We start from the raw sequence: 576,716 nt of genomic DNA, 5'->3' as shown, positions 1-576,716 counted from the left end.
TGTCGACAGCCAGGAAGTCTGGATCGGGGGGAAATCGAAAACCGGAAGCCGCTGAGACGACAAAGAGAGTTGCCGGTAGTTTCAAGCGAAACCCTAACCTCTCTCTCCGAGATGCCGCAACCGTGCATCGAGCCAAAAAACGAGCCGGACTATCGACTTACAAGAAGGTAGTGACTCCAAATCGCGATGATAAACAAAATACGACGGCCAAAGCGCGATCCCGGAGGCTGTACACGACGATGCTGACGAAGTTTGACTGCGTAGTAATGGACGACGAAACCTACGTCAAAGCCGACTACAAGCAGCTTCCGGGACAGGAGTTTTATTCGGCAAAAGGAAGGGGAAAGGTAGCAGATATTTTCAAGCACATAAAACTGTCAAAGTTCGCAAAGAAATATCTGGTTTGGCAAGCCATCTGTACCTGTGGCTTGAAAAGCAGCATTTTCATAGCTTCCGGGACTGTCAACCAAGAAATTTTCGTGAAAGAGTGTTTGAATAAACGTCTGCTACCTTTCCTGAAGAAACACGGTTGTTCCGTACTGTTTTGGCCGGATTTGGCATCTTGCCATTACGGTAAAAAGGCCATGGAGTGGTACGCCGCCAACAACGTGCAGGTGGTTCCCAAGGACAAGAATCCTCCCAACACGCCAGAGCTCCGCCCAATTGAGAAATACTGGGCTATTGTCAAGCGGAACCTAAAGAAGACCAAAAAAACTGCTAAGGACGAGCAGCAGTTCAAGGCAAACTGGCTTTCTGCGGCGAAGAAGGTGGACAAGGTGGCTGTACAAAATCTGATGGCAGGTGTCAAGCGTGAGGCCCGGCAAGTCGGATTTGGAAAAGCGAAAGCCTAACTGAATATTTTTCCTGAATTTTATACTAATTGAACTTGAAAAAGAAATTTAATTTGATTTTTTAAATAAACGATTTCAACGATTTCCACGCGTTTTTCCTTGACCAAATTTTGACCGTATCACCCTTTACGGTCATTCTAAATCATTTTGTGGATTTTTTTATGTTTTCGTCGGTAACCACCTCTTTCAGGCGTCCACTGCGTTCACCGTCCTCCGTACTCATTTCACCACGCTTGAGTTTTTTATACCAATCAATTATTGTTGATTTCCCTGGGGCAGAGTCCGGAAACTCATTATCAAGCCAAGTTTTTGCCCTTCAGAAAACAGTATTTTATCAAACCACGAAATTCCAGTTTTTCCATTTTTTTCACAATAACAAAAGTTGATTCACAAAGGACGCTCTATCTCAAAAACTAATTGACTTACAGACGTCAAATTTTGACACGAATCATTTGAAGGTTGGTACTACATAAAAATAATATGCATTTAATACTAGCGACGCCATCTGTGTGTCAGACCCGGGACTTATCAGCCAACCTGTTACAAAGCAAAAAATCGTTCAAATATAAGACATGTTTTTCAACACTTTATTTCAAAGACGTTTTTACTTGAAACATAGCATAATTTCTACTGGAAGTCATGTCTAAATTTGGAAAATAAAGTTGTCGTTACCTCGTTTTTAAAGGACTTTGATAGCACATGAAGAAAAAAAACTGAAAAAGCGAACAATTAGAATTTTCTTCCTAGAAGTAAGTACACAAAACCCCAATTTAAAAGAGAATTGTGTCTTAAAAGTATCCTTAGTTGTATTCTCCGCTTTTTTGGCTCGGAATCAATACCAAATTTTTTAAAGTAAAAACAAAATCTTTGGAACCGGGTATGGTTTTTTAGTATGTCTTTGCGAGCCACCGTGCTCCTACCATGACCATTTTCGCACATTATTTGCATCGTATTTTATTCACTTCTTGTCTACTCTTATCATTCGTTTCAAAAATGATTCGATGTGACTTCGTTTTAGCAAGAACTGGTAGCCAATTATTTTAGGCTTCTATCTTATCAATGAGTGCTACCCGATCCTATGTTAACCCTTAAATGCGCGCTGTATCTTTTAAGATACATCCCGAAAAAATCCTACGTCTTAAAGTTCTGACCAAATTCTACGAAATCAAGTTTGTTGAATTTAAAACATCGTAACGCTGTTTTAAAAAATGTATTTTCCGAAAAATCTATAATACTTCCTCCCTAAACTAAGACTCATTTTATTAGATTTTTCATTTCATTAGATTTTTTAACTCGTTTAGTTGAGACACCGATCATTTTCGTACACAATTTTTTTCTGATTCGATCGCTAAATTAATTATTTAATTGAAATTGCTTCGATCACAAAAATAATAGTATCAATCATAGAATTATTTGGAAATTACAAATATTCTCGATTAAAAAATTAATTGATTTCTTCGCCACTTTTTAAAAATTTGAATTTAAAAATGTAATTGATTTTTGCCGCAAAATTCAATAGATTTTTAATTGAGATAAATCTTTATTGTATTAATATATACTTGTTAGTAATTATTTCACATTTGAAGGAAATAATTTTCGATTTATTGTTTTTATGAATTTTCCGATTATAATTTCAATTGGATTTTTCTCGGATTTCAATTAAATATTTCCGAACAAAATTTTCATTTATATTTTTAATTTGGAAATATTTGTTTTAAATTTAATTTTCCGAATTTATTTTTTCCCCAAATGAAGTGAAAATGTCATCTTTCCAACGTGTGACGTAATATGATTGGTAACCAGCGTTGCCAATTTAGCTTTTTTCCCGCTAGATTTGGCTTTTTTTGAAGACGTTTAGCGGGGAAAAAATGCATTTAGCTTTTAGCTTTTTTTCTGGCTTTTTTTTTCTATTTTCGACATGTTCATATTGAAATATGGATAAATCTTCGTTTTTACCTAAGTCTTGCTGCCGGAATAAGGTCTTCCACATGTTTCAAAGCTCAATTGAAACATTAATAATTATTCCAGCCGTTATGCAGGCATTTTTGCAGCAAATACACCTTGTTGTAAAGTTTTTTCCTCGTGTTCATAAAAGTTATCGTAAACTTTAAGGCTAGGGTCAATTCTAAAAAATTCTTAAAATTAATGAAATAGTCTTTCAATTTGTGGAGTTTTTGTATTTTGACCACAAACCAAAATAGCGTTCAAAAATAGAAGAGGTTTTTCAACATTTCATTTTAAAAACGTATACATAGAATAATTTGCACTGTGATAGAAAAAGCTGAAAGAACGAATAAATTCAAATTTGACTCGGAATCAATACCAAAATCTTTGGTAGGATCAAAACAAATCTGCTATTTATTAATGGAATGGATTTAGATTTACGAAAATTGGACAACAATAGGTTTGTATGGGACATTTTCGAATAAAAGTTATTCAGTATAAACTTGCAAGACAGTTAACATATAATGGGTTTTATTCTCTTGGGTAAAATTAGGAGAAGGGTAAACGTTCACGAATTTATCATTAATTCAGTTAAAACGAAATATATTGATATTTTCTAATGCAGTTTTATGTGGCATTGTGCAATATATAGCACATTGGGCTTGTTGATGATTAGCAAGCTGACAATTGCAAGTTTACTGGGAAAAATGTTCTTACTAGGAAATATAAACGAAGGACTTCCAGTAAAAATTTGTGATAGTAATCAAAATGTATCGAGTACGCCAGCAGAGCTAATATGACTTAGATTTTCTTATAGTCTCACAGAAATGGAACTAAATTAATACAATTAAAATAATATGCATTTTAAGTGAAATAAAGGCTTTAAGATTGTTAAATTTCATTAAAAAATGTGACTTTTGATACAAAAAAATTTAGCTTTTTTTCTAGCTATTTTTTTTTAATTTTTCAGTTTTTTTTTTTTGGCTAGTTTTTTGGACAAATCTAGCGGTTTTTGGTGAAACAATTCTGGCAACGCTGTTGGTAACACTGGAGATACACTACTCCAACGACATCTATTGACCACATGCGAAATGAATTGGGTAAAGCGTTTGTTTCTAATTGCTCATAAAAATTGTCGACATTATCCAAATAGTTCCATTTTTTGTTAGACCTTCTAAGATAATTAATTTTTGTGAAGTAAATCAGTACACTTTGTAGGCAAAGTTTAATTCTGAATATTTGATACGGCTCTAGTATGGCTAATAAAAATTCAAAAAACAATCCTTCAAAAACATCATCATCAATAAACTCAATTAGTTTTCCTAAAAAAAAAGTGTTCGCAAACCCAAAAGAAATAAAAAAACGATACTAGTCAGCAGTTTTCTAAATGAGAAAAGTCAGTGTAAACACATTCATTATTTATGCAAGTTGCAGTGAAAATAATACCAAATTGAATAGTCCATTTCATAGCTAAAGTCTACAATAAAAAAAAATTACGCTTTGACTCAAAAGCCATTGTACTGACTCATGCAAAAAAGGCAACAGTTTCAAACATCGGTCATTACATTTCCCCCATATATGGACCGCCTCTCATACGGATGCGAGAATTCGTCCACGCAATATTTAACCTCAAGCAGTTTTCTTTTGATAGACGAATTTTTGGCTTTCTCTCTCTCCATCTCTCTCCGTTTTTACTCCAGAGAATAGGAAATGCAAAGTTTCATATTTGTAATATTAGCAAACTAAAAACTGAAATCTCTACACAAAAACTAAGTATATCTAAAGATAACTATGTGCAAATGCACATCCATCCGTAGTATCCGCAATGTAAAACTTTGTTTATATTTCTATATTGGAATTTAGTTGGAGTAACATTTTCATATTTTTCCACTTGCGTTTTATTCTCCACATTGTTATCGTTGCTTTGCTTGTTGTTGACTAACAAAAAGTTTTTAGATATTAAAAAAATCTAATTTTTGCCAAAAGCAAAAATGAGCCAAAAACGTTGACAACAAAATTAAACTCTTTTTTTTTTTTTTGCCTATATTCCATACGACCACTGAAGCGAAATATCTAACAGACACTTGGGTATGAATTGATGAGTTACACGCAAAAAAATAATTCTTTCCTCCCAAACGAAATTTTAGACAAACAAAGTTCGTTTCTCATTTGCTTTTCGCTGTAAGGAAGTGTATTTGGAAGAAAAGTATATACTTTTTGTGATAAACGTTTATTCTTTTCCAGGGTGTAAAAACAATTTCATAAAGACTAGCTCAAAAAAAAAAACATTATTTTCTTGCTAATTGCATTGTCCCTCACATCTTTCTCACATCCACGAGGATTTTTAGTTCTTAACACCTTTTCCTGTAATACCAACAATGTAGAAGAAATTATACGATTTTATAAATTTTTGTTTACCTTTCGCCTGGACGGAGAATCGAACCGCGGACCATGCACATTGTAAGCCAACACACTAACCACTGAGCTATGTACCTGTTATGGTCATCAATAGATAAATATCCATATAAGTTATATTTATATAGCATAGCTTGCGGCGCCCACGAACCGAATAAACAAAGTTTATTTAACAGAAACAAACATTTAGTTTGGCACCGTGGAGCAGTGGTAGCTACGTCCGACTCTCATGCCAAGGGTCGTGGGTTCGATCCCTGCTTCGGCCAAAGTTTTTTTTTTGCTTTTGTTTTTTTTTTTTACATATATTCCAGATATATTCGGAAGATTCCGAAAAAATGTTCAACATTACATTGTACTATATTAAATTTTGAACTGTAAAATGTGTCTTATTAAAGACCTAAAGTCAGAAAAGAACAGTGTTTGATATAAACGAAATGGACTGTGTTGTTATTTCAAAAATAACTTTTTTTATTGAAAAAATAAAAATTTTGTAACAAACGAATTTTTTTGGTGATAAAAGTTTAAAATTTTCGAAGCAATTCAAAAAACTCTAACAAAAGAAAAACGTTTTCGGTACACGTTTTCCAAACGTTTTTTTTCTTTGCGTGTAGATTTGTGGAAAATAACTATCTTTTTCCATAAAGAATAGAGTGATCAAAACCAGTGGATGAAAACCGGTGCATCGATTGTCGGTTTTGATGAAATCATATTTTGAGTGGACCAATGGAACCGGTGTTTTCAAGACCTCGGTTTTTGCATTTTCAATTTAAAATTGCAAATTTAATACTAAATGTAGGCAAATTAATTTAATGAAAGGCAATGGAAATATATCCAAGTAGGTGCAACGTACATATGAATATAAAAAAAATTATATCTACCTTTTAACTGTATGTTAATAATAAAATTAGATTATCCTGTGTTTTAAAGAACACCGTCCACCGGGTTGCGTTTTTTACGAAAAATCCGGGTTTTTTGAACACTCTACAAAATAATAAAGTAAGTTAGATTCAGTTGGCTAAGCTGAATTTTACGTGCTCTCACTATGCATTCCAGAATTTTATGAGAGATGATGTATTTTATTACTTTGCAAAATGCTGGAATAGAAATATTTTGATTTACTTTAACAATTTTTCGTGTTTGGTTGCCTTTTATATTTCGGAATATGATTTTTGCATACTTGATCAGCTTATTTACTGAAACAAAAAACAAGTGAACCCAACTGGAAGCAAAATGTTGGTGTTAATGTGAACGCATATTTACGAATTTAGACTCGTTTTTGCTTTGTGGTCTAGATTCAAGTCAACAAATTTGAAGACGATTTCATTAATTTTAAAGAATTTTTCAAAATTATTGAATGCAAGTTGTCCTTACCCAGCAAAAAAATTTGGAAGTTCTTCCGAAGGCACAACATTAAAAGCACTTCCAGAAGATGCACTTCCAATGATGTTCTTTATTTTAACTACCCAGGAAGTTCTTTTAATTAAATTTTTTATAACTTGTTTTTTTCATACTTTAACTTTTTTGTTTCAAATAGAGTAAGAATTCATAAAATGATACAAATCATTTAAATTTTGTCGAAAAAAATGGTAAATCCAAGCTGAAAAAATTGTGCATTTTTGAAAATATTTGAGGTCAAACCTTTCCGACAAGCGTTAGAATCCATTAAAAATTACAAAAATTATTTATTTGACAAAGTATCACAGAATTTTTTAATTTACATCCAAAACATTGAATTCGGATCACAACTAAAGAAGTGATGCAAATTCAGTGCAACGGCTTTTGAAATGGAGGACTTCTGTCCTATGACAAGCCCATGTTAAATTCATCGCTTCTGCGTCAAATTTGCACCACTTCCGGATCCTGGGTAGTCAAACAAAATTTTCTTTTATGTAAAATATGTGAGTCGAATCACTGCATTGAAAGTTTTATCAGCTTTTGGACAAAGAAAAAACTATATCAGAGAAATGAGTCTTCTATGCAAAATTCGGATTCGTATTTTAATATAATGAAATCTTTGGCCTCTCGACTATAATTTTTTTAATGTACATTTTATGATATATTTAAAGTTACCGTTCCTTTCTGTAAGTTCACAACCTCAAAACAATCGCTTCTGTAACATATACCCCAAACACATTTTGCTTCAAGCATATATATTTTCACGATTGGTCCAAACAAAATATTGTTTGTATTGTTCAAACATATTATATTTCACCTTAGGACATACACTGGTAGAAAAAAAAAATCAATGAAATTTTCTTTGTGTGGATTTATCTTTAAGGCGCCAATTGGTTACTTTCATTATTTTACTTTCAGCATACACTTTATTTCTCTCTTTTTAAACACATATATGTTTATAGGCTATTTCTAAATTAATATATGTTTGCATCCAAGCATATTATATTTGCAAACATTTTATGTCCCAAACACAATATGTTCTAACATATTAACATATATGTCCCAAACATGTTATGTTGGTTTATGAACATTATATGCTTACACTTAAAAACATTGTGTTAAAAAATTTTAGTTCCAAACATACAATTTTTACACCCAAACATATGAAAAACAGTCTTTTTCGTACGTGTAACTAATTCGGAACTTCCAGTTAATTTGTAGTCACAAGCATCAATAATTTTTTTATTTGAGGCAATTTATTATTTATTTTTTTGTTTTAATTATTATTATTTCACCATTATATCAAAAAGTCTTAAAATTTTGTAATAGTTTATATGGTTTTCCGATTATAACAGGTTGGCTGATAAGTCCCCGGTCTAACAAAGAAAAACACATTTTTTTGTCAAAATTCGTTTTTATTATTCAACATAGTTCCCTTCAAGAGCGATACAACGATTATAACGACCTTCCAATTTTTTGATACCATTTTGTTAGTACTCCTTCGGTTTTGCCTCAAAATAGGCCTCAGTTTCGGCGATCACCTCTTCATTGCAGCCAAATTTTTCCCTGCGAGCATCCCTTTGAGGTCTGAGAACAAGAAAAAGTCGCTGGGGGCCAGATTTGGAGAATACGGTGGGTGGGGAAGCAATTCGAAGTCCAATTCATGAATTTTTGCCATCGTTCTCAATGACTTGTGGCACGGTGCGTTGTCTTGGTGGAACAACACTTTTTTCTTCTCCATATGGGGCCGTTTTGCCGCGATTTCGACCTTCAAACGCTCCAATAACGCCATATAATAGTCACTGTTGATGGTTTTTCGCTTCTCAAGATAATCGATAAAAATTATTCCATGCGCATCCCAAAAAACAGAGGCCATTACTTTGCCAGCGGACTTTTGTGTCTTTACACGCTTCGGAGACGGTTCACCCGTCCATTCAGCCGACTGTCGATTGGACTCAAGAATGTAGTGATGGAGCCATGTTTCATCCATTGTCACATATCGACGGAAAAACTCGGGTGTATTACGAGTTAACAGCTGCAAACACCGCTCAGAATCATCAAAACGTTGTTGTTTTTGGTCAAACGTGAGCTCGCACGGCACCCTTTTTGCACAGAGCTTCCCCATATCCAAATATTGATGAATGATATGACCAACAGGTTCCTTTGATATTTTTAAGGCCTCTGTTATCTCGATCCACTTCATCATTCATTTTGTGAATCATTTTGTGGATTTTTTTTATGTTTTCGTCGGTAACCCCCTCTTTCGGGCGTCCACTGCGTTCACAGTCCTCCGTGCTCATTTCACCACGCTTGAATTTTGCATACCAATCAATTATTGTTGATTTCCCTGGGGCAGAGTCCGGAAACTCATTATCAAGCCAAGTTTTTGCTTCCACCGTATTTTTTCCCTTCAGAAAACAGTATTTTATCAAAACACGAAATTCCTATTTTCCATTTTTTTCACAATAACAAAAGTTGCTTCACAAAAGACACGAATCATTTGAAGGTTGGTACTATATAAAAATAATATGCATTTAATACTAGCGACGCCATCTATGTGTCAGACCGGGGACTTATCAGCCAACCTGTTAATTATAGTAGGATTTTTCTTCGTATGTATATAGAAACTAATTATTTGAGAATAACAAGTTTCAATTATATTTTTTAATTGGAAATATTTTTATATCCTCCACCATAGGATGGGGGGTATATTAACTTTGTCATTCCGTTTGTAACACATCGAAATATTGTTCTAAGACCCCATAAAGTATGTTATATATATTCTGGGTCGTAGTGAAATTCTCAGTCGATCTAAGCATGTCCGTCCATCTGTTGAAATCACGCTAACTTCAGAACGAAACATGCTATCGATTTGAAACTTGGTACAAGTAGTTGTTATTGATGTAGGTCAGATGGTATTGCAAAGGCCATATCGGTCCACTTTTACGTATAGCCCCAATATAAACGGACCTCCAGATTTGGCTTGCTGAGCCTCTAAGAGAAGCATATTTCAACCGATCTGGCTAAAATTTAGTACATGGTGTTAGTATATGGTCTCTAATAACCATGCAAAAATTGGTCCATATCGGTGCATAATTCTATATAGCCCCCATATAAACCGATCCCCAGATTTGACCTCCGGAGCCTCTTGGAGGAACAAGTATTATATATAACCCTCATATATAAACTGATCCCCAGATTTGACTTGCGGAGCCTCTAAGAGAAGCAAATTTCATCCGATGCGGCTGAAATTTGGTAGGTGGTGTTAGTATGTGGTCTCTAAAAACTTGCAAAAATTGGTCCATATCGGACCATAATTATATATTGCCCCCATATAAACCGATCCCCAGATTTGGCTTGCGGAGCCTCTAAGAGAAGCAAATTTCATCCGATCATATATAGGCCTCATATAAACCGACCCCTGATCTGGTTTTGGAGCCTCTTGGAGCAGCAACTTTCATCCCATATATAGCCATCAGACAAATCGATGCCCAATCACACAAAAATTGGTCCATATCGGTTCATAATTGTATATAGCCCCCTTATAAAGAGACCCCCATGTTAGGTTAGGTGAGGTGGCAACCCGATGTATCAAGCTCACTTAGACTATTCAGTCCATTATGATACCACATTGGTGATCTTCTCTCTTATACTGAGTGCTGCCCGATTCTATGTTAAGCTCAATGACAAGGGACCTCCTTTTTATAGCCGAGTCCGAACGGCGTTCCACATTGCAGTGAAACCACTTAGAGAAACTTTGTAACCCTCAGAAATGTCACCAGCATACTGAGGTGGGATAATCCACCGCTGAAAAACTTTTTGGTGTTCGGTCGAAGCAGGAATCGAACCCACGACCTTGTGTATGCATGGTGGGCATGCTAACCATTGCACCACGGTGACCCCCATATTGCAATTCTGGCTCTCTAATTACCGCGCAAAAGTCCATATGGGTTCGTAATTATTTGTAGACTTATATATACCTTTTGTGTCCAAAATTAACACGTATGGATGGACTAACTTTTAATTGCTTACGTTTTTAAGTTCAATCAATTTTTAAATTGGAAATATTTTGGTGATATATTATTTTCTGTGTACTAAGAGATAATCATAAACTCCGCCAACGTTTTAAAATCTATCTATATGTTCCCATTGCATTATTACACGATGATTGTTGTTTGTTAAATATTTATCAAATATTCCATAAATCTGCTACATCCATACTCTCAGAAAAAGAAACATCGACGACTTCCGCTTTAGAATTGATTGGAAAATTGTTATAAAAACAAACATGAGTTCGAAAATAACTTTGGAAACAAAATTTCGTTAGAAAATTTTAATATTCCTTTTTTGTTATGGTATTATTTCTATGTAAAGCTTTTAGCTGAATAAAAGGGTGGGTTGGTGAAATATTAAGAATATTTTTAGAATATAACTGAGAAAAAAGTAAACTGTTTCATAGGAAGAATGAACAATCTCGTGCGAAATTTTAACTAAATTGTACTCCGAATTTTCAGATTTCCATAAAGCGTTGTTAAAACCAGGAAAATGTCCTGTTGTACTTTTTAACTGCAGTTCACGTAACATAGTTACACCCTCTCATAGAAGAAAATTTTTATTAAAAGTAAAGAAGAAATTCATTGGCGCCAAATCATGACCATTTTAACCATACTGTAGTTCATTCTTATTCTTATGTATACGGTCATTGAAACTTATACCCACGTTGAGTTCATAAAATATTTGAGACATACTAAACAAAAGGAAAATTGCATTGAGCTGTGGAAAATTTCGAAAAAATAATAAAATTTAACTACAAAGAAATAATTTTCTTGCAATAAGAATAATTTAAATTTAGTGTTGCTTAAGCATGGAATTTTTCCGGTGTAGTAGATAATTCCCTTCCAATAGCAGCAGATATACACCAAATTATTTTTGGCTGTCAATTTTGTTTCCGTTTCTGCCAGCTCAACTCGTTTCAAACACTTCAAACGTCTTCACTTCACATTGTCGTAAGAGATCCACTTTTAACCCTTTCGACCCCGAATTTTTATAGGTATCGCTAATTTTTTTTTTACTTTTAATCATGTTGAAGTCATTTAAGAAGCGTCTAGCCAAAATTTCGGGACGCCACGCCCATTCGTTTAGGCGGTAGAGAATGTTGCCTGTGGGCAACTTTGGGTAAATGTGACTACAAAATAGTTTGTTTTGTATTGATAGACGTATTACGTTTTATTGGATTTTTGTTAAGTTTTTTGTTAAATATATACTTAGATGCGCGCGTGAGTGGAATTTCAATCACGCTCAAACACATTCACGAAGAAATATTTGTACTCACGCACGCCATGTGGGTAGGAATTCACGCACGATCACACATGAACAACGTTTATGTCTCACGCTTTGGCACGATTCACGACAATTTTCGTAATTCTCGTGAGTCACGAATATTTTCGGAACACGACAATTTTCGTGGCTCAATAAAATTCTGGTAATTAACGAAATTTCTCGTGACTCACGCTATTGAAATCTTAAGCGTGATTAAATAAGTAAGGGTGATTAAAATCGGTGAGCTTGAATTTAATCGTGAACGTGAATTTGTTCGTGATTGTGACTTTTTGTGTCTGTTTTACCGTGAGTGTGAATTTTATCGTGAACATGAATTTTATCGTTAACGTGAATTTTATCTTGAGCGTGAGTTGGATCGTGAGGGTGGGTTGGATCGTGAAAGTAAATTTTTATCGGGAGCGTGATTTCGGAGAAAGTTTACTCACTCACAATCACGAACACAATTTGATTTTTACTCACGCGCAACACATTTTTCTTTAATCCCGTTCACGCCTATTCACGAGATTTCGTTTAAATTTCATTCACGGCTTCGCGTGAATCACGCGTGACTCACGAAAATGTTTTGTTTTTTTTTTGTTTTTAACCCATGTCAATTTAACTGGCGGTGTAAAAAACCAAAGTATTATAAAGCGTCAATATTCGTGCTAATCCACTAGTATGTTGCCAAGAAGTGGCTTCCTCCCTTTTTACGATTTCTTCCAAATTCCCCACTGCACTGCAGATATGTTTTCCACATCATCGCCGCATTTCTCGTCACTGGGACATCCCAATTGAAGTTCAAAATTTTTTCAAAATCATTGTTTTTCAAACCTTTTTTCTCCAGGCCTTATGTCCAAAAATATGTAATTTTACTACCACACTTGCCCAAAGTTGCCCACAGGCAACTTTTCAATTTTAAAAATTTCTCATCTGTTGTTTTTTTGCAATTCTAAGATTTGACTTCCAGAAATATTTTATTTGACATGTACTACAATAGATTTAACAAACACTTTCAACATTTTAGTTGTAATTTTTGAAAAAAAGTCACATGTAATGGGTGATTCTTTTGAGGTTAGGATTTTCATGCATTAGTATTTGACAGATCACGTGGGATTTCAGACATGGTGTCAAAGAGAAAGATGCTCAGTATGCTTTGACATTTCATCATGAATAGACTTACTAACGAGCCACAACGTCGAATTTTCAGTGAATGGGCCCTAGAAAAGTTGGCAGAAAATCCGCTTTTTTATCGACAAATTTTGTTCAGCGATGAGGCTCATTTCTGGTTGAATGGCTACGTAAATAAGCAAAATTGCCGCATTTGGAGTGAAGAGCAACCAGAAGCCGTTCAAGAACTGCCCATGCATCCCGAAAAATGCACTGTTTGGTGTGGTTTGTACGCTGGTGGAATCATTGGACCGTATTTTTTCAAAGATGCTGTTGGACGCAACGTTACGGTGAATGGCGATCGCTATCGTTCGATGCTAACAAACTTTTTGTTGCCAAAAATGGAAGAACTGAACTTGGTTGACATGTGGTTTCAACAAGATGGCGCTACATGCCACACAGCTCGCGATTCTATGGCCATTTTGAGGGAAAACTTCGGAGAACAATTCATCTCAAGAAATGGACCGGTAAGTTGGCCACCAAGATCATGCGATTTGACGCCTTTAGACTATTTTTTGTGGGGCTACGTCAAGTCTAAAGTCTACAGAAATAAGCCAGCAACTATTCCAGCTTTGGAAGACAACATTTCCGAAGAAATTCGGGCTATTCCGTCCGAAATGCTCGAAAAAGTTGCCCAAAATTGGACTTTCCGAATGGACCACCTAAGACGCAGCCGCGGTCAACATTTAAATGAAATTATCTTCAAAAAGTAAATGTCATGGACCAATCTAACGTTTCAAATAAAGAACCGATGAGATTTTGCAAATTTTATGCGTTTTTTTTTTAAAAAAAGTTATCAAGCTCTTAACAAATCACCCTATATAAAAATCTCTTTTTAAATTCGCAAATATTTTTTTCTTGAGGTACGTGCGTATTAATGAAAATTTTTTTTGCTAATTGACAACCAAATTAGCTGATTTTTCATTCAACTTGAAGAAAACACTTGTAGCTTTCGATACTGTTACAGTTTTATGAACAAAAACAAAAACAACGCTGATAGTGAGTCTCAAAACACAAAAAGTAGCGCAAAAACTTACAACTTTTCTAATCCTCAAATGTTAAGTTTTCTCTCTCTCTCTCTCTCTGGCTCACTTTTGCTGGCATTTTCACACAAAGAAATTCTGGTTCATTCACGATATTAATTAATCCAATTAATTTTTTAATTGAAATCACGAAAATGATAGTATCAATCACAGTTTTAATTGGATATAAAAAAAATATAAATTATTTTCTTGAATTAAAAACGTAACTATTTTCAATTACTTTCTTATCTGACTGTGTGTTTTTAGTTTGATTAAAAAATGTATTATTCGAAATACATTTTTATTTAAAAGTTAAAAAAAAATCCATCACTTTTTTAACTGACTTAATCTTCCGAGTTTGATTAAAAATTCAATTGTATCAATTAATTTGTTAATTAAAAATTTAAAAAATTTCAATCATTGACTTAATTAACTTAAGGTTTCTATCTAGATTAAAAATTTAATTGTATCAATTAATTTATTAATTGAACAAATTTTCAACTTCAATCAACTATTTAATTGAAAATATTTTGGTGATATTTTTTTTTCTGTGTTGCAGTAAACGAACGACTTACAATAAAAATTTGTGATAATTATCAAAATGAATCGTGTACTCGAACGGAGCTTATATCTCTAACTTCTTTATCCACTCTAATGTCTATGGCTAAAAATGCCAGTTATCAATATATTTCAATTTCATATAATAAACATACAAATACATGTATAAATGCATGTGAGTGTGTGTGTAATAATAAATATCTGATGTATTGTTGACATTTACAACTACAACGTTATCCCATGCGCTGAAAAACATATCCTTCCACTGTGAAAACATTTAAAAGCCTGACAAAATAAAATGTGTATCCTTTCCGCTTCAACTAAATCATATAGCAAAATAACAACATCAGCAGTTAACGACAACGACATCATCATCATCGCCATACGTTTGTCCGTTAGTTCAATCAATCGTTATCACAATATTCAAATGAAATATGTTAAACCAAATATTGCTGTTGTTGTTGTTGTTGTTGTTGCGATATTAAAAGTAAAATTGCCACATTGGCAAATAAATGTTTTCACAATAATATTCGTTTTTATTTTCCGGTATTTAATATTTATTTAGATTTTTGTCGGTATTGTATTATTTTTCAATATTTTATCTATCTTTTCCATTGCAGATGATCATTCAAAATCTCACAACATACCAGTTACATGAAGTTAAAGTTGCAGCAGCCACTTACAGTGTCATCATTCCCAATAAAATTATATTGGGTAAATTTTCAGAAGGCAGAAAGGTAAGTTATTAAATACCAAAAGGAAGGACTTTTTGAAAAAAGAAACTAACATAATGCCCTTTTTTGCTAATATCAACCATTGGGCAATGATAAATTTTGAACAAATATATTCTAATTTTCTACACCTCTTTAAATGTTTGGAATTTGAAAAAATTTATTGAAATTAAAATTTGTATTTATCCCAAAAAAGGGGATGATTTTGCATAACATCTAAAATGCCATCCGACATTGTACATTTGATTGGTTTAACCACTGCCAATGTTGTGGGTATTTTTAGTTAAGAGAGATTTCTATACCTTTTCGAATAAGTGATAAAGGCTGTAGTGCGTAAACGTAATTAAGGAGTACGAACGTTGGTACAACTGTACTAAATTTAGTACAGTTACAGTGGCAGAAGTGGGAGCCACCGTGCAATGGTTGCCATGCCCGCCTTGCATACACAAGGTCGTGGGTTCGATTCCTGCTTCGATTCCTGAACCGATATGGCCCATTTGCCATACCATCCGACCTACATCAATAACAACCCATAATATATATACTTTATGGGGTCTGTTGAGGTGAGGGGTAGTTAATCTAGGATGAACAAAAGAACTCGTAAGCCAAAAAACAAAATCATATGATTTTGCTATTCCAAAGTAATCTCAATAGAGAGTATTCCCAATGGAGCCGAAAAGAAAAGAGGGATAAAAAATGAAAAACCAGTAAGGTTAATTTGGACTAATATAAATTAGGATTTATTTCATTGGATAACGATCTTACCAGTCTGAAAGTTGGTAGAGAAAGAAAAAACAGAGGTTTTTTTTTTGGAGAAAACGGAAATTCATCTATGACATTTTGTACTTGACGAAAAGATTGATGTTTGACAAGTGTTGGCCTAAATAAGAATTTAGTGGGGATTTTGATGGCTCAAGGTCGGATTAAAATAGGGTTTCCATTGCTGGAATATATTTATAAAAATGGCATAAACATTCCGCCCCCCTTGCGCTGAGGCGGCAATAGAAACATAAGTCGAATGTCATAGACGGAATATACGTTTTCTCTTGTTAAAAAAAATCTAAATTAACAATAATTCAAAACAAAATTTAATCAATATATAGCATAGGGTTGGTTTCATAAAAAATAAGGTTATAATTCATTTAGTAGCTATAATATTATCTTTAAACAATTATAGATAATTTAATTCATTTAGTAATTTTAATAATCGTATACTCTAAAAAAAATAGATAGGGTAGTTTACAAATTGCTAAGTCACCTCAAGTTCTGTGAGTATTCAAGTGAGTGCGAAATGTATCATAATTCATTAAGTACGTTTGAATTGTATGGGACAAGTAAAATATTATATTGAGTTTGGAGTAACTATTGACTCCAGGTGCCAAAAATTGTCCACCCAAACATGGTGTCTTGGGCTGTTGGCAGACCAGATCGGCTTATAATTCCCTCACGGATAACTCGTGAGTATATATCTACTCCAAGAATGAGGTCAATGGGACCACTTTGAGTGAAATTCGAGTCAGCAAGCAATAGGTTGTGAAAGTTATTCTCAATTGATTTTGGCAATGACTTGCTAGGTGTATTTATGGTAATGCGATTATTTACCCGTAAAATAATTTCCATCTTAACTGTAGATTCGTGTAGTGAATGGAGAGTCAATGGGCATATGGTCTCCTCATCCAACGTCAAAGTCGTGAGTCCCCATCTGTCGATAAGCTTAGAGGATATACAGCTTTGCTTGGATCCTGAATCTAATAAGCAGCGGACCCTTCGGGTCTCTTTCGGGGTTTCAATTCGAGCTATGGCAGTTGGAAGCAACGTCACTACATTTTGTTTAAGGATTGACGAAAGTGACGTGCTAGGATTTTGGGAAGTTGGAGACAGTGATCGTTTTTTAGCCTTAATCCCAATAGATGCGTTTTTAAGAGAGTCGACAGAAGACTGGTTGGTGTTGCAGCGGTTATGTGACTGTCTTCTAGTTGATGTACTAGCGGTAGAGGCAGTGGAACGTTGATTTTGCAGCCGTTCATTAGTATGTAGTAAACTGTGGTGATGTAGGTGGCAGTATTTACATCCAGTCTTAGTAAAACAACTACCTTGCGAATGTTTATGAGCTAAACAATTTCTACAATATCCGAATTTCTTCACCACTTTGGATCGCTCAATTATGTTCATATTTAGGAATCGGCGGCATTTCCGAAGGGCATGTTTTTGTCGGCATAATCGGCAAGCGTACATCTGGTCCCTCTCTTTGTTTTTTGAGGACCTTGTATTATGGCTTCTTCTTGTGGGCTTATTAGTTCGCATACTAGCTGTAAATACGTATAAAAGCTGCTTTTCAGTTTTTTTTGTTGTTTTGTTTTAAAGTAGCTATTGTCATTGCTGTGATAACATAAAGGATATTAAGAAAATGAGGTGCCAGAAGGGAGAGTCACTAATTTTGTGACAGGCCTAGTAATGGTGCCCTTGGCAGTAAGAATATCTGCCACACGAATTCTGCTATCGCGACCAGCATATACTTTAGTCACTCTACCTAACCGCCATGAATTGGGGGGCAGATTTTCTTCTCTTACAACAACCAGAGTATTCTCTTTTAAATTATCTGTAGGAGTTTGCCATTTATACCGCTTATGTAACTCCTTAAGATATTCGTCCTTCCGTCAAGTACAAAAATGCTGATGGATCGCTTTCAGTCGTTGCCATCTGTTTACAATTGACATAGGAGTTTCAAGAATGTTGGGGTCAATTGGAACCAGGATTGGAGAGCCTATTAGAAAATGGCCTGGAGTAAGGGCGGACAGATCAGTTGGATCTTGGGACATGGGAGAAAGTGGCCTTGAGTTTAAACATGCTTCGATTTTGGACAGCAAGGTTTGAAACTCTTCGAATGTGTGTTTGAAATTCTGGGCTACTTTTCTAAAGTGGATCTTAAAACTTTTCACCCCTGCTTCCCAGAGTCCACCCATATGAGGGGCCCCCGGGGGAATGAATTTCCACGTTATATTTTGATGGGCATAGTTGGAAGTAATTGCCTGCCGAGAGGTTTGAATAAACTCCTTTGTAAGGACTTTCGAGGCTCCTACAAATGTTGTCCCATTATCAGAATGGAGATACAATGGACATCCTCGTCTCGAGACAAATCTGCTGAAAGCGGCCAAGAATGTTGGGGTGGAGAGATCAGATGTGGCCTCGAGATGGATTGCTTTCGTGGAAAAGCAAATGAAAACGCAAACGTACCCTTTTGTTATGCGACAATTTCTCCCAGCATAGGTTTTAATGTCGAAAGGTCCAGCAAAATCCAACCCGGTATGAGAAAATGGTCGAGAGATTTCGGACCTTTCTGGAGGCAGTGCTGACATTAATTGCTTTTGACATTTGTGCTTGTAAATAACACATGGCTTGCACCTGTTTATTGTGGCCTTTATCATGTTCTTCACTCGGGGAATCCAATACTTCGTGCGGACTAACTTTTGTACCAATTGATTACCACCGTGAAGAGAAATATCGTGAATGAATTTCACCAGCAAACGAGAGTACTGACAGCTATACGATAGAATAATGGGATGCCTTTCATCGTAAGTTAAGGCAGGTGACGAAATCAATCTTCCACAGATACGCATAATTCCCTCTGGGTCAATAAACGGATTTAGACTAACAATAGAGCTAGTGGATGTTACTGGCTTTTTAGCGGATAGTAACATATACTCATTTGGATAAAAAGCTTTCTGACTCATGGATATGAGTATATTCTGGACAGCTACAATTTCATATGTCGTGATATCTTTGGACGCCCTATGATAATTGGCCCGGAATCGTGGGTTAGTAGAATAGAAAAATCTGTAGATATATGCGACGACCCTCAAAGCCCGAGGAAAAGACGAGAATCTCTCAAGAATATCGTCAAAATTCTCAAAATAGGCAAAATTAACCTTGATATGCTTTTTTCGATTTCAACAGGATTCAGAAAAGTATCTTCAGATCTAGGCCATTTGGAAGGATGATCTTTTAACCACTCCGGTCCATGCCACCAAAGATTTTCATGTGCTAAATCTGATGGATGGACTCCCCGGCTCGCCAGATCGGCTGGATTGGCTTCCGATCTGACATGGTACCAATTCGGTGGACTAACAACCTGTGTGATTTTAGACACCCTATTGGCCACAAATGTATTCCAAAAACAGGCGGGTTTTGCTAGCCAGGACAAAACAATTGTTGAATCAGTCCAACAATATAAAGAATATGCTTTTATTTGAAGTTGTGGGACAAGATGATCGATCATGTCAGCAAGTAAAGTAGCCCCACACAATTCCAACCTTGGTATTGACAACGTTTTTATAGGGGCAATTTTAGTTTTGCTGCAAATGAGATGCGATCGGACAGTTCCATTATGGCTAATGCGGATATAGAGGGCTGCTGCGTATGCTTTCTCGGAAGCATCGCAGAATCCATGAAGTTGAACTTCACTGTTTGGAAAGAATTCAATCCATCGGGGTATTTTAATTGAACTCATGATCGGATAAGAAGATTGAAAAGATTTCCACCGTTGCAATGAGTCTTTAGATAACTTCTCGTCCCATCCGGTACGGTCGATCCAGATCTGTTGCATAATGATTTTTGCCACAACGATGCATGGTGCTAACCATCCCGCTGGGTCAAACAACTTCGATATCTGAGATAACACCTCTCTTTTAGTATAATTACACGGACTCGTGATAGGGGGAATCGAAAACAAAAAACAATCTGACAACGCATTCCAGCGTATGCCAAGGGTTTTCGCCATACTTTTGTCGTCGAGTTCAAGGAAATCTTCGTGAAGCAGGTGATCCGGAGGCAGGTCAGAGATCAAATTTTTGCAATTTGATGTCCATTTTCTTATACAAAAACCAGCCGAGTTCAATGCGTCAATTAACTGATTCCGAGATTCTAATGCAGATGTTACAGAATGAGCACCCGCTATGATGTCGTCGACATACATAGAGTTACGAATAATTTCTGAGGCTAATGGATTGGTTGGATGAACATCCTCAGCTATCTGTAACATAGTACGGATTGCTAGGAATGGGGCACAGTTTACCCCAAATGTCACTGTTCTCAATTCAAAATCTTGGACTTTTTCATTAGGATTCTCACGGAAGAGGATACGTTGAAATTGTGTCTGATTTGGATTTATCAAAATCTGCCTGTACATCTTGGTTATGTCTCCATTGAAGACAAAGCGGAAAAATCTCCACCTCAGTATCAGGACAATAAGATCTTGTTGCAATATGGGGCCGGGATGTAAAACATCATTGAGGCTCATGCCATTGGATGATGCAGAGGACGCGTTGAAAACTACACGCACACGAGTGGTGGTGCTCTCTGGCTTAACTGCAGCATGGTGAGGGAGGTAGTAATGCTGGACGGAAGTAAAAGTATCTGATGGTTCTACACGTCTCATATGGCCTAGTGCCACATATTCTTGTAGAACTGAGTCATACTCCTTCTTAAATAGAGGGTTGCGGAGGAGTCGGGACTCATTTTTGTAAAATTGTGCCAAAGCAATGTCTCTACATGGTCCAATGCTGATTTTTGAAGGATAATCTTGCTTAAAAGGCAACGAAACTTCATATCTGCCATCTACGTTTCTCTTCGTAGTAGCTCGATATAAATCTTCACAAAAATTCTCAGCTTGGGACAAAAACTTTTTCCGTGGAAGGTCCTCCACCTCCCAGAAACGTGAAATCTCCTTGTCTAAGGAGATTTCACAAAAATATGAAACAATTGAGGAAAACGAGGAAACTGAACCGACTGGTGCAGGCCCGGTAAGGATCCATCCGAATACCGTTTCCTGGGCCAGGAGGCTACCACAAACTTCTCTTTGAATTCCTGATAGCATGATTGACGGAAGCAAATCTCCACCAATAAGTAAGTCGATCTTGGAACTTTCAAAGAAAAGCGGATCGGCCAGTGGTATATCTGGTATATTTGGTAAAGCTGATAGATCAATAGTCTGTGTCGGGAGGTTTCCAGATAAGTGAGGAGCCACTAAAGCCGAAGCTAAAACTTCTACATTCGGATCACGAACAGATTTTAAGGCTAACGAGCACTCTTTCTGGACAGCAGCAGAGACAGTATTGTTCAAACCAGAGATTTGGGCTGTTATACGTTTAAAAGGGAGCTTAAGAGTATTGAAAAGCCTCTCTGATATAAAAGTGCCCTGTGATCCTGAGTCTACCAAGGCTCTAGCAACATACGTTACATCACAATGACTAATGTGTACAATTGCAGTACCTAGTAGGACTCCCTTCGAATCACTAGCGAAGCACGATTGAATTACACCACTCCCCATATTTGTGGACTGTATGGAGGATTGAGTGGAAGTTGGAATAAGAGGTGGTGTATCTGATGCATTTGCAGAAAATGATGTTTTCTTTGCATTCGTAAGAGCTGAGCTGGATGGCATAGACTCGTTCTCCCTGTGAAGGAGCGTATTATGGCGCTTGTAGCATTTTTGGCATGAAAATTTGCTATTGCATTTCTGTACCGTATGTACCCTTGAAAAACAATTCACGCAAAGACCATTCTTCTTAATTTCCTGATATCTTTGTGAAACATCCATCTTAAGAAACCTTGGGCATTTCCGGATGACATGATTTCCCTCATGGCACAGAGAACACTTGCCCTGTGTCACATTGTTTTGGAATGTTCGAATGTCTTTCCGAGTCTGATTGGACTTCTTTCCAGTCGAATTGTTGTTATGACTGCTGGAAGTATTATCGGACTTTCTTATTTCCGATACAGATTCCAAAGTCCGGTGACGGTTGGTCAAAAATTCGTCAAGATCCGACCATTTCGGAATCTCGGCCTTATTTTCCAGGGTCTGTTCCCATAGTGTTAAAGTGTTGTCTGGGAGGCATTTGCAACACACAAATACAAAAATCGGACCCCAGCTATTGACTTCGACACCATACAAGTTTAACAGTGAAATGCACGCATTAATATCCCTCTGAAGGGCCTTCAACGACTCCCCTGTCTCAATAGTAATGGTGCTCAAACTAAAGAGGGACTTCAGCTGAATATTCACTAATACGCGTCTATTCTCATATCTCGCACAAAGATTCGACCATGCTACATCAAAATTCTCATTAGTCAGGGGCACTTTGCTCACTATATCGTGGGGTTCCCCTTTTGTGGTATGGTTAAGATGAAATAATCTCTCTACCGGGCTCAGTCTAGGATTATTTTTGCACACTGCCGTAAAAATATCCCTATAGGTCGGCCATGAGGAGTACTCCCCATGAAATATGGGGATCTCGCATGGGGGCAATTTGAAGCCATATTGGGTGGTACTGGTTGGTACCGGGGCAACTATTGGTGCCGGAGGCACATTTGTCGGCGCAGATGAAAGCTCGTGTAGAATCTCACGCAATTTGGCACTACAACGGCTGTAAGTTGAATAGGCACTTTGGAATTTGCTCTTTACGGTAGCTACATCACTAGCCTCGTCTTCTCTACCGGCCTCTTTTTCTTCAGCAGCTTCCTGCTCGATGTCAGAAAGACATTGCTCGCAAGACAGCTTCAAGTCGCGCCAAATGCCCTTCAGCTCATCCTGATGAGTTTCGACGATAAATCGCGATGCTAAAGGTGTCTGTTTATCATTAAGAAAGGCCTCAAACTCAACTAAACGGTCGGCCAGGAGAATAAATTTATTGAGGGACATAATGTGGCAGATGTAATAATAATGGACTCTAGTAGCAGACAAGCCAAAGAAAAAAATAACAAATATTATTTTCCCACCTAAAAATTTATCCGTTTCAGCTGAATTCTAAAAATCGTATCCCTCGTTGTTCGAGAAATTCTCTACAGCCCAATGAAATTTTATCCTCCCAGTATGTGCGAAGAACTATGTGCATTAAAAAATTTCATACATTTCAACTACTGTAAAGTGTTCAATCAAAACAAAAATATCGCCCAACAATAGTATGAATCACTTCTATTTAATTTGTGACTTCAAGAAAAATGGAGTATTTCGTTAATGGTAGGACGAATCAAAAAAAAAAAAACTTTCAGTAAAGTTTCTTTACCATGACAATTCAAATGGAAGTCTCAAAAAAAATGAATGAAATATCGTTCAATTCTCGTAGGAGGTCGTCAATCACTATCATACGATAAACTTTTCCTGTGTAACCAGTCTGGACAATGGATAAAGTAGTAGGAACACAATGTATATAAAAGTATAATGTAATAAAGGATCCCACAATTACATACCTCCTCCCCTGGAAACAGGGAGAATTAAAAAAAAATCGGGTCAACGAGAATAACTAATTAGATCGCTATTTCCAAGTGTCTCAAGTAGAATTCATATAAATAGTTCGCCCTTTATGTGAGTGATGAAAAACTCTTCCCAAATACAATCAGTAAACCAGTTGTAAATTGTCTGATGGGTTAGACTCCTTTCCAAAAAACCCAAGATTGTAAGACAAGATACAAGATAGAGATACAAAAGTAAAAAAACGTTATTTGGGTGCCTTCCAGGTGATGGCAGTTTTTTATTGGAATTTTTCAGAATCTTTGTTTTGCTCGTTTCTTCTCATATCAGCTTTCCAATATAGTACTCTGTGCTAGACTTGGACATAAAATGAGTGGCGAGGGGAGCTCACCAGAATAGAGTAGCGATCAAAAAGCAAGAGACCAAAATACACAATGTATATAGGGCCAGTAATCGGAGAGGGATGTGGGGATTACTAAATGGAATTGAGCTGGTGTATTTGATTAGAAACTAAGAGTAATGAGTGAAGATAACGTAGTGAACGATATAAGAGATAACCAATGGGAGAGATGTAATTAAGAAGAGAAACTGGGAATCTCTTGCAGTGTTAAAGTGTACAAAGAACCTTTGATAACAGTGACAAGAATAAAAGTAAAAACGATAGCTGTAAAAAAAAAGTCTCATACATTCATGTGACATGTGTTTCAACTCTGTAAGTTTAACATATATGTAATATGTGTACACACATATGTTTATTGATGATCAACTTCATCGACAAGCGTGAGCCATATAAAAGATTAAAGCTTGACTTAGTCGAACATGCGGCGCATATCATAAAATCGTGATTTTCGACATACATATGTGATAAAATTTTCCACAGGGACTCACCATAATAACTTTTCTTAGTAGGCGCTGTAACTTTTTTGTTGTGGAGTTCTTGAAATTACTTTTTTCTCTGTCAATCCAAAAATTACTTAATTTCACAATTCAATTCTTTCAATGTATCTCTCGCTATTCATATCAATAACAATAGTCTTTTCATAGAATTTTCCTGGGCAAATTTTTTCGCCCCACGTGGTAATTTGGATAAAATATATACTTTTCGGACAAAAATCACTTGAAACTCACTTCACAGTGCTTGGTTTACGAATAACTGGGTAAGCAAAGCAATGATGTAAACTAACCTGTTGTGTTCTCTCGGCGATGGGAGCAGTGATGAACGAGATGGAATTGAAATCTTCGAGTGTATCTTGGTATGCAATCCGGTTCGAAGGACCAAAATGTTGAGGTGAGGGGTAGTTAATCTAGGATGAACAAAAGAACTCGTAAGCCAAAAAACAAAATCATATGATTTTGCTATTCCAAAGTAATCTCAATAGAGAGTATTCCCAATGGAGCCGAAAAGAAAAGAGGGATAAAAAATGAAAAACCAGTAAGGTTAATTTGGACTAATATAAATTAGGATTTATTTCATTGGATAACGATCTTACCAGTCTGAAAGTTGGTAGAGAAAGAAAAAACAGAGGTTTTTTTTTGGAGAAAACGGAAATTCATCTATGACATTTTGTACTTGACGAAAAGATTGATGTTTGACAAGTGTTGGCCTAAATAAGAATTTAGTGGGGATTTTGATGGCTCAAGGTCGGATTAAAATAGGGTTTCCATTGCTGGAATATATTTATAAAAATGGCATAAACAGGGTCTTAGAGCAATATTTCGATGTGTTACAAACGGAATGACAAAGTTAATATACCCCTCATCCTATGGTAGAGGGTATAAAAAATAATAAAATTTAACTACAAAAAAATATTTTTTTCCAATAAAAATAGGTTAAATTTAGCTTTAATTTAACTATGGATTTTGTTTTTCGGTGTAGCTCCCTAAAACATTCCACTTTTTTTAAGGGACAACATATTTGGCTTGGATTCAATATCTTTAAGATTTAAGATGTTTAATATGTTTAAAATCTTTAAATGAATAATAAATAAAGTTTATTGATGGATCACCAAATTTGATTTCTTGAGTAATAAATTTGTGTTCATAAATGCATTTTTTTATTTTTCGAGCATTTTGAAGACGACGGAAAAACAATCTCACATTTCTATTTTATTTGTTATTAAATAAGTCGGTTGCAAGGCAAAATGTTGTATGAAATAAGAATTGTTTAAATTGTTTTTTATTAATTTTTTTCTTTCAATTTATAAAATCAAAACAATGTTTACTAATTTGGTTGGAATGATCTATCTATCAATGGAATATTGACAATATCCTTAGTTCAGTTTTTTTGTTATTGAATAATAAAATACGACAGCTCAGCTTTTACATTACTTAGGTATTTTTATTTTAACTTTTCAAATGGTTCACATTTATGCATATACAAAATATTTATGTTTTTTGCCAACAAATAATTTACACTTGATTAGATTGTTATTGGCATACATTTGATAGAAAGTAATGAAGAAAAATTTGCAATTAAGTTATGAGTTAGAAGTAAAATGATTGGCATACAACCAAATATTTGCTCTATTTTTCCCTTGAAATATTAATTTAGTTTTTGTATCCCAAATAAAGCAAAGTCGAGGAGAAAAAACCAAACTCAAGTCTAAAAATAGCACATAGTAAATTGGCTTTAACCATACCATTTGATTTCCAAAAAAAGATACTTTAGCCAAAAGTTATAACAAGTAGAAGAGTAACAGTTTCTTACCAGCTCCTAGGATGACTATGTTTTATTTTTTTTTTTTAGTAGAAAAAATTATAAAAAATTTTTGGCAATGTTAACATTACTGACATATCCTTCATTGCCATGTTAAACTTGATTGTCATATTGGACGCCCACAAGTCTTGGCTAGCATTGGTCTTCCTCAAAACAGTATTGATAGCTAGGAATAAAATGATGATCCTTTGTGTTGCTTCGTCTTTCCTGATAGTAATGTTTTGACATTTACTTTGCTTGTCATTTTTCAAACATTTTATTTCTCTCTTTTTTATATACCATATACTAAACAAGTGTATGTGTGTGCATAGAATAGTTTTCCCCAACATATAAATATTTTATATCCTTATATATTAGGGGCGTTATAGGGGGATATAAACAAAAATATTCATTTTTTTATAAAAGGTAGGACATGAAATGACAAAGGTCTTATGCCATATTGCTTTTGGCATTCTTTAGATTATTATGAATCAAGTTTGACATAGGTGCAGATTGGACAACTTTAAATTATATCTTTACTAGTGACACATATTATTAGCAGGCAACATTTACAAAAATTGTCATAGCATGTCACGCAAAAGTCGTCGGATATAAATCGGTGTGATATTGAATTAAAAAAAAAAAGTTATCCCGTATAACATTTTTTAAAAATTCAATATCACATCGATTTATATCCGACGACTTCTGCGTGGCACGCACATAAAAATATAATTCTTTCCTCCGAGATGAAAATTTAGGACAAGGAAATGTTCTTTTGTTGTTAAAGATGTCTCTTTAACCCTAGGATAGATTACTTGGTCTGGCCAGACCAAATTTGACTTTGAGCGCTTAGTGATCGAAAGCTTATCGCCTATCCTAGGGTTAAAAGACAATAAATCTTAATTTATGGTAATTGTTACCAAGTTTATTCTCAACGAACTTTTTTTTTAACAAATTTGAGAGAAAAGTTTATTGGTCTAAAATTTCGTTTCTCACATTAAATAAAGTGATGCTCCTCCTGAATTCCCCAAGCATATACGATTAAATCCAGTGGGGCAAGCATATTGTTTTTACCCACCTCCAAAGAAAACAAAATCGTTTGGTAAACGGATGTAGCAAACATTTTTGTTTTATTACAGTGTTTTTCTTTTTTAATTGGTTCAAAAAGTTCATATTTGTATCACCAAACAAGTTTTTTGTTAAAAATTTTATTCCGATTTCGTTTCTGCCAAACCCTGTTTTTCGAGTTTTTGTGGTAAATACAAACAAGAAATTTTTTTCTGGGAAACGAAGTTTTCGAATTTCTCCTTTCTTTCAAGCTAAATGAAGTTCGCTGGTGACAAACGTGGCAATGGGTACCATTAACAAAGATATATTTGCCTTTAAAAAAGACAACTTTACCCGTAAAAGAAAAATTTGTTGGTCTAAAATTTCGTTTCGGAGTTTTCGTAGCAAAAATTTAATATTTCATTATGTAATACCGAACATATTATGTTCGCATGAAATATTGGACTACATGTATTTTTTATTTTTGTTTCCACAAGTTATTTATTCTTAACATTGTTTGTACGAAAGGAAGCAACTACAGTGGTTAGTTTTCTTTAAATGAAGTTTCTTTGAATCATCTTGTAGGTGTCCAACAATCTGGTCTATAAATATAATTCCTTGACTGCATGTGTTGCTTGTGCGTTGGTGGCTATAGATGTATTTGGAGGTTGATGATAATAAAAACTCCACGGTCCAATGGATCAAAGACAATAAACTCTAGGAAGATAGGAAATTGGCTTGCGTCATACCAAATGTAAAAGCACATATCAGTTTTGATAAACTGTCTAAATTTCACATTTTGCCCGACCATAGAATCGAAGCTTGGGCCTTTCTATTACATAAGAGAAGCTGTGTACTGTATTGCAAATAATTATTTTAAAAGTTTACCTCTGCCCGGACGGATTATCGAACCATGGACCATTCGCTTTATAAGCCAATACTAACAGGTTGGCTGATAAGTCCCCGGTCTAACAAAGAAAAACACAATTCGTTTTTATTATTCAACATAGTTCCCTTCAAGAGCGATACTACGATTATAACGACCTTCCAATTTTTTGATACCATTTTGGTAGTACTCCTTCGGTTTTGCCTCAAAATAGGCCTCAGTTTCGGCGATCACCTCTTCATTGCAGCCAAATTTTTTCGCTGCGAGCATTGAGGTCTGGGAACAAAAAAATTCGCTGGGGCCAGAACTGGAGAATACCGGTTGGGGAAGCAATTCGAAGCCCAATTGATGAATTTTTGCCATCGTTCTCAATGACTTGTGGCACGGTGCGTTGTCTTGGTGGAACAACACTTTTTTCTTCTTCATATGGGGCCGTTTTGCCGCGATTTTAACCTTCAAACGCTCCAATAACACCATATGATAGTCACTGTTGATGGTTTTTCGCTTCTCAAGATAATCGATAAAAATTATTTCATGCGCATCTCAAAAAACAGAGGCCATTACTTTGCCACCGGGCTTTTGAGTCTTTCCACGCTTCGGAGACGGTTCACCGATCGCTGTCCACTCAGCCGACTGTCGATTGGACTCAGGAGTGTAGTGATGGAGCCATGTTTCATCCATTGTCACATATCGATGGAAAATCGCGGGTGTATTACGAGTTAACAGCTGCAAACACCGCTCAGAATCATCAACACGTTGTTGTTTTTGGTCAAATGTGAGCTCGCGCGGCACCCATTTTGCACAGAGCTTCCGCATATCCAAATATTGATGAATGATATGACCAACACGTTCCTTTGATATCTTTAAGGCCTCTGCTATCTCGATCAACTTCATTTTACGGTCATTCAAAATCATTTTGTGGATTTTTTTGATGTTTTCGTCGGTAAACCACCTCTTTCGGGCGTCCACTGCGTTCACCGTCCTCCATGCTCATTTCACCAGGCTTGAATTTTGCATACCAATCAATTATTGTTGATTTCCCTGGGGCAGAGTCCGGAAACTGATTATCACGCCAAGTTTTTGCTTCCACCGTATTTTTTCCCTTCAGAAAACAATATTTTATCAAAACACGAAATTCCCTTTTTCCATTTTTTCACAATAACAAAAGTTGCTTCACAAAAGACGCTCTATCTCACAAACTAATTGACTTACAGACGTCAAATTTTGACACGAATCATTTGAAGGTTGGTTGGTCAGACCGGGGACTTATCAGCCAACCTGTTATATCCAATGGGCCATGTAACTCTTTTACTCATCAATCGCTATAGTCATCACAAGAAAAGTAACGATTTAGTTAGCACACACAAGCCGAGTTAAAGAACCTCTGATTAAGGAAACCGAACAGCTTCAACTGCAAATGTGTTTTGGATTGAACAAAAACTGAAATATATTCCACAATTTTTCGAGGAATAAAAGTTGGAACCAAAACCTGTAGCAAAAAATAACCCCTTTTTCCAATCGATTGAGCCAACCTAATTGAATTCATGGAAATTACTTCCGTTGAACGTTCTAACAGTCATGGCATTCTATTACCTTATTATCAGGAAGAAATATCCGCCCCATTACACCGATGGCATGACTTCGAGAAGGCTCTGTGTCTCGTAACCATTAAGTTGATTCCTTTGTACTCCTCCGGAAAGAAATTTTAGACATGCTCATTTAGACCCGATATTTCAGGCTCACTTAGATTATTCAGTTCATTGTGATACCACAGTGCTGAACTATTTTCTTACCACTGAGAGCTGCCCGATTAAGCTCAATGACAATGCACCTCCTTTTTATAACCGAGTCCGAACGGCGTTCCACATTGCAGTGAAACCACTTAGAGAATCTTTGAAACACTCAGAAATGTGACCAGCATTACTGAGGTGGTATAATCCACAGCTGAAAAACTTTTTGGTGCTTGGCTTCCTTCTCTCAGTGTAAGTTCTCTTGATTAGTTATCCGGATTATTTTATGGGCATATTCTCTGAAATGTATCTTATAAATTATGAAAGTTGAACGATAAGTTTTGTAATGACAAATTGCATATTCAGGTGTTACTAACTAATATTTGTGAGTGATTTGGTTGGAACAACATAACTTAATTTGAGAAAAGCTGCTTTCATCCACCGGCAACATGATGGATATTGGCTCATTTATTTATTCTCTTTTCTTAAATAAACAATTTTAAAATGCAAAATTCTCGCCTCAAAAGCCATCTTTACGATTTTCTCCCGAAAAAAAAAACATTGGAGTCATTAAGAAAATCTTTATTTATACTTCAATGCTTATGGACAGACTCTAAATTTTCCTCATTTGTACATCTTTTGTTTTCCGAAACAAAAAGAAAAAAATGTGTCTTTCACTAAAATTGGTGACATGGATCGAGAAAGGACAAACAAAATAAAATGGTCAACTATAAATCTTTTGTTCTTAAATAGGGAGAAACACTTATGAATGTTGAAATCCTTGTTATTTCATTCGCAGCTGTTGTACGTTTTTATTTAGTATTGTCATTTGAATGTGTGTGTGTGCGATTTTTATAAGGAAACGGAAACGAAATTGTTAAACTTGAACACAAGCGCATACTAAATGCGTGTGTATAAAAAGAATGGAAAGCAAAAAGAGAAACCTTAAGCTTTTTTTTTTCTTTTGACCAAATGCGAATATTACAGAACTTCTGCTGAAGAAGATCTCTATGGAAAGGAAAAATGAGCCATAAACTAACAAAGAAGAAAACAAATCATTTATATACCCAGAATACAATGTGGAAAAAATGAGCAAATTTTACGCTTAATAAAATGCCAACGATACACCTGAATGCAATGCAATATTCTTTTAGGTGAATGGTGATTATTATTGTGGAGCTTGCCTGTTGCTGCACCATGTTTGGGGCAATTGTTTGAGCAAGAATTATTCCTGAACGAGTGGCTGGCTGGATAGTTCCGTTTCCGTTTATGGTTCCTTCCTTTCATCCGTTCAACCAACCTTCCATGTTTTTTTTCTCTTATGGAATGGGACAACATGGTTGTTTGTCTACCTTATATTGTAAATAGCTTCCTTTGGCCAAAAGCCTGGCAACAATAAGAACTAATTTGCACTGTGTCACAGGAGAATGTTTTGTGGCTTAACCTTAATGTTTATGGCCATTTAAGGTAGACACTTAAACATTGCCGACCCTTAGGAAACCATAGCCATTTACGAGCGACAATGAAGAATATTTCTACATTTCCAAATGATCCGTTTTCTATTCATTACTTAGCAGAAGTCCATTAAGTTCACTCTGTCCTGCCACAATGAGTGACAATTTATTTCGTTTTTTGTTTTGTCTATATCACCATTATTTTATTTGCTTGTTGTTTTTTTTTAACATATATTCCATTACAATTTAATTTTAACGATATTTTCTGTTAGGACAAAAAGTGCAGGAGATTCATTTACAACAACAAAAAAACTGTTAAGCTTTTAGAAAATGGCCTCAGTTAATTAGTCTCCTTGAATTGTGGCCTATATAGAAAAACAAAATACTTTACAAATAATTGCATTACCAGTATCATTTATTTTATTTCTATAGCACTGGAATGTGAAATGACCATTCATTAAAATTTTTGCATCTATGCAGGTGGGTAGAGAACACGGTTGTCACAGTTGGTAAAATTCTACCAAAATTGGTTGTTTTTTTCGGTAGATGCGGTATGAAAATGATTCCTATTTATGATAATGAGCCTCGAAACCCAAATGAAACAGAGCCATATCGTGTAGCAATTAACACTAACTGATGAAAAAATATATCTTAAGAATAAAATGTAATAAGTGTTATTCAGCGCGAATCCCTTGGGGGAAAAACGTTAGCCCACTTTGGACTCTGTACATAGGAAAGTCTCAAATCCTGGACGCCCGAAAGATGTGGTTACCGACGAAAAAGTCAAAAAATCCACAAAATGATTTTGAATGACCGTAAAATGAAGTTGATCGAGATAGCAGAGGCCTTAAAGATATCAAAGGAACGAGTTGGTCATATCATTCATCAATATTTGGATATGCGGAAGCTCTGTGCAAAATGGGTGCCGCTCGAACTCACATTTGACCAAAAACAACAACGTGTTGATGATTCTGAGCAGTGTTTGCAGCTGTTAACTCGTAATACACCCGAGTTTTTTCGTCGATATGTGACAAAGGATAAAACATGGCTCCATCATTACACTCCTGAGTCCAATCGACAGTCGGCTGAGTGGACAGCGACCGGTGAACCGTCTCCGAAGCGTAGGAAGACTCAAAAGTTCGATGGCAAAGTAATGGCCTCAGTTTTTTGGGATGCGCATGGAATAATTTTTATCGATTATCTTGAGAAGGGAAAAACCATCAACAGTGACTATTATTTGGCGGTATTGGAGCGTTTGAAGGTCAAAATCGCGGCAAAACGACCCATATGAAGAAGAACAAGTATATACAGCACTAAGTTCGGCCGGGCCGAATCTTAAATACCCACCACCATGACCCAAATATTAGGGTTTCCTTTGAAATTTCAGGAGGGCTTGAGGACTTGAGAACACTTCCCGAAGATAAATTTAAAGATTTCACCTATGAGGACTATATCAGATTCTGGATTCATAAGAACCATTTTTGTTTGAGGTTTAGAGGAATCATTAACATCTCTTGTAAGGGTGCAAGAAAATTATAAAATGACGTCTTGATTTGAAATCTTTAATCTGTAGAAGTAAAATCTGGAATTTCAAGCAATTTTCATGATCAGTGCGCCTTCTACACCCTCAAGAAGTGAAGTCGGTCTATATGTAGGCATTACCAAATGGACCGATAAAAACTTAATCCGGTACACGTTTTTGTGAGTCTAAAACACCAGAATACTTACAATTTCAGGCAAATCAGATAAAAACTACGGTTTCTAGAAACCCAAGGAGTTAAATCGGGAGATCGTTCTTATGGCTATGGGCTATACTAAAATATGGACCGATACTCACCGTTTTATGACCCGAAAATACCACTAGATTTCCAATTTCAGGCAAATAGTATAAAAACTTCGGATTCTAGAAGCCCAAGAAGTAAAATCGGCACACCTCTTTATGGTCCTAAAATACCTCTAGATTTTCAATTTCAGACAAATTGGATAAAAACTACGGTTTCTATAAGCCCAAGACCCCAAATTGGGAGGTCGTTTTATATGGGGACCATACCAAAACATAAACCGATACTCACAATTTTTGGCACACGTATTTGTGGTCCTACAATACCTCTAGATTTCCAATTTCAGGTAGATTGAATAAAAACTACGGTTTTTATAAGTCCAAGAAGTAAAATCGGGAGATCGGTCTATATGGGGGCTATACCAAAATATGGGCAGATACTCATAATTTTTGCCACACGTATTTATGCTCCTACAATACCTCTAGATTTCCAATTTCAGGTAAATTGAATAAAAACTGCGGTTTCTATAAGCCCAAGAAGTAAAATCGGGAGATCGGTCTATATGGGGGCTATACCAAAACATGGACCGATACTCACCATTTTTGGCAGACCTCTTTATGGTCATAAAATACCTCTAGATTTCAAATTTCAGGCAAATTGGATAAAAACTACGATTTCTATAAGCCCAAGACCCCAAATCGGGAGGTCGGTTTATATGGGGACTATATCAAAACCTGGACCGATATAGCCCATCTTCGAACTTGACTTGCCTGCAGACAAAAGAGCTCGATTGCTTCATTATTGAAGACTGTAGCGTGATTACAACAGACAGACGGACATGGTTATATCGTCTTAGAATTTCTCCCTGATCAAGAATATATATACTTTATATAGTCGGAAATCGATATTTCGATGTGTTACAAACGGAATGACAAACTTATTATACCCCCGTCACCATTCTATAGTGGTGGGTATAAAAAAGTGTTGTTCCACCAAGACAACGCACCGTGCAAAACCGAAGGAGTACTACCAAAATGGAAGATGCATGTGATTTTACGAACTATTAAGTCAATGCCCCATGTTCCGATTTTCGGAATCGCAAATCGCATTTTTTTTGTAATGAAAAAGTAGATATACTCTTGAACTCCAATACATTTTTACTTTGAACTCCTCATTAAAGAGAACTTCGTTACCAAGATTTGAGTTTCAGGGTTAGAAAATTGTGGCCAAACTAAAGTTTTGCGATTCCGAATTTCGGAAAATAGGGGATTCCCACATATATAATGAAAAATCTTAAATTTTTTTAGGTCATTTTTATATAGCCATAGAGCCAAAATTCGTTGTGATACCACATTGTAAGTTCCCCTATTTATAGAATTAGCAACCTCCCCTTTTGGTAAAAGCGAAAACTTTTGAAAAAAAAAAATTTTTTGAGTCGGTGGTAATCATAGGTATAGTGGCAGCCCGATAATTCAGGCTCATTTAGACTATTCAGTCCATTGTGATATCACAGTGATTAACTTCTCTCTTATCACTGAGTGCTGCCCGATTCTATGTTAAGTTCAATGACAAGGGACCTCCTTTTTATAGCCGAGTCCGAACGGCGTTACACATTGTAGTGAAACCACTTAGAGAAGCTTTAAACTAAAGGTGTGGGCGTGAGTGAAATTTCACTCGCACTCACGCACATTCACGAAGTCAAATATTTATTCACGCACACTCACGCACGATACGTGTGGTAACCAATTCCACTTACGCACATTCACGAAATGAAAACCAGTACTCACGCACGAACCTATTTTAAAGGCTCACGTTCACGTGACCCACGACAAATTGAAGAGACTCACGACATTTTCCAACCAGGAATGAGCAAAGGTAACAAAATTCACGAATAGAATATAGTTCAACAGCTAAATCAATTTCAGTTAACATACTAGTAAGAATTAAATCTTGATTTTTTTCGTGAGCGTGATTTTACAGAAATTTTATTTTGCACATTAACGAACCGATTTTATTACTCACGCCAAAGAAAAAATTATCTCCTGCTAATGAAACCGTGAACGTCTGGTCATGAAAGCAAGCAAAACCGGTGTTGAATTTTCATAGATGCCCATTCTTGGTTTCGTAGACAACGGTTCTCGTTTTACCATTGTCATTTTTGATTATTCGCAACGCAGTATTATCTACCGTTTGGAAATTTCTTTATTACGGAGCAGCTGAGACTCCACCCAGGGATTCTACAATTGACAAATGGGTCAACTAATGGGTCATTAGTACGTTTCCCCATATGCTGGTAACCAGCACAGGATATTCATTATCAATTCAGATTTTCTTTAAGTCCTTGTTTATATGAATCGCTTATATTTTCCAAGTTTTTGTTGTATTACAAAAGATAATCTTTTTTCCAAAAATGGGTATATTGTCTCGCATTTTTTTTTACATATTGGTACAATTTTATTCCTACAACCTAATCGGTTCAGGTTTTTACAAAATTTATATATCTCGCCCGATTTTCTTGCCAAATATTTCAAAATCTCCCGGAAAAATTAGCGTTTGGTACACTAAAAAAATATTGAAGTCATATTAAAGATTACTCAACCTAAATTTTAGGATGCCAAATTTACAAAATATTAAGGACATATTTCTTTAAAATAATGACATTTTAATTAAAATAAAATTTATAATCTTTGCTTCAATTTCTTTTTCATTAAAGTTAGGACACAAATTTTGTAAATTTGCGTCCCTCCGTTAAAGTCGCATGTCTTTGAACTAGGGCTAATTTTCCTTAAACTAAAAAAAAACACATTTTTGATTTCAATAAATTGTCCTTAAATTAACCGAAATATTGAATCTTTAGATTTAAGATAAAAATGATGAAAATATAGGCTAAGACTTATTTTGAGGATTTAGCATCTTTGGTTTAAAGATTTTTTTGGAATAAAGAAAACAGATTTTTCTTTGAAGTATCCGTTATAATTTGGATTTTTACACTGGCATTTGTTTGAGTACCTTTATTAATAAAACCGCGAAATGAGAACGAAAATTTTAATTTTATTGATCCTAGATTTAAAACCAGATAAGTCACTAAAGAATGTCTTTACTTTAAAGAAGCCGCATCTTTGGCTCGGAATCAATACCAAAATCCTTAAGGGGAGGTCAAAATCTTTGGATCTAAGTACATTTTTTTTAGTGTATAGAAAATAATAAATTTGCGTGGAGTGTGGTATAATATAGTCGACATTGTCCGATCTTAAACATCTTTTATTTTACAATAGATGGTTGAATTATTGAAAAAAAAATTTAAATAATCGCTTTATAGTGATGACTTCACGAATATAAATTTTTTTTAAATTTATTATTTTTTTATTATTATTATTCGATATGTAATTTTTTTTATTTTTTAGCATTAGATCTTTTTTAGATCTGCTTACATTATGTTGAAATATTAAAAGGGTCTCTTACTTGCTTTACAAAATTTTAATAATTTTTCCCTCTCTCGCTCTCTTTCAGATTGGTCTACAACCAAACTGCGAAAAAATACAACCATTATTGCGACAATCTCATAACGATTACAATTTGGCAGTTTTGGTTGGCATTATTTTCAGTTGTTTTGGTATAGTGCTTATTGTCATGGCATTCTTTTTATGGAGGTAAGTGGAGTTCCTGTACTAACATAAGATAATTTTTATAACCTATAAAATTTAAAAGCAATTGAAAAAGGAACAACTAAGAACCATTGGTTATGATCTGGTGTGACAGATGAACGATCATTATAGCACAATTCAATTTTTAACTCAATTGCTTCTTTTTTTATTGCAGAGGTTTTGATTTACAATCAGCCTACATTGAAAGAAGAATATTCTAAAGAAAATACTTTATAAGAGAGGGAAATTTTGTTTTCTAAAATTTCGTTCCGGAGGAAATTTTGGTTGTATGAATATAGATATATATAGAGTTTTAATATTTTGATTAAAAATGTATACATTTTCCTAACCGACTTAATTTTTTCGTTGGACTAGTTATATGTCGCAGTTAATTTTTTTACATTTTCAGTTTCAATAAACTTTTTAATGGGAAATACATACCCGTGTAAAATTTGGACGATCTAATTTGATGTTACCGTAACTGAACAGATTCGATCTCATAACATCTAATTTATATAAATTAGATCTATTTAGATCTCAAAAATGAGACAGATATAATGATACAGATTGAATGAGATATATTATCAATTATTGCCAGATTTTATATTATATCTGTTCATCAGATCACGGTTGTCAAACATTTTGACAAAATTTTCTATAGAAATAAAATTTTGGCAAACTTTCCATAGAAATAAAATTTTGACAAAATTTTCCATAGAAATAAAATTTTGACAAAATTTTCTATAGAAATAAAATTTTTAGAAAATTTTCCATAGGGATAAAATTTTGCAAAATTTTCTATACACCCAGAGAAGGAATATGATCACCTCAAACATGTTTCAAGAGCAAAATGTTATTTTTGGATGGTGAAATTTTCTATTGAAGTTAAATTTTGAAAAAAAAAACTAAAGAAATAAAATTTTGCCAAATTTTTCTACAGAAATAAAAATATGACATTTTCTGTAGAAGTAAAACTTTATAAAAAAAGAAATTTGTCATAATTGTGATAATTAAATATCTTTAAAAACCCCATTTACACCCAGAGAAGGAATAGATCACCTCAAATATGTTTTAAGAGCAAAATGTTATATTTGGATGGTGACCATGTAAAATTTTTACCTCAAACATGTTTTTTTCTCGTAATTTATGTATCTGTTATAGGAAAACATGTTATGTTTGGCGAGAAAACAACATTATTACAATAAGCATGTTACATGGTCACCATCCAAAAATAACATTTTCCTCTTGAAACATGTTTGAGGTGATCATATTCCTTCTCTGGGTGTACAATTGAAGGTATATTTATACACCCAAAAAAATTTTCGCCAGTAGGAGAGATCCAAATATATAATAAATAAACTTCTAAAATAAAATAATAAAACATTTCGTTCTAAGAAAAAAGAATTAACTAACCACAAAAATGTGACCAAAAAGTTCAAAATAAGATTTCTAAATTTGGTAGATTTTTGATAAAATTTTCTTAACATTTTGGTAGATAATTTTGGCACGAGTGACAACCGTAGATACAATAGCAGAGGGTAATATATTTATCTTCATATCTGCTTAAATCTAATGTACCATTTTTGAAAACCAATTGTATCAAATCGGGTTCCTTAATTTTTACTCTGATATGTTGATGATATTTTTTTCTGTGTATTAATAGAATTTTGTTTGTAATTTTTCCCCCATTTTTGATATATAACTTTTTATTAAAATCTTTTGTTATTGTCCCTTAAAATAACGATTTTTATTTATAATAAAATTTTCTTTACTAGCTTCCCAAATACCTTTTCCGCCGACTAAAAAGAGCAAAGGGTTAACATTATTGTTTTGTTGTCTCATCAACCTAACGAAAATTGTGGTTGCAAAATTATGAATATTTAAAATTTATGACCACTTTTTCCCATTAATTTATAATACTTTTACTAGTTTGTTTATTATTCCAAAAGATCAAGGCAATCTCTAGAAAAGAAAAGTAGCAACATGAATTCTTTTTTGTTTTTTGACAAATTGTTACAGCTTTGTTTTAATGAATTTATGCATAAGGATATTTGTTTATGTTTACCTTACGCTCTCCCTCCCCCCTCTCCAAGGATTATATTCAATGTTGTTTATTTTACAACCCATCCATTATTTCAAATTTTTGATGAAGGTCCTAAATATGTTTTTATTTTCTGGGCATTTCTTCTCCCTGTTTTTTTTTATCGGCCAACAGGGTTTTAATCTTCTAAGAAAAACCTCTCGGTTTTCTGTTTACCTTGGCCCTTTTTTGCCAGGGTAATAATGAAAGGCTAAGGCGTCCATTGTTATTTTAATTTAAGACAAATGCGATATTTTGCTCTTTTGAGTAACCTGTCATGTCCTGCATTAATGGCAGTTATTACAATTACTTTGACTTTTTATTAGACAATTGTTAATAAGTTTCTCTGTGGTATGAGGAATACAAGGAGCTTTATAAAACTTCCCGGTTTAAGTATAGAAATAAGAGTCGGAGTGGCTTTCTTCCTTGGAGTTATAATAAATTTGTGTTGGTTTTAGTCTGAAAGCTATTTATAAACTTTTAATTTGGCAACATTGAAACATCGTAAGGTAATGTTAACATATTTCTTATTATGGAATACAGGGAAACGGAAGTTAGAACAAACAAGAGAATGAATAAATTGGCTAATTAGAATTTTTTGGTATCTTAATTCTAAATTATACTTTTTAGATTTTTTGAAGTTTTTGTTTAAAGTAAAATTAATTTTATATTTAGTATTTATATTTAGAAAATTTAAAGTAAATTTTCATTTTCAACATCGTTCAACTCAGAATTTAGTTGAATACTTTAGGTAAACTAGCGTACCTAAAAATTTAACTTAGATATTATTATTTTGGGACTCTCTTAAAGCTTTTTTTTTAAATAAAGCACTTTTTAGGAATTAATTCAAGTTTAAAACTAGTTTCTATTCAGATCTCATACTGAAAAAATTCATCTAATGTGAAAGAGTAGAAGAGAATTTCAAAATATTTATAACAAGTTTCTATAAAATTAGAAATTTTAATTTAAGAACAATTAATGGCTTTACATTTTTTTACTAAATTTAGGACATGAATTTTAGAAATTTGTGTTATTAATGTTTTATGTCTTTGAAGTAAGCAAACAGTTTTGAGTTGATTATTTAAATTAAAGATAAAAAGCTTCAAATATGCTAAAACTTATTTTGATGATTTTTTTGGTTAAGCTTTTTTAATATCCTCCACCATAGGATGTCATTTCGTTTGTAACACATCGAAATATTGATCTCAGTTGTCATTAAAAATATAAATAATGGGTCGTGGTGAAATTTCGAGTCGATGTAGCGATGTCCGTCCGCCGAAACAAGGTAAGAGGGCAGAGGTAGTTGTTATTGATGAAGGTTGGCTGGTATTACAAAGTTAGCCATATCGGACAACTTTTAGATTAGTCCCCATACAAACCAACCTGCCAAAATTTGACCTTCGGAACCTCTTGGATGAGTAAATTTCAGTATAAATTTTCAAATTCAGACTCGACTTTGTTTCATGTATTCGAAAAGAAAGAATTAAACTAGATATGCATCTTCATCAATATCTTAAAAATTGTAGCCTATATTTTAAGTATTTTTACCTTTAACCCTCTAATGCCCAAGCCTGCCTTTAGGCGGGCTTCATTTATTAAGGAAGCTTTTAGTAAAACACACCTTAAGACAACAAAAATGGGCAAAATAAAAAGAAAACTTATTTGAAAATACTCAAGAGGCTTTGCAGCATATGCTGAATTTTAACGTATAATTTTTCTTGCTTAGTCCTTTTGCTTTTGTGTCGTTAATATTGAGAATTTAATCAGCTGGCAAAAAAATTGGGGCATTAGAGGGTTAATCTAAAAATTATATGCCTTAACTAATCTTATTTTTTTAAATCAAAAAAGGATTCAAGAAATATATTTTTAATTTCATTTTCTGCGAGACATTGAACATTGGATTTCATTATTTTCCATCACGAGACATGAATAATATCCTAATTTTCAATTAAAGCTAATTTTTACTACGTTCCTCGTATAATTCCTTATATCATATTTCTGGTTTATTAGTTATGTTGTAAAGTTTTATTAAGTTTGAGTTTTGTTATTTCCCCTTTTTCTGTTACTTCTTGTGGCAGAACCACTCATTTGTTTACATATTTCCTTATGAAAAGCTAGATGTTCAAAGGCGATCGCCTCAAAAAGGATCCATAGCCATAGACTGAAACGGACATTTCGCAAAAAAAAAACAACTTCATACACATGAACTTTTTTAGGGAGGGATTTCACTTCAATTTTTCTGTATATGTTTTTTTCTTCTCAAAAAATTTGGCAAAACTTTATTTATAAGAATTTGTGCGGTTGAGAGTTTAGAATAGGAAGTAGATGTTGTATGCATTAGATGTTGATGACGTGTAATAAGGTGGACAGGCACAGAATTTATCTATTGGGTTCTAACTAGAGGTGTGCGCGTGACACGTGTGATTCACACGTGAATTACGTGAGTCGTGAACAAAATCCAAAGCAAGTCTCGTGATTGTACGTGAATGGGACAAAAATAAATATGTCGTGCGTGAGCGTGCGTGAGAAATAAAATCTGTTCCTGAATGTGCGTGATAATATTTTTGCAAAGTTGCGCTCACGAAAAAATCAAGATATAATTCATACTCGTATGTTAACAGAAATTAATTTAGCTCTCGAACTATATTCTATTTTTGAAGTTACCTTTGATGATTTCCGTTTGGAAAATGTCGTGAGGCTCGTGAATTTGTCCTGAATCACGAGAATTGTCTTTAAAATGATATGATATGATAAATGATGATATCATATCATATATCATATCATATCATATCATATCATATCATATCATATCATATCATATCATATCATATCATATCATATCATATCATATCATATCATATCATATCATATCATATCATATCATATCATATCATATCATATCATATCATATCATATCATATCATATCATATCATATCATATCATATCATATCATATCATATCATATCATATCATATCATATCATATCATATCATATCATATCATATCATATCATATCATATCATATCATATCATATCATATCATATCATATCATATCATATCATATCATATCATATCATATCATATCATATCATATCATATCATATCATATCATATCATATCATATCATATCATATCATATCATATCATATCATATCATATCATATCATATCATATCATATCATATCATATCATATCATATCATATCATATCATATCATATCATATCATATCATATCATATCATATCATATCATATCATATCATATCATATCATATCATATCATATCATATCATATCATATCATATCATATCATATCATATCATATCATATCATATCATATCATATCATATCATATCATATCATATCATATCATATCATATCATATCATATCATATCATATCATATCATATCATATCATATCATATCATATCATATCATATCATATCATATCATATCATATCATATCATATCATATCATATCATATCATATCATATCATAACATAACATAACATAACATAACATAACATAACATAACATATCATATCATATCGTATCATATCATATCATATATCGTATCATATCATATCATATCATATCATATCATATCATATCATATCATATCATATCATATCATATCATATCATATCATATCATATCATATCATATCATATCATATCATATCATATCATATCATATCATATCATATCATATCATATCATATCATATCATATCATATCATATCATATCATATCATATCATATCATATCATATCATATCATATCATATCATATCATATCATATCATATCATATCATATCATATCATATCATATCATATCATATCATATCATATCATATCATATCATATCATATCATATCATATCATATCATATCATATCATATCATATCATATCATATCATATCATATCATATCATATCATATCATATCATATCATATCATATCATATCATATCATATCATATCATATCATATCATATCATATCATATCATATCATATCATATCATATCATATCATATCATATCATATCATATCATATCATATCATATCATATCATAACATAACATATCATATCATATCATATCATATCATATCGTATCATATCATATCATATATCGTATCATATCATATCATATCATATTATTTGTATACCCTGCGCCACACTGTGGAACAGGGTATTATAAGTTAGTGTATATGTTTGCAACGCCCAGAAGGAGACAAGATAGACATATGGTGTCTTTGTTCAGGGTCGGCCCCTGAGTCGATCTAGCCCATGTCCGTCTGTTCGTCCGTCCGTCTGTCAGTGAACACATTTTTGTAATTAAAGTTTAGGTCGCAATTTAAGTCCTATCGACTTCAAATTGGCACAAGTATGTATTTTGGGTCAGAATAGAACGCTATTGATTTTGGAAGAAATCGGTTAAGTTTTAGATATAGCTCCCATATATATCTTTCGGCCGATATTTACTAATAAGGCCCCAGAAGCCAGAATTTCAGCCTGATTTACTTTAAATTTTGCACAAGAAGTGCAATTGATAGTGTCGTAAAGTGTGCCGAATTTGGTTGAAATCGATAGATATAGCTCCCATATATATCTTTCGCCCGATATGCACTTATAAGGCCCCAGAAGCCAGAGTTTTGCCCTAATTTATTTTAAATTTTGCACAGAGAGTAGAATTAATATTGTAGCTGTGCATGCCAAAATTTGGTTGAAATCGGTTCAGATTTATATATAGCTCCCATATATATCTTTTCCCCGATTTTAACTCGTATGACAGAGGTCAAAGTTGTAATCCGATTTAGGTGAACACATTTTTGTAATTAAAGTTTAGGTCGCAATTTAAGTCCAATCGACTTCAAATTTGGCCCAAGTGTGTATTTTGGGTCAGAATAGAAACCTATTGATTTTGGAAGAAATCAGTTAAGTTTTAGATATAGCTCCCATATATATCTTTCGCCCGATATTTACTAATAGGGCCCCAGAAACCAGAATTTCAGCCCGATTTACTTTAAATTTTGCACAAGAAGTGTAATTGATAGTGTCGTAAAGTGTGCCGAATTTGGTTGAAATCGATAGATATAGCTCCCATATATATCTTTCGCCCGATATGCACTTATAAGGCCCTAGAGGCCAGAGTTTTGCCCTAATTTGCTTTAAATTTTGCACAGGGAGTAGAAATAACATTGTAACTATGCATACAAAATTTGGTTGAAATCGGCTCAGATTTAGATATAGCTCCCATATATATATATATGTGTTTCTTATTTCGGCAAAAATGGCCAAAATACCCAAATTTTCCTTGTAAAATCGCCGCTGCTAAGTCGAAAACGTGTAAAAATAACTTTAATTTTCCTATACTTGTAATACAAAGCTATTAACCGATGATAAATCATAAATACAGTTTTGCAAATTTGCCTAAAAATTGCTTCAAATTTAAATGTTTTCCATATTTTTTTAATGACATTGTGTTCCAACCCAGGGGATTATACTGAAATTTTAAGTCTACAGTTTTTTGGAAGTCTAACAAATTTTGTCCAGGTCGAGTCAGATTTAAATGCATGTATAGGGGAACAGAAATCTTTATATATAGCACCCAACACATTTGACGGATTTGATGTGGCGAAAATGTGGCTCTACAAAATGGTGCAGGGTATAATATTGCCCGACTTTCCCTATTTGTTTTATTACTATTTAATGTAACGAGTATAAATAATTAAATTTTGTTTGATATAAATTAAATTTAGTTGAAATAAATTTAAATTGAATATATCGAAATTTATCCACCCTAATATTTTTGCTTATTATGTTCACATGTACATAAAGTTATATGTCTGATTGTGATGGTATGCAAAAGTTTTGTGGCTTTTTTTTATACCCAATTTTTTTTCTGGAAATGGCAAAACTTCTTTGGCAAAGAAGTAAAATTTTCGATTCCTGACTTCATCAGTTGTGGTCTATGGAAATGTTTTGGCAGGCCTTATTTATATTTCGAATCAAGAGTAAATGTTATGGACAAGCCCAAGAGCTACAACTTTTAAACATGAACCATTCAACCATGTTGCCTGGCAGCAATAACTAACCAGAGGATTTTTGTTAGTTAGTAGTTTTATGGAAAAAAGACTGTCGTTTCAGTATTGAAGTGAAGTGCTTGTACATATATGGTAAGTTTTCATTTTTTATTTTTAATCTAACATATCTATCTAATGGGAAGTAAAAAACAAGTATATACAGCACTAAGTTCGGCCGGGCCGAATCTTAAATACCCACCACCATGAACCAAATATTAGGGTTTCCTTTGAAATTTCAGGAGGGCTTGAGGACTTGAGGACACTTCCCGAAGATAAATTTAAAGATTTCACCTATGAGGACTATATCAGATTCTGGATTTATAAGAACCATTTTTGTTTGAGTTTTAGAGGAATCATTAACATCTCTTGTAAGTGTGCAAGAAAATTATAAAATAACGTCTTAATTTGAAATCTTAAATCTGTGGAAGTAAAATCTGGAAATTTTACATTGAGTTTCAAGCAATTTTCATGATCAGTGCGCCTTCTACACCGTCAAGAAGTGAAGTCGGTCTATATGGAGGCATTATCAAATGGACCGATAAAAACTTAATCCGATACACGTTTTTGTGAGCCTACGGTTTCTATAAGCCCAAGACCCAAAATCGGGAGATCGGTCTATATGGGGGCTATACCAAAATATTGTCCGATACTCACAATTTTTGGCATACGTATTTGTGGTCTTACAATACCTCTAGATTTCCAATTTCAGGTAAATTGAATAAAAACTGCGGTTTCTATAAGCCAAAGAAGTAAAATCGGGAGATAGGTCTATATGGGGGCTATACCAAAATATGGACCGATACTCACAATTTTTGGCACACCTCTTTATGGTCATAAAATACCTCTAGATTTCAAATTTCAGGCAAATTGGATAAAAACTACGATTTCTATAAGCCCAAGACCCCAAATCGGGAGGTCGTTTTATATGGGGACCATACCAAAACATGGACCGATACTCACAATTTTTGGCACACCTCTTTATGGTCATAAAATACCTCTAGATTTCAAATTTCAGGCAAATTGGACCGATACTCACAATTTTTGGCACACGTATTTGTGGTCCTACAATACCTCTAGATTTCCAATTTCAAGTAAATTGAATAAAAACTGCGGTTTCTATAAGCCCAAGAAGTAAAATCGGGAGATCGGTCTATATGGGGGCTATACCAAAACATGGACCGATACTCACCATTTTTGGCACACCTCTTTATGGTCATAAAATACCTCTAGATTTCAAATTTCAGGCAAATTGGATAAAAACTACGATTTCTATAAGCCCAAGACCCCAAATCGGGAGGTCGGTTTATATGGGGACTATATAAAAACCTGGACCGATATAGCCCATCTTCGAACTTGACCTGCCTGCAGACAAAAGACGAGTTTGTGCAAAATTTCAGCACGATTGCTTCATTATTGAAGACTGTAGCGTGATTACAACAGACAGACAGACGGACAGACGGACATCGTTATATCGTCTTAGAATTTCTCCCTGATCAAGAATATATATACTTTATATAGTCGGAAATCGATATTTCGATGTGTTACAAACGGAATGACAAACTTATTATACCCCCATCACCATTCTATGGTGGTGGGTATAATAAGTACGCTCATTCGAGCTGAGAAAATTATTTATTTAGGTTTATCGAGGAATTACACTAATATTTTTTTTAATTGATACATATTTGCAAACAAATCTCATAATTCTCCGGCAAAATCTTATAGGGATTTTGGTGTTTAACGCATAATAAAAGATTTCCTCACTTAAATACCCTGTCTTCCTCTTTAATTTCTCCTTTTTAATCTCCTTTATCATAAATTTTAAATACTACATCAAACCTGACGACTTTTAAGTTCCCATTTTTTCATCAATTGTGCTGGAAAAGAATACATTTTTTTCTTTTGTTAGTGGTGACTTGGGTAGAAACTTCATTTCCTTTAGGTTAGTTGGCAACAAACAAAAAAAGGATAAAAAAAGACATAAAGAATGAAAGCGTCTTTTCTTAAATCCCCACGAGAAAAAAATTTTAATTTATGGTTGTTCATGGTAATTAAGTAAAGAAAAAGAAAGAAATTACGAGAAAAGCTGACACATATTGGTGTTAAATTAAAGGATGTTTGGTACGGACACAGAAAATTGGAGTATTCGATGATTATGCTTCTGTAGATTAAATTGGTTTTATAATAAAAAATGGATTTTTTATTATCCAAATGAAGGCTAGTTACCTTGTATCAGGGAGAAGGAGAGACAAGAGGTTTTCTATGAGAAATTCGAAATTTTACAACCGAAATTTGTATTCCCCTCAGAAGATATGGAATATGTACGTCCATCCGTCTCTTCAAAGAAATAACAACTCTTTTTTTGTTTGAAAATAGCAGACATTTTATTGATTCAATTCAAAATCACAATTTTGGTGCTTTGAGAATAAGAGAACAAATGTTAAGGCCCTCTACACTCTAAGAAAAATTGCTTTAGTTAGGTTTTCAATTTAAACGTAAATATGGAATATGGTCAAAAACCACAACAAATATTCGCTTTAACATGTACTTACTTTCTATCTATTTCATACTATCTATCATCGGTTTAACATAGCATTTGTGGTTTTTCATGATATTTTCCGCAGCAAACTGCAGTACATTTGAGACACACGACGACACAAACTTCATGATATTATGTGGGCAGAGACATCTGGTGCTTCAGTTTTCCAATGACAAGATTGTATCTTGTTATCTAGATTTTCTTGGGATAACTTTCGTTTTAAATATAAAGGGTGGTTAAAATTTCAAGGGCCGATGCTGATTTTGAATAAAACACAAACTATTTAGGGAATTATTGTAATTTTATTTTATTATGATATATTGGTATTACTCAATTATGTATGGAACAAAATATCGGTCAAATGGGCGCCGCGACCTCGGTGGCACACCTTCATCCGATGGTCCAAATTTTCGATGACGCTGAGGCATAATGGAGGTTCTATGCCGTTAATGTGCCGAATTATCTCATCCTTTAGCTCTTGAATTGTTGCTGGCTTATCGACGTATACCTTTTCTTTCAAATAACCCCAAAGAAAAAAGTCCAACGGTGTCAAATCACATGATCTTGGCGGCCAATTGACATCGCCATTACGTGAGATAGCACGGCCATTGAATTTGTTGCGCAAAAGAGCCATTGTTTCGTTAGCTGTGTGGCAAGTGGCACCGTTCTGCTGAAACCACATATCGTCCACATCCATATCTTCCAATTCGGGCCATAAAAAGTTCGTTATCATCTCACGATAGCGAACACCATTCACAGTAACTGCCTGACCGGCCTCATTTTGGAAAAAATACGGCCCGATGATCTCGCCAGCCCATAAACCGCACCAAACAGTCACTCATTGTGGGTGCAGTGCTTTTCGAAAATCACTCTTGGATTCTCATTCGTCCAAATGCGGCGATTCTGTTTATTGACGAATCCACTGAGGTGAAAATGTGCCTCATCACTGAAGATGATTTTCTTCGAAAATTGATCATCCACTGTTGCCATTTCTTGGAACCATTTAGCACGTTGTTGGATTGTGTATCTCTCCATGGTTCAAATTGAGTAAGTCTGAAATAGAGAAATGTCAAATAAAATTCGGAAAAGAACTTGGCGTTTAGGTGTGGTTCACATTCAACATCGGCCCTTGCAATTTAACCACCCTTCACAATGTTATGACTCTACGTGGAATAGATCAACCCTAGGACCAGAACATGACTACTCTAAACTTTGGACAAAACGTATAGAAGGTATCGGAGAAATTCTTTCACGCTATGTAAAAATTGGACTAATTCCAAAGGACATCTCCTGGGACAACTTAGTAGGACTACCCTACCCCATAAACAAGTTTGGGACAAAGTCTCAGCCATTCTGAGCATCTGAACCAAAAGGAAAAAACTTTTGGAATATGGAGAACACTACATTATTCTGATAATCGTATTTCAAAATATGTGTGTGTCTAGGTCCAATCAATAAATTATATGAAATTTTAATGAAATATGAAATTTTCTGAGTCACACATTCTTAAATGCATGGTATCTTCATATGAATCGATCGACTTTATTTAATAATTGAAGATTATTCCATGCAAATGCTGAACGCGACTCTGCATCAAATGGTCCGCTTAGTCCAATTTTGGCATACAATTTCCAACATTTCTGCCAATGCGTCAATTGATAACATAACCTCCCAAAAATAGTCTAAAGACGTTAAATCTCATGATCTAGGCGGCCAATGGACCGGTTCCCAACGTGAAATAAAATGTTCACCAAACTCGCCTCTTAATAATTTCATAGTTATAAAACACGAAAAGCGCGTTTATAGCAGTGTTGCCAAGATGTGAACAGCTAATAAATCACCATTTATAGCCATACAACAAGAACAACCCTTTTGAATGTTTATACAATTGTCCGTAATCATAATTTTACATATTCATATATAAACTGATGATCTAAAAATGTTTTACGATATTGCAAATTTTCATTTTAACGATTGATTACACACGATACTGGTAATTTAATAAACGACTAAAACTAACACATACCCAACCACACATCGACACAAAATATCCAACCAATCTAAATTCTGCATAAAATTCAAATTTCTCTCAAAATATATTTCTGCCACTCTTGCTGAACAATAAAACAGAAAGGAGCAAAATGAATTTCCATAAAAAATGCATCGATAAATAAATGCCAAAATAAAACCAATTATTTATTACATTTTCTATCTATTTTGTTTACTTTTTTCCCCCAGAGTTGGGTTATTTGTTTAGAACGAAAGTCCTTGAAAATATGAAAATTTGTTGCTGACAAAGTGATGATGTAAATGCATGTAAAAGGAAGTCTGTAGGGGAAAAGTGTGATGGCGGAAATGTAACAATCTCAATTCATTCTTTATTTTAGTTACTGTTGAGCATTTAATTAAGTTTTTTTTTATGCTATTATTAGATTTGTTTTTGTTATGTAACCAATTTTTCTCTTTTCATCGTCTAGGTGAGGTTTCGGTCGAAAAAATGTATTCGGTAGAAAATATCGCATAGCCGAATTTTCTATAGTTTAACTTTTTCTTACTACAGGTTAGATGACATGAATTGTTATCGAGTTTCCAAGAACAGTTCCCTATATTGTTTACAAGACTCTAGAAGAATTTGCGTTTGGCTTTGCGGAACATCATATTCTAAGACGAGAAAATTTTCCCAAATTAAACAATTCATAAACTCCCAAAATTATCATAGGGTCGTTTTAATTGGCCAGTTAGCCTGCAGGCAGTGCTTCACTTGTCGAAAACGCATTAGGGATTGGAGTGGGGAATTTTATTTTAGGTTGGGAATTTTCGGGGGCAATGGCAACACTGCCTGCAGTCAGTATTTTCCTGGCTCTTTTCCCCAAATTGGATCGATAATGTCCCCAAAAATTGAATGCAACTCTTAAACTTTTTGGGTAGTTTGTTGGCGGCAGGAATCCTCACGACTAAGGAATTCGCCTGCCTGCCTGCGTACTTCTACTGTAAGGATTTGGTGACAAATATTGTCAAATTATGCTCTTGCTTACAAAAAAAAAATTGGTAAAATTTGTTCTGATATATGGGATGGGTCTCAAGTGTAATCGTTGCCGACACTTAAATCCTTGCCTGGCATCAGCTGAGGAACTACTACTAGCAAGTTCAAAACTCTAAATCCAGTCCAGTTAAATTAAAGTGTTTTAACGTCGCCGCAGATATTCCATCGGGTCCACGCCCACTTTCACATTACGATGAAACCACTTACAGAAGCTTTGAAATATTCAGAAATGTCACCAACATTACTGAGAGAGAATTAACCACCGCTGAAAAACTTTTTGTTCGGTCGAAACGGGGACTGAACCCAGGACCTTTTTGTATGCTAACCATTGCACCACGGTGGCTCCCAAGTATATGTTGAAGAGTAGTGATACCAACATATATAATCATAGATGTTACCATACCATTTGGGTAATACATCCTCTGAAGTCCGACGTCAGTTTAAGTACAGTGTTCATCGGTTACCACCCAGGATCAGCTCTCATATCAAATCCTCCAGAATATTCTGCTATCAAAGAGTGCCCCCGAATTTTTATGCGTCATAAAAAACGTGTTGAGTTTTTCTAGCACATTTTTCTCATTTTCTCCTCTATTTTCCATTATAGAGAGACTAAACAAAGAAATGGTCCTTCAATGGTCATTGAAAGAGTGGAAAATTCTTCCGTTGATGCTATACTTGTTTGCACTCGCTTTGGTCATCAACCACCATAGTTCTACCAACAATGTGGGTCGACACAAACCATTGAAAAATTCGCTGAAACAAAATCTACTCCAATCACACTTTCGAAAGGGGATTGGTAGGAGAAAGCTCTCAACCCATTTTGTATCCTTTTTAATTTGGAAAGATATAAATTACCATTTATACTTTTGTTATGAAACGAATGCTGGACAAAAGTTTTGGCTATGAGGATGCTTAGCTCTAGAACTTTGTTTGCTAAAAACTTAATCCTTTTTGACATATTCTTATATTAGTTACGATGCTTAAGTTAAGCCAAAGAGAAAAGTTAATTTTTATTTTAATACAATTAAGGTAGAATTTTTGTTTTTGGTTCATCGCCATCAGTTGAGCGAACGGAACACATTGTTGCAGTAATACAGTGGCGAAAATTAAATAGGTACAGATTGATTCTAAAGTGAAGAATGAAGGCTTATAGCATTGAGTTTCGAAAACCTTACTTAATGACGAAGCTAATTGTAATTCGCTACAAAAAATATCCAAATTTGATTTTCCTGCAACCAATTTCAATAGATAGATCGAAGTTGGGCCTTAAGTTTGGTTAGATATAGTGGTTTCACGTTATTTCAGACTCACTTAATTTACCACATTCCCTTCTCTATTGTCTTTGTCAATCTTCAATTGTTCGTTTACCGACAGGCGCTATGGTTGTGTTTACACACCAACACCTGTTCTTATTAAAAGTCTCTTCGACTACGACATGTATCATCAAACATAACCCCCACACAAAATTTACCATCTGGATGTTGCCACATGCCACTGGGGTGTGGAGCATAGAAGAAATCTAGCCTCAGAAGCGTTGCCATATCATATGTACGAATATGATACGAAAATACCACAACGGGGAAATTCTCCTCACTTATAAATTTGTAACATTTTTCTAAAAAAAATATAATATTTTTAAAAATTTTACTCTATGGATTTTCAAAAAGTAAGCGATCAGCACAAAATTTTTGATAAAAAAGTCAAATCATCCGGGTATAATTTGAACCTGCATTCTTTAATTTTTTATTCATACTAATAAGGGACATCTCCAGTGAAAATGAATTAAAAATCTTTTCATATTGCTATCGTACTCTACAAAAGATTTGTATACTAGATATATTTGCGTACTCTTATGCTAATTCTTTTGTACTTCATCAAAAGTTTCATCTGATAAACGCGAACTTGTCTTAATGCCGATATAAGCAGATGTAAAACATCCCTGCCAACATTTTTTGAATTTGACGGCGCTTCTGAGAATCCCCACCACGTCGGAAACAATCGACATCCAAAACTCGTCGGAAAAGCACCGTCACTATTGAGAAGTTTTACCACGCCAAGTTACTACAAAAAAGTATCGCATGAGTGCAATTATTAGGTGCCTTTTTTAATAAATTTAGAACGACGCCAATAAGAGCCTCTTTAAACAATTTGATTAAACATTTATAAATTCTTATAAATATAAAATTTATACCACTATCACAACACATTTAACATAATTTTTTTCATTAATAATAGAATGATGTTGATTTACAAGTGGCAAGTTACATGTTGCAGCGTCTATCAGCCAGAGTTTTTATTCTCGATGGAGGCAGCGTGTCTGTGAAATATCTGAAAAACAATTACTTTATTCCATTTGGAAAGCCAAAAATTGTGTAAAAGGTATATTACAATTTTAAGCGAAATAACTACACTGAAAAAAAAGCATACTCGGTTCCAAAGATTTTGTCTTAACTTTAAAAAATTTGGTATTGATTCCGAGCCAAAGAAGCGGAGAATACAAGTAAGGATACTTTTAAGACACAATTCTCTTTTAAATTTAGGTTTTGTGTACTTGCTTCTAGGAAGGAAATTTTAATTTTTCGCTTTCTCAGCTTTTTTTCTTCATATGCTATCAAAGTCCTTTAAAAACGAGTTAACGGCAACTTTATTTTCCAAATTAGGACTCGACGTCCAGTAGAAATTATGCTATGTTTGAAGTAAAAAAATTCTTTAAAATAAAGTTTTGAAAAACATGTCCTATATTTGAACGATTTTTTGCTTTGTAGTCAAGATGCAAAAAGACAACAAATTTAAAGACAATTTCATTAAATTTAAAGAATTTTTTTGAATTATTAAAGTCAAGTTGACCTTAGCCTATAAATTTTTTCTTTCATGTTAAGATAACCATTTTTAAGTCAAATCACTTAATTATAAGGACAATACGACTTCATTGAAAAGTTTATCGACTTTTGGACAAGGAAAATAACTTTATTTTAGAGAAATGCGTCTTCTATGCTAAGCAAAATTTGTATTCGTATTTTAAAGACATGAAATCTTTGACCTCACGACAATATTTTTTTCAGTGTATGTTTTCAGCACTTCATTATCGATTTTATTTAAATAAATTATAAGAAGCTAGTTGCGCTTAGTGTTTCACAAAATTTAAAATGGCTCTTGTAACAATAGTGATGGCAAAATACTTTCATGTACATTTCATACTTTGTCATACGCTTCCCCCTTCACGGTTGGCGATTGTTGCAGTGTCACTTACGAGTCGGTGGTAGCGATGAGGATGAAATGGATCTTTGAAATGCTGGCTATAACACATTGGGATTATTTTTTCGGCATCCCGGAATTCAAAATAAAAAATCCCGAATGATATCTCCATGTTGTTCAACTCCCGGAGAGAAAAACAATATTGGTGACATTGTTTAAATTGTTCTTGCAAATCAATTTCCAAGTCATAGATTCCAAGACAATGTAATGCACCCAAAAACTGATTACTTCCGCCCCTATGACAAATCCCTGTGAAATTCATTGGAGATTATCCAAATTTTACACGACTTCCGGATCACAGATTGGGGATACCAACCAATTTTTTTGGAAGATTTTTTACTAATTTATTCTTATTCTACTAATCCATGACATCCCCAGAAAAACTTGGATTTCAGATCTAATAATCTGGTAACACACTCAAAGACAAGTTCGTTATCTTCTCACCCGTGTGCTCTCGCGCACACCCTTAAAACGAGAATTCTGCTGTTGGTTTGGCATTCATAAAGCAGACATCTAAACGTGAAATAAAAACAACAACAACTGATCGTGTTGTATAGGACGGCGATGCGAGTACTATTGCTCTACACTACGTACGTACGTAGTTGTTGGATTGTAGAAAGAGGCGAGTGAAATACAGAAGAGACGGCGGCGACTACGATACAACAAGCACAATAGAATAAAGACAAACTGCAAATGGACTAAAGAAAACAAAGCTGGCTGCCTGACGGACGGCAGATATTCTACAGACTACGAATTGAAATTAATGAAAACAGTTGCCAACCGCCAACCAACCGATCGAGCTGATCGTGAGAGTCCGTAGAGAAGAAACAATCAGAAAAAATGTACCATAAATGAAATTAAGACGGGCGCGTGTATCTGCGACGAGTGGGTTTCCGTAAATTCTGCCCAGCCAACCCAACCTACTGATTACTTGTACTACTCTAAATGTGAATGTAAAAAGAAAAAAAATACACACACAGTATACATTAATTTTTTGGGCAAAAAGACGTGAATAATTAAAGAAGCAAAACAAAAAAACGACAAACTACGAAAATTTGTCAAATTATTTTCGAAACAAGAAGAATCACCCATGTGTATTTTGTTCTACGTTGCTGTTGTTGTTTACGGCTCGGTCGATGCTGCGCTCTGCCAGCTTTTTTGATAAGAAGAAGACAAATGACAACATATTTGTCAAATAGTTAAACGCAATTGTTTCACCATTGAGGCAGATACGGGTTCGCTCGTTAAATCGGGCCGGGTCCCTCATCAATCCGTCCGTCCGTCGATCGGTTCGGTTAGATATTTTATTTTTTTTTTTTTGGCTTGTAGTCTGCATCACTACGACATTGTACGACGAGTGTGTGTTGGGCTCTGCTGCTACCTGTAAACATTAGAAAAAAATACAATTTCGTTTTTGCAAAAACAAAAGTGATTGCAATTGTAGTGCATTTTTTTCGGTGTTGACATCAATCATGTGATTTATGATTTCTTTAGAACGGAAGCAATGGAAATATTATACAACTCCCCCTTTTCCCTTTCTAAAAAAATAGACTATTTAACCATTAATTTATCTTTTCACCACCTATGACGCAATGTCGTATGGATGGATCAAACTCACTCATATGCAGCAATACAACAACAAAGAAAAGTGATAACAATCATACAAAAAGCCAGTAGCAGCTGAAAGCAGGCAGTGACTGACAACAGCGTTGAAGAATACCAAACACTGCATTTTTGTTTGAAAATAAAAAATAAAAAAAAACAAACCACAATTATTTTATTAAACAAAAGTAATAACAAAGGACAACCAGAGAAAATATTCACAGCAAGAATTGTATCAGCGTGCAACAGAACAAAAGAAAAAAAATATGACAGAAAAAACAATAATGCCGTATGAAAGACCGGCTAAAACTAAACGGGGTAATTGGTTTACGTAAGTTTCATTATTCTTTTATTGAAATCAGTTTCAAATCCCCCTCTCATTTGGGTTCTCTCTCTCTCTTGCCCAATCACCATTCAAGTTTAATGAATGCCTTCTCTCATTGTTTCAGCGAATGTTTTGCTTTATGTATACTCTTCATATGGAGGGGTTCTATAGTATATTGTTTTTGTTTGTCTTTTTAGCTTGATAGTTAAGTTTTGATAAGAAATTAAAGTCAAACTAACGATAACAAATGGGAAACCTGAAATCTGTGAGACCCAACTGAATACCTAAATATACGTACCTTTCCTACTTGGCCCTCCTACGATCGTTTAGTAAAGGAGAGTATTGCCGACATATTTGTATACCTTTGAGAATTATCTACCTACCCTAAGTTACATTGTTGCCCAGAAGATGTTATCATTTAACCCTTTAATGTCCAAGCCTGAATTTTTGTGCTTAAGACCAGAAAAATAATTTTACAAATTAAACAAAAAAAACTTGGTTAAAACTGTAGATGAGACTTTACTGCATTTAAAAAAATAATTATTTGAAAAATTCAGATTGGTTTCTTTGTTAAAAATACATGTAAAAATTAAATGGTATATTGTATAAGCTTAGATGGAAGCTGGATCAGAAGTCGAAATTGGTTATATATCACTCTCTAATTGAGTCACAGATAATGTATATGGTGGCCGTATATGCTGCCAATAAGAATTGCAATGCTTTATGATCTCTTCAAAGCTTACAGAACAGAACTTTGAAGATTGTTTATAACTTGCCACGAAATTTTTCGACAAGTCGATTATACATGGATGTTGCAAAAAATGTGATATATACAAATCAAGTTTTAACATTTATCTATAAAACCCTAAACAATATTGGTCATCACACTATTGAATTTAAAAGAAATGAAATGAATTTCAATACAAGAAACCAAATGCATTTAATAATAGCACGCTGTCGATTAGAGAAAACCAAACAGAACATTGATTATATTGTAGGAGTTGTGTACAACGAATTACCAAATTAAGTTAAATTTGTAAATACAGTTTCAGAATTTAAGAAGAAATGTAAGGAATTTATTTCCAATAATTTGAGACACTTTATTTAATTTTGCACGTAATTTACACACAAGACAAATTTGCACATATTTACATATAAGACATAATAATTTACGAGGGCAGTTCGGAAACTTCTTAGCCCAAAAGCGCGATATAAACAGAAAAAAGTTAAGTGGTTTGGAAACTTCCATCTCTGTTATGAACACATGTTAAATTTTGTTTCGATTTGGCAACTCCTTCATATAGGAACAAGTGTTCAAAAAAGACGCATCCGCAGTTTTTAAACAATGGAAAAATTAGAAATGCGTGCTGTCATTAAATATTTACATAAAAAAGGTTTATCGGGACAAGAAATTCATAATGATATGGTGAATGTGTTAGGTGAAAGTGCTCCTTCATATGCAACAGTAAAAAAATTGGGTTGCTGAATTTAAACGTGGTCGTACAAGCATTGAAGATCAACCACGTAATGGACGTCCAAAAACAGCAACAACAACAGAAATTTTAGCCAAAGTACATGATATGGTATTAAATTATCGACGAATAAAAGTACATGAAATTGCTAATATCATGGGCATCTCATATGATCGAGTCCATTTAATATTGCATGAAGAACTACAAATAAAAAAGCTTGGGTGCCGCATTTGTTAACAGTCGATCAAAAACGCATAAGAATGAACATTTCTCAAGCTTGTTTGGATCGTTTTAAGCGATATAAAATGGATTTTAAGCGTCGTTTCGTAACTGTTGATGAGACATGGATCCACCACTATACTCCAGAGACAAAATAACAATCCAAACAATGGACTGAAGCTATAGGAAGTGCCCCAAAGAAGGCAAAAACAATTCAATCGGCTGGTAAGGTTATGACAGCGGTTTTTTTGGGACTTCAAAGGTATTTCATTGATTGACTAAAAGGGTAAAACAATAAATTCAGAGTACTATTGCAACCTTTTGGATCAATTAAATGTACAAATTCGAGAAAAACGTCCTGGCAACACAACACAAAAATAATTTTTCATCAAGACAACGCACCAGCGCACAAGAGTGTTTTAACAATGGCTAACATCAACGAATTAAAGTAAGAGTTGTTTGACCACCAACCTTATTCTCCTGATTTAGCTCCCAGTGACTTTTATTTGTTCCCAAATCTATAAAAAATTCCTTGCTGGCAAGCGTTTTACCTCAAATGAAGATGCAATTACAGTTGTAAACCACTATTTTGAAGACCTTAAATTCATACGGTCATCGTCCAAAAGTATTCTATTGCAATGAAATGTGGAAGCATATTGTTTGACTGCTGTCAATAAATTCTTTGCAAAACCAGATTCCAAAAAAAAAATCTCGTTAGATTTCCGCACTAAATGTTTTTTTTTTGTGTTGCTTTCATACAGTGGACGGGTGGGGAAGTTTTTAGTTACAGTCATATCACCATAAGTGCAAGTCGTTCTGTATTACATTGAAAATTAATATGCCGAGTAAAAGAGTCAATAATGATGCAAAAGTATTATAATTATTACAAAGGGAAACTGCAAAAAAACTAGCAGCGATGTTCGCCTTAATATTAAAAACAGTATACAACATTATAAATCGGGCAGAAATAGAAAGGCGACTTGAATTAAAAGCTTCAAACGGCGGGATGAAAACAAAATTATTAAATCTCTCTAAAATTATCCCCAATGCAGCACAAGAGAACTTGAAAAATGACTGCGGGAAGCATGAGGCTGTCTGAAAGGTTCAATTGAAACACAAATAACATACTCCTCTCAATCAGCAAGTAAATATCCCATCCATTCTCAATAAAATATTGAAAAACTACTAAAGTTTGCAATACTGTATATATTTTTTTATACCCACCACCATAGAATGGTGACGGGGGTATAATAAGTTTGTCATTCCGTTTGTAACACATCGAAATATCGATTTCCGACTATATAAAGTATATATATTCTTGATCAGGGAGAAATTCTAAGACTATATAACGATGTCTGTCTGTCTGTCTGTCTGTTGTAATCACGCTACAGTCTTCAATAATGAAGCAATCGTGCTCACAAGCTCGTCTTTTGTCTGCAGGCAGGTCAAGTTCGAAGATGGGTTATATCGGTCCAGGTTTTGATATAGTCCCCATATAAACCGACCTCCCGATTTGGGTTCTTGGGCTTATAGAAATCGTAGTTTTTATCCAATTTGCCTGAAATTTGAAATCTAGAGGTATTTTATGACCATAAAGAGGTGCGCCAAAGATGGTGAGTATCGGTCCATGTTTTGGTATAGCCCCCATATAGACCGATCTCCCGATTTTACTTCTTGGGCTTATAGAAACCGCAGTTTTTATTCAATTTACCTGAAATTGGAAATCTAGAGGTATTGTAGGACCACAAATACGTGTGCCAAAAATTGTGAGTATCGGTCCATGTTTTGGTATGGTCCCCATATAAAACGACCTCCCGATTTGGGGTCTTGGGCTTATAGAAACCGTAGTTTTTATCCAATTTGTCTGAAATTGGAAATCTAGAGGTATTTTAGGACCATAAAGAGGTGTGCCGAAAATGGTGAGTATCGGTCCATACTTTGGTATAGCCCCCATATAGACCGATTTCCCCATTTTACTTCTTGGGCTTCTAGAATCCGAAGTTTTTATCCTATTTGCCTGAAATTGGAAATCTAGAGGTATTTTAGGGTCATTAAGAGGTGTGCCGAAAACGGTGAGTATCGGTCCATATTTTAGTATAGCCCCCATAAGAACGATCTCCCGATTTAACTCCTTGGGTTTCTAGAAACCGTAGTTTTTATCTGATTTGCCTGAAATTGTAAATATTCTTGTATTTTAGGCTCACAAAAACGTGTATCGGATTAGGTTTTTATCGGTCCATTTGGTAATGCCTTCATATAGACCGACTTCACTTCTTGAGGGTGTAGAAGGCGCACTGATCATGAAAATTGCTTGAAACTCAATGTAAAATTTCCAGATTTTACTTCTACAGATTTAAGATTTCAAATAAAGACGTTATTTTATAATTTTCTTGCACACTTACAAGAGATGTTAATGATTCCTCTAAAACTCAAACAAAAATGGTTCTTATAAATCCAGAATCTGATATAGTCCTCATAGGTGAAATCTTTAAATTTATCTTCGTGAAGTGTCCTCAAGTCCTCAAGCCCTCCTGAAATTTCAAAGGAAACCCTAATATTTGGTTCATGGTGGTGGGTATTTAAGATTCGGCCCGGCCGAACTTAGTGCTGTATATACTTGTTTATTTTTTTTTTTTTTTAAATAATATTTGAATTTAATGTATTGAACTAATGTTGTCAATTGTCTCTGTAATGCCCTTATGGCGCTGAGGCTACAAGAAGTATGAAGTAAAAAAAAATAGTTTTTTTTTAATTGAAGATAACAATATTCGGCTAAGACTTGCGGTATTAATTGTTTTTGCTGTGCATAAAAGAGTCCTTCAAACTATTAGGTGTTTGACGGGAGTCTGTATTTGCCCCAATAACAGTATGTGTGCGGAGGAGTGGAGTAAACCATCGCTCCGCTATGCCTACAATTTACAATTTAGAAAACGCCAAAAATATGAATATTATTAGTATTTTAAGAATTAGATTATTTTCGCCCAAGAAAAATCTCAATTTACCAGCCATGAACTAAATACCAGCAATTGGCCTTAATCGTGTAATTAACACAAATTCAAATATATTTTATTATTTGTGTTATTAGTTTTCGTCTCATTTTTTTTTGTAGTTTCGCATAAAGAACACTTATATTTGTACAAATGCAAGTATATTCATGCAAACATCACATGTATATTTATGTAGCCAAAACAAAAAAAAACACTAAGTGAATACTCATATTGCATGAATGCAAAAGTTCTATGATTATTTTTTTCTAATATTTCAAATATATGTGTTGCATATATTTTTAAGTTTTTTTATTTTTTTGTTTTTCTACTTAACTTAAAAGAAAGGACCCTGTTTTTTTCTATGAGATTGGGGAGTGGGGCAATTGTTTTGTTTCCACATTATGGCTATGAGCAAAAGTGTGGATATATATTTCACCATTCATGGTGAAAAATCGCATATTTTCATATTTAATGGCCTTTTAAACAAATACAAAAACAAACAAGTATATACGGCCGTAAGTTCGACCAGGCCGAATCTTATGTACCCTCCACCATGGATTGCGTAGGAACTTCTACTAAAGGCTGTCATCCACAATCGAATTACTTGGGTTGCGATAAAACTTGCCGATGGCAAGGTATCGTAAAACTTTTTAACACTGTCTTCTAAATTGTAAGTTAGCCCATACGGGGTATATATTAAACAAAAAAAGGCCGATTAAATACGTATATAATCTAGTTTGACAAAATTTTCTATAGAAATAAAATATTGACAAAATTTTCTATAGAAATAAAAATTTGACAAAATTTTCTATAGAAATAAAAACTGGACAAAATTTTCTATAGAAATAAAATGTTCACAAAATTTTCTATGGAAGTAAAATGTTGACAAAATTTTCTATAGCAATACAATTTTGACAAAAATTTCTATAGCAATACAATTTTGACAAAAATTTCTATAGAAATAAAATGTTGACAAAATTTTGTATAGAAATAAAATGTTGACAAAATTTTCTACAGAAATAAATTTTTTACAAAATTTTCTATAGAAATAAAATTTTGACAAACATTTCTATAGAAATAAACTTTTGACAAAACTTTCTATAGAAATGAAATTTTAACAAAACTTTCTATAGTAATAAAATTTGACAAAATTTTCTATAGAAATAAAGTTTTGGTAGATTACAAAATTTTCTATAGAAATAAAATGTTGACAAAATTTTCTACGGAAATAAAATTTTGACAAACATTTGTATAGAAATAAACTTTTGACAAAACTTTCTATAGAAATAAAATTTTGACAAAACTTTCTATAGTAATAAAATTTGACAAAATTTTCTATGGAAATAAAGTTTTGGTAGATTATTTTTGGCGATATGGACCAATTTTTGTGTAATAAGTCATCGGCTATATATAACTAAAGACCGATATGGACCAATTTTTACATGGCTGTTAGAGGCCATATATTGACAAAATGTACCACATTTCAACCGTATCGGATGACTTTTGCTCCTCCAAGAGGTTCCGGACGTCAAATCTGGGGATGGTTTATATGGGAACTATATATAATTATGGACCGATATGGACCAATTTTTGCATGGTTGTTAGAGACCATATACTAACACCATGTACCAAATTTCAACTGGATCGGATGAATTTTGCTCTTCCAAGAGGCTCCGGAGGTCAAATCTGGGGATCGGTTTATATGGGGGCTATATATAATTATGGACCGATATGGACCAATTTTTGCATGTTTATTAGAGGCCGTAAACTAACATCAGGCACCAAATTTCAACCGTATTGGATGAATTTTGCCCCTCCAAGAGGCTCCGGAGGTCAAATCTGGGGATCGGTTTATATGGGGGCTATATATAATTATGGACCGATATGGACCAATTTTTGCATGGTTGTTAGAGATCGTATACTAAGACCACGTACCAAATTTCAACCGGATCGGATGAAGTTTGCTGCTCCGGGAGGCTCCCCAAGCCAAATTTGGGGATCGGTTTATATGGGGGCTATACGTAAACGTGGCCCGATATAGCCCATTTTCAATACCATCCGACCTACATCAATAACAACTACTTGTGCCAAGTTTCAAGTCGATAGCTTGTTTGGTTCGGAAGTTAGCGTGATTTCCACAGACGGACGGACAGCCGGACAGACGGACAGACGGACGGACGGACGGACATGCTTAGATCGACTCAGAATTTCACCACGACCCAGAATATATATACTTTATGGGGTCTTAGAGCAATATTTCGATGTGTTACAAACGGAATGACAAAGTTAATATACCCCCATCCTATGGTGGAGGGTATAAAAATATTCAACTAACGTCATATTATCTACACCTACAACCATGCTTTATACAAATATGAATCTTTACAACGACGAGTCGACGTTCCTAAATATACTCTTCACCTGGTTTGGAGATATGAGGGTAGTTTTTAAAATGTCCAATTAAAGTCGAAACTTTAAGCTCTCCGTTATAGTTGTAATATTTTGAATTTTTTTTTATTCACTTTATAACAGTGTTTCATTTTGAGATACAATGTTTATATAAGAAATTCTTTTACCATACATTATATTCTACAAATTTTAATTTTAAGTTAAATTAATGTAATTTTGTTAATTTAACTTTAATTAAATTTAACTAAACCAAACTAATTTAAATGTTGTAAAAATAATATTTTAACATTTGCCATTTTTTTACCTGCAAATAAAAAATCCTCCACCTGAATCACATCAATACTATCGCATCATATTAACTCAATCGAAATATTTATAGGTATAGATTATTAACCCTTTCACGACGGATGGAACATATATGTCCCATTTCGTATTTCCGTTGTAAAATCTACACTTATCAACCAATATTGCAAGAAATAAATTCTATCGACGCAGAACACATGTAGCTATGAAGTTGTAAATTTTAATTGGACTATTTGTGCGTACTTTGTGTGTGGAAAAGTAATAAATATGAAAAATCTGAAATTTTCTTCTATTTCAAATATTGGTTGTCTGAGGTGGCTATATTTCTACTCCTCCTCTAACGATAACCGTTTAAATGTGACCGTTTAATTCGGTCACATAGTTTCTCTAAAAATGTAGCGGCCCTAATGAGACTTATGTTCCCCATTCATCGTCTAGGGTAAGAAAACTGGTCGACCAACACAATTTTTAGGTCATAATTTTTTCCCCAAGGCTTATTTAAGAACCAAAAGTAGTTTTTGGTATATTTTTGCACTGTAATATACTTACAAGCTCCTAAATGCGATCAGTTATTATTATATATTGTTTTAATTATGTTACGATAGCCCCTAAGTTGATATTCTAATTCGTTTCAGCCAAACTAAAACATGCTTTAGTGTAATCGCGGAAAATGTTTGCCATTTCAGCAAACAGTGACTGCTTTTTGCTGTTTTAGCAGACATTTCTGCTGTTTCTATCAACAAATTTCTTTGGGTGTAGACCGACTGCTTTTTTAGCTGACTTTTTTCTATGAGTGTACACAAAAACTAAATTAAAGTCGAATCTAACTAAATTCAAGTTTAAATTGCAATAACGCTCAAGAAGACAAATCTGGGGATCCGTCTATATTTTGTATGGTTGCAGAAGGGTGAAAACTGACATTCGTTCCGTGAAACAAATGCAACATAAATCCCCAGATGTTAAATCGATCTACACCCAGAGAAGGAATATGATCACCTCAAACATGTTTTAAGAGCAAAATGTTATTTTTAGGTGGTGACCATGTAACATGGTTTTCGCAACCATGTTATTTTCTCGGAAATCATGTATCTGATTTCGGCAAGCAGGTTTTATTTGGCGTGAAAATAACATTTTAGTGACAAACAAGTAACATGGTCACCATACACAAAAATAACATTTTGCTCTTGAAACGTGTTTGAGGTGATCATATTCCTTCTCTGCGTGTATATAAAGGTAGAATTACATACCATGCGTTCAATGCATACAATGCGTCCGATGATTGAAGAGTTGAAATTTCTCTTTGAAATCAAAAACTCGAATAGTCTGCCGCAAACCGAAAACAAATCAACCCTTCCATCAACGCACGGATTGACGCATGGTGTGTAATTCAACCTTAAGGGTTATACCTACATGGACGAAAAAGACTGTTTTTCATATCATTATTTCTGAACCGTTGCCTCCAAAGACAATACACTTTAGAAGATGGGAAATTGGCTGCTGAGAACATCAAACCATTAACGGCGCTAGGGGCCTATTTGTCGTTTGCGTGTTTGCTTCGACACATTAAAATGCAAATAAAAAGAAATTAATAGTTTGTATCTGGGAACAAACGGGAACATATACTTTTTAATTTATTGCTCAAAATTTAACATTGTTCAATTAAAAAAAATTATGTTTTTCATTACAAACATGTACGGACCTAGCGCCGTCAATGCAACATTTGGTATGACACAAGCTAATTTCCCATCTTCTAAAGCGTATGTCTTTGGTTGAAACGATCTTTTGCATATTGCTTCTGTTGTTGAAAACATAAAAATTAATGCTTTCCGCAAATCATCACTTTCTGGTACAAAATTCGACATTTTTAACACGATGAAAAAATATGATTTTGCCTGTTCAAATGACTTGATACTCGTATATACTAAATATTTTTCACAGATGTTATAGCAAACAGAAAAAAAGAAGGGCTCGTTCACAACAAATTTTCCCTAACGAGACATTTGTATCTTGACGTTCACTTCATACACGCAGAGAAGGAATATGATCACCTCAAACATGTTTCAAGAGCAAAATGTTATGTTTGTATGGTGTCCATGTAACATATTTGTCACTAAAATGTTATTTTCTCGTCAAATATAACGTGTTTACCGAAATCAGATACATGATTTCCGAGAAAATAACATGGTTGCGAAAACCATGTTACATGGTCACCACTCAAAAATAACATTTTGATCTTAAAATATGTTTGAGGTGATCATATTCCTTCTCTGGGTGTACGTGTATACCTGGTAATGTTAATAAACTAGCATAACATGTTTGCAACATATATGTTAATATGTTACAACATATTATGTTTGGGACATACATTTTTTTAAATATAATATATTAAAAATATATTAATTTAGAAATTGCCTATAAACATATATGTGTTTAAAAGGAGAGACCGAGAGAGATTATGCTGCAAGTAAAAAAAATGGAAGTAACCAATTGACGCCTTAAAAATATATACACACAAAGAAAATTTCATTAAATGTTTTTTTTTTTTTTTTCTACCAGTGTATGCCTGTTTGAACAATGCAAACAATACACAACACATACACCGAAAAAAATGAACTGTTTTATAGGAAGAATGAACTACCACACACGAAAATTGAACTAATTTTTACTCCACATTTTGATATTTCCACAAAGCGTTGTTAAAACCAGGAAATTTTAATGCGCTGTTGTACTTTTTAACTGCAGTTCACGAAATTACATAATCTCATAGAAGAAAAAATTAACTAAAAGTAAAGAAGAAAATAATTGGCGCCAAATCATGACCATTTGAACCATACAGTAGTTCATTCTTACTATTTTTGGGAATCGTACGAAAATGTTCATTTGTTATAGTTCATATTGAACTTATGTGTACGGTCATTGAACTTTATACTCACGCTTAGTTCATAAAATTTTTGAGACATACTTAAAAAAAAAGTATAAAATTAAATATGTATAAAATTTCGATAAAAATAATAAAATTTAACTTCAAGCAAATAATTTTTTTCCAATAAAAATAAGTTAAATTTAGCGTTAGTTTAACTGTGGATTTTTTTTTTTGTGTACAAACACATTCTGCTACAGAATGTTACAGAAGCGATTTATTTCTTTAAGGGTGTATATACACCCAAAGAAAAAATACTTCCCTGCGAAACGAAGACAAACGAAATTTCCCGTTTTTATAAAATATTTTGTTTAAGAACAAATAAATTCGATTTTTTAATATTTTTTTATTTACTGATAAAGAATAAATTTTAGTGTCGAAAAAAACTTTGCTTGTTTAAAAGCTCTCATTTAGGTAATTCATACATGGGTCCCCCAACAAAACAATACCTTGCGCACTTCCCATGTCAATCTCAACTGTAAACTATCTACCCTCGTTGGCTCTTGCTATACAAGACAAAATTAGTTTAGTGGAGCCAAAGAAGAGAACTATCGTTGCTAACGTTGGATTCTCCTAATTCTATTGCTATTCATACACAATGAACAAGAAATTGGTTATGCCTCGGTACATTTTTATAGTTAACTATTCATAAGGCCAAAGAAGAAGAAGAAGAAAAAGAATTTTATTGTAGAATCTCGTGTACTCTAGAGCTGAAGAGGGAAGGGACGGGACATTTGTGGTTTAGTGTTAGGTAAGGTATACAAGGTTGTTTGGTTATTTCCTCAAGCAGAAGTGCAAACACAAATCCCATATACACATCCGACAGCAAGCAAACACCAGCAAACACCTTTTGATAATAACAAGGCAATATTGTCAGCACTTTAGAATATAGCTATGCAGCACTCTAGCCTGCTTGACGCCAACAAATATTAAGAGTATCTTCTTGGAATACTCAATACACTTGAGATTTTCTCATAAAATAGATGAAAAGTTTTCACATCTTTTCATTCCATCCTCACCTAGTATATTTCTCGTCTTAAGCTTTTCTCACCCCATCTTTCTCCTCTACCCCACCCGGGTTATAATCTCAAAGAGGTTTCCATAAGTACAAAAGTCAAGCAGTACGTTTTTTTGTCTAGCGTGTTAGCAACTGTTACTTAATGTGATACATCTAAGTAAGGAAGAAGAGGTACTGCAGTAAGCAAGGTAGCTGGCGTTATATTCACTAATAAATTAGTTATTAACGCTATGAGGAAAACATTGAAGATCCAAGATGAGCTTCAAGAAGCTTCAGGTCCTCTTTAATATAATTCCACCATGAAATGCTAATGAGATAAACAAAAAGAAGAGATTGTATGGATTTCTTTTTTTTTGTATTTCAGCGATGTACGCATGAGCAATTCACTTTATTATAATTTATTTTAAAAAGATATTATGTAGTTTACATGTTTCACAATAGAATAATAATAAGTACATCCTAATAACTGCAATTATAAAGGAGAATATTTTCTCTCTCAAATCCCTAAAGTATGCTATGAAATAGCCAGATATGTATGTTTAGCTTTATATAACGATTTTTGCACAGTGCTTCTAAATCGATTTTTTATTGTAATAATTCTGCAATTTAGAAATGAATAGAGATATTAATAAGAAAATTTGTGTGGAATATTTGAAGCGTTTTCCCATCAGTTTGCCAGTTTGTGGGTCTCGGGTTGGTTGAAAGTTGGTCACCTCTTGTGTAAGCAATTTTGTTTGCTGCTCAGTTCACAAGTATGAACCGATTTACAAGATAATTTCTTTTCTGAATAAAACTTGTTAAACCCTACAGAAATATCGTATGTGAGTATGTTTTTTTTACAAAATTTTATAGAGGGGTCAGTATTTTGAAAATAGAATAACAGGTTGGCTGATAAGCCCCCGGTCTAACAAAGAAAAACACATTTTTTTGTCAAAATTCGTTTTTATTATTCAACATAGTTCCCTTCAAGAGGGATACAACGATTATAACGACCTTCCAATTTTTTGATACCATTTTGGTAGTACCCCTTCGGTTTTGCCTCAAAATAGGACTCAGTTTCGGCGATCACGTCTTCATTGCAGCCAAATTTTTTCCCTGCGAGCATCCTTTTGAGGTCTGAGAACAAGAAAAAGTCGCTGGGGGCCAGACCTGGAGAATATGGTGGGTGGGGAAGCAATTCGAGCCCAATTCATGAATTGTTGCCATCGTTCTCAATGACTTGTGGCACGGTGCGTTGTCTTGGTGGAACAACACTTTTTTCTTCTTCATATGGGGCCGTTTTGCCGCGATTTCGACCATCAAACGCTCCAATAACGCCATATAATCGTCACTGTTGATGGCTTTTCCCTTCTCAAGATAATCGATAAAAATTATTCCATGCGCATCCCAAAAAACAGTGATCATTACTTTACCAGCGGACTTTTGAGTCTTCCCACGCTTCGGAGACGGTTCACCGATCGCTGTCCACTCAGCCGACTGTCGATTGGTCTCAGGAGTGTAGTGATGGAGCCATGTTTCATCCATTCCGTCACATTGACGGAAAAACTCGGGTATAATACGAGTTAACAGCTACAAACACCGCTCAGAATCATCATCATTGTTGTTTTTTGGTCAAATGTGAGCTCGCGCGGCACCCATTTTGCACAGAGCTTCCGCATATCCAAATATTGATGAATGATATGACCAACCTTTGATATCTTTAAGGCCTCTGCTGTCTCCATCAACTTCATTTTACGGTCATTCAAAATCATTTTGTGGATTTTTTTGATGTTTTCGTCGGTAACCATCTCTTTCGGGCGTCCACTGCGTTCACCGTCCTCCGCGCTCATTTCACCACGCTTGAATTATGCATACCAATCAATTATTGTTGATTTCCCTGGGGCAGATTCCGGAAACTCATTATCAAGCCAAGTTTTTGCTTCCACCGTATTTTTTTCCCTTCAGAAAACAGTATTTTATCAATCGGGACACGAAGGATCCTGGCTTCAATCCCAGTTGCCAGTGGTTTAACACTTCTCAGTAATGATGGTGGTTTCACCGTAATATGAAACGCCGTTCGGACTTATAAAAGTAGATCCCTTGCCATTAAGTTAAACGTAGAATCGGGCAGCACTCAGTGATAACAGAGAAATTCACCAATGTGATATCACAATGGACTGAATAAAAATTAATGCACCCGTATAAAAATTGAGGGATCTAGTCAGATATGATTAGATCTCAAAATTGGCCCCTTTAGATATAAGCAGATATACCAACATATGATGAGATAGAATTAAATATAAATGTATATAATTCCATATATGACCAGATCTAACATCAGATCCAATAATATATAGGGACAGATATAATTACATCTTAGACATTAGATCTAGGCCAATTTTGAGATCTGATCAGATCTAATTCCATAGTAGATATGATTAGATCTTACCATTTTGCGGACTTAGACTATTCAGTCCATTGTGATACCACATTGGTGAACTTCTCTCTTATCACTGAGTGCAGCCCGATTCCATGTTAAGCTCAATGACAAGGGACCTCCTTTTTATAGCCGGGTCCGAACGGCGTTCCACATTGCAGTGAAATCACTTAGAGAAGCTTTGAAACCCTCAGAAATGTCACCAGCATTACTGAGGTGGGATAATCCACCGCTGAAAAACTTTTTGGTGTTCGGTCGAAGCAGATCCACCACCGGTGGCTCCACGGTGGTGGATCTGCAACAAGATATAATTAAGTTTTGTGATTGATCTTTGTTTCAATTAAAAATTTTGTTGAACCAATTAAAGTCAAATTAATAGAATATTTTTTAAAAATAAATTAAAATTTTAATTGGAATATTTTTGGTCATATATTTTTCTTTGTGTCTTATGTATATATCTACCATCAATCACGAAATTTATTGTCTTCAATCACGAAAATGATAGTATCAATCATAGTGTTAATTGGGCATAAAAAATACTTGATTAAAATATTAATTGTTTTCATTAGCAAATTTTCAAAAAAACGTGAGTACTAAGTTTGAGTTTAGCCGCTAAAATTTCAATTTTTTCGTTGTTACTTTTCTTTATTAATTCACTTTAAAGAAAATAAACTTTTTAAATTTTTGCTTTGGATGATTCTCCATCAGGTTATAAACATATTTGCCCAAAAAAAGATATAGTTTTACAGATTTCTTGTTGATTTTAGCGGCTAAACTCGAACTTAATATCCACCTTAACTTATTAAAGATTTAAATTAATTAATGATTACAAACTTTCAATTAATTTTTTTTTTTACTGAATCTATTTTCAATCACTTTCTTAACTGACTTACGGCCATTTTCATGTAGCTCCGTTAGGGTTTAACTGCCACTTAACCATAAGCGTAGTAAGGCCTCTGGGGGGAGGGCTTAGCCTCCTCCACAAAAAAATTAGCCCCCTAGAATGTGAAAACCTATATATGATTTTCCATTATATATTGTTGCTGTAGTTTATATTAGCCCCCCTGGGCTAATAGTATTACAAATTTTTGTAATACTTCGCATTGAAATTTCTGGCTATAATGGCGGAGAATCTAAAACTTAGGCTCACAATCAATGTAAGCAATCTGGTGATTTTCGCAATGGAAACCCTACGATTTCGATATTTCTGCCAACGGCTAAAACTTAGACCTACTGTACATAAAGCCTTGGACATGACCATGACATCATATATTTTAATGTTTAGTACTAATGCAAACATTTTAAAAAGGGAATTTCATAAATTCTGTCGTTCCATTTCATTGCAAAAATTTAGCCTGTAACTATGCTATAAAATTAATAATCAAGCAGTGTAATTAAAGAATAAAACAAAATTTACATAATGCAAAGTTAAAGCTTCAAACTTCTATTGCATATTTATGGCATCAATACAAAAGAAATCACTGATGTCTGTAATTGACTACAGAAGTTTTCGATTGATGCCCCCAGAGAAAGATTAATTTTAAATATTTTGAATAATGTAAGCCTTAAAGTATACAATAACTTTTCACCTTGATTTTCAGAAGAAGTTGATGTTGTCAAATGCAATAAAGGCAAATTACTTTAATGTCTAATACGAAGGGATGAGGGACTAGTAGTTAAGATGGATAGAGCAAAGTTTAAAAGATATTAGTAAACATCGCAGGATGTTGGTTTACGCTTCTGTTGTTGTTGTTGTTGTTGTTGTTAATATTTTAGAAAGTTTTTGATTTTAATCAAAGACTATTTAGCCTAAAGGTATGTTACAACACAGGACCAGCAACAACAACAACCTTTTGCTGGCTGAGTAATCTTGGTTATGTCAATTTGCTCTACGATTTAGATTTAATAAGTTTACTAAGCAGGAAATATGACAGGATGTCAGTTAACCTTTGGGCTGGCACATCATGTCAATTACATGCCATGGCTAACCTTTGAAGCGGAAAGGACGAATATTTGTTGTCACCTATTAATGTTTACCATCTGTTTGTTTTTCTTTTCAGCAGGAAGTGCTTTCATGCTGCCTATTACTATCTGGATGATCCACCACACCATCCAAATGTGCCACAGGTTGACTGGGAGGTGCCCGTGGAAATTGCTGGGGAAATACGTGCTGCTGTCCCCGTCAATGAGTTTGCCAAGCATGTTGCCTCATTACATGCTGATGGCGATATTGGCTTTAGCCGTGAATACGAGGCCATACAAAACGAATGCATTACCGATGACTTGCCCTGCGAACATTCTCAACATCCAGAAAACAAGAAGAAAAATCGATATTTGAATATAACAGCCTGTAAGTTAAAGAATTTGGCCTTTGAAGTCTTATCTAACACTACCCTCTAATTTTTTTTTATAGACGATCACAGTCGAGTCCATTTACATCCTACTCCTGGTCAGAAAAAGAATTTGGATTATATCAATGCTAACTTCATTGATGGCTATCAAAAATCCAGGGCTTTCATTGGTACCCAGGGCCCCCTGCCCGATACCTTTGATTGTTTCTGGCGCATGATTTGGGAGCAACGTGTTGCCATTATTGTAATGATTACGAATTTAGTGGAACGTGGACGACGTAAATGTGATATGTATTGGCCCAAAGAAGGTGTAGAGACCTATGGTGTCATACAAGTGAAACTAGTCGAAGAGGAAGTTACGGCTATGTATACAGTGAGAACTTTCCAAATTAAACACTTAAAGGTAAGCTATTTGTCGAGGCATTTTGTAAGATAAAGCGTTAATCCATTCTTCTTGCATTTCCAGCTTAAGAAAAAGAAACAATGCAATTCCGAGAAAATGGTCTATCAATACCACTATACCAATTGGCCCGATCATGGTACACCCGATCATCCATTGCCTGTATTGAATTTCGTTAAGAAATCCTCTGCAGCCAATCCCAGCGATGCTGGCCCTATTGTGGTCCATTGCAGTGCTGGTGTGGGCCGCACCGGCACTTACATTGTTTTGGATGCCATGCTCAAACAAATCCAACAAAAAGGTGTCGTGAACACCTTCGGTTTCCTGCGTCACATTCGCATACAGAGAAATTTCCTAGTTCAAACTGAGGAACAATATATTTTCATACACGATGCCCTAGTAGAGGCCATAGCATCGGGTGAAACCAATCTAACAGCTCAACAAATCGAGGAACTAAAGAATTGCACTCCATATTTGGAGCAACAATATCGTAACATTATACAATTCCAGACCAAAGATGTGCACATTGCCTCAGCAATGAAACAAGTAAATTCGATTAAGAACCGTGGTGCTATATTCCCTATAGAGGGTTCAAGGGTACATCTAACACCCAAGCCGGGTGAGGAGGGCAGTGATTATATAAATGCCTCATGGTTGCATGGCTTCCGAAGACTGCGTGATTTTATTGTCACACAACATCCCATGGCCCATACAGTCAAAGATTTTTGGCAAATGGTTTGGGATCATAATGCCCAGACAATTGTTTTGCTCTCATCCCTGGACGAAATTGTAAGTATTTGTTTTTCGTTGTCATGATATTTTGATCATTTTTAATTTTTCTTTTGCCTAGAATTTTGCCCAATTTTGGCCAGACGATACATCACCCATCGAAAGTGATTATTATCGTGTGAAATTTTTGAGTAAAACAAATAAAAATGACTATGTGAGTCGAGATTTTGTTATACAATCGATTCAGGATGATTATGAGCTCAGTGTAAAAATGTTACACTGTCCCAGTTGGCCGGAAATGTCAAATCCCAGCAGCATTTATGATTTCATTGTCGATGTCCATGACCGGGGCAATGATTATCGTAATGGACCAATTGTTGTAGTGGATAGGTAAGTACATGAAAATTAAAGGAACATAGTCGTCTTAAAAAAAGTGTTTACAAAAAGCGTTCACAAACACAATCTATTTACTGATATATCGGTTTCTATTGGCCTTGTGATCGTTGTTGAATTATAGTTTAATCTGAGGAACTGTTGCGCCCTAATTTTCCTAGAGAACAATAAACTCCATCCCTTTCTTTGTATGTTTGCTCGATGTGCTTGTCAATCGCTTTTTGATATCCTAGTGGTCCTTGGAGTAATAAAGTTTTAATATCAAATTGCCTTGTGGAGTAAAAGGAGATATTTAACACAGGTTCACCTGGTGGACAATAAACTGCGTCCTTTTCTTGCTTGTTATATTCCTTTTGAATGCCTTCATAGCTTCGTAAACTCATTATTTGCATATCACCAAGTCCGCTAAATAAAGCGGAAGAGTCATACACGAAAAAATATTTTTTTTTGTGATTGATTTTTGTGTCAATTAAAAAATTTGTTGAATCAATTAAATTTTTAATTGAATTTTTTTTTAAATTTCATGAATTTTTTCCGTGTGGGAATGACGATATAATTTTCTCATAATCGATTTTTGTGAACTTTTGTCTCCAAGTCGACTGACCAACCAACGCTGTCGTTTTCATACTTTACGTTGTCTTCATAGAGACCTCGAGTTTAAAAAAACATGAATTTATTATTCTAACAAAAAGGTCGACCAAATATCAAATTAAACTAAGCGCTTGCTTACCAAACACCGAACAATTTAGTAAAAGAATTCGCATGGCTTGTGCTTCTTTTTTATGTCTCAGTAATCCTGGCAATATTTCTGAGTATTTCAATCTTGAAAATTTTCTTTTTAAATTGTGCCCCATATTGTGTGACATACTTTTTCGGACTCCCCTTCATTTATCTATATAAGTGCACTACAACTGTGTACCTTTTGGGAAATGTGTTTGCTTGGAATTCTTTTTGCCGTACATGGTTAGACCGCAAAAACAGATCTCTTCGTAGCTGCTTCGAATATCACTCCACAGCTTGTCACCTTTACATAATCAGTCGTACTATCCCGAATACAATACTACGACAAAAAAGGAAAACCAACAGAGGCTTCTGTTTTAGCTAATATAACAGGTTGGCTGATAAGTCCCCGGTCTAACAAAGAAAAACACATTTCTTTGTCAAAATTCGTTTTTATTATTCAACATAGTTCCCTTCAAGAGCGATACAACGATTATAACGACCTTCCAATTTTTTGATACCATTTTGGTAGTACTCCTTCGGTTTTGCCTCAAAATAGGCCTCAGTTTCGGCGATCACCTCTTCATTGCAGCCAATTTTTTCCCCTGCGAGCATCCTTTTGAGGTCTGAGAACAAGAAAAAGTCGCTGGGGGCCAGATCTGGAGAATACGGTGGGTGGGGAAGCAATACGAAGTCCAATTCATGAATTTTTGCCATCGTTCCCAAGGATTTCTGGCGTTGTCTCGATGGAACAACACTTTTTTCTTCTTCATATGGGGCCGTTTTGCCGCGATTTCGACCTTCAAACGCTCCAATAACGCCATATAATAGTCACTGTTTATGGATTTCCCTTCTCAAGATAATCCATAAAAATTATTCCATGCGCATGCCAAAAAACAGAGGCCATTACTTTGCCAGCGGACTTTTGAGTCTTTCCACGCTTCGGAGACGGTTCACCGGTCGCTGTCCACTCAGCCGACTGTCGATTGGACTCAGGAGTGTAGTGATGGAACCATATTTCATCCATTGTCACATATCGACGGAAAACCTCGGGTGTATTACGAGTTAACAGCTGCAAACACCGCTCAGAATAATCAACACGTTGTTGTTTTTGGTCAAATGTGAGCTCGTGCGGCACCCATGTTGCACAGAGCTTCCGCATATCCAAATATTGATTAATGATATGACCAACACGTTCCTTTGATATCTTTAAGGCATCTGCTTTCTCGATCAACTTCATTTTACGGTCATTTAAAATCATTTTATGGATTTTTTTGATGTTTTCGTGGGTAACCACCTCTTTCGGGCGTTCACCGTGCTCATTTCACCACGCTTGAATTTTGCATACCAATCAATTATTGTTGATTTCCCTGGGGCAGAGTCCGGAAACTCATTATCAAACCAAGTTTTTGCTTCCACCGTATTTTTTTCCCTTCAGAAAACAGTATTTTATCAAAACACGAAATTCCTTTTATTTATTTTTTATTTTTATTTTATTTTCATTATGTAATTTGAAGCCACATAGCGGCCAATTTATGTAAATTACAATTCCTTTTTTTCCATTTTTTTCACAATAACAAAAGTTGCTTCACAAAAGACGCTCTATCTCACAAACTAATTGACTTACAGGTGTCAAATTTTGACACAATACTAGCGACGCCATCTATGTGTCAGACCGGGGACTTATCAGCCAACCTGTTATTTTGATTTCTAGGTCTAGCAAAGGACCGAGCAGATATTCCAAAAACAAAAATGTTTATATTCTAGCCTTCAAATGTAGGATATTATTTTACAATATCCCCAGATATTTCTTCTTATTTGGCACGGTCAATCTAGAGGATGTTGTGAGGAAAGTTTGCCTCCATTAACAAACAGCGATTGCTTTTTATTTCCCAGCAGATTATTTTTTTCTTTTAGTAAATTTTAAATTAATGTTTCCGTAGTTCCTTTGAGTTCCGAATATAATTTACTAATAATTATCCACATTTTTCCAGATATGGCGGAGCTCAAGCCTGTACATTTTGTGCCATTTCTTCGCTGGCGATTGAGATGGAATACAGTCAAACGGCAAATATCTATCAGTATGCCAAACTTTATCATAATAAACGTCCCGGTGTGTGGACATCTAGTGAAGATATACGCTTAATATATAATATACTCGCTTTGCTGCCACGTAATTTGCAGTTGCTGAAACGAACTGCCATCAAAATGGAAATTGAAGATGTGACAACAGCAACGCCGGATCTATATAGTAAAATATGCAGTAATGGTAATAACGATATACAAAAACACAATAATGATTTGAAACGTAATAGCAGTGCTCAAAATCCAAATCAAAATCAAAAACAAAACCAGAAACAAAATTCAAATACAAATTCGATAACAAATTCATGTTCAAATTTCAATCATAATAACACATCATCATTGACAACAGCCACAACAACGGCAATAACAACAACGACAACAGATACTGCAGCATTAGTTGTGGCCTCACATCAAAATCCAAATCAATCATCATCTCTATCAACAACAAATCCCACACAAAATTCTATATCCCAATCAAATAATCATAATTTAACTAATAATACTAACGCTAATCCAAATCTATCAACAACATCGTCATTATTGGAAAATGTCCACCACCACCACCACCATCATAACCAAATTAATCATCATAATCATCTTCATACAAATCCTTCAAATACACTTCCATCCCCCACATCTTCTTCTACTACTACTGCTACTAATAATAGTAATTTATGTATGAATTTAGGTCTTAACAATGAAACTAATTCTAATTTTATTAATAATTCTTCTAATACCATAACCACTACCACATCTACTACTCCTACTACTACCAATTCTACTAACAACCAACATTATGGTGATGGGGTGGATTTATCATCTACTTCGGGGAATCTAAATAATTCATCTACTGCTTTACCATCATCAACAACAACAACAACAAATGTTTATAATCACCACCACCAACAACAACAACAACAATCATCACCGACAACACCAACGATTACAACGCCACCTCCACCACCCCAATTTGCTACTGATGGGGATAACTCGGCATCTTCTTTGTATCAACAACAAATGCTGGCCCTTTTGAATCAACAACAATATGTGCAACATTATGCCCATCCAAATGATATCACGGATGTCGATTGTGATAATATAACCTCATACACTCCACCACCTCCTCCGGCTGCATTCAATACGGGCTGTTCGTCGTCGACACACAATGGCTTAATGGGGTCACCAAATACAACATCCTCCTCGCATCACCATCATCATCCAAATCATCATCATTTGTTACAACACCATGCCATGCATATTGTTGATCACAATCCCATTGATGCAATTGCTGATTATCCCATGGGATACAATTCATCGGCTGCGGCGGCTGTTAATGATGCTGAATATGCTTCTTCGGGGGTAACACCGTCAACATCCTCATCGACCGTTATTAATGCCAATGAAATTACGACACCTCTCTTAAATGCTTCTCCCTCGCCTACACCTCCTTCTCCCTCAACGGGTTACAATGCAACTTCTCATACCCAAACTTCATCATCCACAAATAATGGTGCACCACCAAATAATCACACATCCACAGTTACTGATGCTCAAAGCTTAGATATCGTAGGTTAAATTATGCAATAGACTAAATCTTACAAAAAGAAAATACCACAACAAAACACAAATGAGGAATATATACAAAATAAATAAACAAAAAGAAAAATACATAAATAGCTATATTAGATAATAGTCCTAGATTTAAAGAAAACAGAAAAACAAAACCGGAAACAAGTATATTGTAATATGTAAAGAATCATTATGATAGGTGAAATACGGAGCCGACACGATACGAGACACATACGACGCTGACGATGGTAAAATAAGAAATGATCTTATGCCCACAAAACCATAGAACACAAACACTCACATACACACACACACACACACCCTCATATAGTATATACATTCACAAGCCAGGAAGAGGAAATCACAAAAAAAAATAATCATAAATCGAAATAGTTTTAGATGAAGAAGACGAAGAACAATGTGAAAATAATAAAATGTAGATTAGCACCAACAACATAAACAAAGCAAATTATTCAGTTAAAATAAATTCACAAAATTCACCACATTGCATATGCATACGCATCATAGACTTCATATATAGCATTGTAGTTATACTACTTAAAAAAATAGACACATAGATATATTACCTATATACAAGGTAAAGATAAAAAAAAATCCCAATCCCTTTCCATTTCCCTTAATCGCATCTTATTCAGACTCCATCAAGCATAGACAAAGCCATCATATAAATCATGTTTTTTTTTAATAATAAAATATGTTCTGTATTTTATTTTAAAACAAACTAAATAAGCAACAACAAGAAAACAATTAATCCTAAGTTTACGTTTCTAAGTTTTAACACAATCAACGATTAATTTATTAAGTAAATATTTCTACTTTTTATATACTTGTATTAAGATGCTTATGTAATACATACACACACATATATATAGAAATAAAACTTTTGTATTAAATTATTTATTTAGATTTAAATTAATTCTGTTAGTATACTATGCATATATATACAAACACTTGCATATAAATATTTTTATTATATATAAAAGTAATTACGACGTCTCTATGTAGTTTTTTTAGGTTTTAAGTTTATTCTTTTTCACAAACCGAAAATGTGTCATTAGTCATTTGTTATATATATATAAAGTATAAATTCGAAATCAAAAACAAAAAAACTAAATTAATATCATCTCTTGATCTCTCCCAATGGCTGGGAATGGACACGAAACCGATATCGACGAAGGGGATGGCAAAAATACATAAATCGAAATTTACAATGTGTATTCAATAGTTTCTTTTTTTTTCTAAAAGAAATATTTGCTATTTATCCTAAATAAACAAAACTAAATAATTGAAAAGAAATTTGCATTTTTATATTGTGCGATACCGTTGATTGAAAAAGAATGGCGAAGTTTAAATCCCAAAATTAATTACAAATTAAAATATACTTGAAAAAAAAATCAATTAAATTTTTAATTGATTGTTTTCGGTATATTTTGTAGTTGGTTCAATTAAAAATTGATTTTGGTCACAAAACTCAACTAGGTTTTTATTGATTTATTGGTTCTTTTAACTTTTGATGAAACAATTGTCTTATGTTTATAGAAGAGTGGTTTTCTTATGAATTTTCCTATTATAATTATAGCTGGATTTTTGTTTGTATTTGAGTCACAATTTCACAGAAAAAAATATCACCTATATATATTTTCAATTAAAAAGTTGATTGAAGTTGAAAATTGTTCCAATTAATAAATTAATTGATACAATTAACTTTTTGATCAAGATAGAGACATTAAGTTAATTAAGCCAATGATTGAAACTTTTAAAATTTTTAATTAAAAAATTAATTGAAACAATCGATCTTTTAATCGAACTCGGAAAACTAAGTCAGATGGATTTTTTATTTTTTATCAAAAACAATTTTTATTTGCGGAAAACAATCTTAGGTCTGATAGCTTAATCATATGGGAAAATTTAGAAACTAATAAACAGACCAAAATAACAATTAAAAAATTAAGTTTTTAATTAAACTAGAAACTCTAAGCCAGTTAAGAAAGTAATTGAAAGTAGTTAAGTTTTTTTTTATAAAAAAGCATTAATTTAATTTTGCAATCAACATCAATTAACTTTATAATTGAATCAATTAAATTTTTAATCAAGTATTTTTAACGCCTAATTTAAACTGTGAATTAATTTTTTAATCAAGTATTTTTAATGCCTAATTGAAACTGAATACATTTCAATTAAAAAAATTATTGGATCAATTAATTTCGTGATTGAATCAGAAAACAATTTTTTGTGTGTTTATCATTAACTAATGATTAATAAACTAATCATTTTCGAACTCAATTTTCAATTATGTTTTTAAATTAATTAAAATTTTGATTTACAATTAGCACTTTAATTAAAAAAATATTTAGTAAATTTCTTAACGGACTTCATTTTTCTTTAATTTGGTTAAAAAGTTAATTGCTCTTTTTAAATCAATCAACTTTTTAATTGGAAATATTTTGGGAATATTTTTCTTTGAGGCCTGGTAATAACATCTAGCCAAAATTTCATGCCAATGTCATTATCAGTTACATATTTACACATTCGTTTAACAAACGTTCAAGATTGCATTTTTCAATTTTTTTTTAAACTTTTTTTCAAAATTTTCTTTTAATTTCACAAAATATAAGATTGTAACACCCGCCGTAGTGCAAGTATAAGCATTTCCCCCGGTTAGGACACATGTTCATTTGCAAACTGTGAATCTCCTGTTACGGAATCTTAGTGTGTTATAAGTATATAAGTACACTCATAGAAATACTTTCCTCTGGAACGAAATTTTAGACTAACGAATTATTTTCTTTTAGAATGAATCATTGGGATTTGTCGATTAGCAATTCAGCAATTGTTTTTAAACTTTTGTTAAAAAAAATTACATCGAAAGAAAACTTTGCTGGTTTATAATTTTGTTTACCTCAAAAAAGAAAATTCTTCTTTCAGTGAAATCGAAAACAATAATTTTATATATCAATTTCAGATTCAGTAGCAATAGTTTACCAGTGGATATTATACAGTGAAATCTCTGAAAGGTGGACACGCACGTCGCCTAAATTTTGTCCACCTTTGGGAGATGTCCACGTATGAGAGATTAATTTTAATGTGTTAATATAGCAAACGTCCCCAGACCATGTTTTGGAGGTGCCCAGTTTTCAGTGTCAAAGTTTGAGAGGTTTCACTGTATTTAAGTTCCTCGACGAAAATTAGTAGCCAAATCAAAAAGTATACCAGAAAGCACACACAAAATTGTTAATATTCTCGATGTAAGACACAGTGTTGCCAGTATTTTTCTGGCTCATGTCCCCAAATTAAGATTTTTTCGTCCCCAATTTAAACTTAAATTCCTCACAAAAATCCCCAATACTTTTTTTTTTTTTTTTTTTTTTTTTTTTTTTTAACAAATAAAGCAAAAGCCTCTGCTGTAGAAAATCAGTAATTCGATTTATACTACAAATCTGTTATTTTATTAATTTTTTTTCTGGCTCATGTCCTCAAATTATGATTTTTTCGTCCCCAAAAATCCCCAATTTAAACTAAAATTCCTCACAAAAATCCCCAATACATTTTTGACAAGTTTTTTGAAAAAAAAAAAAAAAACAAATAAAGCAAATGGCTCTGCTGTAGAAAATCAGTAATTCTTTAAAAATTAAAATTTTGTCAAATCCAGCAAGCTGCAATAAAATCAAGATTTCGAACCACAACTCCAAGAGACTGATGATCGTCTTCCCAATGCTGGAGATGGGAGTTCGGTCACCTTGTATTTATGAACGAAAATTTACCTCTAAATATTCAAGTGGTAAAATTGGGTGGTAACACGTTGCCAAAGTTGGTCGAATTCTAGCAGAAATGGTAGATTTTTTATTGTTTGGTAGATTTGTAGAATTTTTGTTGTTTTGGTAGATTTTGCAAAGAGGTATTTTATAAATTTTCTATAGAAATAAACTTCTGACAAAATTTTCTATATAGAAATAAAATTTTGAGAAAATTGTCTACATAGAAATAAAATTTTGACAAAATTTCCTATAGAAATAAAATTATGACCAAATTTTCTATGGAAATAAAATTTTGATAAAATTTTATATAGAAATAAAATTTTGACAAAATTTTCTATAGAAATAAATTTTTGGCATAATTTTCTATAGAAATATTTTTTTAAAAAATTTTCTATAGAAATAACATTTTGAGAAAATTTTCTATAGAAACTACATATGAACAATTTTCTAGATAGGAATAAAATTTCGAGAAAATTTTCTAGAAAAAACAAATTTTGAGAAACTTTTCTATAGAAATAAAATTTCGAGAAAATTTTCTATACAAATAAAATGTTGTTAAAAAGATTAAATCGATTTCTCGAAGAAATCCCCACAAAAGTCCCCAAATTTATGGAAATTCCCTCTAAGTCCCCAACTCAGAAATTTCGCCCTCATTCACGAAAAATATCCCCAATTCGGGGAAAATCCCCAATACTGGCAACACTGGCAAGACAGTAACTTTTACGTATATATGAGGTTTTTACTATACGAAAAATGTTAAAATGTTGCCAACAATTATAAAATGTACCAGAATTAGAGACATGTACGATCATATATCGACTGCTATTATTTACAGATTTTTCAACGACAGTTTCAGAAATTTTTGTTGTTATTACCAACAAATGTAGAAAAAATTGTATTCGTAATATCTACCCATCGTTTCTTTAATTTTTTTATTGTGTTTATTATAACAGAAAATTATATTTCTATATAATTTCCCTGTATTCTATATAAACAATAGAGAAATAAAAATTTCCGAAAGTTACCTTGTGTAAAATAACAAAATTCAAATTTATATAAATTTTAAAGGTTTAAAAAAATTGATTTAAAAAACTTCGGAAAGCGGTAACGTTAACCGTTGTCTACATTTGTAAAATCTTAAAATGCCCATATGTATTCTTGATGTTGGTTACAGCTTCCACTTTGAATACAACGAACATTTTTATAACAAAGCAGAAGTAAAATTTGTGAACATTTTAAGATACCAAAGTCAACATTATTAAAAATTATAAAAAACGTAACTGAATATACGATCACTGTTATAGATAAAAAAATCCTATAACAAACCTGGTAGGTCGCTATAACCGTGTTCGATAGAACACACATTAGATAAATGTATGGACTAAAAATTAATGTTTCTTATTTTACAACCGCCAAATGTTCTTAAAAGACGCCAGTTGAAAGGTAAAGTGAATATATATATACTCCAATAAATATATCTACTCGTTGACTGCTAGATATGAACCTAAAGCCTAACAAGTTTAAAGCTTGAATGATTTAATTATAAATCAAAGATCAATTTATTACTATCCACTCCAAACGTGGATAAAGCTCAATATATAATCAACAATTATTTTTATTAATTTGTACAATCTAAGCCAATAGATGGGTTTTTAACTCAGCATTCTGTTTTCAGCCGATTTTCTGAAGTTCCCCAATTTTGTGTTTTTTGTTTTTATTTTTCAGACACGCAGAGAAAGGATATGATCACCCCAAACATGCTTCAAGAACAAAATGATATTTCTGGACGATGAACATGGAAATGTTCCGAAAATTTTTGTTTTCTCGGCAAAAATGTACATGGTTGCCGAAATCAGATACATAATTTTCGAGAAAATAACATGGTTGCGACAAATATGGGTGATCATATTCTTTCTCTGGATGGGCCAATTAACGAATTTCTGGTACACCACCATATATCTGTTTGCTATTCAACAAAAAAAAAAATTAAAGACTTTTGTTTACTCCTTGTCTCTACTAAAATATTTAGGTTATATTCAAACATCTTGAATCATTCATTGAATCATTGGTAATTGATTTCGAGTTATACTATTTATATTACAAATCTGTTATTTTATTAATTTTTTTTTATCGAATTTTGCCACAATGACGTCACCAACACAAACAAGTCCATGAATTGCCATTAATTAATTTGAATTTATACATATAGAAATGCTCTATGCATAGCCTCAATCTTTCAACTTTATTTTATCCACTATTAAATATTATAGTTCTCTAGAATTGTTTCCTCCAAAACTAAATCCTTTGAAATTGGTATAAACATCCGTCCTGATTTTAAATTGTTTTTTAACAACTACAAAAATACAAAACAAAGAATCCTCTTAAAAGCAAACAACAAGAAATTGTAAAAATTATATTTAGAAAACAAAAAAAAAAAAAAAAATAATATTGCTCATATTTCATATTTCCCCACAGCAACAAAAAATATAGATATATACCTATACATATAATAATAATAAAAGAACAACCGAAAATCAATAAATAAAATCATAATTTAATGTTTAAGCACCAAGGCACAAGTGATTGAATAATAAAAACAACCCTGTAAATACACTCTATAAATAAATTCAATATCTTTAAGTATGAAATGAAAAATTAAATTAAACATACATAAGATAATTTTTTGTAAATTTTATGTACTAATTAATATAGAAAAGTAAAAAAGTGAAACACTTTAATTTTAATTTTTATTTAACCAAGCAATCGAAGCTCTGGGTTTAAAAAATATTTCAAATATTGGAAAAGTAAAGAAAAAACCAAAAAAAACTTGATAATTGAATGTAACAGAACTTCTAACATTTTTTCGTTTCGGACTTTAGAAATAAGAAAGAAAGAAGAAAACAACAAAAACAAGTATTATACATTATAAAGAAATAAGATAAAAAATAAATATACGAAAAACAGAATAAACGGATAAAATAAAAATTGAGTTTTTCTTCACATGACAGTTAAATCTGAAGTACCATCTAAAGGTGGGTACTATGTTCGGATTTCGAGTTGAAAATCAATTTATTTTCGCAAATATTTTTCCTGAAATAATCAAAATTATAAATGAAAACACACGCAAAAAAATAATTCTTTCCTCCCAAACGAAATTTTAGACAAACAAAGTTCGTTTCTCATTTGCTTTTCGCTGTAAGGAAGTGTATTTGGAAGAAAAGTATATACTTTTTGTGATCAACGTTTATTCTTTTCCAGGATGTAAAAACAATTTCATAAAGACTAACTCAAAAAAAACATTGTTTTCTTGCTAATTGCATTTTCCCTCACATCTTTCTCACATCCACGAGGTTTTTTAGTTCTTAACACCTTTTCCTGTAATACCAACAATGCAGAAGAAATTATACGATTTTATACATTTTTAAAATTTTTTTACCTTTCGCCTGGACAGAGAATCGAACCGCGGACCATGCACTTTGTAAGCCAACACACTAACCACTGAGCTATGTACCTGATATGGTCATCAATAGATAATTATCCATATAAGTTATATTTATATAGCATAGCTTGCGGCGCCCACGAGCCGAATAAACAAAGTTTATTTAGTTTGGCACCGTGGAGCAGTGGTTGCTACGTCCGACTTGCATGCCAAGGGTCGTGGGTTCGATCCCTACTTCGACCAAAGTTTTTTTTTTGTTTTTTTTTTTACATATATTCCAGATATGTTCGGAAGATTCCGAAAAAATGTTCAACATTACATTGTACTATATTAAATTTTGAACTGTAAAAAGTGTCTTATTAAAGACCTAAAGTGAGAAAAGAACAGTGTTTGATATAAACGAAATGGACTGTGTTGTTGTTTCAAAAATAACTTTTTTTATTGACAAAATAAAAATTTTGTAACAAACGAATTTTTTTGGTGATAAAAGTTTAAAATTTTCGAAGCAATTCAAAAAACTCTAACAAAAGAAAAACGTTTTCGGTACACGTTTTCCAAACGTTTTTTTTTTCTTTGCGTGCAGACATATTCCTGTAAAATCTTGCCGAAATCTAGAGGAACAAGAAACTTAACCTCAATTAAGTTAATCTATCTACTTTATAGTGAACTGTTTTAATAAAGTAACAATAAAAGTTTTCTTTTGACAACAAAGTTAGGAACAATCGTAGCAAAGCTTCTCATAAATTCAGGTTTATTTGCTTTTAATGAAAATACTTTATGAATCGTTTGTCTCAAATTTCGATCCGAAGAAAAAAATTTCAGTGTACGTAAATAATTATGAGCTGTGCCGGATATTAATATACATAAAGTGGGTTTAATAGATAATTTAAACTTACCCTTTCACAACTACATATTCCTTTTCTCATAGAGTTGCTTCAATTATGTGGCACAATTCGATCTTGTAATCAGATACAGACTCTCCATTTATTTTATTTTATTGAGAACGAAAATTGATCGTTTTTGAACGTTATCTCTTCCGAGGAATGGGGAAATTGACCAACTAGAAATACACACATACATACATACATACATTCATATATCATGGAATTTGATTTAATTCTATATAACTTGCACACTGAATGATTGATGAATATGAAACTGATGAGTCATAACAAATAATAGAATTTGGAAAATATTAAGGCCAAAGATGCACAGAGTTAGAAAGAATAATTAATGCACAGAATGAGAAAAAATTTATAGTTTTTTTTTTTAATTGAATCCAAAATGGATCCAACAAAATGGATATTTAATTTCATATTATCTTTATATATAAAAAATTAATAAACATTTATTATCGCAGTTTTTGTTTTCAATTTAACACGTGTTTCGAATTTATACACAGAAAAAAATGTTTTAATTCGATCACAAAATTAATTTATCTAATTAATTTTTAAATAAGATCGTATCAATAACGAAATTAATAGATACCAACTATCAATTTAGTTGAACCATTCGAAAGCCGAAAACGTTTATATACCCTTACACAAGAAACCAAAAAGTTTAAAATCTTATATACGTGAGCGCGGGAATCGGAACAAAAAACCCCATATTAATCCAAAAATATTTACGTTGTCTGTTAATGGGACTATAAACTATATATTTACCTATATTTCGAATAATTGAAAATCTTAATGACTTACCTCCAAGACACCCAATAATTAAAATCGGATAAATTTAAATTTAGAATAAATTTTAGGAATATCGCAGAAAAACTGTGACTTATTTATTTTTAAACAAGTATATACAGCAGTAAGTTCGGTCTGGCCGAATCTTAAATACCCACCAACATGAATCAAATATAATAGTTTCCTTTGGAAACTCTTCGTCGTAACGGGTAACCTGATAATATATAGAATTTCAGGCGGGTTTGATGACAGATATTCTCCTAAGCAGATCAGTTCAAAGATAAATTTAAAGATTCTACCTATGAAGGCTAGATCAGATTCTGGATTTATAACAACCGTTTTTGTTTAAGTTTTAGAGGAATCATACACATCTCGTGTAAGTGTGCAACACAATAATGAAATAACGCCTTGATTTTTACCCCCATTATTCAATTAGAAGAAGTAAAATCCGAAAATTTTACTTTCAGTTTCAAACTATTTGATAAAAATTACGGAGCTATATCAAAACATGGACAGATACTCACCATTTTCGATTCACTCACCATCTTTAAGGTCCTAAAATACTTCTAGATTTCAAATTTCTGGCAAATTGGATAAAAACTACGGTTTCTATAAAGCCAAGACGGTTTATATGGGAGCTAAATATATCAAAACCTGGGCCGATATAGCCCATCTTCGAACTTGGCCTGCGTGCAGACAAAAGACGATTCTACGCTAAATTTCAGGACGTCAGCTCCTTTATTGAAGACTGTAGCGTGATTACAACACTATGCCCCCATCACCATTCGATGGTGACTCCGGCTCCGACTCCAGCCTTTCTTATTAGCCTCGACTACGACTCAGGAGTCGACTCCAGGTGGTGTACCAAAATCGCATTTTAAAAGTATTCCAATTGTATTTATAAGGTTCCACAAATAGACCGATATACTTAAGTATTCTATTTTGTCATATGTGTTTATATGTCCAAAAGAACTGTCCAAAAGATGTCCAAAAGAAATTTTGATATGACTCGACGATGGGATGTAAAGAACTCTACATTTTAATTTCAGGCCAATAAATTAAAATACGACGCAAGACTATATAGAGACCACATCAAAACAATATCCAGAATATGTCTTTACAAAAACACAAAATTTTCTATAGAAATAAAATCTTGACAAAATTTTGACAAATTTTTCTATAGAAATAAAATTTTGACAACATATTCTATAGAAATAAAATTTGACAAAATTTTCCATAGAAATAAAATTTTGACAAAATTTTCTATAGAAATAAAATCTTCAGAAAATTTTGTATAGTAATAAAATTTTGACAAAATTTTTTATAGTAATAAAATTTTGACCAAATTTTTCGATAGTAATAAAATTTTGACAAAATTTTCTATAGTAATAACATTTTGACAAAATTTTCTATAGTAATAAAATTTTGACAACATTTTCTATAGAAATAAAATTTTGGTAGATTATTTTTGGGGATCGGCTATATATAACTATAGACCGAAATGGACAAATTTTGGCAAGGTTGTTAGCGGCCATATACTAGCGCAATGTACCAAATTTCACCACGTACCAAATTTCAACCGGATCGGGTGAATTTTGCTCTTCCAAGGGGCTCCGGAGGTCAAATCTGGGGATCGGTTTATATGGGGGCTACATATAATTATGGACCGACATGGACCAATTCCTGTATGGTTGTCAGAGACCATATACTAACACCACGTACCAAATTTCAACCGAATCGGATGAATTTTGCTCATCCATGAGGCTCCGGAGGTCAAATCTGGGGATCGGTTTATATGAGGGCTGCATATATTTATGGACCGATGTGAACCAAAGTTTGCATGATTGTAAAGACCATATACTAACACCATGTACCAAATTTCGGATGAAATTTGCTTCTCTTAGAGGCTCCGCAAGCCAAATCTGGGGATCGGTTTATATGGGGTCTATATATAATTATGGACCGATTAGTACCAATTTTTGCATGGATGTGAGAGACCATATACTAACACCATGTACCAAATTTTAGCCGGATCGGATGCAATTTGCTTCTCTTAGAGGCTCTGCAAGCCAAATCTGGGGATCGGTTTATATGGGAGCTATACGTAAAAATGGTCCTATATGGCCCATTTGCAATACCATCCGACCTACATCAATAACAACTACTTGTGCCAAGTTTCAAGTCGATAGCTTGTTTCGTTCGGAAGTTAGCGTGATTTCAACAGACGGACGGACGGACGGACATGCTTAGATCGACTCAGAATTTCACCACGACCCAGAATATACATACTTTATGGGGTCTTAGAGCAATATTTCGATGTGTTACAAACGGAATGACAAAGTTAATATACCCCCATCCTATGGTGGAGGGTATAAAAATAAGAATCATAGTGTCGGACTACTCAGACAGAATATATAAATATATAAAACAAAAATAAACTGCCAAAAATTAGGACGAGCCGAATTTTGAATAACAACTACCATACAACATATGCCAGGAATAGCTGGACAGTTACGAATATTGTTTCTACAGAAATAAAATGGTGAAACATCGATTTATAAATGGTCTATCAGTTATGGACATTACAGGCCATTAATTTAATGTAAAGAATTTCGAGTGACTTTGATGAAACAAACTTTCTCCCAAAAGACCGGCAGTGGTTTAATTTAAAATTACAGCTTCCAAAGACATCGGGTGTATAATTCTCAAATAATTATGTAAAGCCATCTCAAAATCTGGGCCGACTGCAAATTCCGCATTTGTTTATGAATCTCAAATAACTCTAAATTCAAAATTTCTGATAAATCTTATGAAAATTTTAGACTGGGAAAAATCTCTTTAAAAAAATCGGAAGTTGGGTTTAAATGTGTTGCTATATCACAAAATTGTCCGGTATGACCTATCTTCGAACTCGACATGCCTGCCAAAAATTCAGAACGTTAGGTTCTACTGTTATATTGCCTTAAAATTTTACCTTTATCAAGAGTATATATAGGCTCAAAAATCGATATTTTAATATGTTAAAAACGGACAATTGACCAATTCAGCCCATATTCTAGTCAAACCTAATTTTTACATCACCGTGAAATTTCACCCGTATAAATATACACAGAATGACATGAAATTTAGTACTTCGTTTTTCGTTCTTCGATTGAAACCTCTAATGGAATCTAATTTGTCGAAATATTTCTTTAGTTAAAAAGATATGAAGTGTTTTTCAAATTTTGTTTCGCCGGAGTCGGAGTCGAGCAAAATTTCTACGACTCCGACTCCAGCAAAATCTTCAGACTCCGACTCCACAGCCCTGGTTTCTACACACAAACGGATTGATATATGGTCGAAAATTGATTAATCGATTGGTTACAAAGGGAAATTTAGCAGGAGATTGAGTAATTTCTACAACCAAGGAAATTTGTTAGTAGACACACAACAGAAAGCCTGTTGAAAAAGGGAAAGCAGTCACTCTTTGCTGAAATAGCAAACATTATCTGCTATATTTTAAACTTGACTACCATTAAACGTGATTTAGTTCGGCTGAAACAAACAACAATGAAAATTATATTAAGAAATCAAGAAATAACGACAGATTTGATATGAGTATTCTAACGAAAATGGAATGAATGAATGAAAATGATCCAATAAAAATTTGTTTTCTTTAAATTGAAAAAATTACTATTTTCGTACCATAACGCAAACTTGTTACCGCCTTTAAGAAAAATTACTAGGTATGTAAATAGTTATTTATATACAGTCATTGTGACTGTGTCGCTGATTCTCGTAAAAGGGATGCTGACTTTGTTCATCAAAGCATATTTTAAAATGTTTCTCCCCTTCACATAAAATTCTTAGCTACGCTAATGAGTGACTGTCCTAATAACAAATATACAAGCCGTTTATACGGACATTTGTAAGTTATATGTTAAAAAAATAAAAAAAGTCAAAATGAGTGAAAAATTAAATTTAAAATCTTTAAAATTTGGATTGCAAAAGTGTTGCCTATACATGAAATATCAATAAAACGTTCCGATTTTCGATCGTTATGTTGCGTTTCAATTACAAATATTAATATTTTAATAGCAACATTCATTGTGAGAAGAATAAAAAATATAATATTATAACGAGTTATAGTATAACGAGTAAACTCGAAAAAAAACTGTGATTGCGATATATCAATTTTTTTAACGATCTATATGGTTTATATGAATGTATATATGTATGTATATAAAATTACTAAAATCAATAAGATTTTTTTTTCATTTAAACAACAAACAACTTTATTACAGTCACTCATCAGGAAATAAATTCCTGTGAATGGTTCTTTGTATATGTATAAACACAAAACTCAATAGTCATTAAACCAAAGTGACTTCTGGGGAATGCAGAAGGAATCCATTCCAATTTTAGACCAGATTTATCACACTTAAAAATAAAATGAAAAAAATTGATTTTTTACTTACTTACATAATCGATAAACATCAACTATACACTTACGTCATGATTGTCTAAAGCTGTTTCTGGGGCATTTGAAAATTTAAGGAATACTCTGTGCTCTGGTTCCTTAGAACGACATTTGGTTACAGTTATTTGGCTAGAAAGTTTCGAGAAGAAAGGCACAAAACTACCATCTTTCAAAGGTTCGGTAGGACGTTGTAATTCAAGCTTGGACTGAAATTAATACAAAAAATATTATAGACATTTTTTATAGAAATGTTTTTACCTCATTAATCTTACATTTTTGGTGGAAAAGATCCTTTTAACTGCCGCAGCTTGATTAAAGTACCAACCATACTTGAGGAGACCTTTATGTTTTCCACTTGTTATATACTGTGTAAAATTTGGCAACCTAGGTCTACCATTAAAGCCAAAAGTTTTATTAAAATATGAGAACATATCCTGGAAATGAAACGAAGAGTTCATTGTAAATAAATGACTATGGTCTTACGAGATAAACCTTTCTTTTACCTCATGAACATGGAATGTATGCTTAATATTATTGGAGTCTTGTAATATAATACTGTCATTTAGAATTTCAATTATATGATCCAGCCACTCCTCGTATGACAGGAATGGAGGATTGACGGTATCTCTTAGAGGCGGTGATGGCACCGTTGAGGTAACATTAAAATTATTTATGGGCTGTATATTAATGGAAGTTTTTTGAGAACACTTTGAGTTAAGTACTATTAATTTACTGGAATCGATTTTGGAAATTTGCACAAATTTCTTATCAATCTTAGGCAGTTTTTGTATAACACCTGGTGTTGTAATTTTGATTATTTTCACTGGACTTTGTTTAACGATGACTGATTTATTGTTCAAGAAAACTGGATTGCACTTGGGTTTTATAAGCACAGTTTTGGTAGTGTCAGCAATATTGGATGGAGGTGGGGGTAGTGAATTGGTCATTGTTCCATGTTCCTCAATTTCTTGTTTCACATGCATATCAATTGATGGTAAATTTTGTGAGACTTGCGATTCCAAATTGTTGAGGTCCTCTATATCTTTTGCTAATGCTATGTTATCGCAGGACACCTGCACGTCATCGTTTAAATGAAATTGTTCAATTAGGCTATTTTCATTGGAATCATGTGGTATTGATAGTGGAGACATCATAACAGATGGTTTTAAATTGGAAAAATTGAATTCAAAATCTTCATCAACGCTGTTGCTCGTACTTATTGCCCCATCTAGAGATGAGGTGGACACGGGTGACTGTCCTTGAAGTAATGTTAGGGGAGGTGATAATTTATCCGAATTCACATCGAATACCATATCGGAAAAATCTGGTATTGTCTGAAAAGAGATTAAAAAATATATAAAGAACAGATTAACATAAAAATCGGCGTTGCTATAATCAGGTTCGAGGTTGTATCTCAGTCTAGAGACTACCCCTAGCATTACTGTGTCATCGCAGGTTCATGAATGGGAAATCCCATTTTTTAATATCGGAAATACTCATATTGAAAATTGTTAATTCTGATGGCATTTCGATAGGCATGGGACATATCATATCGTTGCACCTGTTGATTAATAATAATCTACACATGCTTTGCTATAACGCAAATGAGTTTCAAACAATAACATATGCGCAGTTTATGGATGACTTCTCAAACAACCATTTACACAAGTTTACGACCTCGGTCAACTTTTTATTTTAAAAGGGACAATGATTAAACAATTTTTCCAAACAAGTGCATATATGTACATCATGCATTCTGGGAAGAAATTTTTCTAAAGATAATAATTGATTATATGGTTCTAATTAAAATGTATCTGATGTAGTTAATATTTAATTTAATACGTCTAGAGAACTTTTTTATAAATTCTACTAATTATTTTAAAATTTTTTAAATTTCTTTTCTGTTTTAAAATTTTCATTTTCTTGTTTATATTCAAATACATTTTATTAACGCCATTGGCATAGTTAGTGAGGTTTTTTTTTTTTTGGGTTTACCATCTCTCCCTACCAAAAACCATGGATTCTATTCCTGCAAACTATGATTACGAATAGGACCCCTGTGAGGCTATATTACTAATAAAGTCGAAACTACATTATAAAAATTATTATATATCCTTGTATTAAATTATCTTTGTTCCTCTTATCTACTCGATTTAATTTTTTTTATTTTTGTGGTATATTAACCAAGCGACCCCCTTCGTACCTCTCACCCCTTAAGAAAAAATAAAATTATTTCATTTTTATTTTGACTTATAAGAGTATTTTTTATAGATTATTGATTTCACAGATTCCCATAGGGAAGCATTTATTACTATAAAAATGTATTTATTTTATAAAAAACTGTATTATTATAAAAATACCTTTAAACCGAAATTTAAAACGACACGGTCCATATATCGGAACACATAACAAAATAAATAAAGTGAACATTTTAGGAAGATTAAAAAAAATATATTTATATTTAAGAAGACCTTACAACACTTCTAAAATTCTGTAATATGTACCATCTCATTTAGTTTACCCTTAACTATAATTTTATTCATGTAGGTCGAAAACCTTTGTTGTTAATACCTATCTCATTTAATATCATAATTTATTATGGTTTTAAATTCTTTAATAAATAAATGAAAATAAATATGTATATGTAAGCCATATCCAACTCTGAATCGATTAAAGATTTATTATTTACGCTGTAAGTAGATATACAGTAGATAACGGATTTAAGAAAGTTGAAAGCTTTTTCATAACATTTTTTGTTTTCTAAGAAAAATGTATAAATTTTTCTTATGAACACTTTTTCCTACACACAATTTTTTTTTTCGGATTCAATCACGAAATTAATTGATCCAATTAATTTTTTAATTGAAATGTCTTCAATCACAGAAATGATAGAATCAATTAAAAAAATAAATTGACAGTCAATTAAAAATTAATTGATCCAATTAAAAAATTAATTGATACTATTAATTTGTGTGATTGATTTTTATTTCAATTAAAAAAATTGTTGAATCAATTAAATTTTTAATTGAATATTTTTTAAAACTCAATTAAGATTTTAATTGGAAAAATTTTCGTGAAATTTTTTTTCTGTGTACTCAAAAAAGTCTTCAAATTTCTTATACGCATTATTTTCTTATGTCTAACCTAAAAATGACTGCATCGTGCTCATAATTTGAAGGGGATTGGTTAAAATGTATCTATTTTTTTTTTAATTTGGCTTATATCTATATTGATTTCAAGAGTGTTTTGTTCACCAAAGATCGATTAGGTAATTTTATCGCCATAAATCGATTGGAGTTTTTTTTTTTTTTTGTTTGATACAAGTACGAACCAAAACAAACCAAGTTTGGAATTAATAATTCTTTTAATATTGATTTCAAGAGTTTAGTTGATTTTATTGTCATTGGTTTTGTAACTAACTTGGGTATTTGAAGTGGTTTAATAGTTGAGCCGTTAAAGGCCACTTTCATGTAGCTCCGATTTCAATTATTTCTTTATTTTCTTTTTTATTTCAATTTACACCCATTTTCATGAAGCTTGGTTAGTGCTACGTTCGCTATCAAACTTTTAAACCGTACTATGGACATATCTGTATCCATATATTGCGTAAGCCTTTGGAACTTAACTGCAGAAATTTATTCACTTAATATCTTCGAACACTTCGCAATCTAAATAACTACTGAAAAAGTCTCTTTTAAAGAGATTTGTTACATAGACCAAAAATGATTCTTAACATATAGTTAACGAAATATGCGTGACTGTATTTATTTTACAAGGTTTTTAATTTTAATCTGTAACAGTCATTTAAGTCGATTGGATTGGATGTTCGATCAAAATTTGTTACGCGGGTTTCCTACTTACAGCGCTGTTCAAGTGATGTGCCACGGGGAGCACAATTTAAGAAAGCTTTTAAAAGATTGAAATACTCTAGCACCTCGCCAGTATCATTCAGTAATTTATTGTTTTTCTCAATATCTGGGATTTTATCACTGACTTTATGTATTGAAGGCGGTGTAATGTCCCCATTCGTTCACATCGTGTTTTACTTTTTCCTATTTTTTTTTTTTTAACGACAAATTTGATATTTGGTAAACCTGTGTTTTTTCAATTACCTATTCATTGGAAAGAGATAAGCCAATAAAGCGATATTTGAACAACCTAAAAACGTGATGTACTAACATAAAAATTATAATCGCTCTCAAACAAAAACACAGCGTTCAGATGCTATCATTTATGGATACATATAAAATATTTTGATAACATAAAAGGTTTTTGAATACTTATTTATTTTTAAGGGCAGAGTTTATATAGATAAATATGAGTGACGCGCTTTGATTTGATTTCTTTCACTTCAATATTAATACCCACGAATTAAAATGATGTTTTACATCTTTCATATAACTGTTTGCAGCATATCACTTTGTTATCGAGTTAGTAGAGCAAGTGGAGAAAGCAATTAACATCAAGATAAATACACCGACAACATGGAATATATTAACACTAAATGTTGATTTTTTACCTTTGTAGTGATGGATATTTGTATCCTCAGATAAAATATTGAGCAATATATTAGTGGCATTTGTGATTTCATTAAAAACGAATATTTTCTTTAAAGGTGTTGCAAATTTAGATATTTGCTGTTATGCAAAAAGTGTGATATGTATAGTCACAAAAATTCCATTCTATATTAAGTACAATGAGCAGGTTTCGGAATATATAAGACAAAATATTTTCTTAGTCAATGGTTAGACTCATATCGAAATTGTTGTAAGGAAATTAATGATCCATGCAACAAAGAAATATCCATGAATTTAAATTCTACGATGAATGGTAAACCAATTTGTTATTTTTTATAGTCGATTTAGCTTACTATGGAATGGAGGCAACGATATGTGACTGCATGTGTACAAGGTAAACATATATACCAACATCAATTAACACGCATTACATACAAACAAACGCCATAAACCTTTAACTATCACGACCCGACGTGACGCCGATGATGACACGCTATCTTTCAATCGATTCTGCCTTTACATTATTCTTCTTAGCTTGTCAGTTCCCAGGCATATCAAAAAACAATTGCTGAATTTCCGTTGTAATTTTCTTTTTAATTACAAACAAAATTAATGACACATCTTATGCTTGCATATGGCTTTAGAGTAAGTATTAATGGATATCTGAAAAAGATTACTTCATACTCACATTATCAGAAAATAGATCATCGTTGTAGCTGAATAGATCTACCGGATTGGAATTTGTTATGGTATTTGCTTTTAACCTATCTTCCCTAACAATCGGAGGGGATGATACTTCATAATCCATTAAACTAGAACTTGAATCCACCGTTTGCTTTGGCGATGTTGACACCCATAAATGCTGCATAGCTTCAAGGAAGGCACCATACATTGTATTCGCATCGGGTCTACTAAGAATGGCAGCCAGTAGCAATAACAAATGATCACATATTTCCTTCTTCATAATGACTGTGTTATCGGGTTCGACTACAATTTTAAGTTTTTTGCATGCACACAAATAGAAACCCTTCTTATTGGTCAACGAATTAGAGCATACGGTTACATGAAGTCGTCCACATGGAAAGTTTTTTAACTTTTTCTCACATCCTACAACGAACATTGAAGAATTTAAGCGTTGAATAGGGGCAATTTGATCATTTTTGTGGAGGCAATATAAATCCCATAGTTTTTGTTTCTGCTCCTCGGCGATTTTCATGTTCCACAGTACTCCTCTTTCAATTTCATAGACCTCAGCTTGGGAGACATTATCTATCGAATAGATGGCCTTGACATGTTTACAGTTGAAACTTGGTGTTGTTCCATTGCCATCACATTGACATTCATCCACATAACATACAGCTTTTTGGGATACGGCTTCCAGAGAAGACGATTCACTGGTAATACCCACAAAATTCCGAACATGGCTAAATTTCTCTTTAATTCTCAATGAAAACAGCCGTATGTCGTCAGTGTAGGTGATGAGTTGAATTGGATCATAGGGTTTTATTGCTGCCAGCATTCTTTTACGCAAGCCACAATCGAGATTTCGGCAAACAAGCGTTCGCCCATTTACACCACATGATGGACATTTGTTTGGACTTCTCACGGATCGGTGCAGAATTTCAATTTTATTTAATTTTTCACATTCCGGTTCAGTAATCATCTTCTCCACATTGATGTCCCCTTTTTCAATTTTTAAATCGAACGGCGAAGAACATGCTACAAAAACATGATTCAAACCACACCGAACAAATGTAAATAAAAAGTGCCGTGGCGAACTGTCATTTAACAGGTGGGCGGTGGGTGTTTTTCTTCTGCCCAACTATAGAATTGAAATTGTGCACATTTGGAGAAGCCCAGCGTCTGTCGAAATGCGGTTGATAAATAATGTTTCATTCTGTTTGTGTAATTACACTTTTTATTATTCTTGCGTCGGCATTTTTTTTTTTGGGAATTGAAATTAAGCGTAATCCTTTGGATAAATGTTTGCAAGCATGACACGAAATCTCGCTATTTAGAACCAAAATCTCTTTACAAATCGCAAGTGTTCGGAATGGCAAAATAAGGAGATTTCGTAGATTTGAGGATTTAAAAGCTGTTTGTAAATAAAGGGTGATTTGTTAAGAGCTTGATAACTTTTTTTTAAAAAAAAACGCATAAAATTTGCAAAATCTCATCGGTTCTTTATTTGAAACGTTAGATTGGTCCATGACATTTACTTTTTGAAGATAATTTCATTTAAATGTTGACCGCGGCTGCGTCTTAGGTGGTCCATTCGGAAAGTCCAATTTTGGGCAACTTTTTCGAGCATTTCGGCCGGAATAGCCCGAATTTCTTCGGAAATGTTGTCTTCCAAAGCTGGAATAGTTGCTGGCTTATTTCTGTAGACTTTAGACTTGACGTAGCCCCACAAAAAATAGTCTAAAGGCGTCAAATCGCATGATCTTGGTGGCCAACTTACCGGTCCATTTCTTGAGATGAATTGTTCTCCGAAGTTTTCCCTCAAAATGGCCATAGAATCGCGAGCTGTGTGGCATGTAGCGCCATCTTGTTGAAACCACATGTCAACCAAGTTCAGTTCTTCCATTTTTGGCAACAAAAAGTTTTTTAGCATCGAACGATAGCGATCGCCATTCACCGTAACGTTGCGTCCAACAGCATCTTTGAAAAAATACGGTCCAATGATTCCACCAGCGTACAAACCACACCAAACAGTGCATTTTTCGGGATGCATGGGCAGTTCTTGAACGGCTTCTGGTTGCTCTTCACTCCAAATGCGGCAATTTTGCTTATTTACGTAGCCATTCAACCAGAAATGAGCCTCATCGCTGAACAAAATTTGTCGATAAAAAAGCGGATTTTCTGCCAACTTTTCTAGGGCCCATTCACTGAAAATTCGACGTTGTGGCAGGTCGTTCGGCTTCAGTTATTGCACGAGCTGTATTTTATACGGTTTTACACCAAGATCTTTGGTTGGTTTAATGTCCAATAAAGTAAACTGAGTGCGAAACTTGGTCACAATCGCATTAATTGTTTGCTCACTTGGTCGATTATGTAGACCATAAATCGGACGTAAAGCGCGAAACACATTTCGAACCGAACACTGATTTTGGTAATAAAATTCAATGATTTGCAAGCGTTGCTCGTTAGTAAGTCTATTCATGATGAAATGTCAAAGCATACTGAGCATCTTTCTCTTTGACACCATGTCTGAAATCCCACGTGATCTGTCAAATACTAATGCATGAAAATCCTAACCTCAAAAGAATCACCCTTTACTACGTTCGCACTAGACACGAAATCTCGCTATTTAGAACCAAAATCTCTTTACAAATCGCAAGTGTTCGGAATGGCAAAATAAGGAGATTTCGTAGATTTGAGGATTTAAAAGCTGTTTGTAAATATATTAATACAAACACAAACACGTATTTGTACACGCACACACACATTCATCTACAAGGACAATTGGGACAGGGTTGCAAAAAGCGCATTTTTAGTACTAAAATCACAGTTGTGCAAAGCAGTATAGGCGATTTTGAAAGGGATTTTGTTGAAATCCTCTACGAGCCAGCTGATATTTGCCTATTGCAAATCTACTGAGATCTAGGAGGATTTCGGCCAAAATCCTCGTTTACGAGGATTTCGTGTCTAGTGCGAACGTAGTATAAGCGTATCGCTTATACTCGTGTTTTTTGCCTTAAGGCCGGTATGCACCTCTAGCGAAAAATTTCATTCCCATAAGAAATGCATTGCTATTTGTGCTAACGAAATTTTCGGTAGCGTTCAATTTCGTAAGCTGGTACGCACCTCTAATGAAAATAACAGGGTTGTCAAAAGCATATTTTGGCAGCAAACATTTAATTTATTACAATCATTGTGTGCGTAAAAGTTTTAAAAGGTCTGTAAATAATAAACAATTTATTTGAGGAATATTTGGAACATATATTAAAAATTTTTAAAAGCGATTAGCTGGTTTAAAATTTGTGTACACAGCCCTGTTTTTTTGTTGTAGACTTAAATAAATTTTTGCTACCGAAAATTTCGCTAAAGGTGCATACCGGCCTTTATTTCAAAATAATCAAAAATATAAAGGAAAAAGAAACATATTCCTGTTAAAGGCCGGTATGCACCTCAAGCGAAAAATTTCATTCCCATAAGAAATGCATTGCTATTTATGCTAACGAAATTTTCGGTAGCGTTCAATTTCGTAAGCTGGTACGCACCTCTAATGAAAATAACAGGGTTGTCAAAAGCATATTTTGGCAGCAAACATTTAATTTATTACAATCATTGTGTGCGTAAAAGTTTTAAAAGGTCTGTAAATAATAAACAATTTATTTGAGGAATATTTGGAATATATATTAACAATTTTTAAAAGCGATTAGCTGGTTTAAAATTTGTGTACACAGCCCTGTTTTTTTGTTGCAGACTTAAATAAATTTTTGCTACCGAAAATTTCGCTAGAGGTGCATACTATGTTAAATTTCCAAGCAGCTTATTTTCACGGTTATTTTTTTTTTATCAATTTATGTAGAAATACAAACCCTGCCAACATTTTTTGAATTTGTCGGCGCTTCTGAGAATCCCCACCACGTCGAAAACAGTTGGGTAGGATATCCAAAATACGTCGGAAAAGCATCTCAAGACTTGATAAAAATGTAATAGTCTTCATATATATATTTTTGCACTTTTAATTTTGTGTCTTGGTGGAAAAATAACAAAACAACATAGATTCACCTTCAATGTTTAATAAAATATATAAACAAAATGTACAAAATTTTTATAGAAATTTTGATGACTTCTATCATCGGACAAATTTATATTGTGTGTGAACGCCCTTTTAATTCTTCATGAACTTCTGAATTTTCCGATTGGCAACGCTATTCCACTGTCATTAATTTTCTTTTGCTATTTCAATAATTCATTGATCTGTGCACACAATGTTATTTCTAGCTATCATAATAATCTGTTTTCTTCTTACAATTTCCTCCGACATTGTCAAACTTGTGAGTAATTTTTGGAGAATTCATTTATATCGGTAACCAATACTTTCCATTCTAGCTGCGAATCTCATCCCTTTTCAAAGGCCGTACAAATGTCACAACCCAAGCATTGCAAGACGAGCTGAAAAAAGCAAAGGCTGATAGGGACGCTGTTCTGAATGGTCCCGAACAAGACCATTATGTGAGGCAAATTAAGCTTATGAGGGCTGAAGATAAAGTAATGGAGGCTCAGCGCAAAATACAGAATGAACTTAGAAAAGGACAGCTAATGTCCTACTCGACAGAGGTTGCGGCCGGCTACGTCTTCAAAACTATTTTGTACTTGACATTGGCTTGGCTATCAATTAAAAATCGCTATAACCCCGTACTGACATTCAGTGAAGAAATCAATTTACAACCGTTGCAGGGATTGCTTAGTTTCCCAACCGGAGTAGCTAATGCTGTCTCTGTTCCAGTTTGGGTTTTGTCTTGTAATGTTACTTTTCGGTTGGTTGTTGGTCTTATAAAGCAGCACATTCCGAAATAAAAAAACAGTAAGGCATAAATTAGTTTTTTTAGTTTACTTTAGTGACAAAACAATCCTTAACAGTTATGGCATTTTTAACAAATAAATTATTTTCTTATTTTATACAGTTGTTCATTACTAAAACAATCAAAATCCACTTGAGACTCTATCCATTTGGCCACTGTTAGCAGTGTCTTTTCTTGAAACATATTACTCATCAATTGGAGACCTATGGGAAGGCCTTGTTCTGATAGCCGTATTGGTAGAGAAATTGCTGGAATTCCAGCCATATTTGCCGGCTGTGTACAGTAATCTTGTACAGCACACTGGTCCCTATTCGACACGGATACAAAATCTTTGTATAAGGGAGCATCTGTCAATGTTGTAGGTGTTAGCAGAATATCGACACGTTCTTTATTATTGTCCTTGACGAAAACGTTTTTGAAGTCATCTGCAATTAATTTTCTTACTCTCAATGCCTTTTCAAAGTACTTGTCATAATTCTCTCGTAACAAAAAGTAATTTCCCGATAGAATACGATTTTTGACAACGTTATTGAAGCCTGCCGCCCTAGTTTTGGCATACAGTTCCTCAGTGCTTCGATCAGTATCAGCTCGAAATCCGTATTCTATTCCATCATATCTGGCCATATTGCTGGCTACTTCACACTGATTCAATATAGAGTAAACGAATATGCTACTTGCTGTGTGTGGTAATGAAACTTGCACTACATCGGCGCCTGCGTCCTCCAAAATATCTGCTATTTTTGTCCAAGTTTCCAATACCTCCGAAGTAAGGCCTTCGCAATAGTATTCTTTGGGTACACCAACTCGTATTGCCCTTAGATCTATTTGATCTGGCTCTGGTAGTTGAATAGAACTAAAAGCTTGTCGGAACATAGTTGAGTCGAGAGAATCCGGCCCTGCTATAGCATTTAAAATTTCAGTGCAATCATCTACACTTCGTGTGAAAATTCCAGGCACATCCATTGAATTTACCAAAGGTATTAGGCCGTGACGAGATACAAGCCCATACGTAGGTTTAAAACCCACAACGCCGCAGTATGATGCAGGATTTCGAGTAGAGCCACCTGTGTCGGATCCTATTGATCTGCATGGGAAGAAAAAATGTTAAAATTAAACCGCTATTACTACATCAAATTGCAGAAAAAAGTAAAACATTTTTCTTAACCACTCTGAGTGAACGCTTCATACATGCTGTATAACGGTTTCTACCATCATGCTCGAAAAGTACAAAATAACTTTATTTTACAGCATACATAACAAACCATGTTCATTTAGCTTAAATTGGTCTATTTTAAATAATCTATTTTACAGCCTGTTCAAAAACGAACATTATTTGTTACAGCTTTTACAAATTTTTTAACTCGTATAACACTCCTATGAATTGTCGCCGTTACGTTTTCACTATTTCCCATAACTACAGCAAGGGTTGGCAATTCTTTACCCATGTTACCAATCTTAACAATATTTTGACATTAGATGTCAGTTGTCTGGTTTCTGTAGCAGCGCTGTTAACAGCTTGAAGTGTGTTTTTCATATAAGAATTTTTCGTAATTTTGACAAATTTGTAACTTTTTTTGTTTCCAATTACATTTAGGATAACAACCAAAATGTCGGCTCTTCTGCGATTTGTCAATCGTGCTGCCATACAACGCACTTTAGCTGTACGAGGCATAAAAACTTCACCCAAAAAAGATGAAACAGCTGCTGTCGCTGGCCCCGTAACTAAAGAAGATTTTGCAAATCCTAATCCCAAAAATTGGGTGAGCTATGGTTTCGATTACAAAGACGAAGCCAACGATCGCAACTCCACAAAAGGCTCATTCTTCTTCGCCGTCACATTGTGTTTGGCTTGGGGAACATTCTTCTGGGCATATTTGCCTGATACACAAATGCGTGATTGGGCCCAACGTGAGGCATTTTTGGAGCTGAGACGACGCGAGAAAGCAGGTGTAGATTTGGTCAGTCCCAACTATGTTGACCCCGCCACAATAGTTCTGCCTTCTGATGAAGAATTGGGCGATACCGAAATTATCATCTAAAGTTTGTTGTGCTTTTCTTTAAACATCAAAAATTATAAACTACTCTTAAGAATAATTGATAAACGTCGTTATGTAATGAATAAATAGAAAATTCAATCATCCACGACAGAGGATTTGTAATAAAATAGAATCGAAATAAGTGAGTAGTTTGGTGTTGTTTGGTGAGGTATTGAAGAAGATTATACAATTTCTTTTGAAAGAAATGTATAGGAGAAAAGGTAAATTTGGATTTGAGGTTGTGTTTACATTTTGCTCAATAGCCAATATTGAAATGAATTGGTAACACTGGCACTGTTTTAGGGCAATGTGTTCATCGATTCGAAAAAAATAATAGTTCTCTATTGATTTACGTGATCCAAGATAATTGTTTCCACTCACCCATAACAAATGCCACTTGCTACCGCTAGTGCTGAACCTCCAGAACTGCCCCCAGCTATACGCCAATTATCTTCTTGAAAATCTTCGCTCCACACATTTTTAGCCGGCCCAAATATTGAATCTACAGTTCCAGACCCCATAGCAAACTGGTCCATATTAGTTTTTCCTATCAGAATGGCTCCTGCTCTAGCCAAACGTTCGTATACTGTAGCATTGTAGGGTGGAACAAAGTTTTCTAGCATTCTATAAAGCGGGAATAAGAGTCATAAACAGTGTAGAACACTAAGATCCTAATATTTACTTGGAAGCGCATGTCGTAGTTATGCCTTTAGTGCAGAAATTATCCTTAATTGCTATAGTTATTCCATCCAAAGGTCCCTTCGTCCGCTGCTCGTGGTATCTATGTGCCGATTCTTTAGCCTGATGCAATGCTAATTCTGGAGTTAATTTTATAAAAGCATTCAAATCTTTCAACTTCACAGCATCGTCTAGGGCGCAATCAGTGATGTGGCGCGGGGAATAGTAGCCATTTGCATAGCTATAGGTCAACTATAAATCATTAGATATCAATAAACAAAGTCATTTATGTTAGAAATAGGCTTACCTGTTTTATATTTTGCTGAAGATGCCTTCTCATATCGTTTAATATGTCGAATATGGCAATTTAAAACACAATGTGATTACAGCTGTTTCATGTTTACATTTCCCGGTGCCATTTTTAGTGTTGGAAAATGATAAACAAACTGTGTTTATAACAACCCAACAAACACAAGGATGAGCATTTTTCATAGGTAACGCCATATCAATTTGATAGTGAATCCCATATTCAACATTAATTCAATGGCCTTGCAAATTGTTTGCTTTCAACAAATTTTACAATAGGTTTGAAGCATTAAAATGAAATTTAGTTTGAAAAGTTGTTGCTAATATATTGAGAAATTGTTGCTAACGTGTTGAATTCTACTGTTGGGGGTAATGTCTGTTTTTTGTTGAGAACGCGATTTTCTCAACAATTTCTCAAATTGAATTCTAATCTAATTCCTTGAAAAAATGTTTGAAAGCGTATTGAATGTAAGCATTTCTCCAATGCTTGTGTTTATTGGGAAGATGTCGCACTTTGTTGCATATTAGACCGTCTTACACTAATTGGCAATGTTGCCGTTTTAAGATTTTTTTACAAAATTGTGCAAAATTATTCGAAAATCGAGAGAGCGATTTTAAGTAGTTTTATAGAAATAATTTCTTCAATTGACAAGGCAATATTATCAGCAGCTTGGACTGCTTTGAATTAACCCATATGCTTATTCCCTGCCAGCATTTCAAAGTTCCATTTCATCCTACCACAGACTCGTAAGTGACACTGCAACAATCGCCAACTGTGATAGTATTTTGCCATCACTATTCGCATGCAAGTATTTTGCCATCATTATTGTTACAAGAGCCATTTTATATTAGCTCCGTTCGAGAACTCGATAATTTTTGATAATTATCACAATTTTGTACTGGAAGTCGTTCGTTTAGACCAAAACGCCAGCAAAAGAGAGCCGGATAGAGACCACAGTTGACAGTTATGGGATAGAAAAGTTGCAAGTTTTTGCTAGAGATATTTTCCCCAGTAAAATCTTGCAAACCATAGCATACGTTGCATGTTAGTAGTTGATAACAAGCAAAGTACCAGTACAATGTACATGTTCCGCAACTACAATTGGAAGTTAAACAAGTACATACAGCACTAAGTTCGGCCGGGCCGAATCTTAAATACCCACCACCATGAACCAAATATTAGGGTTTCCTTTCAAATTTCAGGAGGGCTTGAGGACTTGAGGACACTTCCCGAAGATAAATTTAAAGATTTCACCTATGAGGACTATATCAGATTCTGGATTTATAAGAACCTTTTTTGTTTGAGCTTTAGAGGAATCATTAACATCTCTTGTAAGTGTGCAAGAAAATTATAAAATAACGTCTTGATTTGAAATCTTAAATCTGTAGAAGTAAAATCTGGAAATTTTACATCGAGTTTCAAGCAATTTTCATGATCAGTGCGCCTTCTACACCCTCAAATGGACCGATAAAAACATAATCCGATACACGTTTTTGTGAGCCTAAAATACCAGAATATTTACAATTTCAGGCAAATCAGATAAAAACTACGGTTACTAGAAACCTAAGGAGTTAAATCGGGAGATCGTTCTTATGGGGGCTATACCAAAATATGGACCGATACTCATCGTTTTCGGCACACCTCTTTATGATCCGAAAATACCTCTAGATTTCCAATTTCAGGCAAATAGGATAAAAACTTCGGATTCTAGAAGCCCAAGAAGTAAAATCGGGAAATCGGTCTATATGGGGGCTATACCAAAATATGGACCGATACTCATCATTTTCGACACACCTCTTTATTGTCCTAAAATACCTCTAGATTTCCAATTTCAGACAAATTGGATAAAAACTACGGTTTCTATCAGCCCAAGACCCCAAATCGGGAGGTCGTTTTATATGGGGACCATACCAAAACATGGACCGATACTCACAATTTTTGGCACACGTATTTGTGGTCCTACAATACCTCTAGATTTCCAATTTCAGTTAAATTGAATAAAAACTGCGGTTTCTATAAGCCCAAGAAGTAAAATCGGGAGATCGGTCTATATGGGGGCTATACCAAAATATGGACCGATACTCATCATTTTTGGCACACCTCTTTATGGTCATAAAATACCTCTAGATTTCAAATTTCAGGCAAATTGGATAAAAACTACGATTTCTATAAGCCCAAGACCCCAAATCGGGAGGTCTGTTTATATGGGGACTATATCAAAACCTGGACCCATATAGCCCATCTTCGAACTTGACCTGCCTGCAGACAAAAGACGAGTTTGTTCAAAATTTCAGCACGATTGCTTCATTATTGAAGACTGTAGCGTGATTACAACAGACAGACAGACAGACAGACAGACAGACGGACATCGTTATATCGTCTTAGAATTTCTCGCTGATCAAGAATATATATACTTTATATAGTCGGAAATCGATATTTCGATGTGTTACAAACGGAATGACAAACTTATTATACCCCCGTCACCATTCTATGGTGGTGGGTATAAAAATAGGATTCGTTTTTAATGTTTCAGTAGCTGAAATTTGGAATGTGCAAATAGTTACTGAATGCCTTTCGCGTACTTGTCAGCAATTCTAAGTAAAGAGAGTAAAATACACACTCACTCTCTTGCTAGTTTTTACTGGATATTTTTTTACTGGAAAAGTACGCGAACAGACCTATTTTGTGAAACACCGAGCGCAACCATAAGCAGAGTACTATGTTCAGTTTTCAAGCTGAAAACCAGCTTGTTTTCACGGTTACTTTTTTAATTAATTAATTTAGAAATATAAAATTATTTGCAATCAATTCCTTGGATCTTTTCCATCCATTATTTGGTAAGATTTGGGCAAAATATAAACGTCTTCACAAATATATTTGTACTTTTAATTTAGTGTTTTGGTGAAAACCCCGAACATAGTACTCACCTATAGACTTTATAATACATAGATGATCCACTATTCTCTTCAAAAAAAAAAAATGTGTCAGTTCCAAAAATTAATTTTCTGACATTTCGTTTTGATTTTTTCGTTAGATGTTCGCAGGTATTTAAAAAAGCGCGAACTTTTCGAAAGAAACATAAGTCACAAGTGTCAAGGCGTTAAACTTGAAGAGGCCGCGAAAGTTTTTCAATTTTTCGATTAAAGGCCGGTATGCACCTCTAGCGAAATTTCATTCCCATAAGAAATGCATTGCTATTTATGCTAACGAAATTTTCGGTAGCGTTCAATTTTGTAAGCTGGTACGCACCTCTAATGAAAATAACAGGGTTGTCAAAAGCATATTTTGGCAGCAAACATTTAATTTATTACAATCATTGTGTGCGTAAAAGTTTTAAAAGGTCTGTAAATAATAAACAATTTATTTGAGGAATATTTGGAACATATATTAAAAATTTTTAAAAGCGATTAGCTGGTTTAAAATTTGTGTACACAGCCCTGTTTTTTTGTTGTAGACTTAAATATATTTTTGCTACCGAAAATTTCGCTAGAGGTGCATACCGGCCTTAAAGTGGAAAGTGAACATGGACTGTCTTATAAACAACTGTCCAGACCGAAATTCCTTGGCTATACGGCTGTTGTCCATCCCGGAAAGCAGCTTGGAGAAATGGGGTTGGAATGCTAGATTGGACATTAAAAGCGTCAATTCATATTCCAAAATTTGTAGCCGGCATTTCGAGGTTGACTGCCTCTTGAAAAGGAAACTTAGAGCGGGATCAACGCCGACATTAGAATTAGGTAATACGGCGTTCTCACCAAGCATGTTTTGGGGTTTGAAATGTTTTCCCTTTATAAGCATTTCAAAACGAGTCGTTTTCGCCATATAAAAATCATGTCCAAAACACAAGTTTTTCTCAAAAACACGTCAATTTTAGAATGTGAACCCACCTAATTTGGAATATACCCCTAATAACATACCCTTTTCAAATAAATATGTCAAAATATTGAAATAGTTTTTATAGCAAAAAAGGAATAAACAAAGGCTTTGAAGAACATGGACATGTGAAAATTTGTTTTATGTGATAAATAGGAATATTGTGTTTTATGTATGTTGGGTGGTATTAGAAAACTCTTCAGCAGACGGAATTACAAACGGAATGACAACCTTATTATACCCCCTTCACTATGGTGGTGGGTATAAAAAAGTAAATACATTGGAATGAATGAAGGTGAGTACTATGTTCGTATTTTTCACCAAAACACTAAATTAAAAGTACAAAAATCTATATGAAGAAGATTATATATTTATGAAGTCTTGTGAAATAATGAACGGAAAAGATTTAAGGAATTGATTGTGAACCATTTTATATTTATAATTTAACTAATTTAAAAGAGTAACCGTGAAAACAAGCTGTTTTTCAGCTTAAAAACTGAACATAGTACTCAGCTGTAGAAATAATTTCTTCAATTGACAAGGCAATATTATCAGCAGCTTGGACTGCTTTGAATTTACCCATATGCTTATTACAAATACTCAAGGAATGTAATCTTTTCTATATATTATAAAAATTCTCAATAGTGACGGCCTTTTCCGAAGTAAACGACTTTTTTCGACTTGGAGTTGGCATTAATAACCAGTCGTCGCTCACCGTAATTTGTAACAATTGTGTTTCTTACAATAACTTTAAGGTGAGTACTAAGTTCGCGTTTATCCGCTAAAGTTTTTAGCGGCTAAACTCGAACTTAATACCCACCTTTAAGGTAAGTATTAAGTTCGACTTTAGCCGCTAAAGGCCGGTACTCTGTTCGGTTTTCGCGTTGAAACTCCATACAAAACCAAAAAATGCGAAAGCTTTGAGCGCTATTTTACAGGGAGCGATATTGGATTAAGTTGGTGGTTGTTGCTTGTTTTTACAAAATAACATTTTATTTTTCCTTGGGCAATTGATCTGCTATTCCTTTGATCCTTTGTATAGTTTCGGAACAAAAATATGGTCCGTGTTTGATTTATAAACCCGCACAAATAGTTTTTAATAAATAAATTATTTCTTAATTCACATTGCAAATGGCGCCGTGCTATAAACGTCAGTTTTTCAACACGAAAAACAAAGTATCACAAATGGAAAAAATTTCGCAAATTTTTTGGTTTTGTATGGAGATTCAACGCGAAAACCGAACAGAGTACCGGCCTTTAGCGGCTAAACTCGAACTTAATACCCACCTTAAAGGTGAGTACTATGTTCGTGTTTTTCACCAAAACACTAAACTAAAAGTACAAAAATATGTATGAAGACGATTATATTTTGATCAAGTCTTAAGGCCGGTACTATGTTCATTCTTGCGAAAAATTTTTATGGAAACCATTATTTCGCACATAGAAAGCGGCGTTTTTTTAGGTAGCTTGGAGCGCTATTTTACAGGGAGCGATATTGGATTAAGTTGGTGGTTGTTGCTTGTTTTTACAAAATAACATTTTATTTTTCCTTGGGCAATTGATCTGCTATTCCTTTGATCCTTTGTATAGTTTCTGAACAAGAATATGGTCCGTGTTTGATTTATAAACCCGCAGAAATAGTTTCTAATAAATAAATTATTTCTTAATTCACATTGCAAATGGCGCCGTGCTATAAACGTCAGTTTTTCAACACGAAAAAACAAAGTATCACAAATGGAAAAAATTTCGCAAATTTTTCGCATTTTTTGGTTTTGTATGGAGTTTCAACGCGAAAACCGAACAGAGTACCGGCCTTTACCAAATAATGGAAGGAAAAGATCCAAGGAATTGATTGCAAATAATTTTATATTTCTATATTAATTAATTAAAAAAAGTAACCGTGAAAACAAGCTGGGTTTCAGCTTGAAAACTGAACATAGTACTCAGCTTAAATTCTATTAGTACCATCCCTGCCAACATTTTTTGAATTTGGGGACTCTTTTGAGAATCCCCACTACGTCGAAAACAATCATATACGACATCAAAAACTCGTCGGAAAAGCGCCGTCACTATTGAGAAGTTGTACCACGCCAAGTTACTACAAAAATGTTTCGCATGAGTGCAATTATTAGGTGCCTTTATAGATCAATTTAGAACGACGCCAATAAGGGACCCTCCAAACAATCAGAAAAAGTGCATTTTAAGATAGTTGTAAAAGAATCATTGTGGTCGAGTAAAACACGTTTGTTTAGATATTTATTAATTTGATTAAACATTTACAAATTCTTAAAAATATAACATTTATACCACTATCACATTACATTTAACATAATTTTTGGCATTAATGATGATGTTGAGTTACAAGTAGCGAGTTAAGGCCGGTACTCTGTTCGGTTTTCGCGTTGAAACTCCATACAAAACCAAAACATGCGAAAAACTAGCGAAATTTTTTCCATTTGTGGTACTTTGTTTTTTTTCGAGTTGAAAAACTGACGTAACTCGCGTAGTCAGTATTTTCATAACATGGCGCCATTTGCAATGTGAATTAAGAAATAATTTATTTATTAAACTGATTTTTGTGAATTTATAACACAAAAGTGGATCTGATTATTATTTAAAAATGTAATCTGATGATTGATAAAACAAAGTATAACATGGAGTTGTATTTCCATAATAAACTAGCAACAATATCTAGCCGCTCCCTACTATATGGTAGAATATAAATAATGTACATATATAACATGAAATTTAAACACAAATGTTAACAAAATAAAAGCATTATTTGGTGAATTATATTTTACAATCGTTTCAATTGTACTGGGCATCGGGATAATAAACACACAACATAATTTAAACAAAAGGAGGCACAGCAATTGATGTTCCAAAACAAGCATTAGCACTTCAACCAACATGTATAGTATCGAGGTAGCAATAAATGGAATCACAAGAATTAATTGCTATGTTCCAAAAAATAAAATGCAGCACTGTAAAATTAGTTTTTTAATTCCAAAGATATTTGTAAAATAACTTCGCCTGCTTCTTCTTTTTCAAATTATTTATTTTGTATGCGTGTGTGTGTAAATCGAGCCACTAGTTGCGTATGTATATGTAATCATTTCGTGACAGTCTGCGATGTTGTCAATACATTTCGACGAAATAAACGCAAAAAAGTCCCAAAATGGCTGTTTTTTCCCATTAAAATATATTGTCAACACTATCATTTTTCAACGCGAAACAATGATTGAGTGGAACTTTTTTCGCACCAACAAACAGAGTACCGGCCTTTACATGTTGCTGCGTCTATCAACCAGTGTTTTTATTCCATGGAGGCAGCGTGTCTGTAAAATATCTGAAAAACAATCACTTTATTCCATTTGGAAAATCACCAAATTGTTCATCAATATACCTTTCACAATTTTAAGCGTATAATCTATGTTTTCAGAACTTTATTTTCGTTTTTATTTAATTAAAATATAACAAGCTGGTTGCGCTTGGCGTTTCACAAAAAAAATGGCTTTTTTAACAGTAGGGATGGCAAATTACTTGCATGTACTTTTTGATGTACCTTTTCATGATGGTTGAAGTGACATTTACGAGTCTGTGGTAACGATGAGGTTGAAATGGAACTTTGAAATGCTGGCAGGGATATTTGTATTTAAAGTAACCATGAAACTATGCCCTGCCAACATTTTTTGAATTTGGGGGCGCTTCTCAGAATCCCCACTACGTCGAAAACAATCATATACGACATCAAAAACTCGTCGGAAAAGCTCCGTCACTATTGAGAAGTTGTTACTACGAAAAAGTTTCTCATCAGTGTAATTATTAGGTGCCTATTTAGATCAATTTCGAAGGACGCCAATAAGAACCCCTGCAAACTATCAGAAAAAGTGAATTTTAAGGTAATTGTAGAAGAATCATTGTGGTCAAGTAAAACAAGATTGTGTAGATGTTTATTGATTTGATTAAACATTTATAATTTCTTATAAATATAAGTTTATCTCATCACATTTAACATAATTTTTTTTTTTTTTTGCATTAATAAAGGAATGATGTTGAGTTTTAAGTAGCAAGTTACATATTGCAGCGTCTATCAGCCAGTTTGTTTATTTTCGATGGAGACAGCGTGCCTGGAAAAATATTTGAAAAACGATCACTTTATTCTATTTGGAAAGTCGAAAATTGTTCACCATATACCTTTCACAATTTTAAGCGTAATATCTATGTTTTCAGAACTTTATTTTCGTTTTTATTTAAATAAAATATAACAAGCTGGTTGCTCTTGGCGTTTCACAAAAAATAAAATGGCTCTTCTAACAGTAGTCATGGCAAAATACTTTCATGTACATTTTGTACTTTTTGATATGCTTCCCCCATCACAGTTCGCGATGGTCGTGGTGAAATTTACGAGTCTGTGGTAGCGATGAGGATGAAATGGAACTTTGAAATGCTGGCAGGGTGCTCATTGTTGAAACAAGTTCTAATTGCATGTAATCGGAGAAGTACTCGAACAGACCTATATCGGGTGCGCGAACTATATCAATGCAGATACGTTATTTGGCTAGCAAAAAACGCTCCAAAACAGGGTTGCTTACGTTTATACATTTTTTTTTTTACTAATTTACTGACAGTTGGGTGCTATTTCTATGTGTTGGTTTGTGTCGCTCTGCCGTCCATGAAATCGTTGTTGTTTTCATTTCAGTTAATATTCTCTCTTATTTGTTAGTTCGTTGGTTGGTTGCTTGGTTTTTCGATTGTGATTTTTGTGACAGTATGCCCGCATTTTCAATATGAATTAAATAAATGAAAAACAATTAAAATCTCTAAAAAATCTTATAGTGTTTACGTAAAACAAAGTTGACTGGCATTTACAAATAACAAAGAGTGGAAAAAGTAAGTGAAATTTATACATTTTATTTCTTATTTTAATATTACTCATCATACAGAACAAAAAAGCATACATACCTTTGCATATATTTATAGTTCGCACAAGATGTCTCGGCAAATCAATTGTTGCTCCTATTTTTTTCACTTCATACTTTTCATATTCGACATTTGGTTAAATTCCTTAATTTAGTGTTTGTTGTTGGTATATCATTCCCAAGAGAATCATAACATCATCATCATCCTGATTGTTATGAAGGAGTGTAGTGGGGAAGTAACGTAGTTTAGCGGTTAAGCGGCGTCGTCGTTGGACACTTCATTTCCCGCCGCACCCAAGAACCCCAACTTTAGCGGTATTACTTGCTATAAGGGACGGAAGAAGAAGTCTGTTGTACGCCCATTTATTCAGTAATTCTTGCTATCGTTGTTTTTGTAATTGTCTGCGGCTTTTCACCAATTACTTAAATGAATTCTTCATTTTTTATTTTATTAATTTCTTCATGCCGTTTACATTTAAACTACACATACACACGAGTGACCATACCCAGTCGTAGCTACCTTTCCTCCCCATCCCCAACAAATATTTCGGCACTCATCCATACGTTGGATATATTACACCTAGAATATAGATTTAATTAAAAATATGTTTGTGTACATAGAATAATTTATTAATTTTTTTTTCGCCGTCATTCATAATAATATATAAATATAAATACAATAGAATATAAGAAGTGAATACAGTTGCTCCACTTGATATCCATCCATGTGCCTACCATTAAGCATAAATACCAACAACAAGAATTCTTTTTATCTAAAGCAAAGAGAGAGAGACAGTGCACTTGAAAGAGAGTAAGAATTTTTGTTTACGTTTTCGATTTGCCAATTAGAAATTTCTCTTTAGTTTTCGGAATCTCTTATTGGATGTCATCATACACAGTGGTTGCAAACAAATGATTACGGATATTGTTCTTGGTTTTTTTTGGAACATCTCTTATTGGATGTCATCATACACAGTGGTTGCAAACAAATGATTACGGATATTGTTCTTGGTTTTTTTTTGGAACATGAATTTCAGAAGTTATGGGGATTAAATGGGGATTAAATGCGAGTTTTTTTCAAAACGTAATAAGGGTTACAAACTAGACACGCCAATATCCGGCTATACCGTACACAGACCTTAAGCAACCTGACAAAGAAAAAGCTAACATCATATCAAGGTCTGGCAGGACAGATGGGATTCAAGCATTTTTGGTGGCCACCTACACCAGCTTTCCCCCAAGGTAGGCACGAGCCCTTCACGGGGAAAACGTCTACCACGGAGGGTCATAACCATGATATGCAGACTGCGATTTTCACATATAAGGACTAGACAACACCTCTTCAAGGTGAATATGATTGATACAAACAGATGTGATTGTGGAGCAGTGCAATCCATCGACCACCTGACATTCACATGCCCTCTGATAAGCCACCAACGGCGAAATCCATTAGTCAACAGCCTCAACTTACTTAGAAAAGATGACGATAGAATTTACAAAATTCTTTAACAATTCTACTTGGACAATAATATTTTGATATGAACATTTGGAGATATGAATATATTGATGAAAGCCCAACATAATTTATATATAAATACCAACTGATCCCGTTTATTATAAATCCCATAAAGATGGCAACATAGACCTAGTGTTTCAGGACACTTTTTTATTCTATCAGCTGGTGGAACACGACGATTCACTGCAATCGTCGTCCAGAAGAAGAAGAAGGGTTACAAACAGAATAAAAATGTCAAGTTTGACGTTTGTAAAGGGGAATATTATAAGCAGAGTCTATCAAACCATCGAAGGCAATTTAACAACATTAATGTCTTGTTCCACGAAATCAGTCAAGAATTTCAAGAAATTAGGGACGGGAAATAATTTTTTCACAAATTATTTTTGCAAATTGAAATGAACGAACGTTTATGGAATTAAAGCAACATAGTTTGCCTTGAAAACAAAATGGATGATTGGTCTACAGTAATAGGTATATGCCAGGGATTGCAATGAGAATTTTCGACATTTTTAAAATTTGGAACTGTCGACTTTTCATGATTTGAAAATGTCGACCTAATAGACTTTGGAAATTAAACAGTAATTTACGGATCACATATCTTTATAGTTTCGCCTTGTAGTCATTGTGGTGCTAAGTAAGGTGACAAAAACGATTCAAAAAAACTAGACATAAAATTTTATATTCATGTCCAATTTTATTATAGGAGCCTGTTTAAAACAAATACGGGTTGAAAGAACGCATTGGTACTGGTAATAGATATTTATTACTAGTTTTTCGATATTCATAAGAATGACTATGCAGTATGTATTTAAAAAGAATTTGAGAAACAATAGAATAATTTATGAGAAGAATTTCGATGCATTTGTACAAAATCATGCATAATACAAACTAGACATAAAATTGTAGATTTATTTCTAATTTAAAGGAACCTGTTTAAAACAAATATGGAGTAGTAGCACCAACCACTTGGTTAAAAGGACGCACTGGTTGGTACTGATAAGAGATATGTATTACTAGTTTTTCAAAAGTATGACTTAACAGTTTTTAAGTAGTATATAAGATACAAGTGTTAGAAAAACTATAGAATAATTTATGAGAAGGATTTTATGCATGAAATATATACTTTCGAAATTAAACATCTTTGTTTTCGTTTGTCTTATATAGAATGAAAATATTTTTGTGCCATTAAAGTGTGATATAAAATTTTTTATTTGTCTTGAAAGTTTATAAACTTTCCCGGAATATATACATGCAGTTACGCTATGCAACTTCGACACGGTTATCTTTGCATAAAAGTCCTTAATTTATTTGGTCTTTTGAAATTTGAAAACAGAGATATCTTAAGATTTTATTTTAAGAGGACGTTGTTTACAAAGGTGTATTGAACACAGATTTTTGTATTCGAAATTGAAGAATATATGATCGAATATAGCATTGTATATTGTAGATGTTTGCGTGAATCTGGAACAACATTCAAAGTCCACGAATGGAAAAAAATATCATGTGAGAGCGTGACTAAAACAGGAAATCTGTTCATGAATAAAATTTTTATTCGCTCGTGCTCACCTAGTGCTCGTTTAGTTTTACGATTTAATTTGATCATGGTCACGATTTTAATCACGGTAAATGTCACCCAATGGCGGATGGTATATACCGATCGATTTATATTAACCTCCTTAGTCAGTGAGTTTGTTTTATGTATGATATCCAAATGCATATCCAATCTATTTAATTTGGTAATGAAAACATAAGGACGAAAGTAGAGGTGTGCACGTGACACGAAATTGTCGTGACTCACGAAAATTTTCGTGACTCACGCGTGAGTCGTAGCAATTCGCAAATAATTTTAGTGACATCCTAGGTGGTAAGAGTTTTATAACGCACTCGATTTTAACCATACTCATGTTTTCAGTCATTTTTCGTGAGTCACGACATTTTAAAGTTTTTCGTGCGTGAGTAAAAATTTTCTTTTAGTGAGCGTGCGTGAGTCCTACCAAAAAATATCGTGCGTCAGTGTGCGTGAATAAGATTTCTCCGTCGTGAGTGTACGTTAGCGTGAACAAAATATTACGTGCACACCTCTAGGCGAAAGTCAATGAATTTAAGATCGAATAAAAAATTAGGTATAGCTTCCATATATATCGCTCTACATGCATAATCGATGTTGCATCATAACATAAATATACAAATAAAGATGCAGGAAAATTATTTCCTTATTCATTAAAATTAATAGAAATTTTTTCAATAATAAATAAAATAGACCTGCAAAATATATTGATAAAAATGAATTGCTTCATCGGCACTTTCAATTAATTTTTCAATTGATCCAATAAAAAAATTATTAACAAAACTCAATAAAATTTCTATATTATACAATATTTACACAACAATGTATTGAGGCATTGTTTGATTGATTCAAATAAAAAATACATACGGCTTATGTGCTTTTCGATTATAATTTTTTTCCATGGGTTTGCTTATATGACGTTCTCACCAAGCATGTTTTGGGGTTTGAAATGTTTTCCCTTTATAAGCATTTCAAAACGATAATTTTCCCCACACAAAAAATCAAGTTCAAAACACAATTTTTCCTCCAAAACACGTCAATTTTATAATGTAAACGCCCCTATTTTGGAATAGGCTCTGACTGAAAATACTCTTTTCAAAATATATGTCAAAATTTCATATAAAAAAACGAATAAACAAAGGGTTTGAAGAACATAGGCATGTGAAATTCACTTAAAAAATGCTTTAATTAACAACGGACAGTTTTTCAATCATTTTCTTAACTGACTTACCCCTATTTTCATGAAGCTCAGTTAGTTCTTAACTTAATTTCTAAACATTTTTCATTTAAAGTTAACCGGAGAGAAGATATATGCAATTTACTTTCTTTTAACTAGCAGTTGAAGTCTAACGGAGCCACATGACAATAGGCGTTAGTTTTTTAATCTTATAAAAATAAGTTTATAAGAAATTAACATAAACATAAGTCCCAAATTGAATCATCTCACCCGGCCAGATCCTACTACAGACTATGGAAATGTGTATTAGCCAACACTGAAACAGGCTTGTAAGATTGGTATCTGTCATTTTCTTTTCAATGACTTAATAGTATCAATTCCCTTAAACTTTTGTCCAAAAAAGCTCGAATAAATATTGTAATGTGGTTTAAACGATTTGGACATTGAACCAGGCTAACATAAAAAGTTAATTCTTAATTTTTTTTTGTGGACATGTAACTCAAGAAAACAACAAAAACCAACCAATTTAAACACACAGAAAAAAATTTCACGAATATTTTTCCAACTAAAATTTTAATTGAGTTTTAAAAAAATTTTTTAATTGAAATAAAAATCAATCACAAACATTAATTAATTAATTGAATTAAAAAATGAACATAACATACATTCCTTTAAGAAATCACTCATTTCATATGTAAAAAAAAAATTTTTGAAAAGTTATGTAATGTCAAAATTTCCCAATCCAATTTAATAATTTAACGAAGTATTGTTTAAAATCAGTAGCATGTTATGCTAAATAAAAAAAAATAAATAAATAAATAAAAATTAATAGCATCAATTAATTTTTTAATTGGAACAATATTTTTTAAATTGACTTTCAATTAATTTTTTAATTGATACTATCATTTCTGTGATTGAAGACATTTCAATTAAAAAATTAATTGGATCAATTAATTTCGTGATTGAATCAGAAAAAAATTTGTTTGTGTGCAACCTTAAATTAAAGTCAAATCGTTGAACTTCTCTACATGATATTTTTTGTGTGTGCGAATTATATATTTTTTTTTCGATACATCTCAACTTATTTTCTCCAAATGTAGTATATTCTAGAATTTGCATGACAATCGTGATCAAAGTCATTTGATGATCATGTAAATATTTACCCTTTGTTAATAGTGCAAGCATGTATGTAAGTTCATTCCCAAGATTATCATACTATCGCAAATTATTCACCAATAAAAAACGTTTGTTTTTTTGTTGACATGTGGACACCTTGTTTTCACTTCTTCACACCTTTGCTTAATGGGATAAAGATATGGTAACCTTGAAGTTTTGTGTTTTGCGATTTTTGGTCATATTTGTGTCAATTTTTGGAAATACAACCTTTTTCCACTATTTGTTGAGATTTTTTTCTTATATTTCTTATAGTTTTATTAATGATCTTATGTTAGAGGTATTTTTTCACCTCCACTTCAGTCATTTGCATAAACGTTTTTTTTTTGTATTTTAGCCTTGCTGCATGACTCTTGCTTTTCTTCTGTTCCATATGAGGTAGATTAAATGATAGTTTTTACCAAATCTTGAGATTATGCAGGTCAAACTTCTCGCATATTCTATGACGTAATAATGACTTGACATATTTGGTATAAAATCCATCAATCAATGATGAATAAAACGTGTTTATATTTTAAAGCTAAAAATATGAAAAACACACAACTTTTTTCGAACATTACGTTTGGTTTAAAAATCTCTGCAAATTTTTAGATGTTAGGAAATTAAGGATTTGCTCAATTTTGGAAGACAATATTCGATTATTCTTGCAAGCCGTATTGTTTATGTAGGTAAACCTAAACTAGCTAGAAATCCGGGTCAAGTCTTGTCAGAATTCCAAGCGGATTTCTCCAAATTTGAATTCAAACAAAACTGTAATTTAAAAAAAAAAAAATTTCCAAAAATTTATTTTGGAAATTTTCTCGAATCGATCAGAAAACATTAAAATAATGTAAACTAAACAAATATACACAGATCCATAGATATTGTCCTCACGTTAATGATTGGGGGTTGATTTTGAGCCAAAGAGCTAAGGATGATCCAAGGACACAATTCATGTAAATGTTGGGAAAATTTGTCTCACTTCAAAGACATACGAGGTTAATTGAAGGACACATATTTCAAAGATGACTGTCCTGAGTAATGAAAAAATTTGTATTTCTTTAGAAGTTTTATTGAAACTTAATTAATTTGCTAATTTACAATTATTTGGCCTTCCATCATCAATTAGATATCATTTGTTATTGCGACATCTTTTTGGCATAGTTGAAAATCATCGCATTCATAACGTCGATGATTGCCATGGATTGTAATGGCACACCTTAAAAGAACACACACACTTCAGATGTTTTCGATTCTATATTAAATACTCAACAATTGATCTTTGGATTTGTTCGTACTTATGTTATTTGCTATATTTATTTGTAAAATATCAGGTCAATTGCTAGGTTTTTATGTTTAATGGATTCGTATTCAAAAAGTATACTTGTCTGTTTATTTTTAAAGTTTAGTTAACGATTAGTTAAGCAAATATTGAGATTGATTTATTTAGAAAAATTTTATGATTTAAAATTAAAAAAAAAATGTTTTTATTTTTTTATTTGTAATATTTACTGCTGTGCCTTCTCAACACATGAACATATTGAGATTGATTTATTTATAAAAAAATTACGATTTAAGAATAACAAATATTTAAAACTGAGTACACCCTCAAAAAAAAATCGCTTCTGTACACACAAAAAATTATTTTTCTGATTCAATCACCAAATTAATTGATCCAATTAATTTTTTAATTGAAATGTCTTCAATCACGATAATGATAGTATCAATCACAGTTTTAATTGGGCATAGAAAAAATTCTTGACTAAAAAATTAATTGATTTTTTCAGCAAATTTCAATTAATTTTTTAATTGATCCAATTAAAAATTTAATTGATGTTGATTGCAAAACTCAATTAATTAACTATTTTTAATTTCTTTCTGAATTGGCTTAGAGTTTTTATTTGGATTAACAAATGATTGTTTGAAATACATTTTTAATTAAAAATTTAAAAAAATCAGCACTTTTTTTAACTGAATTAGTCTTCCGAATTTGATTAAAAAGTTAATTGTATCAATTAATTTTTTAATTAAAAATTTGAAAATTTTCAATCATTGACTTAATTAACTTAATGTTTCTATCATGATTAAAAAGTTAATTGTATCAATTAATTTAATAATTGATTTTCAACTTCAATTAACTTTTTAATTGGAAATATTTTGGTGATATTTTTTTCTGTGTAACATATACCCTAAACACATTTTGATATATTATATACATATATATTTTCAGGATTGGTCCAAACATAATATTGTTTGTATTGTTCAAACATAATATGGCATACACAGGTAGTAAAAAATTTTAATGAAATTTTCTTTGTGTGGATATATTTTTAAGGCGCCAATTGGTTACTTCCATTATTGTACTTGCAGCATACTCTCTAGGTATCTCTTTCTAAACACATATATGTTTATAGGCTATTTCCAAATTAATATATGTTTGCATCTAAGCATATTATATTTACTTTTTCGTCCTTGTGCAATGTTTGGATTTTTTACCAAACCTCTAAACAAAAAATGCAAAATTATATGTGAAGAAGATTATATTTTGATCAAATATTTTGCATTCATGGATGGAAACGATCCTACACTGACAAAAAAGGTTAACTTGAATCCAAAGGTTTTGACATACAACTTTACCGGTGGGATACAAATTTCCAAAAAGTGTGTTCTAAATTTATTAAAAAAAAAAATTGAAGCAAAGATTATAAATTTTATTTCAATCAAAATTTAATTATTTTAATGAAATTCACCCTTAATATTGTGTAAATTGCGTGTCCTAAAAAATTAGGTTGCGTAATCTTTAATATCGCGTAAATATTTTTTTTCAATGTACACCCTCAGAAAGAAACGCTTCTGTAACATATACCCCAAACACATTTTGCTTCAAGCATATATATTTTCAGAATTGGTCCAAACAAAGTATAGTTGGTATTCTTCAAACATATTATGTTGCACCTTAGGCCTACACTGGTAGAAAAAAAAAACTAACCGCCAAAAATAGCTGGAAAAACTGAACATGGAACCATCCTTAAGACACATATTTTTTAATTGTGTATTTTTCTTTTAAATAAAAAATGACGTTATTTGTACGAAACTATTTACAATATTTACTATTGCGCCTTCTCAACACGATACCGTAAATATTTAATAACAATATCTGTTAATTTCGTTATAGAAGTTGGTGACTTTTTGTATTTTCACACCTCGATAAAAGAAAATATGAAAGGTGCAAGTCAGTTCAAATGCTATATAACGTTCCTAGAATAATGCATTTCGTAAATAAGAAAAACTTTTGTGCATTGTGTGAACTGATGATGTCTATGTTTACAGATTTTATTGTTTTACACATTGCAATTAATTGTTTAAGGAAATGCCGTGAAACGCAGGGTCATTATGATAATTTATAGTTTAATATTATTGTGATAGTCTCACGAAAATCATTCACTCTTGAGATATATTCGCTTTTCAGAGTTCCAAAATTTGAAAGGTTTCACTGGACATTAGTTATCATGGTGCAAGGCTAACATGTGATTAACTTCGTATGTAGGTATGAAATATAATATTAAAATATTATAAGAAATATAAAATACAAACATATAGAACATGAAAAATATAGTACAGATGGTTGCACATTGAAACAGTTCCCAGCAAAAAATCGTCGCCAAAAAAGTAGTGACAATGTTTTGGGTCCAGAAGTAGTGCAAATTTGGCGCTGAGGCGATAATTTAACATGGCCGTGTCATAGGACGGATGTCCACCATTTCAACAGCAGTTGCACTGTTAAAGACGCTTTTATTCTTTGACCTAATCGGGATTTCGATTGAAATTGAAAATTTTTGTTCGATTGGAAAAGTGCAGCCTACCTAAAATGTTCGATTGATGGGGTGTAACCTATCGCATTAGCAAAAGTGTAACTCATTTTTCACTGTCTTCGGTGTGTGCCACAGTTGTTACGTGTTTTCATTAAAAATTTACCTTTTTTACAATTACTTACTGACTTACGACCATTTTCATGTAGCTCCGTTAGGCTTTAACTGCCAGTTAACAGAAAAAAATGGAAAAATCTGTTCTCCGGTTATCTTTAACTGAAAAATTTTGAGCAGTTAAGTTTTTAACCGGCATATGGAATATATACGCAAGATGACAGATATGTAGATATCACGGTTTTAAAGTTTGTTAGCTAACATAGCACTAACGGAGTTTCATGAAAATGGGGGTTAGTGTTTTTAGTTTGATTAAAAAATTGATTATTGAAATAAATTTTTAGTTAAAAATTTTAATTGAAAAAATTTTCAATTTCAATCAACTTGTTAATTGGAAATATTTTGGTGATATTTTTCTGTGAGCTATTTTGCTCTTCACTAGTTCCCATTTCGATTGTAATTTATTTCCATGTAAATTCTCTCCTCTTTTATGATAGTAACAAACCAAGTAAACAACTTTAAATGATACTCAGAAAAAAATGCCATGTTAAAATTAACTTATGTTTATTGCAAACATTTTTTGGTTTTATTCATTTTTAAAATTTTTTGAGAAATTTTCTTTATATCAAATATGTCTCATACATTTTATGAATTAAATCTGGTATAAATTTCAATAAGTTCAATGCAAACTAACATATTCTCAAAAATAAGTTAGTTTGCACCATTGCCATAGTTCATTCTATGGCGTGCTTAATATGGTTATGATTTGTCTTCAAGGACTTCTTTTATTTATTTTTGTGATATTGGTGTGACATCAACGGTTTTAATACAACTTAGTTAAAGGTTTCTAAAATTATACTACACAGATAAAAATATGTTTTTTTCGGCAATCGCGAAAAAACCCTGACTACATAGTGGTCAGGGTATAATAACATTGATCTGCCAAAAAAATGTGCCTACCAGAAATATTGATTTTAGACCCCATAAAATATTTACCGATCTGCCAAAAAAATGTGCCTACCAGAAATATTGATTTTAGACCCCATAAAATATATACCGATCGACTCAGAATCACCTCCTGAGTCGATCTACACGGATGAAAATGACTGTTTTTCATATGTTTGGGTGTAAAAATTATATGTTTGAAACTCAATTTTTTTAACACAATATTCTTAAGTGCAAGCATATAATTTTCATAAACTAGCATAACATGTTTGGGACATATATGTTAATATGTTAGAACATATTATGTTTGGGCCTATAAACATATATGTGTTTAGAAAGAGGGCAGCATACTCTCTAGCTGCAAGTAAAATAATGGAAATAACCAATTGGCTCCTTAAAAATATATCTACACAAAGAAAATTTCATTAAATTTGTTTCTACCAGTGTATGCCCTAAGGTGAAACATAATATGTTTGAACAATACAAACAATATTTTGTTTGGACCAATCCTGAAAATATATATGCTTGAAACAAAATGTGTTTGGGGTATATGTTACAGAAGCGATTTTTTGACGGTGTACCGCTTGGTGTCCTCCGTCCGTCTGTCCATGTATTTGTTGTTCGCAGGATTCCGGTCGCAATTATTAACCGATTTTGATGAAATTTGGCACAGAGTGTTTTTTGGGCACAAGGACGAACGCTATTGAAAAAATCGGATCAAATTTAGATATAGCTCTCATATATATGTATCGCCCGATTTCGATAAATGGGGTCAGATTGCGTTCATTTACTAACCGATCCGAGTCAAATTTTTTACAAAGTAATCCAATTGACCACCCTTTACGTTTGCCAAATTTCATCGAAATTGGTTCAGATTTAGATATAGCTCCCATATATATGTATCGCCCGATTTTCCCAAATTTGGCCATAAGTCCCTTATTTATCAACCGATCTTACTCAAAGTTGGCCAAATCTAATTTTCTGTATTACTTCCTATATGTGCAAAATCATCGAAATCGGTTCATATTTAGCTATAGCTCCCATATATATGTATCGCCCGATTTTCGAAAATTTGGTCTTAATAGCCTTATTTATTAACAGATGTTACTCAAATTTAGCACACAGTAACGTTCTGTAAACGTGCAAAATATCATCTAAATCGGTTCAGATTTAGATATAGCTCCCATATATATGCAGCGGCCGATTTTGAAAAAATTGTCCCTAATAACATTATTTTTGACCATGGTGGCCTCATTTATTAAACGATCTTATACAAATTTATCACACAGTAACGTTCTGTGGTATAAACTAGACCTGCAAAATATCATCTAAATCGGTTCAGATTTATATATAGCTCCCATATATATGCAGCTCCCGATTTTGAAAAAATTGTCTCTAATAACATTATTTTTGACCATAGTGGCTTCATTTATTAACCGATCTTACTCAAATTCAGCACAAGGTAATCTCCTGCAATATCAACCAAACCTGCTAAATTTATTTCAAATCGATTCAGATTTAGTATAGCTCTCATATATATGAAGCGCCCGATTTCAAAAAAATTGTTTATTCCATATTTGGTCATAATACTCTTAACCAATGCTACTCAAGTTTCAAATTTTTATGTAAATTTCTTCTAAATTTCTTTCAAATCGGTTCAGATTAAATATAGATCTCATATATATGAAGCGTCCGATTTCCAAAAAAAATTTTTCCATATTTGGCCTCATTTAACCGATCTTACTCAAATTCAGCACAAGGTAATCTCCTGCAATATCAACCAAACCTGCTAAATTTCTTTCAAATCGGTTCAGATTTAGATATAGCTCTCATATATATGAAGGGCCCGATTTCAAAAAAATTGTTTATTCCATATTTGGTCATAATACTCTTAACCAATGCTACTCAAGTTTCAAATTTTTATGTAAATTTCTGCTAAATTTCTTTCAAATCGGTTCAGATTTAGATATAGCTCTCATATATGTGAAGCGCACGATTTCAAAAATGTTTACTATTTTTCCAATATTTGGCCATAATACTCTTAACCAATGCTACACAAGTTTCAAATTTTTATGTATTATCCAAACGAATTTAGACTTACATGTAACTCTTGCATAATAATATTGCCCGATTTTTCACGAATTTTGATTTATTACCCACATTAATTGAACGATTTCCTCTTTTTTAATAATGGAATCAATATAAGTTATATATTAACTCTGTTGGTGCAAAACCTACTATAGGTACAACTATATATAATATGTCTGACATTTCTGCTCCAGATTATGACAAAACTCTCATAAAAATGTACCCCTTAATGTTCTTAAGTATGGAAATGCGGTTTATCTCTCAAACCTATATCAATGTTACCCCACAAATGCTTTTGTTTACTAATTCATAGGGGTGGTTTCTATTTTTCTTACTTATTTTTAATTGAAATTTCTTCAATCACAGAAATGATAGTATCAATCCTCAATGTCAATGAAAAAAAATTGATCCAATTAAAAATTTAATTTCTATAATTGATTTTTGCTTCAATTAAAAAATTTGTTGAACCAATTAAATTTTTAGTTAAAAAAAAATTTTAATTAAAATTTTAATTGGAAATATTTTGGTGATATTTTTGTGTGTGCACATTTCTGGAAGATTTACTTTTTTAGTGTATATATCTTTTAGAACTTTATTAATAATTTAAATGATAAACCGTATTTGTCACATGCACATACCCATGTGACATTAATATTTTTTTTATTCTTGCCAAAAAACTTGTAGAATTCTTAACGACGATTTCTACTTGAAAAAAACCGTATTTTCTTAATGTATGCTTATATATTCCTATTCACTTTCAAAACTCACAGAATCTATTTATAGGCGGATTTTTAGGGAAACAAAAGATCTGATTTCATAGATCGTTTGATTTTCACTAGCTTTTTTCTCTTGGGCTTTTATCCATTTGCATACACTGGTACACGAAATAAGACTTCCTGGCCACTTACCATCAATTGATGAGATCTTTCCTCCTCTGGGTATTGTTTAAAAAACAATCATGAATTAAATTTAATACAAATGGTATCAAATGTTATGTGGGGAGGTCATTGTCCCTTGGAAACCTGCCTTATTAATATTCTGATACTTAAACAGTTATACTATCCATGAACTTCCAACGCCTATTCCATAACAACAAAACCAATATCTCTTCAATTTCTTTTCAAAAAATGTCTAGATATGGTTGTTATGATACAGGTGAATTGTCCAAACGGGTTTTCGTGGTCATCTACATAAACTCGTGTTCATTGGTTTTTTGGTATGGGAAAAAAAAGACAAAGTAAGTTTTTAATATATGCTCTCGTTTTCAGCTTTGTTTCTATTTTTGTCAACGTGAAGATACGCATGTTGTCCACTTGGGGTCAATCCCAAATTTAAGAATTACGTTAGTTTCTATTCCAAAGTTTAGAAAATAGATTGGAAAACTAAGCAAGTTAGAAAATATATTCGAAGGCTTAGATTACGTGGCCAGCCTAATGTTGTAAACTGTTGGGAGTCTGTGACATGTTGCATTGTTATACTATGGGAAATCTGACTATTTATTAACTAGTGTTGGCTGCGCCTATTTTCAAGATATAGATAAATTTTCATTGACGAAAAGGGATTTGTTGTTAACAATATTTCTTTTCGAATTCCTATTTTATGCAGTATAGAAGAAGCGTTAACAATTCAAATCGCAAAATTTCATTGAAATCGGTTCAGATTTAGATATAGCTCCCATATATATGTATCACCTGATTTTCCCAAATGTGGCCACCAAACCCTTATTTATTAACCGATCTAACTCATACTTGGAAATATATAATCTTATACAAATCGGTTCATATATATGTATTGCCCGATTTTCCAAAAGTTGACCATAATAGTCTTATGTATTAACCGATCTTACTCAAGTTTGGCGTAAGATAAGATAGTCAGCTCCGTTTGACTTTCTACTTTACTCACTTGTTGCACAAAGATACTTTTTACTCTAAACTAGAGGTGTACACGTGACACGAAATTGTCGTGACTCACGAACATTTTCGTGAGTAATGCTCATATTTTCAGACACGTCGCTGAGGCAAATTACTCAAAAAATTGTTCGTGAATCACGACATTTTTTGTGAGTCACGGTATTTTTCGTGAGTCACGACATTTTCTAGCTTAAGTGTGCGTGAGTACAAATGTTCGATTCGTGAGTGTGCGTGAGTCCTACCAAACAATATCGTGCGTGAGTGTGCGTGAGCGTCAGTAACTATTACTCACGTACACATCTCTACACGTGACTCGAAATTTGCGTGACTCACTCTCATGGCAACGGCGTGAGTGTGCGTGAATGTGATTAACAAATCGAAATGTCGTGTGCGTGAGTAAGGAATTACGTTCACGAAAATATTCCCGCTCACCAACATAAAACGCTTAAGAGTTAAATTCATTTACAATTTTAGTGACACCTGGGATGTTAAGAATTTAATAACGCTGCAGATTTTAATAATGCTCATGTTTTTAGGCACGTCGCTAAGGTAAATTACCCATAAAATTATTCGTGAGTCACGACATTTTTCGTGAGTCACAATATTTTTCGTTAGACACGGTATTTTTCGTGAGTCACGACATTTTTATGCGTGAATGTGCGCGAGTACAAATTTTCGTTTCGTGAGTGAGCGTGAGTCCTACCGAACAATATCGTGCGTGAGTGTGCCTGAGTAAGATGTTTCCGTCGTGAGTGTGCGTGAGTAAACTATTACTCACGTGTACATCTCTACTTAGAGTAGTTTTAATTTAGAAATTTAAGTTTTGGTTAAAAAGTTTATGAAGGTCTTTTATGCCACAGTACAGAGAAACAAATTCCATGAAAATTTTTCCACTTAAAATTTTAATTGAGTTTTAAAAAATATTCAATTAAAAATTTAATTGATTCAACAAATATTTTTAATTGAAACAAAAAACAATCACAAAAGTTGCAGTCGGGTCTACGGCCCGGGGCGGACACAGGGTTTTCAACCCTGTCCAAGGACTACAAACCCCCATTTGGAGTATGCTTATTTCCCGAAAAACTCGAAAATACCAACTCCAAAGGGCTACAACAACAACAACAAAAGTTAATAGTATCAATTAATTTTTTAATTGGATCGATCAATTATTTTTATACCCTCCGCCATAGGATGGGGGGTATATTAACTTTGTCATTCCGTTTGTAACGCATCGAAATATTGCTCTAAGACCCCATAAAGTATATATATTCTGGGTCGTGGTGAAATTCTGAGTCGATCTGAGCATGTCCGTTCGAAACAAGCTATCGACTTGAAACTTGGCACAAGTAGTTGTTATTGATGTAGGTCGGATGGTATTGCAAATGGGCCATATCGGTCCATAATTATATATAGCCCCCATATAAACCGATCCCCCGATTTGGATTGCGAGGCCTCTAAGAGAAGCAAATTTCATCCGATCCGGCTGAAATTTGGTACATGGTGTTAGTACATGGTCTCTAACAACCGTGCAAAAATTGGTCCACATCGGTCCATAATTATATATAGCCCCCATATAAACCGATCCCCCGATTTGGCTTGCGAGGCCTCTAAGAGAAGCAAATTTCATCCGATCCGGCTGAAATTTGGTACATGGTGTTAGTATATGGTCTCTAACAACCGTGCAAAAATTGGTCCACATCGGTCCATAATTATATATAGCCCCCATATAAACCGATCCCCCGATTTGGCTTGCGAGGCCTCTAAGAGAAGCAAATTTCATGCGATCCGGCTGAAATTTGGTACATGGTGTTGGTATATGGTCTCTAACAACCGTGCAAAAATTGGTCCACGTCGGTCTATGATTATATATAGCCCCCATATAAACCGATCCCCCGATTTGGCTTGCGAGGCCTCTAAGAGAAGCAAATTTCATCCGATCCGGCTGAAATTTGGTACATGGTGTTAGTATATGGTCTCTAACAACCATTCAAAAATTGGTCGAAATCGGTTCATAATTATATATAGCCCCCATATAAACCGATCCCCAGATTTGACCTCCGGAGCCCCTTGGAAGAGCAAAATTCATCCGATTCGGTTTAAATTTGGTACGTGATGTTAGTATATGGTATCCAACAACCATGCAGGAATTGGTTCATATCAGTCCATAATTATATATAGCACCCATATAAACCGATCCCCAGATTTGACCTCCGGTGCCTTTTGGAGAAGCAAAATTCATCCGATCTGGTTGAAATTTTGTACGTGGTGGTAGTATATGATATTTAACAACCATGCCAAAAGTGGTCCATATCAGTCCATAATCACATATAGCCCCCATATAAACCGATCCCGAGATTTTGTTTTGGGTCCTCTTGGAGGAGCAAATTTCATCCGACTCAGTTGAAATTTGGTACATTGTGCTAGTATATGGCCGTTAACAACCATACCTAACGAGGTCCATATCGGTCTATAGTTATATATAGCCCTCAGATAAATCGATGCCCAATCACACACAAATTGGTCCATATGAATAATTAATTGTATATAGCCCCCATATAAGCGACCCCCATATTTCAATTCTGGTTCCCTACGTACCGTGCTAAAGTCCATATCGATTCGTAATTATTTGTAGACTTTCCTACACATACTTTTTTTGTCTAATGTATACCACGTAGGGACTAACTCACAATTTAGAAAACGATTTACGATACCACAACCCAAGTAATTCGATTGTGGATGACAGTCTTTCGTAGAAGCTTCTACGCAATCCATGGTGGAGGGTACGTAAGATTCGGCCTGGCCGAACTTACGGCCGTTTATACTTGTTTTAATTGGATCAATTAATTTTTTAATTGATACTATTATTTCTGTGATTGAAGACATTTCAACTAAAAATTTAACTGGATCAATTAATTTTTTAATTGGATAAATTAATTAATTAATTAACCTTCAATTAATTTTTTAATTGATATTATCATTTCTGTGATTAAAGACATTTCAATAAAAAAATAAATTGGATCAATTAATTTCGTGATTGAATCGAAACAAAAAAATTTGTGTGTAAGGAAAACCTAAAAAAACACGAACTGGGTATGTAGTTGGGGTGAAAAACTGCTTACCAAGAGCAATACCGTATGCTTGCAAATAATGACTTACCATCACTGATCTGTTTCGGTTTGTTATTTTATTTTGGCAAACTGCATTGATTGTTCATATATCGATCACGCTTATAATTTAGGTATTTCCCCATAGCACATATATCCTTGCGAAAGTAAATAACATTTCGATTTAATAGTAATTGGTTACCAATTTTGAACTAAGTTGCCTCCAAGATTATTTGGTAACGAAAGGTTTTCCTGAGTGGTTTGGCTCGGTGATTGGCAAAGCCATCACTGAAGAGAAAATATTGGGAACTGTGGAAAAAATCGGTTTGAAGACCAATACCCACAGTTTGCAATCAACAATATTAAGGGCATTTTTTTTTGGTTTAAAGATACTTTTATTAGCAAAATTCTAAAGTTTGCTTCAATTGATCCTAAGAGGGGCGCCTTCGATATTTGCTATGATGGCGATTGTTAATATTATTTCGTATGAAATCGTGTCTTTCGAAAAATATTCCAAGAGTTGTGGTCTTTTATGGTTTCCAATGGTCAAAAATATTCCACCCAAAAGTTTATGCTTTTAAAATATATGGAAGTTTTGCATTTTTGCGAATTCCCTAAATAATAAGATAAAGTAGTCATCAAATTATTAATGATAATAAAAAAGAGTTTGTCATGAATACAAAACGAACCACATACCTATGAACGGACCATCTTCATAATCGTGAACTTGCCACAGATATGTGGTCGTTTTACAAAATTTTGCATTAAAAGAAACCGTTTGTGCAAATGGATGAAGTGACACTGAAAAATTTAATTACTTTAATTTTTAAGTACTCAATGTGAATGTTAAATATGTTGTTTTTTATGGTTTTTGCCAGTTATAACAAAAAGTTGTTTTCAAGAAGGCAACAAGGGGGGGAATGAATAAGAATTGCTATGGGCTGGTACAAGGTAGTAGGTGCGTGTGATTTTTTGTTTGTTTTAGTATAAAAATAAATTAAGTAAACTCTATTTTTAAATAGGTTTATTCTACACTGAAAGAATGTGAATATTTTTGGGGGGTTGCAGTAGGCAAGGGGGACTCCTGCAGGTAAAGGGGCACTCTAACGCACTGTTGTTGGAGTTGGGCGAGTGGAGGGATATGACCGATTGCCCCTTGTTGTTGTGGACTGTATGTTTGGTTACAGAGATCGTCTAATCTCACCAAAGCAAGGAGTTCTTGGACAAGAATAGATGAGAAGAGTTACTTGTGGGATAGAATCTCTCAGGGAGTTCAATCTACACAATTAACATATGTTTACCCAAGTGGACGCGAGAGAAAAGAGATAGAAGAAATCAAGTGAAGTCAGTTCAAGGGAGCAGATTTATTAGGATTGATGTTCCTCACCAATAAAAAAACTGCAGTTTCGTGTAAGGTTGGTAGAAAATTGATCAATTGTAGGTCACACTACCCACCAAGAAAATTAATAATTTATATTTTTATCTTTTAGTACACACAATTCATTTTGATGACATTCGTTGTCAAACTTAACGATTGGTAATAATAATTTTCTAGCTGTATAATTCAAGTTAACATAATTCAAAAAAACGTTACAAATTGCGTTCAATTCAAATATATTAAGTATAAACCCACAGGTTTATACAGAATGTAACATATATTTTATGCTATTTCAAAAAGACTTATCTTCGATATTTATAAATAAAATTTGATTAAATTCTTTTAAAATAATATCTAAATGTATAGTCCATTATCGTAATGTCACTTATCGTAATGTTTCTTCCAATTATTTTATTTTTATAATTTATTTTTATATATAAAACAAGGCTTTGATTCGAAATGATTACCAAAATCTTTAAGTCAGTGTTAAAATGGGATCCTAGTCAACTTCTTTGAGTGTAGTATAGGGTGGAGATTCGTATCTATTTATATTTTTAAAACTTTTTACAATATGTATGATGTATGAAATATTTCTATGAAAACTAATCACCTGTGAATATGTATTCCCTATTTAATTCACACGATACACATACAACGTATATATTTTTTGTTTAATTTTTATGGTTATGACGTCTTTAATATATTTAAGAGAAATGGTATATTCATAGTTAATCACATCGTTATTTTATTTATATACTGAGAGATAAAATAGGGAGAATAAGAGAAATAATTTGTAATAAACTTTGAATTCTCATATTATAACAAAATATAGAGAAAATACCCATAACAAAAAATAAATAAAAAATAATTGGGAAATGTGTCAGGGACTTATGGCCAGCTAAAATGAAAACGAAATCATACTGTTTAAAAATGTATACATTACTGTTTACATCAAAACAGAAAAAATTAATAGATAATTACTTATATTTGGCACACTTAGAAAATAGGCCAAGTGTAAAAAATGGGATCTCAAAAATGAGACATTAGATCTAATCAGATATGAAAGGATATGTATAGGCATGACGTTAAATACCGTCAGATATGATATATGATCTGGCAATATATGTTGGTATATATATTCCTATCTGTATCTTAAGATCAGTCTCATTTTTGAGATCTAACCAGATGCAATTCCATATAAATTAGATGTTAACAATGTTGTTTCCATATTTGGTTCTGGGAGCCAACGTACTGCAATAGTTAGCATGCCCGCCATCGTGAGTTCAAACCCAGTTTCGACCAAACACCAAAAAGTTTTTCAGCGGTGGATTATCCCACCTCAGTGATGATGGTGTCATTTCTTAGTGTTTCAAAGCTTCTCTTAGTGGTTTCACTACAATGTGGAACGCCGTTCGGACCCGGCTATAAAAATTAGGTCCCTTGTCATTGAGCTTAACATAGAATCGGGCAACACTCACTCAGTGATAGGAGAGAAGTTCACCACTGTGGTATCACAATGGACTGAATAGTCTAAGTGAATCTGAAATATAAGGCTGCCACTATACTTAGCATAACCTATTTTATTTTATTTTATTTATTTAACTCATTTTACAACCAAGCCGAAATGGCCATATACGGTTACAGGGATACTCAAAATAAAGAATTACATTAAATTTACTTAAAAAAAAAATTATAAAAATAATTAGGACTACAATCAAGGACTGCAAAAACTTGATATATAATTACACCTTAATACTGAGTATATATCTTACTACTTATATGTAGATTACGTTACAAAAACAATTTGATATATAAATATAAAAATTTATTTCTTGTTGCACTGAAATTTGGTTGAATGTTGGTTGTTGCACTGAAAAAATATTGTCGTGAAGATTTCATGGTTGTGAAGATTTCATGTCCTAAAAATACGAATGCAAATTGTGCTTACCATTTCTCTGATAAAAAGTTTTTTTTCCTTATCCAAAAGTCAATGAAGTCGTTTTGTCTTAAAAATGGGTATCTAGCCTAGAAGACACATTTCTTTGATTGTGACGTTTTATTCTTAGAGTTAGATCCTTGGTCTGGGTCGTAGTGAAATTCTGAGTCTATCTAGCCACGTCTGTCCGTCTATTGAAATCACGCTAACTTCCGAACGAAATAAGCTATCGACTTGAAACTTGACATAAGTAGTTGTCATTGATGTAGGTCGGATGGTATTTGCAGTTTGCAATGGGCCATACACTCAAAAAAAGTGAACCCTACATTTCACTAAAGCCGATTTAGTTATATTTTAGTTCATGAAGTTATTTTGTTTTAAGAAAGTTTACATGACTTTAACAATTTTTTGCGTATGTAAGTTAATTTAACTAAAACAGAGGAACAAAGTATACACTAATGAAGTATAAAGATGAACTAAATTTGTGTCTCCCACAAAATAGTTGAGAACTCTTTAAAATTTGCTAACCAATAATGCGCCCATCAATGCACTTCGTATGGCACTAAAGATATTTTTGCAATTTTGAACTCCAATTTTTTCCTTCCAACTACGAACTTTTCTTTAATAAGTGAAAAATAATAATTTTGTATAATATATTCTCTTGAATTTGTCGAAAATTATTTACTTATTTTTGTGAAATCGGTTTAGTTAAAATTTTCTAAAATTAACTAAAATTTTCTTTACTGGTGGGTTCACTGTCTTTTCAGTGTATCGGATTACTTTTACGTATAGCCCCCATATAAACCGACCCCTAGATTTGGGTTGCGGAGCCTCTTAGAGAAGCATATTTCATCCGATCCGGTTGAAATTTGGTACGTGGTATTACTATATGGGTTCTAACAACCTTGCAAAAATTAGTCCATATCGGTCCATAATTACATATATCTCTCATATAAACCGATCTATAGTATTTACCTCCGGAGCCTCTTGGAGGAGCCAAATTCATCCGATCCGGTTGAAATTTGTTATGTGGTGTTAGTATGTGGTCCACATCCACCGTGGTGCAATGGTTAGCATGCCCGCCTTGCATACACAAGGTCGTGAGTTCGATTCCTGCTTCGACCGAACACCAAAAAGTTTTTCAGCAGTGGATTATCCCACCTCAGTCATGCTGGTGACATTTCTGAGGGTTTCAAAGCTTCTCTAAGTGGTTTCACTGCAATATGGAACGCCGTTCGGACTCGGCTATAAAAAGGAGGTCCCTTATCATTGAGCTTAACATGGAATCGGGCAGCACTCAGTGATAAGAGAGAAGTTCACCAATGTGGTATCACAATGGACTGAATAGTCTAAGTGAGCCTGATACATCGGGCTGCCACCCAACCTAACCTTGTATGTGGTCTCTAACAACCATGTAAAAATTGGTCCATATCGGTCTATAGTTATATAAAGCCCCCAGATAAACCGATTCCCAATCACACAAAAATTGGTCCATACGGGTTCATAATTGTATATAGCCCCCATATAAAGCGACCCCCATATTTCAATTCTTCCTCTCTAATTACCGCGTAAAAGTTCATATCGTTTCTAATTATTTGTAGACTTCCCTATATATACCGGTCTAGATTTAATCTGCCTTTTTTTCTAATATATGTTATAACACGTATGGACTAGCTTAGAATTTAGAAGACGATGTTAAGAAGTTTTAAGATAATTTGACATCGGTAAGTATTGCCACAACCCAAGTAATTCGATTGTGAATGACGGTCTTTGGTAGAAATTTCTACGCAATCCATGGTGGAGGGTACATAAGATTCGGCCTGACCGAACTTAGGGTCGATCATACTTGTTTTCTTTTTTATTATCTTAAATAGTCACCTTCATATATTATAATATAATCAATGGGGCAATGTTTCTTATCTAATGCACAACAAATTTTATCTTAATATATGAAATAGTATAAAAACCAAGATATGTTATAATTATTTTACCTTAGCAATTGATTAAGAATACTTTGGATACAAAGAATAAGTTTAATGAAATATACAGTAGATAACGGGTATAAAAAATGTTTTCTGCATTTCTAAATTTGTTTTTATTGTATATAAGAAAAAAGTGTTGCTTACGAGGGATTGGGCAACCCTAGTGTTGCAATGTGCCAACTCTATCGTAAAGCTTAAAATAAATATAGTTTTATATATTACTATATAATATCTAACATATAACATATATATATATATATATATATATATATATATATATATATATATATATATATATATATATATATATATATATATATATATATATATATATATATATATATATATATATATATATATATATATATATATATATATATATATATATATATATATATATATATATATATATATATATATATATATATATATATATATATATATATATATATATATATATATATATAACTATTAATAAATTAAGAATTAGGAATTTATTTCTGATTATTGTTAACTATTTTATATCAGCATTAATATTCTCATTTCAGTTGCAATTTAATCTATGTAAATTTATTTATGCTGTGAAGTTTCCTTCTACTGTTGCATTTTCAAATCATCAATCAATTCAAAACAAGCCCCTGCGAATAGTGCGTCTACATGTTTTGTGATTGACTTAAAATAACCAACAAACTTCCTAATTGAATCATTTTTAAAATGTTGATGAAAAAACACCTCCTCGTCTAATGTTAATTGAGTCAATTTTCCACATGTAAAGTGGGAATTGTAACTGTGTTATGATATTGCTTTTCGTTTTTTGTTTTTCTATTGAACATTTCATTCCATTTTATAAGGTTTGGGCCGTTGCGGTTGGCACGCAATACACTTGTCTGACCTACCCCCAACTCTAATCGACTGTCTGACTGATTGGCATTTTCGCCAATTGAATGTTTCACGTTAGTTACACTGTTCGATGGTCGAATGAATTGTTTAGAGCAGCGGTCATTTTCATTTGTGATTGCGATGATATGCGGAACGTTGGATGTTTCGTTATAAAATGCTTTTCTCCTCTTCCCTCTTCAAGCATCCAACAGCTGGAAATTTTATTTCTAAATGAATCAATCCATATTTCTCTTCCAAAAAATATTTGAAGCGAATGATGAAACAATTGATGTGATTGTTTGGTCATTTGGTTTATGACAACGAAAACTATTTGTTTATCGGCTTTGCGATGGGAATGACATATTAAAAAAAAAGAATGATTTTAGTCAGTAGCATTGGTTCACTCTAGTATAATCAAAGCAATGAGTTGAAAATAATGTGAAGTTCAGATTGTACTTGGGTAGATACATTGACTCCCATCGAGATTATACTCTACACAACTATGTTGTTACCAAAAACAATAGAGATAAGAAGATGGGAAATTTGCCAAATGTTGCATTGACGGTGCTAGTTCCATACATGTTTTAATTTTTTTATTTTTATTTTGTATATGAAAAACTTAATTTTCTTAATGAAACAATGTTAAATTTTAGGCAACAACAAAAAAACGTTGAATATAAATTTCCATTTCCATATTTATAATGATTATATGTTATAAAATATAAAAAAAAAAATAAAAATTCGATGGCCTAGAAAAGTATTGTCGTAGGTTAGGTTAAAGTGGCGGCCCGGTTAAGATTCAGGCTCACTTAAACTATTCAGTCCATTGTGATACCACATTAAGTAAAAGTACCTATTACATATGGGCATTTCTAGTTTTAACCGCTGAACCTTCCCGATTATTTTCTTCTGTTGAACCAACCAGATTGTTCCAAAAACATTAGCAGACTGCTTAAGTTAACGTTTTCCAGGTCCGCCAGTAATCTAAAGCTATATGCCCCTAAAATTTGCTTACGCCTTACACAAAATGCTGGACACTCACACAAGAGGTGTTTAATTGATTCCTTTTTCCTCTGCATCATGACAGCTCATACAATAGTCATTATACTTCGCGCCAATAGATTTTGCGAAATCACCTATTAAACAGCGACCCGTTATAGAAGATATCAGGAGTGATATTTGACGTCTCGAAAACTCTAGCATATCTAGTGTGCGGTTTATGTTATGTGTCAGACCGGGGACTTATCAGCCAACCTGTTAGCTCCCATATATATGTCCGATTGCAATAAATGGGGTCAGATTGCGTTCATTTACTAACCGATCCGCGTCAAATTTGCTACAAATTAATCCAATTGACCACCCTTTAAGTATGCCAATTTTCATCGAAATTGGTTCAGATTTAGATATAGCTCCCATATATATGTGTCGCCCGATTTTCCCAAATTTGGTCATAAGTCCCTTAGTTATCAACCGATCTTACTCAAAGTTGGCCAAATCTAATTTTTATAGTACTTACTATATGTACAAATTGACCAAAATCGGTCCAGATTTAGCTATAGCTCCCATATATATGTATCGCCCGATTTTCGAAAATTTGGTCTTAATAGCCTTATTTATTAACAGATCTTACTTAAATTTAGCACACAGTAACATTCTGAGATATCTACCAAACGTGCAACATATCATCCAAATCGGTTCAGATTTAGATATAGCTCTCATGTATATGCAGCGTCCGATTTTGAAAAATTTGTCCCCAATAACTTTATTTTTAACCATAGTGACCTCATATATTAACCGATGTTACTCCTCAAATTCAGCACAAGGTAATATGCTGTAATATGAACCAAACCTGCAAAATATCATTCAAATCGGTTCAGATTTAGATATAGCTCTCATGTATATGCAGCGTCCGATTTTGAAAAATTTGTCCCCAATAACTTTATTTTTAACCATAGTGACCTCATATATTAACCGATCTTACTCCTCAAATTCAGTACAAGGTAATATGCTGTAATATGAACCAAACCTGCAAAATATCATTCAAATCGGTTCAGATTTATATATAGCTCCCATGTATATGTAGCACCCAATTTTGAAAAATTTGTCCCTAACAACTTTATTTTTTCCATAGTAGCCTCATTTATTAATCGATCTTACTCAAATTTAGCACACAGTAACACTCTGTGGTATCAACCAAATCGGGAAAAAAATCATCCAAATCGGTTCAGATTTATATATAGCCCCCATATATATATATACATCGCTCGATTTTCCCAAATTTGGCCATAATACTCTTATTTATTAACCAATGTTACTCAAGTTTAAAATTTTTATGTATTATCCGATCGTATTTAGACTTGCATGTAACTCTTTTTATAATAATATTGCCCGATTTTCCTGAATTTTGATTTATTACCCACACTAATTGAGCGATTTCTTCTTTTTTAATAATGGACTCAATATTAGTTATACTCGTGACAAAACTCCCATAAAAATATCGCTCAAACCTATAGCAATGTTACCCCACAAATGCTATGGTTTACTACTTTAGTAGGGGTGGTTTAGGGTATGATATAGTCGGCCCCGCCCGACTTTCTACTTTGCTTACTTTTTTATTCAATTAATTGATTCAATTAAATTTTTAATTGATGTTGTTTGCGAAATTCAATTAATTTTTTTATTTAAACTACAATATCACTATACTATGTTTCAATCACTTTCTATAACTATTCTCCGAGTTTGATTAAGAAATTAATTGTATCAATTATTTTTTTAATTGAACATTTAAAAAATTCAATCATTGACTTCATTGATGTAATGTTTCCAGTTTGATTGAAAGGTTCATAGTATCAATTAATTTTTTAATTGAAAAAGTTCAATCAACTTTTTAATTGGGAATATTTTGGTGATATTTCTTCTGTGTAGGGCGTGCTTTGAATATGATGAGACCTTGGAAGAATCGGGACTTGGTCCAGCTTGGAAACAGGGACTGGAAACAAAATAAGGAAGGCGGGCAAACCTGCATCGTCTTTTCAACCTAACCTAATTCAATATTTATTTTTTTAGTGTACACAATTGTATGCTATCGTGATAAACAGTAAATGTTTGCTGTGATCATTTTTCAATTTTTTTCTTTCTTTCACTCCAAATTTGCATTAAAATTATGTAATTAATAACCACGGTGCAACTACGATTATTTTCCAAAATTACCCACCCCAGATACAAAGCCCTTTTTTGAGGTAAAAGTTTTTCGGTTAATATACTTACTTATACTAACTGTAATGGAGGTAACAGGTTGCGGTAGTTTCAACGCTACAATGAATGGCTAACACCAACTTGTCTAATAATACATGGCCAACAATTACAGCATAGCCGAGACGACCGCAGTAGGTAGCAGCATTATGTCTATGATATGCACACGTGTGTGTTTTTGTTAACCCTATTGTACCTCCAGCACTGTATAATACTGAATGGCTTAAATCAAAATCGATCATTTATTGATGGTTACGATGTTGGTGCCGTTGTGGGTTGTTGGATGGTGTTGATGGAGTTCCCAAAAGAAAACCTATAATAAAGAGGAAACCAAGTAAAAAGATGCTAAAGTCGTTGAAACCGAAGTGCACATACCCTCTATCATGGTAGGAAAATCTTTTATAGGTTAAAGTTTAACAGTTAAAAAAAAAATAAAATTGTTAAAGTCTACTTTGTCACAATTCGTTTTCCTGTACATCTATTGGGAGCCTTAGAGAATATCAGAGACTCCTGGGTCTTCAAGAGATCCCATCGGGTGACCGAAAATAAATATCACCTTGATCAAACAGAAAGCGTTATTTGAATATGTTCAAGTTAGGTAAAGTATGGAGGTGCCACAATTGTATTACCACATGTGGTTAACTTCTCTTTTATCAATGAGTGCTGTCCGATTATATGTTAAGCTCAAAGGAAAAAGTCCTCCCGAACCATTTTTCATATTATAGTGTTTCATATTATAGACAAAAATAAAAAATAATTTCCAAAAATTGTATCCAGATATTTCGAAAGTGCTCAAAAAACATAATTTGACACTGATTTTGGGCAAATATTTGGCTAGTGTGACCATACACTTAGGTGAATTTTGAAACACTCAGAAATGTCACATACCCATGACCTGTTGGTAGAATGCTAACAAACATGGTTGATATTTTACTGTTTGGTAGATTGGTAGAATTCTTGATGTTTTGGTAGATTTTGCAAAATTTTCTCTAGAAGAAAAGATTTTGATATAATTTTCTCTAGGAATAAAATTTTTGGCAAAATTTTCTCTACGAAAAAGATTTTGACAAAAATTTCTATAGAAATACAAATTTTCACAATATTTCACATGCTAACAAACATGGTTGATATTTTACTGTTTGGTAGATTGGTAGAATTCTTGATGTTTTAGTAGATTTTGCAAAATTTTCTCTAGAAAAAAGATTTTGACATAATTTTCTCTAGGAATAAAATTTTGACAAAATTTTCTCTAGGAAAAAGAATTTTCTATAGAAATACAATTTTTCACAAAATTTTGTATAGAAATACAATTTTTCACAAAATTTTCTATAGAGATAAAATTTTGACAAAATTTTCTATAGAAATAAAATGTTGCCTATATTTTCAATAGAAATAAAATTTTGCCAAAATTTTCTCTTGGAAAAAGATTTTGACAAAATTTTCTATAGAAATAAAATTTTGCCAAAATGTTCTCTAGGAAAAAGATTTTAACAAAATTTTCTATAGAAATAAAATTTTCTGTAGAAATTAAATTTTGACACAATTTTCTCTAGGAATAAAATTTTGATAAAAATTTTATTGAAATAAAATTTAAAAAAAAAATCTATAGAAAAGAAATTTTTCTATAGAAATAAAACTTTTATAAATTTTTCTATACAAATTAAATTTTTGCTATATTTTGTTTAAAGTCATTTCATAATTTCTTTTGAAGAAACGTTTTTTTTTTTCATAATAACCACAAAAATTTAATAAAAAAAATGAAAAATAAGATTTTCTTTTTGTATTTGGTGTTTCTTTTGGTAAAATGTTCCTCAAATTTTGGTAAAACATTTTTGGCTCGAGTGGCAACCGTGCATGATAACCATTGCACCACGGTGGTTCCCATTTCGTTATGTCACAAACCTAATGATAAACTTATTATACCCCTGTGCCAGTAGAATACAAAACACCACACACATGCACACCAAATCGGTCAAAAGCGGCAACAAGTGAAAATTGGTAGGTTCGTTGTTGTCGCTCATTGATGACAGGTTGATGGGTGTCCAATGCTTACTTGCTTATTTCGTGGTTAAAAGAATGGACAAATTATTGGAATTCCATTGGGTTGTTTGGGCTGCAGAGTATGCGTGTTTGGGTGTGCGTGGTGTTTTTTTCCTACTCTTCAATTTCATTATATTTCGCTTGCAATTGACGCAATTTTAATTTTCGTGATAATTTTTTATGTTTCCAATACCCCTCTCCATAATAATTATAGTAGCACTTATTAACCAAAATAAAAGCGAAATTTTTTTCTTTGACCATTTGGCGACGGAATCAAGGTTTCCTTTGAGATATTTGTTTTTGGCTTCTGCCAAAAACGTACACACATTCGTAATTTGTACGTTTCGATATGAAATTGAAACTAGTCCATTGCAAATATGTAGATAGCATTCAATAGCCAACTAATCCATGGCTAGACATTGTTTCTGCATGCGTAACGTAGCTTCTTCCACCTACCAACCAACTATCCACAATGGCTAGTGAATGCTTAAGCTGAAATGTTGTTGATAAACACAACATTGACCCATTCAGTTATTTTGTTTATTGGGAAAACTTCCAAGAAACCTTGAAAAACAAAACCTTTTTGTGGGAAGAACATTCTTAACGATAACGAAACTAGGTTTTCTTACGTGGGGTGTAAATGTTGTTTTATTTCTTTTATTAGATATTACAATGTCACAAATTTAAATTGAAGAAATGTTGCCCGGTTCAAAAGAATTGCACTAAATAGACATTTTTATTATATTTTGTATTTTCCAATGAGTCCCTCAAAACCGCGTAAACCAAAACTAAAATTAAAAAAATATATATGTATTCAAGGAACGTATTTAAAATAATCTCTTGTAGACTCTGCTTTTGTTGAACATTTTTCAGTTTTATAGCAAAGTTAAAAATATTTTCATAATTAAGGACACAATAATATGGAAGAATTGTTTCAAATTTTGTAGGAGATTTTACCTCCGTTCAACAGAATTTTCTTTTATGTAAAAATTCGCATTTTTGAAGTCGAATCACCTAATTCTTAGAGCAAGATCCATTCGCTGAAGTCAAGAAGCTTTCATTCCAAAAAAACCCCAATAATGGGTAACCATTATTTATGCCATTTTTTAATTGGGGATTTTTGGGAATGAAAGCTTCCTGACTTTTTATGAGAAATGTATATTACTATTATATATTATAATTATAATACGTTAAAAAGTTATTTCTATCTTATAATATTAATATCAATTAATAATTAAAAAAGTGCGTGCTATAACGGAATTCGTTAACACGAGGACAAAAAACGTTAGCATTTTCACAGATTTCCGAAGGACAGTGAAGGTAATATCAGATATTACAGTTCGATCCCTCAGAATATGGCGGGATCCTCATCATATGGGTGAGGAATAAGAGGAAACGTAAAGACAGTTTAACTAGCGATAAGATCTAGGACAATTGGGAACCACCGTGGTGCAATGGTTAGCATGCCCGCCTTGCATACACAAGGTCGTGGGTTCGATTCCTGCTTCGACCGAACACCAAAAAGTTTTTCAGCGGTGGATTATCCCACCTCAGTAATGCTGGTGACATTTCCTCTAAGTGGTTTCACTGCAATGTGGAACGCCATTCGGACTCGTCTATAAAAAGGAGGTCCCTTGTCATTGAGCTTAACATGGAATCGGGCAGCACTCAGTGATAAGAGAGAAGTTCACCAATGCGGTATCACAATGGACTGAATAGTCTAAGTGAGCCTGATACATCGGGCTGCCACCTAACCTAACTTAACCTAGGACAATTGGGAAGTGAACTTAGAGAACGCAAAGCCAAAAGGAGTAATGCGGGTCGATTTGGATGAATGGGCACGGGAGACAACTAAAATAAATACTATAGGAGCAGCGGATAATGTTGGGCGTGTTTTGAGGACGATGAGACTTTGTAACACTACCTTTGTCACTGCCCTGCCTATACTAGGCAAAGAGTTAACCATATCGCTGAAGAGAACCTAACCCAGCTTGGAAAAAAATTAGGGAATTCGGAGTTCCTTGAATAAAAAAGAGGATACGATGGTAAGAAGAAAGAAAAGAGCACATCAAGCGGAATACTGGCTTAGGTATATAACCTAACCTTACCTAAATATATTTACTTTTATTCATACACCGAAAAAAAAGTTTACTATTTTTTATGAAAAATGAACTAACCCATAGTAAGAATGACCATGATTTGGCGCCAAAGATTTTTTTCATCTAGATAAGTTCATGATTTTCTTATAAATTAGTTCATGTATTGCATCGTATTTTAGTTCATTATTACTATGCTGTGGGAAGAATATAGTTAAACTAATTCAAAATATTCCTGCTATCCGGAAAAATGAACAATTTTTTGGGAAACTTGTATTAAGAAATTGGTTTGAAATAAGCTGTTTGTCGGTATAATTTTCCAAAAAGTAGAGAAATTGAGGAATGAAAGGTACAACAAGCCTGTATACAACTAAGAAATTTTTCGTACAAAACAAGTCAATTTTCTATAACCACCAGCATTTTATTTCAAAAAATTATTATTATATTACACAAAACTATGGCTTATGATATACAATAAAGGAAATATTTTTATTCGTACGTTGGATGCAGTTACTTGTCGGTAGTTAGTAATTGCTTATTCAAAAGAGTAATATTCAATGTTATTAGGACTAACTAATTAATTTAAATGTCCATGTTTTCTATCCATATGAAAGATATATGCGGCATAAGTTGCTATTTTCATTGAATTGTTGTCCAATTTCATCGATTTTGGCTAACTTTTGTTGGGCGGATTTGTCTTATAAGCATCTGAAATTGCAAAGTTATACAAAATATAAGAAAAATATTATCGAATTCTATTGTTCATATTTTTAACTTACGGCCTTCAAGAGTATTTTCTAGAGCCAATAAAGATGTCAGCTTAGTTAGCATTAAACAGTAAGAATACTCGAACAAATTACCATTACAAGGCCTGTCTACCTGCAAATAAAAATAATTATTTTTAATAAATTGAAATTTTGGTTTTATTAAAAACGGACAAAATACCGTTTATAGAAAAACTTACCACATTGAAAAATCCATCCAGTAGGTACATTATTAGAATCACATCCATGGACTAATGGGGCGTTATTGAAATTATTCTCAGAATATATTTGAAATAAAAAATATTATAAAATTAGACATTATTTCCACTTTTCAGTATAGCATTTAATATTTAAGGTGGATATTAATTTCGAGTTTAGCGGCTAAAATCGAAATTTTCATGATAAGTTTTCTTTAATAATCCATTATAAAACAAGTATATACGGCCGTAAGTTCGGCCAGGCCGAAGCTTATGTACCCTCCATCATGGATTGCGTAGAAACTTCTTCTAAACACTGCCATCCACAATTGAATTACTTAAGTTGCGGTAATGCTTGCCGATGGCAAGGTATCTTAAAACCTCCTAACACCATCTTCTAAATTGTATGTAAGTCCATACGTGGTATATATTAAATCAAACAAGTATATACGGCCGTAAGTTCGGCCAGGCCGAAGCTTATGTACCCTCCATCATGGATTGCGTAGAAACTTCTTCTAAACACTGCCATCCACAATTGAATTACTTACGTTGCGGTAACGCTTGCCGATGGCAAGGTATCTTAAAACCTCCTAACACCATCTTCTAAATTGTATGTAAGTCCATACGTGGTATATATTAAATCAAAAAATATCGATCCAATACGTATATAATTCAGTTTGACAAAGTAGACATAAAATTTTGACAAAATTTTCTACAGAAATAAAATTTTAACAAATTTTCTATAGAAATAAAATTTTCACAAAATTTTCTATAGAAATAAAAATGTTGACAAAATATTCTATAGAAAGACAATTTTGACAAAAATTTCTACAGAAATAAAATTTTAACAAAATTTTCTATAGAAATAAACTTTTGACAAAATTTTCTATAGAAATAAAATCTTGGTATATTATTTGTGGCTCGACCATGATTATGAACCGAATAAAATTTCAACAAAATTTTCTATAGAAATAAAATTTTGACAAAATTTTCTATAGAAATAAAATTTTGAAAATGATGAAAATTTTATTATGAACCGAATAAAATTTTAACAAAATTTTCTCTAGAAATAAAATTTTGACAAAATTTTCTATAGAAATAAAATTTTGACAAAATTTTCTATAGAAATAAAATTTTGACAAAATTTTCTATAGAAATAAAATTTTGGTAGATTATTTTTGGCTCTAGTGGCAACCATGATTATGAACCGATATGGACCAATTTTTGTGTTATTGGACCAATTTTGGTATGGTTGTTAGCGACCATATACTAACACCACGTTCCTAATTTGAACCGGATCGGATGAATTTTGCTCCTCCAAGAGGCTCCGGAGGCCAAATCTGGAGAATGTTTCATATGGGGGCTATATATAATTATGGACCGATATGGACCAATTCTGGCACGGTTGTTAAAGATCATATACTAACACCATGTTCCAAATTACAACCGGATTGGATGAAATTTGCTTCTCTTGGAGACTTCGCAAGCCAAATCTGGGGATCGGTTTATATGGGGGCTATATATAATTATGAACCGATGTGGACCAATTTTTGTATGGTTGTTAGAGACCATATACCAACATCATGTACCAAATTTCAGCCGGATCGGATGAAATTTGCTTCTGTTTTAGGCTCCGCAAGCCAAATCTGGGGATCGGTTTATATGGGGGCTATATATAATTATGGACCGATGTGGACCAATTTTTGCATGGTTGTTAGAGACCATATACCATGTACAAAATTTCAGCCGGATCGGATGAAATTTGCTTCTGTTTTAGGCTCCGCAAGCCAAATCTGGGGATCGGTTTATATGGGGGCTATATATAATTATGGACCGATGTGGACCCATTTTTGCATGGTTGTTAGAGACCTTATACCAACACCATGTACCAAATTTCAGCCGGATCGGATGAAATATGCTTCTGTTAGAGGCTCCACAAGCCAAATCTGAGGGTCCCTTTATATGGGGGCTATACGTAAAAGTGGACCGATATGGCCCATTTTCAATACCATCCGACCTACATCGATAACAACTACTTGTGCCAAGTTTCAAGTCGATAGCTTGTTTCGTTCGGAAGTTAGCGTGATTTCAACAGACGGACGGACGGACGGACGGACATGCTTAGATCGACTCAGAATTTCACCACGACCCAGAATATATATACTTTATGGGGTCTTAGAGCAATATTTCGATGTGTTACAAACGGAATGACAAAGTTAATATACCCCCATCCTATGATGGAGGGTATAAAAATTATCTTTATAAAAAACTTGGTTTGGGCTATTCTCCATCAAGTTTTATGTAAATTTGTATCGAAGACGTACAGTTTTATACTTTTCTTAGTGATTTTTTTTTTAATTTTAGCGGCTAAACTCGAACTTAGTACTCACCTGTAGGAATTGCTGTAACATAAAAAATATAGATTCAAAAACAATTGTTACATCTCCAACCTGTGATCCAGATGTAGAATAAATATAAATCATCCTATTACCACTCATGTGTATATTTTTATGTAAATCAATTAAAAATCCGTACTAATTTTAAACTATTAACAGAAATATACAGTTCCTTAATCTGTTATTTGTTTTTTATCAATAAAAAGCGTTTTTGATTACTCTAACATCACATCATTCACTTCTCAGTTTCTAAAATATATTTTCATTAATAAACACCAATACCGCACGTACAATTTTGCAAAATTAAATCCACGTGTGCACTTCATAAATGCATCAACAGAACTGAATGCAGCAATAAAACTCAAAGACACAAATAGTCATAAAGGATACATACCGTAAAGAAAAACAACTCCACACACACACACGATCCCTTTCTGATCTCGCTATTGCAAGAAAACAACTCTCACCACAAAAGATACAAACAACACACAAGGAACATTCCATTGTCTCTAGAATCAAAACAACCAACAACAGCATAAATGACGCAATAACAAACACAAACAATCATACGAGATATACACAAAATGTCTCTAAAAACTCCCTCACATGATGCACGCACATTTTGCAGTAGCACGTTTATTGATTAGTTGGAATTCTATCTATAAGTTAAGGTAAAATATATACCAAATCTATGAGGAATCTCTAAAAAATTATATACACCCGTCAAGGATTATATTAACTACTTTTTATTCTACTTTATCTAAAATGTTCAATGTGAGGAAAAACACTCCAACTTATAATAAAAAGGGAAATAATCTGTAGTTAGCCATTGTACGAATCGGTAATGTCGTTAAGTTAATTTTTACTACAAAAATTTTTTTCCATACAAAAATTTTTCTTAGTAAATTGTCCACATTTCGTAGTAAGATTTTTATATTGTCCGTGTATTTTTATAATAGAATCAACGATGCATTAACTTCTGTGTTGGAAATTTATTTAAGGAAAAATCCTTCCCATTTCTTAGTTAGTGAACTAAAAAACATTTACTGAATTTTTATAAGTTTTCCTTTAGCTAAGTTAATTTTCGTTGTGGTTACGAAAAATGAACTATATTACAGTAAATTTGTTGAACTATGTGAAAGTTACAATGGTCCTTAAATTTACAAGACACTTTTTTTTCTGTGTAGATACCAATTTTGTCATGCTCTACGCACTGGAAGCGGTATTGTTGAAAATGGCGATAAAATTACTCAAACATTTGTTTAAGAATTGCTCAATTGGGAAGTTTTTATCGTCAGGAAATACGATGTTCGTTGCAGCTGAAATAATTTGACATCTTTAACTATTTGATAGCTACTAAAGCTGGACTTTGCTCAATTTGATCCTTTACTCGCCAAGATTCTTTTGACAACCACAATGGCATTTGGCAAAGCTGCCAGTATAATTATAAATATTTATGGTGTTATACACAAACAATAGACCTGTTTTCTTTTAGTACTGGATGCCGTATTTGTTTGAGTTATCTAAACCTTCATAGCACTGGTGTTCTATCTAATCTATCTCATCAGTGCAAATCTCACCGGTGTTGCCAGATTTAATTTTCGAAAAGTGACGTTTCTTTCATTCACAAATTTGTACATGTTCTGGATAAACGAGTACTCTGTTTTGTTTTAGTCCCTTATGGTTTGGTTATTCAGTACTAAAAGAAAACAAAACTAATATTTCACTTTAAGATCGTCTGATTCTGATATGTCGTGACAGCTGTCTTGTAATTAATTTAATTTTATTTTAATTCGAATTGGTTGAAAACTTATATCAATGGTGCCCCCCCTCACTTCAATTTAATAATAATCTAAAATATATCCAACAGAGTAGGTCTAACACTGAAGCTTTACTCGTGCGTATATTAACTTATTTTGCTACTTGATTCGAAAATGTTAAAATTAAAATGAAATATACATGTATTTTTTTCTATGAAATATTTCATTTGTGATTTATTTAAATCGTATGATAATTAAATTTATTGAGATTGTTATTTTGAAGAAATTGTTGAATATAAAAATATTTGGTGTGAATGTTTTTATTTACGTTAAGAAAACAAAACTATAAAAAAACATATTACGCTTCGCTGTCCATCATAAAATGATGATGTCCATTCTTGTTTTATACCAAAAAATCTAAATGTATAAATTAAATCTTTAAAACGATCTTAATGTTCGAAAAGGTATTCTTTGTACTTTGCATCTCTACTTTCCATACAAAGAGATTCATTAAAGGCATCTCGCTTTTACTACATTTATTATTTTAAGTACGTAAACTGGACTGGTTTTTCTATAAAATGGCTGTATATGTTATCCAATGTGTAATTAATATTAATGAAATCTTCTTTTTATTTTTACTTTCAGGTTGTTTTTATAATTTAGGTAAGTTAAATAACTTACAATTAAGAACGTAATACCTGCCATCATGAAAATGTGGTAATCAATTGTTTAACAAGGAAGTTTATTACCGCGATATAAAATATACCAGTTTTAATACATTTTAAATTGGAAAGTTTCATAGTAATTTAGATTGACATTGAGGAACATATCCTGAACAACTACACCCTCAACAAAACAAAAAAATTGTTTCTGCACATATACGCCCAATCATATTCTGCTTCAAGCATACACAGAAAAAAATTCCGTAGTTAAACTAACGCTAAATGTAACTTACTTTTATTGCAAAAAAAAAAAAAAATAATAATAATAAAATAAAATAATACAAACAAATTGTAGTTAAATATTATTTTTATTTTCGAAATTTTCCACAGCTGAATGAAATCTTACTTTTTTTTAGGATTTCTCAAACATTTTTGGTATAAAGTTAGTATAAAAATAGTAAAATTTGGTTAACAGTCTCTTTAAAATGTCGACGAATAAACTATGTTTTAATCAATAATACCACAGTACAGAGAAATTAAATAATTAAGGGAACAACAAACCGTTGTAATATTATGACAATTTTTTATACATTAAAAGTAAACTTTCTTTAAGCAAAAGCACTTTATTATAAAAACATATGATGGAAGTTCTTAATACTCGCTGTTTGGTCATTTTGATTTATCCTTAGTTTTTTTATTCATCGTAAGTATATTTTTCACATATCTTGCTACAAAAATGGAATAATGAAAATCGTTAAACATGTAATAACATATAGTTTTTTAATTCTTTATATTTTATAAAATTGTGTAAGGAATTCAACTTTTCTTAGGTAGACGTATCTCATAAAATTTGTACCTGAAACAATTAGAGAAATAATGAAATGTCATGTGATATACAGGCAAAAAAATAATTCTTTCCTCCCAAACGAAATTTTTGGACAAACACCGACCATTTTCTCTTCGCTGTAAGGAAGTTTGTTTGGAACAAAAATATAGCCTTTTTGCGATAAACATCGACTCTTTACAGGATGTGACAACAATTTAATAAAGAATAATTTTCTGGCTATGCCCTTAGCCTCATTCCTTCCCATTTCCATATAGGTTACAGCACATTTTACACACGAAGAAAAAACGTTTAGAAAACGTTTTTCTTTTGTTAGAGTTTTTTGAATTTCTTCGAAAATTTCAAACGTTTATAACCTTTTGGTAAGGTATGTTTCAGTCAAATAAAGTTTCTTTATATCGGCTCGTGGGCGCCGAAAACTATACTTTAAAATATAACAGCATGTCTGTTTGCGCTGTTTGTTCGTTGATGACTATAACGACAATTGTCTGTTGTCGACAATAAGAGCTACGTAGATCAGTGGATAGAGTGATGGCTTACAAACTGTATGGTCGGCGGTTCGATTCTCCGTCCAGGCGAAAGGTCCAATTTAAAAAAAAATCAATTTCTTCCACATTGTTTGTATTACAGAAGATGGTGCTAAGAACTAAAAACCTCCTCGCGGGAGTGAGAAAGATGCAATTAGCCAGAAGAGATTTTTTTTATGTGAAATGAAATTGAATGTAATTGTTTTTACATCCTGTAAAAGAATCACAAAATATACGCTTTTCTTCCAAATAAACTTCCTTACAGCTAAAAGCTAATGGGAAACTATATTTGTTTGTAACGTGTAACGCCGTCTAACGGAACCCGATGGAATTATATATCATGCGATATACACGCAAAGAAAAACAACGTTTGGAAAACGTGTACCGAAAACGTTTTTCTTTTGCTAGAGTTTTTTGAATTGCTTCGAAAATTTTAAACTTTTATCACCACAAAAATTCGTTTGTTACAAAGGTTTTATTTTTTCAATAAAAAAGTTATTTTTGAAACAACAACACAGTCCATTTCGTTTATATCAAACACTGTTCTTTTCTCACTTTAGGTCTTTAATAAGACACATTTTACAGTTCAAAATTTAATATAGTACAATGTAATGTTGAACATTATTTTGGAATCTTCCAAACATATCTGGAATATATGTAAAAAAAAAAAACTTTGGTCGAAGCAGGGGTCGAACCCACGACCCTTGGCATGCAAGTCGGACGTAGCAACCACTGCTCCACGGTGCCAAACTAAATGTTTGTTTCTGTTAAATAAACTTTGTTTATTCGGTTCGTGGGCGCCGCAAGCTATGCTATATAAATATAACTTATATGGATATTTATCTATTGATGACCATAACAGGTACATAGCTCAATGGTTAGTGTGTTGGCTTACAAAGTGCATGGTCCGCGGTTCGATTCTCCGTCCAGGCGAAAGGTAAAAGAATTTTAAAAATTTATAAAATCGTATAATTTCTTCTACATTGTTGGTATTACAGGAAAAGGTGTTAAGAACTAAAAAACCTTGTGGATGTGAGAAAGATGTGAGGGAAAATGCAATTAGCAAGAAAACAATGTTTTTTTTTTGAGTTTGTCTTTATGAAATTGTTTTTACATCCTGGAAAAGAATAAACGTTTATCACAAAAAGTATATACTTTTCTTCACTTCCTTACAGCGAAAAGCAAATGAGAAACGAACTTTGTTTGTCTAAAATTTCGTTTGGGAGGAAAGAATTATTTTTTTGCGTGTAGATACACGACGCCATCTAGTGAATAAATAGTGTCTTTCTTTTTGTTGTACCCAATAAAAGTCGCAGACGCAATAGTTAGTAACTCTTACTAGGCGAAAGAATTGTAGAAAATTGATCCAAAACTGAGAGTGGATTTCGTGGGATTCGTCCTACAGATTATCGAAGACTTTTATTATCTCGAGTTCTTACCAAAATGTGTTAGGCTTTCAGTTGCGTTTACTTTATCCTGGCTTAGTTCCTTGATTTAAAAAAATATTAAAATTTGTATGTTTTTTTATTGTTTATTCATTTTATTAGATTTCAACATATTCCAAGCTTACTCACAATCGCACCACAATTGACGAATACAAAAAAAAAAAAAACAACTGACATAAAGACGGAGACATGTGAACACACAGACAGACAGACATTCGATGGAGAATAACCTTCTCACATGTCTAATTCAATATGTGTTAATTTCTTAAGTACTCTATGAAATTTTGCACGTTTCCAATACAATACTGGTCGCACGCACGTACCTATCATTCAGTCATACATCCATCTATCCATCCATCTATCTATCCGCATATTCAATTTGTGTATTGGACATATCTGGTGGTCATATCTACTCCGTAGAGCATCTAGATCCGTCATTCATGTGGGGTCTAAGTTGTACACTTTGTTGTGCTTGGTAAAAATATCATTTCAAGACGAGTTCAATAAAATATGAATAGAGCATCACTTGTCCTCTCACACGGTATTCCCTTTATTTGATATTCATATGTATTTTTTCTCAAAAAAAGGGTAGGGCGCTTCAATTTTAAGATAAATATATTTTGTTAACTGGGGTGAAACGATGTGTGCCATGAATTATATGTCTTAAGATTTAAAATAATTTTAAATTATTGTTGTTTTTGATCTCAGCTTAAAATCATGCATTGACTAAACTACAATATAATTTTAAATAATTTTAAATTTGTTAAAAAGTATGGCGGTATTAATGGGAAAATTAAGACCTTGCTGAACTATGTCTACAACCATTATGAGTTACGTCTTAAACAATCTAGACAAAAATAATCATTCATGAAGGAATTTGTATAATGTAACATAAGTTAAATTTTTTTAATATGGACGTTAGGAAATAAATTTTTCAGTGGTACATTAAATATGTATTTAAAAGTTTTATTGACATTTGGGCATATCACTTCTTCAGATTTTTTCCATTTTTCGTGGTGAAACAATTACACATTTGTGTCGATACACTAATGTGATCAAAATTGCCATATCACCCTCGTTCCCCAAACGAAAGAGTTTTATGATAGCTTACATTTTATTAACATTAATGCGAATTCGTTTCCATTTACCTTTTTTGCCCTCTTGAAAATATTTTGTCAACAATCAAGTCGATGTGCGTCTCTGTCTGTCCCTCAGATGCTTTATCGTTCATCGATGTGGACTTGATGCTGTAATAAACATTTTAGTTTGCTGCTCCACCTTTGCTTTCATCTCTTGGATTTGTTGCCTTTTTAGTTGACTCAGGCGTCCGTCCCCTTTGTCATTCGCGATTGGTGCTGTTGCCATTTTTTTCTTTTTTGATGACCACATGTTGACCATGAAATATTTTTTTGTACTCAGCCGCGCTTTTAAAGTTTTCATTTCACTTAAACGCTCTTTATTACTCTTCCCAAATGGCGTTAACGTCGCTGCCCAAAATCGTCATTGCTGTCATCGGCGTTGTTGTCTGTCTTTTCTTCCTTATTTGCCGTACCTCTTTAGTTTCATCTTCGTTGATTTCATAACAAAAATAATACCATGTACGTAAATAATGGGGTCCCCATGTGTATAAGAGGGGGTCGATTCAGTGTGCACCCCTTGGGTTGATTAAAATAAATAAGCGTAGTTACTTTCTCTCTCTCTCCCTCTCTGAACCTTTTGGTCAATCAGGCGAAGTTTTAATACTTTTGAGCAGAGCTGATCCTAACCGGCTCTGAAGAAAAATCGAGCATAGAGAAATAGAGATAGAAGTGAAATATTAGACGGTGGCAAGAGAACGGGACAAAACGTTAACATTCATGAGGAAACATTTTTGTTCTCTGTCGTCGATCTCATGGCAAATCGATCTCAGGTCTGTACTATCCTAATTGGCTACACATGGCGAAGAAAAAACGAAAACAACGTTTGGAAAACGTGTACCGAAAACGTTTTTCTTTTGTTTGATTTTTTTTAATTTCTTCGAAAAGTTCAAACTTATCACAAAAAAATTTTTTTTGTTATAAAATTTTTATTTTTGTAAAAAAAAATAATTTTTGATCCAAAACACGGTCCATTTCGTTTATCTATCAAACACTGTTTATACCCTGCGCCACACTGTGGAACAGGATATTATAAGTTTGTGCATATGTTTGCAACACCCAGAATGAGACGAGATAGACACATGGTGTCTTTGGCAAAAATGCTCAGAGTGGACTCCTGAGTGTGAACACATTTTTGTGATCAAAGTCTAGGTCGCAATTTTAGTCCAATCGACTTCAAATTTGGCACTAGTATGTGTTTTGACTCAGAATAGAACCCTATTGATTTTGGAGAAATCGGCTCAGATTTAGTTATAGCTCCCATATATATCTTTCGCCCGATATGGACTTATATGCCCCAGAAGCCAGAGTTTTACTCTAATTTGCTTAAATTTTTGCACAAGAAGAACAATTAGTACTATAGTCAAGTGTGCCAAATTTTATTGAAATCGGTTCAGATTTAGATATAGCTCCCATATAAAGGGTGATTTGTTAAGAGCTTGATAACCTTTTTAAAAAAAAAAACGCATAAAATTTGCAAAATCTCATCGGTTCTTTATTTGAAACGTTAGATTGGTCCATGACATTTACTTTTTGAAGATAATTTCATTTAAATGTTGACCGCGGCTGCGTCTTAGGTGGTCCATTCGGATAGTCCAATTTTGGGCAACTTTTTCGAGCATTTCGGCCGGAATAGCCCGAATTTCTTCGGAAATGTTGTCTTCCAAAGCTGGAATAGTTGCTGGCTTATTTCTGTAGACTTTAGACTTGACGTAGCCCCACAAAAAATAGTCTAAAGGCGTCAAATCGCATGATCTTGGTGGCCAACTTACCGGTCCATTTCTTGAGATGAATTGTTCTCCGAAGTTTTCCCTCAAAATGGCCAGAAAATTCGACGTTGTGGCAGATCGTTCGGCTTCAGTTCTTGCACGAGCTGTATTTTATACGGTTTTACACCAAGATCTTTGCGTAAAATCTTCCATGTGGTCGAATAACACAAACCCAATTGCTGCGAACGGCGACGAATCGACATTTCACGGTCTTCAGCAACACTCTCAGAAACAGACGCAATATTCTCTTCTGTACGCACTGTACGCATTCGTGTGGTTGGTTTAATGTCCAATAAAGTAAACTGAGTGCGAAACTTGGTCACAATCGCATTAATTGTTTGCTCACTTGGTCGATTATGTAGACCATAAATCGGACGTAAAGCGCGAAACACATTTCGAACCGAACACTGATTTTGGTAATAAAATTCAATGATTTGCAAGCGTTGCTCGTTAGTAAGTCTATTCATGATGAAATGTCAAAGCATACTGAGCATCTTTCTCTTTGACACCATGTCTGAAATCCCACGTGATCTGTCAAATACTAATGCATGAAAATCCTAACCTCAAAAGAATCACCCTTTATATCGTTCGCCCGATTTACACTCATATGACCACAGTGGCCAATCTTTTACTCCGATTTACTTGAAATTTTGCACAGGAAGTAGAATTAACATTCCAACTGTCTGTACCAAATTTGGTTGAAATCGGTTCAGATTTAGATATAGCGCCCATATATAGTTTTCGCCCGATTTACACTCATATGATCACAGAGGCCAATTTTTTACTCCGATTTAGTTGAAATTTAGCACAGGAAGTAGAATAAGCATTGTAGCTATGCGTGCCAAATTTGATTGAAATCGGTTCAGATTTCGATGTAGCTTCCATATATATGTTTTTCCGATTTGGACAAAAATGACAAAAATACCAACATTTTCCTTATAAAATTGCCACTGCTTATTCGAAAACTTTAAAAGTGACTCAAATTTTCCTTTATTTCTAATACATATCTATCGGCCTCAAAATGGGTTCAGATTTAAATGTTTCCCATATTTTTTTTACTAACAGGGCATTAGCCGACTTAAATTCTGGTCAGATTTAAATATATGTATATGGGAACATAAACCTTTATATATAGCACACATTGAACGGATTGATATGAAATCGAAAATGTGGATCTACAAAGTGGTGTAGGGTATATGTTAATATAGTCGGCCCGCCCGACTTTAGACATTCCTTACTTGTTTTTTTCTGACTTTAACAACCCCCATATTCATAAAAGTTAACGTAGACTTTAACGCTCCTATTACCATACAAATCCCTTCGATAAACTGTCAGTAAATTATTATGAATTTGGCCATAAATCTTTAATAAACACATTTTGAAGTTTCATAGTAAAAATTTAATATAATAGTATGTAATGTCGGACAACTTTATCGGAATCTTCCCTTTACATTGGCTCGTGGGCGTCCAAAAATATGCTTTATAAATATAACTGTTTGCGTGTCTTGTGCATTGATGCCTATAGCGATAATTGTCTGTTGATGACAAAACAGCTACGTAGCCCAGTGGATAGTGTGTTTATAAACTGTGTAAAAAGGTAAAAGCTGCTAAAAGCTAAAAAAACCTCGTGGAAATGAGAAAGATGTGAGGGAAGATGGAATTAGCCAGAAAATATTTTTTGGAGTTAGGTTTTATGAAATTATTTTTATATCCTGTAAAACATCGGTGAATCTAAGTATACTTTTTTCCAGATAACTGAATATTTATTTGCTGAAAGTTTCTCTTCAGCCCTCAAAAAGGAGTGAACCACTGCCGAAGAAAATGTAGGTTAATTTTAGTAATATTTAACTAAACTGTATGCCAAACTCCGATATTATAAATATTGAATAAATAAATATTTTTCGACAAATTAAAAAAAAAAATTATTAGACATAACTAAGTATTTTCTATGGAATATGCAAATTTTATATTTTTATTAAAAAAAAAATAGATAAGAAAACTTTTCTTCATTGTTTGTGGATACTTGTTAGATGGCCATAAACTCTAATATGGAAACTGATTAAACTTATCAGTTTTCATGCAGGATGAATGTACATTATACCAAAAACTGCACTCAAAAAAATACTTTTGTCCCGAACAAAATTTTAGACAAAGGAAATTACTCTTTGTTATGATTGTTCTATCTTTGAGAGCACCTAAACCGAATTTATGGCGAATGGTTTATGCGCTTCTTATTTGCTTTTAAAGAATATGTTTGCTTTTTGCATAAAGCGAAAACTTCATTTGTCTAACATTTCGTTTCTCAGAAAAGAGAAGTCTTCTATCAGTGTCGATAATAAGCCATTCACCGTCTTATATCATATCAAAGAAAAACGAGCAAAAACATGTATTTGCCTAAAAGAAGTCTATTATTAAAAAAAGTCCAAGTTCTTGACGCTTTAAAAAGAGTTTTGTTACGTCAATATCTTGTTCACCCAATGTACGCATATGACCACCGTAAACAGGAGAAAAATGATCGCTGTAAAAGTAAAGACGAATGAATTTTTCCAGACTGGTTTTTTTCTGTCCCGAAAAGGAGGAAAACCAGTCAAGTCAAGTTCAATCGGATGGCCACTGTAATGTTGTTTGACAACCCAATAACAGTTATTATGGAATCGATCACTTCATAAGGCAAATAGGTTATTCTAGAAATATCAGCAAAGATTTGACAATTATACTGTGATTAATATTTAATTGCTACCAATTAACATTAGTTGCTTACCATTTTCAATCGTGATTTTGCAGTAATTGTCTGTAAAAATGCATTTATACACACAATAAAATTAGAAAATTATTCCCTCCTCCTAAACGAATTTTTAGATCAACGAAATTTTCTTTTATTGGTAAAGTAGTCACTTTCATGGCAAATAAATCATTGTTTTAGTACCCGTTGCCACCATTGACCCCACCGAACTTTTTTTTAGCCTGAAAGAAATATTTTTAAAACTAAATGGAAACTTCGTTGTTTTGATTTCCTAAACTAAATATATTAATTTTTTTCTTGTATTTATACAAATAGGGAAGGTATTTGTATAAAAATATAAATATAAATTTCTGGCAAACGAGTACGAAATTTATTAATCCAATTAATTTTTAATTGAAATGTCCTCAATCACATAAATTAAAGTATCACTTAAAAAATTAATTGATACAATTAAAAAAATAATTTGGTACTATTAATTTTTGTACTTGATTTTTGTTTCAATTAAAAAGTTTGTTGAATCAATAAAATTTTTAATTGAATATTTTTTAAAACTCTATTAAGCCTATAATTGGGAAAATTTTCGGGAAATTTTTTCTGTGTACTGTCGGTAGTTCTTCAATCACGAAATTAATTGATCCAATTAAGCTTTAATTGAAATGTCTTTAATCACAGAAATGATAGTATCAATTAAAAAATTAATTGAAATTCAATTAAAAATTAATTAAAAATTTATAAAAATTAAGAAATTAATTGATCCAATTAAAAAAAAATAATTGATACTATTAAGTTTTGTGATTGATTTTTGTTTCAATAAAAAAAATTGGTGAATCAATTAAATTTTTAATTGAATATTTTTTTAAAATTCTACTAAGAATTTAATTGGAAAAATTTTCGTAAAATTTTTAAAATTAATGGATACTATTAGGCTTTGTGATTGATTTTTGTTTCAATTAAAAAAAATTGTTGAATGGATTAAATTTTTTATTGAATATTTTTTTTAAAATTCAACTATGACTTTAATTGGATAAATTTTCGTGATTTTTTTTCTATGAAATTGAAAGATATGGAAAATTGGTAAATTGCATATACATATATCTTAATTTTAAATGTATGAACCTTGTTTTAAAGTCGAACTGGCCCTTCAATTATCTCTCGATTCTCGCAAAGTGGACCCAAAAGTATTTTTTTCATGATGCATTGTTTTTAGCCTCACTTCGCCCACTGCGAAGTAGTTTAAATTGTTTGAAACACGTGATTATATTTACATTTCGTTCCAGAGAAAAATATTTATTATTTGGTACACATTTGGCACACTTAGCTAAGGTGCCAATTCTATTCTCTGTTTAGGTAAAGCAGAGGAAATTGTGGTCTAGTATCCTCAAGTAGGGATTGGGTGTAAATCAGAAAATTCGGCAATCTTATACTCACTCTCGGACATGTCGGAGGTAAGATATGTATGGTCAACGCTTTAGTCTCAGATCTCTGAATAATGACCATGAAGATAATTTAATATTATATCTTTCTAAGAGCTGGAAGTATACATATATATTTTCTCAATTATTTATCTATTTTCTTATAAAGTTTTCCACGATTCACATTGTTCAGTGCGTTGCAAACGGAATAAATTACATGCCTCCATCCTATAGTGTTAAGTGTAGGTTAGGTTAGGATAAAGTGGCAGCCCGATTAAGATTCAGGCTCACTTAGACTATTCAGTCCATTGTTATACCACATTAACTAAAAGTACCTATTACATATGGGCAATTCTAGTTTTAAACGCTGAACCTTCTTGATTATTTTTCTTTGTTGAACCACCCAGATTGTTCCAAAAACATTAGCAGACTGCTTAAGTTAACGTTTTCCAGATTGCGATTTACACAAAATACAGGACACTCACACAAGAGGTGTTTAATTGCTTCCTTTTCATCCGCATCATGACAGCTCATACAATAGTCATTATACTATCCTATCCTATCAGGCAGCGACCCGTTATAGCAGATATCAGGAGTGATATCTGACGTCTCGATCACACTAGCATATCTAGTGTGCGGTTTAAGTTTAAATGGGACCATATTTGCTTAGTGTCGTTACAGCCCTTGAAATTCTCCCATCGAGCATTTGCCATCATAACAGCCTTCTCACGCAGCACGAGCTTGCAGGTAGCCAGGGGCATACCAACAGATTCTAGTTCCCCTGGAATATGTAAGGTAGTCCCTAGCCTTGCCAACTCATCCGTTTCGCAGTTCCCCGGTATGTTCCTATGGCCAGGCACAGGCATATTAGTGTTGAGTGTAATAAATGTTTTCGATTGAAAAAAACTATTCCATATTGGACTTCAATTTCTGGCACTAAAATCTTTTTTATTTTTGTGAGAAATTTAAAAAAAACATAGTGACTCAACGATCATTTAAACACAATCAAAATACACGCAATGCCTTCATTATGTAATTATGAACCAGATGAGATATATTTCTTGTTGCCTATTGTTTTGCGAAAATAGAGACCAAACATTTTCTGGGGGTTTAAATTGGAACAAAAAATAACGGTAGCTTTTTGTTTTAAATACACGCAAAATATAATTCTTAAACGAAATTTTAGAGCAACGAACGATGGAATTTTCTTTTCGTGACAATTTGGTACGAGATAAGAAATGTAGGGATTTGGTATTACTATGTTATTGAAAAGAAAATTCTAGGTACTAATGTATACAAACCTAGCTATACATGTTTCATCGCAGGTCAAAGCGAATTTCCATAGACTTCAGATAGATCTGACGCGAATTATTCTTCTTAAATTGAACCATTGGAGGCGAAACCACTGCATCATGTTTTATACAGCTACATGCACAAAATTATTTTTTTTTATGTCGATTTCGTTATTGCCTTTGGTACTAGTCAACAACAATTGACTGTGATAACTAATTGAAACTGGCTTTAAGGTTTTTTTTCCTTTTTTATGACGGTATTTTCGTTAGCTTACTATTTTTATGTTAGTCTAATATCAATACAGGCTGGTTTTAATGAATTATTCTACATATTATTAAAAGGTTCAACGAGCTTATTGGACAAGAAGATGAAAGAAATTGGTATTCTTAAGTTATTGAAAATCAAATGCCAGATATCAAAAAATTCTAATTAGTTCAACTTATCACATGGCACTTTAACATTTAATTCCTATTAAAGAAGATTTTAGTAGAATATACAATAGAAATAAATTAAAAGAAATTAAATTATTTCCAATCATTTAAATTCAATTGAGTTGAGTTCAATTGATAGCAATGCATCTCAATTCAATTAATTGAATTTATACAATACAACTCATTTCGAATTAAACTGATTTTATTGTAAATAAAATCGGGAAACTTCACTATGGGCTATTAGGATCCCAATGCTAATTCCATTTTAAGCGAAAATCAGACAACACCATGCTTAAATTGAATATATTTTCAATCTAAACACATTTTCTTCTTTATATTGATGACACTTGTGTTTTGATATGGTGATACGAAAACGAGACGTAGATTATTGTGTTTCCTAAATCGAACGAAATGTTTCACTAACGATGGATAATCGTTTGTATGGGGAATTTCCCTGGAACACAATTTGTTTACACCGGAACGTACACCCAGAAAAAAGGAACCCCTTCTTTAAGTTAAAATGAACTCATTGTGAAGAAAGGTGAACTTCGTATAGCGCCAGACATTTTTATACCCTCCACCATAGGATGGGGGTATATTAACTTTGTCATTCCGTTTGTAACACATCAAAATATTGTCCTAAGACCCCATAAAGTATATATATTCTGGGCCGTGGTGAAATTCTGAGTCGATCTGAGCATGTCCGTCCGTCCGTCTGTTGAAATCACGCTAACTTCCGAACGAAACAGCTATCGACTTGAAACTTGGCACAAGTAGTTGTTATTAATGTAGGTCGGATGGTATTGCAAATGGGCCAATCGGTCCACTTTTACGTATAGCCCCCATATAAATGGACCCCCAAATTTGGCTTGCCGATCCTCTAAGAGAAGCAAATTTCAACCGATCCGGCTGAAATTTGGTACATGGTGTTGGTATATGGTCTCTAACAACCATGCAAAAATTAGTCGACATCGGTCAATAATTATATAATGCCCCCATATAAACCGATCCCCCGATTTGGCTTCCCGAGCCTCTAAGAGAAGCAAATTTTATCCGATCCGGCTGAAATTTGGTACATGGTGTTGGTATATGGTCTTTAACAACCATGCAAAAATTGGTCCACATCGGTCCATAATTATATATAGGCCCCATATAAACCGATTCCCATATTTGGCTTGCGGAGCCTCTAAGAGAAGAAAATTTCATCCGATCCGGCTGAAATTTGGTACATAGTGTTGGTATATGGTCTCGAATAACCATGCAAAAATTGGTCGAAATCGGTCCATAATTATATATAGCCCCCATATAAACCGATCCCCAGATTTGACCTCCGGAGCCCCTTGGAAGAGTAAAATTCATCCGATTCGGTTGAAATTTGGTACGTGATGTTAGTACATGATATATAACAACCATGCCAAAGGTGGTCCATATTAGTCCATAATCATATATAGCCCCCATATAAACCGATCCCGAGATTTGGTTTTGGAGCCACTTGGAGGAGCAAATTTCATCCGAGTTGAAATTTGGTACATTGTGCTAGTCGTTCGTTAACAACCATGCCTAACTAGGTCCATATCGGTCTATAGTTATATATAGCCCTCAGATAAATAGATCCCCAATCACACAAAAATTGGTCTATATCAAGTTCATAATTGTATATAGCCCACATATAAGCGACCCCCATATTTCAATTCTGGCTCTCTACGTACAGTGCAAAAGTCCATATCGATTCGTAATTATTTTTAGACTTATCTATAAATACCTTTTTTGTCTAATATATACCACGTATGGACTAACTCACAATTTAGAAAACGATGTTAAGAAGTTTTAAGATACCACAACCCAATTAATTCGATTGTGGATCTTTCGTAGAAGTTTCTACGCAATCCATGGTGGAGGGTACATAAGATTCAGTCTGGCCGAACTTACGGCCGTATATACTTGTTATTTGTTTGAACGATGTGATTTTCGTAGATGTTAGGTACACTGAAAAAAAAAGCATACTCGGTTCCAAAGATTTTGTCTTTACTTTAAAAAACTGGGTATTGATTCCGAGCCAAAGAAGCGGAGAATACAAGTAAGGATACTTTTAAGACACAATTCTCTTTTAAATTTAGGTTTTGTGTACTTGCTTCTAGGAAGCAAATTTTAATTTTTCGCTTTCTCAGCTTTTTTCTTTCATATGCTATCAAAGTCCTTTAAAAACGAGTTAACGGCAACTTTATTTCCCAAATTAGGACTCGACTTCCAGTAGAAATTATGCTATGTTTGAAGTAAAAAACTTCTTTAAAATAAAGTTTTGAAAAACATGTCCTATATTTGAACGATTTTTTGCTTTGTAGTCAAGATGCAAAAAGACAACAAATTTAAAGACAATTTCATTAATTTTAAAGAATTTTTCTGAATTATTAAAGTCAAGTTGACCTTAGCCTATACATTTTTTCTTTCAAGTTAAGATACCCATTTTTAAGTCAAATCACTTAATTATAAGGACAATACGACTTCATTGAAAAGTTTATCGATTTTTGGACAAGGAAAATAACTTTATTTTAGAGAAATGCGTCTTCTATGCTAAGCAAAATTTGTATTCGTATTTTAAAGACATGAAATCTTTGACCTCACGACAATATTTTTTTCAGTGTAGAATGCATTCCATATATTATGTTAGTTAACATTTTCCTATATTTATGTACCACTATACTACAGAATGAAAAAAATAACTGAATTGAGTTCATATATGGAATGATTTTATTGAACTTTTTGCATTCATTTGGGCAAATCTTAAATATTTGTGGTAAACCTTTTTCTTCAAAATTAGAACTGTTTACCTTCGTTTTTAAATACAATTTTATTTATTTATATAAGCAATTTTGTCTTCAATAAAATGCATGTTTTATCAATATCTTAAATATATTTATTTAGAATCAACAGCATCGACTGGCCTTGAAATATTAAAACACATTTTTTCTTCTTTTAGTACCTTTCACTTTTAATAAGTTACTGCATAGCGATTTTGTCCTCCTTTTACAATTTCAATACCTAAAAATATAAACAAAAATTCCTAAACCAATTTTTTCGCTAAAGGTTGGCGTCACTGAATATTACCTGATAATTGAAGATTCCAAAATGAAGACGAATGAAGGGGTTGTTATTCTACTGGTGTTTTCTTTTATTACACACAAAAAAATTTTTTTCTGATTCAATCACCAAATTAATTGATCCAATTAATTTTTTAATTGAAATGTCTTCAATCACGAAAATGATAGTATCAATCACATTTTTAATTGGGCATAGAAAAATTCTTGATCAAAAAATTAATTGATTTTTTCAGCAAACTTCAATTAATTTTTTAATTGATTCTATTAAAAATTTAATTGATGTTGATTGCAAAACTCAATTAATTTATTAATTAAAAAAGGTAACTATTTTTAATTACTTTCTGAATTGACTTAGAGTTTTTATTTGGATTAACAAATGATTGTTTGAAATACATTTTTAATTAAAAATTAAAAAAAAAAATCAGCACTTTTTTAACTGAATTAGTCTTCCGAATTTGATTAAAAAGTTAATTGTATCAATTAATTTTTTAATTAAAAATTTTAAATTTTTCAATCACTGGCTTAATTAACTTAATGTTTCTATCATGATTAAAAAGTTAATTGTAGCAATTAATGTATTAATTGAAAACATTTTCAATTTCAATTAACTTTTTAATTGGAAATATTTTGGTGATATTTTTTTCTGTGTATACACCATCACGAAAATTGGTAGACTTATTGTTTGTTGTTTATTTTTAATAATTTTCAAAAAACGAAACATTTTCTCAATAATTTAAAATAACAAATATTTTATATATTATATATGTTATTTATTATATTATTTTACTATATTATTTTTTAACAATCTCTCCATATACCATAACAACACGATTTCAACTAAAAAAACAACCCACGAGGAAAATCCTTAGCTTAGCACAAAAATCGCGGTATAAACAGAAAAAAGTTAACTGCCTGTTCATGAAACACAAAATCGACTCGACACGAATCGTTCGTCTAGATTGAAACTAAAATAACTTTTGGTATATTTGCTAGCAAATCCTGAAATTTGTCATGAACTCATTATTTATGATTTACTATCGAACACTGAAACAATTGGGATTCCACAGATTCTGATTTTCGAGATATCAATATGGGATTTTTGACGATTCGTTCGTCTCGAGGCAAACGAAAATTCTACGAACAGGCAGTAAGTGTTTTGGAAACTTCCATCTCTGTTATGAACACATGTTAAATTTTGTTTCGATCTGGCAACTCCTTCATATAGAAACAGGTGTTCAAAAAAGACGCATCCGCAATTTTTTACAACACACAAAAAATTTTTTTCTTATTCAATCACGAAATTAATTGATCCAATTAATTTTTTAATTGAAATGTCTTCAATCACAGAAATGATAGTATCAATTAAAAAATTAATTGAAGGTCAATTAAAAAATTAATTGATCCAATTAAAAAATTAATTGATACTGTTAATTGTTGTGATTGATTTTTGTTTCAATTAAAAAAATTTTTGATTCAATTAAATTTTTAATTGAATATTTTTTCAAACTCAATTAAAATTTTAATCGGAAAATTTTTCGTGAAATTTTTTTCTGTGAATGGACAAATTAGAAATGCGTGCTGTCATTAAATATTTACATAAAAAAGGTTTATCGGGACAAGAAATTCATAATGATATGGTGAATGTGTTAGGTGAAAATGCTCCTTCATATGCAACAGTAAAAACTTGGGTTGCTGAATTTAAACCATGTAGTGGACGTCCAAAACAGCAACAACAACAGAAATTGTAGCCAAAGTGCATGATATGGTATTAAATAATCAACGAATAAAAGTGCACACAAAAAAAAAATTTTCTGATTCAAACACGAAATTAATTGATCCAATTAATTTTTTAATTGAAATGTCTTCAATCACAGAAATGATAGTATCAATTAAAAAATTAATTGACAGTCAATTAAAAAATTAATTGATCCAATTAAAAAATTAATTGATCCAATTAAAAAATTAATTGATCCAATTAAAAAATTAATTGATACTATTAATTTGTGTGATTGATTTTTATTTCAATTAAAAAATTTGTTGATTCAATTAAATTTTTAATTGAATATTTTTTAAAACTCAATTAAGATTTTAATTGAAAAAATTTTCGTGAATTTTTTTTCTGTGTTCGTGAAATTGCTAATGTCATGGGCATCTTAAATGATCGAGTCCATTTAATTTTGCATGAAGAACTACAGATGAAAAAGCTTTCTGCAAGATGGGTGCCGCATTTGTTAACAGTCGATCAAAAACGCATAGGAATGAACATTTCTCAAGCTTGTTTGGATCGTTTTAAGCGAAATAAAATGGATTTTAACCGTCGTTTCATAATTGTTGATGAGACATGGATCCACCACTATACTCCAGAGACAAAAGAACAATCCAAACAATGGACTGAACCTGGAGGAAGTGCCCCAAAGAAGGCAACAACAATTCAATCGGCTGGTAAGGTTATGGCAACGGTTTTTGGGACTTCAAAGGTATTTTATTGATTGACTATCTGCAAAAGGGTAAAACAATAAATTCAGAGTACTATTGCAACCTTTTGGATAAATTAAATGTACAAATTCGAGAAAAACGTCCTGGCTTACAACACAAAAAAATAAGACAACGCACCAGCGCACAAGAGTGTTTTTGCAATGGCTAAAATCAACGAATTAAAGTACGAGTTGCTTGACCGACTACCCACCTTATTCTCCTGATTTAGCCCCCAGTGACTTTTACTTGTTCCCAAATCTAAAAAAAAAATCCTTGCTGGCAAAGGTTTTACCTCAAATGAAGATGCAATTACAGTTGTAAACCACTATTTTGAAGACCTTGAGGAAAACTATTTTAATCAAGGGATAGAATTGCTAGAAAAGCGTTGGACTAAGTGTATTGAAGTTTCAGGAGATTATATTGAAAAATAAAAATATTTTTGAAAAACTAACTATTCTCTTTCATTGATAAGAAGTTTCTAAGAAGTTTCCGAACCGACCTCGTATTCTAACATGTGTGTTTCCTTAAGTTTTGAAAGAATTGAATACTTCTTAGTACGAATGAGCTAAAATATTTTTCTATGCCAAATGTTATTCGTATGTATGTTAAGCTTTCTATAATAAAGGAAGTCAGAATTATCATTTTATAAGAAATTTTACTAAATATAAGGAAACTTGGTTTTAATTTATTTTTACGAATTCTTTGTTATCAGTGAATAAAATTTTCTTGTTCAGTAGTATATTCTTATACCCAGCGAAGAAAACAGTATTAGTAAAATTCCATGCCTTACTCTAGTTAATGAACTATTCCTAACTGCTTTCAGTTTAGGATTTTTTTACTGAAACAAGTACATTTTACTATTTCACCTAAAAATTTAACTTAATGGAAATAAAATGGCTAAACTAAATTGATGAACATTTTTTCCTTTGGTTTCGAAGGCACTTTTTTCTGGGTGTACACTTAGTACACTTCGACAAATTCAAGAAAATTTATTTATGGGGTTCACTTTTCTTTGAATGTATGGAGAACATACTTTTCTATACGTGTACCCATTCAGTAATTCCAATTCAGTTCTTTTTAATATAAATCAATTCCATGCAATGTAATTTAATTGAGTTCATTTAATTTCATTCAATTAAACTTTAATAAAACTTTAAACAATTTCTGTAAAGCTTTCGCAATTCCTCCGAAAAGGTCGCTATTTCAGACGATGATTTCGATAATATTTTCTCTTATGAAAAATATTTTTAAGTTGAACGTACTGCAAGTTCAATGGACCCTTCGTCGCGAATTGAATTTTATGAAGTAATGAGTTTATGTGCAAACTAAAAACACTTTTTTTAGTTTTTTTATGTTTCCCTTTTTCTAGTAAGTTCCATGGCATTCACATCACAAGCCATTACGAGAGGGAGTTGCTAGTTTTTGTTGATTTTATTTTACCAAAAAGTAAACAAAGTAATTAAAGTAATGACCAAATTTAATTATTTAATGCCACTGATGCCCTTCAATCGAAGGCATGTTGACTTCAAATGAACGAATATTTTCTGTGCTGTCCCATTGTGCAGTCAGACGATGATCATAAGTAAATTCAAAGCCAGCAATATTGGTCAGTATGTGCTCGGGCTCATATCGAGTGGAACAGTGCCATAAAAATTGAGGAGCAAAAATCTTCCGCCTTTTTGCCAATTGGTTTTGGTCGAGTTTTCTATTGGATGGCCTGACATACTAACAGACTTAGGGGCATTCATCCATTCATTCATACCGAAACCCGCGTGGAATGTTCGGGAGTAAACTGCACGGATGGATGGATGATGAACGGAGCTATCTACAAGATATACAGTGCAAACGTAACTTTGTGGTTACCCAGCATGCTGCTGTTTTGACCATTGTTGCTGGTCGATTTTCTGTGGCTTCTTTTTTAGCAATTCCATTGCAGGCAGAATACGCAAAACAAAGCGTCACTATCGCACCCATGCAAAAACGAAGCGACGAGCCACCAACGAAAGCGAAAGTGTTTTATTTCTTAATACCTCACGTCGTCTGGTCCAGTCCGTCCCCGAGTATTGATCATGATGTTAACTTAATCATCGTTGGCTCGTATCTCAATCGTCGTACTCTTCCCATTGCCTCCACTTCGACGGTGTAGTCAGGTAAGTGGACTTTAGTTCACTTTGAAATAAAAACCGTTAATAATGTCTGCTTGGCTGGACTGAACGGATGATGGTTTCGTTGGGGTTTGCCTCTTGGTCGATGATGGATGTCCGAGCAACACCAGAGTGCTGAGCAAAACAAAAGCGAAAAGATAACGTTTCTGCATTACATCAGTTTGGTTTGAAGAAAATCAAGCAAAAAAACAATTAAGAGAATAAAATATTATGAGATTCCAATATTATACAGTTGCAATTGAATTTTTAGCAGTTAATATAAAATTATCTCTCATTTTTTTAGTATTGAAAATAATTGGGTATAATAATTGAAAGTAAGATCAGAAAAGTCTGAATCAGGAGAAAATATGAAGGAAGGTTGTTGCTTTGACCACGTATGAAATATGGTTCTTTTATGATGTTATCTCTTGTCACAAAAATATTGTTTTTTCGGCAAACATAACATGCTTGCGAAATAAGATACATAATTTCTGAGAAAATAATATGGTTGCGACAAACATTCTCTCTCCGGGAAAAATAAACATTATGCCCTTGAAACATACAATCAAGCTCTTGGGCACACACAAGCCTATTTGAAGAATTTTTCTTGCAAACCAAAGTACCAAATACAACTTTTGGAAACGGAAATCATATAATGTTATAAATATTTACTACACTGAAATAAATATTGTCGTGAGCCCAAAGATTTCTTGTCCTTCAAATTCGCTTGCTTTGCATTTCTCTTAAATAAGACAACATTTAAGATTTCGTACAATATAGAAAAAACTTGCCCGGTTCTAGAGATTTTCTCTTTACACTAATGATGATGGGTATTGATTCCGATCCAATGAAGCGAAGAATTGAAGTAAGGATATGTTTAAGTCAAAATTCTCTCAATATGATTCCATGTTAACTTATATTTCCACTTAGCTATCTAACTTAACAATGAATAAATTAATAAATAAATAACTTAAATTTCCAAATTCAGACTTGACTTCAAGTATACATTATACTATATTTCATGTAACAAAAGTCTTTAAAATGAAGTGCCGAAAGGCATTTCCTAGTTTTGAACGCTTTTTATCTTTGTAGTTAAAGAACAAAAAGTCAAAAAATTTAAAAAGTAAAGTCAAATTGTCCATATCCAAAATGTCCATTTTCAAGTCGAATCACTTAACTTTAAAGACCTCATTGAAAAGTTTATCGACTTTTTTATATGCCAGAAATAACGTCTTCTATGCTAAGCAAAATTCGAATTTGAAGGACAATAAATCATGGACCTCACGACAATATTTTTTTCAGTGCATATGGCACTGTGTTTATGTCATGCAAGTCAAGTTGTTGCATCTAGGGTAAAAAATGTTGGATATCATATATCTTACCATTCACGATTTACATAATCTCTGAAGAATGATGATGCAACCAGCCCATAAACCTCACCAAACAGTGACTTTTTCTGGTAGGTGGTAGCTATTGCAATGCTTCTGGTTAATCTTCACTTCAAAATCGACAGCTTTGCTTATTTTGGTCCCCACACACACAAAAACAAAAAATTATTCTGATTCAATTCAAATTAATTGAAATTTCTACAATCACGAAAATAATAGTATCAATCATTGTTTTAATTGGGCATACGAAAAATATTTGATTAAAAAATTATTTTTTTTTTGAAAATTTCAATAATTTTTTAATTAATTCAATAAAAAAAAGTTAATTGCTAAAAACAATAAATTTTTTAATTGATCCAATTAAAAATTTAATTGATGTTGATTTCAAAATTAATTAATATTTTAATTGACTCAATCAAAATTTATTGATATTTATTTATTTATCAATTGGAAAAGTCAATCAGTTTTTTAATTGATTCAATTAATGATTTAGTTAAACTTCAATCCAATTTTCAAATAACTTTTTAATTAAGTCAGTTGAACAATTAATTGAGTTTTGCAATCGATAGTGATTATTTTTTTTTAATTAAATTGTTAGTTAATTGGAACAATTAATTGTTTAATAATAACCGCGAAAATTTGCATTAATTTTCTTAGCTAACTTTGTTCTTTTATTTTGATTAAAAAATTTATTGTATCAATTAATTTTTTTATTAAAAGTTAAGAAAAAATCCTATCATTTTCCGAGTTTGATTATGAAGTTAATTGTATCTATTAATTAACCCTGCGCCACACTGTGGAACAGGGTATTATAAGTTAGTGCATATGTTTGCAACACCCAGAAGGAGACGAGCTAGACACATGGTGTCTTTGGCAAAAATGCTCAGGGTGGCCTCCTGAATCGATATAGACTTGTCCTTCTATCCGTCTGTCCGTCTGTCCGTGAACACATTTTTGTAATCAAAGTCTAGGTCGCAGTTTTAGTCCAATCGACTTCAAATTTGGCACAAGTATGTGTTTTGGCTTAGAACCCTATTGATTTTGGAAGAAATCGGTTCAGATTTAGATATAGCTCCCATATATATATTTCGCCCGATATGGACTTATATGGCCTCAGAAGCCAGAGTTTTACCCTAATTTGCTTAAAATTTTGCACAAGAAGAACAATTAGTACTATAGTCAAGTGTGCCAAATTTTATTGAAATCGGTTTAGATTTAGATATAGCTCCCATATATATCGTTCGTCCGATTTACACTCATATGACCACAGTGGCCAACCTTTTACTCCGATTTAAATGAAATTTTGCACAGGGAGTAGAATTAGCATTGTAACTATGCGTGCCAAATTGGGTTGAAATCGGTTCAGATTTAGATATAGCTCCCGTATATAGCTTTCGCCCGATTTACACTCATATGACCACACACAAAAAAATTTCACGAAAATTTTTCCAATTAAAATTGTAATTGAGTTTTAAAAAATATTCAATTAAAAATTTAATTGATTCAACAAATTTTTTAATTGAAACAAAAATCAATCACAAACATAATAGTACCAATTAATTTTTTAATTGGATCAATTACCTTTTTAATTGACCTTCAATTAATTTTTTAATTGATACTATCATTTCTGTGATTGAAGACATTTCAATTAAAAATTAATTGGATCAACTAATTTCGTGATTGAATCTGAAAAAATTTTTTTTTGTGTGCACAGAGGCCAATTTGTAACTCCGATTTAGTTGAAATTTTGCACAGGGAGTAGAATTAGCATTGTAGCTATGCGTGCCAAATTTGGTTGTCATCGGTTCAGGTTTAGATATAGCTCCCATATATATGTTTTTCTGATTTCGACAAAAATGGTCAAAATACCAACATTTTCCATGTAAAATCGCCACTGCTTAGTCGAAAAGTTGCAAAAATGACTCTAATTTTCCTAAACTTCTAATACGTATATATCGAGCGATAAACCATAAATAAACTTTTGCGAAGTTCCTTAAAATTGCTTCAGATTTATATGTTTCCCATATTTTTTTACTAACATTGTGTTCCACCCAAGTGCATTACCCGACTTAAATTTTGAGTCTATAGATTTTGTAGAAGTCTATCAAATTCTGTCCAGATCGAGTGATATTTAAATGTATGTATTTGGGACAAACCTTTATATATAGCACCCAACACATTTGACGGATGTGATATGGTATAGAAAATTTAGATCTACAAGGAGGTACAGGGTATAATATAGTCGGCCCCGCCCGACTTTAGACTTTCCTTACTTGTTTTTTACTAACATTGTGTTCCACCCAAGTACATTACCCGACTTAAATTTTGAGTCTATAGATTTTGTAGAAGTATATCAAATTTTGTCCAGATCGAGTGATATTTAAATGTATGTATTTGGGACAAACCTTTATATATAGCACCCAACACATTTGACGGATGTGATATGGTATCGAAAATTTAGATCTACAAAGTGGTGCAGGGTATAATATAGCTTAGTCGCCGAGAACAAAAGCGCGCGAAAAATGTTCTTTCCTATAACCTAAAATTTACTTCCTGGTGGGTTCACTGTTTTTTGAATGTACATAAAAATCCATTCCGTTAGAAAACTATAAACGCTTGGAAAAGTTTTGTACCCAAGCGGCTTCGTTAATGTTGTCCATAATTTAATTAGCATACAAAAGTAGAAAATAAGCGATTCACATAAAGCTAACTACCCGGGAATGAGTAAGAGTGATTGAAAAAAGTTCTCGCCATCAAAGAGAATCAATTGCTTGATCTTCGTGTCAATTAGCCGATCATCACCTCTCTCTGTCTCTCAGTCAGAGATTAAACAAAAAAGGAAATTCTATTTAAACTTAGGTTTTAATCATAACCAGTCAATTTCCAAATAGTCATCATATTCATCTGGACTGAACTCTGGTGAATACGGAAAACGGCCACCTCCAATCGAAACAAGTGGGTAAATACCAGAAAGAAATGCTTGTAAAAAATTTCTAAAATAAAAGTGGAATTTTGTTTTATAAAATTAATTTATTCAAATATTTGGTATTTTATCGTTCTCTACTGTCCCGCCAACTGGCCGAATCAACGGCCAAAGACAACGGTAACGACGAACAAGAAGAAGAAGAAAAAAGCAAACATAAGCAAAGAAAGTTATTTACCATAATAATGTGTCGATAGTAGTGATGGCAAGGTGGCGACGGTGACGATGACGACACTGTCGTGCGCAACGTAGTCGTCGGCGACATGGTCTCTGTTGAGGTTTCTTTGATTGGGTGATGGTTGGTCGTGGCGGCAACGGTAACGGCAATGATGGTGGGACGTACGTTACTGTTTTGTGCGGCTTAAATCATTGGAGTTACCATCCGTCCTAGTTAACGTTGCTGTTAACGTCACTGCCACTAGATCCAGATTTGGTTCGTTTAACGTTTTTGTAAATTAATTTTAGTCGTCAGTTGCATTTTAAACGTTAACGTATACGGTTGCCTAGTGTGTTCCATTTACTCGAAAACGGTTGGAAGAAAATACGAATATTGATAATAGTGACACGATCGATTTTGTTCCTCCTCCTTCTATTTCTTCTTTTCATACCATTCGTGCTCTGGTAGTTAATAATTATTGTAAACTATTTTGTTATTGTAACTATCTGAATTAGCTTTTGCTAATTTTCTATCTATTAGTGTTGCATTCGAGTATCGAGTTTTGTATTTGGTGGTTATAAGGTTTTTTTTGTTTTTTGAAAATTGGATAACTTTATGAAAAAAACTAACGGCAGTGACAACGAAAGTGAGAAATAAATTTAAAAATATATAAAAAATAATAATTAAAAAAAAAGTAAATACTAAATAAATATACAATCAATAATTTTCTAATCCAGACAAACTTAGTGAATAAATGCAATCCAAAGGGATGAAATAAACCAATGATCCACAAAGTTTAACTATTAATCACCTCGAAACATAAAATTAGCCCTCGATAAGAGCCTTGAGTTCTGTGAATCCACTATCTACATCAAAAAATCCCCAGTGAATCATTTCTTGTTTGTAAACATTGAGCTGTCAAGGAAAAATTCTACATAGACCTTTGATCGAATATATAACACCCTTGCTTCCTCCCCACCCCTTGTAAAAGACATCATCGTCTACGTAATTATCTTCCTCAATTGTTGCTGATTATTGCGGTTTCTTTTGGATTTTTTCCCCTTGTTATTTGTGGTTTTTGCCGAATTTTTGAAGTACCTCACACCTTGTGAGTAAGTGGTGAGTTACTGATCTCTCCCTTTCCTATATTGTGACGCATAATTTTGTTGCTGTTGTTGTTATCGAATTGACAATTTATGGCCGAAGTAAAGTGAATTGTATCAGTTGCAATTTTTCCGGTTTCTTGAGGAATTTATGATGTAATGAAAAAGACCCTCTTGGTCTTTTGGTTGTCTTCATGTGTGATGTAATTTTATGATGAATGGCATCTGTTTTATTTAGTTTGGTGTAACGCCATGGGCTGGTGCTAATTAATTTCGTGTTCAATGTAATTTCGTGTAATTGTTTATCGTAAATACAACTCTAATGAAACTACATCAAATAGTTGTGGTGGAAAAATGTTATAAATTAAATAACAAAGGGATTTTTACAAATGTATGTTTTATTCTGTTGAATTATTTAATATCCCAGCAAAAAAAAAAAAACAGTTGTGACAATGTTCTTTTTGGATCCGGAAGTGGTGTAAAATTGGTGTAGAAGCGATGAATTTAACATAGGCTTGTCATAGGACGGATGTCCACCATTTCAATTCTGAATTTGTATCACTTATGATAATGCATCTGAATTCAGTATTTAGGATGGAAATTAAAAAATGTTGTGGTATTTTCTTTATTTGTCTGTCTGAAACGTTTGACCTAAAATATTTTCAATAATTCCTTATTTTTCTATAATGAATTTAGCATTTTTTTCGACATTTAAGTAATTTGTATCATTTTATTTATTCTTACTCTGTTTTTATCCTATTTGAAAAAAAAATTGAAATAACCCATTAAAAATATTAAAACATCGATTAATAAAAAAATGAATTAAATGAACTTCCTGTGTAATTAAAATAAAAAGCATCTTTGGGAGGAAATTTTTGGAAGTGTTTTTAAAGTTGTACCTTTACTTCCAATTTTTTTGCTGGAATGTTATTCTATTTCAAGCAAACAAAATTAAAATATATATATGATATATAAAAATCCGCTGTCTTACACAATTTTTGCCATAAATTACAATTTTCTAAATTTTTTGCCTATCCATTTCTCGATAGCGTAGAATTTGCGACAAAATAGTTAAAAAAAATATTTTGTTCAAGTTTTTCCTGGATCAACACTATGTTAATGTGAGAGATCGGTGAACGTCAATTATTCTTCGGTATTAAACAACAAGGTTGATAACATTTATTGTTTCGAAGTGCTTTCGAAGTATTTTGATAGCAATTTTCTATTATTTCTCCCTCAAGATTTTCTTGCATTAAACATCGCTTCACTTAAAAAAAGATTTTGGTATTGATTCGAAGCCAAAAATAAACAACGCTCAAAAAAAAAGTTTACTTGGATCCAAAGATTTTGACCTTCTTTTAAGGATTTTGGTATTGATTCCGAGCCAAAGATGCCGCTTCTTTAAAATAAAGACATTTTGTACGGACCTCCCTGGCTTTAAATCTAGGATCGATGAAATTATTATTGGATACAGATCTCATTCATCAAATTTGTATTCTCTGTTTGCGATATATTAATAATGGTACACGCAAAGAAAAAAAAAAAACGTTTGGAAAACGTGTACCGAAAACGTTTTTCTATTGTTAGAGTTTTTTGAATTGCTTCGACAATTTTAAACTTTTATCACCAAAAAAAAAATCGTTTGTTACAAAATTTTTAATTTTTCAATAAAAAAAGTTATTTTTGAAACAACAACACAGTCCATTTCGTTTATATCAAACACTGTTCTTTTCTGACTTTGGGTCTTTAATAAGACATATTTTACAGTTCAAAATTTAATATAGTACAATGTCATGTTGAACATTTTTTCGGAATCTTCCGAACATATCTGGAATATATGAAAAAAAAAAAAAACTTTGGTCGAAGCAGGGATCGAACCAACGACCCTTGGCATGCAAGTCGGACGTAGCAACTACTGCTCCACGGTGCCAAACTAAATGTTTGTTTCTGTTAAATAAACTTTGTTTATTCGGTTCGTGGGCGCCGCAAGCTATGCTATATAAATATAACTTATATGGATAATTATCTATTGATGACCATAACAGGTACATAGCTCAGTGATTAGTGTGTTGACTTACAAAGTGCATGGTCCGCGGTTCGATTCTCCGTCCAGGCGAAAGGTAAAAAAAATTTTAAAAATTTATAAAATCGTATAATTTCTTCTACATTGTTGGTACTACAGGAAAAGGTGTTAAGAACTAAAAAACTTCGTGGATGTGAGGGAAATGCAATTAGCATGAAGACAATGTTTTTTTTTTTGAGTTAGTCTTTAGGAAATTGTTTTTACATCCTGGAGAAGAATAAACGTTTATCACAAAAAGTATATACTTTTCTTCCAAATGCACTTCCTTACAGCGAAAAGCAAATGAGAAACGAACTTTGTTTGTCTAAAATTTCGTTTGGGAGGAAAGAATTATTTTTTTGCAAATAATTCCAATTTCAAAATCCAAATTATGAAAAGTACTTCAAAATAAAAACTTTTTTCTTAATTCTAAAAAAAAAAAACTTTAAACCAAAGATGCAAATCCTTAAAATAATTCTTAGCCTATATTTGAAGTGTTTTTATCTTAAATTTAAAAATTCAATATGTCAGTTGAGTTAAAGACGATTTCTTTAAATTAAAAATGTTTTTCTTTATTTTAAGGAACATTTGCCTTACTTCAAAGATCTACAACTTCAACAGAGGGACGCAAAATTTCAAGATTTGTGTCCCAAATTTAATGAAAAAATTTTTTGAAGCAAGGATTATAAACTTTCTTTTAATTAAAATTTCATTATTTTAAAGGATTTTGTCCTTAGCATTGCGTAAATTTCGAGTCCTAAAATTTAAGTTGCATAATCTTCCATATTAGGTCAATATTTTTTTCAGTATATCTAGTTTAAAATCTAGATAAATTAAAATCGGGATGTAAATCTCATTTATCGAATTAGCATTATCTTCTTGCGATATATAATCAAAGCTATTCATGTACAAATGTCAATTTAAAAATTTAAATTTTCCTAATTTGAAAACAAACTAAATCAAAGGTGTAAAAGTCTTAAACTAAAATAGGTTTTTTTAATCTTTAATCCAAAGATTTAATATCTCAATTAAATAGAAACGCAAATATTGAAGCGAAGAATCTTGGAAATTTGAGTCCTTCCGTTACTTAAAGTCGTATGCCTTTGGAGTAAGGAACATTTTTTTGGAAAAAAACAAAGTAGAGATAACATTTTAGAATTAGGAAATGGTCTTTAAATTAGCTGACATATTGTATCTTTAAAGTTTTTGGAATTTCTTGTAATTAGAACTGATATTTGTTTGTAGGTGAACACCTTTATTAAAATATCGCAAAAAGAGAATGGAAATTTGATAAATGAATTATGTATCCTAATTTTAATGTTATTTATCTTAGAATTAAGGTTTGATAAGTCCCTAGGATTTTTTCTTTATTATAAGCCAAATCAATACGAAAATCCCCAAAAGTCAAAATCTTTGGATTCAAGTAAACTTTTTTGTTAGTGTAGGTTCGTGGAAGTTGTCATTACTAATGACGCCTGTGGTAAATATGTAAAGTTAATCCAATTAATACCAATCTTAATTGATATTCCCTTTTCATTATAATTTTCCTTCTGATTGAAAAACGTGCCACAGAAAATATGGAAACTTATACGTCAATATTTATAGTTGAATGCTTTTTAGAATAAATCAGCTCTAATATGAGGTTGTATTTAATATTTTTGCGTGTTAATGGTACTGCGAATGTATTGTTTTTAATTATTAACATGAGATTTTATTTACGATCAATGTTAATGTATACTTAGAAGAATTTATTTTGCATCAATATTAAAGTTTCACTTCATTTGCATTTATTTGTTTCATTGTATAGTTGATTTTGGAAATCAATCTATGGATTAAAATATACTAAATTAAAATAAAATGTAATCCTAAATAATTTGTAACACTAATTAAAAAAACAGAACTTTATTACAACAATGTTTATAAAAATTTTCCATGAAAATCAGAAAGCCTTAGGTTGTTTAAGCAGTGTAATCTAATCAATTAATTGATATTCACTTCTTAATTTACAATATCTTTTGCAATTTGAAAATTTTAATTTATGTGTCAATATCTACACACAAAAAAAAATTTTTCTGATTCAATCACGAAATTAATTGATCCAATTAATTTTTTAATTGAAATGTCTTCAATCACAGAAATGATAGTATCAATTAAAAAATTAATTGACAGTCAATTAAAAAATTAATTGATCCAATTAAAAAATTAATTGATACTATTAATTTGTGTGATTGATTTTTATTTCAATTAAAAAATTTGTTGATTCAATTAAATTTTTAATTGAATATTTTTTAAAATTCAATTAAGATTTTAATTGGAAAAATTTTCGTGAATTTTTTTTCTGTGTATGCTTTCTATTGTAACCTAAATTCGCATTCTTATTTCAAGGGCAGGAGTTCTTCTTGCTCAAGCCAATATTTTTTAGAGCTATTTTATGTAACTTTATTTCGTGTAAATGGTATTATGAAATAGTTTTTTTTTAATATTAAACATTAAGCCATGAAATTTGAATATTGTAGTCAAGAAGTAAAATCCATAACATTGCATATAAGTTTACGATCAATGTCAATGTATAAAAATAAACAAATTACATTTTTACCCTTTAAGAAAAAAATAAAATACTATTGAACGTCTGAAATTCTTGTATTTATAATTTCTAATTAATTCAATTACGTTCAAGTTACAACTCATGAGTTCTATAAATCATGAGCTATTACATATTTGTGTTCAATTTGTAAATGCAGTTGTAAGATTATTGTCTGACATTGTTACCGGAAATTGAACTGAAATCATTTTATCAATTTAACTTTATTTTGCTTCATGGAAATTTTTATGGCTTTGTTAAAATGTTCTCACTTTAATAATTTTGGTTCACTTTTGTTACATGAACTAAAAATTAAACAAAACCATATACAAATGAAGGTTATAATTTGAATTTCCGACAAAGAAGTTTAAAATTTTTCAAAATGTTTTCCAAAAAGTTGTCTTTGAACTTCGCATGGGACTAAAAATTTGTTAAAATATAACAAATTTTTAGAGCCAATTTTATTAAAAAAAAAAAAAAAAATACGAAAACATGAAGCAAAACTTTATTATGTCTAATATTTTTTTGGAATTTATCAAAAAATATTTTCTTTGTTTTATCATATAAGCGTTTATAATATAGTTTTGTTAAATATTTCTAAAATCCCGATGGACAAAATTTTTTTTTGAGTGAATTACAGATTGTGTATTAAAGTAAATCTAAATGTCATCCACATAAAAAACTGTTTAGGATCGAAAGATTTTGATCTTCACACCCAGAGAAGGAATATGATCACCTCAAACATGTTTTAAGAGCAAAATGTTATTTTTGGGTGGTGACCATGTAACATGGTTTTCGCAACCATGTTATATTCTCGGAAATCATGTATCTGATTTCGGCAAGCAGGTTATATTTTTACGAGAAAATAACATTTTAGTGACAAACATGTTACATGGTCACCATACAAAAATAACATTTTGCTCTTGAAACATGTTTGAGGTGATCATATTCCTTCTCTGCGTGCATTTTTACATTTTGACATTTAATCCACATCAAAAATTTGAAATTTCATCTGATCTGGTTGAAATTGGATACGTGATATATATGTATATGCTTTTTATGAACCATGCAAAATTGGTCCATAAAGTCTTAAAAAAATTAAGATTTGTGTTCTACACGCAGAGAAGAAACATGATTGTCACCATCATATTCGAAGAGCAAAATAATATGATAGGAGCTATTTGTTGGCTCAGTGAACATGGTTCTAAGAAAAATAAAATTGTCCTCATCTAAAATGTCATCATATTGATAAAAAGCATTTTGTGGGAATAAAAAGACAATGGTCACGATTTAAAATGTTATGGTATTCATTCAAAATGTTTCTCTTCCAGTTAAAAGAACAACCTAAAATGTTTTGATCTTTGTGAAAGAAACTTTTTTCGTCGTCGAAAAAAGGACGCCTCCTGAGAAAAGAAGACACAACATTAACTTTATTTGCTTTTATTTGTTTATAAACCAATTCATTGTTTATTTGTATTTATAATACCTTGCAAGCAAACATCGAATATTTTTATACACTCTATTTTGGTTCAATTTCAACAATAAGTAATCATTCCATATTTACTTCGTGCACATCAAATGTACCAATGCAGACATCATGTAACTGCAAATAAAAATAAATGATACCACACCCTCACAAAAAATCGCTTCTGTAACATATACTCCCAAACATATTTTGCTTCAAGCATATACATTTTTGGGTATTGCCCAAACATTTATATGTTTGATCTCTACCAATATATAATATGTTTGAAAGCATATTGGTCTAAACAATATATGTTTGGGTAGTCTAAGTTTCAAACATTTTGTATTTTTGCATCCAAATTCAATAATGTTGTCTTCCAAAAAACAATATGTTATTATGTGACCACATAATATGTTTGGAAGCATTTTGCACCCAAAAATATTATATGGTTAAAAAAAATTCTCCCAAACAATATTGTGCTCAAAATTTTATTTATTTATTTATATATTTACAATCATAATGAATTATGAAAATAAACAGGTAATATAGGTGCTAACAACATAGGTTTTCGACCTGAATGCTGCCTAATTGTATATTCCCCCACATCTTTCTCACTTCCACGAGATTTTTTAGTTCTTAGCACCTTTTTCTGTAATACAAACATTGTAGAAGAAATTATTCAATTTTATGATTTTTTTTATTTTAATTTTACCTTTTGCCGGACGGGGATTCGAACAGCGGACCACACAGTTTGTAAGGATCAAAGAAGTAGCTGATCAATTGCCCAAGGAAAAATAAAATGTTAATTTTGTAATAACAAGCAACAACCACCAACTTAATTCAATATCGCTCCCTGTTAAATAGCGCTCCAAGCTACTAAACACATATATGTTTATAGGCTATTTCTAAATTAATATATGTTTGCATCCAAGCATATTATATTTACAAACATTTTATGTCCCAAACATAATATGTTCTAACATATTAACATATATGTCCCAAACATGTTATGCTAGTTTATGAACATTATATGCTTGCACTCAAAAATATTGTGTTTAAATATTTGTGTTCCAAACATATAATGTTTATAGCCAAACATATGAAAAACAGTCTTTTTCATCCGTGCATATAGCAAAATGCAGAACAAAAAACAGGTACATTTTTCAATGACACTTCCCTTTTTTGTCTTCACATAAAACCACGTGCCACTTCTGAATAAATAAATTAACACAAAACAAAGTAATTCCGCATTCAGCGTCCATTGCAAGATACAATCAACACACAACTGACGCACAAAATGAAAATCGTGTGTACCTGGTCAATGTTTTTATAAAATTCTTTTCGCTGCAAAAAAAAAAATTAAATAAATAAATGGTCTAGAAAAAAATTTACATGGTCTTTATGGCCATGTAATGGTTCTAGACATGTTTATACGTAATCTATAAAAATATTTTTTTCCCTGCAAAAAAAATCAAAAAAAATTGAACGATCAGGTACATGATTTTCCCAACCATTTAATGGTCTAAAATTCTATCATTTATATAATAGAACATGTTTGCGGCATTTGAGAACCATTTAAATGCTTATTGCCAGCATAATTTGTTCTCTGCTCGAAAATTATTTTTACAAGACAAAATAAATGGTTTTTGCGACAATTACATGCTCTAGATAAGAACTAAATGGATGCGGCAACCATGTCCAAACATGTTTTTTCTGTGCGTGTAGTATGGAGTAATCTAATCCTAAATTTAAAATTCTTTGGCTCGGAATCAATATTAAAATAATTTAATTTGAGAATTTTTTTTTTTCAGTGTATAAATAAAAAAAGCGCATGGGAATATAATAAATAATGTATGAAATTTTGATTAGTAATCTATATGGAAATATTTATATGAAAGTAAAGTGAGTAAAACCATAGGGTTGCTGTAAAAATATTATGATTATTATGTAATCATAATAATTAATTTTAATTTTTCCTCCAGGAAAAATTAATATTTAATTAAATGAAAATCATGTAGGATAAGTTTTTCCATATATTTATAATATACGCATATCTTTCGAATAATTACTCATCTCTTATTATCTAATTTACAAAATTATAACACCCCATATTTTAAATAGAAAACAAATGATCGGTTATTTCTTGAGCCCTTACTACTCAAAATTCCGAGTAGGGTTAACGAACTTGTTTGTTTATGCGTTGAATTTAATTTTGCGGTTAGCGAATTGCGTCAATAGCTTCTTTTTATGCAAAACCTTGTCTTCTATGTGATTTCATTATTTTCGTTGTCGCACACTGGAAGCAAATGAGAATAAAGGGGCTAAAGTCAATAATATTTTGTATTATGTCGATATGTTAGTGTTATCTCTGAGAGTGTGTTTATATTGGAAAGTGAATCGAGGTTTCCCAATTATAATTAAATAGTACAGTAAGACATCCTTATCGTCCTCAAATGTCCAAAATCTTCCACATTTCCTATCCAGATCCTGTCCAAATGTTACCTTATCTAACTCAACCCGTGACGACGCTTTATTTGTTTTTATTGCCACATATTGCTGTGTGTCCAGGTTCTATAAGATGCTGATAATCCTGTATTCCGAGATTTTTTACTTTAAGATGACTTTTTTTAAAGTAAGAAATTGTTTCATTACTTTAGGGAAAATTTGACATTCGAGACATTCGATTTTAAGACTCGGTTTATTAGGTATAGTGGCCACGGTTGCCACAGTTGGTAAAATTCTTCCAGAAATGGTAGATTTTTTACGGTTTGGTAGATTAGTAGAATTCTTGATGTTTTGGTATGTTTTGTTTTGCAAAATATTTCTATTATATATAAAATATTTTATTTCTATAGAAAATTTTGTCAAAATTTTATTTCTACAGAAATTTTTTTTCAAAATTTTATTTCTATAGAAAATTTTGTAAAATTTTATTTCTATAGAAAATTTTGTAAAAATTTTGTCAAAATTTTATTTCTATAGAAACTTTCGTCAAAATTTTATTTCTATAAAAAATTTAGTCAAAATTTTATTTCCCCCCCACCCACAATAAAAAACAAAAAACGAATGAAGTAAGAGGAAGCGCGCTCAAAATAAACCCAGCCAACTGCACTCAAATCGATGATTTGATGGTGGCAAAGGAAAAGATAAATGTGTGTATAAATTTATTTCGGCATAAGCCGGCTATCATAAACCTTTTTTCGGAAGGTTCAAGTGTGGTTCACCATGGGTTTAGTGAAGTGCCTGCATTTATTCTGATAATTGGTTGATAGTTTTGCTGCAAATAGAGGGTGCTGATGAGGAATGTGGTAATTCCGAAACGTGCGTCCATCCAACCATCTTGCAGTCTATAGGGCTTTGCCCAAATAAATTTGACAAACAATATATTCCTCTGTTGTTTTGACTCTTGTAGTTTAGTCAACACAATGATTTTAAAGCTGAGATCAAAACCACAAATATGATTGAAGTACAAACCCACAATAAAAAACAAAAAACGAATATAGAAAATTTTGTCAAAAATTTATTTCTATAGAAAATTTTGTCAAAATTGTATTTCTATAGAAAATTTTGTCAACATTTTATTCCTATTGACAAATTTTTTATATATTGTTTATTTTAATCATACAGTAAATGTATGATAAAAAGAGAAAAGCTGCTAAGGCTATAACAATTTTTTTTTGACAACATTTTCTATAGAAATAAATTTTGACAAAATTTTCTATAGAAATGAAATTTTGTCAAAATTTATTTCTATAGAAAATTTTGTAAAAAAAAATTGTTATAGTCTTAGTAGCCTTTTCTCTTTTTATCATACATTTACTGTATGATTAAAATAAACAATATATATAAAATTTTGTCTATAGGAATAAAATTTTGACAAAATTTTGTCTAGGAATAAAATTTTGACAAAATTTTCTATAGAAATAAAATTTTGACAATATTAAATTAAAGATAAAATTTGGTATAGAAATAACATTTTGACAAAATTTTCTATAGAAATGGAATTTTGATAAAAAATTTTCTATAGAAATAAAATGTTGATAAAATATTTCTATTGAAATAAAATTTTGAGAAAATTTTCTATAGAAATGAAATGTTGACAAAATTTTTTCTAAAGAAATACAATTTTGAAAAAAATTTCTATGGAAATAAAATGTTGACAAACTTTTCTATAGAAATTAAATTTTCAGAAAAATTTAATTAAAAACTTCAAAATAAGATTTTTTTTTAAATTTGGTATATGTTGGTAAAATTTTCTTAAAACATTGTTAGATTTTTTTGGCACGAATGGCAACCATGATAGTGACAGCTAGATCTCGATCGAAGCGTAATTAAGTCGAAGACTATGACAAATATTTTAAAATATATAATTAAATAAGTTTCGAGCGCCGTATATTAATGTTATTATATTTTATTGGACAAAATCGTAAAATGTTCATTACAGTTCATGTTGTATACTCCTCCAAAATATTCCTTCAAAATGTAATATTTTGACATCATAATGTCAATAAAAAATTTGTTTGTTAAAAAATAAGTGTACATTTACTCCACACGGAAAAAATATATCACTACACTCAAAAAAGGTTAAGCCACCAGAACGGAATATGTAGGTTAATTTGTATTACAAACGCCAGATATCACAAAAAAAGTTAATATTTTGGGAGAAATACAAAAAAAAAAAAAACATATTAGACATTATTTTTTGTAACTTGTTAAGGAAAATTTTTTGGTTTAAAGAAAAAACTTTGAGTTAAAAATTACAAAAGATGAAGAAGATAGCGTCAAATTTAAATATTTTAAGAAATTCTGAATCATTTTGTGGGAAATACGAATTTAGTAAATCTTTATACTTTATTTGTGTATAATTCTTTTTCCTTTTTTTTAGTTAATTTAACCAACCTATACCAAATATATTAAAGTCAAGGAAATTTTCTCATATTAGAGAACTTTTAACAATATATATAATATATAGAACGAAAATAAAAATAAAAATAGAATTTGAAAAAAAAAAAATATTCAATGAAGAAATTTTCTCATATTAGAGAACTTTTAACAACATATATAATGATATATTGTTTAATTTTAAATTAAAATAAAAATAGAATTTGAAACAAAAAAATATTCAATTAAGAATTGTTTCAATTACATGCTTGAATCATTCCCAAATTGAACCATTTTCCTGTGTATCAGTTCTATGCATCAGTTTTTTTCATATAACTATGTTACAATCCCTTAATCTAATTTTTTGATTTCGTTTTGTTCTACACTAATATTTTAGAGGAATTGTTGAATTCACATGATTAGTGAACGATCACACAGTACCTTGTTTATAGTCAACCACAATTCACTGCAATAACAAATTTTTTAATTGGCATCGGTGATTGATAGTATCATTTCCGTGATTGAAGAAAATTCAATTAAATATTAATTCGTAATTGAAACCAAAAAATATTTTGTACTGTGCATGAAAACTCAATCTTCCTTTTCTTATTTTGCATACAATCCGACTTTTTTAATTTACATCCAAAACATTGAATTCGGATCACACCTAAAGAAGTGATGCAAATTCAGTGCAACGGCTGTTGAAAAGGAAGACTTCCGTCCTATGTCAAGCCCATGTTAAATTCATCGCTTCTGCTTCAATTTTGCACCACTTTCGGATCCAAAAAGAACATTTTCATTACTTTTTTGGCGACGCTTTTTTTTGCTGGGTTCCTATGTCACTAAAGACATTCTTTCAATTTTAAACTCCAATTTTGTCCTTCAAACTACAAAATTTTCTTTATCAAGTTAAAAAAAATTATTTATGTCTATTAATTTTTTTTTTGAATTTGTCGAAAAATTTTTACTTATTTTTGTGATATCGGCGTGATGCCAGCGTTTGTAATACTGTTTAGTTAAATTTTTCTAAAAATAACCAAAAATTAACCAAAAGTTTTCTTCCTAGTGGGTTCACTGTTTTTTTTCAGTGTAAACATTCATTGAAGGCTACCTATTTTCATACGTATTTTTTGGAATAAATATTTCTATCTTTCATCACAATTTTTAATCATTTGCTTAACTGACTTCAGTTTTTAATTACATTTTCATTTTATTTAATTTTGTATATTTTTTTCCGTGTAGTTAGACTTCGCTCGTTTGGTTTTTACATATGTATTGTATATATATATTTTTTTTTTGTATGTTTTCAAACTACTGTGTCTAGTCGTATTTACGTAATTCCATGGAATCCCACATTTCCCCTCGTTTCAAGCAATCTATTCCATAAGTTAATTTAGTTTAATTTGTAATGTTTTTATTTGGTTTTAATAAATGTGCAATATTCGCATTTTTAACATTTGATCTTGACAAACTTTTTTTTGCAAATTTCAGAATGCGAATTCGATTTCATTCTCCGCTTTAATATGTCAGTGGTAGGTGGAAATGCTGGTGGACACGCAAGTATTCGCAGTTGCGATATTTGCAACACCATTCACTCACTCATTGACAGCGGCGGTATAATGATTGAGTGATCGAGTGTAGAAGACGGTCGGACTCAAAAAGAAATTAAAACGAGCTTTTGTTTTGTCGCATTTGTGACAGAGAGAACCTTTTCGCCAATGAATTTCGTTGGCGCATTCCTAACAAGACTGTCCTCATTAGCGCCCAGCCTAGTGTAAAACAAAAAGCATAGAACGGTCACAGTGAATATCATTGAATTTTGGAGATATAGGTGTTTTTAAATTATAATATAAATCAAGTGTCTTAATTTCAATTATTACATGCAAGTGTATACAGGAATTTATGTATTTTGGACGTTTTGCGGCTATCAGTTTAGATTAATTATAGAAACTTCTTTAATACAAGAAAGAATTTGCTTACGAGATTTATTTCAAAGAAAAAATAATTTTTTTTCAAATTTTATTTTTAAATTTTAAATTTTATTTTTGTCAATAAAGTCCACTAAATTAATAGCCACAGCTTCTGGTTTTAAGAGTTAATTTATTTTCGTTGAAATATTTATAATTTTAATTAATGTTTTCCATTTTTTTCTTTTCAATTACAGGTTTTTATGTATAGATAATAATACTATATATATCTTGGTTAAAGTACTTTAGCTTTCATTGTTGATATCATCATCTAATCTACCTGTATATTTGGTAAGTTATGTATTATATGGTAGATATGTTATTTATTATAAAACATTTGAATTATAACCTATATATATATATATATCGGGTTTAATTTGTAGTAAGTCTCAAATTGAAAAAAAAACAAACTCAAGATCAAAATTAATAAACAATTCAAAGGAATTTAGAGTGAAAGTGCACTGGAAAAAATTACCAAAATATTTACTTTAAACAGTTCAACCTTCCCGGAAAGTAATGTAGGTCAATTATAGAGATTTTTAACTACACTGAAAAAAAAGCATGCCCAGTTCCAAAGATTTTGTCTTTACTTTAAAAATCTTGGTATTGATTCCGAGCCAAAGAAGCGGAGAATACAAGCAAGGATACTTTTAAGACACAATTCTCTTTTAAATTTGGGTTTTGTGTATTTGCTTCTAAGAAGCAAATTTTAATTTTTCGCTTTTTCAGCTTTTTTTCTTCATATTTTATCAAAGTCCTTTAAAAACTAGTTAACGACAACTTTATTTTCAAAATTAAGACTCGACTTCCAGTAGTAATTATTCTATGTTTCAAGTAAAAAGCGTCTTTCAAATGTGCACAAGTATGTCTTTTGGATTAGAATATTTAGATATAGCTCGTACATATATCTTTTGCCCGATTTACGCTCAAATGACCTCAGCGGCCACAGTTTTACTTCGATTTACGTTACTATATTTACCAGTGTATGATAAATTATAATTATTATAATTTCTTTGAAATCGTATGTAATTTTTGGGTTTTTTTAATACAATACATTAATTGATTATTATGAAATGAAATATTTCAATAATGTAACCGCGAAAATTTCCATGCGAAAACCGAGAATAGTACCGGTACAAATTACACTCAAAAAAAAAGTTTACTTGGATCCAAAGATTTTGACCTTCCTTTAAGGATTTTGGTATTGATTCCGAGCCAAAGATGCGGCATCTTTAAAATAAAGACATTTTTTAGCGACCTATCTGGCTTTAAATCTAGGACCAATAAAATTAAAATTAGGATACAGATTTAATTTATCAAAAATTCTCTTTTCGCGGTTTATTAATAAAGGTTCTCAAGTACAAACAAATGTTAGTTTAAAAATCTAACTTATAACGGATACTTCAAAGTAAAAAACGTTTTCTTAATTCCAAAAAAAAATTTTAAACCAAAGACGCTAAATCTTTAGCCTATACTTGAAGCGTTTTATCTTAAATCTAAAGTTTCAATATTTCAGTTAATTTAAGGACAATTTCTTTAAATCAAAAATGTGTTTCTTTACTTTAAGGAAAATTAGCCTTAGTTCAAAGTCATGCGACTTTAACGGAGGGACGAAAATTTACAAAATTTGTATCATAAATTTAATGAAAAAAAATTTTGAAGCAAAGATTATAAACTTTATTTTAATTAAAATATCATTAACTTAAAGAAATTTGTCCTTAATATTTTGCAAAATTTCGCATCCCAAAATTAAGGTTGCGGTTTTTTATTTAAAAAATGATAAATTTAATTGAACTTTTCTAAGATTTTGTTGTCTAAATGCTTGCGATCTACGAGGAATTGAAATGATTAATACTCTACAAATGTATCTTCCCATCGGAATTAGTTTTGGAAGTCCCATCTTTTTATTATAAGAATTAAAAAAAAAAAAAAAAAAACTTTAAACCATAGACCAATTTCTTCAAAACAAGTATTAGCATATATTTGACGCTTTTTATCTTTAATATACTCAATCTCTCAGTTAAGTTAAAAATTATTTCTTTAAATCAAAAATGTTTTTCTTTACTTTAAGGAAACTTTGCCTTCATACGACTTTAACTACACTCTTAGAAAAATATGTTTTTCATATGTTCCGATATAAACAAAATGTGTTTCGGGTACAATTTTAAAACACAATATATTTAAGTGCAAACATGTAATGTTCCTAAACTAACACTAAATGTTTGGGACATCTATGTTAATATGTTAGAATATATTATGTTTGGGGCATGAATGTTTCATAAAAATCATATGTGTGAATGCAAACATATATAAATTTACAAATTTCGACTAAACATACATATGTTGTGATATTTTATTCAAAGCGACAGAGAGAGTATAGAGAAAGAAATAGAGATGGGAACCGGGAGAGTTGACAAAAGATATCAACATAACACAGCGAAAGAATGTTGTATGTTGTTTCGGAAAACTGTTTTATGATAAGGCCAAAAATTTGATATGCTTAAGTCTAAATATTATTTAATTTGAATAAAGAGAATGGACATTCGGAACCAAGAGAATAGACATTTGAAAAACAAACAGCATATGTTTTCGCCTTGAACGCAGCATTTTATGTATGTGTGGACATGTGTTTTGTTTATCATTTTGGCATTATGGGCACAATTTTTTTCTTGGTTCGTTAAAAGAAATCAGGGGTCTTCATAAAAATAACGAAAGGGCACTATACTCTTTTTAGAGTTGGGACAGTAAAATAAAATAAGGAGGAAATAGTGAAAAATTACACAGTAAAATATATAAAAACAAAGTTTAGTTCCTCTTTATTAATAAGTAGTCCACGAGGAGTTGACGGACACCTTCAAATATAAAAGCGGGCATTAAGTTCGAGTTTTGCAGCTAAAACAATTTAAAAAGTTTATTTTCTTTAAAATGAATTATTAACGAAAAATAAAAGGCATTTTAGAGCGATGGTGTTAAATGCTAGTAAAAAACTGTTCACGCCTAAATAAATTTATGTTTATATTATAAAATTACTTATGTATGTTTATACTCGACTCCACGTTCTTCTTTTGTTAGAGTTTTTGAATACCAAATTTTAAAGTTTTGTACCAAAAACAGTTTTTTGTTACAAAATTGTTATTTTTGCTTTAAAAAAATAATATTTTATCCAAAAATCAGTCAATTTCGTTTATATCAAGCACTGTTACTGACTATAAATCTTTAATAACCCACATTTCAAAGTTTTAAAGTTAAATAAAAAAAAGTGTTCGGTCGGAGCAGGGATTGAACCCACGACCCTTTGCATGCAAGGCAGACATGCTAACCACTGCTCCACGTGGCAAACAAATGTATGTTTCTGTTAAATAATGTTATGTTTGCATGGGCTCGTGGGCGCTGCAAACTATGCTATATAAATGTAACTTATAACGATAATTATTTGCTGGTGACTATAACAGCTACGTAGCTCAGTGGATAGTGTGTTGGCTTACAAACTGTATGGTCCTCGGTTCGATTCTCCGTGCAGACGGGAGGTAAAATTTAAAAAAATTATAAAAGTGAATAATTTCTTCAACATTATTTGTAAAGGGTGATTTGTTAAGAGCTTGATAACTTTTTTTTTTAAAAAAAACGCATAAAATTTGCAAAATCTCATCGGTTCTTTATTTGAAACGTTAGATTGGTCCATGACATTTACTTTTTGAAGATAATTTCATTTAAATGTTGACCGCGGCTGCGTCTTAGGTGGTCCATTCGGAAAGTTGAATTTTGGGCAACTTTTTCGAGCATTTCGGCCGGAATAGCCCGAATTTCTTCGGAAATGTTGTCTTCCAAAGCTGGAATAGTTGCTGGCTTATTTCTGTAGACTTTAGACTTGACGTAGCCCCACAAAAAATAGTCTAAAGGCGTCAAATCGCATGATCTTGGTGGCCAACTTACCGGTCCATTTCTTGAGATGAATTGTTCTCCGAAGTTTTCCCTCAAAATGGCCATAGAATCGCGAGCTGTGTGGCATGTAGCGCCATCTTGTTGAAACCACATGTCAACCAAGTTCAGTTCTTCCATTTTTGGCAACAAAAAGTTTGTTAGCATCGAACGATAGCGATCGCCATTCACCGTAACGTTGCGTCCAACAGCATCTTTGAAAAAATACGGTCCAATGATTCCACCAGCGTACAAACCACACCAAACAGTGCATTTTTCGGGATGCATGGGCAGTTCTTGAACGGCTTCTGGTTGCTCTTCACTCCAAATGCGGCAATTTTGCTTATTTACGTAGCCATTCAACCAGAAATGAGCCTCATCGCTGAACAAAATTTGTCGATAAAAAAGCGGATTTTCTGCCAACTTTTCTAGGGCCCATTCACTGAAAATTCGACGTTGTGGCTCGTTAGTAAGTCTATTCATGATGAAATGTCAAAGCATACTGAGCATCTTTCTCTTTGACACCATGTCTGAAATCCCACGTGATCTGTCAAATACTAATGCATGAAAATCCTACCCTCAAAAGAATCACCCTTTATTACAGAAAAAGGTGCCAAGAATGAAAATATTTCGTGGAAGTGAAAATAACGAGTATGTTAGGGAATGAGCACAATCGTCTTTGGGAAAAATTCTTCCAAGCATACAATATTTTTGGGCTCAAAATGCTTCCAAACATATAATATGTTCACATAAAACAAACATATTAATGTTTCGGCAGTATCCAATAATATATATGCTTCCTGCAAAATATGTTTGGAACATATGTTAAAGAAGCGATTTTTTTGAGGGTGTAAGGGACACAAATTTCAAAGATTCATGTCCTAAGTTTAAAGAAGTAAATTGTTAGATCAAAGATTATGCACCTTATTTTAATTAAAATTTCTTTATTTTAAAGAAATTTGTCCTTAATATTGTGTAAATTATGTGTCTTAAAATTTAGGTATCACAATCTTACATATTAGGTCAATATTTTTTTCAGTGAAAGTTTAAAAAACCAAATTAGGCTACATCTCATGATAATAGCTCCAAAATACTAGTCGATCTATATACACCCTCAACAAAAATCGCTTCTGTAACATATACCCCAAACCCATTTTGCTTCAAGCATATATATTTTCAGGATTGGTCCAAACAAAATATTGTTCGTATTTTTCAAACATATTATGTTTCACCTTAGAACATACACTGGTAGAAAAAAATGGTAATTAATTTTTCTTTGTGTGGATCAATTTTTAAGGCGCCAATTGGTTACTTCCATTATTTTACTTGCAGCATACTTTCTAAGTCTCTCTTTCTAAACACATATAACATATGTTTATAGGCTATTTCTAAATTAATATATGTTTGCATCTAAGCATATAATATTTACAAACATTTTATGTCCCAAACAGTATATGTTCTAACATATTAACATATATTTCCCAAACATGTTATGCTAGTTTATAAACATTATATGCTTGTATTTAAAAATATTGTGTTAAAAAATTTGAGTTCGAAACATATAATTTTTACCCCCAAACATATGAAAATTAGTCTTTTTCGTCCGTGTATTTATTCTAAGACAGAATAATATGATCAAGAAAGAAATCCGTAGCTTTTCCGGTTTTGTTGCAGTTAAAATCATATCTGCAAGGTATTGGTATCATGGAAAAATAAAAACTTCATTAAAAGTTTTGATAATACTACACCCTCAAAAAAAATCTCTTCTGTAACATATACCCCAAACACATTCTGCTTCAAGCATATATATTTTCGGGATTGGTCCAAGCAAAAAGAGTGTGTGTATTGTTCAAACATATTATGTTTCACCTTAGGCCTACACTGGTAGAAAAAACTTTAATGAAATTTTGTTTGTGTAGATATATTTTTAAGGAGCCAATTGGTTACTTCCATTTTTTTACATGCAGCATATTCCGATTTTCACACACTTGTCATTTCCTTCCATTGGGTTAAATGGTGCTTTATATAGTAGTTGTTCATTATCATTATTATTTTTGTTATTTTCAATTATAACTTTATTATAATATTTATTATTTTTTAAGAAATGTTAAAGTGTACCTTTTATAACACTATTAGAAATTAAAAATCTTTTCGTGAAGAATTTCGAAACCCTTAAATATTTTAAATAAGTTTTAACTTATTGCGATTATCCTGTCCTTATCCTGGCTTCTCTGCTTTCAGCAATTTCAGTGATTGCGTTTGCTTAATCTTAAGGGCTGTATGTTGTCAATGAGAAAATATTGGTAATTTTCTTATGTTCAATTAATATTATTATTATTGTTTTAATTTCTTCCGCGTTTGCCAAAGGGTCTTTTGAACTCAAAATTAATTTCTTAAGTAATAAAATATCAATAAATATTAAGTATATATCAAAATTTTGCTTTGTGCATGGGTCTTCAATGTATTCTCGTGTCTTCATTTAAATTATTTTGTTTCAATTGCCTCAAACAATTGCAGTTTTATTTATATGGATTTTGTTATGTTAACTCATTAGGTATTGATGAAAGAGGAACCTGCTTTCAATAAAAACAATAATAATACAAAAAAGCCAATATATTGCTCTTGAATTTGTTCATTTTCAGTTACGCTTAAAAACTTGTCTGGGTAGTGGGTTTTGCGCTTAAACTTAGTGAATGTTGGGAATTCGCCAAAAAGGTCCGTCAAATAATATAAAACACAGAAACATAAATAAAATTCATTATTTAGACAATATTAAGAGCAAATAACGTTGTTAAGTGTGACTACATTGTTAAAATTTCCCCTCAGTTCCCATCACAAAAACTCTATTAATAATAGTAAGGTTCAAAAAATATTATGTGGTAAATTATTGACAACCAGTGTTAAAATTTCCTTCAGATATAAAATAGCTTATATATCCTTAAATAATCACCCTTTTTCAACTCGCCACTAATTTTGTATTCCTGAACACAGGCGTCGACGGTGATTACATTTTGTACCAAACACAATACTCGGTAACTAATAACACATATAACTTAATTATTTCGGCGCAATTCTTAGGCGCGGAAAAAAATTTGGATACCTATACAAGAACAGTAAAAGTTTTCAAAATTATAAAAATGGCAACGACACTGAGATCAATGACCCAAGACTCATTTAGCGTTTTTTAAGGTCGTGGGTTCGATTCCTGCTTCGACCGAACACCAAAAAGTTTTTCAGCGGTGGATTATCCCACCTCAGTAATGCTGGTGACATTTCTGAGGGTTTCAAAGCTTCTCTATGTGGTTTCACTGCAATGTGGAACGCCGTTCGGACTCGGCTATAAAAAGGAGGTCCCTTGTCATTGAGCTTAACATGGAATCGGGCAGCACTCAGTGATAAGAGAGAAATTCACCAATGTGGTATCACAATGGACTGAATAGTCTAAGTGAGCCTGATACATCGGGCTGCCACCTAACTTAACCAACGTTCGTAAAGGAAACAATTTTAATCTAAGATTATCTCAGTCGGGCGTTTCGAAAATAATGCCACAAGTCCTATAAGCAACAAAAAACACAATATTTCCTCTGAAATGTCGATTTCAAAGAAAGTGGAATCTAAATTGCATTTCTATGAAAAATTGCTAAATAACATAAAAACATGTGCATTTGTATTGCAAAATAAATGGAAGTAAAATCAACACATTTTCCTTAATTGTACAGTTTTCTATGGTGTAATTTCGATGATCGTAACTACTCAGCCAAACAAGAGCTCAAAAAGTAGTTTGGATCACCAATTTTTGATCCGGAAGTAGTACAAATTTGGACCATTTCCACACGCAAAAAATAATTCTTTCCTCCCAAACGAAATTTTAGACAAACAAAGATCATTTGTTTTTCGCTGTAAGGAAGTCTATTTGGAAGAAAAGTATATACTTTTTTGTGTTAAACGTTTATTCTTTTCAAGGATGTAAACACAATTTCATAAAGACTAATTCAAAAAAAAAATCTTTTCTGGCTAATTGCATTTTCCCTCAAATTTTTCTCACTTCCACTAGCTATTTTTAGTTCTTAGCACCTTTTTCTGTAATACAAACAATGTAGAAGAAATTATTCGATTTAATATTTTTTTTTTAAATTTTACCTTTCGCCTGGACGGAGAATCGAACCGCAGACCCTACAATTTGTAGGTCAACACACTATCCACTGGGCTACGTAGCTGTTATTGTCATCAACAGCCAAACAGTTATATTTATATAGCATCGTTTTCGGCGCCCACGAGCCGATTAAACAAACTTTATTTAAACATACATTTAGTTGGACACCGTGGAGCAATGGTTAGTACGTTCGCCTTGCATACCAAGGGTCGTGAGTTCGAATCCTGCTTCGACCGAACACCAAAACGCCTTTTTGTTTTTTTGTGTACATATATTCGCGAAATGTTCGCAAGATTCCGAGAAGATGTTCAACATTACATACCATTGTATTAAATTTTTACTATGAAACTGTAAAATGTGTCTTATTCATGACTTAGAGTCAGAAAATAATAGTGCGAAATAGACTGTGTGGTTGGTTCAAAAATAATTTTTTTATTGAAATAGAAAAAAAAAAATGTAACAAACGAATCGGGCAGCAAAAAAAAACTTACCTTACATTGCTTTGAACTTCGTGCCTTGGAAGTTCATTTGAAAGAAGAAATTAAAAAAGGCTTGTTTTCTCCAATTTCACTTTTTATGTTCATCAATATTTTTACTAAAGTTTTATTTTCTTTTTATATTAATTTTAAAATTTTTCGATATTACCGGGTTTGAACCTGGGTTTCTTGGAATCCTAACAGAATGCTGTAGCACGCGGGTTCAAATCTCACCAGCGGCAAATTTTTTTCGTCAAAACATTGTTTTTTATGTTGTGCATCATTATCTTATTTTTAATATTTCCATTTAAAATTAAGAAAAAATTGATAATTTTCGTAATTTGCAAAAACTTCTCAAAAGAAGTTCTACGGAAATGAAAAACAAGTTAAAAAAAGTTTACTTGGATCCAAAGATTTTGACCTTCCTTTGAGGATTTTTGTATTGATTCCGAGCCAAAGATGCGGGTTCTTTAAAATAAGGAACTTTTTTGCGACCTATCTGCCTTTAAATCTAGGATCTATAAAATTAGTATACAGATCTCATTTATTGAATTTTCATTCTATTTTTCCGGTATATTACTAAAGCTGTTCTCGTACAAACAATTGCCAGTTTAAGAATCCTAATTATGACGGATACTTCGAAGTTAAAAATACTTTCTTAATTCCAAAAAAAAAAAAAAAAAAAAAAAAAACTTTAAACCAAAGATGCTAAATCCTCAAAATAATGCTTAGCCTATATTTGAAGCGTTTTTATCTTAAATCTAAAGATTAAATATTTCAGTTAATTTAACGACGATTTCTTTAAATCAAAAATGTGTTTCTTTACTTTAAGGAAAAATTTCCTTAGTTTAAAGGCATGCAACTTTAACGAAGGGATGCAAGTGTTCAAAATGTGTGTCCTAAATTTAATGGCAAAGCAAAGATTATAAACTTTCTTTTAATTAAAATTTCATTCTTTTAAAGAAATTTGTCCTTAATAGTATGTAAATTGCGCATCCTAAAGTTGAGGTTGCGTAATCTTTAATATCACGTAAATATTTTTTTTAGTGTAGACTCTCGTCATGCAGAACTCCTTGATATAGAACATGAGTTCGGCAAAGAGGGCATAACTGGAATAAATATTTAATTTTCTTACCATTTGCCAAACTTCTTCTCCTAATGCTTTGAGCTTAAAACCATTTATTTAATGGTTTTTGAGACGAGCTCCTGCCAAATCCTCTTCTGATTGATTTCTCGTTTTTGAACCGTGTTTTTTTACAGTTTTCCACTTTCCGTTTTCCGATCATTAAAGACTAAAAAAACCTTTCAAAATTTCATAGTATCACACTCAAAGGCACCGATATATAACAAAGGATTCATTTGCCTCCAATACGAATTTCAGAAAAAGGAATTTTAGTTAATTGTGGCTTGCAAATGCTTAATCATATGTTTAGAGTTCTTCTAGAATAAATTTTTCATTTCTTGTTCGTCTTCTGGAATATATTATCCATTATACTTGTTCATTAATTCGTATACCTTGGTTTCTTTGTAATTACAAAACCTTCAATTACAGGCGATGGAATATTTTGCCCAATAGCATTCCGCTAAACAAAATATTCCATTCCAGAATTAGCAATAAAGTGAATCAACACAAATCCAGTATATAATTATTTTTCATTACGACTTTAGAAAATAACAATGTTTACTACGTTACTATTTATTCTTATTATAGTATTCTTATGTCATATTAGCGAATAAATAATTAATTGCATTTATTATATTATGTTCTTTACAGTTTTTATTGAAACAAATTTAAAACAAAATGGCTCTTGTAATAGCACATGATATATACGACTGGTACAGGGATCTCATGGACAACAAAAGTGGTAAGTTCAGTTCAGTTTTAATATTGTAAATTATATAATAATTATGAAATATATTACATGTTTTAAATGTCATTGAATACAATCAATGTTAATACTTTAGCAAACAACTTTCTCTCACTACACGCAAAAAAATAATTCTTGCCTCCCAAACGAAATTTTAGACAAACAATGTTTGTTTCTCATTTGCTTTTCGCTGTAAGGAAGTGTAATTGGAAGAAAAGTATATACTTTTTGTGATAAACGTTTATTCTTTTCCAGGATGTAAAAACAATTTCATAAAGACTAACTCAAAAAAAAATCATTGTTTTCTTGCTAATTGCATTGTTCCTCACATCTTTCTCACATCCACGAGGATTTTTAGTTCTTAACACCTTTCCCTGTAATACCAACAATGTAGAAGAAATTATACGATTTTATAAATTTTTAAATTTTTTTTTACCTTTCGCCTGGACGGAGAATCGAACCGCGGACCATGCACTTTGTAAGCCAACACACTAACCACTGAGCTATGTACCTGTTATGGTCATCAATAGATAATTATCCATATAAGTTATATTTATATAGCATAGCTTGCGGCGCCCACGAACCGAATAAACAAAGTTTATTTAACAGAAACAAATATTTAGTTTGGCACCGTGGAGCAGTGGTTGCTACGTCCGACTTGCATGCCAAGGGTCGTGGGTTCGATCCCTGCTTCGACCAAAGTTTTTGTTTTTTTTTACATATATTCCAGATATGTTCGAAAGATTCCGAAAAAATATTCAACATTACATTGTACTATATTAAATTTTGAACTGTGAAATGTGTCTTATTAAAGACCTAAAGTCAGAAAAGAACAGTGTTTGATATAAACGAAATGGACTGTGTTGTTGTATCAAAAATAACTTTTTTTGAAAAATTAAAAGTTTGGTAACAAACGAATTTTTTTGGTGATAAAAGTTTAAAATTTTGGAAGCAATTCAAAAAACTCTAACAAAAGAAAAACGTTTTCGGTACACGTTTTCCAAACGTTTTTGTTTTCTTTGCGTGTACCGTGAGAGAAAGGTGTTTACAACATTATAATGTAATCGATCTTAATAGAATAATTACAAATATCATTCAATGATCTCATATGTTCCACCACTCACAATTTACCAAAATGGTGAATACCGGAAGTAATGTAAAACTTTTGAATTGTTGTGGTGATTTAGAAATTTGTGAAAGTGGATATGCAAATGAATATGCGCTTTCATTTGTCTCTAATTAGAAATATGCACTGACAAAAATATCCACTTAATAAAAAATATTGTTCAATCTACATTGTACACCCAGAACAAAAGTAAATTTCTATAGCCGATTTAAATGTTATACAATTATTTTTCAAAATATAAAGTCCCAATGCATCGGATGGACCCTATCAGGCGTGCAACATTTCCATTAAATAAACTTTAACCATTAAATTTTGCGGATCGTGTATTCTATTATTTGTTTGAAAAATACTCCTATAGCTCTTACAAATATCACTCTTTACCTACTATTCAATGATTCATTAAATTTTGACTCAAACCCAAAGAACAATTCCAACGATAATTACAATTAGAAAATTCATAAGAAAATATAAACCCTTCTTAAATTATAGAAGATGGAAATAATTATAAATAAATATATAAAAATACAACAAATACTTGATCAATTAGAAAATTAATTGAAAGTGTCTAACAAATCAATTAATTTTTTAATTTTTATTTATTTATTTATTTATTTACACGGCTAATAGCAGCCGGGACATTACAAAATATAACATTTCAATTCAATTAAATACAATTCTATATTCCAAGTGGGCCAGAAGGGACCCTATAGGTCAGTAAGGACCACAGCGAGTCAGAAGGGACTCCTAAGTTAGTTATTCGAGATGGGTCAGTAGGGACCCTGTTGAGTCAGTAGGGGCTCCGCGGAACCCAATAAAGGTTCAACATATATCAACAGATGGGTCAGAAGGGACCCCAATAACCCGCTGAGCCAAACAAGGCAAAAAATTCCAGATGTCAGAGTGTGAGCGCATCGTGTGTTTGAAAATTGGCCAGAAAGGACCCCCTGAGCCTTTAGGTCAGTAGGGGCCACCGCAAGACAATAGGGACTCCCGCAGTCAGACTCAAATGTATAGCAATCTATCTGAAAAATTAGAAGGCAACAACCCTTGGTTCAGCAACCTTATTGCCCAACTTAAGTATAGTTTCTTTTATGGCAGGAATCGATTCAGATAACGAGAGCAATGTATACACCGAGTTATAGTTTCTACACAAAACGTTAAGCGGATTAAATAATTCATAGTTATGTCTACAAAAGTCGGTCTTTAAGAGTACAAAGTTCCTTGTTAAACGATTAGGAACATTATAAAGGGTGATTCTTTTGAGGTTAGGATTTTCATGCATTAGTATTTGACAGATCACGTGGGATTTCAGACATGGTGTCAAAGAGAAAGATGCTCAGTATGCTTTGACATTTCATCATGAATAGACTTACTAACGAGCAACGCTTGCAAATCATTGAATTTTATTACCAAAATCAGTGTTCGGTTCGAAATGTGTTTCGCGCTTTACGTCCGATTTATGGTCTACATAATCGACCAAGTGAGCAAACAATTAATGCGATTGTGACCAAGTTTCGCACTCAGTTTACTTTATTGGACATTAAACCAACCACACAAATGCGTACAGTGCGTACAGAAGAGAATATTGCGTCTGTTTCTGAGAGTGTTGCTGAAGACCGTGAAATGTCGATTCGTCGCCGTTCGCAGCAATTGGGTTTGTGTTATTCGACCACATGGAAGATTTTACGCAAAGATCTTGGTGTAAAACCGTATAAAATACAGCTCGTGCAAGAACTGAAGCCGAACGATCTGCCACAACGTCGAATTTTCAGTGAATGGGCCCTAGAAAAGTTGGCAGAAAATCCGCTTTTTTATCGACAAATTTTGTTCAGCGATGAGGCTCATTTCTGGTTGAATGGCTACGTAAATAAGCAAAATTGCCGCATTTGGAGTGAAGAGCAACCAGAAGCCGTTCAAGAACTGCCCATGCATCCCGAAAAATGCACTGTTTGGTGTGGTTTGTACGCTGTTGGAATCATTGGACCGTATTTTTGATGCTGTTGGACGCAACGTTACGGTGAATGGCGATCGCTATCGTTCGATGCTAACAAACTTTTTGTTGCCAAAAATGGAAGAACTGAACTTGGTTGACATGTGGTTTCAACAAGATGGCGCTACATGCCACACAGCTCGCGATTCTATGGCCATTTTGAGGGAAAACTTCGGAGAACAATTCATCTCAAGAAATGGACCGGTAAGTTGGCCACCAAGATCATGCGATTTGACGCCTTTAGACTATTTTTTGTGGGGCTACGTCAAGTCTAAAGTCTACAGAAATAAGCCAGCAACTATTCCAGCTTTGGAAGACAACATTTCCGAAGAAATTCGGGCTATTCCGGCCGAAATGCTCGAAAAAGTTGCCCAAAATTGGACTTTCCGAATGGACCACCTAAGACGCAGCCGCGGTCAACATTTAAATGAAATTATCTTCAAAAAGTAAATGTCATGGACCAATCTAACGTTTCAAATAAAGAACCGATGAGATTTTGCAAATTTTATGCGTTTTTTTTTTTAAAAAAGTTATCAAGCTCTTAACAAATCACCCTGTAGCAAATTTTCGAGGTTAGGTAGTGTGAATCAATATCTCCATTAATAAGATTAGTGAGAAATACAATACCATGCATGAACCTTCTACGCTCAAGAGAAGGAAGATCAATTAATAAAAGACGGCTAGAATAAGGAGGCAAGTCATATAAATTATTCCAGCCAAGCCCTCTCAAAGCAAGAATAAGAAAATGCTTCTGGACAGATTCAACACGATCAATAGTATAGCGATAACTTGGTGACCAGACAACACACGCATACTCCAATATCGGCCTAACCAGAGTCGTAAAGAGCCTTTTCGTCAAATAATGATCAACAAATTCCTTGGACCATCTCTTAATGAAACCCAAAACACCCTTAGCCTTATTCACACATTCCTCAATATGAGGACCGAAGTCAAGTAACATATGTTATAGTTTTTATTTCTAAATAAATCTGTGATTAATACTATCATTTTCGTGCAATTTCAATTAAAAAATTTATTGGATTAATTAATTTCGTGATTGGATCTGAAAACTTATTCTGTCTATTTTAGATACTAGAGTTAAATTTTGCTAAATGTGACATTTTCATAAGACATGAACTAACTAAAAATGAGAAAAAAATATGTTTATGCAGATGAAGTACACATTTTTACCAAATTATAAATTCACACAACATTCATTCATCAATATATGCTTTTACAATAAGTAAATTTTACTTGAATGGCATTAACAATTTTTCTAAATTGATGGAATTTGACTTCAATTGTGTATCCCAGCAAAAACTGGGTAAGCACTAGTGATTCTTTCAGTAATACCGGTAATCAAAAAGTTACTACATGCAGGATTACTTGGGATTTAAAAATAATAACTTACTTGGGTAGGCAAATCAAAATCATATCTTGAGGTCCGGGTTCGGCTCTACAGTGGGCACCGTTAATAGTAACGAAAATTAATGCCAAATTACATTTCAGAAAAAATTGCCTATAAAATATACCTTTGTTTTCTAAAGTTGTATAGTACATAATTTATTTTACAAAATAACATCATTGAATAGATCCATGTCATGCAGCGTGGTACAGTGTGTTGGATTACAAAACAACAGGGGTGAGTTCGCACTTTTTGAGTATCTTTATGGTAAAGATATTATTTTTGGAGAGCTGGTATGCGTGCGAAGAACTTATTTTTGGACTGCTGGCTGGTATGCTTGCACGGAAGTACTTTCCTCCAATGTCGTGTAAAAGTATTACTACTGATATATGTACGAGGAAGTTGTTACCAATTTGGCGCAGGCATACTTGTACTAATACCAGGTAATAGGAGTTTTTGCTGGGATGTCTTGTACTGTGTATACCACTGAAACATTTTTAAAAATTTGTATCACCCATTTCGACACCAATCATTCAAAATATCAAATTTTCTTTATTAACAGGACAAACTGTATTCTGTTTAATAAATTTTCTTCAACTTGACAATAAAGATTAAATTATTTGTATTATGTTGCAATTAAATTAAAATTTTCTATAATAAAAAAATACATTTCTCTCGTGGTGGGTTCACTTTTGTTTGGGTGTAAAGCATACCATTTCAAGATTTATTAGTTAAACAAAGTTTTCTAAACTGACATATCATTTTTTAAAATAATCTAAATCATTTTTTAAAATAATCTCTTTTCACACTCAATTAAATTTATAATTGAAAAGTTTTAGTGATATTTATTCTGTGCTTGGAACATATACATTTCAATACCACCCTCGTTAGGCAGAATAATTTTAGTTAGTGTAAAATAGTAATAAATGCCGATAAGTTGAAATTGAGGCAATTTGACTTTCGATAAAATGGGTATATCTAACATCATTATTATGACTAATTTATAGTAGTGGTAGACACCATTGAAAATAATGTCTTATAAAAGTATTGCTTATAAATACAGAGAATATACTTAATTTATCAAATGTTTCTTCATTATTATTATTCAGTCAGGAGTTTAGTGTTTTAGAAACTTCCGCCACAATAAATTATATGGCTGAAAATTATAGTAAGGGTCAATGTCGCAAAATTAAATTATTTTTATACCCTGCGCCACACTGTGGAACAGGGTATTATAAGTTAGTGCATATGTTTGTAACACCCAGAAGGAGACGAGATAGACACATGGTGTCTTTGGCAATAATGCTCAGGGTGGGTCCCTGAGTCGATATAACCATGTCCGTCTATCCGTCCGTCTGTTTGTGAACACATTTTTGTGATCAAAGTCTAGGTCGCAATTTAAGTCCAATCGCCTTCAAATTTGGCACATGTTCCTAATTTGGGTCAGAATAGAACCCTATTGATTTTGGAAGAAATCGGTTCAGATTTAGATATAGCTCCCATAAATATCTTTCGCCCGATATGCACTAATATGGACCCAGCAGCCAGAGTTTTATACCGATTTGCTTGAAATTTTGTACAAACATAACACTTAGTCGTATAGTCAAGTGTGCCAAATTTGGTTGAAATCGATTCAGATTTAGATATAGCTTCCATATATATCTTTCGCCCGATATGCACTTATATGACCCCAACCAACCCAATTTGGTTGAAATTTTGCATTAGGAGTACAATTAGTAGTATAGTCATGTGTGCCAAATTTGATTGACATCGGTTCAGATTTAGATATAGCTCTCATATATATGTTTTTCTGATTTCGACAAAAATGGTCAAAATACCAAAATTTTCCTTGTTAAATCGCCACTACTTAGTCGAAAAGTTGTAAAAATTACTAATTTTCCTAAACTTCTAATACATATATATCGAGCTATAAATCATAAATAAACTTTTGCAAAGATTCCTTAAAATTGCTTCAGATTTAAATGTTTCCCATATTTTTTTTTACTAATATTGTGTTCCACCCTAGTGCATTAGCCGACTTTAATTTTGAGTCTATAGATTTTGTAGAAGTCTATCAAATTCTGTCCAGATCGAGTGATATTTAAATGTATGTATTTGGGACAAACCTTTATATATAGCCCCCAACACATTTGACGGATGTGTTATGGTATCGAAAATTTAGATCTACAAGGTGGTGCAGGGTATAATATAGTCGGCCCCGCCCGACTTTCTACTTTACTCACTTGTTTTCTTATAAACTAATCTCCGAACGTGGTCATTTGTTGATGAGGAAACATTGTTTGTGGACCTTAAATAAATCTTTAATAACATATACATTTACCCGTTGAAAAAGTCTGCTAAAAATAGCAGTCGGTGTTTACTGTTATATTTTTGTACTTTGAGGTCTAGCGGAAAACAGTTTGTAATTTTTTAGTTTCTAAAATGTTAACTATACTATTTGAGAAGACAATGTTTGTCATTTCAGCAAAATGTTACTGCCATTTATCTAGCATTAAATCCAGGATAGATAAAATTGAAATTAGGATACAGATCTCATCAAATTTTTATTCTCTTTTTACAATATATTAATACGACTATTAACGTAGAAAAAAGGCCAAATTGTAGCGATTTTATTTTAAATTTAATGATTCAATATATTAGCTAATTTTTCTTTATTTTAAGGAAAAATTTTCTTTAGTTGAAAGATATATTACCTTACTGTAGGACGGAAATTTACAAGATTCGTGTCCTAAAATTAAACTTTCATATTAGGTCAATATATTTTTCAGTATACTTTTTAGAAAAATTGCTTTGCGTCAATGACGCATAACGCTTAAAACATGCACCTTATTAACAGTTTGGCCGGGTGGAAGAATTTCGAAGTACACAACACCTTGAAAAGTGTAAATTTAAAAATCACCTTACTTGCAATCCAGAAAAAAAAAGTTTACTTGATTCCAATGATTTTGACCTTCGCTTAAGGATTTTGGTATTGATTCCGAGCCAAAGATGCGACTTCTATAAAATAAATATATTTGTGTGACCTATCTGGCTTTAAATCTAGCATCAATAAAATAAAGACAGTTTTTGCGACCTACACACAAAAAAAAATTTTTCTGATTCAATCACGAAATTAATTGATCCAATTAATCTTTAATTCAAATGTCTTCAATCACAGAAATGATAGTATCAATTAAAAAATTAATTGAAGTTCAATTAAAAAGTTAATTGATCCAATTAAAAAATTAATTGATATTATTATTATTTTTGTGATTGATTTTTGTTTCAAGTAAAAACTTTGTTGAATCAATTAAATTTTTAATTAAATATTTTTTAAAACTCAATTAAAATTTTAATTGGAAAATTTTTCGTGAAATTTTTTTGTGTGTATCTGGCTTTAAATCTAGGATCAATAAAATTAAAATTAGGATACAGATCTCATTTATCGAATTTGCATTCTCTTTTCGCTGTACATTAATAAAACTATTCACGTACAAACAAATGCCTGTTTCAAACCCCAAATTATAACGTATACTTCAAAATAAAAAATGTTTCCTTAATTTAAAAAAAATAATTAAACCAAAGATGCCAAAACCTCAAAATAAGTCTTAGCCTCTATTTGAAGCGTTTTTATCTTAAATTTAAAGATTCTATATTTCACTGAATTTCAGGACGACTTTTTTAAATCAAAATATGTTTCTTTACTTTAATAAGGTTAGGTTAGGTTATGTTAGGTGGCAGCCCGATGTATCAGGCTCACTTAGACTATTCAGTCCATTGTGATGCCATATTGGTGAACTTCTCTCTTATCACTGAGTGCTGCCCGATTCCATGTTAAGCTCAATGACAAGTGACCTCCTTTTTATAGCCTAGCTTTTTGGTGTTCGGTCGAAGCAGGAATCGAACCCACGACCTTGTATATGCAAGGCGGGCATGCTAACCATTGCACCACGGTGGCTCCCAAACTTTAATAAAATTTGCCTTATTTCAAAGACATGCGATTTCACCGGAGGGACGCAAACTATAATCTTTATTTTCATTAAATTTCATTATTTTAAGGAAATTTGCCCTTAATATTTTGTAAATTGCGCATCCTAAAAATTAGGTTGCGTAATCTTTAATATCATTGAATATATTTTTCGGTATAATTCCACAATATATTCGTTATTCAATATTATCGTTATTCATTGTTTCGTTAAAATGTTCGCAAAGCAGTAACTTTTCAAAATAAAAGACTTGTCTTTTGAAGTAAATCTTAAAAATATATAATTTTAAACCTTTGTTTTTCTAAAAAAAAAATTTACACTTCTCAATTTCCTACTATTCCTCCTCTTTTAGATCCTCGAGTAAATGGATGGTTCATGATGTCCTCACCAATGCCCACATTTTTCCTGTGTGTCTTCTACGCTTATTTTAGTAAATCGTTAGGACCAAAGTTAATGGCTAAACGTAAAGCCATGGATTTAAGAAATATTTTAGTTTGGTATAATCTATTCCAGACTGTGTTTAGTGCGTGGATATTCTACGAGGTAGGTAACACCAACAACTATCAATTCGAATTTAGTTTGCCCATATACTAAATCAATTTCTATTGTTTTCATCAATTTCAGTATTTAATGAGTGGTTGGTGGGGCGATTACAATTTGAAATGTCAACCTGTTGACTATAGCAATAGTCCCAAGGCCTTAAGAGTAAGTAAAACAAAAAATATAAACAACGTTATACAGTATAGATGATACCACACACTCGGAAAGAAACCTTTCTCTAAGAAATCCAAATGCTATAAAATATTTGAATCGATTTTCTGAAATAATTGTTTGTTGTTTTTATGTTAATAAGGATGTTGATTTGTTTGAATATTTCATTCAGTACATTAGCTGTTTTTGTTTGTTTGCGCAATTAATTATCCGTTGATTTTAGGCATTAGCTCTTGACCTAAGGGCACTGAACTGATTTCGATTGATTTGCATTTGAATGGAATTTTATTTATCAATTTAAATATTTTGTAACATGATATAAAAATTCCGTTAGGAGTTCATATTTGTTTTTGGGAATCTTGTAACTTGTATTCCTATAAAAAAATTTAATCAAGTATAAAAAAGATGAGGTGGTTAGCCTTATGTTTGATAATAACAAGATTCTAAAACTCATTTACATATTGAAAATTACAACGGAGATTTCCTTTATCTTAGAACTAAACTTTCGCCAACATTAGTATAGCAAGGGGAGGAGTATGCAAAGTTTAGGTAGATTTGGCTTTATTTAGACTATCGTAGTCGATTGTGATAACACTTGTTAAATAACCTTCTTGTTAATAAGTGCTTCCCTATTCTATATTTAGTGCATGTGTAAAGCATTGGCTACTAAGGCCATCAGCTACTATATTTCGATAAAAAAATGTGACTTATGGTACAAAAAGAATGCCACACTGAAAAAAATATTGTCGTGAGGTCAAAGATTTCATGTCTTTAAAATACGAATGCAAATTTTGCTTAGCATAGAAGACACATTTCTCTAATATAAAGTTTTTTCCTTGTCCAAAAGTCGATAAACTTTTCAATGAAGTCGTATTGTTCTTATAATTAAGTGATTTCATATAAAAATGGGTATCATAACATGAAAGAAAAAATGTTTGGGCTAAGGTCAACTTGACTTTAATAATTCAGAAAAATGCTTTAAATTTAATGAAATTGTCCTTAAATTTGTTGCCTTTTTGCATCTTGACTACAAAGAAAAAAATTGTTCAAATATAGGACATGTTTTTCAACACTTTATTTTAAAGACGTTTTGTACTTGAAACATAACATAAATTCTATTGGAAGTCGAGTCTTAATTTGGAAAATAAAGTTTTTGTTAACTCGATTTTAAATGTCTTTGATAGCATATGAAGAAAAAAAAGCTGAAAAAGCAAAAAATTAAAATTTGCTTCCTAGAAGCAAGTACACAAAACCAAAATTTAAAAGAGAATTGTGTCTTAAAAGTATCCTTACTTGAATTCTCCGCTTCTTTGGCTCGGAATCAATACCAAAATTTTTAAAGTAAAGACAAAATCTTTGAAAACGGGCATGCATGCGGGCAATGCAGTTAATTCTATGGGTCATTAGCTGATTTGTACAATACTCAATTTTAACCCTTCAATGCGCACTGTATCTTTTAATATACAACAAGAGAAAAATTCTTACGTCTAAAAATTTTGACCGAATTTTACGAAATCATGTTTCTTACATTTGAAACATCTTAAAAAATATGTTTTTCCGAAAAATCGTACTATAGATTCGGAGTCATTTGAAACCAATCAAATTTTTTCAGTCAAATTTTGGACGAAAATTAAAAAAACCTAAAAATTGGAAGATAAGTAACATTTAAAATTGATGTTGCTAACAATTCTACGTAGTACAAAACTATATTTATTCTCTACTAAAATTGTAACAAATTGGTTGTAAACAAAAACGGGTTAATACCTCAGGTAGGATATACTGCGGCATATAATCTTTTTTTAAGTAATTTTGTCAAGTCATCAATCGGTTGGTTTTGTTGCATACAAATTGAGATGACAATGTCCTAGTCACTTAAGCGATCAATGATGATGCACAAATGAATGTAAGATTTAAGATTTCTATCATTTCGAATTTATTGAACAAAAATATTTTTTTTTTTATTAAATTATGTTCTTGTTATTTGAACAAATACCCTGTTGAATTTATCTTGGGTTCACTGACCGGATATGGGAATAATTTGAAGTCTACTTCATTTTCCATTAACGATAATGAACAGCATTTATTTTATAAACTGTCAATAACCTTAGGTTGATGGCATAATAAAAAATTTTTGAGAGCTAATATACATACAAACTACATTCCCAATCTCTCATAAATTGTTAAATTGAAAATAAAATATAGTACTGAACATCACAATACAAATGTCAAATTAAACTTAAAATATACAATATTAATTATGGACTCTTCATTTCGAATTTTACGAATATATTGTATTCAATGAAATCGATTTTAATGATATTTTTTAATAAATTACCTTTAGAATGCTCTCTTAATTTCTTACGTTATTAAAATATGTTAATACACAACTAATTTCATTTTCAAATATTACACAAGTATTTAATGTAAATTGTCCATTACTTTTCAGATGGCAAGCATATGCTGGTGGTATTATATTTCAAAATTCACGGAATTCTTCGATACACTGTTCTTCATATTGCGTAAGAAGACCCAACATGTATCGACACTACATGTAATTCATCATGGATGTATGCCCTTCTCGGTATGGTTGGGTTTGAAATTCGCACCAGGTAATTTTTTTAGCAATAATAGGAAATGTTTTCGAACAAATTATATTTACATTATAATTTACTTGTACAGGTGGCCACAGTACCTTCTTTGCCTTATTGAATTCATTTGTACATATTGTTATGTATTTCTATTATATGATTGCCGCCATGGGTCCACAGTATCAGAAATACATTTGGTGGAAGAAATATTTGACCACTTTCCAAATGGTATGTATAGTAGTGCTATCATTGTGTTTTGCTTGTGAAATATATGTATAATTAATGTCTAAATTTTAATTTATTATATAGGTACAATTTGTCGCCATTTTCTCACATCAGTTCCAATTGTTATTCCGCGAGTGTGATTATCCTAAAGGATTCATGGTTTGGATTGGTTTACATGGCGTTATGTTCCTATTTTTGTTCTCAGATTTTTACAAAACCAAATATACACAAGTTGCCCAAAAAGTTAAAGCCGTTACTGCTAATGGCCATGTCAAAGCAGAGCCTAAAGAACATCTCACAAACGGTAAACCCATGTCAAATGGCACAACAGTTTATGCCAATGGCGGCAGCAACAAAGGAGCTTGTATGGTAAGTAATAAGATAAAATAATTTAATTTGAATCTACTCATAAGATGGACCATCCATCTTCACACAAAAAAAATTTCTGATTTTATCACGAAATTAATTGATCCAAGTAAATTTTTAATAGAAATGTCTTCAATCACAGAAATGATAGTATCAATTAAAATATTAATTGAAGGTAAATTAAAAATTTAATTGATCCAATTAAAAAATTAATTGATACTATTAATTTTTGTGATTGATTTTTGTTTCAATTAAAAAATTTGTTGAATCAATTAAATTTTTAATAGACTATTTTTTAAAACTCAATTAAAATTTTAATTGGAAAAAATTTCGTGAAATTTTTTTCTGTGTTGAAATTTACCATAAAAAATGAGAATCACATATTTTTGTTTCTTATTAAAAGATTAAAAACATCACTTCGAACTGTAATAGCCAAAATGAGCTATAGGAGAGAGAATCATTAGGCCCAATGCTATACCTTATTATCTTGTTCTCAGTGGTTAATAGGTCAGGTATAGACAACCATTAAAATATTGAAATTTGTTTTTATTTTAGCTTTGGCAAATCTCTGCTCTTATTGAGGTTTCAAATTATTTGGCACACGGTACGGACTCAACTATCAGAAGTTAAGTTTTGTGGTACAGCACCACCACTTTTCTTTCCTAAATCCTCCATTGAAATGATACGAGACATTGTAATATTACAGTCCTCTATCTCAGGCATACACTACTATGTGTTCAGGTTAAAAAAAACTTCATCAGAGATCTTTAGCTTTTTTCATTTCTGAAAGTTAAGATGCTTATCGAAGAGGTTTCACATATAACGAACAAGGAGTTTAGACTTGGCTATTGAGATAAATAAAACCTCACTGCTTTCGTTAATAAGAGAGAAGTTGACTAAATGGGTCATAAAAACGAATTTAAAAGCAACCATTTTTCATTGGTATTATTACATACTCATAGATTATAGTCTGCAAAAAAAACAAAAACTGCCAGTGCTGTTATATTTTTGTAGTTCTGAATCTAGCGAACATTCATTCATAATTATTCCCTATTAAGTTGACTAATTTCTTATGAATGACTTCTAACGTTTTACAATTTACCCATGCATAAATTATTTAACAATCTCGTATTCACTGGAAACCACAAACCAATCAATCATACAAACAACTAAGACGATTGACAAATCAGTTCAACCTTCAACATTTACGAGTGATCATTAACCTTTGATCCCATGGTGGAGGTGATTTTTATCACACTCTACGCATTTGTCTCAGTTTTAATGGAGATTGTTTGTTTAGATTTTTAGCACATTTGTACACATGTACCTTCAATACTCGAAATCATCTTCAAATTCACAATTTTTTCTTTCTAAACATTACCCCAACAATGTGCTTCACTCAAGTGAGGGTACATGAGTACATATTCCCAAAGTCCATACTTTTGTTGATGCTTAAAGGGCGAGACGACAAAATTGTATTTTCTTCTAAATAAATATTGAAGAAAGCTTAACGAATCGTAGACCAGCAAGTGTCGATTACTTGAATATTTAGGTCCGGTTTAACATCAAAGTGTTAATTAAATACAATTACCTATAATAGCAAAAATATTAATAGTAAATATAGAAAAAATGTAGGTAAACACTCTAACCAGTATAGTGGCTCTGGAGATTTACGCAAAACTTCTAATGACTAGCAGAAAGATTTTGAACGTTAAGCAATCAAGCGTTAAAGTGGATCCCAAAATGAGGCGGAATAATTCCATAGTGATTTGCGTCAATGTAATATTTAATTATTCAATAGCTTTGTATACATATTTACTTAATAGTTTTTGCATTACTAAATGCATATTCGACTTGTCTACTCCTACTCTCTGGGGGATCAAAGGTTTATTTGTATATTTGCAAATGTAATTTTTTTTTATAATTCCACATGATTTCTGCCTAAGCTATAACGATATATAGTATAGGTTTGGTTTTTTCCTGGAGGTGTGCGCGTGACTGAAATTTAACTCACACTCACGCACATTCACGAAGCAAAATGTTTATTCACGGACGCTCACGCACGATACGTGTTGTAGCCAATCTTTCTCACGCACATTCACGAAATTAAAACCAGTATTCACGCACGCTCACGCACGAACTACTTTTAAAGACTCGCACTCACGCACGATTCATGACAATTCACGTGATTCACAACAAATTCACGAGACTTATGACATTTTTCAAACGGAAATCAGCAAAGGTAACAAAATTCGAAAATATAATATGGTTCAAGAGCTAAATTAATTTCAATTTACATACGAGTATGAATTAAATATTGATTTTTTTTCGTGAGCGTGATTTTGCAGAAATTTTATTCACGTACACTCACGAACCGATTTTATTTCTCACGCACGACATATTCATTTAGTCCCACTCACGAGAGTTCCTTCAAATTTTGTTCACGACTCACATGATTCACGCGTGTCACGCGCACACCTCTATTCTTTCTCTTATATTCGTTTTATTTAGTATGTATTAGAATCGTATAATGACTAATTTTATTTTTAAAAATTAACACTTTTGTACAGTTTACTACTTTACATATATGTAATTTCATGATCAAAAAAAATGTTTTTGTGATTAAAAATGAAAAATATTTTTTTTATTATTATTATCTTTATTTGTAATTTGAAGCCTTAAAGGCCAATTGAGGTAAATTACAATAAATCTACTAAAGAATAACACTCCGAAACAAAGCTTTACTTATAATCTAAAATGGTTAAAGGTATTTGTAGAAACTTTTTACACACAAAACATAATTCTTGTTACCGAATTTCGGATTACATTTTTATTTTTCTCCAACACCCAAAAAGAGAACCATATTGATCAACAAATAATTCTATGCACCCAAAAAAACAGAACAACATAATTAGCAAATAAATCTATTCATTATATGTTCAAAAGGTTCGTACATGTAGTAATTTTATATAACATGTCAATTGAATATTAACTCTTCGATACCATTTTGGTAGTACGATTTATCCCTTCACAGAAAAAAATATCACCAACATATTTCCAATTAAAAAGTTAATTGAAGTTGAAAATGTTTTCAATTAATAAATTAATTGATACAATTAACTTTTTAATCATGGTAGAAACATTAAGTTAATTAAGTCAATGATTGAAAATTTTAAAATTTTTAATAAAAAAAATAAATTGATACAATTAACTTTTTAATCAAATTCGGAAGACTAATTCAGTTAAAAAAGTGCTGATTTTCTTTTAATTGTTAATTAAAAATGTATTTCAAACAATCATTTGTTAATCCAAATAAAAACTCTAAGTCAATTCAGAAAGTAATTAAAAGTAGTTACCTTTTTTAATTAATAAATTAACTGAGTTTTGCAATCAACATCAATTAAATTTTTAATTGAATCAATTAAAAAATTAATTGAAATTTGCTGAAAAAATCAATTAATTTTTTAATCAAGAATTTGTTCTATGCCCAATTAAAACTGTGATTGATACTATCATTTTCGTGATTGAAGACATTTCAATTAAAAAATTAATCGGATCAATTAATTTGGTGATTGAATCAGAAAAAAAATTTTGTGTATTCCTTCAAAATAGCTTGAGTTTCGACCACCGTTTATTCGACGAAAATTTCTTCCCAATGAACATCCGTTTGAAATTTGATAATTAGGAATTAGTTCCTGGTGGCCAGATTTAGAGTTTACGTAGATGCGGAAGTAATTTGATTTTCAGCTCATGAATTTGTTGTGCATTGTAAGCTCAATGACAAGGGACCTCCTTTTTATAGCCGAGTCCGAACGGCGGTCCACATTGCAGTGAATCCACTTACAAAATGTCACCAGCATTACTGAGGTGTGACATTTCTGAGTGTTTCATAGCTTCTCTAAGTGATTTTACTGCAATGTGGAACGCCGTACGCTATATGCTAGCCAGCCGCCGCACTGTGGGCCAAATGACAGGTTTTTGACGCATTAAATCAACGGAAGCACCTAGAGCTCTGAAATTTTGTACATTTACCACTGATGATGCGAATAAAGTATAATATAAAATTTTGGACAGATCCGCCCACTGCCACGCCCACTTTGAAATGAAGGGCGTATTTCAACCCAAAGCGCCTAGAGCTCTGAAATTTTGTACATGTACTACTGGGGATGAGAATAAAGTATGATAAAAATTTTGGATCGATCCGCCCACTGCCACGCCCACTTTCAACTGAAGGGCGTATTTCAACCCAAAGGAAGCGCCTAGAGCTCTGAAATTTTGTACATGTACCACTGGGGATGAGAATAAAGTATGATCAACATTTCGGACCGATCCACCCACTGCCACGCCTATTTTCTAATGGAGGATGTATCTCAACCAATTTTATCATACACCAATTTAAATATATCAATATGTAGTAACATTGGAAACTGAAAATCGAGATTAGAACTGATCCATACTGTTACTCCATCTTGATCACTACCTTAGAGTGTATATGATTTCAGAAATTTTAGTTCAATTCAATCTCTTGCACTCTCATTTTAGCTAAAAGTTTTGAATACCATTATTTCTGCAAAACTATGTAGGAATGGGAACATATTCGTTAAAAAATGTCCAGATTTTGCCAACCCTGTATGTGTTTGTAGAAAAAAAAAAACATTTTTGCGTTCCCAGTCCAAAAATAACATTTTGTTCTTGAAACATGTTTGAAGTGATCTTATTACTTCTGTACGTATCACTACCTTGACACTCTGCTATATGTAAGTCTATATTTAAATATTAGCTTTATGATTTAAGAAATTTTGTAACGGAACCTGTGTCGACGAATCAGTTACAGTAAGACATTCTATTTCCCTGCACAATTGTTTAACTTTTTACTTCAAGTTGTCGTGGTAGACTTCTCTATTTTTAATGTTTTTGCATCATTATTACAGCACTGGGAGTTGTTTTCTATCCAATATTTAATAATTTCTGGGTTTCGATTGTAACACCATAATTATAATGGGGTACCTTCATTAGCACTTATAAGCAGAAAGACAACATCTCAACCTTTCTAACGCACTATAGAACTCTACCAATCCGTTCCAAGTTAGTAAGTTCTACTGCAGACAACATGGGACATACATTAAATTAACCTAAGAGAAAATATGCTTTTTGTCACAATTTTTTCTTAAATAACCAAAAAATATTTACAATCGTTTTTAATTGTTTTTATTTATTTATTTATTTAAGTCTATGGAAATAAAATATTCCTTACAGACTACTTAGAACTAAAAATATATTAAATCCAGAATATTAACAACTTTAGAAAATTTATCAAATATATCAATATCTTCATAGGAGATATTATTAAATTCAGCCAATGCACGACTCATTGGTTCATTGGAACCATAATTAGTCCTATGACGGGGTATATGAAACAACTCACTACTACGCAAAGTCCTAAGAGGAACCCTGAAGTGGATATTTTCAAGTAAACCCGGAATATTAAAGACAAATAACAACGCCTATTAGCCAAAGTTTTCATATGAATTAATCGACATTTCGCCTCATAAGTGGGATACGGTACAGAAAAGTTAAGCGGGTAGAGTGCAAAATTAATAAATTTCCTCTGAATCCTTTCAAGTCTTTGGGAATGAATTCCATAATAAGGACTCCAAACAAAAACACCATATTCCAATTTAGACCTAACTAAAGCAGTATAAACTAACTTAACCGAATAAGGATCCTTGATCCTTTTTACTAAAAGTACATACTTTGACTTATATTTTACATTTCAAATTAAGTTTATAGCTTTTAAAACTTTTTTTACCACCAAAATCTCTAAATCTCCTTGCTAAACTTTGAATTCAAAAAAAAAAAACATCAATAACAAAGAGTTTCCACTTCGTCGACCTGGAACGGCCAAACGGGTTGTCATATTGTTTAATCATTTTGTTTTTTTTTGCTAATGGTTTGTCAACTTTTTTGTAGCACCAAATGTTTAACCCTGGAAAGTCATCCTTAGTTTTTGTACACAAACGTCATCCTTCGTCATTTTGACTACAGCTTATTTCAAGACGCTATAATTTGCATCGTGAGCAAAAATGAGAACCAATATTATGTTTATTTCCTTATTAAATCGACCTTATTAAAATCGACCAAAAAGCACTTTAAATCGAAAATGAAATTAAGCGTCGTCATTTTGACGAAGGATGACTGTCCAGGGTTAATTTTCACAAGTTCAAAAATTGATTTTATGCGTGAGATTTCGGTCATTTGGTCCAATGTGCGCCGGTTTGAATCATATTTGTAGCAAGCCAATTAATTTTTTTAGCAATTTTTCTGTATACTTAGCAACTAGTAAAGGTAAATGTGAGATGAATTGACTGTCTTTGGCTAGGATTTTATAATATGGACAAAGGGGAACTCGACCTTGTTCGAGCAATTTTCATATCTATGCTCAACAATTTGAATTTTTATACCCACCATCATTATCTGACTCCATAAAAACTTATTTCTAAACAACAAATTTAATAAAAAAAAAGTAATAATAATCTCTATAAAATCTTGTATTTCTTTGCAGCCCGTTTTGGACGATGAATGTGAAAGTTCATTAATAACCAATGGCCATTTGATGAAAAATGGCATCTACTCCAATGGCTTTGCCAACGGCAGTGATCATATACTCAAGGAGGGTGTTATCTCATCCAATGAAGCTATTCTTAATCCAGATACCAGTAGCTCTAGTCTGCATCAGAGAAAAGTCAAATAAGCTAAACCAACAAAAAAACAAAAATCACACAAAACTCTCGATTTAAGCCTATTAAAATATTTAAATTAATTTTATATAGTTTTTAGCAACAAATTCTAAATATGTATGAGAGAAGAGAAACAGAACAGAAAACCAACAACCACAACAACAAACCAATGGATTCAAGAACAAAATGAATGTTTTATATATTATATAAAATTTATATAGCTATTAAACAAAAACTAAAACAAAACGACAAATTGTGTAAACCATAAACAAATCAAAAACCAACATCCCCTCCCAACTAGAAAATATAATGAAACATATTTCATAAAAAATGGGTAATATGAGAAACTAGTAACTACTTTGAAAGAGTAAAGAAAAGTGGTAGAACAGGCATTTAGCACGCACAACAAAACTAAACCTCCGAAGCTGCTGTATCCATTCTACAACTTTTACTATTATGTAATTCACTTCTCCACTAATCGTTGATATCAAAATCAAAACAATCAATCGTTCATAAAGCATTACATTTTATTTTGTAAATTATTGTAAGTTATATAATAAACACTGTTATACACATACACACTCACATAAAAAAAAACACACACACACACCCATCTAAAACATGGGCATATTGGCTAAGATAAAAAAGTGTTAAAATTTTATTTTAGCAAAAACAATTAGAAAACCATCATTGTTTCATAAGTTTATTGTTTTCTTTATTTTTTTGATATTTTAATTGTACACTAGCCTCTAAAAGAAATATTTTTGTAAAATGGTCAAATTTGAAACTTAATAATTTTCCTAAATATTTTTGCTAACAATAAAATGACAAGATTTTATAAAATCTTTAATAATTTTACAAAAGAACTTTTGAAAAACAAAACTATCTTTGTTTTATACTAAGGTTTAGGAATTTTCTCTTTTTCCTTGCACGGATGCCTTTATTGTTCAAATGTTAGGCTTTTGATGCAACTTACATTACTACATATGTTGTAAATATAGTTCTTTTGCAGGCATTAAGTAAAAAAAAAACTCCCAATCACTTTGTAGTTTAAACTTGGTTGAATTTTAAAAAAATTTGCAACTTTCTTTCAATTAAATTTGTACAGACAGGTTAAGCAAACAGGGGCTTATCGCAGCATTCGATATCGCATTCTTAATTTTTGTAATCACGGGTCGTGTGTCAATTACTCGAGAACTTATTCGATTGGTAAGTTCTAATGGTAAAACATTTGGCACCGTTTATATTTTATATTTTTTCTTCATATTGGAACAGTAAAAATATATGTTTTAGCTTATATAGTTAATTTGTTTGTATCGTAGTCTTATTGTTAGTATTTACGAAAAATGTAAGTCTTACTAATGCGAAACCAAATTGGCAAATGGCCACATAAAAAATTATATACAGACAAGATAGACTTCCATGAGATTCCGAGCAAAAAATTAGCGATCAAACCTAACGCTTCTGGGCTACCATATGAGAATGGTAGCTTTTTAAACAATAAACTCGCACACAAAAAAATTATTTTCTGATTCAATCACGAAATTAATTGATCCAATTAACAGCCATGTTCTTTTTTCCATTCTTTTCCGAATCCGACAAAATAATAAAATCCACTCTAATTATTTTCGGTACAAATTTCCTGTTCTTAAATTAGAGTGATTTTGACTCCCATTTTCGAGTCAGCTAAGGCAACTCTAACTTCTCTCAAATGTTTTTCCTGGCATTTAGAGAAAATCGCACTATAAAGATTCACAGGAATAAAGGGACCTATTGGTTATTAAATATTTCTTATATATTGAATATTATGCGATAAAATATTTAATGTAAAAAATAGCAAGAAAACATTCTATTTTATAAATAAATGCCTTTTGATGATGATTGTGAATGGGTATTTTATAATATATTGTGATTCTAATTGGTTTAGATTAATTATGTTTGCTCTAAAATATTTGGAGAATTTTTTCTCTAATTCGGATTGAAAAACACCTTTAGAATCGGAATTTTCTCTAAATGAGGTAAATCGAATTGAAGAACATGGGCGTAATTGTTTAATTTAAATCACATCGATCACAGAAATGATAGTATCAATTAAAAAATTAATTGAAAGTCAATTTAAATATTAAATGATACTATTAAATTTTGTGATAACAAATTTTTGAATCAATTAAATTGTTAATTGAATATTTTTTAAAACTCAAGATTAGAAAAATTTTCGTGAAATAGGTCTATAGCTTTTTTATTACTCGACATTGGGCAATGATACTTGATTACTCTTATTCCTTATGTGTCGCCTTTAAAATTAAAAAAAAAAAATATGAGATGTGAAGATATTTGGTGGCATTTCACATCCTATTGCATTTCCTTCACACATAAAAATAAATTCTGATGCAAACACAAAATTAATTGATTCAATTAATTTTTTAATTGAAATGTCTGCAATCACAGAAATGATAGTATCAGTTATAAAATTAATTGAAAGTCAATCACATTTTTTAAATTATTTTTTATGACTGATTTTTGTCTCAATTAATTTTTTTTTTTACTCAATTAAGACTTTAATTGGAAAAATTTTCGTGAAATTTTTTTCTGTGTATGTCCACAGTAGAGCAATATCCTCTATGTGAAGTACGGTAAAACAAATAACAAAAATCGGAATGCTAAGTGAACCCAAAAGGATGCTGTTAAAATGCAATACAATACAAGTGTAACTAAACCTGGGGGGTTACTCTGTATTGCGATGCGTAAGAAAAATTGTCGCGAATCGAGTAATTGGTACTCAGTAATTCGTTTTCGTATCTACCTTGCGCATCTAGTTTTCGCAAATCTGGCATCACCGCACTCTATAATGCGAAAGCGTATGTCAAACTCGTTCGTTGATCGCAAAAATCGTGCGCAAACAAAATAGCAATCGCAAAGTAACAAATATGTAAGTAAGCACAATTAAATTTTTATATTTGTATCTAAATTGTTTATTGTTTTAGGGAAAAACCAAAAAAGTTACAGACACAGCAACGTCAGTTCCAAACTTTGGTAGACTTTATGGTCTCTTCCGCAGTTACCTCAAATTGTATGTGCTTGGGACAAAGTATTCGTTCAATCACCTCGCAAACTTCTTTTAAGCAGCGCGACATAGATTGCTCTGATAGTCCTAAAAGATGGTCTTGGCCGATTTGTAGATAACCACCTTGTCCAAGCAATTTCAAAGCAGCGGCCACTTTTATTGGAGTTGGAATGGCTGTGGATTTATTTGGAACGACGAGGTCGTCTTTAATAGCGTTTAATACATACATAAACGCATCTTTATTAAGACGAAATCTATAAAAATGAAATATTCGAAAACGTTTGTCACATAATTTGAGTTTCCATTTTCTTACCCGTGGTCACTTAGGGAGAGTATATTTGACCGATCTCGCAAAATTCTTCTTGTAATTCGTTCATGTTAATTTTCTTCAAACCATAACGCTATCGAATCCATAATTATTACTTTTTTGTTATAAACGATTAGCAAGTTTTAAAAGAACACGCACCGAACGGAAGATTGTTTAAAATGTTTTTATTTACAATTTTTTGACATTTCTTTTTATCATTTTCGTTATTGTTTACATTGTGCAGCCAGCGTTGTCATATTTTCGCTTTATTTTGCTAAAGCGTTACCATATTTTCAGTTTACTTTGCGAAAGCGTTTGCGCAAGTGATACAGAGTACCGAATTGTACTCTTAACGCATTTAACTATCGCATCGCATTTGCTTTCGTATCGCAATACAGAGTAACCCCCCTGTGAGTTTTAGTTACACTTGTATTGGAAGTGATTGCTTTTCAGTCGTGAGTAATAAAATGAAAAAGTAAGAAACATTCTTAATTAAATTTATTTTTCCGATTTCTTATGATACCAGCAAAAATTGTATACTGAATTCCAGGTCAGATCGGTTCACTTAAATTTTTTTTTTATAGCTATTTTCTGTATATCAAATGAAAACCCAGTCGATAAAAAAGCAGTTACTCGAATTCGAATCAATTTGGCTTTCTGTATTTTTGAAAGTTCGTTTCGTTTGCATGAGAATACAATGTTTTGGCCAGATAATTTATTCAAAGTAAGGTATATTAAGGAAAATATTTTACAAAGTCACCATATTGCCACTTTGATTGTTAGTCAAATTGAAACATTGTTCAACAAATGGGAAATTTAAAGCAGAGACAATGTGATAATGTATCCATGTATGCTTCGAAATTCGTACCATCATTTATTTCGATACTTTACTGTCATCATTTTAAAGCAAATGTATAAAATAATATTATTTTGAAGATTTATTTTTGTCACAATTGTCAGTTAAATTGGCGTAGCTAGCAACATTCTCCTAAGGGGTGAGAGCTACAATGTGTACTCATTGTTAAGTTACCTCAAAAAGATGAGCAATTAATTCGTGTAGATGGGAAGAATACAGAATATTTAATTCAAGGATATATAATAATAGCATGAAGAAATACTGCATGTTATTTGGTAGGGGGAGATGACAAACCCATAGAACTCCTATACTATGACATTAATAAAATACTGACAATCAAAGTTTTGCTCAAATGAAAAAAAATTATCAAATTTAATCATGAAAGTACTTTACTAAATATACCTTAATTCAAATGTTAATAATGTTTTAACTTTTTCCTTAGCACATTGTATACGTTTGTTTCATACTCAACAACAAAATATGAATTGACTTGTCTTTCGACACAGAGAAACCACAATCAAGTTTCTTTCGTTTGAAATACGAAAGAATGCTATCCTTCAACATACACAAACGGAGCATTAACTTTCATTATTTTATCCATCATTGCTATGTTTTATACCCGGTAAAATTTAGAAAATTAAATTTAGTGCAAAAAATTCACAAACCTCGGATATGTCATCATGTTATGATGTAAAAATTATATCCATCTCTAGAAAATTTCTGTATGTACAATTTTTATGATGGATTAGGATGGATTTCTATTTTTTTTTGCTGGGATAGGTTGTCATCTCCGTGAAGCTATATTGAAATGCAATTCAGTCGTTTGATCGATTTGAAAAGGGCAATTGAAATGCAAATGTATCAAAAATCAATTTCCAGCGGAATAAAATTTTAGACCAACGAATTTCTGCTTAGTTGCCTACCAAATCATACTAACGATTCCAATCTCGAAAATGTGGACATCTACAGATAAGGTTTAAGTTTTGTATCCAGATTCGGGCGCACTATCTACAAATGAATACAATTTTGAATGTTTGAGCTATTTTCCTCCATGACGGTTTATCTTTCGTGAGCATGCTTTGTTTTTGGGCCTTGAGATCCAGGGTAGAACCCAGCAACCATTAAAGCGGGGCACCTAATTAAATTATGCCTAACTAAGTCCTTTACATTAATGGTAAGTAAATTTGAATTAAGGTATCTAGCTTTGCCCTATTGAGTTATTAAAGTTTTCCACCCACCATCCCTGACCCTCAACTATTATGTAGTTCCTATCAGAAATATTGGCCTTAGACCCAACATTAATATATTAGACTTCTAAAAAGAACTCACGAGAAGGGACAGCATCATCTAAATTTCGTATTCTTTTTAGTTTTATAAAACGGCTGAAAATTCTTAGCTACATCAATGGGCCTTAAAACAATATATGGCATAAGGTTTATAAGTTAAAATATACACGAGAAATATCAGACGTACAAAAGTAATTGGGTAGGGTTGCGTTAGGGTATCATTTAGTCGACATCGCCCGGCCTTAGGCTTTTCTTAAACCAGCCGTCTTTAACTCTTTGTTACTTGTTGGGTGTTCAATGTCATTAAGCATAAAGCAGTGCTTCTAAAACTTTTTCTCCAATACGCTTCAAAATATAGACTACAAAAACCAGGCGTATAAAATTATTTGGGTAGAGTTGTCTTTTAGTCGGGTCCTAGCCTTTCCTTTTTTTCTCCATTATATATGATGCAAAGTTGATTTTTATATTCCAAGTTAAATTTTATTGAACTGAAATCAGCGCTTCTTTAACATAAACTATAGCCTAGGGAAAACAGTGTATTAAAGTAACTAACAACCACCTAATATATTTGTTTTCATTTTTTATAATAATAGTACTCGTTAAGAAAAAAAAAAAAATACGCGAAACATTGTTATTAAATATATTTTTTTTAATAGTATAGATTTTTTATGTTTAAAGTCAAAACTATTTCACTAGATGTTTGTAATCTTAAGAAAAATGTAATTTTTAAGTAACCACAAAAATGGACCAGAGGTTTTTCTATTTAATTATAGAAAACACTATAACAAGAAGTTGGTTAAGTAGTCATTTGTTTCTAGCTAAACACAAATAATAAATCACTTAAAGTAAATATGCCTATATACTAAATTAGAAAAGAATAAAAACAACATTATCATTATAATACGATCATTATTTGCTAAAACCAGAAACAAAAACCAAACACAAAAGAGCTAATTAAAATACTATATATAATAATTAAAAGTAAATCAACAGACAGCGCTAATTAAAAAGATGTGCATTATACAAAAATTTATTAATAATCCTGGAATTTACCTAAACAGTCAGACTGCTTGCTGGGATTATTGCCATTAACAGCTAATAAATTAGAAAAAGAAAAAATATGGAAATTTTATAATTTTTTTTTAAATAATAATTGACTCTTTATTGAGAAAACATGTATACCTAGATAAAATTAAAACTAAATAGAGAGTTGCAAACAAAATAATTTGAATACATTAACTTTCCTATATTCAAGAACAATCATTTATTTGATAAGAAGCATAAAATGATTTGCATTTATTAAAAACAAGAACTAATAAAATTTCATCTACTAAAAGAGATGAGAATCAGATATATGGAGAACAAATTTAAATTCTTAAATAAAATTCGAAACTAACTACCAGCTATTGTGTTTATTATTTAAGACTTAGATGCAAATGATGCAAATTGTTATTCCTCCAAGAAGTTTGTTGGAATCACAACAGAAAACTCTACAGGACAAGTCTCAAAAGTTCGGCACATTTTCTTCGACGTCATTCTTTTATTTTTGGTTTAAATAAATATTGTATATTTCAACTGGAATTTTGAATCTTTCGATTAAATATAGAAAGTTGATAGAAATATTCGAAAACAAAATGGGAAACTGTGCAATGATTTGTATTTGTAGTTTTAAGCCTCGCCTTTGGCACGAAATCAATACAAAATCAAATTCAAAATCTTTGCATCCAATCTGAGTATACATTCTTATATTTCAGAAAAGATTTGTTAAAATAACGAACATTTACTCATACTCTTGGATTTTTAACAACAATTTACGAAATTCTTCCTTCTCATAAAAGAAAACTTTAATTCAAGGTAAAGAAAAAATCATTACCATATTAACTATTTGTGATAATTTTTTCCACTTCAGCTTGCTTCGAATTTATTTGTACGGTTATTGACTTTTATACACAAGTTTGGAATTAATTTTCTGTGGCAAAAGTTGAAACAAAAAAAATAATCTAAAACAATAAAATTTTTTGCAATAAAAAATATGTATGAGTTCAACAATAGGGCTTTTTTCTTTTAGCACTGGATACCCTAAGCCGTGAAGGACTAAAAGAAAACAGAGTACTCGTTTAAGGCCAGTATTAAGTTGGCATTATCGCGCTAAATTGGCAATTTTTTCACTGTTACTTTTCTTTAATAATTCATTTCACCAAAAATAAACATTTTCAATTTTTGTATTGGATCATTCCCCATCAAGTTATAATAAAATTTCCAACAAGAAGATATATTTTTATCCTTTTTTTGTAGATTTAGATTTATGCAACACTATCATCAGCTGTTTAAAAGCAATCACAGAAAAGAAGTGAAATCTTGCATTTTTAATGTATGAAATGCTCCAATTAGTAATAAATATTTACTACTACCATTATTTATGACACTGTACCACTTTCTTGTTTTTCGATCAATTAGTCACAATAAAGTGCTATTGTGAATCGAAGAAGCGTCACTTTATCAAAATAAAGGGTGATTCTTTTGAGGTTAGGATTTTCATGCATTAGTATTTGACAGATCACGTGGGATTTCAGACATGGTGTCAAAGAGAAAGATGCTCAGTATGCTTTGACATTTCATCATGAATAGACTTACGATCTGCCACAACGTCGAATTTTCAGTGAATGGGCCCTAGAAAAGTTGGCAGAAAATCCGCTTTTTTATCGACAAATTTTGTTCAGCGATGAGGCTCATTTCTGGTTGAATGGCTACGTAAATAAGCAAAATTGCCGCATTTGGAGTGAAGAGCAACCTGAAGCCGTTCAAGAACTGCCCATGCATCCCGAAAAATGCACTGTTTGGTGTGGTTTGTACGCTGGTGGAATCATTGGACCGTATTTTTTCAAAGATGCTGTTGGACGCAACGTTACGGTGAATGGCGATCGCTATCGTTCGATGCTAACAAACATTTTGTTGCCAAAAATGGAAGAACTGAACTTGGTTGACATGTGGTTTCAACAAGATGGCGCTACATGCCACACAGCTCGCGATTCTATGGCCATTTTGAGGGAAAACTTCGGAGAACAATTCATCTCAAGAAATGGACCGGTAAGTTGGCCACCAAGATCATGCGATTTGACGCCTTTAGACTATTTTTTGTGGGGCTACGTCAAGTCTAAAGTCTACAGAAATAAGCCAGCAACTATTCCAGCTTTGGAAGACAACATTTCCGAAGAAATTCGGGCTATTCCGGCCGAAATGCTCGAAAAAGTTGCCCAAAATTGGACTTTCCGAATGGACCACCTAAGACGCAGCCCGCGGTCAACATTTAAATGAAATTATCTTCAAAAAGTAAATGTCATGGACCAATCTAACGTTTCAAATAAAGAACCGATGAGATTTTGCAAATTTTATGCGTTTTTTTTTTAAAAAAAGTTATCAAGCTCTTAACAAATCACCCTTTACAATCTGGCAACATCGGCGCCAAATTTTTTCTGTACGCCAAAATCACAATATCTTTCTGTACGCCAAAATCACAAATCTCAGTAGTTTCATAATAAAAAAATAGAGCATAGTTTTAGGCGAACGAAAATCAGTAGTTGTATGCCACAGTGTTTCATAGTTGAAGAAGAAATGAAATGGAATATTCTATGGGGTATGGTATCACGTATACCAGTACGTGATACTTGTATACGTGATACCAGTACGTGGTAACGTTTATGGACCAAAAACAAGAAAAAGGGTTTGTTTTTATTGTACCCATATTTTTGCCTTTAGGTGCGTTTTACAATAAAGCTTCTTGCCTTATTTGTTTAGGGAAAATTAAGTTATATTTTTGGCTTACTTAAGATTTTATGGGAACATAGAAATTGGTTCTGCGATAAAAATTGGGCATTGCCTTGGTTGGTATTAGAACACGCAGAGAAGGAATATGATCACCTTTTAAGAGCAAAATGTTATTTTTGTACGGTGACCATGTAACATGTTTGTCACTAAAATGTTATTTTCTCGTCAAATATAACCTGCTTGCCGAAATCAGATACATGATTTCCGATAAAATAACATGGCTGCGAAAACCATGTTACATGGTCACCACCCAAAAATAACATTTTGCTCTTAAAACATGTTTGAGGTGATCATATTCCTTCTCTGGGTGAAGAGAAGGGCTTTTTTCTATAACCACTTTACTGAATCGATATACAAATAGAGTATACCGAATGATAGGAGTGGTTACATTCGTTGCACCCAATCCTTAATGGCTAGAACTTTTTTTATTAATTGGTCAAAGAGGGGCCACCACGACTCTTTTCGACTTATCGATTCGTATTAAATTTATTCCGAATCACGGGGTGATCGCTCGGTTTATCAATGAGAGTAACATTATAGAATGTGAGAACTATATCTACAGTCTAGTTTCCAAAGGCCAGTTCTTGTGAACTGATGTGTACCGATCGGTACACGATTAAACTACATTGAAAGTGAATTGAAATACATACACTGAAAAAAATATTGTCGTGAGGTCAAAGATTTCATGTCTTTAAAATACGAATGCAAATTTAGCTTTGCATAGAAGACGAATTTCTCCAATATAAAGTCTGTTTCCTTGTCCAAAAGTCGATAAACTTTTCAATTAAGTCGTATTTCACTTAAAAATGGGTATCATAACATGAAAGAAAAAATGTTTGGGAAAGGTCGACTTGACTTTAATAATTCAGAAAAATTCTTTAAATTTAATGAAATTGTCTTTAAATTTGTGTGTTTTCTCGTATATTGACTACAGAGCAACAAATCGTTCAAATATACTCGTAGGACATGTTTTTCAACACTTTTCCCTTCTTTAACATATGTTCCAAACATATTTTGCAGGAAGCACATATATTATTGGATACTGCCGAAACATTAATATGTTTGTTTTATGTGAACATATTATATGTTTGGAAGCATTTTGAGCCCAAAAATATTATATTCTTGGAAGAATTTTTCCCAAAGACGATTGTTCTCATTGCCTAACATAACCGTAATTTTCACTTCCACGAAATATTTTAGTTCCTGGTACCTTTTTCTGTAATACAAATAATGTTGAAGAAATTATTCACTTTTATAAATTTTTTAAATTTTACCTTTCGCCTGCACGGAGAATCGAATCGAGTACCATACAGTTTGTAAGCCAACACACTATCCACTGGGCTACGTAGCTGTTATGGTAACCAGCAGATAATTATCGTTATAAGTTACATTTATATAGCATAGTTTGCAGCGCCCACGAGCCCATGCAAACATAACATTATTTAACAGAAACATACATTTGTTTGCCACGTGGAGCAGTGGTTAACATGTCTGCCTTGCATGCAAAGGGTCGTGGGTTCAATCCCAGCTCCGACCGAAAACTTGTTTTTTTTTTTTTTAATTTGCACATTTATATTTATACTATATTAAATTTTTATAATGAAACTTCGATTTCATTCAAATTTTTGGCCTTATCATAAAACAGTTTTCCGAAACAACATACCTGCGGTTTCACAGAAATTGTTCTCTTTTGATTCTTTCGCTGTGTTATGTTGATATCTTTTGTCAACTCTCCCGTTTTCCATCTCTATTTCTTTCTCTATACTCTCTCTGTCGCTTTGGATAAAATATCACAACATGTGTATGTTTAGTCGAAATTTGTAAATTTATATATGTTTGCATTCACACATATGATTTTTATGAAACATTTATGCCCCAAACATAATATATTCTAACATATTAACATAGATGTCCCAAACATTTAGTGTTAGTTTAGGAACATTACATGTTTGCACTTAAATATATTGTGTTTTAAAATTGTGCCCGAAACACACTTTGTTTATATCGGAACATATGAAAAACATATTTTTCTAAGAGTGTAACTATATATATATCCCCCATATTCATCCGATCCAGTTGAAACGTAATACGTGGTGTTAGTATATGGTCTCTAACAACGATGCAAAAATTGGTCTATATCAGTTCATAATTATATATAGCCTCCATATAAACCGATCCCCAAATTTGACCTCCGGAGCCTATTGAAGGAGCAAAATTCATCCGATCCGGTTGAAACTTAGTACGTGGTATTAGTATATGGTCTCTAACAACCATGCCAAAACTGGTCCGTATCGATCTATATTATATATAGCCCCCAAATAAACCGATCCCCAATCACAGAAAAATCACGATTGCCACTCGAGTCAGAAATAATCTACCAAAATTATATTGCCATAGAAAATTTTGTCAAAATTTTATATTTCTATAGAAAATTTTGTCAACATTCTATATTTCTATAGAAAATTTTGTGAACATTTTATGTCTTTAGGAAATTTTGTCAAAATATAATTTCTAGACAAAATTTTGTCAAAATTTTATTTCTATAAAAAATGTTGTCAAAATTTTATTTCTATAGAAAATAATTTTATTTCTGTAGAAAATTTTGTCAAAATGTTACTTCTATAGAAAATTTATGAAGCATTTTATAGTTGGAGAGGAATATTTTGCAAAATCTTCCAAAACATCAAGAATTCTACCAAAAATCTGTCATTTTTAGTAGACTCGTGTTCATAATTGTATATAGCCCCCATATAAAGCGACCCCTATATTTCAATTCTGGCTCTATAATTACAGCACAAAAGTTCATATCCGGTCGTAATCATTTCTTCCCTATATATACCGGTCAAGAACTGAATATATACGTATTTAATCGACCTTTCTTTTGTCTACTATATATCCCGCATTGACTAACTTACAATTTAGAAGATGGTGTTAAGAAGTTTTAAGATGCCTTGCCATCGGCCGCAACCCAAGTAATTTAATTGTGGATGACCGTCTTTAGTAGAAGTTTCTACGCAATCTATGGTGGAGGGTACATAAGATTCGGCCTGGCCGAACTTACGGCCGTATATATTTGTTATAACTTTCTTTTTTCGTATGTGGGTAATTTTAACTTTTTTGTTTCAAATGGGTGAAAAACAGAGTAATTATTTATAAAATGCTACAAATTATTAAAATTTTCAAACGTTTCAGATAAGCGTTATAATGCATTAAAAATCATAAAAAATATACAAAAATTATTTATTTTGCAAAATATTACAACATTTTTTAATTCACATCCAAAACACTGAATTCGAATCATACCATAAGAAGTAATGCAAACATTAGCGTAGCTAGACAATTTTCCTAGGGGGGGGGGGGGCTATAGCTCCCCTAGCTGAAAATTTATAGACTGAACTTATAGGTTCAATTAATGTTTTATTTCATAAAAATTAATAACAATATAGACATCGAAATAACTCGACAATTAATTTATAATAAAGCAACTAAAAGTAGTTCCACATTTTTCCCAGCAAAAAACTTGGGAGTTGTTCTAATGTCACAACTTTAAAAGCACTTCCAAAAATGTCCTCACAAAGAAGTTAATTATTTTAACTACACAGGAAGGTTTTTTACTTCATTTTTTTCATATTTTAATGCGTAATTTTTTGTTTTCTTTTAAAAAAGGTAAGAATAAATAAAATGGTACAATTTATTCAAATTTTGCCACAAAAATGCTAAATTCATTATAGAAATTTTTATAGAATTTTTGAAAATATTCGAGGGAAAACGTTTCAAACAAGCGATAGAATGCATTAAAGATCATAAAAAATATAAAAATTAATTATTTGGGAAAATATAACAAAATTTTTTAATTCACATTCAAAACACTGAATTTGGATCACAACTTAAGAAGTGATGCAAATTCATTGCAACGGCTGTTGAAACGGTGGACATTCGTTCTATGACAATTTCATATTACATTCATCGCTTCTCCGCCAATTTTGCACCACTTCCGGACCCAAAAAGAAGATTTTCACTTCTTTTTGGCTATGCTTTTTTGCAGCATTATTAAGATATTAATTTATGAAAGAATAGTATCAATTACTATTTTTATACCCACCACCATAGAATGGTGACGGGGGTATAATAAGTTTGTCATTCCGTTTGTAACGCATCGAAATATCGATTTCCGACTATATAAAGTATATATATTCTTGATCAGGGAGAAATTCTAAGACGATATAACGATGTCCGTCTGTCCGTCTGTCTGTCTGTCTGTCTGTCTGTCTGTCTGTTGTAATCACGCTACAGACTTCAATAATGAAGCAATCGTGCTGAAATTTTGCACAAGCTCGTCTTTTGTCTGCAGGCAGGTCAAGTTCGAAGATGGGCTATATCGGTCCAGGTTTTGATATAGTCCCCATATAAACCGACCTCCCGATTTGGGGTCTTGGGCTTATAGAAATCGTAATTTTTATCCAATTTGCCTGAAATTTGAAATCTGGAGGTATTTTATGACCATAAAGAGATGTGCCAAAAATGGTGAGTATCGGTCCACGTTTTGGTATAGCCCCCATATAGACCGATCTCCCGATTTTACTTCTTGGGCTTATAGAAACCGCAGTTTTTATTCAATTTACCTGAAATTTGAAATCTAGAGGTATTGTAGGACCACAAATACGTGTGCCAAAAATTGTGAGTATCGGTCCATATTTTGGTATAGCCTCCATATAGACCGATCTCCCGATTTTACTTCTTGGGCTTATAGAAAACGCAGTTTTTATTCAATTTACCTGAAATTGGAAATCTAGAGGTATTGTAGGACCACAAATACGTGTGCCAAAAATTGTGAGTATCGGTCCATATTTGGGTATAGCCCCCATATAGACCGATCTCCCGATTTTACTTCTTGGGCTTATAGAAACCGCAGTTTTTATTCAATTTACCTGAAATTGGAAATCTAGAGGTATTGTAGGACCACAAATACGTGTGCCAAAAATTGTGAGTATCGGTCCATATTTTGGGATAGCCCCCATATAGACCGATCTCCCGATTTGGGGTCTTGGGAAACCGTAGTTTTTATCCAATTTGTCTGAAATTGGAAATCTAGAGGTATTTTAGGACCATAAAGAGGTGTGCCGAAAATGGTGAGTATCGATCCATTTTGGTATAGCCCCCATATAGACCGATTTCCCAATTTTACTTCTTGGGCTTCTAGAATCCGAAGTTTTTATCCTATTTGCCTGAAATTGGAAATCTAGATGTATTTTCGGGTCACAAAGAGGTGTGCCGAAAATGGTGCGTATCGGTCAATATTTTAGTATAGCCCCCATAAGAACGATCTCCCGATTTAACTCCTTGGGTTTCTAGAAACCGTAGTTTTTATCTGATATGCCTGAAATTGTAAATATTCTGGTATTTTAGGCTCACAAAAACGTGTATCGGATTAAGTTTTTATCGGTCCATTTGGTAATGCCTCCATATAGACCGACTTCACTTCTTGAGGGTGTAGAAGGCGCACTGATCATGAAAATTGTTTGAAACTCAATGTAAAATTTCCAGATTTTACTTCTACAGATTTAAGATTTCAAATCAAGACGTTATTTTATAATTTTCTTGCACACTTACAAGAGATGTTAATGATTCCTCTAAACCTCAAACAAAAATGGTTCTTATAAATCCAGAATCTGATATAGTCCTCATAGGTGAAATCTTTAAATTTATCTTCGGGTTGTGTCCTCAAGTCCTCAAGCCCTCCTGAAATTTCAAAGGAAACCCTAATATTTGGTTCATGGTGGTGGGAATTTAAGATTCGGCCCGGCCGAACTTACTGCTGTATATACTTGTTTTAATTAAATTGACTAAACCAGACTAAACAAAATAATAAAGGAGCTTTAGTTATTCAACTAAATCAAAAGTTCAACCACAGATTTATTTTATAAATATCAGATTTCAAACATTGCCATCGGCAACTGCTACCACAACCACACTGAAAAAACAGTGAACCCACCAGGAAGAAAACTTTCGGTTAATTTTAGAAAATTTTGAATATTTCTAGAAAATTTTAACTAAACAGTATTACAAACGTTGGCATCACGCCGATGTCATAAAAATAAGTACATATTTTTCGACAAATTCAAGAAAATTTATTAGACATAACTAAGTTGTTTCACTTGTTAAAGAAAATTTTGTAGTTTGAAGGAAAAACTTGGAGTCCAAAATTGCAAGAATGTCTTTAGTGCCATACGAAGTTCATGATGGATGCATTTTTGGTAAAATTTACAAATTTAAAGAAATTCTTAACTATTTTGTGGAAGGCACGAATTTAGTTAATCTTTATGCTTCATTTTAGTATATTTTTTTCCTCGGTTTTAGTTAATTTAACTAACGTACACAAAAAATTATTAGAGTAAAGGAAACTTTCTCCAAACATAATAATTCCATGAACTAAAAAAAAGTTAAATTGGCTTTAGTGAAATAGAGAGTTCACTTTTTTTTGAGTGCAGTAAGTAATTCGATTGTGCATGAAAGTCTTTAGCGGAACTTTGTGCGGTTGTATATACTTGTTTAATTTTTAGGAAAATGTAAAATCGTAAATAGGTTTTCAAATTCTGGGGGGGGGGGCTAAAATTGTTCTGGGGGGGTCTAAGCCCCCTCCCCAGAGGCCTTCCTTTGTTCCTTTGAGGAACAAATTTCATTTATTTGCTAGATATACCCAAAGAAATTTGTTAGTAGGGACCAGAGAATGAAGCCGGCCCATTTTTGTCGGCGGCGGCTGACACTACATTCTTGCCTCCGGCGGCGGCGGCTTGACGATACAAATTTGTCTATTCAGCGGCGCACAATTATCCATTATAAAATCAATTTAAATTTACCCGAATGGTAATGAAATTAGTTGTACAACAAATCGTACAATCAAATTTACATTTCATTCAAATTTTCTAAGCAAAATGTTTGCAAAAATTTTACAGCAACTTGGTTCTAGTTGATTGTGGGTGGAAATATCAAAATTTTGACAAAAATACAACAATTATTAATACATTTTTCCGATTTAAATCAATATTTTTGATTAATTTGCAGGAAAATTTGAGTCGAAATGAGTCAACATATTCGGCGGCGGCGTCGGCTGGCAAACTAAAATCAGCGGCGACTAAAATCAGCGGCGCGACTCGGCGGCTTCATTCTCTGGTAGGGACAGCAGAAAAGTTTGTGAAAACAGCAGAAAGTCTGCTGAAAAAGGGACAGCAGTCACTGTTTGCTGAATTAGCAAACATTTTCTGCTATTTTTTAAGTTCGATTGCACTAAGGCGTCTTTTTATTTTGGCTGAAACAAATAAACATTTCAACTTAGGAGCTATCCTAATATAATTAAAACAATATTTTATGAATATCTATAGTATTTGACCAAAAATCTGAATATTTATCGAATTGAGGTATAACAGCAAAACAAAATGTTTGCTGATCGTATTTAGAAGCTTGTTAGTATGTTATATATACCAAAAACTACTTTTGGTTCTAAAATATGCTTTGGGAAAAATTTATAACCTAAAAATTGTTTACATTGTTGTTCATTAGGCCCTGAAGTACAAAAATATAACAGCAGACATCGACTGCTGTTTTTAGCAGACTTTTTTCTATGAGTGTAATTAATTTATATGTGACCGAAACTGGTTGGGATTCACAATTTCAAATATTCTGAGATCGTTTCATTAAAAAAATTAATTGAGTTATAACTTTATTGATTCTAATACTCATTGTAGCATATATATCTTTTGTATTAGGAAATCAAAATAAATGAAATAAAAATGAGTTTGTCGCATGTCAGTTGTTGTCTCCATTAAGTATTTATTTTAAAATTATCAGTTTCAAAAAATCTTAATAAAATTGTCCAAAATTTAAAATTATTTATGTCATTTACACCATTTAGGTGTCGTTCGCATTTGTAAAATTAGTATAATAAAATTTCGGTGTTATTGACGTTTCTACATCACTAAAATTATTACAATAAAATTAATTATATTACAATGATGATACATACAAATTAGCGTATGTTTCACGTTTAGTGAAAGTAAAATTAATGAAAGATGTAGGAGGTAGGAAATTTTGTAAGCATTAAATTCAAAATTATATTATTAGTTTGCGTACCCAAAGTAGTAATGCGGGATTGACAACAGTAGGCGTAAATCGGGATATATGCAGCAAACGGAAACTGTATTCACCTCATAACCTTATTCCAGAAATTTCATTTTCAGTATGTGACATTTGCCCGCAATGTAACATATTTTTTATGCACCCACCACCATAGAATGGTGAGTAGGATAAGTTTGGGGGCATTACTGCGAGCGGATAATCCACTGCTGAAAAATATTTTAGATCCACACATAGGTGTGACGAATATGTACAGTTGCTATATAGACCCATCTCCAGGTTTGATTTCGTAGGCGTATAGACACCGTAATTTCTTTGCGATTTTGCTGAATTCAGAATCTAGAGCCATTTTAGGACCAGTACTAAGGCTGACGACTATGGTGTGCATCCATGTTTTGGTATAGCCCCCATATAGACCGAACATCCGACTTAAATTTTTGTTAACTCATTTCATGAAACTGGAAGTAACAGGTTGGCTGGTAAGTCCCCGGTCTGACACATAGATGGCGTCGCTAGTATTAAATGCATATTATTTTTATATAGTACCAACCTTCAAATGATTCGTGTCAAAATTTGACGTCTGTAAGTCAACTAGTTTGTGAGATGGAGCGTCTTTTGTGAAGCAAAAACTTGGCTTGATAATGAGTTTCCGGACTCTGCCCCCAGGGAAATCAACAATAATTGATTGGTATGCAAAATTCAAGCGTGGTGAAATGAGCACGGAGGACGGTGATCGCAGGGGACGCCCGTAAGATGTGGTTACCGACGAAAACATCAAAAAAATCCACATAATGATTTTGAAATGAAGTTGATCGAGATAGCAGAGGCCTTAAAGATATCAAAGGAACGTGTTGGTCATATCATTCATCAATATTTGGATATGCGGAAGCTCTGTGCAAAATGGGTGCCGCGCGAGCTCACATTTGACCAAAAACAACAACGTGTTGATGATTCTGAGCGGTGTTTGCAGCTGTTAACTCGTAATACACCCGAGATTTTCTATCGATATGTGACAATGGATGAAATATGGCTCCATCACTACACTCCTGAGTCCAATCGACAGTCGGCTGAGTGGACAGCGACCGGTGAACCGTCTCCGAAGCGTGGAAAGACTCAAAAGTTCGCTGGCAAAGTAATGGCCTCTGTTTTTTGGGATGCGCATGGAATAATTTTTATCGATTATCTTGAGAAGGGAAAAACCATCAACAGTGACTATTATATGGCGTTATTGGAGGGTTTGAAGGTCGAAATCGCGGCAAAACGGCCCCAAATGAAGAAGAAAAAAAGTGTTGTTCCACCAAGACAACGCACCGTGCCACAAGTCATTGAGAACGATGGCAAAAATTCATGAATTGGGCTTCGAATTGCTTCCCCACCCACCGTATTTTCCAGATCTGGCCCCCAGCGACTTTTTCTTGTTCTCAGAAAAGGATGCTCGCAGGGAAAAAATTTGGCTGCAGTGAAGAGGTGATCGCCGAAACTGAGGCCTATTTTGAGGCAAAACCGAAGGAGTACTACCAAAATGGTATCAAAAAATTGGAGGGTCGTTATAATCGTTGCATCGTTCTTGAAGGAATTTGCTGAAAATTTGAAAAACTTTTTGGTGTCGTGGGTTCAAACCCAGTTTCGACCAAACACCAAAAAGTTTTTCAACGGTGGATTATCCCACCTCAGTAATGCTGGTGACATTTCTGAGTGTTTCAAAGCTTCTCTAGGTGGTTTCACTGCAATTTTGAACGCCGTTCGGACGCCGCTATAAAAAGGAGGTCCCTTGTCATTGAACTTAACATAGAATCGGTAAGCACTCAGTGATAAGTTCACCACTGTGGTATCACAATGGACTGAATAGTCTAAGTGAGCCTGAAATAACATATCGGGCTGGCACTATACCAACATCGACGACAAGATCGATCCATGGAAAGAAGGTTGTGCTGTGTGTTTGGTTGGACCTATTGGGTACGTACTATGTATGAGCTTCTGCAACCTAATTAAACGATCAAAGGAAGTTTGTATTGAACTCAATAGATGCATTTGAGCGGAGTATTGCATGTTAAATGACCAAAACATATAGACAAGGTAATTTTGCAGCACCATAGCACTCGACCACATGTTGCAAAATCCGTAAAAACTTATTTGGAAACACTCAAATGGGTCTTTATATCAACGATAATTTTAAATTATGTACAGAATTCACACTTGGAAATTAGTATAAAAAGATTCCAGTCTGATTCGATTTTCTACATTGCTGAAATGACAGGTTTCTGGACACTATAATGACGATACATACAAATGACGCACGAACAGAAGCAATCAAGTGTGTGCCAGCAAACAAAAGGAACTAAAACAATCCCTTCACCAATTTCAATGCGTCGTCATACATGGATATCTAAAATATTTTGACTTAAAAAATGACTCAACCAGGAAACATTTTAAAGCTTCGGCAAAAAATACAGAAACATTAAAAACTCCGAAAGCATAAAATTTAAAATGCGTTGTAATTTTGCAAATAGCCACTGATCTCAAGGTTCAATGATCGTTGTCAATAAAAACTAGTCGAGAGGGATAGGAGACTCTTCATAGGTTCTTAGCCATGACGTGCCCCCACTTTGTTGCTACAGTGGAAAACTTTTTTTATAAACAACTTTTTTCGATGATTGCATATCTTTTGCGTGGATATCTCGATGAAACCAAAACAGGTCCTGTTTCCTAAATGATGGAATAAGGAAACTCGATGCCTTTTGATGGTATTTTACCACAACATTCAATAATGATGGTTGTGTGGCAAACTAGAAATCAGGTGCTATTCCATTCTCTTCATCCCAAATAAAGATGCTGTTTGATTGCAGCGAACACGGATGTCTTGTTTTTGGAGTTTTGCGATAGGGCCATTAAAGTATGGAAATATACTGCACTGTTGTTCATATGGTCTAGTATATATTGGAATATGCACAAAGGTTTGAAACGTGATTTAATGTAATCACGTTTCTAGTCTAATTTAACAAAGAAGGGAGTTGGTTTTTTTTATTGAGGTTTATTTTTTAATTCTAGAAAATATGAACTACTTAATCAATGATTTGCGATTGATTTCTGGTATACAGAAAGAAGTAATTTTAGATAATTTTAGGAACAAAAGTATAAACTTTTTTTAATAAAGACTAACTCAAAACAAAAAAAATCTGTCAAGCAGCTCTAACAGGTTGGCTGATAAGTCCCCGGTCTAATAAAGAAAAACACATTTTTTTGTCAACATTTTTATTATTCAACATGGTTCCCTTCAAGAGCGATACAACGATTATAACGACCTTCCAATTTGTTGATACCATTTTGGTAGTACTCCTTCGGTTTTGCCTCAAAATAGACCTCAGTTTCGGCGATCACCTCTTCATTGCAGCCAAATTTTTTCCCTGCGAGCATCCTTTTGAGGTCTGAGAACAAGAAAAAGTCGCTGGGGCCAGATCTGCGTTGTCTTGGTGAAACAACACTTTTTTATACCCACCACCATAAAATGGTGATGGGGGTATAATAAGTTTGTCATTCCGTTTGTAACGCATCGAAATATCGATTTCCGACTATATAAAGTATATATATTCTTGATCAGGGAGAAATTCTAAGACGATATAACGATGTCCGTCTGTCCGTCTGTCTGTCTGTCTGTCTGTCTGTCTGTCTGTCTGTCTGTTGTAATCACGCTACAGACTTCAATAATGAAGCAATCGTGCTGAAATTTTGCACAAGCTCGTCTTTTGTCTGCAGGCAGGTCAAGTTCGAAGATGGGCTATATCGGTCCAGGTTTTGATATAGTCCCCATATAAACCGACCTCCCGATTTGGGGTCTTGGGCTTATAGAAATCGTAGTTTTTATCCAATTGGCCTGAAATTTGAAATCTGGAGGTATTTTATGACCATAAAGAGATGTGCCAAAAATGGTGACTATCGGTCCACGCTTTAGTATAGCCCCCATATAGACCGATCTCCCGATTTTACTTCTTGGGCTTATAGAAACCGCAGTTTTTATTCAATTTACCTGAAATTTGAAATCTAGAGGTATTGTAGGACTACAAATACGTGTGCCAAAAATTGTGAGTATCGGTCCATATTTTGGTATAGCCCCCATATAGACCGATCTCCCGATTTTACTTCTTGGGCTTATAGAAAACGCAGTTTTTATTCAATTTACCTGAAATTGGAAATCTAGAGGTATTGTAGGACCACAAATACGTGTGCCAAAAATTGTGAGTATCGGTCCATATTTTGGTATAGCCCCCATATAGACCGATCTCCCGATTTTACTTCTTGGGCTTATAGAAACCGCAGTTTTTATTCAATTTATCCGAAATTGGAAATCTAGAGGTATTGTAGGACCACAAATATGTGTGCCAAAAATTGTGAGTATCGGTACATAATTTGGTATGGTACATAAAATGGTTCTTATAAATCCAGAATCTGATATAGTCCTCATAGATGAAATCTTTAAATTTATCTTCGGGTTGTGTCCTCAAGTCCTCAAGCCCTCCTGAAATTTCAAAGGAAACCCTAATATTTGGTTCATGGTGGTGGGTATTTAAGATTCGGCCCGGCCGAACTTACTGCTGTATATACTTGTTCTTCTTCATATGGGGCCGTTTTGCCGCGATTTCGACCTTCAAACGCTCCAATAACGCCATATAATAGTCACTGTTGATGGTTTTTTCCTTCTCAAGATAATCGATAAAAATTATTCCATGCGCATCCCAAAAAACAGAGGCCATTACTTTGCTAGCGGACTTTTGAGTCTTTCCACGCTTCGGAGACGGTTCACCGGTCGCTGTCCACTCAGCCGACTGTCGATTGGACTCAGGAGTGTAATGATGGAGCCAGGTTTCATCCATTGTCACATATCGACGGAAAAACTCGGGTGTATTACGAGTTAACAGCTGCAAACAACGCTCAGAATAATCAACACCCACTTTGCATAGAGCTTCCGCATATCCAAATATTGATGAATGATATGACCACCACGTTGTTTGATATCTTTAAGGCCTCTGCTATCTTGATCAACTTCATTTTACGGTCATTCAAAATCATTTTGTGGATTTTCTTGATGTTTTCGTCGGTAACCACCTCTTTCGGGCGTCCCCTGCGATCACCGTCCTCCGTGCTCATTTCACCACGCTTGAATTTTGCATACCAATCAATTATTGTTGATTTTCCTGGGGCAGAGTCCGGAAACTCATTATCGAGCCAAGTTTTTGCTTCCACCGTATTTTTTCCCTTCAGAAAACAGTATTTTATCAAAACACGAAATTCCTTTTTTTTCCATTTTTTTCACAATAACAAAAATTGCTTCACAAAAGACGCTCTATCTCACAAACTAATTGACTTACAGACGTCAAATTTTGACACGAATCATTTGAATGTTGGTACTATATAAAAATAATATGCATTTAATACTAGTGACGCCATCTATGTGTCAGACCGGGGACTTATCAGCCAAACTGTTATTTGTAGATCAGAATGTTGGGCACACCGTGGTTCAATGCTTAGCATGCCCGACTTGTATACATAGGGTCGTGGATTCAAACCCAGTTTGACCAAACACCAAAAACTTTTTCAGCTGTGGTATCCCACCTTAGTAATGCTGGTAACATTTCTGTGTGTTTCAAAGCTTCTCTAAGTGGTTTCATTGCAATGTGGAGTGCCGTTCGGACTCGAGCTTGTCATTGAGCTTAACATAGAATCAGGCAGTACTCAGAGAGAAGTTCACCACTATGGTGGTATCACAATGGACTGAATAGTCTAAGTGAACCTTATCGAGCTACCACTATACTTAACCTAACCTGGGCACACACAAGCCCATGTAAATAAACTTTATGCAAAGTAAACAAAGCTCTTTAATTAGCACTTTCTGGCAAACGATGTATCAAATACAACTTTTGGTAATGGAACACCTTACACCTTCTCATAAAAAAATTAACTAAAAGTTAAGAACAATTCACTGAAAAAAATGTTTTACTTTAGTATACGTTGATCAAGAGAGCCACCTGGTGGTTAGAAATCCTTGTTTATCCTAATTTACACTATTTTACAAAATAAAAATTTTTCATGCACATTTGATGAGATGTGACTTTTCTCATGTATTTTGATCTGCAGAATTCGCAAAAAAATTTAATTTTTTTTTACGGAATAGTTTTTGAGATATCCCATTATTTTTAGTTTTTTGCTCTTTTTTCACTAAACAAATTATATCTCGAGTTAGAAATGTCCGATTATATCGATTTGCATGATTTGACATCAGATTTGTTCACTGAATTGCTTATAACTTTGTTATTTTTGGGTCGATTTTCTTATTTCCTTATTTATATATATCTTTTGAACCACTTATCTTATCACAGATCCAATTATACACGATTATTCGTCATCTCAATACCTTTAATTTAAGTACCAACAATCGGACATTTCTAACTCGAGATATAATTTGTTTAGTGAAAAAAGAGCGAAAAACTAAAAATAACGGGATATCTCAAAAATTGTTCCATAATTTTTTTCTAACATTTTATTCGATTCAGCAGATCAAAATACATAAGAAAAGTCACCTCTCATCAAATGTACATTTTCAGTGTAAAGTAGTGTTATTAAAGAAAAGTAACCGTGAAAAAATCACTGTCAACATTTTGAATATGTTTTTATAGTAAAATTATGTCACATTTTTGGAATTCTAAATTTAAGTTTAAAAGTGGATATGCAATGCAAATATTTGAATCTACAAAATCATAATTCAGTTCATTGCGAGATGAATTCAGTGTTATGTTGATGTTTACTTAGTAGTGCTCTTCTCACAAGTGTATCATCAAGTATTAACTTATTTGCTTCGCGTAAGGGTAGTTGGTTGAACGGTCAACAAATTGGACAAATAACTATGAAATAGGTTTGAATATAGAGAGAAAACATAGGCAATTTAAAAACGTACAGTAAAATCCATTAATTGAAAAGTGTTGGTCGATTAAAGGTTCCTAAATCACATACACTGATAGAAATATATTCGTTATAAATTGCATATGATATAATTTTTATTTTCATTTGGTGAATAATAAGACTTTCATAAAATTGCGTAGGTTAGGTCCCTGCCAACTTTGTTTGAATTTGACGGTACTTTTGAGAAACCCCACAAGGTCGAAAACAGTCTATATGATATCCAAAACTCGTCGGAAAAGTGCCGTCACTACGAGTATTGAGAAGTTGTACCACGCCATGTTACTACATTAAAGCATCGCATGAGTGCAATTATGTCTTTTTTGATAAATTTAGAACGACGTCAATAAGAGACTCTTTGAACTGTTAGACAAAGTGCAAAGTTGTAAAAGAATTGTGGTCAAGTAAAACACGATTGTTTAGATGTTTATTAATTTGAATAAAAATATATAAATTCTTTCGTGTATAACATTATATTACAAATTTATATTAAAAAAAAACAAGTATATACAGCAGTAAGTTCGGCCGGGCCGAATCTTAAATACCCACCACCATGAATCAAATATAATAGTTTACTTTGAAAACTCTTTGTCGTAGCGGGTTACTTGATAATATATATAGCAGGAGGTTTGATCACAAATCTTCTCCCAAGCAAATCAGTTCAACCAGTACGCTTCCCGAAGAAAAAATGTAAAAATTCTACCTATGAAGACCAGATCAGATTCTGGATTTATGAGAACCAATTTTGTTTGAGTTTTAGAGAAATCATAAACATATCGTGTATATGATGAAATAACGCCTTGATTTGAAATATTTAATCTGTAGAGTTATTCCGCCATTATGTTATTTAAATGAATACGATGAGTAAAATCTGAAAATCTGCTATACTCTGAAAGAAGTGTTTTCTTTTCTGAGGAACGAAATTTTAGACAAGCAAAGTTTTCTTTTGACACAAATTTTAGAGACAATCGTTGAATCGCTTATCAAAAATTCGGATTACTTGCTCTAAACGAAAATACTTTATACGAAAGGGAATTTCGTTTGTCTAAAATTTCATTCCGGAGGAAAATATTTTTTCTTTGGGTGTACAGTCAAGAAGAGAAATCGGTCTATATCGGTCTACAATAACAGTATAATTACATTTTTGAGCAAATCGGATTAAAACTACGGTTTCTAGAAGCCCAAGGAGTTAAATCTGGAGATTGGTCTATATACCAAGAAATGGACCGATACACCTCAATTTCGGCACACATATTTGGGGTCACAAAATACCTCTAGATTTTCAATTTCACGCAAATCGGGTAATAAATACAGTTTATAGAAGCCCAAGAATAAAAATCGGGATATCGGTCTATATGGCGACTATACCAAAACATGGACCGATACGGACCATTTTCGACACACCTCTTTATGTTCCTAGATTTCCAATTTCAGGCAAATCGGATAGAAAATACAGTTTCTAGACGCCCAAGAAGCAAAATCGGGAGAGTGGTCTATATGGGGGTAATACCAAAACATGGACCGATACGGACCATTTTCGACACACCTCTTTATGGTCCTAAAATACCTCTATATTTTCAATTTCAGGCAAATCGGATAGAAAATACAGTTTCTAGACGCCCTAGAAGCAAAATCGGGAGATCAGTCTATATTGAGGCTATACCAAAACATGGACCGATACGGACCATTTTCGACACACCTTTTTATGGTCCTCAAGTAGCGCTAGATTTTCAATTTCAGGCAAATTGGATAAAAACTACGGTTTTTATAAGTCCAAGACCCAAAATCGGGAAATCGGTTTATAAGGGACTATATCATGGACCGATATAGCACATCTTCGAACTTGACCTACCTGCAAACAAAAAACGAATCTGTGCCAAATTTCAGGACGATAGCGCCATTATTGAAAGCTGTAGCGTGATTACAACAGACAGACGGACATGCTTATATCGTCTTAGAATTTCTCCCTGATGAAGAATATATATATATATATATATATATATATATATATATATATATATATATATATATATATATATATATATATATATATATATATATATATATATATATATATATATATATATATATATATATATATATATATATATATATACAAACGGAATGACAAACTTATTATACCCCCCATCGCCATTCTATGGTGGTGGGTATAATTATTATACGAATTAAATCAAATTGAACATAATGTTTTAACAAAGAAATGATATTGTCGAAAATCGAAAAAAAAAACTTTATATTAGAGAAATGCGTCTTCTATGCTAAGCAAAATTTGCATTCGTATTTTAAAGATATGAAATCTTTGACCTCACGACAATATTTTTTTTTCAGTGAAATGCTGACGGGGGTTAGTAGCAGCTCGATATTTCAAGCTCCTCTCGGATATTACAGAGAATCTTGGAAATACTTAGAAATGTTCAGCATTACTCAAAGGGGATAATCCACCGTTGAACATCTTTTTGGTCTTTGGTCAAAACTGGGATTGAATCCATCTAAAGGGTGATGCATGGCGGGCTTGCTAACCATTACATAACTGTGGTTCCCTATTGCCTATTAAACTTTAATTTGAAGTCCTATGATATTTCATATAATAATTATATGACTCGCTGTTTTTTTTTTTCATAGCCAGTCGGTATAATCACCTCTCAGAAGCATCTTAACATTGCCTGCTTAACAGACTAATGGATCCAAAACCCTCGTTAGTTATAATCCTCAGCAGTGAGTTAGCCACTATATATGTAGGCCATATACAATTTCTACAGTGTTGAACCGGCTGAAAACAAGTCTCTGCTAAAATTTCCTTTTTTTGTATAGAAAAAATTTTTTGCAATAACAAATTCACTTAACTTTCAGTGTAATTTAAAAAAAAAAATATTATATTTGCCTTATTACATAGAAAACAAAAAACGTAGTCTTGAGATTATTGTTTTGAGAACAAATAACGAACATTTTATTTTTTTTTGTGAATTAAAGTTTTCAGCCTGATCATTAGATCAATGATCAGTCATAATCAGACTCATGGACGCTAATGAGAACCATAATTTGGAGTGGTTCAATGCTGCATTATGTTGCACTTTGCTTTAATATGTGGATATTTTTCACACTTAATTATTCAGTATAAACAATCCAAGTGATTGAAGTTCTATTACCTCTTCAAGTGGACATTGTCATGTATTTACACTTTAGAATCGAAGTTGAATATGTGTCAAACGAAGAAGGTATTTAAAATTAATAATAATACTTTTGGTTTTAATCATAAATACTGTGAAAACTAATCACTTATTGTCTGCGGCTTATCCTTTTAGACAATAAAGGCGCATGGAATGTATGAACTAACTTATATCAGATTTTATTATATATCAGGTATGTTCAATGGAAGAGTATAAAACATTGCCTATACTGAAAAATATATTACCGTGAACTCAAATAATTTGCGACTTTTGCTTAGTATAGAAACGCATTTCTCGAATACAATTTTTTTTCATTGACCAAAAGTCGATAAACTCTTCAATGAAGACGTTCTATCCTTAGAGTTTGGACATTCGACATTAAAATGGATATCTTTACATAAAATAAAATTGTTTTGAATTGAGGTCATATTGTCCTAGTAATCGGAAACAAATCTACAATATTATTGAAATTGTCCCTAAACTTGAATATATTTTGTAACATGGCTTTGTCGTTATAGTTGTTCGGAAATTATTATACATATGCAACGAACTTACTTATTTCTTGCCCAATTATCACGATTTCCTACATTACCTAAGAATTTTATTGTTGTTTTTCCGTTGTGTAACAACTTCATTTTATCATTACGATCATGTATGTAATAGTGTACTAAATGCTTTATTCTAAAAACAAATTTTATGAATGCAATCGTGAGCAATTAGTATAGATTAACATAACTAAAACTAAGCGGATAATTTGACAACCGAGATAAATAACTTAACAACAATGCAAATTGTTGGCGAATCGTGTGGCTTAAATTGATTTGATCTTCTCTGATTTAATTATTCTCTTTCATGTAGCTAAGTTAGAGCAAAGATAGCTAACCAACTTTAACTGATATATGTATATAGAAAAGAATTTCACGAAAATGTTTCCAATTAAAGTTTTAATTGAGCTTTAAAAACTATTCAATTAAAATTTAAATTTTACAATTATTATTATTCGAGCTTAATGGACAATTTTAGATTAAGGAACTTTTTTTTATTAATGAGTCATTGAAAAGAAAACGCCAGGTACAAATCTATACACGCCTATACTGTACATGTTTCGGTTCGGGCGAATTAAACTTTCCACAGTCTTCAGTATAGATCTGGCTGGGATACACTCAAAAAAAAGTGAACTCACTATTTCACTAAAGCCAATTTAACTATATTTGAGTTCATGAACTTATTATATTTGGTGAAAGTTTCATTTACTCTAATAATTTTTTGAGTACATAGTTAAATGAACTAAAAGACGGGAAAAAATTATACACAAGTTAAGAATAGAGATTTACAAAATTCGTATTTGTCATAAAATAGTTCTTTATTTCTTCAAATTTGTAAATTTTACTACAAAAGCGTCCATTATGAACTTCGTATGTCACTAAAGATATTCTTGCATTTTTGAACTCCAATTTTTTCCTTAAAACTACAAAATTTTTTTTAACAAGGGGAAAAAATTATTTATGTCTAATAAATTTTCTTGAATTTTTCGAAAAATATTTGCTTATTTTTGTGATATCGGCGCGATGCCAGCGCTTGTAACACTGTTTAGTTAAAAATTTCTAAAAATATTCAAAATTTTCTAAAATTAATCAAAAGTTTTCTTCCTGGTGGGTTCACTGTTTTTTCAGTGTAGATTTAATTTAATTGATTCAACAAACTTTTTAATTGTAACAAAAATCTTTCACAAAAATTAATTGGATCATTAATTTTTTAATTGACTTTCTATTATTGATCAATTAATTTCGTAATTGAAGACAAAAAAAAATATTTTTTTTTATATATGTAATCAAACTTCTGTATGGAATTTTTCCTTAATGTTTTATGAATTGTGTCTCCGAAAATTTAGTTTATATAAATTTTTATATTAGGCCAATATTCTTCTTTCCAATAATAACGTTCAAATATCAACAATACAGTAGAATTGGTATCGGGCTCTATGAACCACTTTAACTAAACGTTTTAACCTGATATATAAAGGGTGATTTTTTATTGGTTTAAACAGCTGACGCGCGCTTCGTATTTTTTTCACTATCAAACATCTTCACTTTTGGTCTACAATTTAAGCATGAATCATGTTACAAAAAAACAACGCTTGTAAATTGTTGAATTTTATTGCCAAAATGTGTAGATATCTCGCGCTTCTTCCATTTTATACTGAAGCGGCTATTCGAGCTATTGTTACTAAATTTCGCACAAAATTCTTCTATTTAGTGCTGAAAAAATTAATCATTCACTTGAACTAGAGGTGTGCGCGTGAGTGAAATTTCACTCACGCACATTCACGCAGCAAAATGTTTATTCACGCACGATACGTGTGGTAGCCACTCACATTCACGAAATGAAAACCAGTACCCACGCACGCACACGCACGAACTACTTTTAAAGACTCACCCTCGCGCACGATTCACGAGACTCACGAGATTCACGACATTTTCCAAACGGAAATAAGCAAAGGTAGCAAAATGCAAAAATAGAATATAGTTCGAGAGCTAAATTAATGTCTGTTAATATACGAGTAAGAATTAAATCTTGATTTCTTTCGTGAGCGTGACTTTGAAGAAATTTTATTCAAGCACATTCACGAACCGATTTTATTTCTCACGCATGACACATTTGTTTCAGTCCCATTCACAAGCTTTCACGAAAATTGATTCAGATTTTGTTCACGACTCACGTGATTCTCGCGTGAATCACACGTGTCACGCGAACACCTCTAACCTGTTTTATGATTGGTTGTACGATTAATCTCACGGTTCTCATAATTTAGTTTGCTATTTTAATCGATAACACTAGTTTACACTGAAAATGTACACTTGATGAGAGCCGTGAATGAATTTTGATCTGCTGGATTCGAAAAAAATGTTAAAAAATTTTTTATGGAACAGTTTTTGAGGTATCCCGTTATTTTTAGTTATTCGCTCTTTTTTCACTAAACAAATTATATCTCGAGTTAGAAATGTTCGATTATATCGTTATTGGCACTTAAGTGAAAGGTATTAAGATGACGAATAGTCGTGTATAATTGGATCTGTGATAAGTTAAGTGGTTCAAAAGAGAGCGATGTAAAAAAACCACATTTAAAAAAACGTATTTTTTAAATTTTTTCGAATTCAGCAGATCAAAATACATAAGAAAGAATCTTCAAACATTAAATATGGATCGATTTATATAAAGACTTCATGCATTTTTCTGAAGTTTTTTTTTTTTTTTTTTTTTAATTTTCAATAGCTCTTAAAAGATTAACCCTTTACTAAATATATGTATTATATTATTCTTTCATATAACCTTAATTAGCAAATTAATGCAAATATGCCAAATTACTGCACGGTTGCCACTCGTGCCAAAATTAATCTATCAAAATCTGAAAAAAAAAAATCAAAAAGCTACCAAATTTAACAAACAAGAAAGTATTTTGAAGTTTGTCAAAAGTTTTCTTTAGAAATTTTTGTTAAAATTTTATTTCTTTCTATCGATTTTTTTTTCAAAATTTTATTTCTATAGAATTTTTTTAATATTTTATTTCTATGAAAATTAAGTCTAAATTTTATTTCTATAGAAAATTTTGTCAAAATTTTATTCCTTTAGACAATTTTTATACCCTCCACCATAGGATGTTTTTTTTTTTTTTTTAAATTTTCAATAGCTCTTAAAAGATTATCATGAAATTTCATGAAATAATCTTCAAACATTAAATTATATAGATCGATTTATATAAAGACTTCATGCATTTTTCTGAAGTTTGTGTTTTTTTTTTTAATTTTCAACAGCTCTTAAAAGATTAACCCTTTACTAAATTTAACATATGCATTATATTATTCTTTCATATAACCTTAATTAGCAAATTAATACAAATATGCCAAATTAGACGAAATTTATTGGAATCATATGCACGGTTGCCACTCGTGCCAAAATTTATTTATCAAAATCTGAAAAAATATCAAAAATCTACCAAATTTAAGAAGCAAACAAGTATTTTGAAGTTTGTCAAAGTTTTCTGTAGAAATTTTTGTTACAATATTATTTCTTTCTATCGATTTTTTTTCTCAAAATTTTATTTCTATAGATTTTTTTTTAATATTTTATTTATATGAAAATTTGGTTTAAATTTTATTTCTATAGAAAATTTTGTCAAAATTTTATTCCTTTAACATACACAATTTTTATATACTCCACCATAGGATGGTGGGTACATTAACTTTGTGATTGCGTTTGTAATCACAAAGTTAATGTCTGGTCTCAGATCCCATAAAGTATATATACTCTGGGTCGTGGTGAAATTCTGAGTCGATCTAGCGATGTCCGTCCGTCCTGATGGGCCACATCAGGGCATGTTTACGTATAACCCCCATATAAACCCCAGATTTGGCTTGCGGAGGAGGAGCAAATTTCACCATATCCGGTTGAAACTTGGTACGTGGTGTTAGTATATGGACTCTAACAACCATGTAAAAATCGGTCCATGATTATATATAGCCTCCATATAAACCGATCCCCAGATTTGAATTGCTGGCTCTCTGGGACGAGCAAATTTCATCCGATACGGTTGAAACTTGGTAGGTGGTGTTAGTATATGGCCTTTAATGTCAGTCATGCAAAAATTGGTCAATATCGGTCCATAATTATATAAAGCCCCCATATAAACCGATCCCAAGAATTGACTTGCGGAGCCTCTTGGAGGAGCAAATTTTATCCGATCTGGTTGAAATTTGATAGGTGGTGTTAGTATATGGCCTCTAACAATCACATAAAAACTGGTTCATATCGGCCCATAATTATATATAGCCCCCATATAAACCAATCCCCAGATTTGAATTGCTGGCTGTCTGGGAGGAGCAAATTTCATCCGATACGGTTGAAACGTGGTAGGTGGTGTTAGTATATGGCCTTTAATGTCAGTCATGCAAAAATTGGTCAATATCGGTCCATAATTATATAAACCCCCATATAAACCGATGCCAAGAATTGACTTGCGGAGCCTCTTGGAGGAGCAAATTTTATCCGATCTGGTCGAAATTTGATAGGTGGTGTTAGTATATGGCCTCTAACAATCACATAAAAATTGGTTCATATCGGCCCATAATTATATATAGCCCCCATATAAACCAATCCCCAGATTTGACTTGAGGAGCCGCTTGGAAGTGTAAATTTCATCCGATCAGGTTGAAAATTTGTCCTCTATTAACCGTGCGAAAATTGGTTCATATATGTTCATAATTATTTATAGACTCCTCTATATAAACCGATCAAGAACTTAATTGTCTTATATACACCCTCAAAAAAAATCGCTTCTTTAACATATGTTCCAAACATATTTTGCAGGAAGCACATATATTATTGGATACTGCCGAAACATTAATATGTTTGTTTTATGTGAACATATTATATGTTTGGAAGCATTTTGAGCCCAAAAATATTATATGCTTGGAAGAATTTTTCCCAAAGACGATTCTGCTCATTGCCTAACATACTCGTAATTTTCACATCCACGAAATATTTTAGTTCTTGGCACCTTTTTCTGTAATACAAATAATGTTGAAGAAATTATTCACTTTTATAAATTTTTTTAATTTTACCTTTCGCCTGCACGGAGAATCGAACTGAGCACCATACAGTTTGTAAGCCAACACACTATCCACTGGATTACGTAGCTGTTATAGTCACCAGGAGATAATTATCGTTATAAATTACATTTATATAGCATAGTTTGCAGCGCCCACGAGCCCATGCAAACATAACATTATTTAACAGAAACATACATTTGTTTGCCACGTGGAGCAGTGGTTAGCATGTCTGCCTTGCATGCAAAGGGTCGTGGGTTCAATCCCTGCTCCGACCGAACACTTTTTTTATTTTTAATTTACACATTTATATTTATACTATATTAAATTTTTATAAATTGTTCTCTTTTGATTCTTTCGCTGTTATGTTGATATCTTTCGTCAACTCTCCCAGTTTCTATCTCTATTTCTTTCTCTATACTCTCTCTGTCGCTTTGAATAAAATATCACAACATATGTATGTTTAGTCGAAATTTGTAAATATATATATGTTTGCATTCACACATATGATTTTTATGAAACATTCATGCCACAAACATAATATATTCTAACATATTAACATAGATTTCCCAAACATTTAGTGTTAGTTTAGGAACATTACATGCTTGCACTTAAATATATTGTGTTTTAAAATTGTGCCCGAAACACATTTTGTTTATATCGGAACATATGAAAAACATATTTTTCTAACAGTGTAGGTAATTAATCCGCCTCCATATGGATTAAGACAACCCAAGCAAATCGATTGTAGATGTCAGTATTTAGTAGAACTTTCTGCGGAGTCCATGGTGGAGGGTATTAGGAATCGGCTTGGCCGAATTTACGGCCATATATACTTGTTTCTAAGTATTATTTCTATAGAGAATTTTTTCTAAATATTATTTCTGTATAATCAAATTTAAGTACCTCTTAGTTGGAGAGGTAAAAAAAAAATTTACAAAAATATCCAGAATTTGATCAATCTACCAAACAACAAAAAAATCTACCATTTTTGGTAGAATTCTAGCACATATGGCAACCGTGATCATATGTCGTTGACTATTATCGCAACGAGACCTCTTACTTTTATATGTCTCATTTTATTTGTAATATTCCCTGTTTTTATGAAATTTGACATTTGGTAATTGTTGTTTTAATGGTCTTCTTGAAATACTTTTAAATTCTCGTTGTTGGTTTTTATTAAAAATAAAAATTTTCATTTTATCGCATTTTAAATTTCGGTGTTAAGATATTACCATAGATCTTTGTTTATTCTTGACAAGCCGGTTTACAAGTTTTTACTTGGTTTTACATTTTATATTCAAATGTATTGGAATGCAAGGTGTGTGATACAATGTTGAATTGATGAGCAATGAACATTTTCATTGTAAAAACAAAATTACAATTTATACATAATACATAATTAATACATAAACTATTACAATGCAATTTATAAAGTATTGAATTTCAATTCAATTTATTATTGGAATATAAAGTCCAAGTTGGGTAAGTTCCATGACATAGAGAATAAGGGGTTAAGGTTATGTTGCGTTTTTATATGTTGTATCCATACCAATGAAATGATTGTACAATTTCATTTTACTTTCAAGGAAGTTAAAAAAAAACAAACAAGATAATTCTTTTTTGATGTACATTTACACAATTGCGTCATTTTGAAAATCCTTGGAGATTTATTTTTGATTGAATTATTGTTGTGTTTTTGTTTTCTTTCTTTTGTTGTTTACTACATTTATCTGTTTGTTTTCATCAAGCAGCTGATATTGTACTGTTAATAGCATTATCAACTATTTCTGATCTGTTAATAACACTGTAATATCATACTCTTGCGATCTATACAATGTGTATGGGGTTTTCCATATAAATTAAACTGTTACAGAACAATTTATATGGAAATATGATTAACAAGGAAGATCCAAAATATGAAAGCTAAAAGACAATAAACTTCTTAACCCTTTCACTACCGAAATGAACCTAAACTTAAAAACTTTAATTTTTCATCAGTTTTTACTAGTACTAACAGCATGTAGAATAAAAATTGTCATTTTAAGAACCTACCTCAATTACTTCAAGATCTATATAAGCTTGTTCTGAAAACTTGATTCTAGAATTATCACCAAATGGCCTTATGAAAATAAGTGCTATTTGGCCTATAATATCTTTCGCAGTGTGAAAAAAACAAATTTCAAAAAAGAACCCGTAAAGGTATCAGCTATAGTTTTTGTATAAATGTCCATTTACTAGAAACATACAGTAGAAAAACTGTCTCAAATTTTCGTATTTTTCGTTTATTGTTAAAGAAGTCTATAAAAATGTATTTTAGTGCTCACCAATATGGAAAATATTTATAGCTTATTTAGATTAAAGTCTCTACTTTAAAATAACATAGAAGAATAGAAATTGGTGTCTTTTTCGAATGTCCTTCTAAGTGGACATCGGCAGTGAAAGGGTTAAAGTTAAGAGATTCCACATAAAAATTTGTATATTCGCATAAAAGAAAATTGTATAAGTTTCTTTCAAGTCTTTCAAGACTTTATTTTAAAGGCGCGTTTTGAATTTGGTATTTTAAATTGTGGTTAACACGTTTATGAAGAACTTTAATATAACACGAATGACTTTCATATAATTTATTTATTGATTTATTTAGTGTAAATTAATTTAAAACAAGTATATACGGCCGTAAGTTCGGCCAGGCCGAATCTTATGTACCCTCCACCATGGATACCGGTGGCAAGGTATCCAGCATTGAAATATGGGGGTCGCTTATATGTGGCTATATACAATTATGAACTTGATATGGACCAATTTTTGTGTGACTGGGGACCGATTTATCTGAGGGCCATATATAACTATAGACCGATATGGACCTAGTTATGCATGGTTGTTAACGACCATATACTAGCACAATGTACCAAATTTCAACTCACTCGGATGAAATGTGCTCCTCCAAAAGGCTCCAAAACCAAATCTCGGGATAGGTTTATATGGGGCTATGTATGATTATGGACTGATATGGACCACTTTTGGCATGGTTGTTAAATATCATATACTACCACCACGTACCAAATTTCAAGCAGATCGGATGAATTTTGCTTCTCCAAAAGGCATCGGAGGTCAAATCTGGGGATCGGTTTATATGGGAGCTATATATAATTATGGACCGATAGGAACCAATACATGCATGGTTGTTGGGTACCATATACTAACATCACATACCAAATTTCAACCGAATGGGAAGAATTTTGCTCTTCCAAGGGACTCTGGAGGTCAAATCTGGGGATCGCTTCATATGGGGCCTATATATAATTATGGACCGATATCGACCAATTTTTGCATGGGAGTTTGAGGTCATATATTAACACCACGTACCAAATTTCAACTGAATCAGATGAATTTTGGTCTTCCAAGAGGCTCCGGAGGTCAAATCTAGTGATCGGTTTATATGGGGGCTATATATAATTATTGACCGATGTGGACCAATTTTTGCATGGTTGTTAGAGACCATATACTAACACCATGTACCAAATTTCAGCCGAATCGGATGAAATTTGCTTCTCTTAGAGGCCTCGCAAGCCAAATCGGGGGATCGGTTTATATGGGGGCTATATATAATTATGGACCGATGTGGACCAATTTTTGCATGGTTGTTAGAAAGCATATACTAATACCATGTATCAAATTTCAGCCGGATCGGACGAAATTTGCTTCTCTTAGAGGCCTCGCAAGCCAAATCGGGGGATCGGTTTATATGGGGGCTATATATAATTATGGACCGATGTGGACCAATTTTTGCATGGTTGTTAGAGACCATATACTAACACCATGTACCAAATTTCAGCCGGATCGGATGAAATTTGCTTCTCTTAGAGGCCTCGCAAGCCAAATTTGGGGGTCCGTTTATATGGGGGCTATACGTAAAAGTCGACCGATATGGCCCATTTACAATACCATCCGACCTACATCAATAACAACTACTTGTGCCAAGTTTCAAGTCGATAGCTTGTTTCGTTCGGAAGTTAGCGTGATTTCAACAGACGGACGGACGGACGGACGGACATGCTCAGATCGACTCAGAATTTCACCACGACCCAGAATATATATACTTTATGGGGTCTTAGAGCAATATTTCGATGTGTTACAAACGGAATGACAAAGTTAATATACCCCCATCCTACGGTGGAGGGTATAAAAATAAAAAATTACATTAGGACTGGTTGCCAGGACCTTCGCCTATTGATATAATAGAGGTAAATCAAATCAAGTGGAATCAAAAGAAAAACCAATACTGTGAAAAAAATATTGACCAATATTTGTGATACCACAGTGGGAACTTCTCTCTTATGCAATTTCGAGACAATTTCAAAAAAGAACCCGTAAAGGTATCAGCTATAGTTTTTGTATAAATGTCCATTTACTACAAACATACAGTAGAAAAACTCTCTCCAATTTTCGTATTTTTCGTTTCTTGTTAAAGAAGTTTATAAAAATGTATTTTAGTGCTCACCAATATGGAAAATATTTATAACTTATTTAGATTAAAGTCTCTACTTTAAAATAACATCGAGAAATAAATCGAAGCTAAGTGGGAGAATAGAAATTGGTGTCTTTTTCGAATGTCCTTCTAAGTGGACATCGGTAGTGAAAGGGTTAAAGTTAAGAGATTCCACATACAAATTTGTATATTCGCATAAAAGAAAATTTTATAAGTTTCTTTCAAGTCTTTCAAGACTTTATTTTAAAGGCGCGTTTTCAATTTGGTATTTTAAATTGTGGTTAACACGTTTATGAAGAACTTTAATATAACACGAATGACTTTCATATAATTTATTTATTTAGTGTAAATTAATTTAGAAAAAATAAAAAATTACATTAGGACTGGTTGCCAGGACCTTCGCCTATTGATATAATAGAGGTAAATCAAATCAAGTGGAATCAAAAGAAAACCCAATATTGTGAAAAAAATATTGACCAATATTTGTGATACCACAGTGGGAACTTCTCTCTTATGCAATTTCGAGACAATTTGTTTTACTATTCTACTGTAGAAAAATTTAAAATTTTAACATTCGGTTAAAAATTCGGTAGTGAACGAGTTAAAATGTCCACTTTTTTATCAAAATCATTTTTATAACAACAAATTTTTGAAAATTCTTTTAATTAACTACACAAATCAGAATTATCTATTTGATTAAGTTATATGTGTTCGGTCCAATCTAATATACATCTCTATGCATATGTGTAGAGGAGAACTTTTCTCAAATGATATGTGTGATGAATAGTTAATGTACCATATATGAGTAAGGTATGGTCCAACTTGGTTCCAATTAAAATGCACTGACTGACGGACACGCCATGTAGAACCTAATAAATTTATAATAAATTATCATTGTCAGACATATTTTATTACAGGTAAATATATTTTTAACAACATTTTACGACAGTGCTGTAAACTTTTTATTTTCGCAAAATATATGGAGTATTTAATTCGTAATCATTCACTTGCAAGTACCTTGGAAGATATTTAATTAAATATGCTAATTCCACAAAATAATATCGTCAATAAAGCAGCAAACTTTCATGAATATTTGTTTTTTTTATACAAATATAAATCTTAGAAATTAAAAAAAAAAAAATAAAAAGGTTTTTTTAACATTCTTAATTGAAAAAAGTTTACTGCGGTTAATAGTTGTTTGACCTAGAGTGGTATTCAGTATATGAGTTTCAATTGTTCCATGAATACAAGGCAATATTTCAGATTTATAGAATATATATTGGGATCCTTTTAGACCTTTGTACCTCATTTTTTCTGCACTGAACACATATTCGTATCTTTAACACGGTTGCCACTCGTGCTAAAAATAATCTGCAAAAAAAAAATCTACAAAAAACCAAAAGTTTATTTCTCCAAAAGTTTATTTCTCTAGAAAATTTTGCCAAAATTTTATTTCTCTAAAAACTTTTGTCAAAACGTATCTCTATAGAAAATTTTGCCAAAATGTACCCCTGAAAAATTTGCCAAAATTTATTTTCTCTAGAAAATGTTGTCAAAATTTTTTTTATTATTTTTTTATAAATTTTGTCAATTTTTTTACTCTAGAAAATTTTGTCTAAATTTTATTTTTTTAGAAATTTTGTTACTCTAGACAATGTTGTCAACATTTTATTTTCCTAGAACATTTTTTCAAGATTTTTTTACACTAAACAATTTTGTCAAAATTTTAAATTTAAAATTTTGCCAAAATCGTATATCTATAGAAAATTATGCCAAAGTCTTGTTTCTATAGAAAAAAAAAAAATATTTCTTTAGAAAATTTTGTCAAAATTGTATTTTTCTAGAACATGTTGTAAAAATTTTATTTTTTATAAATTTTGTTAAAATTTTATTTCTATAAAAAATGTTGCAAAATTCGTATATCTATAGAACATTTTGCCAAAATCTTGTATCTATAAAAAAAAATATTTCTATAAAAGTTTATTTCTCTAGAAAATTTTGTCAAAATTTTATTTCTCTAAAAACTTTTGTCAAAATGTATCTCTATAGAAAATTTTGCCAAAATGTACCCCTGAAAAATTTGCCAAAATTTATTTTCTCTAGAAAATGTTGTCAAAATTTTATTTATTATTTTTTTTACAAATTTTGTCAATTTTTTTACTCTAGAAAATTTTGTCAAAATTTTATTTTTTTAGAAATTTTGTTACTCTAGACAATGTTGTTAACATTTTATTTTCCTAGAACATTTTTTAAAATTTTTTTTACACTAAACAATTTTGTCAAAATTTTAAATTTAAAATTTTGCCAAAATCGTATATCTATAGAAAATTATGCCAAAGTCTTGTTTCTATAAAAAAAAATTATTTCTTTAGAAAATTTTGTCAAAATTGTATTTCTCTAGAACATGTTGTAAAAATTTTATTTTTTAGAAATTTTGTTAAAATTTTATTTCTATAAAAAATGTTGTCAAATTCGTATATCTATAGAAAATTTTGCCAAAATCTTGTATCTATAAGAAAAAAATATTTCTATAAAAAATTTTGTCATTTTCTATTTATTTATTTATTAAAGAATTTAAAACCATAATAAATTTTTTATCGAATTTTTTTTTTATTATCAAAAATTTTTTTGGAAAATTTTGTCAATTTTTTTTTACACTGCAAAAAAAAGCATGCCCGGTTCCAACGATTTTGTCTTTACACTTATGATTTTGGTATTGATTCGGAGCCATAGAAAAGGAGAATTGAAGTTAGGATACTTTTAAGACAGAATTCTCTTTCAAATTTAAGTTTTGCGTACTTGATCGTACACTCAAAAAAAAAGTTTGCTGGGATCCAAAGATTTCGACCTTCTCTTAAGGATTTTGGTATTGATTCCGAGCCAAAGATGCGTCTTCTTTAAAATAATGACATTTTTATCGACCTATCTGTCCTTAAATCTAGGATCAATAAAATTAAAATTAGGATTCAGATTTCATTTATCGAATTTTCATTTTCTATTCACGTAAAAACCAATGCCAGTTTAAAAATCCAAATCCGGATACCTCAAAGTAAGAAATGTTTTCTTAATTCCAAGAAAAACTTTAAAGCAAAGTTGCTAAATCCTCAAAATAAGTCTTAGCCTATATTTAAACCTTTTTATACCCTCCACCATAGGATGGGGGTATATTAACTTTGTCATTCCGTTTGTAACACATCGAAATATTGCTCTAAGACCCCATAAAGTATATATATTCTGGGTCGTGGTGAAATTCTGAGTCGATCTAAGCATGTCCGTCCGTCTGTCCGTCTGTCCGGCTATCCGTCCGTCTGTGGAAATCACGCTAACTTCCGAACGAAACTAGCTATCGACTTGAAACTTGGCACAAGTAGTTGTTATTGATGTAGGTCGGATGGTATTGAAAATGGGCCATATCGGCCGACGTTTACGTATAGCCCCCATATAAACCGATCCCCAAATTTGGCTTGTGGAGCCTTCCGGAGCAGCAAAATTCATCCGATCCGGTTGAAATTTGGTACGTGGTCTAAGTATACGGTATCTAACAACCATGCCAAAATTGGTCCATATCGGTCCATAATTATATATAGCCTCCATATAAACCGATCCCCAGATTTGACCTCCGGAGCCTCTTGGAGGGGCAAAATTCATCCGATCCGGTTGAAATTTGGTACCTGATGTTAGTATATGGTATCTAACAACCATGCTAAAACTGGTTCATATCGGTCCATAAATATATATAGCTCCCATATAAACCGATCCCCAGATTTGACCTCCGGAGCCTCTTGGAGGAGCAAACTTCATTCTACCCGATTGAAATTAGGTACGTGGTGTTAGTATATGGTCTCTAACAACCATGTAAAAACTGGTCCATATCGGTCCATAATTATATATAGCTCCCATATAAACCGATCCCCAGATTTGACCTCCGGAGCCTCTTGGAGGGGTAAAATTTATCCGATCCGTTTGAAATTGGGTACCTGATGTTAGTATACGGTATCTAACAAGCATGCAAAAATTGGTCCATATCGGTCCATAATTATATATAGCTCCCATATAAACCGATCCCCAGATTTGACCTCCGGAGCCTTTTGGAGGGGCAAAATTCATCCGATCCGGTTGAAATTTGGTACCTGATGTTAGTATACGGTCTCTAACAACCATGCAAAAATTGGTCCATATCGGTCCATAAATATATATAGCTCCCATATAAACCGATCCCCAGATTTGACCTCCGGAGCCTCTTGGAGGAGCAAACTTCATCCTACCCGATTGAAATTTGGTACGTGGTGTTAGTATGTGGTCTCTAACAACCATGCAAAAACTGGTCCATATCGGTCCATAATTATATATAGCTCCCATATAAACCGATCCCCAGATTTGACCTCCGGAGCCTCTTGGAGGGGTACAATTCACCCGATCCGTTTGAAATTGGGTACCTGATGTTAGTATACGGTATCTAACAAGCATGCAAAAATTGGTCCATATCGGTCCATAATTATATATAGCTCCCATATAAACCGATCCCCAGATTTGAACTCTGGAGCCTCTTGGATGAGCAAAATTCATCCGATCCAATTGAAATTTAGTACGTGGTGTTAGTATATGGTCTCTAACAACCATGCAAAAATTGGTCCATATCGGTCCATAATTATATATAGCTCCCATATAAACCGATCCCCAGATTTGACCTCCGGAGCCTCTTGGAGGAGCAAAAGTATCCGATGCGGTTGAAATTTCGTACATTTCGTTAGTATATGGCCTCTAACAGCCATGTAAAAATTGTCAAATTTTATTACTATAGAAAGTTTTGTCAAAATTTCATTTCTATAGAAAGTTTTGTAAAAAGTTTATTTCTATAGCAATGTTTGTCAACATTTTATTTCCATAGAAAATTTTGTCAAAATTTTATTTCTATAGAAAATTTTGTAAAAAATTTATTTCTGTAGAAAATTTTGTCAACATTTTATTTCTATAGACAATTTTGTCAACATTTTATTTCTATAGAACATTTTGTCAAAATTTTATTGCTATAGAAAATTTGTCAACATTTTATTTTTATAGAAAATTTTGTCAAAATTTTAGTGCTATAGAAAATTTTGTCAACATTTTACTTCCATAGAAAATTTTGTCAACATTTTATTTCTATAGAAAATTTTGTCAAGTTTTTATTTCTATAGAAAATTTTGTCAAAATTTTATTTCTATAGAAAATTTTGTCAAACTGAATTATATATGTATTTAATCGGCCTTTTTTTTGTTTAATATATACCCCTTATGGACTAACTTACAATTTAGAAGACTGTGTTAAAAAGTTTTACGATACCTTGCCATCGGCAAGTGTTATCGCAACCCAAGTAATTCGATTGTGGATGACAGCCTTTAGTAGAAGTTCCTACGCAATCCATGGTGGAGGGTACATAAGATTCGGCCAGGCCGAACTTACGGCCTTATATACTTGTTTATCTTAAATCTAAAGATTCAATATGGATTGATTGATTGATTTATTGAATTATATGCCAATACAACAAGATAATTATCTTAAACAGTATTGGAATTACAATGTTATCATAATCTCTATGTTATTTCAGTTAATTTAAGGACGATCTCTTTATACCAAAAATATGTTTCTCTATTTTAAGGAAAATTTCCCTTATGTATCCAAAATTTAATGAAAAAAATTTTTTTGAAGTAAAGATTATAAACTTTGTTTTATCTAAAATGTTATTTTTTTAAAGAAATTTATCCTTATTATTTTGTAAATTGCTAATCCTAAAATTTAGGTTGCATAATCTTTAATATCACGTAAATATTTCTTTCAGTGTAGGCAGCAAATTTTAATTTATTCGTTTTTTCTGTTTTTTTTCTTCATGTGAAATTAAAGTCCTTTAAAAACGTGTTAACGGTAATATACATTTTCAAATTCAGACTCCACTTCAAGTAGAAATTATGCTAGGTTAGGTTAGGTTAGGTGGCAGGCCGATGTATCAGGCTCACTTAGACTATTCAGTCCATTGTGATACCACATTGGTGAAGTTTTCTCTTATCACTGAGTGCTGCCCGATTCTATGTTAAGCTCAATGACAATGACAAGGGACCTCCTTTTTATAGCCGAGTCCGAACGGCGTTCCAAATTGCACTGAAACCACTTAGAGAAGCTTTGAAACCCTCAGAAATGTCACCAGCATTACTGTGGTGGGATAATCCACCGGTGAAAAACTTTTTGGTGTTCGGTCGAAGCAGGAATCGAACCCACGACCTTGTGTATGCAAGGCGGGCATGCTAACCATTGTACCACGGTGGCTCCAAAAACTATTAAATTAAATTATGCTATGTCTCAAGTAAAAATCGTCTTTAAAATAAAGTGTTGAAAAACGTCTCCTATTTTTAAACGCTTTTTGCTTTGTTGTCAAGATGCAAAAAGACAACAAATTTTATTTTGAAGATTTTTTCCACAATTATTAAAGACAAGTTGACTTTAGCCAAACAAAATTTTCTTTCATTTTAAGATACCCATTTTTAATTTGAATCACTTAATTATACGGAAAAAACAACTTTATAGAAAAGTTCATCTTCTTTCGGACAAGGAAAAAACTTTCTATCAGAGAAATGCGTCTTCTACGCTAAGCAAAAAACGCATTCGTATTTTAAGGACGTGAAATCTTTGGCCGCACTACAATATTTTTTTCAGTGTATAGTAAATGTTGTCAAACTTGTATTTTTGTGTAAAAATTGAAGTACATCGTAGTAGGAGAGGAATATTTTGTAAAATATTCTAAAATATCAAGAATTCTACCAATCTACCAAACAGTAAAAAATCTACCATTTTTGTCATTTAAGAAAACCCAAATCACAGCAGAATTTTCAAATTAAAAAATATTTTTTTTTTCATTTCAAAAATCTTTAAAGTAAAGAAATAAAATATTCAAAATAAATCTTAACCTATATTTGAACCTTGTTTTAGCTGTAAATACCAGTATATCAGTTAAATAAAAGATTGGTATTTTAATTAAATATGTTTTTCTTTAATTTAAGAAGAATTTCCCTTACTTCAAAGACATCCGACTTTAATGAGGAAACCAAATTTCAACCATTCGTGTCCTAAATATAATGACAAAAAAAATTGTAAACAAAATTTTATAAATTTTCTTTTAACTAAAATTTTTTTATTTCCACAAAATTGTGGTGTAAATTGCGTGTTCAAATATAAGGTTCCATATTATGTCCATATTCTTTTCAGCGCAGATTCAGCTTTTAAAAAGGAGGTCCCCTGTCATTGAACTAAACATAGAATCGGGCAGCATTCATTGAAAAAATAAGTTCACCACATGTGGTATCACAAAAGACTGAGTGAGTCTAAAAACTAATAACTGGCTGCCACTATACCTAGCCTAACCTAACATTTGCATAAAGTACACTGTTTTGAGTTTTCAAGATTTATTGATGTGTGCATCATTTTGTCCATCACTGTATATAATTTTACACTAATCACAAACTCTAACCATTGGTTCTTTTAAACAGGGCGTTTCGATAGCATTTAAATTGCATTATAAAATATATTTTTTTTTTATAATTTTTATAATGTCGTTGCTTTAATTCAATTTAAAATTTCCTTTCAACAAAAGGTTTCCTACCAACCATACTTTGCAAAAAATTTCCAAACGAGCTTAGGCGAACCATTTAAAATAAATCATTTTTGACACATTGGTCATTGTAAATTCTGAACTCGTTGCACCGAGTAATCTCATGTTGTTCGAGTTTACATTTTTCCTGTTAATTTAATGAAATTAAATGGATAACCCATTCAGATCTAAACGTGATTGGAACATGGAGCAGTTTGTGGTTGTTGAAACAGTGAATGGAAAGAAAAAAGGCCAAATACATAGAACCTCCCGAGATGTTTTTTCTACAAAACTACATTGCAGACCTAAGAATGTACCCAGCAAAAAATTTTTGAAGTCTAAAGTCACAATTTTAAAAGCACTTCCAAAAATGTCCTTCCAACGATGTTCTTTATTTTAACTACACTAGAAATTCTTATAATTTATTTTTTATATCTCACTTTTTTCATATTTTTAATGGATAATTTTAACTTTTTTGTTTCAAATATAATAAAAATAGAGTAAGAATTAATAAAATGGTACAAATTATTTAAATGTTTTTAAAAATCATTTCATAAAAGTTCGGAATTTTTTGAGGTCAAACGTGTCAGGAAAGAAATCATAAAAAAATTATTTACGAAATTGTTTATTTCACATCCAAAATACTGAATTCGGATCTCACTTTAAAAAAGGATGCAAATTCAAAGCAACGGCTGTTGAAATGGTGGGCGACCGTCCTATGACAAGCCCGTATTAAATTCATCACTTCTGCGCCAATTTTGCACCACTTCCGGATCCAAAAAAAAAAATATTAATTAATTTAATTTGGCTACGCTTTTTCTGCTGTAATTGCAATTGTAATTAAGGTTCATCAAACATCTATATCTTTATTATATGACCTGAAAAACAACGTTTACAATTTCCTTTTCTTAATTTCCCACTGCCATCTCTCAATGGGTTAATAAATGTTTTTTATTGACTCTTAATCGTAATAAGCGGACTGTGCTGACATCTCCGACCAATCCAGTATTCCGAATAACGTTTGTTCAAATGAAAAAGCAATTAAATAATCGCAATCCTGCATCGTTATAATCGTGTTTTCATTCATTTTGTAGGCAGAATAAACAAATCTTGTGAGCATTTTTAATTAATTAAGATCTCGTTAATTATGAACGTGTATAAAATACGAAACATGGGCATCTAAATGCAATCAGAAAGCTATACAAGTTAAACCTTATATTCTAGGACGGTCTAGGATTGTTGTGCCAATATTAGATAGATTTTAGATCGGAGTAATAAGGGGCAATAAACTGTGAAAAGTTTGAGGTTATTCGATTCAGGCTGGGTAATTGTCCTTTAGAACTGAGCCACATACACGCAAAGAAAAAAAAACGTTTGGAAAACGTGTACCGAAAACGTTTTTTTTTTGTTAGAGTTTTTTGAATTGCTTCGAAAAGTATACACTTTTATCACCAAAAAAATTCGTTTGTTACAAAATTTTTATTTTTTCAATAAAAAAAAAGTTATTTTTGAACCATTTTATTTTTGTTCTTTTCTAAATTTAGGTCTTTAATAAGACACATTTTACAGTTCATAGTAAAAATTTAATATAGTAGAATGTAATGTTGAAAATTTTTTTCGGAATCTTCCGATCATATCTGGAATATAAGTAAAAAAAAAAAACTTTGGTCGAAGCAGTGATCGAACCCACGACCCTTTGCATGCAAGTCAGACGTAGCAACCACTGCTCCACGGTGCCCAACTAAATGTATTTTTCTGTTAAATAAACTTTGTTTAATCAGCTCGTGGACGCCGCAAGCTATGCTATATAAATATAACTTAGTTATATGGGTAATTGTCTATTGATGACAATAACGGCTACATGGCTCAGTGGATAGTGTGTTGACTTACAAATTGCATGGTCCGCGGTTCGATTCTCCGTCCAGGCGAAAGGTAAAAAAAAATTTAAAATTTATAAAATCGTATAATTTCTTCTACATTGTTTGTGTTACAGAAAAAGGTGCTAAGAACTAAAAAACTTCGTGGAAGTGAGAAAGATGTGAGGGAAAATGCAATTAGCTAGAAAAAAATTTTTGAGTTAGTCTTTATGAAATTGTTTTTACATCCTGGAAAAGAATAAACGTTTATCACAAAAAAATATACTTTTCTTCCAAATACACTTCCTTTCAACGAAAAGCAAATGAGAAACGAACTTTGTTTGTCTAAAATTTCGTTTGGGAGGAAAGAATTATTTTTTTGCGTGTACTCAAAAAGAATGTCACATTTTTTTTTACATAAATATTTTAATTGATTAAAAAAATCAATTAAAATGTTCCATGATGATTTCAAGTAATTCGGTGCAATTATGTTGCTAGAGGGGAGATCAATCTCCTCAAAAAAAAAAAAAAAAAACACAAACAAACAACAACTGTGATGCAGTCCATTAAAAAAGTAATCGTTTCAATTATTTAGACTCAAAAAAAAATACTTAGATCGTGAGAATTAACTTCCCCTTAAGAAGTTTGGTACTGATTGCGAGCGTAATGCACGGCTTCTCTAAAATCACAGATAATTCAATTTGGGTCTTATATGCTAATTTCCTATGTAAATTCTCTTTTAAAATTGGGTTTTGTGTACTTGCTTCTAGGAAGCACATTTTAATTTTTCGCTTTCTCAGCTTGTTTTCTTCATATGCTATCAAAGTCCTTTAAAAACGAGTTAACGACAACTTTTTTTTTCAATTAAGACTCGACTCCAGTAGAATTTATGCTTCTTTAAAAACTTCTTTAAAATAAAGTTTTCGTAAACATGTCCTATATTTGAACGTTTTTTTGCTTTGTATTCAAGATGCAAAAAGATAACAAATTTAAAGACAATTTCATTAAATTTAAAGAATTTTTATGTGTTATTAAAGTCAAGTTGACCTTAGCCCAAAATTTTTTTCTTTCATGTTTTGATATCCATTTTTAAATCAAATTACTTAATTATAAGGACAATACGACTTCATTGAAAAGTTTATTGACTTTTGCACAAGGAAAAAACTTTATATTAGAGAAATGCATCTTCTATGCTAAGCAAAATTTGCATTCGTATTTTAAGGACATGAAATCTTTGGCCTCACGATAATATGTTTTTCAGTGTAGAGACCAGGGCTGTGGAGTCGGAGTCGGAGTCTGAAGATTTTGCTGGAGTCGGAGTCGTAAAAATTTTGCTCGACTCCGGCTAAACCAAATTTTTTAAAACACTTCACATTTTAGTAACTAAGCAAGTTTTTACGCAAATTAGTTTCCATTGCGTTATTCATTCGATCAATTTACAGCATGATTGTAAATGAAAATCAACTTTTTATGTTTCCTAGAATGTTAGACTAGCAGATGGGCTGGATCGATCCATTTTAATGCCCATATCAATTTATATGAAATATTTCGAACAATCGATTTTTTTTTTTAAATTTTATTTTAAGGCCATGGAATATTGACAGAAAGTTGTTTTTTATAGAAAATTTTGTCAAAATGTTATTTCTATCAAAAATTTTGTCAAAATTTTATTTCTATAAAACATTTATTCAATAATAAATATTTTTTTCTATAGAATATTTAGTCAAAATTTTATTTCATTTATTTATTGAGTAAAAATTTTGTTTCTATAGAATATTTTACAAAATTTTATTTCTATAGAAAATTTTGTAAAATTTTGTTTGTTACACAAAATTTTTTTCAAAATTTTATTTCTATTCATAATTTTATCTTTTATAAAAATTTAAGTCAAAATTTTATTTCTATAGAAAATTTTGCCAAAATTTTATAGTAATAGATTTTTTATTAGAAAATTTGGTCAAAATTTTATATCTATAGAAAATTTTGCCAAAATTTTATAGTAATAGATTTTGTTATTAGAAAATTAGGTCAAAATTTTATTTCTATAGAAAATTTAGTCAAAATTTTGTTTCTGTAGAATATTTTAAAGAATTTTATTTACTAGACAAAATTTTTTCCAAAATTGTATGCTCACTGATACTCACTGCTAAGTCGAAAACTTGTAGAAATTACTCAAATTTTAAAACTTTTCAATGAATGAATACTAAATGCATTTTTGCATTTTTGAATCATAAATGCATTGTCTAAACAATTATAAATATTTCCCAAATATTGCCCGAATATTGTAGAAGTCTTATTTGAGATTTTATCAAAATGTAGATCTAAATACAAAGTTGTGCAGAGTACATTATAATCGGCCCACCTGACTTTAGACTTTCCTTGCATTTTTATTTTTTGTTAAAATTGTGTTACGTCCCATAACGTTAGATTTAAATTTTAAGTACATAGATTTTGTAGAAGTATATACAATTTTGTCTAAATCGATTCAGATTCAAATTCATGCATATGGGAATATAAAGATTTATATAGCTCGCAAGAAATTTAAAGGATTTGAGATAGTATCAATAGTTTTGGTCCACAAATACATATTCTGTTGGTATCTTCTCATATTATGATGGGTATTTATATCATTATTTTATTTTATTAAACATTGCCCTAAAATATATTGAAATATAGAGTTCAATTGGCATCTAATGTGAAATTAAGACCTTTTTTTGCACACATAAATAAATACGATACTTTATATCGATCCACTTACGGTACCCCCACAATAGAACTACAAATTAGTGGTATTAAAATGAGATTTAGTTATATTACCCGGAGTCGACTCCGGAGTCGGAGTCAAGCTGATGAAAAATGCTGGAGTCGGAGTCGAGCAAAATTGGCTCGACTCCACAGCCCTGGTAGAGACTATGGAAATGTGGATTGGCCGACACTGAAACATATGTATAGCCAGGCTTGTAAGATGGGTATCTGGCATTTTCTTTTCAAAAGCTTGTTAATACAAATTACTTTATCTTCATGTCCAATTAGCTCTTCGTAATATTATAAAATCAAAATTCTCTAATGGGTTCACTATAAAACAAATTGATGATCACTCTCAAAAATATCAACGTTTGGAGCCAATGATTACAGAGAAGTAACCAAAGCTCTTAATGAGAATAACATACAGTGGCATTCATATGAAAGCAAACATGATTGCCCTATACATGTGGTAGCGAAGAACCTTCATCACTCTTGCAGCCCCATTGATATTATACCGGATCTGAAAGAACAAGGCTTCAATATTTTGAATGCTTTTAATAAAACGCATCACTATAATAAGAGTCCCCTCAATATATTTATCCTAAGCTTCCATCCGTCAGAGAATATACAAGATATATATGAAATAAAACAAATTTTGAACAGCATTATTAAAATAGAAGCGACTAAACACTCAAAAGCCATTCCCCAGTGTAAGAACTGCTAGGGATATAATCATACGAAGAATTACAACCAAGGTGCGCTAAATGCGCGGGCAAACATAAAACCATAAATTGGGAAAACCCATCCGTTTTTCTCCCGAAATGCTGCAATTGCGGTGAACAACATCCTGTGAGCTACAGAGGATGTATTGTTGCTAAGGAGCTTCAAAAATTGCGCAATCAAAAGCAAAAACTCAATAAACGATATCTAAACTCTGCAAATCTGGTCCAAAACAATAATGGACCACAAATAAATGCACCAGTTCCAACGATGATGCAAAATGCATCAAAAACAAATCAACACAGAACAACTAATTTGTACTGTGAAATAACGCACAAAAAGCTACCCACGAAAATATTCTTTCAAAAATCCTATTCAAATTGGAGTCAATCGAATCGTTTAACAAGAGCTTAGACGACCGGTTAAGCTTGTTAGAGGAGAATGTTTTCAATACACTCTAATAGATGCAGACATTAATTAAAATTATGCAATGGAATGCAAATGGAATCTTAAAACACATAGATGAACTTCGGTACATCTTATATGAAAAAAATATTGATATATGTCTCATAAGCGAGACATATTTTGTTAACTAAATATTAAATACGCAAATTAAGCTGTTTATTTGGAAAAAATTCAGTCCTGTCCACAGATAATAAACTCTTAATACATAAGCAAGCAGTAAAACCAATAGGGTTATATGGCATTCAACTATGGGGATGTGCGCAAACAGTTCTATCGAGAAAATACAAAGGTTAGAAGTGCAGTAGACGCTCCATGGTATGTCCGAAATAGTGACCTCCACCGAGACTTAAAAATGGCTACGATCAATGAGGAAACCTTTAGAATTGCAGAAAAACAACTTATCCGCCTACAGAACCATACTAATCGCGAAGCCCGTAATTTACCTCAAACTTCCAATCAACCTAGAAGATTGCGCCGTTTCAAACCACATGATTTACTAACTCGTTTTAACATATGATATGCTCAATCGAAACAACAAATTTACAAGAAAATTTGTCCTAGCTTAGTCTAGGATATTTTAATTTCTATAAGTCTATTGATTGTTAATAAATAAACTACTGGTTAGTCACTTCTTCATAATAGAGACTAGTTGTAGTATAAGTTAAGCATCATATATGTATTCGCTTAAATAAATAAAAAAATGTCCAATTAGCTTGCATTAAAATTGTAATAAAATATATTGTTTTTAGTTTACCGAAAATTTGTCATACTTCAAAGAAATTACAGCTTAAGGCGAGGGACAATGATTTAAATTTAATGAAAAAAGTTAAATCAAAGTTTGCGATTTTTTTTTAATTAAACTTTATTTTTATGTCAGCCTGATATCAACGCAGGCTGGTTTTTCGTCCAAATCAATTACTTTACATTAATAACAATTTTAAATGCGAGCTAATTGGACATGAAGATTAAGGAATTCGTATTATTATGCTATTGAAAAGAAAATGCCCATCTTACAAGCCTGACTATACATATGTTTCATTGTTGGCTAATCCACATTTCCATAGTCTCTAGTAAGATATGGCTGGGTGAGGTGATTCAATGTGGGTCTTATATGCTAATTTCTTATGGAAATTACACACGAGAATCATTTCTCCCAAGTTGTATCATTTTTTCACCACCACAGTGCAGCTTCTCATATAGCTACAATCCCTTAATCTTATTTTTTCTTTATTTTAACTTTTGTATAAAAGGCGGGTATGTCCACTTTTGGAACACCGTAGCTCCCAAATTACATCCAAAACAAATACAAATACTTACTTTCTGGTACCCAAGAATTAAAAAAAATTCACCCACTCAATAAAATCTTTATATTATGGTCGTTTTGGATTGCCTTGACATCCGAATCACATACAGTGTTGCCAATATTGAGGATTTTCCTCAAAATGGGGAAATTTTTTAGTGGATGACGACAACATTTTTGAGTTGGGTTCTGAGTTGGTGGGGAATCTCCATAAATTTGGGCATTTTTGTAGAGATTTTTTCGAAATTAGTTCAGCATAATGAATTAGGTTTACCAGAAATTCATTTCTGCATTATTAAAATAGAAGCACAACAAATCTGCTTCTCTTTATTCCGTGGCATACAAAAGGATGCAAAGCGAGCAGGATTTTATTTCTGGGTCCCAAGTGCAAATGTTGTCCCCCCTCTGAGATCGTCCCATAAAAGTTTTTAAGTGTACTTGCACTAACAAATACTAAACAAGTAAGGAAAGTCTAAAGTCGGGCGGGGCCAATTATATTATACCCTGCACCACTTTGTAGATCTAAATCTTCGATGCCATATCTCATCCGTTAAATGTGTTGGGTGCTATATGTAAAGGTTTGTCCCAAATACATACATTTTGAATATCACTCGATCTGGACAGAATTTGATAGACTTCTACAAAATATATAGACTCAAAATTTAAGTCGACTAATGCACTAGGGTGGAACACAATGTTAGTAAAAAATTATGAGAAACATTTAAATCTGAAGCAATTTTAAGGGAACTTCGCAAAAGTTTATTTATGATTTATCGCTCGATATATATGTGTTAGAAGTTTAAGAAAATTAGAGTAATTTTTACAACTTTTCGACTAAGCAGTGGCGATTTTACAAGAAAAATGTTGGTATTTTGATCATTTTTGTCGAAATCAGAAAACATATATATGGGAGCTATATCTAAATCTGAACCGATTTCAACCAAATTTGGCACTCATAGCAACAATGCTAATTCTACTCCCTGTGCAAAATGTCAACTAAATCGGAGCAAAAAATTGGCCTCTGAGGTCATATTAGTGTAAATCCGGCGAAAGCTATATATGGGAGCTATCTGAACCGATTTCAAAATTTGACGCACTTGACTACACTACTAATTGTATTCCTTGTGCAACCAAATTGGGGTAAAACTCTGGCTTCTGGGACCGTATTAGTCCATATCGGGCGAAAGCTATATATGGGAGATATATCTAAATCTGAACCGATTTCAACCAAATTTGGCACGCATAGCAACAATGCTAATTCTACTCCCTGTGCAAAATTTCAACGGAGCAAAAAATTGGCCTCTGTGGTCATATGTGTGTAAATCGGCCGAAAGCTATATATGCTATATATAAATCTGAACGGATTTCAACCAAATTTGGCACGCATAGCTACAATGCTAATTATACTCCCTGTGCAAAATTTCAATTAAATCGGAGTAAAAGATTGGCCACTGTGGTCATATGAGTGTAAATCGGGCGAACGATATATATGGGAGCTATATCTAAATCTGCACCGATTTCAATAACATTTGGCACACTTGACTACACAACTAATTGTACTCCTAGTGCAAACTTTCAACCAAATTGGGGTAAAACTCTGGCTTCTGGGACCGTTTAGTCCATATCGGGCGATAGATATATATGGGAGCTATATCTAAATATTAACCGATTTCAATAAAATTTGGCACACTTGACTATAGTACTAATTGTTCTTCTTGTGCAAAATATTAACCAAATTAGGGCAAAACTCTGGCTTCTGGGGCCATATAAGTCCATATCGGGCGAAATATATATGGGAGCTATATCTAAATCTGATCCGATTTCTTCCAAAATCAATAGAGTTCTATTCTGAGCCAAAACATATACTTGTGCCAAATTTGAAGTCGATTGGGCTAAAACTGCGACCTAGACTTTGATTACAAAAATGTGTTCACGGACAGACGGACATGGCTATATCGACTCAGGAGCCCACCCTGAGCATTTTTGCCAAAGACACCATGTGTCTATCTTGTCTCCTTCTGGGTGTTGCAAACACCCTGTTCCACAGTGTGGCAGAGGGTATAAAAACTGACAGGTAATATCGTTTTAAAATATTACTTTCACAAAGCTACGGGAGAAAAGGAACGTGGTGAAACCTTGGTGTAATAAACGACAATTTTTTAGTGATGTGGTAGTCGATGTCAACTCTCAATTTGGATACCAAAGATTATATGAATTATGTGGGCCAATATAAATGAGGATCATGTTATTGTCATGGCCAAGGTGTTAGAAATGAAAAATAGCCTACTACATATGCAATAGTTTGTTTTTAAGCAATCTTTGAATATTTATTAACTAAGAGAAAAAAGACAGTCGGAGGCATTAAATGTATAAACCCAGTTCAATGTCAATTGTGCTTAATTTGTTTTATAGGTATCTGAGCTAAGCCAAAACACTTGACAAGAATTATTAGTTTTTTTTTCACTATCCCATTTCAATCCAAATCCCCTCTATTGAACATAATGGAAACCCACGATTTACATGCACATTTTTAAAATTGAATTAGCACCTCTAAGCGCCAATTGCATTGCACAATTAAAACAGGTTATCAAATAATTTCCACAGACCAAAAATTATGGCATATTGACGATTTATCAGGCAGCATACTACATTAAAATTTTACGAAAAAGCATGACGTCCATCTAAATTGCCAAAATAAATACAGAATGTTGGATAATTTGGCATAATGCATCGATATATATTCCAACTAGACGACATGCTGCCGATAAGTTAAAATATATTTCTGCGTCTTAGATATGCGATTAAGTAAATGCTGAATTGAATGAATTGTTCGCATATGCTGAGAATAATTGTATTGATATCTTTTTACACCCTAAACAAAAAGTAATTATTTTGTAACAAATATGTGTCCTTCAGTCGTATTGTTCTTCACAAGAGATTTATAAAAAATAGTATGGAAGAGTTTTTTTTTTTAATTCATATGCAGTAACACCCGCTTAATTACCTAACTGAAAAAAATTTGTGTTAGTAAAATTCATACCTTATTTTTTATGAACTATAATAATATAATAACTTAATGGAAATAAAATGGCTAAACTAAATTGATTAAATTTGTTTCCTTTATTTTCGAAGGAACGTTTTCTGAGTGCATGTTGTGGCTCCCTCTAACTCTAGAAGAAAAACTGTATTTTTTGGATATATTATGTAAAGTTTCATGAATTTTATGAGTGTATTTACGAAAAATTATATATAAATTTTTATGTTTTGAAAAATTTACAAACTTATGTAAAAAATCATATCTTATTCTTTGCGTGTATTGTTCTTTTGATCATACGTTTATCCATTAAAACTGAACAAAGTATACTTTTGCACATTTTTCGAAATTCATTTGATTTTATTGCTAAAACAGTTTCTGCTATTAATTTCATTTTAAACCATCTCACACATTTATGGCGATTGAACGATTAAATTTTATTAAATCTCAAGTACATAATTATTTAATGATACTGAATGTTCATAATCAAATAAATCACTTCAATCCGATGATATGTAAATATACAATAATTCCATAGTGATCTAACACCCAGAGAAGTAATATGATCATCTCAAACATGTTTCAAGAGCAAAATGTTATTTTTGGAAGGCGGATATGTGAAATGTTTGTCGCAAAAATGTTATATTCTCGAAAATTATGTATCTGATTACGGTAACCATGTATATGTTTGCCGAGAAAAGAACATTTCTGCGACGGTTAACATCGTCTAAAAATAACATTTTGCTCTTGAAACATGTTTGGGTTGATCATATTGCTTCTCTGCGTGAAGAAGACTATGTTAGTAGGAAAATCTTCAAGTTCCAAATACCACTCAGACCTACCCAAAAAGTTATATAAAGCGTTTTTATTGCAATTTCAAATAAGGTAGATCACTTTCCTATTTTCGACTTAGCATACTATGGCATTAAAGTATCGATAAGATACAATATGTTTTATGTTCGGGTTGACGCCCATACACATATGTGAGAAGGGATGGGAGCTAAAATAATATTTATGTCCATAGTTTGCTATTTCTGTTGTTAATTCCCATTGGCATTTTTGGACTAATATTTGTACAACTATTTAAAAATCAATGAAAAATGTAACGGTCGAGTGGATGGATATAATCAACCATCCCCTCGTATTCCTAAAATATAGAGATCTGTAGAAAACAAGCATTAAAATTGTTTTCGAAAAAATACGAATTTGTTGTTTTAACTGAATTTGAAAAACGGACGCTGTAGGCAATGTTGAGTGTTATATTCACCTTTGTGTTGACAAAGAACTTGGTGTATGAAATTAGTATGCTCATTGTTTTGTGAAGTTCTGGTAACATACTGAATGCACGTTTTTTCCATGCCTCATACTATGGACAAATAGTTCTGCTTCAACAAAAGGAAGCACATTTAAAAAAAAAGTTTACTTGGATTCAAAGATTTTGACCTTCCCTTAAGGATTTTGATATTAATTCCGAGCCAAAGATGCGGTTTCTTTAAAATAAAGATATTTTTTACGAACCTCCCTGGATTTAAATCTAGGATCAATAAAATTAAAATTGGATACAGATTTCATTCATCGAGTTTTTATTTTCGATATAACAGGTTGGCTGATAAGTCCCCGATCTAACAAAGAAAACACATTTTTTTGTCAAAATTCGTTTTTATTATTAAACATAGTTCCCTTCATGAGCGATACAATGATTATTACGACCTTCCAATTTTTTGATACCATTTTGGTAATACTCCTTTGGTTTTGCCTCAAAATAGGTCTCAGTTTCGGCGATCACCTCTTCATTGCAGCCAAATTTTTTCCCTGCGAGCATCCTTTTCTGAGAACAACGTCGCTGGGGGCCAGATCTGGAGAATACGGTGGGTGGGGAAGCAATTCGAAGCCCAATTCATGAATTTTTGCCATCGTTCTCAATGACTTGTGGCACGGTGCGTTGTCTTGGTGGAACAACACTTTTTTCTTCTTCATATGGGGCCGTTTTGCCGCGATTTCGACCTTCAAACGCTCCAATAACGCCATATAATAGTCACTGTTGATGGTTTTTCCCTTCTCAAGATAATCGATAAAAATTATTCCATGCGCATCCCAAAAAACAAAGGCATTACTTTGCCAGCGGACTTTTGAGTCTTTCCACACTTCGGAGACGGTTCACCGGTCGCTGTCCACTCAGCCTACTATCGATTGGACTCAGCAGTGTAGTGATGGATCCATGTTTCATCCATTGTCGCATATCGACGGAAAAACTCGGGTGTATTACGAGTTAACAGCTGCAAACACCGCTCAGAATCATCAACACCTTGTTGTTTTTGGTCAAATGTGAGCTCGCGCGGCACCCATTTTGCACAGAGCTTCCGTATATCCAAATATTGATGAATGATATGACCAACACGTTCCTTTGATATCTTTAAGGCCTCTGCTATCTCGACCAACTTCATTTTACGGTCATTCAAAATCATTTTGTGGATTTTTTTGATGTTTTCGTCGGTAACCACCTCTTTCGGGCGTCCACTGCGTTCACCATCCTCCGTGCTCATTTCACCACGCTTTAATTTTGCATACCAATCAATTATTGTTGATTTCCCTTGGGCAGAGTCCGGAAACTCAGAAAACAGTATTTTATCAAAACACGAAATTCCTTTTTTCCATTTTTTTTCACAATAACAAAAGTTGCTTCACAAAAGAGGCTCTATCTCACAAACTAATTTACTTACAGACGTCAAATTTTGACACGAATGATTTGAAGGTTGGTACTATACAAAAGGTTGGTACTTGTCAGGCAACCTGTTATTAATAAAGGTATTTATGTACAAACAAATTCCAATTTCAAAATCCAAATTATGCCATGTACTTCACAGTAACAACAGTTTTCCTAATGCTAAAAAAACTTTAAACCAAAGATGCAAATCCTTAAAATAAGTCGTAGCCTATATTTGAAGCGTTTTTATCATAAATTTAAAAATTCAATATGTCAGTTGAATTAAAGACGATTTCTTTAAATTAAAAATGTTTTTCTTTATTTTAAGGAAAATTTGCCTTACTTCAAAAACCTACAACTTCACCAGAGAGACGTAAAATTTCAAGATTTGTGTCCTAGATTTAATGAAAAAATTTTTGAAGCCAGGATTATAAACTTTCTTTTAATTAAAATGTCATTGTTTTAAAGAATTTTGTCCTTAGCATTGCGTAAATTTTGATTCCTAAAAATTAAGTTGCATAATCTTCCATATTAGGTCAATATTTTTTTCAGTGCAGATAACAGCTTATCGAAACAATTGTACAATATGGAAAAACGTAAAGGATGAATATGATTGCTGTTATCATATTCAAAGTGGCAACGAGGTTAGGTTACACACAAAAAAAGGTCAACCCTACACTCAAAAAAAGAGTTTACTTTGATCCAAAGATTTTGACATTCCCTTAAGGAATTTGGTATTGATTCCGAGCTAAAGATGCGACTTCTTTAAAATAAAGACATTTTGTAGCGACCTATCTGGCTTTAAATCTAGGACCAATAAAATTAAAATTATGATACAGATCTCATTCATCGAATTTTGATACTCTTTTCGCTGTATGTTAATAAAGCACTTCACGTACAAACTAGAGGTGTGCACATGAGTAATATTTTACTCACACACACTCACGATGGAAAAACCTTACTCACGCACGATATTGTTTCGTAGGACTCACGCTCTCTCACGAAAAGAAAAATTGTACTCACGCACACTCACGCACAAAATGTCGTGACTCACGAAAAATACCGTGACTCACGAAAAATGTCGTGACTCGCGAATAATTTTATGACTAATTTACCTTAGGGACGTGTTTGAAAACATGAGCATAATTAAAATCGAGAGCGTTATTAAACTCTTAACATCCCAGGTGTCACTAAAATTGTAAATAAATTCATCTCATAAGAGTTTTATGTCCATAGGCGGGATTTTTTCATGAGCGTATTTGTCCGAAATTTGTTACTGACGCACACTCACGAAGAAATTATTTTCGTGACTCACGCACGACTTTTGGTTTGTTAATCACGCTCACCCACACTCACGCGGTTGCAATCAGCGTGACTCACGCGTGAGTCACGAAATTTTTCGTGATTCACGACAATTTCGTGTCACGTGCACCAAGGCCGTAGCCAGGATTTTAATTCGGGGGGGGGTTCAACTTAAAAAAAAATATATTCATATAATCTCATGTGTAGAAAATTTTATTTATGCATAGGTATGTATACAATATTTATACCCTTCACCACTACTGTGGTACAGGGTATAATAAGTTTGTGCATTTGTATGTAACGCCAAGAAGGAGTAATCATAGACCAACCTTTTAGTATACGGATCGGCTTAGAATTAAATTCTGAGTCGATCTAGCGATGTCCGTCTGTCTGTCTGTTGCTGTATTTTTGTGTGCAAAGTACAGCTCGCAGCTTTAGTCCGATTGTCCTAAAATTTGGTATAGGGTCGTGTTTCGGCTCAAAAACGATCCCTATTGATTTTGGAAAAAATCGGTTCAGATTTAGATATAGCTGCCATATATATTTTTCACCGATCTGGTCATAATTGGCGTGTATATCAACCGATCTTCCTCAAATTCCATACATCTGAATATTTTATGAGTCTCGAAAAACTTGCAAAATATCAGCCAAATCGGTTCAGATTTAGATATAGCTCCCATATATAGCTTTCGCCGGATTTACATTCAATTGCCCACAGAGGCCAATTTTTTGCTTTTGATTTGTGCAAGTTTTATAGGTAAGCGTTTTTCAAAATAAAACCTTACACTGAAAAAACAGTGAACCCACCAGGAAGAAAACTTTCGGTTAATTTTTGAAAATTTTTAATATTTGTAGAAAATTTTAACTAAACAGTATTACAAACGTTGGCATCACGCCGATGTCATAAAAAATAAGTAAATATTTTTCGACAAATTCAAGAAAATTTATTAGACATAACTAAGTTTTTTCACTTTTTAAAGAAAATTTTGTAGTTTGAAGGAAAAACTTGGAGTTCAAAATTGCAAGAATGTCTTTAGTGACATACGAAGATCATGATGGACGCATTGTTGGTAAAATTTACAAATCGAAAGAAATTCTGAACTATTTTGTGGAAGACACGAATTTAGTTCATCTTTATGCTTTATTTGAGTATATTTTTTTGCTCGGTTTTAGTTAATTTAACTAACGTACACAAAAAATTATTAGAGTAAATGAAACTTTCTCCAAACATAATAATTCCATGAACTAACATAAAGTTAAATTGGCTTTAGTGAAATAGAGAGTTCACTTTGTTTTGAGTTTAAGCTTTTCTTCAACATCTTCGATAAGATTTTTCTATGCAGCTAAAAATATATATTTATTTATATAAAAATATTCATTCATTTCGGGGGGTTTGATCCCCCTCATCCCCCCCTGAATACGGCCTTGACGTGCACACCTCTTGTGCAAACAAATGCCAGTTTAAAAATCCAAATTATAACGCATACTTTAAAATTTAAACCAAAGATGTTAAATCCTCAAAATAAGTCTTAGCCTAAATTTCAAGCGCTTTTATCTTAAATCTATAGATTCAATATTTCAGTTAATTTAAGGACGATTTCTTCAAATCAAAAATGTGTTTCTGTACTTTAAAGAAAACTTGCCTTAGTTCAAAGACATACGACTTTAACGGAGGGACGCAAAGTTCCAAATTGGTGTCCCAAATTAAATAATTTTTTTTTTTAATTTAAATTTAAATTTCATTGATTTAAAGAAAATTTTCCTTAATATTTTGTAAATTGCGCGTCCTAAAATTTAGGTTGCGTAATCTTTAATAATACGTAAATATTTTTTTCAGTGTATATGGCACTAAAGCCAAATTATTTTTTTAGTTCATGGAATTATTATGTTTTGAGAAAGCTTTCTTGACTATAATAGTTTTTTTTTGTGTACGTTAGTTAAATGAAAATTATACACAACTGAAGCATAAAGATTTCCTAAATTCATGTCTCCCATTGGTAAATTTTGTGCCCCATCTTGAACTTTGTATATTGTTCATTGTTTTTTGAATGTACACTGAAAAAAATATTTACGTGATATTAAAGATTACACAACCTCAATTTTAGGATGTGCAATTTACACGCTATTAAGGACAAATTTCTTTGAAGTAATGACATTTTAATTAAAAGAAAGTTTATAATCTTTGCTTCAAAAATTTTTTTCATTAAATTTAGGACACATTTTGAAATTTTTCGTCCCTTCGTTATAGTTGTATATCTTTAAAATAAGGCAAAATTTACTTAAATTAAAGAAACACATTTTTGATTTAAAGAAATCGTCCTTAAATTAACTGAAATATTTAATCTTTACATTTAAGATAAAAACGCTTTAAATATAGGTTAAGACTAATTTTGACGATTTAGCATCTTTGGTTTAAAGTTTTTTTGGAATTGAGAAAATATTTTTTACTTCGAAGTATTCGCTATAATTTGGATTTTTAAACTCCCATTTGTTTGAACGTGAATAGCTTTATAAATGAAATCTGTATCCTAATTATAATTTTATAGATCCTAGATTTAAAGCCAGATAGGTCCCAAAAAAAGTTCCTTATTTTAAAGAACCCGCATCTTTGGCTCGGAATCAATACCAAAATCTTTAAAGGAAGGTCAAAATCTGTGGATCCTAGTAAACTTTTTTTTGAGTGTAGGTTAGATATACTGGCAGAACGATATTTGAAGCTCACTTAGACTATTTAGTCCATTGTGATAGCATATCTTCATTTCCCTTTATTGGACGATCTACTCAGTTTAATTATTAGACTATTGGTAAAACGTTCTTCAATTTGTTGAAAATAAAATCTGAAAAAGAAGTACACTACTCCAGTATATTGCCGTTGACAATCGATTATGTTAACTAAAGATTTAATGTCAAATAATGAACTTTAATTAAGGGATTAACATAAGCATTAATTCAATATAGTCCAAAAAATGAAATTTTCATTTGTTTTAGTTAAAAGTGAACTTATGTGTACTGTCATTGAACTTTATACTCGCGTTTAGTTCATAAAATGTTGGAGACATACTTAAAAAAACGAAAATTTCATTGGACTGTGGAAAGTTTCGCAAAAAATAATAAAATTGAACTACAAACAAATAATTTTTTTGCAATAAAAATAAGTTAAATTTTGTGTTAGTTTAACTACGGAGATTTTTTTCTGTGTATAAAAACTACTTTCTTGTGTTAATAATGTTTTTCAATGTATCAATTAGTAAAAATATTGATCTATTGTGACAAATTATGCAGTCTAAATTTTAAGACAGAATTTTTCATTAAAAATGGGACATGGACAAATATTAACCGATGCTCATTAAATGCGTGTTTGAATTTATTACAATTTTTCAGAATTAATTAAAATTACGTATATCGTGTAAGTTACTTGGTGTCAAAGAATGAGAATATGATCGTCAATCGGAAACCTGTTTTGTACAAACGGAAGAAAATTTTGTAGTTTTAATTGTTTTGAATATTTAATAATGATTTCATAATTAAATGAAAACAATATACAACTTTGTTTTAGTTTTTTTGTTATGATAAATGAAACTTTTTGTTGACAGTCAGGAACATCAATTTACTTTTATTTAAATTAGTACATATATTTACATAAAAGAGTAATCACTGAATATGAGGTTAACGATCTATGTAAAATCGGTTGAACACTTTCGAATTTATGGAACTCATCTTAGTGGTCTATCAAAGCTAAAAGGGTGCTTACATTTGTCAGAGCGTTTTCACTTCCTACATTCCCGATAGATAAGTCTGGGATGTATATCTGTATTTTAACTAATTTTTAATAATTGGAGATTATACAGCTCATAGTAAAAAAGGACCATCCACAAAAGTGGTTTTTCAGATTATACAGCTCATAGTCATATCCAATAGTTTTGACATGGGCTTGTCATAGGGCGGAATTGGATCCTTTTACATTGCTTTAGAAGTTGTGCCTTGGAAGTTCATTTGGGTGAAGACATTTAAAAAACTAAAAAACAAACATTTTTCCAATTTCACTTTTTGTTTATATTTTTCTAAAAAAAATATATTTTTATGTTATACATCGTTTTTGTTTTGTTTTTCTCGGCATATATTTTTTCTATTAAAAATCAACAAAAATTTTAAAATCGTAATTTGCAAAACCTTTTCAAAAGAACTTCCATGGAAGTAAAAAGTCAAACGGCACAGGTTCAAATCACAGCGGGGATGATTTTTTTTTTTTTATTATTTTTTACTTTTTTATTGATTTTCTACTCTGTTTTGCGAAATTTTATTGTCCAAAACTTAAATTTTCACTTAAAACAGCCTAACATAATTCCGTACTTTCTAAAACTTGTCCAAAAGGATGGTATCGGAAGCGAAAAATAATCGATAGGGGATCCCGGGATGCGCTTTAAAGAAAATGTTTGTGGACTTGTCCAAAAGGACTGCATCGGAAGTGGAAAAAACTTGATGGGGGATTCCCGGATGCGCTTTAAAAGAAATGTTTGTGGAACAACTTTCAATTTTTTGCTGGGAGTCGATTTGTAAAAGGACAACGATTACAAAAACATAGTCCGCCTTGTGACTCACAAAAACACGTGAAAGTCTACACGCAGAGGAGGAATATGATTACCTCAAGCCTACACTGAAAAAAATATTAACGTGTTATTAAAGATTACGCAACCTAAATTTTAGGATGCCAAAATTTACAAAATATTAAGGACAAATTTCTTTAAAATAATGAAATTTTAATTAAAATAAAGTTTATAATCATTTTCATTAAATTTAGCACACAAATTTTGTACATTTTGCATCCCACCGTTAAAGTCCCATGTCTTTGAACTAAGGCTAATTTTCATTAAAGTAAAGAAGCACATTTTTGATTTAAAGAAATTGTCCTTAAATTAACTCAAATATTGAAACTTTAGATTTAAGATAAAAACGCTTCAAAGGCTAACACTTATTTTCATTTCACTTTATTTATAATTATAATCAGAAGCTCAAATAAGGCCAAAATTGATTACAAAAGTTTTACATTGGTTTGACACTTAATTATAAAATATAATTCATGAATATCAATACTATATATAATTTTTGAATATATTATTAATATACTAATCAATATTCAAGAACCTAACACGAATGAATGGAAGGAAAAAGAGATATTTATAGCGTAAACACGGTTCGAAAAATTTAAGTGTTAGCTATGGTAGAAGTTCATAACCGAGGTAGAACCAGTTCCTTAAACTTAAAACATGACAAATTAAAATTTCTACTTTCGTAAGGTATTAAGGTATTCCATAACCGCGTGACTCGAATTAGGAACGATCGCTGCATCACCAAAGGCTGAAAACGGGGCATTACCAACGCATGCATTCTACTCGAACCTCCAAACTGGAATCTTTCTGCCAGATTTGGCGGTGTCCTAAATTTAAGTACTTTGTAAAACAACATCATGGTTCTAATATGGTTATCGAATGTACAACCTAGGAGTTCAATTGAGCAAGATGTGACATGATCATAATAACCCAAGTGATATATGTAGCGAACAATACTATTAAAACACATTTTCAAATGATGAAGGCTACCTAAAGTGGATCCTGAGAATACCTCAAGTCCATAAGTAATATGCGGCAGAATCAAACTTGTTTTTCTTGGATGGGAAACCTAAGTTTTCAATTTTTCCTTAAAGTGAAGAAAAACATTTGTGATTTAAAGTAATCGTCTTTAAATTATTAAATTTGATAAATGAGATCTGTATCCTAATTGTAATTTTATTGGTCCTAGATTTAAAGCCAGATAGGTCGCTAAAAAATTTCTTTATTTTAAAGAAGCTGCATCTTTGGCTCGGAATCAATACCAAAATCCTTAAGGGAAGGTCAAAATCTTTGGATCCAAGTAAACTTTTTTTTTGAGTGTAGGTCAAAGTAAAATGGGAAACCTAAGTTTTGCAAATTTTTTCCTTAAAGTAAAGAAAAACATTTTTGATTTAAAGAGATCGCCTTTAAATTATTGATTCTTTAGATTTAAGAAAAAACGCTTCAAATATAGGTTAATACTTATTTTAAGGATTTTGCATCTTTAGTTTAAATTTGTTTCGGAAATAAGAAAACATTGTTTACTTTGAAGTGTATATAAGTATATTTGGATTAAACTGGCATTTCCCTGTACACACATATTTTTTTTTTTTTGATTTCAATCACCAAAATCGCGGATTCAATCATTTTTTTAATTGAAATGTCTTCAATCACGAAAATGATAGTATCAATCACCCATTTTGATTAAAAACCAACACGATTATCAATTAAAAATTTAATTGACATTTGTCACGGAATCAAAAAATTGTGTGATTGAATCAATTAAAACTTTAATTAATTTCGCGACAAAAATCAATCAACTATTTGATTCATTCAATTAAATAATTAATTGAAATTGGCTATACATTTCAATCAAAAAATGTATATATTGCATTCCCAAAATCTTATTTAGTTTTATTTGAAATAAAAGAAAATATGTGTTTCTTATAAAAAATATTTAATATTTTATTATTTTTTGAATTATGCAATAGAAAAATAAATGTGGTTCTTGTCATTTCTGTTTTGTTCTAACATAACTTACAAATATAATTACTATCAATAACAACTATAGGGTGAAAAAAATAAACTATATAAATCATTATCTTCCTTATAATAATAACCATGCCAGCATGTTCCTCCTAATGTGTAGATGCGCCTAGATTTCCAATAAATCAGCAGCCTGTAAATTAGTTTTTCTGAAAATAAACAGAATAATTCGAATTTAATTTTGTTCAATTAAAAGTTAATTTTGTTAAACATTACCTGCATAGAATATCAAGTTCAATTCTTAGTTCCAGTTTGCAGATTTATAATCTTCTTTTGCAGTTGTAGTCTTTTAGTATAAAAAGGTGTATTAAGGAGCTCGGTAATTTAATTTTAGTAACAATTCCTTTTCAAGATTTCCACACATTGAAATCGTCTATTAAAATTTGAACCAATCAAAGACAAAAGTAATGGGAAAACAATGTAATATATGGAATTATATTCATGATACTTTGCAAATTCTGGAAATAGAAAAAAAAAAAAAATGGAAAATACATATTTTTATTATTTTCGGATATTTTTCATATTTTTAAATCCAAAAGAAAGAACTTTTTTACATTTACATAATTCAGCTCATTAGTTTATATCAGATATACTGCTCTCTACTTGGGTTCAAACTGAAAAAGGCAGGTAAAACAAAAATGCAATTTAATGCCAACGCCACTTCGAGTTGAATCTTCCAACAAACCCATACCGCTCTTGGTTTTAAAAAAAAAACTAGGAGTGAAAAAAATTATAATTTTAGAAGATCAATACGGTACCCACTCTTTTATTGCAAACATATTCTTATATATTTGATAAAATGATGGAGTTGATGGGATTGATTGGTCAATTTCACGAAATAAAATTGGTCACAAAAAGAAATGAATAAAAAATATATTATTTTAGTCCGTTTAATGTAAACAGGCTTCAATGGAAAACGGTATTCACATTTCACAATTTAATAAACGTAGATTGTTTTCCATTTTTACAATACCACAAAACACAAACACAGGTAATTTTAAATGCGTTCTCTCATATAGTTTTTTCAAACCTTTACCACGTGGCCATTTGTTGTTGCACACTTTATTTATTTCAACCCTTTGCTATAATTTGTTGTTGCGTTCAAAATATTTATGCACACATTTTGAATGTAGCAAACAGAATGTCGCCAATCATGTTTTTCAATTTACGCGAAAAACAAAAACCCAACCGTTCGTTACGAGTTACTTCTACAGATTGATCTCTCCATCATACATTGTTGAATAAATACCCATTCTCTTGTTCTCTTTTCGCTCATTCCATTGCTCAAAATTATTCAATTTCAATCACAAAGGTGATTGGATCAATCACATGTGTAATTGGAAACGGAAAAAATTTCAATCACGTTTGTAATTGAAAATTATTTCCGAATTGATAAACAAATTGATTGAATCAATTAATATTTTAATTGGAAACGTAACAAATATCAATCATTTTTTTAATTAGTATTTATTCGGATTTGATTAAATAATTAATTTAATCAATTAACATATTAATTGAATCCGTTTCCAAATTCAATTAAGTATTTAATTGAAAAAATGTTGGTGATAATTTTTTGTGTGTAGGAAATTTGATTTCGAGTGAGTTCGAGAAATTCCTACAGGGTTGTTTCTATGTGCTTTAATAATATTTCAAAAAGTGAATGAAAATTCTATAAATGAGATTTGTATCCTAATATTAATTTCGGAATCATTACCAAAATCATTAAGGGAAGATCAACATTGTTGGATCCCATTAAACTCTTATTTTGATAATAATTTTATAATTTATATATAAGTAACATAAAACATTCATTAGATTTTAGTTTTATTAACAAATTCTCTTAAATATATTCTTTTTAACATCTCCTTGGCCCATATTATCTACGATGATAATATGGACACCTTTCATAAATGACAATGTAATAAATTTCATACGAATAGGATTAATAAGAAAAAATCTAAATTGTAGCTATGTCATTTGATTTGACGTTCCATTGCAAATCTCAAAACAAAAAAAAAAATCTATGAGGCCTAGGTTACCATCGTGCGCATGCGTATGTTAACATCAAAATTAACCTATAGTTTCGCACATAAATTGTCATAAAAAAGAGCCTACATGAAGATAACTGGTTAGGTTAAAGACATCCAAGCATTTATCCATCTGTCCGTACACAGAAAAAAATATCACCAAAATATTTCCAATTAAAAAGTTAATTGAAGTTGAAAATTTTTTCAATTAATAAATTAATTGATACAATTAACTATTTAATCATGATAGAAACATTAAGTTAATTAAGTCAATGATTGAAATTTTTAAAATGTTTAATTAAAAAATTAATTGATACAATTAACTTTTTAATCAAATTCGAAAGACTAATACAGTTAAAAAAAGTGCTAATTTTTTTTTTACTTTTTTAATTAAAAATGTATTTCAAACAATCATTTGTTAATCCAAATAAAAACTCTAAGCCAATCTAACTAAGTAATTAAAAATAGTTACCTTTTTTAATTAATAAATTAATTGCGTTTTGCAATCAACATCAATTAAATTTTTAATTGAATCAATTAAAAAATTAATTGAATTTTGCTGAAAAAATCAATTAATGTTTTAATCAAGAATTTTTTCTATGCCCAATTAAAACTGTGATTGATACTATCATTTTCGTGATTGAAGACATTTCAATTAAAAAATTAATTGGATCAATTAATTTGGTGATTGAATCAGAGAAAACATTTTTTGTGTGTACATGATCATCAGGCCGATTGCAAGTCTGTCTATCTCTACAGTTTTATATGGTCTGTCCGTCTTTTGTTAATGGGCAAAATGGGACAAAAATTTTGCGTTAGTTGATTTTTCAAATCAATGTCATTACATAAAAAAATAAATAAAGTAATAACCAAACAACGATATTTGGCAATAATTTAACCCTCAAACCACATTTATACGCATCTATGCCCATGTACTTACATATGGGAAAATATACAGTGAGTTAGTTGTATGTATTGACATGATAAGTACATGGGGTTGGCTTGTTTATTTGATTTTTGTCTCTGCCGTAACTGTTATTGCCGCTTCTAATAATTAAATGACGATAGAAAAAAAAGCGATTGATAACCATTAAAATTGTTGATATTTATTTGGGCACTTGTTTTTATTATTATCATAACACTATGGGTTGAAAATGTCAATGGTATGTAAATGTTTCAGCGGGACCTTGTAACAGAGGTGTTCAGAAAGGAATTTATTTGAGGGTAAAATTGATGTTTGGCTTTGGATTTTGAAAAATTACTTTCTTCAAAATTTTAAATAAAACTACTTACTTGCTACTCGATTATTAAAACCTCAACTTTATGAAATTCTGATGAATTATATATTCTTATGAATAATGAGAAAACTAACAAACAAAGAAAGTAAATGTAGAAAATTGAATTGAATGAATTTCCTTAAAGTAAATATGCAGTCGAAGCTGTGTTTAACGAATATCCCATTTAGCGAAAATCCAATTTAACTAACGTCCAAATTCCTAACGTTGGGTATTCTAAATAACGAACGGTTGAACAAAATTTACGTTCGCTTTTGCGAAAATGCTTTTAATCTTAAGAAAAAAAACAACACAAAGTCAGCAATATTTGACGATTTTCAGAATGGTTTAAGTCCTTAGGAAATGTCCACAAAGTACGGCATTCCCAAGATATTTAAATCCCATCAAATGTTTGAAAACACATATTCAATGGCCGGTTAATTAGGTAAAGTTAGGTTAGATATATGGCAGCTCGGTTACGGGAAATGGATCTACCCCAGGACCGGTACAGGACTACTCCCTGATATGAATAGATCAGTCCCAGTTCTGGTCGAAACGTCCGGAAGGGACCGGCCATTTTAACACGGGTTTGTCATTGACGGGGGTAAATTTACACGGCTTGGACTCATTCCAAAGTACATGACCTGGGAGAACTTAGTTGGACTAGACATGTCCACATGAACCAGTCTGGGACAAACCCTTAGGAACCGGTATTATTTTGATCATCCCAATTGAACCAGAAAGAAAAGCCTTTGGAATATGATGACCCATAGGTAAATGTCTAGATCCAATAAAATTTAAAAATTACAAGAGTTTAGAAATCAATAAATTATATGATTTAAACACTGCGACAAACTGGAGCACTGGTACTAGTCTTGTGATAGGTTCGTTAGTGGCAATAACAGGTTGGCTGATAAGTCCCCGGTCTGACACATAGATGGCGTCCCTAGTATTAAATGCATATTATTTTTTATAGTACCAACCTTCAAATGATTCGTATCAAAATTTGACGTCTGTAAGTCAATTAGTTTGTGAGATAGAGCGTCTTTTGTGAAGCAACTTTTGTTATTGTGAAAAAATTGAAAAAAGGAATTTCGTGTTTTGATAAAATACTGTTTTGTGAAGGGAAAAAATACGGTGGAAGCAAAAACTTGGCTTGATAATGAGTTTCCGGACTCTGCCCCAGGGAAATCAACAATAATTGATTGGTATGCAAAATTCAAGCGTGGTGAAATGAGCACGGAGGACGGTGAACGCAGTGGACGCCCGAAAGATGTGGTTATCGACGAAAACATAAAAAAATCCACAAAATGATTTTGAATGAAGTTGATCGAGATAGCAGAGGCCTTAAAGATATTAAAGGAACGTGTTGGTCATATCATTCATCAATATTTGGATATGCGGAAGCTTTGTGCAAAATGGGTGCCGCGCGAGCTCACATTTGACCAAAAACAACAACGTGTTGATGATTCTGAGCGGTGTTTGCAGCTGTTAACTGGTAATACTGGAGTTTTTCCGTCGATATTTGACAATGGATGAAACATGGCTCCATCACTACACTCCTGAGTCCAATCGACAGTCGGCTGAGTGGACAGCGACCGGTGAACCGTCTCCGAAGCGTGGAAAGACTCCAAAGTCCGCTGGCAAAGTAATGGCCTCTGTTTTTTGGGATGCCCATGGAATAATTTTTATCGATTATCTTGAGAAGAGAAAAACCATCAACAGTGAATATTATATGGCGTTATTGGAGCGTTTGAAGGTCGAAATCGCGGCAAAACGGCCCCATATGAAGAAGAAAAAAGTGTTGTTCCACCAAGACAACGCACCGTGCCACAAGTCATTGAGAACGATGGCATAAATTCATGAATTGGGCTTCGAATTGCTTCCCCACCCACCGTATTCTCCAGATCTGGCCCCCAGCGATTTTTTTTTGTTCTCAGACCTCAAAAGGATGCTCGCAGGGAAAAAATTTGGCTGCAATGAAGAGGTGATCGCCGAAACTGAGGCCTATTTTGAGGCAAAACCGAAGGAGTACTACCAAAATGGTATCAAAAAATTGGAAAGTCATTATAATCGTTGTATCGTTCTTGAAGGGAACTATGTTGAATAATAAAAACGAATTTTGACAAAAAAAGATGTGTTTTTCTTTGTTAGACCGGGGACTTATTAGCCAACCTGTTATACACCAAATTTTCGTAGGATCGCCAGTTGGACAGGTGGTGCATTTTTCTCTTAGTAATGGTGTTATCCGATTCTATATTTACCTCAATGACCAGGAACCTTCTTCTTATAGCTGAAGAGAAACTATGGAATACACAGAAATGTCAACATTAACCTACCGCTGAAAAACTGTGTTGGTGCTCGGTCGAAATGGTAAGTTAGCGTTGCCGACAGAAGCAGCAGCGGAGTAATGGTGTATGTAGGACGTTTATAGTATGAAGATGTTACTACGAACACTACCTATGCCTGGCCCATCTTGAAACCCGGGGACTGAAAAAAATTAGGCTAAGAAGTCAGAGCACACAAATATTGCGTGAATATAGGCCCCCATAAGACAGCTAATCTCGGATCCTATTTTCAATCTAACCTCACTTAGATATATCAGTTTTTAAGGATTATTTAAAGTAATATTTTTTAAGTGCCTCTGTAGTTTAATCTTGCCAAATACTTATGGATTTTTACTCATCTGATAACAAATTACCGTTCGATTTAGCGATTTTTTCTAAATAAAGAAAGGGCCTTACAATATATCGTTCGTTAAACCGAGCTTCGACTGTATTTTATTTATTTATTGTTGAGTCAGCAGTAACAATGCCATTTCCACAATTAAAATGAAGACATTTGTAAGAAGCTTTCTAACTCGAAATCTACATCCGTAGAAACTAACGCTAATGAAATGAAATGAAATTTTCCTGTTTTTAAGTATGTCTCAAAATTTTATGAACTAAACGTGGGTATAAAGTTCAATGACCGTATACATAAGTTCAATATGAACTAAAGCACAAGGAAATTTTCGTACGATTCCCAAAAATAGTAAAGGCGGGAAAATGAGGTCCCTTGTCATTGAGCTTAACATGGAATCGAGCAGCACTCAGTGATAAGAGAGAAGTTCACCAATGTGGTATCACAATGGACTGAATAGTCTAAGTGAGCCGATACATCGGGCTGCCACCTAACCTAACAATGAACCACCGTATGGTTAAAATGGTCATGATTTGGCGCCAATGATTTTTATACCCTCCACCATTGGATGGGGGGTATATTAACTTTGTCATTCCGCTTGTAACACATCGAAATATTGATCTAAGACCCCATAAGGTATATAAAGGGTGATTCTTTTGAGGTTAGGATTTTCATGCATTAGTATTTGACAGATCACGTGGGATTTCAGACATGGTGTCAAAGAGAAAGATGCTCAGTATGCTTTGACATTTCATCATGAATAGACTTACGATCTGCCACAACGTCGAATTTTCAGTGAATGGGCCCTAGAAAAGTTGGCAGAAAATCCGCTTTTTTATCGACAAATTTTGTTCAGCGATGAGGCTCATTTCTGGTTGAATGGCTACGTAAATAAGCAAAATTGCCGCATTTGGAGTGAAGAGCAACCAGAAGCCGTTCAAGAACTGCCCATGCATCCCGAAAAATGCACTGTTTGGTGTGGTTTGTACGCTTGTGGAATCATTGGACCGTATTTTTTCAAAGATGCTGTTGGACGCAACGTTACGGTGAATGGCGATCGCTATCGTTCGATGCTAACAAACTTTTTGTTGCCAAAAATGGAAGAACTGAACTTGGTTGACATGTGGTTTCAACAAGATGTCGCTATATGCCACACAGCTCGCGATTCTATGGCCATTTTGAGGGAAAACTTCGGAGAACAATTCATCTCAAGAAATGGACCGGTAAGTTGGCCACCAAGATCATGCGATTTGACGCCTTTAGACTATTTTTTGTGGGGCTACGTCAAGTCTAAAGTCTACAGAAATAAGCCAGCAACTATTCCAGCTTTGGAAGACAACATTTCCGAAGAAATTCGGGCTATTCCGGCCGAAATGCTCGAAAAAGTTGCCCAAAATTGGACTTTCCGAATGGACCACCTAAGACGCAGCCGCGGTCAACATTTAAATGAAATTATCTTCAAAAAGTAAATGTCATGGACCAATCTAACGTTTCAAATAAAGAACCGATGAGATTTTGCAAATTTTATGCGTTTTTTTTTTAAAAAAAGTTATCAAGCTCTTAACAAATCACCCTTTATATTCTGGGTCGTGGTGAAATTCTGAGTCAATCTGAGCATGTCCGTCCGTCCGTCTGTTGAAATCACGCTAACTTCCGAACGAAACAAGCTATCGACTTGAAACTTGGCACAAGTAGTTGCTATTGATGCAGGTCGGATGGTATTGCAAATGAGCCATATCGGTCCACTTTTACGTATAGCCCCCATATAAACAGACCCCCAATTTTGGCTTGCGAGTCCTCTAAGAGAAGCAATTTTCATCCGATCCGGCTGAAATTTGGTACATGGTGTTAGTATATGGTCTCTATCAACCATGCAAAAATTGGTTCACATCGGTTCATAATTATATTATATAAACCGATCCCCCGATTTGGCTTGCGGAGCCTCTAAGAGAAGCAAATTTCATCCGATCCGGCTGAAATTTGGTACATGGTGTTAGTATAAGGTCTCTTATGACCATGCAAAAATTGGTCCATATCGGTCAATAATTATATATAGCCCCCATATAAACCGACCACCAGATTTGACCATAATCATTTATAGCCCCCATATAAACCGATCCCGAGATTTGGTTTTGTAGCCTCTTGGAGGAGCAAATTTCATGCGAGTGAGTGAGATATCCAGCTCTAAATCTACACCCAAAAAAAGTGAACCCACAGTGGAAGAAAATGTAGATTTTTTTTAGAAAATTTTAACTAAAATAGTTTTCTAATTGCAACATGTTACAAATAAGTTAATATTTTTTGTCAAATTGAAGAAAATTTATTTAAAAAAATGAATTTTTTTCTCTTGTTTAAGAAAATTTCATATGCTGAAAGAAAAAAGTGGATTTAAAAATTGTTAAAATGTCTCTAGCGCTATACGAAGTTCATGACAGGTACAATTTTAGTAAACTTTACTCTTTTGAGAGACTTAGGTTAGGTTAGGTTAGGTGGCAGCCCGATGTATCAGGCTCACTTAGACTATTCAGCCCATTGTGATACCACATTGGTGAACTTCTCTCTTATCACTGAGTGCTGCCCGATTCCATGTTAAGTTCAATGACAAGGGACCTCATTTTTATAGCCGAGTCCGAACGGCGTTCCACATTGCAGTGAAACCACTTAGAGAAGCCTTGAAACCCTCAGAAATGGCACCAGCATTAATGAGGTGGGATAATCCACCACTGAAAAACTTTTTGGTTTTCGGTCGAAGCAGGAATCGAACCCACGACCTTGTGTATGCAAGGCGGGCATGCTAACCATTGCACCACGGTGGCTCCCACTCATTTGAGAGACTTATGAACTCAATTTAAGCAAACTTCTGCCATTTTAGGAAAATATGAACTATTTTATTTTTTAGTAAAATTGTGCACTATATTTGTATACAACTTTTTTTCTTATTTTTAGTTCACATCATTAAAGTTATCAAAAAATTATTCAAATAACGAACATTTACCCATATTGTGCAAAATTTAACTAAAATCAACTAATCTTCATGAACTAAAATAAAGTTCAGTTGGCATTAGAGCCCCTTTTTTCTGGGTGTAGGCTCTCATTTATAGAATTTTCATTCTATTGCGATATATTAAAAAATAAGATACAAATAAATGTCAGTTAAAAAAATTATAAGAGAAGTTTATGTAATAAATGTTTTACTTAATTAAAAAAAATGCTTTAAACAAAGATTCTCAATACTCACATTAAGCCTTAGTTTATATTTAAAATTTGCTTCCTTAAATTACAAGTGTTTTGTTTTTTTTTGAGAAAAATTTTGCCATAAGACTTTAACATAAGTACTTTAACAAAGCCATGCCAGATGTGTATTCTGAATTTAATGAATGATTTTTAAATGAAAGATGAAGAAATTTCTTTTAATTAAAATGTGTGCATACCCTAAAATTTAGGTTTCATAAATTTTCATGTTAGGTGAATATCTGTCTCAGTTAAATAATGTAAAAATGCTGTTACATCTTGGATGCTCCTGGAAAAACATCAACTTTTTTGCTTGAAAGATAAAACATCTGCGGAAATGTTCAAATGTCTAATTACCATTGCTATTGTTCCAATAATCGGAACCACAAATATTTCATTTGTTGTTATTTTATCATCGCAAAAAAATATAAACTTAAAATTAACAATATTGTTTTCTCAAATGAGATTTTTAGAATGGATTGAAGTCTGAGATACTATCGAACTTGATTAGTTACAATAAACATATTCTTACGATTTGCGATTCCAAATATCGGAAAATGTATTTATAATTCGATAAAATTCAAGCTATTGTGTTCCCACAAATAATGTCAAGATATTTTTATGCGTATGCACGCATTGACATTCGCAAAGCACTACAGGTAATGGAGGTACGGCAGAGCATACAAACCTTGCCTTAATGTAGCATACATTGCTCGTGCTTCGGACTTTTGCACGTTTTGACGGCCAATGTTCGGTAGTTGGCAGATAGTAGTGATGATCTTTTCTGCGTTCGCAGCACGAAGACCAGAAGGAGTATTGGGCAATTTAACGTGAAATGGGTGTTTGGATTTACGGTTAACACTTATAGGCCTACAACATTGAAGATGGTAACTTGGACTAGTCCATCAATATGGTGGGTCATTTACTCATTGCAGGCGTCAAGACGAATCAACAGAAAAACAGAAACATTCACGGCTGCCGAAAACAATCTTGGACATTGTTTGAAAACTGACGCTGGTATTTATTTTGTGTGTTGTTTTTCGCTCAGCACGTTCATTTGTCGATCAAACGTTCAAAGTTTGCTATGATTTTGATATTGAAAATGCCATGCAAACACCTTACATGAATGTGTACTGAAGACAATGATGACTACGAATTACATTGATTGACCAACCGCAATTTGGTCAAGAGTAACCGAAACCAATTTGAATCGCAAGTGCCTTTTTTCTGTTGACTTTGGATCATTAATTTCGTTTGCTCTTTATTAATGTGATTTGAAAATATATAGCATTAAACAAAACATTTATGGAATGTTAAAGGAATGGTTTTGAATAAAGTGTAACAATTAGGTAGTCCTAAGTAATGTTAGGGACATATGGTTAACGAACTATTTTCCTAGGTTTCCCCCGCAAATTATCGTTAGTTTGTCGTATTGAAATTAATATGGGAATCCAAGTATGTTTGGACGATATTAATGTTCTGAAGGGAATGTATATCTTTTGTTCGATCTGTATTTTTAAGGCTACAGAGTGCACTATTTGCATCCGATTTACTTGAAATTTTTCAAATGGGGAAAGATACACATTAAGGTGTGCCAAATATATACAGTGAAACTACTCAGAAGTGGACACCCACGGTAGCCTAAATTTTGTCCATATTTGGGCGGTTAAAGTTAGCAAAATGGGGAAAATACACTTAAAAAGTGTGTTTAATTTGGTTCAAATAGGTTCAGATTTAGACATAAGTTCCATATACAATGAAACCTCTCAAAAGTGAAAACCTACGGAGGCCTAAATTTTTCCCATATTTAGGAAGTGACCACTTATGAGAGGTTAATTTTAATGTGATAATGTATCAAACCCACAGAAGGAATATGATCACCTTAAACATGTGTCAAGATCATGGGGAATATAGAACACGTCTGCTTCAAACATACAGTCGAAGCTCGGTTTAACGAACGATATATTGTCAGGCCCTTTCGTTATTTAGAAAAATTCGTTAAATCGAACGGGAATATTAAATGTTAACTATTATTGAAAATCTTAGTTTTTTTACCAGATGAGTAAAAATTCATAATCATTTGAAAAAATTAAAGCACAGAGACACTTAAAAAATAATACTTAAAATAATCCTGATGAACTTGATATATCTAGGTTAGGTTAGATTGAAAAGAGGATCCAACATTCGCTGTCGTATGGGGGCCTATATACACCCATGTCATAATTTGTGTGCTCTAACTTCTTAGACGAATTGCCTAATTTGTTTCCAGTGCCCGGTTTCAAGAATGGCCAGGCATAGGTAGTGTTCATAGTAACATCTTCCTAAAACGTCTTACATACACCACTACTCCGCTGCTCCTGTCGGCATAGATGTACTCTCAACGCTAGATTGCCGTTTCGACTGAGCACCAAAAAGTTTTTCAGCGGTAGTTTATCCCTCTCACTAATGATGTTAACATTCCTGTGTATCTCATAGTTTATCTTCAGCTATAAAACGATGTCCTCATTCCAGAGTACGTTAAGTCGACTTAGCATGTTTTGATGGAATTCGCTGTTTTTTATTCAGATTGATGTGAATTGCATCCCGTCAAAAGTTCGAATTTATTGGACATTTCTATCAAAAGTTATGGTTAATATCGCCTGTGTCTAAAGTTTTAAAAAATATCCAATCCAAAAAGGGCAAAAAGTTTTGTTCGGTCTAAAGTGGTCTAAGTCATTTTTAGCCATGTTCTATTATCACTATTTTGAGTTCGTACATACAAAAAAAAAATTGTAAAAAATATGATTTTGAGACCGAAAATAAGGAAATTTCTATCTTATACGAGTTTTGAGAAATTTCAAAAAACAAAACTTGTTTCTTGTTTCCTGTAAAATTCACTTTTTAGACATAGCGCACTTTGGAATGTAGACATCGAATTAATGTCGTTATTGAATCAGAAAACAATTATGTCTTTGTGCAAGGCTTCGTTTTCCAAATAACAAAAAATGGATTATTTAATTGAGATGAAATTAATATCTTAATCTCAATTGCAAACTGTGGGATATCACCCAAGGCAGTCAATATGTACACTCAACAAAAGTTTACTTGGATTCAAAGATTTTGACCTTCCCTTAAGGATTTTGGTATTAAATTAATTCAAAACAAGTAAGGAAAGTCTAAAGTCGGGCGGGGCCGACTATATTATACCCTGCACCACTTTTCGATACCATATCACTTCCGTCAACTGTGTTGGGGGCTATATATTATGGTTTGTCCCAAATACATACATTTAAACTCGATCTGGACAGAATTTAATGCACCTGGGGTGGAACACAATGTTAGTAAAAAAAATATGGGAAACATTTAAATCTGAAGCAATTTTAAGGAAACTTCGCAAAAGTTTATTTATGATTTATCGCTGGATATATATGTATTAGAAGTTTAGGCAAATTAGAGTCATTTTTACAACTTTTCGACTAAGCAGTGGCGATTTTACAAGGAAAATGTTGGTATTTTGACCATTTTTGTCGAAATCAGAAAACATATATATGGGAGCTATATCTAACTCTGAACCGATTACAACCAAATTTGGCACGCATATACGCTCACAAAAAATCGCTTCTGTAACATATACTCCCAAACATATTTTGCTTCAAGCATATACATTTTTGGGTATTGCCCAAACATTTATATGTTTGATCTCTTCCAATATATAATATGTTTGAAAGCATATTGGTCTAAACAATATATGTTTGGGTAGTCTAAGTTCCAAAAATTTTGTATTTTTGCATCCAAATTCAATAATGTTGTCTTCCAAAAAACAATATGTTATTATGTGAACATATAATATGTTTGGAAGCATTTTGCACCCAAAAATATTATATGCTTAAAAAAAATTCTCCCAAACAATATTGTGCTCAAAATTTTACTTATTTATTTATTTATATATTTACAATCACAATGAATTATGAAAATAAACAGGTAATATAGGTGCTAACAACATAGGTTTTCGACCTGAATGCTCAAAATTTTGTTTCTGCTCAATTGTATATTCCCCCACATCTTTCTCACTTCCACGAGATTTTTTAGTTCTTAGTACCTTTTTCTGTAATACAAACATTGTAGAAGAAATTATTCAATTGTATGATTTTTTTTATTTTAATTTTACCTTTTGCCGGACGGGGATTCGAACAGCGGACCATACAGTTTGTAAGGATCAAAGAAGTAGCTGATCAATTGCCCAAGGAAAAATAAAATGTTAATTTTGTAATAACAAGCAACAACCACCAACTTAATTCAATATGGCTCCCTGTTAAATAGCGCTCCAAGCTACTAAACACATATATGTTTATAGGCTATTTCTAAATTAATATATGTTTGCATCCAAGCATATTATATTTAAAAACATTTTATGTCCCAAACATAATATGTTCTAACATATTAACATATATGTCCCAAACATGTTATGCTAGTTTATGAACATTATATGCTTGCACTCAAAAATATTGTGTTTAAAAATTTGTGTTCCAAACATATAATGTTTATAGCCAAACATATGAAAAACAGTCTGTTTCATCCGTGTAGCTACAATGTTGATTCTACTCCCTGTGCAAAATTTCAACTAAATCGAAGTAAAAAATTGGCCTCTGTGGTCATATGAGTGTAAATCGGGCGAAAGCTATATATGGGAGCTATATATAAATCTGAACCGATTTCAATCAAATTTTGCACACTTGACTATACTACTAATTGTACTCCTAGTGCAAAATGTCAACCAAATTCGGCCAAAAATCTGGCTTCTGGGGCCATATAAGTCCATATCGGGCGAAAGATACATATGGGAGCTATATCTAAATCTGAACCGATTTCAATCAAATTTTTCACACTTGACTATACGACTAAGTGTTATGTTTGTACAAAATTTCAAGAAAATCGGTATAAAACTCTGGCTGCTGGGTCCATATTAGTGCATATCGGGCGAAAGATATATATGGGAGCTATATCTAAATCTGAACCGATTTCTTCCAAAATCAATAGGGTTCTATTCTGACCCAAATTAGGAACATGTGCCAAATTTGAAGGCGATTGGACTTAAATTGCGACCTAGACTTTGATCACAAAAATGTGTTCACAGACAGACGGACGGACGGACGGAAAGACGGACAGACGGACATGGTTATATCGACTCAGGGACCAACCCTGAGCATTATTGCCAAAGACACCATGTGTCTATCTCGTCTCCTTCTCGGTGTTACAAACATATGCACTAACTTATAATACCCTGTTCCACAGTGTGGCGCCGGGTATAAAAATTAACTTTAAGCCGAAGACGCTAAATTCTCAAAATAAGTCTTAGCCTATATTTGAAGCGTTTTTATCTTAAATCTAAAGTTTCAATATTTCACTTAATTTAAGGACAATTTCTTCAAATCAAAAATGTGTTTCTTTACTGTAAGAAAAATTAGCCTTAGTTCAAAGACATGCGACTTTAATGGAGGGACGCAAATGTATAAAATTTGTGTCCTAAATTAAATGAACAACATTTTTGAAGCAAAGATTATAAACTTTATTTTAATTAAAATTTCATTATTTTAAAGAAAATTTGTCCTTAATATTTTGTAAATTTTGCATCCTAAAATTTAGGTTGCGTAATCTTTAATATCACGTAAATAGTTTTTTCAGTGCAAGGTAGGCATTCTAGTCATTGCACCATGGTGACTCCCTACTTTTTCCCATAAACCAAAACAATACGTAATGGATACGTGATGGACCAATTATGGCAATTAGTGTACTTGAGCACGTAACATTATCACAAGTTCAATGTCAAACCTGGTCATTGGGCTATATTTTAGCGCCAGTATCACATCTCTTTAAAACCAGATTGTGGTATTTGTTATAACATATGTTATGTTGTTGTTACATCCAAACATATTTCTTTGGTTATATGTTAGAGATGAGTTCTTTTTGTCACCGAGACAGGTTTTCGAGGGATTATAGTACGTGATGTAGTAAATAAATCAGAATTATCTTAGGAAGGTTTCCTTTTAGGCTATTATGTTCAAACATTTTATGACAGCTGTATTAGACAATTGTTATTGGAGGTAAGTACTGAGCATGTCTACATGCAAACACCGCCATTAAAAAAATCCCCCAGAAAAACATTTGTTCAATGCTTGCTTAAAAGTATTAAAATGATGGATTCCACGTTCTGTTGTCATTTGTTTGGCACATTGCGACTGCGCAGATGTTAATCGCCATACATTGCGTACTTCTTTGATTCTGTGTGCGTGTGTGTGTTAAATGGCGTAGTCGATTTGAATATCCTTGACCTCATTTGTGGTTTGTGCTTTTGAATTGTTTCTTATTCTATTGGTTTGGTAATCGTATAATAGATGACACAGTGATTTTCGTGAAATATTATGCATTCTAACCGGAAAGCTGACATGACTTTGTTTAACCTACGCACAGCAATTTTTTTCTGACTCAATAACGATTGATCCAAATTTATTTTTTAATTGAAATTTTTTTGAATCACGACAATGATAGTATCAACATTAAATTAGAAACAAAAATATATTTGATTAAAAAAATAATTGCAGATATCAATTCACACATTCAATTAATTTTTTAATTGGTTCAATTAAAAATTTATGTTATGCACACCTTCCACACCACTGTAACCTAGAATAGATTTTTGCAAGTAGAAATTAAAATGTTTAGTTTTATTTTATGGGAACTGCCAATTGTTGTTGTGTATATACGGAGAGAAAAGTATGTTCTTCATATGCTTCGGTTAGGGTGTCCAAAATCGACACCGGTTAACCGGATTCAGTTACAAAACCGAAACCAGGTAATAAAAAAATGGCATTTTCGGTTAACCGCGAAAACCGGGGTTTGACCATCGGTTAACCGGTTTTCTGTATGTCAACGAAATTTCTTTCTATTTTTCATATATTTCGTCCAAAAGTGGAACTTTTTGCAGAGATATACTGAAGGTTAAAAACAAATGACTACCCTACGGGAAATTAGTGCAAATTGCCACTAATGGACCCATTACAGGACTGGTACTAGTGCTCCAGTTTATCAACATTTTTAATTGTCATATAATTTATTGATTTTTATACTCACTTGATATTAATATATTTTTGAATCACTTTTACTACAATATAACTATCAAAATTTTTTATTGTTCAATATATTCCTTTCTGGTGCGATACGGATAGAAACAGGGTCCTTAAAGTTTGTCCCAGACTGTTTCATGAGCAATTGTCTATGAGGTAGTTCTACTAAGTTGTTCCAGGACGTGTTCTAAAGTGTAAATTTCATACCAGGACCAAAACTGTGACAGAACTGTGACTGGTCCATACAAACCAGGGACTAACCCTGTGAAGGTCCTGAGGTTGATCTATTACCCGTAGGGTATTTACACCACAGTTTCACTAAGTAAATGAAGAGAGTTTAGTCAAACGACATTCCACTTATTTGTAAAGTCCTTTCTTTGAGCGCAAATAAACCCGAATTTATTAAAAGCGTTGTGACATTGTCTCAAATCGTGTTTTATTTGCTTGTAAAGACAATGTTGTTTGTCTAAAATGTCGGTCCTCAGAAAAGAAAAAGAGCACCTTATCGACATTCAATTTTCCTGTCAATGTTCGATAAATTGTTCATTTCATTACAACGAATTTGTATTTATTTATTTTTTTTAATGAGTAATTAAAACTCATTTTCACTAACTTTTATAATTTTGGTTTTAACCGGTTAACCGGTTTTGAGACAAATAAAAAACTGAAAAACGGTTTTTAAAAAATGGGATTTTCGGATAAACTGAAACCCGTCTTTTCAAAAAAAAAACAAAAAACGGTGTAAACAAAAAATGTGTTACGGGCTAAATTTTTTAAACACAAGGGTTTTAAATGCAAATATATAAAAAAATCTGTAGGATACGGTGCAAAATTATTAATGTTCATATTCAACTTTGGGAGAAAATGATTCCAAACATATAGTATTTTTTGGGTCAAAGATCTTCCAAGCGCATTATATGTTCACATAAAAGAAACATTATAATGTTTGGCCATTTTTTTTTTCGTACATATGTATGTAGTATGTGAACAAGATTGTCACTTCCCAAATTAACAATGCTGAAATTTTCTTACAATTCATACAAAGAACAATCGAACACAATGAGACTTATATTTTAACATGTTAACACTTGTGGGTATATAGCCCATGAAAAACGTGTATCAATTAGCTACGCTTTTTATGAGGCGGTGGCGCATGCGCATTTCGCCAGACGCCGACGCTTGCCTGTGTGGACATGACATAATGGGACAACGACATAAAATTAATGTTGTATGACATCTAATTAAGGTAAAACTCTTTAATTTCATGTCATTATTCAATTAAATGCGAAACCTTGTCAGGCTAACCAATATTTATTCATATTTACCTGTAATTGCCAGATTTTACTCAAAATCACGCTGAGATTTTCAACGTTGTTGTGGATGGATAGTTTTGTTGATTTCTTTTTTTTTTGTTTGTTGGTTTTGTTCCAACCATTGTGTTTTGTTTTCGGAAGATGATATGTGCATTAGCTACAGGCAAACAGGTTGTCCAAAAATGTAGTTGGCATCATTTTTCACCCATTGTCTGTTTGACCAATATTGCAATAATCGTTGCTATTTGACCAAATATTAGTTAAGTGTCAAAATTAGATTTTGAAATAACCTATAATTGATTTTCGGATATACTACTTGTACATAATTAACTTTTCAGTAGACGTATTGCAAATATCATTTTATTATTTTCAAGGTATTCATACAAGAGGGGATAATAATATGGCCAGAAGTGATTAAATGTCCACCTTCGAACTAATGGTTCTTTTTTGTCATTGGAAGATATTCAGTACCCACACGCTCACAAAAAATCGCTTCTGTAACATATACTCCCAAACATATTTTGCTTCAAGCATATACATTTTTGGCTATTGCCCAAACATTTATATGTTTGATCTCTTCCAATATATAATATGTTTGAAAGCATATTGGTCTAAACAATATATGTTTGGGTAGTAAATTTCCAAACATTTTGTATTTGTGCATCCAAATTCAATAATGTTGTCTTCCAAAAAACAATATGTTATTATGTGAACATATAATATGTTTGGAAGCATTTTGCACCCAAAAATATTATATGCTTAAAAAAATCCTCCCAAACAATATTGTGCTAAAAATTTTATTTATTTATTTATATATTTACAATCATAATGAATTATGAAAATAAACAGGTAATATAGGTGCTAACAACATAGGTTTTCGACCTGAATGCTCAAAATTTTGTTTCTGTCCAATTGTATATTCCCCCACATCTTTCTCACTTCCACGAGCTTTTTTAGTTCTTAGCACCTTTTTCTGTAATACAAACATTGTAGAAGAAATTATTCAATTGTATGATTTTTTTTTTATTTTAATTTTACCTTTTGCCGGACGGGGATTCGAACAGCGGACCACACAGTTTGTATGGATCAAAGAAGTAGCTGATCAATTGCCCAAGGAAAAATAAAATGTTAATTTTGTAATAACAAGCAACAACCACCAACTTAATTCAATATGGCTCCCTGTTAAATAGCGCTCCAAGCTACTAAACACATATATGTTTATAGGCTATTTCTAAATTAATATATGTTTGCATCCAAGCATATTATATTTAAAAACATTTTATGTCCCAAACATAATATGTTCTAACATATTAACATATATGTCCCAAACATGTTATGCTAGTTTATGAACATTATATGCTTGCACTCAACAATATTGTGTTTAAAAATTTATTTTCCAAACATATAATTTTTATATCCAAACATATGAAAAACAGCCTTTTTCATCCGTGCATGTTCTGTAATTCTTACATTAATAATTTACTCACATGGTATATCAAAAATGGAACAGAAACAAGAAGAATTTTTACAAAATTTTGTTTCTCCCATTTAACTGTTTCTGCAAAAAGGCTGTCATGTGTCAAACATTTTTCGTTTTATTACAAAAATTGTGTGAAAAGTGTTGCTGTAATGCTACACTGATGGTTAAGTTAGGTTAGGTGGCAGCCCGATGTGTCAGGCTCACTTAGACTGTTCAGTCCATTGTGATACCACATTGGTAAACTTCTCTCTTATCACTGAGTGCTGCCCGATTCCATGTTAAGCTCAATGACAAGTAACCTCCATTTTATAGCCGAGTCCGAACGGCATTCCACAATGCAGTGAAACCACTTAGAGAAGCTTTGTAACGCTCAGAAATGTCACCAGCATTACTGAGGTGGGATAATCCACCGCTGAAAAACTTTTTGGTATTCGGTCGAAGCAGGAATCGAACCCACGACCTTGTGTATGCAGGCGGCTCCCTAGTTCACTGATAGGAAAAACTTCACTGATAGAAAAAACTTCATTATATTAACGATATGTGTCATTAAAATTCATCCAACGAAACATTTTCATGAATAACAGGTTGGCTGATAAGTCCCCGGTCTAACAAAGAAAAGCACATTGTTGTGTCAAAATTCGTTTTTATTATTCAACATAGTTCCCTTCAAGAGCGATACAACGATTATAACGACCTTCCAATTTTTTGATACCATTTTGGTAGTACTCCTTCGGTTTTGCCTCAAAATAGGCCTCAGTTTTGGCGATCACCTCTTCATTGCAGCCAAATTTTTTCCCTGCGAGCATCATTTTGAGGTCTGAGAACAAACGTTGTTGTATTTGGTCAAAAGTCGCTGGGGGCCAGATCTGGAGAATACGGTGGGTGGGGAAGCAATTCGAAGCCCAATTCATGAATTTTTGCCATCGTTCTCAATGACTTGTGGCACGGTGCGTTGTCTTGGTGGAACAACCATTTTTTATACCCACCACCATAGAATGGTGACGGGGGTATAATAAGTTTGTCATTCCGTTTGTAACACATTGAAATATCGATTTCCGACTATATAAAGTATATATATTCTTGATCAGGGAGAAATTCTAAGACGATATAACGATGTCCGTCTGTCCGTCTGTCTGTCTGTCTGTCTGTCTGTCTGTTGTAATCACGCTACAGTCTTCAATAATGAAGCAATCGTGCTGAAATTTTGCACAAACTCGTCTTTTGTCTGCAGGCAGGTCAAGTTCGAAGATGGGCTATATCGGTCCAGGTTTTGATATAGTCCCCATATAAACCGACCTCCCGATTTGGGGTCTTGGGCTTATAGAAATCGTAGTTTTTATCCAATTTGTCTGAAATTTGAAATCTACAGGTACTTTATGACCATAAAGAAGTGTGCCAAAAATGGTGAGTATCGGTCGATGTTTTGGTATAGCCCCCATATAGCCCGATCTCCCGATTTTACTTCTTGGGCTTATAGAAACCGCAGTTTTTATTCAATTTTCCTGAAATTGGTAATCTAGAGGTATCGTAGGACCACAAATACGTGTGCCAAAAATTGTGAGTATCGGTCCATATTTTGGTATAGCCCCCATATAGACCGATCTCCCGATTTTACTTCTTGGGCTTATAGAAACCGCAGTGTTTATTCAATTTACTAAAATTGGAAATATAGAGGTATTGTAGGATCAGAAATACGTGTGCCAAAAATTGTAAGTATCGGTCCATGTTTTGGTATGGTAAAACAACCTCCCGATTTGGTGTCTTGGGCTTATGAAATCCGTAGTTTTTATCCAATTTGTCTGAAATTGTAAATCTAGAGGTATTTTAGGACCATAAAGAGGTTTGCCGAAAATGGTGTATATCGGTCCATATTTTGGTATAGCCCCCATATAGACCGATTTCCCGATCTTACTTCTTGGGCTTCTAGAATCTGAAGTTTTTATCCTATTTGTCTGAAATTGGAAATCTAGAGGTATTTTCGGGTCATAAAGAGGTGTGCCGAAAACGGTGAGTATGGGTCCATGTTTTAGTGTAGCCCCCATAAGAACGATCTCCCGATTTAACTACTTGGGTTTCTAGAAACCGTAGTTTTTATCTGATTTGCCTGAAATTGTAAATATTCTGGCATTTTAGGCTCACGTGTATCGGATTATGTTTTTTCGGTCCATTTGGTAATGCCTCCATATAGACCGACTTCACTTCTTGAGGGTGTAGAAGGCGCACTAATCATGGAAATTGCTTGAAACTCAATGTAAAATTTCCAGATTTTCTTCTACAGATTTAAGATTTCAAATCAAGACGTAATTTTCTTGCACACTTACAAGAGATGTTAATGATTCCTCTAAAATACAAGAAAAATGGTTCTTATAAGTCCAGAATCTGATATAGTCCTCATAGGTGAAATCTTTAAATTTATTTAAATTTATCTTCGGGAAGTGTCCTCAAGCCCTCCTGAAATTTTAAAGGAAACCCTAATAGTTGGTTCATGGTGGTGGGTATTTAAGATTCGGCCCTGCCGAACTTAGTGCTGTATATACTTGTTCTTCTTCATATGGGGGTTTTGTCGCGATTTCGACCTTCCAACGCTCCAATAACGTCATATAATAGTCACTGTTGATGGTTTTTCTCTTCTCAAGATAATCGATAAAAATTATTCCATGCGCATCCCAAAAAACAGAGGCCACTACTTTGCCAGCGGACTTTGGAGTCTTTCCACGCTTCGGAGACGGTTCACCGGTCGCTGTCCACTCAGCCGACTGTCGATTGGACTCAGGAGTGTAGTGATGGAGCCATGTTTCATCCATTGTCACATATCGACGGAAAAACTCGGGTGTATTACGAGTTAACAGCTGCAAACACCGCTCAGAATCATCAACACGTTGTTGTTTTTGGTCAAATGTGAACTCGCGCGGCACCCATTTTGCACAGAGCTTCCGCATATCCAAATATTGATGAATGATATGACCAACACGTTCCTTTAATATCTTTAAGGCCTCTGCTATCTCGATCAACTTCATTTTACGGTCATTCAAAATCATTTTGTGGATTTTTTAAATGTTTTCGTCGGTAACCATCTCTTTCGGGCGTCCACTGCGTTCACCGTCCTCCGTGCTCATTTCACCACGCTTGAATTTTGCATACCAATCAATTATTGTTGATTTCCCTGGGGTAGAGTCCGGAAACTCATTATCAAGCCAAGTTTTTGCTTCCACCGTATTTTTTCCCTTCAGAAAACAGTATTTTATCAAAACACGAAATTCCTTTTTTCCATTTTTTTCACAATAACAAAAGTTGTTTCACAAAAGACGCTCTATCTCACAAACTAATTGACTTACAGACGTCAAATTTTAACACGAATCATTTGAAGGTTGGTACTATATAAAAATAATATGCATTTAATACTAGCGACGCCATCTATGTGTCAGATCGGGGACTTATCAGCCAACCTGTTATAGTAACATTTTTCGTCATTATAATGATTTTTAATCCAATAATTTTAAATGCAATCTTTTCATAATGAAATGTTTAATCAAGCTCGAAATGATTAATCATTCCATTATATATTGATAAAGGTCGAACAAAAAGAAAACTAATAAATCCAATATTTTCCTTCAACATATGAAATTGCCTTAAAGATAAGAAAAAACTCTTATTTTTAATTTTCTTCAATGTGACAAAACTAACTTAACTTATTTGTAAAATGTTGCAAATTGAAAACTATTTTAGTTAAAATTTTCTGAAATAAACTTACATTTTATTTCATGATGGGTTCACTTTTTTTGGGTGTAAATTTTTTGATAGTTGACTGGAATATTCCAAAAACTCATTTAGTTGTTTTCGAATATTCTTAGAGACACAGTTTTTACTCACAAACCGAGGAACAATGGAATTTTTTGTTTCATGCTTTCTCGATGTTCTCACTAAAAATACAGAACATGGGTACAGATTTCAATAATTTTACACATTATTCGATCCACAAAATTTAAAATATGTTGGTACTTCTTAGAGTAGTAAGTTCGTTCAGTTTTATATAACATTCAGAATGAGCGGTTTCAAAACCGCTAAATTTACTTCCAATCGTCTCGGTAGCAAATTTAGCGATGTCCGTCTATCTGTCTGTCTGTCCATGCATTTTTGTGTTGAGAGTATAGGTAGTAATTTAAGTACAATCCTCTTCAAGCTCTTTAGCTCTCATATATGTATATGTACTTTTCTTATTTATTAATTAAATTTGGCATAATCTAATATTTCGCAAATCCGAATACAAGAATTCTACATAAAAAATTGTATGTACATTTGCATTTATTTTTAATTTTCCGGGCGTTGAAATAAAAAAAAACAATTGTTCCCTACGTAAAAAATTTCCTATCATACAAACGTTCCGCTGGATTTATTTTATATTATTATTATTATTTTTTTGTTTTTGAAAAAATTTCAAGAAGGAAAAGGATAAAATAATTCTTAAACAAACACACAAAACACGCCAGATTTAATTAAACTATTTTAAATAACTTTAATATTTATATAAACTATCAAGTATATTTAGTAAATGTCTGAAGTATTAAAACGTCTCCTGACGTCATAATAAAACTTTTTTTTATAAATAATTTTATTGTTTTGAGACATTATAAAGTATAGGCTGTAAATGTCTCACAGATTGAGACGTCCCATAATTAAATTATGTAAGTCAAAAGTATGTTTAATATTTGTTTCGCTGTTGATATTAGCTTAAGATTTGCTTTTGTTTCTGTATGAAATGCACATTTTTCATGTAATTTTTATCAGTCATCGACCGTGCTAATTCAAGTTGGAGAAACATGTTTTTCATTTGGATGTTTTTGGGTCGATTCATTTGTACTATTTGGAAATGACGGTCACAATAGATACATGATTTTTGTAACGAATTCCTTAGTGGCAAACATCATAAGCATTCGAATTGCATTCGAATTTTGTTAACCGACTGGACTAGCCGTAGACAATTGAAGCAATCGATGAACACATATCTATCAAGCAAACACTTCGAAATTATTGTGTGTATTGCACACAAACACATTGGGCTACATGGGCATTCATTTTCAAAATTAAATTGCACCCTCAATAAAAAATTCGCTTCTGTACTATATACTCCCAAACACATTATGCTTCAAGCATATATATTTTCAGAATTGGTCCAAATAAAATATTGTATTATTCAAACATATTATGTTTCACCATTGGCTTACACTGGCAGAAAAAACTTTTAATGAAATTTTTTTTGTGTTTATATATTTTTAAGGCGCCAATTGGTTCCATTTTTGTATTTGAAGCATACTCTCGCGGTCTGTCTTTCTAAGCACATATATGTTTTTTAGGAAATTTCTGAATTAATATATGTATGTTTGCATCCACACATATTATATTTAAAAAAATTGTATGTCCCAAACATAATATGTTCTAACATAATAAAATATATGTTCCAAACATGTTAACTAATTCATGAACACTATGTACTTGGACTTAAAAATAATGTGCTAAAAATTTGAGTTTCAAACATATAATTTTTATACCGAGATACACAAATAACATTTGCGTTTGTTCCTGATTTCTATACAATATATTGTTTTGGTATAAAATATAGGATGGAAAAATTGAAATTAGTCCAACATCATTTATTCAAGTCACCATTGACAGCAAAATTCAACTCTACTATTAAGGACAGCAAATTGAGGACACTTTTTCGTGGATGGTGACGAAATTAGATAGTTTCGAAAGGGGTTGCCAAGCAGATACTATTTTTCTTGATTTATCCAAGGCGTTTGACAAAGTCGATCATGATATATTGCTTGCGAAATTAGCAAGGATTGGATTTCATTCAAAATCATTAAAGTGGATTGGGTCATATTTATTCAATAGAGTGTACTTGGTGTCTATTGATGGCGTAAACTCTTATAATTATTTTGCGAAATCAGGGATTCCACAGGGTAGTGTTCTGGGTCCACTATTATTTAATTTGTTCATAAATGATTTGCCTAAGAACATTTCTTTTTCCAACACTTTGTTATATGCAGATGATTTAAAATTATTCAAGTGCGTCAATAGTTTATTAGATGCTATTCATCTTCAATGTGATTTAAATTCGATTGTGAATTGGTGTGAGATTAATCACTTGTCACTAAATGTTAGAAAATGTTTTTATGTATGTTTTAGTCATCGTCACTCCCCAATGATATCTGAGTATTATGTTACCGATAATCGTGTTAGGCAAGTTAGTGAAATTTTAGATCTCGGCATTTTTTTCGATTCTAAATTATTATTTAATGCTCATATTGATTACATAATGCCAAAAGCCTATGCCCTTTTAGCTTTGATCAGACGACATAGTACAGAGTTTCAAGATCCTTATGTTCGCAAGACTTTTTACACTGCGCTTGTAAGGACAAAGTTAGAATATGCACAAATTGTTTGGAGCCCGTCGTGTAGTACGCATATCAATCGTATTGAACGTCTTCAGAAAAAATTTGTGAAGTTTTGCTTAAGTTCACTCAATTTTACTGAGCCAATTCCACTCTATGAGCATCGATGTAAATTGATACATTTGCCTACATTAAAAGATCGAAGACTTCTGCAATGCATTCTATTCTTATATAAAGTTATATGTGGCACTTTAGATTGTCCTTATATTCTTAGTAAAATAGGATTTCATGTACCATCCCGAAGATTAAGAAATTTTGAAGTTTTTCATGTTCCTTGTCATAGAACTAGCTACGCTATGAATGAGCCCATCACTAGATTTCCTACAGAATGTAATAGAATAAGTTTGCTATACGACGTAGACTTTTCTTTGAATATTAATCAATTTAAGAACTTGTTGAACACAATTTATTATTAAGCATTAGTCTGTAAGGAATATTTTCCCTAGACGAAATAAATAAATAAATTATTGAGAGAAGGAATAAGGAAGGATCACCCTAAACATGTATCAAAAGCACCATCCCAGCAAAAAAATTTGGAAGTTCTTCCAAAGGTACAACTTTAGGTTAGGTTAGGTGGCAGCCCGATGTATCAGGCTCACTTAGACTATTCAGTCCATTGTGATACCACATTGGTGAACTTCTCTCTTGTCACTGAGGTGGGATAATCCACCGCTGAAAAACTTTTTGGTGTTCGGTCGAAGCAGGAATCGAACCCATGACCTTGTGTATGCAAGGCGGGATGCTAACCATTGCACCACGGTGGTTCCCGAAGGTACAACTTTAAAAGCACTTCCAGAAGATGCACTCCCAATGATGTTCTTTAGTTTAACTACGCAGGAAGTTCTTTTAATTCAATTTTTTATAACTTGGTTTTTTTCATATTTGTAATGGGTAATTTTAACTTTTTTTGTTTCAAATAGGTTAAAAACAGAGTACGAATTCATAAAATGGTACAAAACATTTGAATTTTGTCGAAAAAAATGCTAAATCCAATCTGAAAAAAATTGTGAATTTTTGAAAATATTTGAGGTCAAACGTTTCCGACTAGCGTTAGAATCCATTAAAAATTATAAAAAAATTATTAAAATTATATATTTGTAATTATTGGGATTCTTTTTGGCTTGAGGTCATGATAAATGAAAATGAATTATTTGACAAAATATTACAGACTTTTTTAATTTACATCCAAAACATTGAATTCGGATCACACCTAAAGAAGTGATGCAAATTCAGTGCAACGGCTGTTGAAATGGAGGACTTCCGTCCTATGACAAGCCCATGTTAAATTCATCGCTTCTGCGTCAATTTTGCACCACTTCCGTTTTTTTGCTGGGATGTTAATTTTTTGAGAAAATAATATAGTTGCGACAAACATGTTACTTGTTCCCCTTGCAAAAGTAACATGGTGTTCTTGAAACATGTTTGGAGTGATCATATTCCTTCTCTGCGTGCGATCACCTCAAACATGCTTTAAGAGCAAAACGGTATTTCTGGATGGTAAACATGTTCTAATATCTCTTTCCAGAAAATTTGTTGTACTTCTAAGAAATCAGCAGTTAAAAATAAAAATCAAATTTTGACAAAAAATTTAAAAAAAACTACGTATTGGAAGTTAAATAATATTTACCAGAGATGAAAGTACATCCAGAAAAAAGTGACCCCTTCTTTAAGTTAAAATGAACTCATTGTGAAGAAAGTTGAACTTCGTATTGCGCCAAAGACATTTTTATTTGATTGAACGATATGATTTTCGTAGAAATTAGGTAGAACGCATTTCATATATTAATTAACATTTTCCTATATTTATGTACCACTATACTACAGAATGAAAAAAATTAACTGAATTGAATTCATATATGGAATGATTTTATTGAGCTTTTTTCATTCATTTGGACAAATCTTACATATTTGTGGTAAACTTTTTACTTCAAATTTAGAACTGCTTACCTTCGTTTTTAAGTACAATTTTATGTATTTATATAAGCAATTTTTTCTTCAATAAAAGACATGTTTTATTAATATATTAAATATATTTATTTAGAATCAACAGCATCGACTGACCTTGAAATATTAAAACACATTTTTTTCTTCTTCTAGTACCTTTTACTTTGAACAAGTTGCTGCCTAGCAATTTTGTCCACCTTTTACAATTTCAATACCTACAAATATAAACAAAAATAAAATCCTAAACCAATTTTTTCACAAAAGGTTAGCGTCACTGAATATTACCTCATAATTGAAGATTCCAAAATGAAGTCGAATGAAGGGGTTGTTATTCTGCTGGTATTTTCTTTTTTTATAAACCAATTTTCAAAAAACGAGCATTTTCTCACTAATTTAAAACAACAAATATTTTATATATTTTATTTGTTTTTTATTATATTATTTTACAATATTATTTTTAACAATCTCTCCGTATACCAACTAAAAAAAACCCACGCGCAAACACGTCGATTACATCGATGACAGGTATCGATTACAGGTAGATAAAAGAAATTTAGGAAATTTTCCTATATTCTAACAAGTGTGTTTCCTTAAGTTTTGAAAGGATTGAATACTTCTTAGTACGAATGAACTAAAATATTTTTCTATGCCAAGTGTTATTCGTATGTATGATAAGCTTTCTATAATAAAGGAAGTCAGAATTATTATTTAAAAAGAAATCATTTGAAAAGAAATCTAATTTCTACATTTGAGGAAACTTGGTTTAAGTTCGGTGTTTGTTTATTTTTACGAATGCTTTGTTAGCAGTGAATAATATTTTCTTTTTCAGTAGTAAATTCGTATACCCAGCGAAGAAAACGGTATTAGTAAAATGCCATGCCTTATTCTAGTTAATGAACTATTCCTAACTGCTTTCAGTTTAGGATTTTTTTACTGGAACAAGTAAATTTTATTATTTCACACAAAAATTTAACTGAATGGAAATAAAATGGCTAAACTAAATTGTTGAACATTTTTTCCTTTAGTTTCGAAGACACTTTTTTCTGGGTGTAATGTTGGTAGAAAAGCTGTGTAGTGTAAGCATATATGTATTCTCTGTTCTCTACAAAAAAATCAAGTTGTTTATTTGTAAATAAAAATTAAGTTTAATTCGCACCGTTTTTATTAAGATACAGCCACTTTTTTTCAAAAAAACACATAATTTTATTAATGTGGTACGCAGATGTTCTATATTTACCATTATGCATATTATATATTTTTGTCGGAGAAATCGTTGACCTTGTGCATTTAAGGGTTAATATTGTGAAAATTGCATGTCCTAAAATTTAGGTTACAATATCTTTCAGATTAGGTCAATATTTTTCTCAATTCAATAAAATATTTAATTTGAATTCTCTAAATAAACCTAGAGTGAGTTTTTTTGGTTTAATAACACTTCGAAAATCCCTTTATTTGGACCTAAAAAACAATGGAGCACCTTCAATTTCTTTCTTATGTTGTTCTTTCACTCACAACAACATAAATCTATATAAGTTTGTCTTTATTCAGCGACTGAACTCTGTAATATCTGAACATGTCAGTCAGGTGTAACGCAGGCGCTAAACACTTTGGTCGTTGTACATTATTAGGGCTTTGTTTGGTTTGGTTCAATTCAGCTGCACCACCTCGTCATCGCTCAACGTCGATGAATGACTATCGGTCGTTAATCGTCGTCGTTGGTCATCGCTTAATAATAACCATTATGGTTTACATTTTTCACCTTGAATTATTTTCGTGCATAAAAAAACATACACGCACACACATTGTGGAGTATCTTCCCAATTGCAGGTCGATGAAATAGGGAGGAGAGAGAGCGAGAGAAGAATGGAAAATAGGAGATAAAGTTGAAAAAAGAAAGACCCATAGTTTACACAAAATTTTTTCGTGTTTGTTGTTGTTGTTGTTGTTGTTACATTATTAATAGATGATCAAAAATTTGGTCAAAACGGAGTATAATCATGTCTGTCCCTCTCAAAGTTTATCTCCAACTTTGCTTCTCGATGGAATGGGTGGATGGTTGAACGGATGATTGGATATGAGGTAGTCTTTCTGGCATAGGAAGAAATAAAAGACGAAACGAATATCAGGTGTATAAATAATTTATAAATTTCGTAAAATCGTTTAACAGTTTCCTCTTATACAAGTTCATCGTTGTCGTTGTTGTCACATAACCACTAACCTAAGGTGTTTGTGGCTATGTATGCAACATCGTCTGCGATTGCGCGTCACTCTTATGGTTGCGGATCGGGGTTTTCTATTATGAATGGGATGAGTAGTTTTTTTTGTTCAGTGCTGAATGACATGAGGAAAGAGTGTCACCATTTCAAAAGATAATGGAAAAATTAGGTAGTTCAGTAAACAACAGTAACACAGCATATTGCATACGAAATTATCAATGAATGAGAAAAATGGGCAAGGGAATGAATGGTCAATAGGTTGTAGTGCTGGCGGTGGGATTTATGACTTACATAAATTCACTGGCAGTATTGATCAGGTCGGTCTTTAACTTTCTAGGTCGCTCCGACGAAGACGTCATGGCTATGAAGACGAATTGGTCACAGACACACACACACGCACACCGTGATCAAATAAAGTCAATTAGTGATATTAATTTAATATTTTATTGAATTTAGAAATCGTTTTAAGACATGCATAGTTTGTTCGTTTTTTTATTATTTTTTTCTTTTTTCTCATAGAAAAATATTTTTGTAACACAACCAAAAAGTTCCGAAATATTTAAGACTTAAAATAATTCCATATTTCATAATATTTATTGAAAATTTATTCATCTATAAGAAAAATTCCACTTGAAGCATAGAGAACAATAACGGACTGCGAAACGATAGCACTAGATGCCGCTGTATTCCATTAGTCGACATCCGTTCTTAGAGTTGCTGCTAGAGGAACATAGCCGGTTGGTTTCAGTAGACCTTCGGTTAGGTTAGGTTAGGTTATAGAGTATGACACGAATCCGTACAAAACGGATTTGTGACCACTTAGACCCTAGTTGGACCATTGCAGTTCCTTACTTTTTACTTCCTCTTGGTGTCTGTTCCACTCCGACCGGGATAATCCCATCATATGGTATAATGTCCTTCAAATCTGCCTAGGTCTTCAACCCAGACGCTTTGATTATTGTGAGAATATTACTCAGGCCGCAGTCTCGCAAGTCGGTAACAGTCTGCTCATATCTCATATCTCATCCAAACCTACAATTTAGGTCATGGTAATGCTGTAGATACGAGGGCTCCCTTTATATTTGGCGAGATGGGGCAACCCCAGTGTTGCAATCTGCCAACTGACAGCTCTATCGTAAAGCTTGATATTTTTGGGGTTTGAACGTTTTGACATACGAACTGTATGTGTGTTGCTTATACCAACTTAAAAAATTCATCTCGCCTAAAAAAATGGATTAGGTAGGGTAGGGTAGGTTAGGTGGCAGCCGGATTTATCAGGCTCACTGGACTATCCAGTCCATTGTGATACCACATTGGTGTACTTCTCTCTTATCACTGAGTGCTGCCCGATTCCATGTTAAGCTCAATAAAAAGGATTTTATAGCCGAGTCCGAATGGCGTTCCACATTGCAGTGAAACCACTTAGAGAAGCTTTGAAACCCTCAGAAATGTCACCAGCATGGGATAATCCACCGCTGAAAAACTTTTTGGTGTTCGGTCGAAGCAGGAATCGAACCCACGACTTTGTGTATGCAAGGCGGGCATGCAAACCATTGCACCACGGTGTCTCCCCTGGATTAACTTAACAACATTGCATCGATAAACTAAATTAAATTTTTGGCAATGAAGTTCCGTCAAGGACCAGTGTTTATCGATGGTGTGGTGAATTTAACCGAAGTCGCAGTTCACTCCATGACGAATTTCGTGATCGTGACCTATCGTGAGATTGAGACAACTTAAGACATTGGTGGGACTAGCATACATTCAATATTGCATGAACATTTGACCGTCAAAAAAATTCGTGTTGGGTCCCTCACAATTTGTTAATCGCTTAAAGAAAGGATCGTATCGATTGCTCGAAAGAAAATAAAAATACGATCGCGCAAGACGTCTATGCCATCGTGACAGGTGATGCATCGTGGATTTACGTGTATGAGTCCGAAAGTAGACAACAGTCGAGGGTTCGACACCTGAAGAAGAATGAGTTCAAAGTCCTTCGACTATTGGTGATGTAGAGATCTTAATGGGGAATATTTTGAAAAACAATAGAGCTTTTCTCCATGGTTGTTATTATTTTTTTTTATTTTATTTTTATTTATTTTTTTTTGTTTCTAGTCCTAATAATAATACAAATACTTTCGTTATAGGAAAGTATATTTTAAAATGTTCTTAACAAGTCAATTTATAGAAAAATATTTTTTTTGTGACATTGTCGTGATATACACTTTTCTTCCTATCGTTTTGAGTGAATAGAGTGAATAGACGTCGTTAGCCTGAAGTAAAGCGTGTTGTGCCTTAAACTAGAGGTGTGCGCGTGACTGAAATTTCACTCACACTCACGCACATTCACGAACCAAAATATTTATTCACGCACGCTCACGCACGATACGTGTGGTAGCCAATCCCACTCACGCACATTCACGAAATGAAAACCAGTACTCACGCACTCTCACGCACGAACTACATTTTAAGGCTCACACTCACGCACGATTCACGACAAATTCACGTGATTCACGGGACTCACGATATTTTCCAAATGGAAATCAGCAAAGGTAACACAATTCAGTTCGAGAGCCAATTAATTAATCAAATTAATTAACCAAATTGAACTATTTTCACCACCATTCTGCATCTCATATAACTACAAAAAATGTTGACCAAATATGAAATATTATGAAACCTAAATTTTAGAACAGGCAATTAATGTAATACTAAGGACAAATTTCTTTAAGATAAAAAAATCAGAAAGTTGATAATTTTTGTTTCACAAATTTAGTCCATTAAGTTTAGGACATGAATCTTTGATTTTAGAGTCCCTCAGTTGAAAATTTATTTATTTATTTATTTCAGTCTATGCAATAACAACATTCCTTACAGACTAGAACGTAACACCTAAATTTTAGAACAGGCAATTTATTTAATACTAAGGACAAATTTCTTTAAGATAAAAAATCAGAAAGTTGATAACCTTTATTTCACAAATTTAGTCCATTAAATTTAGGACATGAATCTTTGATATTAGAATCCCTCCGTTGAAAATTTATTTATTTATTTATTTCAGTCTATGCAATAACAACATTCCTTACAGACTAGAACGTAACACTAAAAACATATAAATAAAGGGTGATACGGTCAAAATTTGGTCAAGGGAAATCGGTGAAATCGTTTATTTAAAAAATCAAATTAAATTTCTTTTTCAAGTTCAATTAGTATAAAATTCAGTATGAATTAAATATTGATTTTTTTCGTGAGCGTGATTTTGCCGAAATTTTATTCACGCACACTCACGAACCGATTTTATTTCTCACGCACGCTCACGCACGACATATTCATTTTAGTCCCATTCACGCACATTCACGAGAGTTCCTTCAAATTTTGTTCACGACTCACGTGATTCACGCGTGAATCACGCGTGTCACGAAAATTTCGTGTCACGCGCACACCTATACCTTAAACCTAACTAATACCGGAAAATACCACAAATCAGGCATTCCTCATATAACAACCCTAAGACAGCTAGAGTTTACAAATTTATACAACGCAAAGACTCGTATCCTGCTTACACCCGGTGGTTTCATGTAAACAAATCATAAACAATTGAAGGGTGTGCTATTGAATAATAGTTTTAGTTTTTTTCAGGGAGGACATATTCTCATATACTTTTTTGTTAAAGCCACCCCATTAACAAATAACTGACCACAGGTAAGTAAACAACTAACAGAATATAAAAGCACATAGACAAGGCAGAGAGTGCCATATGCTGGCGAAGGAGCAAAATAGTGGTGGCTAAAGCGCATTCGACAAAATGCCTCAATGTCATAATGCATTTGTGTTGTGTTTATCGATATTCACTCTCCGCTCTCACTAGAACTCTTATCCACAATCTCACCCCCACTAACAACAAAATAAGACGTCAATGTAAAAATGGCCAAGCACATGCTACAATTATAAAATTTTAAGTTTTATTCACAAAAATTTTCACAGAACTTGATTGTCTGTTGACAAATGCATCATTTACCAAGGGCAATGAAACTACACTCACCCCCAATCACTCACGACACAACTACAATGTTGACGTAAAAATGAATATAAGCTTACCCAATAAACACAAACGTTTGAAAAATACTAAAATGCAATAATTTTTCAAACATTTTTTCAAAGGATTAGGGTAATATTCAAGTTGAGAAATTGTTGAGAAAATCGCGTTCTCAACAAAAAACAGACATTACCCTCAACAGTAAAATTCAACACAATAGCAATAATCTCTCAATTGTAATCCTCAAATTGAAATGCATTGCTACTCAATAATTTCTCAAACAGTTTTCAATGTGAGACAAATTAAAAACTAATATTGCTGCGAATATTTTCTAACCACAATTTGCATGAAAGTCAATCCCAGTTCTTACTGAAAGTCAACACTAAATTTCTAGTGATTTTGTACATTTTATTAATTTTTTTCGTTAAAAATATAATAATATTAAAAATAACATTAACAATATAAAAAAATAATAATATGTTATAATACCAATCAAAACATAATTATCTTATTAAAGGTATTAATAACTAAAACTATCAATACAACTTTAAATAACTTAAACATTCTTCATGTATAACTTCCCCCATAATGTTGGTGTAACATAACTATTAATTAATTAATTATTAATTAATATGCTGACAATTTCAAATAATAACTATCGAGGAACTTGCTGGCCTGCGTGTTAGAATAGATTCCATCAAGAGGAATTCACAAAATATCAAACTGATGACGGAATGTAAATTTATGTTATGCACATTTTCATCCAGAAGTTCTTGATTTAGGAACTGTTGCACTTTGTTTTAATTGGTTGCACTTTGCAAGTTTTCTGGAATCTTTTCTTTGTTGTTTCCTTCATCATTTTTTCACCGGTCAACATCTTCCAAGAATATAACATCCAATGATTTTAGTTTTCTGCAAAACAATCGAGTTTTGTGATTTCCATTACGTTTTCATTTCACTTTTTATTTTGACTTACCAATTATAATTACCGTTTTGGATTAATTTCAGTTTTATGTCAATAAAAATAACTGACCACGTACTTCGTGGCACAAAATGTATTGAAAACCACAAAATTCCTCAAGAACGTTGGTGTCACAAAATTGTTGTAAAACTCATTAAAATTCAGGAAATTAGCAAGGAACTTGATGACTAGAGAGTTAGAATAAATTTCCAGCAATTTCAATTCACAAAATATCAAATTAAACCGATGATGCGATGTAAATTAAACTATAGGCGTGATGCGAATTATCACCCAGTAGTTGATATGGAAAAGCATAAATACCAAGTTTAATTCATTGTACTTTGATTTATGGAAACTTTCTCTTTTCGATAAGCCACCATCATTTTTCATTGGTCAACCTCTTAATGTTTCCAAGAATGCAGCATCCAAATATTTTAGTTTTCTGCAATGAGATTTAAATTTAGTGACTTCTCTAAAGTGTTGATTTAATTTTTCATATTGACTTACCAATTATTATAAACTATTTGAAGCAGTTCGAGTTACATGTCCAACATTTTTTCATCGGTCAGCTTTTTAATGTTTTAAAGAACGTAGAATCCATAATTTTAGTTTTCGGCAAAGAGATATAATTTAGTGTCTTCCTTAAAGTTTCATATCATTTTTTTATTTTCACTTACGTATTATTAGAAACTATTTGGAGTAAATTCAGTTTTTTGTCTAAAATGTTTTTTATTTCTTTCAATTGACCACGAACTTCGTTGCACAAACAAGTATTGAAAACCACATGGTTTTTTCGTTGCATTTTAGGGTAGTGTTTTGTCAAAGTTTTCTCATATTATTTTCAACCCCTTTTCAAAGATTTCCTCAACATTTTGGCAAATTGGAAGTAATTCGCAAACAATTTGAAGATGTATTGAATATGAGCTGTTTCAAGTCAAGTTGAATTTATGTTGATAATTATAGTTACCCTCAAACTGAAAAGTTGTTGCATTTGAAAAACGCTCATCCTGTGTTTATTGGGTAGGAACAAAAAAAAAGAAATTCTGTAATGTGTGTTGTTCTTGTGTCAATAGAGATGACATAGTTGTTGTTGTTGTCAGTGCCACAGAAGTTAGCCCTTGCAAATGCACCATACACATGTTTCGTGAAAGAGTGCTTAATGACATACATGGTGTACGACAATTTGATGACATAATACCTAGGAGTTAAGCAAAAGGACAATGAAAAATAAAAACAAACAAACTGTCATTTCTAATATCTGCTTGCACTAACCGATATGCAGAGAACAGTTTTGGGGAAGCGGATATTAGCACCAATTGAGCTTGTGTGAGAATGAGAAATGTGGTATGTCAATTTATATGAGGGTTTGCCAATTCGTGAGTAGATGGTATTACTGATAATGTTGGCTACAATTTAAATGAATAATGAGAAATGACTTTAAACATTGCTGAATTAAACTATCAGATCTGAATGTCAAATACAAGAAAAAGTGGTATTTTTTAGAGAATTTAGCCATAATTTCAATTTATGAGAAATATAAATTATTTAAAAATTTTCAGCAACTAAGTGGTACTTTATCAATTGATATAAAGATACCCTTAGAAAAAAATTCGAGATATCGATTTGGCTTTATTTTAGTTTGTGAAAAATTGTTAATTTCATTTACATTTTACCAAATGTGAGACAATTTTATTTATTTTAATTATTTTGTCATTACTATAGATAGAAGACATTAATAAAACATTAACAAACAAATTATTTTGTGCTAACTTTATATACATGAACTAAAAAAATAGAAAAAAAATATACACATGAAGTACACAATTTTTCTTAATTCGAAATTCGCATAAAATTGTTCATAGTTTCCAAAATTAGTAAATTTTACTTAAATTGTGTCTGCCTTAGTATCAGCAATAAATAAAATTCATTTTTGTTCATGGTGGATTCAATATTTTGTGGTGAAACACCAGATAATATTAATTTGAAAAAATAATATTAACAACAACTAATTTATGTTGAAAACTAAAAATGCTATCATTGATAAAATTTTAATTCAGAGTCCGAGACCAGAAGTCAAGTCATGTATTTGAAAATTTGCAGCCTATGCTGATCTAAGTTAATCTGAGTTGTGAGATTAATTTTTTTCTTCCTCAAAGTGGACAGTGTTTCTTTTCCCTGTAAATTTATTTGGAATTTGTTCTAAAGTTACATACAACTTAAAGTACTTTCAAAAATGCCCTCCCAAAGAAGTTTGTGTCATCTTTTAAGTATTTTTTTTTACTTTTGTGTTTCAAATACTTTAAAAGCAGAGTAAATTTTAAAATATTATACAAATTATTCTTCTGCGCCTATTTTGCCCCTGCTTCCATACCAAAAATATCATTTTTATTCCTTTCTTGGCGACCCCTTTTACTGGATCAGTATTAAATAATTCGGCATAGGACATCCCTATTATTGTTTTGCCCGTCTCTATGTAGTCGATATGGTACACATATTGTAATTCCCGAAAAACGGTAGCATTCGTCTTTCCGGCTAATGAGAAATTTTGCCGTCTTCGGTGCACGTTAACCGCTGCTGTCTTCTGTTGCTTGGTTTCCGTTGGCACATGTGGATCAATGTAACGTCGCGCAAGAACGTATAAAGGAATGGTGTCAGTTAAATAAGTTGCAATTGAATATTTCAAAAATATGAGAACATTTCCTTCCAAAACATTTCATCCTATTCAGTGCTGTTTTAAATTTGGTGATAATGTTTTGACAAGGGTTGCCTGCATTCGAGATCTTGGAGTATTTTTTGATTCAGACATGTCTTTCATATCACATATTGATTATATACTTCCAAAAGCTTATAAAATGCTTGGTTTTATTAAAAAAAATTGTGTTGATTTTTCGGGCCCAAATACTTGGAAAATTGTGTACACAGCCTTTGTTAGATCCAGAGTGGAATATGCTTCAATTGTTTGGGATCCGCTTTGTAATAATCAAATAGCTCGTGTAGAAAGAGTTCAACGAGTATTTGTTAAATATGCATTGAAATCTCTCCCAATAAGTAGCCCTTCCAGTTATTTTTGTTATTAGGCCTTCAAACTTTTGAAGATCGTCGCAAAGTTCAGTCTGCTCTTTTTGATTTTGATCAATAATGTAATTGATTGTCCGGATTTGTTATTACGTATACCTCTTTCTGTTCCTCCTAGATCTATGAGATCTGTTGATATATTTCAAATTCCTCTACACCATGTGAACTATGCTTCTCATAGTCCGCTGACACGTGTGTTTTTTTACATAAATTCTATTAACTTAAAATTTCAAAAGAAAGTTGGGAAGAATATAGAGTTTAGCATTTCGAAAAATGATTTTAAATCATATTTTGCTATTACATTTAGTTAAAACTTAGCTTAGAAGATTACATATGTATTTTATTCATCATAGTCTGTAAGGAATTTTTATTCTAAAGACTGAAATAAATAAATAAATGAATTATATTGGACGTACGGGATTTATGATGTCCCATAGTTTGGCTTAAAGTACCATTTTATAAATAATTTGCCTTAGACATAATTACTAGACTACATACAAATAAAAAGCCAATCAAAAACCTGCATGTCCCAATGAAAACCTCTTATTTGTGCTATTGTGAGTGATAAAATCGCTAAATTGACACATTTGTTTACAAAACGATTACATGAGATTGAGTTTGGTGGGAGATTGAAAGCTTAAGATACTTTCTCATTGCCTGATGAGAGTAACAAAACGAAAGAGAGCTAATAACATTTCAAAGTATCTGCAGATACTTTTAGACACGTTGTTTTTTACGCTGAGGTAGAAATAAGCAATACACATGCCCTCAACAACAACTCTTATTTATGGTGTGGTAAAAACATACAGCACAACACACTGATGCACATACGACTTCGTCACTCATATGTGCTAATGCCATAAGACAACACGATACCTCGTTGATAAGTATCTGAATATCTATCTAAATTTGTTGAGTGGGTTTGTGTGCATGTGTTTTTATTTCACCAAAGCACTTGGGCTTTGCTGTTTTCTATGTGGCAAGAAGAGTTTGTGTGTTCATTTGTGTATCCAAAACCAATGAGTGAGAGCAGAGAGAAAGTGTGGCGAAAGAGCATAAGAGTCCATTTACGTTAAGTTAGATGGTGATGAATACGCTATTGAGATAGTTACGTCTTGGATTTTGTGGGTTCGTGTTCTCTTGAAATGAGCCATATGCTTTAGTTTGATTTTTGCTTTGGGTTGTGTCTGGCCAAATAAGAACAAACCATTTTTACATCCCGAGATATTCCTACAAAAAAAAAAACAAAAAAAAAAATACAGCAACAACAACTTGACTTGAAACTACACCATTTAATAATACAAAAGAAAATTTATTATTATTATTGTATATGCAAGCAATCAAACAACAAAATAAACATCTCAACCTAACAAAAAAAAAGATAGAAATAAATTTATATATTTTTTGACTCCCCTGTTTACACATCGCAGCAGAAATAACAAAAACACACAACACATTTCATCAGAAGCAGCTCATAAAGAAGTGGAAGAAGCTGAAAAAGAAATACATATTGTGTTAGTAAAGAGAATAAAATATATTAAAAATATTAACTCGTGATATATGAAAAAAGATTAGTAGAAAAGTTCTTTTTTGGTTTTTATAAAAAAGAAAAAACAAAGATTTTTATGTAAGTAATGTAAATATAAAAAAAAAAACATGAAGGTGCAATTATTGATGCCAACGTCAATGCTTAACAAGAATAATGAATAATTTTTGCTGAGTCGTCAGGAGAAAAAAACCACACAACAACAACAAACCTGAAAGAAGTGAAAAAAGTGTAAAAATCCCTCTCCCGGTCTATCTTTCGTCGGTCGTTCGCTATAAACTACCAAATATATGTTAATAAATTTTATCAGTAGTCGTTTTTTTAACGTTTCTTGCGATTCGTATCGTTTATTTTTTTTTGGGGTTTTGGCTCGCGATTATTACTTTCTCGCTTTTGAACCTCATCACTCTCATTGGTCCCATAAGCAAAGAGTGTTTGCCTTTTCTATAAAGATCGCTGATGTATGTGTAACTAGATATCGGCTATCAACGAAGCCAGCACTCCATTCAGCACCAATAACAGAAGCGGCAGCAGACATCATGTGCCCCCCCCCCCACCAACAACTATCGGCTCGAATCAAACTTTGGTAATAATATAAAAATATCAAAGCCAACGAATAGTAAAAAATCTTAATCACAGTGTCTCGAAACCAAAATCTGTCAAAGCAAATAATTTGTAGTTTTTTCCAAGTAGTAGAAATTTTCCTACTTTAGGAAACCAATTCAAGGAGATCTGAGATCTATCGCACTGCTGAATCTAATATGATCATTTACAAATGATGTTTTAGTTCACTGTGCACTATGTCAACGCTGGCGTCATCATCAGCTCAAATCCCTTTGGATTGTCATGTGGTTAGTGAGATGTTTTCGCAAACGACGATTGTGTTTTTTACGATAAATTTACAATATAGACTAAACTAAACCGCCGCCAATGATAACAAGAACCAGATAGAAAAACACCACCGTAAATAAATAGAAGAACAATATTAAGGTAAAACGGCAGGGGTGAATGACGGTCGTCAGTAGCAGCAACAAGAGACTTTTAGTAAAAGTTGCACTCAAATAGAAAAAACTAACAAAAAAAATTAAACAGAAACTTCCGTTTCATCGGCAGACACATACATCGACCTCTGTCCAGTGAGCTCCACAATTTTTATTCTCATTTATCGCAAAAAAGCGAGCATAAAGCAAAAATCATTGTAGCAGAACTTAAAATCTTAACTAAAGTCATTTGAATTAATCCACGATTGTATATCCACGAACATAGGTTCTAGCTTATACAACAGTGTAAAAGCATTGTGAGTAGTAAATGCATACACACATGCACACAGCAAGCTCTGTGTGTATGTACACATGTGATATTTTTATTTGGTGTCTTACTATAGCAAATACGTAGTTGTCATATTAACATGTCCATATGCGTGTGTGGGTATGCGTAATTATATGTCGCCAGAAATTCTACAACAATTTGCCTAAATTCCTTTCTCTTCCCTCTATGGCATTCCGCAACAGATTCTTTGAGTTTGTGTGTTAAGTTCATTCATTTCCCCATTGAAATCTCTTTTATGTGTGATTTTTTGTTCTCGTTCAGTCAGTCATAGCTAACTATAGCCAGAGTTGCCACTTACTACAGTAAGTACGAACAGTTTTCTCTTGTAAAGATGATCGTTGACTTTTATGGAAATTGAATAAAATTACAATAAATTAAATCAATATTTTTGGATTTTTTGTCCCTACATTAAATTGATGTAGATTAATATGCGTAGATGGTTGTGAATCGACAAATTTCCATTTTAAAAGAATCGATTCAGATGGGAATCTTAAAGCAGATCATTAACCTTCTATATAAGAGGTTACTACATTTACGTCAATGGCGACTGCCGGATTGTTAAGGAAATTGACACCTGTAGTATTTATTGTACCCTTCTTTGAAATGTCAAACTTTGTTGAGAAAATATTTTGGTTAGAAGTTTATGAACTTCTTTTTTATGGAAAGTTTAGGATTTGTACAACTTTTGAAGTCTACGTCATTGAATTATAAAATACCTTTGGTGGAAAGCGTTACGATGGTTACAATTTTCTTCCTTTATTTGAAAGACGCGTTTTACGTGAAACCTGTCATAATTTATAGTAGAAGTCCCTTCTAAAATTGCAAAGCCAAGTTCAAGTCAACACCTTTTCAAAGAACTTTTTTTTTGTTATTCGCTTCTTCGGTTTTGTGTTCCCTATCTAAATGTAAATCAAAAACTGCATTACTTCTGGAAAACAGTTAAAATTTATTTAAATTACTTATTAAATGGATTACTTAACATGGAAGATGAATACAGTATTCAAATATCCACTTTAAGGTAAATGTACTTTCTTAAAAAATCCAAATTTTAATTGGAGAAAATAAAACGTATGTTTTTGTTATTATTTCCGTTCATATATTTACAAGTTTACCTGAGTTCATCAATACATGAGCATTTTGTTAAGTTTAATGACCTCTTTGCTGCTTTTTATATGTTTGGATTACCATATCATTTGAATAAAAAACTTATTGAAAATGTTCGTCTGCTATACAGGTATGTGACAAATTCCAACCAAATCGTAAATGAATAATTTAAATCGAAATGTTCAACATTCAAAATGCTAAGAGCGTTTGAAATATGTTTAAATTATCTCAATACTTATATTATCAAAAATATATGTCTCCAACTTGATTAGAAAGACTAACAGTATACATTTCACTTTTTTGAAGACATATACATTTGAATGTTACGTCGTATAATTCATATTATTAAATAATTAATGGAATGACAAATTAATACCCCAAATCAAGTTGATACACATCCACAACAACTTGAAATCGTTTACTGCATCCATTCAGAAAATCGACTACTCCCAGTTAATACTTAAATTCATTTTACAGTTTAAGTAAATAATTACAAATTGCAACAATTCAGTGGAAAAGATATCACAATATATTCTATTAACTACAATTATCCTCAAACTTCTAATAATTATGAAATTATATTCATACAAAATTAAACAACATATGCCATGTATTTAATAAGAACTTTTTCTAATCAAAAAATATTATTTTTTTCTGTGTAACAACATTATATAAAATTACATGTTATATTTTAGGTTAGAATTTGCGACAAAGTTGGTAACACTATTGGCAATCCTTTTAACTTAGTAAATGTATAAGTGTTTGTGTGTATGAGTGCAAGTACGTACTCAAAAGGTGTCATTTGTTCATCATCTTCCTCTTTGGTACTCAAGAAAAATATGACATAATTATTTGTTAAAAAAAAAGCAAAACGTCACACAAACACATTAACATGCTGTCATACGTTATTACCATATAGGAAAAGAAAAACATACCAAAATAATACCAATTTTGTGTTTTCTTCTTCTTCCACTACATGTTCATGAGTGCCAAAGAGTGAGTGAGTACCCGGTCTTTAAGAAAGCGCGCGCATTTCATGGCAACCTAGCTTCTCTTGATTTATCTTAATAAAGTTGCCCTCTTCCATGCTCTTTCTCTCTCGTATACTCCATTGCATTCTCGAGTTGTATCCCGTTAACCCACCCCTCTCCGTTACTAATGGATCCAATAAACAATGTGGTTTCATTGATTTAAATTCGTAAATTTTCTCTCTCTCCCCCATATGATTCTCTTCCTTGGAATCCACTCTTTTGGAGGGGAGTTTTTTGTGTCTAGTATTAAGTTTTGACAGTTAATAAGTGTCAAAATAATTATGTTGCACCTTTTACTACTCTGTTGTTATTGGCGATGGTTGAGCGGGCTCTTTTACAGCACGCGAGCAAATAATCCAATGTCTAATGGTTTGGACTCATGGGGATGGCCATTGGGGGGAGCTGAGGTGATGGCTGACCATGTTTCTTGTTTTAGATGTATAATAGAGCTGCACTAAAAACCTGTGCAGATTACCACATGTTAAAGAATGGTGCATGTTGATGTATGCGTGTGTGCCAGATAAACAGAGAAAGACGTCTCTTTTTATGTGCCACAACTGGATTTTGTTACCCAATACAAATTTCTTGTTATTGCCTTTGTCTGGTTCCACCATATTAGATATATATGTACTTACAAACTCACCAATTTACTCACTCATGCAAGATCTACGCTACTATTAAGTGTCACATACCCACACGCGTATCTGTGTCAATCGAACTCTATGTCAGAGATTGTGTCATGGGGTTCTGCAACGAGTTTGCGTTTTTTTTTATGAATTTCAGTGAACGAAATCTAGCTTCTATGGAATTGCATCACTCTGGAAGAGGAAGAATAGAAAATTGTTTTGTAATCGCGTTAATGTTGAAAAGATTATCCATGAGAGTTACATGTCTCTATATTCTCTTGTAGAAAATAACACAATTGAGTGTAGGTCAAATGTCACTGACTATCTATGCGAATAATGTGGAATGGGAAAATCGGTGTTGCCCTATATGTTGAAATTCTGTTATACTGCATACTTTTTCCAAAGAATGCGATATTCTTGAACTTAGCGATAATGCGGGCGTCATTTCTGCGTGTATCAAATCTTCTCTAAGTGATTTCACCGTAATGTAAAATTCTGTTCGAACTCATTGACAAGAAGGTCCCTTACTGTACAATAAAATTATAGAAAAACGACAATGGGCTATGTTAGTCCATTTGTGGCTATAAACCACATATGAACCGATTTACCCATTTGACTTCTAAGCGGGCCTAAATACATGGTTTTAAATTGATTTCGAATATCTATCGTTTCTAAAGGCTCAAATGAAGATGCGTATCAGTGCATTTTATATTTATTATTTTTAATTTTTTTCATATAAATGGGACTTTTTGTTAAGTGTATTAAGATTCCAAGATTTATTGAATTCAAAAGTATAAGTAACCTCTCAAATTAAAACCGATTTGTGTTTTTTGGTGTTCACTCTATTTTAGTTTGAGTTTTTGCTATTGAATTCAATTTAATATTATTGTCGTTGTCGCGTTATACACTAAGGCAGAATACATTTTCTTCATCATTTACCGGAAAAAAGTTATTCCACGATGCTGAACTACAGTAATCTTCTACTTAGCTTAACAATGGTCGTGATTTTGTATACAATAAAAAAATTGCTTGTTTCTTTATTTAAAACAATACACATAGAATTTCATTTAAAACACAATGGCTGAAATTGACGAGTAATTGATTTTGTATATTTCTATGTTTGAAAATAAAATTTAAATTTAAAGATTTTGTGGTACGTTTGTAGTCAACCACAACATGACCAATACAAGAAATTAAAAAAAAAAAAACATAATACAAAAATTACACTGTAATTGTAATACTGAACGCAATTACTGTTGTAGTAGAAAATACTTTCATTACTCATACGAGTTGAAAATATATGTATTCTAGTGACGGCTTTTCTTTCGAATGGGGTTTCGTACGAACAGGGCATTAAAATATTTTTTTTATAGCTTTGATAGTAATATTTTAAACAAATTATTCTCTGGAAATTCCGCACTTAATTCCGGCAGTCAAAATATTTGTGTAATCCCGGGAATTCCTGGGATCCCGTTCACGGATAAAATTCCAAATATTATGTTTTTGAGCTTGTTTGGATGGTTTAACTGGAAACCATTTTGAAATAAGATAATAAATTATTGAATTACATAATTAAATTTAACTTAACAAGAATACGTTAATTTTTATTTTATTCATTATTTATTACAATTCTAAATACTATAGTAAACATTAAAGCACTAGCTACAAAGGCTACGTTAAATTTTATTAAATAAAAATTAATTTAATACAGAGAATACTCCCCGAGCTTCATTATCGCAATTGATAATATTTTAATTTTTCTGATCGAAAATGTTTCATTTTCTAAGTTAATTGAATAAATTGATTGGTCTTACTATATTTAAACTACAAATATTTATTTTATATAGTTTAATTTGATTACAATTGAAAAATGTCATTTGTTATGTTATTTGTTTAAATTATTACGTAAGTATTTACTAAAATTAATCAATACAATTAATTTTTTTTCATAATAAAAAATTGATAAAACTACAACATGACCCTAACCCGATCATACCTATTTGGTAGAATTCCATTTGTTGGAGAACAACAACATTCAGTGGAATTTTCAATGTCAATTACCTACCTGCATGTCCGTAAGTCCATTCATCTGTATGTAAGCCCGTCTGCTGTTCGAAAGTATTTCCGTTGACGTTTTCTACGACTGTTGGTGGGGGGCATCCCCTTAACCTACCATTTCTCGTGTGGCTTTACTTTCGAATAATGGGAATGCGAATGCATCTATACATTGATTAATTTATTTTGTTTACTTGCAACAAGTATTCTAAATTGTTGTTGTCGCTTTAATAAAATCCAGTTTTGTATCTAATACGTCTTAATCGGTATTACTATTTCTGAGATATTGTATAATTCTAAAGATTTTCTATTACATACGTCGTAAGTATTGGGGAACTTAAATGTAACTGAATAACTATTGTTTGCCATTAACATTAGAACATAACTTTATGCAATTCGATTACCTGTATTAGGTTGTTCCGATATAGGAATGAATATTAGAAAGTTTATGTGTATAAATAATTCGAAAAGTTGAATCAATAATTATGTCTTTTGAATTAATATTATCTACTCTTACACTGAAAGAAGATTTTTCTTTTCTAACGAACGAAAGAATTCTACACAACCAAAAGTTTCTTTTAACGTTAAAAATGGGTCTTGAAAAAAGATTAGAGACAATTGTTGAGTCGGTTATTTTAATTTCGAGTTTATTTGATTAAAGAAAATATTTTATAGGAAAAGGAAATTTCGTTCCGCAGGAAAGTATGTTTGATCATATGGCCAATACAGAAATGTGAGCCCTTTCTGAAGCCTCATGACAAATAAATGAAATATATGGCTACTCGCAAAAAATTTTTTCCCTCCCAAACGAAATTTTGAACAAACTTCTCCTAGTAAAAAAGTTGGTTTTGAAAAGTTGCTAGCATTGCGCATATTTCCCAAAACTGGGGATATTTTTTGTGGATAGCGACGATATTTTTGAGTTGGTGATTTGGTGGAAGGTTTCCATAAGTTTGGGGATTTTTGTGAGTATTTTTTCGAAATTCGTTCAGGATAATAAATCAGGTTTACATGAAATTCTTTTTCGTGAGGAAATTTAATTTAAAATTGGGATTTCGGAACTAAAGCCTTCCAATTTGGGGTTAAGAGCCAGAAAAATACTATCAACACTGAAGACTAGCTCAACACTATGTTATTAGGATTTTCTGGTATCCTTCCTATATTTTTTGTACTTCCACATGATATATTTAGCTCTCACTAGTTTTTCTTGTGTAATATAAAGAATGCAGAAGAAAACAACAGATTTTATGTTTTTAATTTCCTTTAGCCCGAATGGAGAATCCCACCACCGACCATCCGTTTTGTAAACGATCACACTATCCACTGAGCCATCGCTATGGGCTTCGCATGTATTTATATAGATTAGCGTGTAATGCACACACAAGTGATTAAAAGAAAACAAGCATCTTTAGTTGCAATTGTAGCAGAAATAATGTAATTGTTCACACATTCCAAAAGTTTTCGTACAATTTCAAATTATTCGTTCTTTTGAGATGAACAACTCTTCATATAAACAAAATCGACTGTGATTTTAGAATAAAATGGTTTTATTTACTCGATAACAGACAAATTTTTATTTACTTGATAATAGACAAACATGTTACATGCTCACCATTCAAAAATAACATTTTGCTCTTGAAACATGTACAATTATAGTTATAAGTTACATTTATATAGCATAGTTTGCAGCGCCCACGAGCCCATGCAAACATAACATTATTTAACAGAAACATACATTTGTTGGCCACGTGGAGCAGTGGTTACCATGTCTGCCATGAATACAAAGGGTCGTGGGTTCAATCCCTGCTCCGACCGAACACCAATTTTTTTTACTATATTAAATTTTTATAATGAAACTTCGAAATGTGGGTTATTAAAGATTTACAGTCAAAAACAGTGCTTGATATAAACGAAGTGGACTGAGCTTTTGGATAAAATATTATTTTTTTTTATTGCAAAAATAACAATTTTGTAACAAAAAACTATTTTTGGTATAAAAGTTTGAAATTGTGGAAGGAATTCAAAACTCTAACAAAAGAAGAACGTGGAGTCGAGTATAAACATACATAAATAATTTTATAATATACATATAAATTTATGTAGGCGTGAACAGTATTTTACTAGCATTTAACACCATTTTAAATGCAGTTAAAACTTATCGTGTTTTGTACTTAATTTCATTTTTAACCTTTAAGGCCGGTATTAAGTTGGCATTATCGCTCTAAAATTACCCTGTTTTGCCTTCTACTTTTCTTTAATAATTCATTTTAAAGAAAATAAACTTTTTCAATTATTTTAGCTGCAAAACTCGAACTTAATGCCCGCTTTTATATTTGAAGGTGTCCTCCTCTTGGACTACTTATTAATAAAGAGAAACTAAACTTTGTTTTTATACATTTTACTATTTAAATTTTCACTATTTCCTCCTTTTTTCATTTTACTGTCCCAACTCTAAAAAGAGTATAGTGCCCTTTCGTTATTTTTATGAAGATCCCGTTTTTTTTAATTTCCTTTGCCTGAATATTTTGACTTACTCCTCGTACGTTCCGATTTCTTTTAACGAACCAAGAAAAACATTGTGCCCATAATGCCAAAATGATAAAGAAAACACATGGCCACACATACATAAAATGCTTCTCTCAAGGCGAAACACACATGCAGTTTTTGTTTTCAAATGTCTATTCTCTTGGTTTCGAATGTCTATTCTCTTAACTCCGAATACTCATTCTAATATTCAAATTAAATAATATTTAGACTTAAGCATATCAAATTTTTGGCCTTATTTTCCGAAACAACATACAAGCGGTTTCACAGAAATTGGTCTCTTTTCATTCTCTCGCTGTGTTATATTGATATCTTTCTTCAACCCGTACGGTCTCTATTTCTTTCTCTATACTCTTTCTGTCGCACAAATATCACAACATATATATGTTTACCCGAAATTCGAAACATAATATATTCTAACATATTAACATATATGTCCCAAACATTTAGTGTTAGTTTAGGAACATTATATGTTTGCACTTAAATATATTGTGTTTAAAAATTGTTTATATCGGAACATATGAAAAACATATTTTTCAAAAAAATCGCTGGAATCGAGAGACATTTTAAATATTTTCACGAAAATTTCGGAATATGAGAGTTGTGCACCAATATTGTGAAGTTGATTTACATTCTGGTAGTGAATATGCAAACATGTCTGTTACTTTAGAAAAAATTTTTTTTTTTTGGTTTTTGGTTTTAAACACGAAACAAAATAGTTCAATTAGCTATTAATTGAAATTGCTTTAATCACGGAGTTAATAATATCATTCACTGACTCAAATTAAACAATTAATTGACCCAATTAAAAATTCAATTGCTTAATGTAATTTTTTTTGTTCGTGATTTTAGTCAATAATCTTACTGCAGGGATGATAAATGATGTTGACGAAAAAGTACTAAAAATGTAGTTTTCGAAGCCAAAAAGTGCTAAAATTACATAATATCAATTTTAGAGACTATTCTATACGTATACTTAAATCTAGACTGATTTGGATTTTTTTTTCTATTTTCTAAAAAAAAATCTTATTTTGCAAAATTTTATCAAAATTTTATTTCTGCAGAAAACTTTGTAAAAATTTTATTTTTGCGAAAATTTTGTAAAAAAAAAATTGTCTTTATAGAAAATTTTGTGAACAATTTATTTATATAGAAAATTTTTTGAAAATTTTATTTCTATAGAAAATTTAGTCAAATTTTTATTCTATAGGAAATTTTGTAAAAATTTTATTACTATCGAAAATTTTGTCAAAATATTATTTCTATCGAATTTTTTGTCAAAATTGTATTTCGTTTTGTTTTGTAAAACAAAATTGTATTTCTATAGAAAATTTTGTAAAAATTTTATTTCTATAGAAAATTTATAAAATTTGTATTCTATAGAAAATTTTGTCAAAATTTTATTTCTATAGAAAATTTTGTCAAAAGTTTATTATGGCAACCGGCTCAGTGGCCAGCTCTAAGTATTATTGCTACAGACACCATGTGTGTATTTCGTCTCCTTCTGGGCGTTTCAAATATATACACCATCTTATAATACTCTGCTCCTCAGTGTGGCTTAAAAAAACACATTTAACGTTTCACATTTGCGTACGAATGTGGTATAGACAATATTCCTCTCAAAAATGTTGAGATCCTGTAATAAAAACTAAATTTTCCTCATTTTGGAATGTGTTTATTTCTTCAATGTCCGTGATGAAAAAGTACCAAATGGCTCGCGGTCTTGCCACGGTACGAAATGTATCAAAAAAGCACAAAAGTGTCAACTTTATCAACCCTGTTTTACAGTGGCTTGAATTCTTATTTTATTTATGTCAACTATTTGCCTTGTTTGTCCATAATATTGAAGGCAAAAGCAAATTTATTCTGTCCCAAGAAACAATTTATATTTAATCCAGCCACTATAAATAAATATAAACGCCATGTGTATTTCCAATTTTCTGTGTATTTCCACTATTTCCAAACCAATTTGCAGTTTTGTTATACTACATTAGTAATAAAACTTAGCTCAGATGCAAGATTGGAAAAACATTAACGATCATTAAGTTCGAAAAGCTACAAGTAGCTAGACGTTTGCGTTTTAATCAAAAGCAGTTACGGAAGAAACATTGTTCTTAAAAACCTGAAGCTTTATGTTTACTGCTCCTTCGCGGTAACAGCAGTATTAATTAAATTAAATAAAAAACAATTACGTGTATAAAAAACATATACAACATATGATTGTCCGTTGACCACTGGTCGATAAAATATGTGCCTGACCGGCTGAGTTGGTGATAACAACGATCATCAAGATTTTTATTACAAATGACTATGTGATTGTGTTTAAACGCCCGGTTCGATTTGGCTTCGTAAGTTAGTGTTGTCGTCGGCTTTTCTGTTTGTGTCTCAGTTTACCTGTTCATCTCAATATCCGTAATTTTGTCTTTTGAGAGGCAGAGAACAGGTTAGGTGTATTTTCCCATCTACCCCAAACGAACACACATACACACAATAAGACACAGTGCGTGAGTTGAGAAAAGATCCCCGAATATTTTATTTTTGTTTTTGGGAAGAGGGAGAATGAGAAATGTTTGATCCGTACTAGGTTACTGTGGTGTGGTGGGTTTGGGTCTGGCGATCGCCTTCGGCTGTTGGGTTTTATTTTCGTTGATTAAAATTCATTCGCCTTCATCCGTCTCCCGTTGCTTGTCGCCGTTGTCTTCGTATGTCGTTATATGTGCTGCGTCGCCGTCATCATTCACTTAAAGTTTAAACTTAGCTTAGCTAAATGGCTTAACTCGCCAATATTTAGTCGCACGCCTAACGTTGACATTCATTGTTGTGTTGTGAAACTCGAACGCTTAAAACGCCTCAATACAAAACAAAAATAAGAAGAATAAGAAAACTAAATACTAAACGAGACAGTTCAAAGCCGGATACCATGTAAATGTAAAGAATTTTATTCTTTTTTTAGAAATACAAGACGTGTTAAAATTAAATTTGTTCAAGTGCTAAAAATATGCTTCAAGTGTCTTCAATTTAATTTTAAGAAAATTTGGAATTATTTTCAAGTACATCTATGTATCGAAATTTTGTGTTAAATTATTAATTTCAATTTTATTTTTCCTCTTTCATCTCTTGCAGTGTTGATTAACTAACCAACGACAAGAAAAAAAAGAATTGAGATAAAAAACAAGATAATCCAACAGATAACGCTTAAGGGTTTTTATTTTTTGAAATAATTTAAAAAGAAACCAAAAAATAAGACTTTGCAAAAATGCTTATAAATCCCACTACACCGATTGTAAAGTGATTACCACAAACAAAAACCAAAACGAAAAAGCGTACAATATATACATAGCTATATATAAAAATTACTAAAAATATTTTTTTTGAAAATCCTAAGAAAAAAATACTAAAGTTAAACTTTACACAAAATCGATTTTTGGGAATTCCTGTTTTTATTTTTGACTTAAAGTACAAAACAAAATAAACAAAAAAAGAAATCTTAATTGGATATACTCTTCCCCATAGTGTTTGAGACAAGATTTCTATTCAATTCTCATCACCTCTAGTTGACCGTAATCATCGTTTAACAACAATAAGAACAACAAAAAAATACAGCTAATCAACAATTTCATTCCTTCATCATTGTTGACATCAACAAAAAAAATCTGAATACAGGTAAATACACTTTTAAAATTTCATTTTTTTTTTTGTTTTTATAAAAATATGAATTTTTTCCAATGGTTAAAATTTTTTTGTATTGTCATAAACGTTTTTTTTCCTAGAAATTTCACAAATTTGATTTCGATTGTTATCTTTAAAGATTTAGAGGTGGATGCGTCTTGTTCTTTTTTATTTTTGTACCCTAAACCACTATGTGGTGAGGATATTATAGCCTTGAGCAAAATACGTATGAAGCTTGATAGACCACTGGGAATAGTCACGTACACTTTCTGATTCTTTATAACGACGTCCGTCCGTCTGCCTGTCTATTGCAATCTAAGTGATGATTTGTTGCCCAAGAAATAAAAAATCTATATTTTTCAAAAATGATTTTTGTGATAATACAGACTAAACGACTTTTATCGACTTTTTATAGGAAGCAAACTCAACATTTTATAGGGACCAAAATCGATAAATCGAAGATTAACGAAAGAGTCGAACTTGAATTGAAAGAGGAATGTGAATAGCTCTTGTTATGAAGAAAATTCATCAAAATGTCAAAAGTCGCGACGACACAAGTCCCAATGATCACAAAAGTCGAAAGTCAACCTTTTCCAATTAATAGATAGTCGAAAAGTCGACTTTTTGATTCTCCTTACAATCTTTATCTCCGATGTTGATTAATCGACTTTTGATGTTTCGATAATCGACCCATATTGATTGTTTTAGGTTGACTGTAATCGACTACCAATAAACTTCCTTCACTTCAGAGTTATTGAATAATTCACATTCAAGTCAATAATTTTAGAACTTTGGCCAAAACTAATCAATAACAATTTGATGGCTATAAAGGAAAGTCGTTAAAACTACATAAACTGAATTAAGGCAGACGGCCAAAAATGTAAGTCACATACCAATCATAAAAAACAGGCCAAATATTCGAAAAACTATGTCTAATACCAAAGTTCAATGTTGTTCCATGAGGTATTTCACGTCTCGTACTTTTACATTTGTTTTGTTGAATTTTTCCTCAATTTTTTTCTACTTTCTGTCTTCAATACTCATCGATTTCATTATGTGTGTTTTTTTTTTTGATTTTATTTTATGGAATTATGTCAGTAGATGAAGTTATTTTTGGTTTCTTCATCGTTGTGTTTATTCGAATGCATTTTATTATGTTATACCATCATCTTTATCAATATTGAGGGCAGTTATTTTATGTTAATTAATAAATATTTTATTTATTTTCTTTAACCAAAACAAAGAGCTTTGTGTGTTCGTACTTTATTATAGATCATATAAAAAGAGAACAATGATACAATATTGCCTAGAAAATTATTTAAAGATTTTGGAGAATGAAAGAGAATACTTGATTGATAGACAAAATAAAATAGAATAAAAGCATTTATTCAACAAAGATAATCATCACCTTTGAATCGGCATTATAAACATAAATTTTGGCGAATATAAAAACATTGAACTTTTACTATGTGATATGAAATCACTATTTTTTTTTCATAAGTAAATTAAAAATTTAAATATTTATAAATAATTTTAATTTTGATTTGAGTTTAAAGCAAACTATTTAACACTTTACCTCTGGACAATTCCCCAAAGAATGAGTGATAACTTCAAATGAACATAGCCAACTTCTTCTTCATATTATCCATAGCCATATTTTGTGATATTTGCCCCCACACTGAAAAAAATATTGTCGTGAGACCAATGATTTCATATACCTAAAACACAAATGCAAATTTTGCTTAGCATTGAAGACGCATTTCTCTGTCATAAAGTTTTATTCCTTGTTTAAAAGTCGATAAACTTTTCAATGAAACCGTTGTTATACCCTGCGCCACACTGTGGAACAGGGAATTATAAGTTAGTGCATATGTTTGTAACACCTAGAAGGAGACGAGATAGACACATGGTGTCTTTGGTAATAATGCTCAGGGTGGGTCCCTGAGTCGATATAACCATGTCCGTCTGTCCGTCCGTCTGTCTGTGAACACATTTTGTGATCAAAGTATAGGTCGCAATTTAAGTCCAATCGCCTTCAAATTTGGCACATGTACCTAATTTGGGTCAGAATAAAACCCTATTGATTTTGGAAGAAATCGGTTCAGATTTAGATATAGCTCCCATATATATCTTTCCCCCGATATGCACTAATATGGACCCAGCAGCCAGAGTTTTATACCGATTTGCTTGAAATTTTGTACAAACATAACACTTAGTCGTATAATCAAGTGTGCAAAATTTGATTGAAATCGGTTTAGATTTAGATATAGCTCCCATATATATCTTTCGCCCGATATGGACTAATATGGTCCTAAAAGCCAAAGTTTTGGCCCAATTTGGTTGAAATTTTGCACAGGGAGTAGATTTAGCATTGCTGCTATGCGTGCCAAATTTGGTTGAAATCGATTCAGATTTAGATATAGCTCCCATATATATCTTTCGCCCGATATGCACTTATATGGATCCAGAAGCCAGAGTTTTATCCCGATTAGCTTGAAATTTTGCACAAGGAGTACAATTGGTAGTATAGTCATGTGTGCTAAATTTGATTGAAATCGGTTCAGATTTAGATATAGCTTCCATATATATTTTTCGCCCGATATGGACTTATATGGCCCCAGAAGCCAGAGTTTTGGCCCAATTTGGTTGAAATTTTGCACTAAGAGTACAATTAATAATATAGTCATGTGTGCCAAATTTGATTGAAATCGGTTCAGATTTAGATATAGCTCCCATATATATGTTTTTTTGATTTCGACAAAAATGGTCAAAATACCAACATTTTCCTTGTTAAATCGCCACTGCTTAGTCGAAAAGTTGTAAAAATGACTCTAATTTTCCTAAACTTCTAATACATATATATCGAGTGATAAATCATAAATAAACTTTTTCGAAGTTTCTTTAAAATTGCTTCAGATTTAAACGTTTCCCATATTTTTTTTACTAACATTGTGTTCCACCGTAGTGCATTAGCCGACTTAAATTTTGAGTCTATAGATTTTGTAGAAGTCTATCAAATTCTTCCAAATCGAGTGATATTTAAATGTATGTATTTGGCACAAACCTTTATATATAGCCCCCAACACATTTGACGGATGTGATATGGTATCGAAAATGTAGATCTACAAAGTGGTGCAGGGTATAATATAGTCGGCACCGCCCGACTTTAGACTTTCCTTACTTGTTTATCCATAGAGTCTTTATCTCAGTTAATTTAAAGATGATTTCTTTAAATAAAAAATGTTGTTATTTACTTCAAGGGGATTTTGCCTTTCTTCAAAGACATACGACTTTAAAAAAGGGATGCAAATTTCAAATGGTAGTGCCCTTAATTTAAAGAAAATAATTGTTAGAGCAATGTAAAGTGCATATGCTAAAATATGTATAGGAGTGTATGGGAAATCAACCAAAACCAAATTTTAATAGATTCGATAAAAATTGTAATGTGAAATCAGAATATTTAATACATTAAAATGCCAACTGTTCAATATAAAGCCGTGCACATTCATGTAGTTCTATAAATTATTTATCTTCTTATCAAATATCTGAAAATATCTACAATCCTTTAGTTATTTTCCATTTGAATACAATTATATAAAATTTATTATGTAACTATAATGGTTATATAGCATCAACTGCATAATACATAACACTTTAATATTATGCATTTATTAGAACCATTACAACATTTACCGATGATATTGAGAAAGGTTCACGACTTGAACTTCAAGAATTCAATTTTAAATATCACTAAGTAGTAATAATTGCTACTTTATCTTAATACAATCAACAGATTACTTTAGATACATAAAAAACCACCTGTGTAGTTAGTTTTGTACTAATATAACTAGTATTCAATTACGTATTTGGTTAATTGCAACAAGTTTTAATAATATACAATTAATATGCAATAGTTTTCTTGGAAATTTCCTACAAACATAGCAATGCCAATAATTTAAGAAATAATTAAAAACATTTCCTATAAATCTGTAGGCGGTTGATATAGATAGAAAGGCGTTCATTATCACTTTTGTTTATTTTAAATTCATAAAGGCTAAAGGCTGTTAGGTAAAAATTCCTGAAGTACTATCTTATCGCTGCTTCTTTTCCTTGTGATTTAGTTGCTCATATTCTATCAATCCATCATAAATCTTAAATGCCTTAAATATTATGTGAAATTCTATGTCAGAAAAAGAACTTCTAAAAGTGTTGAGTAAACAAACTGAGGAAAATTTTTAACCTATTTTCATTCAGTTGATAAGATTAAATGTTTACTAGACACCATCTCTTGGTAGAATTTGGATGAAGATAATACTTAAATTTTATTTATGTATGTATTACACAAACCATTCTTTGGAAAGTTTGGAAACCAACGTCTACTATAAATCAAAAGCACTTAGAATAAATGGATGTAATAGAAATTAACAGAAGAAGTTAAGGTCTTTACGGAAAACGGGTGATTTTTCTATACAAGAAATTACATTGGATAATACTGGATGGAGTCAGAGTTATGTCAGTGCAGTTGCTATGGCAGACCCTTTGTCAATAATGGGCAAGACCAATAGATGTAATATTACATAATGAGCATGGGTGTTTTACTATCTATAAATTTCAACACAGAATGAAAATACTTTGGACTTTATTTATAATTTTGCTGGGGTTATAAACTATAAGTCTGTGTACAAAATGTGATGTTAACCCCACTGTTGGGAGCCACATTGGTGAACTATTCTCTTATCACTGAGTGCTGCCCGATTCCATGTTAAGCTCAATGACAAGGGACCTCCTTTTTATAGCCGAGTCCGAACGGCGTTCCACATTGCAGTGAAACCACTTAGAGAAGCTTTGAAACCCTCAGAAATATCACCAGCATTACTGAGGTGGGATAATCCACCGCTGAAAAACTTTTTGGTATTCGGTCGAAGCAGGAATCGAACCCAGTGAAACCACTTAGAGAAGCTTTGAAACCCTCAGAAATGTCACCAGCATTACTGAGGTGGGATAATCCACCGCTGAAAAACTTTTTGGTGTTCGGTCGAAGCAGGAATCGAACCCACGACCTTGTGTATGCAAGGCGGGCATGGTAACCATTGCACCACGGTGGCTCCCGTTGTGCAATTGTTAGCATGCCCTTTATATGTAATAAAGGGTCATGGGTTAACTCCCATTTTAGACCATTGTTGAACCCCGTTCGGACTAGGACGAGGTCCTTTGTCATTGAGCTAACCATAGAATCGGGCAGTACTCATTGATGAGAAGTTCAGCACATGTGGAATCACAATGGAATGAATAGTCTATGTGAGCCTGAAACATGGGGCTGCCACTATACTTAACCTGACGCCACTTGTCGATATTGTTTTCTTGGAATAGTATAAAGGTTCATTTATACTACATACATACAAAATCGTGTAAAGGGAGTTTCTGATTCACTCAAGGCTATTTCCATGACTATGAGGAGTTTTTGAGTAAAATTCCCTAATATTTATAAATAAATTACTATTTTAATTTTATTATTTTATTATATATTATAGTTATTATTTAAATAACTATATTATCAAATCTTAGATTCTGCGATTATTATTTAAATGAAATGAATTACTCATAGTCACCCACATCCTGTATCAAAGTTCTCTCGTATACCTTATCAAGATTCCCAATATATGGTCATGGAATATACGCAAATTGCTTCTATAATCAGCTACATTGATCTACAAATTCCATATGAGATTGTTAAATTTTTTATTTATTAATTAATCATCTTACAAAAATAATTTAAAATCTCAATCATATGGCTTCCTCAGAGTTAGTGTATGAGTCAATCTTGGAAATTTTTATTCCTCTCCTTTTTCAGTCAGCTGCTACATAGCGATTTTCTCGTTATTGTAACACCTCATGGTAGACTACGCTAGCTAGCTGATCATGAAGGTAGTAACGATGCGTTGCAATGCAATTGACGTAAGACAAAATTCAAAGTCATCCATAAACCTACTGCAGTTGACGGTGAATGAAAATGAAAACTAAGGGGTGGTGAACATCTCCTAACACGGTCTTTCAAAAAAGCGCGTTTGTCTAGGCAAAGATAGTCGTCTTAGCAATTCCTTATGATTTCAATTAAAAATTCTTTGGGCAATTCCATTGCAATTGCGTGTGAATTGTTTGACATTTCTTAAGCCCATAAAGAATTAGCCCAAGTGACGCACATAACTGGGAACGTGTGCCACAATGAAATGCTATACTCCCAATACTTGTTATGCATAACCCGTCTGCTGGCACTGCGACGTCTGGGTCTAGTTTGTCTAGATTTTGGGATTTAAAAAGATTTTGTGCATATATAAAACCTGCCTCTGGAATTTTCTGCTATAAGTATGTTACTTAAAAAAATTGGTATATTTTTAAGCTATAGGGAGCCACCGTGGTGCAATGGTTAGCATGCCCGCCTTACATACACAAGGTCGTGGGTTCGATTCCTGCTTCGACCGAACACCAAAAAGTTTTTCAGCGGTGGATTATCCCACCTCAGTAATGCTGGTGACATTTCTGAATGTTTCAAAACTTCTCCAAGTGGTTTCACTGCAATGTGGATTGATGTCATTGAGCTTAACATGGAATGTCATTGAGCTTAACATGGAATCGGGCAGTACTCAGTGATAAGAGAGAAGTTCACCAATGTGAACTATTCACAATGGACTGAATAATCTAAGTGAGCCTGATACATCGGGCTGCCACCTAACCTAAGCTATAGTCAAACTTCTCTACACACAGAAAAAAATATCACCAAAATATTTCCAATTAAAAAGTTAATTGAAGTTGAATGTTTTTTTTTTTCAATTAATAAATTAATTGATACAATTAACTTTTTAATCAAGATAGAAAAATTAAGTTAATTAAGTCAATGATTGAAAATTTTTATTTAAAAAATTAATTTATACAATTAACGTTTTGATCAAATTCGGAAGACTAAGTCAGTTAAAAAAAGCGATGAACATTTCTTAATCCAAATAAAAACTCTAAGCCAATTCAGAAAGTAATTGAAAATCTAATTATACAATTATTTTTCGAGCTTTATGGACAGATATAGATTAAGGAACATGGTTAATAGAGCCATTGAAAAGAAAACGCCAGATACAAATCTATACACGCCTGGACTGTACATGTTTCGGTTCGGGCGAATGAATCTTTCCACATAGAGCCATACTATACTATACTAGTATGGCTATACTAAAGGCTGTGGAAAGGTGCATTCGCCCGAACCGAAACATGCACAGTCCAGGCGTGTATAGATTTGTATCTGGCGTTTTCTTTTCAATGGCTCTATTAACCATGTTCCTTAATCTATATCTGTCCATAAAGCTCGAAAAATAATTGTATAATTAGATATAATGCATTTGGACGTCAATTGCCTGTTTCGGTATCAGGCTAACATGAAATATAGTAATTGAAAATAGTTACCTTTTTAAATAAAAAAATTAATTGGGGTTTGCATTCAAAATCAATTAAATTTTTAACTGAATCAATTAAAAAATTAATTGAAAATTGCTAATGACATCAATTAATTTTTTAATCAAGAATTTTTTCTATGCCCAATTAAAACTGTGATTGATACTATCATTTTCGTGATTGAAGACATTTCAATTAAAAAATTAATTGGATCAATTAATTTCGTGATTGAATCAGAATTTTTTTTTTTGTGTGCAGTGAACTTCTAATGAAGCTCGCTCTCTCTCTCTATAATGAACAAATTTCAAAAACACAGCCTTTTCCTTCCTATTTTCTATATAATGAAGCAATTTTCTGGCCCCATCAAGATTGATTATAGGGAAGTTCGACTGTACACGAATTATTCATGACGCCAACAAGTATTTAAGCTTAGATTACCTGTAGAAAACATAGTATTGGATTTTTTAATTACATTTTCATATGTTAGTTCATTGAAAGTTAGAAAAAACCCTGCACTGAAAAAATATTTACGCGATATTAAAGATTACGCAACCTTAATTTTAGGATGCAAAATTTACATAATATTAAGAACAAATTTCTTTAAAATAATGAAATTTTAATTAAAATAAAGTTTATAATCTTTGCTTCAAAAAATTTTTTCATTAAATTTAGCACACAAATTTTGTAAATTTGTGTCCCTCCGCTAAAGTTGCATATCTTTGAACTAAGGCTAATTTTCCTTAATGTAAAGAAACACATTTTTGATTTAAAGAAATTGTCCTTAAATTAACTGAAATATTGAAACTTTAGATTTAAGATAAAAACGCTTCAAATTTAGGCTAAGACTTATTTTTAGGATAGCGTCTTTGGTATAAAATGTTTTTTTGAATTAATAAAACATTTTTTACCTTGAAGCATCCGTTATGGTTTGGATTTTTAAACTGGCATTTGTTTGTACGTGAGTACCTTTATTAATAAACCGCGAAAAGAGAATGAAAATTTGATAAATAAGATCTGTATCCTAATTTTAATTTTATTGATCCTAGATTTAAAGACAGATATGTCGTTAAAAAATTTCTTTATTTTAAAGAAGCAGCATCTTTGGCTCGGAATCAATACCAAAATCCTTAAGGGAAGGTCAAAATCTTGGGATCCAAGTAAACTTTTTTTGGGTGTGTACATTAAAACTTTATAGAATAAATCATCTTTTACATTCATTATTCCTTTCAACAATTATTATTAAAATTTTCCCTTACTAAGTATGATACTCTAAACTACACATACTCCTGCTCCTGACACAACCCACACAAGAACTTCACTCTCACACGCATACATAGTGAGCAATTAACGTTAAAATAAATAATAAATTAAATTAGTCCCCGAGAAAGTGTTTATAAATTGTCATCATGCTACATAACAGTCAAAAAGAAATATGTGTGCCAGACTCTCTTATGTGAGTGAGTGTGTGTGTGTCTATGTGCTGTTAGCCACTAATCAACAGTTTACGGTAGTTTTTTGTCACTCTCGAGAGGTCAGACACAAGTAGTGTTGCCCCTTCTCGGTGTCAAGTTTGTATTTATGGCAACCAAAACACTCGAGAATAAATGTGTCAACATAATCGTTATTTATTATCGACAGATTCGTACACAATATGTATCCTATGGAGAGGAAACGTTTAGTATAATGAAATGAAAAGACAAAACGTTTGATGTAATAATTTTATTCAATATTAACATTTGGATATTAGCAAAATATCAATATACATATTGATGTCTTTATATTAGAAATACCTAAATCGATGTTTTGTATACAGGAAATCCCTAAACGATTAAATGAGGCAATCAGTTCTTCAATTAATAGAGAAATTTTAATTATTTTACAATACAATAAAGTTCTAAATTTGTTTAGACAAACAAATGCACCATTTTCCTTTGGTGTAGAATAAACAAATCATAATATTACAAATTAAAATTAAATTGTGTGTAAAGTGAATTGGGTTTTCTCTAGACGATTTGTATATGCATAAAGCAGAAAAGATAAAATACAACTTCCAGTTGCAGACAAGGGTTCAGATACATGTTTTAATTACTACATTAAAAGTCTTAAATATTGTGTTTGTTCGTAATGGGGCGGTGCCGTTTATAGTGAAGTATAATTCTCATTGACAAGGCATGTAAAAGCTCAATCCGATTCAAATGACCAATTCATCCGTTGAAATATTTATTTTCTTACTAGAGAAGAGATCAAATAAACAAATATGCATGGTAAATGAATTTACGAGTAAAGAACATTCAATTCCAGCTATTATAATAATATTTATTCAAAACATGCTATTGAAAAGCATTAACACAAGGCAATGTTCCATTATAAACTCCCAAGAAATTTTGTAAATCATATTTTGGGTGTAAAGTGTAAACCAATGGGAGGTATAGCATTTAACGACGAATGGAGGGTACAAATTAAAGGTGTTCCTTAGAAAGCTGTAGTTTCTTTAGCTAGAACGATAGTCTACACTGAAAAAAGCCCGGTTCCAAAGATTTTGTCTTTATTTTAAAAATTTTGGTATTGGTTCCGAGCCAAAGTAGCGGAAAATATAAGTAAGGATACTTTTAAGACACAATTCTCTTTTAAACTTGGGTTTTGTGTACTTGCTTCTAGGACCCAAATTTTAATTTTTCGCTTTTTCTCTTTTTTTTTCTTCATATGCTATCAAAGTGCTTTAAAAACGACTTAACGACAACTTTATTTTCCAAATTAAGACTCGACTTCCAGTAGAAATTATGCTATGTTTCAAGTAAAAAACGTCTTTAAAATAATGTGTCAAAAAAAATCCTATATTTGAACGACTTTTTGCTTTGTAGTCAAGATGCAAAAAGACAACAAATTACTTTCTGAATTATTAAAGTCAAGTTGACCTTAGCCCAAACATTTTTTCTTTCATGTTATAATATCCATTTTTAAGTGATATGACTTAATTATAAGGACAATACGACTTCATTGAAAAGTTTATCGACTTTTGGACAAGAAAAAAAACTTTATATTAGAGAAATGCGTCTTCTATGCTAAGCAAAATTTGCATTTGTATTTATAAGACATGAAATCGTTGACCTCACTACAATATTTTTTTCAGTGCAGTTCATTATGATGTGAAAAGGTTAAAAACGTAAATATAGTAAATTCAGTGACAAGGAAATTAGAGCTGAAACAAAACAAAAAGTAATTTCAAATAATTCTTTTCACAATGTATAAAAAATAAGCATAAAACAAATACAATTCTATTTTGGGAGTATCAAATTACCTTTTTTTATAAAGTAAAAATGTGTATTTATTCCAAAATAGAATATTTAGCAATATCAATATGATATACCTTTTTGCAAAATAAAGAAACATTTTGGACTTCATTTAATGATTTTCGTGTAGATTCCGAGCCAAAGATGCTGCTTCTTTAAAATAAAGACATTATCTAGGAAAATATATATTTATTTATTTATTCAGTCTAAGGAATACATTCCTTTCAGATTAGCACATTTTGCTTCAAGCATATATATTTTCAGGATTGGACCAAACAAAATATTGTTTGTATTGTTCAAATATATTATGTTTCACCTTTGGCATACACGGCTAGAAAAAAATGTTAATGTAATTTTCTTTGTGTATATATATTTTTAAGGCGCCAATTGGTTACTTCCATTCTTTTATGCTGCAAACTCTCTAGGCCTCTCTTTCTAAACACATATATGTTTATAGGCTATTTCTATATTAATATATGTTAGCATCCAAGCATATTATATTTACAAACATTTTATGACCCAAATATAATATGTTGTAACATATTAATATATATATGTCCCAAACATATTATGCTAGTTTATGAACATTGTATGCTTGCACTTAAAAATATTGTGTTAAAAAATTTGAGTTCCAAACACATAACTTTTACACCCAAACATATGAAAAACATTCTTTTTCGTACGTGTACCTTGAACAAACAATTCTCTTTTGAGTATTGCGTATTTCCAAAACCATGAAAGGTACCAGAATCATACATGGAGAAATTCAACATTTCCTCAATGAGCTTAGATCTAATTTCCATATATAATTTTTGCACAAAACAAGTAAAAGTTGCAGACTAAATTTAGACCTTAGTTAATTTGGAATTAGTTTCCCATTCACAAGCTCATTTCTTCTCCAATTCTCATTCTCCCATTTAAATAGCAGGTGATATCATTTTTAAATCGATTTCAAAACCTGAAACACAAATTTCGTAGAGAAGAATATTCGGCCCTAATCTGAACGCCACTAAATTGACGGCTGGTCTTAATAGATATCCAGAATTTGGTGCAAAGAAGTTCGGGCAAGTCCGATGTATTGCACGATTGTCACATAAATATGCATATAGCAGATATTTTTATCGCCATCATTTGTTTGCATTAAGTCACGTACCATCTGAGTGGGAATATCCCGATCAAATTCTAGTTCTCAAATACAGCATCATTAGCCCGATTTAAAAATGATATCACCTGCTACCTTATATATATCTAATATAAAATTAATTTGTTTTGGTATAATATCAATATATTAACTTGTTTTGGATTTCTAAGCAATTTAACAATATTTTTTTATTTGTGTAAAATAGAAATACAAGTATTTCTCCAACTTTCCCAACTCAACAAGATCAAAATGGTTGTGGATACGAACAGGAATTGCATATAATTAATTCTCTGCATTATTTTTATGCAAAATTTTGTTTATTTCTTAAAATGCCATCTAATTTCGAATTAATGAATGTCATTTATTTAGGAATTGATGTATAATTATTTGTCGTTCGAACTCCTGTTTAATTTAAAACTATTTGAATAACATGTTGTTAAATATACGTCTTTATCGTTAATTGGGGTATGAATTTGTAATTACCTTATTATACAGTAATCAATGATATGCCAAATTAAAAAAATCCAATAATTTATATTCTTTAAATATAATTCAATAACATTGTTCCAATGATAAAGCAGTTTATAAATAGATCGAAATTTCAATTGTTATCGAAATTTCAATTGATTCTTGTCAAGATAAATTCTGCTTGACTGCGAATAGACCATGAGATTTCAAAATTTAATTTCAATTTCAATTTTCAAAATTTGAACTTTTTTTATTCCATGATCCAAGATTTTTTTCTAATTTATTATTAAATCAGTTCCTCTAATTAGAACAAGAATAAACTATTATTAATACTGTACAGAATTATAAATGTTATAACATATCCGATTTCAAAGTAGATAGTTTTATTCAATTGATGGGTTCGGTCTTTTCATAAGGATATTTTCATGATTTAATGGGAAAAATAAGCGCGAAAACAAAGTGTAAAGCATCAACATTATCAATAAATGTAATGATTGGAAGCAGCTGTTTTGTCAAAGAAAGGAATATTAAAACTCGAAACTGTGCAGTCTTCTCAACGCTTTCTACTTCATATTTCTCATAACACCAAATAAACACATTATTTGAGGGGTTAATAAATAGACCTGTTTAGTACATGTGTGAAGGGTTCGTATTCTAAATTCTTTCGTAATTTAAGAAACACCATTGACCATTTAATTTGTGCAACAACAAAAATTAGCAAAGAACGAGTACCTCTCTCTCTATGACCAGCGCATATATTTATTGTACTATTGTGTTGGATATCTTTAAAAAAGTGAGGTACATCGCATTTATCCTCTGATATATATATATATATATATATATATATATATATATATATATATATATATATATATATATATATATATATATATATATATATATATATATATATATATATATATATATATATAGTACACCCAAAAATAGATTACTCGGATCCAAAGATTTTGACCTTCCAACAAGGAATTTGGTATTGATTCCGAGCCAAAGATGCGAGTTCATTAAAATAAAGACATTTTTTAGTGACCTATCAGGATTTAAATATAGGTTCAATAAAATTAAAATTAGGATACAGATCTCATTTATCGAATCTTAATTTTCTTTTCGCGGTGTATTAATAAAGCTATTCACGTACAAACAAATGACAATTTAAAAATCTAAATTATGATGGATACTTCAAAGTATAAAATGTTTTCTTAATTCCAAAAAAAACTTTAAAGCAAAGATGGTAAATCCTCAAAATAAGTCTTAGCCTATATTTGAAACGTTTTTATCTTAAAAGTGAAGATTCAATATTTCAGTTATTTTAAGGACGAATTCTTTAAATCAAAAATGCGTTTCTTTACTTTAAAGAAAATTTGCCTTAGTTCATAGACATGTGACTTTAACGATGTGTCCTAAATTTCATGAAAAAAAAAAACTTTTGAAGCAAAGATCATAAATTTTATTTTAATTACAATTTCATTATTAAAAAAAATGTCCTTAATATTTTGTAAATTACGCATCCTCAAATTTAGGTTGTGTAATCTTTAATATCAGGTAAATATTTTTTTCAGTATATGAGCCAATGTTTTTCGAGCCACATGAATAGCCATGAATGATTTTTTTTCTGATATAAATATTCCTGCACTGCAAATACGAGCAAATTCTTAAACAATTCACATATAGAGAAACATAAAAAGAAATATGAATTATATATATTATATGAATATAGATTTTATACAGATGTTTAATTGCTTTTTAACTCGCATGTTTATAAGTAATTTCCAAAAATTTAAGATCTCTACAATTGAGCTACTGGAATTATTTTTATTGTTAAAAACATTAAATAAATTATTTTTGGTTATTTTTAGATCTGTTCTAAAATGGGCTTTCAAGGTCTCTCAATATGCAAATAAAAAGACTTTATTTCATATTTACATCCGACGTTTCGTTGGTGATTTCCAACTTCTTCTGGGATGAATTTTTTATTGAAATATTTAGTCTTTTGTCATATTTTTTAAGATTAATTTTAAATTATAAAAAGCAACGGCACAGGAACACCACGACGTTAAACAAATATTTAAAATAATTACAAAACTAAATTAAAATATCACAGATGTTTTTCCTTATGACTACGATCATAGAAGACTGGACGTAAATTGGACTAAATACTCAGATTCAGAAAATGTAAAAACAATTTCATAAAGACTAACTCAAAAAAATATATATTCTAGCTAATTGTACACTAATAGAAAAAATTACGTTCCATAGTCGTGAACGGACGGTGACAAAATGAAACGGAAACGTTCACAAAAAATCAAAACGGAATGTTCACAATTTCGTCCACGGGCGTTCACAATTTCATGAACGGCATTCGTTTTTCTTTGGCCATGAAAAGTCTTAAAATAATCGTTAGACGTTATTATGGCAACTCCCTCGGTGGTGCAATGTGCTAAGGCGACTGTTAACGCGTATGGTGCAGGAAACACAGGTTCGGGTCGCGCTAGCGGAAGTTTTTTTTTTTGTAATTTTGTTTATAAAGTCGTAACCATAACGTTGTCAGATCATGAACGCTGGTTGTTGTTTTGACAACGCATGGTGTCATTTTATCGTTGTCAGATTGACAGCGCCTGTTCACAGTTTGACACCACATGTGTGTTGATTCACTTTCATGAACGAATCGTTTTGAAATGAGCACGCCGTGCATGATTTTTCTATGAGTGTATCTTCCCTCACATCTTTCTCATTTCCCCAAGGGGTTTTAGTTCTTAGCACCTTTTTCTGTTATACAAACAATGTAGAAGAAAATATTAGATTTTAAAAATTACTTAAATTTTACCTTTCGCTTGGACGGAGAGTCGGACCGCGGACCATACATATTGTAAGCCAACACACTATCCACTGGGCTACGAAGCTGTTATTGTCATCAACAGATACTTATTGCAGTTATATTCATGAGTCATCGTTTTCCACGCCCTCGAGCAGATGTAAAGAAACTTTATTTAATAAAAACATACTTCTAGTTAGCCACGGTGGAGCAATGGTTATCATACCCACCTTGCATACAAAGGGTCGTGGGTTCAATTCCAGCTTAGACCTAACACCAAAAAGTTTTTTTTTTTTGTTATATATATTCCAAAAATGATCGGAAGATTCCGAAGATTCGACATTATATACTACTATATTAAATTTTTAATATAAAAAATGTGCTTAATACAAACAAAATGAACTGTTTTTGGATTAAAAATATTTTTTTAATGGAAATATAAAAAATTTGTAAAAGCAATTGTTGGTGATAAAAGTTTGAAATGTTGGATAATATTTGATAATATTTCTACTAATAAATGCCAACGATCTTAACGATTTTACTGTTGATTCCAAGTCAAAGATGCTGCTTCTGTAAAATAAAGATATAGCTTTAAATCTAGGATCTATACCGGAAACAGGTCTTATTTATCGAATTTTCGATCTCTCTTAGCGATATATCAACAAAGGTAGCCACACTCAAAAAAAAGAGAACCCTATATTTCACTAAAGCCGATTTAATTATATTTTAGTTCATGGTATTATTACTTTTCAAGAATGTTTCCATGATTTTAATAATTTTTTGCTTACGTTAGTTAGCACTTGTCAGATAATAATTACCTCTCTCCTTGCCAATCTGGTTTTAGAAAAGGCCACAGTACCACAACCCTCATGGCCGAGCTTGTTGATGGTATCAGGGGAAATATTGATCATCGACGATTTACGGTTTTATTAAGTTTGGACTTTAGTAGAGCATTCGATTCAATTAGCCATGAAGTACTGATCCATGTATAGCAGAACTCAGTATGTGCAGTGGAAGGGTGTTACTTCTGATGTCCGCAGCGTATACCGTGGTGTTCCCCAGGGATCTATATTGGGCCCAATTTTGTTTTCCATCTACATGAATGATATTTTCGATGTGATAAATTTTGCTAAACCTTATTTGTACGCAGATGATTTGCAGTTGTTAGTGGTCGGAATTGAGGACGTAAACTTTCAGCAAGCTGTTAATGCCGAGCTTGAAAGGATTTCTGTGTGGTGTTTGGATAATTTCATAGATGTGAATGCCGGCAAGTCGAAGTCTATGATATTTAAATCTTACGGTAACACGTCGTTACGTTTTAATATTGGCGGTAATATTCTTCATAACGTAAGTGAAATGAAAGTATTAGGTTTTTGCCTGGATAATAACTTGAAATTCGATAAGCATGTGAACAAGGTTATATCAAATGTCACTACCATTCTGCGAAGGGTATATAACACTTCGTCCGCTATACCATTTGGTGTAAGGAAGAAGATTGGGACTAGTTTGATTCTGCCGCATATTACGTATGGACTTGAGGTATTCTCAGGATCCACTTTAGGTAGCCTTCATCATTTGAAAATGTGTTTTAATCGTATTGTTCGCTACATATATCACTTGGGTTATTATGATCATGTCACATCTCGCTCAATTGAACTCCTAGGTTGTACATTCGATAACTTCATGAAGCTTAGAACCATGATGTTGTTTTACAAAATACTTAAATTTAGGACACCGCCAAATCTGGCAGAAAGATTCCAGTTTGGAGGTTCGAGTAGAATGCATGCGTTGGTAATGCCCCGTTTTCACACTTTGGTGATGCAGCGATCGTTCCTAATTCGAGTCACACGCTTAGGGAATACCTTAATACCTTACGAAAATAGAAATTTTAATTTACCATGTTTTAAGTTTAAGGAACTGGTTTTATCTCGGTTATGAACATCTACCATAGCTAACACATAAATTTTTCGAACTGTGTTTACGCTACAAACATCTCTTTTTCCTTCCATTCATCCATGTCCGTGTTAGGTTCTTGAATCTTGAATAGTATATTAATAACATATTCAAAAATTATATATAGTATTGATATTGACGAGCTTAAATTATATTTTATAATTAAGTGTCAAACCAATGTAAAACTTTTGTAATCAATTTTGGCCTTATTTGAGCTTCTGATTATAATTATAAATAAAGTGAAATGAAAATGAAATGAAATTTACTAAAACAGAGAAAAAATTATACACAAATGAAGCATAAAGATGAACTAAATTCGTGTCTCCCACCGATTAGTTTAGAATTTCTTAAAATTTGTAAATTTTACCAAAAATGCGCCCATCTTGAACTTCGAATGGCACTAAAGACATTTTTACAATTTTGAAGTTAAATTTTTTCCTTCAAACTACGAAATTCTCTTTAAAAAGTGAAAGAAAATAATTATGTCTAATAAATTTTCTTGAATTTGTTGAAAATTATTTACTTCTTTTTGTGATAAAATTATTTACATACATTGAAAAAACAGTGAACTCACCAGGAAGAAAACATTTAGTTAATTTTAGGAAATTTTAGTATCACGCCGATATCACAAAAATAAGTAAACATTTTTCGACAAATTGAAGAAAATGTATTAAACATAATTAATTTTAAATTGTTAAGAAAATAATTGTTAAAGAAAATTTTGTAGTTTGAAAGAAAAAATTGGAGTTAAAAATTGCAAGAATGTCTTTAGTGACATACGAAGTTCATGATGGACGTATCTGTAGTAAAATTTACAACTTTAAAGAAATAATGAACTATTTTGTGAGAAGTACGAATTTAGTAAAACTTTTTACTTCATTTGTGTATATTTTTTTCTCGTTTTTTAGTTCATTTAACTAACGTACGCATTTAACATCCCACCTCAGTAATGCTGGTGACATTTCTGAGGGTTTCAAAGCTTCTCTAAGTGGTTTCACTGCAATGTGGCACGCCGTTCGGACTCGGCTATAAAAAGGAGGTCCCTTGTCATTGAGCTTAACATGGAATCGGGCAGCACTCAGTGATAAGAGAGAAGTTCACCAATGTGGTATCACAATGGACTGAAAAGTCTAAGTGAGTCTGATACATCGGGCTACCACCTAACCTAACCTAACGTACGCAAAAATTATTAGAGTACAGGAAACTTTCTCCATATATAATAATTCCATGAACTAAAATAAAGTAAAATTGGCTTTAGTGAAATAGAGAGTTCACTTTTTTTTGAGTGTATTATCAGATAATTAAATATAATAGAGAGATAACATTTGAAAAACTTTTATACAATGAATATTTCAAAACTGTCATTATTAGTTTTGAAAATGAATTCATAAATTAATATTTAACTGATTGTTTTGTTATTATTATCTTTTTTAGGTAATTTGAAATCTATGATCATTAGTGAATGATATCGAAAATATTCTTATTATAGAGGTAATACATTAACATTCTCACATAAATTATGATATTCGTCACTTGAATTGAATTCATGATATTTTAAGAAATTAAATCAAGGCTTGGTTGGTAATTGATATTTTGGAACTATAACTAAGTATGAACGGATATTTGCCATTTGCAAAGCCCGTACCCAGAGAAGGAATATGATCATGTCCTAGAGCTAAATTTTATTTTTGGATGGGGAGAAAATAACTTTTTTAACGCAAAAACGCATAAAATTGTTGTCGAAACCAGATGTAAAATTTTCGAGAAAATAACATATTTGCTACAAACATGTTACATGATCACCGTCCAAGGTGATCATGTAACAAGGAAGTGATCGTATTCCCTCTCTGGGTGCATAGAACTCAGAGTAAAATGTCAATCCTATGAAAGAATAATACATCAACCTAGGAGCAAAATGTCAATACTATGAAACCAGATGCTTAATGTCCGAGAAAATAACATGGTTGTGACAAACATGTTACATGTTCTCTCTGTGGGTGCATAGACCTGAGAGCAAAATGTCAATCCTATGAAAGAATAATTTCAGCCAATATTGTTATGGACATCGCTAGATCCACACATGTTAGATTACCACTAGTATAAATTACAAATTAAAAATCAAGGTCACAACTAAACTTTGTTTTTGCTCATCCCAGGTGGTTGACATGGGAAGTATTTGTTAAAAAAAAAGAAAAAAAATACAAAGTGTTTTGCGCATTTCTATTCTATTTAACAGAAAATTGAGATAATTTTACATAATACGTTTGTATTAGCGGATTTAGTGTTTTTTATTCAGATTATTTGAATAATCAGTTAAGATGTGAATATTTTAAAAAGACAAAGAAAAGAATACATATATAATTTATTTCTCTCTTAATTCAAATCAGACAAAAGAAATCTATTCGATTGTTTATTACCGATAATTTTAGATATTTAATAGAATACGAAAGAAAATATTTTCTTCTGTATCGTGTGGAAAGACTTCAGCCGAAACCTGTTTTCATCATCTCATAAAAATTCTAAATTTCTTTCGTATTCAAAATATCAAAATAAATGAAACACACTAATTTCGAAAGTGATGCCAAGAACTTTGCGAGAGAAAATTCCAAGTCATCCCAATTAATAACTTATTTTTGCCAGCAGTTTTTTTGTAAATGTTAACCTTATTTTTTCAGTTAAATTTATTCGATTTTAGGCTCACACTATTCACTTCCTTCTTATCAATGAGTGCAGCCCGATTTTATATTTAGCTCAATAACAAGGGACATATTTTTATAGCCGAGTCCGAACGTCATTTCATATTGCGATGAAACCAATTTGTAACACTCGGAAATGTCGCCATCATTTCAGAGAGTAGAAATCCACTTCCCGAAAAACTCTGTGGTATTCTGTCGTAACTGGGAATGAACCCATCTATCTAAGCCGGACATGAAAAAATCGAATTTAGCTATAGTTACCATATAACTCTATATTTTAACATACAGGGTAAAATTTTACCCAAAATTCTTCTTTATTATACTTTATTGGCAAAAGATCAATAATGTGAGTTCAGATTGAGACACACCCCTCCATGTATGCATTATTCTAAGTTTCTAGCATTCAATAGGTTTGGAGTACAGCATCATATGGTCAACTCCGGACGACTTTTGTCGTATCTTACTTGTTGTTATATGCATTATATTATTCCATAATACGTTGAAACTCACCCTGAATTGATAACATCACACGTGCAACTGTTTACTAGACATTGCCCAAGTAGACTGCATCAACCTGTAGCCGTTTAGCTACACTCCCGAATGAGAACAAATTCAACACACCCACCCGCCAACCCGTAGAAAGAATTTCTACGAAAGTACTCGTTAGGTGAACCAGTGTACATGTGTGTATGTGCAAGCAAATATTCGTTTCATTTAAAGCCGATTAAAATTTTGTTTACAATTTTAGTAGTTACTCTTCTTCATCATCATCATTATCGTTGCCATTTTTGTGTGTTCGTTTTTGTTTCATATTAACTGTCATAAGGTTTTATATCATTGACCTGATTTTCAGAAGAATAAAAAAACGGTAAAATACGTCAACAAAACGAATACCGAAAAGTGGCAAATGAAACGTTCAAATTGACAATTCTTATCGAAAATATAAGAAGGGGAGAGAGAAAGAGAGTAAAAGGTATTACTAAAAAGTAGGTTTAATAAATGAAAATTGATTGTGATTATTGCTTTTTTTTCAACACGGCGTAAAAATGGAAGAGAAAAAACAAGAGAATACAATGTACAACGTAGTTAAGAGAGTTGTTAACCATTTATTTGTATATGTTTAATTTTCGGATATGCCCATATTATGTTAAATGGAAGCCCTCATTTTAAAATAACACCCACTTACAATGGATAATAAATAGATAATTTTTTGTGTTACTCAGTTAACTAAGAAAAGCTTTCACCATGCACTCACCATATTTAAAGCTATCTTGCTTATGCAATACAAAACACACGCATTTACAATATTTTGCTCTAATAATGTAACTGCTCTCTTTTACCATTACATTGAGAGAAAGAGATTTTATCTTCTCTAATCTTTGTGAAGAGTAAATAACTCTACCTTCCTTTCTCTCCTCTCTCTCTCTCTAAGATTATATCTCTTCCAATGTTTTGTGAATGAAAATTGAAAATTATTCTATAGTGTCACAAGTTCTTTGGTCCCTTTTTCCTCTTATGTATGTGTATGTACCCGAATAAATATTTAAAGTTTATCTATATGTATATGTATGCATGTATCCTGGTGACTCATGAATTTGAGGTCTTCTTTAAGGTTATTTTCATCATAGTTGCCACTTGTAAGCCCAAGTTTGAGGGGTTTTGTGTATGTGTAAGCGCGTATAGTGGTGTAATATTTCGTCGTTAACCACTATTGGCGCAAAACTGGTGGCTAAGAGGCAAACAAGACTGGCAAAATAACAATCAACATATAAACCCACCCTACAAATTTCACGTCTACTACATATTACTATGCCACAGTGGGTTTGTGCTAAGGTGGGTACCAGGGCTGCCAATTTTGCCGATTTATCGACATTTTGACTCAAAAATAGCAGTTTCCGATTTTTGCCTCGAAAATGACGTTATTTACTCGGTTAAAAAATTTCGGAAAATCGAGCGAATTCGAAATCTGAACCGATTGTGATTAAATGTTGCTTACTTTAAGGGTTCCTAATTACCTTGCATTAAATTTGAAGACGACCGTTTAGTTAATAGGCTCAACACGACTCCATTGGTTGAAATCGGGCGATGTGTACACTTTGTCCCGAATTGCACTAAAAAGCTTTTGTCGTGGAATTTTAATTAATAACGCTAAAAAATTGATTTTAATTTTGGATTTCATTTGATTTCTAGACCATTGGTTTATAAAAAATATATTCACTTTTAAATGTATATACAAGAAGAAATAGATGACTACCACAATTTCTAGAAGAAGTCTGATTGAACAAGATTTTATTTAAACTCCAAGACCATTTACATATGCACTAGTGGTTAATATTTATTCATTATACGCATAGGTGAACTGGAAAATTTTTACATAAAATTAATGTTTTCCACATGAAAGCCAAAATTGATACGATGCATTGTCATTCGTTACAAATGATATTAAAATAAAATAAGATGAAATATTTAAAAAAATGTCATTGGGAATAATGCTCATAGAGTTTATGCCAACGTTTTCTCCTTTGCAGATGTTCCATAAAATTGTTCAAATTAAGGGCTGCTGCCTAATAAAAAACCGTAGCGAATGAATTGATATACGTTTCGTAATACTTTTAAAGAATACAGAGGGGAGGTTGATAAACTATCAAATACTCGTATATAATAATATAGTGACCTTGGAATTTAAATATAGTTATTAATTATGTAAATATTTATTTTATGCATACGCTTCAATGAACAATTTATATTACTTATACGCATCAATAAACATTTCAAAAAGAATTAATACAGTATCCATAATACATTTTAATCAGATTTATACTGTCGTTTGAAATCTCTAAAATTTGGAAATCGAGTGTAATTTGTATAGCCTCTAAATTGAATCTCGAAAAATTTGGATTTTGAGTTTAATATGATTTTGAAGTCTTTTAAAAGTTAATACTTTACACATTTCTCCCAGTGTGTATTGGCCCAACAACAACAACAACAATAATAGTAACAAAAACAAACTACATATTGCAGCTGTAACCATTGAAGCGTCATTGAACGTCCATCCAGTCAACCATCCGTCCTAGTAGCATTTATGCAAACCATCCAAGCCCACTGATTGTGTGTGCATATTGGTGTTGCTTCCTTGTTTGGCCGCTGTTTGGTGTTCGTGTAGCACGCCATGAATGACGCCACCAAGACGCTTTGTTGCTCGAGCCATTTCATCATAGAAACAAACACAGAAGCTAAAACTCATACAAATGAGGATATATTCCTGTGTGCTGGTTTGTGTTTGTATTGTATATGGTTTTAATGACTATTATGTCAGGGTTTGCTCTTATAATTTTTGTAGTTTTTTGTACGCTGTCCAAAACTAGTCCAGTTCAGTTCAGTGCACAACAATGCAATCAATAGCTAACATAAGAATATGCCACAATTCCCAATAGGAATTATTTCTTTGCTCCTCTAAAGTCTACTTTACCCTTATTTAAATAATTGTACTAAGTGGAAGAAAAAAAAAAACAAAAAGGATAAGGATAACAAACCCAAATGCATTATGCCAAAAATTATATTTGTCGGGGGGTAACCGACGATTGCGTTTCTATGGGCATTGTCTTCCCTCACCAAATCTTTCGGGGAACAATCTCATGGAAAAACAAGTAAAATTTTATATGCAAATTGGTTGTCCATTTCCTGGAAGGATATAATGGTACCAAAACAAACCACATTGGATGTAAATGTGCATTGGGGTTTCTTGTTGTGCCTATGTGCGTGTGTGCCAATGACACTCCCACTTGTATATGGGGGTGGTTGACTGTAGTAATTAGTTGCCATAATGGTGTACCGGAAACGGGAAACCAAATAAAAGCTTTGTTCTTTGTCGGTGATGAAAACTTTCACCAAGAACTTTGCACTTTTATGTCATGAAGATCTAGGATAATGAAGCAAAGGTGTAGATTACAGTAAACAAACTCAAATGCAAACACACACACAAGGAAACTCATACCTGAGTAGTTAAAACATTCTTTTTTGTTTTTTGTTTTTTTTTTTTTCTTAAGACTATTTTTGTATGTTTTTAAAGAAATTTAAAAGAAATTTAAGTTCTAATACAAAGAAAAGAAAAACTATTGTTTTTTCGCCAAAAGCACTTATTCTGAAAAAAAAGAATCCTCCTCGAAGACACCTGCTGTCCCATTTTCCAAATACATAAACTGAAAGTATCACACCACTATGTTAAAAACTTATGGGACCACCTACGTATGTAAATAACTAGATAAGTTTGATAACCTTATATATTTTGAGATCATAAAAAACAGAACCAGGATACTTTTAAATTGTACTTCATCTTTCCTTGTATAAATATTAACCAGATACTGCATTCATTTTTATAATTTAGCTACACCCAAAGAAACAATACTTTCCTTGTTTCTTATAAATTAATTTCTTCAAGAACAAATAAACCCAAATTAATCACGCAGAGAAGGAACATCATAACCACAGACATGATTCAAGAGCAAAGTGTCTGTGTTTTTTTTTTAACGGACAAAAATGTTGTTTTTTCGACCATCATAAATATGATTGTTGAATTTAGATACATATTTCTGAGAAAATAACATGGTTGCAACAAACATATTGCTCTTGAAGTAAGTTTGACGTGATCATATTCCTTCTCTGAATGATGAAAACGTTCCCATTTTGTTTTTATTTGTTTTTAAAGAAAACTTATCTAAAATTGTGCTCATCAGAAAAGAAACCTCTTCTTTCAGTGTAATTATAAGAGTGTTGAAAGTAATTTTATATCCAAACAAACCTGTTGTTTATGCCAGAAAATGTATAAACTTGTTATAGTCACGTTATATACTTACAATATTTTATCATATCAACAGATAATTACAAATTGCCGTTAATAATCAATGTCTAATGCATTTTTCATCATCATCGAATGCAATTCACACTCGGGAACAATTCCATTGAAAATAAATATCATATTCGAAATATACAGGAATTAGCAGATTTCAATTTCATTGAATTTTACTTATAGCAGATTATGCAAGAATATTTAAACGATGCAACGCATTCGCTTGTGATCGTAATTTGTAAATATTTTATGTTAATATTTATTGTAAAAACAAACGTTGCAAATAATACAAATTCTGTATTTATATCGCATGTTAATGTTACTTCTCCCTAATCTCGTGAAGAATAATTGAACCCCTCGACTACAGTGACTTTGAGATTACAGTGTTTACAGACACACGCCCAAAAATTACAGTAAATGAAAGTGTTTAATGACGGTTTAAGGTGTTAATTACTTTGAAACTCAGTTAAAGGTGTATTATTATAAATAAATGTTGCTAATGCAAGACTAAATGGAAATTTAACATAAATTTTTTAAATTTACTTATTTATTTAGAAAATTCTTTGTATCGATATTGTAACAGATTCACATTATTCATATTAAATCAGGATTATTTTCGACCTAAAGAAAATGCTTTAGAACAAAAGGTAAGTTATTCTGTTTTCTATTCGACCTTTTTAATTATTTTTAGATTCTTCTGTTATTTTTGGGCTTTTAAGGCCAAGTATTTTAATGCGTATAAAAGATTAATTTATTCCATTTTTGTCATCCAGCTTCTTTAGGGATGGTATTTTGTTGAATATTTAAATCCACCAGCGAAACGTTGTATAGCAAAAATGGAATAAATTGAACTTGTATTCGCATTAAAATACCTGAAGCCAAAAAATAACAGAAGAATCTAAACAAGTATATACAGCACTAAGTTCGGCCGGGCCGAATCTTAAATACCCACCACCATGAACCAAATACTAGGGTTTCCTTTGAAATTTCGGGAGGGGTTGAGGACTTGAGGATACTTCCCGAAGATAAATTTAAAGATTTCACCTATGAGGACTATATCATATTCTGGATTTATAAGAACCATTTTTGTTTGAGTTTTAGAGGAATCATTAACATCTCTTGTAAGTGTGCAAGAAAATTATAAAATAACGTCTTGATTTGAAATCTTAAATCTGTAGAAGTAAAATCTGGAAATTTTACATTGAGTTTCAAGCAATTTTCATGATCATTGCGCCTTATACACCCTCAAGAAGTGAAGTCGGTCTATATGGAGGCATTACCAAATGGACCGATAAAAACTTAATCCGATACACGTTTTTGTGAGCCTAAAATACCAGAATATTTACAATTTCAGGCAAATCAGATAAAAACTACGGTTTCTAGAAACCCAAGGAGTTAAATCGGGAGATCGTTCTTATGGGGGCTATACTAAAATATGGACCGATACTCATCGTTTTCGGCACACCTCTTTATGACCCGAAAATACCTCTAGATTTCCAATTTCAGACAAATAGGATAAAAACTTCGGATTCTAGAAGCCCAAGAAGTAAAATAGGGAAATCGGTCTATATGGGGGCTATACCAATACTCACCATTTTCAGCACACCTCTTTATGGTCCTAAAATACCTCTAGATTTCCAATTTCAGACAAATTGGATAAAAACTACGGTTTCTATAAGCCCAAGACACCAAATCGGGAGGTCGTTTTATATGGGGACCATACCAAAACATGGACCGATACTCACAATTTTTGGCACACGTATTTGTGGTCCTACAGTACCTCTAGATTTCCAATTTCTGGTAAATTGAATAAAAACTGGGGTTTCTATAAGCCCAAGAAGTAAAATCGGGAGATCGGTCTATATGGGGGCTATACCAAAATATGGACCGATACTCACAATTTTTGGCACACGTATTTGTGGTCCTACAATACCTCTAGATTTCCAATTTCAGGTAAATTGAATAAAAACTGCGGTTTCTATAAGCTCAAGAAATAAAATCGGGAGATCGGCTATACCAAAACATGGACCGATACTCACCATTTTTGGCACACCTCTTTATGGCCATAAAATACCTCTAGATTTCAAATTTCAGGCAAATTGGCCCAAGACCCCAAATCGGGAGTTCGGTTTATATGGGGACTATATCAAACCATGGACCAATATAGCCCATCTTCGAACTTGGCCTGCCTGCAGACAAAAGACGAGTTTGTGCAAAATTTCAGCACGATTGCTTCATTATTGAAGACTGTAGCGTGATTACAACAGACAGACAGACAGACGGACATCGTTATATCGTCTTAGAATTTCTCCCTGATCAAAAATATATATACTTTATATAGTCGGAAATCGATATTTCGATGTGTTACAAACGGAATGACAAACTTATTATACCCCCGTCACCATTCTATGGTGGTGGGTATAAAAAGGTAATTTCGTTTCTCTAAAAATTCCTTCGGGTGGAAGACATTTTTTTTTGGGTATAGCAGTGAATAAATTTGAATCTGGCATATTTTTCCAATAATTGGAAACAATTAAATTCCTTTATCTTATCTGTCCAAGAAAGCTTAATTCTGGTGTAAAATATAAGCTGAAAAAAGAGTTTTCTTTTCTGAGGGACGAAATATTAAAAACACGCAATTTTCTTTTGACACTGAATATTTTTCGTTTAGAGCAAATAAAACAGACTGGAAACAAATACTACACCGTCTATCCTAAGCTAAGGATTTCCTTCTAAAGAAAATACTTAACAAGAAAAGAGAATTTCGTTTGTCTAAAAATGTAATCATTTTTTATGGGAATAGTATACACATCTTTTCCGTATTTGAATCTTTTTGTACCGAAAGAAGATTTTTACTTTACTCTGTGTAACGAAATATTAGACAAACGATATTTTATTTTTTCAAACATTCCAATTTATTTGCTCTTAAAGCCAATAGTCTATAAAAAACTAGAAATTTATTGCAAAAGGAAAGTAGTTTAGTCGAAAATTAAATCAACGGAATTTAAGTGAAATTAGCTTACATTCAAATAAATCGAATTAAATTAGAAAATTATTTAAACGAATATAGGTTAAAGGTTATTTATTTTTAGCCAGAAATCTGTAAGGAATTTCTTAGATGATATGAATACATAAATAAAATAAATAAATTAATTACTTCTCTCTGAATATATAATTACATTGTTTTAGATGTTTGAAACTAGTTTCACTTATTTAAATTAAATATATAAAATAGCTAAGCTCGTTGTACAATACCAATTTTTATACTTATTAAACTCTTAAACTCTTTTATATTTATTATTCACTTATTTTTTTTTCTTCCATAATAATTAAGCAAATATTTCTTTTGTTTTTTTCCAGGTATTATTGATTGATATCCAATTTTATGGTAAATATAAAAATAATATTATGTTTAAGTTAGGTACACCCAAAAAACAGTGAATCCACTAGAAAGAAAATTTTGCTTAATATTTCTAATATTAAATTAATTATTTTTCAATTTCACAAAAAATACGTAAATATTTTTCGACAAATTAAAACAAAAAATTATTAGACATAATTATTTTCTTTCACTTGTTAAAGAAAATGTCGTAGTTTGAAGGAACAAATTGGATTTCAAAATTGCAAAAATTTCTTTAGTGCCATACGAAGTGAAAGATGGGCGCATTATTAGTGAAATTTAAAAAATTTGAAGAAATTTTGTTGGAAACACGAATTTAGTAAATCTTCATTTGTGTATAAGTTTATCTAATGTAAGCAAAAAAATAATATACATTCAAGGACAGATTCTCAAAACATAATAAATGCCTGAACTAAAATAGAATTAAATAGGCTTTAGTGACATATAGAGTTCACTTTTTTTGAGTGTATAGTGACAACCCGTTATTTTGGGCTAAAATAGACTATTCAATCCATTGTAATACTACCACAAGTGGTGAACATCTTTCTTATCAATGAGTGCTGCCCAGATTCTATGTCTAGCTCTATGACAGGGGACCTCCTTTTTATAGCCGAGTCCGAACGGCATTTCATATTGCGTTGAAACCACTTTGAAACACTCAGAAATATGTTATCACAAGCATTGCCGCGACGGGATAATCCACAACTGAAAATTGTTTTTGTGATTGAACCCTTGACTCTTTGTATGTAAGACGGACATACCATAACCATTGCACCACGGTGGAAAAATATAAATAAACAAAATCGCTTCGTATTCCTGATTGTCAATTCTATAAAAATAATCATTAAATCCAGACATATCTCCAATTTTGTTAGCCGCCCTTACCAAAAATAAAGTATATATCGTTGTTCTCCTAATAAGCCTTATTTATATTTTTGTCACTTTGCACCGGTTGCATGACATGAATATAAGCAAATTCAAATTGTTTTTATGATATAACAAAACACAAAATGAAAACGGGGCAAATTGTTTCGGGTTTTATCCCTCTCTATTCTCTCTCTCTCTCCAACACACACACTCATATACTCACATTATTTCAAAAACAAACTGTGTCAAGTTCACCGATGAGATAATCCAACACCATCGATCTATTAATAACGGTCATGCATACCGAATCATAAGTGCCGTCTGTGATGCGTTACGATGGGATGCGATTCAATTCAAATGGATTTGTTGAAATGACGGAAGAAATAGAAAAAGAAATCTCTCAAATTTATTTTTTTCCAAAGACATAACAAACAACGATAGGTAATGGGATTGGATTGTTCATCCACAGCAATGCTAAATAATTTATAGTCCTCCCACAGTTAAAGAGTGTGTTCCTATTAATGGTGAAAAACGATTAATTAAGGTATCTATACACTGTGGGATGAAAATAAGAAACAACAACCGACACTATACTCATAACAAGCCATAAAACTATTTAAATATGCTGTTGATATTTAGAGATTTTTAAAGAATAATGACTGTGGTAATGGTTTTGTTTGTTTTGTTTTTGTAAAATACAAAATTACGTTATGGGTTAAATAGGTTTTCAGATCATTGTGCAAAATGAGGATTTGTTTTCATTTATTACTATTAATTTATATGTCATAAACATGATTATAATAGACCATTATTAATCGGTACTTTTCTTAGATCTCTTAATAGGTGAATTTTTAGTGGTACTATTGTTATTTTATTTCTTCTAGTATTTTTAAAATATAGGCACAAATATGTAATGTAAATATTTATATATTTTTTTATAAAAATTATATTAAATTTTTCCTCCATTCTTTTTTGATATTTAACGTAATTGTATGATGAGGAATTTTTATATGTTATAAAAAAATCAAATGATGTATTAAAACAGCTGTTACAATAATGACGAGAGTACTACAAAAAGCCTCAAAATCCGTCACATGAGAAAGAGAAAATACTTGTCTCTAAGGCAGCTGACAAAATCTTAAATTGGCAAACATTTTCCTTTATATTTTACACAGTATTATTTTCAAGGCGGCGGTGAGAATGTGGGCCTTTTATTATTCTATTATATTATTATTTCAAAGTATGAGATACCAAATTCGTATATTCAAGAAACCATCATAGCCTTGGACAAAATCCAATTTGTGATTGGTGGTGAAACTCCTTACACCCAGAAAAAGGTGAACCCACTATGAAAGAAAATATATGTTTATTTTAGAAAAATTTAACTAAAATATTTTCCTAATTGCAACATGATATAAATAAATTAATAATTTTTGTCAGATTGAAGAAAGAAAAGAAAATTTAATATTTTGAAGGAAAAAAATTGGAGTTACAAATTGTTAAAATGCTTTAGCGCTATATGAAGTTCAAGACAGACACCATTTATAAAAAAATGTACTCATTTGAGAAACTTATGAATAGAATTTAAGTAAACTTCACCCATTTTTAGTAAATTGTGAACTATTTTCCAATTCTGTAAAATTGTGTACTTCATTTGCATACAACTTTTTTTCTTCGGCCTTTTTCTGGGTGTAGTAAAGCAAGGTTGAAATTTTGAGAAATATATTAGTAATTCAGCTTTGGTAGCTTTTTCTATAAGTGGTGACAAACATAGTGTGGCTAGTCATTGAAACTTGTATATAAGAATTATTATTGAAATAGTATTATTGCATCAGGCTGCATTTCCATTGAAATTTCCATTTTTATACCCTTCACCACTACTGTGGTACAGGGTATAATAAGTTTGTGCATTTGTATGTAACGCCAAGAAGGAGTAATCATAGACCAACCTTTTAGTATACGGATCGGCTTAGAATTAAATTCTGAGTCGATTTAGCGATGTCCGTCTGTCTGTCTGTTGATGTATTTTTGTGTGCAAAGTACAGCTCGCAGTTTTAGTCCGATTGTCCTAAAATTTGGTATAGGGTCCTGTTTCGCCTCAAAGGCGATCCCTATTGATTTTGGAAAAAATCGGTTCAGATTTAGATATAGCTGCCGTATATATTTTTCACCGATCTGGTCATAATTGGCGTGTATATCAACCGATCTTCCTCAAATTCCGTAAATCCGAATATTTTATGGGTCTCAAAAAACTTGCAAAATATCAGCCAAATCGGTTCAGATTTAGATATAGCTCCCATATATAGCTTTCGCCCGATTTACACTCATTTGCCCACAGAGGCCAATTTTTTGCTCCGATTTATTTGAAATTTTGCACAGGGAGTAGAATTAGCATCTAACTATGCGTGCCAAATTTGGTTGAAATCGGTTCAGATTTGGATATATCTCCCATATATAGTTTTCGCACGATTTACACTCATATGACCACAGAGGCCAATTTTTTGCTCCTATTTATTTGAAATTTTGCACAGGGAGTAGAATTAGCATAGTAACTATGCGTGCCAAATTTGGTTGAAATCGGTTCAGATTTAGATATAGCTCCCATATATAGCTTTCGCCCGATTTACACTCATATGACCACAGAGGCTAATTTTTAACTCCAATTTAGTTGAAATTTTGCACAGGGAGTAGAATTAGCATTGTAGCTATGCGTGCGTGAAATCGGTTTAGATTTAGATATAGCTCCCATATATATGTTTTTCTGATTTCGACAAAAATGGTCAAAATACCAACATTTTCCTTGTAAAATCGCCACTGCTTAGTCCAAAAGTTGTAAAAATGACTCTAATTTTCCTAAACTTCTAATACACATATATCGAGCGATAAATCATAAATAAACTTTTTCGAAGATTCCTTAAAATTGCTTCAGATTTAAGCGTTTCCCATATTTTTTTACTAACATTGTGTTCCACCCTAGTGCATTAGCCGACTTAAATTTTGAGTCTATAGATTTTGTTGAAGTCTATCAAATTCTTCCAGATCGAGTGATATTTAAATGTATGTATTTGGGACAAACCTTTATATATAGCCCCCCACACATTTGACGGATGTGATATGGTCTCGAAAATTTAGATCTACAACGTGGTGCAGGGTATAATATAGTCGGCTCCGCCCGACTTTAGACTTTCCTTACTTGTTAATTATGCTTTTTTTTAGATTAGTGACGTACACTGTTGACTTTAACACGTTATGTCAAATATTCATTTTGGCCATAAAAGACACCAGATTCTGAGATCTGATTGAATCGAGAACTATGAACTGAGATCTGATTGAATCGAGAACTAAAATGTAGATCCATAATAAAATCGGTATATCGAAAATATATTCATATGGAACATTTTTGGCAAATACTTTTGCTTTTTTTGGCAAAGCGATCGTCCTTTAAAATGGAGCCATACACAGAAAAGAATTTCCGTAGTTAAACTAATGCTAAATTTAACTTATTTTTATTCTAAGAAAATTATTTGTTAGTAGTTAAATTTTATTACTTTTTGCGAAATTTTCCACAGCACAATGAAATTTTCGTTTTTTTAAGTATGTCTCAAATATTTTATGAACTAAACGTGAGTATAAAGTTCGATGACCGTGCACATAAGTTCAATATGAACTAAAGCAAATGAAAATTTTCGTACGATTCCCAAAAATAGTAAGAATGAACTCCTGTATGGTTAAAATGGTCATGATTTGGCGCCAATGATTTTCTTCTTAACTTTTAGTTAATATTTTCTTCTATAAGAGAGTGTAATTTCGTGAACTGTAGTTAAAAATTGCAACAGAATTTTCAAGGATTTAAAAATGCTTTGGGGAAATCTCAGGATGTGTAGCAAAATTTAGTTCAATTTTTGTTAGTTTATTCTTCCTATAAAACAGTTTGCTTTTTTTTCGATGTACAAACCATATATACCATTCCAGCTAATGAGTTTAACGTACACGTCCCAGAGAAGGAATGTGCCCACCTCAAACTTGTTTCAAGAGGACCATGTTACTTTTTCACAGCGACCATGTAACATTTTTATGGCATAAATATTCTTTTCTCGTCAAACATAATATGCTTTCCGAAATCAGATACATAATTTCCGAGAAAATAACATGGTTTCGACTAACATGCTACATGTTTTCCGTGAAAAAGTAACATTTTGCTCTTGGAACATGGTTGGGGTGATCCTATTCCTTCTCTGCATGTAACATAGATCCATCTAGATCTCATCTCAAGAAGTATTATTAGGTACTCTGTAATAATAAAAACCTTCAGTTTTCAGTTTTTCCGTCTCAACTTTGGGGAAATTATGAAATGATAAAGCGCGACAACCAAATGTCTTTCATGTCCCTGATTAGAAATATTTATTTTATATACATTATTTGGTCGGTAATCGTTATTGCGATATGTTTAACTGGAAAGAGGTATGACAATATTTTCCCTTCATTATCTCTTATTAGAACACCTTTTATCAATGCCCCGCTATTGTGTTGCTACTTTTCATTACCATGTGAGAGTAAGACAATGCTTCTATTTCACTATCACTTATTAGGCCCCATTGTGTAAAGCCTATGTTAGTCATTGTGTTGCTTCATCTCATTACCATGTTATTGAGTGCAACACAATCAATTAACCGTTTAAAAGAGCATTTCCTTCTGTTATCTGTTTGGGCTGTTGATGGTCGTTTATGTTGACAGTATTTATATAGCTTGAAATTGCACACAGTGTACTACTAGCAAACTACTCAGAGAAAGTAGATGTGAGTGTGTATATGTTGTGAGATATTCAGTGAGAGTAAATACCACAAAAAGAATACAAGCAGACTTATAAATAAATAACCAAATGATGTTATAATTGGCCGGTGATGATGTTTTATTAGTTTTTGTTATACTTGTGTGATTTTGTTGTTTTTATTTTACAACTTATTCAGCGAATGTGCAAATCTCATCTCATGCTACGTATGTGCGTCCTTGAACTTTGAGCATAATAATGTTGTAGGCTTTTTTGTATGCAAAAAAAAATGGAAATAAAAACAAACAGCCCAACATTAAAAGTGAATAAAAAGTGTGTATATTTGCTTTTATTATTTATTTACGATTGCCATATCCACTGGCGAATAAAATGATGATCACATGTTCTCATGTATATGTCATTCACCTGTAGAGTGTATTCGGACCAGTTATGTTAATTTAGTGGAAGTTAACATTTAACATTTATTGTGAATTTAGCACTCTCTTTGTAATAAAATAACATCATCTTAATGTTCTAGTTACTAAATAATACAGACCATAAGTTATAGCTTTCAATCAGGGAATATATTAAATTCGCCAATACGCAAATATAAACAATAATCTCTAAGGGTTATTTCATCATCATCACATTAAAATGATAACAATTTATTTGGTTTCCTATAAGTAATCTGCATATGATCGTCCATCACCATTAAGAATTTTAAAAATTTCTTTCTTTCATAGGCCTAAGAAACAAGTTTTCTAATTATGTCTATATATAGGAACTTCTAAAAAAATGTTCTCTAAAATATATTTTCAAAACAATCTATGAATTAATGTATTTATGAAAATTTATTCACAAATTTGTAACTATTTGATATAGAAATCCAAGAATATCAATACCTAAATAGATATTTTAATATGTATATCGATTTCGACTAAGTTATCAAAAGGCATTTTTGTTTGATTTTTGTGAAATTTATTTCTATTTATATTAACACGTGAATATACGTTTTAGAACAGTTTTCATCAATAAGACAATAAACTGTAAGGTTATTCACTCTTAAATAGAATATTATTTATTTCCCACACATAAACTATAAGAGAATGGTGAGGGAAATCCAAATAAACTAAAAGAAACTGTTTATAAACCGAAAAAAACAAAACGTCTGCGAATTATATTGAGTAGCTAGTGTCATGAATAATTATGCAAAAATTGTATGATGTTTTCACGGATTTATTTTCGGAATAAATTTTAATTTAATCATTGACAACAAATTGATTACTAGATATTTTTTTGTTCAAGCTTCAGTTGATATTATATCATCAATAGGATAACAAGTAAATATTATTGTGCCAAAATTCGAGTGTATTCGTGATATTATATTTAATTACTGGAACGCAACGCAGTGGTTTTGAGTTTGTATTAAAATAATTAAAATTAAATTATACTAGCAAAATTAGTGATATTCAGAGCAAATAGTGTAATACAAATTTATGTAAATATATGGCATTCCATAAACCAATTAGTAGATTATTACAGTAATTTTATTACAGCAGCTGGATGAAATCAAGATAAAGAGTGTAGACAAACTTTAAACCCAGCTTCACGGAGTAATGTTACTGGTTGTATTTAGTTTTGTGTTGTTTGTTCAACAAAAGATGTAATCTTCTTATAGGTCCAGGCATACCAATTATCATATCAAATTTTTTTGACTCAGAAAACATAATTTGAGGGTAATCCCAAACCAAATAAATAATTTTACATATTATTAGAGTTATACATGAGCGTGCTTTCTTGGCCATAGATGATGGAGGAAAATGAGTTATTGAAAGTCTTAGAATTCCCACCACATCGATAACAGTCATATACGATATCTAAATCTCATCGGAAAAGCGCCCTCACTATGAAAAATTGTACCATGCCAAGTTAAACCTACATCTACCATACAAATTTCTTCAAAATGTCAGTAAACGTATTAACAAATTGTTAATACATTCAGTACACAAAATTAAATTAATACTTAAATGCGCAATAAGTTAAGAAAAAACAAAACTAATTATAAGCCTAATGAGGCTTAATAGAAATTAAGTAAATTGCTTTAATTAAAACATTTAGATCATTTTTAATTATAACAAGGCTATATAATAATCATGCCATCACATATTTTATATGTGATATAACTTTACAAGTAATAAGTACAAAATATCAACTCCTTACAATTCTGACGTCTTAATATCAGACTTATTTTCTAAATATGTTATTAGTAAAAACATTCCATATTAGCATGTAATTACTTCGAATCGTTATTAATTACATGTGCAGGAAGTTGGTACCCAAAGCAATTGTCCATCGATTAAGAGATTCCAAGAATAATTAAGCATTTCTCAATTTCTGTTTAATTGTGTAGTTCAGGAAGAAATTATGACGTTTGTTTTATAAACAGTTGACACCTCGTCTGGTAAAATAAATGGGAACATTTTATAAACATTTATTATTGTGATACATTAAGTTAATATTATAAAGACATGAGATGTTAAATTATTTGTTTATGAAAAAATTTTCCTTAAACATGCAATCAATCTATTACAATGACTTCCTTAAATTCTATTATATTATCAATTTCAATAGAAAGTCATAACACACCTTTGATCCGAATAAAAACAAAAAACCCCAATATTTCGAATCATTATTTTAAGTGTTTTACATTTTTCTTTCACATAAAAAAATGAAAATGAATTATCTATACTGGCATAAACATTGATTAGATATTTAGATGGTGATGATATAAAATAGGAATTTTTGTATATGCCAAATTCCAAAATATTTCTATAGATTCATAAAAAAACGAGTTATGATTTTCAGCCTTGAAGATTTGTATTCTCTTGCACGCAATTTGGAACGTGTCATATGCCACTTATATCCTTCTCAAGTTAAACTTCCTAAAATTTGTCTATGCCTTTCATCACTCATCAGCGGGGGGTGTTACTGTTTCCCCACAAATTCAGTTTTAAAATTTCTTATGGACTTTTATGTTAGTTTCGTGATTATCCTTTACCTTAGTCCTTTCGTCAGTGAACATATGAAGTGCGTGATATAATTAATTAATTTCTTTTACCACCACAAGTTTTTCTTCTTTGGTTTAATTAAATATTCTTCTTTTTCATGTTAGTATTGTGTTTTATATGTTTTCCATTTGTGTCAATATATTTTGAAAATGGTGTAAATAAATAATGTGCTCATGTGTCTATAAATTATGGTTCTATGTAATTTTCACTTGTAAATATTTAATGTGAACGCTTTGATTATTGACCTCTTTGTGCAAACTCAATGCACACACTTTTCCAATATTCGAATTTAATAAATAAACATTTGACTAATCAGTTTTCACCCATAGGTCGGATAATGATTATTTTAATGGACATTAGTGGAATTTAAATTAAAAACTAATAAATTATTGTGAAAAAAAACTTCAAAAGTACACGGAGATCTGGATCGTGGGCATGGAAAACATGTAATACAAATAATAAGTGATTAAAAGGTTATGCCTTAAGCATATACCCTAATAGCTCATATACATTAGGCTCGAAATCGAGTAAAAACGGATTAGAAATCCCTTTTTTATAGGGCAAATTACAGTTGAAATGTAGTTAAAGTGCATTTTGGAATTGTAATGTAAATGAGGCATAAAGTTTATATTACTATGTAAGGTCATTATTTTTCCTTGGTATTTTAATGAACCGTCAAAACTGAGTGTTACAAGCTTTATCTCGGCCACACCTCGTGCTGTTGATATATATATGGGTACACACAAAAAAATTTGTTTCTGATTCAATCACGAAATTAATTGATCCAATTAATTTTTCAATTGAAATGTCTTCAATCACAGAAATGATAGTATCAATTAAAAAATTAATTGACAATCAATAAAAAAAATTAATTGACAGTCAATAAAAAAATTAATTGATCCAATTAAAACATTAATTGATACTATTAATTTGTGTGATTGATTTTTATTTCAATTAAAAATTTGTTGATTCAATTAATTTTTTAGTTGAATATTTTTTAAAACTCAATTAAGATTTTAATTGGAAAAATTTTCGTGAATTTTTTTTTTCTGTGTACCAGCGATGATAAATAGCATTTATGAAATTTACTGAATCAGCTTCCACAGGATTTAGTGCTATTTGATTTGAGAGGAAAGTTCCAATTGTCTGTAAGAATAAACGGATTCGGACTAACGTCCACATTTCAATTTAAGAATTTAAGGTTGAAAAAGGTACCAAATGTATCGCGATATGGTACTTTTTATACTCAAATATTGTCAAAAAAAAAAAACTTCAAAAGTGTCAATTTTTCAACCCTTATTGGTACCCCAACAATGGCTACCACTGAAAATAGTGGCGAAAATTGTATTAGCATTGAGGGTTGCGAGACATTTTAAAATTCCAAATTCATTGGATTTTTGTTTTACTATGATAGAATTTATTAAGTGACAATACATTTCTTATATTTTTTTATACCATCCACCATAGGATGGGGGTATATTAACTTTGTCATTCCGTTTGTAACACATCGAAATATTGCTCTACCCCATAAAGTATTCATATATTGGGTCGTGGTAAAATTCTGAGTCGATCTGAGCGTGTCCGTCCGTCCGTCCGTCCGTCTGTTGAAATCACGCTAACTTCCGAACGAAACAAGCTATCGACTTGAAACTTGGCCAAGTAGTTGTTATTGATGTAAGTCGGATGGTATTGCAAATGGGCCATATCGATCCACTTTTACGTATAGCCCCCATATAAACGGGCCCCAAAATTTGGCTTGCAGATCTTCTAAGAGAAGCAAATTTCATCCGATCCGGCTGAAATTTGGTATATAGTGTTAGGTTAGGTTAGGTTAGGTGGCAGCCCGATGTATCAGGCTCACTTAGACTATTCAGTCCATTGTGATATCACATTGGTGAACTTCGTACATAGTGTTAGTATATGGTCTCTAACAACAATGCAAAAATTGGTCCACATCGGTCGATAATTATATATTGCCTCCATATAAACCGACCCCCCGATTTGGCTTGCGAAGCCTCTAAGAGAAGCAAATTTCATCCGATCCGGCTGAAATTTGGTACATGGTGTCAGCACACGATCTCTAACAACCATGCAAAAATTGGTCTACATCGGTCCATAATTATATATTGCCCCCATATAAACCGATCCCCAGATTTGGCTTGCAGAGCCTCTAAGAGAAACAAATTTCATCCGATCCGGCTGAAATTTGGTACATGGTGTCAGCACACGATCTCTAACAACCATGCAAAAATTGGTCCACATCGGTCCATAATTATATATAGCCACCATATAAACCGATCCCCCGATTTGGCTTGCGGAGCCTCTAAGAGAAGCAAATTTCATCCGATACGGCTGAAATGTGGTACGTGGGGTAAGTATATGGTCTCTAACAACTATGCAAAAATTGGTCCACATCGGTCCATAAGTATGTATAGCCCCCATATAAACCGATCCCCAGATTTGGCTTGCGGAGCCTCTAAGGGAAGCAAATTTCAACCGATCCGGCTGAAATTTGGTACATGGTGTCAGCATACGATCTCTAACAACCATGAAAAAATTGGTCCACATCGGTCCATAATTATATATAGCCCCCATATAAACCGATCCCCCGATTTGGCTTGCGGAGCCTCTTGGAAGGCCAAAATTCATCCGATTCGGTTGAAATTTGGTACGTGATGTTAGTAAATGGTATCCAACAATCATGCAAGAATTGGTTCATATCAGTTCCTAATTATATATAGCCCCCCAATATTTCAATTCTGGCTCTCTACGTACCGTGCAAAAGTCCATATCGATTCGTAATTATTTGTAGACTTACCTATACATACCTTTTTTGTCTAATATATACCACTTATGGACTAACTCACAATTTAGAAAACGATGTTAAGAAGTTTTAAGATACCACAACTGATTTGTTCGATTGTGGATGCCAGTCTTTCGTAGAATTTTCTACGCAATCCATGGTGGAGGGTACATAAGATTCGGCCTGGCTGAACTTACGGCCGTATATACTTGTTTTTTTGTTTTTTAATTTTTGGGACTATTTTGATAAGTCTGCTTCATTTTCACGTGATTCGATAGATTTTACATATGATGGTAATGTAAACATGCTTGCTTACTCAAGCACTAATCACTTTATCTTTGTATTTTACATTTAACACAGATTGCTAAACATTTACTAGACTAAAGCAATAAACTTTAAAAATCTATAAATGTATATAATTTTCTCAATGTAATTAGCCAATAAAGGCAATGTTTTTTCTCCTCCTAGCCCGATCATTTATTAATCTCTTATAACTTCCACTTGCTTTCTTATCAATTTCAAAGTCTGACAAACCAGCCCCCTTCATCTGATAAGATATATCCAAACAAAAAACAAAAATATATATTTTAACATTAACTTCAGTATTTTATACTATTCCTCCATAAAGTTCAAATTTGGGACAAGAACAAATTTTATAACGCTTGACTCATTTGATAGTTAGTCGACACTATCTCTGGCATATGCGGTGATAATAGACGTCTACGTACCTATATATGATTGCCCGCCATAGAATTTGATAAAAAACCAAAACGAAAATACCAACAATAACAACAAAAACCTAATCAAAAGAATTATTATGGAGGTACCTTTATCAAACGCATGCATAGTCATAAGGTAGTCTAGATTTGTTGTTGTCGTCGTTTTTTTTTTTTGGTAAAACGGTTCATTGCGTTTTTCTATGAGACACCTGATTAGGTTCTTTCCTCATTGGGTTTGATTTGGTTTTGTTTTTGGTTTTTCTTCTAACGACAAACAATTATGACTTTCTTTAGATTATAATAATTTTATAGAATTTAGTTGTAGCCGGTATTGTTTAAAGAGAGGTTCGTTTTGACTGTGATGTTCTTAAACTGAATCATAATTTGTTGTTGTTGCCCAAATCAAACATGGCCATTCCAAATCTTAAGTACTTTTTTATAGTGCTCTTTTAAATAAATATCAATTTGAATTCGTTTCAAATGAGATTCTTAAATTACTCAAAAACACTTAAAATTAAATTTATACAGGAGTTTTCAGAAATACTTGAAATTTTAACAGTTTTGTGTGATTAAATTATCATTTAATTAATAAACATAATAAGTATATAAACTCGAGATCTGGATAGATTAATACCTTTGGTTTTATTATTTTCAAGTGTGAATATTAAGTAATAGAATGTTCCTGTTTTCGATTTTGTGTTGGTACAAATAAACAAAATTTTATTTATATAATTGACAATCTTTGTGACATTTATAAAGTTAAAAGTAAAAAGATAATGGTAGAAATTTAATTCATAAAAATTTCATTTTGATAATGTTTCAGAATGACATGCTTTCTTATCTTCAAACTTGTTGTTTTATCAAATTAATATTACAGTGCATTTTATCCATTAAAGAGTTCGATCAATGTCTAAAGTTCGCTTTCGAAGATAACGATACGAAATAGTGAGATAACACACAGTAAAGTCTTTTAACATATTTACGTATATTACAAAAAAATAGTGCTAATATATGGGAGATTATGTAACGTATACGCCTTATGGGCAACTTTATTAATATAACTTATACGCACTATGGAATTATGCATATTTGTTTCAATCAAATTTTTATAAATTATTTTTAACAATGTTCGAGAACTGTAACTCTATTGATAACTATTCAATTAATTGTTTGTCTTGAAACAAAGGATTGAGTTTGGATATGTGAGCACGTGTGTGTATATTTTTTACGGTTTGGTAGATTGGAAGAATTCACGATGTCTTGGTAGATTTTACAATATATTCTTCACTAACTAAGAGGTATTAATTTTCTTTAGAAATAATTTTCTATAGAAATAAAATGTTGATAAAATTTTCTATACACAGAAAAAATTTTCCGTAGTTAAACTAACGCTAAATTTAACTTATTTTTATTGAAAAAAGTTAAATTTTATTACTTTTTGCGAAATTTTCCATACCCCAATGAAATTTTCGTTTTTTTTTTTAAGTATGTTTCAAATATTTTTTAAACTAAACGTGAGTATAAAGTTCGATGACCGTACACATAAGTTCAATATGAACTAAAGCCAATGAAAATTTTCGTACGATTCCCAAAAATAGTAAGAATGAACTACTGTATGGTTAAAATGGTCATGATTTAGCGCTAATGATTTTCTTCTTAACTTTTAGTTAATATTTTCTTCTATTAGAGGGTGTAATTTCGTGAACTGTAATTAAAAAGTACAACAGGACATTAAATTTTCCTGGTTTTAAAAACGCTTTGGGGAAATCTCAAAATGTGGAGTAAAATTTAGTTCAATTTTCGTACGAGTTAGTTTATTCTTCCTATACAACAGTCTAATTTTTTTCGGTGTAGGAATAAAATTTTGACAACATTTTCTATAGAAATAAAATTTTGAAAATAGCTTCTATAGAAATAAAATTTTAACAAAATTTTGGTATAGAATTAAAACTTTGACAACATTTTCTATAGGACAAAATTTTTGACATAATTTTCTATAGAAATAAAATTTTGACAAAATTTTTTCTATAGAAATAAATTTTTGACAAAATTTTCTAAAGAAATAAAATTTTGACACAATTTTCTAAAGAAATAAAATTTTTACAAAATTTTTCTATAAAAATAAAATTTTGACATTTTGGTTGTCGGAGAAAAATTTTCAAGTGCCTGAAACTCTGATCTCTATAACACTAAGATTTTAATGGCTTTTTTGTATTTTTATAAATTCCGTAGTATAGGTATATAATTTATCTGAATGCACATTTCTGTTTGTCAGGAAATAAAGAATAAATGAAATAAATTTTAAACAATTGGACTCACAACACGTTTTTTATTAAACAAATAATGTATAAGTGCTAAACTTGCACTTGGTTTTGCTCCTCACTGTATATGTTACACTCGGTAATGGAAAATTTGTAAATAACATTAATAAATTAATTTAAATATTTAAATATTTATTATAAATTTATAAATTCAAAAAGCACTTGCAATTACGTTAATTTGTTTTTGCAATAATACGTTAATTTAATATCAAATCTAAGATCGGTTCTTTCGTGCATTTTACTCTATCTCATTTGCTTACACTTACGATTTATTTACGCCTTCCAAGCTACTGTCAAAGAAATATTTAATTACCCTATTCGTTTATTGTAAAACGATTCATCCTGTAGCTATAGTAAAAAGCATCTCCTATACATGAGCTATTATTTATACCTGTGTCGTATGAGCTATAATGACCATTTTGCATCACTCATACGGCTAAGGTACAAGTGATCGTTTTATTTCACAAGCTGGAAATTTCAATAATTATAGGATCATTTGTTTGTTGCCATTCCATTCAATAATTGTTTATAGAACAATCGCCCACAATTTTCACTTATGGAAATGTGGGTAAATAATTCATTTTACAACTTGGCATATTGAATTTGATTTAGTCAATTTGTTAATAGTTTTCAATAATAACCAATTAATATATTTATGTGATTTTTCTTAGTGTTAAGTTATACAACGATAATATACATATTGATTTGTAATATTAACTTGTGTGTTGTTTTTTTTTCTTGTCGTTTTCTTACAGATTCATCTATAGTTTTACCAAAAACAACTCATCTTTTCCAATTTTCCTAACTTTTTGTTATTGTAAAAAGTGGTAGAAGAAGCACCACAAAGGATAAGCAATAGGTAGACTATTGCAGGAAGTTCCAACAAAACCCTAATCACTACCACCACACACTCATACACACAAATTCACAATGGCCTTAGTTATGAAATATATAAACATCATGCACAGATATATGGACTCACATGGCGGTAAGTATCGAAACTAAACAAACAAACTAAATAAAAATAATAATCCATGCAAAATTAAAATAAAATTCCTTAAACTAGTAAAAGAATTTGTCCTGGCTCATGGCATACAGCTACAGAATTTGCAAATAATTTGCAAATAAATATAAGCAATTTAGTAGTGGTGGCTGCTATATCTTTTGGAACCCTTATATCTAAACTTTCGCTAGGTTTGATAGTACTTCGAATGATATTCTGAAAACTAAACCAATATTCCTGGATTTTGTCACATTTATATGTAAATATTCATAAAATTCTGCTCTAAATTATGGAAAATAATTGATTATAAATTAAAGTCATAACGCGATATTAGGAAAATATCTATAAACTTTCTAAAATTTACAGCGTCCTTTGGCCAAGGAACTCTTTCCCTAATTTCATGAAGAATATATACAATTGCTTTCCGTATCTTGTGAACCTCAAATAGATAGATGACCGGACGGACCGACTTACCAGAGGTATGTGTACTCGGTAGGTACTTCTGAGGCGATTGGTATACCATACATATCAAAATAATCCTTGGTAAAAGGGTCATACCTAAACAAGTGTCCAAAGATGTTCATATGTTTTGAAATTAGTTTCAACTGTGAATTGACGTTGTGCGATAAACTTTATTTTCACACTAAAAAAAGTGAAAATATAGAATTTCTTATTTTTTACCGGTACAAAATTTAAATATACAGCAATGAGCGGAAAAGAACCTACACCGCCGGCGAGCTAAGCCGCAACATTACCACCGCATCCGGATCCGCTTAACGAAGTTGCTACATTTTGAATCCAAAAATATGGATCCCGATGTCAGCAACCTAGTTTCATACAAGCTGTTATATTAATTGTTAATTAAACTGTATTACAAACACCGATATCACTCCGCACTCAAAATAGTTCATTTGGATTGAAAGATTTTGTTAAATTGGCTTTAGTGTCCGTAGCTTTAGCCCACAAAAAATGCGACATATACCGCCATGTTTCCATGTTCGGAATCGCAAAATTTTCACTAGACGATATTTCCTTAATCCTAAGATATATAAACATGAAAATTTGCAATTATGATTCCAGAGGTGGATGCTCTCCTGAGTTCTCATCGATAAGGGATATGTCATACTACGGAGTTACATAGGGTTTCAACCTTGGAATCTAGTGGAGCATATCAGAAGCCTTGTTGATCCCTTCAGTACTCTTGGTGCCAATTAAAGACTTGTAGACTTGTTACGGTATCTATCAGTTTTTCCATGACCTTGGAGATAAAAATAGAATCAAACTGTTTTCATTGGACATAAATATTAAGGTAGAGGCTAAACAATGGCGAAAAATCTTTTTAGTTTTAAGCAAAACTGGTATAGTACTCATGACCCTCGGTATATAGGGCGGACACGCAAACCTTTTGTGTACAAATCTATATTTTCAAAATATAAATTTCTATTTTTATGTTAGCCTGATATCAATGCAGACTGTGTTTTTGTCCCAATCAATTACTTTACATATCATTACAATTCTAATACGAGCATATTGGACATAAAGATTAAGGAATTGGTATATTATCATTGATTGTAATGAGATGTAAAATAAATTTCTTTTTTTCATGAAATCTATTAATTTTTATAAATTGTCCAGAATAAGTACAACATTAAATTGCAATATCCATTACAAAAATCAAATGTTGAGTGCCATATACGATATGCCATACAATGGCCTCACTTACTACTTAAACAAAAACGAAAAAAAATCAAATTCATTCATAAAATTGTGCATTCCAATCTCTTTCTCCCTCTCTCTATTTCAATAATGTTGTGGTGTCTCCCCAGATTGGATTGGATAGTGCAAATTAATTATTAGCACAAATGGCTATAGCTAGTCAAAAAAACATTGTACACAAACAAAAACAGCTCATTCAAAACAACTATAGCTTATACGGCATATTGACCTTGAAATTAGCCTCAAGTTTTCATTGCTGTTAGCGTGTCTCATACAAATGGGTCTTAGGCAATCATCATCCATGTTTACTTACAAGAGGAGCTTCACGGGTAGTTTGTATATTTTAACATATTCCAACTAATTGATTGGCCGGCCCAGCCCTCAGACAAATTAGGTTTATATCGAAGACATTAATGTACAATAGGAGCGCAAGAGGGATCAAACGGCAAAGTATGTGGAAATTTACACGGCTCACAAGGCACGCTTTGTTGGCATTCATGCCCAAAATTTTGGTAAATGTACTTAGCTATAGTGGCCATTCATCTATCCATTAGTTGGGTGGATCAGTATTGCAGAGTGTCTAAAATAATTCATATTTTGTTGGCATTCATTCGTTAAAATTCAAAATTCGTTAAATTTTGGGTTTTTTGCCATTACTATGGGAGCCAGTGTTCGAAGGTGTTGGGTTATATTTTCATCATTTCGTACACGTTTATGTTTAATGTTCGATTACTGTGATTACACAGCTCCCCGTATGTTTGCCCATGCGCCAAAACGAAATGTTGGAAAACATCAAACAACTGCCCCTGAACGATAATTTCTTGAAAATATAAATCGTGGGAATTCCCAAAGGTGTGCTCGAGTTCAATGAACAAAGTGCCGAATATGAGTAAGGAATTGTCTAAAATTATGCAAATACCAGTGATGATGATGTTTTTTTTTTTTTTTTTAAGCTCCCACCAAAACCAAGCGGTGCATATTAGTTAAGCCAACGACTAACAACTTTGGGGATATCAAAAGTTTTCTTGAACATAATAAACTCTTGAGAATTATGGAATATGTCCTATGGGCACGTTAGATATAGACTATACAAGTAATCATCTTCAAACATAGGTCGAATTTCAAACTAAACCACTTCTTCCCATATCACCCTATTGATAGAAGTAGGCAGCAATCATTGGACATGCAATTCGTTAATTCATTATGGGACATTTTGACAGGGAGGGTTCTGCTGGCATTATTTCTTTCCTCGGAATGTTAGCTATATTCGTATTGTGAAAACAAATCCCTCAAGTTCCTATAAGGTACCCAATTAGACAGCACCCAGCTCTTCTTTAACTTTTCAATTATTATATGTTTGGAACTAAAATGTTTAGCAGGTTTTAGCAAATGGTTAGAAACCGAAACTAACTATTTGTGGCCTTAATGCGCTTTACAGACTATCAGTTATTCCGGACGACAGTGCTCGTGTCGAACATATCCCATATATTGTGCACATTATAAGTTAAGTCCGACGGCATAATCGATACTGCTGCATGTTTATGGGATCGATAACACATTTACCGATTATTTAGTCATCACCGACAAGTCGTATCGATCCGACACACTGTAAGATTCTTTACAAACACCGACATTCCGTCCGGAATAACTGATAGTCTGTAAAGCGCATAAGATAGTGTTTGTTTGAACACATTCTGAAAAAATATATGCTTGAAGCAGAATATGTTTGAGAGTATATGTTACACACAGAAAAAAACAAAATTCACGATAATTTTTCCAATTAAAGTCTTAATTGAGTTTTAAAAAATATTCAATTAAAAATTTAATTGATTCAACAAATTTTGTAATAGAAACAAAAATCAATCACAAAAATTAATAATATCAATTAATTTTTTAATTGGATCTATTAACTTTTTAATTGATACTCTAATTTCTGCGATTGAAGACATTTCAATTAAAAGTTAATTGGATTAATTAATTTCGTGATTGAAGACAAAAAAATTTTTTTATGTGCAGAGCCGATTTTTTAAGGGTGTACATACAGTTATGTGCGAAATAATAGGGACAGTAGTACTAAAGATTGATATTTAGCTAAAAGCTAGTTAATTTTGCATACTGCTCCTGATTTTATGTACCTAGTTTTAAGTTTGTACAATATTTAAATGGTTTTTGACATGTTTTAAAATTCATTATCGTTTTATTTTTATTTTTTTACTATTTTAAGTATAAAATGTAAATTTAGGGTGTGAAAAAAAATAAGGACACTTCAGATTTTTCATCAAAAAAAAAGGAAAAATAAAAAAGTAAGACTAGATTACTTTAACGAAGGTTACAAAAACGTGTTTTAATAGCTTAATATTTAGTGGACGATCCCTTGTTTGTTAATACTGCCTGGCACCGCCTAGGCATGGAGTCGACTAAGTTCTGGCAGATTGAAACTGGTATAGCGTACCAAGAATCCTGAATAAGTTGCCAAAGTTCATCAGAGTTGGACGGACATTTTCCTCTTATTGAAGTTTTTACGAAATTCCACAAGTTTTCAATTGGATTCAGATCCGGGGACTGTGGGGGCCACTCCAAGACAGTAATGTTATTGTCCTTAAACCACGTTTGTGTGTATTTTGCCGTGTGCTTGGGGTCCTTATCCTGTTGGAATATCCATCTGATTGGCATATTATCTTCAGCATACGGAAGCATACTATTTTGGAGAATTTCAACATAATTGACTGCTTTCATGATGCCCTGTATACGGTGCAAGGGTCCCACACCATTATACGAAAACGATCCCCAAACCATGATGTTACCACCGCCATGTTTGACGGTTTTAATGGTGTACTTGGGGTTTGTCGCTGCATTAACTGGTCTTCTTACGTGATGTAAACCTCGATCTGAGTTGAACAAATTGATTTTGGTTTCATCAGACCAAAGAATGTTACGCCATTTTTCTTTAGGCCAACAGACATGCATTTCAGCGAATATCAACCTTTGTTGAATATTCTTTTTTGACAACATAGGCAATTTTCTGGCACTTCGAGCTCTTAGATTTTCAAGAATAAGTGTTTTTCGAATTGTTGAAGTATCAACATCAATATTTAAATCATTTTTGATTTGTTTAGACGACGCAAATGGATTTTTTTTTACACATCGCACTATGTTTCGTCTCACTACAGGTGTAATTTTTGGTTTTCTGCCACGTCTTTCTGGCTTGGCTACCCACTTTACAGCATTTTCTACCTGGGTTTTCGACACCGCAAGCAATTCAGCCACTTTCCGATAAGAATTTCCTGAGTTGTACAATTTTTGGATATTTTTTCTTGTTACTGGGTCACAGTGCTTCGATCTACCCATATCTACCTAGATAACAAGATCAAAAATACCGACGAAATTAAAATTTTCAGCCTAAACTCTTGTTTTTGTCTTTATACGAACCAATTACACCTTTTTATTCACTGTGGATATTAGTTTTCATCGAGATTTCTAACTTGTTTAAGCGAATTAACTTGCTGTCCCTATTATTAAGCACAACCTAACGCAAGACTTGTTGAAACAATAATAAAATCTAATGTAATGTTAGCACATTTTTCACAATTTTGTAACGGGATTTGTTGTTGTAGTGTGTAAGCAAAAAAAATTTGTTGTACTCTATCGTTCATTCCCTCATTTTACTTGCATTCGCAGGCAATCTTGATCTTGCCTGTCACTGTCCCTATTATTTCGCACATAACTGTATTTTATAGAAAATTCCGCATCTACAGGAGAAAAATCAGCTCGTTTCCTCTGTTTTTTGGAAACTTCAAGTATTTGGTATGTCGTTACTGTGTTTTATACCTACACTCCAAAAAAAGTTTACTTGAATCCAAAGATTTTGTCCTTGGTATTGGTAGCCAAAGGTGCGGCTTCTTTAAAATAAATACATTTTCTAGGTAGCAAATTACCTTTTTTGTGCCAAATTTATTCGATATCGAATCATATTTGCATTTTTCAGCATGTATAAACTCTTTTTATCTAGAAAAAGTAAAATCACATAAATATTTACCACAATCTAAGATATTTATGAGATATTTTTAAATATATCCGTATATATGGAAGGTGTTGGATTTTTCATGTTGATTGCCCATATTTAGGTTTGCCTCAAAATTCTCAAAATTCATTATTAAATATTCAAAGTAGATATCAAGGCGCGTTACAATCAAATTTTATTACTTGGCTATAAATTTTTGATATGAGAAATGTTTTCGATTATGATTGTTTATCAATCATCCATTGAATTTAAAAATACTCATATTCACCCAAAAATATTTTGTTACCGAAAGTTGAGCTCTTTCAAAAAATAAATTGATAATATATTTAAAACGTTGAGTAAATATTAATTTTAAAATATCTATTTGTAAACAAAAATATTTTTGTCTTTAATATACAAACTGAAAAGATATTGGTATTCAGTGATATAGGAAAACAAACACTTCACTATCTTCCATGTCTCACACAGCCGGCAAGAATATCGTGCCAATGTTTTATCAATTAATTAAATTACATTGCCCGCGATAAATATTCTAATTTTATTGTAATGGCATGCCATCGTACCGCTGTGCAAAGTACAAAACGTTTATGTCGCCTGCTCTACGAGCGGTAAATGGGAATTCTAATGCTAGAGATGAGGAACTTTACATCAATTCCATCAATCATGTGTCATGGCGCTTTCTGGACATTACACGTAGACAGGAATTGGAATAGAAGAATATAAAATGAATGGCTATATATTTTGCATGGCTTTTAAAAATATTACAATATTACATACGAATACACATTCAAACTTGAAATTGTATATTTGATGATTGTATTTTTTTATATTTCATTTTAGATCCCAGAACGAAGGATTGGCCAATGATGTCATCACCATTTCCCACATTAGCTGTATGTCTCACATATGTCTACCTAGTCAAGGTAAGTGTATCGGTTGTATGATATTTTCGCATTTTTTATTAAGGAAATATCCCTTTAGACAAAAATATTGCAGTTTCAAAGAAGACTTGTGATAGCAGCGAGTTACACAGGTCTTTAATATTTAAAGCCTAATTCTTTCAAACATGAACAAAAAAAAAATCTAACTGAATGCGTGTATCGAAATGAAATAACAGGGTAGCGTATTAGCATACCGCAAACAGTTCTCTTTGAATCACAAGCACGTTATCATTTAGGTACAAGTCAGCTGTTTTACCAGGTATAGCTGAGTACTATGTTCAGTTTTCAAGCTGAAAACCCGCTTATTTTCACGGTTACTTTTTTAATTTAATTAAATTATAAATACAAAATGGTTCACAATCAATTCCTTTGATCTTTTCCATTCATTATTTCGCAAGACTTTTTATAAATATAATCGCCTTCATATAGATTTTTGTACTTTTAATTTAGTGTTTTGGTGAAAAATACGAACATAGTACTCACCTTATACCGGTATGAAGTGAGCGTTTTTTCATCCCATTTTCCACACTTTTGGATCTTTCCCATAGCTTTTAAACGATCAGAAATTTTTTGTTGAGCAACATTTAACATTGCTGTCATTTGCTTTTGACTCTCCATCCAATATCGTTTGCGTCATATTGCTTCTGATAGAGCATGATCACCATATGCCTCGACAAGTATTCAATGCGACTTTGCAGCACTTTTCTTCAAATGAAAATAAAAAATTAATGCTTTCCGCAAATCATCACTTTTTTGTACAAAATTCTACATTTTAAACACGATGACAAAAAATTATGTTGTCTGTTCAATGACTTGATGTATAATAAAAATTTTTCACAGATGCCATAGCAAAAAAACACAAAAAAATAAGAACTCGTTCACATCACTTCATACCGCTCACTTCATACCGGTATATCTGGTATATCATAAAAGCACCTGATTTAAATTATATTCTTATTTGCATACAACAAACTATAAAACAACTAAATTTGATAGGGAAAATTAGGACTACAGAGTTGTATAGAAACAATTTTGTGTTCTTTCAGCTCTACCCCGAAATAGGTGTAGCCTGAATTTCTCCACTCCAGATTAGGTTTTTGTGAAAGTCGGTTATTTCAAGCTAACATATATACTTCAGTCCATTGCAATTCCACAGATAAATAACATCTCTCTTGTCAATGTGTGCTTCATTGATAAGAATCTTGACTATGGTTGACCCTATTCTCGGTTTGGTGTAATTCTCAGTAATTAAGAAGTTATCGTCTGTCTGGCTATTTCAAACCCGTCATATTTTAAATGGCAAGGTTAGGTTAGGTTAGGTGGCAGCCCGATGTATCAGGCTCACTTAGACTATTCAGTCCACTGTGATACCACATTGGTGAACTTCTCTCTTTAAATGGCAAGATTTATTCGGAACACCAAATGAACGCAAAGAATTACAGTAGGTCACCAGGTATTCCAAATAGGACAGATCGGATTATACCAGACATAATCCCATAAACACAAAAGTATCAAATTGATTTCCTGTTGTCCTGAAGGCTGATTTTGCTACAATAAAATATGTTAAACGCAATACCACCGTTGTGCAATGGTTAACATGTCCGCGTCGCATACATAGGGACCCCAGTTTTGACCGAACACCACAAACTTATTCAGAGGTGGATTATGTCCTCTCAGTAATGCTGGTGAAATTTCTGAGTGTTTCAAAGCTTCTCTTAGTGGTTTCACCACAACGTGGAATGCCGTTCGGACTCGGCTATAAAAGGTTGAGCCCTTGTCATTCAGCTAAACATAGAATCGGGCAGCACTCAGTGATAAGAGAGAAGTTCACCACTGTGGTATCACAATGGACTGAATAGTCTAAGTGAGTCTGAAATATCGGCCAGTCATTATACCTAAGATAACCTAATACTATATCCCAATCATATGGCCATACCGGCTTAAGAGGAAATTTTTCGGCAGTAAAGGGGGTGACAATTGTAAAATTTAGTTCAGTTCATACATTTCTTAAGGTATACTTGAAATTAAGGAAATTGCATTTCGTAAAAAAAATTTTAAAAATTATTTAAAATAAAATAAATGCAATAAACTTAAGTTAATTTTAGCATGAGTTTAATAAAGTTTAAATAAACATTAAAAATAAAGTAGAGGGTGGTCTTTCGAAAAAATGTTGTTCTCCTATTTTCGTATTTAGACGGCGAAGGATACAAAGGTTACTATTTGATTAAACGTTTCTTTCGAAAAGTCGAAGTGCAAATTCTTCAAATTCGAAATTCTATATAATTTGAAATCAATCTAAATCAACTAATCTACCACCGTGGTGCAATGGTTGGCATGCCCGCCTTGCATACACAAGGTCGTGTGTTCGATTCCTGCTTCGACCGAACACCAAAAAGTTTTTCAGCGGTGGATTATCCCACCTCAGTAATGCTGGTGACATTTCAGAGGGTTTCAAAGCTTCTCTAAGTGGTTTCAATGTGGAACGCCGTTCGGACTCGGCTATAAAAAGGAGGTCCCTTGTCATTGAGCTTAACATGGAATCGGGCAGCACTCAGTGGTAAGAGAGGAGTTCACCAATGTGGTATCATAATGGACTGAATAGTCTAAGTGAGCCTGATACATCGGGCTGCCACCTAACCTAACAGGTTGGCTGACAAGTCCCCGGTCTAACAAAGAAAAACACATTTTTTGTCAAAATTCGTTTTTATTATTCAACATAATTCCCTTCAAGAGCGATACAACGATTATAGCGACCTTCAAATTTTTTGATGCCATTTTGGTAGTACTCCTTCGGTTTTGCCTCAAAATAGGCCTCAGTTTCGGCGATCACCTCTTCATTGCAGCCAAATTTTTTCCCTGCGAGCATCCTTTTGAGGTCTGAGTTTTGACACGAATCATTTGAAGATTGGTACTATATAAAAATAATATGAATTTAATACTAGCGACGCCATCTATGTTTCAGACCGGGGACATGTCAGCCAACCTGTTAACCTAACCTACTTTTTATTTTGGTCAAATTGGACTTTTAAAGGAAACAATTAAAATGGGAATATGATGGAGATATTTCTATGGTAATCTTTAGAAGATGAATTATTTTAAAATCGATATAAATATGGATAGACATACTTTTGCTCTAATACATTGTTTGCATTTGCTTTCCTTTTCAGGTTCTAGGGCCACGATGGATGGAAAATCGTAAACCATTCCGTTTACAAAACACATTAATTTTCTACAATGCTGCACAAGTGATATTTAGCGCGTGGATATTTTATGAGGTAGGTTCAGTGATCGAGACCCCTCTAATCCAACAACAATATTGCTCACACGTACAATTGCGAGTGAGGGCGGGTGGGGAACTATATATCGTTTCAGCCAAAAAAAAAAACACAATGAACCAAAAAAAAACAAAAATTACAAAACTCTCGTAAGCTTCTACAACTACGTGGCAAAATCAGGACCTACTAAAGGCACATCTAAGGATACTATGAAATGCAAAAGGACCAATCTGGTCAATACAATCATCATCAATTCCATCACAATCATCAGCACTGTGTCTGCAATAGTTGTTTACCGTTTTTAAATGTTTCGTTGTTTCGTTTTTTTTTTTCATTTTTATCATATTTAGCAAATCCTAGTTTATTCTACTGCTATATTAATCAATTACTAAGTTTGAGTTTGCCACGATTTTTATTTTGTAGTGTTTAATGGGAGGCTGGTGGGGTAATTACAACTTTACATGCCAACCTGTGGAATATGAGGATAGTCCTCGTGTCAATAGAGTAAGTTGATGCCTAGCATCGCCAAAGAAAACGAAAAGACGAGAAAAAGCACATGCAAAAATTCTATTAGCACTCTCGAAATAAGTGGAATTCTAAAAAATTTTGCAAACAAACAAGAGTGATGACACTCGTACCCTTAGTTTATTGAGTGTGATATCTTTTTAATGTCACAGTATCTTCTCTCTGCTTAACCTTATACTACCGCTTCCTAACGATGTATCAGATGTAATGGATTTCAAGCTTTGAAAAAAAGTATACAAAAATACATATATCTTTATGCAAAGCTTTACATAAAATAACCTTCCATAGCATTTCTTTTCAAAGGGGTCGTCTTTATATCAAATAAAGTTTGGGGTTTCTAAATCATTATATTTTCAGTATTACCATACGTGTTTGTAGATTTGCTTTAAATGTTAAACTCATAAGTCCATATTTATAAATCAAAGTAATATATATACTTTGCTTTTGTGACATTTATATACATCGAATATGTTTGCCATTCAACTATCAAGTAGGTATTCTATAGCGCATATTTCATAGATTATTATATATAATGTTAATGCATTTTATTTAGTTTAAATCCCATTTTACTATAATATTGTGTATATTGTATGGGGACAGGTGAATATCTTTTGGTAATAAATGGCCTGAATGGGTATTACAGTGGGAATACCCACTGCACCCAACAGTAGAAAAAATGAAGGTTAATTTTAGAAAATTTTAACTAAACTGTTTCCGAACGCCGTTATTACCGATTTTTCAATAAAATGAAGAAAATTATTTAGATATATTTTTTTTCTGTTGTTAATGAAATTTCGTATTTTGAAGAAAACAATTCGTGGTAGAAATTGAAAAAAATTTCTTGGCACACAAAATTCATGATGGACTTATTTTTGATAAAATTTTCAAATTTTCAAAAATTCTGAAATATGAATTTTGTAAATTAAAGCTATTTATTCCCAAAAGTTAATTTCCAGCCCCAAATTTTGCACAGTATTACACTTCATTTCCATTCACAATTTTTAAGCATCACCAACAAGTTTCATTTAAAACATTATCATTATTAATTCATTTAGATAATTTCTTATCATTATCTATTAATTTTTTTAAAAACTATTCGGTTCAATAAATCTCGTAATTGAAGGAAAGAAATATGTGTGATTAAATGTGGCTGCGTAAAAATATTTTTTTACAGGTTTCCCAAGTAGTTTTGCCAGTTAAATTGTAATCACTTGTCACAAGAATATTTTTTAATTTGTTATCACTTAAATATATTCATATCGTGTACACATTTTTGCTATTATCTTTATAATTAAAGGGTTGAAATTATCATCAAAATTTGTCGAATTAAATTTGAAATAGAATTTTTAAAAATATTAAACAAACAAATTAAAGAAAAAAATTAATTGGATCAATTAATTTTATTAATGACCGTGAGTGAAATTTTATCGGTTAAATTAAATTTTATATTTAAATTGTGAAAGATCTATTGTAATAGTATTAATTGATTAATAACTTTTGCTACTGTAATAATCATTGCTTAATTCAAATAGGCTTTATCACATAATTATATATCATCATTGTACAGAACTACTTCAACCGTAACCAATTCTATAAATAGAGTACGACGAATTATAAAATAAAAAATGAAACTTTGAAGATTGATTTGATTCATAAATTTGCCAAATCAGTCGTATGACTGATTTGCTTTTGAAGACATCCTGTTCAACTTCAAGGCCTTTAAATATTTGTAAAACCTAACGAATTTGTAAAATGTACCGACAAAATCCGCAATAATAGTTACGGTGAAATGAATTATTAAACAAAAAACATTTTTTCAGCTTTAAATCAAGTCCATACATTTTATGGATGTCTAACCCAAACCTCAAGAAAATCGTAAAATATGAGTGAACTAAAATTTAGTTCTAATCATGATCAAATAACGCCTCCAGTATTACAAAAAAAAATTTGAAATACATGGGACTGCCAGACATCTTTCAATTAGAATCGTCCCATAAAGGCAGAAAGAATAATTTAATTCCATGTTTTTCTGGAAAGTTTTAATACAGTGCACTAGTATAATTGCGTGTTTTACATATTGTACATCAGCCATATTAGAACCATGTGTGTGTTCCTTGGTTCTAATTACAAATTGCCACATTTTTTTTACAAGCCCATGTCACCATAGCTGATCTCTCCGTCACGTTAAGGATTTCACTAATTAATCTTGAATTTTTTGAACTTTTAATGTTTCACTTTATTAAAATGTAAATATTGTTTTCAAATTACACCTGAAGGATGTAATACCTTAACTCATTATTTGAAATTATTAATGGTATTCATGGGATTAAAGAATTCCTTTTACTGTGAATGGAATAATGGTTTTAGGTCCAGTCGAGTCGACTTTTTCTCGAACCCTTTAACTTTTGTAAATTTAAAATTTTTTATATGTATTTATATCTTTATATACTTTATTTGCTTGTAAAATTTGCTTAAAATTTGTCTGTGTTGTATTATCCATCGACGTCAAGAGAAATGAAAGAACAGAATTTTTGCAGCTATAACTTCGCCAATGTTATAAGGAACAGTAGAAGCCTACACGAGAGAATTTTTTCTAGTACCAATAAAACAAACGCCCGGATGTTCTGACACTTATTGGACACACTACGGACAAAAACACATTTATACTCTACATTACGGAAGACACATTACTTACATTATTGCCTACATTTTTCAAACGATAACATTACGCATACGGTCGTTCACTGCGCATTTGGCATTCTCCTGCTCATACATATTTGTATTTTTTGTTGTATTTCAGATTAGTGTTTCCGGTTGGCTGACAGGACACTACAGCTTCCGATGTCAGCCGGTTGAGTATAGTAATAACCCTAGAGTAATAAGGGTATGTGTTAACCATGCGAATACTAAAGAATGCAAAAAACAACTTCTTTAAGCGATTAGTAGATAACCTCACAAACAATATGGCTCACACTCTCTAACTATCTCTGTTTTTAACTGTACACAACACTAATGTCTAGTTTTCTTTAACTCTCCAAGCCACTTTTGCTCTCTCTCTCTCACCGCTCTCCCATTGTTTTGTATCATTTTAAAGCAAGGGAAACGATTGAATATTTTTCGATACCTTTTCCAATTAATTATAAATTTTTCAACTTCAATTTATAATTGATTACTATCCTCAATTTGTTCCTAAATCGTTTCTTCTCATTTATTTTTTTCTTATTACATTCTCGCCGCATTTTGTTGCGAGCTTATTACTCTATTTCTGTTTTCTCTTTTTTGTGTCAATGGCATTTTGCTCTCTTTTAATTTTTTTCTGCTATTATTACCATACCATAACTATTAATTTATTTACAAAATGTTACTAATATATTAATTTAAGTTTTTTGGTGTTTTTATTTGGATTTATTTAACTTTTTGTGTTAACAATATACAATTTTGTTATTTATTTTATTTTCTTTATTGATTTTTTTTCTTTTTCGAGAGAGCTACTTATATTTTTGAATATATAAAATTTGTCTAAGCCTTTAACAATTAATACACCGTTTTAAATTCAATAATCTTGAACTTTGTTTTTGTTATTATTGTCAAAGGCGCATGAATTTTGTTAATTAAACGTAATTTTTTAGGTAAACAATACATCTGAAAATGTGTCAATTGCATTTAAAACTATGAGATATAAAAGATAACTTTTTTATAAGTTTTATATAAGAAAGAAAAATGAATAATCAGTATACTTAACTGGAGAATAAAAGAACGGTTAGTAAATATTTTGTATGGCAGACAACGTGGTTTGTTTCATCACATTGATGATTACTTCATTAAATCTATATCGAATCATTATTATTACAATAATCTACTATTAGACATTTATTGGTGCTAGATAAATCGTTTACATGAACTATGAGAATATCGCTACCCTGAGCAGCAAAAAAATGTGGAAGTCCTTCTAAAGGCACCACTTTAAAAGGACTTCCAAAAATGTTCTCCCAAAGATATTCCTTATTTTAACTTCTCAGGAAGTACTTTTAACTAAATTTTTTAATAACTCGCTTTTTTTTAATGGGTAATTTTAACTTTTTTGTTTCAAATAGGTTATTAAAAGAGTAAAAATTTATAAAATAGAACAAATTATATAAATTATGTCGAAAAAAATTCTAAATCCATTCTAGAAAAATTGCGAATTTTTGAAAATAGTTGATGTCAATCGTTTCGGACAAGCAATAGAATGCATTAAACATCATAAGAAATTATAAAAATTATTTATTTCACAAAATATCACAATATTTTTTAATTCACATCTAAAACACTGAATTCGGATCACACCTTACGAAGTGATCCAAATTCAGTGCATCCGTTGTCGAAATGGTGGACATCCATCCTATGACAAGCATAAGCGTAGGAAGGCCTCTGGGGAGGGGGCTTAGACCACCCCAGAAAAATTTTAGCCCCCCCCAGAATTTGAAACTCTATTTATGATTTTCCATTTTTCAATAAATATCAATAGTTTTTTTTTTTAATTTTTATAACAATTAAACAAGTATATACAATCGCACAAAGTTCCGCTAAAGACTTTCATGAACAATCGAATTACTTGGGTTGTGGTAGCAGTTGCCGATGGCAATGTTTGAATTCAGATATTTATGAAATAAAGCTGTGGTTGACATTTTGATTGATTTAGTTTAGTCAATTTAATTTAAAAAAATAGTAATTGATATTAAAACTATTCTTTCATAAATTAATATCTTAATAATGCTGCGAAAAAGCGTCGCCAAAAAAGTAGTGAAAATGTTCTTTTTGGGTCTAGAAGTGGTGCAAAATTGGCGAAGAAGCAATGAATGTAATATGAGATTGTCATAGGACAAATGTCGACCGTTTCAACAGTCGTTGCAATGAATTTGCATCACTTCTTAAGGTGAGATCCGAATTCAGTGTTTTGAATGTGAATTAAAAAATTTTGTGATATTTTCCCAAATAAATAATTTTTTTATTGTTTTTATGATTTTTAATGTATTCTGACGCTTGTTTGAAACGTTTTTCCTCGAATAATTTCCAAAATGATCGATTTTTCTATAATGGATTTAGCAGTTTTAATGCAAAATTTGAATAATTTGTACCAATTTATTTATTCTTACTCTTTTTTTAACTATTTGAAAAAAAAAAGAAAACAAAAAATTACACATTAAAATATGAAAAAAAATGAAGTAAAAAACTTCCTGTGTAGTTAAAATAATTGAGGACATTTTTGGAAGTGCTTTTAAAGGTGTGCCTTTAGAACAACTCACATTTTTTTGCTGGGAAAAGTGTGGAACTACTTTTAGCTGCTTTATTATAAATTAATTGTCGAGTTATTTTGATGTCTACTTTTTTATTAAATTTTATGAAATAAAACATTAATTGAACTTATAAGTTCAGTCTATAAATTTTTAGCTAGGGGGGCTATAGCCCCCCCTAGGAAATTTGTCTAGCTACGCTAATGATGACAAGCCTATGTTAAAATCATGTCTTCTGCGCCAATTTTGCACCACTTCCGGATCACTACTTATTTGGCGAAGCTTTTTCTGCTGGATGGTTGATGCAGATTTCGCAAGAAATTTTGAATTTTACGTATTTTTTAGTCACGATAGCAGTTTATTAATTTGTAAAATAAAATATATCCCAAAAATGGGCTCTAAATTCGCAAACTTTTGAAACTCTTATTCGACCATTTGCCCTCAATATACTGATTATACCAGTGTTCCACATTTATGTACTTGTAGTTAAATTTTATTAAAACAAAACTATACGAAGTATGCTATTATTTAGACATCTAGACTATATAAGATAACACCTGATTTATACAGTTAATCTTGATCGGATGGTGAATGTTGCCATATGTTATATACAAAATATTCACTAATTCTAAAGATTCCAAAATTTTGTAAAGACAATTATCACACATTACAGATGTATTGTTTGTGCCATAAAATCACCAAAATCAAAATGAAAAATCAAGAAAAATTAACTAACACATATCTTTTATCTTTAATCTTTTCTCCGAAATTATTAAAATTTAGATGGTTCATGCGTGTTGGTGGTATTATTTCTCAAAATTCACAGAGTTCATGGACACGGTAAGTAAGAAAGTCGCCCTAAAGGTTACCCCCATATTCAAAAAACCTATTTCGAAAAAAATTATTTTGTATATGGTAGAGGTGTGCACGTGAGTAATAGTTTGTTCACGCTCACGCACACTCACGACAGAAAAATCATACTCACGCACACTCACGCACGATATTTTTTGGTAGGACTCACGCTCACGCACACTCACGAAAAGAAAATTTGTATTCACGCACACTCACGCACGAAAACGTCGTGACTCACAAAAAATACCGTGACTCACGAAAAATACCGTGAATCACGAAAAATATCGTGACTCACGAATAATTTTATGATTAATTTACCTTACCGAAGTGTCTGAAAACATGAGCATTATTAAAATCGAGAGTGTTATTAAACTCTTAACATCTCAGGTGTCACTAGAATTGTAATTGATTTTAACTCTTAAGCGTTTTATGGTGGTGAGCAGGAATATTGTTGTGAGTGTAATTCGTTACTCACGCACACTCACGAAGATATTATTTTCGTGACTCACGCTCACGCACGACATTTTAGTTTGTTAATCACGCTCACGCACACTCACGCTGTTGTCATGAGCGTGACTCACGACTCACGCACGAATCACGAAAATTTTCGTGAGTCGCGACGATTTGGTGTCACGTGCACACCTCTAGTATATGGGCAAAAAAGTTTAATTTTTTTGAAAATGTAATAATAATAATTCACATTTCTCCCATTTCTATTTAGATATTCTTTGTATTGCGTAAGAAACAAAGTCAAATCACTACACTACATGTTATTCACCATGGATGTATGCCTATGTCGGTATGGTTTGGTGTTAAATTTACTCCTGGTGGCCATAGTACCTTCTTCGGTTTGCTCAATACCTTTGTGCATATTATCATGTACACCTACTACATGTTCTCGGCCATGGGACCTCAATACCAGAAATATTTGTGGTGGAAAAAGTATCTCACCACTTTGCAAATGGTATATATGATTGTACAAATGATTTATTTATATTAATTTAACAAAAACATATAATTTTTTTATAGGTACAATTTATTTTGATTATGGTTCATGCCTTCCAGTTGTTGTTCATCGACTGCAATTATCCCAAAGCCTTTGTGTGGTGGATTGGCATGCATGCCGTTATGTTCTTCTTCTTGTTCAATGAATTCTACAAACAGGCTTACAAGGGTCGTAAATCGGTAGGTTTTTTAAACATGTTTTTTTTTTAATTTGCTTTTTTTATGTAGTAACTTTGCTTATTCATCATTGGAATCAGGATTAAAATGTATTATTCATATATTTGCATTATTAGATAAAAACAAAAAAAAACAATATTTTTTGTTATTATTTTTTTGCTTATTCATAACTGGAATCAGGTTTATTTGTAATTCATAAATTTGCATTACCCGTATTCCAAAAAAAAAAAATAATAACGCAATAACAGAACATATCCATTATTTTTGAAACATTATTGACCTTGATATAGACATCAACCAATGATATAATTCAAATCCATTAAATTGTAATTGGCTAAATAAAAACAAACTCGTTGTGATTAACTAAGCTTAAAACAGACAGCGTCGATACACCCAGAGAAGGAATATGATCACCTCAAACATGTTTTAAGAGCAAAATGTTATTTTTGGGTGATGACCATGTAACATGGTTTTCGCAACCATATTATTTTCTCGGAAATCATGTATCTGATTTCGGCAAACAGGTTATATTTGACGAGAAAATAACATTTTAGTGACAAACATGTTACATGGTCACCATACAAAAATAACATTTTGCTCTTGAAACACGTTTGAGGTGATCATATTCCTTCTCTGCGTGTAGAGTTATTTCATTGGGAGTTCCTCTCCTGTGAAATTTATTATATGTTGATTACGTACATGTGCACCTTCGAGCTTTTTGCACCTTTTACTAATCTAAAGCGTGGGATTAAAAAAGGCTTCAACAAAAAGCCACCAAACCAAATTTAATTTGACGTAGCCTTTACATACACTCGCTAACCATAGATTTATGGATTAACTGAGACACTTTCTCCGTATATACACATGATAATTTAATTCGAAATTTTAGTTTCAGCCCTCTTAGTTGGAAACTATAAAGCCTCATCACTGATGTAATTTTAGAATAGGGCAACTATTCATTAACAAGGAAAGTCACAAATAGTGCACCTAATAGCCATAACCTAACCTTAACTGACATATGCAATAAGCACAATTTTCTCCAAGATATATATCTAGTATTGAGGGATTGCAATCAGAATTAAAAGGAATTTGAACTTTCGACTAATTCAAAATTTAGAAAATCGAATATCCCCTTTTAAAAAAGGGGAAAGTCGATTTCTCTTATGTCCGCCATCGGTTTATCAATAATTATTGAAGTGACCTATAGACGACTTGCTAATAAAACATTTTTAATTTTAAGCTTTTCAACAATATAAACTAGAATTTTTATACCCACCACCATAGGATGGGGGGTATATTAACTTTGTCATTCCGTTTGTAACACATCGAAATATTGCTCTAAGACCCCATAAAGTATATATATTCTGGGTCGTGGTGAAATTCTGAGTCGATCTGAGCATGTCCGTCCGTCCGTCCGTCCGTCCGTCCGTCCGTCCGTCCGTCCGTCCGTCTGTTGAAATCACGCTAACTTCCGATCGAAACAAGCTATCGACTTGAAACTTGGCACAAGTAGTTGTTATTGATGTAGGTCGGATGGTATTGCAAATGGGCCATATCGGTCCACTTTTACGTATAGCCCCCATATAAACGGACCCCAAAATTTGGCTTGCGAGGCCTCTAAGAGACGCAAATTTCATCCGATCCGGCTGAAATTTGGTACATTGTGTTGGCATATGGTCTCTAACAACCATGCAAAAATTGGTCCACATCGGTCCATAATTATATATAGGCCCCATATAAACCGATCCCCCGATTTGGCTTCCGAGGCCCCTAAGAGAAGCAAATTTCATCCGATCCGGCTGAAATTTGGTACATGGTGTCAATATATGGTCTCTAACAACCATGCAAAAATTGGTCCACATCGGTCCATAATTATATATAGCCCCCATATAAACCGATCCCCCGATTTGGCTTGCAAGGCCTCTAAGAGAAGCAAATTTCATCCGATCCGGCTGAAATTTGGTACATGGTGTTAGTATATGGTCTTTAACAGCCATGCAAAAATTGGTCGACATCGGTCCATAATTATATATAGCCCCCACATAAACCGATCCCCCGATTTGGCTTGCGAGGCCTCTAAGAGAAGCAAATTTCATCCGATCCGGCTGAAATTTGGTACATGGTGTTAGTATATGGTCTCTAACAACCATGCAAAAATTGGTCCACATCGGTCCATAATTATATATAGCCCCCATATAAACCGATCCCCCGATTTGGCTTGCGAGGCCTCTAAGAGAAGCAAATTTCATCCGATCCGGCGGACATTTGGTACGTGATGTTAGTATATGGTCTCTAATAACCATGCAAAAATTGGTCCACATCGGTTCATAATTAAATATAGCCCCCATATAAACCGATCACCAGATTTGACCTCCGGAACCTCTTGGAAGACCAAAATTCATCTGATTCAGTTGAAATTTGGTACGTGGTGTTAATATAACTCCCATGCAAAAATTGGTCGATATCGATCCATAATTATATATAGGCCCCATATAAACCGATCCCCAGATTTGACGTCCAGAGCCCCTTGGAAGAGCAAAATTCTTCCCATTCGGTTGGAATTTGGTACGTGATGTTAGTATATGGTATCCACCAACCATGCAGGAATTGGTTCCTATCAGTCCATAATTATATATAGCTCCCATATAAACCGATCCCCAGATTTGACCTCCGGTGCCTTTTGGAGAAGCAAAATTCATCCGATCTGCTTGAAATTTGGTACGTGGTGGTAGTATAGGGTATTTAACAACCATGCCAAAAGTGGTCCATATCAGTCCATAATCGTACATAGCCCCATATAAACCGATCCCGAGATTTGGTTTGGAACCTCTTGGAGGAGCAAATTTCATCCGAGTGAGTTGAAATTTGGTACATTGTGCTAGTATATGGTCGTTAACAACCATGCCTAACTAGGTCCATATCGGTCTATAGTTATATATGGCCCTCAGATAAATCGATCCCCAATCACACAAAAATTGATCGATATCAAGTTCATAATTGTATATAGCCCCCATATAAGCGACCCCCATATTTCAACTCTGGCTCTCTACGTACAAAAAGTCTATATCGATTCGTAATTATTTGTAGACTTAACTATACATAACTTTTTTGTCTAATATATACCATGTATGGACTAAATCACAATTTAGAAAACGATGTTAAGAAGTTTTAAGATACCACAACCCAAGTAATTCGATTGTGGATGATAGTCTTTCGTAGAAGTTTCTACGCAATCCATGGTGGTGGGTACATAAGATTCGGCCTGGCCGAACTTGCGGCCGTATATACTTGTTTTTAAATAATTTGTGTTTTCGACCTATCGTGCTTTTCAGCACCAAACCACGGTTAGGTTAGGTGGCAGCCCGATGTATCAGTCCATTGTGATTCAGTCCATTGTGATACCACATTGGTGAACTTCTCTCTTATCACTGAGTGCTGCCCGATTCCATGTTAAGCTCAATGACAAGGGACCTCCTTTTTATAGCCGAGTCCGACGGCGTTCCACATTGCAGTGAAATCACTTAGAGAAGCTTTGAAACCCTCAGAAATGTCTCCAGCATTACTGAGGTGGGATAATCCACCGCTGAAAAACTTTTTGGTGTTCGGTCGAAGCAGGAATCGAACCCACGACCTTGTGTATGCAAGGTGGGCATGCTAACCATTGCACCACGGTGGCTCCGTGGTTCAATTAGTCACTTTAGCAACCAATTTTGTTATATCAACAAACATTTTGTTGAACTTAAAAATTTTCTGTAACAACAATTTATTGTTAGCTCAAAAATTATAATATTATTTTCTGTGTAGGCCAAATAGCGATAATTTTTATAAGGACACAATTCAAGAATCAAGTAGGTCCGCAAAATTACAATTTTTGTTATACACCCTGAAAAAAAACGCTTCTCTAACATATGCCCCAAACACATTTTGCTTCAAGCATATATATTTTCAGGATTGGTCCAAACAAAATATTGTTTGTATTGTTAAAACATATTATGTTTCACCTCAGGCATACACTTGTAGAAAAAATTTAATGAATATATATTTGTATGTTTAGAGTTTGTAAATATAACATTCAAGCATTTTATTTTATGTCCCAAACATAATATGTTCTGACATATTAACATATATGTCCCAAACATGTTATGCTAGTTCCAAACATATAATTTTTACATCCAAACATGTGAAAGACAGTATTTTTCGTCCGTGTACATGCTGTTAGTACAAGATTTTTCTTGTAGAAGAAAAATTAAAGGTTTTAACATTACATTTATTTCGGTGGTGAAAGGATTCATATCAGATCCAATGGCCAGTGAAATCAATTTTTCATAACTCTGCAATGAATCCAATGTTGTCAATAATAAAAATTATGAATATTTCTAATTAAAACCATTAAATTATTTGTAAAATACATTCTATCAAATCCAGATTGTTTAATTGTAAAATGTTTATAAATATCTATCAAATATCTGAGGAAAGTCTTCCATCTATTATATATATTCTGACCTCCTATTACATGTTTTTTGGTACATTAATTTTTTCTTATCTCAAGGATATCTCAAAAACTATATAAATTATAAGTTCACAAAGAATTAAGATACCTTGAAATCTAATGTCTACATATGTGTAAACTCCATTGAACATTCCATTGAATTTACATTAATAAGGTCAGCAGCATCCATTACTTCAAATGACCTACATAACTCACAATACCTAAGCACCGGAAGAAAACCAAATGGGAAATGGGGAAGAAATTAAAAAAACCTATTTAAAAACAACTTTAATTTAATATTACTTTCAGTACTTCGTTTGAATTGAATTTCATTCAATGACATTGATTTTGTCTGTCAACACAATTTTAGTCATACTACTTACCCATTTCATTAAGTTGGTCAGTCAAACATTCATTCAGTGACTAACATACGAGTACAACATAGAAACCATAGCACCAACATGAAACATGGTTGTCATCATGGCCATTACCTCATTCATTCAATTCAAGCCTAGAGAGACAACCACAAAACTATTTTCAAATACAATGCAGCCAAAATTGTTTGTCTTCATTTAATGGTGTATTCTCTTTACAATCCACCACACGGTATGCAGGCTGGAGGTAAATACGAAAGAAATTCATAAAGCAAAAAAATGGGAATGAGGTCTTTAGGTTTACAGTAGAGGTGTGCACGTGAGTAATATTTTACTCACGCTCACGCACACTCACGACGGAAAAATCTTACTCACGCACACTCACGCACGATATTGTTTGGTAGGACTCACGCTCACGCACACTCACGAAAAGAAAATTTGTACTCACGCACACTCACGCACGAAAATGTCGTGACTCACGAAAAATACCGTGACTCACGAAAAATATCGTGACTCACGAAAAATGTCGTGACTCAAGAACAATTTTTTGAGTAATTTACCTTAGCGACGCGTCTGAAAACATGAGCATTATTAAAATCGAGAGCGTTATTACACTCTTAACATCCCAGGTGTCACTAAAATTGTAAATGAATTTAACTCTTAAGCGTTTTATGTTGGTGAGCAGGATTATTTTCGTGAGCGTAAATCTTTAGTCACGCACACTCACGAAGATAATATTTTCGTGACTCACGCTCACGCACGACATTTTGGTTTGTTAATCACGCTCACGCACACTCACGCCGTTGCCATGAGCGTGACTCACGACTCACGCGTGAGTCACGAAAATTTTCGTGAGTCACGACAATTTCGTGTCACGTGCACACCTCTAGTTTACAGTAGTAGTAGGTTTATTTGTTTTTAAGTATATTTGAATTGTAGTATTTGCACATGCCACCGTGTCGCATTGCACACTAAGTCAGAGGGTTAGCCAAAGCAACATTTCAATATACATTTTAGAAATACTTAAGACATTGAAAAACTCCAAATAGATTGTTTTTATTTTGTTTAAAAAATTTAATTTCTATTTGTAAATCTTTTACATATGTTAGTTATTTTGCTTTTTCAGCAAAAACAAATTGATATTTAAAATCTGTGAACTACGAGTATTATACCTTAATTTCAGTATTAAAAGAAAGCATAACATTTTCGTGTGTGCAAACTTATTAAGTTTTAATATCAAGTTCTTTTAACCATCTTCGAAAATTTTGGATATCGATGGGTTCTTCAACTCTATTGTTTATTGCTTCCATTTAATTGTGTATTCTCCTTTCAATCTGTTTAACCGTATTCAGGTTAGAGAAATATCTCGTACAGCTATAACTATAAAAATTATGCATTTATTATACATAAAATCAAAGGAATTGATATTTAGAATCTGTTTAGTACAAATACCAAGTCTCAGTAGCCATAACAAAAGCTCTCATAAAATTTCCATGTGTGCAACTCTTTTGACATTGACCACCAAATTCTGCACACGCCTTCGGAATTCGTTCGATACTCATCGCTCACAACCACCCATGCGTTTTTTTAAAACCAGAAAGTGTAGCAATAAGTTTTTTGGACAATAGCTCAAAGCTCAGTCTATAAATTTGAGGATTTGCTACTCTTTGGTTTCCCATTCAATATTTTTCTTAAATAAAAAAATGCACACACACACAATTCCAATAATATTTTCTCAATCACCATTTTTTCAATATTCTTCGTTGTAGCCGCCGCCATTGTCTTTAGCAATAAAACAAGTGAAAGTTAACAAAAAATAACAGATAATCATGAATAAAAAAAATATTTGGTGGCTCACACATGTCGAAAGACGGGTAAATGGTTGAATAGCAAGCAAGACCAACGAATGGACACCCATACTTTAAACGCCAACAGCAGCGGCAACGGAGTAAAAACAAAACTATTAACATAAAACAAACAGCAAAAACTATTACATAATAATCGTAATGATGATTATGATATATTTCTTTGCGTTGGTTATTGTTTCTTATTTATAGACATTCGCTTAAATTTTTTTTGGCTAGCTTTTGGACATCTTCAGCAGCTGGCCACAAACAATCATTGATACAAATAGAAATGGCTATTCTCGTGTTTTTGTTTTAAGAACATTTAAGTGAGAATGATTTGTTATTTGTTTTTAAGTGATAAAAAAGATTTATTTATATTTCATTGCGTTTTTATTAGATTAATATATATATATATATATTTTTTTTTTTGGAAAATTTTATTACCAAAAATTCTTCTGGCTTAATTAAGGGCGAAATATAAGATCACAGAGCGATTTTGTTTGATTTTCTGTGCCATTAAGCAGAGAAAATCTCTATCTAGTAACATAATTTATTTATTTATTTATTTATTTATTTATTTACATCTACCGAGCTATGCTCTTACAGATTACATTAAATTTTCATGATAATGTTGAAATATGATTTATACATTGCAAACAAATTATACAAAATTTACGTTTCATTATCAAACAAAATTCTAAGCATTCTCTTGAAAATGTGTCGTTCTGTGTGATAATCTATTCGGTTTGCAATGGAATTAAATAAATTGAGGCATCGTGTTAAGGGTTCATTTATCCCGTAGCTTGTTCTATGAAAAGGAACATTAAATAAATGATATTCCCTTAAAATCGATTAGGAACGTTGAATGGCAAGAAAGACAATAAATCTGGGCAATCTATATTCGTATCCATAATATCTTTTATAAAAACAATACCTTGGAGCTTTCTCCTAAAATGAAGTTGCTGAATGCCAAGAATTCTACATCGTTCTATATATGATGGCATACTATCCCACGTATAAAGCATTCTTAAAGCAAATCTTGTAAAACGTTTTTGAACCTTTTCTATTCTGTTTATGCCTTCGTTATAAAATGGATAATTGTCATTGAGTGACCGTTATTCGTAAATTATAAATTATAAAGATTTATTTATATTAGATTTTTATTAGATTAATTAATTTTTCTTTTTGAAAATTTCATTACCAAAGATTCCTCAGATATCATGACGGACGTAGTCATCATTTAATCGGATATTGATACTATGAACAAATAGATTCTTTAAATTGGTAGCGGTTATGTCCCTACTCGATTGGAGTAGGGATATACAAATTACAAATAAAATTTTTGTTTTAAGCTGAGTACTATGTTTAGTTTTCAAGCTGAAAACCAGCTTGTTTTCACGGTTACTTTTTTTAATTAATTAATTTAGAAATATAAAATTATTTGCAATCAATTCCTTGTATATTTTCCATCCATTATTTGGTAAGACTTGAGCAAAATATAAACGTCTTCACAAATATATTTGTACTTTTAATTTAGTGTTTTGGTGAAAAACCCGAACATAGTACTCACCTTTAGGTTTCTTTCATATTATCAGTTTATCCGTATGATAATGCCATGTCCAACTTTTATGCGCTTTACAGACTATCAGTTATTCCGGACGACAGTGCTCGTGTCGAACATATCCCATATATTGTGCACATTATAAGTTAAGTCCGTTAAGGCATAATCGATACTGCTGCATGTTTATGGCATCGATAACACATTTACCGATTATTTAGTCATCGCCGACAAGTCGTATCGATCCGACACAATGTAAGATTCAGTTATTCCGGACCGACATTCGGTCCGGAATAACTGATAGTCTGTAAAGCGCATTAGAGACATATGTCAGATGTTTGCCACACCATAATCTAACATTTCGCGGACATAATCAATTCTGCAGCTTAGTAAAGTAATCGATTACACTTTTATCGATTGTTCACTTATCGCCGACAATTCTTAGCGTTTGACCTATAAGATTTCTTATGCGCCTATCCCACTATAAGTTTATCCAGACGACAGTGGTCGTGTCAAACATATCCCATATATTGGCCACATTATAAGTTAAGTCCGAAGGCATAATCGATACTGCTGCATGTTTATGGGATCGATAACACATTTACCCATTATTTAGTCATCAACGAATTGTCGTATCGCGTGGACACACTGTAAGATTCTTTACAAATACAGACATTCCGTCCGGAAAAGCTGATATTCTGTATTACAAATGACATTTCGTAAGTTGATAGTACGGAGAGCGCTGTACACATCTATCTACTTTTTGTAAAGTTCTAATTCAATACTTTAAGAATGTGATTAAATTTGACTAATCGACATATAATGTTAGAAAATATTGACACTTTATCTTAAACCTATTCAATCTATAATACGACTTTTGTTTTCTTGTTCTGTGACCCTTTAAAAGCAATTCCAAACAATTTTTTCTTAGTTCCCAAAAAAAACTTCATCAAATCAAATATGTGTTTCTTTACTTTAAGGAATATGTGCCTTAGTTCAAAGACATGCGACTTTAACGAACACTGAAAAAAATATTTACATAATATTAAAAATTACGCAACCTAAATTTTAGGATGCAATGATTATAAACTTAATTTTAATTACAATTTCATTATTTTAAAGGAATTTGCCCTTAATATTTTGTAAATTGCGCATCCTAAAATTTAGGTTAAGTAATATTTAATATCACTCAAATATTTTTTCAGTGTACCATGATCGGTGCACACTTTCTTTTTCATCTAGATTTCGTAAAGATTTAACAAAAATATGTTGATTTTCATTTATAAGTATTATTGCTTTTGAAAAAGTAATTGCGAAAATAATGAGATTTTCAACTCGAAAACCAAACATAGTGGCGGCCTTTAAGGGCGAAAACGCAATACATATTTCAAATTTCACTAAGAGTGCCCATTTATTTAGCGAATTGCTATTGCCTTTAAAATGTTCTTACTCAGCTTAAAATTAATAGACACTTTGTCAACGTCAGTTATATTTCGATTTGTCAATCAAATCATTTTTTCAAAAATTGAAAACAACGATACCATCCGTTTAGAAATAAATACGGGGAGAAACTACTGTAATTGTAATGAATAATCACAAGTTATTTGTTAGCGAATTGCTATTGTCTTTAAAATGTTCTTACTCAGCTTGAAATTAATAGACACCTTATCAACATTAGTTATATTTCGATTTGTAAATCCCATATTGAATATCATTTTTTATAAAATAGAAAACAACGATACCATCCGTTTAGAAATACGGGGAGAAACTATTGTAACTGTAATGAATAATCACAAGTTATTTGTTAGTCCTTTTCTATTGAAATTTATAAAAAAAACATCAACATATTCGCTTAATGTAAATGTGATCGAATATCTGTAAATTTACATGGTTGTATAATGTTAATATTTATACGGACCCACTGTTCCAGTGATGAATGCTGCCTATAGGTGGGTATTAAGTTCGAGTTTAGCCGCTAAAATCGTCAATTTTTCACGATTACTTTTCTTCAATAATCCATTTTAAGGAATATAAATTTTGTGAAAATTAGCTTTGGGATATTCCCCATCAAGTTATAATGAAATCTGCGACAAATATGTATAATTTTATGACGTTTTTTACTCATTTAGTTTTCACTTTAGTGAAAATTAGCGGCTAAACTCAAACTTAATACCCACCTTATAGCAGCAATTCCAAATAGCGGTAACAGTATTATATTATGACTCCTAAAGGTATACTTTATTTTTTGTATTTTGTATGTAACAGGGTAATTCATGCGAAACTCGTTTGTTAATCGTTGATAACGATTAGCCAAGATTAATTTATAAACGATCGCAAGAAGTATTATTTTTTTGGAATTCATTTCAAAATTTAAGCTTATAAACATTCGCGCTTTTTCAAAATTTTACCGTAAAATAATGCAAATATTTGTCATGTCATATCTATTTGGAAACTTTTTTTAAATTTATCATTAAAAATAGCCTATTTATAATGTAGCATTGCCTAAATATATAACATTAATTAATTAATTGCCTTCATTAATTGTTAAACCATAACATTCTACTTTTATGTATGTGCGTCCAACTCGATCACCCATTTGTGTAAAACAAACAAATGTGTCCGCTGCTGCATCTGGCCGAAACTTAAAATTGCTAAAAAAACAATGACATTTCCATTGAACCAACCGATACTTCTTCCACATAAAACCAATACCGGTCGTGTCATCATCGTAACGTAAACTTTGTTTAAAATTTGCAATATGTATTTGTTAATTTTGCATGTTTCCGAACATTGAACTACATTGAAATTCTAACAAAATCTAAAATGACAACTTCTCAATAATTGAAAACATTTAGCAATATAAGAACCTATTAATGTTTATCTTGCAGCGGGCCGAAAAGAAAGGCAAAGAGGAGGCGGCGCTCTTGGCCAATGGCCACGCTAATGGTGATTGTCACCAGGAGACCTCAAAGAACCTATTAAATGGTCATGCCAATGGCAAAATCAACGGCATGACAACGAACGGCAGTCTGGCTAATGGTAGCAGTGGCTATAAGAATGGATCCGCTTTTGCGGCGAATGGTCACTCGTCAACAGCGGAGTTAACGCAGCGTAAAGTGAAATAATACAAGGCCAAAAATGGCAAACGCAAAATGCTAAAAAAGAGAATGGACATTTAATCACTAGGAAAATAGAAATATGCAGAAACGGAGAGATAGACCGCAAAATGAGAAAATCAATTGGAACTTAATTGCAATAATTCTAATACTAAATAACCAAACAACAACCAGCAGAACGAAATAAATAAACTATTGTTTTGTAGTCTAGGCAATGGGAATTTTTTTTGGGGGGGTAGAAACACAAGGGCTACATGATGGTAGACCTATGTAATGCCCAGAGATGTCTGAAGCCAAAAGTCCCCCCAAAAGCGGTATCCCTCTTTAGCTGAATAGTAATAAAGTTGTATTGAGATAAAACAAAATAATTAAGAACAAGATAAAAAAAAAAACACAAAATTATAAAACCGACAACAAATATTTCTATACAATTTACAAACATTTTGTGATGTATTTTTCTTTTTATAAATCATATTTTTGGTGTAAATTTTCCAAATAGTTCCGTAATATTTCAAAAACATACACTCAAGTTTAAGGACAAGCAACCCAAAAAGAACAGAAGAAACAATATTTATTTCACCATTATTTGGTTATGGTTTTTTTTTTGTTCTATTTGTTTTTGGTTCTAGTTTTCATTTTCTACATTGCTCTTAAGTTGAAATTTTATACAAATGTTATATACTATATACAAGTATCTACTATTTACTATTATTATTAATAGATTTTTGTTACAAAGTTTTTATTATTTTTTTTTTTTTGATCAACACAAGACACATACACAAACCGAAACCCACAAATCTTTGTAAACATTTTGTAGCTTTCTTTTTAAAAACAAAATTTAAACGAAAAACAAAATAGATATTCGCTTTAGTTGTACAAAAAAATCGATGATAAAGCTGAGGATGAAAGTGAGTTTATATAGTTTAAATATAATTTAATTTAAAAAAAATGTATAAACTATTTAAAATTTATAATATAAACAAAAATACATAATATTAATATAATACTATAAATAAACTATATTTAAAATTAAAACAAAAACATTAAATTAATTGTGAGGTTATGTTATTATATATAGGTAAATATTACAAATAAAATGCATCTTTTTTAATGATTAATTTTGTATAAAACAACTATGTTATGTTTAACAAACTAAATCGAGTCATGCTTAAGCAAATAAAATAAAGAAAAATAAAAATTGAAAAAAAAACAACCAATCTTGAATATTTGTAATGATAAAATAAACAAATAAAAGTTATTGCAGTGTAGATAATCACTGACGTTAGGGAAGTAAGGGATAATAATAAAAACAAAATTTTTCAAAGATAAAACTTCAGAAAACTTGGAAGCAGAGCCCCTAATAAAAACTAAATTATTGACAAGAAAAAATAAAACTAAAACATTTGAGAAAATTAAAAAGAACATAATTGGCTTAATTTATTTCGTTTGAATCATATTTTCGTTTCATTCAACTTTCACTACACCCAGATGAAGAGAAATTTTAGATGAAAAACCATTGAAAAAAACCCCACCCTCTACACTTACACATTCTAAAATAAGAAATTACAACGGTAAAAAGGTGAACTAAAATACAAATATGTAATAAAAACTAAAAAAAGGAGAATTGTATTTATTTTGTACGTCTTACTACAAAATTAATTAATTAATGTATACATTAATTAATTCATATTTAGCACTTAAGTTTCCTAGTTCGTATATATGCCAAGAGACACAAAATATTACAAATTCCCCCTCCATCCATATATCCTTATCTCCCCAATCCCTTCAAACAAAGTATTATCATACTTTGTCGGCCTCATTCGCTTAATATTCCAAAATATTCAATTCTAGCAAAAAGTGAATAAAATATCTAAAATAATATTACTATACTTACCTTATACTGCTAATGGTAATGACGTGTATTATTATTATTTAAATAATTTTGTGTATAAATTAAAATGAAAACAATACCAAACTGGGCGTTAAGGAAGTTGAACATATTTTTTTCAAATACCATTAAAAATGAAAAAAAAAAGAAAACTAAAAAAATAAATACATTTAAAAATGAAAAAAGAAATATACTTATCTGTGTGTTTTATTTGTTTAAATATTTAAGTAAGAGGGTAAGTATCATATATATATTTGTGGTTTTCTAGGGCACAAAATCACATTTTTAGAAGAGCCAAAAATATCTCAATCTTAACCGATTTCAATCAAAATTGGCGAAAAATCATCAGACGAAAAATATATAAGGGAGTTATATCTAAATGTAAATCGATTTGCCTGATATTTTGCAAGTTTTACGGGATTCACAAAGCATTTGGATATACGAAATTTGAAGAAGATCGGTTGAAAAACACGATAAATATATATGACAGCTGGATCTAAATCTGAACCAAATTATTTCGAACTCATTAGGGGTTGTCTTTCAGCCGAATTGAGACCCCTTGCCAGTTTTCAGGACAAACGGCCTTGAACGGGTTTAAGTTGTACTTTGCACACAAAAATTTTAAGACGATCAGTAAAAAAATCGGTCTCAGATTGGCCCTTCTTCACATGCTCAAATTTATTATACCCTGTACCGCAGTAGTAGTGCAGGGTATAAAAATTAATATCAGAAAATAACATGGAAACAAACTGGAAAGTGTAATTATTGCTTAAAGGCCAGTATTAGCATGAGCTCAAAATCCTTCATCCCTTGCTGATAAATAGTTTAAGACTGGTAACACTGTCAGTGAGATGAAGACATGCCTAAAAGTGTATTAAAACATTCCCAATAAACACAAACGTTTGAGAAATGCTAAATTTCAACAATTTTTCAAACATTTTTTCAAAGGATTAGGGTAATATTCAATTTGAGAAATTGTTGAGAAAATCGCGTTCTCAACAAAAAACAGACATTACCCTCAACAGTGAAATTCAACACATTAGCAATAATATCTCAAGTGTTATCCTCAAATTGAAATGCATCGCTACTCAATAATTTGTCAAACAATTTTCGATGCGAGTCAAATTCAAAATTAACATCGTTGCAAATACTTTTCAACCTAAATTTTTATGAATGATATCCCCACTTCAAATTGAAAGTCAAAGCCAAAATTCTATGAATTTTGTATAATTTATTCATTTTTATCAAAATAATATATATAATAATTCACTACACTACATAATACACTACAATACCAATTGATAAATAATAATCTTATTAAACATATCAACAAATAAGAAAAAAAAAACAAACAACAAAACTTTAAATATCTTAAACATTATTAGTAAACACTTTTGCATTGATAATTCGATTTCCTTCCTTTTGGTGTCATAAAACAGCATTAAAATTTATTAACATGCGGGCAATTTGAAATTAGGAACGTACTGGACCGCGTGTTAGAATTGATTTCCAGCAGAAGGAATTCACAAAATATCCATTTTAAACTGATAATAGCATATGAATTAAACTGACGATGTGATGCACATTTTCATCCAGAAGTTGTTGATTTCAACAATTTATTGTTTTTAACAATTTTAATTGGTTGCACTTGCAATGTTTCTGGAAACTTTTTCTTGTCGATAAGCCACTCATTTTTCATTGGTCAGCTTCTTAATGTTTGCAAGCATGTAGCATCCAAAGATTTTAGTTTTCTGCAAAGAGATTTAAATTTAGTGACTTCTCTAAAGTGTTGATTTAATTTTTCATATTGACGTACCAATTAGAGGTGTGCACGTGACACGAAATTTTCGTGACTCACGCGTGAGCCGTGAGTCACGATGGAGTCAATCTCGTGAGCGTGCGTGAGCGTGATCAAGCTGAAAATTTTCGTGCGTGAGCGTGAGTCACGAAAAAAAATTCTTCGTGAATGTGCGTGAGTAAAAATGTTTGATAATTACACTCACGAAAACAAAATCACGCTCACGATTTGAATCACGATAACTACTTTAATCACGCTCACGATTTAAATCACGCTTACGATTTTAATCACGCTCACGATTTGAATCACGCTCACGACTTGTAACACGCTCACGATTTGAATCACGCTCACGATTTTAATCACGCTCACGATTTGAATCACGATCTCGATTTGAATCACGATCACGATGTCAATCGCACTCACGATGTCAGTCACGCCCACGATTTTAATCACGTTCACGGCATTGGTCACACTCACGACTTTGGTCACACTAAACCTTCCAATGTATGGATTGTGTAATAGTTTTTTTTTCATTTAAAATTAATTGATTAAAAAAGTAATGTTGAAGCGCTGGTTTTCGGTGCAAAAACCGAGTATAGTGTCGTTCCTTAAACAATAAAACCTTTTATAAAATATGGCTTTGATTTTTTCTAACGAAAATGAGAAATATTGTCGAAAAAGTGTACCATAAAAAATTGATAGATTAAATAAAATTCGAATTAACGAGTAAAGTAGAAAGTCGGGCCGGGCCGACTACATCATACCCCAAATCACCCCTACTGAATTAGTGAACATTGTTTGTAGGGTATCAATGATATAGGTTTGGGGAAAACCACATTTCCAGATTTAATAACATTACTGAGTACATGGGAGTTTTATCATAATCTGAACAGAAATGTCTGATATTAACATAGGAGTATAGTTGATTCTGAACCTACAGAGTTATTTAGTATGCTACTAATATTGAGTCCTTTATTAAAAAAAACTGGAAATCGCTCAATTAGTGTGGGTAATAAATTCAACTTTCTGAAAATAGGGTAATAGATTTATGTAATAGCTACATACAAGTCTCAATACGATCGGCTAATACATGTTTATTTGAAATTTGAACAACATAGGTTAATAAATAAGAGTATTATGGTCAAATTTGGGAAAATCGATCGATGCATTTATATGGGAGCTATATCCATATATTGGTTGATACCACAGAGGGTTGCCTTGTGCTAAATTAGAGTAAGATCGGGTATTAGATAAGGCTACTATGGTTAGAAATAAAGTTACAAGGGGTACATTTCTCAAAAACGGGCGAAAAATATATATAAGAGCTATATCTAAATATGACCCGATTTGGATTATATTTTGCAGGTTTTGTTGATATTACAGGAGATTACCTTGTGCTAACTTTGAGTAAGATCGGTTAATAAATGAGGCCACAATGGTCAACAATAAGGTTATAAGGGGCAAATTTTGAAAATTGGGCGCTACATATATATGGCAGCTATATCCAAATCTGCACCGATTTGGATGATATTTTGCACATAGAGTCAGTGGATTACATTGTGACAAATTTGACGCCGATCGGTTAGTAAATGAGCGCAATCTGACCCCATTTATCGAAATCGGGCGATACATATATGTATATAGGAGCTATATCTAAATTCAATAGCGTTCGTCCTTGTGCCAATAAAGAGCCACATACCAAATTTAATCAAAATCGGTTAATAATTGCGACCGGAATCCTGCGAACAACAAATACATGGACGGACGGACACCAAGGGCTAGATCAACTCAGGAGGTGATTCTGAGTCGATCGGTATATATGTATATTAATTTCCATTAAGTTAGCATAGAAAAATATATTAGTTCATTCGTACTAAGAAGTATTCAACCTTTCAATTAAGCCAACTGCCTAAACATTTGAGAATAACAATTGGAAAATTACCAAGAAGTATTTATTTTTGTCATTACAAGTAAGTCATTATAACTCATCGCAATGTAATGCAACGTGTAATAACAGCTTTACTCGTGGTAATGCCAATTCTAATGAGATGTGATTGCCTAGTTTTTGCTGGGTATATATATTATTTATCGTCAAATTAGCATTTCTACAGTCGTGAATGTGCGTAAATTCTTCACAAAATTTTTCGTGCATTTGTAACAATTCTCTGTCGCGAGTGTGACGTCAAGAACAATTTTCGTGCGTGAGTTTTGGAAAATAAATTCCTTCGTGAGTGTGCGTGAGCGCCTTGAAATTTTTTCGTGCGTGAGTGTGCGTGAGCAAAAAATTTCTTTCGTGAGTGTGCGTGAGCGTGAATGCCTCGAATTTTTTTCGTGCGTGAGTAGAATTTTTCTATCGTGAGTGTGCGTGAGCGTGATTTTTTAAAATAAATTCATTCGTGAGTGTCCGTGAGCGTGAGCGGTTCGAAAATTTTTCGTGCGTGAGTGTGCGTGAGTAAGATTTTTCCGTCGTGAGTGTGCGTGAGCGTGAGTAAAATATTACTCACGTGCACACCTCTAGTACCAATTATTATAAACTATTTGAAGCAGTTCCAGTTAATTGTCCACCATTTTTTCATCGGTCAGCTTTTTAATGTTTTCAAAAACGTAGAATCCACAATTTTAGTTTTCTGCAAAGAGATATACATTTAGTGACTTCCTTAAAGTTTTATTTCATTTATTATTTTCACTTACCTATTTTTATAAACTATTTGGTTGTGTCTAAAATTTTCCATTTTTTTTATTTCTTGCAATTGACCACGAACTTCGTTGCACAAATAAGTATTGAAAACCACATGGTTTTTTCGTTGCATTTTAGGGTAGTGTCTTGTCAATGTTTTCTCATATTATCTTCAACACCTTTTCAAAGATTTCGTCAACATTTTGGCAAATTGGAAGTAATTCGCAAACAATTTGAAGATGCATTGAAGATGAGCTATTTCAAGTCAAGTTGAATTTATGTTGAAAATTATATTTACCCTCAAACTGAAAAGTTGTTGCATTTGAAAAACGCCCATCCTGTGTTTATTGGGTTATTTCTATGTGTAATTACGCCCTGCCCTTTACTGATGCTATTAAAATTGGTAACACTGTAGTGAGATCAAGACATGCCTAAAAGTATGTTATATATTATTTATATTACTTATAGGTGTAATAACGCCCGGTCGCTAAAACGCTTTTCCACACGCGCCTGAAGGTTGATCTCATTTTATTTACAAAATATTAAATATTTAACACATGCGCCCAAAATTATGCTACGTTTAACTAATTCTTAATGGCGGCCGATAAAGGTGTTTTTAGCTGCTCCTAAAACTATGCTCTGGGTTAGAAAGTGTATACAGATGACAACGAAGACATCGGTAAGACTGTGGTATTTATAGATATATGAAATGAATAAACGAAACGTAATGTCTTCATATTTAGTATGGTATTTATATTTATTTATTACAGCATAAGAATGAATACAACACATTGTTTACTGCTTAAGAATATAGGAATATCTCACTCGTTGTATTTTTTTTTTGTAATAGATTCTAATATGGAAAATTAAAACAAATTCAAATGAAAACAAAGTAATGTCAATTACATGAAAACTTAAAACGATTAAAACATATACTAGAAATTTGTTATCATATAAATTTTATTTTTCTAAAACCGAAAATAAAATATTCAACCAATACGAAAAATGTAAAACAAATTAAAACCTAATAATGATCATTGACCATTACATGAGGGGAATAAAATTGCCACAATATCTTACATACTAAATCTAATGTTATGTCATAATTCCAAAATATGTGGGTGGAGTAGAACTTATGTATGAAGAATTCAAATAAAAAATATCAATTGAAAATGATATTTTATATGCGAGTATGTACTTTCATGTATATATATATATATATAGGTATGATGCATTTCAATTCATTGAGCGTGGCCTTTTCAAATAGAGTTCTATCATATTATCAATATCATTTATAGTCTTTTTCGATTTGTTAATGTTTGAATCTAATACACGTAAATTGCTTGTATAATCGGGTAACTTATTAAGCGTCTGTGCCATTTCACGAGCCAATTTTTTGGCTCTTTGTGCTAATGACACTTGATTACGTTTAACTCCTTTATTTGTGAATATATTCTGTAGCTTGTGCTCCTGAAGCTCACCAAAATCCAGAACATCCCATTCCCCGGTGGTCATATTCCAACAGAAAAGTACTCGGCACTCATACTGACGTTGATGGAAACCACAACTTATCTTTCGTGAGCAATTCAAACATGAGGAGAATTCTTCTCGAGCCGAGAAATGAGCCATTAGTAGACAAAATATTGTTTGCGATACTGGACAAACCTAAAAAAGAATTCTGCAGTTATAATTTCAGTTCATTTAAAGACGATTATGAATCTTACGTTGATCAATTCGTACGCCCAATCATAAAAGACATCATACGTTTTTTGATTTTTCTGGCAGAGTGTACTAATGACATAATAGGTAAACATCTCCATGTCAAAAGAATGTTGCTCTATAACCACACTTGTACAACGCAACTGCTGAAATGAAGCTTTCGATATCATCTGCATTTCGGAATAGCACGAACCATGTACTTCTACAGGCAAGAGTGTATGATATCCTGGTGAAATACAATCGTCTGAAAAAACAAATAAATAAAAGAAATATATATTCTTTACTTCAGCAATACCTATAATTGCTAATTTGTTATGGATCAATGGAGTCTGTTCTACATATTGCGATCGACACATGAAATCTTGTCCAAGACTTCGACCCCTATATTAGAGAATTTTGTGCTAGTTTCGAAGATTAATAATAAACGAAGCAAATAACATTCTCTTAAATTTTTCCCCATTTTACCCATACATTTGAATATTTATGAATCACGAAACGTTCTATAAATTGAATAAAATTTTCACAAAAAAATAGTGTTTAAAACCATGAATTAATTAGCTTTGGGAACTGACTCTACGAAAAAATCAATACGAAATGTCAGAAAATTAATCTTTGGATTGAAACTTTTTTACGTGTAGAGAATCGAAAAATAAAACAAACAAACATAAGCTTAGAGTTTCAGGATAGTTGAAAAATAGTATGGGCCCTTTTCCGAGTTCATTGCACTATGTTGGCTACAATTGAAGATTGGATAATAGATTTCTAAAGAATCTATTCCAAACACTCGAAGGCAGACCAACATTTTAAACTCAATTAGACTATTCAGTCCATTGTGATATCATACTCTTACATATGTGTGTCCCCAATTCTATGTTTAGCTCTATGACAAGGGACCTCCTTTTTATAGTCGAGTCCGTTTCACATTGCGGTGAAACCACTTAGAGAAGCTTTGAAGTACACAGAAATGTCAGAACAATTTTTTAGTGCGTGGTCGGGATTGAACCCATGGCCCTAGCAGACCCATAGCAATTCTGTATTACGATCAGTTCCTAATTACTACCAAAACATGGTTTTTTACATGATATCATCTCGGATTTTCTTATTTATGCTTACCTTCTTCGCTTGTTATAACCGAAGCGGCATCGTCCTCTTCCACATAACGTCTTTGGAATTTTTTCGTACATACTGGCTTTTCTGTTGTTCCACCTTGTAGCGGAATTTCAAATGGTCGCATTTCGTCACGACGAGGCGATAAAAATGGATGTTGGTAATTCGGTGATATGGAACCACCTCTCTCCAAATGCGAACGTTTTGTTATGGACAATTGTAGAGGTGACAATGTTCCATGTGGTTTAAAACTTAACATATATTGTGTAGCGGGCGATAGATTATGTGGTGGTGATTTGTGATTAGTATAGAAGCTAGTGCTTATCAAATGTCGACTTGGAGAACGCATGACAGCGTTACCACCACCTGTGGCATTCACACTATTACTGGGACCCGATGATGTGGGAGGCGAACGGAAACCCAGTGGTGAAGTACAGCTATGACGCAATGGCGATAATGCCGATGGTGCTACATAATGTCCATAAGTGGTTACACTAATATTCGAACTGTGAGGATGTGGTGATGATGAAGGCGATGCATATGGTGATAGACTAGTTTGCAAATGACTTCGATTATGGCGTGGTGAATGGTTACCAGTAGCTGAGCTACCCACTAAGGAACTGAAGGAATTGTTGGCGGATGTTCTAGTCTTTGTAAAAGGTATGATATTTTCGGAATTATCTTCTGAAAATTCGTATTTTCTTTCGGCTAGTCTTCGCTTACGCAATATTGATATTTTTTCACATTTTTCATTCTCTTCGCTGAACTCGTAAGTTGATGCTCTATCATTACTTGTGGATGTATTTGTCGACGCTGTCGAAGTGTTTGGCGAAGATGTTGATTGGGTCGTTGTGATTCCGGTCGATGAGAAGAACATCGAAACACCCTTACGAAATGATTTAGTTACAATGCGATGCCGGCGCCGTGAACCATTCTGAAATAACGGCGAAGTAGTTTTCATTGCACTTCCCGGTGTAGCCGAGGTAGATGGTAGAGGTGGTGTATTTGTCACAGCAGAAGAAATGGCATTGACACGACTAGAAACGTTTGGACTACAGGTGAAAACTAGTTCATCACACGATTTCCTTCCTATCGAAACTTGTGGTATGGGCGAATCAGAATTAGTTAGCATTGATGTTGGTGACTTCAATCCCATATTTGTTACATTCTGCTGAGTTGTTATGGCAACAATACCACTACCCGAATGAGTGGAATCAGTCTCAATATCTGCAAAATCTTCAATAATACGACTAACAACATTACTCTGTGAATTACTAGTTGTTTGACTATCTACGCTAAAGTTATCATTATCGGCATTCGGAGTGAATATTACAGGAGTGTGGCGTCTTTCTTGCTGTGGACTCAAATCTTGATGGGTTGGCGTTGATGCGCCAGTACAACGTAGAACGGTTATCATATTTTGCTGATTTTGTTGGCCATGTAGTGTTACTGCGGTAGTCTGTTGCTCCTTTGGCGGTTGTTCAAGATGAATGTTAAGCATATGGAAGAATCCATTCGATATAACAAGTATACGTTCTGGACATATAAGATGCAAATATGGATCGAATTTACGATCCGATTCAGTCGTTGAATATTTTGTGTGTACGGTAAGATTACATTTAATACAGAGGATGTGACGACGAAAATCTGAAAAAAAAACATAGGAATTTCCAACAGAGATCAATTTTGGGCCTATGTTATTACTTCTTAATTTTTGCTAAATTGTTATTTATAAAAAAAGAAGACATAATGTAATTTCTAGCTCAAGGTGAGTATTATGTTCGTTTTCCTTGCCGAATACATTTTTGTATCAATGATTTTAGAAGAATGTCATATTTCGCAATCAATGCCCTGGATCTTTTCCATGAAGGATCTGAAAAGATTCGACAACTTCTAACTTAGTGTTTGGTGATAAAAACGAATGTGGTAACTACCTTCAGTTTTGATTTTTTCTCAATGTTAATTTGATGTAAGAGATATGCTATCCATAATGGTTGTGTATTTTTATAACCTTAATAGAAATACCTATTGAGATCTATTTGTAGCAAAAGTCGGACCAGATTCAGATAGATACAGGAAATACTAGCCCCGATTTTGAAAAACGACCCATAGTGTTCCTTTAGAAAATGTATCGATATTACAAAGCAACAGACATATGCATAATCAAAATGGCAAATGTAGCAATATTATGTCTATACAATGGAAAAAATTATCTTTGAATTGTACAATACAGTCGACTCAGATTGACATTAATTTAGGATGAGAAGTTAACCTTTTCACTGAGTGTTACCAGAGTTTTTAGCTCAATGACAAAGGACCTCCTTTTTATAGTCGAGTCCTGCGGTGATACCACTTAGAAAAACTTTGAAATTACTATTACTATTATTAGAAATTACTATTATGATTACTATATTAATCATATATGGCCCTACTGGGCTCGATTAAATAAATAAAACAAATTAAATGAAATACCACGAACATTACTGAGAGTGATTAATGCACCGCTCCAAAACTCTTTGGTGTTTGGTCGTATGGGATTGAACTCATGACCCTTTGTATTCAAGGCGAGCTGGCTAACCAGCTGGCTAACGAGGACGACGATTTCGAGAATAGCAAAATACGTCGTAAATTTCGACAGGCCCTATTTGATCCCTGCACTTTGTTAGCCATTACTATCCTAACAATTCAAAAAATGAAGATTTCTTTGCTATGAATCTTTATAGAACTTAGCTTGAAAACTAACTAAGTTTGTGTATACGGACTATAATTTCTATACATTATCAACTTACAGCCTTCTTCCTCCTCATAGTCTCTTTGCTTTCTACACTCTAAACAGCCAAGTTTAGGAACTTTGATATATGTTAAATAAGAGTCTTCATTTTCTTCTTCGGAAGCACCATGCACTATTAGAATACGAGGGTCACAACTTTTCCATTGAATCATGCTGACCTCTTTCAAGTTGTCGACCCCGTGGTCATCGAACAGACAGCATTTGTAAAATCCTCGCAATGGCTTGTGTGGTTGGTAAATCCAAAAGAATAATCTATGGTAAAATTGAAAATTATAAGAATGTAGAGATGTAACAATTGGTTAAATTTAGTTGACTTACGTATACTTGTAGCCTATAGTAAATGGATAATGGCTAGAGTTTGCAGCACTTTCACTTGAGCAGACTTTATAGCTAAGTAGGAATTGACCACAAGCCGACAATCCCATAAACATATGACTGCAATAAGAAAATATTTACATTTTATTTAGAAGATAACTTTCTTTAACTTACCCCTGCAAGAAGTTTAGTGGAACCAGATCCTTAAAGCAGAACCTTAGTCTTTTTGGCACAGCAGAAAATAATGGTTTGGTATCTCGACAAAAACGAAGATTTCCCATATACTATTTTTTAAACAAGGCAGAACTGATTAGACTTATTTGTGATTCTATGTTTTGAAGCTACTTACTTCTCTTCGATGAAGTTTTCTAGCCAAATTTGACTGGCTACTTTTCATTAAGTCGTGTCTGATTTGCCCGGTTCTTGTCTCTGTTGTTACTTGGCCAATATTACATCCAAGGCCATCTCGTTCACGCAACAATTTTAGGTCATCATCATCACATTCAGTCTCTTCGGAACTCTCCGCAAGACTAAATTCTTCATCGTCGTCATCTTCAGATGATGATAGGTCATGATGGACACCGTGAACGTGAATCATATTTGTTGACCAGATAAAGACAGTCTTTTGGTTTTTGTCGAGGATTTCAAACCAGGTCTCCGTTATTTGGTCGGAATAATGTTTTGGAATGGCCCATATTCCATATTCGAAATTTCAACAACAAAAAATGTCTACCAAAGAAAGAATAAAAGAGGGATAGTTATATTACTGAATTGAATATCATAATAAATTCCACTTCATTATAATATAAATATTCGTAAAGGTACGATGAAAGAGTCCTACGGACAGAGATCATCACGATTATTAGGTTCGGAACGTAAAATTAACGGCTGGATAGAGTACATAGCCTATTACTATGTGGGTTAGTAAAGCGACGTCAATTCTTGCATTCTTTTCTATTAATATAAAAAGGAAAAATTCGATAATACCTTTACAATTGTCTCCACAACCTTTACAAATAACCAAATACTAGAAGTTGCTATCTTCTTTTCAGTTTTCCATTAAGTTTTTTTTACAATTTTCTCCCCCAAATCTCAGTTCTCCATTGACGATTTTCCTTCGGTGACAACAAAAAACCATTTCCATACAAACTCTGCCAGACATATACAAACTGTCAAAGACGAACGCCAAGCGCTTGCCGTAAACACAACTGAAACGATTAGCTTTGGTCGCCTATGCTTAAATTTGTTAAGGGTCTTTCAGACGAATATTTTAGTCGCAGGGAAAAATTATCTATATCATTCAGTGACCATAAACTTCGTCATCTTCTATAGATGGTGATAGGTCGTAGCTATGTCTTGTTTATTGGACAATCTCCTAACCACAAGCTTCATGAAAGTTAATACTACAACCACACAATGCTACAAATTTGCAACTCGCGTTTCCATACGAATGCAAGATTTTAAATCTCAAAAATGAGATTTCTAGCAAAGTGTGAACGTAGTTTGAATTCTCATGAAGGGGGCCAAAATATGAAACAACCTGCGACAAAAAGAACAAGAATAAATATAATGAAAACGACGTGGTCGAAGCAATGTTTCCTGAAGAGACCCAAATATTGACCACACTATTAGTTAAGTCCAAAGGCTTAATCGATACTGCTGCATGATTATTTGCAATTCGTACCGATTGGCCACACTGTAAGATTCTTTACAAACACCCTGCCAGCATTTCAAAGTTCCATTTCATCCTCATCGCTACCACAGACTCGTGACACTACAACAATCGCCAACTATGATGGGGAAAGCGTATCATAAAGTATGAAATGTACAAGAAAGTATTTTGCCATCACTATTGTTACAAGAGCCATTTTATATTTTGTGAAACACCAAGCGAAACTAGCTTATTATAAGTTATTTAAATAAAAACGATAATGAAGTGTTGAAAACATAGTTATTTCGCTTAAAATTGTGAAAGGTATATTGGTGAACAATTTTTAATTTTCCAAATGGAATAAAGTGATAGTTTTTTAGATATTTTTCCAGACAAGCTGCCTCCATCGAGAATAAAAACCAAAGACTTTGTAATTATAACAAGCTGTGTTCGGGCAAGTCGCGAAAATGACCTTATGCGCTTTACAGACTATCCGTTATTCCGGACGAAATGTCGGTGTTTGTAAAGAATCTTACAGTGTGTCGGATCGATACGACTTGTCGACGATGACTAAATAATCGGTATATGTGTTATCGATCCCATAAACATGCAGCAGTATCGATTATACCTTCGGACTTAACTTATAATGTGCACAATATATGGGATATGTTCGACACTAGCACTGTCGACCGGAATAACTGATAGTCTGTAAAGCGCACTATACTACGTTCGCACTAGACACGAAATCTCGCTATTTAGAACCAAAATCTTTTTACAAATCTCAAGTGTTCGGACTAGCAAAATAATGAGATTTCGTAGATTTGAGGATTTAACAGCTGTTTGTAAATATATCAATACAAACAGAACCCATATGTGGACACGCACACACACACATTCATCTACAAGGAAAATTGGGGCAGGGTTGCAAAAAGCGCATTTTTAGTACTAAAACCACAGTTGTATAAGGAAGTATAGGGGATTTTGAAAGTGATTTTGTTGAAATCCTCTACGAGCCAGCTGATATTTGCCTATTTATTGCAATTCTACTCAGATCTAGGAGGATTTCGGCCAAAATCCTCGCTTACGAGGATTTCGTGTCTAGTGCGAACGTGGTGTCCCTGCCAACATTTTTTGAATTTGGGGGCGCTTCTGAGAATCCCCACTACGTCGAAAACAGTCATATACGATATCCAAAACTCCTCGGAAAAGCGCCGTCACTATTGAGAAGTTGTACCACGCCAAGTTACTACAAAAAAGTATCGCATGAGTGCAATTATTAGGTGCCCTTCTGGATACATTTAGAAGCACGCCAATAAGAGCCCCTTCAAACAATCAGACAAAGTGCATTTTAAGATAGTTGTAAAAGAAACATTGTGGTCAAGTAAAACACGATTGTTTAGATGTTTATTGATTTTATTAAACATTTATAAATTCTCATAAATATAACATTTATACGACTATCACATCACATTTAACATATTTTTATGCATTAATAAAAGATTGATGTTGAGTTACAAGTTGCAAGTTACATGTTGTAGCGTCTATCAGCCAGTGCTTTTATTTCCAATGGAGGCAGCGTGTCTGGAAAAATATTTGAAAAATTATCACTTTATTCCATTTGGAAAGTCAAAAATTGTTCACCAATATACCTTTCACAATTTTAAGCGAAATAACTATCTTTTCAGCACTTCATTATCATTTTTATTTAAATAAATTATAAGAAGCTAGATGTGCTTGGTGTTTCACAAAATATAAAATGGCTCTTGTAACAATAGTGATGGCAAAGTACTTTCATGCAAATAGTGATGGCAAAATACTATCACAGTTGGCGATTGTTGCAGTGTCACTTACGAGTCTGTGGTAGCGATGAGGATGAAATGGAACTTTGAAATGCTGGCAGGGGTTATACTAGAATATTTGTCGCCGCAACGTCTTGTGTCGTATAATTTATCCGACTGTGTAAGGAAAATCGATAATAAAATTAAATTCATGAAGGAAAAGTTTTCTGTTTGTTGGAATTTTATTATAATATAAAAATAAATTAAAATAATGAAATAGTAGGAAGGTCACAAAGCTTAGAATAAACGACTTATACCTCAAGTAATATATATTCGGAATCAACAAATTTTAAATCTTTAATAAGTCTCACTTAACCGAAAGGAGTAATAAATATACCGCTAATTATGATAATCGTTTACAATGTTTCAAAAATTAATCGCTATTTGCTGTGGCATCATTTCGGCTTGTTGTAAATTCGGATTCCATGAAGTCCCTAGAGTCTGTGAATGTTTGCAACTCTGGAGATTCTGTGCTCTCTACTTTCGTATCCAACTCCGTACTAGTATTTACATCAATGTCTATTAGAGTTGAATCTGTTACATTATTGTTAGTATTACTTATCGGAGTGATGACGGTATCATTAACGATACTCGGTAGTTCATTATTCTCAAAGGGTAATTTTCTCTTAAAATTAGCCAATGATAACCAAATATTCTCCCGCATAGGTTTCGGTATCTCGGCCGAGGGAGATAGATCTTGATTAAGATCAGGTAGTTGTGGTAATAATGGTTCTTCTTCCTCAGGCGAATCATAAATAACCCAATTGTCGGGTCTACAAAAACAAAGATAGATAGAGAACAATATATGAAATACTCTTTCAATGCTATTTTAAATATAGCCTACCTCTCTGGCTTGGTTAAAATGTTAATTGGGGCGAAGGCTATTTGTTCTTGGTGACGTTTTAATATATTAATTTTTTTCTGTTGTACTTCAAGCTGAGCCTTTACTTCATCGTCTTCCTCAAATGAGTTCCCCTCATCCTCGTCGAAAGGCGTCTCGTGTCCTTGTAGCTCCTCCGCAAAGATGTTATTGTTCAATTGTTTACCCTGAGAATCGGGATAGTTTACGGATAAAGCCTGGATATTGTCTCTACGCGAATCCTTTGGAATCTCCTTGGTACTATTCATTGCGGGAAGTACATAATTGTCATCCAGCTTTTCGCTTGTAGCCACAGTTGTAGTTTGTTCAAAGTCTAGCGTCTCATTCAGAGTTCCCGTCATAAGCTCAGGCCTAAGATAACCATCTTTGTTAAACTTTCTTATCAATGGGGAGTTACCTATCTCCTCTTCATCGTCATCGTAAGTATAATCTTCATCTAGAACATCTTCAAATTCTTCCAAGGCGCTAATATTTTGTGTGGTGGTTAGGGTTCTGCTCACATAGTCAAAATCTCGTACTTCAGGTTCACTATTATAATAGGCACCGTTTTTCAGTTGTGGTCGATGTTTTTTCCGCATGTAGTAGGTATGTGAGGTGGAAAAGGGTGTGTGAGCCCCTTCTCTATATGGTACTTCATAGGTGGGATTTTGATCTCCATAGTCTGGCTTTCCTTTATTATACCAGTTTTTGGGGGGCACTTGCGGTATTAGACCATAAGTTCCAATTCCGTCCGGCCGGTTAATATTGGTAAGATCTGGTTTGGGACGTATATTGAAGCTGAATGTGCTATCTGCACCATTTGCACTAGCAAAACCAGTTATGGAGCCGTACTGGCCATTGCTTACGGCTTGACTGGCTGCTTGGGCAACTCCGCCATTTAGTTGTGTCTGGCTAAAGCTAGACACCGCAGCTGGTCGCAAATTTTGAAAATTTGTAGGTAAAATATTACTACTGAGAGGTCGTGATAGAACACTGTCATACCCCGGCCTTTCAGCAAAACTCGAATCGGAGGTTAGTGGGCGTGAGTTACCAGAGTTCCAACCAACTATGCTATGAACAAAACCAGGATGTCTGGTTGTGGAACCATACTCTTCGTGCTCATTAATGAATATTATGGTTGGAGGTTTAGTTCTCTGATTATGCGTTAGGGGTTGGGAAGGCTGGCCAGGAGCATGTTGCAAATATGCATATAGAGGTGTTGTGCTGGGATAATTAGCATATGAGTTAGTGTATTGCTCATAAGGTTTGGACTTATAGTTTGTGCTATAGTCGGATGTACTCTCCAAAGGAATTGGACTTTTGTTGGTCTGTCTTATATTAATTTCAATTTCGTATTGACCATTTCCATTGGAGGCATCCACTATAACCTTATGTGGTTGTTTGGAATGGGAAGGTCGTTTCTGATACTGCCTCAATTCAAGATTTTGTACAGAAGCTTTAATCGGTTTTGGTAATTTGGTGGTCAAGGATTTTTCCTGTAAGGGGATACTTAGATTGGGCTTAAGTGCCTCTCTAAGGAGTGTCAAATTAAGTAGTTCTGATTGAGGTTTAATAGTTGTCGGTAGTACAAGTTTTCGTTGAACTCGTCTATGATCGAGAGGGAGAGAGTTTGCCAAGGGATCAATATCGGAGTCATTTGAGAATAAAGTATTTGCTGTAACCTTTGTAGATACATCTATACCTATGGCTTCATCACTAATCTGAGGTTCTATGAGTTTAGATTTGTCCGTCGTCGAGGAAAATTTTTCCCGAAAGTCTTCTGTAGATCTATTCATTTCAAGGTAATCTTTTGTAGTCTTGAGAAAGGATTCAGTTGTAGGAAATTTTTCCCTATGTTCCTCTGTATATTTATTCAATAGAAGCTCATCCTTTACAGGCTTGGTAATGGATTCAGTCACCTCCACTTCATTATCCTTTGAAAACGATATGGTTGAGTCGATTGTTTCGATGCCCGATTTATTACCGTCAAAGTCCCTCTGTGTCGTCATTGTAGTCACTTCTTGGGTATTCCCTTGTTTCCCTAATAGCATGTTATGGTTATCAGTCTCATTATTTATGTTTCCTTCATCCAAATCCTTAATAATCTCAGAGCTTAATGACTCATTATTCCTTGGCTCATTTGTTGTACCCTTATCTACATCGTTAGTCTGACCTTCCAATCGAAGTTGTATGTTACTCATTTCACTGTCTTGTAAGTTTCTAGTTAATGCGTCATGGTGACCAATGTTAATTGCATCTTGTAAGTTTCTAGTTAATGCGTCATGGTGACCAATGTTAATTGCATCCTCCGGTTGTGAACCATCTCCTCTAAGACCAAGTTGCAATAATACTTCCGTTATTGGATTTTCAGCATTATTTAACTTTTGATCTTCTGTCCTTGATTCTGAAATTTCTGCGCTAGACACAATACCACCTAAAGTGTCATTTGATCCGTTCTCCTCCAGAATGGGAACTTCTGTGACCAAATCAACTGCATCTTCAATACGAGATTCTAGTTTACTATCCTTATGTTTTGGAGTTGTACTTCCACCTTCTGTACTACCTCCAGAAGATGCATGGCGTAACTCTATAGGAATATTATTCACTACAATTGTTCTTCTTGTCGTTGATTGCAACACACCGTGACGATGAGATCCTTTCCTGGAATTTTTGTCCAGCTTATTATTCACTCCGGGCACTGGTTTTTGTTTGGTCACATGTCCAGTACTGCCTTTGCGTTTCAAATCCAATTTATCATTAATTTTACTGTTATTTTTGAAACGATTAATGCCACTGGCTACACTAAAAGATGGTATGAAAATAGGTTCTCTGGTCGGAGGTGGACGTCTGTTCAAAAATTCATCGGGAATCGGAGCATTTGCGTCAATTTCACTTTGTACTATCTCAAATATGCGATCTAACACTGGTGGCTCGATTGTCGGTGGTGGATGTGGCATCGGCGGAAGATTTGGAGGCCTTTCTGGGGGAGGCAGTGGTGGTTGCGGCAAAGCTGCTGGCACTAGTGGGGGTCGTGGAGATTCTGTAGGTGGACGTATTGTTTGAACCCGAATTGGTGAGACAGTATGTTGTTGTACGGACACAGGTTGTGGATTGGCAAATGGATCTTGCTCCAACCAAGGATCTAAATCGAATTCAGCTAAAGGACCTACTCCACAGGGTAAACGTTGATTTAGTGGGCCATCAGGAGGTAGGAAAATGTGAGGTTGAAAGGTTCCGCCGCCAACAGATCGACACAATACGGAAGCCAATGTGACCTTTCTAATCGAATGTAGTTGAGCTGGTGTAAATGAACTTTCAAAACCAGCATTTTCGTACCAAAAACGATCCCCCTTCCTTGAATTGCTGAACTGTTGCGCGATTATGCAAGCGAATGTTGGTCCTACCAGACCTCCCACGACTGGCCTTTCGGCAATACCACCCACAAATAGATCAATATCGTGAACATTTTGATATGCATGACTAATTCGTCTGGCGGATTCGGGCCCAACAACTTTGGAGAATTCTTCCCAGGTATTTATAGCTGACAGACCGCATGGAACACGCCAATGAGTATAAGGAGGAATCCCATGATCTCGCCCTCTTTGTATGTTTATAGCCGCCAAATCCAAGCCAAAGGGAAAACCTAAAACGAAAGATGGTGCAAAGGGGAATTCTGGAAGCATCAATTTTCTTCATTACTCACCTGGTGTCTGGAACAAATGGTTCGTTAGTTCAGGGGTTATAAACTCATCTCTTTGCAATGCTCTCTGATTTGCCATACCACGTATTAAACGATGTAAGGATCCCACAGAACCAATATCACCTCTTTGGAACTCTTCATGTAAGCTTACATCTGAAGTAGAGAGAATTGCGATTACATTATAATACCTCAAAGAAAGCACAGCTCCAACTCACTATTGCTTAAAACGTTGTGGAAACGGTCACAACGTATATAGGAATTTTGAACTAAAGAGTGACCGAAACGAAAAGCTGCTGCTGCGAAGGCATTCGCTACACCTGGATTTGTTTTGGAATCATAACCTTCATAGTAACCGGAAGTTAAGAGCTCCAACTCAAACAATCTCACCACCTCCTTTCCCAACACAATGGGCAGGAATTCACGATAAGTTATGTGTTGGAACATGGCCCCTATTATACGTCGCGTTTCTTGATAAATTTTCTCATCACTCCAGTGTTGATTCATCTCACTCAAACGTGTGGCTATGTGATTGTGCTCACCCACCCATACATGGTGTAGAGCCAAAAGACCAGGTTGTTCGCCACTCCTGCCATCACCGGAACGTATGCAATTGGTTGCAATGGCTCCTCTTTGACAAACATCATCATTTGGATTACCACGGCCAAAGATTAGAAGACCATTGCGGAATACCCGAGCACTATCTGATGATTTTACGCTATTCGAGTATATAGGGGATGCATCAATGTAAGAAGTAGCTTGATTTGTTTGCTCGCGCCAAGACAACACACAATCTCTTCGTTGGGCCGGCGCAGAACGTAAGAATTCCAAGCACCGTACCTTCAGCGATGACAACCAAGGATCATCAAGAGGGACTTTGATGGGAAAACATGAAGGATGAAAGTCCTTATTGCCACAGCAGCTGGGTACGGAGCCATTGATAGACCTTAAAAATATTATGGAATAAAAATTGCATGTTGTTCTTTTTCCGAATTTTAAAAAGGCTTACCTAGGCTGTGCGGTAGAGGTTAAATCGTGATCCAACAACTGACCCCATTGAGCTAACATAAGCGTCAACGCAGCTTCTCCATCTCTAGCTCCATGTACCAATAAACTCACAAAACGAGAGGATGATAGTGTGCCCCCATCTACGGATTTACGCACAGTGTCCACGCCATCACCATACTCAGGTGGCAGGAATCGACTGAATGGCATTTGTGATGCACCCCATCTTTGTCGCCGTTTGTTGTTGCAGGTTCCATCATGTGTACGATATCTTTCTGAGGCTGGCATACATATGGGCGGTTCCCTAGGAGGGCAAAGACTCTCCAATGAAGTCCGTCGTAAGGAAACCTTCTGAGTATGGGCCTGGCGAGCCAAGTCTGAGTTGACATTATAACTGAAAATAGAGAGAGACATTAACATTGTATTAAATTATCATGAATAAATAATATTATAAAACAAAGAGTCATATGCATATGAAATTAAGATCTATTGGCATTGGTATAGAGTCTGTGACATATTTTGCAACATTTCAATGGCATATATTCTACTTTCAACAATTGCTTGTTCATTTAATTAGTATGTAGTTGTGAGGTATAAAATGTATGGTGGAATAGATAAATGAGGTTGATTCTTTTTGGCTATGTAATGGAGAAAGTGCGAAAACAGATAATAATTTGCAATTCAAAGTTGTTAGAGCAAAGCGTACTTAAGTTCTTGGGAGCGATATTGAATGTGAAACATACTTAAACGTTTTTTTGTGCATTCCATGAAAAGAGTAATGGGTTACAATTATTCAGCCTAAAAATAAAATGAGCTACTGTGCTGCAAAACAGTGATTTCGAACAAATTTTGAACTTAAACGAAATCTCGTGAATGTGCGTGAACGGGACTAAACAAAAATGTGTGGCGCGTGAGCAAAAATCAAATTGTGTTCATGATAGTGAGTGAGTAAAATTTCTCCGAAATCACTCTCCCGATAAAAATTCACTTTGACGATCTAACTCACGCTCACGATCCAACTCACGCTCAAGATAAAATTCACGTTCACGATAAAATTCACACTCACGGTAAAACAGAGACACAAAAAGTCACAATCACGAAAAAATTCACAAAAAGTCACAATCGCGAACAAATTCACGCTCGCACGTTGTTCATGTGTGAGCGTGCGCGAGTATGACTTTTCATTTCGTGAGCGTGAATTCCTACCCACATGGCGTCTGTGAGTACAAATATTTCTTCGTTAATGTGTTTGAGCGTGATTGAAATTCCACTCACGCGCGCATCTAAGTATATATCTACTGTAAAATAACAAAAAACTTAAAAAAAAATCCAGTAAAGCGTAATACGTCTATCATTACAAAACAAACTATATATTGTAGTCACAATTGCCCAAAATTGCCCACCGGCAACATTCTCTACCGCCTAAACGAATGGGCGTGGCGACCCGAAATTGTGGCTATAAGCTTCTTAAATGACTTCAACATGATTAAAAAAATTTAGCGATACCTATAAAAGTTCGGGGTCGAAAGGGTTAATGGTTTCACCACAATGTGGAAGTTCGTTCGGACTCGGCTATAAAAAGGAGGTCCCTTAGTGGCAGCCCGATATTTCAGACTCACTTAGTATATTCAGTCCATTGTGATACGAAACTGGGTTTGAACCCACGACCCTGTGTGTGCAAGGCGGGCATGCTAACCATTACACCACGGTGGCTCCCAGTTATTAAGTTATATTTAACACATGAAGAAAAAATTAAAATTTGTTTCCTAGAACGCATAACTAAAATTTACAAGAGAATTGTGTCTTAAATGTATCCTTACTTCAATTCTCCACAGATTTGAGTTTCGGAGGAGCAAATTTCATCACTATAGGATTTTTTGTCACAAAAGAAAACACTGTATCTACATATTCTTTTAGTTGTATGTATTGGATCTCACAAAAATGTTGTCGTTTTTAATATGATTTTCTAAGAGCATCCATTACCACAATTTAAATGAAATTTCATTGTAACTGCACGTGTACGCAAATACCTGTACATCCACTTATAAATACCCATACAACGACAAATGAATAACATCGTTATTTTTCCAAAAACTATTTACTACCTATAATAATATAGAAATACTAAATAAGGCGTAAAACACTGGTATCGCCAGGCAATCGTAACGTCTCGTCGTTTCTCGTACCACTCGTGCATAAAGGCAATGATGCGATGAGAGAGTCTCCATAGTATAGCATTTCGCATTTCAATAGGGAGTTACAGAAAGAAAATCGTAGAAGATATACATACACTCGTACACATACAAGGTGGGCCACATACACTTGTGGTGTTGTATTGCAGTACAATAGGAGTAGGAGTGGAAGGGAAGTAGTAGTGGGGGCATAAGACTTTACATTAAAACATAGTCCCGGCCAACGGTCATTGAACCTAAAATACCTCTAAAGTGATGGCATTAAGCCATTCCAGAGACGCACACAGTTATACTTGTAAGAAATTCAAAACAAACAACAAAACAATGTAATGAAATATAAACTTAAAATTTTATCACGCCAACAAACACACATACACAGTCAACATCAGATATGCAAAGTTTCTCGTACTGCAACACTCATACACTTACGAATGACGATCTTGGTGAGGTTAAGACTATGAAGAAATCGAAAGTATCAGGTTGATGTAACCAATTATGAATGATAACATTTTAATAACAACAACAACACAAAAATCCAACAAAAGCAAAAGCCAAACAAACATATCCATGACCACTACCAAACAACAGCGGAATGTTAAATTGCATACATAGTATTGAGAGTATTGATTACAAACATATACATACATATATTGGCTCTCTTGGAATTAACTGAAATATGGTATTTCTCACAACAACAAAAACTCAATACTTAAACCTGGATAATATGAATTGCTCGCCTTAAGTTTTACTTTCATCATTATTATCTTCTTTGCCTTTGGCTTCGCTCATGATGTTCGTTTTTTATTACTATCTAGGGTTGCCAGATGATGTTTGTCGAAATCCGGGACATTGCGCCGTACATTCCGGGATTTGTCGATACAAGCAATAACAGTTACATTTTTCGAAAATAATTGCCCATATCTTATCACTTGGTAAATTTGCATAAACGCCATGGCGTAGTCGTTTTTGACTGCAGACTTTAAAATTCCTAAATATGTTGGAGTCTTTGAAACTTTCTCCCAAGATGGCTGCGATGATTTTATATCAAACCCAGCAAAAACTCTCATTACCCGGTAATCTTGTAGGTAATCCCAATCAAAAAGAAATAACCACTTATAAATTGGAATCGTTTCGGATTACATTTAAATACGCATGTCCTACGAGGAAAGTACTTCACCCCAAGCATACCTTCGGCCATGAAGTAAGTAGTGCATGTATAGCATATGTTCACCTAATATGTAATCACTTAATATTTGTAGATATACAAAAGTTTGTAAAATAACCACTTATTGACTCTGGTAACCAAATCTCGAAAATAATGACTTCACTCGCCGATTACATTGGATCAAAATATGAACAATACTTGAGTAGGAACCAATATTGTAGAAATAAAAAATCAAAAAAAATATATAGTTGTCTTTAGTGAGATGTTTAAAATGAAATTGGATTAAAGACCGAGGGTATCTTGTTATTTTCATATAAGAAAAGTAATTTCTTTCGACTTGCGATTCCGAATATTAGAACATGGGGTAATATATTCATCTAAGTTAAATTAAACGCGAACTAAATTCACGCTTAAAATGGAAATAAAGTATTTATTTAATATATAATATGGTATGAATATAAAACACAATTATTATGAAATATTTATGAAGAATACTCCTAAATGAAAAATCTTCAGAATTACCGTTACATGACATATTTTGTTTCATATAATTTTTATATTTTATTAAGTTATTAGCAGCCAACTGGATTACATTTTGAGAATTATCAAATAGTACCGGAAAGTATTTATTATTGTCATTATATGTTAGTCATTATAACTCACCGGAATGTAATGCAACGTGTACACGGATGAAAAAGACGGTTTTTCATATGTTTGGCTATAAACATTATATGTTTGGAACACAAATTTTTAAACACAATATTTTTGAGTGCAAGCATATAATGTTCATAAACTAACATAACATGTTTGGGACATATATGTTAATATGTTAGAACATATTATGTTTGGGACATAAAATGTTTGTAAATATAATATGCTTGGATGCAAACGTATATTAATTTAGAAATAGCCTATAAACATATATGTGTTTAGTAGCTTGGAGCGCTATTTAACAGGGAGCGATATTGAATTGCTTGTTATTACAAAATTAACATTTTATTTTTCCTTGGGCAATTGATCAGCTACTTCTTTGATCCTTACAAACTGTGTGGTCCGCTGTTCGAATCCCCGTCCGGCAATAGGTAAAATTAAAATAAAAAAAATCATAAAATTGAATAATTTCTTCTACAATGTTTGTATTACAGAAAAAGGTGCTAAGAACTAAAAAATCTCGTGGAAGTGAGAAAGATGTCGGGGAATATACAATTGGGCAGAAACAAAATTTTGAGCATTCAGGTCGAAAACCTATGTTGTTAGCATCTATATTACCTGTTTATTTTCATAATTCATTATGATTGTAAATATATAAATAAATAAATAAAATTTTGAGCACAATATTGTTTGGGAGAATTTTTTTAAGCATATAATATTTTTGGGTGCAAAATGCTTCCAAACATGTTATATGGTCACATAATAACATATTGTTTTTTGGAAGACAACATTATTGAATTTGGATGCAAAAATACAAAATGTTTGGAACTTAGACTACCCAAACATATATTGTTTAGAGCAATATGCTTTCAAACATATTACATATTGGAAGAGATCAAACCTATAAATGTTTGGGCAATACCCAAAAATATATATGCTTGAAGCAAAATATGTTTGGGAGTATATGTTACAGAAGCGATTTTTTGTGAGCGTGTAATGACACTTTTACTACTGGTAATGTAAATTGTAATGAGATGTGGTTACCTAGTTTTTGCTGGGAACGTAAACATTTTTGGGATTTATTTTTAAACGGAAACCTAAACTCATATTTACTGACATATTACTTTCGGTTTTGGAAAGCAAACTTAAGGTCTGAGATGACAATCGCTGCTTCTTTTTACTGCTCAAGTGACATCTGACAAGACAGTGGAGGTAATTTGATGTGTTTCTCATAGTGATGAGATTGAATGAGATTCAAGTACAAAATCTGACAGCAACACTCAAAAAAAGTGAACTCTCTATTTCACTAAAGCCAATTTAACTTGATTTTAATTCATGGAATTATTATATATAGGGAAAGTTTTCTTTATTCTAATAATTTTTAAATTTGTAAATTTTATTACAAATATGCCCATCATGAACTTCGTATGTCACTAAAAACATTCTTGCAATTTTGAACTCCAAGTTTTTCTTTCAAACTACAAAATTTTCTTTAACAAGTGAAAAAAATTAATTATGTCTATTCAATTTTCTTGAATTTGTCGAAAAATATTTACTTATTTTTGTGATATCGGCGTTTGTAATACTGTTTAGTTAAAATTTTCTAAAAATATAAAAAAAAAATTCTAAAAATAACTAAATGTTTTCTTCCTAGTGGGTTCACTGTTTTTTTCAGTGAAGTGTACATTTAAAATGTATGAAAATCCAAAACCAAAAATATTTTTGAAAGCGATTTAATTTCAAAACTTTTTCTTTTCTAAGAAATGGAAAAAATTAAACCATATGCATTGAGTAATTGAAATTCCAGGGTGTTTGGCAAATTTGGTGAAAGATTCGGGACACTTCCTGGAGACGAGATTCCGTGACAATCCAGGCGAATCCCGACCATCTGGCAAGCCTATTACTAATGCAATCACAATGATGGTAATTCGTTCACAAATGACCGAGTGCATTACATACATATGAACATGTATGCAATATGTGTTGGTTACCAAACAACAAACATCAACCTGTGATCACATTCCAGTGAATCACACCCAGCAAACCATGTGACATCATCATTTAGTAAAGCAAGACTATTTCTTTCGAATGAAATGATTTCTAGATTTATTAGTCCTTGAAAATGTTTATTACCTCCAGCATTGCCAGAAATAATTGCATTTTCCCTCATATCTTTCTCACTTCCACGAAGTTTTTTAGTTCTTAGCACCTTTTTCTGTAACACAAACAATGTAGAAGAAATTATACGATTTTATAAATTTTTAAAATTGTTTTTACCTTTCGTCTGGACGGAGAATCGAACCGCGGACCATGCAATTTGTAAGCCAACGAACTATCCACTTAGCCATGTAGCCGTTATGGTCATCAATAGATAAATATCCATATAAGTTATATTTATATAGCATAGCTTGCGGCGCCCACGAATCGAATAAACAAAGTTTATTTAACAGAAATAAACATTTAGTTTGGCACCGTGGAGCAGTGGTTGCTACGTCCGACTTGCATGCCAAGGGTCGTGGGTTCGATCCCTTCTTCGACCTAAGTTTTTTTTGTTTTTTTTTTTTTACATGTATTCCAGATATGTTCGGAAGATTCCGAAAAAATGTTCAACATTACATTGTAGTATATTAAATTTTGAACTGTAAAATGTGTCTTAAGTCAGAAAAGAATAGTGTTTGATATAAACGAGATGGACTGTGTTGTTGTTTCAAAAATAACTTTTTTATTGAAAAAATAAAAATTTTGTAACAAACGAATTTTTTTGGTGATAAAAGTTTAAAATTTTCTAAGCAATTCAAAAAACTCTAACAAAAGAAAAACGTTTTCGGTACACGTTTTCCAAACATTTTTTTCTTTGCGTGTGGTTTCACCGCAATGTGAAGCACCGTTCGGACTCGGCTATAAAAAGGAGGCCTCTTGTCATTGAGGTAAACATAGAATCGGACAGCACTCAGTGACAAGAGAGATAGTGCACCAATGTAGTATCACAATGGACAGAATTCACACTGCCAATATACCTAACCTTATCTGAGAACATAGTAAAATAGGTAATCACCATAGTTATGTCAATAATGAAAACCCATAAATAAAACGACTTTAACAGAGGGATGCAAATGTTAAAGGTTGTATCCTAAATTTAATGAAAAGGTTAAAAACTTTCATTATTTTAAAGTGATAAAATATAATGATTTTTTTGTTACTTTTAGTTCGTTTTTATTTTTGTGAGAAAGAACAATTTTTGTTTTCGTGTATAGAACCATTAGATGGTCACAAATACCATGTACTTTTTTTTCATAAATATTTAACATTTTTCGACTTGTTTGCGGCGAAAGAATGTTTTAATCCTTCATGTATATAAATTTTAAGTTGAGTATTGCTTAGAATGAACGGAGGATAGTATTTATTCACGCATGTTCGCTACAAAACGGCCCCAATTATTTTATTTTGGCCTCCGCATATGATCAAATTTTTTTCTTTGCATGTAGTTCATTTTTTCTATAAAACAGAATTTAACTGGGGAAAGAAAATTTATTGATAGGGATCTTAAATTTAATGCATAAAATTAATTTATTGATATATAGATTTTTTTAATAATAATTATTTTTTATAATTTCCTACGACAATTATTTAATTGTTCACCAAGCATATACTTTACAAATAATAATTCTTTGCCCATTAGAAACAGGTTATAAATATTTGATATTGCATTCACCTTTTATAAACTAAAAATAAATTTACAAGTCCCTAACACACATATTAAGCTCATAGCAAACGCTATTGATTGCTATCGCGTCGCATCATGGAAAATATTGGCCTACAGTTCATTGATCTCTTGCAAATTATTAAAATTTATTCACTGCAAAACATGGTGCACTGTTGTTGTAGTCGGTGATGGCTCTGGTTTGTTTTATGCCAATATTTTATGGTAGATGTTATTTTGTTTTGTGTAATTTTTACTAAAACCTACGGCGTCCAATAAATAACCTCCACCACCATTATCATTAGCAACAATAAAAACTGCGCTTGTTCATAATCATTATCATCATCACAGTCATTAGTAACGACATTTTTACGCAACTTTTTCTTTCTATTGAAAAATGTACGCTAAATATGTTTATAACAAATGTTGTTTAAAAAAGCAAAATAATACAAAGTGTAAAGATACAAAATAAACAAAAAAAAAATTAAATGCGGCAATAAAGTTTGAGAAAAACACGTTTCGAAAGGCGAACGTTATGAATTCATTGAACTCTGCAAGTGGCCAACAGCGGGCGCAATGCCACCATATAAGGGGAGGTATGACTATCATGAACACATGAAGACAACAGAAACAGCTGGTTGCTGCTGCAACTACTTTTGCTGCCACTATCGCACCTATGCTGTTGTAGCTTCTGCTGTCAGTAAGAGAAAGTTCTGCTTGCTTTGCCTGCTGATTGGTTTGCAAATTTGAATAAAATAAAAAAAAAACACTTTAAGTATTCATTTACATAAAGCCTTAAAAATGAATTCCAATAATAATTGTAACAAAATTGATCGTATCTTAAATTAAGAAAATTAATTCCATAGTTTAACTCTAGATTAAGATTTGTGTGTAAGAAGAAGAATGCTTCAGATATGCAATGACAACTTTATTTTATTTAGAAATAATATTTGATTGATTGAAGAAAATTGGGAAAAGGAAGAAGTCTCTTATAAAAGAGAAGAACACTGAACAAAATATTTCATGTCCTTAAAATACGAATGCGAATTTTGCTTAGCATAGAAGAATCCTTTCTTTGATATAAAGTTTTTTTCTTGTCCAAAAGTCGATGGACTTTTCAATGAAGTCGTTTTGTCCTTGTAGTTGGGTGAAATTGAATTAAAATTGGATATCCTAGTATGAAGGAAAATTTCATTTTATTAAGGTCAACTTGAGGTTAATATTTCTGAAAAAAAATCTTTAAAATTTATGAAATCGTCTTTAAATTTGTTGACATTTTGCATCTTGGCTACAAACAAAAAAATTTTGATTCAATCACGAAATTAATTGATCCAATTATTTTTTAATTGGAATTTCTTCCATCACGAAAATGATAGTATCAATCACAGTTTTAATTGGGTATAAAAAAACACTTGATTAAAAAATTAATTGATTTCAATTAGATTTTTAATTGATACAATTAAAATTTTAATTGATGTTGATTGTAAAACGCAATTCATTATACCCTTCACCACTACTGTGGTACAGGGTATAATAAGTTTGTGCATTTGTATGTAACGCCAAGAAGGAGTAATCATAGACCAACCTTTTAGTATACGGATCGGCTTAGAATTAAATTCTGAGTCGATTTAGCGATGTCTGTCTGTCTGTCTGTCTGTCTGTCTGTCCGTCTGTCTGTTGATGTATTTTTGTGTGCAAAGTACAGCTCGCAGTTTTAGTCCGATTGTCCTAAAATTTGGTATAGTGTCCTGTTTCGGCTCAAAGACGATCCCTATTGATTTTGGAAAAAATCGGTTCAGATTTAGATATAGCTGCCATATATATTTTTCACCGATCTGGTCATAATTGGCGTGTATATCAACCGATCTTCCTCAAATTCCGTACATCCGAATATTTTATAAGTCTCGAAGAACTTGCAAAATATCAGCCAAATCGGTTCAGATTTAGATATAGCTCCCATATATAGCTTTCGCCCGATTTACACTCATTTGCCCCCAGAGGCCAATTTTTTGCTCCGATTTAGTTGAAATTTTGCATAGGGAGTAGAATTAGCATTGTAACTATGCGTGCCAAATTTGGTTAAAATATGTTCAGATTTGGATATATCTCCCACATATAGCTTTCGCCCGATTTACACTCATATGACCACAGAGGCCAATTTTTAACTCTGATTTAGTTGAAATTTTGCACAGGGAGTAGAATTAGCATTGTATCTATGCGTGCCAAATTTGCTTGAAATCGATTCAGATTTAGATATAGCTCCCATATGTATGTTTTTCTGATTTCGACAAAAATGGTCAAAACACCAACATTTTCCTTGTTAAATCGCCACTGCTTAGTCGAAAAGTTGTAAAAATGACTCTAATTTTCCTAAACTTCTAATACATAAATATCAAGCGATAAATCATAAATAAACTTTGAGAAGTTTCCTTAAAATTGCTTCTACTAAAATTTTTACTAAAATTGTGTCCCACCCTAGTGAATTAGCCAACTTAAATTTTGAGTCTATAGATTTTGTAAAAGTCTATCAAATTCTGTCCAAATCGAGTGATATTTAAACGTATGTATTTGGGACAAACCTTTATATATAGCACCCAACACATTTGACGGATGTGATATGGTGAAAATTTAGATCTACAAAGTGGTGCAGGGTATAATATAGTCGGCCCCGCCCGACTTTAGACTTTCCTTACTTGTTTTTTTTTTTTATTAAAAAAGTAACTATTTTCAATTACATTCTGCATTGGCTTAGTGTTTTTTGCTTGATTTACAATTGATTGTTTGAAATAACTTTTTTGTAACTAAAAATTAAAAAAAATGTCCATCACTTTACTGACTTAGTTTTCCGAGTTTGATTAAAAAGTTAATTGAATCAATTAATTTTTTAATTAAAAATTTTAAAATTATCAATCATTGACTTAATTAACTTATAATTTCTATCTTCATTAAAATTTTAATTGTATCAATTAATTTATTAATTGAAACATTTTTCAACTTCAATCAACATTTTAATTAGAAATATTTTGGTGATATTTTTTTCTGTGTACAAAGCTAAAACACATTTAAAAATAGGAGACGTGTTTTAATACTTTATTTCAACGATGTGTTTTACTTGAAATATGGCATATTTTCTACATTAAGTCGAGTCTGAATTTGGAAATTTAGGTTTCCTTTAACACGTTTTAAAAGACTTTGGTAGCTTATGAAGAAAGTTGAAAAACGAATAAATTAAAATTTGTTTCCTAGAAACTAGTACGACAAATTCTAATTTCAAAGAGAATTTTGTCTACACGGACGACAAAGACAGTTTTTCATGTGTTTGGATGTAAAAATTATTTGTTTGGAACACAAATTGTTTAACACATTATTTTTAAGTGCAAGCATATAATGTTCATAAGTTAGCATATGTCATGCATATCTAAGCGATATATATGTTAATAAGTTAGAACATATTATGTTTGGGACATAACATGTTTGTAAATATAATATGTTTGGATGCAAACATATATTAATTTAGAAATAGCCTATAAACATATATGTGTTTAGAAAGAGAGACCTAGATAGTAAGCTTCAAGTAAAATAATGGAAGTAACCAATTGGCGCTTTAAAAATATATGTATACAAAGAAAATTTCACTAAAATGTTTTTCTACCAGTGTATGCCTAAGGTGAAACATAATATTTTTGAACAATACAAACAATGTTTTGTTTGGACCAATCCTGAAAATATACATGCTTGAAGCAAAATGTGTTTGGGGTATAGGTTACAGAAGAGATTTTTTTTGAGGGTGTAAAATGTGGCCTTAACATACTTCAATTCTCCGCTACTTTGGGTCAGAATCAATACCAAAATCATTAATGTAAAGACAACATCTTTGGAACCGGTCATGCTTTTTTTTAGTGTACGCGACATATCCTATCAAAACCAAACATGGTTATCTTACTTGTTCTAATTCAATGGACTGTTTGAGTGAAAAGATCAAATGAACTTACAACTTATTTTATTAATCTAGTGCTCCTTTTAAAATTAAAACCTACACTGAAAAAACAGGTAAGGAAAGTTTAAAGTCGGGCGGCGCCGACTATATTATACCCTGCACCACTTTGTAGATCTAAATTTTCGATACCATATCACATCCGTCAAATGTGTTGGGTGCTATATATAAAGGTTTGTCCCAAATACATACGTTTAAATATCACTCGATTTGGACAGAATTTGATAGACTTTTAAAAAATCTATAGACTCAAAATTTAAGTTGGCTAATTCACTAGGGTGGGACACAATTTTAGTAAAAAAATACGGGAAACATTTAAATCTGAAGCAATTTTAAGGAAACTTCGCAAAAGTTTATTTATGATTTATCGCTCGATATATATGTATTAGAAGTTTAGGAAAATTAGAGTCATTTTTACAACTTTTCGACTAAGCAGTGGCGATTTAACAAGGAAAATGTTGGTGTTTTGACCATTTTTGTCGAAATCAGAAAAACATACATATAGGAGCTATATCTAAATCTGAATCGATTTCAACCAAATTTGGCACGCATAGATACAATGCTAATTCTACTCCCTGTGCAAAATTTCAACTAAATCAGAGCTAAAAATTGGTCATATGAGTGTAAATAGGGCGAAAGCTATATATGGGAGCTATATCCAAATCTGAACCGATTTCAACCAAATTTGGCACGCATAGTTACAATTCTAATTCTACTCCCTATGCAAAATTTCAACTAAATCGGAGCAAAAATTGGCCTCTGTGGTCAAATGAGTGTAAATCGGGCGAAAGCTATATATATATATGGGAGCTATATCTAAATCTGAACCGATTTGGCTGATATTTTGCAAGTTCTTCGAGACTCATAAAATATTCGGATGTACGGAATTTGAGGAAGATCAGTTGATATACATGCCAATTATGACCAGATCGGTGAAAAATATATATGACAGCTATATCTAAATCTGAACCGATTTCAATAGGGATCGTCTTTGAGCCGAAACAGGACACTATACCAAATTTTAGGACAATCGGACTAAAACTGCGAGCTGTACTTTGCACACAAAAATACATCAACAGACAGACGGACAGACAGACAGACAGACAGACAGACAGACGGACATCGCTAAATCGACTCAGAATTTAATTTAAGCCGATCCGTATACTAAAAGGTTGGTCTATGATTACACCCAGAAAAAAGTGCCTTCGAAACTAAAGGAAAAAATTTTCATCAATATAGTTTATCCCTTTTATTTCCATTAAGGTAAATTTTTGTGAAAAATAATAAAATTTACTCGTTTCAGTAAAAAAATCCTAAACTGTAAGCAGTTAGGAATAGTTCATTAACTAGAATAAGGCATGGAATTTTACTCATACTATTTTCTTCGCTGGGTATAAGAATTTACTACTGAAAAAGAAAATTTTATTCATCGATAACAAAGCATTCGTAAAAATAAACAAAAACCGAACTAAAATCAAGTTTCCTCAAAATTAGTAAAATTTCTTATAAAATGATAATTGCGACTTCCTTTATAATAAAGGGTGATTTGTTAAGAGCTTGATAACTTTAAAAAAAAAAAAAAAAGCGCATAAAATTTGCAAAATCTCATCGGTTCTTTATTTGAAACGTTAGATTGGTCCATGGCATTTACTTTTTGAAGATAATTTCATTTAAATGTTGACCGCGGCTGCGTCTTAGGTGGTCCATTCGGAAAGTCCAATTTTGGGCAACTTTTTCGAGCATTTCGGCCGGAATAGCCCGAATTTCTTCGGAAATGTTGTCTTCCAAAGCTGGAATAGTTGCTGGCTTATTTCTGTAGACTTTAGACTTGACGTAGCCCCACAAAAAATAGTCTAAAGGCGTCAAATCGCATGATCTTGGTGGCCAACTTACCGGTCCATTTCTTGAGATGAATTGTTCTCCGAAGTTTTCCCTCAAAATGGCCATAGAATCGCGAGCTGTGTGTGTTGGCAACAAAAAGTTTGTTAGCATCGAACGATAGCGATCGCCATTTACCGTAACGTTGCGTCCAACAGCATCTTTGAAAAAATACGGTCCAATGATTCCACCAGCGTACAAACCACACCAAACAGTGCATTTTTCGGGATGCATGGGCAGTTCTTGAACGGCTTCTGGTTGCTCTTCACTCCAAATGCGGCAATTTTGCTTATTTACGTAGCCATTCAACCAGAAATGAGCATCATCGCTGAACAAAATTTGTCGATAAAAAAGCGGATTTTCTGCCAACTTTTCTAGGGCCCATTCACTGAAAATTCGACGTTGTGGCTCGTTAGTAAGTCTATTCATGATGAAATGTCAAAGCATACTGAGCATCTTTCTCTTTGACACCATGTCTGAAATCCCACGTGATCTGTCAAATACTAATGCATGAAAATCCTAACCTCAAAAGAATCACCCTTTATAAAGTTTTTCATACATACGAACAACACTTGGCATAGAAAAATATTTTAGTTCATTCGTACTAAGAAGTATGCAATCCTTTCAAAACTTAAGGAAACATACTTGTTAGAATATAGGAAATTTTCCTAAATTTCTATTGTCTACCTGTAATCGATACCTGTCATCGTAATCGATGTGTTTGCGCGTGGGTGTAATCGATATATTTGCGCGTCGGTTGTTTTTTTAGTTGGAATCGCGTTGTTTTGGTATACGGAGAGATTGTTAAAAAATAATATGGTAAAATAATATAATAAATAACAAATAAAATATATAAAATATTTGTTATTTTAAATTAGTGAGAAAAATTTTCGTTTTTTTTAAATAAATCTATCAACGTTCGTGATAGTGTATAAAGAAAGAAAACACCAGCAGAATAACAACCCTTTCATTTGTCTTCATTTTGGAATCTTCAATTATCAGGTAATATTCAGTGACGCTAACCTTTTGCAACAAAAATGTTTTATGATTTTTTATATTTGTAGGTATTCAAATTGTAAAAGGAGGACAAAATCGTTAGGCAGCAACTTATTAAAAGTGAAAAGTACAAGAAGAAGAAAAAGTGCGTTTTACAGTTGATAATATCACACGGAAATTGGAAATAGTGGAATAATAAACTAATATTTCAAAGAGATTCGATGCTGTTGATTCTTAATAAATATATTCAATATATTAATAAAACATGTCTTTTATTGAAGATAAAATTGCTTATAGAAATAAATAAAATTGTATTTAAAAACGAAGGTAAGCAGTTCTAATTATGAAGTAAAAGTTTTACCACAAATGTGTAAGATTTGTCGAAATGAATGAAAAAATTTCAATAAAATCATTCCATATATGAATTCAAATTAGTTAAATTTTTTCATTCTGTAGTATAGTGGTATATAAATATAGGGAAATGTTAACTGATATATGGAATGCATTATTCCTAATTTCTACGAAAATCACATCGTTCAAACAAATAAAAATGTCTTTGGCGCTATACGAAGTTCAACTTTCTTCACAATGAGTTCATTTTAACTTAAAGAAGGGGTCACTTTTTTCTGGGTGTACTCCTTCTTGGCGTTACATACAAATGCACAAACTTATTATACCCTGTACCACAGTAGTGGTGAAGTGTATAAATATTGTCGTGAGATCAAAGGTTTCGTGTCTTTAAAATACGAATGCAAATTTTGCTTAGCATAGAAGACGCATTTCTCTAATATAAAGTTTTTTCCTTGTCCAAAAGTCGATAAACTTTTCAATAAAGTCGTATTGTCCTTATAATTAAGTAATTTGGCTTAAAAATGGGTGTCATAACATGAAAGAAAAAATGTTTGGGCTAAGGTCAACTTGACTTTAATAATTCAGAAAAATTCTTTAAATTTAGTGAAATTGTGTTTAAATTTGTTGTCTTTTTGCATCTTGACTACAATGCAAAAAATCGTTCAAATATAGGACATGTTTTTCAACACTTTATTTTAAAGAAGCTTTTTACTTGAAACGTAGCATAATTTCTACTGGAAGTCGAGTCTTAACTTGGAAAATAAAGTTGTCGTTAACTCGTTTTTAAAGGACTTTGATAGCATATGAAGAAAAAAAGCTGAGAAAGCGAAAAATTAAAATTTGCTTCCTAGAAGCAAGTACACAAAACCCAAATTTAAAAGAGAATTGTGTCTTAAAAGTATCCTTACTTGTATTCTCCGCTTCTTTGGCTCGGAATCAATACCAAATTTTTTAAAGTAAAGACAAAATCTTTGGAACCGGGCATGCTTTTTTTCAGTGTAGTATGAAATTTTAAGCGGGACGGAATAAGTTCCAATTTTTTTTGTATTATGAGCATATTTTAATCATTTGTGCTATCCACTTTGGCTACATCTTGATGAGGTTTTCCACTGCCGTAGTCATTATTTTTATTATTGCAAGTCAGTGCAGTTATAGCTGAGTTTACATAGAAAAACCAATTCAACGAGGTTTATTAAATTTTTAATAGATGAGAGACTTGGAAAAAACCACCAATGAAATTTAACTTCACGCTACTCCTATCAAAGCTTTCAACTCTATTCCCAAAGTCATCATGAGAAAATCCAAATGAAACCGAAAGATTTAAATTCAAATTACCAAACGACACAACAATGGTTTCAATGTCAAAGTGAAAGTTGACTTTTGTTGTACTCTTGGGAGCCAAGAAGCCAATAAAGGAAATGTGATGTACGCTAATGATAATCATGACTAGGATGAGAGTTTTGCACACATTCTAAAATGCAAAACTCATGATGTGCATTCAAATGAACTCAATGCCAGTTGGCTGTTGTAGTATTTCAATTCTCATTCTAAGACTTACTAAAAATAAGACTTACTTTTTCCTAAACACCTTGGCTGCAGCCAATGTTGCATATGCGGCCATTTCACGCCTGTTGTTTTCCACATGTGGGGCACTGAACCTGGATAATAAGGCAGCCGGATGATCGTCATGTAGGATATGACCTAGAAAGAAGAACCAGAAAACCATTTCAATGTTGTTTGCTGAAGTTTGAAGTCGTATATAATTTGCTTACCTACCATTTTTGAGCATATCCGGTTCAATAACTCCATAGAGTTCTCTCATAGCAAATAGACCTTCTCTCGCCGAAGACTCTAGGACTATATCCATTAATGTTGGTCGGTGTGATATCATTTGCCTTCCATCATTATCTGTCACTTCGTAGGCATCATAGTATTCCTCAAAGTATCTTGTTCTTCCCGCACGTTTGGAGAATATGGGGCTTGGTAATTCTACCGGAGGTAAATCCTCCTCTCTAATGAATTTTATGTTTTTTGGCTTAAGGTCTTTAATATAGTCTTGAGCCTCAATGAAACTGGGTATTTCATAGAGTATGAGAAAAGAGAGTAAAATGCGTTTTCGACAGAACATTGCATCTGAAATTATAACAAGACGAGTAAGAAAACGCTAATATTGGACTGTGGTTTCTGTATAATAACCTGAATCAACCTTACACTAAAAAAATGTCGTAAGACCAAAGATTTCATAGCCTTAAAATTGGAATGGGAATTTTGCTTAGTATGAGAGGCGAATTTCTCTGATATAAAGTTTTTTCCTTGTCCAAACGATGATAAACTTTTCAATGAAGTGCATAGTGATACGACTTAAAATTGCATATCCTAACATGAAAGAAATTTTTTTGTTGGATAAGATAAAATTAATGGAATCGTTTAAAAATAGAATATGTTAAAAACTACTGGTAGTCGAGTATGAATTTGGAAATGTAAGTTGTCTTAACATGACTCTGATAGCACATGGAGCAAAACATCTGAAAAACGAATAATTAAAGTTTGTTTTCTAGTATCAAGTACTCAAAACTTAAATTTAAAGAGAATTGTTTCTTAAATGTGTACTTCTTTGGCTCAGAATCAATGCGAAAATCATTAGTGTAAAGACATTTGACTACAAAGCAAAAAAGCGTTCGAAAATAGTAGATGTTTTTCAATACTGTATAAGTATAAAGCTGCTTTTTACTTGAAACATAGCATAATTTCTACCTGAAGTCGATTCTAAATTTGGAAATTTAAGTAGTCGTTAACATGTTGTTTAAATAAACTGAATAAATAAACTGTTTAACTGAAGAAAAAGTAGCTCGTAATTTATAACAAATTTTGAACTTCACTTCTACCTAGTGAGTTCAAATTTCAAGAATTTTATTTATAATCTCGTAATAATTATTATTTTTAACAAAGAGTTGGTCAGTTTTCGTGTCAGTAATGAAATTTTTATTTACACGTACTAATACAGGTTTACCGTCAGTAAGTTCATATTTTTACTGGTTCACGAAATGTTTACCTATTTTAAAGAAATTTTCTACGATTAAGTAAAATCATTAACTACACCCAAAGAAATTTGTTAGTAGGGACAGCATAGTCTGCTAAAACAGCAGAAAGTCTGCTGAAAAAGGGACAGCAGTCACTGTTTGCTGAAATAGCAAACATTTCCTGCTATTTTTTAAGCTTGATTAAACTAAAACGTGTTTTATTTTGGCTAAAAAAAATCAACTTAAGAGCTATCCTAACATAATTAAAACAATATTTTATGAATATCTATAGTATTTGACCAAAAATCTGAATATTTATCGGATTGAGGCTAACAGCAAACAAAATGTTTGCTGATCGTATTTAGGAGCTTGTAAGTATATTACTGTGCAAAAATGTACCAGAAACTACTTTTGGTTCTTAAATATGCTTTGGGGAAAAATTTATAACCTAAACATTTTATAAATTGTTGTTCATTAGGCCCTGAAGTACAAAAATATAACAGCAAACATCGACTGCTGTTTTTAGCAAACTTTTTTCTATGAGTGTAGATTCTAAAAATAAGTAAAGCAAATTTTCTTGAAGCATTTTTAATTCAAACAAATCGTCTTTAAATAAAGTAATACGATTCAATAATCTTTAGATTTAAGATAAAGACGCTTTAAATATGGGCTAAGACTTATTTTAAGGATTTCCATCTTTGATTTAATGTTTTAATTTCAGAATTTCGAAACCCCTTTTTACTTTGCAGTATCTGTATTTAATTTGGATTTTTAAACAGATATTTGTTTGTACATGAATAACTTCATTAATATAACATATATCCCAAAAATATAATGAAAACTCGATGAATGAACACTAATTTTACACTAATTTTAATTTTATTAATCCCAGATTTAAATCCAGAGAGGTCTCTAATTTTTTTTTTTATTTTAAAGAAGCCGCATCATTGGCTCGGAATCAAGACCAAAATATTTAAGTGAAGGTCAAAATCTTTGGATCCAAGTAAACTTTTTTTAAGTGTATGAGCTTATTGGACATAAAGATTAATAATGGTGTTATAAATAATGGCATTAATATATTAAAAAAATAATATATTAGGTATATTATAATGTAATTCATGAATCTATCTCACTGAAACAACCCACTTTTGTTTCTATTTAATCATTAATTTACGTTTTAGATGAATATATTCAATTTCTTCGGGGTTTTCCTCAACACATTATTTTGCTAATTAATAGACCAAATTTTGTTATGAACAACACAATACACTGTATTTTTTATTATTTCTATAAGATTCAGCATACACCGAAAATTTGTTGTCGTGAGGCCAAAGACTTCATATCCTTCAAATATGAATGCGAATTTAGCTTATTGTACGCGTTACTCTGATAAAACGATTTTTCCTTGTCCAAAAGTCGATAATCTTTTCAATGAAGTGCTTATATTTAAGTGATTGGACTTAGAATTGGGTATTTTAACATGAAAGAAAATTTTGTTTGACAAAGGTCAATTGGCTTTAATAATTTTGAAAAATTCTTCCAAATGAATGAAATTGTCTTTAAATTTGATGCCTTTATGCATTAGAGTGACCGCAACTTATATGGGGCAAAAAAATGTCGGAATCTTGTTCGCCTTAACCCCACAAAACGTATCCCCTTTCCAGATATTGGGATAGCCAAAATTTGAGCCCGATTAAACGACGTTAACACGTGCCGCTCGTCGCTGAGTCAAACCGAGTTACGCCAGCCTTTAGCTTCGAAAACGCGACCTGGTGCCACTAGGAGCATTCGCCTTAACCCCACAAAACGAATCTCCTTTCCAGATATTGGGATAGCCAAAATTTGAGCCCGATTAAACGACGTTAACACGTGCCGCTCGTCGCTGAGTCAAACCGAGTTACGCCAGCCTTTAGCTTCGAAAACGCGACCTGGTGCCACTAGGAGCATTCGCCTTAACCTCACAAAACGAATCTTCTTTCCAGATATTGAGATAGCCAAAATTTGAGCCCACTTAGACTATTCAGTCCATTGTGATACCACAGTGGTGAACGGCACGCTATCCCAATATCTGGAAAGGGGATTCGTTTTGTGGGGTTGCGGCGAATGCTCCTAGTAGCACCAGGTCGCGTTTTCGAAGCTAAAGACTGGCGTAACTCAGATTGACTCAGGACCTGTTTATGGGTTACTCCTGCTAAATTGTCCCAGGACGTGTCCTTTGGGATGAGTCCAAGACGCGTCCTAAAATGTAAGTTTACTCCGTCAATGGCAAACCCATGTTAAAGTGGACGGTCCCTTCCATACGTTTTGATCAGAACTGGGACTGGTCCGTACACACCAGGGACTAGTCCTGTACCAGTTCTTTTCCCAGCAAAAAATTGGGAGTTGTTCTAAGCACAACTTTAAAAGCACTTCCAAAAATGTCTTCACAAAGAAGTTAACTATTTTAACTACACAGGAAGTTTTGTACTTTTTGATATCCTAATGCGTAATTCTTTGTTTTCTTTTTTCAAATAGTTTAAAAAAAGAGTAAGAATAAATAAAATGGTACAAATTATTCAAATTTTGCCACAAGAATGCTAAATCCATTATAGAAAAATAGATAATATTTGAAAAAACGTTTCAAACAAGCGTTAGAATGCATTAAAAATCATAAAAAGTATAAAAATTATTTATTTGGGAAAATATCACAAAATTTTTAATTCACATTCGAAACACTGAATTCGGATCACACCTTAAGAAGTGATGCAAATTCATTGCAACGGTTGTTGAAACGGTGGACATTCGTTCTATGACAAGCTCATATTATATTCATCGCTTCTTCGCCAATTTTGTACCACTTCCAGACCCAAAAAGAACATTTTCACTTCTTTTTTGGCGACCCTGTTTTGCAGCATTATTAAGATATTAATTTATGAAAGAATAGTTTTAATATCAATTACTATTTTTTATTCAACTAAATCATAAGTTCAACCTCTGCTTTATTTCATAAATATCAGACTTCTACCACAACCCAAGTAATTCGATTGTGCATGAAAGTCTTTAGTGGAACTTTGTGCGTTGTACGAGTATATACTTGTTTAATTTTTATAAAAATGTAAAATCGTAAATAGGTTTTCAAATTCTGGGGGGGGGGGCTAAAATTTTTCTGGGGGTCTAAGCCCCCTCCCCAGAGGCCTTCCTACGCTTATGGCTATCCCAATATCTGGAAAGGGGATTCGTTTTGTGGGGTTAAGGCGAACAAGATTCCGACATTTTTTTGCCCCATATAAGTTGCGGTCACTCTATTATGCACCTTGACTACAAATCAAAAACGCGTTCAAAAATAGGGAATTTATTTCAAAACTTTATTTTGAAGACGATTTTTACTTGAATCGTAGCAAATTTTCAAAAATAAAAGAAAATCGTGTCTTAAAGTTAAATCAATCAATCAATACCTAAATCATTAGATAAGATCTTTGGAACTGGGCATGTTTTACTTTCGGTGTGGTAGTGGTTCATAAATATAGGTAAATGTTAACTAATATATAGAACGCATCCTTCCTAATTTCTACGAAAATCACATCTTTCAAACAAATAAAAATGTCTTTGGCGCTATGTGAAGTTCACTATACACCGTACACCTCCCAAATGTGGACAATTGACTTCCCAAATGTGGACAAAATTTAGGCGACTGTGAGTGTCCACCTTTCACAGGTTTCACTGTATTTGATATGGATACATATTTCAATGCATCTTAAAAGCAATAATAAAACAAATTATGTCGGCAATAAAAATTTATAAATCCTATCGGTATACACTTATGAATTTGGTGGAAGGTTTGGACTTTATTTTCTAAAAAACTATTTCAGATTTTGACATAAAAATATCAAAAAACTCCATTAATGACATTTCTAGATTAATTAATTAGTTCGTTAGTAAAGATAAACAAATAAAGATATTAAAAATTCATATATTCAAAATTTGTGTTGTTTTTTTTCTAGATCACGAAACGAAAGTATTTCACTTCTTGGACCGGATTTGTATGCGCACTAGTGAGAATATCCAAAAGAGATTTTATCACCTGTCTCCAATGGAGCTATTTAATCCATATATTTTATAAAATTATTATGACACACTAATCCAGGCACATGAGCACAACACGAATACAAAACAAACAGCGACAAGAAATTATATGCACCGGAAAATCGTCCTTTACGTGTTTTTTTTGCTTGTTTCGTTTGATAAATAAATGAAACCCGGAATTTTGCGTTTGTTTCATAGATCGCCGTAAAGTAGACTGAATTCATTCTCGCCTTTCGATTTTCATTAGAAGTCAAAGCAAAGATCGTAGAAATAATGTCTGTCCATTTATCTTTCGTTTGGTTTACCTACCTAAATAACGAAAAGTAAGAGTAGCAGCACTATCAGCATCACCAATCTCCATCACCTCAAGCATCACCATCTGCAAAGCCACTTGAGGCACTCCAAAGCCACAAGAGTATGGTGTTTCTTTTTTAATCTTTCCGTTGCACAGTGGCTACAAGAGTGGTGGTTAAAAGAGCAATAGTTAAAAAGAAGTAAATTCGGCCGAAAGTTCGGCCAGGTCGAATCTTGTGTACCCTCCACAATGGATTGCGTTATCTTAACAGTGCCTTCCAAATTGTCTGTTAGTCCATATGGATTCTATGTTAGATAAAACAGGCAGAATAAATACCTATATTAGCATCTTTAGTTCTTGATGATTTATATGCATGAGTCTATTAAAAATTATGAATGGATAGCAACCAATTTTCGCATGACAAATTTCAACCAGATCGGCTTCCAAAATTTCTCCATGAGGCTTACACAGTTAAATCGTGGGGGACCGATGTGGAAAAATGTTTGTTATTTATACTAACATTACGTGCCAAATTTCAGCAGGATCGAAGGAAATTTGCTCTTTCAAGAGGTTCCGGAAATCAATTCTGGGGATCGGTTTTTATGGGGGCTGGACCTATTTTTGCATAGTTATTAGAGGGCACATTCTAATATTACGTATGGAATTTCAACAAGAATGGACGAAATTTACTTCTGCAAGAGGTTCCGATTTACCACGACCCACACTCAAAAAAAACTTACTAGGATCCAAATATTCTGACCTTCCCTTAAGGTTTTTGGTATTGATTCCGCGCCAAAGATACGGATTCTTTAAAATAAAGATATTCTTTAGCGACCTATCTATCTTTAAAACTAAGATCACAAAAATTTAAATTAGGATGCAGATCTCATTTATCGAATTTTCATTCTCTTTTCGTGGTATATTGATAAAGCTATTCACGTACAAACAAATGCAAGTTTAAAAATCCAAATTATAAAGGATACTTTAAAGTAAAAAATATTTTCTTAATTTCAAAAATACTTTAAACCAAAGATTCCAAATCCTCAAAATAAACCTTAGCCTATATTTGAAGCGTTATTATCTTAAATCTAAAGATTCAATATTTCTTTTAATGTAAGGACGATTTCTTTAAATCATGTTTCTTGACTTTAAGGAAAATTTACTTTAGTTCAAAAACATACAATTTGAACGATGCAAATCTGCAAAATTTGTGTCCTAAATTTAATGAAAAATTTTTCGAAGCAAAGGTTATAAACTTTATTTTAATTATAATTTCATTATTTTAAAGAAATTTGTCCTTAATATTTTGTAAATTGCGCATCCTAAAATTTAGGTTGTGTAATATTTACTATATTTGAGCGCAAGGCACAAAAGTTTATGATCGAAATAATCGTATCCAATTGTATCGTCTATCAATGTTGATATGTCATTTCACATTTCGGTCTTTCGTAACCACTGTACAAAATAAACTTCAGATAAACTGGTAATAGGTTTTTATTAAGTTTTTAAATCTGAGAGTTTTTCTTCTTGATCGATGAGTAGACCAGTAGCTTTTTTCGGACTAGCAAGCTGTCAAAGCAGTAGGTGAATGCAAAGAGGAAGTGGGCAGCTATGCAAAGAAAAAGAATGTTGTCCATGGTGTAAGGCAAGCTAATAAACCAAAAAACTTTTCTGTATTGCTATTAGCATTATTGTCGGCATTAGCTAAGTCTGGGTTTTTAGTGCCGATGCTTTGAATATCTCTCTGGTTCTGGTTTGCTTTCATTTATTTCTTTTTTTTCCCCTAATATCTTTTCACTTTTTAAAAGTGAATTTGTTCGTTACATGTTTAGTACACTGGGGAAAATATATAAAATACTAATACATATTGCCACAGGATAACTTCCCGATTTCAGATAGTATCTAATGAAATTTTACCGAACCAGTGGAAGTGAAACGGTAGACAGTTGAAATATTCCCACCAACATTCCATCAGGGTCAAAAATAACTTTTCTCATATCAATGTGCGATTATATTAATGTTAACCATAAATGACCTTCTACTTAGTTCTAACTTTAGTGATTCTGCCGAAAAGCGAAATAAAAATCAACGATTACTCTTGAAAATCAACAGCCAACCAGAGGCCCTGATGCAGACAGGCAGGTTGGTGAGAGCCTGAAAGTGAAAAATGAGATCGGTATGTTGTGTTTTCCCAAAGGATAAAGCTGGGAGCTGGCACAGGATGCGGTACAAGTCTTCCGTAACCTCTTGGTTCAGACATCATCTACACATGTCATCATCTTTAAGGTATACTCTTACACAGCGGCTCACTACCTTATGTCTGCATTGCCCAAGGCCTTTGTTGCTGCTTGACTGTCGACGAAGAAGCTAATATCGCTTCTGAATAACGACCTCATCAACATTGACTCAGCAGCACCAAACGTAGCACACAGGACTTTTAATCGCAGTATAAAGCCCATTAAAAAGGGAAGGTCGCATTCCCCATGGTTCTCCTACTGCAAGAGTACAATGCCGCATAGGTCTTCTTTATTCGGTCTGCGGTATTTTCCATTCAGTTTAGTTTAGAGTCTAATGGCGATTTCGATTAGAAAAAAAGGTTCAACATTCTTCATCCCTCAAAATGTTATGAATTAATAATAACTTTGGAATGACACTATCATTTGGGCGAAAATACAATGAGGGAAAAAGTAGTGTAACACCAAGGCAACATATTTTTTGCGAAACGAAAACGCCCTAAGAAAACTGCCAATCTTGCTGATTACGAGAGACTCCACTTCAGCTTTGTATCCAATGATCTTTCTTTTCCAAGTGAAGAGTACCAACACCCTTTTTTGGGAGCCACCGTGGTGCAATGGTTAGCATGCCCGCCTTGCATACACAAGGTCGTGGGTTCGATTCTTGCTTCGACCGAACACCAAAAAAGTTTTTCAGCGGTGGATTATTCCACCTCAGTAATGTTGGTGACATTTCTGAGGGTTTTCAAAGATTCTCTAAGTGGTTTCACTGCAATGTGGAACGCCATTCGGACTCGGCTATAAAAAGGAGGTCCCTTGTTATTGAGCTTAACATGGAATCGGGCAGCACTCAGTGATAAGAGAGAAGTTCACCAATGTGGTATCACAATGGACTGAATAGTCTAAGGGAGCCTGATACATCGGGCTGCCACCTAAGCTAACCTAACCCCCTTTTTCCAGGGTTCACACTCAATCCACATCTTCTGACCCATTCTGAAAGATACTATGAAGCCTCACTCAACATATCAACAATTTTTCCAATACCAATATTCTTATTGCAAAAGTTGAACTTTTTCACTTTTTGGAACTTCAATGATTTTAATCCAAGCTTAGTTGCATACGTTCAGCTCACGATTAAGTTTTCTATCACTGCGGCACGGATTTCGATCAAATCTGACCTTCACTTTTTGGATCATTTCTTGTGTTGTTACCATTTTGTCGTTCACTTTTTGGACTCGATTCAACGCTGCCAGTATCAAGGTAACAAGCAATGGTTTATTCACATTTAAATCCTGATTATTCACATTTAAACTTGCAACCAAGCGTTTTATTCTTTCTGTAAAGCCAATATTTTTTGCAGTGTAGAAAATTTGATCTTCTGATCACCTGATTAGAAACAATAAGCAATAACTGTACAACTAACTAAGATTTCTTTTAGTGTAACACCACTTTCGTATAATGTTGATCACTTTAATTTTATTTATTTCACCGTTGTTGTTGGTGTCCCCTCCCCGCATGACGATTGCCTTAAGCGACCTGGTGATAAAAATTTAATTAATCATTCCGCCGTCTGTTGATTTACATGACGTGACGTACTCTCTAATCGGGAGACAGACCAATATCTCATTTCAAGTGACATAAAATTGCTGGGGGCTGTAAAAAGTTCCAAATATTGGAGAAAGACCAAAAGGGAAGGCCAACCATAACAATTGCCACCCAACCAACCAATGTTGTTTACGCTGAAGATTGGTGATCAGCAATATCATAGGAGCCACTTAACCAATGGATGGACTCGCTCTAGTCAGTCTAGATTTTTTTGTGCTCTGTGCTTGTATACTTGAAGATAACATGGTAATGTTTTGTGATCCGAAGCTATTTGGTCATCGTGTATAAGGCGGTCCATCATTCATCCGTGATACCATCTGTCTTGAAGTGGAGAAAGTTCTTTGGGATTTTTTTCCATTTTTTTGTTTATTTAAAATTGTTTTCTTGTATTTCAAATAGTTTGCATTAGATATACAAGTATTGGTCGTAGCCTAATGTATGATGGATATATCACGCATCCGTTCCAATACTCAGCACACTACACGAAGAAAAGTTAGTGTTGTCAGTTTAGAGGATTTTTCACCAAACTGGGGATTTTTTCGTAGTTGTATATAGTTTAAAACAAGAAAACCATTTAGAATTTTTCTTTGTGAAAAAATTTTGAGGCTTAGGATTTTTTGGGGATTTTTTTTTTGAACATTTGGAGATTACTCTTGAAAAATTTTGATAATCGTGAATAAAGTAAACAACATTTAAGTTTTTGCCCTGTGTATTAGTTTCAAAAATATTCAAATCATATTGCCTTACCCGCTCACCGAAAATTTAAATTCCCATTATCCAGTAAGCAATACTTGAAGTTGATATGACTGTCAATTGTCCATTTCTATTGAATTCGTGCAAACTTTTATGATGATTCATTCATTAGGGAGTTTTTGAAGTTTCGCTGAGTGTTCAACATTGTCATTAGTATTAGATTGTAGTCGAACAGTATAAAGAAAGAAATTTCGTTGTGCAAAAAATTGGGTTTAATTTTAATGCTGATACGCATATCGAACGGAAATACTTTCAATTTTATAATTTCAGTTCGAGGCACATAAAGATATGCTGAATAGTTGATTTTGTTGGTTTCAGGAAATTTAATAATGTGGGAAATCCCAATCGATATCTTGAGAAGAAGATAGGAGTGTGTCTGAAAGAAGATTTCACTTTCTGATGTTCACTATGCTAGTAATAATTACAATCAATTGATTTTGGATTATCAATTGTGATCAGAGAATGACGCCGACCCATTTCTGCCGGCGGTTGCTGTCTCTCAATTTTTGCCATTAAAAAATTAAATTAAAGGAATGCGAACCAATATACTCAAATAATAACTAATCATCCCCACGAGAAATAAGAAATAAACATAATAAGATTGGTTGTACAACTAACCTAGTACAACCAATCTAATTATGTTTATTTCATATTTCTCGTGGGGAGGATTAAGAGTTGTTTCAGCCGAAGGAGTGATCCGTCTTCAGCGGTCGATTTCCTGATTTAATGGAAGAACACTGGCAAACAAATGGTTGAGTACCTCTCAGACTTGACATTGCGACATATCCCTTGACGGTTATATGTTCATGCAATATTGAAATTATACTGGTCCCACTGATGCATAAGGTTGTCTCAAGCTCCCATGACGGTCTTGCAATATTCAGCATCTATGGTTTCCGGAACAACAACTGATTTGGGACAACCTTTACGAAATTCGTTTTGGAGTTGAATTCACCATACCAGTTGAATTCACCATACCATCGCTATACACTGGTCCTTGACGGAGCTTCATTACCAAATATTGAACTAAGTTCATCGATGTACTGTTGTCGAGTGGAAAAATAATCGCACGAAAATGTTCACGATTTAATTCCATTTTGGAGAGATGAATCTTTTAAGTTGCTGCAAACGACACTAATAGCACCCGAACGTTCTGAGTATGAATACCCTCCAAAATTTCAAACTTTCCGATTGAGCTATTAGTTGACAGATGGCAACACTAGGGTTGCCCAACCCCGAAATATAAAATTTCATAAATTTTTTTTGTGACAACTACTTTTGGAAGTGAACACTCAAAAAAAGGGTTTACGCAGATCCAACGATTTCGACCTTCCCTTAACCCTTTAATATGCACTGTATCTTTTAAGATACAACCAGAAAAAAATTGTTACGTCTTAATTTTGACCAAATTCTACGAAATCATGTTTGTTTTATTTAAAACATCATAACGCTGTTTTAAAAAATATGTTTTTCCGTTAAATCTATAATACTCTGTGTAAACTGAAACCAAATTGAATTTCAAAAACCTATAAATTGGAGAATAATTAATTTTTACCAGAAATAAAAGGAATGTTGGTAAAAAAATGTGTGTAGTGTAAAAATACCTCTGTTCTCTATGTTCTACTGCAATTTATTTGTAAACAAAAACTTATTTTAATACGAACTGTATCTTTTAATATACATCCACTATTTTTCCAAAATAATGCAAAAACAAGTATATACAGTAGTAAGTTCTTAAATACCCACCACCATGAATCAAATATAATAGTTTTCTTTTAAAACACTTCGTCGGTGCGGGTGTCTTGATAATATATGTAGGATTTAAGGAGGCTTGATGACAAATATTCTCCCAAGCATATAAATTCAACCAGTACACTTCCCGAAGATAAATTTAAAGATTCTAACATACCTATGAAGACTAGATCAGATTCTGGATTTATAAGAAACAATTTTGTTTGAATTTTAGAGAAATCATCGTGTAAATGATGAAAAAAGCCTTGATTTGAAATCTTAAATCTGTAGATTCTTACCGCCATTATTTAAATGATAACGAGGAGTAAAATCTTGAAATGTTACTTTTAGTTTCAAGCAATTTTTATGATCAGTGCTCCTGCTATACCCTCAAGAAGTGAAATCGGTCGGTCAATCAATATCTTACATAATGGACCGGTAGAAATAAATGCGATACAAATTTGTTGAGGGTTTCAAATACTAGTATATTTAAATTTTCAGGCAAAGTGGATAACAACTGCAGATTCTAGCAGCCCAAGAAATAAATACGGGAGGTAGGTCTATATGGGGGCTATACCAAAAATGGACCAATACTCAAAATTTTCGACACACCTCTTAATCTTCCTCAAATACCTCTAGAATTCCAATTTCAGACAAATTGGGTAAAAACTAAGAAATCTAAAATCGGGCGATCAGTCTATAAGGGGGCTATACCGAAACATGGAGCGATACTCACAATTTTCGACACACCTCTTTAGGGTCCTAAAATACCTTTAGATTTATAATTTCTGGCAAATTGGATAAAAACTACGGATTCTATAAGTACAAGAAGTAAATTTGGGAAATCAGTCTATATGGGGGCTGCAATGAAACATGGACCGATACACCCCATTTTATGCATACCTATTTGTTGTTCTAAAATACATCTCGATTTCCAATTTTAGACAAATCGAATAAAAACTACGGTTTATAGAAGCTCAAGACCGCAAATCTGGGGATCGGTTTATATGGGAGATATATCAAAACTTGGACCGATACTCCCCATTTTCGACACACCTATTTGTGGTCTTAAAATACCTACAGAATTTCAATTTCAAGCAAATCGGATAGAAAATACAGTTTCTAGACGCCCAAGAAGTAAAATCGGGAGATCGGTCTATATGGGGTCTATACCAAAACATAGACCGATACATTCCATTTTCGGCACACCTATTTCTGGTTATAAAATACCTCTAGATTTCAAATTTCAGGCAAATGGGATAGTAAATACAGTTTCTAGGAGCCCAAGGAACAAAATCTGGAGATCGGTCTATATGGGGGCTGTACGAAAACATGGACCGATACGAACCATTTTCGACACACCCCTTTATGGTCCCAAAACACCTTTATATTTCCAATTTCAAGCAAATCGGGTTGTAAATAAAGTTTCTAGACGCCCAAGAAGTAAAATCGGGAGATCGGTCTATATAGGGTCTATACCAAAACATGGACCGATACACCCCATTTTCGACACACCAATACCTCTAGATTTTCAATTTCTTGCAAATTGGATAAAATATACAGTTTCTGGACGCCCAAGAAGCTAAATCCGGAAATCGGTCTATATGGGGACTATATCAAAACTTGGACCGATATAGCCCATTTTCGAAATTGACCTGCCTGAAAGAAAACACGAATCTGTGCCAAATTTCAGGACGATAGCGCCATTATTGAAGGCTGTAGCGTGATTACGACAGATAGACAGACGGACATTCTATTAGAATTTCTCCCTGATCAAGAATATATATATATATATATATATATATATATATATATATATATATATATATATATATATATATATATATATATATATATATATATATATATATATATATATATATATATATATATATATATATATATATATATATATATATATATATATATATATATATATATATATATATATATATATATATATATATACTTTATATAGTCCAAATCGATATTTCGATGTGTTACAAACGGAATGACAAACTTATTATACCCCCGTCACCATTCTATGGTGGTGGGTATAAAAAATTTTTTTTAGAAAAATATACTATACAGATGCTCGTTTTACCAGCTTTTATATTATATATTTCAGTGTATTTGTGCATTTAAGGGTTAAAGATTTTAGTATTGACTCCGAAATAAATATACTTTTTTAATGCTAGGATTAGGATTAGTATACAGATCTCATTTATTGAATTTTCCTTAACTTTTTGCGATATATTAATAAAGCTATTCACGTACAAACAAATGCCAGTTTGAAAATCCAAATTATAGCAGATACTACAAAGTAAAAAATGCTTTCTTAATTCGAAAAAATCTTTAAACCAAAGATTCAAAATCCTCAAAATAAATCTCAGCCTATATTTGAAACATTTGTACAGATTCAATATTTCATTTAATTTAAAATGATTTCTTTAAATCAAAATTTCTTTAGTTTAAGGAAAATTTGTCTTAGTTCAAAGATATATGTATATGGAGGAACATTTCCAAGATTCGTATCCCAATTTAAACAAAAATTCAATCAATGATTATAAACTTTCTTTTAATTAAAACGTCATTATTTTAAGCAAATTTTTTCTTAATATTGTGTAAATTGAGTGTCCAAAAATTTCCATTGCATACTCTTTCATATTAAGTTAAGTGCTTCATGTCATTACTATTAGAAGAAGAACACTACGAAAATGTACCAAATTATATTAATTTGCTTTTTATTAATGGTTGAAAGGTTCAATACCAGTGCAGTATAAATTAAATTTATTCAATTTCAATTCAATACAAAATGGAAGACCCTATTAATATTTAACGATTAATCATCGATTACTCGAATCCAACTACCGAGTATGAAGTATGCTCGGAATGTGTCCAGTCATACAAGTATGTCTGTGATATGAATCGCCATGAAATGCGACAGAAATATAAAACGACACAAATAGAATTAGCCGCTTCTAAAAATGGTTCTACCTTTTTTTTTGTTCATAAGATAGTGCTGGGTGTTGCTATTGCATACATAATTAATTATTATATACAGACCCGTCGATATGTACATTGTTAGCAAACAATAAAATATGGAGATAGATAATAAATAAAAAAATAATATTGTTTATTCTGTTTCTTCAAAGAAATAGTAATTAATATTACCTTTATTTCATATTAATTAATCTTCTTCTTTTGTCTGAAAATTAAACAAAACGTTAACAATTCAATGTTATTGAAAATTTGTCAATAAAATTCTATAATTATGTTTATTGTTTAGAATTTACTAATAATTCAGACTTCCACTTTACGTTCCAAAGTATATGTAAGTACTTCAACTCTCAATAACTTTTACGGCAACTGCACTGAAAAAAAAGCATACTCGGTTCCAAAGATTTTGTCTTTACTTTAAAAAATTTGGTATTGATTCCGAGCCAAAGAAGCGGAGAATACAAGTAAGGATACTTTTAAGACACAATTCTCTTTTAAATTTGGGTTTTGTGTATTTGCTTCTAGGAAGCAAATTTTAATTTTTCGCTTTCTCGGCTTTTTTTCTTCATATGCTATCAAAGTCCTTTAAAAACGAGTTAACGGCAACTTTATTTTCCAAATTAGGACTCGATTTCCAGTAGAAATTATGCTATGGTTGAAGTAAAAAACTTCTTTAAAATAAAGTTTTGAAAAACATGTCCTATATTTGAACGATTTTTTGCTTTGTAGTCAAGATGGAAAAAGACAACAAATTTAAAGACAATTTCATTAAATTTAAAGAATTTTTCTGAATTATTAAAGTCAAGTTGACCTTATCCTATAAATGTTCAGATACCCATTTTTAAGTCAAATCACTTAATTATAAGGACAATACGACTTCATTGAAAAGTTTATCGGCTTTTGGACAAGGAAAATAACTTTATTTTAGAGAAATGCGTCTTCTATGCTAAGCAAAATTTGCATTCGTATTTTAAAGACACGAAATCTTTGATCTCACGACAATATTTTTTTCAGTGTGTGGAATTTTACAAGGGGGTTTTCATTGGAGGTAACCAATTGATTCCCTTATGCACTAAAAGTTGGTGACTGGGGAACCAGTTCAGATCTTTGTCCTATTAAGACATCCTAATTTCTATTTCCTGGAACCTTATGTTTCGCTTGTTACGAGGGTTGCCTTTTATATTTCGGGATTATAGAACAAAAATAAATATTAATATTTGCATGCGTTTGAACCAATTCTCGAAGCACTTTTGTCACTCTCATTTTGGTATCTCTAACTGCATGAACGCATCAACTGCTTCAGGTGTCGAACTTTCTATAGCTGTTTACTTTTCTGCTCATATGCGTAAATCCACGATTCATCACCTGCCACGAAGTGAAAGACGTGTTCCGAAGCACCGTGATCGTATTTTTTGAGCATTTCTTTCAACCAATCGACAATAGCCTTTTTTGAGCGATTGGATCTATGCTGGTTCATGTAATATTGATGCTGCTCTCAGTAATGCCTAAGGTTGTCTCAACATGGAGATCTTGCAATATAAGTTGGCGCACAACATCAATGTGTTTTTTTTGGCGAGATGAATTTTTCTACTTGCTGTACACAAGAGCTCTCATGTCAAATCGTTCTGACTATGTATAACCTCAAAAATGTCAAGTTTTATGAGCCAGTTGTCACTTGGCAGATCGCAAATATAAATGCCAAAACTCGTATTGAAATAATTTTTGGATATGTCTCGTACTTGATACTATACCCAAAGCTATTAAGCACATATTAGATTTTTTTTTAAATAATTTAAAATGAAAATTTCACAGAATATTTTGATCAAGCAAATGTCGTCATTTCCATGCGCGTAGCCTCTTTCTGATAATGTAACGAGTTTAATTGAATTTAATTGGGAATTTCAAGGTAATGTCACGATCGCTTCATTTTATTGACAAAAGACTGAGCGACCACAATAACAACAAAAATACTTGAAAACCTTTCGCTTAACTTATAGCAACGCATGTCACAGGTTCACATGTACCCGTTTCATGTAGGGAATTTAATGTTCTTTACAACCATATGACATTTATTATAGATACGCTTGATTGTGAATAATTTTTTTTTTATTCTAAAACTATTTAGATTCAATTGACATAAATGTTACCATAAGGGGAATATATGAACAAACTTATCAAAGTTTCTCTGGACAAGAACTTCTAAATGTTGGGAGCAGCAAATGTATTTGAAGGCGATTACTTGAACATGTAATTGGATACACGAAATAGCGTCCAAATAAAGGAAGGCCTCAAAGAGGGAACGAACTAGAAGAAAAACAAACAACCGCTTGATGATTTGTGGATTTAATAGATTTTTGAATGCCAGTTCTTTTCTACTTGGAAGTTGAATATAAAATATAAAATCCAGTTGATATAAACCATCTTCACTACATATAGTAGAGACATAAAATACTATTGGTCTATGTGGGGGAAATAAGAAAGAAAGAAAGAATATAAGAACTAGTGTATATTGTCGTATTAAATTTTAATTCATTTAAAGATTTTTGCTCTGCGAGGTGATAAATTCGAGCGCTATTTGTGTTGTTTACAGCAACTTAAAATATTGATCTCGCCCAAAAAATAGAAAAATTGGACTTGGATTACCTTGACAAGAGTTCATTGATGAACTAAATTAAATTTTTTGGCGATAAATCTCTGTAATGGACCAGTGTATGGTGATTTCAACCGATGTCGTAGTTCACTCCAAAACAAATTTCCTGAAGGTCTTCAAAATCAGTTGTTGGTCCGGAAACCATTGATGCTGTGCGCCAACTGTTATTGCAAGATCGTCATGTGAGATTGGAACAACTTTAGGCATTTGACCATCAAAAAAGTATGTTCGCGTTGAGTTGTACACAACCAGTTGTCTTCCAAGAAATCAGGAAAACCAAACGCCAAAGACGGATCACTCCTCACTACGACAATGTGGGCTCTAACACATGGGCTCAAACAAATGCATTTTGAGCACTCAAAACTTCGATTTGATGGGTGGTTCGCCTACATAGTATATTTTCATATATATTCGCCCCATAATTAGATTTTTATAATTTAGTTTCTACTTACAAAAATAATCTTTATGGAGTGGTATTCCAAAATCTTATTGGGATGTTATAAAATTTTGGAATTTCAGGAAAGGTAAAGAATCGATTTCCGATAAATCAAAGATAAAGTTGCATGGTTTGGATACCAGGTGCTGAGAACGAAGGCCCAAAGGTGAAAGTCTTTATCCGAGGTACACAAACAGAACCGTCACACATGAGGTGCAATAATATGATCTGGGGGTGGTTTTGTAGACAAGATATTGGTCCGATTCATAGACTCGAGGGCAGTGTTACCGTTGGAAATTTTGAAAAAGTCGCTTATTCAAAAAAGGTCGCACAAAACGGTTGCATAATAATAAAAAAAGTCGTTTACATTTGTGGAGTCTTTTTTACAAAAAAATGTATAAAAAAGCAACACAAAAACAATAAAGGAAAAGTCCATTAACATAAAAAATTATTGCAACATAAAATCCAGTAAAAGTAAATAAAGGGTGATTCTTTTGAGGTTAGGATTTTCATGCATTAGTATTTGACAGATCACGTGGGATTTCAGACATGGTGTCAAAGAGAAAGATGCTCAGTATGCTTTGACATTTCATCATGAATAGACTTACTAACGAGCAACGCTTGCAAATCATTGAATTTTATTACCAAAATCAGTGTTCGGTTCGAAATGTGTTTCGCGCTTTACGTCCGATTTATGGTCTACATAATCGACCAAGTGAGCAAACAATTAATGCGATTGTGACCAAGTTTCGCACTCAGTTTACTTTATTGGACATTAAACCAACCACACGAATGCGTACAGTGCGTACAGAAGAGAATATTGCGTCTGTTTCTGAGAGTGTTGCTGAAGACCGTGAAATGTCGATTCGTCGCCGTTCGCAGCAATTGGGTTTGTGTTATTCGACCACATGGAAGATTTTACGCAAAGATCTTGGTGTAAAACCGTATAAAATACAGCTCGTGCAAGAACTGAAGCCGAACGATCTGCCACAACGTCGAATTTTCAGTGAATGGGCCCTAGAAAAGTTGGCAGAAAATCCGCTTTTTTATCGACAAATTTTGTTCAGCGATGAGGCTCATTTCTGGTTGAATGGCTACGTAAATAAGCAAAATTGCCGCATTTGGAGTGAAGAGCAACCAGAAGCCGTTCAAGAACTGCCCATGCATCCCGAAAAATGCACTGTTTGGTGTGGTTTGTACGCTGGTGGAATCATTGGACCGTATTTTTTCAAAGATGCTGTTGGACGCAACGTTACGGTGAATGGCGATCGCTATCGTTCGATGCTAACAAACTTTTTGTTGCCAAAAATGGAAGAACTGAACTTGGTTGACATGTGGTTTCAACAAGATGGCGCTACATGCCACACAGCTCGCGATTCTATGGCCATTTTGAGGGAAAACTTCGGAGAACAATTCATCTCAAGAAATGGACCGGTAAGTTGGCCACCAAGATCATGCGATTTGACGCCTTTAGACTATTTTTTGTGGGGCTACGTCAAGTCTAAAGTCTACAGAAATAAGCCAGCAACTATTCCAGCTTTGGAAGACAACATTTCCGAAGATATTCGGGCTATTCCGGCCGAAATGCTCGAAAAAGTTGCCCAAAATTGGACTTTCCGAATGGACCACCTAAGACGCAGCCGCGGTCAACATTTAAATGAAATTATCTTCAAAAAGTAAATGTCATGGACCAATCTAACGTTTCAAATAAAGAACCGATGAGATTTTGCAAATTTTATGCGTTTTTTTTTTAAAAAAAGTTATCAAGCTCTTAACAAATCACCCTTTACATTATATATATATATATATATATATATATATATATATATATATATATATATATATATATATATATATATATATATATATATATATATATATATATATATATATATATATATATATATATATATAAATATATGCATTGTATACAAAATCATTTGACAACAGAAGATCAGCTAACAGTGATTGAAATGGTATGCAATGAAACAACAACTGAACAAACCAGAACACCACGTAGGTTAGGTGTCCATTGCGCTGCCATACGTATTTAACTTCTCTCCTATTAATTAGTGCTGTCCAATTCTATGTTTAGCTCTATGACACGGGAACTCCTTCTTATAGCCGAGTTGAAAGGAGTTTCACATTGCGGTGACGCGTATGGCACCAACAAAGTTGCAAAATGCGACTAAAATCGCTCAACGGTGACACTGCTCAAGGGTATTATGTTGTCGGAGGACTTCAAAGACGTTTTGTCCGATGTGATATTACCATTACGATGTAATGGTTGCCCGGGAAATGTTGTCTGCTTGGATTTTTCAGCTCCATCATGACCCCAAGCATACGTCTAAGATCGTAATACAATGGATCTCCGGTGAAAATTTGTGTGTGCTTTACTGGTCTGCCCAGTCGCATGACCTGAATCTTGTAGAGAACCTTTGGGGAAAATTACAAATAATTAAAGAAAAAATCCTGATTATTTCTGAAAAAACCCTGATATAAACCATAGGATATCATTGACCATTTAGTCCTGCCAATGTCAGGAAGATGCACAGAATTCATCAAGCGGCATGGCTTTGGTATTAACTATTAATGTTTAAAGTTATTCTTAATTTTATAAAATATATGGAATTCTTATTATATTATTAGTATTAGTTGCAAATGTTTTGACCAGAGCAAAACACTTATTATGAAGCCGATAGCCTTTGTAGCTAGTGCTTTAATGTTTATTATAGTTTTTAAAATTGTAATAAATAAATAAATAAATAAAATAATACTTATTTTCAACTAATTTTATAAATGGCCAAAAAGACTTTGTCGTTAGTTTCTTTTTTCCCTTACAACTGACATAATAAGCAACAACATTTAATTAAAACCATGTTTTTAACATTTCTTTATAATTAGGTTTATTTTCAACAGGCAATGTGGTTTCAATTGTATTGAGCGTCTGTATTCTTTGGTGATATGGTATGTATTAGTAATACAGCATATTACTCATACGTACTATAGAAAGATATCGCACAAAAATATACTTAATAAGAAATGAGAAACACAAAATATACTTTTATATAAGTGCTGCTAAAATATTCATCAGAACTGTGCAAAACAAATCTCAAAGATTTCCATCATACTTTGTATTCCCCAATTCGGAATTTGTCTCCGTGTTATAAATGACTTTGTCTCGGACACATACTGACAAAGTGCACATATCTGTATATGCATTTAACACAATCGAGATGAGAATAGAATTTCTGTTCGTTAATGACGTAGGCAGTATTAAATGTTTACAACAACAACAACTCACCATTCGATGATCGAACGGTCATCGACAAGTAATCTGACCGAAGGTGTTTGTGAGTGAGTGTGTGTGCGGCTACTTGTACTTTCGAATGTTTTGTAGAAGTGTGCTACACAAATGTGTTCATCTCATGTGCGTAAAAGAACACAATAATTGCCAAAGAAAGCATAAACGAATAATGAACATTGGAACGACCGACTGACGAAGACAATATGCCACTCGATCGGCAGAGCATGAAATATACATAAATACATAAAAGTAGAGAACAAAACAAACACACAAAAAATTATAATGAAAATGAGAGACTGGGTCACTGTTACTCGCTGCCAGCGTCTCCGTCGTCGTCAACCACACGCTTTAGCGGGGGCTGTTAGAAGCACATGAAGCTGCACTACACTAACTCTTTAAAACTGCAATGTGCGTGCCTACAGATTGGGCGAGTATGCTAGTACGTGTGTGCTAGGGGGAGTGGTGGGAATGGAGTGTAGAACTAACCAAACAACCGGTCGGTTAAGTTTAATTTGTTTTCTTTTCACTAGCTGTTGGTGTTGCTGAGCCTCCTCCTTAATGTTCTCCGTTTCGTGTGGATTGTTGTTGCTGTTGTATTCTCAGTAGAGTTGCCAAATGATATATGTAGTCCGAAATTGTAATGAAATCAGGGAAATATACTGTAAATTAAATACCTTTGATTTTAGGTTGGTATTTGCAGTTTTGTATTGTTACCCTAAACCAATGTGTGGTAAATGTAAAACTCGAATTATATCACACTCTACTGCAGAAGCAGAGTGACATAGACCGATTACGTACATACAAATTTGATGGCTCTGAGTAAATGCTAAGTGGAATTTAAGAAAAAGATCATAAGAGGTTAAAAGAGTGGCTCGATAAGTACTCAGCTCAAAAAAAAAAAAAACAATCATTTGGAAATTTAGTGATTTATTTTTTGCTAAGCGATTTTATTAAATTTTTAAAACTCTAAGAATTCTTTGGAGAATACGGATTGCGGTTCGTAATCTGATCATTTTCACAGTGGCGAGGAGGTAGTTGCCGTCGGTGTTTTAAACTGAAACAATAATTCGTAAGTCAATGTGGATTGCACGATGAGACCATCACCTTTACGACCAGTGGGACAGCTTTCGCCTTCTTCGAATTACATTCGCCAGGTGTAGTTCCCTATTTCTACTGTTCGTTGGTCTCAGTGTAGCGATTTTGCGAAATGATGCAGAATCTCGGCTCCTAGCGAAACGACAGTATTCTCATCTCCATAATTTTGTTTAAGGTTAAGTACAGTGAGGCTTAGTATATTTCGGACCAATATCTTAATTTAAAATGGCTGCATTTGGGAGGAAACAAATCGCCACGAACTCAGCAACCGTCTTTGAGTTGTAACCCCTATACATTTGAAAATATGGCAACACTATTTTTAACTAAGTGTGATTATTAAAAATTCTTTTCTTTTCCATTGCTGTCTTTTTGTTCCCTTTTTGTTGTTTGTAAAAATGTTATTCGTCTCGCCCAACAACCAACCACACACCATTGTGTCGGTTTTCAGTTTTTGCTTTCATGCGTTCTCTAAGCTGTGTTTAACGTTTGAGGCTACTACATGGCTTCTACATTTTCTTCTTTTTGGAGGTATGTTTTTTTCATGTTCTGTATGGGTTTTATAGCGTTTTTTCTTATTTATCCAGCCTTCTGCTTGACTTGAATCATCTCTTCTTGGGGGCAATAAGTGTGTGAGAGTTATTTTTTGCTTGCTGGCTATTTGATTGTAGTACTTGTTGTTGTTGTAAATTGTGAAAGCAAAAGCGTTCTGATTTTTTTTCCTTTCTTTCTTGGTCGATGTCTGTCGGTCGCCATTGTTGTTGTAAACTTCTTGTTTGTGGCCTTAAGCTGGGCTTGTATTTGCTGTTGTTATTGTTGTTGCTATTGGGTTGAATTCTTTTAACTTTCACACCGGAGCTTTATTGAAGAGGAGTGTTGGTTGTTTGACTGCTTGAATTGCTTTCGTGTGTTGGTACAAAAGTATACGGAAGTGTATGTTGTCAACTATGGGTATTTCCACGACCAAGAGGAGATAGTTCAGCATAGCTTAAATAAAATTCGAAAAATCCGAACCAGTGCTGCCGCTAGTGAAAAATTGAGTGAAGTAGATTTTGGAAAGAAGTGGAGTAGATTGAATAAAATTGAAGAAGCATACATTTTTGAAAATAAAACAATAGAATTCATTTTATTATACCCTTCACCATAGGATGGGGGTTAACTTTGTCATTCCGTTTGTAACATGTCCGTCCGTCTGTTGAAATCACGCTAACTTCCGAACGAAAGAAGCTATCGAAGAAGCATATGATCTCTAACAACCATGCAAAAATTGGTCCACATCGGTCCATAATTATATATAGCCCCCATATAAACTGATCCCCCGATTTGGCTTGCAGAGCCTCTAAGAGAACCAAGTTTCATCCGATCCGGTACATGATGTAAGTATATGGTCTCTAACAACTATCCAAAAATTGGTTCACATCGGTTAATAATTCAATGATTAAAACCACTATGTTCATCGTAATTAAAGGAATAGGGAAAACAATTAGGTAATATGGGAAAAAATTTTAAAAAATTGAAGCAGAACAAAAAGTGAAACAGATTTTTGGAAGAATGAGTGACGAAGTAAATTTTGTGAAAATTAAGCAAACTACTTCGATTGAAGTAGTAGCGGCAGCACTTATCCGAACTGAATCAGTATAAATTGGTATTGTAAAACGGCGTAGCATGTGTCTGGTCCAATGCTCTTAAAGAGATCTAACGGGCGGACTAACAAAAAACGTTAAGGGACTTTTTGTATAATTTCTTCTACTTAGAAGTAGCGATATTACAAGGTTGTGAGCTAAATCTTGCAATGATAGGTGGAAAATTGTGGGTTTGGGATCATGTCTGACGACATTTAAATTAACCAGAGTTTTATTTAAATATTAGCTGATTTAAAGCATATTCTATCATGTTTCAATATTTAGGATCGCAAAATGTTTGTTTAGCGATATTTTCTTAGTTCTCTTTAATGATAATTTCAATTCAAAATTGTAGTCCGGGAATATATTGATGTTTTCGCCATGAGAAAAATAAATTCTTTAAATTCCGAATATCGGAGCATCTGCACTCTGTGCAAAACAACAAGCCAATTGGATTAAAATTTCGTCACATCAAGGTAAATCGGTCGAAAGATATACATGGGATAACCGTGTGGATAACACCTTGTAAAACTACGAGAAAGGAAACCATTAACTCTTCGGTCGTTTGGAGACTGACCTTAAACTCAGTGATGCTCCGAATGAAATTGTTTCGGGTTTCGTCTGTCAAAAAGTTGTAAACATCACAGATATAATATAACAAATATTTTTAAAACAAAAAAAAATGTTCAGATTTGTTCTAATACCTCATTCACATTACAAACCAAAATCCACTTTAACTAGATTTTAACTGTCATTTGCTTTATAAAAAATGGATTTCAAATCTCCTTTTAGTAGATTTCGAGCCTAATGTGAATGGGGTATAAGAAAGATGGTGTGTGTATAATAAGTTTGTAATTTTTAACACATCGAAATCCGACTATACACCCTAAAAAAATCACCCCAAAAACATTTTGCTTCAAGCATATATATTTTCAGGATTGGTCCAAACAAAATATTGTTTGTATTGTTAAAACATATTATGTTTCACCTCAGGCAAATGCTAGTAGAAAAAAATTTAAATGAAATGTTCTTTGTGTATATATATTTTTAAGGCGCTAATTGGTTACTTCCATTATTTTACTTGCAGCATACTCTCTAGGCCTCCCTTTCTAAACACATATATGTTTATAGGCTATTTCTAAATTAATATATCTTTGCATCCAAGCATATTATATTTACAAACATTTTATGTCCCAAACATAATATGTTCTAACATATTAACATATATGTCCCAAACATGTTATGCTAGTTTATGAACATTATACGCTTCATTTAAAAATATTGTGTTAAGAATTTTGAGTTCCAAACATATAATTTTTACACCCAAACATATGAAAAACTGTCTTTTTCGTCCGTGTAGTAAAAAAAAATTGTTAAATTAACGCTAAATTTAACTTAGCCTAATGAAATTTTCCTTTTTTAACCCAGATATGCCGACGGGCCGTTATATTCTGTAGCAGACCAATAAGTAGATTAGAAAATGTAAAGCACTGTAAACGCAGAAATCTGAACATAACAGGTGTACTACATGTAGTACGGTCGGCATATCTGGGTTAAGTATGTCCCAAAGATTTTATGACACAGCAAAAAAATTGGAAGTTCTTCTCAAGGCATAACTTTAAAAGAACTTCCAAAAATGCTCTTCCAAATATGTTCTTTATTTAAACTGCACAGGAAGTTCATTCGAGTCAATTTCTTTATAACTCGCTTTTTTCATATTTTTAATGGGACATTTATTTTTTTTGTGTGTTTCAAATAAAATGGTACAAGTTAATAAAATGGTACAAATTATTTAAATTTAGCCTAAAAAATGCTAAGTCCTTTGTAGAAAAATTTTGAATTTTTTAAAATATCTGATCACAAAAGTTCCAGACAAGCATTATAATGCATTAAAAATTGTAAGGAGTTAGCATAAAGATCCCAAAATTGAGTTATCTCTCCCAGGCAGATCTATACTAAAGGCTGTGGAAAGATTCATTCGCCCGAATCGAAACATGTACAGTCCAGGCGTGTATAGATTTGTATCTGGCGTTTTCAATGACTCATTAATCATGTTCCTTAATCTAAATCTGTCCATAAAGCCCGATTAATAATTGTAAAATTAGATATAATGCATTTGGACGTTAATTGCCTGTTTCGGTATCAGGCTAACATGAAATATAAAAATTTTTAAAAATTATTAATTTGTCAAAATATCACAAAATTTCTTAATTCACATTCAAGAAACTGAATTCGCCTCCCACCTTAAGAAGTGATGCAAATTCGGTGCAGCGGCTGTTGAAATGGTGGACATCCGACCTAGGACAAGCCCATGTTAAATTCATCGTTTCTGCGTCAATTTGGCACCACTTCCGGATCCAAACAGAACATTTTCACTTATTTTTTTGCTGAGGAACTAAACGTGTGTTAAAAGTTCAAAGACCGTATAGATAAGCTCAATATGAACTAAAGCAGAAGAACATTTTTGAGCACAAAAAAATCTGATTCAATCACGAAATTAATTGATTTAACAATTGATAATTGTTGATAAAAACGAGCTCGAGGTCTGGATGATTAATTTTTATTTATTCAATATCATCCAGACCTCGAGCTCGTTTTTATCAACAATTATCAATTGGAAAATCTATATACAGGTCGAATATAATAAAAACATCCATAATATAATTAATTGATTTAAGTTTTTAATTGAAATGCCTTCAATAACGAAAATGATAGTATCAATCACAGTTTTAATTGGGCATAACAAAATTTTGATTAAAAAATTAATTGGTTTTATTTGAAAATTTGAATTAATTTTTTAAAAATTTAATTGATGTTGATTGCAAAACTCAATTAATTCCTTGAATTAAAAACGTGCCTATTTTCAATTACTTTTTTATCTGACTTTGTGTTTTTATTTTGATTAAAAAATTGATTGTTTGAAATACATTTTTATTTAAAAATTTAAAAAATCCATAATTGTTTTAAGTGACTTACCCCCATTTTCATGAAGCTCCGTTAGTTAGCTAATTTTTAAACCGATCTATGGACATATATGTCATCTTGTCTATATATTCTACATGCCAGTTAGAAGCTTAACTGTTAGAAATTTGTCAGTTAAAGTTAACTGGAGAAAAGATATTTGCAATTTACTTTCCGTTAACTGACAGTTAAAGCCTAACGGAGCTACATGAAAATGGCCGTTAGTCTTCTGAGTTTGATTAAAAAGTTAATTGTATCAAATTTTCAAGCATTGACTTAATAATTTCTTTCTTCTATCTTGAGTAAAAAGTTAATTGTATTAATTTATTAATTGGAAATATTTTGGTGATATTTTTTTCTGTGCACGTACCAAAAATAGTAAAAACTACTGTGTGATTAAAATGGTCGTGATTTGGTGCTAATGATTTGTTTCTTTACTATTAGACTTTTAGTTCAATTTTTCTTCTATAAGAGGGTGTAATTTCCTGAATTGCAGATAAAACGTATGCCCGGGCATTATATTTTCCTGGTTTTAACAACGTTTTCCACCTCATAATGTGGATTACAATTTAGTGCAATTTTCTCACGAGGTTGTTCATTCTTCCTATAAAACAGTTCAATTTATTGATATCGGTGTTATTTTAGTTAAAGTTTTCTAAAATTAAACAACATTTTCCTTCCTGGTGGTTAAACTTTTTTGGAGTGTATTTTCAAAATTTTTTTTATTAGAAATAATTTTGTAAAATTAAATTCATCCAAAAAGAAAAGAAAAAAAAAAAATAAATTTAAATCTGACACGTTATTATAAAGTATTGTTGATAAGGATTTCTCAGCGTGAAAATTCAATTTTTTTTAATTTCATCAGATTTTGATTCTAAATATAAATATTCCATAATAATATGGAATCTAGGACAATTTGATGTTGTCATTTGACACTCTTTCCTCAAAATTGGAAAAATACCACCTTCTTCTTTTTTTAAATAAAACACATCAGGTTTATATTTTTAATTTGATGAATTTTTATTCACATTTATAATAGTTTTTATGTATATTTTGTATTTTATTTTAAGGAAGCTTATAAAACTAAAATGATTACAAAAACTTATACACTTAGTAATCTTACAAGCTAACAAAAAATCACATAAAACATGGAAAGTTTTCTTTTTTTTTCTATATAAATTATTTTGCAATTGTTTGATCGTTGTAGTAGCTTCAAAGAAAAGAAATAACAAAAACACTCCATAAATATAGGAAAATCGAATTTATTGTAACGTTTATGCAACAAATTCAAAAAAAAAAAGAAAAATAAAAAATAACAACAATGAGGCAACAGGTTGCAGAAAATGCAATGGTGGAAAAAATGAAAGAGAGAGAAAAACAACGTTAAACGATTGATTTCGAACAAAAGAAAAGGAAAGATAAAATTGCATAATTATGTCGATAGGTTTGCAATTTACAATAAGAAATAAAAAACAAAAGAAATAATTATAAAAAAAACATAAGCTTTTGGTCTAGGCAGTAGCTATTATGGAAGAGTAAAGAAAATTTATTTAATTTTAAATTCGATTTGGACCGTGATTAATCATTACCAATTGCAAAAATTAAAAAAGAGCTTTAAAGACGATGGAGACTTTGTTCTTTGGAGTTATTGTGTTCAACATTTTTTATTTATAATTTAATTATTTATTATTATTTTTTATAAATTTTTATAATTCAGTTTTCTTTTGTTTTTCACTTCAAAAATAAAAACTAAGCAAACCTTAATTTAGTGATAAGAAGCCCACTTCTCATGTGATTTCTTTCTTGCATAAGTCAACACAACAATCATCCACTTACAAAACTACACTTTGTTGATTATATTGTAAGGAAAAGATTAACAAATTGTTAAGTTATTTCTCTTTTTAAACTATGTGTGGTGTATTTGTTACAGAGATAATATTCTTTTGTTTGCTTATATAATTTTATAATATGTATTTTTGAGTTTCTTTGTTTAAAATTTGTTCAACTTATAGCTAAAATGGATTTATTGAGCATGATTGAAGAAAGATATAATTCCAAAACTTTTGTCTTTGCTTTATCAATTTTTATTTTTAAATTACAATTTTGTATTTTTCTTTTCTGCTTAATATTGCACTATAGTTTTTATTATACATTAAACTTAAACTACAGTTTTAAGTTAGATTTCTTACACTATACATGAAAAACATTAATAAAACAAAATATTATATCAAACATCTGTTACTGATCTCAATAAAGAAAGGTGAATTTATTTCATTTTTCGAAGAATTTGTATGAATTGCCATCATATAGATAATTTTTGTTCTAACGAAATGTATTTCTCTGGGTTTTTGATAATATGGTCATAAATTTCATTAATAATATTCGTTACTGGGAATTTGTAATGAAGTTGACCTTAAAGAAGTATTATTGGTATGTGAACTAATATCAATTATCATGGATGTTGGCGATTCGTTACTTTAAGTAGAATATATCAAAATTTCATGGCTTTTATGAAACGTATTACTTTAATTAAGGCGTATTTCGTTCTTGTAATGATATTTTAATTTAAAAAATTGAAAATCATTTTATAACCCTTTCATTAAATGTACTCTAATTATCTTAGACATTTGTGTCCTTTCTTTAACGTTAATTTCAATTAGGACATACTATTTTAATACATTGTTTAATTGTTTCACTTTTGAATTAAAACAAATGTAATAATGCTAATTTCTCTTCTTTTGTTTTTCTGAAATAATGTAAGCTATAGTGTTTGTATAAATGTCCATTTACTGAAGACGTACATTTGAAAAATGGTCTCAAATTTGCAAATTTTTTGTTAATTGTTAAAAAAAGTTTATAAAATGCATTTTAGTACCCATTAACATGGAAAATATTTAAGGCGTATTTAGATTACAGCCTCTTTTTTAAAATAACATCGAAAAATAAATAAGAACTAAGTGGGAAGTTAGAGTTTGGTATAGTTTTTGAATGTCCTCCGTATTGGACATAGGTAGTCAATGGATTTGAATTTTCTGTGTGTAATAATTGTTCGTTTTGATCAAAAGATAATTGATTAATAGGAATTTTTTAAATGAATTTAAGGGCGTTTTCGATTCACACAAAATATGTTGCCTTGGTTGGTACACTACGTTTTCCCTAATTGACATTTCGCCAAATGATAGTGTAATTCTAAAGTTATTGTTAATTTATTATATTGTGAGGTATCCAAAATCTATGACAGTGTCCTTGCAATCAATTTCGAGAATGTTGCACCTTTTTTCCCAATCGAAATCGCCATAAGATATTTCGCATCAAAATTTAGGATACTCATCTTTGACACAGGGTTGCAAAAAAAGGATTTTAAAAGATATTTTTAATGAAATTCAGTACGAGCCTGCTGATATTTCCCTATTAAAAATCTATTGAAATCTATGTGAATTTCGACAAAAATCCTCTTTAAGAGGAATTCGTGAATAGGATGAACGTAGTATCAGTTTCTTTTTCTGCTAGAAAAATTTCTGCTTTAAGGTGGGTATTAAGTTCGAATTTAGCCGCTAAAATCGTCATTTTTTCACGATTACTTTTCTTTAACCCTAGACAGTCATCATTCGTCAAAATGACGACATGCAATTTCATTTTCGATTTAAAATGCAATTTAGTCTATTGGGAAATGGTAAATTTAAGTTATACTAATTTGACCGTTTTATGAATTTTTGTTTTATACTAATTAAAACCAAATTGAATAAGAAAATAAATTCAAGTTTCATTCACTTTTTCGCTCACGATGGAAATTATAGCGTCGTGAAATGAGCCTTAGTCAAAATGACGAAGGATGACGTTAATGTACAAAAAATAAGGATGACTGTCCAGGCTTAATAATCCATTTTAAGGAATATAAACTTTGTGAAAAGTTGCTTTGGGCTATTCCCCATCAAGTTATAATGAAATCTGCAACAAATATGTATAATTTTATGGCGTTTTTTACTCATTTAGTTTTCACTTTAGTGAAAATTAGCGGCTAAACTCGAACTTAATACCCAGCTTTATCGAGTGTATACGGAAGTTTAAGAAACCGATCGTTCTTATACTCTCTAAGAAAGTTAGACAATATATTAAATTATTTCTAATTGAAAAAATATTATTTTTTTCCTTTCATGACTATTTTCATGTAGCTGCGTTAAGATGGGTACTTAGCCGTTAAAATCAAAAATGAATCAGTAAAAAATGTATAAAATTATACCTCTTTGATGCAAATTTTGATATGGGGAATAGCCCAAAGCAACTTTTTATAAAGTTTATATTCTTTAAAATGGATTTTTAAACAAAAGTGATCGTGAAAAAATTGCGATTTTAGCGGCTTAACTCGAACTTAAAACTAACCTTTAGGCTTTAATTATAAGTGGAATATATATGAAAGATGACAAATATGCTCATGGTAGCATTTAAAGTTCGTGAGCTATCGTAGCACTAACGGTGCTTTATAAAAACGGGGATTGATTTTCTAACTATTCTTCATATTATGTTTAATTATTTTTCTTGTTTTGATATTTCGATCAGTTACAGATTAAATGATTATTATTTTCATTTATAAAAAAAAAAAAAAACTGTCAACCCATTACCATTTAATTTATAGCTTCTTCTCGCTTAGTTAGGAAAACGGAAGCCAAAACAAAATTAATTAAAGCCCAAAAAGATCAAAATGTCAAAAACACTTTTTTTTTTAAATATATGTGAGAAGATTAAAATAATGTAAATTATATTCGTAAGTCTTAATTACATATATGTGGAAATGAAAACAAATAAAGGAAAGAAAGCCAAGCGATATGTAATAACATAACATTAATATACACAACAAACAAAATAAATTACAATAACTTAACAAAAAGAAAAAAAAAAACAAAAATTAAATTAAATTAAATTAAAAGGTTTTTTGTTTTCAAATAAAACTAAGAAATTTTAATGAAAATTTGATTTACAGAAATAATGATGAAAATCAGAATTAAAATTCGTATGAATCTAAAATTAAACAAAACATTTTGAATTCTTTGGATGGAGTAAAACTTATGAAATATATCCTTCTTGAAGAATTCAAAATGTGAAAACGGTACTAAATAGACTCTCGTTTCTTTGTTATTAATAACTTTAATTTTTTATGTTAAATTTAACCTAGTCTTAAATCCTCCGTTTAAAGATACTTTAGTCAATGTTAAAAATATATGATCTATTGAAAATGGATATTTGGTAATTTTGGAATATCAAAATAATGAATTATGAAAATATATAATTTCAGTTCTTATTTTAGGTAAATATTTAAATGATTTTGTTTATAAAAAATTGTATTGATCTGCAATTACGTTTCTTAAAATTTAAGAAGTTTTTCACTCCATATGAACAAAATATATTCCAAACAATACGCATTTTTGTATTCCATTAGATTTAGTTTTGAATTTTTATACAAATAAAATAATCATACATGTTTTCCATTCTATTTTAAGTTCATTTTCATAACAGAGACTAAGACTACGGTGTGAGGTACCCATGACGTTCTTGAGAATTACCGATCTGCACACTAAACATTGTTTTCATGATCTGTTGAAGCGATTTTATTTAATGAATGGTAAAATTAAAAAATAAAATAAATTTTCAAATTTCTTAATGGATTTTTTGCCAACAGGTTATTTTAATATTTGCATTTATGTTTCCGGATGATTTAATGCTTTTCCAGCAGAAGTTTTGTTGTTAATACTAAACAGTTTTTTTTGAGTTTGTTAACATTTGATCAAACAAAAAAAAAAAGAAATGATGCAATAATAATAAGCTATATGTGGTAATGGAAAAACGGTTTGTTATTATTTTAAAACAATTTTTTTATAAGTTCGTCGTTTTTAAGGAATAAAAAATCTACATGAATACTCTGAGAAAATATATTCAGTAGTAGAAGAATCGATTGTCCCGTCTCAATGCAAAAATTGTTTAATTTTACGAAACTTCCATTTTGTCATACATAGTTTTTTTTACTTACAGATATTTTTGCACATATAAAGTAACTATGACAAAGATTGTCTCCGTTTTTTTTTTGTACTTTAATGACAAAAAAATCGTATTAAAGTTAAAATTCTTTGTTAATTTTTTAGCCAGAATGGTAGTAGAGAATAAAATAAGCGATGTTTAGATCCTCCTTCTAGATTTTTCCATTGAACGAATTTCGAAATTGTTAAAAGAAAATCCATAAATGTTATTATTAATAAAAAATATATGAACGTCATTTGTGGACATTTAAAAAATATTTTACAATTTTGACAATTAAGTTTTCGTTTGTGGCGATAAACAAATCGCAAGCTAAGTTCGTTTGGCGGAATGAGTTACTACGGAAGTGTTTGTAATAGCTTTGCAATGTCATTATTAACAAAAACTGTGTATGAATGGTAGAACATTAAAAACAAAAAATTAAAAACTCTTAAAATTTTGCGTTTGTTAATTTGCAGATGACAAAACAAAGGAATGCATAACAATTTTATGCGCTAATGATTTTATTCATTTCCTCGAAACCAAATTGCAGGTATTTTAGTAATCGTTTTGATAACAAAAAAAGCTGTTTTTTAGTATCTACTAGACAACAATTTGTGGCGACCATAGTAGCAATTTTCTTCAATTTTTCATAAAGAATCTTCTTCATAGGTAAATAACCTGCAATTTCGTTTCGAGAAAATATTATGTGAGAGTATTGTCGTTTAAATGCCTAGAGTATTTTGGCTAGAACCCGGTAGACAATTCTAGCGAAAATTTCAGCTATTTGTAAGAAATTTTGTATTCGCTTACGAAAATTTCAGGAGACGTTATTATCGATTGCTAACATAAGAATTCGAAATGGCAAAAGTGGCTTATTGACCAGCAAAAGAAATTTTCGTTAGAAGTGCCTACCGGGCTCATGTATTTTTGATCATATAGTTTTTTTTTTTTACTGTATCTGATTTTTTTGAGATATGTAATATTTTCTATAATAAAAAACACTGGTAATTAAATCATTGTAACTAAAGGTACCTGTAAACGGAGGCTAGAGTATTTAAAAAAATGGAACTAAAAATTACATTACGAAAAAGAAGAAAATAATTTCACTTTCTTGGAAGTTTTTTGTTTTTCGTTTAACTAAATTTTCTCTAAAATTAATCACACATTCTTCAAAAGCCAATAGCTTATATCCCATATCCATACCCTTTAGGCCATATACAGACCTATCCATACATCACATGCCGCCCCCATACTTTTACAATCCATCCATCCAGGTTGTTAAATTTCTTGGTCGTCATTTTTTACTCGAAAAACTTCGTTCTATTGCCCTTCAGCCTAATAAAAGGCAAGAGGTCCAAGGCAAGCCTTCACAACACGCAATCATAGTGTGACAGACAGATAAACAAGATGACGATGATGACGACGACAGTGTTACGCCTAGTTTCGACGATCGGAGGCACGTGTCATGGCCTGACGTGATTTCTCCTTCTCTCTTAACTCTTTGATGGCTCCCACTGTTCCTACGATTAGTTTAGCGGTAAATTGTGTCTGAGATCCTGCCGATGATTTGGCCGAATTGGCCTCACGATCTAGGCCTGTATTGGCGTTGGCATAGGCACTGGTATAGCCTACATAGTTGTTGTTTAGATCGCGACCACAGCTGCATTGATGAGACATGATGATTATATGGACTGTTAGTGATTCTAACGAGAATACGGTAACAACGATACTGAATTGATTATGGTGGTTGATTGAAGAAATTTAGATTTCTATTTAGTTGTAATTAGTTTCCGATTTTAAATTCAGTTAAATTTAAAAAAAACTATGATTATTTTATTGACCGCTTTGGTTAAGGTTTTCGATCATTACATTTAAATGAAAGTTTATTTGTTTTTTTTGTTTTCAAAACCGCATACACCCTCGAAAATATCTGGACATTCCACAGCAGCAATAAAATTTTATTAGATTAGTTGGTGTTTGTTTTCTATATTTTCTTTTAAAGAGCAAAAAACAAAAACACAAGCTCTCTGAATGTTGAATATATATATATTAAATTTTATCTGATCTCATGTGTCTGTCTTCTTATTATAATTCTTCTTCTTTTTCTTAAACGGGTGATGTGTGGTGGTGTTGACGATGGCGATCCGTAGCCTTAACGAAGGCAAACCGTTTCAGTGAAATTTTTACGTAAAACTGATCGTCAAACCAACCAAACAAATGAACAACACAACAAACCGAGCAAACCGAATGATACAGACTTATGGCTGACTGGCTTCATACATACGTACGTACTACCGTAACAATTCCCCATACATATACGTATGTATGCTTGTACGTATATAGGTAGGTTTATGTGTAATTTGGGGGGCTTCGCTTTCAATTGATCACCAACGTAAATAAAGCAGCAGCAAAAGCATTCATACTCAAGTTTAAATTAAGTTCTCTCTTCTAGTACAACACACATACACACGGATACATATGGCGTTGCACTTGCAGATCTCTTGTGGTGGTGGTGTATGCGTGTAGCACATCTGTTGTTAGGCGGCAGCAATAGTTTTGGAAACTTTGATTATACACTCTCACTAGTATTGTTTGACTGTGCTTTTGCATTTTTTATTTTGTTTATATTTTTTTGTAAAACTTTCACACTTATACTCTCAGTTTCTCTTACACTCATTGTCTGGAGAAAGATCTATATCGAAAGGGAGATAGGAATAGTGTAAACATAAAATATATTTAACCGTATAGACCAATAGATGACAACCAAATATGCAATTTTCATGGAAAATTAAGTGATAACATTTTAAAATGTCCATTATTTGTATATAAGAAGAGAAAACTATATTAGAAACTTGTATTATATATGAGTAATCCTAGTTATTATGGTAAATATCGTAATAAAAATTATTTGTACTAATTTAAAATGTCTTTTTTTAACGCCGTGTAAAAAATTGATGCAATTAGGGTAAGTTCGAAATTTTAAGCTTTAAATTGAACGAAACTTTAAAAGTAAATTTATATTTCGGAATTGGGTAACCCTAGTGTTTGCAACCTGCCAACTGACAGCGCTACCGTAAAGCTTGACATTTTACTCGGAACGTTTTGACATACGAGCGCTATTTGTGTTGTTTACAGCATCTTAAAAGAGTCTTCCAAGATATCAGGAAAACCAACCACCGAAGACGGATCGCTCTTCACTACGAAAATGCGAGGTAACCCAGTCGGTTCAAACATTTGCATTTTTGAGCACTTAAAACATCTTGACTTGGTACCCATAGACCTTATAATACATAGATGATCCACTATTCTCTTTTAAAAAAATGTGTCAGTTCCAAAAATTAATTTTCTGAAATTTCGTTTTGATTTTTTCGTAAAGAGTCAGTCCCAAACATTAATTTTCGCGCATTTGCTTTTGTGTTGTTCGTAAAGAGCAATGCTGCTCAAAATTAAATTTCGTATTTTCGCGGTTTTGGTCACAATTTTGTGTTCAAATATGAACTTTTAATATATTAATTTCTTTATAAATCCTCTGTTGCATCATAAACGTCCTAATTTTGTGTAAAATTGGTAAACTACAAAAAGGAAAACGAAAGAGATTGTAAGCGTGCTCTTATTTTTCTGGTTTATTCTTAATCTTCGGAACTGTCAAACATAGTTTGACACCCATTGCTCATCTATGTATTATAAGGTCTATGTTGGCACCGAATAACTTCTCTTTATTCCCGTATGTGAAAACTAAAATTGGAGATCGACGTTTTTTCGACACCTGAAGAAGCGGTTGATGGGTTCAGAAAGCATAATAATATTTGTTTTTGTTCTCTAATCCCTAAATATTAAAGGCAACCCTCGTATGTTATATTTTATAATGTTATAGCAGTTTCATTTGTTTGACTTTTTAGCGTGTAACCTTGTCGGCTACTTGGCAACACTATCGGTGTTTTGAATTCTCCACTACAATGCTGCTCTTTCCACCAGAGAATGAGAGTATAATATGTAAAGCTTTAAATTAAACTTTTACCATTTCATTGTGTATTTGAGAATACCACAACAGCAACCCATAACAATTTGCTGTGATTTTTCTCTCCAACATGTATGAATGAAATACAAAAACACCCCTCACTTTACCGATTGACATCCAATGTTGTCTGTTGTCATCTATGTTGTCGTTGTAAAGATCTGTGGGTCGATATCGTCGTAATCTAACAAGTCCACAATGGATTTTATATAGCATTTGTTCCCTCTTTGAAGCTCATTGAAAAATCATATTAACTTTGGTGGATGCTAGAGACACCAAATAGCCGCCTACCTCCCACTGTCTATTTGTTGAATGGAAAAGTTGGATGGGAGTAGGTGAGAACTCTGACGATTGAACGTTATAGGGATATTGTTATGCGGGAAGTGAGATGACGATTCGGAGGGCTGCAATTCCGTGTGGCGTGGTGGTGGTGTTACTGATGATCATGATGTTGTTTGCGTTTTGCTTGTGAAAATGAAATTTGTATTTACAAGCATCCAAACGCCTATCTCCCTCCTCCACATTGATCCATCTAACATACACACACTCTGTATGTGTGCGTGTGTACGCTTCGTCGTATTTTGTAAATCAAATAGACGAAGATAGCAAAGACGACTGTTTGTTTTGGTTTCTGTACGACGTAGATACTGTCTGTCCGTCCATCTGTCCATTTATTTTTATCTGCAAAGAAAAATGAAATTTTTTACTAGAAATGCTGTTGTTGCTGGTCAACAAAAAGAGGCACTTGTTGTAATGTTTGGCGTTCGCGTATATTTTCCAAGCAATTGTCAGTTGTAAATTTTCAGGTTATCGTTTTTTCTTGATTTTGCGTGTGTGTGTGTTTTTTTCATTGAGAAAAACTGGAAATTTTGTATCTCACCATCATCTGCAATAACGGGAAATTTGGGATTTCCCCATGGTACAAAAAAAGACAACACGACTTGCAGCAAAAGTGAAAAATAATGGTTGGCGTTTTTGTTTTTGGTTGCTTTTGAATGTCTGATTGAAAATTTCCAGTTTTCTATGGTACTGCAATGACTTGTGTTTTCTCTTTCAACTCTTATGGTATTCATGGAAGTCGTTGTTGTTTGTGGTACTTAAGTTCGATGGGAAATATTTTCCACATTTATGGGAAAAACTCAGTGATTTTATGTGAACCATTGGATCGCCGATAAGTTAAGTTTTTCATGCATTCTTAAAAAAAAGCTCAAATATATAAAATATAAATCATTAAAAAAACGAATTATCTTTTTCTTTAATGTTTAATTATTAAATACAGTTTCGTAAAGATATTCGTTTTATTTTCAAACAAAAAGTAAGGCAATATGAAAATTTGTCCCTGGAAAATGAGCTCCAAAACCCAAAGGAAATAGGGTCCCAAATGTAGAGCGATGCTTCCTAATGACAGAGAGCCCCATGGAAAAGAGCTCAACAAAATTTAACTGAAGCAAGAAAATCGTGCCCAAATCATTAGGACTCATTTTCATTCTTAATTTAAACAACCTTATGGGAATTAACCAATCGAAACAATATGGTAGCTGCGTTAAAAACATGAGCTTCATAAAATGAGCCCCGACAGTGAAAAATGTACATGGACAATGTACAGCAACAACACCAAATGTTTCGGATTTTGATTCGTTTAAGTTTTGAGGTCCCATTGTATTATGAAAATAGACCCTAATTTTTTTTGGGTTTGTGTTTCATATTCAAGTTGGGAACTGTCTCCATTACTTGATGATTCATGAAGAGTGTTTTCTTAATTTATTTTATTTTTTGTATGTAATTAATAGAAGTTTAATAATGGGAATCTTAAGTTAAAAATTTTAGCACTGAGGCGCTATGTGTCCAATAAAATCCCAAAAAGTAGGCCCCCAAAAAATTATATGAAAAACAACAGCCCCAAGTTTTTATGGTTTTTGGAAATTAATTAAGTTTCAGTTTTGGGGCCCGTTTGCTTTATGAAAATAAACCACAATTTTGCAAATTAAAGTAAACCTCAATTTCCTTTTTGGGATTGATTTCAAGGGGCATATTTGCAATCAAAACAAGTAAGCAAAGTCTAAAGTCGGGCGGGGCCGACTATATTATACCCTGCACCACTTTGTAGATTTAAATTTTCGATACCATATCACATTCGTCAAATGTGATGGGGGCTATATAAAGGTTTGTCCCAAATACATACATTTAAATATCACTCGATCTGGACAGAATTTGATAGACTTCTACAAAATCTATAGACTCAAAATTTAAGTCGGCTAATGCACTAGGGTGGAACACAATGTTAGTAAAAAACTATGGGAAACATTTAAATCTGAAGCAATTTTAAGGAAACTTCGCAAAAGTTTATTTATGATTTATCTCTCGATATATATGTATTAGAAGTATAGGAAAATTAGAGTCATTTTTACAACTTTTCGACTAAGCAGTGGCGATTTTACAAGGAAAATGTTGGTATTTTGACCATTTTTGTCGAAATCAGAAAAACATATATATGGGAGCTAAATCTGAACCGATTTCAACCAAACTTGGCACGCATAGCTACAATGCTAATTCTACTCCCTGTGCAAAGTTTCAACTAAATCGGAGCAAAAAATTGGCCTCTGTGGTCATATGAGTGTAAATCGGGCGAAAGCCCGAGCTATATCTAAATCTGAACCGATTTCGATGGGAGCTATATCTAAATCTGAACCGATTTCAACCAAATCTGGCACGCATAGCTGCAATTCTTATTCTACTCCCTGTGCAAAATTTCAATTAAATCGGAGTAAAAGATTGGCCTCTGTGGTATATGAGAGTAAATCTGGCGAAGGCTATATATGGGAGCTATATCTAAATCTGAACCGATTTCAACCAAATTTGGAACGCATAGCTATAATGCTAATTCTACTCCCTCTGCAAAATTTCAACTAAATCGGATCAAAAAATTGGCCTCTGTGGTCATATGAGTGTTAATCGGGCGAATGCTATATATGGGAGCTATACCTAATCTGAACCGATTTCAACCAAATCTGGCACGCATAGCTGCAATGCTTATTCTACTCCCTGTGCAAAATTTCAATTAAATCGGAGTAAAAGATTGGCCACTTTGGTAATATGAGTGTAAATCGGGAGAACGATATATATGGGAGCTATATCTAAATCTGAACCGATTTCAATAAAATTTGGTACACTTGACTACACTACTAATTGTACTCCTAGTGCAAAATTTCAACCAAATTGGGGTAAAACTCTGGCTTCTGGGACCGTATTAGTCCATATCGGGCGAAAGATATATATGGGAGCTATATCTAAATCTGAACCGATTTTAATAAAATTTGGCACACTTGACTATAGTACTAATTGTTCTTCGTGTGCAATATTTTAAGCAAATTAGGGTATAACTCTTGCTTCTGGGGCCATATAAGTCCATATCGGGCGAAATATAAATATGGGAGCTATATCTAAATCCGCACCGATTTCTTCCAAAATCAATAGGGATCTATTCTGAGTCAAAACACATACTTGTGCCAAATTTGAAGTCGATTGGACTAAAACTGCGACCTAGACTTTGATTACAAAAATGCGTTCACGGACAGACAGACATGGCTATATCCACTCTGGATCCTACCCTGAGCATTTTTGCCAAAGACACCATGTGTCTATCTCGTCTCCTTCTGGGTGTTGCAAACATATGCACTAACTTATAATACCCTGTTCGACAGTGTGGCGCAGGGTATAAAAAACATTGAATTCACCAGAAAGGAAATCATTTTAGAAAGATTAGGTTAATTTTAGAAAATTGTAACTAAACTGTATTACAAACGCAGTTGTCACGCCCATTTCACAAAAAAAGTAAATATTTCTGGAAAAGTTTAAGAAAATTTATTATAATTATTATCATAATTATTTTTTTGTTTTCAATTGTTATAGAAAATTTCATAGTTTGAAGGAAAAAAATTTTAGTTCAAAATTGCGATGATATGGCACTAAAGACATACGAAGTTCATTGATGTGGGCATTATTAGTAAATTTTAAAAATTTTACAAAGTTCTGAACTATTTTGTGGGAGACACGAATTTAGTAAATCTTTATGATTTATTTGTGTATAATTTTGTCCCCGTTAATTTGCTACTAAGGAACACAAAAAAATTATTAAAGTCAAGGAATCTTTATGAAAGCATAATAATACTATGAACTAAAATAGAATTAAATTGGCTTTATTGCCACTTAGGGTTCATGTTTTTTTTTTTCATATTTGACACAGTTAACTTTTTAATCAAGATAGAAACATTAATTAAGTCAATGATTGAAAAATTTTAATTCAAAAATTAAATGATACAATTAACTTTTTAATCAAACTCGGAAAAGTAAGTCAATGATAAAAGTGATTGAAATTTTTCAATTTTTAACTAAATATGAATGAAACTAAAACCTCTAAGTTAGCTAAGAAAATTATTGGAAATAAAGGGTGATACGGTCAAAATTTGCTCAAGTGAAAACGCGTGTAAATCAGTGAAATCGTTTATTTAAAAAATCTAATTAAATTTCTTTTTCAAGTTCAATTATAATAAAATTCAGGAAAAATATTCAGTTAGGCTTTCGCTTTTCCAAATCCGAATTGCCGGGCCTCACGCTTGACACCTGCCATAAGATTTTGTACAGCTACCTTGTCCGCCTTCTTCGCCGCAGAAAGCCAGTTTGCCTTGAACTGCTGCTCGTCCTTAGCAGTTTTTTTGGTCTTCTTTAGGTTCCGCTTGACAATAGCCCAGTATTTCTCAATTGGGCGGAGCTCTGGCGTGTTGGGAGGGTTTTGTCCTTGGGAACCACCTGCACGTTGTTGGCGGCGTACCACTCCATAGCCTTTTGACCGTAATGGCAAGATGCCAAATCCGGCCAAAACAGTACGGAACAACCGTGTTTCTTCAGGAAAGGCAGCAGACGTTTATTCAAACACTCTTTCACGTAAATTTCTTGGTTGACAGTCCCGAAAGCTATGAAAATGCTGCTTTTCAAGCCACAGGTACAGATGGCTTGCCAAACAAGATATTTCTTTGCGAACTTTGACAGTTTTATGTGCTTGAAAACATCTGCTACCTTTCCCCTTCCTTTTGCCGTATAAAACACCTGTACCGGAAGCTGCTTGTAGTCGGCTTTGACATAGGTTTCGTCGTCCATTACCACGCAGTCAAACTTCGTCAGCATCGTCGTGTACAGCCTCCGGGATCGCGCTTTGGCCGTCGTATTTTGTTTATCATCGCGATTTGGAGTCACTACCTTCTTGTAAGTCGATAGTCCGGCTCGTTTTTTGGCTCGATGCACGGTTGAGGACGATACACCCAGCTTATTTGCGGCATCTCGGAGAGAGAGGTTAGGGCTTCGCTTGAAACTACCGGCAACTCTCTTTGTCGTCTCAGCGGCTTCCGGTTTTCGACTTCCCCCCGATCCAGACTTCCTGGCTGTCGACAAACGTTCCCCAAACACTTTAATTACATTTGTAACGGTTGATTTGGCTACTTTTAGCGATTTTGCCAGCTTTGCGTGTGAGTAGCTCGGATTTTCGCTATGCGCGAGCAAAATTTTGATACGCTGCTTTTCCTTCTTGGACGGCATTTTGACAACTGAAGAGTGAATTCCAAAATCAAAATAGGAGCAACATTCAACACACACACCTTCAAAATGAGGGGTGTTCAGGGTTTTAAATGCAAAATTGAAAGAAATACGTCAAGTTTATATTGACCAAATTTTGACCGTATCACCCTTTAGTTACGTTTTTAGTTAATAAATTAATTTAGTTTTGCAATTAACATCAATTAAATTTTTAATTGAATCAATTAAAAAATTAATTGAACTTTTCTAATGAAATCAATTAATTTTTTAGCTTAACATGGAATCGGGCAGCATTCGGTGATAAGAGAGAAGTTCACCACTGTGGTATTACAATATCGGGCTGCCACCTTACCTAACCTGTGACACTATCATTTTCGTGATTGAAGACATTTCAATTAAAAAAATAATTGGATCAATTAATTTCGTGACTGAATCAGAATTTTTTGAGTATGTACTGAGTCCACGATTCCTAAGAGATTCATACTGAAGTGTTGTTGTATTATGCGTTGTTGTTTCTTCTATCAGATGTGCTTATATCCGATACCTACTGTACCGTATATATATATATATATATTCTGTGTTTCATTCGAAAGTGTTCTCTATAATGAGTATGTGTCTGCGTGTGTATTTGCTTGAGGGTAAGTAAGTGTGAGGTGCCTCAATCATTTCGTTTTTCAAAAAGAAAGCGAAATCTTCGTAGAACGCCGGTAATTACGAAGCACATTTCATTTATTTTACTTTTCATGCAGAATGGCAGCACATACGCACACACAAAACATGTTGGCACACTCAATCACCATCATCCCACTTCCCACGAAGAGCTGTAATTCTGAAAGTAGAAACGAGTTTAACCGTTAGTAACGACGGCGACCATGCACAAGTTTTGAGCAGCTTGAATCTCAAAAAGCTTTTTTCTTTCTGTCCCATGTTCTGTCCGATTCTTGTTCTACCATCCACACACATCTGCATGATTGACCGAACGATCACAGTTGTTATTGGGCATATTTAAATGTGTTCATCGCAACAGTGGCTCACGTGAGATAAATATTCTATAGATTAGGGAAATGATTGAAGGCTTTTGCAAATCCATTGTTTGGAAGGTATTGGCGTTAAATTTGAAATTTCTCATGTTGATTGGTCGCCTATAACATCGCGACAGGTGATGAATTGTGAATATATACGTATGAGCCCGAAATTAAACAGCAGTCGACTATATGGGCCACACCCAACAAAAATTACTCGCTTACGAAGCACTTCCAAGCAAATGATCGCATGTTCTTTCGGAAAACCTGAACATGTTGCAATCGTACTATTAGAACAACGCAGTGGAGATATCAGGAAAACCAGCCGTCCAAGACGGATCACTCTTCACCACGACAACACGAGCTCTGAAACATTGACTCGAACAACTGCATTTTTCAGAACCCAATAAAACGATTTGATAGGTCATCTGCCGTATAGTCCTGACTTGGCACCAAATGACTTATTTTTATTCCCTTACGAAAAGAAAATGAGAAGTCAGCGTATTTCGTTACCTGAAGAAACGGTTGATGCGTTTAACCACTTCTGATTGGAGCCACTCTGATTGGAGATACCTCAATCAGAGGGGCAAAAGTGCTCCGACAATTGGTTCAAATACTGGCAAAATTGTATTGATCGGCACTCCCCCGTGAGTACACTTTTTCATTCTCTGGTGTGTATCAGTGGATCTCTCTTTCATCGACGACAAAGTCTAAAACTATTTTGGAATATGACACACGTGATCGTTTGTAATGTCTATTGTGTCAGTTACCTCGCATATCTTAAATCGTGTATCTACAACATCATGGATTTTTGTCACTTTATTTTCCATTTTAGCCGTTTGGTCGGATACCTGGTTGCGACAACAGAATCGAATCTAGTCTTTTGTGATAGCCCTACATTGGGTCTTCGGTCTCTCTTTATGGATGGTTCATAGTTTGATATATTGAATAAAGCTCCTGTAGAAAATGTTTCCCCATCAGTTTTTATAATTTTTAATTTTGCACTGAAACACTGTCACCTTTTGCGTATCTTGCAGATACTTTGACTTTTTAATGTAAAATTTCGTGATTTGTTGATCTGTTCTTCACTTTCTGGATTCTTTGTCCACGACCCAGCACCCAAGATTGTACAACTCCACACACCAGCGACAGTATAAAATACGGCCTCTGCCACAGCATGAAGTACAATTTTACATACCAAATGAAAACAAAAATGAAAGAAAATAAAAACAAGTTTCTGTAATCAAAAACACTGCATCGAATTTATATATGAGCGCTAATTATCGGTACCACGTGAACACATGGAAATGGTGTAGGTTGAGCTCCAAAGACATTTTATGCGCATCGTATATGTAATTTTCCATATTAAACACAAATGTCCCCAAATCGGAGATCATATCCGGCTCTCTTAATTATCGATTCGTAGATGTTTCGAAATTTTTAATTCGTGGAATCCCAATGCGCTGAGTAGTGGAAAGGGCATTGGTTTATAGATGATCGGTGGTTATGGAGAACTATGGGTTATTGATGTTCGGGAATTTGTTAACGAGTCGATTTGTAGTTGATCGGGAATATATCTTTTGCGTTTGATGGGGACCTTTTGTATTCATACCCAGCAAAATAATTAGGAAGTTCTTCTAAAGGTACAAAATTAAAAGCACTTCCAAATATGTCCTTCCAAAGATGTTCTTTATTTAAACTGCACACACAGACGAAAAAGATTGTTTTTCATATGTTTGGGTGTAAAAATTATATGTTTGGAACTAAAATTTTTTAACATAAAATTTTTAAGTGCAACCATACAATGTTCATAAACTAGCATAACATATTTGTTAATATATCAGAACATATTATGTTTGGGACATGTTTGTAAATATAATAAGCTTGAATGCAAACATATATCAATTTAGAAATAGCCTATAAACATATATGTGTTTAGAAAGAGAGACCTGGAGAGTACGCTGCAAGTGAAAGAATGGTAGTAACCAATTGGCACCTTAAACAAATTTCACTAATATTTTTTCTACCAGTGTATGATGTAAGATGAAACATAACATGTTTGAACAATAAAAACATAACATGTTTGCTTGGATCATTCCTGAAAATATATATGTTTGAAGCAGAATGTGTTTGGTATATGTTACAGAAGTTCTTATAAGTAATTTTTTTACAAATTGCTTTTTTCATTTTTGTTAAAGTGTAATTTGAACTTTTTTGTTTCAGGTTAAAAACAGAGTAATATTAATAAAATGGTTAGGTTAGGTTAGGTGGTAGCCCAATGTATCAGGCTCACTTAGACTATTCAGTCCATTGTGATACCACATTGGTGAACTTCTCTCTTATCACTGAGTGCTGCCCGATTCCATGTTAAGCTCAATGACAAGGTACAAATTATTTCAATTTTTTCAAAAAAAAAAAAAAAAATTGGTAAATCCATTGTAGAATAATTCCAAATTTTTGAAAATATTTGGTTTCAAACATTTCATTAAATGTTGTTTTTTTTATTTCACCTTAAAATGCATTGACTAAACTACATGCATTGACTAAACTACAAGTGTAGCTTAACCAACAGAGGAAAAGAATATTTGTAAAATTTATTTCGGCAAAGCCCTATAGACTGCAAGATGGTTGGATGGACGCACGTTTCGGAATTACCACATTCCTCATCAGCATCCTCTACTTACAGCAAAACTATAAACCAATTATCATAATAAATTCAGGCAGTTCAATAAACCCAAGGTGAACCACACTTGAACCTTCCGAAAAAGGGTTTATGATAGACGGCTTATGCCGAAATAAATTCATACAAACATTTCTCTTTTTCTTTGCCACCATCAAATCATCGATTTGAGTGCAGTTGGCTGGATTTATTTTGATCGTGCTTCCTCTTTTTTTTCATTCGTTTTGTTTTGTTATTGTTGGTTTTGTTCTTTAAGCATTGTTGTTGTTGTTTTTTTATTTCAGCTTAAAACCATGCATTGACTAAACTACAAAAATTTCATTTCATGCATTAAAAATAATAAAAAGTTATAAAAATTATTTATGTGTCAAAATATTACAAAATTTTTCAATTCCCGTTCAAAACACTGAATTCGGATCACATCTTAAGAAGTGATGCAATGGTGCATTGGTTAGTATATCCGCCTTCCATACTAAGGATGATGGCTTCAATTCCAATTTTAACCAATCTCCAGAAAGTTTTTCAGTGGACGTTTATCCCCTCTCTTAATCGGGCTGCCACTTTAACCTAACCTAACCTATCCCCTCTCAGTAATATTGGCGACATTTCTGAGTGTTTTACCGTAATGTGAAACGTCATTCGCCTATAAAAAGGAGGTGAAACGGACTCGCCTATAAAAAGGAGGAATCAGGATGCACTCATATATAAGAGCGAAGTTTACCACTTGTGGTATAACAATGGACTGAAACACTTATTCGGGGATGGCTCGTAGAAATGTACTGACCTCCGCGTCGGACAGGGGCATATTTGCCCCTAAAGTTGTACATCTGAAGCGACGAAACCAGCAACTGAACTTAGACATCTCGTCCAGAGTGTGCATGTAATATGTATTCGTATACAAGTGTCTACCATTTAAACTTATAGATATTCGTATGTATATCACATCGAAAGTATGTCAGTCTGTCAGTCGAGCAACATGACTTAGAACCACTTGAGGGCATACCGGCATATGAATGTTTGTCAGACGCTCTGTACCATAGTTCAATTGAGAACCGTTTGTATTGTAGATTCACTTGTTCTGCGCCTATACGACTCAGGGTTTGTGTCTTAGGCTGTGTATGTGGATTGGTTTGCTTGATGAAGTTCGCTAGCATAGATCGTTTGGTGATATTGTGAGTTATAGCCGGGTCTTGTTTGATCTTGTACTATGTCGCCCGGACAGACGGACAACAAGACATAGGTGGGGAGGGGGTACAGCTGATGTGCAACTTGATTTTGGTCCTACACCATCGAAGTCGTGACTTCTACAATGAAAATGATTTTTAATTCTTTTTGTCGTTCAAGTTCTGGGCTTTTTGCCAATAGAGTTTTCCAAACATGACCGTACCTTGTATCTGAGACTTACCTTACGTCTGCATATCTTCTATTGCAAAGATGCAAGTGATTGTAGATGACTTCGACGACGATGATGACGATGACTATGAAGTCAAAGGGGCAATGGAAAACACTTGTATTCATAAAGCTCAATTTTGCCGGATCGTGTGAATCTGTTTTATTTCAATGTTCCTCTTTTATGGCAATTTGTACAGAAAAAAAAGAGTAGAACGTATGTTTGTATGCTTTGTTCAAACATGATTAAATTTGTTTTATTCTTTAGATTTTGCATTTTGATTAGGGTTGGAATATGACCCAGTGACTTGGTGACAATACCGTTCATGGTCAGAGAACTAATACAGTTTGGTGCTCAATTAATGCCAGATTTGTCAACCACAATGGTCTGGAGATACCCAGCAATTCGAAACAATTCCTGTTAAGATATAAAACTAGTTCGAAACCTAAAAGCAAAGTCTCTCTATTATTTTGAAGGTAAATAACGGACGAATTTAATATGGGCTTGTCATTAAAGGAAACCAATTTAATTCCTTATGCTCTACCAGTAAACGATTCTCATTTCTAGATCGACACGCAAAAAATAATTCTTTCCTCCCAAACGAAATTTTAGACAAACAAAGTTCGTTTCTCATTTGCTTTTCGTTGAAAGGAAGTGTATTTGGAAGAAAAGTATATACTTTTTGTGATAAACGTTTATTCTTTTCCAGGATGTAAAAACAATTTCATAAAGACTAACTCAAAAAAAAAAAAAATTCTGGCTAATTGCATTTTCCCTCTCATCTTTCTCACTTCCACGAAGTTTTTTAGTTCTTAGCACCTTTTTCTGTAATACAAACAATGTAGAAGAAATTATACGATTTTATAAATTTTTAAAATTTGTTTTACCTTTCGCCTGGACGGAGAATCGAACCGCGGACCATGCAATTTGTAAGCCAACACACTATCCACTGAGCTATGTAGCCGTTATTGTCATCAATAGACAATTACCCATATAAGTTATATTTATATAGCATAGCTTGCGGCGCCCACGAGCCGATTAAAGTTTATTTAACAGAAAAATACATTTAGTTGGGCACCATGGAGCAGTGGTTGTTACGTCTGACTTGCATGCCAAGGGTCGTGGGTTCGATCCCTGCTTCGACCAAAGTTTTTTTTGTTTTTTTTTTTTTACATATATTCCAGATATGTTAGGAAGATTCCAAAAAAATGTTCAACATTACATTGTAGTATATTAAATTTTGAACTGTAAAATGTGTCTTATTAAAAACCTTAAGTCAGAAAAGAACAGTGTTTGTTTCTTATTAAAAACCTTAAGTCAGAAAAGAACAGTGTTTGATATAAACGAAATGGACTGTGTTGTTGGTCCAAAAATAACGTTTTTTTTTTTAATTAACACTTTGTAACAAACGATTTTTTTGGTGATAAAAGAGTATATTTTTCGAAGCAATTCAAAAAACTCTAACAAAAGAAAAACGTTTTCGGTACACGTTTTCCAAACGTTTTTTTTTCTTTGCGTGCAACAATAGCACAAACACAAGCAATCATACGAGATATACACAAAATGTCTCTAAAAACTTTCTCACATGATGCAATGATTTCATTACTCTCTTCTGACTTCATTTTCCAGTAGCACGTTTATTGATTAGTTGGAATTCTATCTATAAGTTAAGATAAAATATATACCAAATTTAGGAGGAATCTATAAAAAATGATATACACCCGGCAAGGATTATATTAACTACCTTTTATTCTACTTTATCTAAAATTTTCAATGTGAGAAAAAACACTCCAACTTATAATAAAAAGGGAAATAATCTGTAGGTACACGGATGAAAAAGACTGTTTTTCATATGTTTGGCTATAAACATTATATGTTTGGAACACAAATTTTTAAACACAATATTTTTGAGTGCAAGCATATAATGTTCATAAACTAGCATAACATGTTTGGGACATATATGTTAATATGTTAGAACATATTATGTTTGGGACATAAAATGTTTGTAAATATAATATGCTTGGATGCAAACATATATTAATTTAGAAATAGCCTATAAACATATATGTGTTTAGTAGCTTGGAGCGCTATTTAACAGGGAGCGATATTGAATTAATTTGGTGGTTGTTGCTTGTTATTACAAAATTAACATTTTATTTTTCCTTGGGCAATTGTTCAGCTACTTCTTTGATCCTTACAAACTGTGCGGTCCGCTGTTCGAATCCCCGTCCGGCAAAAGGTAAAATTAAAATAAAAAAAATCATAAAATTGAATAATTTCTTCTACAATGTTTGTATTACAGAAAAAGGTGCTAAGAACTAAAAAATCTCGTGGAAGTGAGAAAGATGTGGGGGAATATACAATTGGGCAGAAACAAAATTTTGAGCATTCAGGTCGAAAACCTATGTTGTTAGCACCTATATTACCTGTTTATTTTCATAATTCATTATGATTGTAAATATATAAATAAATAAATAAAATTTTGAGCACAATATTGTTTGGGAGAATTTTTTTTAAGCATATAATATTTTTGGGTGCAAAATGCTTCCAAACATATTATATGTTCACATAATAACATATTGTTTTTTGGAAGACAACATTATTGAATTTGGATGCAAAAATACAAAATGTTTGGAACTTAGACTACCCAAACATATATTGTTTAGACCAATATGCTTTCAAACATATTATATATTGGAAGATATCAAACATATAAATGTTTGGGCAATACCCAAAAATATATATGCTTGAAGCAAAATATGTTTGGGAGTATATGTTACAGAAGCGATTCGATTTTTTACGATTTTTTACGAATCGATAATGTCGTTAAGTTAATTTTTACTACAAAAATTTTTTCCATACAAAATTTTTTCTTAGTAAATTGTAGACATTTCGTAGTAAGATTTTTATATTGCCCATGTATTTTTATAATAGAATCAACGATGCATTAACTACTGTGTTGGAAATTTATTTAAGGAAAAATCCTTCCCATTTCGTAGTTAGTGAACAAAAAAACATTTACTGCATTTTTATAAGTTTTCCTTTAGCTAAGTTAATTTTCGTTGTGGTTACGAAAAATGAACTATATTACAGTAAATTTGTCGAAGTATGTGAAGTTAAAATGGTCCTTATATTTACAAGACACTTTTTTCTGTGTATAGCTCCCATATGTACCGATCTCCCGATTGGACTTCTTGGGCTTCTAGAAATTGCAATTATTATCCGTTTCGCATGAAATTGAAAGTCTGGAGATATTTCAGGTCCAAAAATAGATGTCCCGAATATTTTGTAGAGCACAACTATTAGCTGAAATTAATCTATGAAAAAAAATCTAAGCATTCCATAATTAATTTAAAGACTAACGACCTAAGGTCAACGTCACATTAATTTTTTTTATTCTTATATTTAAACATTAAATACATATATTGTACAAAATATTTTGTTATAAAAAGATTTTATGAAATGTTGAATGTTGAAATAAAGAATACTACTACTACTATAGTGTATATCGATAGATGTTTTGATATAGACCGATAGACCGATTTCCATATTTGGAACCATGCCAAAAAAAATCTTTTTGTGAAGGCTTTGATCAGATTTTTTTGGTTAGTTAAAAAAAATTATTCGAATGAATGTTAGCGATTTTTTTTGGGTGTATAAATATCTCTTGAGTTGCAAAAGAGTCAAAGTTCCCCCTTTTGTAGATTTAGTCCCGTACCAGCTAAAATCGTTAAACCATTCAAAGTTAGACTCATTTGCAAAACAAAGGATATTTATACATGCAAAAAAAAATGTCGCTTTATAACACAATCAATTTCATCAATTCAATTTACAAAAAAAAAATTGAATTATCTCAAATTTTTATTTCTATAGAAAATTTTGTAAAAATTTTATTTTTATAGACAATTTTATTTCTATACAAAATTTTATAAAATTTTTATTTTTATAGACAATTTTATTTCTATACAAAATTTTGTCAAGTACCTCCAATTTAGAGAGGTATGTTTTGAAATCTACCAAAATATCAAGAATTCTACCAATCACCGAACAGTAAAAAAATCTACCATAGTTAGTAGAATTCTACGAACTGCTGCAACCGTGGTCTAGACACCGCAATTTGTATTCAATTCGCCTGAAGTATTTTAGGTTGAAAAATATGTGTAAGGTGTTTATCGGTCCCTGTATTGCTATAACTCCCATATAGACCGATCTCCCGATTTGACTTCTTAGGCTTTTAGAAGCCGTAATTTTTTTCCTAGTTGCCTGAAATTGGATAAACTGGTGTGCCGAATATGGTTTGTAGTCGTCCAGGAAGCCACCGTAGTACAATGGTTAGCATTTCCAGTTTCGTGGAAAAACCAAAAAAGTTTTTCAGCGGTGGAATTTCTGAGTGTTTTAAAGCTTCTTTCAATTGTTTCACCGCAATATAAAATGCTGTTGGGACTCGGCTACACTAAAAACACACACAAATTTTGACCTACTTAACCTAACGGTCCATGTATAACCCCATATAGATCGATTTGAAGCGTTCCATTTGCTCTTCTTCTTACAGAGTGTCTGTCGTTAAATTCATCTGAAAGTCTATATAACATATTTCGAAGTAACCCTTTACAGTGAAAAGTTTTTAAAGAAAACTGTTATACTTATAGAAAACATAGTGACGTATTTAAGATTCGGTCAGTCCAAATATTCTTGTGATGGTTTAATTTATTTATATTATTTTTTATTATTTGTAAGTATATTGACAAAAATAGATATAATATTGCTTATGATGCTTTTGAAATCATTCCAAAAAATCTGCCTGATATTTTATTTTTAGTTTTTGAAATAACTCTTTGAGGCTTTATAATTTTGCTTAGGAGCTTCACTTCCTTTAGTGGAATCTGAAATTCACCTTTAGTGGAATCTGAAATTTACACTATTCTCCTTCAATGGTTCGTCATATTTGGCGTTTCCGCCCACTTTTTCAACCAGTGTTGCCAGGAAAAATTTTCGGTTTACCCTACAAAGACAAAAAAAGTTCCCTACTTTTCCCTACATTCCCAAAAATTTGTCCCTACAAAATTTTTCGTTAAATTTAAACAAAATTTACAAAATAAAAAATATTTACGTATATTACGTAAAATTAATTTGTATTACCACCACGGTTGTCACAGTGTGTAGAGTTCTAAATTGGTACAATTCTTTATGTTTTGGTAGTCCAAATCTCTATAGAAATAAAAAAAAATTCACAAAAATGTTCTATAGAAATAAAATGTTGACAAAATTTTCTATAAAAAATTTCTCTATAGAAATAAAATGTTTACCAAATTTTCTACAGAAATAAAACTTTGACAACATTTTCTATAGAAATAAAATTTTGCAAAATTTTCTATAGATATACAATTTTGACAAAATTTTCTATAGAAATAGATATTTGACAAAATTTTCTATAGAAATAAATATTTGACAAAATTTTCTACATAAATAAAATTTTGACCAAATTTGCTATAGGAATAAATTTAAACAAAATCTATAAAAATAATATTTCAACAAAATTTTCTATAGAAATAAATTTTTGACAAAATTTTCTACATAAATAAAATTTTGACCAAATTTGCTATAGAAAAAATTTAAACAAAATCTATAAAAATAATATTTTGACAAAATTTTCTATAATTTTTTTTTTTTACAAAATTTTCTATAGATATAAAATTTTGAAAACATTTTCTATAGAAATAAATTTTTGAAAAAATGTATAGAAATACAATTTTAACAAAATTTTCTATTGAAATGAAATTTTGATAAAATTTCTATTGAAATAAAATTTTGACAAAATTTTCTATTGAAATAAAATTTTGACAAAATTTTCCATGGAAATAAAATGTTGACAAAATTTTCTATTGAAATAAAATTTTCACAAAATTTTCTATAGAAATAAAATTTTCGCAAAATTTTCTATAGAAATAAAATTTTCACAAAAATTTTCTATAGAAATAAGATGTTGACAAAATTTTCTATAAAAATAAACTTTTGACAACATTCTCTATAGAAATAAAACTTTTACCAAATGTTCTACAGGAATAAAACTTTGACAACATTTTCTATAGAAATAAAATTTTGCAAAATTTTCTAAAGATATACAATTTTGACAAAATTTTCTATAGAAATAGATATTTGACAAAATTTTCTATAGAAATAAATATTTGACAAAATTTTCTATAGAAATAAAATTTGGACAAACATTTTTAATATAAATAAAAGTTTGGCCAAATTTGCTATAGAAATAAATTTAATCAAAATCTATAAAAATAATATTTTGACAAAATTTTCTATAAAAGTTTTTTTTTTGACAAAATTTTCTATAGAAATAAAATTTTGACAAAATTTTCTACATAACTAAAATTTTGATCAAATTTGCTATAGAAATACAAAAAGATAAAATTTTCTATAGAAATAAATATTTGACAAAATTCTCTATAGAAATAAAATTATTACCAAATTTTCTACAGGAATAAAACTTTGACAACATTTTCTATAGAAATAAAATTTTGCAAAATTTTCTAAAGATATACAATTTTGACAAAATTTTCTATAGAAATAGATATTTGACAAAATTTTCTATAGAAATAAAATTTGGACAAACAGTTTTATATAAATAAAAGTTTGGCCAAATTTGCTATAGAAATAAATTTAAACAAAATCTATAAAAATAATATTTTGACAAAATTTTCTATAACAGTTTTTTTTTGACAAAATTTTCTATAGAAATAACATTTGGACAAACATTTTTTATATAAATAAAAGTTAGCTATTTGACAACATTTTCTATAGAAATAAATATTTGACAAAATTTTCTATAGAAATAAAATTTGGACAAACAGTTTTTATATAAATAAAAGTTTGGCCAAATTTGCTATAGAAATAAATTTAAACAAAATCTATAAAAATAATATTTTGACAAAATTTTCTATAACAGTTTTTTTTTGACAAAATTTTCTATAGAAATAAAATTTTGACAAAATTTTCTACATAACTAAAATTTTGATCAAATTTGCTATAGAAATACAAAAAGACAAAATTTTCTATAGAAATAAATATTTGACAAAATTCTCTATAGAAATAAAATTTTTACCAAATTTTCTACAGAAATAAAACTTTGACAACATTTTCTATAGAAATAAATTTTTGCTAAATTTTCTATAGATATACAATTTTGACAAAATTTTCTATAGAAATAGATATTTGACAAAATTTTCTATAGAAATAAATATTTGACAAAATTTTCTATAGAAATAAAATTTTGACAAACATTTTCTACATAAATAAAATTTTGGCCAAATTTGCTATAGAAATAAATTTAAACAAAATCTATAAAAATAATATTTTGACAAAATTTTCTATAAAAGTTTTTTTTTGTCAAAATTTTCTATAGAAATTAAATTTTGACAAAATTTTCTACATAAATAAAACTTTGACCAAATTTGCTATAGAAATAAATTGAAACAAAATCTATAAAAATAATATTTTGACAAAATTTTCTATAATTTTTTTTTGACAAAATTTTCTATAGAAATAAAATTTTGAAAAAATTTTCTATAGAAATAAATTTTTGAAAAACATTTTTATAGAAATACAATTTTGGCAAAATTTTCTATAGAAATAAAATTTTGAAAAATTTTTTTATAGAAATACAATTTTGGCAAAATTTTCTATTGAAATAAAATTTTGACAAAATTTCTATTGAAATAAAATTTTGACAAAATTTTCTATAAAAGTTTTTTTTTGTCAAAATTTTCTATAGAAATAAAATTTTGACAAAATTTTCTACATAAATAAAACTTTGACCAAATTTGCTATAGAAATAAATTGAAACAAAATCTATAAAAATAATATTTTGACAAAATTTTCTATAATTTTTTTTGACAAAACTTTCTATAGAAATAAAATTTTGAAAAAATTTTCTATAGAAATAAATTTTTGAAAAAATTTTTTATAGAAATACAATTTTGGCAAAATTTTCTATAGAAATACAATTTTGGCAAAATTTTCTATTGAAATAAAATTTTGACAAAATTTCTATTGAAATAAAATTTTGACAAAATTTTCTATTGAAATAAAATTTTGACAAAATTTTCTATTGAAATAAAATTTTGGCAAAATTTTATATTGAAATAAAATTTTGACAAATTTTCTATAGTAATACAATTTTGACAAAATTTCTATTGAAATAAAATTTCGAAAAAATTTTCTATTGAAATAAAATGTTGACAAAATTTTCTATTGAAATAAAATTTTGACTAAAATATAAAAATTATTAAGAGTTGTGTTGAGTGAAAAAGTCCCTACATTGTGCCCTACTTCTGGTAACACTGACTCCAACTCACTCCACTCTCTCCATATTTGTTGTTCTAATTTATTGGTAAACCCTTTTCCATAGTTGCCCCAACTATCTACTGGTAATTATGTATTTCGAATAATATGATAAACTCAATTGCAATAATATGATTATGGCAAATCAATATTTGGCTTTTGTTGTGGCAGTCAATGTATATATATTTGTAGTGCCTACAACCGAATTGTAAATTAATTCTATACCCATACTCAATTTGAAATGGTTATAAAATACTGTTGTACTTTTATAGTTGTACTTTTATTTTAGTTTTTACGAATTTAAGTCGTATATAAGTATTGACTATATGGTAGAAATTAGTAGAAGACTAGAAAATAAAAAATACAAAACTAGTTGTAAACGGGAAATTCTTTCGAGCCAAAATACAAACTTTGAAAAATGTTAAGTGTTTAGTGATAATATCTTCAACATACCAAAAAACAAAAAAACATCCACTGGCCCGGTAGCCAATAATTCAATAATGTGCAAAATCATCTTATCATGTTCCAATACGCAAACAAAAAAGTTTACTTGGTTCCAAAGATTTTGAATTTCCCTTAAGGGTATTGATATTGATTCCGAACCACAAATGCGGCTGTTTTAGAAGAAATATATTTTTAGAGATCTATTTAGCTTTTCGTCTACGATCCATAAAATTTAAATTAAGTTACAGTTAAAATGTTAATGGGAATAATTTATATTAGTTAAGAACGTCAATATTTTAAATCATTTTTTTAACTGACTTAATTTTTTATTTAATTAAAATAAATAATTTTAATAATTTTTTTAATTGATTACGTTTTCAGTTTCAGTGGGGTATATTAATACTCAATGTCAATTGTCTACACTCAAAAAAAATACTTGGTTTCAAAGATTTTGACCTTCCCTAAGGATTTTGGTATTGATTCCGAGCCATAGATGCCGCTTCTATTGAATAAAGAAAATTTTTAGCAAATTATCCTGCTTTAAATCTACACTCAAAAAAAAGTGAACTCTCTATTTCACTAAAGCCAATTTAACTTTCGTTTAGTTCATGGAATTATTATGTTTGGAGAAAGTTTCTTCTACTCTAATAATTTTTTGTGTACATTAGTTAAATTAACTAAAACCGAGGAAAAAATATACACAAATGAAGGATAAAGATTAACTAAATTCGTGTCTTCCACAAAATAGTTCAATATTTCTTGAAATTTGTAAATTTTACTACAAATGCGTTCATCATGAACTTCGTATGTCACTAAAGACATTCTTGCAATTGTGAACTCCAATTTTTTCCAACAAACTTCAAAATTTTCTTTAACAAGTGAAAAAACTTAATTATGCCTAATAAATTTTCTTGAATTTGTCGAAAAATATTACTTATTTTTATGACATCGTCGTGATGCCAGCGTTGGTTATACTGTTTAATTAAAATTTTCTAAAAATATTCAAAAATTTCTAAAATTAACCGAAATTGTTCTTCCTGGTGGGTTCACTGTTTTTCAGTGTAGGATAAATAAAATTAAAATACGGATTATACGGATCCCATTTGTAAAATTTGCATTCTCTTTTCGTGGTGTATTAATAAATCTACACAGAAAAAAATTCCGTTGTTAAACTAACGCTAAATTTAACTTATTTTTATTGGAAAAAAATTATTTGCTAGTAGTTAAATTTTATTATTTTTTTCGAAATTTTCTTATTGAAATCTTACGTTTTTTTAGTATGTCTCAAAAATGTTATGAACTAAACGTGGGTATAAAGTTCAATGACCGAACACATAAATTCAATATGAACTAAACCAAACGAAGATTTTCGTACGATTCCCAAAAATAGTAAGAATGAACTACTGTATGGTTAAAATGGTGATGATTTGGCGCCAATGATTTTCTTCTTTACTTTTAGTTAATTTTTTCTTCTATGAGAGGATGTAATTTCGTGAACTACAGTTAAAAAGTACAACATGGCATTAAATTTTCCTGGTTTTCTCAAAATTTGGAGCAAAATTTAGTTCAATTTTCGTGCGAGGTAGTTCATTCTTCCTATAAAACAGTTCACTTTTTTTTCGGTGTATCCACGTACAAACAAATGCCAGTTTAAAAATGCAAATTATAATGGATAATTCAAAGTAAAAAATGTTTTCTTAATTCCAAAAACAAAACTTTAAACTAAAAATGCTAAATCCTCAAAATAAGCCTCTGTATTTGAAGCGTTTTTACCTTAAATCTAAAGATTCAACAGTTCAGTTAATTTAAGGGCGATTTTTTTTAAATCCAAAATGTGTTTCTTTACTTTAAAGAAAATTTGCCTTAGTTCAAAGACATACGACATCAACGGAGAAATTTTTTGTCCTAAATTTAATATTTTTTTTTTTGAAAGAATGATTATAAACTTTATTTTGAATAAATTTCATTGTTTTAAAGAAATTTGTCCTTAATATTTTATAAATTGTGCATCCTAAAATTTAGGTTGAGTAATTTTTTATATCCCAAGTAAAGCGATTTAATTAGAGTTGAGCAGATCCGAAAATTGGTAAGATATGATTGTACCTAATTGCTATTTAATTAGAACTGATCAGATCTTAAAATTGGCCTACATCTAATGTCTTAGATATAATTATATAGGGCTATAATATGCAGATAGGTCTGATGTTAGATCTTGCCGTATATGAGATTATATCTAGTTACATCTAATTTATAATTTGGTTAGATCCAAAGTGGCCAATTTTGAGATCTGATCATATCTAATTGGATTTACCAATTATTTACATGGGATCACGTAAATATTTTTTTCAGTGTAGTACTACGGTGGTAATTATACATTTTCTTCTTCCTAATAGCGTTTTTATTTTCATAAATGTGCCACGCATTTAATGAGATTTATGATCGATTAGCTCGAATGCCTTATTCGGCAACTTCTCGTTTGCTCTATGCGAACCTGCATATGTTGCTTCAAGGATAAATGAATATTGGATTGATGATATGGTGACAATATTACCTATGGATATAAATATGTCCCTTATCCCACATCTCCATAACTAGACATTACGAGTATATCACACATCGTATCGTATATCTAATGTTATCTTCGGCAAATATCTGTATCTGCTTTGTCGTTTTGATGTTTGTTTTTGTTTGTTTTTTTTTTCTTCCATCTCGCTAGTTAGTAATAGGGTAGGGAGTTGGTGGTCATGGTTGGTGGTAGAATAGTCATTAAGTTGTCAAGTTCTACTTGGAACCTGTTGCGCTGTTTTTTACGACACAGACTCATTTTATGGCAGACGACAGGCATGTATGTAAATCTGCATATGGATACGTATGTACGTAGTTGTATAGTCGTATTAGTTTGATTTCTATTTCGATTGGTAACCGTGACTTGACGTCATTTACAACGACTAGAAATGGTGGTAATGGGATGCCGCCATTGCCTCTATCGAATTGTCGGTCATATAATTGTGGCCATAATCTTGTCATTTGCGTTGTCGTAAAAGTCAATAATCGCAAATATCCAGTATGGTGGTGTCACACATATGTACTCGAGCGTACATCAATTAGTTCCGAAATGTGTTATTTGTGGAATACTAATTTATCCAGCATGGAGGATGATTGATAGAAGGTGGGAAGGTTGTATTTCATTTCGCAGCCTTCGTATTTTAAAATAAATCTTGAGAATTATTAATAATTTTGAAATTGGTATAAACCAAAAATTCGGACTGTCATTGCATGGCACTTAAATATCTATTACATCAATTGTCAACGACAATATACTGGGGTGTTGTATTTGGAAAGTAAGAATGTCTCTACTGCATTTTTGTTTTGGCTTTTGAGGAGCTTGTTCTCAACAAATACACTGAAAAAAGGCATGCACTGTTCGAAAGATTTTGTCCTTATTCTAATGATTTGGTAGAAGCGGAGAATTGAATTAAGGACAGTTTTATGACATAACTCTCTTTTAAATATATGTTTAGCGTACTTCATACTACAAAATAAATGTGAATTTAATTTCCAAATTCAGGATCGACTTCCAGTAGAAATTATCCTATGTTTTATGTAAAAAGTCTTTTAATAAAACAAAACATCTCCTTTTCTTAAACACGTTTTTGCTTCGCACTCAAGACACAAAAATCAAGAAATTTAAAGACAATTTCATTAATTTTGAAAAATTTTCAGAATTATTAAAGTCAAGTTGACCTTAGTCAAACAAAATTTTCTTTCATGTGAAGACAAATAGTTTTGTATTTTATGGACATGAAATCTTTGACCTCACGATAATATTTTTTTTTCAGTGTAAAAGGATATTTTACCAATATAGCCTTAACAATTCAATGAGTAGATCATCTAATAGCGGGAACGGACCCTCCATTTTTGACAATTTTCTTATGTCTCCATAACATCATGAAAATCAGTAATAACCCAAGGGGAATTGGTGAAAATTGTTTAGTTTGTCGCATTTTTTTAATTTTGATATAATTTTTTTAATTTCTATATTTTCGTACTTGATCCTAGGCAGCAAGTTTTAATTTATTCGTTTTTTCTGTTTTTTTTTCTTCATGTCCAATTAAAGTCCTCCAAATAAAGTCCTCCACTTCAAGTAGAAATTATGCTATGTCTCAAGTAAAAATCGTCTTTAAAATAAAGTGTTGAAAAACGTGTCCTATTTTTAAACGCTTTTTTGCTTTGTTGTCTAGATGCAAAAAGACAACAATTTTAAAGACAATTTCTTTAACCCGTTCACTGCCGATGTCCACTTAGAACGACATTCGAAAAAGACACCAAATTCTATTTTCCCACATAGTTTCGATTTACTGCTCTATGTTATTTTAAAGTAGAGGCTTTAATCTAAATAAGCTATAAATATTTTCCATATTGGTGAGGTCAAAAATACATTCTTATAAACTTCTTTAGCAATAAACGAAAAATATTAAAATTTGTTTCTAGTAAATGGACATTCATACAAAAACTATAGCTGATACTTTTTCGGGTTCTTTTTTTATTTTTTCACACTTTGAAGTATATTATGGACCAAATAGCGCTTATTTTTGTAAGGCCATTTAATCACAATTCAAGAATCAAGTTTTCAGAACAAGCTCATATAGCTCTTGAAGTAATTGAAAAAATGACAATTTTTGTTCTATATGCTGTTAGTACAATTAAAAACAGAAAAAAAATTAAAGTTTTTAACATTACGTTTATTTCGGTAGTGAGACGGTTAATTTTGAAGATTTTTTCACAATTATTAAAGACAAGTTGACCTTAGTCAAACAAAATTTTCTTTCATTTTAAGATACCCATTTTTCATTTGAATCACTTAATTATAAGGAAAAAAAGGACTTTATAAAAAAGTTCATCGCCTTTCGGGCAAGGAAAACCACTTTCTATTAGAGAAATGCGTCTTCAATGCTAAAAAAAACGCATTCGTATTTTAAGGACGTGAAATCTTAGGCCTCATGACAATATTTTTTTCAGTGTGAGACGGGAATTTACCGCCAAATCTATTTGTTAATGAGATTTTTTTGCGGGGAAATGATATTCAAACAAGTAAGGAAAGTCTAAAGTCGGGCGGGGCCGACTATATTATACCCTGCACCACTTTAGATCTAAATTTTCGAAACCATATCACATCCGTCAAATGTGTTGGGTGCTATATATAAAGGTTTGTCCCAAATACATACATTTAAATATCACTCGATTTGGACAGAATTTGATAGACTTTTACAAAATCTATAGACTCAAAATTTAAGTTGGCTAATGCACTAGGGTGGAACACAAATATGGGAAACATTGAAATCTGAAGCAATTTTAAAGAAACATCGCAAAAGTTTATTTATGATTTATCGCTCGATATATATGTATTAGAAGTTTAGGAAAACAAGAGTCATTTTTACAACTTTTCGACCAAGCTGTGGCGATTTAACAAGGAAAATGTTGGTATTTTGACCATTTTTGTCGAAATCAGAAAAACATATATATGGGAGCTATATCTAAATCTGAACCGATTTCAATCAAATTTGGCACACAAGACTATATTACTAATTGTACTCCTAGTGCAAAATTACAACCAATATGGGCCAAAACTCTGGCTTCTGGGGCCATATAAGTCCATATCGGGCGAAAAATATATATGGAAGCTATATCTAAATCTGAACCGATTTCGATCAAAATTTTCACACATGACTATACTACCAATTGTGCTCCTTGTGCAAAATTTCAAGCTAATCGGGATAAAACTCTGGCTTCTGGGTCCATATAAGTGCATATCGGGCGAAAGATATATATGGGAGCTAAGTGTTATGCTTGTACAAAATTTCAAGCAAATCGGTATAAAACTCTGGCTGCTGGGTCCATATTAGCGCATATCGGGCGAAAGATATATATGGGAGCTATATCTAAATCTGAACCGATTTCTTCCAAAATCAACAGGGTTCTATTCTGACCCAAATTAGGAACATGTGCCAAATTTGAAGGCAATTGGACGTAAATTGCGACCTAGACTTTGATCACAAAAATCTGTTCACAGACGGACGGACAGACGGACATGGTTATATCGACTCAGGGCCCACCCTGAGCATTATTGCCAAAGACACCATGTGTCTATCTGGTCTCCTTCTGGGTGTTACAAACATATGCACTAACTTATAATACCCTGTTCCACAGTGTGGCGCGGGGTATAAAAAGAGTAAACCTCCATTTCACTAAAGCCAATTTAATATTATTTTAGTTCATAGAATTATTATGTTTGGGAAAAAATTATTTTGCTCTTTCTAAAGTTAATTAAATGAACTAAAAAAGGGACAAATTATACCCAAATGAAGCATAAAGATTTACTAAATAAATACTTCTCACAAAATAGTTCTTTATTTTTTTTAATTTGTTAATTTTTCTACAAATGCGTCCATATTGAACTTTGTATGGCACTAAAGACATTCTTGCAATTTTGAACTCCAATTTGTTCCTTCAAATTACAAAATTTTCTTTAACAAGTGAAAAAACTTAATTATGTCTAATAAATTTTCTTGAAGTTCATGATGGACGCATTTGTAGTAAAATTTACAAATTTAAAGAAATATTGAACTATTTTGTGGAATACACGATTTTAGTTAATCTTTATCCTTCATTTGTGTATATTTTTTTCCTCGGTTTTAGTTAATTTAACTAACGTACGCAAAAAATTATTAGAGTAAAGAAAACTTTCTCCAAACATAATAATTCCATGAACTAAAATAAAGTTAAATTGGCTTTAGTGAAATAGAGAGTTCACTTTTTTTTGAGTGTAAGCAGTTAGGTTCAAGTAACAAATAGTTCACTGTGCGTAAAGCTAAATTGCAAAAATGTGCTGGATTTATATGTTAGAGAGCGATTGTTGTTCCGGCAATCACCGAAACTGTGTCCTATCGAAATCAGAAGAATACGCGGAAGCGGAAGCAATTCGATGGCCAATTCATTGAGGACACCATTTTTCTACAGATTCTTAAATTTTTACATAGGATCATGGTGTACACCCCACGTGGATGGAATTTGATTGGATTTCGGAAAGAAAATAAGATTTGTCCATTGCAATACCCAAATATTGATAAATGATGATAACCTCGGTTGATGACATAGAATTTCAATGTATGGTCATCCAAACCCATTCAATGGATGTTTTAATAAGAAAATTTTTGGATTTCTTAGCATAAGTCAAAAAAGTCCATGCCCAGATTTGACTTATGTTTTACGTTATCCACGCGAATATCATAGGTTTCAATTTATTTGAAATGTTGTATATACTTAGTCACATCTCTATAGAGTCACATCTCTAATGATGTTCCAATTAACACTAATTAATTTATATTTTATATAGCATTATGTATTAAGTCGTTTTCCACAAATCGATGCAATTGATTGATTTTATTGACTTTGACCAACAAATCCGAATGTCATGGAAACTCCTACATTGACGCTGCGTAGAAGTAAAAAGTTTTTTGGTTTGATTTTTATTTGACATTTGTGTAACGTTCTTTATGAGCAATGTCTACCAAATTTTCGGCTGCCGCCACCATGACCACAATTATAGTTTTATGGAAACAACAAAGAACTATCGAAGTGAGCGGGATGACATTAGAAAACTTTTGTTTCTATTAATTCCGATTTAATTGTCATAATGGCCTCATAATCACCACTTTAGTTGTAATAACTGTTGTTTGTTGTGATAGACGATGTGTTTTATTCTCAGTATGAAGTCTTTGATGTAATAGGGTGTACCGATGGCAATGTTTATTCATATTGAAATATCAGTTTGAGGCATATTGAAAGTTATCTGGTACAAATTAAAAAAAAAAAAAAACAAGTTAGGAAAGTCTAAAGTCGGGCGGGGCCGACTATATTATACCCTGCACCACTTTATAAATCCACATTTTCGATACTATATCAAATCCGTCAAATGTGTTGGGTGCTGTATATAAAGGTTTTTGTCCCAAATTCATACATTTAAATCTGACTCTATGTGAACAAAATTTATAATCTGTAGACTTAAAATTTATAATCTATAGACTTAAAAAATATGGGAAATATTTTAATCTGAACCAATTTTGAGGCAACTTCGTAAAAGTGTATTTATGATTTATCGATCGATGGATATGTATTAGAAATAAAGGAAAATTCACGAGTCACTTTTAAAAGTTTTCGACGGTTTTATAAGGAAAATGTGGGTATTGTGGCCATTTTTGCCCAAATCGGAAAAAACATATATATGGAAGCTATATAGAAATCTGAACCGATTTCAACCAAATTGACATACATACTTAGTATTTTAATTCTACTCCTTGTGCAAAATTCCACGTAACTCGGACTACAACTTTGACCTCTGTGTTTATATGACGGAAAATAGGGCGAAAGATATATATGGGAGCTATATCTAAATCTGCACCGATTTCAAAAAAAAAAATAGCACACTTGATAACGCTACTAATTGTACTCCTAGTGCAAAATTTAAACCAAATTGGGCTAAAACTCTGGCTTCTGGGGCCATATAAGTCCATATCGGACGAAAAATATATATGGGCGAATAATATATATAAATCAGAACCCATTTCCAAAATCAATAGGGTTCTATTCTGACCCAAAACAGGAACTTGTGCGAAATTTGAAGGCCATTGGACTTAAACTGCGACCTAGACTTTGATCACAAAAATGTGTCCACAGACAGACGGACATGGTTAGATCGACTCAGGGACCCACCCTGAGCATTATTGCCAAAGACACCATGTGTATATCTCGTCTCCTTCTGGGTGTTGTAAACATATGTACTAACTTATAATACCCTGTACCACAGTGTGGCGCAGGGTATAATAATAATAAGTACGTAGATGACATTTCTGAGTATTTGACGATTTCCCCAATATGGCTACTATTATTCTATAGACATAGTTATGGTCATGGTCATGAAGAATGTATCAGTTCAGCGAACTTTGATACAAAATATTAAAATTAATAGTTGTTTCATATTTCAAAATTAAATGTAAATAAAAGTATCCGACAAATAGAATAGATTTATACATAGAGCATTTAAAGCTTTCAATAAATATAGATAAACATATTTTCTTGTTTTTTAGTAGTACCCTAATGTTTTGATATATATCAATTTCTTACACGAATGTAATGAAGTAAAATCTTTATGGACTTAAGGGAGCCTTGCCATAAATTTATTTGGCTAATATGAATCAAACGTAACGTATTTATTTGCCCATTTAAGCACCCTAGATTTTGGGGAATGGTATTGTATAGATGTCCATTTCTATAAAAAGTCATCAATATTTTAAATGTATGCCTCATGTCACTAATGTATCACTAATCAGAAGGAAATCTATGAATGTTTAAATAGGAATAAGTAAAAATTTCGAATATATAATTCTTATATATTTAATTGTTGCAATCAAAATTTGTGAGATATAACAGGTTCGCTGATAAGTCCCCGGTCTGACACATATATGGCGTCGCTAGTATTAAATGAGCGTCTTTTGTGAAGCAACTTTTGTTATTGTGAAAAAAATGGAAATAAAGGAATTTCGTGTTTTGATAAAATACTGTTTTCTGAAGGGAAAAAATACGGTGGAAGCAAAAACTTGGATTGATAATGAGTTTCCGGACTCTGCCCCAACAATAATTGATTGGTATGCAAAATTCAAGCGTGGTGAAATGAGCACGGAGGACGGTGAACCCAGTGGACGCCCGAAAGAGGTGGTTACCGACGAAAACATCAAAAAAATCTACAAAATGATTCTGAATGACCGTAAAATGGAGTTGATCGAGATAGCAGAGGCCTTAAAGATATCAAAGGAACGTGTTGGTCATATCATTCATCAATATTTGGATATGCGGAAGCTCAGTGCAAAATGGGTGCCGCGCGAGCACACATTTGACCAAAAACAACAACGTGTTGATGATTCTGAGCGGTGTTTGCAGCTGTTAATTCGTAATACACCCGAGTTTTTCCGTCGATATGTGACAATGGATGAAACATGGTTCCATCACTACACTCCTGAGTCCAATCGACAGTCGGCTGAGTTGACAGCGACCGGTGAACCGTCTCCGAAGCGTGGAAAGACTCAAAAGTCCGCTAGCAAAGTAATGGCCTCTGTTTTTTGGGACGCGCATGGAATAATTTTTATCGATTTTCTTGAGAAGGGAAAAACCATAAACAGTGACTATTATATGGCGTTATTGGAGCGTTTGAAGGTCGAAATCGCGGCAAAACGGCCCGATATGAAGAACAAAAAAGTGTTGTTCCACCAAGACAACGCACCGTGCCACAAGTCATTGAGAACGATGGCAAAAATTCATGAATTGGTCTTCGAATTGCTTCTCCACCCACCGTATTCTCCAGATCTGGCCCCCAGCGACGTTTTCTTGTTCTCAGACCTCAAAAAGGATGCTCGCAGGGAAAAAAATTGGCTGTAATGAAGAGGTGATCGCCGAAACTGAGACCTATTTTGAGGCAAAACCGAAGGAGTATTACCAAAATGGTATCAAAAAATTGGAAGGTCGTAATAATCATTGTATCGCCCATGAAGGGAACTATGTTGAATAATAAAAACGAATTTTGACAAAAAAATGTGTTTGTCTTTGTTAGACTGGGGACTTATCAGCCAACCTGTTATTTGATATCGTTTGGAGACTACTAAGTAACCCTTTTTCCGAAAAAGAAAAACTATTTATGATTGTTTTTATGGTTCTATTTTTTTATTTTTCTACCCTACACTCCAACTAACTTTGTCATTCCGTTTGTAACAGATCGAAGTGTTGGTCACAGACGCCATTGTGTACACACAAAAAAATAATACATGTATTTTATGAATAGTGTTCACAAAAATTTTCCAAACACGGGATTCATAAATTATATGAAAACAATTCATAAAATAAAAAATTCATGTTTTCATTGGCTACGAATGTATACATAATATGAATGGAGTCTTGCATATTATAAACGAAGTATACATATTTTTCGTCATTGAAAAATATGTACTTTTCCATAATATATATTAAAAACGGCAATAAAAAATTCTTCGAATAGCGGCGGCGATTCAAACTGTACTGAAAAACTCAAACACACGTGTTGCCTTCACAACGTTATGTTTCGTTTTTTTTTTCTCTCGTATTATATGCTTGTATTGTTACCTATGAGAGTAACTCTATGTTGTGGTTCTCTCACGCTAAGAGAAAACCTGTATTTTATGATATATGAAGTAAAGTTTCATTGATTTTATGAAACCGTCCATATATATTATTAAAAAAAATCATAATTTCAAAACAAGTATTTACGAAAACAATATATTATGTAAGTGTACATATTTTGTATGAAAAAGTCCATAAATTTATAAAAATTTACAAATTCATGTACAAATTCATATTTTATTTTTTTGTGTGTATATATATATATTTTGGGTCGTGGTGAAATTCGAAGTCGATCTATCGATGTCCGGCCGTTAAAATCAATGTAACTTCCGAACGAAACAAGTTATCGACATATTTGTCTTGCGGATCATCGTGGAAGAGTAAATTTCATGCACACAGGTTAAAATTTGATACGTGGTATTAGTATATGCCCTCTAACAAAGATTCAAACATTAATCCATATCAGATTTGTGTTACAGAGCCTCTTGGAGCAGTAACTTTCATCTGATCTGGTTAAAATTTGGTACGTGATATTAGTATAAACTCTCATATAAATCAATCACAAAAAAAATCTTTTCTGGCTAATTGCATCTTCTCTCACATATTTCTCACTTCCAGGAGATTTTTTAGTTCTTAGCACTTTTCCCTGTTTAAGAACTTTAACATTTGGGAAAATTTGAAAAAAATAATTCGAACATTACTTATGGGAAATATATTCCACAATGATGTTCAACATATTTACTCTCTATCTGTGGCTATTCTTATTTTGTTCCATTGGCAAACCTAATAAAGTATGATGTGGTTTTAAAGCTCTGTCATATAAATTCCGCATAAACTTTAGTTATTACAAATAGTTGAACATTTGTTTGTAAATACAGCCATATGTCCTTCATAATGATTTTGTTTTCGCTTCGACCAATGATATTCGAAGAACTTACATACACTCATGGCCTATCTATCATTTGTCACATTGACAAATCGGTTGGCAATACATATGTATGTGTACCGTAGGCAATGTAGACACGACGTATGCAATACAAACCGGAAGTTGAATAATAGACCCACACACCTACACAAATTTGTACGACTATATGGTGCGTCATGAAGTGGTGAGTTGTGAAAATTGCATGGCTATCATCATATCTCCTGCTTTTGAATGTATGCATATGTGGAGGGTTTACATTCCTAGGAATATTACAAAGGCCTTTATTGAAGATGTTTATTTCTTCCGTGCTATATTACGTTGTATGCGTCGAGGTTATATCGTTGTGAAGGATGATTATTTGTTGACCTATGTGGGAATATGGTAAACACACAATTTCAATTGCAGCTACGAAATGAGCCTGTATCAAAGAGGAAGAACTGTAATAACCTTCGTTTGACATTCCTGATAAATTATGAAAAGCAAAGCTGTATGGTGCATGTCTAGTGCGGAATAATACAGTGTTTCAAAGAGAAGAAATATATAACAAGTATATAGGGCCAAAAGACGATCGGTATATATATTACGACGACTTTTGCTGCGACTAAATAACATAATGCTGCCAGCTCGGTTAATATTGGGTCTGTAGTAAATTGAGTGCAAGCATATATAATAGCATAACATGTTTGGGACATATATGTTAATATGTTAGAACATATTATGTTTGGGACATAAAATGTTTGTAAATATAATATGTTTAGATGCAAACATATATTAATTTAGAAATAGTCTATAAACATATATGTGTTTAGAAAGAGTGACATATATTCTAGATGCTGCAAGTAAAATAATGGAAGTAACCAATTGGCGCCTTAAAAACATATCCACACAAAGAAAATTTCATTAAATTTTTTTCTCCCAGTGTATTTCCTAAGGTGAAACATAATATATTTGAATAATACAAACAATATTTTGTTTGGACCTATCCTGAAAATATATATGCTTGAAGCAAAATGTGTTTGGGGTATATGTTACATAAGCCATTTTTTTTGAGGGTGTATAAGCTTAGGGACATTTGAGGCCATAATTTTAATATATATAAATTTCAAGTGAATTTGATGAAACGTACCCTCCTCTCAATGATAAATTTTTCGAAGTTAAATTCGAAATTTGTAACATACGATTTTAGATTTGCAAGAAAAAGTCTTTATGTCTAGAGGGATTCTAGAATATATCATCTTAATAATATTTAGTGTTCTTTATGTCCCCAAAATTGATTGCGGACATACCAGGTACAATTCGTCGAAGAAGTCGAATAGGGAGATGGGTCTATAAAGGAGATATAAATTGATCCATAAAAACTATATTTGACATAGCTCCTTTTGACTGTTGATTACAATCATATTTTAAAGTTTAAGAAAAGTTGATCAAAATTGCGAGGGCATTGAGGGCATTGACTCAAAAAGACTTTATGGGAGCTATATTTAAACACGATTCAATATATACTAAATTTGTCATAGCTCTTTACCACAATAAAATGTCGGCCAATATGGGGGCTATATCAAAATGTTAACCCTGCCCTCAATAAGAACCCAGCAAAAAAAAAATGGAAGTTCTTTCAAAGGCACAACTTCAAAAGCACTTCCAGAAGATGCACTCCCAATGATGTTCTTTATTTTAACTACCCAGGAAGTTCTTTTAATTCAATTTTTATGACTTGGTTTTTTCATACTTTTAATGGGTAATTTTAATTTTTTTTTGTTTCAAATAGGTTAAAAACAGATTAAGAATTCATAAAATGAATTCATTAAATTTTGTCGAAAAAAATGCTAAATCCAATCTGAAAAAAATTGTGAATTTTTGAAAATGTTTGAGATCAAACGTTTCCGACAAGCGTTAGAATCCATTAAAAATTATAAAAAATTATAAAATATATTTATTTGACAAAATATCACAGAATTTTTTAATTTACATCCAAAACATTGAATTCGGATCACATCTAAAGAAGTGATGCAAATTCAGTGCAACGGCTGTTGAAATGGAGGACTTCCGTCCTATGACAAGACCATAACATTTTTAACCTAAGACCATGTTAAATTCATCGCTTCTGCGTCAATTTTGCACCACTTCCGGATCGAAAAAGAATATTTTCATTACTTTTTTGGCGACGTTTTTTTTTTTGCTGGGAATATATGGTAAAATCCCAGGAATTCCCGAGTTCCCATTCACGGAAAACCCATAATTTTTGGAAACGATTCAGGAATCTTTTATATTAGGTCAATATTTCATTCAGTGTCCACGCATATTGGAGGAAGGAATTTTAAATGTTAAAATGCAATATAAATATTTTTTCAGTCTTTAAACTTTGAAGTTTAAACAAATTTTGGCAAAATTTTGGATTTATTGGAGATAAAAATCACTTATTTGGTAATTTAATATCACACCACAATTTTAAATTATGTATATAATTTATGTTCGATTTAAATAATGGAAAATAATTTTCATTTTTCCACCACTCTTTATCATTTATTCTCTTTAAGTTCCATTGATTTCTTTCATATATAAATGCACTGCGTTTTCCATCATGACTCACTGTTTGGGTTTTCTGCAAATATGAATGTCGCACAACACGTAGGAGAACTAAATAAGAAAATATTTGACTTTGAGAAATTCCTTTTGTAGGAACTGTTGCATTTAGAGTGACAAACTATGCACCGAAGGTGACCATATCATGAAAAAAATATAAGCATAGATTTAAAAAAATACTAAATGTTGTTTAAGATTTTTTGTATAATGATTTAAAAAAGTTGAAGATTGCACTCAAAGGCCTGCACAAGCCTATTCGAAGTATTCGATTTTCTAGTGAAGGCAATACACTCCACAAATATTTCGAATACTTTGATTAATGAATATAACAGAAACACTGTAAAGCGATTACAGTGTCAAGCATTGCAGAGCCATCACATTCAAAAGGAATAGTTGTACAGTTCTTTTCAATATTTTGGTTCTGTTTTAATCGCCACAATACGAGTAAAACAAAACATTTTTAGTGAAGATAGAATATTTGCTTTAGCAAAGACGAAACTTCGTATGCGACACGAAGTAACTATCAACCAAAAAATAAACACAATCGTCGATCAGAGGTTTGTTTGCACTATATGAAAATTTGGCAGTATTAATAATTTTTGGCAAGGTCTTCTAAAAATTGCAGAATTTTTAAGATTCGTTGACCTTCTAAGTCGAAGATAAATATTTTTAAATTTGGAAAAAGTGAAAGGTCCAAGATTCGACTTTTTCAAATTATAAGAACAGAAAAAATTTTGTTCTTAGAGATTTTAGAAATGTTAAAGGGTGGTTAAAATTTCAAGGGCCGATATTGATTTTGAATAAAACACAAACTATTTAGGAAATTATTGTAATTTTATTTTATTATGATACTAGCGTAACCCGGCCCGCTTCGCTGCGCCTTCCAAAGCGTATTTGTGGGAATATTTTGCGTTAAGTTAGTCAACCATATCCTTCGTGCTGAAAACAAATTCGAAAAGATTTGAATTATTTCAAACAAATCCGACTACGTGCTTTTTCGTTTATAGGTACAAATACGACGGATATGCATATGTAAAACGGTTCGTCTTAAAAAATATCGGAGAGAGGGTGTACCCTTTCCTCCAAATTTTTTAAATAATGTTCTGTATTCAAGTAGTTGGACAATCTTCTATATTTCTTGTGAATTTTAAGTGTGGTTTGTCAAGGAAAGGTATCCTTCTTCTCAACATATCTGAAAATTGAGCACTACATTATAATAACATATAAAGAATTACTGTTTCCCATCCAATAAATCGGAAAAAGCAAAAGTAGTAAAAAATTTTACCACATTAATATTTGCTAAAATGTTGGAAAATGATGCACCCTCTACGTTGGCTGCCAATTTCATGTAAATTTAAGTTCTTTACTAAAAAGAAGTCAGGCAGAAGCCTGTGCATAAAATATGTCATAAAATTATGTATCGAGTTCCCATTTACAGAAAACCCTCTACTTTAAATTTAAGAAAAAAAAAACGGACAATATCGAACTATCACATACCCTATATTAATTTCACAAACTATTCAATGGTCCCTATAAATTCTATCGAAGTAAGTCGACAAAGTTTATTTCAATTTTCCCCTTCACCAACCAGATATCGAAAAATCATATACCTACTAATCATCAATCATGTATACATTTAATCACCTCCTCCCACGTTCCCTGTAAATTTCAAGTAGATCGGAGATGTTTAAATTTTGCTCTATTGTTTTAAAGGGACGTCACTTTTCCCGATACAATATCGACAAACACCGTAGTGAATAGCATCCCTAACTTTCCCTGAAAATTCTTGAAACTTTCCTTCAAGTGTGGGGCAAGGAAGGTTGCCTCTTCGTTCATAACCTTCCCCCACTGCTTTTGTTAATTTCAAGAAAACTTAAGAATTTTTGTTTTTTTTTTGTAGCTTTAGAGGAGGACCTCCTCCCCGACCAAATATCGAAAAGTGATGTACCGTATCTTTTGTAAACGTCCCAGAAAATGTAAAGCAAATTATAAGCCTAAAGGGGCGACCTCTCTTCCATTCAAATATCACAAAATCAGGTATCAACTATTAATATCGTAACCTCTCCTCAGTCCTCTGTAAATTTCAAGTAACTCGGTAAAGTTTCTCTGTATGTACTTAAGAGAAGCGGATGTCTCCCTATGCCCTTTTATTTTTATTAAAAAATCAGGAACCTGATATAAATTTCATAACCTCACCCATTTGTTCCGTAAAATTTCAGTCGGGGGAGTTTAGTTTTGTTTTCATTGTACTTTAAAAAAAGTCGGGCAAGGGGTGGCGCCCCTCCCCGACCAAATATCGAAAAATAATGTAGCAGATTTTTGTCTAGATGCCAACCCCAACATTCTATGAAAATTTCAAGCAAATCGCATAATTTTGTTCCAAGTTTCAAAAAGTTGGGCAAGGGGGGGGGGGGTAATTTCAAGCAAATCGGTCAACTTTGGGCCAATTTTCAAAAAGTCCGCCAAAGGGGTGGTCCCCCTCCGCGACCAGGTGTCAAAAAATGAGGTACCCTATTTTCACCACATGAACGCCCCCTACGATCTCTGAAAGTTTCAAGTAAATCGGATCAGCCGTTTCGGAGCCAACTCGGTACATACAAACAAACAATCAAACAATTAAACAAACATAGATTGAATTTTATATATATAGATATTGGTATTACTCAATTATGTATGGAACAAAATGTCGGCCAAATGGGCGCCGCGACCTCGGTGGCACACCTTCATCCGATGGTCCAAATTTTCGATGACGCTGATGCATAATGGAGGTTCTATTTATGCCGTTAATGTGCCGAATTATCTCATCTTTTAACTCTTGAATTGTTGCTGGCTTATCGACATACACCTTTTCTTGCAAAAAACCCCAAAGAAAAAAGTCCAACGGTGTCAAATCACATGATCTTGGCGGCCAATTGACATCGCCATTACGTGAGATAACACGGCCATTGAATTTGTTGCGCAAAAGAGACATTGTTTCGTTAGCTGTGTGGCAAGTGGCACCGTCCTGTTGAAACCACATATCGTCCACATCCATATCTTCCAATTCGGGCCATAAAAAGTTCGTTATCATCTCACGATTCACAGTAACTGCCTGACCGGCCACATTTTCGAAAAAATACGGCCCGATGACATTGGTTTTTCGACAATCACTCTTGGATTCTCATTCGCCCAAATGCGGCAATTCTGTTTATTGACGAATCCACTGAGGTGAAAATGTGCCTCATCACTGAAGATGATTTTCTTCGAAAATTGATCATCCACTGTTGCCATTTCTTGGAACCATTTAACACGTTGTTGGATTGTGTATCTCTCCATGGTTCAAATTGAATAAGTCTGAAATAGAGCAATGTCAAATAAAATTCGGAAAAAAACTTGGCGTTTAGGTGTGGTTCACATTCAACATCGGCCCTTACAGTTTAACCACCCTTCATATACATCGATATTTCATCTATAGTGTGAACGATCTATTTTTCTATGTCCTCAGTTTCATAATATTGCAGTGAAAGATCTACACTAAAGGCTATGGAAATTCGAAGTAGCCAGCAATGAAACATGTGTACAGTTCAGCTTGTATAGATTGATATCTCATATTTTCTTTTTAGTAACTTTATAATACTAAGTCCTTAATTTGCATGTCCATGCATGCATAAGCTAGTATGAAAATTATAATTATACACTGAAAAAATATTATCGTGAGGCCAAAGATTTCATGTCCTTAAAATACGAATGCGAATTTTGTTTAGCAAAGAAGACGCATTTCTGTGATATAAAGTTTTTTCCCTTGTCCAAAAGTCGATAAACTTTGCAATGAAGTCGTTTAGTCCTTAAAGTTAAGTGATTTGAATTAAAAATGGGTGTCATAACATGAAAGACAAAAATTTTGGACTAAGGTCAACTTAACTTTAATAATTCAGAAAAATTCTTTAAAATTAATGAAATTGTCTTTAAATTTGTTGCTCACTCACTACAAAGCAAAAAAGTGGTAAAAATATGACGTATTTTACTTGGAACATTGCATATTTTCTACTGGAAGTCGAGCCTGAATTTGAAAAATTATGTTGTCGTTAAAGGATTTTGATAGCATATGAAGAAAAAAAATCCTTTAAAAAACGAAAAATTAAAATTTGCTTCCTAGAATCAAGTACGCAAAACCCAAATTTAAGAGATAATTGTGTCTTAAATGTATTCTTACTTGAATTCTCCGCTTCGTTGGCTCGGAATCAATACCAAATTATACCCATATATACATTAGAGTAAAGACATTAGAGTAAAGACAAAATCTTTGGAAAGGGACATACTTTTTTTCAGTGTATTTAGAATAATTAATTTTAGACAAAAAAACAAACCTGCATTGATGCAAGGCTATCATAAAACTAAATTGATTTAGCTATACACATTTCAAAGCATTTTCAAACATCTGGCCACCTTTGCCACTCTCATTATTTAAGAATGTTTTGCAATCATTAGTTCATATAGATCTGCATCTATTTAATTTTTGTTCTTTACGCACGACTACATTCGTCTTTGAAATCGAGTGAGGGTGTCAGCCACACGGCTGACACATTACATGCAAATTAGAATCAAGTGATGAAAAAAGGAAGAAGACAAAAAAAAAAAACACACTTGTCACAGCTCTTGATAACAAACTGCGTGAGCGGAATACAAATTTTCCTTGCCATTTTGTTGTATGCAGCAATTTTTTGCAACCCTTGCAAAATTCCTGACAGATTTGCATGCATTTTGCGGATAACTTTGAAGCACACAGTTAAATGGAAATGCACAACACAATTGATCATTGGTATTTTGAAAGCAAATTGGCAGATTAAAATATATTTAAAGCTAAAGAAAGAATTAATTTTCTTAGAATAAAATTTCGCAGAAGAAAAATGTCTATTTTTAGAAAACTGTATTTAGCAAAGACTGTTGCATTTCTTACCAGCATTAAAATACGTTTTTTAAAAATGAATCAATTCAACTTAGTTGTAAATAAATAATATACCCTATAGTTCTTAAAAATGTTTTTGGCCACAATGTTTTATATGCATCAAATAGTGCCTATCAGAAATATTGGTCCTTCACGCGACGTTACATGTATCTACAAACACAGAATCATACCCTAAATCACAACCATCTCAAAATATTAACTCTTTGTGTGAGATATTACGACGTCAAATAATTCCGAAAAAAATCCTATGCTTGGTAAGACTTTCCAAATTTTAGATACAAACTAATTGCTCTATTAAATAATGTATTGGAATGACTCAGTTGTATATTTTCTAGCTATTCCACTCAGAATTAATGAAAGGAGAAAAATGTACCCTCCCCTTGTAGCGAAAGTAAATCTTATTATTGGTGATATTTTTCTTGAGATTTTCCATTTTTCTCTGATACCACAACAGGAGCTATTCGCGGCGTTATCAAAGGGGTCCCCAGCAAAATGAGCCCCAAAAACCCAAATGAAATAGGGACACAAATATGGAGCGTTGCTTCATAATGAATATGATCCCCAACAAAATGTAACTGAAGCATGCAATTAGGGCTCATTTTCACTTTTGATTTCACAGACCGTGTGAAAATGAACCCTAATGGATGAAAAAATATGAAGTTTTAAGAAAACAATGAAATATGTGTTACTAAGGAATTGTGATAGCCTTAGTAACTAAGAGAGAAACCACAAATCTTATATTTGATATTTCTGTTAAATCAAAATATTTTTTCTTACGCATTGTTGTTGTTTTTTTATTTCAGCTTAAAACCATACATTGACTAAACTACAAGTGTAGCTTAACCAACAGAGGAAAGGAATGTTTGTCAAATTTATTTGGGCAAAGCTCTATAGACTGCAAGATGGTTGGATGGACGCACGTTTCGGAATTACCACATTCCTCATCAGCATCCTCTACTTGAAGCAAAACTATCAACCAATTATCAGAATAAATTCAGGCAGTTCATTAAACCCAACAATGAACCACACTTGAGCCTTCCGAGAAAAGGTTTTGCATGATAGCCGGCTTATGCCGAAATAAATTCGAAACAAACATATCTCTTTTCCTATGCCACTGTCAAATCATCGATTTGAATGCAATTGGCTGGGTTCTTACGTTAGGGAAATTTTCCCTTATTTCGAAGACATACGATATTAACGAAAGGACGTATATTTCCAAGATGTATGCTCTAAATTTAATGACAACATTTTTTGAAGCAAAGATTATAAACTTTTTTTTTTAATAAAAATATTGTTATTGTAAGGAATTTTGTTCTTAATATTGTGTAAATTGCGTAACCTAGTATTAAGGTTGCCTAATTTTAAATATCACGTACATAAAGTGATTTGTTTAAACTATGTGAGTTATACCTGAAATTTAAAATTTATAAAAAATATATAAAAATCATCCTTGGTGAAGCTGGAAATAGTCCCAGCGAAACGTTGGATGGAAAAAATGGAATAAATCAATATTTGTTTTATTCGCATTTAACAATGAAAGCTCCAAAAAATATATATAACAAGTAAGTAAAGTCGTGGGGGGGGCGACTATATTATACCCTTCACCCCTATGTAGGCCAAAATTTGTGTTACCATCTCAACTACTTCACATTTGCTGGAAGCTATATAAAGGAGAAAATTTTTTTACTTCTGCAAAATCTCTAGAATTAAAATTTAAATCGGCTAACGCTATCCAGTTAATTGGAGGAAACTTCCATTGAAAATGGGTCTAAAATGTGTAACAGTCTACCATATTTCCCCAACTCTGCTGTACGTATATACACCCTCACAAAAAATCGCTTCTGTAACATATACTCCCAAACATATTTTGCTTCAAGCATATACATTTTTGGGTATTGCCCAAGCATTTATATGTTTGACCTCTTCCAATATATAATATGTTTGAAAGCATATTGGTCTAAACAATATATGTTTGGGTAGTCTAAGTTACAAACATTTTGTATTTTTGCATCCAAATTCAATAATGTTGTCTTCCAAAAAACAATATGTTATTATGTGAACATATAATATGTTTGGAAGCATTTTGCACCCAAAAATATTATATGCTTAAAAAAATATTGTTTGGGAGAATTTTTATTTATTTATATATTTACAATCATAATGAATTATGAAAATAAACAGGTAATATAGGTGCTAACAAAATAGGTTTTCGACCTGAATGCTCAAAATTTTGTTTCTGCCTAATTGTATATTCCCCCACATCTTTCTCATTTCCACGAGATTTTTTAGTTCTTAGCACCTTTTTCTGTAATACAAACATTGTAGAAGAAATTATTCAATTTTATGATTTTTTTATTTTAATTTTACCTTTTGCCGGGCGGGGATTCGAACAGCGGACCACACAGTTTGTAAGGATCAAGGAAGTAGCTGATCAACTGCCCAAGGAAAAATAAAATGTTAATTTTGTAATAACAAGCAACAACCACCAACTTAATTCAATATCGCTCCCTGTTAAATAGCGCTCCAAGCTACTAAACACATATATGTTTATAGGCTATTTCTAAATTAATATATGTTTGCATCCAGGCATATTATATTTACAAACATTTTATGTCCCAAACATAATATGTTCTAACATACTAACATATATGTCCCAAACATGTTATGCTAGTTTATGAACATTATATGCTTGCACTCAAAAATATTGTGTTTAAAAATTTGTGTTCCAAACATATAATGTTTATAGCCAAACATATGAAAAACAGTCTTTTTCATCCGTGTATGGGAGCTACATATATATGCTATGAACCGATCTTGACTAAATTTGACACGTATAGTTAGAATAATAATTCTGCTATCTATGCGAAATTTCACGTAAATGGGAGTATAACTTTGGCCCAACTGGTCATATGAGTGCAAATCGGACGGAAGATATATATGGGAGCCATATCTAAATCTGAACCGATTTCAACCAAATTTACCAAGCATTGGTAGAATGTCAATTCTACCCTCTGTGCAAAATTTCACAAACATCTGTAGTAAACTTTGGCCTCTGTGGTCATATGAGTCTAGATCGGACGAAAGATATATATGGGAGCTATATCTAAATCTGAACCGATTTGGCTGATATTTTGCAAGATTTTCGAGATTCTTAAAATATTTGGATGTACGATATTTCAAGAAAATCGGTTCATCAACACGTTAACTATGACCAAATCGGGGATAAATATATATGGCAGCTATATCTAAATCTGAACCGATTTTTTCCAAAACCAATAGCGATTGTCTCTGCCCCAAGAAACGGCCCTATGCCAAATTTGAGGACGATCGGACTTAAATTACGAGCTGTATCGACTCAGAATTTTATTCTAAGCCGATCGGTATACTAAAAGATGGGTCTCTGACCACTATTTCTTGGCGTTACATACAAATGCACAAACTTATTATACCCTGTACCACAGTAGTGGTGAAGGGTATAAAAAGTTAATAATTATTTATTATCTCCCATTAATTATGAGTTGCACCTATATTTCAAAAATAATAATTCAAAACATTCAAAACCCCGCTTATAAATTATTCCCTTTCATCTATAAATTCACCAAATGTTGTTACTTCCGCCAAATGTAGTGTTCCCACTCGCTGACAAAAAATATCAAACACTGAAATACAACACTGTTTCCGGTATTTTAAAAAGACTTTCCATACATCCAAAATACTACACATAGCCTATGTAGGAATGGTGTATAATGGTGAAATAGAGAGTGGGTGGTAAAGGGTGGTTTTATATTAACGAATTAGTTACAACAAGTTGTTGAAAAAACTGTTCCCAACTTGTTGCACGAAAAGGCAAAGATGACTTCGTGAACGATGAAATAACAATGACGACGACTGCGAATGGCGGTGATGATGCCGAAAAGGATAAGTCAAAGATAAAGTGCTATGCATAGCCGATGGGTCCAACTGTAATAGTGTGGTGAATGCTTTACACCAACTGATGGTGATGGTGGTGTTGTTTTTTTCTGTTATGAATTTGTGGGTGGGGTAGAACTAGTGGGGTTGTTATTGTTGTGTCCCGAAAAAGCAACAGTGTTTTAAACAGTGACAAACACCAACTAACACATACAAACACATATACTCGCATACTTTGACTGCCATAGTTTAGCATTTAACAATGCTAGCAACGAAGCATTTGGTTAGAAAGGCAGCAGCCTAACGACATCGTCCTCCTCCATATAAGAACCACGGATGTCAGCAAATATTCTGCAAAAGTTAACCGACATTTGACCTGTGAACAACACAAAGAAACATAAGAGCAGTACAATCGAACGCATGTACTTTGGTGAAAGTCCAATTCAAAATAAAAACTGTGTCCTTGTGTAATCGAACAAAATAATAAACTGTTACATTTTGTCCTTATTCAAAAATTCGAAGAAAAGTGCTGGTAAACATCAAAATTATTTGATCAATTGTTTGTGACAAACGAAATAGTTCCTGGATAAAACTTTTCTTTGGAAATTCACAAAATATTTTGTGATTTCATTTGTATTAAATGTAAGTGGATTTATGTTATTTTATAAGTACAGAAAATAAATTAAATAAACTGACGGGCACTTATAGTGGAAAATATTTTAAGAATGATTTGAATATAAATGTTAAATGCAAACTAAGGCCAGTTAATATAAAGTGATAATAAGATGTTTATTCGGTACTAAAATATTCCGTCGGACAAAGTATATCCTAACTATAGGAAATTAAACATCAAAAATATATTTTATTTTGATTTTTATAAAAAAAAAAATACAATAATTCTAAATTTTATATCAGATAGAACTTATCAAAATATGTCTATTAAATTGTTTGGTATATGAATAGAAAATATCATCCTTTACAATTCCTTTCAATAATTTCTTTTGCTATGATGAAAATATATGAGCGCAGCTTGGAGTTCCACTAGCAGCAGATTTTGAAAATTTTACTTTCAATCGCTTATGATGTAGTGTTAGCAATAGCATTTTTGGTATTAAAGGCTAACTTGGTTTTTAAGTTATGAAATAATATTTAACAATTTATTCACAACTAATATCTCATAGCGCTGGATATTTTGAATTCCTTGTCTATCCGAATTGATACCGAAATCGTTAAAATAAAGACAAAGTGTATAGAGGATACTTTTTTAATTACCCGTTTCCAAAAATTTTGTCTTTACACTAATGATTTTTGTATTGATTCCGAGCCAAAAATGACATAATTTTCGTTTAAATTGAAGTTTCGCGTACTTGATACTAGGAAACAAATTCGAATTTATAATTATTTTTCTTGTTTCTTCATGTGATATCAAAGTTCTTTAAAAGCTTGTTAACGCATACTTAAAATTCAGACTCGACTTCAAGTGGAAGTTATGCTACGTTTCAAGGAAAATTGTCTTTTAAATAAAGTGTTGGAAAACCAGACCAGATGCAAAAAGACAACAAATTCAAAGATAATTTCATTAATTTTGAAGAATTTTTCATAATTATCAGAACCAAGTTGACCTTAGTCCAACAACATTTTCTTTCATGTAAAGATACCCATTCTTAAGTCGAAAAAATGACTTAATTTTTCGTTACGATACTTTCATACGTTGGGAATTCTAAAAAGTGGCACAAAACGTGGCACATGTTTTTTATAAAGAAAAAGTTATAATTAAACGAAGGGAGCCACCGTGGTGCAATGGTTAGCATGCATACACAAGGTCGTGGGTTCGATTCCTGCTTCGACCGAACACCAAAAAGTTTTTCAGCGGTGGATTATGCCACCTCACTAATGCTGGTGACATTTCTGAGGGTTTCAAAGCTTCTCTAAGTGGTTTCACTGCAATGTGGAACGCCGTTCGGACTCGGCTATAAAAAGGAGGTCCCTTGTCATTAAGTTTAACATGGAATCGGGCAGCACTCAGTGATAAGAGAGAAGTTCACCAATGTGGTATATGTGGGAGCCACCGTGGTGCAATGGTTAGCATGCCCGCCTTGCATACACAAGGTCGTGGGTTCGATTCCTGCTACGACCGAACACCAAAAAGTTTTTCAGCGGTGGATTATCCCACCTCAGTAATGCTGGTGACATTTCTGAGGGTTACAAAGCTTCTCTAAGTGGTTTCACTGCAATGTGGAACGCCGTTCGGACTCGGCTATAAAAAGGAGGTCCCTTGTCATTGAGCTTAACATGGAATCGGGCAGCACTCAGTGATAAGAGAGAAGTTCACCACTGTGGTATCACAATGGACTGAATAGTCTAAGTGAGCCTGATACATGGGGCTGCCACATAACCTAACCTAACCTAACCTAACCAATGTGGTATCACAATGGACTGAATAGTCTAAGTGAGCTTGATACATCGGGCTGCCACCTAACCTAACCTATAATTAAACGAATTTACCTATATGAGCGTTTACAGAGCTGTCCAGTGAGAACCCTAAGCTCTCTACGACAGCATCTAACAACCTTAAGCCTTATATCTGAACAACGGTCTCATCAACAGTTAACAGGTTGGCTGATAAGTCCCCGGTCTAACAAAGAAAAACACATTTTTTTGTCAAAATTCGTTGTTATTATTCAACACTAGCGTAACCCGGCCTGCTTTGCTGCGCCTTCCAAAGCGTATTTGTAGGAATATTTTGCGTTAAGTTAGTCAACCATATCCTTCGTGCTGAAAACAAATTCGAAAAGATTTGAATTCTTTCAAACAAATCCGACTACGTGCTTTTTCGTTTATAGGTACAAATACGACGGATATGCATATGTAAAACGGTTCGTCTTAAAAAATATCGGAGAGAGGGTGTACCCTTTCCTCCAAATTTTTTATATAATGTTCTGTATTCAAGTAGTTGGACAATCTTATATATTTCTTGTGAATTTTAAGTGTGGTTTGTCAAGGAAAGGTATCTTTCTTCTCAACATATCTGAAAATTGAGCACTACATTATAATAACATATAAAGAATTACTGTTTCCCATCCAATAAATCGGAAAAAACAAAAGTAGTAAAAAATTTTACCTGATTAATATTTGCTAAAATGTTGGAAAATGATGCACCCTTTACGTTGGCTGCCAATTTCATGTAAATTTAAGTTCTTTACTAAAAAGAAGTCAGGCAGAAGCCTGTGCATAAAATATGTCATAAAATTATGTATCGAGTTCCCATTTACAGAAAACCCTCTACTTTCAATTTAAGAAAAAAAAAAACGGACAAAAGGGAACCCTCTCCCCACCTTCGCTCTACTCCGACCTGATATCGAACTATCACGTACCCTATATTAATTTCACAAACTATTCAATGATCCCTATAAATTCTATCGAAGTAAATCGACAAAGTTTATTTCAATTTTCCCCTTCACCAACCAGATATCGAAAAATCATATACCTACTAATCATCAATCATGTATACATTTAATCACCTTCTCCCACGTTCCCTGTAAATTTCAAGTAGATCGGAGATGTTTAAATTTTGCTCTATTGTTTTAAAGGGACGTCACTTTTCCCGATACAATATCGACAAACACCGTAGTGAATAGCATCCCTAACTTTCCCTGAAAATTCTTGAAACTTTCCTTCAAGTGTGGGGCAAGGAAGGTTGCCTCTTCGTTCATAACCTTCCCCCACTGCTTTTGCTAATTTCAAGAAAACTTAAGAATTTTTGTTTTTTTTTGTAGCTTTAGAGGAGGACCTCCTCCCCGACCAAATATCGAAAAGTGATGTAGCGTATCTTTTGTAAACGTCCCAGAAAATGTAAAGCAAATTATAAGCCTAAAGGGGCGACCTCTCTTCCATTCAAATATCACAAAATCAGGTATCAACTATTAATATCGTAACCTCTCCCCAGTCCTCTGTAAATTTCAAGTAACTCGGTAAAGTTTAATTGTTTCTCTGTATGTACTTAAGAGAAGCGGATGTCTCCCTATGCCCTTTTATTTTTATTAAAAAATCAGGAACCTGATATAAATTTCATAACCTCACACATTTGTTCCGTAAAATTTCAGTCGGGGGAGTTTAGTTTTGTTTTCACTGTACTTTAAAAAAAGTCGGGCAAAGGGGTGGCGCCCCTCCCCGACCAAATATCGAAAAATAATGTAGCAGATTTTTGTCTAGATGCCAACCCCAACATTCTATGAAAATTTCAAGCAAATCGCATAATTTTGTTCCAAGTTTCAAAAAGTAGGGCAAGGGCATATGAAATCATCAGGTACCCCATATTAATTCCATAACCTCACCGCATGTTCTCTGTAAATCTTAGATAATTTAGAGAATTTTCGTTTTTTCACTGTACTTTAAAAAAAGTCGAACAAAAGGGAGGTCCCCCTCCGCCACCAAATATCGAAATATAAAGTAGCGGATCTTTGTCTAGATGCCAATCCCAACCTTCAATGAAAATTTCAAGCAAATCGGTCAACTTTGGGACAATTTTCAAAAAGTCCGCCAAAGGGGAGGTCCCCCTCCGCGACCAAGTGTCAAAAAATGAGGTACCCTATTTTCACCACATGAACGCCCCCTACGATCTCTGAAAGTTTCAAGTAAATCGGATCAGCCGTTTCGGAGCCAACTCGGTACATACAAACAAACAATCAAACAAACAAACAAATAAACAAACATAGATTGAATTTTATATATATAGATAGTTCTCTTCAAGAGCGATACAACGATTATAACGACCTTCCAATTTTTTGATACCATTTTGGTAGTACTCCTTCGGTTTTGCCTCAAAATATGCCTTAGTTTCGGCGATCATCTCTTCATTGCAGCCAACTTTTTTCCCTGCGAGCATCCTTTTGGGGTCTGAGAACAAGAAAAAGTCGCTGGGGCCAGATCTGGAGAATACGGAGCGTGGGGAAACAATTCGAAGCCCAATTCATGAATTTTTGCCTTCGTTCTCAATGACTTGTGGCACGGTGCGTTGTCTTGGTGGAACAACACTTTTTTCTTCTTCATATGGGGCCGTTTTGCCGCGATTTCGACCTTCAAACGCTCCAATAACGCCATATAATAGTCACTGTTGATGGTTTTTCCCTTCTCAAGATAATCGATAAAAATGATTCCATGCGCATCCCAAAAAACAGAAGCCATTACTTTGCCAGCTGACTTTTGAGTCTTTCCACGCTTCGGAGACGGTTCAGCGGCCGCTGTCCACTCAGCCGACTGTCGATTGGACACAGTGTACTGATGGAACCATGTTTCATCCATTGTCACATATCGACGGAAAAACTCGGGTGCATTACGAGTTAACAGCTGCAAACACCGCTCAGAATCATCAACACGTTGTTGTTTTTGGTCAAATGTGAGCTCGCGTGGCACCCATTTTGCACAGAGCTTCCGCATATCCAAATATTAATGAATGATACGACCAACACGTTCCTTTGATATCTTTAAGGCCTCTGCTATCTCGATAAACTTCATTTTATGGTCATTCAAAATCATTTTGTGGATTTTTTTGATGTTTTCGTCGGTAACCACCTCTTTCGGGCGTCCACTGCGTTCACCGTCCTGCGTGCTCATTTCACCACGCTTGAAATTTGCATACCAATCAATTATTGTTGATTTCTCTGGGGCAGAGTCCGGAAACTCATTATCAAGCCAAGTTTTTGCTTCCACCGTATTTTTTCCCTTCAGAAAACACTATTTTATCAAAACACGAAATTCCTTTTTTCCATTTTTCTCATAATAACAAAAGTTGATTCACAAAAGACGGTCTATCTCACAAACTAATTGACTTACAGACGTCAAATTTGACACGAATCATTCGAAGGTTGGTACTATATAAAAATAATATGCATTTAATACTAGCGACGCCATCTATGTATCAGAGCGGGGACTTATAAACCAACCTGTTATTCAGCAGCTTTTGCTATTCCAGAAATTTCTGATTTCTTTGCATACTTTTAGCCGAAAGTATGATACAAGACTGGACATTTTTCACAAACAGTGTTACCGTTAAACAATATCTACAAAATTATGCATAAAGTGTCACAAAGAAATTGAATAGTCTAAATGAGCCTGAAATAAATCGGCTTTAGAATGAGTGTCACTTACAAATTATAAAAAAGTGGCACAGTTGTCCCCCGAAAAACACTATTTTTTGAAAGGAAAACATGGCTCAAAGTTAAAGTATTGAACGCATTAGTTTGATTTTATATTAAGGCACCAAATTTTGGAGTTAATCAAAAAGTGGTACATCATGACAAAATGGTCGCACGCAAATGTAAAAGTATGACATTTAATGGCATTGCTTACAAAAAGTGGCAAAATTACATAATTAATTATTTGAGATTAAAATGTATAAAAACTATTACAGTATAATTAAATGTATTTAAGAAGGGGCACAGTATGATGAAAAGGAAGCACAAACGTGTATAAAAGGCACAACAAAAAAGTGGCACAAATGTATCACTGCTTAAAAATAATGGCAAATTTGCCACTTAAGTGGTACAACAGTAACATTGTTTGACAGTATTATGATATGAGTAAAGAAAAGTAATAATTAATATATGGCACGGATCTTATCCGTATTTTAAAGGTAGCGAGTCGAATGTGCCACAACGATATATTTATCAAATGAACTTCATTACAGCGTAATAGAAATCCCAAACGAAGTTCGTTTAGAAATTTTCTTAATTAGAAATTCTGAGACACGTAACATATCAGAACATTTGTTTATCGATGTTCTCCATTTGCAAATATCTCCAAAATATCCTATTTAAATAAAATCATAACCACATTGACCTTTTTGAAAAACAGTCTACGATGAAAAAAGGATAATCAAGGTTACATGAGAGAACTAAGACAATATTCTGTCTATTATGGGTTAATAATGACATGCAGAGGTTTAGTTTTCCAACAAAAAAATTTATGTTGTTCAGAAACCAAGGTATAAGCCTATCACATTAGTCTTTTTGAATAGCATTCCCATATAATAGCTCCCGATAGGAGTCCATAGTAAAGAACTAAATTATATTCTGACACCATGTAATTGTTAATGATATGTATAGACGGACATTGGTTTAAATACCATTCCAGACACTCTACCCTTACTAAGTGTCTTTAATACCCAGACAATTCAGGTGTATTTACATAATCTTCCCTACAAAATTTTATTCACAAAATATATTCCCTTACTTGAATCCTTTGGAATATAAAAAAATAGAGGAAAGAGTCTTTTGTTATTTAATACCTTTACCAAAAATAACAAAAAGCGAACCAAATGGTATTCCATAGAAATTCCTTTGGTTTTGTGAGTGGGTGAGAATTTAATTTGGCATATTTTGCATAGATTTATCTGTTACACCTATCATTGTCCAGTTGCATGTGTATATGTTAGTGTGAGTTTCATTGCTATCGTGTGTGTTTATTCACGCCATGATTACCTTAGACCATCAAGTAATTGGTCCACTTACCTATTATCCATATGTTTTTCAAAGAACATTTTATGAGATGGTTTTTCAGTTGGATTTCCATGAGAGTTAGAATGAACATAAAATATATCGTGGGCTGCAAAGAATGTTCAAGCCTTACGCCAGTAAAAAGAGAAAGTGTGTAGAAATCCTTACGCCAGTAAAATGACAGAATGAATATTAATCCTTATTTTTTATTTATTTATTTTTTCGTTTTTGTTTATCTAGTAACTTAAAAATTTTTTGTTATTATTTTCTTATTTTAATTACTTATATTTCTTCTTAAATTAAAATTTAGACAAAAAAGTTTTAGAACTTTTGAGTCAAATTTCGAAAATTATCAATTGCGACTCTATCTCTCGAATCGGACGGACAGGACGGGACCAGATTCATTACATTCGCGATTAAAAGTCTGTAGATATTCTTCGTTAGTGTGATATTCTAAAACATTCTAGTGAAGCCCGACTGTCTCTCAGTTGTACTAGCTGCCTTCTCACTCAGTGAGACTGATATGTATTACAATTGACTTCAGGTTGCTATACCACAGTAGTGAACTTTTATCACTGAGTGCTGCCCGCTTCTATGTTAAGCTTAATGACAAGGGACCTCCATGTTATAGCCGAGTCCGAAAGGCGTTCCACATTGCAGTGAAACCACTTCCACCAAATTGCTCGTCTCATTGCAGATTTATTCCAGTGACAGTTCATTTTGTTGTTTACAAACTTACAAAAGCATTTTGACCAAATGCATTCACAAATAAAGTTATTCGTTATGGCATTCAAACGTGATAGTTTGATTGCTTTATATATATCATGAAAATCGCATGAGGTTATCGGTACAGCCCTCCAGTATTTACGTGTAAATAAATCTTCGTGTAAATAAATCTTCTTAGACTAAATTCATCGCTTGGCGTTGCTCCGCTTGCACGAAAATGCGAGTTATCGAATTTGGTTTTCTCCAATGAAAAGCCGTTGCACAATGCTTCGATCCCATACAACGAGTGGACAGAAATAGAAGGAGGCATCGTAGGAAAGTCTTGTTGATGGTGGGCTTTGAAGGGTCTTGTTGATCAAAACTAAGAATAATGCGAAGTTTGTTTCCGATCAGGCCACATCTTGACGTACCTTCCATACAAAGGGTTCAAAAATATCTCATTGCATAGAAGGGTGAGATAAAACATATAGCAAAATGTCCCTAATTTGGGAACGAGTATAGATGGCCCTTTGTATGAGACCCTAGGTTTACCAGAGCCCTATTTACAGGCCTCTAATATTGGTCACCGTGGTTATGTGAACATTTTTTTGAACTTTTTGATTGCTGATAAATTTTGCTGCAAAGAATGTGCTCCTTTCCAACGATGAACAGTGATTCCAATTTTTTTTTAGGAAATAATAATTCTGTTTCGTTTGAACGGAAGATATCAATATAATTTTTTCTTTGTGTGAAAGCTGAGGTGTTTTCCTCTAATTTTGCAATTTTGTTGGTTCCTAGTGGGTCCACGGGCTGACCTGTAGACGTTGAAATTTGTTCACCTCGGGGGTATGAAATTTTGTTTTAGCTGTCAAATGCGCAATTATAAAAGCGATTTCGATGGTTATTTTCTTCGCTACGCCGAAAGAATTCTCTTCATTAATTTTACGAAGAATTCTTCATTAACTATTCTTCGTGAATTCTTCATTAAAATAACGAAATTTTCATTCATTTTCGTAAATTTTACGAAGAACATTTTACGAATATACGAAACGTCTACGAAATATTCTACATTGACTTTTCTTCGTAAAAAGTTCGTACTTTTAACGAAACTTTCTTCAAATTTCATGAATTTTGTGAAGAAGGTTTTACGAATATGTTACGAAACATTCTGAGTTAACATTTTTTCATCAAAAGTACGAAACATTTTCTTTGAAATAACGAATAAGTTTCATTGTATTTGTAAAATTTCCGTTCGCGACATAAAATTGTTTTTTATAATGAGCATGAGTGTAATCTTTTATTCTATTTTTTTATGCAAGTCTATGCTACTTCTCATTTGGGTGATAGCGCGCTATGAATAAAAGTAAAGCAATAAAACTAAAAATTATTCAAAAACTTAAGATGTAAAGTAGTGATGTCATTTTTCACACTTGTAACTACAACCAAATGCACTTTCGACTATAAATTTTTTTCTAAAATTTTTTAATAAAAACTACGAAAGTTTTTCATAAAAAGTACAAAACATTTTCATAAAAAGAACGAAGTTGCTTCATAAAAAGTACGAAGATTTTTTATAAAAAGTACAAAGATTCTTCATAAAAAGTACGAATTTTTTTCTTACAAACTACGAATATTTGGAAGAACTTTTCTTCGTAAAAAAGTACGAAATATTTCGTACTTTTAATGAAAAGTTTCTTTGGTTGTAAAACAATGACAAATTTCGTACTTTTAATGAAATTTTTCGTTCTTTTTACGAAGAAAATTCTTTCGGTGTAGATAGAACTTTTTAGTTTGCGAGATATCGGCCACACAATCTTGTACGAAAATTTCCCCAGCCCAACGATTGTTTCTTTATTCCAAATATGTCTCAAACATTTTATGAACTAAAGTGCAGTGAAATTTCAATGACATACAAATAAGTTCAATTCTAACTAAAACAGAAGAAGTTTTTTTTACACTTTTCAAAAATAGTAAGAATGATCTACAGCACGGTTAAAATGGAAATGATCTGGAGCCTAAGATTTGTTCTTTATTTTTAGTCAATATTTTCATTTCGAGAAGGATGCATTTCGTAAATGGTTGTTAAAGAACCAAAAATGCCAGAAATTTTCGTTAATTAGCGAATCTCAAAATATGGAATACAATTTAGTTCAATTTTTTTTCTGTGTAGCCAATTCGACCACAGCTAAACTGATTCTAATATTTTTGCTTTACCTTGTCGAATTACATATCAGCCACCCGAGAGTTACCCTAAAAATAGTCTTATTAAAAAAAATATCGAATTTCAACTTGTTTAAAAATCGATTAGTCCACTCTGGTTTACATTAGAACAAAGATAATCTATATCATGTCCTAGTTTGAAATATGTTTTAACTTTATAGTAAAATTATAAAAAATCGTAAATTTAAGGACGATTTTAACAAGGAGAAATCGAGTAAAATGCAATAAAAATTTCGTTTATATGAAAATGACTATTTTAAAACGACTGTTTTGAAAATTTTGGCCACATTTAGTCGAAGAAAAAAATTTTTTTTTTCAATGAAATGGGCTTTTTATGCTAAGAAATTGCACAAGTTCTTTCAAGGATTATTTTTTTGTGCTCAAGGCAATATTTGTTCAGTATTACTTTAATAAAACTATTTATTATTAACTAACTGGGACCAGACGAAAACTTTATGAGTAATAAGGACATTTTATTTTCTTACGACCAAACATTTACATATGAATCTTTTTTGTCACATTCATATGCATTCGTCCATAGGAAAATTAAAAAATAACAAAATCATTCAAAATGAAACAAAATCCATTAAGAAAGGCCACCAATATAAAAAGGATTTAATTGAAAATCTCCCAACAAATAATTGATTACCAGCGTGCCCTTAAGCTAGTCCTTGTAATTTATTTCGACTCCTACAATCAAAAACTTTAGTCAGCATCAAAAGACCAAATGGTCAACAAAAAAGAATTATGCTTCCATGCATATGAAAAAAAGAAACTTTAAGGTCGGCAAAAGGCCACAGGGAAAGATAAGAAGTGAACCATAAGAAGAAAAAAAACTGTTCTATGAAAATGAAAAAATATGCGAAAATGCGCAACATATGAAAATGACCTAAGGTTATAAACAAAATAGAACAATAACACCATTCGGCCGAACCATCTGTCCTATGCCTAGGAGTTCTCAAGGAATACGAACAAATGATATGAGCCCACTAGCATCCTGGAAAACAAATATGAAATAATAACACCCAATGACCATAACCACCACCATAATCATTATTGTCATCATAAGCCACGCACTGGATAAGCAAAACGGATGACAACTTTAATAATTCTGAATTGCATGTAAGCTTCTTTTTTTGTGGTTGAGTATTAGAGTTTTTTCCCACATCTCTTGTCATTAAATTTAATGGCAATGATATCCTTTGAAGAATATGTACTTAAAGAGAAATTTTGGCAAACTTAACTGATTTTTCTTATGAATTTCTCATATACATTATTTTGTAGATTTTTATGAAAAAAAAAAAACAAAACTATATGGTGAGATTTTATTGGGAATTCGTGGAATACATTTGAAATGTTGGCGAATAAAAGAAAAAAAATTATTAATATAATTTGGTTTGTTATACCATTTTTGGACTAAAATTGAAATGCAACACAAAATAATCCCCAAAAACCTTTCATTTGAATAGGAAAAGGTTTTGTTAGAAATGAAAATGGTCTTATTTCATTTTAAAAAAAGGTTTCATTTTATTTGAAAAAAAGTTTCATTTGAAGTCAAAATGCTTTACTGTATAAAGCATCACTTCTAAAGGGTTGTAAATGCCGTTGATTATTGCATTCGGAAATAAAGTTATTGGTGATAGAATTCAAGCTTGTAAACAATAAAATGAGTTACATTTTTGTGTATACAAACTTCCCAGCAAAAACTCATATTACCAGGTACTCCTATTACCTGGTTTGGTTGTTACCTAATTTGCCTGCGGTAAATTAGTTAACAACCAAAGAAGATGGCAAATACTTTAGAAGATGGGAAATTGGCTTGTGTCATACCAAATGTTGCATTGACGGCGCTAGGTCCAATAAATTAAAAATTATATTTCCCGTTTGTTCCAAAATATTTCGAACTCTTAATTTCTTTTTATTTGTATCTTAATGTGTCAAACGCGTAAACGACAAGTAGTGACCTAGCGCCGTCAAGTTTTTTTAGGTTTTTTTGGCTTAGATAGCAGCCCATGTATCAGGCTCACTTAGACTATTCAGTCCATTGTGATACCACATTGGTGAACTTTTCTCTTATCACTGAGTGCTGTCCGATTCCATGTTCAGCTCAATGACAAGGGACTTCCTTTTTATAGCCGAGTCCAAACACGTTCCACATTGCAGTGAAACCACTAAGAGAAGCTTTGAAACCCTCAGAAATGTCACCAGCATTACTGAGGTGGGATAATCCACCGCTGAAAAACTTTCTGGGGTTCGGTCGAAGTAGGAATCGAACAATTTCTTTGTACATATATCAGCAGTAATACTTTTACACGGCCATGACATTGGAGAAAACTGCTTCGGTACTGGTATGCTTACCAGCAGTCGAAAAATAAGTACTTCGTCGCAAGCATACCAGCTATTGAAAAATAATAACTTTACCATAAATATACTCAAAAAGAGCGAGCGTGTTGCTGCTCTCATATCTATTTATAGATTTTATTCTCTCTTATAAGTTAGTTTCGTATTCTCGGCCTTTTTCTCCCTTTGTTTATATTTATGGTACAAACTTGTACTTTGAAAATCTTTATGACACCAGGAGGAATCGAGCTCAGACCTGTTGTTTTGTAATCCAACACACTATACCCTACTCCACGTTATGGATTTATTCAATGTTGTAATTTTGCAATATAAATGATGTATTATACAACTTAAGAAAACAATATTATATTTATTGGCATTGTCAATTGCATCAATGTTGCATTTTTTCTGAAATGCAATTTGACATTACTTTTCGCTACTATTAACGGCGCCCATAATCGCTGTAGAGGTAATTCTATTAAAAAAAAATTAAGAAAAAACTAATTTTAAAGAAAAAAAACTAATTTCCAAAATATTTAATAGGAATCAAATATAATTTTAAAAATTGAGGGTCTCAGCAGGATTCCAACCCGGACCTCAAGATATGATTTTAATTACTGGTATTAATAAAAGTTAAGTATTAATAAGAGTTACAAAAGCTTTTTGGTCTATAATATAATAATGTTATTGGTGATAGAATTCAAGCATGATAGTGTGATTGCTATCGTTACAGCCCTCCAGAATTTAAAAGTGTATAAGTTGTTTGTATCTTACACCATTCCTCGTTATCGAGATACTGTAATGTTGTATCGCTCTCATATGTTAAAGTGGAAACGTGAATTCGAGATTTTATCGAAATCCTCGCCGCAGTGGTAGAAAACTTGATCGAACCTATCTGCTCCCCTGATATTGAAAGTTCCTAGTTTTATCCGAGTCATCAACGAATATGGGCTCCAAGAAAATGACACCCAAAACCTAAGTGAAGTAGAAACCCAAAAATTATATGGACAAAAACAACATCAAATTTGTATGCTTTTTGGGTTGTAACTTCGTTTTATTTATTCTTGGGGTCCATTTTCATTATGAAAATAAACCCCAATAGTTCAAATGGAAATTAGCGCTAAATACCATTTTGGGATTGTTTCATTTTCAAGTGGGCCTAACTTCCTTTTCTGCGATTTGAATATGTTCGGGGTTCTAGGTGGGCTAACGCGATTGGAAGGTAGAAAGTGGAGTGGCCGGCCTTTGGCCGCGATTTAAGTATTTCTCCTATAGAAAAAACCCAATTCTAAATTGATGCAAGTTGACAGCCTTTGGCCGGGATCTATGACTCACTGCTATGGATATATTAAAATGTGAGCTAACGCGATTTCAAAGTGACTGGCTGAGTTTAAGTATTTATTTTAATTAACAGAGTCCAAAGTGAGTTAACGCGAATATAAACTGACTTATGTGGTTCCATAAGGCTAAATGAATAAACATATAAATTACTGACGTAACAAAAATTAGTATTGTTTTCGTACTCAGTAACATATATTTCAATTTACGTCAGTGAAAATGAGCCGTAATTCTTCTCTGGGATCGATTTTCGTTCTTCAGTTACATTTTCTTGGGTCTCATAGTCGTTATGAAGCGTCACCTTAATCTTGGGCATTGTTCATTTGGGTTAGTTAGTTAGTTAGTTTTATTTCGTACTCTTTTTTATGTAGCTCAATATAACAATGTGTTATATATAGTTATATATAACACATTTAGTTAAGTTAGAACAGAAATTTTCGATTCGAATATAATTAATTAAATAATAGATTAATTGCATTATATTACATACTTGTTTAAAAGTTATAATTTATTATGTACGATCTATACCTTAAGGCACTGCTTACATACATGTACACCCAGAGAAGGAATATGATCACCTCAAGAGCACCATGTTACTTTTTCGCAGGCTACATGTACCATTTTTGTCGCAAAAATATTCTTTTCTCGTCAAACATAACATGCTTTCCGAAATAAGATACATAATTTCCGAGAAAAGAACATGGTTTCGACAAACATGCTACATGTTTTCCGTGAAAAAGTAACATTTTGCTCTTGGAACATGGTTGCGGTGATCATATTCCTTCTCTGCGTGTACAATATTTCCCATCAATTTTCAAATTCTCCGTTTGATATGCTAACTAGAGGTGTGCGCGTGACACGAAATTATCGTGACACGCGTGAATCATGTGAGTCGTGAACAAAATCCAAAGCAACTCTCGTGAATGTGCGTGAATAAGACTAAAATAAATATTTCGTGCGTGAGCGTGCGCACTGCAAAATCACGCTCACGACAATAATCAAGATTTAATTTACAATCGTATGTTAACTGAAATTAATTTGGCTCTCGAATTATATGTTATTCTATTTTGGAATTTTGTTACCTTTGCTGATTTCCGTTTGGAAAATATCGTGAGTCTCGTGAATTTGTCGTGAATCACGTGAACTGTCGTGAATCGTGCGTGAACGTGAGTCTTTAAAAGTAATCCGTACGTGAGCCTCACGCACGCTCACGTACGAATTACTTTTTTCATTTCGTGAAACTGCGTGATTGGGATTGGCTACCACACGTATCGTGGGTGAGCGTGCGTGAATAAATATTTTGCTTCGTGAATGTGCGTGAGTGTGAGTGAAATTTCAGTCACGCGCACACCTCTAATGCTAACCGTTTCTTAAATTGTTGGTTTTTATACGACCTTGATCGTTTATTATTTTTCGATTTTTTTAGATTAATTCTAAATCTGGCTTTTAAGGTCTCTAAATATGCAAATAAAAAGACTTTACTTCATATTTTTATCCGACATTTCTTTGGTAATTTCCAACTTCTTCTGGGATGAATTTTATTGGCAAGCTTTCAATAAAATTCATCCCAGAAGAAGAAATAACGATAGAAGTAACAAAAAGGGGACAAATTACATTCTTTGTTGTATTCTTAGACTGTCTAAAGTGTAACGTTAATTTACTCTTCTCTCTTTGTCTAAGATTTTCACATTCTCCAAATCTGCTGTATGTTCGAACTCTATGCAGTGTTGAGCCATAGCTGTCGTTTGTTTTGCTTTTCTTATATCTGCTTCGTGCTCTGTTTCGTTTCGTGTTCTTCTAAATAAGAATTACCAAAGTACAATATCCTTATTTCTCTTAACATTGGACACGGGCCTATAAAGTGCCTCAGATTTTCTACTTCTCTTGTATTCAGAGGTGCCAACTCTGACGATTTTTCGTCATTTTGACGATTTTTTATGGTAAATTTGGCCTCTGACGATTTGACGACGATTTTAAACAACTTAGTTATGAGATGACGATTTTTTAAAATGCTCGACTCAAGTGTTTCCTTTTTGGGATTTTTATGTCGATTTGACGATTTTTCAACGTGGTGTAATGTAAACAAGTTATTTTGGATCTCAATAATATCACAATTTATATGTAGCTTGCTCCCAGCCGTCTCCAATGTAGAAAGAAATTTCAAAGCAATTAATATAAATAAAACTAAAATTCGGAATCCCTTTGAAAATTAAACATTGCTAGGTATTCTTTTGTCTAAAAACTATTTAAAGCAAAATAATTCTGATCGCTATGAAGTCAGTTTAGTTAAATTCACTTTATTTATTTATTCATTACCGATAATAGTAATAATAATAAAAATTATACATGAGCAAGTAATAAGGATTTAAATTCGATTAGAGAATAGAACATTTTTCTGTCAAGAAAATGTTGTTAAACAATGTAGTACATATGGTCACAATCAGATATATTAATTTAAATTAATTAAAAATTTATTTCAATTAATCGTCGTTTAAAAAACTGGAAACTTTATGACTTAATTAGAGATTTAAACGGCATTATTCATGTAACTAAAATGAATAAAACCCCTTTTTTAATAACAGCTTTATTGTGTATACAATATATGGATGCCTCAGATGTTTGAATAAAACTTTTATTTTATTATGAGTGACGATTTTTTGACGAATTCTTTGGTATGAATTCTCTATTTTCGGATATATTGAATTTATTTCCATTTAATGGGAGTACATCGGCCCTAGTTCTCATAATAATAGATATTTTATCTAGATTTCCTATTTCATTCATATAATCCACTCCAACTTCAGGATTCAGTACTCGATAATATCTTCCATCTGATAACAGGCACTTTGCTCATTTTTCAGCATAACTGGCGCATTTGAGTAAGTGATCTATCGAGCTCACTGTTGTTTTCCAAACGTCTGCGTTATGAATTATATTTTCATTTACATAAACGTTAACCTCCTGCGCAAATGAGTTCATGACTGAGGCCCAAAAATTTCTTTTTATAATCTCGTGGTTTAATATTTGAATATTGTATTAAATATATAATTTGTATGGAGTTTTAAGGTATTTGGGTTTTAGGGCTTATTTTGCTGGGGGATATTTTCATATCGCCGTGTGATCTATAGTTATCCTGAAAAACTGCTGGTCAGCTTTTACTCTTTTTTCCTAGCAACTCATAGTGCAGTAATAGTGAATTTCCTCACTATTTTCGTTTGTTTGTTGACCAAATTATCCAATTATGTTAATATGCATCGTCATTTCACTTTAATATTTTAACCGATGACCTCCAATTCTTGAAATTCTTTAATTTTTTTAAATGTTATGGTATACCAATTCAGAAGAGTTTGTTTAGGTATCCAATAGTCGTTTTCAATGGACATTATCACTTTTTTTACTTATGTTATATTTCTACTTGAAATTTTATCAGATACTCTTGGCAAGTGATACTTCATTAACTTCTGTTTTCTTTGTGAAAGTTAAAGAAAATACCCCATGACGAAAAAAGAAACGAATAAAGAAATAATAATCTAGTTAAGGCATTTACCGGCTGTTTGCATTTTCAATGTTTTATTACTTAAGTAGTTAGAATAATCTTTTTTTTAATTCTTTTGTATAAACTATCCAAAGATATATGGGGTATATTATTTGTAATTTATGATTAAATTCCATAGCATAGTCCTTTACAATTGAGTTAAACATAGACTCGGACAGTACTTTTTGATGAGAAAAAAGTGTCCTCAAAAAAGTGACGTAATGTTTTTTCTGTACGCCCTCAAAAAAAAAAAAAAATAAAAATCGCTTCTGTAACATATAACCCCAAACACATTTTGCTTCAAGCAGATATATTTTCAGGATTGGTCCAAACAAAATATTGTTTGTACTGTTCAAACATATTATGTTCTCCTTAGGGCATACACTGGTAGTAAAAAATTTTAATGAAATTTTCTTTGTGTGGATATATTTTTAAGACGCCAATTGGTGACTTCGATTATTTTACTTGCAGGATGCTCTCAGGTCTCTCTTTCTAAATACGTATATGTTTATAGGCAATTTCTAAATTAATATATGTTTGCATCTAAGCATATTATATTTACAAACATTTATGTTGTAACATATTAACATATATGTCCCAAACATGTTATGCTAGTTTATGAACATTATACGCTTGCACTTAAAAATATTGTGTTAAAAAATTTTAGTTCCAAACATATAATTTTTACACCCAAGCATATGAAAAACAGTATTTTTCGTCCGTGCAGTGGCGGAATCAGAAGCCTGAATTGCGTATGGTTTTAGCTTGAGCTGTGGTGTTGTGCTAATTTTGCTTGACTCCAAGTCCAGCATTTTTAATCAACTGCGACTAAGGTAATTAAATGGCATTTTAGTAAGAACCCGTTTGCAATCATATGATGGTTCACCGTGGAGAGATCATATTCCTTCTCGGCGTGTATATAGAGGAGTCTATAAATAATTATGAAACGTATGAACCAATTTTCACATGGTAGTCCCCATGAGGTAAAAATTGGGGATTGTTTTATATGAAGGCTATACATTATGGACCCATATGAACCGATATTGACCAATTTTTGTAGATGGTCATTTTATATGGGCTATACTTACAAGTGGTCCGATATGGCCCATTTGCAATGTTATCATACCTATGTTACATCAATAACAGCTACTTGTATCAAGTTTCAAGTCGATAGCTTGTTACGTTCGGAAGTTAACGTGATTTCAACAGACGGAGGACGGACATCAATTCAGAATTTCACCACGATCCAGACTATATATATTCAAAACAAAGTGAACTCTCTATTTCACTAAAGCCAATTTAACTTTATTTTAGTTCATGGAATTATTATGTTTGGAGAAATTTTCCTTTACTCTAATAATTTTTTGCGTACGTTAGTTAAATTATCTAAAAAGCGGGAAAAAATTATACACAAATTAAGGATAAATATTTTCTAAATTCGTATTTCTCACAACATAGTTCATTATTTCTTTAAATTTGTAAATTTTACTACAAATGCGTTCATCATGAACTTCGTATGTCACTAAAGACATTCTTGCAATTTTGAACTCCAATTTTTTCCTTCAAACTACAAAATTTTCTTTAACAAGTGAAAAAACTTAATTATGTCTAATAAATTTTCTTGAATTTGTTGAAAATTAAAGTAAATTTTTAAAGTAGTTTCATCCATTTTGTTCTATGCTTGTGTAGTTCAGCTGGTAGCCAGATCAAGGAACTCTGCGACAAGGAGGGGGTGTGTCCAGAGTGATCTGGTAGTGAGACGGGTAGGCTTAGCTAGGCAAGCAAAAAGGTGACGAGTGTCATGTGGCCCTTGATTACATATGGGACACACGTCAGCTACGCTGCTATCAATCACTGATAAGTATCAATTGAGGCGGCTGCACTTGCCTGATCTTAGTTGGGCCAAAACTACCCTTGTCTGCCGTGGGAGGTCTCTCTCCTCCGGTGCAATGGGCGGCGGTCGGACTCCGAGAACAGGATTAACCTTGTAGCTTCTCACCGCTTCAGCTACAGTATCCTCATGAATCCTGTTCAGACCTGTCTGGTATGCTGTCTGATCTAGAGGCTCTCTTTTGTAACGCTGGATTTCTGGCTCTAGAAGGTGAAGATCAACCCTTACATTCCTGGGTGGAGATTGTCTATCCACAAGATGGTGATTCGGATGACAACTTCGATGGCAACCCAAGAGGTACTGCTTTGACAACATGTAGTTGTGTCAACGCACTGGGATGATCTTGGTCTCCGCATAAAGGTGATCCAGGGGTGTACTGCGGAGACATCCTGTTGCGGTTCTAAGGGCAGCGTTCTGACAGGTCTGTATGTTATTCCACTGCGTATCGCTCGTTTGAGGTGTCCACACTGGCGCTGCATAGTTTACCACTGACCGGCCAATTGCCTTATATGTAGTTGACAAGGTTTCTTTGTCCGCACCCCAAGTGCTGCCGGCAAGCGAATTGAGGACCTTGTTTCTACCGCGGAGCTTATCACAAATTGCAGTGGTATGGGCGGACGACTTATAAAGGCTGTCGAATGTGACCCCGAGAATCTTGGGGTAATTTGTTGTCGGAATTGCTTCGCCATCTTCTCTGACATTCAACTGCCTGCGTACTTCCGCCGTCCATGTAGTGAATAGTGTGGCTGAGGATTTGGTGGGAGATATCCTCAAATTTCTCGCAGTGAAATAACTGGTAAGATCAGCGAGGTAGACATTTAATCGATCGCAAATGTCATCAACAATGGGCCCGGATGCCATGATTGTGCAATCGTCCGCATAAGACACAATCTCGACGCCGTCAGGAGAGGGTGGAATCGAGGACAGGTAGAGGTTAAACAGTGCCGGAGATATCACCCCACCCTGGGGAACTCCTTGTTTAACTCTACGGGGTTTTGACTTCTTGTCCCTGAATTCCACGTACGACTGGCGTCCACACTTATAATTCAGAACCCAACGCTTCGCCCCTGCCGGTAGGGACGTGTTCTCGATGGTTGACCGTATCGAACGCTTTCGATAGGTCAAGCGCCACGAGGACCGTCCTATGATACGGCTTGGGCTGGTTAAGTCCCCTTTTGATATGTGTCGAAATGGCATGTAAGGCCGCCGTCGTACTGTGTACCTTACGGAATCCATGTTGATGGTGGGCAGCTGGAAAATTCTCTACAAGGCTGGGGAGGAGTAGTGCCTCAAGTGTCTGGGCTACTGGCGAGAGAAGGGTTATCGGTCTGTACGATTCACCTTTACTCGAATCTTTGCCTGGCTTCAGTAGTGGAATCACTCTTCCCATCTTCCAGACAGTAGTGGAATCACTCTTCCCATCTTCCAGACATCGGGTATAATGAGTGATTCCAAGGACAAATTGAGGAGTCTGGTCAGGTACTCAACTCCGAGTGTTCCCAGATGCTTCAGCATTAGCATTGAAATTCCGTCGGGGTCCAGCGCCTTAGATGGTTTCGCGCTGTTGATGACATTGGTAACTTGGTGGGTTCACTATTTTTTCAGTGTATACTGTATGGGGTCTGAAACAAAACAGAATCAAAAATACGATAACAAAGATTCCTCTAATTTTATGAAATGATCAAATTGCATATGGTCCAGCGGATCAATTGAACCAAAAAATAAATTAATAATTTTGTGGACCGATGTTTGCCCGATCGGACCAAAATTACAACGATGTTCTATTCTCTATACTATCTCACAATATCCGCCTTTTAATGGTATTCTTCAAATACTAGTTCCATCATCGTATACTGGACTTCACTCAACGTGTACTCATACAATGTGTTATCATTTTGTTATAACTAAAAATTAAAAAAATTAAATTTTCCACTCTTATTTACACATTAAGCTGAGTACTATGTTCAGTTTTCAAGATCCAATTCCTTAGGTTAGGTTAGGTTAGGTTAGGTTAGGTTAGGTTAGGTTAGGTTAGGTTAGGTTAGGTTAGGTTAGGTGGCAGCCCGATGTATCAGGCTCACTTAGACTATTCAGTCCATTGTGATACCACATTGGTGAACTTCTCTCTTATCACTGAGTGCTGCCCGATTCCATATTAAGCTCAATGACAAGGGACCTCTTTTTTATAGCCGAGTCCGAACGGCGTTCCACATTGCAGTGAAACCACTTTGAGAAGTTTTGAAACCCTTAGAAATGTCACCAGCATTACTGAGGTGGGATAATCCACCGCTGAAAAACTTTTTGGTGTTCGGTCGAAGCAGGAATCGAACCCACGACCTTGTGTATGCAAGGCGGGCATGCTAACCATTGCACCACGGTGGCTCCCAGATCCAATTCCTTAGATCTTTTCCTTTCATTATTTCACAAGACTTTATAAAAATATAATCGTCTTCATATAGATTTTTTTTTTACTTTTAATTTATTGTTTTGGTGAAAAATACGAACATAGTACTCACCTTTAATCTATACTGATTAAAAACTACAATCTCGGTAGTTGGTAGTATTTACTCATACTTTTCACACTGCTTCGCAGAAATGATGAATTCGTCAGCTCTTTTATACCGACAATTGGCCAAAAGCATTTAAAAGTTCATTTTAAGAAAATGAAATGCCAAAGGATGGTAACAAATTAAAAAACTCATTGTTTTAACGGATATGAGAAATCACTGACCAGAAATTAGCATTTTTGCAATTCTACTTAGTTGGAGTATTTCTATCAATGTTCGAAAAGATACTAAGACAGTGACCTTAGAATTTGGCAAACAGTTTTAGAGCAAAAAAAAAAAAAACAAAAAAGGAAAAATCAGGATACAATGCAAAAAATATGACAATGTTGGCGTAGAATAGAAACTTAACGCCAACTTCATAATTATCCATACTTTCGTAGTTCTCATCGCCATTGGTCCACCCCATTCCATTTCCATCCTGGCTCCTTGGCTAATTGGATTGTATTTCAATCCTTTTTTAGCCACTAAGACACACGTAATTATGTTTATGATATTTTTCTGGTGAGGATTTATTGTTATGCTGTACTTGTAGCACCATAAAGTCAAGTCATTCCTTAAGTATGGCATTCCGGGTAAAGGTTCACATTTGCTGTGGGTAAATGACAATGTCCTGATAATGGAGATTAGTTGTGATTGTTTGAGGTGGAAAGTAGAAAACTAAGATACCTACAGGATAGTTAACAGTAAACAGGCAATATTTTATGTGGAGACTTTTTTTATTAAAAAGTTTCCACTTGTTATTTATAAATTTAAATGTATACAATTTTGCAAAAGTCGACGTTTTGGTTTATAAGAAAGAATTAAAATCGGGAGACAATGTGATAAACTTTATAGTGCCCACCAAATATGGTGTCATACCGATTCATTATCATTTAGTAGGCTCCTCCTTACTTGGTTGCTTCCATTATTTTGTTCATCCTATTTACTAACTTTTGCCTTTGAAGATTTAACTTTAAACTTATGCAAGATGTTAAATCTTTACACTTTTTCTTTTCTTTCGAGGATCATTTACACACCAATTTAATTTTCCTGCTTCAGCAAATTCTCACTTTCTTTTTCCGTCTCGTATATTTCATAGTCGCTTGCAAAACGAAAGAAAATAAAGTTGTAAAATCCATTCATGCAACAGGTCACAAATCATACAACCCCAAAAGATAATGGTTTTGTACTCACATGGCATAGCAGTGTTGAGTCCCAGACATCATCATCGTCCTCATCACCATCAAAAATGACGTTGTTATAATGCGCCAGGAACCATGGAAACAATAATGACAAAGCACATTGGGTATAATACTTAAAAAAAAATTGTTTGAAAACGATACAGTTAAAAACAAGTAAGGAAAGTCTACAGTCGGGCGGGGTCAACTATATTATACCCTGCACCATTTTGTAGATCTAAATTTTCGATACCATATCACATCCGTCAAATGTGTTGGGGGCTATATATAAAGGTTTGTCCCAAATACATACATTTAAATATCACTCGATCTGGACAGAATTTGATTTTTGTCGAAATCAGAAAAACATATATATGGGAGCTATATCTAAATCTGAACCGATTTCAACCAAATTTGGCACACATAGCTACAATGCTAATTCTACTCCCTGTGCTAATTTTCAACTAAATCGGAGTTAAAAATTGGCCTCTGTGGTCATATGAGTGCAAATCGGGCGAATGCCATATATGGGAGATATATCTAAATCTTAACCGATTTCAACCAAATTTGGCACGCATAGCTACAATGCTAATTCTACTTCCTGTCCTAATATTCAACTAAATTGGAGCAAAAAATTGACCTCTGTTGTCATATGAGTGTAAATCGGGCGAAAGCTATATATGGGAGCTATATCTAAATCTGAACCGATTTCAACCAAATTTGGCACGCATAGCTACAATGCTAATTCTACTCCCTGTGCAAAATTTCAATTAAATCCGAGTAAAAGATTGGCCACTGTGATCATATGAGTGTAAATCGGGCGAACGATATATATGGGAGCTATATCTAAATCTGAACCGATTTCAATAAAATTTGGTACACTACTAATTGTACTCCTAGTGCAAAATTTCAACCAAATTGGGGTAAAACTCTGGCTTCTGGGACCGTATTAGTCCATATCGGGCGAAAGATATATATGGGAGCAATATCTAAATCTGAACCGATTTTAATAAAATTTGGCACACTTGACTATAGTACTAATTGTTCTTCGTGTGCAATATTTTAAGCAAATTAGGGTATAACTCTTGCTTCTGGGGCCATATAAGTCCATATCGGGCGAAATATAAATATGGGAGCTATATCTAAATCTGAACCGATTTCTTCCAAAATCAATAGGGTTCTATTCTGAGGCAAAACACGTACTTGTGCCAAACTTGAAGTCGATTGGACTAAAACTGCGACCAAGACTTTGTTTACAAAAATGTGTTCACGGACAGACGGAAATGACTATATCGACTCAGGACCCCACCCTGAGCATTTTTGCCAAAGACTCCATGTGTCTATCTCGTCTCCTTCTGGGTGTTGCAAACATATGCACTAACTTATAATACCCTGTTCGGCAGTGTGGTGCAGGGTATAAAAAAATCAATACAACATTTTTATTTTTTCCGTAAATAAAATAATTTTTAGTCGACTTTGTTAATCAAAATTTTAATTTTTTATTTTTTTATTTTTGCGGTAAATAGAAATTTTTAGCAAATTTCGTTAATATTACTGGCCTTTAAATAGATCTCCTTAGTTGTATGCGTTATTTATGGGATGATGCCTATGACAATATTTGTATGTTGGTGAGTATAAGATGATGATCCAGCGGATAGTGTGAATGGTCCGTGATTCCCATATTTTTGTTCACTTTTTAATTAATTCTCTTTCTAGGAATATAGTTTTTGTAAACGTTGCTCCAGCTTCCTTTTAAAATTATATTTGTAAATGATGTCGTAACATAACGTCTGAAAATATGCAAAGTAAATTTCCCAAACAGGGTAAATCGTGTTCTCCCCTGAACTGTTAATTTCAAGCCTTGTTTTGCGATGAAATGGGCTTGGTTTATCTATATCTAATTAAAACAAAACAAAAAGACATAAAATGTTCCTAAATTAGTCCACTTATATTATGTTTTTTAATTGTAAAAGTTTAAACTTTTTTTTTATAAATTAGTGATCAGTTTTTGTTGCGAATGACACGCGAATGAAACGCTCATCTGTAACACTACTATACTAGCTTATTTTCCTATGAACTATAGATCCGAAAAACTCAATGTTTGAACTGAAATATATTACTAAACCTAAGTTTAGACTTATTTTTCTGTAAACATTTTTGTACAATTTTTAAAATGAGTTTAGTCGATTTTTTGTGACTGAAATGAATTATTGTAAATGAAAAATCCATGAAGTACTTTGAAACAATTTTTAAGATTAATCGAGCATACCTCCAAATAAACTTATCATACTTCAAAATTTTAACTTCTGTTTTTTTTACTTCCAAATCTTCCCCTATCTCTGCGTTGCAAATCTAAATTTAAATGATTTGCACCATTTTACGAATTCTTACTATGTTTTTAACCTATTTGAAGCAAAAAAAGTTAAAATTACCCATTAAAAGTATGAAAAAAACAAGTTATAAAAAAATTGAATTAAAAGAACTTCCTGGGTAGTTAAAATAAAGAACGTCATTAGGAGTGCATCTTCTGGAAGTGCTTTTAAAGTTGTGCCTTTTGAAGAATTTCCATTTTTTTTGCTGGGTCCTAGTGCTTCCACAATTCTCCTAGTGCTTCCCCCACAAACTGTTATACAGTCCACACATTCTACTCCAGGAATTGGTGTCCACTAGTTTCTCTAACAACAGTTGTCGTCACCAATCCCCCCATAACCCCAACTTAAAATAAAGGGTGATTCTTTTGAGGTTAGGATTTTCATGCATTAGTATTTGACAGATCACGTGGGATTTCAGACATGGTGTCAAAGAGAAAGATGCTCAGTATGCTTTGACATTTCATCATGAATAGACTTACTAACGAGCAACGCTTGCAAATCATTGAATTTTATTACCAAAATCAGTGGCAGAAAATCCGCTTTTTTATCGACAAATTTTGTTCAGCGATGAGGCTCATTTCTGGTTGAATGGCTACGTAAATAAGCAAAATTGCCGCATTTGGAGTGAAGAGCAACCAGAAGCCGTTCAAGAACTGCCCATGCATCCCGAAAAATGCACTGTTTGGTGTGGTTTGTACGCTGGTGGAATCATTGGACCGTATTTTTTCAAAGATGCTGTTGGACGCAACGTTACGGTGAATGGCGATCGCTATCGTTCGATGCTAACAAACTTTTTGTTGCCAAAAATGGAAGAACTGAACTTGGTTGACATATGGTTTCAACAAGATGGCGCTACATGCCACACAGCTCGCGATTCTATGGCCATTTTGAGGGAAAACTTCGGAGAACAATTCATCTCAAGAAATGGACCGGTAAGTTGGCCACCAAGATCATGCGATTTGACGCCTTTAGACTATTTTTTGTGGGGCTACGTCAAGTCTAAAGTCTACAGAAATAAGCCAGCAACTATTCCAGCTTTGGAAGACAACATTTCAGAAGAAATTCGGGCTATTCCGGCCGAAATGCTCGAAAAAGTTGCCCAAAATTGGACTTTCCGAATGGACCACCTAAGACGCAGCCGCGGTCAACATTTAAATGAAATTATCTTCAAAAAGTAAATGTCATGGACCAATCTAACGTTTCAAATAAAGAACCGATGAGATTTTGCAAATTTTATGCGTTTTTTTTTTAAAAAAAGTTATCAAGCTCTTAACAAATCACCCTTTAATACCAAAGAACTCAGTGGTGGAGTGGAAAATCTGAAAAACTCAGCGGTGGAACAATAAATTCGAAGAATTTTTGAGAATATATCCCAATAGAAGGTTTCATTTTACACTTTTTTTATTGCTAGAGATGGTATAGCGGCTAGTCAAGTATTCAAATGTATGTCAAATTCCTCAAATGGGACTGTGGAATGTTATTTTTGGTAGCATATCTATATCAAATTCGGAAAAGACAATTTCATCCCTTCATTCTTTCCGCCATCTTCCCAATATTTAAAGTTGTTTATGATTGTAGAGTTGCTCTATACCCTAAACTCTTGGCATCTATTTTAGGGAAGGCTTACCATGATGTAAAACCTTAGCGTTACCGTTGAAAAAAGTTATTCGTAAAACATGATAAAATAAGAACTAAATGCCCTTGTAAAATTATTTTTCTTTTGTTTGTTAATTAATAAGTGATTTTATACTTTTTTAAAATTATATATAAATTTTAATAAAATGTACACATAATAAAAATTTCATTGAAAACCTGCACTTAAAATTGACTGTTCAGGAGATTCACTTAAAGTGGGAGTGAACATTTTCGTTGCATACTTTCAGGCAATACATGTTTCGCTTCGAAACCCCATGGAATCGGAAGGGAAAATTGTCCCCATACAAACTATTGGGCGCGTAAATTCGATTCGAATCGTTTTCACATCCGTTATCTTAAGGTCATTTGAGATCAAAGTCTACAAAAATACCTCTGTAAACAATTCTCCGTCCGAGAAAGAAATAAAATTATACAATATATATGCAATTTGTTTTTTTTCATTCTTTGTATTACAGAATGGAAAGTAGTGAGAGTTAATAAGTGTAATTAGCCAACAAAAATAAATATTTGTTTGAGCTAATCGTTATTAATTTATTTTTACATGCTATAAAAGACGGCGTGACAGAAAATTGCAAACGTTTTTCATTTGATCTAAAATTTCGTTTAGGAGGAAAAATTAATTTGTTTGACTCAACTATTATTCTAAGTGATTCTGTAATAAAATAACAAATCCAATGGTACAACAAAAGCAAAAACAAATCATACATATCTGAATGAACATATGAGTAAATTGTAGTAACACCATCATCATCATCATCGTTATCACATTGAGTGTTGGGTGTAAATAAAGAATTCTCTTTCTGGATACCATGTGCACAGAGGATATTCCACAAAATATGCCTGTATGAAATAGAGAAACATGGGGTTTTGGTTTCGATATGAATGCTTGGGCAATTCATGGGCCCATATGCATTGGTGACAGTCTAAAAATTTATTGTAGCAGTGAGTTCATGGTGAAAACATTGAAGTTTATGACTTGTAAACATTGAACCATAGTCATATTCTTGTGAATATATTCGGCTACCATTCATTCATGCATTCCACATGTCCCGCGGCCTGTTTCATTGTTCATAGTTTCAGGTGCAAGAATTTACGCGGTTTTTTCATGTAATAATTGTCACCATCAGTTCGAGGAAAATTGTTTTTGTAATGCCCCTGCCGAAACAAATAAACAATTTAGGCAAATTGTTTTTTCATCAAATAAAATATGTGGCGTTATCAGTACTCAATGGACCATAAAAGTTCCGAATTGTAAATCACCGAAAATATAACATTTCAAAGAAGTGCCGACAAAATGTGATGTAGATAAATAAATGTATTCAGTTTGTTAGGTGTTTTTTTTTTTTTTGTATAAGCTGTCATCATAAATGACTAACCAATATATTGGCCAACGATAGCATTGAATTAGAAACAAAAGTAGGGTTACGTCCAAAAATTGCGAAGGATATCTTGTGTCCATTTTGAAGAAGATTTTATCTTTAATTTAAATTATTTGGTATTAATTCCGAGGCAAAAACAAGAGTAAGGAATTGCACCACGAATACGTTAAAGAAGCAGTTTACTTTTAAACTTATATATTCGATAATAGCTTAAGAAGTGGACCTCAGTTCAACGGAATTTTATTTTATGTAAAAATAACAAATTAAAAGTCGAATCAAAATATGAAATGTTTTTCGACTTTTGCTCAAGTATCGGAGAAATTGGTCTTCTGGTGTCAAAATGACACCATGCGTTGTCAAAACAAAAATCAGCGTTTGTGACCTATAAACGTAATGGTTACAAATTTATAAAAAAAAAAAAAACAAGTAAGGAAAGTCTAAAGTCGGGCGGAGCCGACTATATTATACCCTGCAACACATTGTAGATCTAAATTCTCGATACCATATCACATCCGTTAAATGTGCTCGGGGCTATATATAAAGGTTTGTCCCAAATACACACATTTAAATATCACTCGATCTGGACAAAATTTGTTGGACTTCCAAAAAACTGTAGGCTTAAAATTTCAGTCTAATCCCCCCTAATATGGAAAACATTTAAATCCGAAGCAATTTTTAGGCAACTTTGCAAAAGTATATTTATGATTTATCGGTCAATAGCTATGTATTACAAGTATATTATATATTATATATACTTTAGTTTTCGACTTAGCAGCGGCGATTTTACAAGGAAAATTTGGGTATTTTGGCCATTTTTGCCGAAATAAGAAACACATATATATGGGAGCTATATCTAAATCTGAACCGATTTCAACCAAATTTGCTATGCATAGTTACAATATTATTTCTACTCTCTGTGCAAAATTTCACCTAAATCGGATTACAACTTTGACCTCTGTTGTCATATGAGTGACATGCATAGCTACAATATTAATTCTACTCCCTGTGCAAAATATAAAGCAAATTAGGGAAAAAATTCTGGCTTTTGGGGCCTTATAAGTGCATATCGGGCGAAAGATATATATGGGAGCTATATCTAAATCTGAACCGATTTAAACCAAATTCGGCACACTTTACGACACTATAAATTGCACTTCTTGTGAAAAATTTAAAGTAAATCAGGCTGAAATTCTGAATTCTGGGCCCTATTAGTATCGGGCAAAATATATATGGGAGCTATATCTAAAACTTAACCGATTTCTTCCAAAATCAATAGGGTTCTATCCTGACCCAAAATACATACTTGTGCCAAATTTGAAGTCGATTGGACTTAAATTGCGACCTAGACTTTGATTACAAAAATGTGTTCACAGACAGACGGACATGGATAGATCGACTCAGGGGCCGACCCTGAACAATATTGCCAAAGACACAATATGTCTATCTCGTCTCCTTCTGGGTGCTGCAAATATATGCACTAACTTTTAATACCCTGTTCCACAGGGTATTATAAGTTACCGTGACTCGAACCTGAATTGTCTGCTCAATACGCGTTAATACTCGCCTTAGCACCACCGACGAAGTTGCCATAAGAACCTCTAAACAATATTTTAAGACTTTTCATGGCCAAAGACAAATAAAAGCCATTCATGAAATTGTGAACGCCCGTGGATGAGATCGTGAATATTCCGTTTTGATTTTTCGTGAACGTTTCCGTCTCATTTTGTTACCGTCCTTTCACGATTTTGGAACGTTGTTTCCGGAACACCAATTGAACCACAAATTTTATTCGATTTGCTTGAAATTTGATCATTCTTTCGGTCGATTCTAAAATGTAATTTTACAAATTTATTTTGAACCGATTGTATAGAGAGATGGGTATGTTCCATCAACTCAAAAAGAAAGGTTTGCTTGGATCCAAAGATTTTTCACCTTTCCTTAATGATTTTGGTATTGACATCATTAAAATAAAAAATATTTTTTTTTATCGATGTTTCGTTCTTTTTTGGCGATATATTAAAAAATCTACTCGTGTACCAATAAAAAATGGGTTTCCACAAAAAACTTTAAATCAAGGTGTTTTTATTTTAAATCTAAAAGTTCAATGTATAAATTAATTTAAAGACGATTTCTATAAATCAAAATTGTTTTTCTTTGATTTAAGGATAGCCATTTAACTTTATCGGATGCGTGTCCTAATATAATATAGGTTGCATAATCTTTCATATTAGGTCAATATTTTTTGTAGTGAATATACTTGTTTTTTGTTTTATCTCCTTGCGTATCGTTAATTTAAGAAAAGGATTTTTTACAAAAAAAAAAATATTTTATAGGATTTATGTACTTAAATATTCACCGAAATTTTTATCCAAAGATTTAAGATACATGATCCTTCCTTACAAAATTGATGTTGTGCAGGATACATAAACAAGATACACTTTTTTTTTTTTAATAAAAGTTACACCTTGATCTATCCGATTAAATTCCCACATTTATTCCACGTCTAAAAAATTGCAAAACTAAAATTTTCTAATAATGAAATCAACTCTTTTCCGAGCTAAACTTAAAAGTAATGAGTTCTGTGGAAGATATGTCAACCATGAATCGCAAATGCTGAGATTTGCAGATTCTTTACCAGAAGGAGAAAATCATAAACTTAATGAGGTGAATGGTCATAAAAACTTTACCAACTAAATCGTCATAAGCATCAACCTCAAGAAGCATGAATAACACACTAAGGGAGCTTATTTAAAGAAATAACAGTAGTAAGGAGAAGGTAAAGATGATTCACCTTCATGGAAATGGTGAGGGTGGTGAATGTTGGGCATGTGAATACAAAAATCTTTGTAAACACAGATTAGCCATTTGGGACGTCTATTTTTGCCACTATTTTTTTTAATTTAAAATTAAAAATCCAGAAGTTCTCTTTTCGTGATGATGTGGCTTCTTTGCACGTGGTTGATATTATGCAAAGTTAAATTGCATTTTGTTGCAGACATTTTTGCCACCTGTTCTTAGATGATGGAGAATTTCTGACTTTAATGCTTAGGGAATAAGATTACAAAATGTTTTTTTTTATATTAAATAAAAGCAATGGAAGCTTTAAGGTCAAATGAAAAAAATATAAATTTAATTTTTTTTCTACATACTACGTTTATATTGTTATTTATCTTTCTTTAGTATCAAACGCCATTTGTGACGCCATCTCCATTCAGTTATTTCTAATTAGGACGTGACATTATTGTAATCCTTAAGACTCTGTAAACTTATTGGAAAGACATTTAGTCTTTAATTAATTGAGTAATATGCTAATTTTCTCCTTCTGATTTACCATCTAAAGCTAAAGGTTCATTACTTATTATGAACTTGGATAATTGATTTAGTTACATTTAGCGCGTAAAGTAATGGAATTACAAATAGCTTTAATCTTAGACAACAGTTGCTTATTATAAATTTAAGGTTGATTGCATTCAATAAGAGTTTGACTTGGATCTAAAATGTTAGCATTCACTTACAGTTTTTTACAGAGATTTCAAGTAGAAAAAATGGGCACCAACCGCCTGCATTTTATTCATGATTGGGAGATGATCACTTACGTGGGTTTAGTTTTATTTTGATAGTACAGCAGGGTTGTCCTCTTCTCACATTGTCCAATTTGGATCCGGATCGAATGAAAAAAGTTCTTCTATGAAAATTCAGAAATCAAATATAATTATAAACCCATATGAACTAATTTTAACACGATTGCTAGAGGACATACACTAACATCGTGTACCAAATATCTCCTCCAAGAGGTTCAAGAAGTCAAATATGGGGATCGGTTTAGATAGGGGCTATATACAATTAAGGACCGATATAAACCAATTATGTCATGGTTGTTAGAGGGCATATACTTACATCACGGACCAAATTCCAACCGGATCGAATGATGTTTACTGTCACAAGAGGCTTCTCCGGGAGGAATAAAAACTTCATGCATCCTCTGTTCTGACCCAGATCCATAGGGAATATCTTCTGGGCTTCCATTAGCTCATAAATGTCTTTCCATCATAATAAACGTACACGCAAATTCTAATCAATTTTCTGTTACCAGGACTCTTGATTCAGCAGTAATATCATCTTATGGTCTGATTATAACATTCTTTCCATCATTGAGCCATTGGTCTATATTGAAGGCTCTGGAAATGGACCCTATCCAGAGCTGTATCTGCATTTTCTTTTAATTGAATTGATTTATTGAATTATATGCCAATACAACAAGATAATTATCTTAAATATTACAGTATTGGAATTACAATGTTATCATAATCTCTATGTTATTGATATGTGGATTAAAATTAATTATAAATGAAAAACAAACAAACTTGATAAACATTTAATTTTTAAATAAAATAACATTTGAACTAATACAATTGCAAATATGCAACAATTTTATAATATTTTATAATAAAAAAAAAGAATAATATTTATCTTTCTTGTGTTAGATGAAAAAAGAGTTTATTGTTAAAACATTGCGCGTTGCTAATAGTTTGAATAAGATTTGGGAGGTGATTCCAGAGACGGATTGACGTATTAGAAAAATGTTTTGTGATTATATTCGACGGTATGATATTTGTATGATGTTCTTTCCTCTAGATGACCTAGCAAATTGTAGTATATTGTATAGGTATGAGGGATCCCTTGTATAAATTATTTTGTGTAAAAATAGCAGAGATTTGTATTCTAAGTACTTTTCGCAAGGCATTTTTAGCACTTGAAGTGAAAACGATGAAATACGATCAAACTTTCTAAGTCCAAATATATCGTATGGCATTGTTGAAGGTGGTTTGAAGCTTCCTTTTAGAGTTTGCGTCACAGCCTGCAAAGATCTCAGCACCATAAAGCAGCGTAGGTAAAATGTAGGTCCTTACTAGAAGTATTCTGATGGTCAGAGGTGTATAGGATTAAGTCGTCCAAAGGTTTGTTAGCATTGAGTAAGTTTTGCCACACGCAGCGGTGATATGATCCGACCAGGTTAAGTTTTCGTTAAAAATTACGCCTAAGTTTTTGGCTTTATTAGCAATTTGAATTGCGGAGTCACCCAGTCGCAGACAGCAGTTGAGGTTTACGGTAGAATTCTTATTTCGAATAATTATTGCTTTCGACTTGCTTGGATTTATTAGTAAACCATTTTTTGTGGCCCAGTTATTCATCCTGGCAAGATCCAAGTTGATATTCTGGACGAAAACATCAAAACAAGCCGAATTACTAGTTATATATAATTGAACGTCGTCAGCGTACATTTGAATACAGGCATATTTTACTTCATCGGGTAGATCATTTGCATATATGGAATGGAGCCTTGAGGGACGCCCTTTCTGAGCGGTAGCAAGCATGAGTTTTGCAGTCCATTAGTGATGTATTGAGATCGATGTGATAAATAAGATGATATTAGTCTCGTTGCTGTTGAAGAAAAATTAAAGTTATTTGACAATTTATTAGTAAGTATAGAATGGTTCACACAGTCGAACGCTTTTGAGTGGTCAAGTAAAACCAATACAGCGACTTCGTTATTGTCGAGTCCTTCACGAAGCATTTCAACCACGTCGGTTAGGGCAGTGAGACAGCTGTGGTTTGGTCTGAAATCTGACTGACGCCCAGTTAAAAAATTATGTTCTGTCAGATAGCTTTGTATTTGAGCATGCATGAGTTTTTCAAAAACTTTGGATAAGTATGGTAATATTGCTATAGGTCGAAACTCGTTGTCATTTTTGGGTATGGGAATTACTTTAGCAATTTTCCATGCTGCAGGAAAAGTACTAGTCATTATCGACGTATTGAAAATGTGGGTTATGCATTTTGTTATATATGGAATAAGTAAATTAACGAATTTAGGGTTAATTTCATCAAAGCCAATGGAATTGGATTTTATGGACTTAATGCTGTTGTAAACTTCTAATTCATTGACCATATGAAAGGAAAATGCCGAGTTCCTCTCCATTTCAGGAAATGAGTTGTCATTGTGTCTTATATGTGCCACTGGAATGTTTATACATTTGGCATTAAGTTCGTCGACATTTTCTGCTTAGCGACTCTATAATAATCATTATAATGTTTTAAACAAACATTATCTAGATCCAATTAGGAATTGGTATTAATTCAATTAAATATTGAAGATTTACGACGGTTGACTTTTATATTTCGGGATTTGGCAACCCTAGTGTTGTTCTGGAAACCATTGATGCTGTGCTCCAACTAATATTGCAAGATCGTTATGTGGCCTATCGTACGATTGAGCCAACCTTAGGCATTTGTGGAACCAGCTTACAGTCAATATAGTTTGAACATTTGACTGTAAAAAAATTTATTCGTGAGGATCCACCACAGTTTGGCAATCGCTCAAAAAAAGGCTCGTGTCCATTGATCGAAAAAAATACTCCAAAAATACAATTGCGGCACTTCGGAACTTATCTATGACATTGTGAAAGGGTATGAATGATGGATTCAAGTGTATGAGCCTGAATGTAAAAAACAACCCACTGTATTAGTATCCACAAGATGAGCAAACTCCAATAAAAGTTGCTTGAGCACGAAGGTTAGGTGGCAGCCCGATGTATCAGGCTCACTTAGACTATTCAGTCCATTGTGATACCTCATTGGTGAACTTCTCTCTTACCACTGAGTGCTGCCCGATTCCATGTTAAGCTCAATGACAAGGTACTTCCTTTTTATAGCCGAGTCCGCACGGCGTTCCACATTGCAGTGAAACCATTTAGAGTTTTCTAGCACGTATATCTAAAGTTTTTTTAGTTTGAATCTAGACGAAGGATTCGTCTCGATTCGATTTTGTGTTTCATGAACAGGCATTAAGTGAGCCTGGAATTAGGGACTGCAACTGCCCAATTTCTTGATTCCTTTAAAGTTATCCTGAAAATCAAATTGCCCCTCAGACGGACGGACAGACTTGCTTTACTCGAATCGAAAGTAAGAAAACCATCTTCGTTTAACTCAGTAGAGGTAAGGATGCACAATGTGGACGCGCACTCCTTAACAATGATACGAATATAAAACTACAAAGTAACAAAAATATTATGTGGCTAAAAATAGATTTAACTCAATATTCAATGCAAAACTTTGATTAGGGTTAATAATATATCAAATATTTTTTTAGAATTGTTTCAATTTAAAAACTTGTATATTTGCTTACATTTCCATCCGAAAAGTGTCATTGTGGTTGTATTAAAAAAAAAAAAAAACAAAAACAACTAAAAGTTTCCTTCCACATCCCTTGGCATTTCGAGAAAAATGTTACGGTATCATTTGTGACAGGGATAAGAACACGAGTGCTGTGTTTTTTAAACGCTGCAATTCCTGCATGTTTCAACTGGTGGCACATAAATTAGACAAGCTCAAGAAAAAGGCAATCAACTGGTGGTTAGGGGATGGCGATGACGACGATGATGATGATGATGCTTATTCCATTGTATCGCAATATCTTTTAGTTCACTTTGTAATATATGCAATGGGAAATACCGCAAATTCCAATGTGCTTAGAAATACTTTAACTTGTCAGAGAGCGTCAGTGTTTAGTAAATATTATCCTTGCTCCAAAACTGTAGCTACAAATAAACATCCTTCGTATTGTAGACAAAAAAAAAAAAAAAAAACAACATTTCGATTTGTGTTCTGTTGTTCTTATAAAAAAAAGATAAGAATACAATAACCATATTGGTTGGCCACCTCCATAAAGAGGAACGTGTCAAGAGCTGAATGTAAATACAATGAAAGGAATAAGGATACAAAGCAAACAGCAGGAGATATTCGACGAAATTTGTTAATAGTGACAGTTTTTGCAGTAGCTTTAGGAGAGCGTTGTTAAAATATGTCACAGCTCTAAGCGAGTTTTGTTGTTGTTGTTGTTATTACTTTAAAGTCTGGCAAGAGTATCAGAGAAAATCGCATCATATCTTTGGGGGAAACAATAAGAAGCGTTAATAATTTCCATTTACCCGAAAATAACTGTCATTAAACCAGACAGTAATGTAAAAATATTGACATTTCCCTCGATTATCCCAATATATGATAATTGAGTACACTTCAATGCATCTCATATCATTGAGAGTGCTCTCTCTCTCTCTCCTGTATCCCCTGTCAATTATGTGACTCTGATTATTGAAAATATTTAGAAGTCAAGATGTAGTAGTGCAGTAGTACACCAACCACTTCCTAAAATTAGAATGAATGTTCATAAATTGTAAATTTCGGTTTACTTTTGATTAAAACCTTGCAAGAAAAGTAAAAAGTTCGGCAGGGCTGACTATAGTATACCCTAAACCACCGCCACTGCAAGCATTAATTTAAGCATTTGGGCATAATATTAAAATAACTTTGGGAGATAAATCTAAAACGATGTGATTGATACTTCGTACTTTTATTCTATGGTCGTATTTATGCTAATTAATATATGGGACAAATATATGGGAGCTTTATCTAAATCTGAGCCGAGTTCGATGATATTTTACAACTTTCGTTAATCCTACATTGTGGCAACTATGAGTAAGATCAGAGTTTTAGTTAAAGCTATTGGAAATAACATTGTGGATATAATAAGGACCACATTTCGGGAAATCGAGCGATGCATAAATATGGGATCTATTTACATTTAAATGTGAACAATTTCGATGATATTTTAAGTGTTCAACGAGATTATCTTTTATCAAATTTGATTACGATCGGTTGGTTGATTGCTGTCATTGTAACAGTTTTCTTATGTGATTTCATTCATTTTTGTCTAAGGCTTTAGTACATAAGCTTATAGCCAGATCAAGGAAATCTGCGACAAGGATGGGCCAAAAAATAATCTATCAAAATTTGATGAAAATCTTACCAAAAATCTACCAAATATAAAAATCTTATTTTTAATTTTTTTTACCAATTTTTGTGGTTATTAGTGGTGGTTGTTATTTTAGTTTAGAAGTTAAGTCCCCGGTCTTACACATATATGGCGACGCTAGTATTAAATGCATATTATTTTTATATAGTACCAACCTTCAAATGATTCGTGTCAAAATTTGACGTTTGTAAGTCAATTAGTTTGTGAGATAGAGCGTCTTTTGTGAAGCAACTTTTGTTATTGTGAAAAAAATGGAGAAAAAGGAATTTCGTGTTTTGATAAAATACTGTTTTCTGAAGGGAAAAATACGGTGGAAGCAAAAACTTGGCATGGAGAAAAAGGAATTTCGTGTTTTGATAAAATACTGTTTTCTGAAGGGAAAAATACGGTGGAAGCAAAAACTTGGCATGATAATGAGTTTCCGGACTCTGCCCCAGGGAAATCAACAATAATTGATTGGTATGCAAAATGCAAGCGTGGTGAAATGAGCACGGAGGACGGTGAACGCAGTGGACGCCCGAAAGAGGTGGTTACCGACGAAAACATAAAAAAATCCACAAAATGATTTTGAATGACCGTAAAATGAAGTTGATCGAGATAGCAGAGGCCTTTGGATATGCGGAAGCTCTGTGCAAAATGGGTGCCGCGCGAGCTCATATTTGACCAAAAACAACGACGTGTCGATGAATCTGAGTGGTGTTTGCAGCTGTTAACTCGTAATACACCCGAGTTTTTCCACCGATATGTGACAATGATGAAATGATGAAACATGGCTCCATCACTACACTCCTGAGTCCAATCGACAGTCGGCTGAGTGGACAGCGACCGGTGAACCGTGAGAAGGAACCTTGAGAAGGAAAAACCATCAACAGTGACTATTATATGGCGTTATTGGAGCGTTTGAAGGTCGAAATCGCGGCAAAACGGCCCCATATGAAGAAGAAAAAAGACAACGCACCGTGCCACAAGTCATTGAGAACGATGGCAAAAATTCATGAATTTGGCTTCGAATTGCTTCCCCTCCCACCGTATTCTTCAGATCTGGCCCCCAGCGACTTTTCTAGTTCTCAGACCTCAAAAGGATGCTCACAGGGAACAAAAATTTGGCTGCAATGAAGAGGTGATCGCCGAAACTGAGGCCCATTTTGAGGCAATACCGAAGGAGTACTACCAAAATGGTATCAACAAATTGGAAGGTCGTTATAATCGTTGTATCGCTCTTGAAGGGAACTATGTTGAAAAATAAAAACGAATTTTGACAAAAAATGTGTTTTTCTTTGTTAGACCGGGGACTTATCGACCAACCTGTTACTAGCGACAATTTTTTGAATTTATAAACATCCACTGAATTGTAAATGTGTCGATTTTTAAATGTTATAAGGATTTTAGCTTGCACCATCAAGGGAAAGTTACCACTTCTACAAACAAACGATAACCCAGCAAAAAAAGCGTCGCCAAAAAGTAATGAAAATGTTCTTTTTGGATCCGGATGTGGTGCAAAATTAACGCAGAAGCAATGAATTATACATGGGCTTATCATAGGACGAAGTCCTCCATTTCAACAGCCGTTGCACTAAATTTGCATCACTTCTTTAGGTGTGATCCGAATTCAATGTTTTGGGTGTAAATTAAAATATTCTTTGATATTTTGTCAAATAAATAATTTTTATAATTTTTTATAATTTTTAATGGATTCTAACGCTTGCCGGAAAGGTTTGATCGCAAATATTTTCAAAAATTCACAATTTTTCCATATTGGATTTAGCATTTTTTTCGACAAAATTTAAATGATTTGTACCATTTTATGAATTCTTACTCAGTTTTTAACTTATTTGAAACAAAAAAAGTTAAAATTACCCATTAAAAGTATGAAAAACCCAAGTTATCAAAAATTGAATTAAAAGAACTTACTGGTAGTTAAAATAAAGAACATCATTTGGAGTGCATCTTCTGGAAGTGCTTTTAAAGTTGGGCCTTTGGAAGAACTTGCAATTTTTTTTTTGCTGGGAACTTATTCACAATGGATCTCGAATTTATAGAAAATTTTGACAAAATTTTCTATAGAAGTAACAATTTTTGCAAAATTTAACATCTATAGAAACTTTTGTCAAAACTTTTACTTCTAGAGAAGATTTCGTCAACATTTCTGAAGAAAATGTTGCCAAATTTTATTTATATGTAAGTACCTCTTAGTTGGAGTGGATTATTTATCAAAATCTACCAAATGCCCAAGAATTTTAACAATTTGTGGTAGAATTGGCAACTGTGGCAACCGTGGTCCAGAGTGATCTGATGGTAAGTCGGGTGAGTGTGTCTCTTGATTGCATATGGAACATATATCAGCTATTCATCATCACTGATAGGAAGAAGTTGCACTTTTCTGATCTTAATTGGACCAAAACTACCTGGTCTGCCGCGTCATGATGACAAACCTTGAACATGATAAAACTGGTCATAAGTTTCATCATGACCTCATCTAAAGTGTCCCTTTTCTAACGCTGGATCTCGCACATGGAAGGTGAAGATCAAACCTTACATTGCTGGGTGGTTGCCTATCCCCAAATTGTTGATTTGGATGACTACTGTGATAGCAATCCAGGAGATACGGCTTTGAAAACATGTAATTGTGTCTAGACACAGGGATGATCTTGGTCTCCACATGAAGATAATCCAGGGGTGTGCTGCGGAGATATGTTATGTTATTCCACTGCGTATGATGTGGCACTACATAGTTTACCTTTGAGCAATTGCGAATTGCCTTAAATGCAGTAAACGAGGTTTTTTATGCTGTCGGAATTATCACGCCGTCGACTCTGACATTCAACCGGTTGGTCTAACATGTCGAATAAGCACATTATTTTTAGTTCAAAATTATTAAACCATGACCACCATGTTAGGTTTAGGGTATTTCTCACAGTTGGAAAATATGAAGAAAATAATGTTCTTGAAATATGTATGAGATGATCATATTCCTTCTCTGTGTGGGAAGAAAATTTTCTTCGCTAACGCATTAGCTCAAATCATTACCAAGCTGATCAAGTGGGACCGCACAGTTCTGTTCCACCTATCGTGAAGAGTCAACCACTGGACACAAATATAAGTCGAATAAGGAGCACAAATATAAGTCGAATAAGGAGCAGTTTTAATGTTCCTTCATTTATATACGTACTTAACTGATATTTATTTGGCTTTGAATTACTCTTCCAATAGTCTTAAATTCGTTTTTAAGGCAATAACAATAACAGTCAATACGAGCATACCATATGTTAATGTACTTAATACTCGTATTCTAAGTGAGCCAAAAAATTTTATTTCTACAAAAAATTTTGTCAACATTTTATTTCTACAGAAAATTTTGTCAACATTTTATCTTTTTTAATAGTTTCCAATCCTATTTTTGTGGTTATTAAAAAAAAATTGTCACAATTTTATTTCAATAGAATTTTTTTCAAAATTCCATTTCTATAAAAAATTTTATCAAAATTTAATTTCTATACAGAATTTTGTCAATATTTTATTTTTATAAAAAATTTTATTATTTCTGTAGAAAATTTTGTCACCATATTTCCGTAGAAAATTTTGTCAAAATGTTATTTATATAGAAAATTTTGTCAAAATTTTATTTCTACAGAGAATTTTGTTTTGTTTAAAGAGGTATGTTTTTTAAAAATCTTTCACAAAAGCAAGAATTCTACCAATCTACCAAACAGTAAAACTCCACCATTATTGGTAGAATTCGACCAATTGTGACAACTTGAAAATTGATAATAATAATAAAACTTTTGAAAATTTTGAAAAGTAGATTATCGAATATCCAAAACTAAAATTTTTAAATAATTAAAAGAAAATCGAATTTATTTTATTATTTTCGAAGAAGAACATCCCAGCAAAAAAAATTGGAAGTTGTTCCACAAACATTTCTTTTAAAGCCCATCCCGGAATCCCCCATCGAGTTTTTTCAACTTTCAATGCAGTCCTTTTGGACAAGTCCACAAACATTTCTTCTAAAGCGCATCGTGGGATCCCCCAATAATTTTTTTCCACTTCTGATGCAGTCTTTTTAGACAAGTGCACAAACATTTCTTCTAAAGCGCATCTTGGGATCCCCCAATGATTTTTTTCTACTTCCAATGCAGTCCTTGTGGACAAGTATTAGAAAAAACGCAATCAGGCTATTTTAAGTGCAAATTTTGGACAATTAAAGTATACAAAAAATAAATGGAAAACTAATAAAAAATAAAAATAGAAAACTAATAAAAAGTAAAAAAATAATAATAAAAAAATTCATCCCCGCTGGGATTTGAACCTGTGCCGTTTGACTTTTTCGCTTCCATGGAAATTCTTTTGAGAATGTTTTGCAAATTACGAGAATTTTTATTTTTTTGTTGATTTTTAATGGAAAAAATATATTTATACGAAAATATATGCCGAAAATAAAAACAATGCATAACATAGAAAAATAATTTCTTAGAAAAATATTTGATAAAAAAATTGCCGCTGGTGAGATTTGAACTTGCGTTTCTTATTTTTTCGTTCATACTAATAAAGAACATCTCGAGAAGCAATTATAAAGTTATTCCAGGGTGTCGTTTTACGTTCATATCACAAACATTTGAATTGACCTATCGACGCTTTATGTTCAATGGCGTTTATGGCTGAGTGTGCTAAGGCGTTCTGTTATGGTGCCTGCAAACCCAGGTTCAACTTCTGCTCGGAGCGAAAAAGATGTTCAAATTGTAAAAATTAGATAATAGGAAAATAATTGTGTAATAACATAAAACATATGGATGAAAAAAAATTAAATTGTTTGAGAATTTTTTTTTTTTTTGCCTTTTTAATTTCTTCATTCAAATTAACTTCCAGGGCACAACTTCTTAAGCAATACAAAGAATCCAAAAATGGACTACTTCCATCCTATGACAAGCCCATGAAAATTCATTGGAGATGATCCAAGTTTGCACTACTTCCGGATCACAGATTGGGGATCCAAACTACTTTTTTGGAAGCTCTTTTTTGCTGGGATATTTTAGAAGATATATAAATTCCCCCTCTCACAGCTCTGGTACCCATCAAGGAGTATTGCATCAGGATTGTGTGATATTGATAAAAATCACGTGCATCACAAGTTCGCAGAATTCCACGAAACGTATCTCGTTCCGATAAATGTGCTTGAAAACCATAAATAAAATTTATAAAATGTAGATATTCACCACGTTTATCCAATTGTTTAGACTTACAAACAAACGTATTATTGTGTTCCTAGTTACAAAAAGAATTCTTTGCGGCAAACTTTAAAGCATTTCATATTTGCCAAACTCCTCTTAACAACAATAAAACTTAAGAAGCCACTTCAATATTGTGTGTGTTGGGTGGGGGAGGAGAAGACAACTTAAATACTTTACACAACTTTAAATCACCTCTAGCGAAACAAAAATTCTTTTTGCTGGTCCTAGTTCCAATTCATTTCACTTATCCCACCACGTCTAGTCAACATTAAAAAAGGGGATTTTCCTGTTTTTTGTGGGTTGCATGGTATTTTTCCTAAATTGACAATTAATTTGTTGACCTTAGGGTGGAAGAGCTTTGGTCAAAAGATGAAATTTTAAAGATGTAATCTATCAGCCAAAGGACATTATAAACAAGATTAGGAACTTCCACTTCTTTATTGTCTTTAATCCAGGGAATTGGGTGACCTTTTTTCTTCTTTTATGGCAATAAATTTTGATAGATTTACAAGAAGTTGCCCACACACACACAACCATTCGTTATGGTATTGATCACTGGAAGTATGGTTCCGGTTGTTTTATGTATGTATGGCCTGGTTTTTCATACGATATGTCTGTAGTTGTATGCTATTTGTGGCAATATTGACATAAAGATTGATTGAGACTAAAAGTCGTCATTAAATATTTGCTCAAAATCTTACACACATAACATTCAATGGTGAGAACATTACTTCAATGGGTCTCACTATGCGAAAATGTTTGGTTGCTGGTTCAATTGTGGCATGAGAAACGTTTTTTTTTTGCTTTACTTTTGATATTTGTTATGGCTTCTGCTAATCACATTTTTGTCAAATCAAAATTCAATTAAGTTGAGAATTAAATAAAATACATTTGGTCTTTTTGGTATGCCCTTTTCGTAGAAACATGTGATTTTATTAGACTCTGCTTAAGATGGGAGAGTAGTATGTTAGCAGTATCCAATAGTACTCAAATATAATCGGCCAAAGTTGATGAGAATGATGTACTTGGGTGCGTTTGATTTGTATTGGACATCGTTACTCATACGCACTCGTGTTTGGTGAACGGTACTGAAAATGTGCTGGAATTTGGTTTTTTAACAGCATACAACGTAAGCGATTTCGTCGATGCATATTTTGTTATTAACTAGAAGGAGCAGGGTTGCCAGTGTTTGAATAGAAATTTCTCTCAAAAATCCCCAATAACTTTTTGAAATTTTTTTCTGAAAACAAAAATAAAACTAAAGAAAATTCATAACAATTTATGACGGTTTGTGAGGTACAATGACACCAAAATTGCAAAACAAAACACACAATAAGTCTTCTAACTGCTTGAGAAAAATTGGAGTTCAGCCAGCATATATTTATAAGCCAAAATTTACTTCGAAATACTCAAGAAATAAATTTGAGCGATCGATCAATATGAATGCCTTCCCAGCAAAAAAAAACTTCGCCAAAAAAGTAATTAAAATGTTCTTTTTGGATCCGCAAGTGGTGCAAAATTGACGCAGAAGCGATGAATTTAACATGAGTTTGACATAGGACGGAAGTCCTCCAACAGCCGGTGCACTGAATTTGCATCACTTCTTTAGGTGTGATCCGAATTCAATGTTTTGGATGTAAATTAAAAAAATCTGTGATAAAATATCACAGATTTTTTTGAAATAAATAATTTTTATATTTTTTTATAATTTTTAAAGGATTCTAACGCTTGTCGTTTTACCTCAAATATTTTCACAAATTCACAATTTTTTCAGATTGGATTTAGCGTTTTTTCGACAAAGTTTTAATAATTTGTACCATTTTATGAATTATTAAACTGTTTTTAACCAATTTGAAACAAAAAAAGTTAAAATTACCCATTAAAAATGTGAAAAAAGCATGTTATAAAAAATTGAATGAAAAAACTTCCTGTGTAGTTAAAATAAAGAACATCATTAGGAGTCTATCTTCTGGAAGTGCTCTTAAAGTTGTGCCTTTGGAAGAACTTCCAAATTTTTTTGCTGGGTTGTTATAAATGGGTCGATATGAACATTATTCATTATATCTATATTTATGGGACATATGCATATGAGGTTGCATCATCTCAAACCAAGTCCTCACGAAATGATTTCACAATAATACACTGAAAAAATATTGACCTATTGCAACCTACATTTTAGGACACATAATTTGCATAATAATAATGACAAATTTCTTTAAAATAAAAAACATTTTACTTAAAGGAAAGTTCATATTCTTTGATTTAAAATTTTTTTCTTTAAATTTTAAATTTGGGACACGAATTTTTGAAATTGGCCTCCTTTCTTTAAAGTACGTTTTTAAAGTGAAACGAATTTCCCTTAAAGTAAAAACAAGAAACACAATTTTAATTTAAAGAAATAATTTTTAAAATATCTGACACATGAGTCCTTAAGGGAAGGTCAAAATATTTGGATCCACCTAAACTTTTTTTGAGTGTGGGAAGAAGATCAAATAAAATCTTGCCTCCCTTTCTAGTCCAAATGGAGGAGTAAAGAGGATTGTTTTTGACGATTCGCTCTAAGTCTGTACAATTATTTTAAACCTGATTTATTATACGGAACAGATTTGGAAAAATGCCCAAATTTCTGGAAATATCCCACAAAATCCCAACTCAAATATTCGACTCCATCCACGAAAAATATCCTCAATTTGGAGAAAATCCTCAACACTGACAAGGGTATTTAGAAGTAGTATAGACATGCATACAACACTTACATTTTTGAGACATTTTTATGACATAATTGAAAATTCAAATAATTTTTTTTATGAAGAAATTTTAATGCAGAATAGATCAAAATGCTTTGTGACTGTAAAAAAATCTGCCAGTTGTTAAACGAGGGGTTTAACAACGTGAAGTTGGTTCTAATACATATTCAGCCTCACTGTAGACATTTCGTGCACCCATAGAAGGAATTTGACGAGGAATAGTTTAAGGACAATAAAATAAACGAAAAGATTTCTTTCGGTGCATAAATTTGCATAGAAAAAATTCTCTTCCGAACAACGTACTGAAGGAAATCTTCCTTTTTGGCCTCCAGTCTTGTAAACATTCTAACTGAAATCTAAATTTTTGAGACTCTTAAAAAATATCTAATTTCCAAGTATTCAACGAATACGAAAACTCTACAAAAGGAACTTAAAACCATTTAAGTGACTGTCAAGCATCATTAAACCCATTTCACATTACACATGTCCACTTTTGCTAAAAACATCTTTCTCTTCACTCCCATCATTACAGATCATACAACACCCTGCCAAAGGTCAAGCAAACCAACACTTAAGCTCAGCAAGAAAGAAGAAAATCAACAGAATGAACAAATTTTTCGTTAGCCTTTTGATGTTGGCCTGTTGGTTGAGTGTGGCCTATAGTGAGCACAGCTATAACGATGATGCGGCCGATGCTACAGCAGCCGACAATGTCAATTCACTCTTCAATACCAATGTCGATACCAACAATGCCGATAGTACCGATGGATCCAAGGACAATTTGGACAAACGAGTGGAACGTTATGCCTTTGGTCTGGGTAGACGGGCTTACACCTACACCAATGGAGGTAATGGCATCAAACGTTTGCCTGTCTACAATTTTGGTTTAGGCAAAAGAGCACGTCCCTATTCCTTTGGATTGGGCAAACGTTTTGATTATGATGACTATGAGCAAATGGCAGATAATGCGAACTTGATGGCAGCTAGGGGAATGTTGGCCGGTTATGGAAGTATAAATGGTGAGTTTGAAAAAAAAAAACAAAAGATTTATTTTGGAATTAAAAATTAAATAAAATTTGGAGCTGTAACGGACAGATTTGATAATAGGGATATAAAAATGGAAAATCGATTTTTAAAAAAAGTTATATCCTTCGAATGCCAAGCCAAAAGTCAATGTTTTTATTTTTAAAATCCAGTCCAAGCGATTAATGTTGGCCAAAATTGGTTGATCGACTATTGATAGTGAATAGGCTGACCAGTATTACCAAAATAAAGCCAGAAAAATCCTTTAATAATTATTATACGAAAACTCATAACGGATATTATTGTTTAAGTTTGGATTGAGCTTTGAAGTATGTTAAAACTGTTATTCTGGCAGCAAGGGTTAGATAAAAAAGCGGATTTGTCCAGATTTCAATAGGAACATATCGAAAAGAAAAAAAACAAATGCTATAAATCCCTATAAAGGCCATTTTGTTCGCCGCTAATAAGCTTGAAAATGCCAGATCTAGCGGAAAAAAATCAATGTTGATTTTGACTAACATAAAATGTTGAATAACCCATTTGATTCAATTTTCTAAAACAAATCAAAATTCGAAGATTACAAAAGAAATAGAAAAGAAAAATTTCCACTTTTGTATTCTTAGTAGATACAAAAATTGAGTTTTTTACAAAAAAGGGGAACAGTTTTTTTTTATTATTTTCAAATTCGATTAATTGACTTTTGATATTTTCGGAATCGACCAGTACACATTCGATGTCGAATAATCGACTTTTTGAGAAAATAAATGGAAGGGTCGAAGTCGAAATTGACAGATCATTTCTCCTTTCTCCATATTAAAAAAAACGAAAACTTGATAATTGGACTTTTCCCAATTTTGAAAGTGAAAAACCGACTATTCGAAAAAAAAATATGATGTTTGAAATTTTGAAGAATTTCAACGATCGAAAAGACTTTCTAATATTTGGAAAAGACGAAAACTAGAAATGCCAATTTTCCCAATTTATTTTTCATTTTTTAACTTTTAAACCGGCCTTATGTACGGAATTACGGCCGGTTTAACAAGTCTAAAACTTTTAAAAAAGGCGAGTTTTTTCAAATTTATTTGAAAAAGTTCAAAAATAGATTTTTCTCAATTTTTAAAATATCAAAAATTCGAAAAGCCGACTAATCGTAACATTTAAAAAGTTTCTTTTTCGAAGAATTTCAAAGACGAAAAGACTTTGCATTATTTGGAAAAATAGCAAACACGAAAGGTTGGTTTCCTCCAATTTAGTTTACATTTTTTAAAAGGTTACATATACAGATATACGGTGAATAAAAATGTGTAAAACTATCCGCTTTAACTTACGAAGCTTAAAAAGTATAGAAATTGAAATTTTTACAAATTATAAGAAATTTTAAAGATCATTACGGTTGGCTGATAAGTCCCCGGTCTAACGAAGAAAACACATTTTTTTGTCAAAATTCGTTTTTATTATTCAACATAGTTCCCTTCAAGAGCGATACAACGATTATAACGACCTTCCAATTTTTTGATACCATTTTGGTAGTACTCCTTCGGTTTTGCCTCAAAATAGGCCTCAGTTTCGGCGATCACCTCTTCATTGTAGCCAAATTTTTTCCCAGCGAGCATCCTTTTGAGGTCTGAGAACAAGAAAAAGTCGCTGTGGCCAGATCTGGAGAATACGGTGGGTGGGGACGCAATTCGAAGCCCAATTCATGAATTTTTGCCATCGTTCTCAATGACTTGTGGCACGGTGCGTTGTCTTGGTGGAACAACACTTTTTTCTTCTTCATATGGGACCGTTTTGCCGCGATTTCGACCTTCAAACGTTCCAATAACGCCATATAATAGTCACTGTTGATGGTTTTTCCCTTCTCAAGATAATCGATAAAAATTATTCCATGCGCATCCCAAAAAACAGAGGTCATTACTTTACCAGCGGACTTTTGAGTCTTTCCACGCTTCGGATACGGTTCTCCGGTCGCTGTTCACTCAGCCGACTGTCGATTGGACTCAGGAGTGTAGTGATGGAGCCATGTTTCATCCATTGCCACATATCGACGGAAAAACTCGGGTGTATTACGAGTTAACAGCTGCAAACACCGCCCAGAATCATCAACACGTTGTTGTTTTTGGTCAAATGTGAGCTCGCGCGGCACCCATTTTGTATAGAGCTTCCGCATATCCAAATATTGATGAATGATATGACCAACACGTTCCTTTGATATCTTTAAGGCCTCTGCTATCTCGATCAACTTCATTTTACGGTCATTCAAAATCATTTTGTGGACTTTTTTGATGTTTTCGTCGGTAACCACCTCTTTCGGGCGTCCACTGCGTTCACCGTCCTCCGTGCTCATTTCACCACGCTTGAATTTTGCATACCAATCAATTATTGTTGATTTCCCTGGGGCAGAGTCCGGAAACTCATTATCAAGCCAAGTTTTTGCTTCCACCGTATTTTTTTCCTTCAGAAAACAGTATTTTATCAAAACACGAAGTTCTTTTTTTTCATTTTGTTCACAATAACAAAAGTTGCTTCGCAAAAGACGCTCTATCTCATAACCTAATTGACTTACAGACGTCAAATTTTGACACGAATCATTTGAAGGTTGGTACTTTATAAAAATAATATGCATTTAATACTAGCGACGCCATCTATGTGTCAGACCGGGGACTTATCAGCCAACCTGTTAATGTCCACATTCCCAATATTCGAAAAAGATCTCGAAAAAAATATTCAAAATTATAAAAATTTTAAATGTCTTTATAATATTTGAGTTGAAATCAAAAAGTTTACTTTTCCAAATTAAAAAAAAAAATTCGAAATATCGAAATTCCAACGATTTCATTTCTTTTAAATCTTTTCCCATTTCAGATGACAAACGCAATCGACCCTACAGTTTTGGATTGGGCAAACGTTCCGATGGTGGTCAAAGTTACTCAAGACCTTATGGTTTTGGTCTAGGACGCCGTTAAGAAAATGCAGATAATTTCTTAGCATATGTAAAATTGATTTTTCTGGCGTAAATTTTATTGAAGATAATTTCAAAGGACATTTTCCCTAAACTAAATATATACCAAAAAAGTAAAACAAGTTTCCAGCCCAAATGGCCTTTGAAATTAGTTTTCATAAAATATGTGCGTACTTGAAAATCAATACCAAAACCCAAATGTATCCGGAAATCATTTTGTTTGGAAATTGTTTCATTTGAAGGGATAACAAATAGAACAACAACAAAACGCAAGCAACAAAAAAACATCGCTCATAATCTCAATCAAAATGAGGTCATAAAATATTAAAAAAAAAAAATTAATATTGTAGAATTTATTTTATTATTAAATTGTATTCTAATATGTTGAATATTAAAAATATGGGAATTTATTTAGATTATAGCTTATTTTAGTTTGGTCCCCATTGTAAGCAATTTTGGGAGTCCTAACATACTACCTTCATGTCAAAAATACAACAAAAACAAAACTACCTAATACAAAGTCAATGTTTGGAAAACAATTATTTAACAACAACATCAAAAAATGGTAATGTATTTAAGCCACTTATACTTAACGTGTTTAACATAGTTTTAAGTTAAAAAACAAATGAATCAAATTTAACTTAACCAAATGCAAAGAGAGAGATAAAAAAATCATGAAAAATTAAAAATTCCAAAATATATACAAAATATTGAATTTAGTAAGAGATTTTAAATGTGTCAAATCAATGTCATATTTCTAGGCTATCAAAATGAGAAAGAAACGATTCAGTATTTAATGCTAAGCCATTTCCGGAGGAACCAAACAAAATCCAAAGCACCCAAATGAATAGACGCAAGGAACTATCATCAATTTTGTGCATTCGCTGTTATATTTTCGTCAACAATGAGCCAACAATTTATATATAAAATATATATTAAAGAAAAAAGTAAATAAAATATTAAAATAAAAAACAAAAAATATTTCATCTGCACTCTAGTCAACTCTTAAAGCCCCCACATTATGATTTCTCTTTGCTCTACTCTCTCTCTCTTTTATTTCGACAGCATTCTAGTCAATTCTGAAAGCCCCTATACTATTTATATTTCTCTTTGTTTTCTCTCTCCACGTGTTTAACATTTAATTAAAACGAAACAAAAATCTATATTTTGTAAATAATATATTTAATATTAATCACAAATAAAAACCCGCAAGTACATAAATCACTACAAATAAAAATGTATAATTAAACCAAATATATATGAAGAAGAAACATTAATAAAAATTATGACGTATCAATGTTGATTGAAGCTTAGTTTTGGAACAAGAAGGCAATTTTAAAAATAAAGCGTTTTATTTGATCATAGAAGAACGTATGCGG

The 576,716-nt window shown here is 32.5% G+C and overlaps 11 protein-coding genes and 3 long non-coding RNA genes across 38 annotated transcripts in view; 6 read left to right on the top strand and 8 right to left on the bottom strand.

Annotated features, from left to right (window-relative positions):
- Ptp99A (Protein tyrosine phosphatase 99A) overlaps window positions 1-79,124 on the top strand; it is an 873,279-nt gene extending 794,155 nt beyond the window's left edge. For 3 of the 4 annotated variants that reach the window (XM_075294575.1, XM_075294571.1, XM_075294566.1), the window contains 7 exons: window positions 15,292-15,408; window positions 36,751-36,890; window positions 71,621-71,910; window positions 71,974-72,314; window positions 72,378-73,100; window positions 73,162-73,430; window positions 76,148-79,124. In XM_075294575.1, the coding sequence (XP_075150690.1) occupies window positions 15,292-15,408; window positions 36,751-36,890; window positions 71,621-71,910; window positions 71,974-72,314; window positions 72,378-73,100; window positions 73,162-73,430; window positions 76,148-77,813 (3,546 nt within the window). In that variant the 3' untranslated portion in view covers window positions 77,814-79,124. The remainder of the gene's footprint in view (window positions 1-15,291; window positions 15,409-36,750; window positions 36,891-71,620; window positions 71,911-71,973; window positions 72,315-72,377; window positions 73,101-73,161; window positions 73,431-76,147) is intronic. The other variant, XM_075294572.1, reaches the window with a different exon arrangement.
- An 11,828-nt stretch (window positions 79,125-90,952) lies between these two features.
- On the bottom strand, window positions 90,953-97,452 carry LOC142224748 (uncharacterized). The gene is made up of 5 exons (XM_075294535.1): window positions 96,372-97,452; window positions 91,670-92,500; window positions 91,439-91,600; window positions 91,199-91,372; window positions 90,953-91,126 (listed from the first exon to the last, which is right to left on the bottom strand). The coding sequence occupies exons 1-5, from the start codon at window positions 97,344-97,346 to the stop codon at window positions 90,998-91,000; spliced, it is 2,271 nt and encodes a 756-aa protein (XP_075150650.1). The 5' UTR covers window positions 97,347-97,452; the 3' UTR covers window positions 90,953-90,997.
- A 3,098-nt stretch (window positions 97,453-100,550) lies between these two features.
- Window positions 100,551-101,314, top strand: LOC142224735 (uncharacterized). Its single transcript, XM_075294522.1, has 2 exons — window positions 100,551-100,689; window positions 100,745-101,314. Exons 1-2 carry the CDS (start codon window positions 100,624-100,626, stop codon window positions 101,210-101,212), a joined length of 534 nt encoding a protein of 177 aa, XP_075150637.1. The 5' UTR covers window positions 100,551-100,623; the 3' UTR covers window positions 101,213-101,314.
- Window positions 101,232-104,380, bottom strand: GatA (glutamyl-tRNA(Gln) amidotransferase subunit A, mitochondrial). The gene is made up of 4 exons (XM_075294516.1): window positions 104,239-104,380; window positions 103,936-104,183; window positions 103,635-103,877; window positions 101,232-102,301 (listed from the first exon to the last, which is right to left on the bottom strand). The coding sequence occupies exons 1-4, from the start codon at window positions 104,269-104,271 to the stop codon at window positions 101,299-101,301; spliced, it is 1,527 nt and encodes a 508-aa protein (XP_075150631.1). The 5' UTR covers window positions 104,272-104,380; the 3' UTR covers window positions 101,232-101,298.
- Window positions 102,596-103,395, top strand: NP15.6 (NADH dehydrogenase [ubiquinone] 1 beta subcomplex subunit NP15.6). Its single transcript, XM_075294527.1, has 2 exons — window positions 102,596-102,738; window positions 102,812-103,395. Exon 2 carries the CDS (start codon window positions 102,825-102,827, stop codon window positions 103,254-103,256), a length of 432 nt encoding a protein of 143 aa, XP_075150642.1. The 5' UTR covers window positions 102,596-102,738; window positions 102,812-102,824; the 3' UTR covers window positions 103,257-103,395.
- A 7,657-nt stretch (window positions 104,381-112,037) lies between the features above and the next one.
- On the bottom strand, window positions 112,038-112,758 carry LOC142224715 (uncharacterized). Its single transcript, XR_012719191.1, has 2 exons — window positions 112,309-112,758; window positions 112,038-112,241 (listed from the first exon to the last, which is right to left on the bottom strand). It is a non-coding gene; the product is annotated as an uncharacterized LOC142224715 (long non-coding RNA).
- Window positions 112,759-112,872: 114 nt separating this feature from the next.
- Window positions 112,873-220,566, top strand: LOC142224684 (very long chain fatty acid elongase 7). Of its 8 annotated transcripts, XM_075294488.1 has the most exons (11): window positions 112,873-113,004; window positions 149,741-149,758; window positions 187,859-187,952; window positions 197,983-198,073; window positions 206,936-207,126; window positions 207,208-207,288; window positions 209,741-209,903; window positions 209,974-210,110; window positions 210,192-210,476; window positions 217,036-220,139; window positions 220,195-220,566. In XM_075294488.1, exons 4-10 carry the CDS (start codon window positions 198,010-198,012, stop codon window positions 217,222-217,224), a joined length of 1,110 nt encoding a protein of 369 aa, XP_075150603.1. In that variant the 5' UTR covers window positions 112,873-113,004; window positions 149,741-149,758; window positions 187,859-187,952; window positions 197,983-198,009; the 3' UTR covers window positions 217,225-220,139; window positions 220,195-220,566. The 8 variants fall into 8 exon arrangements, with proteins under 8 accessions (XP_075150603.1, XP_075150591.1, XP_075150606.1 ...); XM_075294476.1 differs by lacking the exons at window positions 112,873-113,004; window positions 149,741-149,758 and adding an exon at window positions 173,349-173,417; XM_075294491.1 differs by lacking the exons at window positions 112,873-113,004; window positions 149,741-149,758 and adding an exon at window positions 173,403-173,421.
- On the bottom strand, window positions 220,159-220,986 carry LOC142224713 (uncharacterized). Its single transcript, XR_012719190.1, has 2 exons — window positions 220,588-220,986; window positions 220,159-220,528 (listed from the first exon to the last, which is right to left on the bottom strand). It is a non-coding gene; the product is annotated as an uncharacterized LOC142224713 (long non-coding RNA).
- A 30,819-nt stretch (window positions 220,987-251,805) lies between these two features.
- Window positions 251,806-409,837, top strand: LOC142224645 (very long chain fatty acid elongase AAEL008004). 10 transcript variants are annotated; one of them, XM_075294449.1, is made up of 10 exons: window positions 251,806-251,902; window positions 362,999-363,026; window positions 378,340-378,572; window positions 385,165-385,247; window positions 388,433-388,540; window positions 391,866-391,949; window positions 395,122-395,178; window positions 395,912-396,154; window positions 396,220-396,375; window positions 407,496-409,837. In XM_075294449.1, exons 3-10 carry the CDS (start codon window positions 378,515-378,517, stop codon window positions 407,763-407,765), a joined length of 1,059 nt encoding a protein of 352 aa, XP_075150564.1. In that variant the 5' UTR covers window positions 251,806-251,902; window positions 362,999-363,026; window positions 378,340-378,514; the 3' UTR covers window positions 407,766-409,837. The 10 variants fall into 10 exon arrangements, with proteins under 10 accessions (XP_075150564.1, XP_075150568.1, XP_075150545.1 ...); XM_075294453.1 differs by lacking the exon at window positions 251,806-251,902 and adding an exon at window positions 322,269-322,587; XM_075294430.1 differs by lacking the exons at window positions 251,806-251,902; window positions 362,999-363,026 and adding exons at window positions 322,269-322,587; window positions 334,432-334,971.
- Window positions 317,644-319,008, bottom strand: LOC142219754 (uncharacterized). The gene is made up of 3 exons (XR_012717745.1): window positions 318,506-319,008; window positions 318,014-318,440; window positions 317,644-317,949 (listed from the first exon to the last, which is right to left on the bottom strand). It is a non-coding gene; the product is annotated as an uncharacterized LOC142219754 (long non-coding RNA).
- Window positions 409,838-415,061: 5,224 nt separating the features above from the next.
- On the bottom strand, window positions 415,062-421,189 carry LOC142224635 (uncharacterized). The gene is made up of 8 exons (XM_075294418.1): window positions 421,039-421,189; window positions 420,401-420,780; window positions 420,226-420,335; window positions 420,055-420,171; window positions 419,735-419,988; window positions 416,952-418,592; window positions 415,844-416,082; window positions 415,062-415,784 (listed from the first exon to the last, which is right to left on the bottom strand). Exons 2-8 carry the CDS (start codon window positions 420,647-420,649, stop codon window positions 415,356-415,358), a joined length of 3,039 nt encoding a protein of 1,012 aa, XP_075150533.1. The 5' UTR covers window positions 420,650-420,780; window positions 421,039-421,189; the 3' UTR covers window positions 415,062-415,355.
- Window positions 421,190-423,703: 2,514 nt separating this feature from the next.
- Window positions 423,704-517,044, bottom strand: LOC142224610 (uncharacterized). 3 transcript variants are annotated; one of them, XM_075294398.1, is made up of 8 exons: window positions 517,012-517,044; window positions 445,805-446,161; window positions 445,603-445,729; window positions 429,106-429,495; window positions 428,315-429,042; window positions 428,103-428,252; window positions 424,385-428,042; window positions 423,704-424,313 (listed from the first exon to the last, which is right to left on the bottom strand). In XM_075294398.1, the coding sequence occupies exons 2-8, from the start codon at window positions 446,154-446,156 to the stop codon at window positions 423,914-423,916; spliced, it is 5,805 nt and encodes a 1,934-aa protein (XP_075150513.1). In that variant the 5' UTR covers window positions 446,157-446,161; window positions 517,012-517,044; the 3' UTR covers window positions 423,704-423,913. The 3 variants fall into 3 exon arrangements, with proteins under 3 accessions (XP_075150513.1, XP_075150509.1, XP_075150515.1); XM_075294394.1 differs by lacking the exon at window positions 517,012-517,044 and adding an exon at window positions 451,109-451,314; XM_075294400.1 differs by lacking the exon at window positions 517,012-517,044 and having other exon boundaries at window positions 445,801-445,888.
- Window positions 473,792-481,013, bottom strand: LOC142224605 (uncharacterized). Its single transcript, XM_075294387.1, has one exon. It carries the CDS (start codon window positions 480,480-480,482, stop codon window positions 480,243-480,245), a length of 240 nt encoding a protein of 79 aa, XP_075150502.1. The 5' UTR covers window positions 480,483-481,013; the 3' UTR covers window positions 473,792-480,242.
- AstA (allatostatin A) lies at window positions 502,155-575,862 on the top strand. 4 transcript variants are annotated; one of them, XM_075294410.1, is made up of 3 exons: window positions 502,155-502,270; window positions 571,888-572,374; window positions 575,241-575,862. In XM_075294410.1, the coding sequence occupies exons 2-3, from the start codon at window positions 571,960-571,962 to the stop codon at window positions 575,339-575,341; spliced, it is 516 nt and encodes a 171-aa protein (XP_075150525.1). In that variant the 5' UTR covers window positions 502,155-502,270; window positions 571,888-571,959; the 3' UTR covers window positions 575,342-575,862. The 4 variants fall into 4 exon arrangements, with proteins under 4 accessions (XP_075150525.1, XP_075150530.1, XP_075150519.1 ...); XM_075294415.1 differs by lacking the exon at window positions 502,155-502,270 and adding an exon at window positions 502,293-502,432; XM_075294404.1 differs by lacking the exon at window positions 502,155-502,270 and adding an exon at window positions 526,195-526,500.
- Window positions 575,863-576,716: the final 854 nt, after the last annotated feature.

The sequence above is a fragment of the Haematobia irritans genome, chromosome 1, assembly GCF_050003625.1.
Source record: "Haematobia irritans isolate KBUSLIRL chromosome 1, ASM5000362v1, whole genome shotgun sequence".
NCBI classification, from domain to species: domain Eukaryota; kingdom Metazoa; phylum Arthropoda; class Insecta; order Diptera; family Muscidae; genus Haematobia; species Haematobia irritans.
Note: the sequence above shows the minus strand (reverse complement) of the source record. Positions and strands in the feature narration are given on the sequence as shown.

Excerpts from the sequence above, each read along its gene's own strand:
- LOC142224748 (XM_075294535.1), bottom strand. The coding sequence starts at position 97,346 with ATGATTACTGAACCGGAATGTGAAAAATTAAATAAAATTGAAATTCTG. Across the intron at positions 91,601-91,669 it reads ATACATTCCATGTTCATGAG|GATATGTTCTCATATTTTAA; the intron begins GTAAAAGAAAGG and ends TTTCATTTCCAG. Across the intron at positions 91,373-91,438 it reads GGATCTTTTCCACCAAAAAT|TCCAAGCTTGAATTACAACG; the intron begins GTAAGATTAATG and ends TATTAATTTCAG.
- LOC142224735 (XM_075294522.1), top strand. The coding sequence starts at position 100,624 with ATGTTATTTCTAGCTATCATAATAATCTGTTTTCTTCTTACAATTTCC. Across the intron at positions 100,690-100,744 it reads CCTCCGACATTGTCAAACTT|CTGCGAATCTCATCCCTTTT; the intron begins GTGAGTAATTTT and ends TTTCCATTCTAG.
- NP15.6 (XM_075294527.1), top strand. The coding sequence starts at position 102,825 with ATGTCGGCTCTTCTGCGATTTGTCAATCGTGCTGCCATACAACGCACT.
- GatA (XM_075294516.1), bottom strand. The coding sequence starts at position 104,271 with ATGAGAAGGCATCTTCAGCAAAATATAAAACAG. Across the intron at positions 104,184-104,238 it reads TTCAGCAAAATATAAAACAG|TTGACCTATAGCTATGCAAA; the intron begins GTAAGCCTATTT and ends AATGATTTATAG. Across the intron at positions 103,878-103,935 it reads ACTACGACATGCGCTTCCAA|AATGCTAGAAAACTTTGTTC; the intron begins GTAAATATTAGG and ends CCCGCTTTATAG.
- LOC142224684 (XM_075294488.1), top strand. The coding sequence starts at position 198,010 with ATGGCTCTTGTAATAGCACATGATATATACGACTGGTACAGGGATCTC. Across the intron at positions 207,127-207,207 it reads GTGCGTGGATATTCTACGAG|TATTTAATGAGTGGTTGGTG; the intron begins GTAGGTAACACC and ends CATCAATTTCAG. Across the intron at positions 209,904-209,973 it reads GGGTTTGAAATTCGCACCAG|GTGGCCACAGTACCTTCTTT; the intron begins GTAATTTTTTTA and ends TTACTTGTACAG.
- LOC142224645 (XM_075294449.1), top strand. The coding sequence starts at position 378,515 with ATGGCCTTAGTTATGAAATATATAAACATCATGCACAGATATATGGAC. Across the intron at positions 378,573-385,164 it reads ATATATGGACTCACATGGCG|ATCCCAGAACGAAGGATTGG; the intron begins GTAAGTATCGAA and ends ATTTCATTTTAG. Across the intron at positions 388,541-391,865 it reads GCGCGTGGATATTTTATGAG|ATTAGTGTTTCCGGTTGGCT; the intron begins GTAGGTTCAGTG and ends GTTGTATTTCAG.
- LOC142224635 (XM_075294418.1), bottom strand. The coding sequence starts at position 420,649 with ATGATTCACGTTCACGGTGTCCATCATGACCTATCATCATCTGAAGAT. Across the intron at positions 420,336-420,400 it reads GAAAACTTCATCGAAGAGAA|TATATGGGAAATCTTCGTTT; the intron begins GTAAGTAGCTTC and ends TTTAAAAAATAG. Across the intron at positions 418,593-419,734 it reads CTATGAGGAGGAAGAAGGCT|ATTTTCGTCGTCACATCCTC; the intron begins GTAAGTTGATAA and ends TTTTTTTTTCAG.
- LOC142224610 (XM_075294398.1), bottom strand. The coding sequence starts at position 446,156 with ATGTTCTGTCGAAAACGCATTTTACTCTCTTTTCTCATACTCTATGAA. Across the intron at positions 429,496-445,602 it reads GCCAAGGTGTTTAGGAAAAA|TTATAATGTCAACTCAGACT; the intron begins GTAAGTCTTATT and ends CTCTATTTTCAG. Across the intron at positions 429,043-429,105 it reads ACCTCTACCGCACAGCCTAG|GTCTATCAATGGCTCCGTAC; the intron begins GTAAGCCTTTTT and ends AATATTTTTAAG.
- LOC142224605 (XM_075294387.1), bottom strand. The coding sequence starts at position 480,482 with ATGTCTCATCAATGCAGCTGTGGTCGCGATCTAAACAACAACTATGTA.
- AstA (XM_075294403.1), top strand. The coding sequence starts at position 550,688 with ATGCGTTATTTATGGGATGATGCCTATGACAATATTTGTATGTTG. Across the intron at positions 550,733-571,887 it reads ATGACAATATTTGTATGTTG|ATCATACAACACCCTGCCAA; the intron begins GTGAGTATAAGA and ends CCATCATTACAG. Across the intron at positions 572,375-575,240 it reads CGGTTATGGAAGTATAAATG|ATGACAAACGCAATCGACCC; the intron begins GTGAGTTTGAAA and ends TTCCCATTTCAG.